The sequence below is a fragment of the Gnatocerus cornutus genome, chromosome 2, assembly GCF_029298725.1.
Source record: "Gnatocerus cornutus isolate USDA-ARS CGAHR chromosome 2, icGnaCorn1.1, whole genome shotgun sequence".
Lineage (NCBI taxonomy): Eukaryota > Metazoa > Arthropoda > Insecta > Coleoptera > Tenebrionidae > Gnatocerus > Gnatocerus cornutus.
In genome coordinates, this window is record NC_142234.1 from 7545478 (window position 1) to 8053259 (window position 507782).

At 34.3% G+C, this 507782-nt stretch overlaps 75 protein-coding genes, 3 long non-coding RNA genes and 2 pseudogenes across 149 annotated transcripts; 51 read left to right on the forward strand and 29 right to left on the reverse strand.

The window, feature by feature from the left end:
- Positions 1-14250: 14250 nt before the first annotated feature.
- Positions 14251-73675, forward strand: LOC148178479 (discoidin domain-containing receptor 2-like). Of its 2 annotated transcripts, none has more exons than XM_088030556.1 (17): positions 14251-14453; positions 22957-23067; positions 32937-33039; positions 43930-44161; positions 49560-49707; positions 65595-65765; positions 65818-65951; positions 67835-68042; positions 69396-69500; positions 69544-69719; positions 69772-70173; positions 70593-70730; positions 71208-71518; positions 72486-72578; positions 72632-72773; positions 72824-72973; positions 73025-73675. In XM_088030556.1, the coding sequence occupies exons 2-17, from the start codon at positions 22977-22979 to the stop codon at positions 73172-73174; spliced, it is 2754 nt and encodes a 917-aa protein (XP_087886682.1). In that variant the 5' UTR covers positions 14251-14453; positions 22957-22976; the 3' UTR covers positions 73175-73675. The 2 variants fall into 2 exon arrangements, with proteins under 2 accessions (XP_087886682.1, XP_087886681.1); XM_088030555.1 differs by lacking the exon at positions 14251-14453 and adding an exon at positions 21619-21708.
- A 1224-nt stretch (positions 73676-74899) lies between these two features.
- Atg13 (Autophagy-related 13) lies at positions 74900-80520 on the reverse strand. 2 transcript variants are annotated; one of them, XM_088030462.1, is made up of 4 exons: positions 79917-80520; positions 79330-79859; positions 77029-77338; positions 74900-76134 (listed from the first exon to the last, which is right to left on the reverse strand). In XM_088030462.1, exons 1-4 carry the CDS (start codon positions 80058-80060, stop codon positions 75934-75936), a joined length of 1185 nt encoding a protein of 394 aa, XP_087886588.1. In that variant the 5' UTR covers positions 80061-80520; the 3' UTR covers positions 74900-75933. The 2 variants fall into 2 exon arrangements, with proteins under 2 accessions (XP_087886588.1, XP_087886587.1); XM_088030461.1 differs by having other exon boundaries at positions 79911-80520.
- Positions 80521-80577: 57 nt separating this feature from the next.
- LOC148178481 (epithelial splicing regulatory protein 2) lies at positions 80578-96821 on the forward strand. The gene is made up of 3 exons (XM_088030458.1): positions 80578-80730; positions 84582-84736; positions 94336-96821. The coding sequence occupies exons 2-3, from the start codon at positions 84594-84596 to the stop codon at positions 96506-96508; spliced, it is 2316 nt and encodes a 771-aa protein (XP_087886584.1). The 5' UTR covers positions 80578-80730; positions 84582-84593; the 3' UTR covers positions 96509-96821.
- A 106-nt stretch (positions 96822-96927) lies between these two features.
- On the forward strand, positions 96928-108071 carry Pxn (Peroxidasin). The gene is made up of 7 exons (XM_088030457.1): positions 96928-97275; positions 103536-103751; positions 103804-103875; positions 103922-104151; positions 104206-104505; positions 104573-104845; positions 104892-108071. Exons 1-7 carry the CDS (start codon positions 97103-97105, stop codon positions 107786-107788), a joined length of 4161 nt encoding a protein of 1386 aa, XP_087886583.1. The 5' UTR covers positions 96928-97102; the 3' UTR covers positions 107789-108071.
- Positions 108072-108250: 179 nt separating this feature from the next.
- On the forward strand, positions 108251-110533 carry LOC148178483 (cytochrome P450 6a2-like). Its single transcript, XM_088030460.1, has 2 exons — positions 108251-109876; positions 109924-110533. The coding sequence occupies exons 1-2, from the start codon at positions 108562-108564 to the stop codon at positions 110085-110087; spliced, it is 1479 nt and encodes a 492-aa protein (XP_087886586.1). The 5' UTR covers positions 108251-108561; the 3' UTR covers positions 110088-110533.
- Positions 110534-110921: 388 nt separating this feature from the next.
- Positions 110922-113885, forward strand: LOC148178484 (uncharacterized). Its single transcript, XM_088030757.1, has 6 exons — positions 110922-111704; positions 111752-111958; positions 112006-112272; positions 112326-112668; positions 112714-113150; positions 113215-113885. The coding sequence occupies exons 1-6, from the start codon at positions 111113-111115 to the stop codon at positions 113805-113807; spliced, it is 2439 nt and encodes an 812-aa protein (XP_087886883.1). The 5' UTR covers positions 110922-111112; the 3' UTR covers positions 113808-113885.
- A 145-nt stretch (positions 113886-114030) lies between these two features.
- LOC148178485 (neurogenic differentiation factor 1-like) lies at positions 114031-114505 on the reverse strand. Its single transcript, XM_088029421.1, has 3 exons — positions 114366-114505; positions 114148-114291; positions 114031-114106 (listed from the first exon to the last, which is right to left on the reverse strand). The coding sequence occupies exons 1-3, from the start codon at positions 114503-114505 to the stop codon at positions 114052-114054; spliced, it is 339 nt and encodes a 112-aa protein (XP_087885547.1). The 3' UTR covers positions 114031-114051.
- A 388-nt stretch (positions 114506-114893) lies between these two features.
- On the reverse strand, positions 114894-117024 carry LOC148178486 (uncharacterized). The gene is made up of 2 exons (XM_088030215.1): positions 116876-117024; positions 114894-116825 (listed from the first exon to the last, which is right to left on the reverse strand). Exon 2 carries the CDS (start codon positions 115990-115992, stop codon positions 115144-115146), a length of 849 nt encoding a protein of 282 aa, XP_087886341.1. The 5' UTR covers positions 115993-116825; positions 116876-117024; the 3' UTR covers positions 114894-115143.
- A 356-nt stretch (positions 117025-117380) lies between these two features.
- Positions 117381-118180, forward strand: LOC148178487 (mitochondrial import receptor subunit TOM20 homolog). Its single transcript, XM_088030216.1, has 2 exons — positions 117381-117630; positions 117697-118180. The coding sequence occupies exons 1-2, from the start codon at positions 117498-117500 to the stop codon at positions 118017-118019; spliced, it is 456 nt and encodes a 151-aa protein (XP_087886342.1). The 5' UTR covers positions 117381-117497; the 3' UTR covers positions 118020-118180.
- Positions 118181-118420: 240 nt separating this feature from the next.
- Positions 118421-121741, reverse strand: tsr (Cofilin/actin-depolymerizing factor homolog tsr). Its single transcript, XM_088030217.1, has 4 exons — positions 121632-121741; positions 121384-121529; positions 118693-119015; positions 118421-118641 (listed from the first exon to the last, which is right to left on the reverse strand). Exons 2-4 carry the CDS (start codon positions 121384-121386, stop codon positions 118521-118523), a joined length of 447 nt encoding a protein of 148 aa, XP_087886343.1. The 5' UTR covers positions 121387-121529; positions 121632-121741; the 3' UTR covers positions 118421-118520.
- A 442-nt stretch (positions 121742-122183) lies between these two features.
- On the reverse strand, positions 122184-127134 carry Rtf1 (RNA polymerase-associated protein Rtf1). Its single transcript, XM_088030211.1, has 8 exons — positions 126936-127134; positions 126310-126653; positions 125892-126259; positions 125469-125803; positions 123705-123917; positions 123361-123645; positions 123096-123312; positions 122184-122613 (listed from the first exon to the last, which is right to left on the reverse strand). The coding sequence occupies exons 1-8, from the start codon at positions 127005-127007 to the stop codon at positions 122513-122515; spliced, it is 1935 nt and encodes a 644-aa protein (XP_087886337.1). The 5' UTR covers positions 127008-127134; the 3' UTR covers positions 122184-122512.
- A 1504-nt stretch (positions 127135-128638) lies between these two features.
- On the forward strand, positions 128639-145169 carry Spred (Sprouty-related protein with EVH-1 domain). Of its 2 annotated transcripts, none has more exons than XM_088030212.1 (6): positions 128639-128811; positions 140746-140953; positions 141004-141172; positions 142740-142813; positions 142873-143026; positions 143079-145169. In XM_088030212.1, exons 1-6 carry the CDS (start codon positions 128792-128794, stop codon positions 143600-143602), a joined length of 1149 nt encoding a protein of 382 aa, XP_087886338.1. In that variant the 5' UTR covers positions 128639-128791; the 3' UTR covers positions 143603-145169. The 2 variants fall into 2 exon arrangements, with proteins under 2 accessions (XP_087886338.1, XP_087886339.1); XM_088030213.1 differs by having other exon boundaries at positions 142788-142813.
- Positions 145163-146404, reverse strand: LOC148178491 (retinol dehydrogenase 11-like). The gene is made up of 3 exons (XM_088030214.1): positions 145979-146404; positions 145413-145931; positions 145163-145361 (listed from the first exon to the last, which is right to left on the reverse strand). The coding sequence occupies exons 1-3, from the start codon at positions 146252-146254 to the stop codon at positions 145188-145190; spliced, it is 969 nt and encodes a 322-aa protein (XP_087886340.1). The 5' UTR covers positions 146255-146404; the 3' UTR covers positions 145163-145187.
- Positions 146405-147347: 943 nt separating this feature from the next.
- On the forward strand, positions 147348-151015 carry LOC148178492 (uncharacterized). Of its 3 annotated transcripts, none has more exons than XM_088030402.1 (4): positions 147348-147835; positions 147884-148069; positions 148118-148547; positions 148761-151015. In XM_088030402.1, the coding sequence occupies exons 1-4, from the start codon at positions 147695-147697 to the stop codon at positions 150407-150409; spliced, it is 2406 nt and encodes an 801-aa protein (XP_087886528.1). In that variant the 5' UTR covers positions 147348-147694; the 3' UTR covers positions 150410-151015. The 3 variants fall into 3 exon arrangements, with proteins under 3 accessions (XP_087886528.1, XP_087886529.1, XP_087886527.1); XM_088030403.1 differs by having other exon boundaries at positions 148773-151015; XM_088030401.1 differs by having other exon boundaries at positions 148118-151015.
- An 89-nt stretch (positions 151016-151104) lies between these two features.
- Positions 151105-154627, reverse strand: gcl (germ cell-less). Its single transcript, XM_088031366.1, has 7 exons — positions 154073-154627; positions 153805-154025; positions 152994-153145; positions 152637-152940; positions 152388-152589; positions 151949-152167; positions 151105-151904 (listed from the first exon to the last, which is right to left on the reverse strand). Exons 1-7 carry the CDS (start codon positions 154201-154203, stop codon positions 151691-151693), a joined length of 1443 nt encoding a protein of 480 aa, XP_087887492.1. The 5' UTR covers positions 154204-154627; the 3' UTR covers positions 151105-151690.
- A 116-nt stretch (positions 154628-154743) lies between these two features.
- Positions 154744-156020, forward strand: LOC148178494 (cytochrome c oxidase assembly protein COX18, mitochondrial). Its single transcript, XM_088031369.1, has 4 exons — positions 154744-155226; positions 155275-155547; positions 155594-155704; positions 155753-156020. The coding sequence occupies exons 1-4, from the start codon at positions 154759-154761 to the stop codon at positions 155942-155944; spliced, it is 1044 nt and encodes a 347-aa protein (XP_087887495.1). The 5' UTR covers positions 154744-154758; the 3' UTR covers positions 155945-156020.
- A 43-nt stretch (positions 156021-156063) lies between these two features.
- Positions 156064-157960, reverse strand: TRAM (translocating chain-associated membrane protein 1). Its single transcript, XM_088031368.1, has 8 exons — positions 157746-157960; positions 157502-157689; positions 157249-157413; positions 156870-157198; positions 156712-156821; positions 156480-156663; positions 156322-156431; positions 156064-156274 (listed from the first exon to the last, which is right to left on the reverse strand). Exons 2-8 carry the CDS (start codon positions 157628-157630, stop codon positions 156189-156191), a joined length of 1113 nt encoding a protein of 370 aa, XP_087887494.1. The 5' UTR covers positions 157631-157689; positions 157746-157960; the 3' UTR covers positions 156064-156188.
- Positions 157961-158079: 119 nt separating this feature from the next.
- Positions 158080-162583, reverse strand: LOC148178496 (uncharacterized). Of its 3 annotated transcripts, XM_088031370.1 has the most exons (6): positions 162384-162583; positions 160043-160070; positions 159880-159984; positions 159578-159717; positions 159326-159527; positions 158080-158989 (listed from the first exon to the last, which is right to left on the reverse strand). In XM_088031370.1, exons 1-6 carry the CDS (start codon positions 162532-162534, stop codon positions 158836-158838), a joined length of 780 nt encoding a protein of 259 aa, XP_087887496.1. In that variant the 5' UTR covers positions 162535-162583; the 3' UTR covers positions 158080-158835. The 3 variants fall into 3 exon arrangements, with proteins under 3 accessions (XP_087887496.1, XP_087887497.1, XP_087887498.1); XM_088031371.1 differs by lacking the exon at positions 159880-159984 and having other exon boundaries at positions 162384-162574; XM_088031372.1 differs by lacking the exons at positions 160043-160070; positions 162384-162583 and having other exon boundaries at positions 159578-159829; positions 159880-159992.
- A 2973-nt stretch (positions 162584-165556) lies between these two features.
- On the reverse strand, positions 165557-172172 carry LOC148178497 (uncharacterized; annotated as a pseudogene). Its single transcript, XR_015769698.1, has 4 exons — positions 172097-172172; positions 168076-168132; positions 167167-167848; positions 165557-165774 (listed from the first exon to the last, which is right to left on the reverse strand). The product of XR_015769698.1 is annotated as an uncharacterized LOC148178497 (transcript).
- A 233-nt stretch (positions 172173-172405) lies between these two features.
- On the reverse strand, positions 172406-180715 carry LOC148178498 (protein BTG1-like). The gene is made up of 5 exons (XM_088029379.1): positions 180540-180715; positions 177273-177458; positions 174617-174805; positions 174329-174563; positions 172406-174279 (listed from the first exon to the last, which is right to left on the reverse strand). Exons 2-5 carry the CDS (start codon positions 177392-177394, stop codon positions 174160-174162), a joined length of 666 nt encoding a protein of 221 aa, XP_087885505.1. The 5' UTR covers positions 177395-177458; positions 180540-180715; the 3' UTR covers positions 172406-174159.
- Positions 180716-182066: 1351 nt separating this feature from the next.
- LOC148178499 (zinc finger protein ubi-d4-like) lies at positions 182067-188930 on the reverse strand. The gene is made up of 8 exons (XM_088029372.1): positions 188815-188930; positions 188246-188627; positions 188066-188191; positions 187797-187923; positions 186039-186356; positions 185282-185605; positions 182599-182711; positions 182067-182546 (listed from the first exon to the last, which is right to left on the reverse strand). The coding sequence occupies exons 1-8, from the start codon at positions 188871-188873 to the stop codon at positions 182421-182423; spliced, it is 1575 nt and encodes a 524-aa protein (XP_087885498.1). The 5' UTR covers positions 188874-188930; the 3' UTR covers positions 182067-182420.
- Positions 188931-189500: 570 nt separating this feature from the next.
- On the forward strand, positions 189501-191587 carry LOC148178500 (luciferin 4-monooxygenase-like). 2 transcript variants are annotated; one of them, XM_088030358.1, is made up of 7 exons: positions 189501-189629; positions 189679-189718; positions 189770-189879; positions 189940-190457; positions 190510-190669; positions 190711-191007; positions 191056-191587. In XM_088030358.1, the coding sequence occupies exons 2-7, from the start codon at positions 189703-189705 to the stop codon at positions 191569-191571; spliced, it is 1617 nt and encodes a 538-aa protein (XP_087886484.1). In that variant the 5' UTR covers positions 189501-189629; positions 189679-189702; the 3' UTR covers positions 191572-191587. The 2 variants fall into 2 exon arrangements, with proteins under 2 accessions (XP_087886484.1, XP_087886483.1); XM_088030357.1 differs by having other exon boundaries at positions 189501-189718.
- Positions 191579-193649, reverse strand: LOC148178501 (lipid scramblase CLPTM1L). The gene is made up of 6 exons (XM_088030359.1): positions 193322-193649; positions 192661-193270; positions 192427-192615; positions 192181-192380; positions 191880-192131; positions 191579-191826 (listed from the first exon to the last, which is right to left on the reverse strand). Exons 1-6 carry the CDS (start codon positions 193564-193566, stop codon positions 191751-191753), a joined length of 1572 nt encoding a protein of 523 aa, XP_087886485.1. The 5' UTR covers positions 193567-193649; the 3' UTR covers positions 191579-191750.
- A 226-nt stretch (positions 193650-193875) lies between these two features.
- Positions 193876-196545, forward strand: TM9SF3 (transmembrane 9 superfamily protein member 3). The gene is made up of 9 exons (XM_088030643.1): positions 193876-194117; positions 194210-194405; positions 194457-194812; positions 194860-194991; positions 195094-195260; positions 195311-195536; positions 195585-195793; positions 195841-196071; positions 196115-196545. Exons 1-9 carry the CDS (start codon positions 194046-194048, stop codon positions 196257-196259), a joined length of 1734 nt encoding a protein of 577 aa, XP_087886769.1. The 5' UTR covers positions 193876-194045; the 3' UTR covers positions 196260-196545.
- A 95-nt stretch (positions 196546-196640) lies between these two features.
- On the reverse strand, positions 196641-199659 carry LOC148178503 (uncharacterized). Its single transcript, XM_088030872.1, has 2 exons — positions 198000-199659; positions 196641-197946 (listed from the first exon to the last, which is right to left on the reverse strand). The coding sequence occupies exons 1-2, from the start codon at positions 199207-199209 to the stop codon at positions 197492-197494; spliced, it is 1665 nt and encodes a 554-aa protein (XP_087886998.1). The 5' UTR covers positions 199210-199659; the 3' UTR covers positions 196641-197491.
- A 518-nt stretch (positions 199660-200177) lies between these two features.
- On the forward strand, positions 200178-206192 carry LOC148178504 (uncharacterized). The gene is made up of 37 exons (XM_088029422.1): positions 200178-200332; positions 200381-200531; positions 200578-200830; positions 200885-200995; positions 201048-201284; positions 201322-201375; positions 201425-201441; positions 201515-201611; positions 201734-202001; positions 202046-202196; positions 202246-202498; positions 202550-202660; positions 202738-202840; positions 202893-203040; positions 203092-203196; positions 203293-203305; positions 203409-203432; positions 203478-203493; positions 203535-203606; positions 203679-203708; positions 203765-203787; positions 203872-203977; positions 204039-204047; positions 204089-204094; positions 204141-204190; positions 204264-204333; positions 204411-204440; positions 204479-204523; positions 204597-204685; positions 204734-204761; positions 204793-204835; positions 204895-204904; positions 204962-205166; positions 205219-205366; positions 205407-205770; positions 205820-205925; positions 205970-206192. The coding sequence occupies exons 1-37, from the start codon at positions 200212-200214 to the stop codon at positions 206095-206097; spliced, it is 3795 nt and encodes a 1264-aa protein (XP_087885548.1). The 5' UTR covers positions 200178-200211; the 3' UTR covers positions 206098-206192.
- A 1105-nt stretch (positions 206193-207297) lies between these two features.
- Positions 207298-208485, forward strand: LOC148178505 (alpha-tocopherol transfer protein-like). The gene is made up of 6 exons (XM_088029423.1): positions 207298-207418; positions 207463-207610; positions 207652-208015; positions 208069-208174; positions 208221-208341; positions 208416-208485. Exons 1-6 carry the CDS (start codon positions 207298-207300, stop codon positions 208483-208485), a joined length of 930 nt encoding a protein of 309 aa, XP_087885549.1.
- A 3478-nt stretch (positions 208486-211963) lies between these two features.
- LOC148178506 (alpha-tocopherol transfer protein-like) lies at positions 211964-214604 on the forward strand. Of its 6 annotated transcripts, none has more exons than XM_088029839.1 (7): positions 211964-212094; positions 212156-212210; positions 213388-213530; positions 213577-213721; positions 213760-214123; positions 214171-214276; positions 214325-214604. In XM_088029839.1, exons 3-7 carry the CDS (start codon positions 213410-213412, stop codon positions 214450-214452), a joined length of 864 nt encoding a protein of 287 aa, XP_087885965.1. In that variant the 5' UTR covers positions 211964-212094; positions 212156-212210; positions 213388-213409; the 3' UTR covers positions 214453-214604. The 6 variants fall into 6 exon arrangements, with proteins under 6 accessions (XP_087885965.1, XP_087885964.1, XP_087885968.1 ...); XM_088029838.1 differs by having other exon boundaries at positions 213398-213530; XM_088029842.1 differs by having other exon boundaries at positions 211964-212007.
- A 164-nt stretch (positions 214605-214768) lies between these two features.
- LOC148178507 (alpha-tocopherol transfer protein-like) lies at positions 214769-215872 on the forward strand. Its single transcript, XM_088030124.1, has 5 exons — positions 214769-214907; positions 214952-215099; positions 215139-215499; positions 215545-215650; positions 215701-215872. The coding sequence occupies exons 1-5, from the start codon at positions 214787-214789 to the stop codon at positions 215826-215828; spliced, it is 864 nt and encodes a 287-aa protein (XP_087886250.1). The 5' UTR covers positions 214769-214786; the 3' UTR covers positions 215829-215872.
- A 1733-nt stretch (positions 215873-217605) lies between these two features.
- LOC148178508 (clavesin-1-like) lies at positions 217606-219026 on the forward strand. The gene is made up of 5 exons (XM_088030431.1): positions 217606-217929; positions 217994-218141; positions 218182-218545; positions 218591-218696; positions 218751-219026. Exons 1-5 carry the CDS (start codon positions 217809-217811, stop codon positions 218876-218878), a joined length of 867 nt encoding a protein of 288 aa, XP_087886557.1. The 5' UTR covers positions 217606-217808; the 3' UTR covers positions 218879-219026.
- A 332-nt stretch (positions 219027-219358) lies between these two features.
- LOC148178509 (alpha-tocopherol transfer protein-like) lies at positions 219359-220921 on the forward strand. The gene is made up of 5 exons (XM_088030125.1): positions 219359-219737; positions 219782-219929; positions 219972-220335; positions 220384-220486; positions 220540-220921. The coding sequence occupies exons 1-5, from the start codon at positions 219617-219619 to the stop codon at positions 220668-220670; spliced, it is 867 nt and encodes a 288-aa protein (XP_087886251.1). The 5' UTR covers positions 219359-219616; the 3' UTR covers positions 220671-220921.
- Positions 220922-221709: 788 nt separating this feature from the next.
- LOC148178510 (clavesin-1-like) lies at positions 221710-222897 on the forward strand. Its single transcript, XM_088030364.1, has 5 exons — positions 221710-221965; positions 222009-222156; positions 222196-222556; positions 222613-222718; positions 222765-222897. Exons 1-5 carry the CDS (start codon positions 221845-221847, stop codon positions 222872-222874), a joined length of 846 nt encoding a protein of 281 aa, XP_087886490.1. The 5' UTR covers positions 221710-221844; the 3' UTR covers positions 222875-222897.
- A 494-nt stretch (positions 222898-223391) lies between these two features.
- Positions 223392-225293, forward strand: LOC148178511 (ciliary microtubule inner protein 2B-like). The gene is made up of 4 exons (XM_088030563.1): positions 223392-223716; positions 224359-224434; positions 224481-224646; positions 224690-225293. The coding sequence occupies exons 1-4, from the start codon at positions 223649-223651 to the stop codon at positions 225145-225147; spliced, it is 768 nt and encodes a 255-aa protein (XP_087886689.1). The 5' UTR covers positions 223392-223648; the 3' UTR covers positions 225148-225293.
- On the reverse strand, positions 225225-227537 carry LOC148178512 (mini-chromosome maintenance complex-binding protein). Its single transcript, XM_088030562.1, has 8 exons — positions 227295-227537; positions 227067-227249; positions 226919-227020; positions 226303-226871; positions 226074-226253; positions 225734-225977; positions 225522-225689; positions 225225-225472 (listed from the first exon to the last, which is right to left on the reverse strand). Exons 1-8 carry the CDS (start codon positions 227382-227384, stop codon positions 225284-225286), a joined length of 1725 nt encoding a protein of 574 aa, XP_087886688.1. The 5' UTR covers positions 227385-227537; the 3' UTR covers positions 225225-225283.
- A 592-nt stretch (positions 227538-228129) lies between these two features.
- Ccz1 (vacuolar fusion protein CCZ1) lies at positions 228130-230064 on the forward strand. The gene is made up of 8 exons (XM_088029270.1): positions 228130-228331; positions 228387-228484; positions 228531-228624; positions 228670-228876; positions 228923-229098; positions 229146-229435; positions 229483-229884; positions 229933-230064. Exons 1-8 carry the CDS (start codon positions 228257-228259, stop codon positions 229989-229991), a joined length of 1401 nt encoding a protein of 466 aa, XP_087885396.1. The 5' UTR covers positions 228130-228256; the 3' UTR covers positions 229992-230064.
- Positions 230005-233899, reverse strand: LOC148178514 (uncharacterized). The gene is made up of 7 exons (XM_088029268.1): positions 233732-233899; positions 232111-232249; positions 231967-232059; positions 231306-231761; positions 230787-231117; positions 230413-230735; positions 230005-230359 (listed from the first exon to the last, which is right to left on the reverse strand). The coding sequence occupies exons 2-7, from the start codon at positions 232243-232245 to the stop codon at positions 230072-230074; spliced, it is 1626 nt and encodes a 541-aa protein (XP_087885394.1). The 5' UTR covers positions 232246-232249; positions 233732-233899; the 3' UTR covers positions 230005-230071.
- A 2051-nt stretch (positions 233900-235950) lies between these two features.
- On the reverse strand, positions 235951-238825 carry LOC148178515 (meiotic recombination protein DMC1 homolog). Its single transcript, XM_088029788.1, has 5 exons — positions 238747-238825; positions 238258-238670; positions 238043-238207; positions 237862-237981; positions 235951-237810 (listed from the first exon to the last, which is right to left on the reverse strand). The coding sequence occupies exons 2-5, from the start codon at positions 238629-238631 to the stop codon at positions 237378-237380; spliced, it is 1092 nt and encodes a 363-aa protein (XP_087885914.1). The 5' UTR covers positions 238632-238670; positions 238747-238825; the 3' UTR covers positions 235951-237377.
- Positions 238826-238910: 85 nt separating this feature from the next.
- Positions 238911-240844, forward strand: LOC148178516 (tether containing UBX domain for GLUT4). Its single transcript, XM_088029325.1, has 4 exons — positions 238911-239151; positions 239199-239945; positions 239993-240350; positions 240398-240844. Exons 1-4 carry the CDS (start codon positions 239071-239073, stop codon positions 240742-240744), a joined length of 1533 nt encoding a protein of 510 aa, XP_087885451.1. The 5' UTR covers positions 238911-239070; the 3' UTR covers positions 240745-240844.
- A 199-nt stretch (positions 240845-241043) lies between these two features.
- On the forward strand, positions 241044-243873 carry ecd (ecdysoneless cell cycle regulator). The gene is made up of 3 exons (XM_088029152.1): positions 241044-241352; positions 241585-241790; positions 241839-243873. The coding sequence occupies exons 1-3, from the start codon at positions 241109-241111 to the stop codon at positions 243288-243290; spliced, it is 1902 nt and encodes a 633-aa protein (XP_087885278.1). The 5' UTR covers positions 241044-241108; the 3' UTR covers positions 243291-243873.
- Positions 243874-243875: 2 nt separating this feature from the next.
- On the reverse strand, positions 243876-247026 carry E(z) (histone-lysine N-methyltransferase E(z)). The gene is made up of 9 exons (XM_088029151.1): positions 246612-247026; positions 246147-246567; positions 245938-246098; positions 245386-245486; positions 245131-245329; positions 244640-245080; positions 244419-244589; positions 244185-244367; positions 243876-244136 (listed from the first exon to the last, which is right to left on the reverse strand). Exons 1-9 carry the CDS (start codon positions 246862-246864, stop codon positions 243910-243912), a joined length of 2157 nt encoding a protein of 718 aa, XP_087885277.1. The 5' UTR covers positions 246865-247026; the 3' UTR covers positions 243876-243909.
- Positions 247027-247711: 685 nt separating this feature from the next.
- On the forward strand, positions 247712-278521 carry LOC148178519 (adenylate cyclase type 2-like). 2 transcript variants are annotated; one of them, XM_088031412.1, is made up of 20 exons: positions 247712-247846; positions 261430-261560; positions 266876-267217; positions 267310-267504; positions 267721-267930; positions 269456-269583; positions 269941-270099; positions 271651-271783; positions 273152-273385; positions 274915-274932; positions 275172-275230; positions 275298-275465; positions 275811-276042; positions 276145-276273; positions 276585-276739; positions 276789-276960; positions 277006-277218; positions 277267-277371; positions 277702-277819; positions 277930-278521. In XM_088031412.1, the coding sequence occupies exons 1-20, from the start codon at positions 247834-247836 to the stop codon at positions 278181-278183; spliced, it is 3168 nt and encodes a 1055-aa protein (XP_087887538.1). In that variant the 5' UTR covers positions 247712-247833; the 3' UTR covers positions 278184-278521. The 2 variants fall into 2 exon arrangements, with proteins under 2 accessions (XP_087887538.1, XP_087887539.1); XM_088031413.1 differs by lacking the exon at positions 274915-274932.
- A 24-nt stretch (positions 278522-278545) lies between these two features.
- LOC148178520 (uncharacterized) lies at positions 278546-292203 on the reverse strand. Of its 3 annotated transcripts, none has more exons than XM_088031416.1 (9): positions 292111-292203; positions 288124-288266; positions 287028-287192; positions 280854-281204; positions 280287-280635; positions 280077-280237; positions 279852-280029; positions 279526-279805; positions 278546-279169 (listed from the first exon to the last, which is right to left on the reverse strand). In XM_088031416.1, the coding sequence occupies exons 2-9, from the start codon at positions 288259-288261 to the stop codon at positions 278965-278967; spliced, it is 1827 nt and encodes a 608-aa protein (XP_087887542.1). In that variant the 5' UTR covers positions 288262-288266; positions 292111-292203; the 3' UTR covers positions 278546-278964. The 3 variants fall into 3 exon arrangements, with proteins under 3 accessions (XP_087887542.1, XP_087887540.1, XP_087887541.1); XM_088031414.1 differs by having other exon boundaries at positions 280287-280653; XM_088031415.1 differs by lacking the exon at positions 292111-292203 and adding an exon at positions 288348-288372 and having other exon boundaries at positions 280287-280653.
- Positions 292204-292517: 314 nt separating this feature from the next.
- Positions 292518-360367, forward strand: lola (longitudinals lacking). Of its 50 annotated transcripts, none has more exons than XR_015769614.1 (6): positions 292518-292653; positions 293204-293381; positions 293549-294284; positions 294838-294927; positions 340748-341007; positions 341056-341126. XR_015769614.1 is itself a non-coding variant. In XM_088030199.1 (6 exons), exons 2-6 carry the CDS (start codon positions 293208-293210, stop codon positions 323816-323818), a joined length of 1164 nt encoding a protein of 387 aa, XP_087886325.1. In that variant the 5' UTR covers positions 292518-292653; positions 293204-293207; the 3' UTR covers positions 323819-323946. The 50 variants fall into 50 exon arrangements, 49 of the variants coding, with proteins under 49 accessions (XP_087886325.1, XP_087886282.1, XP_087886316.1 ...); XM_088030199.1 differs by lacking the exons at positions 340748-341007; positions 341056-341126 and adding exons at positions 323450-323525; positions 323731-323946; XM_088030156.1 differs by lacking the exons at positions 340748-341007; positions 341056-341126 and adding exons at positions 322114-322235; positions 322282-322483.
- On the forward strand, positions 294934-297758 carry LOC148178522 (uncharacterized). Its single transcript, XR_015769617.1, has 2 exons — positions 294934-297486; positions 297645-297758. It is a non-coding gene; the product is annotated as an uncharacterized LOC148178522 (long non-coding RNA).
- On the forward strand, positions 331943-332493 carry LOC148178523 (uncharacterized). The gene is made up of 2 exons (XM_088030205.1): positions 331943-332074; positions 332126-332493. The coding sequence occupies exons 1-2, from the start codon at positions 332032-332034 to the stop codon at positions 332407-332409; spliced, it is 327 nt and encodes a 108-aa protein (XP_087886331.1). The 5' UTR covers positions 331943-332031; the 3' UTR covers positions 332410-332493.
- LOC148178524 (longitudinals lacking protein, isoforms A/B/D/L-like) lies at positions 332341-332703 on the forward strand. The gene is made up of 2 exons (XM_088030209.1): positions 332341-332391; positions 332503-332703. Exon 2 carries the CDS (start codon positions 332508-332510, stop codon positions 332691-332693), a length of 186 nt encoding a protein of 61 aa, XP_087886335.1. The 5' UTR covers positions 332341-332391; positions 332503-332507; the 3' UTR covers positions 332694-332703.
- LOC148178525 (uncharacterized) lies at positions 335393-336011 on the forward strand. The gene is made up of 2 exons (XM_088030206.1): positions 335393-335732; positions 335810-336011. Exons 1-2 carry the CDS (start codon positions 335609-335611, stop codon positions 335998-336000), a joined length of 315 nt encoding a protein of 104 aa, XP_087886332.1. The 5' UTR covers positions 335393-335608; the 3' UTR covers positions 336001-336011.
- On the forward strand, positions 339262-339768 carry LOC148178526 (uncharacterized). Its single transcript, XR_015769615.1, has 2 exons — positions 339262-339328; positions 339548-339768. It is a non-coding gene; the product is annotated as an uncharacterized LOC148178526 (long non-coding RNA).
- Positions 343406-343892, forward strand: LOC148178527 (longitudinals lacking protein, isoforms A/B/D/L-like). Its single transcript, XM_088030208.1, has 2 exons — positions 343406-343617; positions 343668-343892. The coding sequence occupies exon 2, from the start codon at positions 343679-343681 to the stop codon at positions 343880-343882; it is 204 nt and encodes a 67-aa protein (XP_087886334.1). The 5' UTR covers positions 343406-343617; positions 343668-343678; the 3' UTR covers positions 343883-343892.
- On the forward strand, positions 344955-346809 carry LOC148178528 (uncharacterized; annotated as a pseudogene).
- On the forward strand, positions 354370-354824 carry LOC148178529 (uncharacterized). The gene is made up of 2 exons (XR_015769616.1): positions 354370-354439; positions 354593-354824. It is a non-coding gene; the product is annotated as an uncharacterized LOC148178529 (long non-coding RNA).
- Positions 360368-360663: 296 nt separating the features above from the next.
- LOC148178530 (uncharacterized) lies at positions 360664-362146 on the forward strand. The gene is made up of 9 exons (XM_088029424.1): positions 360664-360731; positions 360795-360816; positions 360887-360919; positions 361153-361158; positions 361207-361276; positions 361458-361479; positions 361548-361654; positions 361702-361806; positions 361957-362146. Exons 1-9 carry the CDS (start codon positions 360664-360666, stop codon positions 362133-362135), a joined length of 612 nt encoding a protein of 203 aa, XP_087885550.1. The 3' UTR covers positions 362136-362146.
- Positions 362147-362308: 162 nt separating this feature from the next.
- LOC148178531 (alpha-tocopherol transfer protein-like) lies at positions 362309-363589 on the forward strand. The gene is made up of 6 exons (XM_088030204.1): positions 362309-362528; positions 362580-362730; positions 362778-363030; positions 363085-363195; positions 363242-363347; positions 363393-363589. The coding sequence occupies exons 1-6, from the start codon at positions 362408-362410 to the stop codon at positions 363539-363541; spliced, it is 891 nt and encodes a 296-aa protein (XP_087886330.1). The 5' UTR covers positions 362309-362407; the 3' UTR covers positions 363542-363589.
- A 188-nt stretch (positions 363590-363777) lies between these two features.
- Positions 363778-366395, forward strand: Abp1 (Actin binding protein 1). Its single transcript, XM_088030201.1, has 4 exons — positions 363778-364035; positions 364086-364590; positions 364690-365293; positions 365341-366395. The coding sequence occupies exons 1-4, from the start codon at positions 363953-363955 to the stop codon at positions 365478-365480; spliced, it is 1332 nt and encodes a 443-aa protein (XP_087886327.1). The 5' UTR covers positions 363778-363952; the 3' UTR covers positions 365481-366395.
- A 9205-nt stretch (positions 366396-375600) lies between these two features.
- LOC148178533 (prolactin-releasing peptide receptor-like) lies at positions 375601-395945 on the forward strand. Its single transcript, XM_088030007.1, has 2 exons — positions 375601-375687; positions 394793-395945. Exon 2 carries the CDS (start codon positions 394821-394823, stop codon positions 395943-395945), a length of 1125 nt encoding a protein of 374 aa, XP_087886133.1. The 5' UTR covers positions 375601-375687; positions 394793-394820.
- Positions 395946-398305: 2360 nt separating this feature from the next.
- LOC148178534 (prolactin-releasing peptide receptor-like) lies at positions 398306-400422 on the forward strand. Of its 2 annotated transcripts, none has more exons than XM_088030004.1 (3): positions 398306-399100; positions 399197-399725; positions 400220-400422. In XM_088030004.1, the coding sequence occupies exons 1-2, from the start codon at positions 398327-398329 to the stop codon at positions 399719-399721; spliced, it is 1299 nt and encodes a 432-aa protein (XP_087886130.1). In that variant the 5' UTR covers positions 398306-398326; the 3' UTR covers positions 399722-399725; positions 400220-400422. The 2 variants fall into 2 exon arrangements, with proteins under 2 accessions (XP_087886130.1, XP_087886131.1); XM_088030005.1 differs by having other exon boundaries at positions 398327-399100; positions 400223-400422.
- Positions 400423-423114: 22692 nt separating this feature from the next.
- Positions 423115-423998, reverse strand: LOC148178535 (uncharacterized). Of its 2 annotated transcripts, none has more exons than XM_088030965.1 (4): positions 423850-423998; positions 423695-423788; positions 423349-423466; positions 423115-423302 (listed from the first exon to the last, which is right to left on the reverse strand). In XM_088030965.1, the coding sequence occupies exons 1-4, from the start codon at positions 423969-423971 to the stop codon at positions 423124-423126; spliced, it is 513 nt and encodes a 170-aa protein (XP_087887091.1). In that variant the 5' UTR covers positions 423972-423998; the 3' UTR covers positions 423115-423123. The 2 variants fall into 2 exon arrangements, with proteins under 2 accessions (XP_087887091.1, XP_087887090.1); XM_088030964.1 differs by having other exon boundaries at positions 423695-423809.
- A 2160-nt stretch (positions 423999-426158) lies between these two features.
- Positions 426159-429571, forward strand: LOC148178536 (sorting nexin-14-like). 2 transcript variants are annotated; one of them, XM_088050729.1, is made up of 12 exons: positions 426159-426351; positions 426400-426664; positions 426714-427407; positions 427457-427737; positions 427788-427849; positions 427892-427927; positions 427982-428210; positions 428257-428435; positions 428483-428755; positions 428809-428996; positions 429048-429212; positions 429260-429571. In XM_088050729.1, the coding sequence occupies exons 1-12, from the start codon at positions 426239-426241 to the stop codon at positions 429499-429501; spliced, it is 2727 nt and encodes a 908-aa protein (XP_087906855.1). In that variant the 5' UTR covers positions 426159-426238; the 3' UTR covers positions 429502-429571. The 2 variants fall into 2 exon arrangements, with proteins under 2 accessions (XP_087906855.1, XP_087906856.1); XM_088050730.1 differs by lacking the exon at positions 427892-427927.
- Positions 429572-429628: 57 nt separating this feature from the next.
- PIG-M (Phosphatidylinositol glycan anchor biosynthesis class M) lies at positions 429629-431126 on the reverse strand. The gene has a single exon (XM_088050731.1). It carries the CDS (start codon positions 431124-431126, stop codon positions 429696-429698), a length of 1431 nt encoding a protein of 476 aa, XP_087906857.1. The 3' UTR covers positions 429629-429695.
- Positions 431127-431133: 7 nt separating this feature from the next.
- Positions 431134-431525, reverse strand: LOC148178538 (uncharacterized). The gene has a single exon (XM_088050734.1). The coding sequence runs from the start codon at positions 431329-431331 to the stop codon at positions 431134-431136; it is 198 nt and encodes a 65-aa protein (XP_087906860.1). The 5' UTR covers positions 431332-431525.
- A 1037-nt stretch (positions 431526-432562) lies between these two features.
- LOC148178539 (uncharacterized) lies at positions 432563-433815 on the reverse strand. The gene is made up of 2 exons (XM_088050733.1): positions 433299-433815; positions 432563-433248 (listed from the first exon to the last, which is right to left on the reverse strand). Exons 1-2 carry the CDS (start codon positions 433588-433590, stop codon positions 432770-432772), a joined length of 771 nt encoding a protein of 256 aa, XP_087906859.1. The 5' UTR covers positions 433591-433815; the 3' UTR covers positions 432563-432769.
- Positions 433816-434002: 187 nt separating this feature from the next.
- Positions 434003-434845, reverse strand: LOC148178540 (uncharacterized). Its single transcript, XM_088050869.1, has 2 exons — positions 434763-434845; positions 434003-434700 (listed from the first exon to the last, which is right to left on the reverse strand). Exons 1-2 carry the CDS (start codon positions 434772-434774, stop codon positions 434092-434094), a joined length of 621 nt encoding a protein of 206 aa, XP_087906995.1. The 5' UTR covers positions 434775-434845; the 3' UTR covers positions 434003-434091.
- A 1366-nt stretch (positions 434846-436211) lies between these two features.
- On the reverse strand, positions 436212-437032 carry LOC148178541 (pupal cuticle protein C1B-like). Its single transcript, XM_088050868.1, has 2 exons — positions 436975-437032; positions 436212-436920 (listed from the first exon to the last, which is right to left on the reverse strand). The coding sequence occupies exons 1-2, from the start codon at positions 436984-436986 to the stop codon at positions 436306-436308; spliced, it is 627 nt and encodes a 208-aa protein (XP_087906994.1). The 5' UTR covers positions 436987-437032; the 3' UTR covers positions 436212-436305.
- Positions 437033-440449: 3417 nt separating this feature from the next.
- On the forward strand, positions 440450-441244 carry LOC148178542 (pupal cuticle protein C1B-like). The gene is made up of 2 exons (XM_088029764.1): positions 440450-440510; positions 440562-441244. The coding sequence occupies exons 1-2, from the start codon at positions 440499-440501 to the stop codon at positions 441174-441176; spliced, it is 627 nt and encodes a 208-aa protein (XP_087885890.1). The 5' UTR covers positions 440450-440498; the 3' UTR covers positions 441177-441244.
- Positions 441245-441489: 245 nt separating this feature from the next.
- Positions 441490-442924, forward strand: LOC148178543 (palmitoyltransferase ZDHHC3). Its single transcript, XM_088029247.1, has 4 exons — positions 441490-442075; positions 442129-442265; positions 442313-442397; positions 442445-442924. The coding sequence occupies exons 1-4, from the start codon at positions 441806-441808 to the stop codon at positions 442814-442816; spliced, it is 864 nt and encodes a 287-aa protein (XP_087885373.1). The 5' UTR covers positions 441490-441805; the 3' UTR covers positions 442817-442924.
- A 353-nt stretch (positions 442925-443277) lies between these two features.
- Positions 443278-445642, forward strand: LOC148178544 (uncharacterized). Its single transcript, XM_088029425.1, has 7 exons — positions 443278-443630; positions 444122-444291; positions 444435-444584; positions 444626-444756; positions 444807-445062; positions 445110-445466; positions 445515-445642. Exons 1-7 carry the CDS (start codon positions 443278-443280, stop codon positions 445640-445642), a joined length of 1545 nt encoding a protein of 514 aa, XP_087885551.1.
- Positions 445643-445690: 48 nt separating this feature from the next.
- On the reverse strand, positions 445691-447062 carry LOC148178545 (uncharacterized). The gene is made up of 5 exons (XM_088029426.1): positions 446966-447062; positions 446754-446906; positions 446311-446697; positions 445891-446262; positions 445691-445839 (listed from the first exon to the last, which is right to left on the reverse strand). The coding sequence occupies exons 1-5, from the start codon at positions 447060-447062 to the stop codon at positions 445709-445711; spliced, it is 1140 nt and encodes a 379-aa protein (XP_087885552.1). The 3' UTR covers positions 445691-445708.
- Positions 447063-447619: 557 nt separating this feature from the next.
- Positions 447620-449011, forward strand: LOC148178546 (uncharacterized). Its single transcript, XM_088029428.1, has 6 exons — positions 447620-447716; positions 447761-447910; positions 447957-448087; positions 448134-448389; positions 448440-448829; positions 448875-449011. The coding sequence occupies exons 1-6, from the start codon at positions 447620-447622 to the stop codon at positions 449009-449011; spliced, it is 1161 nt and encodes a 386-aa protein (XP_087885554.1).
- A 16-nt stretch (positions 449012-449027) lies between these two features.
- On the reverse strand, positions 449028-450441 carry Su(P) (prostaglandin E synthase Su(P)). The gene is made up of 3 exons (XM_088029775.1): positions 450058-450441; positions 449615-450012; positions 449028-449565 (listed from the first exon to the last, which is right to left on the reverse strand). The coding sequence occupies exons 1-3, from the start codon at positions 450343-450345 to the stop codon at positions 449097-449099; spliced, it is 1155 nt and encodes a 384-aa protein (XP_087885901.1). The 5' UTR covers positions 450346-450441; the 3' UTR covers positions 449028-449096.
- Positions 450442-450557: 116 nt separating this feature from the next.
- Positions 450558-460228, forward strand: LOC148178548 (valine--tRNA ligase-like). Of its 2 annotated transcripts, none has more exons than XM_088029773.1 (14): positions 450558-450806; positions 450876-451059; positions 451162-451343; positions 451690-451983; positions 452154-452333; positions 455756-456143; positions 456864-457095; positions 457143-457376; positions 457565-457724; positions 458485-458768; positions 459352-459537; positions 459589-459706; positions 459756-460075; positions 460125-460228. In XM_088029773.1, the coding sequence occupies exons 1-14, from the start codon at positions 450704-450706 to the stop codon at positions 460185-460187; spliced, it is 2928 nt and encodes a 975-aa protein (XP_087885899.1). In that variant the 5' UTR covers positions 450558-450703; the 3' UTR covers positions 460188-460228. The 2 variants fall into 2 exon arrangements, with proteins under 2 accessions (XP_087885899.1, XP_087885900.1); XM_088029774.1 differs by having other exon boundaries at positions 457146-457376.
- Positions 460229-461227: 999 nt separating this feature from the next.
- On the forward strand, positions 461228-462742 carry LOC148178549 (peritrophin-44-like). Its single transcript, XM_088031392.1, has 6 exons — positions 461228-461339; positions 461389-461571; positions 461616-461786; positions 461843-462058; positions 462106-462135; positions 462187-462742. The coding sequence occupies exons 1-6, from the start codon at positions 461279-461281 to the stop codon at positions 462678-462680; spliced, it is 1155 nt and encodes a 384-aa protein (XP_087887518.1). The 5' UTR covers positions 461228-461278; the 3' UTR covers positions 462681-462742.
- A 176-nt stretch (positions 462743-462918) lies between these two features.
- On the forward strand, positions 462919-463974 carry LOC148178550 (fibrinogen C domain-containing protein 1-like). Its single transcript, XM_088029429.1, has 3 exons — positions 462919-462942; positions 463115-463508; positions 463562-463974. Exons 1-3 carry the CDS (start codon positions 462919-462921, stop codon positions 463972-463974), a joined length of 831 nt encoding a protein of 276 aa, XP_087885555.1.
- A 2229-nt stretch (positions 463975-466203) lies between these two features.
- On the forward strand, positions 466204-467079 carry LOC148178551 (uncharacterized). The gene is made up of 3 exons (XM_088031395.1): positions 466204-466321; positions 466376-466798; positions 466854-467079. Exons 1-3 carry the CDS (start codon positions 466252-466254, stop codon positions 467060-467062), a joined length of 702 nt encoding a protein of 233 aa, XP_087887521.1. The 5' UTR covers positions 466204-466251; the 3' UTR covers positions 467063-467079.
- Positions 467080-471098: 4019 nt separating this feature from the next.
- Positions 471099-472000, forward strand: LOC148178552 (uncharacterized). Its single transcript, XM_088029430.1, has 2 exons — positions 471099-471188; positions 471237-472000. Exons 1-2 carry the CDS (start codon positions 471119-471121, stop codon positions 471998-472000), a joined length of 834 nt encoding a protein of 277 aa, XP_087885556.1. The 5' UTR covers positions 471099-471118.
- Positions 472001-475196: 3196 nt separating this feature from the next.
- LOC148178553 (chondroitin proteoglycan-2-like) lies at positions 475197-480753 on the reverse strand. Its single transcript, XM_088029431.1, has 13 exons — positions 480672-480753; positions 480595-480624; positions 480344-480535; positions 480185-480292; positions 480110-480130; positions 479876-480064; positions 476615-476643; positions 476170-476212; positions 475941-476123; positions 475716-475892; positions 475558-475665; positions 475482-475502; positions 475197-475435 (listed from the first exon to the last, which is right to left on the reverse strand). Exons 1-13 carry the CDS (start codon positions 480706-480708, stop codon positions 475239-475241), a joined length of 1335 nt encoding a protein of 444 aa, XP_087885557.1. The 5' UTR covers positions 480709-480753; the 3' UTR covers positions 475197-475238.
- Positions 476489-477824, reverse strand: LOC148178554 (peritrophin-1-like). Of its 2 annotated transcripts, XM_088031397.1 has the most exons (5): positions 477743-477824; positions 477665-477694; positions 477416-477604; positions 477275-477360; positions 477175-477210 (listed from the first exon to the last, which is right to left on the reverse strand). In XM_088031397.1, exons 1-4 carry the CDS (start codon positions 477777-477779, stop codon positions 477323-477325), a joined length of 294 nt encoding a protein of 97 aa, XP_087887523.1. In that variant the 5' UTR covers positions 477780-477824; the 3' UTR covers positions 477175-477210; positions 477275-477322. The 2 variants fall into 2 exon arrangements, with proteins under 2 accessions (XP_087887522.1, XP_087887523.1); XM_088031396.1 differs by lacking the exons at positions 477665-477694; positions 477743-477824 and adding an exon at positions 476489-477124 and having other exon boundaries at positions 477416-477507.
- Positions 480754-486316: 5563 nt separating the features above from the next.
- On the forward strand, positions 486317-487399 carry LOC148178555 (uncharacterized). The gene is made up of 5 exons (XM_088029432.1): positions 486317-486368; positions 486422-486616; positions 486662-486700; positions 486748-487014; positions 487062-487399. Exons 1-5 carry the CDS (start codon positions 486317-486319, stop codon positions 487397-487399), a joined length of 891 nt encoding a protein of 296 aa, XP_087885558.1.
- Positions 487400-488237: 838 nt separating this feature from the next.
- LOC148178556 (uncharacterized) lies at positions 488238-489554 on the forward strand. The gene is made up of 8 exons (XM_088031393.1): positions 488238-488353; positions 488404-488598; positions 488645-488686; positions 488737-488778; positions 488830-488871; positions 488915-489115; positions 489169-489252; positions 489299-489554. The coding sequence occupies exons 1-8, from the start codon at positions 488302-488304 to the stop codon at positions 489508-489510; spliced, it is 870 nt and encodes a 289-aa protein (XP_087887519.1). The 5' UTR covers positions 488238-488301; the 3' UTR covers positions 489511-489554.
- A 327-nt stretch (positions 489555-489881) lies between these two features.
- On the forward strand, positions 489882-493078 carry LOC148178557 (uncharacterized). The gene is made up of 8 exons (XM_088029433.1): positions 489882-490057; positions 490105-490302; positions 490353-490382; positions 490431-490643; positions 490692-490943; positions 490992-491213; positions 492032-492229; positions 492279-493078. The coding sequence occupies exons 1-8, from the start codon at positions 490000-490002 to the stop codon at positions 493010-493012; spliced, it is 1905 nt and encodes a 634-aa protein (XP_087885559.1). The 5' UTR covers positions 489882-489999; the 3' UTR covers positions 493013-493078.
- Positions 493079-496318: 3240 nt separating this feature from the next.
- LOC148178558 (uncharacterized) lies at positions 496319-498343 on the forward strand. The gene is made up of 4 exons (XM_088029599.1): positions 496319-496410; positions 496467-496556; positions 496609-497067; positions 497121-498343. The coding sequence occupies exons 1-4, from the start codon at positions 496371-496373 to the stop codon at positions 498056-498058; spliced, it is 1527 nt and encodes a 508-aa protein (XP_087885725.1). The 5' UTR covers positions 496319-496370; the 3' UTR covers positions 498059-498343.
- Positions 498344-507782: the final 9439 nt, after the last annotated feature.

Genomic DNA, 507782 nt, shown 5'->3' on the forward strand with positions numbered 1-507782 from the left:
ATTAAAACAAAGTGGTTTGTGAAACGTAAAATATATAGCTTACACAAAAATTCAGGTGTAAATAAATAAAATAAATGCTCTGTTTATTAGAAAAAGACATATTAGCTAATATATCAACAAATTAAAAACAAAACTTTCACTTTACCTTTCGCAAGTTATCTTGACTGGACTATGAGTGACAAAGTTTAAAAAAAATTTATTCTTAAAAAAATATATTACTGTCAGCTTCGCTCTATATCAGTCAAATAGTTCGACACATTCTTCCAATTTGCTAATAGTTCAGAACAGAACATGTTAAAGTTAAGTCTAGGAGTTATGATCCAATAAAATTTTAAAACTATTCTAGTCAACTTGATTGTTGTTGCTGAAGTCACTCAGCGGAGTTGCTCAGAGACTCTTTGTTTATGCGACAAAATTACTAAAGTGCATTACGTTTCCACGAAGTGAAAACTTCACAGTCAACTCTAAACGACTGCACAGTTCTAATAAGACACGCGCTTGACTCAAGTAAATCTTCTTGTTCTGAATTGAATACTTACTCATATAATTACAAAAATCTGACAGGTTAATTTACCAAAATATCAAAATATGAAAATTTCAAACTAAAAAGACAAGAAAATACATCTGAAAAACCTTCATTACAAAAGCATTATTGTCAATCAGAATGTGACTAGTTTCAACTGTCTTCTATATCTACAGTAATCAATAAATTTATAGACTGAATATGAGTTCGTGTATCCACTAAAAGCCCATTGTCCACAAAACTTGAACAAAGACCAGTAAAAGTTATTGAAAAGAAAATTATCAGCCTTTTCCATCGCCATTTATTTGTGGCCCAGTTAGTGGCAGCTTCACATCGTTCTTTCAAATGGTGATTCTGTGTAATTTATTCTGTTCGTTAAGTGTTAAGCATTCCGAAAAGCCAGAATAGCATCATTCACGGTAAACTTCAGTGGTCAGTTGATATTGGCATTTCAGCATCCGTAATAGACAGGTTTCACTGATCCCTGGCGCGTGAGATGCAAAACTTACGATAGGATTAGCTCTTTGAATAGAGTAGACCCTTTTTCGACCGTATTTATTTTCTCTCTTTGTCATTGTTGAAACTAGAAACATTTCCTTCAGATTAGCTAACCAGTATGTTATGACTATGCAACGATTAAATCTCGTACTTTTTGTTTGGTTTCCAGGAATAAGTAGCCAACTGAGGTATGTCACTTTTGTAACGGTAAATGCGTGCATGTTATTATTTTATCCATGATAAAGAGAGATCAATCTTCCGTCGTGGATTTTTCCCAAGTCACGCAATGCATTTTGTATCGTTGCACGTCACCAGTAATGACTCCAAATGCAACCCTAAATTTAATACAGGAAAGCTGCAATTATCCAGTCAAATAATTGAAGTGTCCGCACCTTGTACACTAAGAACTTTGCGTTTTTACTCAGACAGTGTAATCATCATTTTGAATATTTAATAGCAAATGGGAGCGAGTGGTTAATCAACTAAAATTAAACCTGCTGACGTTTAATCACCGTTATTAATGAAATTAATAGATTTCGAAAATTCTATTAAAACTTAAATAAAACAACGTACTGCTTTACTTTTTTTTTACAATAAAATAAAAATCGATAGCCTTTCCGACCTTGTGCGATTGTAAATGAATTTATTACCATATTTAATACAGATTATTACATTTCATTATCGCAGAACAGAAAAGGGGAGTGCTACACAATATTTTTTTATCAAAGTTACTTTAAACTGCAAAGAATTACGATAAAGATCCAATTTATACACTTTAGTTACCTGTGTTCTTTTTAGTGCTGGTAATGAGCGAAAATATATTTAAGGCTGAGACATTTTCATTAAAGAAAATTCGGTCTTGATATTTCTACAATGATTCCGAGCCTGCACATTTCGTGATCAAGTAAGCAGTTTATCTTCGTAGTAGCAACCACGAATAATGGCACCTTAGGGCTTGCTGGATCTTCGTGAATGTATAGGTTCACATAACAATGCCGCTGCGTTTGACTTTTACGCACTAATAACTTAAAGAATTGTGAAATAAAGACTTATTTATGGAAAAGTGTTATGTAAGGGCTGGGTTACTTGTAACGATGCTAATAAAAAGCTCATTAATTGTGAGACAGGCTAAATCATAAAAGTAAATACATTTTCAACCAAAGGAATTGGGCATTGGGAACCATTACCTGATAGCACTGGCGGTCGGTAGTAAATCAGCTTTTGGGGTAATTAATAAGTAATCAAAATATTTTTTCAATTACTCGAAGGCAAGATACTTTGTTCTAATTTAATTAGTTTCTGTAGACACACAATACTTATTATTAAATTTAAATAGATATGCCTAGAAAACTTCTTTGTTATATGGTCTAACTGTAACTGACAATATGACTGGAGATAATGGATGCCCTAAATGAACATTTAAAGCTTATTATTGTAGTCACTAATTTTATAACTCAAATTATTATGCATTATTCTGAAGTAATTGAGTATTATGGATATTTCTAGGCGATATTTTTGGCTTGTATGGGTAGAACTTGTATTTCTAAAACTGCTGTGCAAGTATAAGTAATTGCCAAAACTTTTTTCAAATCTGCAAAAATAGGTTAAAACTGCTTAATTTAATTTAATTAATAAAAAGAAAAATAAGGTTACGTTATTTTGAAATTATTTTTTAACTCTAATTTTTGCTGTCCCTGCCACAATTGTTAAAGATCGGTAAAATATTAAATAATAAAATGGTAAAAATACACAGAAAAAATGGAAAAATGAAAATACTCCCAAATTGCAACTCGATTTTAACTAATACTCCTATATAACTATATAACTATATAACATAACTAATAAACTCATTGCCAGTAATTGAATTAAATCACGATATTAAAAATGACGTAATGGAGAAATTATCTGAAGAGAGATTTATTTAAACAAACGATATGTTTTGAATGACAATTTTATTGCAGACTCAGGGGTCAATTCTAATTCAGTGCCGCAAATCGGTTACGCAGCGGCAAAGTTGCCGCACTGTCAAATGCAAAATAAAATGATGCAAAACGCGCTAAAGCTTTGTCGAGCGGCGTTATTTTTTTAAACATAGGGTAGACAAGTACTTGACAAAACGACTTGCATAATCTTATTCTTGTAGTGCTAACCAATTTAGCAAGATTTAACTCCAAAATTTGGGTAAAATGAAGCCGAATGACAGATGCCGCAGTATCCATGGTAACCACGGTTTGCGTTAACGCAAAATCGAATTAGAATTAGGCCATAAAAGTTTACTTTTTGGGTGCGATTTTGTAATTTTGATCTTATAAAGAATTTAATTAACAACAAACTTTTTTTTTATACTCATCGCTTGTTTTTCGATATTTTGCGCACGCTTTTCAGTGCGCGAAGCAGTGTTTCGTGGTTGAGTAGGGCTAGTCGACCGCGAAACAAAACAAAAGACAATCGTGCCTTGACAACGTGTTTTACCAGTGTCAGTACGGAACTTAATATTGAAAGGGTGAACCAAATAAATAACACGAGGTTTTATTATTCGGCATTGGGGCACACAAATTTGAATATTTCACTACAACAAACTTACAAATATAAAAAATGGTGGCTAAGTTACCAATAACTATTTGATTTAATTTCTCGTTTTATTTCTGGACACAAAAACTTGAGCAGTTTGTCTACCCCTTTGTTTGCCTCCTTAGTGACTTGGAAGTACCATGTAAAAAAAGGCTTACAAATCATGGCAACCGCGTGACAATTCTGTCTAAAAATTTAGTAAAATCTAAAAAAATTAATTAAAAATATATTCGTATAAAAAATGTTATACAATCCTCGTGCGTGAAGCTTGTTCGTGCATTCGCGTAAATAAAACACTCGCTTCTTTCAGTCGCTCGTGCTTTAAATAAACGCTCATGCACGAACATAAGCTTCGCGCACTAGTATTGTAAATAACTAATTTCAAACCAGGATTTACACTATGCAACGAACTGAATAAATTTGAAGAATGTCAGGAATTTGAAAAATTTGAATCCGAAGCACTTAAAGATTTTAGAGAATATAGAAGATATAAATACTAAAAAAATATCTAAACATAGAAAATATCTACTCCATTCGTACAGCAGTATTTGTTCAGTTTGTAATTCAATTATGTTGCTACTCTATTGTATAGTGATATTTGAATAGTAGGAGTATCTCATTTGAATCAAAAGCTATAAAAGGAATTTCGGTGCTGGCTCCCGTCTAGACGCCAAAAAACGCGCTGGCTTATTAACATTTTAATTTTCACCTTAAATAGTTAATAATTATAAATAGGAGTAGTTTACTGATGTTATAAATCGAAAAAGTGTAAACAATTCCGGTTGTGGCTCCAATATGTAGGATTTGTGTAGGTAATTGCGACAAAATATTAGGGATCTTTTCACTTTAAATTTTCAACCGAGAGGCGTTCACGCGACACAGTTTTATAATAGAGTGATTTGATTTATGTGACAGCACTCCTTTTCCAGTCTAGAGCATATAAAGTTAATGATGACGCTTTAGCGAACGTTAGGGTGCGTGCACATCTCCGTATGCAGAACGGACATTTCATTTCACATCGGCCGGATCCTGCTCGCGTGTCAGCTTCGCCCTTTTTCTGTCGTCGTGAGCTGAAATATCAAGACGGCCCTTCTACACTACACGAATATCTATTCCCATTCCGGATAACTACGACACCCTACTTATACCTATTTATTACACCCCTAACATTTTTTATCACCCAAACCCCATAGATGCAGCAATAAAATAGTTGTTTTCTAGTCTCCAAGGGACTAAATAATATGAAGCTCATGAATCCACGGCACGTTATAGAATTTTTTATTTCCTACACGCACACGGCTGACACACACATACGGTAAATTAATGATACTAATTTCCGGAAGCTCATAATTGCGTCTCCGTAGCCGCGGAAAAAAATACTAATACCCTGGGATTTTGTAATGCCCATAAGCTGCTCCTATGTCGACAAACAAACGTATATAATTTTAGTTTAATTGAAGCAAACACGACTGAATTCTGATACAACTTTTCAAATTATTGCGTGAACATCAGATTGGAATTACTTGCCATTTTTTATTATTTTGTTTAGTGATGTGCTCTTTTATTTTGCCAGGGGCTGCACGAGGGGGACACCCGCCTTGGTATTCAATATCTCTAAGACTGCTTTATTTATTTACTTGCGTTTTATACGGTGGCGGTGGTCGGGATAGATTATGTGCCCAGTGTGTTTCCCCTACGACAATAAAAGGTATATCATATGTTTGTTTCATTTCTTTGTTTAGTAGAAAAATCAAAATGGTGTTTAGTATCTGAGAAGAAATCTGGCGCATCCGCCATTTATAAGAGATTTTACTTTTATTAAATGTGGTTCGTACTATTTTTCAGAAACAAAACATTTCTTGAGTCGACAAAAGAGAAAGCAAACATGCTAACAATCATTTCTCTCAAAATTTATGAACGCTCATTGCCGAAAGAAATATTTCTGTTGCAATCCTTCTCCTGTTTCACAGACATCTTGATCGTTCGCGGTCGAGCTCTTTCTTGGAGATGCATTCCGGTATGCTAATTCCTGTTTAAAACTTGATACATTCTTTGTGAATTGTAGTATTAGGTTGAGTTTCTCTGTTGAAATTTGAATAAATGTCAGGGGAATACTATCTCAAGTGTCTTAGTGTCTTTCATTTTGAAGCCTGAACTTATGTAATATGTACAGCCCTGTTATGAAAAAGTCGAGCTTTATGCTAGGTGTGCATAAGAGCCACTGCAGTAGCACGAGTAGACGTCAGTCCGTCTTACACTTGTTTGCAAAATTTAATATTTATAGCTTTACGTCTAATTCTAAGTTTTTAGAACTTTGCAAGAACAAGATGAATTTAAAATAAAATCAAGATAGAGATCTGAGTAAAGTTCTAAGACATATTGATATTAATGGAGTAAGTGTGAAGGAGCTAGAAGCGGTCGCTGTTTATTATATGCTGGCTGTTCTCGTCAGATAAGCCTACACCACTTCAGATCCATTATGCTACTATGAGAAATTTAGTACTCAGCCGTTTTGATCACAGGAAAAATAGAACGTGCTGTACACAGTCGAGGGTGAGAAGCGCCTTTTCCTGCTTTTGCTTGAATAATTCATTCTTCCAAGTTATGCGTCGAACTTAGAGCCAATCAGTCGAGATTCTAGCTAGTACTCGTATTGAGATATCAATAAGGAGGTGAAAACAATCGCGTGATATCTTCGGACGTGCTATCCTCATTATGACCAAAGGACGCACGCAAGGTCTTTTCTTCCAATCCCGCATTTATCAAATATAGAATCGTGAAAAGTGACGCCATTAATGGGAGATTATCATGATATCGATTGTGTGGAATGGACGATACAAATAAAGTCTCAAAAAATGATAAAAAATAATAATCAAATGTACTATTTTAATACATTACCAAATTTATTTATGCTAGACCAAATAAAATATTCAAAACTCAGACACAGTAATCAATTAACGATTTTTGTGAGAACAGCAGATGAAATTAGCCTGTTACTAAGTTGCGTGTGTCGCAACACGAATGCAAGATCCGACCATGATAAACACCTGTGTTATTTAACAATGATCTTAAAACTACTTGAAAATGCATGAGAGAAATGTCATGTCTAAGTTGAGCAAAATATGAATCCACTACTTAAAATAGTATATTATATTATTAGGAGCAGAAATTAAGCTTTTTATATTGAATCTAGACAATAATTGTGCCCAAGACAAAGCAAATCGGGATGAATACAAAAAGACATTTAGTTCTAATAATATAATATGTACTATGTTATTTTTTCTTTAAGCATTTGAATTGCGGCGCAAGTCTCTGTTTAATAAGTTTCTTATTTTAAATCTCGTTTGAAAAAGCTTTTATCACTGTTATCACTATTTATGCTTAAATTAACACAACACTGAATGCTTTATCACTTTTATCGACATTTGGGCTTGAATTAAAACGACACTGAACACTGCTCTCACTGATGGACAGAAGCGTCAAACAAATGTGAAACGTCAAATGACTGTCCAATTGCAAAAGGGTCGCCGCGATCAGATTGGATTAGGCGCTAACTTTGTTTTATAGTAATATAATGTGAACATTGTTTAACTACGAACGATATCTGACTTCTGCAAGGTTCTTTATGTAAGATGACGAACCTGACGACAATTAAATGCAGCACAAAATACACATATCATGGATAACTTTACAAAATTATCTGTTTCCAATAAAGAAGAATTCAAAAAGTACCTTGTAAAGTTTAACGTCAAAAATAAATTCGTCAAGTTTTGACAACGGATATCAACGACGAAAGAGCAGACCTCGTTTGGATAGGAATATTTACAACGACAAAGGTTCCACTAGGTACATTCTGACTAAGATCTTACAACCTTAATCTCTTCTGTGGGGTGTCTTTAAAAAAACGCATACCAAAATCTTTCAGCACACGTATTGTCAAAAAAAGTCTGCTTCAAATGAATTTTGGGTTGCATTCCGGTCTCGTCAGGCTCGTCATCTTATGTGAAAATACCTATATGTATATAGGATATTATAAACCATAATACAAACATTTTCTTGCGCTTGAAGAAAAAATAAATGAGACAGTCTATTATAAAAAAAAGTGGTGCACAATTCTCAGCAGATTCCGCAGTAATTTGAATTGTTATTATGAATGAAGAGGTAAACAGAATGCTTCTCTCCAACTATTAAATTTGTTTCAGAAGAAGACTAAGTCTCGCTTTGCATGATGTTCAATTATTGAAAGCTTTGTTTTCCTTTTGAGATAAAAACAATTCCTTTTGAAGTTGTTGCAGCAATCTGTTTAGTTCCTGGGAATTTAATTAGCAAGTTGCGTGGAATTACGTTTGTTTAGAGAGGGAATAATTAAAACCGCACCAAGAATAATTACAAGACATCTTCTGGGTCGAAATGGCTGTAAAATTAGGTTCGGTGTCCGAGTGGAGTCACACATTGCATTCGAACTCCATTTACGTAGCAATAACACGATTGCCGGAGTCAGATGGACACGGCAACAAAAACGCAATACGTTCTTCTTAACGCCCCATAACGTTGCTAATGGCATTTCGAAACGTGAAGGCACACTTTTATAAATACTAGATGCGTGCTTTACTTTCGAAGTGACTCCATGAAAATTCAATGCAATTAAGGCAAGTGAGGTTCACCTCAAATCTTCTGATTAGCTTGTGAATCCTAATAAATTTTTTCAAAAAAAGTCACGTTATCCTCGTTGTTTTTGACACTAATTTCCATTTCTTCCAACTTTATTAATATTTATCAAACTTAATGATGTTTTTTTAGAAAATTACTGCCCTCACACTTTTGAAACACTCGAAGCTTATGCGTGCAGATGAAAATACTACAGCTTCATTTAACTGCGATGAAACACACATACATCACGAAAATGGAACTGATAACGCTTACCACAAATAATAATTAAGTATACTTTTTGTCGCGTGTATCCTATTCGAAGCGAAATTTATTACGTGGGAAATTGAAATAAAGTGGCGTTTCTTGCCGAATTTAAATAAAAGTAGAAAAAAAGTACGAATAAATTGTATGATTGGTATGCGTGAAGTGGAAACTGATTTATGCGACAGGCATGCAACAACCCCACATTTTAGAATGTGACAGCTCGAAACTTTGAACATGACCTTAGTCGCTAATTAATACAATTTTTATAAAAACCTTAATTAAAAGAATTTGACTTAAAGTGTGGGGACACACGACATGGTATAATAACGGTGTCAAAAGGAAATAATTTTTGTACAGGGAAGGTTAATTTATGAAGCCAAAAAGTTGATCTCTGTTAGAAAAATGACATGTTGAATTATGTAGAAGTATTCAGATTTAACTACATTTTTGGGATATTTGGTTTTAAAATCTCTTTCTAAATGACCTATATGTTCAGTCTCTCATGTTTTTATCGTAATAATGGAATTTTCAATATTTTTAATTAGCAAACTTGTACTGTCGGAATACACGGCACTGCATAATAATGGAATAAAAATGAAATAATTCTTGTATACATAAGTAAGTGTAATTTATGCATTCAGAAGGTTGATTGCCATTAGGAAAATAACCTGTTCCTATTCCAATATAAAAGTAACAAATTAATGGAAATTCAAGATTATTTTCTTGAATATTTAAGTTTATGTGGTTTTACGTGCTGCATGATTGAAATATCAAGCCCAGAAATCATTGTAAATACAAAAAATTAAACTTTCTTGATTTTTATGAAAGCCTTATTTATTAGAAATATGTAGTTTGCTGCATGTTTGACAGAAATGAAATATTTGTTTTAAATTGTTTCTAGGCAGCGAAAAGTGCAAGTTGTGGATATTTTCTTAAACGGTATTTTGCTAATTGCTAATAAATGTTAACTGTAGTTCCCCCTAACGCTGCATAATCCACTTCATGGCACTATTTCACCCCGTTTACCTACCACACGAGTTGCAAGCAATTTATTCTCGGCAGATAGCAGAATCCGTTTCTTGTATTTCTTAATTATGGAGTTGAGTCATGTTGGTCTATTTTATGTCTAGATTCATTTGCTTTATAAAATAGTTCATTAAGGAAGTAGAGATTAAAATACATAGTTCTTTTCTTAACATTCTTTAATAAACTACTTTTTTTATGTCATAACGCAAGCATGCTTACATTATTATGTCTAATTTATTATATAATTATAATTTTTATAGAAGTAGTAAATAAAATATTGAAACGACAGAAAATGTATTGTTATTTTCTTCAAATGAATTCAATTCTAGAGAGATTAAAATTGAAATTTATAAGGAAAGTTTCAAAAACTAAAAGATAGAAGACCAAGGAGAAAATTCGTAAAGAAATTCTATTACTAGAACTGAAAACTAACAGTCAAAACCAATTTACAACAATCGTTGTATATGCACCCAATGAAGATGATAAAGGATAGCTGAACAAACAGAAAACTGCTTAAAAAATACATTGAAAAATCCTTGGGGAAATTCAGAGAAAATACGAGAGACAAACACAAAAATATGTACAGAGAATGGGTCAGAAAAATCAATAACAGATTTTGCACCCTTTGATTATTTAAAAAAAATTGCTGGCCATAATTTTCAAATTTTAGTAAAAACTGTGTCCTATGTTCGTGTATGTTTTTTCTGAGTATGTAATTACAAAAACTCATTTTTTGTAGTTCTCTCTAGAGAAACTAATAGTTCTATATGTTAATCTTAATAAAAGCAGAAATATGCGTCTGTCAAAAATATAATTCTAAGTTTATTATACTTTATCTCTTTCGAAGTAGTTGGTAAATTGCACACCCGAAAGATCTAGCGATATAAAAAAATGGAACAAACATAATACTGGAGAATATTTTACCTCAAAAAAACCCTGAGGTACTTATTTATTTTCTAATTCTTACCTTATAGTTAAATCCAAACATTAATCACATAGGCTAAGAATTACTAACATTTAATTATCTTTTTTATCAAAAATTTTAATATACATATGATTTTAACGAAGAATTTATTTGAAACGCATAATCATCCAGACCGGTGAATTTTATACTCTATTTTAGCAGACAACAAACAGATAGACTCGTTTTCAAAGCAGGATATTATTTTCCAACTACCCATAATGATTATTACTCCTTACGACTATCAAAATTTTATTTGCTATATAATTTTGTATTGGTATTCTTCCAACGTCTCTTCCTGATCCCTTTAGTCGTTAACACCGACAATATTCAACAAGTTTCTATTTCCAAGAGATAATATTTCACGAGATGGTATAAATGTATCGGATATTCACGTTTTTTGTGTTTTTACATATTTCACTCGGTTTACATCAGATCTTCGGGTTTGGAGAAGTCATATATTCTTATTCTTGCATTGCTTTCATCTTTGGGAAGCTTTTCGATATTAAACAGGTTGAAGGCCCACCTGCATTTGTCTGAATAAAACTCTACGCCCCTTGACGAAGGAACATCTCAAGGGATCGCCGGTTTGACGCTTACCTTTATAACGTCCCTCGGCAACATTAAAGTTCTTGTTACTTATTACACTATAGTCTCGCTTTGTTGACAATCGGTATACAATTAACTTCTACATAACAATATAGCCTAGACTTAGTGTTGTTTAACACGAGAGTAAACTGAACAAAGTCAATTAAAACTTGTTGAATTATTAATAATACTCATTGACGGTTTTATATTGACTAGAAACGCTGTGACGATGGTGTTATTTTTGTATCTTATATTCTCCTGTGAATTGAAACAGCAACTGGAAAAGTTATAATTGGCTTGGCAAAAACCAGGCCTCTCATCGGTAAAAACATGTCGTCCTCAAACAAGAAATTTGGTTCGACAATTTATGGCAGGTGAACAGCAAGGGATCAAAAAAATTCATTACGAACACTGGGCAATATTTTTAAATCTGTTCGCAAATAATTCTGCGCTTCTCTCTGGTAATAAAAATCAATTCTCCCTAAAACTACTTCCAACAAAAAAGCAAAACAACATGAAAGAAAGAACTTAATGAAAGTATAGTGTACACTCAACCCCAAGTATCGATTTTATTGCCTCGTTGAATTATTAATTATTTTTTCGCATCTCAATTCAAAGAGTAAAACCGCAAATCCTTTGACAACATTGTCACGCTAAGTGACACGGCAAATTCCAATGTAAATTCTTGTCATTAATGTGTAACAGTTTGAAATCAATGTTCTGTTCCTTTCCCATAGTTTTATAGCTGCAGAGTGCTTTTTCTCATTCAAATTGGCAAAATAACATCAACAAGAGTACATCGCCTGCTAACACGTCAACTTGAACGAGTGGTGAGATTTAGCGTCCTTTGGGGCCGAGCTGATGGTTATATCGAGGAAACAATTACTTTGCTCTGCCAGTAAAATTGCACGCAAGAAATGAATTCATAACGACATATTGATCGAATTTTGCCTTGATATTGCGGGTCGGCCACTTCTCAGCCGTGATAAACTTATATATTTTCTTCTTTATCTAGTTGCTTGTAAAGATAAATTAAAATACGATTTGTTGTGTACAATTTATATGCAACATACACTAAAACTTTTTCATGCTCAAAGGCTATGTCGTCCTGTAACAGAAGTTGCTGTAATAGTCTTAAAGGATTAATCGAACTAATTATGAAAAAGTTTTTTAGACAGGCGAGACGCTAAAAAACCATACTTTTGCATATTTGAAGTCAGAGAATTAATGAAGGTACAAAAGGTTTTACAGGCCCAAAGGGTTATTTATGAGGTTTATGCTTGTCGAAGCAACTTTATTATAGAATTAATTTTCCTAATTAACTAAATTTGTCCATGACAATTATTTTTCGTATTTTATATTACAAAGGGTCTTAAAGTGTGGTAGATGGCGTTTTAAAAATGACATTTTATGTTTGCATATCGACTAATGTTGAACCTCAAATTACGAAATTAGCAGTATTTAATTATTTGCATAATATTTTTATGTTCACTGTTACAAATAAATAGTAAATAATGATTAAAAGATATTAATCTTTCATCCATTAGTTCTGACTAAAATGGGCATTACTTTTCAATGTTTAAATTTCTATTTCTGAATTTTTAATCTATAAATTATTGAACTATTAATATTGAAACATGTGCAAAAAATTGCTGCATTCTACCAATTAGCAATAATAGTCTTCATACATATTTATAATAAATTCAGATAATCAACGACTATCTAGTTAATATAAAAAAGTACATTGTACTTGGCGTGGGACCTTTTGGTAATCATGGACTCTACTAATGTAAGAAACGTCAACTTATTTTCAACAAAATTTTGACAGTGTCGACAGTGATCTTGACACTCGTTACTCCCCTTTGAGATGGTATTTTTTCAAAATCTAGAAAACTAATTTTACAATTTTGCGTAAATTTGGAATTTAAAAAAAATGTGTATATATATACATCTTTTTACATAACATGTTCATAAACAACGTCAAAGCAAGCTCCTCCATTCATAATATCGCTATATTATATAGACCCAAATGATGTCAAACAGAGCAATATCATAGAACTAAATTATGGATTCCTTTGAGCAAATCCCAATTATTTGTTTGCGGACTACTGTACTAGCATATCAATAAAATTGATTACACTTGAACAGAACTGAGAAAACCCACACTGTTGTTTACGAATTGTCGTGCATATGTGTACACAAATATCTACAAGTACGTTGCATATCAACCTAGGAATCTGTTTTCATTTCGCATGTTTACTCATAAACATTCTATTCACATTTCGAACAAATACTATTTTACAATGTCTCGGAAGAAAAACTGACAAGTGAGTTAGTGATTGTACGTCTAAATCCTGAAAATTTGTTGTAAAAGTTCAGCTATAACTTAAACGTATCGAGTTTGAATTAGAAGAGTTTCCGATTTGATGGATAAAACTCTTAAGCTTTCTAAAACCCTCTTGGCCAATTCTAAAAGCATAGGTGGTTATTTTGCTGAACCGTTAAATGATTAATCAAAGAAACCGGCGTTTTATGCACCGAGGCTAGAAAGATAAAGTGGTGAATATTGAACAAAAACAAAAGTATAAGTTTTGCATATTTCAGTAATATTATTGATTAACTGCAGTGCTGCAACTAGAATGCGTCAAAACATGAAAAGTACTTATTAGTGCAATTGAAACTGAATTAGAAGTCGCGCCTTTGTTGACGAAGCAACTTCGAAACAAAAAAATTAAACAGCAGCTACTTTTATTGAACGGTTTTAGTGTCGGATGTCGGATGCTGATGTTATCTGAAATAAAATTATCCACAAGATCATTGGATGTTAAGCAATTTAAACAAACAAGAAAAAATAAAATCTCTCGGTATCCATAATGTGGAACTTAAAGCGCTCAGTATGTAAAAAATATCTTTGTTGTACAAGTCAGTTGTAATTATTATAATTAATGCAAAAGCAGCTAATGCAAAGAAGTCGTTAAACACTAGCAAGGTGCAGTTTTTGTCGGTGTGCATGCCTCGCTCTTTCTTTCCCCTGTTACACTTGTCGCATTACTCTCGAGCTTTTATTTTCACTGTGTATGTAATATGATGTAAGTTTGCTTATTAAGCAGAGTATAAGCGCAACAGTGTGAGATTGTAGCGCACTGTGGCCGACGCACAGCACCGCGACGGCAGCGTCTATCTTAGCGGCGCGTTCTTGTTTAAAATCGATGGTAGTTAGAAACGACGCTCAGTTACCGACGCTCGCTCTCAGAGTCCGGAACTGTTACTAAATTAACCGTTAACATCGTGACATGTTACACGTTTATTTTCGATATCGTGAAAAATAACTTTGAAATTTGTCAGTGAGGGCGACCACCAAAGGAAGACAAGGTAAGGACGATCAATTCAAATAAACGTTAAAAACCAACAAAACCAAAGTTAATTAAAAACAACTGCTTACTCAAAGTTCTAAAGAACCTTTGTTGTAAAAGAAGGTAATGATAGTTTTAATCGTTTGATGTTCATCAATAAAACATCGCCATCACATTAAGGAACTCATTAAATTCTTTCCGCGGTCTCAAAAGGACTCACTAACAATGGAAAACGTCGGAAAGCAGAATACGTTATTTACGAGGAAAATTAAATGATTTCCCAGTTTCCCACGTCACGGAACGTACTTTTCCTCACCTGGGAGGATTGTTACGAAAACTTGAAACGTCTTTTTAATCTCGCATGCAAACAAGTTCTCTCCACCAACTTTATAAAGTTACCTCGGCTGTCTAATACAGCATTAAACATATTTCATAATATTCATTAGATGTGTAAAATAACTGTCACGGGCTTCCTTTAATATTCCTAGACGTTATACGAACGCGAGATCTTTAATTAGCCACGTCTCGAATATGAACAATACCTTTTGTTGACACTACGCTGACGTTTCTTATGACAACTTCTGCACTTCATTAGCAATCTCACAAAAGATGCACTCGCTTCATACATAAATAATAAATTTATTTCTTCCTCTATAAACAAAACAATGTTTTCCATTTTTGGAACTTAGTCATTTTCTAAATTACCACATCTAAAAAACTACTTAATGTTTCAATAGTTTTTATGACCATTAGCAAGCTTGAACAAAACGTGTCTTTACGTAAATTACATGTAACGAATCCACTCTTGATGCTCATGTATGCGTATATTTAATAAACATTACTTTGATTATTTTTTTACTTATGGTAAATAAAACCAAAGAACGAAATTTGAATAATTTGCTATGAACGTCAAATTATGGTCATTACTTAAAAATTTATTACAAAGCTCCTTACTAATTCAATTATTATACTGAAATCTGCTGCTTATTACTACAGCTATGCATTATTAAAGCTCTCGCTTTTTTAGCCATTTATCTAAATAAAAATCTTAATACTTTCTACCATTCGGCCGCTTTTTGTACTTTTTTTTTAGTGAACAATACATATTTTGAAAACTATTCATCTAAAGCAATCTAATTTAGATACCAATCTGTAGGTAATTTATTGAAATTACTCGAAGATTTTTATCTGAATAACATTATAAAAATTCTAAGTATACTAAACAACGAACAATTTTCGTTTCAATGAGGGGTAATTTAAAATATAAATAAGCTATTTATTACAAAAGTGAATTTACAATTAAGTAAGCGAGTAACAAAAATCGCAAAATCAAAATTAATCCACAAACGCGCTTTCGATAGAACATGAATATGCATTTTTCTCCCCCGTTGATTAGCAATTTGTGCACTTTTAAAATACGCAAACACTTGTTTTATTACGTGACTTCTCACAGCACACAAATATGTTAATGACTTTGCAAAGCCGAGTACTCAGATGCTAGAAACTCCACGAAAACATTTTAATCTGATATTTATTTAATTCAGTTGCTTTCGTCCATTATACATTCTATTATTCGTTCTCCCTTTCTACAAAAAAACGCCAAGTTTACTACTGTATTTTATGGCAGCGTTAACTTAATTCTGCTGAAAAGGCAATCAAAATTAAAGTTTTATTCAACCAGGGCTGTTAGTCTAAAATTGCTTTTTTATCTGAAAAATTTGTTCCTACTCTTGATCTATGGTTATCATTTTTTCGAAAACATTTTTTGTCTTTAATTATATTAGTAAGCACACAACAGACGAGGCGCTAAATTATGTAATAAACGACTTGTTTGTTCAATTACTTACAAATAAGCTGCAACAAGAAGTGAAAAATATAGAAAACGGAAAATCAGAGAAATCAACGTGAATTTGTTGCTATTTGCTTTATTTGTACATTTGTATCGGAAACACTACACACTACTGATTTGATTGGAAGCTCCGCTTTTGTTGGCTCATTAGGTAGTTACTCTTCGAAATTTCAAACAGTTTTCTGGCTGAGGAGAACAAAAGGAAATAAAGCTGAGTGAGTTTATAAATACCTAAATAAATCTGAAGGCTCTATAGAGAAAGAGACAAACTTTGCAACTATCGAAAGTACGAGGGTGGCTCAAATAGTTAAGCAATTTAACAACGTAAAATGGAAATTTTTATATTTGAAAATTTCTAAAATGTCAAAACAGTACCGTGTTGACTATCATTTTCATTTAAAAACCTTAAAATATGCAATCTAAACTTTTTAAAAATGTGAAATGAACCCAAAAAATTATCAGGCTTGCATGGTATTTATTATTGAACAAATACACCAGTAATACGTCAATAATGGATTCAGAAAACAGCGGTTTTCTAGCGATACAAATTAATGACAATGGAACGAAAAAGTATTGAACTCATTCAAACAAAGGATTTTTTATAAACTGATTTTTTTAAATTCATAGATAGGAATAAAACCCGCAAATTACGTTAAACATTGAATTAATTTTTCAAACCATATTTATAGTTTGTTCCGTTGAATTTTGTAGACATATTATACCTTAATCATTAATTAATCTATCACTTTATCAAACACACACACATGAAAATCTGCCACAAAGATTTTAATTTTATTACAATGGACTGAAATACCTATTCAAACAGCTTTCCAGAGTTATTAAAATATTTGCCAAGCTGGACGAAACCATCACACATACCTTTGGTATTAAATTTACACATTTTTTATTAAAACTTTGTTTCTGTCACATGATAATCGCCGTGACCTCATTGTTCACTACTGGTAATGACAGTGTCTAAAAGAAACTGTGTGTTGAGATAAAACAAATTATTGGTTGCAGCGGAATACGGAAATAACAAAGTTCCCCTGTAAAGCCAGGAAGCAAAGCTTAGATCAAACAGAAGTGTTCATGTGTGAAAACTTGGAGCCAAACATTCATTTAGTCAACATCCAATTGAATGTTCACGATGCACAGGGATTGAAGCATTAGATATCCGTGTTTGCGTGAAAATGGCGAAGCAAAAGAAGTGTCACAAAAAGAAAAAATAATTTCGCGTGCGTGCTTTTTTTTATACACCTATATGACATAAAATAGAAAGAACCGTTTACATATTGGAGAAGAGATTTTGGAGTAAATTGCGTGGAGAAAGTCGACGTAATCAGGACATGAAATCTCAAACTCTTATGAGGTTTTCTGCTCTTGTCTGCGTTGTTAGTGACGATATGTCTGTATTCCAGCCCTAGAGTTTTGGCCCGCATAAAATCCACGATGTAACCCTAATGTTGCAAACCAACTGCAATCCTTTGTATAAAGCATTAGTGTCCCATATGGAATAGAACATCCAGTGCAGGCTGCATTGTATGTCAATATTATACATGTAAATACGCTCAAGCAATTAGGTTCACTATTTGGAGGATTTACACGTAATAAACTACTTCTACATCACCACATTGCTCTCGGATTGTTTTCAATTTAATTCGTATTTCCATGTTACAGGTGCATTCATTAGCAGTAAAAATTAATTAAACACTTTCATGAAGATCGGAACAACTGATTAGGTGTCGCGATTACCTGGAAATACAACACTATTGCTCTTTTCCATTGCTGTTACAAAGCAAATTTTGCAGATTTTTAGTTTTCTCAATAACATGACTCGTGTGCTGATTGGTACTTTAGTACCTCTTTGTATGCTACTGTCAGCTTACAATGAACTAACATCAAAACTGTATAAAATATACGCCCTGCCAGATCAAAAAATCTGTATAAGTCAATTACATTTCTGGGACTATCATCTCATTATTTATGGACAACACCATCAAATTAGATGGCCAATATACACATAGTTAGCAAAATGACGCGTTCGACGTGCGTAGTCATTATTTTCTGATGCAATATTTTTAAGTGACTTCTTTTACATTACGGAACTAATTTTTCTCACGTCAAGTGCGGTCTGATGGATGGAAAGATATTTACATCCACATTTCTTCTGTAAATACTACTCTTTAATCACTTGAATTGAAGGCGTGCAAAAAAATTAATAAGTTCAAGGAGTTTATGCTTCGCCACGTCTTATTGAGTACAAATGTAAAGATAACACTTAAAACTACGGTGCTCGGTAATTCGCTATTACAAGACCGTTTCTTTCGCACAAAGTGCATACAACTTCAAAAAGTATTTGTCTTGTGCTAACACTGTTCCATTGCAAATGTTTCTTTGAATTACAAAGAGAGCTAAGGCAGTAAGTCAAGCAGAAAAAAACTTTTTCACTGTTGAAATGTAACTTCGGCTTTACCAGCACAACGCTAATTAGAATAGCATTTAAACTTGTGTTTTTAAGTAATAGAAAGCACACTTTTTTCAGAGAATCTTCATTTTGGACCAGATATTCCGCCTGTATTATTTAGTTCAAATGTATTCAAATTCCTGAGCTTCTTAGCAAAATATACTTCGTACAATATTCATGTAAATGCAAACTTCTTTCCCACCGTTGCCGTTATGTCGCCTAGATAACGCCAGTATTATCCAGATTTTAATAAATTCATGAAAAGAATTATGTATATGCATTAAACAGATAAAGGTATGCGATGATGAGTTGATAACACATGTGAGCGGTGTTTTAAAATGGAAACATAGGGTGGAGCTAAATGTCAATCATTTATTTTCAAAAGAACACACCCTCGCATTTCGACGTTTCAATTACATTCGTTAACTTTATAAACCGGTTTTGAAAAGAAATTGCAAAAATGTTGGATGTGCAGCGTTCAATTGGTGAAAAACTGTGATCTATCGAAAAAAAAAGATAGTTATTTACCATCAGTTTGGTAAACATTTTGGAGGTTCTTAAACTGGAAAGAAAAAAGCGCTTAAATTCCCAAGGGTTAGGCGGAAAGTGGTAAAATGTCATTTTTCAGCTGAATTCGTTTAATGAAATTAGCTTTGGAGAGTAGCCTCGTAAATAATAATTCATGATTTCATTAGAGGTTCATGAGAAATTTATGAACTCCTCGAAATATAATTTTCACTTTTAATGACGTCGGGTGGAGTGGGTGACGGGTCAGGTCGTGCGGTTACAGCCACGGCGGACCTCTGAAGTCGACCGGGGCAATGCCATTACCACTTCACTTGAAAACCCTATCAAGTTGAGCGGTTGAGGCAAACTGATTGTTTTATCAGCTTACAACTTAGCTTTCGCTTTAGCGTGGGGCTGAGCTACACGATACATAGCGGAAACTGGCGGATTATAGAATGCAGACCTGCAGGTGGTTACGTTCCCGTCACTCTGAAAGGAATATTTGAACTAGTTCGGCAGTGGGAAGGAGATGGAAGGAAAATTAATGGAATTGCTTTCTATATGCTTTTCCAACGGAAAATACGATTTACAAAGGCCGAAAAATAGAGGAAAGAAACGCCTATTGAGTAATAAACTTTAGTTTTGCCAGTTCTTTAAGAACAACAGCAATAATCTTAACAATACTACTCGCCTAAATAAAGTGGATAAAAGACGGTCTTGTTCAACCTTCTGCGGTTTCAATTAGTTGACGCCCCTTCTATTTTACACTCCGCTATTTAACCTCACTTTGAGATTCTCAGTGGGAACATCCTCTTGAGAATGCGTCAAGGAAAAGATGTAGGTACGCAAAGAATATAAATGAAAAATCGATAATCTGCTTTTGAGGGCGCTGGTTAGCCATAAATTATTCATTTTGTTTAAAATTAATGACAAAAAATATTCACGGGGGAACTCAAGTATTTTTTGTCAAGAACAGCAACTAGTGGTAGCGAGGGGCAAATGTACAAATGGCATGTCAAAACATAAGAATAAATTACATAGCTTTGCAAATTAAATTGCTATTTCTACAATAAAGGGTAAACTCTTAACGACTCTTGGAATATTATAGCAATGTACAACTTGAAGTAAATAACAAGATACACGGAGAAACGCCCGATGGTTGCCGCAATAAGCACCTGAAAATGTTATTTACGTTCTATTCAGAGATACCTCTATTATCCAAGAATTCGCAAATTTAATGTTAATTTGTCTAAGATCCTGCAAAAATAAGCACTTTTTGAATAGATTTTGGTTAAAAAAATAATCGTTTGGTAAACTATGCCTATTGTACACTTTTTGTTAAAATACAACAAATCACAATTTTGATTGTGTGTTGTTTTAACCTTTTTGACAGATGATTCCTAATTATCTTGTAGTATCGTAGATAAAACGTTGTAAGATACACGTTTAAAAGTTTTTTTTATAGCCATTCGTGGCTTTTGAACCAGTCACTTATGTGATAAAAAATGACTTAAAATTTTATGCAACATGTGTTTTATATTTAATATTTGTTCTGTTGAGACATTATTTTAACTTTTTTTAAGAAAAACGTATTAAAATTTCCATTTAGGGACATTTTTCTTGAACGGTTGGTGGATTGTCATTTAAGTGTCTTCCGTCACCAAATTAATTTTATTGTAATCTTACAGTTTTAACAAGCAATTGACAGGAGTACCAACTCACAAAACAGTGCTTTAAGAGATTATTTAAAGCACCGGTACTAATTGAAAACAATGCTACAATGTAAATCTTAAGGGGCACAACCAGTGTGAATTTTTGAAATAATCGATTAATTTGTTTTGCATATTTCGATAGTAGAGTCTATTCTTTTAAAAACATACAAAAATTTTAAATAACTATTTTAAATAGTTTCTGAGTTACCACTATTAGTATAATTAACTATTACAGCTCTATTAACTATAATTAAGTTATTTTTAAACGCGTTTTTCTCGAAACTACATTTTTCAAATTTGCTGCAGTTGTAACTCAAAGACAAATCATGAAATCGCCTTGATTTTTTTTTTGTTTTATTTTGTATATGTTTTCTGTACAATGATTCTCCAGTTTTTCGATCGTATAAAAATGTAAATTTGGGGGGCCAAAAATCATCGAGCAAAATATTTTTCAAACTTCGCAATTTTGTAAAATATCGAGTCATCGTATGGGAAATATCTTCTAGTTTAATAATCTAATTATTTTATTTTATTTCAACCATTAGAAAAAAAAATTAGACGTTGTAGATAAATGGTTTGGGATTTATTCGGTTTGTCCGTTAATCACGTGTTGCAACTTCAAGCTCAAAAATAAACGCCTCGTTTACATTTAATCACACAACAGTATTTGCTTAAAATCTGTGGATAATGATGCAAAATAATTTCGAATTTAAAGTACGTATGAAGATAATTTTCACTTTAGGTAAATAGTTAAATACATATTTTATATTTGTACCCACAGTTCTAATTTCTATTTTTGATAACTGGTAAAATGTCATTGCATAACATGCAAGCCCATATGAGAAAAGTTATTTTAGTTGGTGGGTAGCTCGGTTTTGTTTCTATTTTAACGAGAACTGCTGTCAAAATTCAAATCCGAAACAATTTTCCAACGAAAACCTCGTAATTAAAAGTTGGTAAACTTAAGTTTAATCATAGCAACGAGATGCTTTGAATCACGGTTTCATTACACAAAATCAGAAGAGCAGCCATGCCAACATAACCACATGTAATTTGTTTCGTGGAAAATTTCACTTACTCGGTTTTGATTTTTTAGCGCGTAGGTATACACCGGTTGGTATAAATAATTAAAAAGGGGATATTCTACCACAAAGTCGGAGCTAATGGACGTCTACTTGCTGGTCTCCAACGTGATGCAAGACCCTTTTAAAGTTGCATTGGCTGGTCAGGCTTCCGGGAACATTAAACTTTTACCATCTTTCGTTCTTCAGCTGTCGATATTTTTCTTGATGAAATCTGAAAAGACAATAAACTGTGTACTTTATTAAAGTGAACACAAAGCAAAGATTGCTTCTCTAAATTCATCGTACGAGATTAATGTCTCTTATTGATTGGAAATCGAAAAATCACATGTGAAATGTTTCAACGATAGGTCACGCGAACCCTGGATTGAAATCATTCTAAAACATTCGTTACAGTAATTAGGTCATTTATTCCAGGAACAGAAACATTGCTGCACTTCGCGAACTCCATAAAATTTCTTTCTCTGGCTTAAAGGTAAAATGGAAAAAAAGAATTATGGCAAGCGTTGATTACATCAGAAATTCGCACGATTTTTCCTACTTTTAATTATTTACTAATTTATATAGTTCACGGAAAATCTTAACCGTATTACGTTATACCATTTGGAATTAATTTCTTGTGGTCTAAAGCTTGATTTATCTTAACTTGATAAAAATTAATTGCCTTGCCTTTGAGGCTGTAGTTTCATTTACAAGACTAAAACTCCCAATTCGCAAACTAGTTAACGTTTGACCCTCTCTGATAATACTGACTATTTAGTCAAACAATAGTAATATTTGTTAAGGAGTGTATCATAATAATTATCTAACAGTCGAGAAGACGGGATCAGATATTCCCAGCGGATGTATACTTAGGAGTCAATAGATTGGATGGAATAATCACAATTAATGTTAATGTTATATTTCAGGTTCATGTGACCTACAGTGGATGAAAATGTGGATCTCCAATGAGTTTGGGTTTCTGTTTCTCCTAACTGCCGCTCTGAGTTGGTTGAATTCTCTTCAGGCCTTTGAACCTAGTAAGTAGACGTTTTCTGCCCGAAAACTTCATAAGTAAATTGATGCAACGCTTTTTAATCTCCAAATATAAAAAACTCGACTTTAATCTCCACACATATTCACTTTGTACTCTCAATGGAATTAACACCGACAAACAAAGATTTGTTTTCATGTCCAAACATAACCTGACAAAAAATTAATTAGATACATTTTCGTAAGATTTTACAAAATACATAGTTTTTTCACTACTAGCTTGAAACCAAATCATTATTATATTGTTGGCTTCAGAACTGTGCACCTAAATCTCTCTTACAAGTAGATACAACAATGCGTATTTTGGGTTGTCTAACATATATTAGTTAAATATTTAATGGGGATAGAAAAAATGTCATGGCAGAAATACGGGTGTTTTATTGGTTTTAAGTTAGAAATTTTTATTCAACAATTGCAAATGACGATATTTATATCTTGTAGCTTCTCTACTTCACTACATTATTTTTTTAAAATACATCAACAGCATATTTTCACTCATGAAATCTGCATTAAATAGACACAAAGTAAGATTGCGAATATTTTAAGTGAAACGGGAATATCTTGGAGTTCTCTGAGATTTTAAAACTTTGCAGGAAATTTTTCGGGATTTTTAAAGCTTCTCTAATGGTAACCAACATTCTTTAAGGTTTCGAAATTCTCTTAGATTCTGTTAAATGCTGCAAGATTTTTCAGGATTCTTTGATATTGGTGTAGATTCTGTTAGAGATCCTGTGGGATTCTGTAGAACTTTCTAAAATCTTCTGCATTATTTCGACTTTTTTAAGTTTAACAAGCGTTTTCATAAATTTTTGTAGTTTCCTAGGGTTCTAAGATTTCGTAGGATTATTTAAGATTTCCCGGGATGTTCTAGGCTTTTCTAATTGTAACTTTCATTTTTTAAGATTCTAAAATTCTCTTAGATTCCGTTGAATGATGCGAAATTTTTTAGACATTTCAGAACTCGCTCAGATTGCATTAGAGATCCTGTGGGATTCTGTAGAATTTCAACATTATCCAGAATTTTTCAAGTTTAGCGAGCGTTTTCAGCAAGAGTTCCCTGAAATTATAAATCTTTGTAGAATTATTTGAGATTCTCCGGGATTTTCCAGGCTTCTCTATTTATTGCAACAAACAGTCTTTATGATTCCTTGCTTTCTAATTTCTCTCGATCCATGAGACCTCGGAAAATAATAACAGTCGAGCTAGAAAAGTGCTTTCTCCTCTTGGCATATAATTATTACTATTATTTACAAAACACTTAATTCTTCTCAGTTCCATTTTAAAGCCATCAAAGGCTTCTGAGCGCTTCCATTCATTTTTTGTGCTGACTGGTATAAGCTACAAATTTTACATCAAGTGTTCTCACAATTACCTGAACACACTTTCCGTTTTTCTATTCATGCCAAATCTTTAAAGAAATGCTTTGGATATTGGATACGTAAACAGAAAACCGAAACTCATAAATCACCAACGGTCTCAATGTAACATATGTTTGTAGATATATCCGTGCTTTTACGTCGAAAACCACAAAAGAATTTATTTTATGAACATGTCCACGTTTAGGGTAGCAAATGACAAGATTTTATGATAAGATATTACTATAACGCAAAGTCATTTAAGAATCAAATTTGGAAGTAGTGATTTTGGAGGGTGTAAAAAATTAATACGTGAACTCGTTAAAAATGTACCATTTAGGAATCTCAATGTTAAGAATTACATAGAGGTCATTATTTATGACGACTATAAGAAGAAACGCCCCCTGAGTTTTACCACTCGGTCATTTAAGTCATGAATAAATAAATGTTCGGAAACTCAATTTTTCCTCTTTTATACTCCGGAAATTGGCATCTGTACATATAACAGTTTTCAATTTTGCACGCTAAATTCAAATTAACTTTATTTTATTCACTGTAAATTTTAAAAAATACATATTATATTATCAACAAGCAAACTTTTTGTTGGTTTTGGTGGATGCGCCGGGAGAAATCTTGCAGGTAGAGATTCTGTAGAAAAATGCTCGTGCATTATCCTTTTACATACCTAGTTAAAATTGTTGCATTATACAAGCTTGTCTTGGTTTATGCTACAAATACCGGCACTACCTACGAACACAAAATATTGTAGAGTAGTTTTTTACCGAAAAAGTTTAAAACTTGTTAGCACTTACTTCTGCTGCGGCAATTTAATTTAAAGCAATTTCACTAGGATGCTTTAAGACTTGCAGCGACTTATAAGTGAACTTAACGAACTGCAACATTATTTTTCAAATTCCGTAAGGTTTTCATTGAATAAATACACAAATTTGTGGGGACGCCATTATCTTTCAAGACGAATTAAATTCGAATACATTTTTAAACAAACCACTCTAATTAGATTATATTGGAAAGTTTTTTGTTTCGTTCCCTAAAGCAATTTGAAAATATGTAAAGGGCGAAAATTCATAAAACTCAATAAAACGCAATTCGCATTCAATTTAAATAAATTCCATAACATCATTCTGGTTCCAAATTAATCGTGAAGTGCTCTCTCAACTCCCAACGCCGTGCGATGTCATAGAAACAGCCGCATTTGTAGCAATATCTGCCTACTTCTTGTTATAAGCCTCCCATGATACACATCTTACACTAGCATTTAATTTAATCTTACATATAACTAGATTTTGGGAAGCACACCATCTGGAAATATTTGATTGTGTACACCGACAGTGATATAATAGAAAGGATTTAAGCCACAACACTGTTCTCGTGACCGGGAATGTTCAATACACAGTTTAGGAATGTTACGCATGTTTGGTCAAATGGAAAACACTTCATAGCAGACGACACATGCAACTTAATCTCTGGTAAGTCCGTTGTTGACGGGGCAATTTAATCAGGGGACACTGTCACCCAAACCATCAATTTTGGTGTTATTTTACAATTCTTCTCATTTTTTTGCGTGAATATTTACTACAACTTCATCAAATATGTATTACTAAATTGATATGAAAGCTTTTCTCGATAAAAAAGGGGGAAACACATTTTTGCTTTTTAATAGCGCAACAAAAACTTCCGAACTCTTTGACTCTCCAGGGACGAACAAAAAAGTACGAAGAACGCCAGTAACTTATGTATATGTCTGCTTCAAAGTGCCTCGTTTTATACACACATCAAAAACGAAGCTCATTGAAGTATGATCCGATATATGGATGTTCTTCAAAGAATTTATTATAATAAAAGGTAATAACAGTATCACGTTTATAGAATATCCGTATTTTATTTATCAAACAAATCCAGCAACAGAACTGCTTTAAGTATCTCATGCAATTTCTATCTTTGTCATCAAATGCTGGCAACATCTTGATTCCACGAAAGACGGTTTTTAAACATGTCTATTAATAAGGTGTTTTTAACTATTACCTTTATACAATATACCCACATTTAATAGAGCGTAAATAAATACCTGAGGCTACTAGAGAAACAAAAAATACCCATAATATGATCCTGTGGCTTTTACTAAAACACACGTTTAAAGCGTATTGTAAGTTAAAAGCTCGTATAATACACAACGCTGAATTGCCAGGAACAACTACTGGTAAACGACGTTTTATAGTAAAGCAAACTTAGGTGTAATATAATATAATATGTAAATAGCTTATATTCTTCAATTTTATATTTACTTTTATGTAAGACAACACATATTTTTTAGCATTTCTATTTTTTTGTCAAACTTATTTTCTAATTGCAGTGTTCGATTTTGTCCTATTTCATTTGTATACCCAAGAAACGAACATTTTATAAACGAAGAGTTAAATATGTGATGGCAGATTATTGTTATTTTCACATATCGTCGGCTTAAGTTGTTAAGTTACTAAGTTCATTTTTGGACAAAATGCGTTCTCAATTTTATAAAAAATATAACAGAACAATATAGCGTTGGAACCTTTAATGTGTTATTATTTCAGAATTAAGAAAATTCTATTTTTATTCCCCAAATTTTCAAATCTCAGATTTAAAAAAAAGTCAAAATGGACTTAGCAACTTAACGATCTAAGCCGACGATATCTTTATTATACATAATTTTTCCTGCAGAGAATTTACCGATTTTCAAAAGAGCAATTTTGGAAGTAAGCAGTATTTAAAATGGATAAGTAAATTGTGATTACACGCATTATATTAAAAAAATATATATATAATTCAGGAATATTACATTATAACCTGTGATGAGACCCATTGTTTACATTGTGATGTTTGCGGGCGAGTGCAACAATTCAACCGAGAAAATAAGGCCATAACATGCTAGTGAAATGCTATGTTTTTTCTACGACCATTTGTTGAAATAAGTATAAAAAATAAAAACATGCATCAAGGCGATGTATCTTGTCTATAGCCTACAAAATTAACTAAAGTCAAAAATAAAAGTCAAATTCTATAACAAACTAATTTAATTTTTTGAGTGCGCAAACACGTGCAAATATTTTCAGTTTGTTTAATTACGAAATTTTATTACACAAAAATTAATTGAATAAAATAATTGTCAAAATATATATTGACATTTTTTTATGATTTAGTTTATGTCTTTTAAAAACCATGGACTATGGTCATCAAAGCCGACGAATTTCATTTTTGCATAGAACATAATGTATTATAAACGAATTATTTAATAGACGTAGATAAAATACATAAAAATAATCTTCTTCATTCGGATTATTTTTTAAATTGGAGTGCTATACTTTTCTTCCTCAACTGACTGTGGCGTTCTAAAAACAAGCAGTACTTTTTTAAACTGCATTTTCTTCAAATATGTACATACATAATATATTTATAACATGAGCGACGTTAAATGCATTTTTACGATTATCCCCAGTTTAATGGAAATTTCTATTATCCGCATTTTTCGTAAACTCATAAAGTTCTACACTTTTCTTTAAAAGAAACCCGTTGTTTCCAAATAAACATTTCTACGTCCCCGCTCAAGAAAACAATAAACTTTTAAACCCCGTAACACAACTATCATTAATTAATCTGTAGTTTGAATGAGATTGCATGCAGAAAATGAACAAGGATTGCACGAAAATATAACACATTGGTATGATTATGAGTTCCATAGGAAACGATATCGTTTTTAGTATCCCGATAGGACACGAATCTGATTCAAACGCGCAACGAACATGACAGTGTCACATAAAACATACCACCCCTGTGATTATATATAAAGCGGATGTTTTAACGGTGCACATTATGAAAAACTACCTACGTTCATACCATAACGTAGTTCAAACAAAATAAATAGCGGAACGGCCACTGTTAAGCCAGAGATTTTAAAGCGGAAAACCAGTTATCTAAAAAGTATGAAAGAGTCGAGCGTTAATTTCAAGTGCACGGTACTTTTTATTTTCTGGTATTAATTTGAAACGCACTTACTTGTAGATAATAGGCTATAATATCAACTTATATTTTATAATAAACCCAGAGCAATTGCACGGAAAATTTTTAGATCACCAATTTATTTATGAAGTCAAGGAACCAAATAATAGGATATTATTTTTTTTTATATTTCTAGCGTAGAAAACTAGAAAACTAAGCAACTAAATCAATAGAAGTCACAAATCACAAATATAAACAATAAATTGTATTTTATTTTAATTTATTTCCACGCAACCCCCATATATTTTTTTGCACTTTATGAGAAATGTTATTTATTTTTTAATTTCCATTTTATTGCTAGTAAATTGCATTTTGTTGTAACAAATGTAGATACGACAAACATAAAAATAATATCTGTAACTGAAATTGTTTCTAGAAGCCAAATCAACGGCGCAAGAGAACGTACTTTAAATAAAACTATAGAATTTGCATTTGTATGCTCTTGTTTACAACTAGTTCGCTTATCTTGAATTGAATGTAATTACTTTGACTTGAAACAAAACTAGATTTTAAAACAAGTGATCAATAATTGCAAGAACGGTTCAAACAAAGTAAAAATGTGCTAAACTTATGTATGTTAATTTGGCAAAAAATTAGCATATTGGCCGCCAAACCCAGCAATCTCTACAGTAAATCTTGGGGTATGAAACGAATTACCTACATAAATTATAAGATGGCGTTTCAGATGTCATTAGATCCCCATATCATTTTAAAGTTAGTAAATTAGCGTTTAGATTTCTAACCACTTAGCAACTTTGACAATTTAAACCTAAAGCTTTGGAAATTGTAACGGAGTGTCGGCATACGGTTCATGACAGCTCCGCTGATGCTGCATTTGTCCTGTTCCAAATGACACATTACCAAGCATTATACATTTTATAGGTCCTCACCTAAACACAAATAACTTTTAATTCAACTGACAAATGCAGAACGAAACAACGTATTTACTACCTGAAATTAGCCACGGTCTTAACTCTGTTATTTTCAGTTTTAGCATTTTGTTTTCAAAAACTACTTGAAACAAATTTCACGTCGGCCTATTCGTCTTGAAGAGTGACATGCAATTTACTGGTTCGGTCTGTGGATTTAGTTCAGCAGAAGAGTGCAGCGACTCGAGAGCGGTGAAAAAGAAATTCCGTAGTGACCCAGAATACCGGAGTATGCCCGGAACCGTGACTTCGGACACCGACTACGTTAATTTAAATGAGCTTCTATTTTAGGAAAAGCATTTTTGCCAATCTGTGCTTGGAAATTACTCAACTTAGATTCAAGCGAATGCAACTGGACGGGATTTCAATCAAGGTGTAAAAATGACTGAAACTTGTGTTGGAAACTTGATTTTTTTCGTTTTTTAATAAACGGGCTCTGATGGTTATTTGTACATCCAGGGCTTAAAGAAAAAGACCACATTTTGATAACTGGATGTAATTAAAACTACATCAAAGGTTTTATAATGATTTATATCGTAATGGGGATTTCCTGGAAAATTGACATGACAACCTAAAACTCCTTAAAGGTAACCAAATTGGTATTTATTCCCCCGCTGTGAATAAATAATTGCCATATAATTTAACTTTGGAGGTAATTAAAAATGTATCTTAAAACTTTTCACATAAATTCTTATTTGCGTGCCTGTTGCATCCAATTAAGTAAATCAACGTTTCCACGTGAAAGTTTGGATGCATTACCAAAAGGTGCAGCGCATGTACAAACCACAGGTGGTACACGATTAAATCAAATCACGGCTAAACAACAATGATTAGGGAGGATTATATAACAGCAGTTGGCCAGATGCTCCATCACATTCTACTAAACCGACCATACCGATTTACATTGTATAATCCTAAAGAAAAACGTGTATGCAAATCTGACCATCAATCATTCTCTTTCTTGTAAAGTGCCGCGTACTTATCATGACAACTTGGAATTGTAAGACGCGTATTTTGCAGTTAGCAGACGAATAATTGACGTTATTATAACAATTTTTTACATTAAAAACGAGCGATACTTGTCGCTTTTTATTTAAAACATAGGGGAGCAACTAACATATAGAATTGTTTTGTTATCTATATTCAGCAGCAACTCACCTTTATCTTAACTTCGTTAAGTACAAAGTCTAAGGTTTGTCCCCTGTCATTCAACTGGCTGGATCAGACAAGAACATTTACCTGTCTTATCAAACTATTCAAATATTAGCACAACTTGGAGAAGTTTAGATCAATTTTGGCAACAACCAAATAGTAACATTTTGTCTAACGCGCGAAATTTCTAACAAGATATTTTTTGAAATGAAAGTTATGAAGCTCTCTTTGTGTTTGTCAACATATTTTGGCAAAGTAATTTAGTTTACTTGAACAAAGGTTGAAACTTAGATATCAAGTGAACGCGTAACTTCCATTTAAAGCAATTGTAATAAAAGAGCTAATTTAGCAAATTTCCACAATGAAGAGAACCTTTATAGACGCCCTCGATATTATTCCTGAAAATATGAGACGATAAATCACGCAGGCGGCGAAAGGAACTACCTGTTCCCGACTCGAGTAATCAGAGAACATTTCTGCATGTAAAGTTTATGAAAGCTCGCATGAATCTTGAATTAATATGCCGCAGGCCTTGTGTTATTACGTGATGAGAACAGCTCACGTGACCGGGTTACCACATCAGTTGAAGAAGACCGCGGGCACGGTTCTCACTTCGACCTGCAAGCTTATAATCATATTTGTATGTATCTCTCTGTGCAAAAAGTCCTTAATTAATATGTCTAATAAGCTTGCAAACCCACAATAATTGGTGAAACGAGCTTCAACAATTTCGAAACTCGAAGGAACTTGGAAACAGCAAGATTGCCTTGATATGCAACCTGGTTTAATCACATTGTGTGCTTTTACACACCGTACTCATTATGAGAGATCTTGGCTTATCTTTCTCAAGAATGCGACGAGGGAACTGCGTAGGTGTTACGTAACTGATATACCACTGATTTCACAAATAACTTCCTTATCACACGGAAATTTAATTGAAATTCACCTATAAACTTAATGAGTTTATAATTAAAAATTTCAAATTAGATGTAAACTAAAATATGTATAATTAATTTAATGAAAATGCCAATTACACTACATTATTCTCACCAGTGATAAATTTGTTTGGTTCATACAGAGTAATTATCACCGATGTACAAAAGCTTCTAAACTTCGATTTTCCTGCAGCGAATTTACCGATATACAGTTGCGAGCACGGAATTTCGGAATTTTTCATTTACAGTGGTCTCCTTTTGGTCTCAAATGCAGAACATAAATAGGCTTAACTTTTTCAAAACTATTTTAAAAGTCAATCAGAATAAGAAAAAAACCTTAAAGTAATATCTAATCCTTTGAAGTGACAGAAAAAGTCTGCTCGAAACTCTGAGCTAGCCAACAGTACATCTCAAAATTAAATGACAACCTTGATAAAAAAAATTGCAATTAATTTTACAAACTCTTTCAAATGCCTAAAATTTACATTTTTGCGTCAGATTCTAGACCTTTGTCAACCAAGGGCGTATCCAAATTTTCAAATTTTTATCTTTAAAAGTAAACAATTAAACAAGGAATTTTTATCTTTAAAAGTAAACGATTAAACAAGGAATCAAACTGACTATTTTTATATTTTTTTATTTTCTTCTAACAATAAAAAAACATTTTTTAACACCACTGATGAAAATATTCATCTAAAACAAACAAACCTTTCATTGTTGCTAAGCAATCAAAATTATATTCTTTAATCCAGAGGCGAACTGGAAATTTTGACCAAATATTCGATTAATTTTATCTCGGAAACGAAAAGCTTTTTACATTTTTTGTCAATTGATTTTATTTGTTTTCACCAATTACCGCCTTTTGCTTGCTATTGTATTTCAAAAACAGCCTTTATATACCGACTATAAAAATGAGAATGTTTTTTCATGTAAATAATAATTTGAATATTTAAAAAATTAGCAGACATAAAAATCTGAAAGTAACATGGAATTCAGTAAAAAAACTTCAAGATTCTAAACTTGTTCATATGTCGAATCACATTGTCCGTCGCAATAATAATAATTGTTACTATTGTTTCTAATCGCTTTACCAAAATCATAAATACTGCAGTGAAATGGTCGCTGACCTATGTCATAAATCCTACATTCAATTATAAGACAATAGACAACTTGGTGTTTATTTGAAAACAAAAATGGTGGATGCGCCGGGACAAATTTTTACCATTAATTTTATTAAAAGTCGTTTTTTGCTATTTTAGATTAATAAAAATTTATAATTACATTGGTTGTTACTAATGTAGACGAAGTAGATTAAACTTGCTAACTCACATGTGACGCTTGTTAGTAGTAACAGTAATTTAAAACTGCATAATAAATTCAACCCTACGTTACCTGGGGGATGTAATGCTCCAAAATGTACATATATTTGTTTCAGGATACTGTAATGAACCACTCGGTATGGAATCTGGCACCATTCCTGATGAGGCCATCACAGCTAGTTCCTCGTATGTTCCTAATGTCGGTCCTCGAAATGGCAGGTAATGTAATTTGACTTAGTTAAAAACTTGAATATATTAAAGTAAATTATGCAAACAATTTCAAACGAATTAGTCAAATGGAAAGTTTGTATAAAATTTTAGGATGCATGCTTGTTTCAATTAATCTGCTTCATTAGCAAAACATTTTCTGACGTTTTCGTTGTAATTAGTACAAACAACAATGGTAAAGCTCTAATGGTTTTTACTTGACAATAAACATATTATTAGCTCAACAAGCCATAAGCTTATCTAAACACAAAAGGACGATAGAATAATCTGCTCTTGAATGATAATAAGGTGCAATGGCAAACATAACATAAACCGTGAAAATTAAATCGAGTAACCAAAGAAAGGGATTCAGCACAGACCCCAATTTGCAGGTCCGCAGGGACCAACACTTACATTAAATCTTATGATAAAGGCGTGGTTTGTGGCTCCCAGAATGCGTTACATTATATTACCAGGACAGGGACATATTCCTCCTTTATGTTCTGATCTACACACGCATAATCTAGTTCTGAACCCAAACAGACAAAGAAATTTTCATAATGATATTCACTTTTGTTATTCTGAGCGTTGTGCTACCAGTATAATAGTGTTTTTTATATGCAAATTAAATAAGTTTCATAATCTGGCAACATGAAATCACTTCAAAAACCTGACATATTCGGTAAAACGTTTATGTTACACAACCCGTTCAGATATTTTCGTTTTATTTGCAAACCAAATGTGTTTAGCACTGCCGTACAGAACATTACCAAGGACGTTCTAATTTCCATTTACCTTATAGTCCCGGATTATGAATTTTCTATTGATCAAGCGAGTAAGTAGTCGTAAATAACTGTCTCGTCTATTTGACACTGAGTCGAGACTTAAAATTTTCCTAGACGCTTTTGGAGCATTACGATGCAGACGCTTTCAAACTTCTGCTGGAATTTACCTATACCCACATATTAAAATAAATGCCTGCATTCAAGATTTATAACAACACTACTGCAGTGACTGTAAATTATGGAGTATAAAATTAATAATGTAACGTTGAATTTATGTGCTATAATATTTAAACTCTGAAGTAAATCTAAAATTTATATGGGTATAAACTGTCTTTGTAGACCCTTCCACGTATACTTTACCCGCTTCCAGGTACAAGTTTGATTTGGATTGAACATATGGTTCGACTTTAGATTTTATTACATGGTACTTAATACCATGGTACCATTATTACTAAAATTTCTAATTGTTAAAATTTCTTAATTTTAAAGGTTCTGACATGCTAGTTTTTCAAAAAAATCCAAAATTTTCAAATTCTTGAAGTCAGTCAGGGTATAATTCTACTTTTAAATTCAGGTTTTTAGGTTCTTAACTTTTGATATTTTCATAAATTCAAGTGTTTTTAGATTGTCAGATTTTGGGATCTTTCTCAAGTTCATAGTTTTCGAGTATTTAATTTTTTAAATTGCTAATTTGCAAGCTCTACATATTTTGGTATTTTGACTTTTTTAAATATTCAAAATAGCTTCATCATCTTCTACTGTTGCTGCGGGACAAATTTGATTTCCAATTTCGCAAAGTAACAAAGCTATACATTAAAAAATCTAAAAATTTTGGAATCTTAGCAAATGGAAATTTAAAAATCTAAAAACCTTGAGATTTCAAACCTTGTTAACAAAAAGCTACATAATAAAATTTAATTCAAACGAAATTTAATTTGAACTGGATGAAAAAATATAGCCACATTTACGTTTTATAAAAAATTAAAAATAAGAGAATGAAGAAATAACCACACAGTTAACAAAAGTGCAAGTTAGTAAAATGTTATTTTTCATTTTTCGATAAAGTTTATGTTTTATGAAATTTGTTCATATTCTGGATTTTTTGGTCTATTAATAATCCTAATACTTTTGCGCTATCAATGCGAAAAAACAGCAGCAGTGCGGCAAAAGAAGGCAGATTACACTAGCCGCTCGGTGGCATTTAAAATTAAAACAACCTTTGCCACAACAAAAAATATACACTAAAGTATTATTTACACAAGTTGCTTTCATAATTAATATGATTTTTCTACCTTAAAAATTATAATAAAAATTAATTTTATTGGTGGCGCTATTTATTAGAAAATTTAAAAATTGCAAGTGGCTTTGTCAAAGAAGAACCATGTTGTCGAGGCGGAAAATCATACTTACAGTTGCTCGAATGTAAATAACTATTTCAATTTCATTATTTCAATATTGGAAAGTAAAATGTCGAGAGCAAATGGAAATATAAAAATTTAAAAGCCTAAAAACTTCAAACTTTGTTAATAAAAATCTGTAACACAAAACTGAATTCAAACAAAATTTAATTTGAATCCGATCAATTACGTTTTATATTTACGCTTTACATATCAACCTAAGAATCAAAAAAAGAAGAAATAACCACACAATTAACAAAATTGGAATTTCGCATGTTAGTAAAAATCTAGCACTCCCTAACTCAAATAATTTCTCACTTTTCAATAGACTTTCTGTTTTACGAAATCCGTTCATATTCTTGTAGAAAAACAAGAAATTTTTAAAATAGACCCACAATTAAGGACTTTCCGTAGTAAAGACTTATTGAATTTCAAATTTTGTATATTGTCAATAGAAGCTGAGAAAGAAAACCCAAAATCTGAGCATTTCAAAGTTTACAAGTAGTGAAACAGCGATAATCTGTTTTCTTCGAAAACAGCCCTTTGTCTCAAATAAACAAGATTTTAGCGCCGAGACCCAAAAAAGGAAAACCAAACTTTAAATTTAACTGCTAATCTACTCGACTCGTCCTATGTAGTTATTTTAATGTCCGTAGAATTTGCTCTCCAACTCTACCGTTTCTGAAACAATTTGGTTTAGTCCGAAATGTTCTATGTTATAAATTCTATAAAACCTTCTCTTTGGTAACTAATTTGACTGGGCTGTACATTTCAACATAGATACAAACAAATTATCTCTGGGGTATGATTCGAAAAAGTCAAGCAAAAAATCTGACTGAATGCAAATTCTAATAAAGCTAAAATATTGGGTCGGATAAGCACAGAGGACCGTAGTTTATCCAACACAGTGGCCTGGAAAAGCCTATTCTGTGTCCTCCGAGACCACACAGATATGTCCAGCCTGAAGCCTCTCTCTCCCGCAGTGCATTCTCGACCAACGCAGTAAATCAAGACGCTTGAATCTGCCGGGAGTGATAATGCGACTCGACATAGAGAAATATGTACGTTCATTCCGTTCTGTTTTGCTCTAGAAATTCCTTCATTGTCTGATGCTACAAAGTAGTTAAGACCTTTTGCTAACACCATCACGCTGGCGCTACGAATATTAGGCTAGTCTTAGGATAACCATTGACTTTTCCGCCCGTTTCCCACATTGACTTCATGATGTTATTAAGATCTGAATTCGCTGAATACGGATCCAGCGCTCATGCGGAAAGAAAAATAAGTCTTTGCTCAGCTTTCTAAGATAGCTACTTAATTTAATGAGATACAATATTGGCTATTGACTATTTGAGGCTTTCTTCGGAATTATCTGCTTCACGATTACTAAAGGAATTGGATGGCATTTGTCAAATGCAAATTGGATTTGTTCGTTAAAGCAAACAACTTTAACTGCTATTGCACTATTAATTAAACTTTTGAATACATTTTAAACAAAAACGTATTAAAATATTCCACGATTTTCTAGCGCATTCAGTTGCTCTACTCTAAAAGAGAAACTAATCCTCACAAAAAAGACTAAAACGATTTTATATTACTTTATTTGGCCAAACTCTGGACGGTTTGCTTACAAGAGTCATCAACAAATTAAATACTAACATTGCCGAGCTTTAAATTTATCTATGTTATGTTACCAAAAGCCATTAAGTTTTTTATCAAAAAACACTCAAATTGCGGGATCAAATAGAAGCTCATCTTTTTTATTAATAAAACACATTGTTTTAGACACTACTTTTAATGAATTTTTCTTTCAATTCAACAAGAAGGAAAGCAGATTTTGCACTTATGTCGTCATTAAATAATGAAGAAAAAATTGTACTGGAGAAGTAAAAAGTCATTTTTAAAGTAAAGAAAATTGCCTATTGATTCTAAATCCGGGAAATTTTTTTCCATCAGGTCAGTATTCGGAGCTTTTTTTTACAACATATTTACAATAATAGTATTTTATACAACAAGTGGCTAAAATAGTGCTTTTTTTACGCGTGGGCCATTTATATGCACGAGCCGTAGGCGAGTGCTGTAAAGCCCACAAGTAAAAAACAGCACTATTTAGCCACGTGTTGTATACAATACTTTTTGTACGACCATAATTTAACATAATACTTCTTAAGAAATCTAATTACATATTTTAATTTAAGTCAAAGTAATTTATAAACTATGAATGGAACGTAAGCTACTTTAAATAAAAATGAAAAATCTCGTATCCAAAGCTTTTTCTAAATGCGAAGAATGGTCCTCCATGTCGGCATCTTTCTGAAAACGGACAGGAATTTTTGATCAAAATTTCCTGAATTTAATCCAGTCGTCGTTGTTGATGTTGTGAAACAGATTTTTCTTGTACTCCTCCTGAAATTACACAAGAAGCAAATGATGCATCTCTCGATTTATTACCAAGAAAGTCACGTATTTTATACGAAAAGGAGTATGAAGGATTTAAGCAGTGGTGCGAACAGAAGACCGCAAGCAAAATATCGGAATCCGTTCTTCTAGCGTACTTGAGTGAGAAGTCGAGAACATGCAAATCTTCAACATTGTGGTCCAAATTCTCAATGCTAAAGTCAGTATTATACGTTAAGGATCATGTTGATGTGACTAAATATTATAAACTGAAGGCATTTTTGAAGAGACAGTCTGTCGGATATCGACCGAAGAAATCTAAAGTGTTTTTTAGGGAAGATGTGGAAAATTTTTTGTTGAATGCTCCAGATGACACGTACTTGCTGTACAAAGTGACGTTAATAATGGAACTAGCAGGGGCTTGTCGTCGGGAAGAACTTTGCAACATGACTATCGATGACATTGTCAAAAAAGAGTCAATTCTTCTCGTCAAGATACCGGATTCTAAAACACATACTGAACGGACATTTACTGTCATAGGTGAGGAAGTTAACGGAATAAATCTACTCGATGTTTACGAAAAATACGCTGCTCTACGTCCGGTTCATGTGAAACACAGACGGTTTTTCCTACAGTATCAGAAAGAAAAATGTACCGTACAATGTGTTGGGATTAACCAGTTTTCAAAAATACCAAGTTTAATAGCTCATTACCTAAAGTTACCTAATCCCGAACGGTACACCGGGCACAGTTTTAGAAGATCTTCGGCATCGTTGCTGGCAAGTTCTGGGACAGACATCTTAACATTAAAACGACTAGGAGGGTGGAAGTCGTCAAGTGTTGCTGAAGGATACGTGGAAGAAAGTGTCCATACGAAAGTGGATACAGCAAAAAAAAATTTTGCTAGTAAAGGTGGAAATAGTGCTGTTGATGCTGAGAAAAATGAAGTTAATATTCCTGATCCAGAACCTTCAGCTCAGTGTGAGATACGTGGCCCTAATATTACATGCTCCTCGGAAGCTTTACTTCCAGGAATAAACATTAATAATGTTCAAAATAGTACAATCCACATAACTTTTCGTTAACAAGTTTTTATGTTTTTTATTAAGAATTTTAAATATTTCTACTTGAATGTTGAATAAAATCTTATTAAAAATGGTTAAATTATTAATTGCAGCTTGAATTATTTACAATTACATGTTCTAATATATTGTTCAAGTTTTTTATCACGCCGTGAAAAAAAAATAATTTTTTTAACGCTCCTCGAAAAAGCCCTACTTTTGACGTTCGTAAGGAGTGTCAAAAATGTCATTTAGGTTATAGTCGTACAAAAACAATATGTTACGAAACGAAATGTTAAAAAAATCGATATATTTTGCATAGAGTTTCTAAATTGGTATAAGTATAATATAATACGTATACGTTAAACAAGTAGAAGTTCATTGATATTATTAAACATGTATCAATTAATTCCAATGCTCACAAAATTGTAGATTCTTGATAACTCACGCGTTTCTTAATGCTTTCAATGGTCAGTATGAAAGATCATGAATAAACATTCAACAGTAATTGTTGTTGTTCGTTGTTGTTGTTCGAATTATTCAGGTATATTCATATGAACTGATAAAAACTATCACATATTGCTACGATTGTCCGGGAGAACCTTCAAATTAAAATGCATAATAACTTTCTAACAGATCAACGGATTTTGTGGAATTGTTACTCATTTTGTTGCCAAGAAAATTGTAAACATAATATTTTAACCATTTCAAATCTTTGTTACTCATAAACGCATAAAGCATTCTTTATCATCAAGAAGTTTTCTAAAATGCTTTTTATTTACTATTAGCGTAAAGACATGTTAATAGGTCAGTTTCTGAGCTGTAAAATTAAATTTCTCTGCTACAAGTAGGTATAGAAAAGCGTATTTTGGGTAGCCTATATTAAGGTAAATATGGAAACAAACGTCATGCATACGGCAAAAATAAAGGTGTTTTATTGGTTTAAACTTAAAAACTACATGTTCTTAGGGCATGACATCATTTCAACAAATTATCATTATTCCAGCAATGAGTTCTATAGATATCTTATTTAATTGGCATTCCAAAAAACCTTTGAAACATTTCCTTGCAAGATTTAAAGAAAAACAATGAAATATGTACAGTAAAAAATTTCGTTTTGTACGCAGCTTTAGACAAAACACAATTTATTATAAAAAAAAATGCCAGATTGTCGCAGATAGATTTGATTTAATAGTTATCAAGCGCTTTTATTATTTTTTTGCTGCACAGCGGGCATTGGGTAGTTTTTACGACCCGATGAGCTTTTTTTTATCTTTACACGCCGAAATGTAAATTCAGATTTTCAATAATCACTAAGTGTTTTTGAGTGGATAAAATTTGTTTATTCACGTGTAATTCTAAAAATTTCATTGCGTAGATACTATTTTTCATAAATTAATTCTCATTTTTCAATAAATTGGATATTGTAACCAAAGTTTTGTTCAAAACATGTTGTGTGATGCTTTCTGTGGTTATTTATTATTTCAAACACACTTTCAAACTCTAAAACGGCAAATTGAAGAATTTACGTGAAGTGTCACGTATTTTACAAACAAGCTATTCGTAGCGAAGGTAGTGCGAATTTTAATTTTTATTTCTTTATTCGCATTGTCAGTAGCAGCGTAAATAAAATGTTGCTGTAAACAAAGTATTCATTGTTTTTATTAAAGTATTGTTTTAATAATACAATTTAATATACCATCGCGGAATCAAAATTTCGAACATCACTTTTTGACATGGCAATGTGAATCAAGCTTTATAGCCATTGTGACAAAGCAAATTTCTGACACTTGCTGAGTCTTTTATAAATTTTTAAGGTTATAAAGACAAAGGACAGTTTACAATTTTTAAACATCAATCAACTTGATGTTCGAAATTTTGTTTCCGCGATAGTACATATAAAACGAACATTTTATTAATAGTAATTGGAAAAATTAATATTTTTGCAGTACATATTATATCGTAGAAATAATATTTTTCAATAATATGAGATAATGGAGCAAAACGAACGTCAGATTCAAAATCAGGTCATTCCATGTTAGAAATGATTTCCCTTTTCTCCAGTACAAAACCTTGTTGACTAGTGGAATCGGCAATAAATAAAAATTCCTCTCAGACAGCAGTCTCGATCTCGACAATTAAAATTATAGTACTGCTCATAATAATTTTATTAAAACCATATCAACTGAACAAGTGAAACAAGACAAATTTGCATTTACCATGTTATAGTCCTATTTACAAACAGATTTCTCCTTTGTAAACGTTCTGTCAACAAATGCATTCAACTGCAAGGAGGTAATTAACGCAACAGAAAATGTACTCAAGATGGATGTACGTTATAATGTGTGATATTTAAAATGAACTATTACAACTTCGTTAGTATGACGCTACTCATTCTTCAATCACCTACTCAAGATAAACATTTACACAAATAAGTGCTGGTAATAGGTAATGTCAGAATCAACTTAAAGAGCTTGTTTAAACAGTTATCGATCTAATTCTACAGCTCAACGGCTATCAAGTGTATAGTAGCCAGCTTTTACCATGGCGTACCTGACTTTTAGAGTCGAATATTATCTTATTGCACTCATAATGTGGAGGGTGTAAACAGGCTATTGTGTCCGAAAATTAAAATTTACGACGTCTTCAAGTAGGTAGAAAAAGGTGGACCCGTGCCTCTTCCAGGTATTAGCTCGAGATTATTATTATTGATCCCTTCAATGTTTTCTTTTAAAAACGTTATTAAAGTTTTAATTTTTGTTTATTAATTTGAAAAACCCGAGAGACATAAATTTTTCAAACTTCTTTATTAGATTGAAGTTGATTCATGGTTGCCACATCATGAAATAGGTTGTAAAGAAAACAAAGTGAACAAAATTCGCCAAACAGTTAACATCAAAATGATTTTTCATACTTACCGGTCGTCTTTATACATATTACCACTCCAAATAGATTGTTTAAAAAAACCTTTTAGTTTAACGACATTTTAATGTTCGACTTAAAGTCCCCACTTTTGTAAAAATTAAAGAATTAAGCACAAATAGTTTAACAGACTTCTTACAAAAGATTCTGGAAACTACCTATTTGTGGATTAATTAAACAGCAAAATTGGATTGTGGTAGAAATCTAATTTTGCGTATGTCAAATTCGAGTGCAAATGGTACCGTTCTGGGAAAAAACAATGAGAAGGAAACGAATGTTTATAATTTATTTCGCAAATTCAGAGACATCTTGTTGATATTAAATTTTGAATTACTATTGCGAAATTAAAATTTCTCACATCAAATTGATTGATGTTTAAAAATTGTAAACTGTCCTTTGTCTTTATAACCTTAAAATTTATAAACGGCACAGCAAGTGTCAGAAATTTACTTTGTATGTAAGTCACAATGACAATAAAGGTTGCTTTACATTGCCATGTCAAAAAGTAATTAAAAAATTCTTTATAATTATGTAAAATACACGTTCCAACATTAAAATGATGCTAATTTTTTCGATCTCATTGTAAAATTTTGAAAACTTGATAGCCCTCGATTTTTTTAACTTGTTTAAAATTTAAATTAATAAACAAAAATTAAAAGCTTATCAACGTCATTAAAAAAAAACACGGTGAAGGGATCAACAATCATCTTGAGCCCCCGCGCTAATACCTGGAAGCGGCACGGGTCCACATTTTTCTACCTACTAGGAGATGTCGTAAATTTTAATTTTCGGACACAATAGCCTGTTTACACCCTCCACATTATGAGTGCAATAAGATAATATTCGACTCTAAAAGTCAGGTACGCCATGGTAAAAGCTGGCTACTATATACAGATTGTTCTGGATCTAATAATAAACTGCACTATTAACAAATTTTGTCTCAATTAGAAATTTACATGAAGCTTAATAGGCTCGTTATATTTATAAAAATGTGGAATGTTCAATTTGCAGTTAAATTTAACAGTAATAGTGTCTGTGACGAATGTTTCTACATAATTGTCTCACCCACATTTCCAAACATGCCTGTCATTTGATGAATAATAAAGTATTTATCTAGTAATTGGTATTCAATGGCAAGCAATTGAATCATCGATTAACGTTCCAAACAATGTATGTAGTTCAGTGGTTTAGCCACAAATTGTTAAGTGGTTCCCACTGGGTTAGAAAATAGGCTACCCACAATTGAGGGCACAATTTCCAGTAAACATAGAGCCACTGCAACGGGTGCAGCGATAATTGGTAAGCAGCGCATGCAGAATAACCCGTAATGGACCAATAAGTTGTTTAAAACTCCATTAGTTGCGCGAACCGGTCTAACGCGTTGGGACCGGGCTTTAGTTCTCATTAGTCAGAGAAGCTTGTTTCCCTTCAGGATGTAGGACATTTCAGTGTTCCTCTCATGAATTTGTCTAATTTCTCTCTAGAGACTTCGCCAACGCTGCTGTGTATCATTTCTTGCACCTGATACTACGTGACCAAAAATATTGACAGAGACGTGACGAAAAGAACAAATGAAGCTGCAGCTTGTTTTATGCATAACACATTTTTAGATTACATTTACATGACTGTAAAGTCTAAATTAAAATAATTCAGTTTGTTTTTACTATTGAGATAGTTTTAAACGTGAGGGAAAATTTAATTATGCTGAGAGTGCTGCTGTACCAGTTGAATTACAAAGTTGATCATATTACATGCTCATATTTTTCATTCCACAGACGCGACTCTGTCCACAAGAAAACTAAGTCAAATAAATTAATCGTAAATCCAAGTTGAAATTGCATGGTTCTCATTGCTGCACACTTGAAAAAATTATAAACCTGGATAAACAAGTCCTTCAATAGTGCAAGTGGCGCAGTTCTCACCCTTTTTTTTTTCTTGAATGAAACAATAACAAGGACCAAAAGTACAAACTGCTAAGAGAAAAAATTCCACGCGTACGATATGTGTGCCAATTCTCTTGTTTGGATACAATGGAAAAAAAGAATATTTTTGTAGAAACTCACATTTTGTTCATTTTTAAAACGTTTGTAAATTCTGCACTCTCATTTTTTATATTTCACTACTAAAATGCATTAGAAATGACGACCACAATCGTCTGACTTTCCCCAAGCGTACGTCTAAAATTACATATCATCAAAGCAAGATACGTATTATTATGAAGCTCCGTTCAGTTCGAATATTTTTCAACAGTTATGTCACGAAAGACGGCGGCGAATTTATCTATTTTTACCTTTAATTTTTAAAGAGCGCATTCATTGATTTGTCATTAATCTTTTTCAGGCTCCGCGTAGAGAAAGCAGGGGGAGGTTGGTGCCCAAAACAACAAGTGGAAAGAGGAATTAGAGAATATCTACAAGTAGATTTAGGTGAGGTTCACGTAGTCACAGGGGTACAAACTCAAGGAAGATACGACAGAGGTCGAGGTCAAGAATATGCCGAGGAGTACACCGTTGAGTATTGGAGACCTGGATTAACAGAATGGAAAGAATACAAACGATGGGACAACAAACAGGTGACAATTTAAATAAGCGAACGGAAATGTAGAAAGGTTCCCGATATTATTAATTCACACAAAAGATCTCATCAAGTGCACTACAAATTTATACAAATCAATTGGTACCAAAAATATAAACCATGCAAAAATAAGCGATACTTTATTTTTCAGGAAAAAGTTTTGGAGTACTTTATTAAAAATTTATCTCTAAGCGCACTCTCTCATTTAAATAGAATGAGGGGCCAGATTATGCAATTTTTAAATCAATCGATATTTCAATGTACGTATTTCGGGAATGGAACGAGTAACTCAGTTTTCTGCAACTAAACTTGTGAAAGTTTAAGCACGCAAAGTGTTTGAATTCGAAAACAAACTTTTGGTTTAAACAAAGTTTCAAGTAAAACAAATAAAGCAGGAAAATATAAACACAGTTTTAAACCATATTCACAATATACATGGACAGGTAAAAAATATCCCGGCGCATCCACCATTTTGACACTTTTGGTGTTAATATTTAATGATGCATTAATTAATTTTCCATTAATTGCACCATTTGTGACTAATTTATCTAACGTTGCTTCACTCGTATAAATAGTGTTTTTGGCTTTAACAACTAATAAAACTGCTATAGGTTGATAAATGTTCACATGTAAATCCTGTTTAAATAAATCGCAATTGCAGCAACATAATGTGCAAACATGTGTTATTCACCGCAGTATTTAACAATTACACTGCTGAAACGATAAATAACTTCTATTTTACCAAAGTGTACGACAGAAAAATTGACCATTTCAGTTATTTTTATAACCATCAATTAAAAAATTAGCATTGCGATCACGTGTTTTACTAATTCATAAATTAAGTAATTTAATTTATTACAAAAATTCCAACATTTTTTATGTCTGAATTCATTTTAATTAAGATTATCGCAATAAATCATCAACTCTTTTGAGTGGCTGGAGTAATTCGTTTTTCGACATTAGTTACTTGGGAATAAAGAGACGATTTCTAAAATATTTTGGAATTAAAAAATGCCAAACATTTCATTTATTTATCAATCCAAATAGTAAATCGATAGAATGCTAGTTTTACTTTTATTGCCAACTTTATTTCAATAATACATAAAAATTCGGGTTATGCATGCTTTGGATAGAGCGTACTGTAATTGAAACCGATTCTCTTTCAGTGCGACCACACTAATGCAGATGCAATATCCTTATCTATGACAGACATGTACACGTCATGCAAGCCCGAGGTTAGGCAATCGTAATATTCTCCAAGAATTGTTCTGAAGTAGTCTTTGAAGTAAGCTCCTCAATATATTTTTTTGACTTTAAAGTCTTAAGAATTGTTGCTGAAGTTCGCGAACTCGTCAGGATATTGACTTTGACAGTACAGATAGCCTCGATGAGTGTGCAGTAACATAATTTTTTTCAGACACCATACATAAAGAAATTTATAATGTCTGTTGATATAGATATTTGGAAGTAGGCAAGCTATTCACTCATTAATTGAGCGGTTTTGTTCCGGTAATGAGTTAGCGTGTTTAATAAGTTTTTAGACATGCTTTTATGTTCTAGTAGTTCGTTATTGCTTTTGTATTAAGAAGTCAATTTATTTAACATGATATTTATTGTAGAGATCGTAAAAAAGCTTTTATTTATGGAAATATCCGAGAATTAGTGGAATACATGTATAATAAATGTTGGGGCAAGTATTAAATATTCTTATTTCGTTAATAATAATCAATGTCAGGCTAATACTGGCTAAGCTCACGTGGGCGTCGATCGGCAGTATCTAAATTTACCTCGTTATTGAAATGATGTTCATCAGGATAACCAGCAAATTTTCGATCGGAGTTATTCACAGTAAATATAAAAACGACTGTTTACAAAAATAGTATATTGGCGGTAACGACAAATTGATGACCCTAGCATGTAAGTGAGTCTGTATTTACTCTCCTTGAAAATTTAACTTTTTTGAAAAAAGAAAGAATCAATAATTTTCCTTAATGTATTTGTTAATGTAAACGTAAGTTTAACAAAACGAATAAATGTTCTAAAAACTTTATATTGGAATAAGTAGGTCTAAATAAGGAGCAGGAATATCCAAACAAAATTTACAATGTAAAGCTCGTAAAAACGTGTAAAAGAGCTCAAAAGCAAGACAAAATAAATCGGTAAATCTAAAGAACTACTAATTACAACAAAGATAAAAAGAGTAAAGACATAATCATTCTTGTTTTAGAATTATAGTTCAGCGTCTAGAGATTTTTATGTTGGTACATATTTATTAAAGATAACCTCAATTTTGTTGTTTGAACGAAAAGTATAATATGGGTTTTACATATAAAAATCGAACAACAAACAAATAGATTTTAAGAAGAAATGTTGTTTTGGAATATGTTTATTAATTGTTGTTCTACAATAAGTACTAAAAGTTTGTGTTTTCAATAGTGTCCTTTTATAGCTAAAATGTTTCTTTCAGAATACACTTGAGAGCTTTTCGCATTTTTCTTTCGATTCAATTGAATTATAAATATAAAAAATATTCTTCAGTAAATCTGCCTGGCCCTGATAAAATAATTGTATTAAGTTGTAAAAATAAAATACTGTTTGTGAACAGTTCAGTGTTTGTTTGCATTTATAAGCTCTAATATAACTTCAGAAATCATTTTTTAAATATTCGCATTTTTTTATGAAGTTATCAAAACTTTACTATGGTTTTCTAAAAACTTAAAAGATAAGAGATAACAATGTGCTTGTTAATGGATCAGAAAGACAAAATCTTAGTCTTTTCAGTGAAATATTGCAATAGGAAATTAACAGAATAATTAAGAAAAATTAAAGTTTTTGAGTAAAACTGAAAAAAAAGATTGGTTTTTTGTATACCCCAAAACAATTATGTTTAATTTAAGAAAGTCGCTAGACCCTGACCTGATGTAGCAAAACGGGTTTTCCATTCAAAATCAGAAGGCTATTTAAGTTTAAAAGTGATTTGTGTATAAAAAAAGTTAAAAAATTAAAAGGACTTAAGTGCGCTAGACTGTTTTATAATTATAACTTAACATTTTTTCAGTTAAGGCATAATTTTCAAATAACACAATTTGAAGTTTCCATTTAGGGGCATTTTACCAGAAAAGCTAAGCTGGTGAAACGCCATTCAAGTGAAATGACGGTTATATTGGATGAATCTCATAGTTTTGACAAGCAAGTGACAGCAGTACCAACTCACAAAACAATGCGGCAATGAGTATATTAACCATCGAAAACAAATGAAAAACAGTGCTTTAATGAGACTTTTAAAGCGACGAAATCAAAATCGAAATCAAAATACTAATACTATACAATGAATAAAAGCCCATAACGTCTAATCGCAATCGCATATATCAGCTTTCTATAATTGCTAATTAACATTTCTGATTGAGTGATTGGTATTGATCAGTGAAACTTCCAAGTACAAACATAGGAAATTTGATTCAGAATAACCATTAGACTGACTTGACACTTGTATATTTTAACGTCGAAATTTGAAGTTTTGTGTACCTAGTTTCTTAACAAATTATATCCAATTAATATTATGGATACCCCTAAAAGCAATGCAATTGTACCCACGCAAGCAACATATTTTTATCTTGATTGTTTGTATCAAACGGTGACTTCCACAAATCGCCAACTATCAAAGCAGCACGCAAGCGAATATTCTGATCGTTACGAGTCAATTTCGACTCAGTTTGCGGAAACATCCGTGATCAGCCGTCCCATCAGTGACCGTCGTTCGGGTCAATGCGTCTGGATATCAGCACAAAAACGATTTTCCTCTTTCAAAACGAGATATTCATGACCCCAATACACAACTTTGCTGTTTTATCTTGGTATCGTAATAACCCTTTTTAGATTAGAGATATAAACAAATCACACAACTTTGCGTTAAATTTACATTTTTTCGCCATGATCGTCATTAAGTCTCGTAATTGTGGGTCGAATTAATAAATTATAAATGTGTATGCAAAGTTCTAATTGAAAATAATAGACTAGTTCACTGTAGATGGAAACACGAGTAATTTACTAGATGTTAGTAATTGAAATCCTGGCTTTCACGACATATGTATATGTTGAGTAAGGCTTTGTTGCTAATAGCTGGCATTTATCGACACTTTAATTAAATTTTCCTCTCTAAGTAAAATTCTGTAGTTAAGTTTAGACAAACAGCTTTATACTAAAGCGTTTTGCATTAATGAGTCTAAGTGGGTAAGTTTCCTTGTTGCTGTAGAATAATTATGCAACATAACTCAAATTATAATGATAATTATCAAACGGAAAAAATTTCGTTTTTTATATGATGCAAGATAAAACGATAGTTTAATTTATAATCAACTCATAAAAGTGGATATATTTTTCATACTTTAAAAGCATAGCTGAAAAATTAATCGCTCAAAACTTGACGATCCATCAAAATTGAGTAAAATAATTTAGTCCCTAAAATAAAACAAATTCCTCTCCTAGATATTGACTTCCATTAAACAAAAGTGTTTGTTAAACTCACGAGTAAAAGCCAAACATGAGAATTTGATTTTAAAGCAACCGAAAGCTGGTTTTCAGACACACAAAACAAGTCGAGATATTTCAAGACCTTAATCTCATCAAACTGTCTGTCAGCAAATACAATACGATTATATCGTTTAACTAGGGCCTTTATTCTGGTTTCATTGCTGAAAATCGTTTTCTTTAGTTTAACTTACATATTTTTTGTATTTCAAGCCTGACAGAAAATCCAAGAAAAGAATCATTCTTGGAAAAAGCATCTGACAGCAATTTGTGTGTGCCTGATAAGTGTACAAAAGAAAATGAAAGACGGCGAAAGCGTTTAAATAAATAAAAAATGTGATTGAAATAAACAGTCAAAAAGGAGAGTACCTATTTCCGAGACGTGCACATGCAATTTTAATAGTGTCAGCATTAAAATAATTTTGAACTGTACCTACATAAATCAAGAGGGATGCCATAACACAACTAGGTCATAAAGTGGTTTGTTATGTTGTGTCATAAACATGTTACTGTCAGTTTTTTTAAAACTGAATCAATACGAACTGAACAAAATTGTTAACATTCTTTCCTTCTTCATTATGCGAAATTAAAGTTTAAACTTGTTAAAAAATATGTTGCAACGTTACATTTATTTTTTACGTTGGAGCAATATAAAACAACACTCCCTCAAGCTCGTGTTAAATGCTTCGTGAGTCATCTAAGCCCTTAGCTTTCTTTTTCCACATCAACAACTTTTATACTAGTAATAGATGAATGCACTTAAGACCAACATTACGGCGTCATATTTTTCTATAATATTCGGAGTAATATGCAATTTATATCTCTTACAGCTCTATGTATACTAAAATTAAAACGTCTGAAACTTTCAGATATTACGAGGCAACAGTGACACAGCATCCGTGGAAAGTCAGCGACTAATGCCACCTGTATTCGCCAGTAAAATGCGAATTCTGCCCTACAGTGTCCACAGGAGGACAGTTTGCTTACGAATAGAACTTTTGGGATGCCCATATGAAGGTAAAGTAGCTAAACTGTATTGATCGCTTTTTGCTCTGGTAGATGTTGAACAACGCTACTATTAAAAATTACTCAGGGATCGATAGTAAACATTGAATAGAAATCATTTGGTTGAAATAACAAGAAAAAGTCAGCTTGCGGCATGTAAATGACCCCTTTATAATACGCCGGAGTTGCGATTAATCAGTGTCAAGAACAGCGCTTACTGTAGACGGTAGATTACATCTCGGAGAGACCACGGCGTGTGATCCACTACTTAACTTATCCATAATTAATAGGGAAGTAGTACTTTGAGTGACATTTCATGAATAGTTTACAAGACAGTCACGTTGTTGCAGAACGGGCTATTGCGAACCCTAAACCAAAGTGTCAATTCGCGCCATGATTTAAACATTAGCTTATTAGGTATCAGCTATCTAACTTGATTTTATTCATATCAAGTTATGGTGTTTCACATTAAACATAATGAGGCAGTGTGGTGTTGACTGCTGAATCATCAGCCATAGATACTTACATAATAAATTTTGTGTTATGATTTTGAAAATTCTCGATTTTGAAATTTTTATATTTTTAGATATCGAGTTTTTATCTCATCTTACAATTAGATTCTAATTTTAAAATATTTTATTTCTATTTAAAACAGCTAAATCAAAAACTGGTGAAATTTCCGGAAGATAAAACACAAGTTAATATTTTTTTAGAAATAACCTGGTCAAAAATAAATAGGTATATTGTATTTTGCATGTATAAGCTGTCTTTAAGAATTTTTTTAATTTTTATCCAATTATAGTTGTAGTGTACCAAAAGCATAATACCTGCTCAAAAATTTAATATAAAAATTCTTAATTTCTTCAAAATTTTACCAGATTCAAAGTGTTAAATTAGACGTCTTTAGAAATTTGAATGGAAATCATATTCATACACATATAACTTTATACCCTAATTAATGCCTGGGATGTATTAGAAATACAGAAGACCCATTTAATTACTTTTTTTTATAAAAATTTTTCAAAAATTCTAAGCATTCTCAACGGAGTTGAAGTCATACCTACAAATGGTAGCAGGCGCAAATAATTAATTTCAACGTTATCGCCCAAAAAGTTAAATTTTTGAAGTCAAAAAATATTATTTAAGACGTACATATTCTGTAATAATTGTTACTTTTTAGAGTAATAGGTTTACATTTTATTCTTTGTATGAAAGGGCGAAGGGTTCTCGAAATTACATATACAGGGTGTACCCGAAAAAAGTGCAAAGATTTTAACCACAATATCAGACACAGCTGTAAATAATAATTCTGCAAAAAAATTGGAAATTCGAATGGGGCAAAACCCTTTAGGATTACCCGTTATTCGACGCTTATGGGACTGAATTTAACCACTGTTTCCAAAAGACTGCAAAAACTGTTCGAACTAAAAACGTTTACGTTCACCCTTATCGGAGTGTTTAATTTTTGCTTAATTCAGGTTTTAAAGAAAGACACGTTTCAAAAATTGAGTATGGCGAAAAATTAGTTTGTTTGATGTGAATCTTTATCTCTATTGCATCGTAAGGTGACTTTTTCCGACTCGCTTTGTGGACCAAACCGAAATTTGAATTAGAAACGAAATAATGAAAAAGTTACCTTATTACGAAAAATGACCAAATGGCCTCCAGTGGACAATCCACAATGTCATCACGCGTAAATTCAGGTTCACTCCTAAACAAAACACTTTTTATAACTTTAAGTTTATCACTTTGAAGAAACCGCTGGCAAAGAACTCAAAATAATCCAAATTTGAACAATTTGGCACTGTAAAACCCACATTCCTCTACCACGATTATTGCTAAACTGAGGAGAACTCCGGATAAAGGCATTTTTTGCCACTTGTTTGTTAGCGTTTTTATTCTCATCTTTTCGATACCCTAGACTGACAGTGAACTTGAACTAGTGTCTGCAGTGCCAAGCACCTGTTTTTGCAGAAAACTTTAATCATTTTTTTCTCGGAAACGGTGACGTTTCGTAACGCAAAATTTGGTCATTATATCAAACTGCGTTGTTTGATATTGGAGTTAAAATCTTTGTTTGCGTTATGATTAATATGCATAAATATATTTTTTCCTAAAATAAACTTTATATAAATAGAAAACACACGACATTACATTATTTGCCTTTCTACTATAATTATTTTATTAGAAACACTTTTGAAATATTAATACATTTCTCATGTAGCTAAAAAATGCTTCAATATTTTGGTAATCACATAATAAAATGAGGGTAGTAAAAATAGCTACTACAATGGCCAAATAAATATATAGAAAATGATGATAGATACATTGCAATTTATATAAAAAATAAACAACACTACAAACCCACACACAATAAGACTAATCAAATATAAAGGAATTTTAATAATACCTGCTTGCTTGCTTGCTTGTGTGAAAATATGGAACTAATACTTAATAATAAATAATGTTTTATCATTTTTATATCGATTCCGTCTCAACGCCAACATAATACATTCAGGTATATTTGAATTATGAAATATTAGTACGCCTACATTCATTGCTTCGAGAGAGAAGGGGGTTAGATAAAATATTCTTTCAATAAAAAAGACCAACAATTTAAACATGCAACTAATGTTCTATTTTTAAAAATAAAAAAGTACATATTCAGCTATTAATTATTTATAACCAAACAACGATATAATATCTGCCATGAAATCGATTTAATTTTCATTTTGAAAATTGCTAAAAGTTAGAAAAGTTTGTATTCTATTGTATTTAAACAAAATGAAAAAAGCAAAGCACTCGGAAAATAACGAATTGGTTTGTTATTAACTAATTAATCCAGCTTCCTGGACTAATTTTATGGAAACATGACACAAATTACATTCTATTTATTATTTGCATGACATCGCCTTTTAACTTAACCCATTACTCATTTGTCTAATTAGGAAAGTCAACGACATCGAATCCACATCTGCAACGATTATAAACACCCTCTTAATTAAATTCTATGTGCAATCTCGAAGACACAATTTTCAAAATAAGCTACGGCGTTGGCAAAATAAGATGAAGGACCACACCAGATGTCGCCCATTCACAAACTGAATTATCGTTCTAATTCGAATAATACGGATTAGGTAGACATAATCGCGACACACTTAGTTACTCAGCGTTCGGTTTCTTGCATACAACTGCCAAGAGTCGACTTAATTAGATTTTACACAAGTAAACGTGATTACCTCTTGATATACGTTTACAATCATTGCTATTGCATGTAATTATTAGACATCTCAAATTGCTTCGGGCTCATATTTAAAGTATTGTAAAAGTCGTTGATCGTCTGGCCTGGGTGGTTTGGTCACGCCGGTAATTTCAGGAGGGTCCGCAAAATACTTACACAAGCGCCTCCACCAAAATTACCTTACCCTGTTAGACACACGCGGAAGAATTCTCAAATTAACCTTTATTCGTCTTAGCCTTGACCCTTTTGGTCCTACAAATAATTTGTGTCTACCACGATCGTCCTGTACTCGTTTTCCTGATCGAAATTCAAAGAACGGACCCAATTGCTACGTTGTGTTTTTAAATCAAAAAAAGAAATTCATCTTCGATGGAAATTCGTTGTGTTCTCCGGAAGACAACTCGGGGTCTTCCGGGTAACCAGATTACAGCAAGGCCGCTGTTGCAGAAGGAAATGAAAGATTTGGGCACACTTCACTTAAGTTTATTTACAAATAAAACAAAAAAAAAACCACGAACTTAAATAAATTCGGGCAGATCGCTTATCCACAGGGCTGTGCTTCCCCTAGGAGTCTCCTTACGTTACGAGCGTGGGATTTCCTGTACGCGAAGGCTTCATCCTAACTCATTTTATCCGCGCAGGCTTCACCCTAACTGACTCGTGCGATGTTCGCGAAGGCTTCACCCTAATTAATTTATGTCTCCCGAAGGCTTCTCCCTAACTACTTATTTTTGTTTCGGTCTCGCGTCGGACTTTAAGTTTTCTGGATTATCACAGGTAGTGGGTAATTGAACATGTTCGGTCTCTTCCCGTCGGCTTAAAGGTTTGAATTTCAAACAGAAAGATATGTACCCCCAAATGGAGGAAAGAAAGTTGAGTTTATTAGCTGACCCAAATTGTGGGAAAGAACGGAAACTACCCTCAGGGTTCAGCGGTGATTTAGATAATGAAATAAAATACTTTAAATCTGAGTACAGTCGCGGAACAGTAGCGTCGTCAAAATTAGACACTAAACAAAAGATATTTTTACGAATTAGTTGCAGATATTAGAAAGTTCTACAATAGAGCAAGCTGAAAGGGTTGCATTTTGGTGGTTTTCCAGGACGCTTAGCGCTAAGGTTGGGATTTCGGCGAACGGCTTTGGGTTCGCTTGGCAAAGCGACACGGGTGACGGCGGCACATGGTGCGGCGGTCGGTGACGGCGACGAACGCGGTCAAGAGTTAAGCGGGCGGTCAGCGGATACGCAAGGCGGCAATCAAAGGCTCGGACCTATACGATCACAATCTGAACAGGCCCTGAAGGTGCCGTTGTTGTGATTTAGGTTTATGATTTTTGGATAACGGATACCAAATGCATTACCACCTTCATGGGTCAAATTACTTATGGCTTATTTGGGTGTGAGGCAACAGTGTTGCCTTGATGAGGCCAAAATTTGGCGATTCCAAACGTGAGATCGTCAGCATCATGTGCTTTAGCCGATCAAACGATACGTGATACTACGTGATGGCGGGAATGCTCCACGGCATCTAACTCCCGGACACGGTAAATTAAAGTTAAAGATGCTGAAGTGATTATGTGATCCTCTATTGTAGTTGATTCAAAAAAAAAAAACTGTCTATGCAGCCATAGTGATGAATAAAATTGAACCACGTTAGCACTGGAGTTGCTAACGTCCGGTGACGGTAAAGTTTGGTTCTACAGATTAAACAAGAAATTTTCTAATGGTGTTCTACCTCAGGAGCAAATTTAGCCAGAGAAAGGTAACATTTACAATCCGATAGATTATCGGGCGACTGTACGGAAGGTTAAAAAAAAAACAATTGAGTTTAAATAGGGAAGCTTCGACCATTACACGTCAAATACACCGCTGCCCCGGAATCCAAGTGCCTTGGTGTTCTTTTCTCAATCGCGTTGCCTCGAACATTAGGATGCCGAAATTTGGTGTCCTTTCAATTTTGAAATACCGCGATGACGATTGGCGCAACGGTTTATGCGTACACGAAGAACAACAGAACAAAAAAAAAATGCTCGACTTACAAATCTCCTCCAAGGATGGCACTTCACGATTTTTTTTTTTTTTAAAGTTGTAATTAACGATGATAAAAAAACAAAGATTTTAACAAAATTCGCACTGAATCTGGTAGTCAACAATTCACGAAGGAAAATTCGACTCAACTCCTCGAAAAAAGACCCTTTTGCCCTTTTTAAAACTTTGGTTGGGGGTCGTACCCCACGCTAACTTCTTGGCCAATCCTAACTACTGTAAAACGACGCGCCCACGCTATTGGCCAAGCATTTCCCCCGAACGGAGTACTCCTCATTAACTCTGGGCTCGCCTAATTGGCTTCCCCGACTCCTAATTTACCCTGATTGCGGAATCCTAATTAGCGATCATACCCTGATTACAATACATTAATTAACTTATTAATATCTTCCTCGAGTTGCCACGCCGGCTCACGAACTATCTGCATGGTCTTAAGTACATGAACTCGATTCTCCCTACTTATCTAATTAATTAATTTGAGCGGCACCATGCTCACCTGAAACTCAACCTGCTAGTTTGACTCCCTGGCAAATCTACAGAAATTGTGGCGAATGTATCATGCAAGAAAATGTCCAGCGGATTCGGAGAATCCTTGCTTATTGTCTGATTAATTGTCTATGGACTTGGACTTCGTGTTTCATTAAAAGGTTTGTTTCTATAAAGTACTACTGAACTCTAGGTCTGCAGAAAATCAGGAATTAAAGTGGCTACTTTGATACGGTTAAAATGGCATGCACGTTGCTAATTGTTAGCAACAATTGGCGGATTTTAGGGTAAGGCACCCTGTAACTTTAGAAGTACCCTACGAAGATAGATGGAGCTACTGGGACTGGTACTGAAGCCCTTTTTGCAAAAACTGTCATAAAACCTCAGGGAAATTGATTAACGGATCAAATTGTTCAGCTGGTGGTGACTAATTGAATAGAGAAAGTACTAATGAAGAATCGGGAGTCAAATTTCGCGTACAACTTAATTATCTTAATCTAACTTAATCTAGCTTCGACTGGGGTGGCGTTTTCGCAAATCCGCGGTTTGCGACACGCTGACGACTTTCGGTGTTCCGTTGGTACCCGCAGTTGATCATTTCGTGAATTGAAAGCGTTTACGTGACGATTAATTCTGTTTCTCCGAATTACATAACTGTGACGACCAGCGACGCGGTCCCCACATCTGGAACCCATTGGCCGCGCTCCGGGTGAGCCCTCAAGCCCGTTCCGCTTGTCACAGTATCGATGACTTAATCGAGAAAAATCTACTCACTTGACAGCTTCCTCAATAAACTAGTCAAGTTTATCGCTAACAGACCAACTAACGGAGTCCCGATTTGAAAAGAAATGTCCACCCCGTCGAAGTAATGTCTTCCGGTAATTTTAGGGAAAGTCGAACCATCACATCGCGCCCCCTTTTGTTGTCCGGGTCGTCGAAGTCGATCCCCGGGGAACAAAATTTCTTAGTGATGGCAGGTTGTTGCTCAACTTGAACCTGGTGTCGTCGGAGCCCGATGATACACTTTCAAGTTGGCTACGTTGTAGACCCCTTTCGTCTCTTTTGTCTTCGCATCCATCAGTCGGCAGGTATTTGGATGTGGTTTGGCAATCACCACATATGGACCCGAGTACAAAGGTAGAAATTTGGCGTACACCTTGTCTTCGACTGAGGAAACCGGTTTTTCGCGAAGTAGAACCCAGTCATCGACCTCTAACTGGATTATTTCGCCCTTCTGTTGTCGTTGTCGTTGTTGTGCTTGCTTCTCCTGGTGAGCTCGCACGGCGTCGTGGATCTCCTCGATATCTGGACGTCGTGTTGGCGGCAGGAACTTCTGTATGATTGCGTCAAATGGTGTCGGTGGTTTTTCGCCGTACAACACCTCATGTGCCGAAAAGCCGGTACTTGTGTGGCACACGTTGTTTAAGCACTGTTCAATGTTCTTTAGGTGGGACACCCAACTCGAGTGCTTCTTTTGGCAGTATGCCCTGAAAATTCGACCTAATTCACGCATCACTCTTTCACTTGGGTTCGATGCGGGATGTCGGATGGATGTGTGTCGTACTTGAATGTTTGCACTATTTAACCTGGTTTGCCAATGTCCTGACGTAAACTGGGTTCCCCTATCACTCAAAACACACCGTACTTCCACATATGTGGCGTAGTCTTCAACAAGTTGTTTCGCGGCTGCTCTAGCTGTGGCTCGTCGCAGAGCGTACAGTCTCAAAAACTTGGAGAAACAGTCTATCACCACAAACACGTATGTTGCTCCCCCACGTCCTGCAGGTAGTGGCCCGTAGAAGTCGACACATACGAGGTCACCGGGTCGCTGCGCCAGGATGGGGTGAAATGGTCCTTGTGCTTTCCGATTGGGATGTTTCGTCTTTTGGCACAGGTCGCATGTCCTCAGAACCCTTTTCACGGTTGCCAACATCTTCGGGAAATGGTACTCGCGTCTTAGGGCGGCGTGGACCTTGGCTGGCCCAAAATGCCCTAGCAACCGGTGATGGTACCATACGAGTTCCTCGATGTGTTGTCGTGGAACCGTTAAGCGTGATATTTTAGTTTTTGGACACCTGTGGACCAAACAATTAGAATGGATTTGATAAATTTGCCTTACGCGCTGGTGGGTGTCCTCTACACCATCTCCTTCCAGGATGTCGAAAATTTTCGCTAATTCCGGATCTTCACGTTGTTTCTGCGCGAGGGTTCGATGTAGTTCCACGAGGTTTGGCGTGTCCTCCACCTCGAAGAAGGCGATCAAAGGTTGCTCTCGTGGATACTCGTTTTCTCCGTTGCCGTCAAAAGGAAATCTAGACAGCACATCGGCCACGACGTTGTCTTTTCCTTTCACTACTTCAACTTCATAGTCGTACTGATCGAGGATGAGTGTCCACCTCGTCAGTCGTTCGTTCATCAGACGGCATCTCTTCAGAAACTTTAGCGCTCTGTGGTCGGTCCTCACCACGATCTTTCTTCCCTGAAGGTAAGTTCGGAACTTCGTGAGCCCGAACACAACTCCCAAAAGTTCTTTCTCCGTGGTGGTGTAATTTAGTTCGGCGCCACGTAGTGAACGACTCGCAAACGCGATTGCCCCACGTTGTCCTTCTGGAAGCAGCTGGTATAACTCTGCTCCAAGACCAAACCCTGAACTGTCAGTCTGAACGTAAAGTGTTAGCTCAGGTCGCGGCTGTGCTAACACGACGGTTTCTAAAAACATGTCTTTTACTCTCGTGAAGGCCTCTTCTTCTCGTCGCCCCCATTTCCAAGGCGCCCTTTTCTTCAACAGATGTAGTAAACCACCCGTTACTTCACTGTATCCCGGACAAAACTTTCGATAGTAATTGCATAACCCCAGAAATGCACGTAGATGTTTCACCTTCTGTGGGGTCGGAAATTGTCTAATTGCCACCAATTTCTCCGGATCTGGTTTTATCCCATCGATGGACAAGATGTGACCCAGAAACTTGACTTCTGATCTCACAAACGATGACTTTTCTAAGTTCACCGTCATTTTCGCCTCTTCTAGTTTTGTTAGCACTTGATCTATGTGCTCCAAGTGTTCCTCTAGGTCACGTGACGCTACCAGAAGGTCGTCCACGTAGTTCGTAGTAAACTCGCGCACTTCTGGCCCCAAAACTAGGTCCATGGCACGACTGAAAGATCCGACAGCAGTTTTGAGTCCAAATGGTAGCACTTGGTACATGTAGCTTCGGCCGTTGTACAGAAAGGCGGTGTATTGCTGACTCTCTGGCGATAGCGGAATCTGCCAGTAGGATGCCCTCAAATCGATCGTGGACATGTGCTTAACCCCTTCAAATCTGTGGAGGAGTTCTTCGGTCGCTGGCGGTGCTTCGGTGTCCGCTACCATTTTTGAATTGATGATGCGAGCATCTAGGCAAATCCGGACGGTCCCGTCTTTCTTGGGCACGACCGCCACCGGACTGGCGTACGGCGATGGTCCCCGTCTAATCACGCCTAGGTCGACCATTTCCTTCATCGTTTTATCCACTTCCGGCCTTAATGCGAACGGGACCGGATACGGTCTCTTGATGAAGGGCGTATGCTCGTGCATTAAAATCGTGTGTGTGTACTTGTCTGTTAACCCTGGGACTTTACTAAATACACGGCGGTGCTTCATTAAGATCTCCAGGAGTCTTGACGCTTCGCGGTCTCCCAAACCAATTGTGTCCACCTTTTGTCGCAACTCCTCTAGAGTGTTAAGTGGACTTGTGGCCTCCTTCGTCACTGTGGCGATGGAGACGTCGTTGTCAGGTACCGTTTTCTTCGCGGGTTCGCGAACTCGTGCACTTTTCACAAATGGCGTTGTCACAATTTTTCCTCCGATCGCGACTTTCAACTGACACTGTTGGAAATCAATTTGCGCACTGTTGTTTCTTAACCAATCCGCACCAAGAATTATCGGTTTGATTAGGTTGCGCACAATTAACATCACTACCTCAAAAGGTTCCAATCCGAGTTTTCCTTTCAGGAGCGCTTGTAACACAATTCGCGAACTTCTTTGTCCAACAGCTCCTCGAAGCTGTATTGCGGTTACTGGCAGGGTTGGAATTTGTTTCCCTGCCGAAATCGTAGCCCAAGTTTCTTCAGCAACGCAGCTCACTTCGCTCCCCGAATCGATTAATGCTGTGAACGGTTGTGACTCGATTTCGATTTCGATTTCCGGCAGGACTCGAAATTTGGCTGGCTCAGCTTGTTCTTCCTCGTGTAGGGCGTCCTCCTCGTAGAGCGACAGGACTGGGATTGCCTCATCATCTCCATGTCTCCCGTAACTGAGGGTTAACACCGCTCGAGACGGATGTTCGGGTGTCAATCTTCGTCGTTTACCCTTTGCCCCTTCGGTTACGTGTTCCGGCTCGACTTCCTGGTGTCTTTGCCGTGGCGACGGGCCAGCCCTGGTGTCGTGTCTCTTCAGGCCCTGTTCTGAGACACGCCCCCGTTTCCCGAATTCCTTGGGACTTCAGCGTTGTTGTTCGTTGAACCTGTGCCTTGGTTTCCAGCGTTTCCTGCCTGTTGGTTGCGGTTTTGTTGGTAGCGCCCTTCGTTTCGAGCGTTACCCTGTCGGTTGTTACGAGCTTGTTGGGGTCGCGCTTCGTTCTGTCCTTGGTTTTGGCGGTCGCCGAAACGCGGTTGTCGCTGCTGGTTTCCTCGTGGGTTGTTTTGGCGGTTATTCGCCCTTTGTTGATTCCCCCTTTGATTCGGGCGGTTACCGAATCTGGGTTGGTTGCCTCTTGGATTTCGGCGGTCATCAGGCCGTCGTTCGTTTCGAGGTAGCTCTCCACTCTCCTCTACACTGTCTTGCCGTTGTTCCTGCTGGATCGCGGTGTCTTGCTGCATCAAGAACGCTGCAGCCGCCTCGATCCGGTTCTGGTTGTTGTTAGCCCACACTCTCTTTACTTCCAGCGGAAAATGCTGCATGATCCCTCCTACCAAAGTTTCCTCGGACAGTGGGATAGTCAGCTGTTTGGCTTTGTGGACGAACTGTGCAAAGTGGGCCATCATAGTTCCCTTGGACGGATCGTACCTTGCTGACCAAATTTTCTGGAGCAGTTCTTGTTGTTTTGCTGGGGACCAGTAGAAGTCCAGAAAATCCCGCTTAAAGTCGGCATACGTGGACCACTTCCCCTGAAAAAGGCTGCCCCAGTGAAAAGCATCCCTTCTCAACAGACTCACCGCGGTTTCCAAGGTGCCTGAGTCGTCCAGACTCAGCCCCTTGCTCTGGGCCTCCACTCTCCTGAGGAACTCCACAGGATTTCTCCCCTTTTGCCCGTCGAAGACTGGTTTTTCGGGTGTCGTGGCGGACGCCGCCATCGCAGTCTTGAGAATCCGTGCCACTTCCAACAGATCGCCTCTGCATTCGGTCTGCAAGCTGGTGAGCGGTCTCGTTTCAGAAGGGTTGGGAGTCGGCGTGGACTCTGGAACGTCCACCTGGTGGACCAACGCGACGGTCTCGACGGTCGCCCCCACTTCCGGGGTTTCTTCAACTGGAGTTGGTTGCTCGCCCCCAGTCTCGGTAATGAACCTCACTGTGTTATGCACCAGTTCTTCGATTTCCTGGCGCCAAAGGACTTGTTCCTTTTTCTGGTTTTCCGCCCATGTTTTGAACCATTTCGGGATTCCACCCGTCTTCTTTTCGGAATTGTCTGGTGGTGGTGGTTTCTCGTTGTTGGGTTTTCGTCCTCGCTTCTTCGGAGCTTCCGACACCACCTGGATGACTTCTTCCCTCAGCGGCGGTACGGCCTTGGACGTCGGCGCGCTGCCGACGGTTTGCCTCGGTGTTTTCTCTTTCAATTTTCTCGGTGCCATCTTCCTTCTACAAAGCGTGGTCTCCTACGCTATCCTGGTCACGGCACCAAATGTAACAGTCGCCGGACCGTCTGGCCTGGGTGGTTTGGTCACGCCGGTAATTTCAGGAGGGTCCGCAAAATACTTACACAAGCGCCTCCACCAAAATTACCTTACCCTGTTAGACACACGCGGAAGAATTCTCAAATTAACCTTTATTCGTCTTAGCCTTGACCCTTTTGGTCCTACAAATAATTTGTGTCTACCACGATCGTCCTGTACTCGTTTTCCTGATCGAAATTCAAAGAACGGACCCAATTGCTACGTTGTGTTTTTAAATCAAAAAAAGAAATTCATCTTCGATGGAAATTCGTTGTGTTCTCCGGAAGACAACTCGGGGTCTTCCGGGTAACCAGATTACAGCAAGGCCGCTGTTGCAGAAGGAAATGAAAGATTTGGGCACACTTCACTTAAGTTTATTTACAAATAAAACAAAAAAAAAACCACGAACTTAAATAAATTCGGGCAGATCGCTTATCCACAGGGCTGTGCTTCCCCTAGGAGTCTCCTTACGTTACGAGCGTGGGATTTCCTGTACGCGAAGGCTTCATCCTAACTCATTTTATCCGCGCAGGCTTCACCCTAACTGACTCGTGCGATGTTCGCGAAGGCTTCACCCTAATTAATTTATGTCTCCCGAAGGCTTCTCCCTAACTACTTATTTTTGTTTCGGTCTCGCGTCGGACTTTAAGTTTTCTGGATTATCACAGGTAGTGGGTAATTGAACATGTTCGGTCTCTTCCCGTCGGCTTAAAGGTTTGAATTTCAAACAGAAAGATATGTACCCCCAAATGGAGGAAAGAAAGTTGAGTTTATTAGCTGACCCAAATTGTGGGAAAGAACGGAAACTACCCTCAGGGTTCAGCGGTGATTTAGATAATGAAATAAAATACTTTAAATCTGAGTACAGTCGCGGAACAGTAGCGTCGTCAAAATTAGACACTAAACAAAAGATATTTTTACGAATTAGTTGCAGATATTAGAAAGTTCTACAATAGAGCAAGCTGAAAGGGTTGCATTTTGGTGGTTTTCCAGGACGCTTAGCGCTAAGGTTGGGATTTCGGCGAACGGCTTTGGGTTCGCTTGGCAAAGCGACACGGGTGACGGCGGCACATGGTGCGGCGGTCGGTGACGGCGACGAACGCGGTCAAGAGTTAAGCGGGCGGTCAGCGGATACGCAAGGCGGCAATCAAAGGCTCGGACCTATACGATCACAATCTGAACAGGCCCTGAAGGTGCCGTTGTTGTGATTTAGGTTTATGATTTTTGGATAACGGATACCAAATGCATTACCACCTTCATGGGTCAAATTACTTATGGCTTATTTGGGTGTGAGGCAACAGTGTTGCCTTGATGAGGCCAAAATTTGGCGATTCCAAACGTGAGATCGTCAGCATCATGTGCTTTAGCCGATCAAACGATACGTGATACTACGTGATGGCGGGAATGCTCCACGGCATCTAACTCCCGGACACGGTAAATTAAAGTTAAAGATGCTGAAGTGATTATGTGATCCTCTATTGTAGTTGATTCAAAAAAAAAAAACTGTCTATGCAGCCATAGTGATGAATAAAATTGAACCACGTTAGCACTGGAGTTGCTAACGTCCGGTGACGGTAAAGTTTGGTTCTACAGATTAAACAAGAAATTTTCTAATGGTGTTCTACCTCAGGAGCAAATTTAGCCAGAGAAAGGTAACATTTACAATCCGATAGATTATCGGGCGACTGTACGGAAGGTTAAAAAAAAAACAATTGAGTTTAAATAGGGAAGCTTCGACCATTACACGTCAAATACACCGCTGCCCCGGAATCCAAGTGCCTTGGTGTTCTTTTCTCAATCGCGTTGCCTCGAACATTAGGATGCCGAAATTTGGTGTCCTTTCAATTTTGAAATACCGCGATGACGATTGGCGCAACGGTTTATGCGTACACGAAGAACAACAGAACAAAAAAAAAATGCTCGACTTACAAATCTCCTCCAAGGATGGCACTTCACGATTTTTTTTTTTTTTAAAGTTGTAATTAACGATGATAAAAAAACAAAGATTTTAACAAAATTCGCACTGAATCTGGTAGTCAACAATTCACGAAGGAAAATTCGACTCAACTCCTCGAAAAAAGACCCTTTTGCCCTTTTTAAAACTTTGGTTGGGGGTCGTACCCCACGCTAACTTCTTGGCCAATCCTAACTACTGTAAAACGACGCGCCCACGCTATTGGCCAAGCATTTCCCCCGAACGGAGTACTCCTCATTAACTCTGGGCTCGCCTAATTGGCTTCCCCGACTCCTAATTTACCCTGATTGCGGAATCCTAATTAGCGATCATACCCTGATTACAATACATTAATTAACTTATTAATATCTTCCTCGAGTTGCCACGCCGGCTCACGAACTATCTGCATGGTCTTAAGTACATGAACTCGATTCTCCCTACTTATCTAATTAATTAATTTGAGCGGCACCATGCTCACCTGAAACTCAACCTGCTAGTTTGACTCCCTGGCAAATCTACAGAAATTGTGGCGAATGTATCATGCAAGAAAATGTCCAGCGGATTCGGAGAATCCTTGCTTATTGTCTGATTAATTGTCTATGGACTTGGACTTCGTGTTTCATTAAAAGGTTTGTTTCTATAAAGTACTACTGAACTCTAGGTCTGCAGAAAATCAGGAATTAAAGTGGCTACTTTGATACGGTTAAAATGGCATGCACGTTGCTAATTGTTAGCAACAATTGGCGGATTTTAGGGTAAGGCACCCTGTAACTTTAGAAGTACCCTACGAAGATAGATGGAGCTACTGGGACTGGTACTGAAGCCCTTTTTGCAAAAACTGTCATAAAACCTCAGGGAAATTGATTAACGGATCAAATTGTTCAGCTGGTGGTGACTAATTGAATAGAGAAAGTACTAATGAAGAATCGGGAGTCAAATTTCGCGTACAACTTAATTATCTTAATCTAACTTAATCTAGCTTCGACTGGGGTGGCGTTTTCGCAAATCCGCGGTTTGCGACACGCTGACGACTTTCGGTGTTCCGTTGGTACCCGCAGTTGATCATTTCGTGAATTGAAAGCGTTTACGTGACGATTAATTCTGTTTCTCCGAATTACATAACTGTGACGACCAGCGACGCGGTCCCCACATCTGGAACCCATTGGCCGCGCTCCGGGTGAGCCCTCAAGCCCGTTCCGCTTGTCACAGTATCGATGACTTAATCGAGAAAAATCTACTCACTTGACAGCTTCCTCAATAAACTAGTCAAGTTTATCGCTAACAGACCAACTAACGGAGTCCCGATTTGAAAAGAAATGTCCACCCCGTCGAAGTAATGTCTTCCGGTAATTTTAGGGAAAGTCGAACCATCACAGTATTTTTATTTAAGCGGGAATTAATCTGAAAAATGGAAAAAGCGGAAACCATACTCAATAGAACGCTCAAATTTTATTTCATAATTTGAACTCAGCAGAATTTTTATTTACCGAAAATCAAAATGCAATGTATGAAACCAGCATTGAACCCATAGTTTGACTGAAAACAAAACATTTTATGAACTAAAAAGACCTATAGGTAACTTTTCATTTTTGCGCCCTCAGCTATTTAAAAGCGTAAAGCTTCAAACCGTTTTGTCGGTTGTAGTTCATTCCCATATGCTTCCAATAAAACTTTTTTTTTTCCGTTGATACCAAATAGAATTGGGAACTTCATTGCACAGCCAGCGAGGAATGTATTGATAAATCATAGAATCGCGCAATCCATTATTAAAACTGCGAGTGGTCCATGTGGTGGACCGTGACGGGCAAGGGAAAATAGAATCCCTATATGGAAGGTTTATTATATTTTGCTTTTATGGCCCAACTGGCATTCTCGTCGTTCACTTCGTGCAATCGACATCCCTTATTGCACGACCATCTATAGCTTGACCGTATCAATGAATTGACAGGTTATAGGATACACATCCGGGGGTGAACACGTATTCTATTGTACTAAGAATAACGTGAAGAAGTTTGATGATGGTGCATTGCAGGAAATGCGGATTTCACCTGCTGAATGAATTACTCACGGAAAATGCCATTTGAAGGCGAAAAAACACACTAATTTGTGATTTTTCATTGCCACTGCTATCTTTAAATTCTATGTGATGCTCTGGCAAACAAACACACAGTGCAATTTTTTGTTTCACCTGATGACCAATCAAAAACTCAAACGCTCTAACTCAAAATAAGACTACAAATTAAGTGTGTCCCTTTCATTTTCTCAGGTGGGATTTTATCATACAACGCCCCTGAAGGTTCCGACCCTTCGCAGGGACTATATGACAGCTCCTACGATGGTAATCGCACAAAGGGCGAACTTCAAGGAGGTTTAGGGCGCCTAGTAGACGGCGAGTTCGGAGCTGATAACTTCAGACTTGACATTGGTTACGGAAAAGGTAATATTTTACAGGCACACTTTCTGTAAAATTTCTAATCTCGTAATTATAGGTAACGGGTGGATTTCTTGGAAAAATGATAGCTTTCCGAACGGCTACGTTGAACTAACATTCGAATTTGACCAAATACGTAACTTTAGCGATGTACTTCTGTTTACTAACAATTTTTTCACGAGGAACGTTCAGGTTAGTGTCTAATTAATAAAAGTGTAATGAAACGCAATTTCTTCTAAATTTAAATTTTTATATTCATTCATATTCATATTGATTCTATTCAAGATAATGTTAATGATGTAAAATTATGTTAAGGTTTCAATGTGTGCTACACATTTAAAATAAATATCAGCATTAAATAATGTTAAAAATCCAGTCAATAGAACACACTGCGCTCCATTAACATTTTTCCAATAGGTTGGTTACACCAAAAAGCTTTTTCCGCTTTTTAACATTAATTTATATAATTTTAATGCATGGTACACATAAACATATTTTATAATGGCAAAGATTCAAGGGCAGGTATAACTGTTTTAATCTGAATTTCCAATCGTAAATTTCAAAAAATAAAAATATTAAAAGTTGCTGATCTAGAATTATTGTAATTGACTGCCTCAAACTATTAATCACAGAATTAATCTTATGGTGTTAATTAGGCGATTACAATAATGCGTTGCTTTTGGATCCAGTTCAAAAGCTTTATGATATATTTAGATGCTAATTACAATCAGTTCATCGGGATTTGCTTCATCTATACAATTATTACAATAGATTGATAACTTAATAGTCTAATGCACTACCGAAGAGCTTTGAATAAAGCTGTTAATGCAAATATCTCATATTGCACAGGTTCATATTTACGAACTGATTTATGATCAAATTACCCTGTTTCTCGTTTTGCTCGTTGCAGTCGGCACATTTGACTAATAAGGATTTTCTGTTCTTTTTTGACCAAAACTTTTATTAAGTAATCCCAAATATTTACTCGGGACCAAATATGGTGTATGAAATAAAAAAAACAAACATCCGCCTCTATACATGATTATTTATGACCTCTCATTTCAAACCTATCATTATGCACCGATAATGTTTATAACAGCCCCGGTCAGTAAAAGAGATAAAAATGTGTCTGAAACGAATGTGAAAAATGAAATATTTGTGATTCGATAAATGTTACATTCCCAATCGTTTTTTATTATTTATAAATCCAAAAATATCTAATTTATTTAAACATAATGGAATTGGATGTAAATAAGCACCCGCAATCTTAATATTGATAAGTAGATATTAATTTATTAACCATTATTTTAGTGCTAACATACATACACACATAATATACCGTCTAAAAATATTCTAATATACCTATTAAATATTATAATAAAGAGTTTACGTGTAAAATTAAAGATATGGGAATACTGGTTCTCCAAATTATTTAAAACAAAAGGTTAAATATAAAGATTTTAAATTCGTTTACAGTTTTTTAACACCTTCTATGGTTGACATAAACAGAAAAAAAGAAAAAAAAGAATTTAAATTTATAGGCAGTTACTGCAATTTAATTGCTCGACAAAAAGCACCACTTTCTGCCGTATAACAAAATCTATTATTTTATTTCAAATGAAACACCTTTATTTTTTATCATAAATCGATGTAAAATTAATATTTTTTTTTCCCGAAATTCCAAATTTTCATCGATTGTAACTTTTGAAGAAGCTGTCGTATAAACACATCGTGGACCATCAGGATAATAACATGATACATAAATTAACATATGAAATAAAAAATATACAGCAGGCCCAACAATACTTTAAGCTATAAAAAAATATTTCTGCTTTGTATTGGGGTGCAGGTATGCAAAGAGAACATTGAAACAAAAATTCCCATTGTGCATCGAATGAAAAGAACAAGCAGAGCAAGAAAAATTTTTCTTCCCGACAAACTGCTTGCCACTTATACCGCTAAACTTTGGCAAATTTCTTTGTCAAAGGTAATCTATTGAAAATGTCACCTTTGATATATCCGCTACCTCGTAAAGAAAAGTAATTGGTTTGATTGTCTTGTCATTTTTCCTTTAGGTTTTCTCGAAAGCGAAAGTGATGTTCAGTATTGGAGGACGCTTCTACAATGGCCCAACCCTGTCCTATTCATACATGCCGGATCGAGTGCTGGAAAATGCTCGGAACGTCTCCATTAATCTTCATCAAAGACTCGCTCGTTTCATCAAACTGCGTCTGTTTTTCGCGGACCGCTGGATGATGCTCAGTGAAGTAGCCTTTGATTCTGGTAACTTTCACTTCTGAATTTTTTTACATAGTTGGGTAGCTTTTACGGTTACGAAATCATCAAAGCCGCAAATAAATATTGCTCACAAAAAATATTTACTCAATTAATAAAAAGTTTAGTACTTAATTGGACCGTAATATGAACTGTGACGTATTCTAAAACTTTTTAATTTATTATTCTTTCTCTCGAGTTCCATGAGAAATGCGGTCGATTGCATTTCTAGAAGGTTGGTTGCATAAACTCACCTCGAGCTTTATAACTTTAATTAACATACCTAAGATATTATAAATGTCCCAGGTAATCGTAACAATCGCAGAAATCAATTTGATTTTTTAAAACATTATCCAATATATTTTCCGTTCAAACAGAATTGCATAAAATTGACATATTAAGACAAATACGTAGAGCTTTATCATAGTTGCCCAACTATATTGATACGTACATACCTACTGACAGAAACCAATAAAACTTTATTAAACTTATTTGAAAAGTGTAGATTTAATTGTTTATATTGAAACTTGGAAACTATGCGCTCGATTTAAACAAACAGAAATTTGCGCTAAAACTAAACTTTGTTATCAGCAAATTTGCACATCTAAAGTAAATTTTACAAAAAAATATGACATGCTAGTTACAAAACAGTTTAACAACAAATTCGCAAAGTTTAGAAACTGTCATTAACACTGCTCAATCAACCATGTCTTGTTGTCTTAATTTTCGTCTAGCCACACGAAATCTATCCAATATTGTGTGATGGACAATTTAAAGTTTTTAATTAGAAACTGTGGCAGTCTTGTCGAATATTTAATAAAGTGTCATTATAGCTTCAAGAAGAGTACAGACGCGTTACATTTGATAATAAAATAAGTGGTAACTTTTATTGGAACATGAGTTTCTGCTTTTGCGCTGCTTGCTAAACTGCAAAATTCAATTAAGTGTGTTATATCCACAATTCTTCTTCACGATCTAAAGTTCTTATTTTATTCAAACTACGAGCTCGTTTCATAAACTTTACAAAACAGTTATTGCACCTTCTTTTTGTTTTTCTTCCTTCGCGAAATCTTGTAAGAATAAAGCAAAGCGAATCGCTTTTACAGTCTTTGAAAATAAAATACGAACATAAATCGTCATATTGTTTGCCTAAAAGACTATTCACACTATTTACAATGAGAAAATAAGTAAAAATTTATGTGCGCATAAAATTTTTGCAAGCTGTACAAAGCGCTGACGGAAGCAGTTTTTGTATGTTGTGTCCATAACGTGGACTATCATTCTTAGCCATCTGTGTGGAGAGCTTTCAACGAGAGTTTGCATATGAGGTACATTAAAATAACTGATGACTACGTGTTTCAGTGCCTGTCGCATTCAATATTTCCGAAGAGGAAACTCTTGATCTTAGTGAAAACGAAGTCGTAATTAGTTCCAGCGATGGAAATCCGTTGGATGCTTTTGAAACAAGTAAGTTCTTAAAAACGCGTTTTCTTTGTAATTTTTTCCGTAGTTGCAGCAAAAAAAGAAAGTGATACTTATGTGGAGATAATAATAGGTGTCTTAACGGCAATAATGTTGTTATTATTAATAGTTTTTGTGGTGATTTTGATATTGAATAAGAGACATAAATTACAAGGGTCTCCCACCTTATTGAAAAACCCATTCGGAGTTACGATTAACATGAAGGTAAAACCATTTTAATCAAAACCGAGGACAAATAAACCGGTCAAATTTTCAGGACTTGTTAATGAATTTGTCGTCAAGCAATAACGCCGCCGCCAGCAACCATCCGACACCTGTAAGCCAAGAAGCTCCCGGTGATTCGTCCTCTACTTCTTTTGAACAATATCGATCACCGCTTGTGGGGAATTACTACACACCAAATTATGCAACGTTGAGGTGTTCATCAACAATAGAAGAACCGGAAGAACCTCCGGAAGTACCGCCGTTACCCGACTCACCAACTCTACATCAAAGTCCCATTTCGGCTTCGTCTCCTCTTCACTACAGAAGTTTACAAAGCACGCCAGCAATAAGTCCAAAGTCGAAGATGATTAATTTAGGAAATTATTTTCCGAGAGTTGCTACTGATCCACCAAATCGGAAACGCTATCACACAGCGCCTAGGGAGAAACACAGGGTAACGCTATGGATCAAAGTTGCGGTATATTTGTATCAATACATGCTATAAATTAGCTATTTTGATGCCTTAGTTGAGTGACGGTAGGAAAATTAAGTGCATTATTCAGCATTTTGGACAGTATAATTAGCCAAGTCACCGGTACATCGACTCTTTGGCAATGATTTTATTTTCCTGTAAAAACACAAATGAATATTAAATGAATGAAAATATCGCCGATCGGAAAATGTAAATCAAAATTAACATGCATACGAATTAAAATTTACCTTTCTAGGTAGTAAGGTACCTAATTAGGATGATTTGAAGCGTGAAATGTTTGATTATTATTCCAAAGAGAAATAGCGCTCCTGTTTCTTGTTAGATTACAATTCTACGATGCCATAAATCACGAAACTCTAGATAATAAATTAATATTGCAGATACCACCACCAGTTGTGTGCTGGAACATCGCGCCAAGTATGGGTCACGCTTACAATTGCAGAGAGGCGGAATTGGTACCAATTCCACGATATTCTCTCAGGCCATTGGAAAAAGTTGGATCCTGTCACGCCGGAGAGGTAACTCATTAAATTGGACAAATTACGTCTTATCTAATTAAGATCGTCCTTATTTAATTAAGAGAATTATTTTGATGACAAAATTACCTAAGAAGCTATAAACTGAATCAAACAAAAACGACTGTGTTTACTGTAACTCTTTCTTTGATAAAACATTAGGATGATTAGTTGACTAGGAGCAATGTCGGTAACATTGCATCAAGCAAGAGTGGTTTAGAATCAAACATGTCCGCAGCCAAACCTCTCAGTTAAATTACAAATAAATGACCACTCTAAGTCAGTTAATAATAAATACTGAGTCAAAGTCTAGTTTCTTCCATTCATTTACCGTAGCACAGTTGTTCTTGATGATAAAGTTCGAAGGCGATTGAACGAAAAAATAAATAAATTTTATAGTTGAAATAACATTTTATTGCTTGTCCCAGCCCAGTAAAAATAAAATGTAGAATGAAGTAAATTTTGTCATAACATTTCTAGATTACCCTCTGTGAGACGGAAGGTTTAGAAGACATAATTCCGGGCGTATGTCGTTTAGTGGCTGTCCGAACACCAAGTCCGGAAAGAGCGAAAAGTGATGCAGCGACAGGTTCAATGGAATCACTTCGAGAAGTCCGTTTTCTCGCCAGCTTATCTGATCCGAATATTTGTAAAGTTCTAGGAGTTTGTACGGCCGAACAGCCACCCTGGACCGTCATTGAATACGGTGAAATGGGAGATCTAGCTCAATATCTGCAGTTTCTCGTCAATAGAAATGGAACTGTTCGGTCCTCGACCGATCAACCCGTGAGGTAAGTGATTGCTGATACCAGATGGTCAGATCGTCCCGATGCCGAACATAAAATTTGAATTGATAATCAGAGGTTGCCAAATGCTAATGCGGGGATTCCACGTTTTGGCCGTTTGGGTCCTAGTAATAAAAACATCAAATCTCTAAGTTACTTTATTACTTCGGACATAAACTTGCCGAAGAACTAGACTTTCGTGATCAATTTTAACATTTACATTTCCGAGGATATTTGATTTTAATAACCGGAGAACTATTTTATCGATATTCCAAGAGTAATAATGTGTTTCCGTGCCTACATCATGACGAAAAAATGTAAGCCTTTGACATCACAGACTCGCTCTTATCGAAACAGTTTTATGAATTATTCATAAAGTCTGTTTTGCTCGACTTTTTTGGGCTAAATGGTTCACTTTACATTTGTATTTTGTCTCCGCCATTTCATATTGTCAGTTCATAAAACATTTATACCAGTTTGCCGTTGACCACTGTGAATCAGTATAATATATTTAGCTATCAATTCGAAAAATCTAATTCATTGATAAATCGTTCCCAAAGTTCATCAATCTGGCATAGAAGATTCAGAAAGCTCGGAATTGTAGCAGTCAGTTGCAATTAAATTACAAAAAAAAGGTAACAGTCGGATAATTTATCATTCTTGATACTTTGGCCAGTAACTTCAAAATTGAATTCTCCTCTTGTATGTTTTTGTGGTAATATTCTTTGATATTCTTCTTCCTTAAAGTGGTCATCTCATCATCGTAGTTCGAGTTTAAGTTTGTTAAAAATGGTGGATCCGCCGGTTTAAAGCTTGAATTTTCAGCTCTCTGAATTCAATCTGCTCTAAATCGAAGATTATTGAAAAAACCGTCGTAAGCTTGTACATAAAAACCGGCAATCTATTTAACTAATCTAATTCATCTTTTATTGGCGTGACAAAGTAGACCATAATAACTTGGCCTAATTTCCAGCGTGGATAATCTCATTTATATGGCAAACCAAATTGCTTCCGGGATGAAATATCTCGAAAGCAAACATGTGGTCCACAAAGACTTGGCTGCAAGGTAAGTTTAGAAATGTTGATCAACTATTATTTATTTATTTCCATCCACCTTAGAAATTGCCTCGTCGGACGAAGATACATAGTAAAAATCGCCGATGTGGCCATGTGCAAAGCTCAATATAGAAAAGATTACGCTGAAATTGGCGGACGACCACCTGCTCCTATTCGATGGCTGCCCTGGGAGAGCATTCTTCTTGTATGCATTAAACTAATTTATTAATGTGAGTTTTAATAATTTTGTTATAGGATCGATATTCGTGCTCAAGTAGTGTTTGGGCCTACGCCGTAACGTTGTGGGAAATTCTGAGTTTTGCTTGCGAACGGCCGTTCAATAAATTATCGAATGAGAAAGTGATTCAAAACGCCGAACATATGTATTATGGGGGTGAACTACAAGTATTATCGTAACAAAATGTATGAACAAATTAACGGTGTTTTGAATTTCAGGTACTTTTAAGCAAACCTCCGATTTGCTCAACAGAAATCTATGAACTGATGTGTCAATGCTGGAAACGTGACGACACGGAAAGACCCACTTTCAAACAGATTTGTTTGTTCTTAAAGCACCACAACAAGGACTATTCTCCTACTGACTGATATTAGCACAGAGATTTCGTTTTAAGTACGCAGGGTGATCAAAATGATTTTTTCATTTTTAATTTTAGGAGTATCGTATAAAGTCTTTTGTAGTTCTTTGTGTACAAAGATCTTTTGTATAGCCAATCTAAATAAAATACATTCTTTCAGAAAATTTTATTTTATTAAGTCAACGTCAGTTTTTTTTAAAAGTCGGTAGAATAAAATAAATCGAACTTAAATTAGTATGGTAGTCTTATTAAAGACTGAACTTTAATTTAGTGTCGCGTAGAAATATGAAAAACATATCAGCAAAATATAGCAATTATTTAAATCTGATTAAAACCAGTTTTAGTGTCTTTATCTAGAGCTGAATTAATGGATAAAACGTAGCGCTACTTACTGGAGTCTTATGATTTGATCACCCTGTAGAACAAAAACGTATTTGCACATTTTTAACATTGTTATGTAAATACTTATTTTAGTGACTCAACAATAATAAACAACTTTCTATTATTACAATTTGTAATTTTTAACCGTTTTTTTTTGGAAAACCCAACAAATGCAGCACATCACTAAAAATCAAAATTTATATTAAATGTGTGATCTTCGCCTCTGTAAACTCGAAATTTGAAATTTTTCTGAATGTTCACAAAGTTTACCATTTTTCGCAAAATAAGAAAAGATAAGAACAAAAAAATACAAAAAACTAATTAATTCTGTAAAATTGGAAATGCCTGAAACATCCAAACGAAATTAAAAAATTAAATTAAAAAAAAAAACAAAATATCGACTGACAGGTATTATTGTAGAAATTGAAAAAAAAGACTAGACATTTACACTCCAAGAAATAGAAAAATTAGAATAAGTACACATGACATAAAAAAATAAAACAATAAAAGCTAGGAATAGGAATTAATAAATACGTCAATCATAAAGAAAAAAACGAAAAAGAATCTACAATTGGAACGGAATACAAAACTAAAAAAATATTATAAATTTTAAAGAATGTAATAGTAATGTTACCTAAGCAATCCATAGAGCTAACGACTCGAAAATGACTCGTAGAACAAGGAAACGAAGAAACACAAATTCAAAAAAAATTCCTACAATTTTCTTATCCAATCTATAAAACAACACTACAGAAATGTGAAATTGAGAAAAAATTAAGCAAAAGAAAATGCAGAAAACCCATTTTCCATTTCCTTCGTATCTAGATTTATCATACATCACATCCGTTTTGCAAATATTGCAAAATGTAGTTTCAACCTATTATGGCAGCACCCAATAAACCAGCCACGCCTTTACGTTGATGAAAAATACCACCTAAAAGGTAAGTAGATCAAGTTCGTTCATTTAAAACAGTTTTAAATCAGAACGGAAGCATGCATGTTTATATTCACAACAAAACCGTTTTACTTGAACAATTTCGCTGCGTATGTTGATTAGCCCTCAATCAAATTGTACAAAATTCCTGACTATTAGTGTCGTAACTTTCGAGTGACACTTTTCATAAAAATGTAAACAACCAAAAATATTACAACCATTATTACTTTTGTTGCTTTAATGAATCATAGATAAGTTATGAGAAGAATTTATATTACGTTGGAAGATTACATTATCAACAAACATTGGCGGTTACAAACATTACTGTTATTCTCATTACTTCCCCCTTTGTCGTGTCCCCCAATGGCGTAGTGAAAAAAAAATCCACAAATGTATAATAATATTATTATATTTGCAGAATTAAAATGTACTAATTTTTTGCATATATTATTTTATACAAAATACGGCCCAAACTATATGATCCATTACACAAATAAAATAATCATACGCAACACAGTAAATATTGAGCAAAACAGTATAAATAACTATTAATAACATTTTCAATTATATGTATTATTAAAATTGACAGTATTATAATTTGTAATTTGTTTACTTCTGTGAATTATACTGGTGATTCACTCAAAAGTACCTAAAAGACCCCTTAGTTAGTCGTGTGGCAGTTAATTTTCTACACAGCGTTATTTCAACGGTGCACCTGATTCTTTCTAATAAGTACAAAAAAAAAACAGCAAAACAATGTTTGCGTTTTAAAGGACGTAACTCGAAATACTGAAGCAAGCAGTTCTAAATTTCTACGGGTAACGAAACTGCAATATACTAACTAGAATCACACTTTTAAAGCACATATGCAAATATTTCCAAAATGATAAAAATATTTTCGCTAAATAGGACAAGACTTAGAATAAAACTCAAAACCTTGTCACATTTAACACAAAAACATGTAAACACTACATTTAAAATAAATATGAGATATTTCACAATTAGCCAACAACAACAAATTTTGTCATCGTTTCTAAGTATTCCTGAGAATTAATTTAGACTTGATTTACATAAAAATGTCTAGAAAACTTGAAATCACAGACAGAGAAACAGCATTGTGCTACTTAACACTCAAATTAGCTACGGGTCAAATAGTACGGGTACTTGTAAGTGGATCCTCAGCAGATTCATGCCTTAACACGACAACAGCTTAGAATTTAAAGACTTCAAATATAAATATAAACAATATTATTCTTTTAAAAATAAAGTAACAAGTCTGTTGTTTTAATTTTTTAAGTAATTATGTACAAATTTTACACTCACTCCTTAATTCATATCAGTCTTTAGCAAAGGAAACGATTTACAAAAATCGCTACAGTTGAATAAAATTAATGACAGGATGAAATAAATAAAACACTAACTTCACAAAACAATGTACACGATATCTTACTTCTTCAGTTATTTTCAGGTGAATCACAAAACGATTGCACTAGTGCATCGTACTCCGGTAACTGCGATTCGTACATTTCAATCATCTCTGTGATTTCTTCAGGTGTTGGATTCTTCTGAGGCGATTGTAAAGGAGGAGATTTTTTACACTGTCTATAAAAGGACATAAGTTCACCTACGGGGCCTCTAGTGGCAAAAGGTGCATTCTGGAACAGAATTAAAGTGATAATTAAAATCTGATATTTACTTTAATTGAGTATTTTTATTTTCAACTGAGCTATTAATACCACTTGCATTAAATATGATATCTGAACCAGCACTTTATCTAAATTTTGTAAATAAAACATCTCATATTCAGTAATAATAATTTATGACAAAGATCAAAGTGCCGATATTTCGATTACAACTGTTAGAATTATCTCTTGTAAAATACACTCTTTGGATATTTCCGCAAACTTTTAAGGTCATTTTATAAACAAATACCGCCTTGTATGACTCCACAATTTACAAAAATTCAACAAGTTTCATTAAGATGATAACAGCTTTGGAACAAACAAATTAATAGATATCTATCACTTGCGCTCACAAACAACTTAACGTAATCTTTAAAAACATACAATAAAGAACTCTGGCGCCATCAATGACAAGTTTCGTCCACTTATTTTTTGCATGCATAATAATAAAACGTATAATTAGACATTACATAATGACAAACAAACATTATTTAACAGTTGATTGTTGCAGTAAAGGAATTTTTAGAGAATTAAAAATCACTTGTTTTTCAACGTTGGATGACAACAAAATAATCAAAATAGCTGTTAATAAGCGATACACTTTTTGCAAAAGTTATATTTTATCTTTCAGTTTAGTCTGAGTCATTAATGCCATGGGCGTACCTATCAATGCTAGCTAAAAATAGCAACACTACATAGCACAAATGCCAAGAAAATTTTCCTAGAAATATCCAACGGCAAAATTACTTTCGCATACGTTGACCTCGCATAAATTACTCATATCCCCGAAGAATTACTCTCAAAATAATTTAAACAAAAAACATTCACTTTATCCTACATAACACTGCTAAAATAAAGTGAACATACCAGTTCTTTCATCCAGTATTCTTCATCCACTAACTTCACATTGCTTGTACTTGAAATCTTGGATGAGGTTGAAGATGTCATAAAAACCCGCGCTGGGGAACCTTCTTTTCTATTATTTACTTCCTCTACATTTTTGGCGTTTTCTGAGGCTTCGATTTCTGCCATAGGTGCCGTAATAGCTCGGGATTTCTGTTTTGCCATTGCTAATAATCGGGTCACTCCAGGTAGCTGAGGTTCTACGGTTTTTTTGGGTTTGGGATCCGCAAAAGGACCAGGCCGCATTGGTTTTGTCAGGTCACTAATATCTTCACTGTAAAAAATAAGATGATATAACACTTTTTTTCAAAGAATTTCCTTAGTCTCTTACATAATATTTTTGCATGAATTTTTTGCCCAAACAGTCCCAAAAGTAAATATACAAAATTATCAGATTAGATTTTACTACGCGGTTGGTTTCGTTGATAAAGCAAGTAAATAGCAGCCTACTTTTGTGGAATTCTGTTATTACAGAGATTCGAAAAAAATGTAGTAATAAGCAGCCAAGCGTTGAATTGTTGCAAGAAGTTGATGCATTTTGCTCAGCTGTAATGCGATCAGGAGTTTCAAGTGTCAGTAACCTCATTTGGATTATCGACAAAATTTGCTCAATGGTCAGACCAGTGATAAAATTCTTTGTTTGGATATAATACCAAAAATAAAATTGAAATATCTTATCACATTTAAAAAAAAAGTATATTCTGTAATGGGTCGTAATCTATCAATTTAATTATGACATATAAATAAAAACACAATAAGATGATAATAAAATAAGCAGAAAACAAGCGTGATCTATTTATCAGAAATTTAACAATGGCAGCTTAGTGGAGAAATTCTTTGAATTTAGTAATTTCGATCTCTTGTACTCATTTATTTTGAATACCACATTTCAAAGTCATAATTTGTGAAAATTCTGGAGCTCTACATCAAATTTGAGAAGATTTATGCATTAGATTAAACATAAACGAGTATAAGTACTTTAACATCTAAAGACCCGTTCGTGATTTAATTCAATACATAACTCTAATCTAGAGCATATTTCTTGGCTAAAAAATAAGCGACGAATAATCTTTACACTTTTATGGTCAGTTGCTCCAAAAGTTGATAAGGCAGATTTCAATTTCTTTTGTTACCTATCTAGACCGGATCTGACTAGATTAAATACTGGGTATTACTCTGATAGTTAATAGTATCCGTTTGCTCATAATTAATTAAAAACGTCCCTGTTTTAAGGATCAAACCGGTAAATACAGAGTTACGAATTTTAACGATTTAATTGCTCGGCTTGTTCTAAAATCTAAAAACTATTTAAGAAAAGAATGTTTGTTTTTAAAGCTTCTCACACTATTGCCCATCTTATGTAACAAAACAACACAATTTCTAGATGCAACAAAAACTTGTAAAAGTCTTTGTTATTTAAATTACTTGTCAATTCATTCTATAAGTTACAAAAAACTGGCAACGTTTTTTCCTTGCATTTATGATTTGTTTATATCTCAACCAGGTAGAACGTGTTGTATTTTTCCAGAATTACTAGCCATGAATATTTAACATTGTCAGTTTCATCGTCAATAAAATGACCATCAAATTTTAAACTGATGACTGCAAAGAAAATATGATTGTAGTAAAATGTTCCCTCATTCCCCACTTTTGCCTTGACTTGCATTTTAATTAGTTATAAGCAGACCACCATTGTGTTTACTTCTATGCATATGAGAAAAATTCAGTGACGACATTACCAACGGAAAATAACGTTAATTACTAGTTTTTGCGGTTGTAATTTTGTAAGTTTCATAAATCAAATCAAAAACCTCTGACGTACGTAGATGTTTGCTATTAAAATCCATGAACTGTAGCCTGAGCGGTTGTTTTTACGATTACATAACAAATAAATTGATTGATCAGGTCATTCAAACCCGTGATAAATTTATTCTACGATAATAATTTACAAAACAGTATGGTAAAAAAGTGACGATAAGAACTTCATATACGAGAATGATGAACAGATTTGTTATTACATTGCAAAAACGCTAATTGTTTACAGTACAAGGAATCCTCAGAAAAAAATAAACAGTATTCATAGTTAATGTAACAGAAAATCGCATGTTATTGTTGAATGATAATGATAATACTACACTTCCTTGCTTCTAAAGACACTTGGAAACCAACAATGCCTTGTAGGAGTGAAAAGGAAGAAAGTGAAACTTTTAAAGGAGTGTCGTCAAATTAAATTAAGTATAATTACAATAATAATGTGCTACTTACTTGTTCCTGTGTCTTCTAGTGTTTGAATTACTATTAAAGTGATCACTCTTCACCATAATTGAATTGTTTTTTCCAGTCTGGGTAGGTGAAATTGTCATTTTTGTCCTGTAATCAACTGAGAACTGTAACGTCCCAATTGGTGTGCATATTTGGCCAATTTTCATAGATTTGTAACCTTCTCCCAGACTTGTTAACACAGGTGCATGCATAAACACCCGATAACATATAACATAAGAATCAGGTCCTTGTCTTCGAGACAGTTTGTATGCAGGTGTTACTCTGGTAACTGACATTAGAGATTTCAGTAACAGCCCCATTCTATTATATACAGATGGGATGATCTTAATTGTAGTGTCACAAGGTTCAGGTAATAGGTTAAGGCACCAATATTCCAAGACCATTTGATCTCCTTCTGATGTTACAAGTGATATTTCCACACAGAATGGATATGAATAAGAGATTGCGTCCCCGCTTAAGACTTTTTTCGTATCTGAGAGAACATCTGACTGATCATTGATGTTTAAATTGAACTAAAACAAACAAATTAATCAAAATGTTGACACAAAGTAGAACTTCATTACTAGTACCCAATCTGTACATTGCGTATTGGGCTTGCATGGAGTGGAAATTTTCTCCCCGATTCGGGATTGTACTACAATTTGGACACTCTTCAAGGCAAAGAATTTCGTATATTTGTGCAGATCTTTCGTTTCCTGGTTGCTGAGTTTCATCTTGTTGGGTTAACACATTTCACGTCACCAAAAATGAACTAATTTTAACGTTGCGAAGTTAGTCACACCACTGGCTTTTCATTGATTTGCACCACACATTTCGTAACCACAAAAAAAGCACCGTATGCTTTAGATGTTACACGACCTATCCAACGATGGCAACACACCTTCTCCCCAACGTGTTCTCACAACGTCTACTAGAAAACACGCACGTATCTCGTAAACAGTGGGGCGTTGGAAGGCCACAGTTTAAATGGGGCAAAGTTCTTCTAGAAAGATGCTCCTCAGCCTCCGATGCGAGTTCGCGTCCTTCTGACTAATTAAATAACAAGCGGTCAACCTTGACAAGTACACCAAAAAACGGTTACAAAGCAAAAATTACAAGAATTTAAAAAGTCACTTGGCAACTCAACTACAGTAGCGTCACTGGTCGCCACGTCAAACATTTGAACTACACTTTACTATCATGGTAGGCGCCGATGAATTTCATTGGACCGGATGACGCTCGCAACGCCGCCATTTTGTTTATTTGAGCTGACATTAGCGTCAGCTCGTACATTTTGTGATTTTTGTCTTCAATGTTACAGCGGTTTTCCAAGAAAAACTTGAAAAATTATCGAAAATATATTTATTAGAGCGGTATTTGGTGAAGGATTTTTTTTGTTTCGAGGTAAGTCGTCAAAATAACTCAATAACGATTTTAGACACATCGCAATGTCCTCCCATAAAGGGAACAAGGGCGTCTCGTTCAGTTCTGGGTTGTTAGAACTTATCAGAAATGTGATCTTTGACGTACTCGTTTAAATATAGAATAAAATGGTTTGTCTCGTGACTTGTAACATTGACGAAAGTTGCTGAACGTCCATGTTTTTCGTCTGTTTCGCTCATGCTTCCGGAAATGTTAGCTTCATTTTTAGACCCACGACATCATTCAAACAAGACAATAATGAGTTTCGCAGCATTTCAGGCGTAAAGTAACTCCTTATCACTATTGCCATTACTGAAAACCCACGCTTGTAGCTGGCCTTTAATCAATAAACTAATTCTTTATCAACAAATACAAACCCCGGAAATAATGGCTTTAGTGTTCGCTTAAAATGTTTTGATCCAAAGTCTAATCTAAAAGCGGCTTTTTACTACTTCTTATTTAGTCTAGAAAACAGTTCCAAAGTCTAGAAGTTTTTTGAACTTCGAAAAATATACAGTGATTCACACTAGAATAATCAAAAGTGATATAGCTATCAGATATTTGTCGTATGTTCAATTAATTGTTCCCCATTCTTGATTGGACAAATTACAAATTAATATTTCCGGTTAATTTGCCCAGCCCGACATTCTACCCTCACTTTTTTCATTAAAAGCAAGTGCGAGTAGTTTGGGAGAGTCTATACTGTATAATAAATAATAATTCATTGATCGGTTCAAAGAAAGTCTTGTCTTGATTTCAAGTGTAATGCACAAGCTTTTTACCAATGTAATGCTTGATTTTTAAATACTATATCGATGGCTTAAGATGCAAAGCATCTGACATCACTTTACTAAATTTTACAGAAGAGCGGTAAAACTTTATTATTTAGTTATTATTGAGAAATAAAAAGGTCAATACGTAGGGCTTAACTTTCAATTGAAAGTTCTAATTGGCAATAATGGCATTACTGCGAAAAACTGGGTGCGTACCAAATCCGTAGACAATCGTCAGACAGTCGTCAAGTGAATAGCAGGTAATAACGACAACCTGACAGTGACAGATTCAAATTATATCTCGCCCTACATCTTCAAAATCCTGAAAAGAACTTTTAAAATTCGAGGGGTCGGAAAGAGCTAAAAGATGTTCCATTTTTTAAAATACCATGCGAAACGTTGTATAAAGCTCCTTTTACTGAGATAAAACTATTCTCAAATTCGGTTAAAAGTGTTGTTAGCCGGTTACCATTTTATCGTTTTATCGAAATTTGCTCGTAAGGCCAAGGCAAAAAATGAGCGGCATTAAGAGGTAAATAAAAGGTGAAACCATTTTGACAATGTAATGTAACCAAGCTTTTACGTATTCTCCTTCCTTCATATATGAAAACTTTATTCTCTCGTTGTCTTCACAAAGTGTCAAAATAAAGGTAAGGATGATGTGAAGTCTGTAAAATTTTGTGCAGGGGCGGCGTAGTATTTCCTCTTCTTTTTTTCAGTTCTATTAGATTTCACAATGGCGTTCTTTGTATTTAGTAATTGTTCTGGAAACGTGCACTCTTCAATAATTTCATTAATATCTTACACTTTTAATATGGACAGAAAATAAAGAAGATATTATTTTTGCCTAAACTTCCTTCGGTTTAATCAGTTGAACATCTAAATTTTTATAGGGAAAGTTTTACTTAGTAGAAAGTTATGTTTACAACCGTATATTTGACCATCGGAATTCACTTTTATAAGGCTTGATTAAACAGCAGCGATGCTGAAATTTTCCGCTAATTTAGACAATCCTGTCTTTGTTCTTTTCATTGCTCTTCTTTGGATTGCGGAAAATTTCTTCAAAACTCACCTTTGCAACAAGGAGGAAGTGTTTTGTTCCTGGTTGCAGTTTAATTCACTATTGTTCCCACTTCCAGGATAATTTAAACGATCTATTGATTACCTTGAACTCGTACTCAATTAACGAGGCAAATCTTTTAAGAATAACGAACGTCCTTGCTTTCACACTTTTATCATTTTTATTACTCTTTACATTTTTAGGTTTCAAAGATTTACAAAAACTGTTTATTTATTTGCATTATTTTATCTCACGGTCTTAAACAAAATTTCGCCACCGATGTACGATAAGCGTAAATCCAAATAGGACAAAATGTTTTTGACTTCCAAATTTTGCTAGTGCATTCAGATTGGACCGAATTAATGACTGATAAACTTATAAATAAAAGAACAATAGATTGTCCTAATAATTATCCTGAACTTTATTATCTACCGCTATTGAATAATTTTCCATGCTTATGTAAAAGTACTTGTTCACTAGGAAACAATAGATTCAAGTTTTTTTTACATGAAATTAACATGTGTTTGGATTGGCATACTTTTATTTTTTTGATTGTTTTTGTTGATCCTATTGAAGATATTATTGTCAAAAAAATCAACTGACGTAAAAGGAATAATTTTGGCATACTAATGAACTACAAACAATGAACGGATTACACGAACTTTTCGGAGCAAAAGCAGGATGTAGCTAAAAGGAGTCAGCGGAAGGCTGTTCCTGCAACGTCAAGGTACTTCGAACTTCTATGGACATAGGTGGTCACAACTGGATTTATCCAAAAAGGAAAATTTACTTGACTTTCTAAAGCTAATGTAATTTCGTAATTGGGACAAAGAGGTGCTAAAACGTCGCCTTTGAAAGCTTCAAAAAACATCACCCTTTCACTATTGGGTTCAATTCTGTTTCTTATTCGAAGCATTCCTGTCTTGCAGTATTTTTGTCAATTTATGTGAATTCCAGTTCCATTCTTTTCCAAGTTTGTTTCATTGAAGACTCAAAAACACAACTGTGACATTTCAGTTGATGAGTTTAATACCCTCGCTGTACCACAGTGGGTAGTACCACACCAAATATAAAAAGTTCATTTAAAAGACTATTTCCTACGCTTGTATATTTTACTATTAATGGAAAGGTAAGTGTCTACTAAAATGATCAATAGTGATTATGAATAATAAAACGGATACAATTGAATTTGCTGTTGACATGTTACTTTCTCCATGGTACTGTTTTGCTTTGGTTACAATCTTTTGTTTTTCCTTCCTCTTGAATAATTGTTTGTTTTTCGTCTCAGTAATAGATGTTTTATTACTCGTTAAATAACAATTGATCCATTCGAGTCGATTTCTCTGCTTATGGTCTTATCATGTTTTGAAGATATTTTCTCCAGATACGCTTCTTTATTATAGTTGTAAAAATGGTTGATTATAAGGAAATGTCATTTAACATTTAGGAAACGTTATATGGATTGTATACTTTAGATTGCAATATTGTAATTTAATGACACGGGAAAATACTTGCACTATCTAAAGTTTGAGAATGTTTTTCTGTAATTTTTTGTCTATGCTGACATTTGGATCATCTTGTAATTTTGAAGGGAGTGCGACACTTTCACTATAGATCTCATAATAATTTCGAAAACGGTTTCTCTCGGCTTTTATGTTGAGGTGAAGGTCTTTTTTTGGATTGTTATAATTCAACAAAAACGCTGTTAAAAATGTTAATATTGTTGAAACGACGTTGGCCGGGGAACAAAATTTGTGCCGTCTATTTTAAACTTGTTTTGATAAAATGATGTAAAAGTCCTGTCTGTAAACTGCGTGTTTACATAAATGGAGTGACATATTTTTCTATAGCTGTTGCTAATCTGGTTCAATTCCAAGAATTTAGAAAAACACGTAGACCAGATTCTATAAATCGAGTACCAACGGATCATCTGAACGAGAATGACAAAATTATACAATACTATTTAATTAGTTATTTTTGAGTGTATCATATTTTTATAGTTCTAGGTTAAAATGAGTGTCATTATACGCCTACAAAACTTACCCTGGTCAGCTAATGCTCTCGACATTCGTCAATTCTTCCACGGATTAAGTATTCCGGAAGGAGGTGTACACATCGTTGGTGGAGAACAAGGCGACGCATTCATCGCTTTCAGGTATAGCAAAGAGGGTCATAATCAAAAGCAACAATACATGGAAGTAAAAAGGTGCTACTTTAATTCATATTTTATTGCTGGATGTAGAGGAGAGATTTTCACACAAAATTCTGGTGCTTTCCAAAAGTTTGCGTTATAGTTCACTGTACGTTCTGCTTCATTATTTATTCATCCATTCATTGTACTTATATGGTAAGTAATAAGGTAGTCAATCTGCATATAAAAAATTCTGTCGAAAGTTTCAACTAGTCGTCTGACACCGTCTGTTAATCAGGTAAACTGCTAATTTGCAGTTGCAACCAGCCCATGTTCGTTATAATTGGCTCGTGGAAATAATGGTGAAGCTAAATTTAAAGTCATTATTTTAGACACGTGAATGCAATTTTCCACATTCTGTGCAACACGTGGAAATCGTGGAAACGTTAAAGGTTGTCACAAAAATATTTTAAAGAAAACTATCATTTTATTCGTACACATTTTAAGGGCATTTTTAAACTATGAATTCAAAGCATGACGTACACACAAACTTATTTATTTGTAACAAAATCAAGCAATTAACAATAATATTTATTCGTAGAAACTGTTCTCTCCGCTCACCAAAATATTCTAGGACGTCGCTAAATATTTGATAAGCGAATCATTTTAAGAAACTTATGTTACTATGACACCGGAGTATCTAAGATATAGGTACTACTTTTTACCTTAGAATATTCGGCGTTTCGAGCTTCTAATGGATATTCTTATCTATAAAAAACAGTTTTGGGAATTTGTTTATTTACCTGCAACCGCTACGCAACACCAGTTTCCAACATTTGTTTGCTGTTTGAAAACATTGCGAACGAGCAGCACATGAGGCGCCATCTGTCGGACCATGCATGCTTCTCTGCATCACTGCCATTCTTCATGATTATTCTACACAAATACTGTCTTCGATGCTTAAAAGTAGAAACAAAGTTAGAAGAGTCCTTTCAGAGTACTTACAAAAGGACACTGATAATACGGTACAAAATCATGACATAAAGGCGCCCAAATTCAATGCAATGCGGCTTTTTTATATTAAAAGTTTTATACACACGATATTTTTTGTTGATAATCATTCGAATAATTTCACTGTGCTAGCTGCAAAATGCAACAAGCTGGGCACTTGGTGGGTCAAACACAGCCGCATACGCTGAATCCAATAATATGAATTTTATTTAAATGTTAGCTCGCATTTGCGAATAATTTAAGTTTGACAATTTTTAACACTAGACCCAATCAAAACGCAATTTTTAAAATTTATTGACTATTTATTAAACTTAAATAATAGAAAATCAATGCCACACACATAAACTAACAGAATTGTTAGCACACCTCTAGATTCAAGGAGGTAAATCGGCATTACTAAAAATTTTTGCAGAAAACAGATTTCTCTTAGTTTTTGTTTTTTTTTTTATCATTTGCAATTCATTAAATGCATTTCCTTCTGGGTTTAATGCTTTTTAAGCATTTTTAATATTTTTTTTACTATTCCTAGTTTGATGTAAAGCTGTGATAATCAAATTTTTTCGATAGGCACTTTTATTATATTGTTTTGACGCAATCTAAATTCCCTCCTTAAAGGCCAGCACATATAGCACATATTTTTGGTATAACCCGTTTGTATACCTTTTAAAAACGCCACTACTTTTAACTCGACACACATTTTCCACTTATGGTCATTAATTCTATAATTTTGACCACCTGACCTGACCACGGAGTAGGAGGTTGGCTGAAAACTTCTAGAACGTTCACGCATCGTCTATGCAAGGTTCTCGAAGGTTTAGGAAAGCTCTAAAAGATTCCAAAAAGTCAAAATTAAAAAGCAAAAATTTTAAAACGGAAAATTTTAAAATTGCAAAATTTCGAAAACGCGAGCTAACATTCAAACACGGTAAGCACTATTGTTTTTAACATACTTAATTAAGATTTACCCCAGGGATGCCCAACCTGTTGAGGAAAAAAAGATTGCAATTCGAGCACAGTGTTTTTAATTATTTCCCATGAATACGAATGGATACGAAAACGCAATTGCAGTATGTATTGAAGTTGACAATCCCGAAGCTCAGTTTTGAGATTTTTTTTCATTGACATTTTTTCTCCTGGAATTAGCAGATCTTCCCTGATCCGCAAAATTACTTTTAAAGACTTAAATCAGCAATTAAAACCCATTAATCATAAAATATTCTCTAAAATAACGAAAGTACGTTCTTCTTAAACAAGAAAAATAAATTTCTTTGTGACTAGGTATATTAAAATAAAACAATTAAGTATTCTATCGCAATGAATCTAGAATTCTGATGCTGGAATTTTTTTTCGAGATTCGATGTAAAGAAGAAACAAATTCTTATATACTTTTATCTCTCACATACTTTGGATGTTCAACGTGATAAATAATAAGAATCTAACCGTTAAAACTTGTATTTAGGGTATCATATCGTTGATATTTCTACTTTATACAACCATTATACTTAATGTAACATATAGAGCAACCACAATCAGTACGAATTTTTATCGAAATACCTTCCTAGAGGACAATAAAGCCATCGCCATCATTTCATGTTATATCAGCAATAATATTGTACTGTCATCATCCTTACGTCAGCTGCCAATGGGAAAAATATAAAAATACAAAGGGGTCTCTCCACCATTGAGGAAAATGCTTGTGGCAAACTGCACTTCGGTTGAGAATTAAGGTCTTCAGTAAGATTTTAACAACTTTTGTCTTGGATCGTCAATAACTCGTGTTATTCTTCTTCGACTTAATCTTTGATGTCTGAGAATAAATAAGCCGATTCGTAAACATTTTGGTGAGTTATTAATTCGCGACCTGAGAACTAGAAGGTTCTAACTAACATTTGCATTAAATTGATCAGTGTTTACGTTATCAATGATATCTCTTCAATTTATTAAGTATTTTTTTAAAAAAATGATACGATTTATTAATATCATTTTGGCTTGTTAAAAATATTAAATTACTTCATTTTATACTTGATAGAAAATGTTTAAAAAAAATCGTAAAACAAACAATTTGAATTTTCACCAAAATCACTTAGAACCTTATAATTTTCACGTCGCGAATTACTTACTTTAATGTAATTTATTAATTTTACAATATCCACAAAGAAATACAGGGACTTTTCCATTTTACAATTTTACAGTATTTTAATTAAATATTGTGAACAAGTTTAAAATCAGTAAGGAGTTGAAATAATTAATTTCTGAGCTCAAATCGACGGGAACGGAAACATGGTTTATTAATTATTGTAAAAGTATGTAACAAAAGTGGATACAATTGTCAACAATATCAAATTTTGACAATTGACGTTTCTTATTTTAGTGGAGTTCACTAAAAGGCGGCACATTTTTACTTCATTTCAACCCCAACTACGATGTTATATTCGTTTATAGAAACTCGGTACAACAGGCGCTTTTGCCGATGAAAATATGAAAGTTTGAGCCAAAAAGTTTTAGTAAGACAATACATCATACAAAAAAGAAGTGAAAGTAAATTTGAAATAATTTGTAGGTGTAATATCTTATGCTCTTAATCATAATAAGGTATTCAAAGATCGTTTCTACAATAATGCTTCTGAATTCGTTTCCGTCTTCAGCTGTGACGAAAAGCAGCCTTCACCTTTCTCAGTGGATCTGTTTTTGAGATCTTTGAATTTCTATCATCGTCTAGGCACTTTCTAAGCAAAACTCCGACAGTCAACGGCTATTCGAAGGTTTCCTGATATTAAATTTTTTGTTCTAAGAAAAAAATTTAGCCCGTGATAGTAGAATTTAAGTGATGGTTTTATAAAAAAAAATCCATGCGCTTTTAAAAGTTAGACGAACCAAATCATTTTCGTCCGATTAAAAAGTAATTAATTAGTCGTTTATTGATGCAATTACGTATTAGGTTCAGTAAAAAAGGATGATTTTAGGAACAGAAATAGCAATCATATTTTGGCGATTATTTTCACACAGCTTTTGAATTTCCTTCAAATAAATATTCGCTGTACTGACTTCAGGTAAGTTGCTATCAAAAGCTAACAGTTTTAACACTGCTTTGTTCCGTGAGACAGTTTATTTTGTCGTAAAAATGAAAAGAAGCAGATGGACGTAAATGTACAAATTTATGTCTATGTACAAAATCTTCTGGGACTCATCCAGCAGCACAACTTCTGCTCTTGCTAAAGACACGAGAAGCTATTCTGTGAAGTTCTAAACATCGTCGTTTATAAAATTTTCAAGGTGTATACCATTTCATTAAAGTGGAGGAGGGTTGAGCAAATTTATATTATGGCATTTAAGCTGTATTGTGTTTTCTGGATCGTCATTTACTTTATTCCGAACTCCGTAGTGAAGAGGATCTTGGTTTAGATTGTCTTTAAAGATCTCATATCGACTACACAATTGTGATTTGAAAGATAATCCTGATCGCCGTAAAAAGAGAGTTTCAACTTTACAACGAATATCCAGTCAAGAAATTAAATGGTGTTTTTTTTTAGAATGTGTTCATGTTTGGTACCTAGAACAATCACCATAATTGAGCTGATTCTGAGCTGCAAAGTTTGGCAGGGGGTTTTGGGTGTCTGTAATAATCTTCGACAATTTACAAATTGATCTAAATAGTTCATCTTCTGTAACCGTTAAAACCCATTTTTTCCTTTACACGATTTTTAGTGGAGTAGTATCGAGCATTCATTTTTTGCTACTGTAACACATTTATTTTTTATAATACGAATTACGTTTGGTGCTTCTGATGACGTAGTAAGGTCATTAATTAGTAGGTGCACTTGAAAAAATAGTCAAGGATCATGCGAAGAACTAAACAATTTTACAAAAAAAAAAACTGTTGGACTAACTTTGGACTATAGCCCAATAAGGCTACGAATTTGGAAAAAGATTTTTTTGATATGACAATGCTTCATTTCGCCGTTAGGTGTTTAAAACCCTTTGTAGTCCAACGGAACCCATTTACCCTCCACGGTAAAAGATTCTATTGGGCTATATTTGACCTAATTTTGGGGGTATTTAGTCTAAATTACTCCTTTATATGACTTTTCCCTGTTTTGCGCAAATCTCCATTATACTCTTCGAACAGATGAACAACGTGTTTTTAGCGATTGGTACATTTTAAACATGTTTTCTGATAAAACACTGTATTAATTTTTTTCATTGCATGGGTACATTGGAGTGGACTTGCTCCATTGCTAATCTGGTGGGACTGATTTGTCCCACGATAAACACGATAATCTTTGGTGAAAAAAAAAAGTTCAATGGTAGAAAATGACAACAGAGTATTGAGAAATACCTCTGTCAACACGCAAAAACTTCAAAAGGTTGAAGAATCGCAAATTATAGTGGTGGACCTAAATTTTTTGAACTTAAATCGAAGGAGAAATTACTTCTGATTTTGAAACACGTTATTGAATGGAGAAGATACACGTAAGTACAACACTTCATGTACGAAGGATCCACACTTTTATAAGTCTTCTCTGTTTTTTTGTGTAACATTCGGATATTGTTATTTTTTACCACTTATTTAGTTGCATTCGTTACGTTTAGCGCAAACTAAGATGACACTAAAATCTTTAAAGTAGTATATTGTTTACGGACAATTCAAAACCTAAATACTTTAGAATTAAGCGTTTGGAACTTTGAGGGGACATTCGCTGAACCTTATTTAAACACAACGTACAAGGAAACATCTCTGCTGATGATGGCCATACTCGAAGAATTCTTCTACTTCATCATCATCTAGTGCGGCAACACATAAAGTTCATAAGGAGGAGTACATCCTATTAAACGGAACGAGTTTCAACTACAATTGAAGAGTTTCCAAAATCCAGCGCTTTTACTTTAAATTTTATTTATAGGCTAAAGATTTGTGCCATTTTTGTGAATCAAAATGGAAAACGGCACTTATTATTATTTACACTTGACTCGCCGACATTGGGGTCGCGTTCTTGGAAAAGCACGAATGTTCTCAATGTTACACATATCCTTTTTATTGATTTATTTCTAAGCACGAAAATGGCGGAAAACCGATAATAATTTATGAAGAGAAGACGAAAAACTGAAAGGACATTTTATTAGGATTTGCAAGTGCATACTGTATATCCAGTTTTGCTTAGTCCAGCTGTTTCAATTCGCTTTTTCAGAAGAAATTAAAGTGAAATAAGAAAAGAATGCTTTTTTTAAACTAGTAGAGCGGTACAGGGAAATGACCTACATAAAGCAAATGTCTTTGAAAATAATTTTATTTTGAGCCACTTTTAGGCTGTTTTAAGTAATGGCGAACGTTTATCTATAGTTCAATCGTAAAAAGACCTTTTGTTTTCTCCATCAGCTATTAAATTAAACTGATTAGTTGACGTTGACATTATTTTGTGAGATTCATATTTTAAGTGAATTTGTAAGAATTTGTCTTACTACAGTACTCTCGATAATTTGAAGTGTTTTCCCGATTCCTCGATTTCTCTCGATAAATTGAAAAATTTCACTGTCTTAGATTTTTTTGAGCGCGATGGTACATAGAGGTGTCCCAAAACTCGTGACTTAGAGAAAACTATGGCCTATGGAGGCAACAATTCTGCACCAAAATTTCAAAACAAAAATTTTTTTGCTCAAAAAATAATCAAGTTAAGACGAAAAAACGGTAGCCAATCCCGCAGATGAACAGAATTTGAAAATCCGGCAACTATGGACACATACCATCACCCATTGGTCAAGTGAACATTACACTCTTGTTGCCCAGGAAATTGGGATGGTCTTTTACTCGACCTGTAGAAAAAGCTTTCGAGATTGGTTATTAATTTTTTATTCTTTCTCGAATACTATTGAACTTTAAAATGAAAAGTTTATAATTATCTGCTAAAGTCACGTTTAAAATCTAACGATTTAAATGAATTTCCATTGACTACGTCATAACTTTTTCCTATGTAAGTATGTCAATCTAGAAAACATACGACACTAAATGTATAAATAAAAATAAGATAGAGAGAATAACATTACTCGTAGATTATTGGCATATCGATTTGTGGCCAATAGTGTAATTAGGAGTTATGACATCACAAATCCGTTATTTAAACTTTTTTTTTACAAAAATTCTGCCCACATATCGAGCAGGTACCGATTTTTAATATTTTTAGGATCAAGAGAATATTTTTTTAAATAAAAAAAAATAGCCTAGTTGCCGATTTATTTACCCCCCGTAATTGGCAAGGCAAAATACATTTATGTTTAAAGTTTTATGATTCTACATGAAGTTCTTAAGATAAACAGGTTATTTGGCTGCTGGTGAGACTTTTGGCCTTTTCAGTAGATTCTGTGATTGGTTGAGCGCTTCAAACTGTGTTTTTGTTGAATTAAAAATGTGTATGTAATAATAGTAATGCATTATTGCCTAAGCAAGAATATAAAAATATGAAATCTACCAAATAGTCATTGAGTTTAGAGCAGCTTGCAAAAAACGTCTTAACTTCTACATGCGAATTTCCCAGGGTACTAGGTAACGTTACGGCCAAAGCGAAAGGGGTGATGGAGGCAGCCGTGGAAAAAGTAGATGTTTCGAGGTTTTTTCTAACCGTTCAAGAGCTGGAAGGCCTTATTTGTAATCAGAGATTAATTTACAAAGAACTACCAAATTTTGAATCAAAGTCATCCTAGAAAATAAACATTTGCTGCACAATACGGCTACCGCTATTACGGCGTAGCATGTTCGTATTATTCAAAATTATGATAATACTATCACGGAATCAAAATTTTGAACATCATTTTTTGACACAGCAATGTAAATCAAGCTTTATTGTCATTGTGGCTGACATACAAAGTAAATTTCTGACACTTGCTGAGTCTTTTATAAATTTTAAGGTAAACATTTGTTTTCTCTTCATTATTTAAACAAAATTGCAGTACTTTTTCTTCCTATTGTTGACGCCACTGATTTCAACGGCAAATTATTCATTTGCTTGAAAGTACTTGGATTTTCTCAAATTCCATAATTGAATTTAATGAATCTAATGTACGATTTTAAAGCCTTGTATGTATCTTTTTAAATAATACAGAAAATATAAAAATAATTGCGGATTCCAAGATAAGTACCTACATTATCTAACACTCTGTATGAGAGTAGAATTTTGGACAGAATTTTTATGTTATGTCAAAAAAAAAACAAATGTGAACTAGGCTGTAATGTCATTAAAATTCACGTTTTAGCTCTGAAGTTAATTTCATGGAGAATATGAAGACCATTTTAGATTTGACGGCAGACATTATCCAAAATTCCGTGACCAAAACTGTACAATGGCACATTTTTTAAATGAAAAATTATTATTCATTATACTCGAACGTAATAAAAGATTTTATCCAAAGTCCCTATTAAAAAAAATGACAAAGGTGGCAGCACTGTCTCAATTGAGTGAGTAAAAACCAGTTTATTTAAGCATTTTTAATAAATAATCTTTGTTACTACATATTAAATTGATAGAAAGATAAAGAAATAGCTATTTGCATGGGTATTAACAACAGGGTGATTTTAAAATAGTAGCTGAAAAAAAAATCACGGTTTCACGGAAATGCGTAGAAGACGTTTTCGGTGATTTTTATTAATTTTAAGGTAAAGGTAAAAATTTCAACGCAGAACATTTTGTTCGTTAATAATGTAACTATGCATGGTAACCTAAGTAACTTCAGTAATCATTGGAATCAATTTCTTTAATTTTTTCTTAAAACTGGGACATCGGTTTAAAAAACGAAACCTGCCAACTTTCCTCATTTACAATAAGCTGTAATGGATTTTTTTGTCCGCCTCTATTTTAAAATCACCCTGTGGAAGGAATGAAATAGGAAGTTTGAAAAATTAGTCTGTCAAACTGTTAACTTATTTATTAAACAAGAAACTCTCATCTTACTAGTAAATTAAACACTTTCAACAATGATTAAGAGAACATTTTTAAATGGAACATTTTGTATTCTAGGCATGTTACTCAAAACTTTAGCTGAACTGAGGTCACGAAACACAAAATTTATATGGCGTCCATGTAGAAATAAAGAATACTTCAACATTGCAGAGTACTACACATTACGTACCTATTGAATGGCGCATCCAGTGAACAATATACCAATAAAAAATTCAAAACACGTTATGATCTTTATCTAGCGAATCCAAAAGATTGAGAAAAGAGGAATCAAAAGCGGAATTAATCCGTAGCTGAAAAAAGTGTAAACTTCAATGATAGTGACATTCAACCAAGAAAAAGCGTTATTACATTTTTTGCGAACGATTTGCATTTAGTTTTTTAGGAAAAAATGAGATTACATTTCCTGGGGCCCTATTCTGAAATTGTGCTATTAAATGTATAAATAGTTTTATTATTTATATCTTCTTACAATATAATATCTCATTTATAAGAATATATCCAGAAATTTTAGGCCACAAATTCAAACCAATGTGAGTTTATGCAATAAATGTCAGGCGTAAACGCCTACTTTCATGTCAAAAAAATTACCCTCAATTGAAATCAAAAGTAGCATCTTTCTTCGAAAATATTTTAACAATATTAAAGTCTTTTTATTACAATTTTTAGTACTGACGAAGACGCCCGCCAAGCCTTTAGCAGAAACAATGGCAAAATCAAGGAAATCCAAATCAATCTTATGCTCAGTTCTAGAACTGAAATGCAAAAAGTCATTGAAGCAGCTAGAGCACAGTCGTATGCAGCATTTATGCAAACAGCAACAGTGCCCATGCCAGCAGCTGTTCCCGCTATAATCCCAGCAGCAGTACCAGAAATTAAGAAGAGCTCTAGTAAAGAACGTGACTCGAAAGACAAACGCGATAGAAAAAGGTCCCGTTCTAGATCCCGAGAACGCAAAGACCGCGATCGACGAGATAGACGCTACCGTGATAGAAGTAGATCTAGATCTAGAGAAAGGCGAGAACGTCGCCGTCGCGAAAGGAGTCGCAGTCGTGGTCGCTCTCGTTCAAGAGATCGCGATCGCAAAAATAGAGACCGCAAAAGGTCTCCTGAGATTCCCAAAGAACCGAAAAAACTCCCTGAAGTGTGGGCAAATCAAACCAATAATGATAATGTTCCTGTTGCACCACAAGCACCGAGTTTGTTTGGGAATTTTCCCGGGAATTTGGATGATGCTAGGAGGAATCTTAACGCATTAACTGCAGCCAATGCTAATCGAAACAACTTTCCACTTAATAACAATTTTAATATTAATCGACCGAGGGACAGTTGGCCTCCACAAAATAATAACGATAATGATCATCAGAACTTTCTTAACAGATCTGATGAAGGGAATGACGAACGTCATCGATCAGGACAGTCGTATCCTAACAGACGGTTTCCCCGAAATAATTTCCAAAGAAATGAGAACGATCATTTTCCGATAGCAGATCGTGAACCGTTACCTAATAGCTGTGTGAGTCTCCAACCTTTCTATGGAGGATACGGCGACATTCGGAGGTTTTTCCAAGGCTCTTTCATTAGCAATGTGGGCATCAAGTTCATAAACGACGACTTTGGTCATCGCACTGGGATTGTCTTCATCCAATTTGGTCATCCCCAAGGAAAAGCAGACGCGCTGCGGAGAAATGGCGAAATTTTAAACGGCGTTAAGGTTGAAGTGGCACACATCGATGACCAGGAATTTGAAGACGCAGTTGATCGATATCAACCTGATAGTTACCAAAGTATGGACGATAGGAATCATAAGTTTAGGAGCAAGAATATTACCAAATATTTTAATAAGCCTGAACCAGAATTGAAGGTTTTCTCATGTTTGATTGTGGACGACTTACCTACGTATGTTAAAGAACAAGACATTTTAAAACTCTTTTCACCTAGGCCTTTATTGGCACTTTTCTTAACACCGAAGCCACGAGGAGGTCACATAGCTTATGTTAAATTCGGTTCCGCTGACGAAGCCAAGAAAGCTTTAGAAGAAAAATCAAATCATATCGTTGAAGGCAAACAGGTCACAGTTAAACCTTGTGAAGATCGAGAATTTGAAAATATTAGTCAACAACACAATGTTGATTTAGATTCCAAACCTAGTCCTTTGCCCAGTATTGACACAGACTGCATTAACATAATGCGACTACCTTTACAAACAAACAACGTAGAAATCGCCGATTTCTTTTCGGATATTGGTGTCCGACCAATGAAGATCCATTTAATGAGCAATCGGTTAGGCTTCACCGGCCAGGCTTTCTGTGAATTTAAAACCAAAGAAGATGCAACTCAGGCATTGAAAAAAGATAATAGTAGTTTCGGTTTAAACGTAGTATCAGTCCAACCGTTTTCGAGGGACGAAATGGAACATATCCTTCAACAATCACAAGGTCCTCAACAAAATATTCTACCTCCAAGAATTCCATCGATGAATCAAAATAGACCGTATTTCCCGAGAGGCAACTTTGATGCAGCACCTAGAGGCGGGCCTAGATTTATGGGACATAGGCCTCTACGACCGAGATTTATGAACGCTGTACCTTCAGACGACGCACTACCTGGTTGTACAGTTTATATGGACAACGTGCCCTATAAAGCTGGAACTAACGAAATTTTGGACTTTTTTGATGGGTACGACATCACTAATAATGTTAGTCGGAGATTTAATCCAAACAACACTCCAAGCGCTGAAGCCAAAGTTGTTTTCATTTCTCCAGAGGAAGCGTATAGAGCGGTGCAGGAGAAAAATGGACAGAAGATTTGGGAACGTCCAATTTATCTTAAGCAGGTGTAGACTGATGACAAAAGGTGTTAAACTAGTAGGAACTGTAACTCACACAGGTTGTATTTTTTATTACGTTACTAAGGTTGTACATTTTACAGAAATGACAAGTTACATGGTGTAATTAATTACAATAATTATTCTACTACTACTTCTTTATTATTTCAGAGTTCATTATAGAACCTTAAGTTAGTTTTGTAAGATTTTTAGGCTTACTTAGTTGTTACATTCTAAAAAGTGGATTTATATTAGATCCCTGTTTTGGCAAAGATTTTTTATATCTATTATAACCCACACCTCCATAAGTCCAATAAATTATGCTGTGCATATAAATAATTGTATTTTGTTTAAATTCAACCCAATAAAATTCGCGAATTTAAGCATTGCAGCGTCGCGTCTCTGGCGCTTCTGCAACTCTGATCCGCTGCAGGAATTCACGTGGTAAATCTGTTTCAAAAGCGCGTTGAACGTTCACGCTGTAGTGTTGGTCGTCTCCGACCAGCATCGTGTCTGTTGTCTTCCAGTCTCTGCTGAGACACGACAGAGAAAAGATTGTGTTGCGGTATAAATGTGTTCGCCTGCCGAGTAACGATCGAATTCTTTACAATGTGGCGATTGTGTTTGACTTTTGTTATGCTAGGGATTACCATCGAGGCACAAAGGCGGAATTATTCAAGTTTGCCTTGTCCTTCCAAATGTGTCTGCTTCAGAAGAACTGTCAGATGCATGCAATTGGAGCTTACTGATGTTCCAAAAGCACCTCTTCCCACAGTCATGTTGTAAGTTAAAATAGATATTATTCAATATCTGTATGGTAGAAAATTAAACTATTAATCATTTGAGTAAATAAAGGGAGTGTTTACTGATAGACGTGATAAAACAATAAAATGCATGTGATTGTTTGAATGGCATTAGAACAACTTTCAAAGTACTTACCTCATTTTGAAAATTTTATGAAATGAAAAAAAATCACAGCCAACCCTGAGTGAGGTGCTTTGATAAGTTCACTTTCCTGAAGATTTTTTTCCGAAGAGGAAACAATGAGAACAGTGAAAACTCATATTTTTGATGATGCTAATAAACAGATAAAACTGCAAGATTACATGAAATATAAAACGTGCTGTCGTGCTTTAAACTCTCATCGTATTCCGTCACAATTTTTTTATTTTTGATTAATAAATTTGTGGACGAAGGCCAATATTTTTCGTCTTTATAGCTGTAACCTTTACCGTGAATATATTTGTAAAAATACTTCAACGTTCTTAGTTTTATGTCAAAAAAATTATTAAACAAGCTGACGAAGAACCGACTTCTTTATAGAAAATTAAATCAGAATGTTTTAACATAGGACTCTTGTATAATATAAAATTAAAATAAATTAAACCCATTTATATTTTCACTTGAAATGTACAGTAATTTTTATTTTGTGTTTGCTGTTTTTTTTTTATAAATTACAAACAAGTGGTTGCATTGAGATCAGTTTACTTTGAAATATAATTTATTCATAAATATTAAAATCTCAATTTTATCTCTGGCAAAATGGAATATAACGGTTGCAACACGGCCATTACATTATCTTCATAACTTTCTCCTTATCCTTCTTTCTCTTTTCATCTTCTTAAACATCTTTAAAAGTACAATAAATGAACCTTTTAAAACACGAAATGCTACGTTTTCAGTGTGTTTATTATGTAACTTTTGTGTTAATTCAGTTAAGTATTAAGTAAACAATAAGAACTTTAAAAAAATTTATATTTCACAATCACGTATTTTTAGTTCATGATTCGTAACTTATTACTACAAGATTCTAAGATCTAAAACGTATAAAAGTATTTGCCAAAAATAAAATAATCGTAGAATTCAATTTTATACTTAAAATTTGGCAGTAAAAACGGTAAGTAATATGAGAATACACACGTAATTATTATTATTAGAAAGTACCTTCCATTACAAACCAAAAATAATGTAATAAGCTTTTAAAATTGACAACTAAAAAATCTGCATTTCCTCAATCTGTTCTTGAATTTGAATATTCTGCATCTGCCAGTTTAATTTCTTCACTGCGCTGCAACGTTGCCAAGGTTCAATAGCTTTTTATGCTTATTTGCATACCTTAACCACGGTCTTTAATTACATAGTTCAATTACATCCGTAAATAAAAATACTCGAAATCTTTGAAGACTACCCACATTGAAATAACAAGTAGGTTTGTATTTTTATTTTATATTTTATATTTTATTTTAAGTATTTTTAAACTGCACAAGCTAAAAGTAGTTTCTTTTTGTAGAGTCAAACAACCATCCAAAAATATTTAATGACGGCATATTTTTAAGTAAAGTTTATTGGTTAAGTACCTAATGCAAATTTATTAACCATAAACATTGAAATCAACTTTCCAATTATTTATCAAATGACTGTGGCAGTCTCTGAGCAAGAATAAGTCTGAGTCAGTTAATTGATGAAGAATTACAAGAGACAAATGGACAATAGAAATTGCCTTGAACGCACGTTTGGTCGTGATTTTTTAAAACGACACCTATGGAGTACGAGCATCTATGATCCGTTTTAATCATTCTATTTATGTTTGTATTCGTATTATAGGCTACGAAAATTAACTGACAACTATAATCGTACAAATATTACGACTAATAAAACTAACAACCACTCTTGTTCCTCTCTCATTTTACAAAATTTAGATGAATGACTATGTTTTATGTAGTAATAATACTTTCAAACAGACCGATATGTTGCACGTTAAGTAAGCCATAAAAAACCACTTAAATACAGGAAATTTGTTTCATTAAAAGTACCCATGCAGCATCTTAAAACTGACAAAAGCCCTGTATCAGATGAAATGTAGATTTTAACGAAATGTATTCACCACAGATGTGTAGAAGTTATTCATATTGTAATTTTGTTGGGGATTAAAAACTGATGAATCCTATACAGGTATTAGAAATTCAATTTTGTCATGCTGTTAAACCACTTTGAACTAAATAACAGGTAGATAACTATAAAGAAATATCACAGGTATTTTAATGCCAGTAGTTTAATCCCATGAGATCTGTCAACTACAAGAGTTATAATGTCACGACCTATGAATTTCTGATAACCTTTATGAATACATGAAGCGCAAACATGTCATAAAATATTTGAACTGCACCGTGTGACGGAAAAGTGCATAGGTGCGATTAGCAGATGATGAAATGTCTTGTTTTTCACGTAGTGTTCTATTCAGTACCTCAAACTTTTCTTCTTAGCTTTATAGCTCGTGGGGGCTTTTGCAAATTGTATCCTTGCCCTGCCTTCAATACCATTAATCTTCTCATCTGCTATAAAATTACCACTGACAAGTATAGAAAATTGATTCTTTAGGCTTATCTCTAGAAAATTGCACCAGAAAATCATTTCAAGATATTTAAATACCGGGAATTTGTTAGAAAGTGGCTGATACTGAGTAATTCCATCAATATCTGCTGGTTTGCAGGCATATGATACGCAGAGTTGTGCGGTATTAGCATTCCTTGCACAAGCTTGCTTCTTTTTCTTGTTCGACGACTGGAAGTTGGTCAATTAAATTTACTTAATATAGACCGTGAAACATTTTAAAGCATTTTCCAATGCAAATTTTATTACCATGATAATTAATTTTAGCTTGTAATAACACGTTAATCAACATGATTCAGTACTGACATGATTACAACGCTCGTCTTTTTGTGCTGTTCTCATTTCTAAATTATCTGACTAAATTATTGTTTACAAAATATTTGATTATTTTCATGTTTCTTTCATGAATTTGAACACTAATCAAAACAAAAGTTTGATAATATTATCAAAGTTTTAATTTCAAATCGTATCTATGAAATAAAGGGACAAACTAGAAGTCAATACACTTATTGGATAAAAATAAACAAACGTTAGTATTACAACGTTATCTTGCAATCAAAACACGTGTTTACATAGTAATTTACACCACTTAAATATGTATTACTTTGAACCAATGTACCGACAAGTGTTAACCACTTAGCTCTTTCAAAAATAAGAAACTATCGATTACCATCGATCGCTGTACCAGGAAACACGCCCATACACATATCGCTAATTTTTCGGCCTATAAAGGGAAATAAGCGCTGCACAGAATATTATTTTTAATTTAGTCAAAGCGCTTTAGTGTATTCTTTCTTCGTTAACTCCTTGCTAAATATGTAACAGTTCCGTCGTAATTTGGCACAAATAATCCGCACGTCCAAATAAGGCACTGAATGTAATGGACAAGCGAATGTTGGCAGTATGATGATTCATTCATTAAACAATAATTTGTTTATTTTTTTAGTACTTTCCACAATTGACTTCGGCTATAAAATTGACCGTTGATTAATCTACACTTCATCAAATTAATTTGAACTGGTTGTTGTAGCCAATTAATTTTTTAAATATTGAAATACGCGCAAGATAAAAATTATATCAGTTTTGAATAGGTCATTTTTATTATCTGACACTGATGGACTGTATTTAATATTCTATTTGTTGGTCCGTGTCAGTCAAGTTAACAGTTTATTGTCATGTTAAAATAACTAATTAAGCAGTTTGTAAATTAAGTAGATCGTTCCTTCTTAATTATCTAATAATATTGAACTCCCGTTTTGATGGATAATTATAGAGCACACTAGCTGAAGCGAATAGAAAATGATATGGTAATTTAAATAATATGGAAATTAACCGGCTGCAAACACGGAGATATTTAAACATTTGCGAAGAGGTAGGTTTGGATGTAAATTGGCCAAGACCTTCAGAGAAATTTGCAACTTTTATTTATAGATCGATTTGAATGAATTTTGGTCATAAGATGTTCCTCCATTTCCACTAATAAGTCGGTTTTCCAGGAAATCAATCGATCATGCTTGTAAGCAATAAAACGCAAGGCATTTATAGCTTTTGCATCCGCCAGCATTTCCACCTTTAGGAAGTTTTATTACTTTGAGTTCTTGACTTTTGATTAAAAATAGATCTAGCGTTATCAAAATTCCCTTCAAAACCATAACTTCCCATAGTGAAATTTATTGGTTTGTGGTATGTTTAAGTTAACACATTTAAAGTGATGTGACGTAACTTTCAGACGAATAAATTTACCAAGAAATTTGTGAATGTCATGAGAATTACAGAATAAATATTTCAGTGCATCCTTCAAAAATTGCGTTGTTTTTTCAAAAGTACTTTAATAAATAACTCATAATAGTTTATTTTGCACTCTTAAAAATACAAGTGTGTTTACAATTTTGAGAACAAAAATATCTCAAGGCGCCGATTTAATCAAAGTTGTTTAAAAAATCGATCAGTGATCTCAGAATTGGCACACAAGTGGTTTGTTTAATATTAAAAATAATAGTTTTTAGATGTCCTCATAATTTCTGAAGGGACGGATCGACTTTACATCACTAATTTTATCTTTATGACAGGTTCAGAACGGAAACATGTTATTAGTGGGTGCGTCCCTAAAATTGGAACTTACTGCTCTTTTGTGGAATATTTTAGAGAAACTGAATCTTCATTCTAATTTTTCTATCATGACAATTTTTATTTTTAAACTTCTAAATTTAACCAAACATAAACAGTTTCCGATTTTGCAATTGCAATGCGTTCTGTGATTAGACTAAACATATGAACCACATATGTAGAATTAAAAGCCTATAAAGCAGCTGAGTGTAATGACAGCAGTGTGAGAAAAAAATTAACACTTATGAACTCAATAAAGAAAATTAATGGGACTCCGACTGTAATAAATTTGTTACAAAATTACTTTGTTATCAAATGATCGCCTAATTAAGTTAAAAATGCGCCTCTTTCTTAAAAACGCAATAAATCATCAAAGCGATGAACCAGCTAACATCTAATTACAGCAACATCAGGCAATCCTAAATCGAAGCGGAAATGATAAGCATCCAAATCAACAAACGTCAATAATTTGACCAACATAGGACACAATTTTATTCAAATGGCTGTCTAATATAGGTGTGTCAATATTGTTAAGTTGATCAACTTCACCGGAAGTCAATCTTATTTAAAGTATATGCGTATTCTGTGTAGAATGCTATTAGGTATCTGGTTTATATTTTTAGGTTCACTATTTCAGAAGAACTGATGCGAGCGTATTTGTGCCATTTAACAACTGATATTGTTTTAATTAACATACTGCAACTGCAATATAGTGGAGCATTGCGTTTACGTAACCGTAAATTGGATGCTCCTATTCTAATTCAAGATTTAATTCTTCGGCCACTGTTTGTAGAAACATGCTGGTTTATCTTAATTTCTGCCTACAAATTAAATCTTTTTTAATTGGGCACACTTAATGGCTAGAAGATTAATGCGGGTACATTAAAAATAATGCATAGCTGCTCCAAGTTATATTTATCTAATTTACATAATATGAGTAGCACATATACGCTGATTAAATTTATTATCAAGCTGCCACGTGTTTTCACTTTATCATTCTATTTGCTTGGTAATTTTTCAAATCCGTGCGAAATAGACAAGTATCAACATTTTTCTAGAGATAATAAATTTACAAATGAATTAGATAAGCTTCTTGTCTATAAACAAACATAAATCTCTCGCTTGCTCTTTATATCATTGTCAACTGACAGTGTACTGTAAGTTTCAAACAAACATATCTTTACTCAAGCAGATTTCACTTCTATCATCGCAACGCTTCAAAAATGTATTTTTAGAATAAAGTCTTCAACAACGCTCTGAAAATACAGAAACTAAATAAACAGTCAGCTCAATGATCGCCAGTATCAAACTAATTTGTGGAGTAAAATTCGAACTGTTGCCAGCGAACTCAAAATATCGACGGTTGTGAACGCACATTTTGAATTATGATGTTTTCTGGAGCATAACGTTCCAAATGTCTTATTTAAATTTTTATGTCTTAATCCCGTTTGATGCTATTTTTATATTCCAAACTAAACTTTACTCTCTGTTTTGACTGTTTTGTGACTATAATTTAAATATTTTAGACCCATGCAATTGTTTCTAGGGATCTGCGATTTAACAATATCAGAGAAATTACTCCGGGGACTTTTAAGGGCCACAGAATTTTGCGGTCGCTCCTTCTTAACAATAACCTTCTAACAAGCCTAAAAAATGGAGTTTTCACCGGACTTGTTCAATTAAGACATCTTTACCTCTACAAAAACAGGATTAGATACATAGAATCGGAGGTTTTCCAAGGGTTACCAAAGCTAGAGCATTTGTAAGTGTAAATATCTCTTGTATTATACAATACCCACACCCAATTTTTGTAGATACCTACACAACAATGAACTGCAAGAGTTTAAAAGTGGAACATTTTCCAACATCCCACACTTGGATCGACTGTAAGCTTAAACCCAACATCGCATTGTAAACCTCATGTTTCTTCAGATTTCTTTACAACAACCACATCAGCAACATCCCCGCAGGAGCATTCCAAAACTTACCACGTTTAACACGCCTTCGACTCGACCAAAACGCTCTTGTCTGCGACTGTCGGATTGCATGGTTTGCAAAAATGTTAAACGACAACACACTCCACGTCGCTGCAAATTGTAAATATCCCGACGAAATGTATGGAAAACCACTCAAAGGAATGTCTTCTAGGGATTTTCACTGTAGTTAGTGTCCTTGCGTGTTATATTATTTAAATATTAAGATTAGATACGTTGCAGAGCCTCCAGAAATCATGGAAGGACCACGAGATGTGGAAATCTCCTGGGGTGATACCGCTGTATTCACATGCAAAGTTGCCGGTGACCCAAAACCTTCAATCTATTGGATGCGTGATAATAAAGAAATCGAAACGAACGATAAATACACGGTGATGGAAAATGGTTCTTTGATAATCAAAAATACAGATGACAATGACAGTGGTCATTACGAATGCATGGCGAAAAATCCTGATGGTGAGGTGAAATCAAGGCCCGCTCGCATGGTTCTTCTACGAACAGAATACGCAAGAAGTGGATATGGTAAATAATGTTGCGCTTGTTTATTGTAATAGTTTTGCTTCATCATTAACTAACATTATCATTATAGGTAGTCCAGTTTTCCTCGTAACCCCAGTCGGTCTCACAACAAACGAAGCAGCCCCTGAAATCAATCTTCACTGCAAAGCCGTTGGCAATCCTCACCCGTCAATCACCTGGTCATTAAACGGAATCCAATTGTTACCAAGCCCAAGACTCTACATCAACCCTGAAGGCACTCTAACTATTCGAAATGTTAAAGCTAGCGATCACGGCACATATCGATGCGATGCCACTAACAGTAACGGCAAAATTAGCGCCGAAGCGAATGTGATAATTAACGGTAACATTCAGTTTAGACAAGAAAAATGCTAACTGTTTCATTTCAGTCGCCCCCGTGTTTACAGTCCACCCCCAAAACATAGAAACTGATATAGGCAGCAACATCAAGTTGGAATGTGTCGCCGTTGGATCTCCTTCTCCGGAGATCACATGGTTTAAAGACGATCTAGAAGTTCGCGCAGAGGGTAGAGTTTCAATATCACAAGATGGCAGTTATTTGAACATTCGTGATGCGAAGGAATCGGATTCAGCGCTGTATATTTGTGAAGCTCGTAATCAAATTGGTTTTAGAGAAGTTAGTGCGAAAGTTAAAGTCACGTCTCTTTCACGAAAACCTCCGAAATTTGTATACAAACCTTATAATCTGGAGGCTTTAGTGGGGAGTACGGTTGAACTACCCTGCAAAGCGGCAGGTGATCCCACACCTGGGATACAATGGCAGAAAGATGGATCGGGTCTTCAAAGAACTGGTCGGACTAAAGTATCCCTCACTGGTAACTTGTACATATTTAACGTCGTACCAGAAGACCAAGGCCGATACGAATGTACTGCTATCAACGATTTTGGTCGGGATACTGCGTCTTGTTACGTCACAGTGAAGGAGAATCAAAACCCGACAGATTTCGGAATTGGAGACAAGTTCGTTAAAGTAGCCTTTGTTGAAGCATCTCAAGAAGTGGACAAAGCAATAAATAGCACTATTGATAAATTATTCAATAATAAAGGGCCTCATAGTTCCGCTGATTTATTTAGGTTGGTTCGATTCCCAGACGCTCCAGCGCGAGAACTCGCCAGAGCTGCTGAAGTCTACGAGCGAACTCTTGTAAACATTAGAAAACATGTTGAAAGAGGAATGGTCATGAACTCCACCGCTGAGTTTAACTACCGGGAAGTTTTATCACCGGATCATCTAAACTTAGTAGCGGAATTGTCAGGATGTATGACTCATCGACTTGCAAGAAACTGTTCCGACATGTGTTACCATTCAAAATACCGTGCGATCGATGGAACGTGTAATAATTTGCAACACCCCATGTGGGGAGCTTCCTTAACAGGTTTCCGCAGAATCTTAAAACCGATCTATGAAAATGGGTTTAGCACCCCTGTGGGTTGGGATAAAAATAGGAAATATTACGGCTACCCCAAACCTAGTTCGCGGTTAGTTTCAACAACTCTCATTTCAACAGATGAAGTAACGCCAGATCCTGAAATCACCCACATGGTTATGCAGTGGGGTCAATTCTTGGACCACGATCTTGACCACGCCATTCCTTCTGTTAGTTCAGAGAGTTGGGACGGCATTAACTGCAAAAAATCATGTGATTATGCTGCACCTTGTTATCCCATGGATGTTCCTCCAGATGACCCACGTGTTACAAACCGTCGTTGCATCGATTTTATCAGATCTTCAGCCATTTGCGGCTCCGGTATGACTTCAGTATTCTTTGATAACATTCAACCAAGAGAACAGATAAACCAATTAACGTCCTACATTGACGCGTCTCAGGTTTATGGATTCTCTGAAGAACTTGCTAGGGATCTTCGAGATTTGAATGGTGAAGGTGGTCGGTTGCGTGAAGGTGTGACATTTGCCGGAAGGAAGCCTCTGCTTCCATATGCCGGAAACCAAGGAGTTGACTGCAGGAGGAACCTTTCAGAGAGCACCATCGCTTGTTTTGTTGCTGGCGACATTCGCGTGAACGAACAAGTCGCGCTTACAGCTATGCACACTTTATGGTTACGCGAACATAATAGAATTGCAAGAGAATTAAAAACTTTAAACCCACATTGGGATGGCGATATGGTTTATCAAGAAGCTCGTAAAATCGTAAGCAGTGCAATGCAACACATAACATACAAGCAGTGGTTACCTTTTATTGTGGGACCAGAAGGAATGAAAATGTTGGGAGAGTACCAAGGATACAACCCTACGATAAATCCAGGTATTTCCAACGTTTTCGCAACAGCCGCTCTCAGATTCGGCCACACTCTTATCAACCCGATTCTTCACCGCTTGGATTGGGATTTCAATCCAATAAGAGAAGGCCACTTGTCTTTAGGCAAAGCCTTTTTCTCACCTTGGCGCATCGTAGAAGAAGGTGGTATAGACCCACTTCTGCGTGGCATGTTTGTAGTTCCTGCGAAACTCAAAACACCCGACCAGAATTTAAACAGTGAACTAACCGAGCAACTGTTTTCAGCAGCACACGCTGTCGCTTTAGATTTAGCCGCAATGAACATCCACCGTTCTAGAGACCACGCAATACCAGGCTATATAGAATTCCGCAAGTTTTGTAACATGACCCAAGTTGATAGTTTCGACGATCTTAAGTACGAAATAACAGATAAGACAGTGTTACGAAAACTGCAGAAACTATATGGACACCCCGGAAATATCGATGTTTTTGTTGGAGGGATCTTGGAAGATCAAGTCGAAAATGGAAAAGTAGGACCTCTGTTTAGATGTCTCCTAATCGAACAGTTTAGAAAGCTCAGAGATGGAGATCGGTTCTATTACGAAAATCCTTCCGTTTTCAAACCAGAGCAGTTAGTGCAGGTGAAACAATATTCACTAAGTCGTGTTCTTTGTGATAATGGAGACAACATCACTAGAATTACACCGAATACCTTTATCTTGCCTGAACTTCAAGGAGGATATCATCAATGCGAAACTATTCCCAAAGTAGATTTGAGCTTGTGGTCCGAATGTTGCAGTGATTGCCGTTACTCAGGTCAACTGAATACCATAAGTAGACTAAATGCTAGGAGTCGGCGACATCTGGATGATAACAGTAGTTATAAAAATGCTACAATTGGCGAAAATTACTTGGAAGAAAATAAAAGACTAAAGAAGAAAGTGCTGAAAATGGAAAAAGATCTAGACAACATGAGGGAGACGCTTCATCAGTTAAAACGTGTGATCAAAAAATTTGAACAGAATTAGAATCGACGAATTTAGTAATAACGAACAAAGCTGCCATTTTTGCTGATAGAATTAGCTTTTAGCACTATACTGCCATCATTACTTAATTTCACTTATAAATATTCGCATTTATTTTCTTGTGATAAACTAACATACTTACAATTATTAAACACGATATGTGAGAACTATGTCGATAAATTTTAATGTTTGTCTATCTCAAAATTGTACTCATTGCCTTAATAACAAAGATTTTGTAAGAATACTGTAAAAAGAAGTCGATAAATAATAATAGTCAACTTTTTAAGATGAGTTTGTTTTCTATTTTTATATTGTGAGGCATTTATTTGTTCCCAATAGAAAAGATAACAATTTCTCTTCAATGCAATGTGGAGAACTTTTCCAAATTTTCCAGTGCGATGGCAACAAAGTTATGCAACCAAATCGGCGAATAAACTTTGGTAGATCGTCAAGAATTGTGTAGATCGTGTCTGTTTTTTTGACAGTTCGAAGTCTGAAGAACCATAACACAGCTGCTTAATTAATGACTTATTGGTATTATTTGTGTTGTTGGGGTTATAAAACTGTATAATCAGATGCACAACAGAAATTTTATTGTCTATCATGTCAATATATATTTTCAATTAGCGCAGCATCTAAACGCTAATAGGAGTAATAATTAATAAACCAGTTGTTCGACCTTCGTCGTTTGCAAAGTTAGATAGAAACACTATTTACTCTGACGTGTTTTCGTGAATAGTCACAGTGTCTGCTCTTAAAACTCTTGTTCTTCAGCCATGGTGCTATGTAGCATTTGTATGACCATCGCAACTTTAATTGTCATCGTCCTTGGGTACTATAAATGGAAGTTCCAATACTGGAAACGCAAAAACTTACAATATCTGGTACCATCAATACCATTTGGTACCGACATGAACCCAATAACCCGAGAGGAGCACGCTGGATTTCACTTAAAAGGGCACTACGATACCATGAAAGCTAGAGGATGGAAGCACGGTGGACTTTACTTCATCATGTCACCATCATACATGGTCGTGGATCTAGACTATGTCAAAAATGTTATGACGAAGGATTTCCAGTACTTTACCGATCGTGGGATGTACAGCAACGAGAAGAGTGATCCTCTTAGTGCGCATCTTTTTAATCTTGGGGGGCCTAAATGGAGGAAGTTGCGAACGAAACTGACGCCGACTTTTACATCGGGGAAGATGAAGATTATGTTCCAGACCTTGGTTGATTGTGTTCCAAATCTTCTCAAGAAAATCGAATCAGAAGGGGATGCCTCAATTGACATTAAAGAGGTGTTGGGATGTTTCACTACTGATATAATAGGAACTTGTGCTTTTGGTTTAGACTGTCACACGTTTGAAGAAGAAAAATCTCCCTTTCGGGAGTACGGGAAGAAAGCATTTGAGCCTTCATCATGGCAAATTGTGAAGATTATCTTTGCTATGATTTATCCAGAGTTAGGCGAGAAGCTAGAAGTGACTGTGACCCCTCAAGACGTAACGAATTTTTTCATAAAGCTTGTTAAAGACACTGTTAAATACAGAGAGAGCAATAACATCAATCGCAATGATTTTATGCAACTTTTAATCAATATGAGGAACTCAGGAGATGCTTTCACAATCGAAGAGATAGCTGCCCAAAGCTTTGTTTTCTTTTTAGCCGGTTTTGAAACATCCTCCACCACCATGACTTTCACTCTCTACGAGCTTGCACGAAGACCCGACCTTCAAGAGCGAGTCAGAGAAGAAGTTGAGACAGTTTTAAAGACGCATGGTACCATCACGTACGAAGCAATCCAAGAAATGAAGTACTTGGACCAAATTATTGACGAAACTTTAAGAATGTATCCTCCACTGCCTTTCTTAACACGAAAGTGTGTTAAAGACTACAAGGTTTTAGATGCAGACGTCGTCATAGAAAAAGGGACCAGCGTAGTTATACCTGTTCTTGCAATTCATTATGATAAAGACTATTATCCTGAGCCCGAGAACTTTGATCCTGAGAGGTTTTCCGAAGAAAAAAATAAAGAGAGGCAAGGCTACGCTTATCTTCCATTTGGAGAAGGCCCGAGAGTTTGCATAGGTAAGAAACGTAGGCAGCAGCAATGATCTCTAAAAATTTTTTTGCAGGGATGCGATTTGGACTTATGCAATCTAAAGTAGGTTTAGCTTCTCTGTTGAGACATTACAAGTTTACTGTTAACAGTAAAACGATGGAGCCTTTGAAAATGAAACCTAATTCATTTATATTAGCCGCGCAAGGTGAAATCTGGCTGAGCGCCGAGAAAATCTAACACTAAAAAAAATTAAATATGTATGAGTGTATACACCGTGGTTCACGAGTGATAATGAGCCTGATCAAACTCAAACTGCAACCCAACATACATTTTCATAGCATTTGTTGCCAAATATATATTTACAACAAGACAGCTGTCAGAGTTTCGACAAATTCTTTCACTCAAGACAGTTTCTAATCGCATGTGGAATCTCTGAAGCCTTAAGCAGGTAAAAACAATGCTAAAACTTAGCAGTCTTCATAAATTAAAAGCATAACAGCGTGAGTAGATTGTTGTAAAAAAATTGACAACTTTGACGTTCATTTCAAATATCTACGCAGCTATGAAAATGTATGTTGGGTTGCAGTTTAAGTTTGATCAGGCTCATTATCACTCGTGGACCACGGTGTATTACCTAAAAATCTTTATCTTTTAACAATAAAATGTTTTTGTGTTAGTATTTATCTTCATGATTGAAAAGTTTTTAAAACGTTAACAATGTTTTCGTAAAGAAGTGGCTTCAATGTGATAAACGCGTTTTTAATTACAATTTTCATAAATCTGAATCGAAAAAAATAATAGAACAATCTAAAGAAATCCATTCATAAATGCGGTTTTCTTGACTTTATGCAAGACATTGAACCTTCCAAATAGTTTATTTAGTTTCCTAAATTTTTAATTTGTACCTTTTTGCGCATAATAATTTCTTTCCGTATTTAAGTTTATTCGGTTATTTTTTATGATTTTACATATGTTTTTGTTTTTCGATATCCATTTTCCGTGTTTCTCCCCGAATTGAAATTTAGGTTTTTTTTATTAATTTGATTTGAGTCGGTATAATTGGTTGCATAACTAAAATTTAATAAAAGGTTGAGGTTATGTTACTCTAACCTAAAAGCCGGTCAACGTCAAAACAGTTCGATTAATTATTCAAAAATGTATTCTTACAATGTAAATCAGCGTTAAATGCGTTTGATTACCTCAAGAGTTTCATGTAGAAGCAGCACATTTTATTACGAGTTAATTGTCTTTAGTGTTAAAAGATGGGGGTCCAATTGAAAACTTTGGATCACATCCAATTAAACAGTCGCGTTTCAACAAACTTCGCCTGTGAATATTCAGAAGACGGTAAAATTTTTCTTCTGTTAGAAAGTGGTGCGTGCATATTAACTCTAAAAGGGAATTTGGATAACACGTTTCCCCGATTTTCCTTCAAAAAGGATCTCATTGAAGTGTCTGATACAAGTATATGTGAAAGCCTCGACATGGATTTGTCGTACTTCATGAACGATTTATCTCGGGACAACATGTATGAAGCAATTCTTGATGTGGGTCTTTGTGGGAATTCAATTAATGCGACAGATATAACTTCAAAGCCTGTGTACGCAATGTGGTCCCCTCGCGGGATTGTGGAAAAAACTGACGGAGCATTGGCTATTTTAACAAGTCTACATAACATCGAAATTTACGTAGAAGCGATAGATGACAATGAAATCAGTAGTTTTATCAGAGTTGCAAATTTTGCCAAAGACATTTCAGAGTATTACAGGCGCACTTGGAAGAGAACTGATACCAACAGTGCTGATGGTAAATTAGCAGAATTAAAAAGAAGAGTACAACTAGTGACTCCCACAGGTTTGTTAACTAATTTCAGTTACAATTAAAATAATAAATATATTTAGCTTTCACATGGAGCCACGTAATTTTGAAAGACCGAAAAGCGTGTTGCATTTTATTTGTTGGTCATCATGATGGGTCTATAACAGCTTGGAGATTTGTTGAACGCAAAGCAAGTGAAATCTATGAGTCAAAACTGCAGTTTCTGGAAAGATACAGTACCAAATTGAAAAAAATCACTTCATTGCATTGGTTTTGTAGGAAATCAGATGGTAAAACGTCTTATAAACATATATAGAAATTAAAGCTTATTTTCTAGCTGGGGGTCTTTCTGTGGGTGATGTAAACGGGCACATATGCGCAGTGTCTGTTTCTAAATTATCTACTGATAAAATCAAATTCAGTGATGAAGTAGTGTTCAGTGAAGAAGACGACTTGAAAGTTGATAAAATTTGTATCATGAATCATCAGAATATAACTTATATGATTGCTGTGAAGCAAAACTATTTTCAAATATACGCTATTAATAGGTATGGCGAAGTATTTGAAGGGAAACGGGTACAAGTTGGGAATTTGTACATTACAGGTCTGAAACATTCGCGGTAATTAGAGTCAAGTTATGCCAACTCGTTTTTTCAGGAGTCCTACATTATGAAAGAAACACCTTGTTGGTTCTCAGTGTGTGCGGGCAGCTCAAGCAAATAGAACTATCAGTAACAGACAATGAAATTAACGTCTCAGAAAAAATAATTCAGCTTGACATAGACACTAACAAATACAGAACTCATGGTTTCTTATTTTCGCCAAATAAAGTTTTCCTGGGCGTACTTGCATACCCCTGTCATCTCAAAGACGTCAGCAAAGGAAAGAATTTTGTTAATTTTTTTGTTCTCAGTAACAAATCTAAAGATCCTTTCCAAACCCTCATGAACGTGTCGGCCACCAGCATAAGAGATTACTGGGACTGTTTTGAGACCTTGAGGTGAGAGAAAATACTTATTTTGTACTAATACAATAAACTTTTTAGAGTCACTTGTTTGCAAGATAAAGTTTTTCCGTGGAATGGCATCGACCGCAACTTAAATTACGATACCCTCCCTTTACTAAAACTGAAAATATTACGGTGGATCGCAAAACTGTCCGAAAAAATTTATCCATTGATCGCACGAGTGGAAGAGTACCACATCAAAGCTTACGTCCTTCTGAATTACGCTGTCGACATAAAGATGGCCACGGAAAGAATGACGAAGTTGTTGAACATCTACTTTTCGGAAAAGAAGCTTTCTTTATTTCAGATGCAGAGTTTGGATCTTCTAAATTTCTTTCTCAAAGAAATGGTGGTGATGGATGTACTCACTAAAGCGAATCTTGGAGAAGTTTTTGTAGACGAAATATACAACGTCGTGAAAATTGCCAATGAACTACAATATCCACCGATGCCGCAGTGCCGCTGGTGTGGAGAAAATATCCTTTTTCGTATATTTTATAAGAAAAATTGGGTATAATGAACTTTCCTTAACTATCACACAGATAATAGGAACAACCTGTGTCCCCTACCACCTCGACAGTAGATGCGCCATTTCGCTGATGCCCCTTCATGTTACACCCGGTTACAAATGCCCGTTTTGTAAATGTGTCGTTAGTAAAGAAATGGATAAAGAATATTATCCAATATTCTGCCCGTACTGTGATATTCCCATGAAGCGACGATACTTCGATAAGAAATACAAAAAAATTGCAGACGACCCGTTGGAAACAAAGAAATCAGATGAAGTTGTCACGTCCGAGTGCACGAGTGACTGTCTTAAAGAAGACATACATTTTAGTGACATTGAAGAAAACACAACGAACTACATTGTGTTGACGGACAGCGAGAACGAAGAGGACACAATCAAAGAAATACATTCCAGAATTAAAAAACTTACGCTAATGAATCCATCGGAGGAAACTGAACAAATAGTGTTGAAAACCAACCAAAGCACAGCCGAGGTACGACGACCTCAAGAAAAAACGCACGAAGATTCGGAGGAAGATTTTGAAGACGATGAACAAGCCAATGAAGAAGAGGACGGTGAAAATGACGCGGATGAAGAAGACGGTGACGACAACGAAGATGAATAGTTTTTATTGTGAAAAATATTTTTATCAATAGACATTGTACAGACATTGTTCATTAAATACATGATTGTATTCCCAGTACCTGAAATTATTAATATTCCTTCCATTATTGTTGCCATCACACTCAAATCGGTGGTTCGGCCAGTACGAATTATAGTTGCCTCCGTACGATTGTGTATAATTGTTATTATTGTTGTATCTATCTTGATATCCACAAGTCCCATCATTTTCATGTAAAAAGATTCGTCTATAATTTAAGGGACTGTTTCCATTGCCCATTAACGTCCCAGTTAATAAATTTGCTGTGGTTTGACTTAAGTCTTGACTTAAAATTTTTACAAACCTTGTGAGCTCCATTGGTCTTCCTTCCTGCAAACTTTGAGACATTGCCATGATGTAATTTCTTGCCATTCTCAGCGTTTCTATTTTCGAGAGTTTTTGTGGAGCTGAACTGAGATCAGAATGAGTTTGTTGAATTGGCATTCGACTGAAAGGTAAATTTATATAACTGCTTTTTCAATGAGTTTTTCGCCATTAAAGATTAAACAAAACATTTCCTACTTTCTTAGTCTGTCTAGCGCTTCGTTTAATCCGTGCATTCTGTTTCTTTCTCTAGCATTAGCTTTCGACCTTCTCAACTTCACTTTATATACGCGCGACTTCACATCTTTTTTTTCACAAATGTTGTCGGATGTGTCCATTGCGTAGAACAATTACATATTCGGAAAAGCGATGAGGAAATCCTTTTATATGAATCCATTGGGACCTTATCGTGTTTATTTATTTTTTGATTTTCCACTTAATTGAACAGGTTTGAGGTATCAAGTGCAGATAGATAATACAATGCTGGGTGCCGATATTGTTGACATATCTCACACCATATGGCAATGGACATATGGTGCGTGGGAAAGATATACTAATAAAATGTATTATAGAATCACTAACAGCACAATTCGTAGTCTCGCAAGGGTTGCGCCGTGAAGCTGATAAGAGGATTATCATCATAACAATGATTAAAAGTAATTTATGACTATTGTAGGGAATTAACAAAGATAAAACCAAAAAATTGTACGAAGGAGAAAAACGAACTAGAACTCGATCATTTATTGCACACTAACAAAATATAATAATCTTTGTAACACAGATACTCACAAATATGTTAAGATATTAACAGGCACATAAATAGTTATATGGTATACATTACAAGATAAATACCACTGGCTTAAACAATAAGTTAACGCTAATATAAATCTTTGGTGTTTTGAAAGATCAAATATCTACTGTGGAGTTTGTTCAAAGAGTTTCTAAAGAGACTAAACAGTTAACATCAAAATTACACTTATTTTTGTTGATACAGTTTTGGTAACTCGGCTTCCAAGCGGATAACTTTTATATTCGAGACAAGCTGCCAGTCTTGTGGACCACTCCGCTTAATAAAAGTGCTTGAATAACTGATCAATTCTTGACTTCCGTCTTGATCCAAATCGGCCACTAAAATTGAATTCTCCTGGCTTCTTAGATCAGGTTGACAGACGTAACTGTCGTCGAATGGTCTACAGAGTTGAGTTACTTCCGTTAAACTGGCGTTAATTACATGAACATCGCTGCTGTTAAAAGTGATCAAAACAACCCTTTCGCTGATTACATTTGTAAAATACGTACTATTCTTAGTAAAAATACCACGCTTCAAAGTCTTATGTTTTTTAATCTTATCGGCAAGACTAGAATCTGACCATTGCCATATTTTGAGGATAAAACCATCGACGTGGCCTTTAAAAATATCTAAATTTGATCGTGTCGATTGGAAATGAAACACTTTTGGATTCATGACGTACGCCTGATTAAATTGCCAAGTTTGTTTCTTATCGGAATCCGTTTCCACTAATTCGATGCTGGCGTGGCAATTTGGGCAATCGCCTTTATTGTTCACAGTTAGTTTTCTATTTTCAATTGTAAAAACATTTTGATTATCAGTTCGTTCTTCAGTTCTTTGAGGGACGATATTAAACGTAGTGTTGTGGTATCGTCTTCTAACATCAGCAAAAGAAATTTTCATGGTAAGGCTATGGTCTTCAGTCTGGCAACTAAAAACGAGCTGACTGTGTCTATTTTCAAGATTAGAAATAACATCACAATTATTTATCATCAAGTTATTGATTGCTTTCCCTGACTTTCCACAAATCAACATTAAACTTCGTTTATTGAAAATTGCGACCAATTCATTAACGCTATCACCATTGAAATCCGGTATTTGTACGGGAAAATCTAAACGATTAATAGCAGTTCGTTCTTCATGGCTATGTGCATGCCAAATGACTTCTCCGGAAATAGTTTCAATAGCTTTTAGTCCCCTTTCATCAAGCAAAAGACAATCATTTACCCCATTTTCATCGATGTCTACAAGCGAACAATCCAACTTAATGGGGACAACCTCCTGTCAGAAATACCATGCCACACTACCACTATTCCCCAGGAAAGAGATGGCCCCATTTTTTAAAACTTTAGGAGAACGAGAGTCCCCTTGGAACAATATCGCCAGATTTAAATTATTTTGATTGATACCATGCACTAAATTAATGTTTCCTTTTAATTCAATGTCATCTTGTTTGTTCTCCCAGTTTGAAGTTTTAATTGGGCAGGTATGAGACACAGAGCAGGGCAGCAGCCATAAGAATATGATTATTGGTAAAAGGCATAGAATAATAGAAGAAATAAAGGCTACTTTACGAAGAGTTGACATTTTTGATGGTCCACGTTTAATTTGCAATAAATCATCTCCCAGATGAATGAAGTTTGTAGAATTGTGATGAAACTTTCTCTTAAGATCAAAGCTATCTCCATTTTGGACGTTCTTCTTTGGGTAATTTGGGCATATAGCATCCATGTGAAGTTCCTTTTCAGAGTCAGAATCGCTTATTGATTGGGGCAAAGGTGAATAAATTCCTTGGGATGAATGTGCCATTCTTGTAGGTGTTAAGATTATAATCACAGATACAATTAAATAGTGAACAGTGAAATACACTAAAATTGACACAATTGTGAATTATTACACGAAAAAGTTCAAATTTTACCATATCAAGTTTCTTCTCCTTTTTAATACTTATTTTCGGTTGTTGTCTGACAATGCATTTTAATTCTGTTGACACTTTAGCCTTGGTTTTGACGTTTATCATTTAATTAAATGAATTTGGTGAATTCACCAAATTTAAACAAAACTACCCTAAAAATGGAACAGATTGATCATGCGCATTAAATTTTTGCCGCCAAATTTAAAATTAACCATCAAAAACTAATTAACACAGAAATAATATGTATTAAATTTTATGAATATAACAATATGCTGCTAATTATTGAATGTACAGAATCGCAGTATATTAATTTTTTCATTTTTTTTTGCTTAATATATCTAAATTTGTGCTATTTTTATTGTTTTTGTGTAAAACATGTTATAATAATATTATAAATATAATAAATATGTCAATTACCGCCAATTAATGATTTATTGATCAACTTGTGGGTCTAAATTTGAATTACCCGCCTGATCAACAATGCGTCGAACTCTCCCGAAGTGCACTCGGGTTCATCTGTCAGTTGTCAAAACCAGCGATCCGTCATTTTTTTCATTTCTTCATGTTGAGCGTTATGGGGTGTTGAACATTTTGTGGTGTTAAATCTAAAGTTAAAGAAGAAGAAATGGAAATGATATCATCAAGAGTCGCTCTCGGAATAGCAGCTGGAGTATGTGGCACATTATTCTTAGGATATTGCATATATTTTGACCACCAACGGCATAACGACCCTGACTTCAAAAAGAAGCTACATGAGCGTAAGTAAACGAAATTAGATCAAATGATGATGAAACAACTTAACATTATCAATTTCCAATCAATAGGACGACGGGCCAAGAAAATGGCAGCTTCCTCCAACAAACGCACAACTGTTTTCCCTGACATGAAAGACCATGAGGCTGTACAAAGATTCTTTTTGCAAGAAATTCAGTTGGGAGAAGAATTACTTGCTGTTGGTGATTTGGAAAACGGCGTGGATCACATTGGAAATGCTGTTGCAGTTTGTGGACAACCAAATGATTTACTTAATTTACTACAGCAAACACTGCAACCTCAAGCTTTCCATCTCCTTATTCAAAGACTGCCAGCTGTGGCCCCTCGAATTGTTAAAGCAACTCCTACCATGCAGGAAGAAGATGTGGAGTAGTTTGAATGCCTTCACTAGTCCTTTTTTTTAGATTGTTTCATAATTACATCAATAAAATTGTTACAAATTGCAATATAACTGAAGAATGTTTTGTATATTTTTATTTGTTGTAATTATAGTCTGTAAATAAAATTACCATTTCTTTTATGGTTCTCTCCAAATACGGTAACAAATTTATTTCAAATAAAAAAAGTGTAATCAACTGAATTAAAAATTTAACAATTATAAAAGCACGCATTATCTTACCTGGTCTGTGCGTGTTACAAAACTAAATTTCAAACCCTCAGAATTGACACAAACTGCTCTTGATTGATGAAAATTGTTTTTAATTCATTTACCATTAAATTACACAATGTTTTTACAGTATACACTACATTACAATAGTAATAAAACACTTTGGATACAATTTAAAAATGAAGCTTTATTAAATATTCAATACTTATATAAATAATACACCTTGGTAGGTCGGTGCGTTGAGTAGACAGATAGAATAGCAACAGATTACTGGCGATCAGTGGCTCTGAGCTTTTCTTCTACAGCTTCCTGGCTAGCTTCAGCCAAATCCGTCGCTTGAATGTACTTCTGTACACCTACCAAAGATTTTTTGAGAGCATCAAATGAGCTGGAAAACAAAAAAGTCAATTAAGTCTCAACAAACAATTAGAAAACAAACCTAGAATACAACATCTTCTTCTTAACTTTAGCGGTATCAGGACACCAGGACATTAAGAATAGTTTTTGTTTTTTTGAAGATTCTGAGGTTCCTTGACATTGATGCATATATTCAAAGTCGTAGAGACCATAGCGGCATTCTCCTGCTCCTCCTGCTTGAAGGTTATTAAGGAATTGGTCGTACTCTTCATCGCGAGCTCCTATTACTTCCACATCAATTTGTCTTTCGTCCTTGATGAAGAAAATCACATAACGATGTTTTTTGTCTTTTTTGATTTCTTCATATGTTGTTTTACATGCGTCAGAAACGGTCACACCTGATGCCTATCAAAAAGAAAAACAATAATAAATAAAAGTTAGGAGTAGATCGTTTTGAAATGACTTATGCAAATTCATTGACTTGCCTCTGAAAGAGACGGAGTTCTTTCTAAGCCCATTTTGGTTAAGCTGACATTGACATGAATTGAAGGTGACATGACTTGATTTGAGAAAATAGGTGAATCAGAATAGTACCGTTTAGTGAATCAGTGCAAATTAACGACAACAAAAGAGGTGATTCAGGTTAGAATAGACTACTGAAGCAGGTCAAGAAACCCACTAGAAGATAACACTCATTATTTTCATTTCCATCAATCTAACCACAAAACAATAATGAATCATTCACAATAATTGGCAAGATGTTTTGTAACAAATATGCAGACTACGAAAACCTCGTTTTTCTCAAAAATAGACATCCAACCTTTTATGAGCTATAGAAACTTTTAATTCCAAATAAGTACTATAAAATGAGACACCTCGACCAGCCAGTTTGAATAGACTTCAACGTGATTCACATAATGCGAGTCTAACATCCTGTTTTTAACTCTACTGTGTATCAAGATTATGATAAGATAACGGAAGTCCAAAGCTGATGCCCAAAAATGGTATTCCCGCCTTGAACACAATTATATCTGACTGAAAAAATTGGAGGAAAGTTTTTCCCTTATTTGATTCCACTGAATAATCAGATGAAAGAAATTTAGGTGAACAGAATAAGACAAAATATTCGCGTTTGCATAATTTGCTAGTAAGTGGAAATTTTGCGAATGATGAATCCTTGAAATGCCATATACCCGAATAAAAACCGTACCGACGCAGACTTTTGAATTTTTGAACTTTTGTTCAGCAATTAATAATTAGCCTCAAACGCTAAAAAAAACACGACCAAACAGGGAGGACTGCCAACAGACTTTCCATGTCACCTTAGGCGTCGGTTTATTCGATCGCATGGTATTAGGAAAAAATAATAATCGTATTTTTAAAGAAATAAGCTTTTTGTAGTTATTGGAAATACTCAGAAAGTCGTAAAACATAACTTTTTCAATTAGAGAAGACAACCAACACAAAATGTTGTCAGCAGGTGGTAAATTATGTTATTGTGAACTGAATGAATGTTTTAATTGCTAATAAAACATAATAAGTTGGTAAAATTTTCCCCGAATTAGTATTATTTCAACGTGAGAGATTGAAATCCAGTTTTTTACAGTAATATCAACTTACATCTGCTAAATCCAAATATTTTTGTTTGTTCATCAATTCATCATTATTATCATCATGGAAACTCGATATTTATACATTGAATTGATAAGAGATAATAACTTTACCTAAACTTCAAAGAAACAATTTTCATAGTCAAGTTATTAATCGCAGATTACAAACAAGTTTAGATAATTGTTTAAGCATGCTAACCATTTGAAGCTGACACATCAACAACAAAAAATTCCCACGAAAAACTATGATTTCTGATACTGTATGATTAATGCTGAACTACAATTAAATGAGCTTCTAAATGACTTGCTGTTTGGTTTTTGTGGTATCGCTTATCTATTAAGGTGTTAAAAACTGATTTCCGGCGAAAATGCACAACAAAATGGCGCATTTTTTGCACAATACAATATTTATTTAATCATGGAAAATTAAACAATTTGAAACACAACAAGGAAAAGCATGTTATAGCAACATTCAAATTTCTAAAAGAAAATGATATAAACACAGTTTTTGAACAGGAATGTGGCGACTGCTTTGCTTGGGTGGTGCTGTAACACGTCCTTACTTCTTTGCAATGGTCTTCCAAATTTGGTAAAATTAAGTTATTACAGCGTGTGATGTGGAGGCCGCACGGGGGTTATTTTTAGCAATTTGTGGCGCACAGTTAATATCTCGTGCGTTTATTAAAGATTTATGCAATTTAATAAGTGGCCAAAGATATCGGGTGTCACGTATCCATATAAATCCGTGTAACCTCCCAATGATAGAATGGAAACCGGGTGCATTGACAATGTTTTCTTCATATAACCTTGGCGGTGTAATTGTAAAAGAATGAATCATAACGTGCAACTAGGTGTTGAATTCATAAAGGTAGAAGATTCTGCAGACACGTTGATCATGAATATGACGAATTGGTGAATGGGCGAGGCTTTCAAATTGGCGGATTTCTTTCATAAAAATGTCTCCAACGTTTCTCGTTTTACCAAATTTGGCGGCGACAACATGCAAAACTTATTGCACTGGTGAAAAATTCTTATATTTGGCAATGTATGCGAAATCCTTAACATGGCCGCCAGCGCTAAATTAGCGGTGTCAAAAAATTTAACGGTTAAAGAAGCCGATGATAACAAAAGTAAGCAAGAGAAGTAATTCCATTAAAACTTACCATTCTGATTTACTTAAGAAGAACAATAATTTACACAATATTGAACTGCCAGACGTAATGAATTAAAAACGACTGCGGCGTGTGCTGTTACTTCTCTTTGGAGGTCTAGAGCGGACGTTGATCTGCCGGCAATACAGAGACGACGCCTGCGTAGAAGAAATTAATTACTACACCACCACTGAATTTTTCAATAATAACCAGAAAAACTCTCAAACCTAAATAAATAACCCCACAATCAACGCACTTACCTGTCTTCTAAGAAAAATTATCCCCCCCAAAATCAGATGTTGCAAAACTTTTGGTTTTTGGTCGCGTTACTTTTTATGGCGTATGATGTGCGCGCTTTTTCAAACCCGGTGGTTGAATTACTTTCAAAAGTTTAAACAAATTACTGCAAGTAACCACCGCAGTTTTTGGTAACTTTTTTCACCTGTGACGTATCCATCAAAAAGTTGACAAGTAAATGTTTTTTTTTCAATTATTCAAGCGAATAAATGAGTCACGGTTTTCGACCAATGTAAAAGCCGGTTTTCTCAAATGCCCATAAAAGGTAAAAGGAGTTATTCCAAAATGGCGGCCACTACTTGAATACTGGCGCCACGCCCCCAAAAATCAATGATTTTATCGAAAACTTCAATAAAAGGACATGTATAGACACTTTTTTGTAAAAATGGACTTTATTGTTTCAACATACATACAAATTTAAAGTGAGTTGTGATAGATACAAAAATCTTACCAAGTAGAATTTCCTTTATTGACTCACTATAACCGATTTTTCGAAAGCAATAAACAAATAAAGGAAAAACTTGAATCATTTATTTGGATTAAGATTCATTTGAGGAAAACAAACATTTCATGTTCATACGTGTAGGTAATCAGCACCTCTAAAACAGACCTTGCAGTTTCTGAAAGTAACTTTAAAATACCTACCCACAAAATTCTAAATATAAATTTGACAACTTAATGCTCTATTACTTCTGTAAAATAATACTACAAGAGATATTACTAAATATGAAACAAATAATTTTACTATTTACTTAAAAAGAATCTATTTCAATAAAAATTAAGTATAACATTCAAAATCTAAAAAACATGTTCTTACAGTTCATAATGAAATAAATAATAAATACTAAATGAGCCCTCTCTTCTTTTTGTAATCTTGCAGGTTTAAACTTCGCCGAGGTGCTAAATCCTTTGTCACAGTCTTGGGCGTAACGTTTACACTTGCCACTGAAAAAAAAAAGTGAAAATCACTAAATCAGAACGTTCCCTTAGATTTCATTATCAATAATCAATAGTGAATAAAAGAAGCAATTACTTCATTAAGAAGTGTGCTGAATTATAAAATAAAATATAGGATTTTTTGTTTTTGGTTATATTTTTAAATACGTAGTAAAACTCAATTGAATCAGGTGGGAAAAAATTTTGAAAACGCTATTCAAATTTACAATTATCGATAATCTCACGTTTACTAAAGATACAAAAATCCTTTACCACAAATTTACTCGCAGTTTAGAAGAGTTATTTTTGAAATCAGTTTGAAACGTTTACTGAAAATACAAACATGCTTTTTTAATATTCGCACTCTAAATCTAGGCCCATTTACCGAAACATGATAACCCACCAACAAACTCTTAACAATAGCATATAATATTACATAGTAATGAGAAAGTATAAAAGTAGCAAACACCATCTAAATCTGTGATTTTTACCTGGTAAAGGAACATCCAAATCAATTTTAATCTCAAAGTCATGCGCAGAGAAAAGATCATCCTGCGTAACCTGTGCCGGTTGAGCCGCGACTTTAGGGTTCTCCACTTCCACTGGTGCCTTCTCAACCTTCTTCTCCACAACCTCGGGTTTCTCTTCAGGAGCCGCCTTGAAATTCATTCTTGGTTTTGTTGATCTTCTCGTGAAAGGATCATCAATCTAAAACCTTGTCACAAAACCTCTGTTTCATTGAAAACAGAATATCACCTTTTTGCCTTTATTAGCTTTAACCTCGGCCATGATCGCTTTTTCTGCTTCTTCCACATTCCGTTTCCGATTTCTATCGTTAATATAAGATATACTTGATATCGTAGACGTTCTCATTTTGTCCAGTTCTGACGCTCTCTCTTCTAAATCAGAGAGCTTTTGTGTTAGTTCCCTGGCGACTTCGTCATCTCCTCGAGACATAGCCGAATCTCGTTCTTTCATGAGTTGAGTTTTTCTCATAGCGTAGTTATGAGGATTAGGTTTAAATCGTTCTTTTTCTCGAATCTAAGAAATTTAAAATTAACGGATAAATTTAAAACTGGTTTTAAGATGACTCTACGTACGATTCGTTCAATGTCTTGTTCATTAAATTCGTAATTTATAGCTTCTCTAATATCAGCTTGTTTTTGTACTACGTGATCCTTTACGGGTAAGGGATTACCAGCTGCAGCACTAGCTTCTATCCATTTGTGAAATTCAGTATCAGTGAATTCTTGGTTTGAGACAAATTCGAGTCGAAACACTCGCTCTTGATTGCCGTGACGAACTCGTAATCCCTGCAAAATAAATGTAACTTGGAAAAAACTCTAAAGCAGAAAGAGAAAATTGTACAATGTTTGTCTCGACGCTATCCACCAAGGCTGATGATTTTGTCTAGTTCTAATTATTTATTTTTGGCGTATAATAATGCAAGTGCAACTTCTGGTCTTCTGTTGTATTTAAACGCATATTTTAAAATTTTAATTTAAAAAGTCTTTCGCAGGCAAATACTACGTTTTTTTGGATGCACTTATGTTAATAATTCTCCAATTAAAGCCACTGGTGCAAGAAGGTGTTAACTCATTTTTTTCATTAGTTAATGTTGACACTATTTTCTTCTACCTGTTAGAGAATAATTGAAACCTCAAAAGAAAAGATATTTTGTTAACAAAAAGTACTTTTGAAACTGAAAAAGTTCCAAACACAAACGTAAAACATAGTTTACTAAAAATATTGTAAAATGACCTTCTTGCGCCAATGGCTTCAATTATCTTATCAAATTATCAATTATCTTCATCAAATTCATGTGCACGTTTAAATGAGACTTTTGTCTTTTTTTTAAGTGTACTAAATTCTAACCAACAGCCATATTTACGTCTGAAGGTCTGTGCATATAGGACTACATTTTGTTTACATGTATGAACATTGGAAGCGTTTGTAAACAAATTTACTAATTATATCAAAGCTAATGACGTAGATTTCGAGCTTATTATACACAACGTTTTTAAAAGTCACAAAAATTTACCTTATTGCATTACAAAAGTAATCATGTTGTATCCACATGGTCTGAAACAACTGATAACATTCTACAAATTGTAGACTCAAAAAACCCATGAGTTCTTTACTTTTAAGACCATGTACAGTTTTTTCAACCTAAAGATCTGCTTCGATTTCGGAATTTGTAAAAAATTAAATACAGTGGAAAATCGATAACTCGAACAATATTTGTGTCCGCAGCATTTAGCACATGTTTCTATTGCTATTTGCCCCAAACTCAAGCAAGTTAAGCATTTTAAAAACATCATAAATGTCTAACGTGGTGATAATAGAAATATAAACTGTTAGGCCGAAATTTCTTTAAATTTTAAATATAAAATAAATAAAGTAAGGCCCTCTCTAAATTCTCCGCATATTCGCGATTTCTGAACTTTCTTTTATACTTATGCATTTTACAAGTATCACAAGTCCCCTGCCAATTAATTTGTAACTACACATTTCTTTATATAAATGAATTACGAAAAGAATTGTTCCTCAACAGATAACAATACTGAGTTGAACACATTCAAAAATCTTGAACAACTTCCATTAAACGCGCACGTTCTTGTTACGAGAATGTTACAGAAAATCGATACATAGTTTAATGATCGAAGAGCAAGATATAATTTTGTTATGTATTTTTTTCTACTGAATCATAGATATTGCATCACCTCCGCTGACGGTACTCACAAAAACATGTTTGTAAAAATTGGTTTCGAGTGAATCTGGGCAGCTCTTATAAATGTATGTAAACAAAATCCAACAATTACCTTCCTTAATTAAAACCTTGAGTAAAACGTTATATATTTTACCTTATTAGTTCTAGTATTCCCTAAATTATAAATTTTCGCCGTCTCGTAAACGTTGATAACCTCGGCTACTCTATACACTGGCATGTTATTATGTTGTCCAATACCAATCTTTACATAACATCCCTTCACAATCCTGTCAAAGAAAGGCATATGAACAAATCTCTCCAGCTTGTGTCTTGACAACCGAATACTGTTCATATCATTGCGTGTAGGTACGTAAGCAGGTTTTTCTTCTTCTTCATCTTGTTCGTTGTCACTTGAACTAGAACTTGAAGAAGAGCGAGATCTTGTAGATCCGCCCGATTGTCGTGGCGGTTGCGGTGAACTTTTACCTCCTGTAAAAATCCTAAATTTACAAAACAGACAATCAAATCAAATAACCAAAATGAAGAAGCAAATTATAGAAGCACTGAAATAATATACCTTCACTTTCACTGTCATCTGAGTAAATGTCAGAGGCTTTCAGTTTAACAGCATTCTTATTGGAGTGAACAGCATCTTCCTCCTCTTTCTTTCTTTGTTCTTCCTTTCGTTTTTCTTCGGCTTCTTCTCTCTTTTGTTTGTCTTCTCTTCTCGCTTTCAATTCTGCCATAGCGTTTACACGTTTGTCAACTCGTCCACGATTTTCTTCAATGTTTTTCTTTCTTTCCTTACTGCGTTCTTTGTGGTCTATTGAGCTAAAATCAGTTTGTAATTTACTGTGATCTTTGTCTTTTTCCTTGTGCTTGTGTGGTTTTTCGCGCGCTCGTTCAGCCTTCTTGGCTTGTCTGAGTTTCTTTTCAATTTCAAACCTAAAACAAATATGAAGGTAAAAATAATCAAGTTATACAATGTCACAAACCGTGTCTTCATCAGTTCTCTTTGCTCGATTCTCTTAAAGATTTCCGTCTCTCTTTCTTTTTCTGTTAAACTGGCTAGTCTGGCTCTGTCTTCTTCATCTCCCATAAGTTGATCATCATAACCGTCGTTATATTCTTCATCTGAGATTGAGGAATCTGAGACTTCACCTTCTTCTGGTTCTGAATTGTTTTTGATTTCTTCTTTCTTTTCATCTTCGGAGTCTGATGCATCTCGTTTCTGCTTTTTGTTGTTTCTATCACTGTCGGAACTGTCTGAATCTGAATCTGAATTGGATCTTGGGGATCTTTTCTTTCGATTCTTTTTCTTGGCCAGATTCAAAAATTCCTGTTTGAAAACAGTTCTCATGATAAACACGTCAAAAACAAACAGAAACTAGTGAAATTATTGAAAAATGACATGATTTGTGTAAAGTCAACGGTTTTATTTGCAGTCTTTAGAAATTAAAAATATTGAATCAAAACAACCCATCGTAAAAGATTCACTTTCAAAACAATCAAGAAAATGTCGAAAGGCATGTAACTTTATCGATTTATTAACAAATTTATGGAAGCAAATTGAAAGTTAACCGTATAGGTTAGAAATTTTTGACATGAAAATAATACTCACAGAGTCTAGATCGCTGGTTGAATCATTGCTTGAATCACTGTCGATTAATGCCTGATTTTTTCGTTTACCCATTTTCGGTTTTCGAAATGATTTAAAGTGTTTTTTCACCAAATTCAAGTTAAAGCAACAACACAACAACCACCGCCACTCGCATTTCTATTTCTGTTCTTTTCTTTTTCTATTTCCCAGGGTTCCTTGTTCTTGGGCCTTGAATTGTGGGTGGGAGAAAGGAGTGGGGGGAACTGCTCCTGCGCAGTAAAACATGCACATACAACCAACCTGATAAAAAAAATTCAAAATTGAGAAATTATCTAAAGAAAAATTAACAAAAACACAAATAAATTTTGAGAGCAAAGAGAGAATCATAAACAAAAGCAATCTAAATTTTTTATAAGAAAGTTTAATGATGAAAGAAAATATTACGTGTATTCGTCTTTTTACTATTTAATATGTATTTTATTTCTGATTGATTGGATTTTTGTGAAAAAAGCAAAAGATCATTATTTAAAAATATAATGTTGAGTAAAAAAAATGTGAAGACTGTATTAAATTGGTTTTACGGCAATTCCTAAAATGAATGCGTAAAAAAATTATCAATTATCCAAATAAACCACTAAAAACTTTTGCATTCCACATCATTTTTCATTATTATTTTTTAAGTACCATTTATTCCTATAATTTTTCAAATTTTCGTTGTCGAAAGAAAATTGATAAGTGAATCCACCACTTGACTAAAACCGTATTCTTGGTTGCCTAAGCTACTTTATTTTTAATTGTAATTTGTAATTGTATGTTCAGGATCGAGATGTCTTTTGGTCTATATAGATTTTCATAATCTTTTTCTTTTCAATTTTTATTACCTAAAATACGAAAAAACGTTTATCTATGGTTTAAAAAGGATTTTTTTTTTATCAATTTTCTTCTTTTACGGACTCTATTTACAACCTATTTTGCAAGCACTAATCGCACTAATCCATCTAAAACAAAACCAATAAACAATTAGCTTATTGTATTGACTAGAAAGTTTCAAATATATTAATTATTCTGTAAAATTGGTGGATGCGCCAGTTTTAATTTTTTATAAATGAGTATTTTTATGCTTTCTGAAATTATTTAGTTCAAACAAACAATATTTCCAAAGAATTAAAGTCACTTTCATGATGAAATGAAGCGTCAACAACAATAGTTTTATTTGCAGCTGCCAATAGTCTACTGCCTAGGTTCTTCTCAAATTTGTTTAACATTTTCTTCTTACTGCTATTTCTGTGCACGCAGACAATAGACTGGTAAAAATATAAATAATTGCTTTGTATAATATTACTGGTCAGTCATGACCAAAATAAAGTCAAGAGAGCTTATTAGCTTATTGTTAGCTTTGTCTTGCAGGGTAGAATTACCTAGATACCGTCTGAAATCATCATTTTTTAGGTAAAAAAAACAATATTTCCAAAGAATAAAAGGCACTTCTTTAATTTTTGTATAACTGTTTTTTTTTCTGCGGGAGATTATTTTTAAACATTTTTTAAAAAAATTGGTAATTAGTTTGTTTCTTTATGAAAAGTTGTAAGTACATAAACATATTTACTATTTGTAAGATTGAATTAGCTTCGAAACACAATACCAATCTTTAAGAACAAGTTTTTGGAATGGCGCCTTTTTTCAAACTCGTAAAAGATGAAGTCGGCGCACTTTTTGGCGCATGCGCGTAGTAGATTAGATGTCAGACTAACTGACAAACGTTAATTTAGTTCAATGGATTGTCCCCGTGTTGTTTAGTTGGATTTGATGTTGTGCAAAAATGTGGTTGTCAAACAAAACATGGACTTTCAGCATTAGGATATTTCACACGACAAATCATGACCGAGTCATTTGAGGAGTGAGTACAATATTTAACCCTCAATTATGGGGATGGGCTATGGGGATGTTAAGTCGGCCATCATTTTCTTACTGATCATATTTATAAGGAATAAAAGCTAATTGTTCATTAACCGATCGTAATTACTGAAGTATTTTTTGTTCAGAATTTTAAATTTCACACTGTCTTATCTGTTGATGTCATAACTTATACATGATCATTCATTGTAAAGTAATCAATGGTTTCATTCATACTTACACTGTTCATGAATGTTTACTTGGGATACGTTGTATCGGGTACGTTCACTTCGCAATTTATTTTTGTAATAGTTTTCACACCCACACAGCTTTTACAAAAACTAATGAATGAAACCTTCATCGTAAGACATGTAGGCCCTCTGTCATATTACGTCCAATACCTACCATTTCCTGTTTAACTCTGAATTTATTTTAAACGGGTGGAATTAAAAGTGTTTCCTGTGACTCTTTTTACAATCAATTTTACTATTTTTCGGTTATTTATAACCAGTATGAAAGTTGATATACTGCAAATAAAAACAATGCTGCAATATGAGAATGGTAGGAGTCACAGCACTCATTCACACCTACTTAATTCGCTTTCGGTTTAATGAATGAAATGCTATAGAGCAAAATAGTAAGTGGAGTTATCTTATCTTTGTTTATTTACTTTTAATTACTTAAAGGCGTTTGCAGTGCACACTGTTATTATTAATAATAAATATTTACAGGAAATCTAATATTACACCAAAATTAAATACACCGCTTGCAATATTAATTTACTTGCTTGTTGTATGTTTTATCATTTTAGAGACTGGATCATTCTTCATTAATATTTCAATATTAACATACTTATTATTTCAGGGTGAGTTTGGAGAAAATGAAGAAGTGGGTCTCTAATTAAACATTACTCTTGGTCTTCATTTTCATGAGTCAGGAAGATCATCTTGCATAATCATCTTGTACATTTATGTTATTTCGGGACGAAGCGATCTGATCCTCATATTCACATTGTAATGGAAGTTCTTATAGCTTCACGTAAAAATAAGGCTTGGAGAAAGGAGTGCCTTTTAAATTTCTAACACTTCTAGCAACCTCTTGATGTAAGAAATAACAGCCACATATTTTGAAATGTTTTTTAATTTTTCAAGAAAAATTGATATTACTATATTGTCTAATAAGAATTTTGTAGATACATATCACTATATGATCAATCAAAAACAGAACATGCAGGCTCAGGAACTCTGCATCTCTATTTCAAAACGGCCTTTTGACAGGTACAGTTACGGCCATTGAATAGTTTACACCTAACTATATCTAGCAGACGGGTTTTCTCTTTTTACCTTAGTTTAAACGAGTTTTGTACCTTAAAATGACATTAAATAACAGTGGCGTATTCAATTACAAATTTGACTAACATTTAAATCAGGGCTACTTACTCTCAAAAAACAACTTTTTTCATATTTAGCAACTATGTTTTCTGGTTTTTTGAGCATTATTTAGGTAAACGTATATTGCAATTGGTGTCACCTTGTTGACATAAAATTTTGGATGCGCCACTGCGATTTTGTCATATTCAATTACCGCAACTGTACCAACATGTAAATGAATGCATTTTAAGCGCCGAAGTAGACTGACAAAAAATTGTAAACGGTAGATAAAAAAATGACCATCAAATGTCATGCCATGATCATACTTTTCATTATTGTTATTCATTTTTACTTATTATGAATTATGATTTATCAGTTGCTAGTGTTCTCGACGTACAGAATATGATACTTGTTTTATTGATCATAATCTAACGACGGCGACGGTTATTGAGTACTCAGATACGACAAGATTTATTTTTGTATTTATGAGATAACTTGAGGCCAAAAGTTTTGGATTAGTCTCAGTGTCGACTAACAGTAGCTTAAACTACCACAGTGCAAATGATGAAATTTGACTTTAAACGTTATTGTGCCTTCTCAGTGCTATCAATATGTTGCCATTCTTTTGGCCTTGATGTACATTTGGCTGAAATTTAAAAATAATCGAATTCAGAGAACAGAAGTTACTTAGCGTTTTCTATTACAACAGAACTCATTCATGAGACTTGAACGCAGATAAATAGAAATATTCACCATATCACGAGTTCGTATAGTATTGTTCACTGATTCAAGTGCCAAGATATTAATCACAACATTAAATATTTGTCAATTTTGGTGAAAATTCAATGTTAACTGTATTACCACTAACAATGATGTTGATACATTTAACCCGAGAAATAGTTTTGATTCCATAGATTACCGAATTAAAGTTAAGATCACTAATCATAAGTACCTTAAAAATGGTGCATAAAGCAAGTGAAAAGTGAAAATTAAATGACGAAAGTTCGTTGTAATGGCAATTGTAATTAAATTTTTCACAATATAACCGTTTTAAATGTCTACTAACTATAAAGTTGTACATGAAGAAATTTAATTCCACGTGTGAATAAATCTTTTTGCGAAACCTAGTCATTTATTCTTTAGATTGAAAGTGTTCGCACTGTTTATATCAGTTGCAAAATGACTGAGATTGAATGCTTTTATTAAAAGTATATCGTGTGAAAAAAGAGTGACGTTTTTAATGAAGTAATAGTCACAAAGTATACACTTTGTATACAATGATTACTACCTGTTACTATAAATTGGCTTGTTCAAATATTCAAGGTTCATAAAATAGTTTCGGTATTACCAGAAAAATTTGTCATCTGTGTTTACTTTCGCACACATTGTACAAATGTAGATAATTTAACAATTTACGGACATGTGGGAGAATTCATGAATCATATTTCTCTTTATCAAACTAGAAATTACTCCCAACATGAGAACTTGCTCAATTGTTCATCGGACTTTTTTAATTGTCGGAAACTTTTAGTGTGGCAGTAGAAAATCCCAGGACTTTTTTTATATTATGCTTATAAAATGATGACTTCTTCTCAATATGAATCATTGATCATGTAATGTAATTAAATATAAAGTATCCAAAAAAGAGATTCTAAACTAAGTTTTTGATTTGAGAAATTAAATCTAATTTTATTAGTTTTGTTTGAAAAATTGTTTCTTATTTGGTATGGTATTATGGGGGAGGGTGATTTGTTCATTGCAATTAGTTTGTTTGTTATTTAAACAGAATAATATTGTGCGAGAATACAGGGTCTTACGTAAATAATCTGCCACTGATTTACAGAAAATACAGAAGCATCCTCACAAGGAAATTACGTAAAATTTTGTTTTTTTCCTCTTTCAAAGAAAGATAGATTACTTTAAAGTTGACCAATGGTGATTGGAGTATTCAATTTATAATTATTTTAAAATCAAAGGGTTCAGAAAAAAAACACCTTTGATTCCACTATTTGGAATTTGACAACACGGAAACAGTTTTCTGTAACAAAAATTAATCATTGCAAAAAAAATATTTTTACTAAGTTAAATTTTTATGATGTAATGAAGGGTCAACAACAATAGTTTTTTTTTAGCTGCCTATAGTTTCCTGCCATCGTTATTCAATGAATTCTTCTCAAATTTGTTTGGGATTTTCTTCTTATAGTTATTCCTGTATTCGCACACAAATAGAATAAATAATTGCTTGGTATAATATTACTGGTCAATCACCGAAATAAAGTCAAGCGAGCTTATTAGTTTATTGTTAGCTTTGTTTTGCAGAGTAGAATTACCTAGATACCGTCTGAGATCGACATCTATGGACGCTCTGCTTGTCCAAATTTTTGAAGTTAAAGATTCATTAATATATCGAGTGTTTGAAATCGAGTCACTCTTGCAAATTATCTGGTATGTCACTAAAAAAAAGGACAGTTGACATCTTTGTATAACCCTGTAGTGTATATTGTAAAAATTATCCATGAATAAATAAATACCTCGAATTCAATAAGTTACGATCACTGAATATCTGACAAAAATAAAAATTCATCCGAACTCGTCATTACAATTTCAAGTCATGTCTTTAACTAAAGAAACCTTTCGTTTATGAGTTTTGAGGTTATCAAACTGACAATCACGGCTTCATTTTCGTTGCATCTCAAAACCCATTTTATCCCATTAAAATTAACAGTGATCAAAATGACAAAAGCAAATAATTTTGTATCATGAAACACATGCTTTGGAATTGATAATGATAAGTTTCGTCACTATTTTTATTAAATTTTAAGTTTAAAAATTTCTATTTAAAGGCCATACCGGGCGTGGAAGGATTTTGCAACATACATCTTTCAATGTAAAGACAAATATTTGTAAATATTGGCTCCCCAAAATATAAAAGTATACAGAGTGTTTGGTAAGTAAAACACCAAACTGTAACAGCAATGTTATGAAGGTGGTAGTAATTAAAATCTCGATGAATTTTTTTTCTGCTACAATTCTTGTAAGCAATGGAAGGACGTAAAAGTAACTAACTAATCACGTCACAGTTTGGATATTTGGAAAATTTATGAAATCGAGTAATTTCGTGGAACAAAATGTCACACATGTCACACCTGATATTTTGTGACATAGGTGTACGCTGTCAGGTATCTGTCAACGTGTGCTGAACAGTTTCGCAATTGTCCTTAGATTACAATAAATCATTCCTTGTTGCGGCGTTAATAGCTTGGTCTAGATCGTAACAGAGGACAATTTGAATAGTTTTTTAATTTCTAATACGATTTATTTTTCGAATTAATTATTCCGGTTTAAGTATCGCGATTAAAAAATGGCTTTGCTGTCTCGCAATGATGCATACGCTCGGCTACGCTACGCTTCGCCTTGCTACTTCAATTAAATTTAATGCTCGACAAAAAGTACCACATTTCTGCCGTGTAACAAAATCTACTATTGGCGTTGCCAATCACGGAGGCTAAATAGGCAACTAGGCTATTTTTTTTATTTAACAAAAATAAGCTATTGATTCTAAAAATATTAAAACTCCGTATCTGCTCCATATGTGGGCAGAATTTTTGTCAAAAAAAAAGTTTAAATAATGTTTAAATAATGTCCACAGTCGGATTTGTGATGTCATAACTTCTAATTAGACTATTGTCCACAGATCGATATGCCAATAATCTACGAGTAATGTTATTCTCTCTATCTTATTATTTCTTATACCTCTTTCTGTACAGCATGTATAGTAGAGTTACATTTTTTTGAAATGTTAACCGTCAATTGTAAAATTGCCTTTATACATCGCGACGGCGAAGTGAGAATTATAAGGTTCTAAGTGATTTTTTGTTAGAATTTAAATTGTTTTGCGATTATTTCAAACATTTTCTATTAAGTATAAAACAAAGTTAATACTTTAACACGCCAAAATGATATTAATAGATCCTGTCATTTTTTTAAATTAATACTTAATAAATTAAAGAGATATCACTGATAACATAAACACTGATCAATTTAATGCAAATGTTATAGTTCAGCCAAGTTAGTCTGAGCTACCATAAAATCATAAAAATTAGACGGCAACCGCAACCGGACAGTTTGCGGTATTTTGTCATTTATGACGAGACATCTGGCCTGTTTAGGGATGCTGTTCTTATCGCAGGGTGCAAACTTGAGCAAATAAACCCTCATTATGTGCACTTGAGAATCTTTTGAAGCTGTCCCGTTGCGGTAGCCCGCAAATTTTTATGCTTTTATGGTAGCTCAGACCAACTTGGCTGAACTATAGTTAGAACCTTATACTCGTAGTTCTTAGATAACCACATATTCCTCATGAAATATCGACTTTTTAGTTTTGAAACATCAACCACAATAATGACATTAATCTATGGTTCACATTCGTTTTTCTGTCCAAAATTCTATGACTAAAAGTGTACAAAATTTCTTTGGAAATAATTTTTCCGACGACTGCTATAAAATATGCCACATTTCATACACTTTTCTCGCAGTGAAAATTTAAAATTGCACACAATTTCAGTGCGAAAACGAACGAAGCGCATACCCGTGTGCAATGAAAAATTTGAGATCTCTGATTGGCCGACAACTGTGTGTTTTTATATTACACACAGGTTGACGCAGATCGGGCATTATCGGTATCTAACTTTCGGCGCAGTGGCATAATTATTTTGTCCGCGGCTAGGTACTCGGTCAAATGACATTTTAAGTTTTAACTTGACTAGAGATAACTTGACGTGTTTTTGCACCGTTATTAGCAAGTGGAAGAGTGTAAACCATCAACTTTAATTAAAAAAATAAATATTAACTCTGCGATTTTTGTGGTCGTCGGAAAAATATCGTGTACAACACGTGTTGAAAATTCGATTTCACCCTCGTTTGCCTACGGCTCGTGGCTCAATTCTGCAAAACTCGTGTGAAGTGAAATCTTCCATTTTCAACACTTGTTATACAATATACTATTGCTTAGATTTCATTGCCATAACCCAATCAAAAATTCTTTCTGTTTTTTTATCCAAATCGTTTTCACAAAAATTCTTCTTTAATAAATAAAATCGACCTGCCTGAGAGTTTTCTTAAAATTTGTTAGGTTACCGAAAATGAATTTTGTGCGAAACTAACTCTATTTCGTATATGTACAGGGTCCGGCAACACTTGTGTCCACCCCCAAAATCGTCTTTAATTTTAAAGAGAAAATTTTGAAAATTTGCATACGCTCATAGTTGACAAAGCTCTAGAAGCTGACGCAAAAATTTGTTTTTTATCACTGATAGTTTTGGCGTCGCGACGCCTCAAAAATATAATTTTTAGTTAATTGTGAGGGTTTGTGATATCAATCCCTAATTTAACTTTTTTTCAATATAAATGTGTTAAAAATATTTCAGTTGTTATTTTAGATTCAATGCAAATTGTCTTCAAAATTTGAGAAAAAAATGCTGTTTTATCAAGTTAGTTTAAAATTTCATTACGTCAAAGTTGGGAACTGCGTTTACACCCATCTGTCAGCATCTTGTGTCACAAATGACATCTATCTTTTGGCTCACTTTAGATTGTAACAAAAGTCTTAGTTGGTGAAATTGTTGCTTTGTCGATGTTAATTAACGATTTCTGGTGTCCATAAAGTGCAAAATGCCCGAGTTAATCAAAATTGACCTTCATAAGAGAGAATGAAGTGACTTGTGAAATTTTGGTGTAAACGTAGTTTGCCGATGCGCTGCCATAATTTTGAAAACTAACTTGATAAAACAACGTTTTTTTCGCAAATTTTAAACACAATTTGCATTTGATTTAAAATAAAAACTCAGATATTTGTATCATAGTTATGTTGAAAAAAAATTGAATTCGCGAATATTTCCGCAAAAACTCAAAAATCGCTAAAAATTATACCTCTTAGGCGTCGCGACGCCAACCAAATCGTGAAAAAAAAACAAATTTTTGCGTCAGCTTCTAGAGCTTTGTCAACTATGAGCGTATGCCAATTTTCAAAATTGTAACTTTAAAATTAAAGACGATTTTGGAGGTGGACACAAGTGTTGCCGGACCCTGTATAGTAGTCACTTATACAAATAAATAACTAATATTTTGTAAACTTTTTATGATTTTCTTTAAATAAGATTATCTCAGATAAGATAAACAAAGGAAACAGGTGAACTTCTGATTGCCTTAATCTTAAATATGTATACAGATCTCTGTTTTCCTGATGCTTTAAAAAGATAACAATTTACTTTTTTTTTACGCAATTTTACCAAACAAATCTTTACACAAGCACGAACCATTCTTAACTTTATAGCACTGTTATTACAATTAAATTTGGTTTAATAGATTGGGCGGGAAAGTTGACCTGGTCGATTCCTCCACCTCCCTCTATGTGTCTTAAAATAGCATAATCATGATGTGGTTTAGGATGCTTTGGAAGGAAAGTCCGACCTAATTCGAGCGTTTTCCCGGGGGTTGATACCCTTTGCAATAGCCATTCATGCTCAAAATAGGTCACATGGATTTCAATGCTTACTTGATTCTCTCTGTTTACAACTCCCCACCACCATTCGAACACGCTGTCATTTATCTTGCAGTTTGCTTCCCCAGCTTTAAACACCTCCCGTTCGACCAATCCTGGAACTGAGGAGACCTTCTCCTTGTCATCTCTGACGTCATTCGCCCCACTTTGCTTTCACACGTGGCCTACTTCCCAACTTGCAAGGACGTCTATTGATGTTTTAGATAGCTGCTACAACTCTTAAAAAATTATTTTATATAAAAAAAAAATGTTAATGATGTGGGAGATCAACCACTGTCAAAACAGGCGAAAAAAAATACTTTGGTTCACTTTATTGTTTTGAGCGTATTTAATAATTTCGGTTGTATTAATTATTATTGGTCGTTTTGAAGTTAAAAAAAAAACTAATGATGTAGTCGCAATGATTTTAGTGTAGAATGATGTTCTTGATTTGGCGTTCGTACGTATCCCAGAAGCTGCCTCGTGTATTGAATTTTGGATTACAAGAATGAAATTTGCCCTACTTTCTGAGCTAAATATAGCTTTACCGGGAGGGTGATGACCCATTTACGAAGGGTTGTCGCCCTCCCGTTAGGCCATTCATACCTTCTTCTGGGTCAAACACAGCTCCAGTTTAGCCTGTATCCAACGATGACGTCAGAGAAGCTCATGCCTTCAGATTTAAATATTTCCACCACTTCTCGAATGCACTCGATAGGACCGCCTACCATTCCAATTTCCAGGTTGACGTCATTACTTCCCCTATTATTCCAAAATTTGTTCCTACATTTCGTGGAATTATTTATAAGACCTATAATTTATGCATTTTTTTTATTGATTAATGCGTAGTAGTTAAATTGACATTTTCGCGCCAGGTGATTAAATCGCTCGTCGCTTTAATCTCTCTTTCGGGTATATTTAGAGGGTGAGATGATTTTATTACGTTACCCTTTTATGACGTAGATATTGCCGTGCTGATGGCGTCAAATCAATTCGCCTGTCACAAATGTCATCTTTGAAGTTCATCGAATATATTACCAAAAAGGGAGTTCTAAATAAATTCCCCTTGTGCCATTGAGCTGCTTAATTTAATAATGAACGAGTGGAGATCCATAGTTTACGTCAATGGCACGTATGGCGACGAGCTAAATTAATTCATGAGAAGGAGGGTGAACATAACCGAATTTAATTTTCGACTTCATTCTACCTTTTCAGACATATTCAATAATGTATTCAAATATTCGACACGTCAAATTAGTTTCATTTCAGTTCAACGTAAACCGTCAGCAGTGTTCATTCATTTGGTTTACATTTTTTCATCGGAAATAAAACAACGTTGAAATGCTCAAATATTTTAGATTTTTTGAAAACATTGTTCATTCAAACTGGATTTTGATCTATTGTTGGATTTTAAAACTTTTGCCCTCTATTTTTGTAATATCATAAATTTTCCACGAAACAATTTTGCAAGCTATTTAAGGTGGACAAAACATTTTTCATTAATGCGAATTTTCTTCATACACGGCCGTTGAACTTTCTACCCAGTTACCTATATTGAAAAACACGTGCTGGTGGTGAATGTGGTGGGGAGAAAATAAGGGAGGGGATGAAATGGCTATGACGTCAATACTGCGCTGGTGAACCGTCATTGACTATATTTTTGAATGTGTTGGAAAATCGCGGAAAGGTGCTCGTCTACCGCATGCATGGTGTCCTGTAATGTGCAGTTACATGATCCTGAAACTAAGGTCCATGGGGTCCTGTAAGTTTTTATTCTTTGTGTTTGATTGTTTAAATATTGAGTAATCAGAGTAGATTATTTTTTAATTCGTTGTGAAGTTTGTAGAAAGTAGATGATATTTTGGGTGGCCAATGAAATAGAAATGTTTGTTCAATTTAATTAGAATTATTGCTTTTATCAAATGCCAAAAACAAAAAGTTAGTCATTCAAGATTCATTACAAAACTTTGAGAATTTTCATATTATTAAACGCTAAGTAGTTTCAAAAATTTTGCACTACCCTATTTTGCCATAAGAAATTAAAAGTTCCATTTTACATAATATGTTAATATGTCGGTATGTGATGACTCCATCTTCATTCTTTCTTATTATTGTTGTAGATAAGTACGTTTTGATGCTTAGAAAATACTTCGTAAAATATTTGCAAAAATCAAGGTTTGTTGGAGAATTAAAAATAAATTTTAGTAAGTGTTAATTACAAAATATTTAGTTACGTGTAACGTTAATTCGTCGAAGGGTGTAAACGATCTTTTAGCCAACAAAGTTTTATGCACAACTATACTTCATTAAAAAATAAATGTCCAGTCTTCGACAATTTTGACAAAAAAATTAAACTTATCGCGGAGGAGTTTGATTTCATAGTTGTTTTTAGTTATTGTTTTACTGCTCAGCGGGCTTTCAGTTTTTACAGCCCGCTCACCAATTTTTTGTACCTTTGCAACCCGCAGAAATCAAACTTTCAACAACGGCAATTAAAACGTAAAGTATCAATTTAGATAAATTTGTGCATAAAAAATGTGAAGATTTTTTTGTGAAATAATCAAACTTGTGAAATAGATTACGCTTGCAGACGAAGAAGGGCCTTTGTTCGTAGAAGAGCGTAAATGACCTTCAGTCGGAGGTGTACCTTTTATGTACTGAAAACCCTGAAAAAATTATAGTTCAGTTTTTGACACTTTTGGCAAATAAGTTTGATTTGAGTTACGTTATCAAACGCTTTTTATTATTTGAAGCCTAGTGGACTTTTGTTTAAGTTGTTTTTACGGCCCGTATGTGTAAAATCAAATGTTCAACAACGGTAACTAATAAGACGTAGTGGTAGTTTCGATAGCGGTGTCCATAAATTATATTTTGTCTACATCAATGACATTTCGAATATAAAAAAATCAGAAAATAAATACAGTAGAACATCGCTAATCCGCCTTCCAAAATTTCTCGGAAATTGGGAAACTTCTCTTATTTAAAATGTGTTTGTTTTAATTTGGTATTCAGTTTTTATTTTACTTGGTCGAAGACGGGCGGATTTTTCACCCTTTTTGATATATTTTTTTAAAATTTGTATCGCAACACGAGAAGATAACATTTTTGTATGTTAATGTACAACTTTTAATATATAATTTACTTTTAACTATGAAAACACGTGCTTTATTGTAATCTCCCGCTAATCCGACCTACCCCTTGGTCCCGTAGGGGTCGGACTAGCAAGGTTCTATTATAATAAGATTTTTTCCAAATTTAATAACACGCGCCTAAATAATCAAATGAACTTAAAAATAGTTTTTAATTTTTTGGTAAACTGGTTTATTTTCAAGTGTATTCACTTGTTTGGTATGTTTATAATATCTATTGTTTTAGGTGCTTAAATAGGACTTTTTTTTTTTCATATTTTGTCATATTTGCGTTTTCTTCTATAAGAAATGTATTTATACTTATTATCTAAAAAAAAATGTATTCTGATTCTACGGACTTTCCTGACAGAAAAGATCAGTATAATTATTTATGAGGTTTTGATCAATTATTCCGAACTTTCCAAAAATTCCTGCAGTCGTAGTATTCAGGAAGAACTAAAATTAAAATAATATCATTATTAAATTACTCTTCAGAAAAGAAAAACACGCGAACAACACTGAATAAAAACTTGTTTATAACAACATTTTTAAAAGTATGCACTCCAATTTAATCGATGGGAAATGCGTTTTCTGAATTATTAATGGGGTAAGAAAATAATGTAAACTAATGTTTTATAACGTCATAACGTCGTAATACGCACTTATGTACGTAACAACTGTACTAATTAAATTTGTTAACAAGTTACGTGGGCGAGCGACTTATAAATAGAATTATGTTAATCAAATTTTTTTATAGTTCCTGGCTAAATTAAACATTGCTTGTGTTTATATTTAGCTTGCAATTATGATTCAAAAATATGTAACAAATAATAGCACCACACCTTATTCGTAAGATTTATGCATCTTTTTAAATTCCTTTTTGACAATTTTTTTTGTTTCAGTGGCAATTACTTGGTGCGCGTGCGTGCACAGGTGATGTCAAGGGATGACAGCTCAGGGGGCTGGGTTCCGCTGGGAGGTGGGGGTCTCAGTAACGTCTCGGTCAGAAAAAGGCCCCGGCCTTCCCCATCTACCGCCCCCGGGCCTGATCCTTCCAGTAAACAGAAACATGATTACCTGATTTACGGCAAAAGGATCAGCGATCAATCGGTATTACTTGCGTCTTTCTGAAGGGGACATTTTCTATTTTTTGGTTTTAGATTGTTTTAAGTTGCACCATCAAAAAAGACTTTGAATACAACAAAGTTATGCCAACTTTTCATCACTGGAAGACGGGGGACAAAAAATTTGGACTCACATTTCAAACGGCTGCCGATGCTCGAGCGTTCGATAAAGGAGTAAGGACCGCCGTTGAGGAACTGCTGGACGGTAAGTGGACTTCCAAAATTTTCCGTAGATGAGGGGGAAATAAGCATAAAGCAGCGATAAATTACATGAACGTGATAACAGACCTGAATTAAATTGTAAAATTTTTGTGTTTGTACGATTTCATCAGTTTAAACCAGGCCGTGTTAACGTTAGGTTTCCATCCTAGTTTAATACATAGAATGTAAGTAATATTTCTTATCTGCTCTATTTGCATCTTTTTCATTGCTTCCTTACTACGGGATTCCTACATGGTGAGTGTCATATCGTCATAAATCATTTCCAAACTTCATATAAACGTACGTATTATTGGTTATGCATTTATATCGCTTACATTCATAAATTTTATTTTTAAACCGAAATTCCCAACAACTAACCGTTCAATAATCAAAACTTTGGTAACCAAACATATCCGTTTTAACACCATTCATTCTAGCGGGTGGTTAAATAAAATAAGCCTACGGTTACGTCTTAATTTTTTTAAGTAACAAATACATATTTAAAATCTTGATCAAAAATAGAAGTATTTGTCGGACGTCTTCAATTTAACGTATTGTAAAAACTGTGGGTGCATAACAGTCGTAATGACAAGTATCCTTATTAGATTTGAAGTAATTGTGGAATTTTTTAAACAAACGTTGGGTGGAAGCAAAATATTTTGAGACATTATAAAGAAAATAGAAAAAATGATTTATTGACTCGATAATTACTCTGTAAAGAAACATTTAAGTTCCCTAATAGATCATTGTATTAAGTGTTTCCGCCTAATTTTAGGTCATTCTTAACAGGAACTGTTTGTTGAAATTAAATAATTGCTGTTAAATGTTTTAATGTTGGCAACTATTTGATGTGATACCATCATTTAGTCAACTTTAATGAGCACTTGTAGAGAACGCGGCATTGTATTAGTATTAGTGGATATTTCCACTAATAAGGCATAAGAGAAAGCACATTTTTCGATATATTTCATTAATAACAGAATAAAGGTGATAAATAGCGCTTTAATTATGAAGTTTTTATGCAAATTGTAAGAATTCGGCTAAACATTTAATTATTTTTTTCATGAATAGTTTTTATTTTAATTCGTATCTACAAAAAGGTTTATTTTTTAAGCTATTTTAAACCACTTTAAAGTACTTGCTGTATACTTCAGTTTTCAGATTCGATTGTTTTGATTGCACAATTTACAATTAAAGGGTACCAATTTGGTAGGACAAAAAACGCAGACAGAAATTTCCTTTAACTTGATAGAGAAATTAAGAACCACATTTATAGTCTTGCTACCTTATGAATATATGCAATACACTATAATTTGGTTGTAGGCAAACTCTTAAGTGTTAGAGAGCAGGTTTCTTTATAAGGCTACCATCATTTAAATAAATACGAATCTTATTTGAATTCCGTTGTATTTGTCAAACAATACCATCTGACGTCTTTTGAATTTTCTTTATGTTCTTAGCAGTGAGAATATGTTAAGGACTGTCTAAAAAAACGATGACTTTACATGCTAGTGCTAATAGTGCAAACTTAGAAGTATCATTTTTCTAACAATTCATAATTTTGTCGTTAGGTTTTGCTGAAACTTCTCCTTCATCACTACTACAAAAATTTCCAAAAGATGTGGGTGATGACGATGTCTTTATGGTATGGGCTTGCATCTTTTTCAGGGATTTGAGTAACTAACTCGAACTTTTATTTCTCAGACCTTAAATCTTCCACATGAACCGAAAGACTCCCGCAGTTCCAGCGATTCTAGCTCCAAGGGAACTGAACATTTGCAAAGGGTTAACTACATTGGACGGGATAAGCCTCTCGAACCTCGGCAACCCACTTATGATCCCATCAAGGGTGAAAAAGGTAAAAAATGCGGAGTGTAAGGATGGAAAAACTGACACGCTAATGTTTATAGGGGAGAACTATTCGTACGTGCAGTTGACAGCGGTTCACGAATACATCTACCCAGTTGTAGAGGAACAACATAAAATGTCCATAGGTGGACGCGAATCTGGTTCAAGTCTGAAAAAGTGTAGCCCAGAGTTGGCTCAACAGCAGCCACCTCTGCCCCTAAAAGCCAAACAAAAAAAGCCATTAAAATCGCAGATACGCTGTAGACATTGCCACGAATTGTACTCTGAAGATAAAAATCCCAAAGGTTCATGTGAATATGCACCAGACTGTATAAAGTCATCGATAAACACGATCACCTGCATCGGATGTGCGCAGTGCATTTGTTACCATTGTGCGGCAGACGCAGAAGGAGACTTTGCGCAACATCCTTGTGACTGTACCAACGAAGAGAACTGTTCAAAAAGGTGGATATGTTTAACGGTTTTATCTATACTCGTACCGTGTCTGTGGCTCTATCCTCCGCTGAAAATCTGTCACTGGTGCGGGATCAGGTGCGGGTTGTGCGGAGGCCGGCATAGCATGTGATCCAAAACACATTATATTTTACGATATTAGTTTTACAGTAACTTGCTCTTTAAGCATACAAATTTATTTTTTATATGGATTTTTTTTTATTTATTTAATATCCAGATTTCATATTATCTAGATTAAAAGTGTCTGTGATTTAATATAAGCATTTCATAGTATTAGAATCATGTTTTATTTTGCTGGAATGAGTATGTTATTTTATTAGTAGCTTTAAAATTGATATCGTAAAGTAAGGAGTGAGGTTTAAAAAACTGTTTAGTGCTCAACAAGAAAGGTTGTGAACACTGCAGATGAACAAAGTGTCTCCACACTTAATGTAATTGTAACAAGACTGTTCATTTATACATTTTTTTAACTATCCTGATTACTCTCTATTCAACGTTTTTAACCTGATATTGTTTAAGACCGTCGTTATTTTGCATTTATATTTCATTTATGTTGTGGCCTTGTGTATTTTTACGATGTTGTTTCACTTCAGTTTCACATCACTTCATGGATTTCCATGTTGGTTGAAAATTGTTAATCGAACTAAACTCCAATCTGTGTACCCTTAAATGGTCGATATCGATACTTTACATGAATGGTACAAGATTGTACTATGTACTGCCGATTTGACATGCGGATAATTTGTAAATAATGGCATCATAGTAATGACAATATACAAATAAAAAAGAAAAAAAAAACACTGAAAATCATACTGAAGACAGTAGGATCTAAAAGTATTTGTCCATCTGTCAAATATCATTAAAAAATTAATGTTTTATATCATATAGGTAATGATAACGTCAACAAAGAAGATTGGTATTTTGAACAGGCATCAAACAAGTTTGTACAACTTGTTTGAGGCTTGTTTGCAGATTATTAAATATACCTAATAACATTTTCATTCTCCTAGATTTTTATTAAAATTTTTTCAATAATCTGAATTATATTCAACGTTAAATGTGTCAGGGTCCCCATATTATGCAAAATAAAAGCAAGTCGTTACGAATTGTTGCCAATATTTTTATAACGATTTGCCACTATATTTTAAAATTAACAACAATTTTACAAGCAACTTGTATGTATGTTATCAAGAAATATAATTGATTTCATTGTAAAAGTGACTCCACTTACTCACGGGCTCAGGGTGGGTGTTGCTCATTTTTACAAAAATAAGTATACTTAAATACACGTATTTATTACATACTTAAATTATATAGGACTCACTGTCTGAACTTCTTTGATAATTCTTATTTATTATAATATGATATATTATTCTTACATCAAAGATGAATAAATATTGTTTTTATAATGTTTCTAAAATTTGTAGTTGCTCTGTGAATATGTTGTTTATGAAACTGTAAAATGTTGGAATCGATTAAAATTGATTGTAATATTTTACACGTACAAAATTCACTTTGTTGTGAAATATGCAATCGAGTAGAACTTGATTACATAGTTTTTAAATGGTATGTGTAATATTTGTATATATGTTATAAGTATGAAATTGGCTTGTAATGAAACAAAAATGTGTGAATGATATTTTAAATATATAAGAATAATAATAAAACTATGTTACTAACTCTGTGTTTTATTTCAACTACAAATATTTCATCTTGTCGTCAACTAAACTTTGAGACTTCGCCCACAGCTTGGAAGCTACCTCTTCACTAAACTTCACTTTGGATGTGTACAAAGCACAGTCACGATACAGTAAACCCGACTGTTTTTCTAACTCTGGCTCTGTGGCGCAGTACAACACAGTCTGAGACCCCTTAAAAGTATCATTTCGTATAGTAAACAAAACTTACAGTACCAATGTTACCTGTTTTGGACTCCTCATGAAAATGTACGCAATAGGAGCCACCAAAATGTAGTGAAACCAACGAATTGAATGTCTAAATAACGACGTGTAGACCCAACCAGGACACAAAGCGTAACCGTTAACTCCACTACCTTGCGTTCTTTTAGCCAATTCTTGACAAAAATAAATGTTTGCAAGTTTGGAGTTTGCATACAAATCTGTCCCCGGTTTTGCAACGGCGTGTTCTAGATTCTCAAAGTCAATCTTACCTTTTGTATGTCGAGCTGAACTGAGAATTATTACGCGACTAGGGGTTGATTTTTTTAAAGTATCTAACAGCAAATTGGTTAAATAAAAGTGCCCCAGATGGTTTACACCAAAATGAATCTCGTAGTTGTCCTGGGTTAAAACAGTTTTGTTCTTGGGATATGCTACACCAGCGTTGTTAATTAAAAGGTGGATTTGGGGGTACAAATCTTGCACTTTCGAAGCAAACAGTTTGACTGACTTTAAACAACCTAAATCAAGCTCCATTGCCTCCTGACAAAAAAACAAAGTTTTAAATGAACAAACCATAAATTTAATACCATAGTAAGTGATTTCTTGAGTTGTTTTTCCATTTTCTCAATAGCTTGCTTTGCTAGGTCGACATTTCTACAAGCTAGGACGACAGTGGCGTTCCTTGATGCTAATTCTTTAGCGACTTCATAACCGATACCTGTATTGGCTCCTGTTATAACAGCAACTTTGTTATTTAAAAGAACGTTGTTCTTGCAGGAACCCCATGATCGTTCTCGCAGTTTTCTAACACCAATCAGTACCAAAACCGCCGGAATTAAACAAATTACTAGATTACACACCATTTTCACTGTTCAAGATGAAATGACTGTAATAAATGAAAATCATTCCGCGATTTACATTTTGGTCTTGTGAGCTTGTCAAAAGGCGACGTAAACATAACCTCATACGTCATTGTCACATGTGAAGGTTTAGGTTATGAAATTTGTTACAAAATGCAGAAAGCACGTTTATTTCCCCCATTCTTTTCGTTTTGTAACAAAAAAAATTGCCGGACGGGTATACTCTAGTGAACTGTCGAATTTTCCTACCAAATTTGTTGGCGCTCTTCATATTTAAGGACCTTAGAAGTTAGAAATGAAGTTGAATCGTGGAAAGATACTACTAGATAATTATTATATTCTATGTAATTTTGTCATCAGAATAATTTATGGGTCTCGGGTTGTTTAAATTTTACTCTTCGTATTTCTTTAGGATATGTAGAAGTTACAAGTTGACAAAGAACTTGCCGGTTAAGATAATTTATATCAATATGCTGTTAGCTGTTAGGTTCTTATTTGAATCGACTCCATTTGGCTCTGAGCAAATCGAAGCCCACCAAACCACAATATAATTATATATATATATATATATATATATTGTGACCAAACTCCTTCCCTTTCTCGTCTTGTCTTCGAGCACACATGACCAAGAGGTTCCACTTGACCTCGCTGGTGAAATTCAAGAGCCGTGACCGCCCAAGTAAATGTCCCATAAAATCCTGAGCCCCATTTGAGCTTTGGGTTTGGCGTCAGAAGCCCAAGTTGATGGCTGCTCAAGCGCAAGACCAGAGAAATTGCGCGTCCTTTTTTTTTCCTACATGCATCGTCATTTGGTCAATGGTCTGCACCGCTATTTCTCTAAGTGGTAAAAAACCTCCGACCAACAATTTCCGCATGACCTGGGATCTTTGATTGTTGATTAGACCTATGATGGTGCAGGTGCAGGTACCCAAGTACCTCTTTACCGCCAAAATGGCGACCATGAAGACTCCGAACGGAACTTGAAACTCTCGTGGGTATTCTGTGGCTTTGGAACAGAAGATCGATACATCTTACGCGCTGACCAAAACCTTGAAGGTTGAGTAGTCCTACATTCTTTGCTTGCTCCAGCGTCTTTAAACCAAAGCGCAGATGTTTGGTGTTTGCTTAAAAAACATCAAAAGCCAAGAAATTCAAGAACGTGAGTTCATTTGTAATCTAGATCTGCGTTATATTTTATTTGTTATCTAATCTACCCTCCACCTCGCTTTCTGATTGGTAGAGCGCGTAGGCCAAATGTTCTAAGAAAACAGCGACTCCTACCGTCTGCCGACTCTTCAAAATAACATTAAAAATGGCGGACGACATGGTTAACATGTCAATTTGTCGGCGTTTTGTTTAAAAAAATGGAAATTACGTTTATTTCAATGCATCACCGAGTGTTTTCTAACCTGATAAGTTTGTTGGAACAAAGTTGTAAATAAGATGCACACGATGGATTCGTCTCCGCGCAGTGATGCTTGTCGACTTTGCGATGAAAGTAAAGAGAAAATGTTCAGTGTTTTCTCTAAAAGCAACGAGGGACAACAAATCCTGCATCTTATCAAGGAATGTTTACCCCTGATTGTAAGTGTTTTGCATGTTTGCTTCATCGTTTAACATTACCTGTTCCAGATCTACAGAACAGATCCTTTATCTAAGCAAATTTGTGATGGATGCTTCAACACTTTGGAGACGTTTTATAAGTTTAAGAAGATCAGCCTGGCGACAGCTAATAGGCATAAGAAACATCTCCAAAATAATGAAATTACAGACGACAAGCGCGTACAGTTGTACTTGTCTTGTGAAGATAATGACTTGGTAACCTCACTCTTTATTGTCTTCTTTTTTTTAACTGTTAAATTGTAGAATGATGTGATACATTCAAACAACATTCCTCAACTGTGCAACATAGCTACATGTACAGATGACCTCACAATTTCATGCATCAACTGCAAGTCAACTTATTTTGACTCAAACATTATTAACAGTGAAGTTGAGTTGTGTGCTGAACTGCATAAAGCCATAGCTGACTCTCTGAGCAGTAATAAAGTGGTGACGCAGGCAGATGGGGAGAAAACTGGGCGAAGTCGTCGGCGGCGGAGTCAAGCTTTTTATCATGAACTTGATGACTCTCTTTGTAGTAGTTTAACAGAGTTTACCAATACTGAAAGTTCTCAGTGCTATGAAGAATATCACAGTGAGGTGGAGTCGTTTGAATCTGACAGTGAGGACACACAGAGAGTGAAAAGGCGTAGATTGGATAGTTCTGTGATTTTGAGCTTGAAGATGAATCAAGGTGAGAAAGAGTTGCAGGAGATGAAGACTTTTCGAGATTTGTACAGTAGGGAGACTGATCATAGGTATTATCCTTTAAGTTTAATGAAATTAGCCTTAAATGTGGTAAATAAAACAATTGTACCAGATCATGAACCTGACGATTTTTACGAAAAGTCGTACGAACCTCAATGTACATATTGTAAGGAAAAGTTTAAAAATACTAAATTGTTAGCTCTACATGAAGTAGAGCACATTAATATTGAATTAGGAGAGAAGGTAGATTGCCCTACTCTATGGCACGAATCCAGAGATGATGCCCATACTCGTAACAAATGGTTGAACAGTTACGACGAAATCGAATGTGAAGAAGAAATCGATGTCACTGAGTGTGAAGAACCCCCCCGACCTCCCGCTGAAAGTCTCTTAATTCCCGTTGGAATAGAAGTCCCACAAGAACACAAAGTAGCCGGCGAAATCGTCTTGGTCAGTGGTAAACCAACCGTCAACGACATTTCTCTCTCAGAATACTCCAAAGAAGAAAGGAAAGCGTTCTACAAATCCATGAAAATCGGAGGGGTAAACAAGAAATTCTGCGCATTGTGCAGATACAGCTTCAAGGACAACTGGGCCATAGAATCTCACTATTTCTCTCTAGCATGTTACTACACATGTCGTTATTGTGGCATGCGCTTCAACAAACAAAGACACAGATTTGACGAACACGTTAAGGAACATGAAGACCGGGGAGACCCTCTGTCGACGAAAATCTACGCCGCGAGCAAATTAAACAATTTCGTCCCTCGCGTCATCCAGCCAGATAAAGTCAAGAAGATTGTAGCGAAGATTATATCCGATAATGAATATGAACCAAATTCTAAGCTTGGAACAATTAAAGTTCGAAGTTTTCAACGCAAAACTTTACAGAGCAACGTTACAATAAAAGAAGAAAAGATGGACTCTGATGAAGAGAAACCAGTTCTGAATTCGCAAAAAACACCTCAAACCTCAGCCAAAACCTCGAATCAAGCCTATTTTTGTAGAAAATGTTATAAAGTGTTCTTCAAACTGGACGAATTTAATATCCATAGTAAAAATTGTGATTATAATCAGTTTCCTCAAAATCGAAACAAATTTTCTCCAAAGTACAATAGCAACGGGGAATCTGTTTCTTCAGCTGGACGACCAGTAAGACTCTGCGTGAAGGAAACTGGTACTTATCGAGACGAAACGGTTTCTGAAGGTGCAGGTGGAGGAGGAGGAGGAGGAGGCGGCGGAGGGAAAGAAACGTCTCAGAATCAACAAAGTTTTGTCTGTTTTATTTGTAACACACCGTTCCCAACTATCTACTCTAGGAACAGTCATATGAGAATTCACAAGGGTGAAAATAACGCAAACAAAACCCCTACAATGACCACCAGACCTAAGCCCACATTTAAAGAAGAAAAAGTTCAAAATTTCTCTGGATACATTAAACAAGAGCCTTTGGAACCTGAAGTTCAAATTCATGAATCTGAACAAAACTACAACTCAATAGGAACTGTTAGTATAACTCCTATTTCAAAAAATCCGAATCAAAAAGCCACCATTAATCCCAACATAATGAAGCTGGTTCAGAATAATCCTCATTTAACGATAAAAGCCAACAGATCTCCCGAAAGACAGCCTACTCCTTCTGCAAGTAGTACCCCAAACAATTTATGTGATTCTGATAAGTCCTACAAATGTTCCAGTTGTTGGGAAGCATTTTCTAACAAATCTCATCTTTATTTTCATAAAAAGAACCAATGTGAAGGTTCAAAGTACCCATGTCCTTTTTGCAAAAAACGCTTTGGAACAGAAGCCGCATATAGTTCACATATATTTTATAGTCATCCCGAGTAAATTTTAACAGTGCTGCGCATTCCACAGGGGAAGAGTAAATTAGGATTTTACTATAATATACAACATAAACGCTTTTATTATATTTAATAGTTTTTATCAAATAAGTACAAGTTAAAAAAATATCTATACATATTGACAAATGGCCATTGTTTTTATTTATTTGTGATATAAATACGTAATGTATAGTAGTATATTTAGACCTAAAAATATACTTTGATGTTCACTTTACATTTCTAATTTACTTCTCGTCGTTGGATGGCAGTATGAAGATTTATTCTGTTTTAGATACATATTTCGTTACACAATTTATTTATAAGGTGGTAATACTCACTAAATGTTACAAAATTTAAAAATTCTCTTCACTAGCAAGTAGTCAAATGAACAAATCAAATCTTATTTGGAATAACAAAGCATTTGGTGTATAGTTTTTTCAGTATTTACAACAAACTTCAGTTATTATTTTCATGTTTAGATTAAGTCATTTCCTATTATGCTAAACGTAATTTTGAATTTTTGTAAAATTAGCATAAAGTCGTAGTATATATTATATTGTATGTAAATAATCATGTAACAGGTTTATGACGTGAATAAACATTATATTTAGTAGTTTTTGTGGTTTTAAATTTTTCCATCAAGTTTCAGGAACTGGTAAATAGTTCTATAAAAAAGTAGAGGAACAAATAAAAAACCATATCTACGATGAAATTTTTATTCTGATGACGAGTGTATTGACTAGTTATTAATAAGAGCACTTCCACATATTAGAACTAATTTTAGTCTTACAAATCAGTTTTAATTAATGGTAACTAACTTAGCATGTGTAGATATGAAAAATATTTCAACCAAGTATACATCCTTCTCAGACTTTGTTTTTCAACAAAATGAACATTTTTTTAAGAAATAGAAATTATATAACTGAACAAAACAGCTAATGTTTTAAAGTTATAACATTTAGTTTTTATATTAATCTCTTTATATTGTTAATACTAAAATCAATTGTTTATATATATTATGCAAATAGCTTATCTCGGTGAAACGTCTAGTTATAAGAACCGCATTACAAAAGCTTAAAAAATTGTTCAATAATAATTATAATCCCATAAACAACAAAAGCCTCCATAACATAGAAAACAAAATACTTTACAAAACATAATTCTGCTATCACTTTAATTAAATGCTTGTGGAATTGGAACAGTAAATGGATTTAATTCACTAATTAAAATCTCATACTTATGGCTGCACAGGGATGTTTTACAACACCAATAATAGTCACTTAACAAATTATGAAATTGTTTGAATTACTTCTTCTTGAACTGACTCTTGTGAATCAGGAGATGTGTACAAAATGTTTGCTGATACGATGATTGGATATTCTACGTCCTTATCAAGTTCTAAAATTTTCGACTCTTCCCCCTTAGCCAGTGCAATTTTTTTAATATCCGATTGTTTGGAATAAATAATTTGCCTCTGCTCGTTTAACTTCACAACAGTTACCCTGAAAACGAACATTAATAATGAAACTCAACACGTTCGTTTTACCTTATAGCTATATGCCTTATTGTCTGAAAACTTAACAATTGTTCATGTTCTGTCCTATGATTCCTCCTAACTGAAAGAAAGTACCCGTCCGTAATCATGAGTAAGTCAATTCCGAAATGAAAGCCTGTCCACCTCCAAACGTGACGTTCGTTTAAAGGTAAAACTCTACCACATCTTAAGCTCGTTTCCAAAAACACTTCATCAGAAACTTCACTTGGTCTAGAAGAAAAACGTAGATTCAATTAGCTTGCCGAACTTGTGTATCGTACGTAGAACTTATACAATTACCAACAAATTAATTATTTATTGAGAAAACGGAACAAATTAACGCAACTACAATATCGTGTTAGAAATTGTTTTTATAAATAGAACCACTGCCTTCTTGAGTAATTTCTGATCGAGTCATTTCTTTACACTCTTGATCCCACAAACTCCTTACCCTTTATCGTCGTTTTGGTTTACTCTTAAAACCTGCTTCCACTGTTGTAGAACTACAGGACTCAGCCAGTTTGGTGGTATAATGTTATCATGAATAATCAATTCAATGTCCATTTGATGTGAAATTAAGTTTGGTATACGCAAACCTTGGAACGCCACCAGAAACTGTCGCCCTTCATCAGATAAAAGAAATGGCTTTTCATCTAAAGAAAACTCGTTACTATAAAATCAAAAGATGACAACAAGGTACTTTTTCTGACACAGAAAAAATTGTTAACTTCTCTGCTTGTGGGCGCTTCTTCACTAATGTCAGGATGTGTGAGGACATAAATCCAATATTTCAGTAACACGTAAATGGAATATTCAGTTTGCATCACAAACAAATCCGGATGCGCTATCAACTTCGCCATTAGTGGTATTGGAATGCTTCTTAGATTTCCAACGGGGTTATTAAAGTAATACGTCATTAAATTAACTAGAAACCATCTAAAACACACTTCTTGTAACTTCTTATCACCATACTGGCATGATGCGTTATAATATTCTAAAGAACTCTGAAAAAATATAAATGATAAATTACATCCTGGGAGCAATGGGCTGAATTTACTTTTGGGTTTATTGTTTCCATCATAACTTCTGTACATTTTTCTATTAGTCCGTCAAGTTGAAACATTGTAGCTGTCGCTAAAATCGAAACTATCTGCATGGGGTTCAGGATAATTTCGCAGTTGTAAAGGGATCCAAATACTACTTTTAGGGCTAGAATAGAGAACATGTTACAGTGACTTATGTGAGTAGAAAATTAATACACAAGGTGTTAAGTAACATTACCCCATGTATAAACTAATGTTAAACTATCTTGAAATTCGTATTTTTTTTTGTTCGTTTGATAAAAGTTACAAAGTTACAAAATCGTCCAGTTTTAAATTTTGCAAAAATCCAAGTAGTCTTTCGACCATACGAAAAATTTGTCACATTTGAAATTTAAAATCAGTGGCGTCGATAAGAAAATGAAACAGTAGTGCAAATTTGTTTTGCAAAAAGCAGAAAAAACAAAATTTCAATAAATGTTCAAAATAATCATAATATGAATCAATACAGACATGTAATCGCCACAATAATTATAGCTTTATTGTGCGGCAAATAAATTTATGTTCACAATTAGGAAGCAACTACGCCAATTTTACAAAATAATATATGTCAGTCTGACGTTAATAAAAAAAACCTAGGGTAACTTTGATTCAAAATTTGGTAGTCCTTTGTAAATTGATCTCTGATTTGCTAGAAATACAATTCAATCTTTTTGTAAGTGATACCCTTTACTTTTTTCAACTTTGGAAAGAACTTTGCTATACTATACTAAAGAAAGGTCTTAGTATTTATATAAATTGTTATAACAGAATGGACAGTACACTTACAATCAATTGTAATAAGAGGATCCACCACATCAATGTGAACATATTTTTTTGTAGCCTCCAGCCATGATCCTCCAAACATACTTGCAAAATAAGGGCTCTGACACAAATATATCTTATGTAAATAGAATTCTTCTCCTAAGGCACATACTGTAATATCAGAATTTTTTCCTTCTTCAAATAAAGCTTGATAGATATACTGTGCTGTGGTGACAAGTTTTTTCCTGCACAGAAAGTTAAAATTTTTACAACACATCTCAATTAGACTTACTTCTTTGGAGTATGTAAAGCAATGTCTATAACTTTGTTAATCTCGTCGTCTTCACTGTCTGAGTGCTTTCTTTTCCTTCCAGAAATGTAATTTGCTACATTATCCACAAAAAGGCTGGTATTAATCCCCATTATAAACGTTACACCAAAGTGATTTTAAATTGAATCAATAAAAAGTTCAAATAGTCATTGCAGTGATAAAGCGTGATCACTAGTCACATCGCGAGAAAAAATATCAAAAAACATTCAAACGCACTTCTTGTCAAAGTCGCAAAATTGGGTTATGACAATAAAATTGCAGAAAACTTTCTCTCTTTCGCAATTGACACCAGAAGCGGCTCGTCTGTTTGACCTTCAGCAACGAATTTATGTTCCGAAGAAACTCATCATTACCGGTGGTTTATCTAACTTAATTACAAGAATGATTTCATGCAAATGGGCTCCCTGTTTCGTTACCAGTTTTTTAGTTTTTTAATTTCTGCACATGACGCCTAGACAGCTGGGCTCCGCCACTGACCCGTGGTAAGAATGATTCCTACTTTACCATGGCAATATAAACAAATTTCGATTAATTTTGACAGGTACATAGGTTATGGTTATGTCATCTCCCAAAATAAATCTGTTTTATGGTCTTCTCTTACGATATGTGACCAGGAACTAAAATAGGTGTGCCGCAACTAAGTAAACATGTACTCTATGAATATCCTCAGAAGACTGCATAAAGAAGAGTTTAGGTTATGTTCTTTTGCCTGTCAGAGATGTTTTCACAACCGGATGAATCGTACGATTTATTTATCACCACAACGAAGAAATTTCTCTTTGCAGTCAACAATTGACTCGCTCGCGAAGACTCAGAGTGGGTTTTTTAAGACAATATCAGAAAGCACCCCAGTGGAATACTGTCAGAAATTTTTGCTCAACATGCATGATGTTACAGGATTACCATGGTGGGCTACCATAATGTGTACCACCATTATGTTGCGCTGTAGCGTTACAATACCACTGGCGATTTACCAGAGTTATATTTTAGCAAAACTAGAGACAGTGAAATTGGAGATGGATGAGATCGCTAAAGAATTAAAAAAAGAGACTTCAGTTGCAGTTAGGATGTACAACTGGGATGAGAAGACTGCAAGGATAACTTTTAGGAGATCTGTAAATTTTTCCGTGATTTCTGACTAGATTTATGAGTTCCTGTTGTAGATTAGGAAGCAATGGAATGCTTTAATAGTGAGGGAAAACTGCCACCCTTTCAAAACAACCCTGCTAGTCTTTTTCCAAATACCGTTATGGGTCTCCCTGTCCGTTAGTCTTAGAAACTTGGTCTATATGTTACCGCATCAAGACTTTCAAGCTCAGCTAACTTTCACTGAATTAAGTGTTGGAGGTTTTGGTTGGATACCTAATTTGGTGGAAGTTGATTCTTCTCTAATACTTCCAATTAGTTTTGGTCTATTGAATTTAGGCATAATTGAAGTAATTTATTTTGCTTTTATTTTCATTTTCTAAAGCTGATTTTTAGATGCAAACTCTATCAAAAGTAACTGTGCCAACTAAACTCCAAAGATATTTAACAAATTTTTTTAGAGGGATCAGTATTATGTTGATTCCTATAGCAGCATCTGTACCATCTGTAAGGATTTAATAACGATAAAAATTGTAATAATTCTGTTCATTTTAGTGTGTTGTTTTGTACTGGACGACATCAAGTGCCTTTGGATTTGTACAAAATCTAGTTCTTGTTTCGCCCAAGTTTAGAAGATTATGTAAAATCCCGCAGACGCCAAGCGAACTTGAGCAGCCTTATCAACATATGGTGGCGGGATTTAGGCATAAATTTACATCGTTATCTAATAAATTTAAGTTATCTTGAGAATTGAATTGAATTTGTATTTGTTATATTGACAAAACCCGGTGAATGTCGCAATAAAAATTTAAGTTCCTTTAAAGGTTTTTGTATGTAAAAAATGGAAGTGAAAGAAAACAAAGCGCTCCGAAAAAAAATGACGATTTTATTTTTATGTAGAAAACAAACAGGCGTAACAAAGCCAGCAGTAAAGTCTGGTTTTATTACATGTACATGTAAAAAAGAAAGCATAATAATAAAACTTATTAACTTATTTAACTTTCTGTTTGTGTCTCAAAGTCTTATTGGTATTTTGGTCAACTTCTGGAAGATCGGACTCATTGTCTACTTTTTTGCCTAAAATTTAAAATTGTAAAAACACCAACAAAAAGCAAGCAACATACTTTTCTTGGATTTTTCCTTCTTTTGCACTTTCGGCTTAGGAATAGTAGTGTATGCTTTATTTTCACGGGAGCGGGCAATCTCTTGATTGATGACATTAATAGTCAAATACCTAGAAAACTCATAAATATCATCACAAAACGTAAAATTTGACTCTTACATTTGCAAAGCTAGTATCAGACCTAGAACTGAAAGACGCACGGCGGGTGTATTGAAATAACCATTCTGAATATCAAGTGGTAATTGTTCTCCCAATGCTAAACCATACCACAAAGTCAAAACTGCCAAAATAATGCTTCCAAGACGCGCCAAAATTTGTAGAATGCTTGAAATCAATCTCGCTCCTAAATAAAAAATGTGTTATCAAGTTCTAAAGCTCCCACAATTGTTACCTTTTGAAAACTTCTCATCCTTATCAACAGTCTGGATAAGCTGTGAAATGTGATAAAATAATTCTGATCCATGGTGGAACAATACTAGGCAAACCAATAAGCGATTGAAGCTAGAAATAAGAATTAGTTCAAATTACATTAGTTAGATTAGTAGTTACTTCAAAAAGTAAGGAATGGCCACAAGAAGTAAAGTTGCGACGCTTTGGACGGCTCTGGATGAATACTCTTCACGCTTTACTCTTTGGAAGTACAGTTCAGGCAATTCATGAAGACTGTAGGCTAATTGTATAATTATGTACAATTTAACAAGGAAAGGCATAGGTGCTGGATAATCAGACCACAATCTCGCAATTTCAGGCAAATAATGTTCCTTTAGAACAATGTCAATGCCCCAAAACGACGAAATAAGATAAAAAACGGCCAGTTGTCCGCTATTGGAAAAGACGGCTAGTTTAGACTTTGATAAATGCAGTTTTTTGGAAATTTTCTGTAAGTAAAAAATTATTATTTTGTAGCAGTAAAAAATTATGTATTCACATCTAGAGCATATTCTTGGATGATGGCGTGGATGACAATACATATCAAACTGTAGAAAAATACAGCTGCCCAATCTTTAATACCTGGGCTATACAGAGGAATTTCACCTGCTTCAGTTACATTATGCTGAAGTGCAATAAAAACTGAAGCTAGAGGTGAAGTAGCCTACAAAAAAAAAAACATCGATTTCATAAACATATGTGAGACTTTTCTATTAATAATAATGACAAAAATCTCTCAAAAAAATATTTACCTGAACCATAAGTCCGACCACGAACACCATCGCAACGCAGGACACAATATCAGCATGATTTTGAATGATAAATTCATGGCTCAAAATTGGGGGATTCTTATTCGAATTTTTCCTGACCGGTTTCACCATTTTTTTATATTAATGTCTCACGAATTTTAATAATTTCTTAACAATTCTACACTCTTATGCTAAAATTCAGAAGTTTTACTTCAGAAAATGAGAAAAAAATCAAAAGAGAACTCACTATAACGGTCTGACATCCGCACTCAGGCAACAGCTCAGGTGAGGAATGGTGTACAACTGTTGTGGAAATTCTAACTGATACTCGGACACGTAGACAACGTAATCGTCGACGTCGATACAATTTACGTATGCAGGCAAAAGGCAGGGAGTTTGTCGATTTTTCTATTTTGGAAGAAACGTCAACTGTCAATTTTGATGGCAAACTGTCAAATGTCAAAATAAGAGTTTGATTTTTGACGCTGGCTAGAGCGATGAAGCCGCGGTAAATTTAAAACAGTTAATGATTATTTTTTATCTTCCAGTGTGATTTGAGAGCGATGAATAGAAAATTAAGACAGTTATTGATTTGTTTTTATTTTTTGCTTACTTTTAGCAACTAAATAAACACAAATGAGATGATTCAGAGCTCAGCAAATATTTTGAAGGCGACTGTATGTTCTCTTTGCCATTCTAACAATAAGTAATGCCAATGTAATCACAATAGAATGGCAAATAAATTTGACATTAAAATTCCATTCTTATTACATTCCAAGTGATTATGTCTATAATAATTGTATAATTATTTATTTCCCAAAAGGAATAGAAAATCCTTATAATTTTAACTCGTTGATGTGAATGGGAAAATAAGAAAACAAGTGTTGCCTAGAAAATGTATCTTGGGAGAACTGTTTGATGCCTAAAAGCCAGGAAATTATTTTAACTTTTTTTAAATAAATATTTCAGCTCTTAGCTCCCAATGGTATCTGTAATAGCCCAAATTTTTTTGTGAATTTTATTACTAAAACTATAGATGTACTAATAAGAAAAATAAACAGATACTTAATAAATGTTTTTACATATTAGAAAAGCTTATAATTTTTATTACTTTTTGTCTTATGTAATTCATTTTTTTTATTCCTTGTTCTTTTTTAGTTAAATAAAATAGGGGCATTTCATTATTTATGATAATTAGTAAACAATACTCATTATTTTCCCCAGAAATCACCTCAAATTAGGTACTTAATCGAAATATAAACTTGTCTATCTAAATAATTATAATTAAATACTTTTTTCATCAAGTAGCTGTAATATATTTATCATATTTTGTAATCTTAGTATTTTCCGGACTTAACAGAGTAAGTAATTTTTCCATCGCCATCGATAGAGGAAGAACTAGAACTGAAAGCTCCTCTTGGTCCAGCAGCATTACTGGAAACTTTCACGCCAGTGCCAGTGTCTTCACCGAAACGGGAGAACAATGTTGGGCTAAAACAAAAGCATCATGCAATGAGTCAATGTAATGTAACCGGATATTGAAAAAACTCGATAACTAATCTTTTTAAAAACCACTAAACTGGTTATCTCAATTTCCTAATTAAATTAGATTATTAAACTAATATGTTTAACCATTCTACTTTGTTTGCTTTTGCCAAATATTGCAAATATTCCACAAATACATTTTTAATCATCCAAACACATTTAGTAACCTTCACTTCTATGAGTTGTTCAATGAAAATAATTCTGAAGTCATAAAATTTATACCTCCGGTTGTTACGTTTGATTAACTCAACCACAATGAAATTCACAAAAATCTCCACTCACATGTTATGTCCATCAGGTCCGCCTCCAACTCCACCAAATCCTTGTCCGTTACCACCCCCGGACGAACTACTAGAACTTGAGCTAGCGAACGAACGAGAGAAACCTCCGTTACCGCCACCTCCAGCGCCGTCGCCGGCAAAATTGAAGAAGCTGGGATCAAAGCCTGGAATAAATCCACCATCGGCAAAACTAGGGTTGTATCCTAAAAAAAAAAACAGTTAAAATTTGAAAGATTTTTTTTCGTATACATACCGTGTCCTCCGGTATATAAAGGCGCTCCTCCACCATATCCACCGTCGATTCCACCACCACCCCCGCCGCTGTTGCTACTGCTAGAAGACGAAGCCTTCGCGGAACTTTGAGAGGACGCTGATGATCCGCCACGTTTCATTCTTAAAAGAGGAAATAATTCTACAGCTCTTTTGCTTCTAAAGTAGACAACATCGGATTTGTGTCCATTGCGGTCAATAACATAGTATGATTTCGGAACGAATTCTCCTGCATCTGTTAAAGGGTTAGTCCAGACAATGTGGTGTGAAATTAAAAATACTTACATGATAAAGCAGAAGCAACTAGTGTTAGCAGAAGAAATACGTTTCGGACACCCATTGTGATCGCACCGATGATGAACTTGAAATGTTTTAGCTTTGCTATCCCCACTTTATTTATTATTCTTTGAAAATCGTTTACAGTTAACAAAAAAAGCGGCGTACGTACCTGTTGTTATGCAATGGAATTGGAGATGCTGTGAAATGTATTGAGTAAAATCACCGACTAATCCGTACTTCCCAGGCGGGATGACAATCAGTTTGTGGATATTTTAGGTAAAAAATTAACAAGTGGAGGATGACTAAGAGTGTACTAAACAAATCAGTGTCTTGTATAAATATATTTTTGTTGTAGTTGAACAACTATGTTTTGTATGGGGATTTGGAGGCAAAATGGGTATACATTTTTAGAAATTAAGGGGACACAGTTGAATAGTCTGGAAAAATACCTACTTTGGTATTGTTTATAGATAACATCAGTTACATAATTTAATTTAACTGACAATAATTTATAGTTCCGGTATCCTCTGTGAATATGAATAAGTAATGCCCTATTTTGATTTTTCCTATTTTCAAATAAATGCCAAAAATCATAGAATGTCCCCACATCTTGTTTATACATATATGACTAATATTTTACCTTTTTTTATACAAAAACATGAGATTATGACTCATTATTTACGTATATTTTTATTATTAACATACGCATCATAACACGTGTCATTAACCATTTAAACCTTAAACCTACGCATTATATTTCCTAATTAGATTTTCTTGTTCGACTGAGATAATTAGAACATAATTATCGGCAATAACTTTGAAATTATGCTTCTTTAAACATGTAACAATCAAGTGATTAAAATTGTAATGCAAGAAACATCCATTATTCATGTTCAAAGCTACTTTAATCATGTGAAATACCTATGGACTTTTTGTTGAGCGCCTATTTTAATAACCATGGAAAATGTGCATTGTTGGCTTTTCTTTCGTTATATTCTATCAGAATTAATCCGGTATTTACCTACGTTAACAAAAGTATGATTTCTTGTAATCGGAATAGACAAATTTGAATATACGCAAATACCATAGCATACCTTTAGTAGTGGGAAAGAATAACAACTAAGCAATGAAATTCATTCTCTGAATTAGGAATAATACAAATCCGTTAACTTGACTTAAGTGTCTGGAATTCTCAATGAAAATTTTGCAAATTCGCGGGTTTTAAAGACATTAACATTGAAAATATTATTCAGATTCTAAAGTTTTAATTTCTAGATTCTATTTCTTACCCCATTTAAATTCTGAAATTTCAGATTTCTCGCTCTGAAAAAAACTTAGATTCTAATAAAGTTCAGGTTTTTTGATCTTCAGGTTATTTGAAGGAATGAAAGAGTCTAAACAGAGGGTCAAAATAGCATAATCTCAAATTCTAAAATCTAGAGAGAATCTTTTAGAATAAACTCGAGGTTTTCTGGTTTTAGTAGAGAATCTGAAACACTTGAAATGGGAATCTGAAAATGCACTAAGATGACAACCTTCTTAGAAACTGTAAGAAATTGTTTACCTAAAATCAGAAAAACATTCTGAGAACTTCGGAGTTATTTGAAATAATAAAAATCTGAACACCTGAAAGTTTCATCAAATTTCAATTTGAAGCCATTGACATTGCAAATCTTAAAAACGTGGAGATCCTGAAAATGTAGGGGTCTAAGAAAATTGCTAAAAAAGTTACTTCATTTATGTCAATAAAAAATGCAAATGAGACGCAACCCTTGGTCAAAGTTTTCATTGTAAATTTGAATATAGGACTTCTTTCGTATTAACTCTAAAACCAGTCCCTCCAGATTAATATCTATTTGTTCAATAATAAAAAAAGTTTTTATCGATTGGTTCATCGGCGTTTGTGGTTGCAAAAAATTGCTATGGTTTTCCCCACCTTAACCTTGATCAAAATCTCAAATGCATTTATTAAAGGTAATAATTAGACATTTATGAAGCGCTAAGCAAAAAGATAAATCAATGACGTAAATTCACTGAAATATATCTTTTGGAATATGGAGATGTACAATCAATACCTATTATAATGAAAACAAAAAAGGTAATTCTAATAACTGTTTAGCATAGCATGTTCTTTATATAATCGGTGTGGTTACAATCGTAATAACATCTAAAGCAATGTAGAAGATCCTGAACACATTTTTTACAAGTAGTTTTTAAGATCCGGAATAGTGGGAAATTATGTTATATAAAATGTTAAATTTAATTAAAAAATATTTTGGGAATTACTTGTGGTTTGAGTTCCTTGAGGTAATGGTAATCTGTATTTCTATATTCTATGCCCGTGTATGCCGTGTAAATTGCAGGAATCCGATAATCGGATAATAAAAATAAAGTAGCACAAAAGCAACACAACATTATGAAAACTTACATCGTTGGTGGATTTCACCCGTATTGATGACAGAAACGTATTTGGAGGGTTGCGATACTTATTGGAAAAGTCCATAGAATACCTCTGATATTGTGGTCTTTGTACTCTGCGGTATTTATCTTGTAATGGAGTTGATGGTGGTGAAGAAGATGGAGATGAATTTTCAGATGAGGAAGAGCGGCCATGTGATGGTGTCCAATCCAGTACAACGAACGGGTAAAAGTTCTACTCATATCGTTGATAAAAATGAAACGAAAAGTTTTGGTTACAACTATTGCATCGACACGCTTACGTAGGTGATAACGTTGTTTTTACATTCCTTCAATAATACATGAAAAGAAATGTTCACTAGCAATTCAAGTTGATATCATTTGAATGTCACATGATTGCATCGAAAAAATATGTAAAAACAGAAAATTGATAAGCAGTGTTTTTTAATGGAAATGATTGTTTATTCAACGGGACTACTAATAAGGCCCCCTCAGAACACAACACATTTTTAATGCTTTTAGCCTGGTTTTCAAAGAAACTTTTGAAAAGTTAAAATTTTTAAAGACTTTGCTCGGTTTTTCGAAGTCACCCTTTTTTAAAAAAGTCAAAATTTTAAGAAATATATCCTGTTTTATCAAACGTGAATACGGTTTCGTACAAACAAATTTCCCTTTAAAAAATACTTAAAATCCGTCTTTTAACCCTGTTTTTCTGTTAGGCTACTTCAGAACAAAAATGAATACGGTATCGGCCAAGAAAAGTTACCATTTAAAAACACTTAAAATTCGTCTTTTAATCCTGTTTTTCTGTTGGACCATTTCAGCACACATACTGTTTTCCCAAAAGTCAACAACCAAAAAAGGCATAAAACCTCTCAAAAAGCATTAATTTTTATCCCCCCTAAAAGTACCCAAATATGTGTAGATCATCAAAAATTGGGCACACGAAAAAACCGTTAAAATCTCCCAACATAATGCAAAATTACTTCAAGAGCACTCTGAAAAACTTTCAAAATCCGTTGTTTATCGACATTCCAAATGGCTTTGTATTTCTGGACCAAGCCATTTGGCGCAAGCAATAAAAAGGAAAAACAACACCAAATCAAAGAGGCGCCTTACAAAACAAACCAGGGCATTTGGCGTCTTAAAAATCAAGGCAAAATCCTACAAATTTAGCTGTTTTCCCAAAAGTTAACAACCGAAAAAGACAAAATCCTTCAAAAATAATAATTTTTAATGCGAGCAAAAAATACTCAAAAGTTTCTTTTCTTGTTGTAAATCAATAAATAGCCCATCAGAAATTGGACAAATGAGGAAACTGTTGTAAATCATCCAAAATCAAACCTAATTACGTTAAAAGCACCCAAAAAACCTTACAGAATTCCTTGTTTTGAGTCACCCCAAAATATTTACTTCTAGACCAATACATTGGCGCATGCGAAAAATTCACCGGTCGGAATGGCGACTGGTAAAAATATTAGACAAATAAGAGCTCTTGTTTTTAAATACCTCAAAATAGATTTTCATTTCTGAACCAAGTATTACGCTTCCCATCTACGATTGTGCACATTGTTAATATTAGTTAATAAAAACCTGCCATCTAGCAGAGAATAAGAGAATTAAAGCCTTCCAATCTGCGACTCACAAATCGTTAAACCTAGCTTAATTGTCTATGCTGTGACTAAACATAAGGTTTTTTTTTAATTTTTGGATACGTTTTGAAATTCGGACGAAGTCCTCATGAGCAAAGCGAATTTTATTTTACAACTAGAAATTTTTATTTTAGAAAATATTCTATCGCTATGAAAAAGATTTTGCGCTTTATCAAGATTTGAACACGCAGCAAATGAGCGCACATGTTTAGAGTGCGACGCTTAACCTTTACACTGCTCGGCCCGGAAAAATCCGCAAAATAATAATTCGCTCCGAGCGGATAATAACTGCTCCGAGCGGATATATTCGCATTGATTAAGAAGTGGTCAACTGCTCAAAACGTAATTTTTTGAAGACGCAAATATGGTCAGAGCGTATACAGGGTGTTCAAAAATTAGCGGACCAACTGATAAGAACGTCAAACTCTAAGACGCTGTGAATTGGAAATGCTGTTTAAAATTTTTATTTGAAGCTTTGTAACAGGAGCAAAATAACTTTAAATATTGCGAAAAACGGCAACAGTGTTCAATTCTTTCGGTAATTATTAGGAGTATAATTTTGAGACCAGAGCAACACTTTGGTAGTTACAATTATTAATAAATCATGTAATTGGTTACTATGGTTTGCAATTAAATTTGATAACACCTGATCAGTAAAAGTCTCAAAATAGATCAAGAACCATTTGTTCTCTTCTTGGTATGCAATAGTCCTGGGTCGTCCATGATCCTGATAAATTTGGTTCCAATCGGCCCATCTCACGTACCTGTTGATAAACTCGTTGAAAAGTATTCTTGGAGGGAATTTGCCAGTTAGGAAATTCACAAGCCTTACTGCCCCTTACTGCTTCTCGACTGTTTCCTTCACGTGTCTGTATATTCAGCAAAATTATACATCAATAGAGAAATAAACTCCTCTAGTTTCTGTCACCTAAAAAATGTTTGACTTTTCTAAAAAAATGGTCATTGTCAGGCACTAGGCAACAATTAATTACTAAATTCTTGAAGTGAAATGTTGCCAGATTAATTTTGCGCTTTTGAGCTTAATTTTAAAAGTGCCAAATAACGTTTTGCATCAACATTTAAGGCATTTAAGACTGTAAGTATGTAAATGTCACCCAAAACATGAACTCTAGTAGAATTTTGTAAACCTTGAATTCATTATAAGGAAAAATTTGTGCCATAATTAGCGCCCCTTTAAGTGGCTGTAGATTTCCAACGAAGCACTCAATAATTGAAAAAACTTAATTTAGCTACTACATAGTTATTATCTGAAGATTCACGTAGTGAATAGTTGGTCCGCCATTTTTTGAACAACCTTTTTTATCTCCGTCTACGACTAAAATTCATTTGAAATCTATTCCATGCATCTTTTTATCCACGCAGTTTAAAAGTAGATACGAACTAAGGGCCAGGTAATATCACCATAATAATCAGTTCTCATCTCAATGTTACCTTGTTTAATATATTGACGTTGTGGAAAATTAAAATCTCTATGAACATTTGTAAAACTAGTTAATCGGCCCAGTGCTCAAGACGTTAATATACGCCAAGGCAAAACAGCGATCAACTGCTCGGAACGTATATTGTCGCAGGAGCTGACAAACCGCGCACAGTTACAAAATAATTCCTTTGGTACATGCTGGTATATACTTCCAAGCTGATGTTGATGTGATGATACAGATACTGCTGTAACCATTCATCATTTTCTTAATAATTTCTGTGTGAGCTAGCCTATAAATTTTATTCTCATATTTTATTAAACGACGTTCAATGTCTTCTTCTCCTTCCAGTAAACCTTCAAACCAAATCAGTCCTAGGTGCTTGGCCAGCGCTTCACAGTTGTAGCGTTTCAAAAATTTGCCGGTGAAGAGGGGCATAATAAATAATTTGTTAAGATTAAGGGTTCGGAATAACACAACCAGTCGGTCGGACGGTAAGAACAAGACTGCTTTATTTGCTAATATGTATAAATGATAGGTGGTGTAAGAGAAGATAAGGGAGCGCTAAATTTGACAATTGTCGCATTTTACAATAGCTAACTTCAAATGTAAACAAGGTACCGGCTTGTCACCTGTCAGGTCATAAGTTAGCGTATCTTGGTACTTTCTTCGATCAGTGTTGGCGACAAGCGTCGTGGGTGCGCATAACCGATTGTGACTTCCGGTGAATTCAAAATAATACACTTTTTCACTACGGGTTTAAGCGATCTATTTTACCGCCGTGTAATATCGAGTACCGCGAGAGATTTCCGTCAAGAGAAAGACATTGTGACTTTCGATATCGTAACCACGAGGTGCGGAGAGTTACCGTTTCATCCGGTGTGAGCTCAATATATTATCTTGATTCCTACCGTCGATCCACCAGAGGATGTCGTTTTGATTATACCGTATCGAATGGAAGTTTCTCTAGATTAGAGGTAATTATGGAATTTTTCGCAATACCCGTGTTAACTTTAAATTCCCGTTAGAAACTTCTTTGGGAGAGTACCAATCTTAGTCGTTATACCGCTTGAAATTCCATCCTGAAAGCTATGAGGACATAGGACTATCATCCAACTTCTCGGGTGTCCCGATCCTTATTGCGGATGCCGTCGTCCTCAGCCCATTACCAGTGATCTAAGCAACACCAAAGATACGTGGTACCGCTTAGTTTTACTTTCGAGAACCTCAAGTCATTTCATCGTATTAAGTTAAGTTACGCCGACGCCTCTTGAGATTAAGTTATACCTGTACCTGTATTCCTATCAACTTAGAAGGGCAAGTTGGTAGGCAGTTTTAATGCCCTTACCGACATGTGAGTGAGCGACACATGCCGTAGCGTTAAGCTCGCGTCTTTTGTGTATATTATCATTTTGTAAAAGATACAGATCTGAATCGTCATTTAGTTACTAGATAAATTGTTCGATCAGGACCTGCTTCACAGATGTCCTGACTTAGCAATTTTACAGCACCAACGCAATTAACTTTGAATTAATAAGAATTTAAACAACCATGTAGATCTGTTAGGAGTTCATTAATAGACAATTTTTGTTTTAGTACTTTTCATTTAATTCACAGCCTTATTTCAGTGACCTTCTGCGGGGGTTGCTGATAGTGTTAAACCACAGTGGCGCCCAATCTCTTTCTTATCTGTCTGGTTTTGGAAAATTAAAAGAATCCTTACTTCGACTTTAATGCTCTCCGGCGTAAAGCTGCCGTTTGCTGTTGTGTGCACGGTTCTATACCAGAAGGTGTTACACAGTAAGATGTATTCCCAACTAATATCAAGATTTCCGCTTGACATTTCACAGTATTGTTAAAGGAACAGTTCTCTTCATGTCCGTTCAGGTCAAAGTTCCCTGACATGTTTGACATGGTTGACATGTTTTTCTCTTTCTCTTACGAGTGAGGGATGAATTGGAACTAGAATCACTATCATCATCTTCTAGTAGGTCATCTGAGCTGGATGAATCGCTTATTGAACCTATCTGTGTTGTATACATAATGTGTTGCTTTCCAATACTCTTATTTTCTACTTCTTCATAAGCATTTACAGTAACTTTTGATTTAATGTGTTTTCTTGTTACAATTAGCTTCAAGTACAAGTTCTGTGAATAATGTGGGACACCGCTTCGTGAATAAAACTGGTGTTAGATTCATACACTTGTTGTATTCCTCTGTGATTATTTCAGATTTATAAATCAGTATGCTCAGTAGATCAAGTGAATCTTTTTCCATTGGTATTAATATTTTTTCTACGTACGAAATAAATTCTTTTATTAACTTAACACACTTTTGTGATAAGTTTCTACTATTGGAAAGTTGAAAGTAAATCCTTCGGCGTATATCATCCCCTTTATCGAAATATTTTTCATCATTTGCACATTCACTATGGAAAATGGCTTTGAAGTCAAATCCATGAGTATCCTAGAAACAAGCAAAAATTAAAACTACATTCAATTGCATTTTTATAGAATGTTTGTTGTCCACAAAATTGCATTTATTTACGCATACACAGATTTAAGCTACAAGTCCTTCTACTTTTACCTACACTATGCTATTTGCTAAACAGTTTTAATGTGCTATGCCCGTGTTAAAAATTCATTATTCAAATCATTACTCATTCTATGTAACAGTTATAAAATAATACCTACTGTACTTAAAGAGTCCCCTCCTTCCATATTCGATGACCCACAACAGCAAACCAAAACCTTTAAAAAAAAAACAATACATTTTTGATGATAAGATTACACACAAATTATTTTTATTTATAACAGATATTAAAGTGTGCTTAGTCAAAAGTCAAAGCAAGATAAAAGTATTTAATTTTTATTAAAAATATTGAAATTTTAATGTCAACTTAATAACTTAATCCTCCAAAATCATCATCACTCAATTTACATACATATATTATTATTAAACAATATGTGTCTGTTAACAGTTACGGTCAACCAGAGGGCAGCTTAAGCCTATGGCTGCCTCCAATTTGCATAACAGGCTTTGTCTCTAAGCTGCAAAGTTATGATATTTTTGTAATTATATTCTTATGCACCACCAACTAATCTTGAGATTGAAAACATCTGTAAAATTATATATTTTACATTCTTTAATATAACATTGGATTCCTTCTTTCGAAAAAAACTGGATTTAATACCTTTAACCAATTTATTCAAGTGTTTTCTGTTTCTTCTACTAAAGAACATTTTAATTACTTAAATTTATTATCATGTTTATGTAGTCTTGATTATTATTTTATAACGCTCTTCTTTTTTATGTATTCGTTTAGTGGAGAATTATACAAAAGTTATTTGATAGAATTTTGAATTGTTAAAACATTTTATCTTACTTTAAAGAATTAAAAATTTTGTTTTCTAAACACTTAAATTAAAAATTACAAAAGAACAATTTTACAAGAAATCTACGTGTACATATCAAGATGTATGGTTCTTTGCCATAATAAATTAAAAAACAAGTACGTGTATTCTATCGGGTAGTCTCCTTCTATAAGTAGTTGACTTATCGAGAGTATATTGTATTTAGTTAAATAAAATTCTTGCAATAAATAAAAACACGAGACAATTATGAAGGAAAACAAAATTGTAGCAGAATATTATACACCATTAAAAACAAGACAACCATCTGAACTCCAGCAATTTAAAAATAGTTACAAATCTTTTACTCAAGATAAAAAACTAAATATACCAAAAATATGAATGAAGTAACTCAAATGAGAAATCGTAATTTTGCCATTGAATATCTCAATTCAACCGTAAATAAAAAAACTAACAAAAACAGATTTTTGCAAATCTAAAAGTATTTCCAGAAATTCCTTAAATATGGGGCTAAATTCAGTTGGAATTAAGATTGCATGCAAAACGAGAACAAATGAGAACAAACGGGAACAATCCGGAACAAAAGACAACAAATCGGAACAATTGGATACAAAAGAGAAAAAAAAAACAAAATAAAAAATAAAAAAATATTCGATAATGTAGAACATAAAGCAGGTAGTCGTAAAAATATAAGTTTAGATGAAGAAGCAGATGAATTAATTAGTAAATCTTTAGAAAATTTTCAGTCATAAATGGACAAACTAGTTTCATACATTCCCAACGATGAGAAAGAAAAATGGAAAAAAGATTTAAAACCTATTATTACTGAAATAGACAAATTAGAAAATGGAACAAAAATAGTTGGTTTCAAACAAGAAGTTGTAGATAAATATATTGCAAGAAAAGCAGCTAATTTATTCCTTGAACAATTAATTATGACTGACTGTGAACTAGAGTCCGCTAATAATAGATGAATTAGAATATAAATTAGATAACAACAATAATTATGATCCTAAGAAACTAGCAGAACTAAGAAACAAAACAGTAGTAATACCATTAAATATCGATGATGTAAAGAAAAGAACTCTGAAAATATTTGAAAGACATACGAAAAATATGAGAGCAATAAATGAAAAGATTCAAAAATTGTAAATTAAGTGGAAAGTACTGTATTCAAGAATTTAAATATATTCAATGAAGAATACCCAAAATTCCGAAAAAAGTTTTCAAGTCTTATTCAACAAGTTAATAAATTAAAAATTATTATTTTTGTTCTTATACAGGGTGATTTTTTTAAAACGGCAGGCGTTGTAGAATTTTTATTTATGAACCGATTTTAAAAATTTAAAAAACAAATTAAATGGTTTTTAATTTCCTATAAACTGATGATTTTAAAAGTTTTTTAAATGTCTTAGTATCTTTTGGGCGATACTCAACTTTCTTATTTTAAATTGACACCCATATTTTTTTTTCCATAATTTAGAAGATATTAATTTTCTTGATTCAGAAATGTGTAATATGTTCTACTTTTACAAAAAATATTTAAAAAAAAAATATCAAAAATGAAAAAATTTAGGCAATAAAAGTTAATAAAATCTAGGTGCGTGGTGTCAAATAACACAATATCGTTATTGTAATGTCAAAAAGCAGCAAATAACAGAAAGAACAAGTTTTCTTTCAACAAGATGGGGCTACACCTTACAATGCACAATGCATTTCTCGTAGGTGTCAATTGTGCAATAAAAAAAACGGGATGGCGTTTCAACAGTATTTTAATTAAATTAAGTAGTTGTTTTTTCTGATTTGTAATTATTATTGTCTTTTGTTATTAATAATTTCAAAAAAAAAATGCCGATCCTTTCTGTTATTTGCTGCTTTTTGACATTACAATAACGGCATTCTTTTATTTGACACCATGCACCTAGATTTTATTAACTTTAATTGCTTATTTTTTTTCAACTTTGATAATTTTTTTAAAAAAATTTTTGGTTAAAAGTAGAACATATTACACATTTCTGGATCAAGAAAATTAATATCTTTCAAATTATGAAAAAAAAATATAGGTTCCAATTTAAAATAAGAAAGTTGAGTATCGCCCAAAAGATAGTAAGACATTTAGAAATTTGTTAAAATCATCAGTTTATAGTAAATTAAAAACCATTTAATTCGTTTTTTAAATTTTTGAAATCGGTTCATAAATAAAAATTCTACAACGCCTGCCGTTTTAAAAAAATCACCCTGTATGTATTATGGTAATTGTTATTATTGTTTTCTTAATTTATTACTTCAACACTAATAAAAAATAGAAGAAGAAGAAGAAGTTTTATGTTTTTATTAAATTCTTTTTTAATTACATTGTAATGGAAGTTATACATTAATAATTTCGATAAATCTAATACGACTTGCCCAATGTAAATTGGTTTATTAAACAATACTTTGGTTTTATAATTATGAACTGCTGCCAGGTGTTTGCTAAATATAGTTCTGTGTTTAAAATTAGGTTTGTTTATCGCTTTCTGTAATTTTTCTTCATCACAATATAATTTAATATTTTGTTGGTTTCTAACAGATTGCATAGACTTACCATATGTGCATTAACCATTAATTTCCAGAAATCTTTTTCAAAATCATTTTTCGCCTTTTGTCTTTGTTCAGTATTAAATTTTACATATGGTGCTATGAAATTTGACTGAGTAAATTTTATACCTCTATGAACCTTTGTTATTCTAATACCTAAAATTTTGTAAAGTTTTAATGTTTTGTGATAAATTATATAATTTTTCTTATCATAGAAATGACAATAATTATTCTATTAATTGCCATCATGTTTTAGGGGTGAAAACAACGTTTTTCTTTTACGACATTGGAAAACGATACCACCTGGCTGTTCAGATGTTTCATGTATTTTAATTTTCGACACAACCGTTAAAAATTACCGGAAAGCAGACGAATTATATTTTACTTATAATGGTGGGTTTATACAGCCACTAACAACTAACCACTAACAACTAACAACTAACAACTAAGAAGATGATTCAATGCGCATAAGCAGTAGCGTTTCCTCAAATTAACTAACAACTAAGAACTAAGAACTAACAACTAAAAGAGATAGCCCAACTTCATCTTTTGGTCTAGTTATTTATTAGTTGAAACTCAAAGAGCGCATGTGCCCGGTGCCTTTGAAATGAAATGCATTCTATGCCTTCGCATGCGTTTTGCAGTTTTCATTTATAACTACTAAGTTATGTATAAACGGCTCAAAGAGTTTTTACTTCTTAGTTGTTAGTGGCTGTATAAACCAGCCATAATACTATTAATAATACCAAGACATTTTATTACTTACCAGTTTTAACAATTAACACAAACACTGAAAAGTGACTGTTCTGTGACTGAAACTGTCAACGCAGAACGCAGCGGAACGGACAAAACTGAATCATCGACGGAAGGAACGTCGCGCGCGATCCTAGTCTAGACGCTACATCGGAAGCAATGTAGAAGATCCTGAACACGTTTTTAAGATCCGTAATAGAGGGAAATTATGTTATATAAAATGTTAAATTTAATTAAAAAATATTTTGGGAATTACTTGTGGTTTGAGTTCCTTTGTCGGACTCTTTAGGTTATCACAAAATGAATAGAAAAAAAACACGAATTTTAAATGCAATATTTAACATTAATATATTTCTATCACTACAAGTATATATTACACTCCTACCTAAATACAATTTTTACAGAAAAGTATTGTAATGTATTTCAAAGAATTATATACACCCGTTACAAGATATAAATGTTAAAATTTGGAGTTACATACAGAAAAATATCACACTTTTGATTTAATTGCACTTGCTGTACAAAACTTGGTACATAATTCTAAGAAATGCATGCTTAAAACTTCTAATACAAACTGTAACAGGATTAATAAAATGAAACCATTATTCTTAAAGAAAAACATTCGCTGACCAAATTGATTTAAAAAAAAATAGAATTTAACTAAATTTTAGTGATTTCACTTTGCTAATTCCTGAAACCTTATTAGTTCTTTATTAAACGGATATTCAATAATGCAGTATAATCAACCTTAAAACCGAACCAAAGATCTATGTATTGTACAGAATCATTAAAATGTCATTTAAGTAACATAACCATTTTGAAAAACACCGTTGTTTAAATCACAATCTAGTTTGTACCATTATCAGTCAAGGTTATATTATGCAATAAACTAAATTTAAGCCATTAATACCACATCATAATTCTGTACTACATACAAGTTCAAAACATTAATCATTGTTACTATAATTCTACTGTACAATATATAAAAATCAATTAATATGACATGCGGACAGTAAAAATTGGACCTCGTGACATAGGAGAAAAAGAAAATCGTGATTTTTAAATCAAAATTAGAGCCCTATGTTAAATAAAAACCAAAGAAGAGAAAAATGAACCATCTCAATATTAAATATACACATAATGAGAACTTAAATCTATGAATAACTTCTTAATAAAATAATAGTACGAAAAATTACAAGTACAAATCCTTAATCAAGCGTTTCGTTTCAAAACAAGCAGATTTCATTGGATTAACGATAGATGAGAGTCAAATGATCACATCCGATTTGCGAGACTTCGCAATGACTATTGACAGTGCATGATCAAATACAACCTACTTTATACAGATTAAAACACATTTAATGAAACAATAATACGAAACGAGTAGAAATATGCATATTTTGGACGATTTCAACAATTTGTACTTAAACCGTCAAACTATAAGCATGTCATTTACAACAGGTTCTTCTACTATGCAATTAAGATTAGTAGAATTTTTGGCAATTACGATAAAAATTCAGTCACATATGTACAAACAAATCACATGACTTAGTTGTGAAAAATTATAGATTTCTTGATTAAAGCTAATTACCTTATAGATGCAGATTCGAAAAACATATCACCCACGAAATATATTGAAAAATTGTAAAAACTAAAGGAACTAATCTCCAATATACATACTTAATATAAGTAAGCAGAACTATTGTCAAGTTGATGAATAATTGTTGCGAATGACTGTTATTACCTTACAAAAATGAATAAAAAAAAATGGAAGTGCAAAATTGCAAATGGCATTATCTGTCATGACAGAAATTTATCACAGCAATAACTTAAAATTATAAGATAAAAATCTACTGCTTATAGTTTAGACTCCATAAAACATGAATAGAAATTACAGAACATGATGTGAAGGCACCTGACGCGTTTATATGTAGAATGTGTAAATTTCCAAAAAAAAGCACTACATCAATCCATTTTCTACAGTCTTGCTTATTTTTGGAGAGGTAATGGTAATCTGTGTTTTGACTATGAACAATGACCATCTACCATTAATCTTGAAAAAGAACAGATGAACTACTACACTCTACATACGTTCTTGTAGTGTGTCCTATTGATATTCATGTTTTTATAAAAGGTCGGATTCGCTGGGAAAGGACCTCTACATATTTGACGATTGGACCCCAAATTGAAATTACCCTGTAAAAATAAAGTAGCACAAAAGCAACACAACATTATGAAAACTTACATCGTTGGTGGATTTGACCCGTATTGATGACAGAAACGTATTTGGAGGGTTGCGATACTTATTGGAAAAGTCCATAGAATACCTCTGATATTGTGGTCTTTGTACTCTGCGGTATTTATCTTGTAATGGAGTTGATGGTGGTGAAGAAGATGGAGATGAATTTTCAGATGAGGAAGAGCGGTTCTCAGATGGGAAAGTTGCTAACGTACAGTACGAACCTTCAGATTCGCCAAGCCTGCCAAAAAATAAAAAGTAGATTCAAAAGTTTAAGGGTTTGGTAGCTATTACCTGTAGCACACTTCGCTTGGGTCTACCCAAACTGTGAGTTCAGTGGGCAATCGGAGATCATGGTACGATGAACCGCATTTGCTGGCAGCACGTTCTAAGGTTAAATCTACAGGGCTGATACCATTGATGCGAATACATCTGTAACCCTGGCCCCTGGTTGGCAGTTCCGGAAACCAATGCTTCTCAAATCTGAAAAGATTCCAATCCTTTTACTCTGCGATTCTTTTCTTTACGAATGTATAATATTGCGTCGTTTTTTAATTCAAATGCACTTTGAGTTGGAAATTTTTGCATGACTGAAGTTACATTGCAAGCATGTGGTGGTGTCTAGTCCAGTACAACGAGCGGGTAAAAGTTCTACTCATATCGTTGATAAAAATGAAATGAAAAGTTTTGGTTACAACTATTGCATCGACACGCTTACGTAGGTGATAACGTTGTTTTTACATTCCTTCAATAATACATGAAAAGGAATGTTCACTAGCAATTCAAGTTGATATCATTTGAATGTCACATGATTGCATCGAAAAAATATGTAAAAACAGAAAATTGATAAGCAGTGTTTTTTAATGGAAATGATTGTTTATTAAACGGGGTACATTATCGAACTATTCATTCTCATTGTACGTGTCCTAGTAAAGTTAATAATAAAATAATAACATAAAAACACCGTTTCTAGCAAACAAAAAAATCAATTTACATCAAACAACGCAGTTAAAATAGAAATTTATAAACAAGTCTTGGTGACACTCCTATCTTATCGTAATTCTGTCAATAGTCAAGAGTAACCTTTCCAAATTCGTTTTACTTTTTTGAATCCGTTTCTATATTTACTAGTATCATGGTAAGATTATTTAAGCTTGGTAAATATTGACCTCTCTAAAATTGTGTAATAAACATTTACAAAGGCATCACACTAAGAACATTATGCACTTAGTACTCAATATTGCCTTAGCTTGGTCCTTCAGCAATACTTAATTTAATTTCGGTGCTTGCTATGATGGGACGAGATTACAGGTGTATAATTTAAATTATCGTTTGAAATTTAGTAACAAAATGAGTTCTATTGTTGTAGCACTTAGTGCTAATTTATATAATTAACATTCGGGTCATAGAATAATTTTTCCGATTCTCAGATTTTGTATTGTACTTTGTTTTTAGATCAATTCCACTTAAAATCGGCCTAATTGATCTGAATTTCGCAACGTTATATGACACCATTTTATAATCTTCAAATATGATCGGATAGAACAGCTGTCAAAGCAGATGTTTCTAAAAAAATACAACGCAGTGACTTTAAAGATAGAGCTGAACTGAAAAAAAAGTAGATAAAAAACCAGTAAAGATATGCAGCAACAAGTGGCGAAAACAAAGCGAGAAATGAACGAAAATAACAAGAAGCTGAAGTCAAGGAGACAGAAAAATATTAAGAACACTAGAGAAAAAAAATAAACGCAAAAAAAACAAAATGGGGAACGATTAAAATGGAAAATCAGAGGAGATGAAATAGTTTTACTCAACATTACACCAAAAGACACAAATTTAAACCCAAGAGAGTTTCTATTTATGTATCAAGAGTGTTGGGAGATATCCAAAACCGAACACAAAAAAGTGGAAAATAAAATACGACTGAAGTCGTTATAAGCCACGATATTAATTAGTATTTCATTTTTTATCTAGCAAAAACTGAAGACAGATTAAATGATGAGAACAGCGGAAAAAGTTAAAGCAAAGAAACACACGCAAATTCAACTTAGCAAAATTTGCAGAAACTAGAACCAGAGCAGAAAAAATATGAATGATATCATTCTCCGAGGTGAAAAGTGGACAATCTCCCTTTGCTAGGCTAGTTAAACTTTACTGAAATGTCATCTCGTGTTTTTGAACCCGCAACTTTTAATTAAATTTCTCTAGAATTGTGAAGTTTTCCGCAGAGTTCTAAAATCCTCTCGCTCAATAACGGAACTGTTTGCTTGAGCTGAAATTAGATGAAACTCACTGAAACCAAGCGGGGGGGTCTACATGGAGGTCTTTCAGTGACTTTGACTGCATTTCAACACATGACTAAAGCGATAAATGTGTTTTTGATATTCATGCGAATTATTTGAAGAGGTGACGGAATAGAATATTAAATTAAAAAACGTTGACAAAAGAAATGTAAGCAGTGGAGCTGTTAAAACACACGAAGCTGTTGTGAGTCACTAATAAATGAAATGTATAAGTAATTATTATAAATTTTAATTGAATTAGAAATGAATGTATGTGGGTCCACAGAGACTTAACCACAGCTTCCAAATCATTTCTTACTCTAAATATAGCAATAAACATCCATAATTCAGGCCAAACAATTTCGTATTTTTTATGCAGATTCGGCACACAATTGTTTGTTTGATGTATGCAAATTGGCAACTGCAAACTACATAGCCAATAAGCATTTCACAACGCACAAAAACATTAGAGTTGTACGTAAATATGTAATTATAACTTTGAAAGCAGTTTCTTTTTATTTCAAGGAAAGTCTAGTAGTTCCTCGGTATGCACCGTTATCACCGTTTGCTAGCGTACATTATTCATATCTATTAGTAGCAAAGACTTGATTAATAAACGCGGCGTGTTAAAAATAAATACGTCTTGAGTGGTAAATTCAAACACTTACCTTTCCATGAGAAGTTGGGTTAAATGCTTTTTGAAGTTTTCGATTTGGTCTTGAGGGAACTTATCGCTTTTCTCAATAAACCTTATAAAGAACATAACAGCAGCTAAAATTTCTTCCTTCATTATCGTTGAATGACTTCACATCAGGGGGAAAATGAAGATGTAAAGAGAAGTTACCAAAGGTTATCTGAAAGGAAATGAACACTTTGTTAACTTTATCGCACTTAAAACGTGTACAAAAGTCTTGAATTAAGAATCGCAGTAATACGCAGTTTTATTAAATTGCCAATGTAGGTGCTTTAGAAATCAAACAGATTAGCTCAGAATTGATAACCTCATATTATCTGCTTTTTCTGTCGCTATTTTTAACGATCAAATAAAATTAAAGTTCGTTTTCAAATAAATTAGTTTAACGTAAACGATGCGTTGAGACCAACGTAAATTTGACTCTTATTATGTAAACTCATCAAAAATTTAAAGTGTAGAAAGTTAAAACGTGTTAGAGTTTTTCTTATGAAAATGGATCGAGCGAAGCTTTACGTTTCCAGCGGAAAACAACTGATCATGATCACTCTCTATTTTATTCAGAAGTTGTCATTAAAATGTTGAAAGGTAGACCCTGGAAAAGATGTTGACATCGTAGTGATCCAGACGTATAAGGATGGAATATTTTCGCCATTGTATCGTGATGAGAACAACTAATTTGTGCCTTAAATGGAATCGTTGAATTCTTTAATTATCATATTTGAGCTAAATTTTGTCTTTTTAGACGGTATTGCAAGACTTCATAGAGCGAGACGGGTCCTTGACTAACTGCGCCACAATGAAAACAACATTTATTACAGTAGCCCAGAGGACAATTGAAAAACAGTCTCTTTAACGCCTTTACAGAATCTCAAAGGAAGTTTTTCACCTAAACTTGGAATCATTTATAATAGGAAGACATTGGAAATTGTATTTTAAGTATGCCCCCGAGACTTCAAACGGATATCAACAATCTTGGGGGTCATATTGAATATTAGCAATTTTTTCCTCAATCGCATTTGATTGTGTAGTCACTTTGTCATAAATGTACCGCCATTACTTCGGATACTCAATCATGCAAAGTGCATTTGCACTAGTTTAAAGATACGTTCCATTAATATTCCCAACATTTTCCATGTATTTATATCGCAGAAATGCTAAGAATGAGTTAGTAGAGTGACAAATACAAGGCCTTGCAGGATTTCGTTTTGATACTGTAGTACAGAAGGATATGTTAATGTGGAAAACTGCTGTTTATTGTCGCCTCAAGATATTATTATAGCCTACTTTTTGGTTGTTGTAATAAAAGAGCAGTAATTAGTTCCTATCTGTGTCAATCAATGTCCAAAAAACAACAAGTAATCGGTTCTTGCAAATAAGCAAATAAAAATGTTATAATGAGCAGTTTTTGGAAGAAGGTGATACCTATAAAAAACTTTAATGTATTGAATGTAGTTAAACTACCAAAGTCAAACTTGTGCAATATCAAATATTACAAATCCCATAATCCCAATGATCCAAAGATTTTGGTATCGACGTTGTAATTAAACAGTAATCCGGATTTACAAAATGTTGTTAAAGTGAAAGTCAGAATATGGCGTTTTTTCCTGACTTCAATATGTAAAATGTTGTGACTTCAATCTTCATATACAGAAACTATTGGATTGGGTAAAAACGTTTGCCTTCTTAATCGTATAGATTAGATACACAAATAATAATAATTGGAAGTAATTATTGGTTTTAAGTTATAGTACTATAATAGTATTTAGTATTTTTATCATATAATTGAGTAATATTTTTTTTGTAAATCGAAACGACAAAGGGGAAATATTCTCTCCTATCAAGTACGAATGTTTTTGCTTTATTTTTCTTCTTCCTGTCACGCCTTTCCAGATGTAGGGTGCTATGCAGGGCTGATATGATTACGTATTACTGCACACATGGCCTTTCTGTGCTCTCAGGTCTACGTGAATATGAAAATCAATTTTATTTCAATCACAAACCATAAAAATAATTCAATTTACTAGTCTGTCGTATGCGAAAAAAGTGTGGGTAGTTTTCTCGCTTGAAGGCGCTGATTCATCACAAATAGTAAACAACAGATTATTTACAGCAACATTTGGTTTTTACGAGACTTATATGGAAAGTTTCGTTAACTCTACTGTTGCATATGAAAAAACAAAAAAAAATAATGGAAAATTAGTTAAAAACATTCAATATTTACAAATTATTAATTTAATAGGTACGTGTCATTTAACACTTTTTGCTTAATCACAAAGAAAACGCCAAACTGTAAAATTTAATCACTTTATATTATGTACTTTGAATGAAACAACAAAGGCACCGCCGTAAAAACTTTTTTTTCACCAGTGTAATTTGCTGGGTCATTAATTACATAAGTCTTTTGGGAAACGGTCAGTCATGCATTTCATACTCAGAATGGAATAATACAATTAACATTTTAACTGAAGTGTAGGTAGTACTTCCAAATTTGTGTACTACATTAAAACCACAGACCAATGTGCAAAACAATGATTGCGGTTGATATTTGTAAAAACTTTCAATGCAAAGGCACAGATGGTTTTTTCGGTTACGTGATTTAAGTCACGTAATGAGCTACAATAACTATATTTGCCATGGCCATTATAAATGAGTCTTCTTATAAAAATTTACAGGAAATTAAGATTAGAGCTTGTTTTGTAACAGAGTGGATACATAATAAAATAAAGTTTACAGTAAACAGTTAGTAAAACCAATTGTGTAAACAAAAGTAGTAGTTCTACTTACTTTTTCTAGATTTAGAAGGTGTGAATCTGTTATTCAATAAAAGTAGCCAAACCCAACCCAGTCGTTTCCTTGAAAATTTTAAAATCAAAACATTTCCCATTTTTGTAGTCTTTAGACTCGCACGTAGTAAACAATGTGACCAATTATAACAAAAAAACGTAATCAGAAGTACTTTAGAAATCCAAGTGGAACAAATGACAACAGCGCTACTTTCAAAACAAAGGACTATGTAAATATAGGTTGTAAAAGTTATATAAATAAAATATAAAGCACTAAAAACTAAATAAATAAGCAAAATACACACGAAATCAAAGTAAAACAAATGCTCTTGCCGTTAAATACGTAGCGAAACAAGTATACTTTACAAAACATATTTCAAGGAACTTATGGTGACATATTTTGTCCCAGTTGAACGCAAAACCTGCTTTAAACGGGCTTCTTCTTGCATCAAACTTACCTGAATTCATACACGGGACTATTAAAATGCACTTTTGATGAATTTTGCATAGGAAACACTAATTTCGAGACGTTTTCTTCGAAAAAACACGACGAGAATCAACAAACCAGTAGTAGGACACGAATCGGATGTGAGTCACAACAAAAACCCAAGTCACTGAAATCATCTGTTTCCTAACGCGCGCGCAATTCAAATAAAACCTGATGGGAGCCTCTAAAAGCTAACTATACTTATACTATACTAATAATGAATGTGGAGCAGTGGGAAAATTAGTTACAACATACTTTTTAAACTAGAATTTAATATGACAATATTATAGGTATCAATTGCTGCTTGCAATTTAAACAAAAATGGTGACGAGGAATCTATAATGGTAAAAAATTGCAACAAGAAGTAAAATAAAATTGAGTAGGAAAAAAGCTAAAGAAGAATGTAGAATTAAAAAAATATTCGATACACAAATAGTATGAAGAATAAAGAAAGAACGTGCAAAATGCAGAAGCAGCACTATTTTGGAATATGAGAATTATAGGGATAAACACTGAAATGAATATTTTAACTTTGGATTTTGAAATAACAATTTAAAAAAAAAATAATGTAACCGAGGAGTACCTACCTAAGAAAAATATAGAAAACGAAGCACGCTAAAAAATGAAAGAGAAAGTTGATGAGAAAAACAAAATCAGAAAATAGATGATCAAAATAATTGGGATTAATTAACTAGCAAAAGTGAATTCAGAAAAAATTAAAAATAGCAGACGGAATCAAGTTTAAAGCAAAAACAGGACTCAAAGTGCTGAATCAGTTTATCACAAAAAGATACACAAAAGAAAATAATAAAACATACTCCTAGAAAACAGAAACGACTAGATAAGTAAAGAATATTAAGAACTGAAAACGAAAGCAAAAATCGGTTACTGTGATTGATCAAAAATGAACAATAAAAAATTAATTTTACAAAATATGAGATTTGATGATCCACTAATTTTTCTTACCTTGTAGTTGAAAGATTTACTAACTAAAGAATAAAAGTACCTACTGTAGACAACTTTTAAAGCAGCATAAAAACAAATTCATAGATACATATTAAACACGGACAACAAACACTGAAATTTGGCTATATCATGGAATATGAAAACAGCTTAGGTACTGTTTATTCCAAATATCGCTAAGCGAAACTTCATGGCTTAAATCCCGGTGAAGAAAATGTGAAGTCCGAGTTTTTTATTTTGGAAAAGACGCTACATTTAGATAATTTTGATTTATAAACCTTCGATTCAGTCAATGTAATGTATATTATGTATAATTTTAACATAAACTTTTATTACCACCATTCCATCACTCCAAAATATGTTAAAATTTGCTATTTCGTAACATGTAGATAAGCGTAAACAACGAATATCTTAGTAATTTATCACCATCAGCGTGTCCAATTTCAAAAAAATTCATCATTTAAATTAATTTGAATGGTGTCGTGTTGAGGTAAAATGAATAAGTTTTCGTAAACAAAAGATTTTAATTTATCCATATATATTTTTGCCATGAAAATAATTACATGGACTTTACATAAAAAATATATAATTTGTTAAAATATTGTCACAGTTGAATATAAATATAAAAAACAAAGTATCATCGCAAAAAATAGTTAGTTACTTAGGTACTTAACTTAATTCGAGGTAGCTACAATAAACAAATTCTTAACTGACTGATGTAAAAGTAGGCCAAAAATCTTAAGTACTGTCATAATTAAGTACCTAATGCATATATTAACCTTAATCTAAGTACTAATTAAAAAAACTTAAACTAAATCTAATATTAATTTACATTTTAAACAAATGGAAAACTTTGAAAAAATTGTATAAGTTATTTGTTTACATAAAATTACTTATGGAATTGCTCGATGCATAGTTTGCAGGACCATGATCCTTCTGGTGGATCTGTTAAAGGCGGGGACAAACAGTACATGTGATAACCACGATCACAGTCGTCACAGAACAATAGCTGATCCTGAAGAAAAATAGTGATAAGTTTTGGAAATTATGGGAGAATTGAAACTTACATCGTTATCGGAATTGCCGCATACTGAACAACATTTACATTCAATACACTGCCAACTGTATTTTTTTACGGAGATTTTCATGTTGTCTGTGAATAATAGGCATGTTGGATGACCTAAAAAACAGCTTTGTCAAGAGAAAGAATAGTAAAAAAATAAACATTTATGATTTACTTTACAAAATCGTCTCGAAATTTTACCCCCCTAAAAAGAACATTGTAGGGTCACCAATTTTATCAAAGAGTTATTATTAAACAGGGTCACTTTTAAAATGACTTCTGTAGATAATTAAAAGTAGAACGTACTATTTGTTTTAATAATTATGAACAAAGCCCATTTCAAAATTACCCTGCAAGTTAGTATTACGAAGACTGTAACTAAATGTTTTTGATGAAGTGCTTACAAGACCATACTTAACTGTTCGCTGAGCTTTGGTTGTTATCTAAACACCAACGTGTAAAAATTACGTTCACAGAAAAGCCAAGAAAAAAAGAAATTTTAAATGAAAAACTACTTTACACATATTCTTATCAATTTGTTAAATTTGTTTAATAAAACTGGATATGTTAAATTTTGAATCGAAAAGAATTAATATTTTTTAATTTTATATGCAGGAAATCGTTCTAAAAAAAGCTGATGGATTGTTATCGACCACTTTTTTTATCTACTTACCTTTTTAATTTGTAAAGGGAATAGGTATAACGAGTGCCGAAGAACAGTGACTTTCCAAGTTACGTAATTTTTCTCTATTATTATTTTGAATGCATCAAAATAAATAAAATTTTGATAAACAATTTCAATGCATTAAAATAACAAGAAAAATGTTACGGAAAAATGTACATAAATTGAAGTGCACCAATCCTCAGCACTAGAAAATGAACAACATCTTGTTGTATTGGCATCATTTTATTGCACGATTTCCACGATACACTTTTCAATAATATTAAATCTTGGAAAATAACTGTTCTTACAACTCATTAGTGTACGTAAATCTTGAATGATTTTTACAAAGCTTTTTAGAGTCATTTGTAACGCGATACATGTAAAAATCATTCAAATGTAGTGATTTATTTGCTACGGCACATAAAATAAACTATGTGTAGGAAATAATTCGACTAACTTTTTGTAGGTTCGGCAATACTGGCTAAATATGTCTGACAGTATACAAACTAAAACTTAGTTTAACCTTTCATTGATGTTGCTTCGAATCCCACTTTTTCTTGAACATAAAAACCACAGTGACTAGCTAATTTTTCTTTACGCAAAAGAAACACCATTGAAAGGTTTAGAGAAGCGAACGCAAAAATGTATGTTTGATTGTAACAACTAATATTTTTACTGCCATCCCAAAGTTTGCGTCAACATAGTGCAAGTGAAAATTCTGTCCAAATTCAATTATTTTTACTTACATTATGGTGACTCCTTAAATGCTACAAAAGTTTTTATTCACTGTATATTGTCGTGTTACAAACAATGCCAACATATTCTGCAAAACGGTGGTGACAAAAATACAGCTTTCTGAGTACACGAAAATTAAGCTGGTATTTCCGAATCCGTTTATTTTAACCCCCGTGAATTTACTTTTACATAATATATATTTTTTAAGTATTGCCCATTTACAATGCTAATATAAATAAATAATAAGCCTTGACTAAGTGAAATAAATAGATCCTTAAATTTTGGAAGACAATCCAATATGGATTTTTTTCGAATATTTTGAACCCAACTAAAATTTAAATATTTGGTAATCCAGTCTATCTGGCAAGTTTTTTAACTAATTTTTCTTAGCTTAAAGCACAGTACAGTTGATTAATGATTATCTATAATATATTAATTAACTATAGAATAAAAGAACTATGAACAATTAATGACAGAATCAACTGTTTCAAATTAGCAGTATATAATACAGATCCATAGATATAAAAGGAACTGATAACAAATAATACTGGACATTAAAATGAAATCGTTTTGATTTGGCTAACACGGAATTGTTTATAAAAACCTTAGAGTATCCTTTATTTTAAAAATAAATAAAATACCTTCAAGCCATATTTTGTGGCTTGGTTATTAGGTATTTGAGACTGGTTTTTCCTCCTAATCTCCGTTATGATTTCGACTGAAAATTGAACTACTCCAATATGGTATCACAGACAAAAAAAAGTTTGAGCTTTAAGATAAAAAAAGGTTAAAATTTTGTACATTGTTTTGGCAGCTCCTCATTTCTATCGAAAACTTAAATAGATTATAAATGAAAATTATATAATATATAAATGCCCAGTATTGGTCCTTCAGCGATTCATCTACTAGAAAAGAAATTACTAAGACGCAACATTTAGACAATTTCCTTTACAACAATTTGACTACTTTAAAATTTTGATAAAATGGTGTCACGAACGTTTTGTCTTAAAAACATCAGGTATAGGACCCACATTTTAAATATGATACATACAAACAAACACCCAACAATCACAACAAGCTATAAGAAGTTTATATAAATAATGATATTTATTAAAGAACCTGTAATGGTTGTTGTGTGTTTAATTTCTTAAATTGAATTCCCAACGCTCCATAAAAATTGGTCAACAACTAAACCTTCAACGTCTATTGAATAACATTTTTAACTAAACCTTTTTTTTCCTTCCTTTCTTATTATTTCCTTTGTCATCGGCTTTTCCTCCGTTCTTACCTGATCTGCCACAGTCTGAACATGAAACAAGTTCCTCCACTCCGCCAGTCTTTTTGTTTTCTCTTGAATCGCCTAAGCAAAAGTCACAGTATGGACTTGGCGCGGCTTTATCTTTACCACAGTCCATTGATGTAGATGGAGGAGGATCAATTTTTTCTGGAAGCAAAATAGGCATAGGGGGATCATCAACTGGAGGAGATGGTTGAGCAGGTAAGTTTGGAGGTAAAGTAGGTGGTGTATTTGATTGAGAGGGGGGTTGTTGCATTATTTGTGGAGGCATAGGAGGCGGTGGGTTTGGTTGGCGACCTCGGCGACTCGGTGTACCTGTAGGATACAGTTCTGAGTTAACTCCACCATTATCTTTCTAAAAAGGATACAATAAAAAGTTATGAAACGGGTCACCTCAATGAAAAAAAAAAGTTCGATGCAAAGTCAGTCCCAACGAAAAAATTGAATGTGGATATTGAGTTGTTGGTACCGATTTGCATCAAAAAAATAAAAATATACACTCATGCTCAAATCACACTCCTGAAAACACATAATTGTAGAACTGGTCAGTGTGCAGTAAATTGATATTTTTCAATAATACACTTAACTGCCAAAATTAAGAATCGGATTTGTTAATAAATTACAAATTATTGAAGAAAACTACATAGTTAAATAAAAATGTGACTGATCTAATAGAGCTTATCATTCCAACTACTCATGCATGCAAATAACACTCAAATGAAAGTAAAAGAGATTATAAAGGCAGTACCGGGTGTCTGGTTCAAAAAGGAAACATAACTATCTTGATACACATGTCCTTGGATGGCGGACCCTTGAGGTATGGCAGAAGAGGCCTCTTCCCCCATCCCCCCCAGCGTGGGTGGCTGAGACATAATGGGCCCTGGCAGCATCCCACCCATCATGGGCGGGTTGAGACCGAGTGGGGCCTGAATCAGCGCAGCACCAAGCTGCGAGGAAGGGGTGGGGGCATTACTGTCGCGCGAGTTTTCATCACTAGCGCCCTCTTTGTGTGAATGGCTGTAGTGGTATGTCAACCCGGGCCGAGTCTTGTAACGCGCTCCGCACACTGAAATTTTTCAAAAAAAAATGCCGAATTCCACTTTCTGATTAACACGAAAACGATGATTTATGTTACAGACGATTCTCAAACGATAATCTTCTGAAAGCCAATGAAAATGGAAGTCTCGGAAATAACGATGAAGGTTAAACCCCCAAAAGATACGCTCTGCATATGTGCACTTCAAATTTCCTCTGACATAAAGCTTGGATGTGTCCGCTCAAATCTGCATCTGAGGCGTTATTCTTGTTAAACTGTTGTCTCACTCTTGTAAACGGATGTTATAGATTTCAAGATGCGAAATATGTACAATATTAATAGTTATTAGTTGAACAAACGAGAGGAAACGGTGTTAGTACAAGCGATACGATGAATAGAATTATTAATACCACCATGTTGAATACTTGTAGACTCGTCCAGATTCTTACACCGTAATTCAGAAGATCATCATTTTCAAATGAATAGAACTAGGGACTGGAACCGATAATTTTGTTCAAAATTTTGGGTTACGACAAGAAAAGCACACAATACGCCCTATATAGGTGTTGTAAAAAAGTTTGTTAGCGACAGACAAAAACTAGGTGTAGCTTAAGAACCCAAGCGCCAGGTAAGCGAACCCGAACCGAAATTTGGAACCGCAAAAGAAAAAAACAGAAAATAACACTAGATGGTAAACGAAGTTCACTTAAGCATGGCATGGTTTCGGTTCGAGTCCCTGCCTAAACAATAAGAAGAAGCTGTACTAAGCATCAAGCATTCAAAAACATTATTATGGCTAAGAGAACTACAACTCATGTTCAACATAGTTCTTAAAAGATTATCTTTATTACATGCTCAAGCACAGAGTTCTTTCTTTATAAGGTGATTAAGTTTAATATACTCCAAGTTGAAATTTCATGAAGTATGTACTTTTTCCAAACCAAACCAATACCCTCTTGATAGGCATAAGAATATTATTGAATAACAATTTATAAATCGCAACATTCATAAGAAACTATCAAACAACATAAAAACAGAAGTATTTGACCAACAAGTAATCCCAATTTTTCTAGATCGTTACCATGTCCAATTAAAAATCGAAATAAAACATTATATTTTATGTTGTTTATGTAACTCGTAGTAAAACAAATACTTTTAAAGCAAAAAAAAACACAAAAAATTTAGATGTGCTGGGTGTAGGCAGTTTTGTATGATTAGCACAAAGTTAAAATATTTACAGAACTCTGAAAACAACGTCCCTCGCTTTAGATGTGTCACAAAACTGTTAGAGAACTACTCCAGCAGGAAAATTTCCCAGTTCTGTAAACGAGAACCTTAGAAAAATTGGGAGATCATATTATATTGTAGCATATGAAGTACATATTCCAAGATTTCAGATGATATTATCTGATACATGGATAATGAGATGTACTTAATTATAAGTAAATAAAGAAACCGAAAAAGACTCACGTTCACAAGCAAACGGCTTATCAGGATCTCCAGGTGTTGGTTCAAAACTATGCACAGCTTTTTTTCTACCTCTTCCACTGCCCTTTTTCCTGCCGGGTGTACTGGGAGAATCAGTGCCCCCACGCCCCTACAAATTTATGTAATTTTTAACATTTGTTAAGTCTGTAACCTATTTTTCATAATTTTGTTTGTATGTAATTCTTGGTGAAAATCAGACTTTGAATCAAATTTAATTATACTATAGATAATATAAAAAAGGAAATCTTTACCCTTCCTGTAGTCTTTCTCCTTTTACTTCTCTTACTGTACGTCTCTTCATAATCTAAGTCAGAATCTGGATCAGGTTCATCATATGTGTCCATTTCCAGCATATCTGGATCATCATAATACCAATCCTAAATTATAAAAATATTAGAAAAGTTTTTTACTAAAATCAATATTACCCATACTTTTGAAACATCATCTTTTAATAACAACTGACTGTCCTTGCTATCAGTATCTTGTAAAGCTGGGTTTTCTATTTGAGAAATATTATGCATATCACCCTCCCCATCCAACATTGAATCTGCAGCTCTTGCAAACGCTCTTGAGTTCATTATTAAATACTGCCTCCTTTTTTTTCGCCATCTTTGCCTGGGATACGCATAAATTTGTCCCGGGACGAGCCCTGGGATTCGCTGCCTTTTGTGCATAAACAATGCAGAATGATTTTGCGCAACGCCCGTCTGGGTGTCAATAAATGGAAGTCTTAATCTTCTTTCAATGCATAGCCTTGTATTGTAATTTAGCGAGCTTTCAATACTTTCTTTATACAGAGGGTCATTCAAAAAACTAAAAAGAAACCAGAAATAAAAATTACATTCACTTTTACACAAAGGGAGCTTTATTGATTTTGTGACTTGCAGAGGTCCGCCCCAAATTGGTTGGGACCTTTCGAAAAGTACAGGGTAAACAGAAATTATCTTGCAAATAATAATGAAATCATAAAAACTTGAATTACATAGGAAAGTAAACGTACCTTTCGATTTTCTCCAAGTTTGTTTGATTTGTTACAGGAGCACTTACAACGGCAGCCATTTCTGCCACCTCTTCTTTAATTTGCCGACTGAGGAAGAGTCACGGCGTCACCGTTCTGTACGACCTCGTAGGTAATTGGTGGAAATAGGAGCACAAAGGCTCCCATTGGTTCACGAGCACCGCCAAATTTAAAATAAGCCGACATTATTGACAGGTGGTCAACATTGCCCGGTGAATCAAATCGCTCAAATTTCAATCAAAAATTCTTTTTAAAATTTTGAATTTTCCTTTATTATTGTTCCTTCACCACTAGAGACAAAAATATACTAAGAAATTAATTTTTCTTATTGATTCCTATTAAAAATTTTCTTCTTTACAATCGGTTTAAAGAAAAAAAATAATGGAGAAAACACCAGATCAAATAAAAAACTAAAATAAGAGAAGTCAGAATATTTTCAAGAGAAGATTTGAAAAATCAACAAATAGTTAAAACTAATTAGTACTTTCGTTTGTTAAAAAAAAACAACAAAAAATTAACCCGGCGCATCCACCAAATTGTTAAAAAAAAAATAATAAATAAATAAAATTGTAAAAAGATAAACAAAGCGATATAACTTTTCTTTTTACATTACAGCTTCGTAAATAATTCATCTTTTATAATTGGTCAATAAATCAATTTTGATACGATATTCCCAGAACAAAGACGAGCATCATAGAATATTAGTGTTCTTTCTTTTAAAGAACTGTTCCTTGTGTATACTTTGTGTTCGCGTGTCATTAATGGGGTATTTTAGAGCAATTTAAGGCACACAAGCGGTTATTATGTAGTGGGCTTTATATGTCTCCACTAAAATGTAGTTTTCAGAGTTTTACAACATTAACAATTAAAATGGATTCGGATCCAGGTAAGATAGTATGTAAAAACTGTAATAAAAACTAAAAATTTTATATTTTAGATAACCATGAAAACATAATTAAGTCACCACCTTTAAAACATGAACCGACAGAAGGTCTTGGGTATGAATTTTTTCGTTGCATGCAACTACACAAAGGCAACATAGCCCAGGTAAAAGTTTTATTGTTGATTCAAATTAGTTTTCCAAAAAAACAAAGTAATAATTTTTAGTACATTGCTGACACAGGAGAAAAAGACACCTATGCCTCACTTCTTCGCCGTTGTATAAGAACAGCTTTGAATTTACGCTCCACAGGCATCACAAAAAGCGACGTGATATGTCTGTGTACTTATAATCATTTCAACAGTTGTGTTCCTTTCATCGCGTCGCTTTTTCTTGGCATTAAGGTAGCTTCATTAGATCCATCACTTTCTATAGACGACACGTCTCATTTATTGAAACAAGTAAAACCCCGTATAATGTTTCTTGTACCGGAGGCTCTAAAACTGATAGAAAAGTCCCTCAAAAAAACTGGCATTTTATGTAAATTAGTAGTTTTTGGAGACTCAGGAAAATACCAACCCTTTAAAGAGTATCTAAGACCAAGCAATGAAGAACACAACTTCACACCGGAAAATGTTGCACCAAAAGATACTGCTGTCATATTCTTTAGCAGTGGAACTACAGGCCTACCGAAAGGAATATGTCAGAGTAGTTACGCTCTTCTGGGTCAAGCAACAAATATATTGTACTTAATTGAATTTAAAAGAAAAGAAAGAAATCAATGAAATATTTTGTAGAGACATGGATACGATTACTTCTGTAAGTTTGTTTTATGCTTCGCTTTATTGGATCTCTGCAGTGGTGTGCCTATCTAGTACTATATTATCTGGTACTGCTCGAGTAGTCTGCAAAAAATTCGATGGCCACCAAACATGGAAACTTATACAAAAATATCAAGTTACGTTACCACCGAATAGCATGCAACATGTTGAATGTAGATTTCTTTCATTTTCATGGCACCAAATCAAGCGTTGGAAATGTACAAATCTGGACGCCCCGACAACATTGACACGTCAAGTTTACTTTGTCTATTAACAGGAGGAGGAACATTACCGGAAAAACAGCACGTTTTATTCCGAGACTTGTTACCAGGAACATTCATCTGCCAAGCGTACGGACAGACTGAAGTCGCCGGAAGCATCACTTCTTACAAAATGAACGATGTAAAAGATGCTCTGAGTCTACATTACAAGCCTTCCTCGTGTGGGCGACCTGTTCCCGGTATGTGGTTAAAGGTACGTAACAGCTACAGATGTTTGTGTTGTTTTTATTTCCGTGTTTAGGTGGTGGATCCAGAAACCGAAGAAATTCTGGGACCACATCAAGAAGGAGAACTTCGCGTGAAATCAAATTTAGTAATGAACGGATACTTCAATGTAAATTCTTCTGACGCTTTTGATAACGACGGATGGTTGAAAACAGGTGATATCGTTTATTACGACGATGAGCAGTGTTTTTATATTGTCGATCGTTTAAAAGAAATGTTAAAGTATAAATCATGGCATATCGCACCCACAATGTTAGAAAATATACTTCATAATCATCCTTCTATTAAAAAAGCTGTTGTTATTGGAATCCCGCACGAAGAAGATGGTGATCATCCCATGGCTGTTGTGATTCTACGAGATCCAAACGACACAATAACAGGCAAAGAAATTGAAGATTATGTTGCCAGTCAAGTGCAAGATCGCCAGAGACTCCGCGCTGGTGTTAAATTCTTGACCTCCATCCCTGTTACACCGTCTGGCAAAGTTAAAAGACGTGAGCTACGCAATATGATACTCGCTGGTAAATTATAAAATAAAATGCGTCGCACGCTTTATTTGAAAACCACGATAACACAGTTATAATTTTTAAACAGTAAAAATCATCTAAAACACAAAACTGATTGCAACAATTAGATCATCACAGTCACATATACATATTAAAGGTTTACCCTGTGAATATGTTGTTAAATAAATGTTTTACATTACCACATCTACTGAGTTTTCTTTACATCGTCGTCATCAACGTCGACAATTTCGTCAGTTCTTGTTTTATCCACTGGATACAACCTAAAAATATTCAAATTAAGATCTTGACTAATAATAGGTACAATAGCACTTACCATCTTTGATACAGATAGATAAGGAACACGACATCGTCTCTGAAACATGCTACTCTGTGCGCTGTCGGCATGGTAATAATAAATGCAAAAATATCATCAATGAAAGTATTAAAAGCGCGGTATGTAAATGCCCTCCATGGTAATGCCGCCACGGACTTAAGTCTATAATTGATGAACAACTGTGGTAACATAAAAAGAAAACCAAATGCGTAAACTCCGTTGACTAAACTGTTGATGGTCCATGAATACCAGCTGAAATTTTTTTATAATAAATATTTTGCAATTTAAGCTAAAGACACACCTTTTATGTGGTTGGTATAAGAGGGAATAAATAGCTGCACAGCCACAAAGAGGGTACAAGAGATAACATAAATACTTCATGCACTCTTCATCGTATTTTCTTGTTTGCAACTCCTCTGCACTCTCATTTTCTCCTTTGGTAAATCTGAAGCCACCACTCCAAGAGACGCTCTTTTTGAACACTTTGCTGACTTTCCAAAACTAGATTTCAAGTTACAACAAGAGGTTTAATTGATTTATTACTTACTTCTATAATGGTAGCAACTCCACTAGGTATCAAAACAAGAAGAGATGTGCCCTCATCAAGTAAATATAAGAAAATGACAGTTTGTGAGAAGGCCCGCCACATTACACTGCTGGTGGATAGACCTGCCATGGATGTTTGAGCTTTCCAGAATTTGACATCATTTTTAAATGAGAGGAAATCAAGAAGTAACTAAAATTGAACAATTATAAAGATCACAACAAGAAAATTACGTACATGAATGCTACCAATTAGGACTGTAGCACATAACAAATACAGATTTGTGTCTGCAAAGACGCCTTTAACTTCATCCAAGTCCTTTTCTGTAAATCCAAGAGTAATAAACTGGTGCAGAGTGGCCTCAATTTGTGACACAAATCTCATTTTTCCTACAGAGACAGGAGTGTAGGTAAAAAGTAGTTGTGCTTCTTTAGTATCCTCAGAAATTTCAGCAAGATCTCTCAGTCTCATCTGCATAATATCACGTTGAATCATTGGGAGGAACTGACGCCTGTGATTAATTCGAAGAAGTCTTATTATTTCCATAGGGATGTTTGTAGAAGAGAGCTCAAATTTATCAGTGCACATTATGATAGAAAACTTTGTTTTTAAATGCGTGACTGGTTTCACATTTTGTTTCTTGGATTCTTCTTTCAGTAAATTAAAAGAAGCACTTGCAGGAATGGCATATTTTGTTAACGAATACTTTAGGTAAGTAGCTTCAGCTTGGTTTGCCAATTCATTTAGTGTAAAATGTTTTTTTCTGGAACTACTTGGAATAATAACAGTATAGATAGACATAGAACCATTATTTCTAACAGTCTTGGTTAATTGTAGAGAAATCTCCCTGAAAATTAAAGTATAAGTATCAGTGCTCAGCACAACAAACTTTAATTACTTCTCTATTTTGTTGCTGTAGTCAAATTTTTCTAAATTTAGAACTAAATCAACATTTCCTGATTTAGAATTATCGGAAACGTAGACGAGTAGATCTAGATTTGGATTTGTATTTAAATAAGAAGTATAACATTTGTCGCCGACGATGCAAGTGGGAACTCTGAATATACCAATTAAATTCCATATCGAATGAATAATAAATATAAGAAATAAAGCAATTGATATTAATGATATGGATATTCTCATTTCGACTTGACAATTCGTATAATACGTGTATTTTTTGAGTTTGCCGATGTTTACGTCAAACGTCAACGTCAAACAAATTATCAAAATTTGACATTTTTTTGACAGTTAGCAACTACCAATCAAAAGACCGCACCACTGCGGGTTTTTTAAAACCTTTATGATAATTCTCAAAATATTCGTTTAAATCGTGTATAAATGTAGAGATTAACTGGATTTTCAATTTTAAAATTTATAATACTTGAAAAACTACATGACTAATTACATAATCCTATTGGATCGATAAAGCACTTGAAAGCGCCAATAGTCTAGTGCCCCGCTGTCAGATTTCTGTCAAATCAATCTGTCATTTTTCTGTCGACGTTCGTGCGAGAAGTAATGGGGCACTTTTAGTTTATTCCGGTAATTGATGGCAATAACACTCACGGTTTTAATGTGAACAGTTGTGATCTCAGTAGACAATTATTATTTTCGTGTAAACAATGCATATTACATGTAAAATTATATTTTTGTGTCTCGCAATTGGGGCGTACTCAGATGAACACAATCATATAGTAAGTATAACGTAAACAAAAGTAATTAGGATTAGCAAATGATGAAAATAATCTATTTCCTTTTCCACGTAACCATTTTTGTGTATTTGTAGTATGATGATAATGAAGAGGTAATACTGTGGATGAATACTGTGGGCCCATACCACAACAGGCAGGAAACCTATGCATATTTTTCACTACCATTTTGTGTGGGCACTAAAGAAACCATAAACCATTATCATGAAACACTCAGTGAAGCACTCCAAGGAGTGGAACTGGAATTCAGTGGGATTGAAATTGATTTTAAAAGTAATTATTTTTTTATATCTTATATTATATGTTAACTAACTTTGATTACAGGCAAGGTATCAAAGACTGAATACTGTGCTGTTGAGCTAAACGATGAAAAATACAAGGCTTTTGTGTATGCCGTCAAAAATCATTACTGGTACCAAATGTACATTGATGATCTTCCAATTTGGGGTGTAGTTGGAGAAATGAAAGACAACAATTATTACATTTGGACCCATAAGAAATTCGAAATTGGATACAACGGTAAACAAATCATTGACGTTAACTTAACATCAGAAGACAAAGTACCACTCAGTCCTAATGGGAAATTAAGTTTCACCTATGAAGTTATTTGGAAGCCAACTGATACTAAGTTTGAAGATAGATTTGACAAATATTTAGATCATAACTTTTTCCAACATAGAGTAAGTTGCAGAGGTTGTTTCACAGAACCTAAGGAAACCATTTTTAGATCCACTGGTTCAGTATTTTCAACAGCTTCATGATGGTCATCTTCTTAGTTGGTTTGGTTTCTATGATTCTTATGCGCACGTTACGTAAAGATTATGCTAGATACAGTAAGGATGAAGATATAGATGATATGGTGAGTTGATTGTGCTGTTATCTTGAAATACTTTAAAAATTTAATGTTACAAAACAACTTTCTGATTTAAAATTTCTAATTACAATCTGTTCTGAATTCTAGGAGAGAGATTTGGGTGATGAATATGGTTGGAAGCAAGTCCATGGAGATGTTTTCCGTCCCGCTTCTCAATCTCTCGTTTTTTCCTCTCTCATTGGAGCTGGATACCAAATGACAACGGTTGTTTTCAGTGTCATTGTATTCGCAATTCTTGGAGAGTTATACACTGAGTAAGTTCACAACATCTCTTAAAACCTCCATAAAAGTGTTCCTTCTTTAGACGTGGATCTCTTCTATCAACTGCTATCTTTGTCTACGCTATAACATCACCAATAAACGGATACTTTGGTGGCTCCTTGTACGCAAGAATGGGGGGTAAAATATGGATCAGGCAGATGACGATATCCGCCTTTATGCTACCGGCGTTTGTTTGCGGAACGGCTTTCTTTATCAACTTTATCGCAATTTATTATCATGCATCAAGAGCTATACCTTTTGGAACGATGGTAAAAACGTAGCAAAAATTAAACTGATTAATTTAAAGATTTTCCCAGGTTGCAGTCACTTGCATTTGTTTGTTTATAATCTTACCATTGACTTTGGTGGGAACGGTTTTGGGGCGCAACTTAGCGGGTCAACCTGATTATCCTTGTCGAATTAATGCAGTTCCTCGACCAATTCCTGAGAAGAAGTGGTTCATGGAGCCCGGAGTTATAATCCTAATGGGAGGAATTCTACCATTCGCCAGTATTTTTATCGAAATGTGAGATTTACAAAATAATTGTGCTTTTCTAACGTTTTGACTTGCAGGTATTTCATTTTTACATCTTTCTGGGCATATAAAATTTACTACGTTTACGGATTTATGTTGTTAGTGTTTATTATTCTGATGATTGTAACGGTTTGCGTCACGATAGTATGCACTTACTTTCTTCTGAATGCTGAGGATTATCGCTGGCAATGGACGTCTTTCTTGGCTGCAGCTTCAACGTCAGCCTACGTTTATCTCTACGCAATATACTACTTCTTTTTCAAGACAAAGTAAGTCGGTTTTAACGAGAATTACACTGACTTTTTTTTTTAGGATGTATGGTCTGTTCCAGACCGCATTTTATTTCGGATACATGGCGCTGTTTAGTGGAGCACTTGGAATTATGTGTGGTACTGTTGGGTATGTAGGCACCAGTGTGTTTGTTAGGAAAATATATTCTACTGTTAAAATTGACTGAAGTGAATGCGCCATTCTTTTGTAAATAGTCACATTTTCGGATAAACTGTGCGAACTTTATGTATCTTAAATTATAAAATCGAATGTATAGTATCAGTTTTGTTACTTTGTGGATGTGTTATAAAGTCCTTTTCCAGTACTTTTGTTTTTCTATCTTAATGTGATTTGAAATAAAATATTTATTTTTAAATACATTTTTTTTAACATTAGAATAATTCCTAATAAGTTGACTTAGTTTATATACCACGTGTAATTTTATTGTTAATAAAAAGTGATCAAAACTGGAAGATGTTGTTCATTTTTCTCTTTTCAAGAATTAGGACTCTCAAATATTTTATTTATCTGGAATTGAGGTAATAGTTGTGAAAGGACACATGCTCGATTTGTTTATTATAACAAAGATAGTTAAATATATTATTATATGTATAAAGGGTATGTCATTAACTAGTCTACGCAAAACGAACCATATAAATAAGTTATGGTACAATAAACTAAAGTTGATTAAGTAATCCTTTAACCAAAGGTACAAACAAACCTAAATTAATAATACGTAAATCAAAATAGGTATGCACCATTAAATAACACTAATCATACATAGTATTAAAATCCCTCTACACTTAAAAGGCACTTGTTATTATTAAGTTTCTTGAAGGCACTTTGAGTTTTATAAAATATTATCACATCACTTTGAAAATTCATATAAATGTAGTTATAACAAAATATGTATAATGTGTTTTATGGACATCATATTAAAATGTTCAAACACGTACAAAAATATTCCATTGAAACATGGCATATTACAGTAAAATAATAGACGGCCTTCCATAAAGATTCAATAGTCCCAACATAAATTTTAAACAAAGCTTAAATAAAATATTGCTTCAAAATTATAACAATGTACGTTTAACGAAATAAAGCAAAATTTGGAATTTTAGCCGTTTCGTTTCCTTAGATAAAACGTTCCCGCGTTATAAGCAATAAAACTATTGCACTGTTCACGGAATTATTTGAATTCGAGACAACGAAAATAGATAAACTAACGATTATAAACGATAAATAGTCGCTACAGCACCATCGCGTCGACAAACTTAATAATGTTTCCACGTAATTATTAAGTGTATGTAAAAGATCCTTGGTCCTGTAACTGTTCAGGGCAAGCGTGTGTACATGCGAAACTAAAGTATAATTAAGTTATGGAGATCATCTAGGCCATAAACGGTAACAATGTAATTGTTAGGAAGCCTGCTTTGAATGGTACTTTTTTTTATGAGCTAATAACTGTGACGTTCTTATGAAACTCTTCATGCAAATGTCGCAGTCATTTGGTTTTTGTACAGAATGAGTTAATAAATGACGATTTAGAACATCATTTCGTCCAAATTTCTTGTTGCAAATGTCACATTCAAAAGGTTTTTCTTTAGTATGAATTAGCAGGTGTTTGTTAAGATTGTGCGCCTGTTGAAACCGCTTGTTGCAAATGTTGCAAACTGACGGCTTCTCACCAGTGTGTACCCTTGTATGTCTTTCTAGATCACACAACTTACGGAATTCCTTCTCACAGACTTCACACTTGAAGGATCTTTTTTGAGGGCCTGCTTTCTTCAACACGTGAACAGGTTGGTGTTTTTCCAATGCCTTGGTGCTCTTGAAGCCTTTGTTGCATTTCTTGCACACATACGGACGTTTACCTAGAAAAAAATGTTAATTGATCAGTCAAACCAAAAAAAGAAGTAGTGTGTACCTTGGTGTGTTCTTAGATGTGCAATCAATTGATCCAGAGTGGTGTGGTTTTCATTACATTTCAAACAAAGGTATGGTTTGTCTCCATTGTGGGCAGCCTTGTGTTTCTTCAGTTGAATGTAGTTTGGGAATACTTGGGAACAAATTTTGCACTGAGGTGTTCTTTTCAAGTATTTTTTGTCAGCATCCACTCTGGCTAAAGGGTCTTTCGTGTTGTATTCATCAGAGTATTCATTATAACCTTCCGTTTCTGAAGATGGTAGATCAAAGAAATCCTTGTCAAAATCAGTTGGATTTACTTTGATGTCCATGATATTGAACATGAGCTGGTCCAAAGTGTCATCATCAGAATCTGATAATATCAATTCAGGAGTGGGTTCACGTTTCAATCTCACCACATCTTCATAATGTAGACCTACAGTATGAATTGTTTTAATATCAGGAGGTGCAGTCTCTGGTGCTGGTTCATTAGAAATTGGTGTTTTCCTGATTCTTTGAATTTTCAGCTCCAGGAGTTCTTGCTCAAAATCATACTCGTTGAAATCATAGGGTGATGGTTCAGGAATTGGTTCTGCTGGCGGTTCTGGCGTGTCCACCTCACCATGGATTTGTTTCATATTAGCTGATATTTGCTCTAGCAAAACATCATTATTGTTATTTATAGCATAGTTTGGTGTTGGTTCACTCATCACACTGAGATCTTTAGGTTCAAATTTCTGCTCAGGTGATGTGTCTACAAATTTGTCCATAGTAGGAAGTGAAACTGAGCTCTGCCTAGTAATATCTTGTCTAATTTCAAGACTTTCATGTTTTATGACTGGTTCTACCCCATTAGTTTCCCTGAGTGATTTCTTTTTAATCCTTGGTACATTAAGGCATCTTTTTCTTGGTGCTTTCTTGATAACACTTTCAGTTTCTTCAAATAAAGGGTTGGAATCTTCCTCAATTTCATTATTTATGCTAATATCAGGCCTCACATTTCCAACCTTCATATCCAACTCTTCAAGAAGCAAAGGCGAATCGAACAGCTGTGGGACGGGTTTGAGGCACAAAGATCCAAGAAACACACACTTTGTGATCTGGGTAATATCCAATCGGAACTCATTTTGTTTCTGGTTATCCATAGTCTTTCGGAGAGTCATTTTTCTCTTATTGATTCCACCAAGAAGTTCTCGTTTCTTCTTTAATGCAATGTTGTTTTTAACATCCATTGTGAATATATTAACAACGAAACTTGATGAAAATCCTCAGAATGCTTCCTCAAAAGATCTTGTGGTGTTGTAAACTTGTCGATTTCGAGAACAACCGTGGAGTAAACGAACACAAAATTATGGAAGATATTAAAGTAAACACTAAGAAGTCTTCATAATGTAAAATATTTTTTATAAAATGTATTTTTAGCAATAAAATAGAAACACTTGTTGCGCTTCCACCATAATTGATGAAATAAAGAAACGGGGTTGACGTAGTAGTTCATGCAATATAACGCAGATGGCGCATCGGTGGTTTTCAGTTGACGGAATGTTGGTTGCAGCAATTTAGGCGGGTTTTTTTTTAAAGAAACTTCTTATTGAAATTTGCAAGTCTATTTCTACCACACGTTTAGGATCTTAATTTAAAGAATTTGTGCAAAAAGGAAAATACGTATGTTTTTGGTAACTAAATTATGAGGACAATTTTTTTAATAAAATTATTTAAAGACTTTAGTGCCATCTATTCATATTTGTACCAACTAAAGTTCAAAAGGAATTCGAACTGAAAAGTCGACTTTCAAAATGCATTTTGTCCAATATTTCTAATTTTTACAAATAAAAATAAAAATAGTGTGTCACGGTATTTGAAAATTAATTAGAAGCAGATTTTTCATGTAAGTTTGATGTTTCCATGATATTTGTTGCATTTTTTGAGTTTATCAATAAATTAATTCATGTAAGCATATTTATAAGAGTACACAAATAGAAATTAAAAAAATAAACATTGAATTAGTAAAATAAAATTTTTCAAGAAAAACTTTAAAGCGTCTGAAAACTCCGGAAATTATTAACTTGAACATTACAGGGCGCATCGCAAAAAAAAATAATAAAAAGGTCGTTTAAGGTGACTTACCTACTTTTAAATCCAGTTTTGGTCGAAACTGTTTAAATTATTTATTATTAGGCATTCCAAGGCTAAACTTTAGTGTGTAGCTAGCAATCAACAAATTCACTTTCGTAATGACTACTACAGATCGCGATCTTAACGTAATCTACGAAAAAGATAAAAATCTCAAACGTGAAGACGTATCTATTATACAAATATGGCTCAAAAAACAACATCATCTACCACCACTGGAAGGTAAGATTTCCCACACCGATTTAGACAGTGTTCACCTTTCAAATACAGAATTGCAGGTGATACTCTTTCTCCACAGCTGTTATTACAGCATCGAAGCAGCGAAGAAAACTATTGATACGTACTTTACAAGACACAGTAACTTGTTACATATTTTTCAAAGACTAGACGAAGATGATATGAGAAGAGTTTCCTCAGTTGTGTACGTTTAACAACAGTGAAAATGAAAGATTAATAAAAAGTTTCAGATTGATTACGCCACTTCCTAAGGAGACTCCTCAAGGATACAAAATTCTTTTTCTAAAACTTCTAGATACAAGAGCTGAAATGTTTAACTTTGCAAAAGTGATTCGTCTTCTTGACATGGTCTGCGCGTCGCATGTTTATCGATATGGACCTTTTGAAGGGATTGTTGTAGTGATCGACGACGCCGGAGCAACTCTTGCTCACATAACTAAAATCAATTTGTTGATTTTGAAGCATGGATTAGATCATTTGCAGGTTGATTCTATTTGTGGTGTCACTAATTTTATTATTCTCAGTATCTAATTTCAGGAAGGAGCTCCTATACGAATAAAGCAAATTCACTTTATTAACGCTCTTCCGATTCTTGACAAAGCTTTAGCTTTGGGAAGACCGTTTCTTTCGAAAGAGCTTTTTGGGATGGTATGTTGCTATTGCATGGTGATTAGGTTTTGATTAATTTTAACTTGTTTAGATTCAACTTCACTCTTCTTTTGAGACTTTCTATAAATACATTCCGAGAGAGTGTTTACCGGTGGACTACGGAGGAGAAGCTCCTTCTTGTCAAGTTCTACAAGAAGAAAATGTGAAATTTCTTCTAGAAAATTCAAAGTTGTTAGAAATTTTTGATTCTTTAGACGTAGATGAAAGTAAAAGAGTGGAAATGAGCAGCATTTACGGAATTCAAGGAACATTTAAAAAACTTGACATAGATTAAGATAATTTTGATAATTACTTATTTTACGAAGATTAAAAATAATACTCCTAATTGGGACCTCAAAAAACAAATTCTGGTAATATTCGTAATTAACGACCAGCGAAAATGAAAGAGAAGGTTGCCTAACAAACTAGATGTATGCATACATTATGTAAAATGATTTAATGGTTTTACAGAGTTTTCTGCTCTAATGTGTGTAAATTATAATTATTTGTATCAATCAGTAATCAGAATAATCAATATAAAAATTACACTTTTTGTTTAAACTTCTTCCATTCTCCCACTTATTACCACTATGCCACTAAATTAGTCTTAGGACCGGTTTACATAATAAATTAATTGATTGAATTTAATTTCATTGGCGAAAGAGGAGTCACATATCACTTTATTTAAGTAATCTAAATCATTATTAGCTTTGGTAAAACGGATCTTAAATTTTTTAGTATATCAATAATTTCTTATTTCATTTTTATTTTCATTATCGGCGTCAGATTTCAAGGTATTCAACAGGTGGAGTCGCAACCTTGACAACAATTTTGAACAAGGTTAAATCGGTGCTCACTTCACATAAACATTACCTATACATCAAAATGCACCTAATGTGCATAGAACCGGAAAAATTGTACAAAAAGTACCCCAAATTAAAACACGAACATGTGAAAATTATCCAGAAGTGGCTTGAAAAACAGTCCCATCTTCCACTGATTGAGGGTAAATATAAAACTTTCCACTCTTTACAACAATCTTGTTTTTAGAATCACAGATAATTTTTTTTCTTCATGGTTCTTCGTACAAGACTGAAATTGCTAAAAACACAATCGATGCTTATTTTACACGACGAACTCTGCATCCGGAATTATTTCACTTTCCTGGAGAAGATGTAGTCCGAAAAACAATGTCCGTTGTGTAATTATAACAAATTGTGGTTAAAATTTGTTTAAGTGCAAAATTGTAGGTTCAAAAAAATTCTCCCAAAGAAAACTCCCGATGGGAATAGTGTTTTTATGTCGAAATTGTTAGACTACAGAACTGAAAGTTTTAATCATCTACACGATTTGCTTTTGGTGAATTTAGTAGGTGCTCTGAATTTGCACCAAGAAGGTTGTCCAGACGGAATGGTTGGAATTTTCGACATGAAAGGAGGGACTTTAGGTCATCTTGCCAGGACGAATTTCCAAGCTATGAAACATATGTTTGATTACGTTCAGGTAGAAAAACTTACGCAGTTAAATTAAATGTTTTTACAATTACAATTTTAGGATGGATTACCCTGCCAAATGAAGCAAACCCACATTATTAACACCGTTCCTTTCATGGACAAGATTCTAGCACTCATAAAACCATTGCTGAAGAGTGAACTTTTTGATACAGTAAAAAAAGCAACAATGACTCTGAATATGTTATTGTTTATTGACTCTGAAAATGTTACTGATATTTAATTTTTTAGATTCATCTGCATTCTTCTCTTGAGAGTCTGTATAAATTTGTGCCGAAAGAATGTTTACCAGAAGACTACGGGGGAGATCTTCCCTCGTGTCAAGTTTTGCAAGGTAATTTTGTAAAGTTTCGACGCGACACAGACAGCTAATGTATTGTTCACAGAAGAAACAGCAAAAGAAATTTTTGCAAACACCGAGTTTTTTATATGGCACGATTCTCAGAAAGTTGATGAAACTAAGAGGGTTGAAAAATCGAAGGTTACAAATGCTGCCTTTGGAGTTGAAGGTACTTTCAAGAAACTTGAAATTGATTAAAATATCTTGTTGAGAAATTTGATTTAAACTTTATTAAATAACGTTAGAATTATTAATAAATTGTTTATTTACATCGGAATCTACTCTAATGTCCATATTTTTATTTCAACTCCAAAAAAAAAAAATCTTAAAATCTACTATACAGGTGTTAGGTAACACCTACTTACGTCGTAGCAAAATATTTAGGTGATAAAAATAACCACGAAAATTAATTATTAAATTTTTTTATCTAATTTATTATCCTTTAGCCGCAACCAAGTTGTAAGATTTTTTTTGTAACCTATGATATAAAAATAATTAGTCAAATGAATAAATAAACAAGTCAATTTTTAAAACTTATTTTACTAATTTTAACGGCTTGTAGTGTAACAAGAAAAGATCTGTTAAAGTATGATTAAAGATTCCGAGCCAACAATTTACCTCTCTTAATAAGCCATTAGTGGATGCACGTTGTATGCTTAATTTTTTTATAATGAGTTGGTAAAAATAGATGAATCCAGAAACGTAATTCATGGATGCGTGTGTATAGTTTTTATACGATCTGGATGGCATACTTATTTTTGTAAACGGCTTGAACATACAATTTTTCGTGAACATAGTTTTTAAAAGAAGAATTTTAATTTCTGGTCCAAAGCGTCTCTCTGTGCACAATTTTTAATGCGAAGTAGCGAAGTTGTTTTAAACATCATAATAGATTTGCCGATAACTGAAGATTTGAAGATCCTTTTTTAATAAGTATTGAGGTGCTTTTGTTAAATCAATATTACTAGGAAAACCAAATCGTAGGTCATTGGAATATTGGTAAACTCATGTAAAGACTATTTTAGTCTAATAATAATAATATACCGCGCAAACTCGCGGATGTTCTACAAATCTATACAAAATATTCAGAGCCGAAGGTAAAAGTCGTAGAATCCTTGTTACAATACATCAGTTGATATACTTGTAAATTGTGAATTCCAATATTTTTCTACGAACTATGATTGTTATCAAGTTAACAGCGGTAAATTAACACATACTATATTTGAAAGCAGTTAAAAAAAGATATAGGTAATATTTCACATCATTCTGCATAAATAAATGAGTACAAATTCAGGGTTGACGACATGCGCAGGTAACTTATGTTTCCAAAATAGACAGTATTCAGTTTTATACAAATTTTGCAATGGATGGAATAAAATTTGCGAATGTAGAAGAAATCTATGCCAAAGATCCCTAGCTGAAAAACGAAGAAGTAGAAACGTTGGCACAATGGGTAAAATCGCAGCCACTTCTCCCGGAACTTGAAGGTAAAAATGTTTCCCATTTATCATAATCATCAATCTATCCTTTTATTTGAGTTACAAATTATCCTTTTTCTACACAGTTGTTACTACGACACAGAGACACAGAGAAAGCACGAATCACTTTAGAAAATTATTTATAATTCCTTAGGACGTCTGGATTCTTTCAAGAAAATACTGAAGAATTTAGACGGACGTTAGCTTATTAGGTAACTTAAAATTTACATTGTTAATTTTAACATATGTTAACACATATTTTAGTTTTTTAGCGTTTATGCTAAAGCAAACTCCAGATGGTTGCGCAGTTGCTTTTACAAAAATAACTGATCCACGACCGGAAGTGTATAATTGTCTAGATGTAACCAGGGTCACTTTTATTAGCAAACTCAATTTATGTTGCTCTTAGAAAATACCGAGTTGCTACGCAACTCGTGGTATTTTCATAGCAACATAAATTTCGTTTAGCTAATAAATCGTCTAAATTATCACGAATATTCATCTACTCATGGTATTACTATTGATTATTTAAAGCAGGTTCTAATTCTCTATGATTTTTATCTGATTAAGTAAAAAAATGGTGCGTATAAATTCTCGTTATCGCGCTCTTCTAGACTATTATTTAATCGTTTGAAAGCCAAGGTCGACGACATTTGTATTTATCCTAACAGTGTGTAATCAGTGTTCCACCAAAGTAAACGATATCAGACTGTGTAAAATGGATAGAATCAAACTCGCCGATGTCGACGAAATCTATGCCAAAGATCCTCAGCTGAAGAAAGAAGACGTAAAATCGTTATCACAATGGGTCCAGTCACAACCACACCTTCCAGAACTTAAAGGTACTTGTTACTTTTTAGTTTGTTTTGTAATATTTACGTACCATTCTTTCAGAGTTACAAATTATTCTTTTCCTCCATAGTTGTTATTATGACATTGAAAAAGCACAAATCACTTTGGAGAATTATTTTAAATTTATCACGACTTCTGGCTTGTGTGAAGACTACACTGAAGAACTGTTCAAACGAGCGTTATCTTACAGGTAACTTAAAACTCAGATTCTTATTAACATAGATTTGTAGCTTTCTAGGTTTTATGCCTAAGAAAACACCCGATGGTGATGCAGTCGTCATTACAAAGTTGACTGATCCGCGGCCGGAAGTATACAATTGCCTTGATGTAACCAAGGTCATGATAGCATCAGTAATACTGTATCTTCACCAATTTGGCCCTCCCAATGGTTTTATATTTATTGGCGACCAAAAATATTCTTCAATGGGACATTTCATGAAAATGAGCTTTTCAATCATGAAAAAATCAATGCACTTTTTTCAAGAAGCGGCACCTATTAGGATTAAAAGTGGACAGCATGTTAATGTTTTACCAATAACTGAAACTTTAATGAGTTTTGCTCGGCCTTTCATTAAAAAGGAGCTTTACGAAAAAGTATAATTATTGCATAACTGATGTCGGCTAGGACTAAGGTCTTTTTTAGTTACATTTTTATACGCATTCTTTGGATGGACTATATAAGCATGTTCCTAAAGAGTGTTTACCTGAAGACTATGGAGGTTTGCTTCCATCACTTGAAGAACTTGGAGGTAAACATTCATAAAGCACGTTCAGTGTTAACTATTTGTTCTAGAGAAGAATTTGGAAAACATTTTGAAAAACTTAGAAATCTTAAAGTGGCTTGAGAAACAACAAATCGATGAAAATAAACGAGTGAAAAAAGAAAAAGGTTTTTTTGGTAGCTGGTTTTCCGGTTCTTAAGGTTGAAAACAAACCTTGTCCGTTTGTACAACAAAAATGTAATAAAACATTATAGTAACGTTTTGCTATAAAAAAGAAAGTATATTATATGTTTATATTTGTTTTTCATTTTACCTAGTTCGTCTACCTAGTATAAAATTGCACAAACTAGTAAAAAGTATTAAAAAATATGTATCTATTTATACATACATATGTTGTAAATTTTTTGTTAAGAGATACTACAATAAACGTCCTTGACTAAGTATTTCCAAGAACATCTTTGAAAAAGAAAAACGATCTCATGGGCCGTTTTTGCTGATCTGAAAGTTGTATGAAGTATGACAACCTGAACTGAACTCTCAAAACTGATAGGAAATCCAGATTTTAACGGAAATTCAAAATTCTGAAAATCTGAATCTAAAAAGCTTGAAAACTTGAAAACATTTTTTGTAAAAAGTATGCAATAATAAATTTCTGCCAAAGCGTAAATTTGAAATTCTTCTAATTCGGCTCATTAAAATGTGTAAAAGCTATTATAGTATTCCGTATCGAAATGGGATATTATAGCATTGAAAACAAATGTGAAAATAGCGAAAATTGCTCTGTTACAAGAACAAATAAGAAAAAATAGTATAAAAACCTCGTTCATAAGGCCATTAAGGCACTTATTTTTTAGATTCTTAGATTCTTATTTTTAGAAACTTAGATGCGTGTCTTAACATTTCCTTTATGAAACTCGGTGTTTTAATACACTAAATTTTATTGACTTTTCATTTCAGCACTTTTTTTGTGTCAAAATGGTGAAAATCGGCTCTTCTAGTTTTGAACATAAAATAACGTCATTCTTATGCCATAATATAGAAAAATTGGTCTTATTAACTTTGTATCGCAAAATTTTTATATCTCTATGAACATTTTTTATAATTTTATATGCTGTTTAAACATAACTGTTATCAAATTGATATAGCAGCGTAAAACCACGTTTGATTTCACATTAACATTCTATAGTACGAAATTAAAAGATAATTTACAGTACGTTTGAAAATTTAAATCTTGACCGTCATATTAAATTTAGTTGCAAGTAATAACAAAGTCAAAAACAACGTTAAAAAAGCATAAAAGATTTATATCACACAAAATTATTTTCTACGTCCTAAAAATTTTACTGGCGCGTAATACTCATGGTTATTTTATTCAATGTAATTCAAAAAATTGTTAACAATGTCCTCGCAACTCGCCAAAGTTAAAAAAATCTACGCAAGTTATCCAGAATTACGCAAAACTGATGTTGAAACGCTTCAAAGCTGGATAAAAACTCAACCACATTTACCGGAATTAAGAGGTAATCATTTTATGTGTTCACAAAGCTTTTTATCTTGTTTTTAGAGGTTCAAATTATTCTTTTTCTTCATAGTTGTAAATACCAACTAACTGATGCTCAAATAACCATTGAGAATTACTGCAAATTTCGCACCACCTCCGTTTTAGCTCAAGACTTTAACGAACAGCTTATTCGACAGACATTCTCAACCTTGTAAATTTGTCTTTTTTTTTATAACTTTCATGTGGCCTTAGTTTTACAGGTTTTATGCCTAAAACTACTAAAGATGGTGATGCTGTATTGTTCTTAAAGATATTAAATACAAGACCCGACGCTTACAATTGTCTTGAGCATCTCAAACTTTTTGTAACAACTATAGTTCTGCATTTCCATCAGTTTGGACCAGCAAACAGTTTGATTGTCGTGTGTGACACGAAAGGAACTTCTTTCGGACATTTATTTAAGCTAAATTTATCAGCCATGAGTCAATTTGTCTTCTTTCTGGAACAAGCAGCTCCCGTGAAAATTAAATATACATTTTATCTCAACACTGCTCCTATTATTCAACGTTTGCTGAATATAGTGAAACCTTTCATGAAGAGGTCTCACGAAGAGAAGGTTTGATTTAATACTAAAATTCTGAAATTTAAGAATTGAATGTTTTCCCGTAGACGAAATTTTATGGTGAATCATGGGAGGGTCTTTTTGAACATGTTCCAAGAGACTGTTTACCTGGAGATTATGGGGGACTTCTTCCCACAACTGAAGAACTTAAAGGTGAGGAATGGTGGTTGTAAATTGATAGTGATTTTCGTGGTTTTAGAAAGTACTGTTGCGATTTTTTTTAACCATTGGCAACTGCTGAAATGGCTCGAAACACAGAAAATTGATGAAAGGAAAAGAGTTAAGAAAGAGAAGGGATTTTTTCAGAAATTATTTTCGTGGTCTGATGATGGAACTATGAAACAGATTCCATAATTTTTTTATTGAAATTTTGACTGTTAAAATGCAAATTTAGTGTACCATACTTACTAATACTTAATTATGGTATCAAGGCAAATAATAAAGTTTTTTTTCAAACGTTATAAAAGTGATACATTATCTAGCGCGATTGTCAGGGTATAAGTTTCACTTATATGCTTAAGAAGAACACAGCACTTTATATGCTTGGGCTCCACCGTAACCATACAAATGATTCCATTGCACTATGATTCTGCATAAAAATATATTTTTTAAAGTAAAATAGAGCAATTTTCTATCGTTTGCAAAAAAAATCGCATATGCCATTTATAGCAAAAATGGCTTTGTGTGCTTCGCCTGTTAATATGTCTGTCTCGCTACATTTGGCAGACACACGAACAGGCTTAGCACACAAAGCTTCATTTTTACTCTTAATGACAATAGTTCGGACAAAATATTCAGCCTAATTCGGTCCTGGGCACATCACAGCGCGATCGAACCCCACCTTATCAATACCTTATTATGATAGGGAGATCTAGGCGGAGCAAGACAATAGTGGGAAAGAGTGCGGGTGAACTAAGCGATAACCGAATATTTTGTCCGAACTCTATTAATGACATATACGATTTTTTTTGCAAACGATAGAAAATTGCTCTTTTACTTTAAAAAATATATTTTACTTAATTAGTTTAATTAATTAATAATATTTTTTTACTTTGTAAAAATTGGGATTGCGGTATTTGCCGCTTAGCCGGCAAAATAATAATTTTTCCATAATTTCCTACTGGTTTTCAGTTATAACTGTTAACGAACGCTTATAGATAAACACCTAATACACTTAAAATACATAATAGAATTTGCCAAAAACAAAATTAAAGATAACCAAATTAAATTTGACACATACAAATAAATTAAGATAAATCTTGAATTTTGGTTCAAGGATTTGCTTATCAGTTATCAATCACCGACATGTGTCTACGTCAGGGCAAATCGAAAAAAGAAAACGGAAACTTTTTCGAGATTAGAACCTCAATTTAGCTAGATATTCTTAGCCCGTTTTTACTGTTTTTGTTTGTTGTTTGTTTTTTTCACAAAAACGTGAGGAAAAAAACGCCACAGGGTGTCATCCCAATCTGATTATACCAACTGTAACAAAAGTTATTAGATTTTTAAACATCATTATTTTTGTTAAAAATAAATAAAAATAGTCCGAAGTAGAAATTGTATAAAACACGCATTTTAAAAATTGTTTAGGCACAATCATTCTTTAGAAAACCCGTCTTATTTAGACTCGTTTTCTAATTTTCAGATTCTTCTTTCATAACGTCTGATAAAGCTTGTATTTTAATATACATATGTACTATATTGGTATTGTTGATATGGTTTGAAAGAACAACTCACTGAAAAAATCAATTTTGAGCTTTTCGAATAGTTTTAAAATATACTCCCTCTGCTCGGAAATAAGTGTCCGATTTGAACTTTTTATCTGTTCGAAAATAAGTGTCCACTTTTAAAAAAAATTGTATTTCTGTTACAATTAACAACTCAATAAATTATATCACTTATAAACACACTGCTAATATAAAATCTTTGAACAATTGAATTTTTAGCATTCTTGATTAAAATGTACTTCGGAACACCCTTTTTGCTTCCTTGTAAAAGATACAACCTTATTGGTTGTGTTTAGACAAATTTAGGCTTTTTCTTCGTCAAATTCCTTAAATTTTCATATGCAGTTTCTATATTTTCTTCAAACCGGTGTTTTATTTTTTTAGTTCAAATGACGAACAAATGAATTATTTATTACGGGTAAAAACCCCAACAACTAGCCAAATTGCACGTACTGTCACATTAAATATGGATGTAACTGGCAGTGATTGTTGTTGTTTTTAAATCTTTCTTAACAAAACTTTAATCCAAAAGAAAAATCAAAATCGGACACTTATTTCCAGACAGAGGGAGTAGTATTTTAACGAGTATAATTACGAAGTCATTATTGCATGAGAATCAGAATTGAAACTCCAGCCAAAGACGAGTGTTTCAATCATACGTAACAATAGCTTGATAACATGTTAGTAAAATACAACATTTTATCTAGAACCATATTTTTTTATTATACAGGGTGTCCCAGAACTCGGATCCAGAGAAAAAAGGCTTATTGAGGCAACAATTCTGAACTAAAATTTCTAAACAAAAATTTTCTAGCTCAAAAAATAATCGAGTTAAGACGAAAAAACGGTAGCCAATCCGGAAGCTGAACAGCATTTGAAAATCGGTAACTAGGGATACATACTATCGGCCATTGGTCAGATGAACATTACACTCTCGTTGCCTAGGAAATTTTACTCCATTTCTAGAATAAGCTTCCGGGATTGGTTATTAATTTTTTATCCCTACTCGAATACTATTAAACTTAAGTAATTTTTGTTTTTAAATTTACCATCTGTATTGCTGTCGGCACCCTCCCTTGTTCTCTGGGTCATGAGTTCTGGGACACTCTGTATTTACGATCATTCACTGAAATAAGTGTGACTAATTTAATTTTTAGAGCGCGAAACATTGAAAACATTTTCAACTTGTTTACTTACAAAGTTAAATTGTAAATTGTACAGACGGAATGTTAAATGCAATTACACAAAAATTACCAAAACTGAATGATTTTCGAAATATAAAGTGACAATTCTTTTCATGGCCCACTTCATCATTTTCGAAAATCAAAAATCAAAAATCATTATAATTATAGCATAAATATTTCTTTAAAAGACAACATATCTGATTTCCATAAAAAATACAACACTTAAAAGCTGAAAGCGGATTTGCAGAAAAGCTTTATTTCAGCATAAAATTGAAATGATTAAAATTTCATCAAGATATTTCAACTGGTTATGTTTTCCTGCGGAGTTCTTGCTTCTTGAGACAGTACTTTTAAGTGTGTTTTTATTGGAGACCAGTTGTATCGACACATTCTTAGTGAGAGCCTTTTAAACAATGCCTCAGGTTCTCAGAATTGACACTTTCAACAACTGAGTGATTTTGAGCAAAGAGGAATTATTGGGCTGCTGGAGGGTGGTCTTTCTTTCTGAAAAATTGCTGTTCCACTTGGATTCAATGTGAGTACCGTGTTACGCCACTGGAGGGCACTGCCTGAGGAAGGATCAGGACACCCTACAGGGAAGAACGGCACTTACGACTCTTAGCATTTAGGGATAGATTTTCGACGACCGGATCTTGTGGAAATGGTTAAGAGGGCAGGTTTAACCTAAAAAGTATCGATGAAAACTTATTATTAAGTATGTTATTTTGTTCAACTTTAACCATTTGTTTATTATGGGCAAATAGAACTTTTGTATAAATTTTACCAAAATCGGCCCACCCCATTCAGGTGTTACACTTTTTATGGAAATCAGTATACAGGGTGTTATGGAAATGAATACGCAATTTCCATAACATCCTGTATCATAACATTATATGCAAATACTTTTTTAACTTGAAAAATGTCGACAAAACGTTTATTTTCTACCTTATCAGTAACGACCTCTGTTACTTTTATCTTTGAATACATTAGGTATGTATATATTAACTTTGTGCCTAAAAAATTCTATTGTTAGTCAACTATATTCGATCTTCACATTGCTACTTTTGTGCTGTTTGTGAGTGCATAATTTTATAAAACTCATTAATAATAAATAGGCGTAAAATTTGTCGAGATCTACAACATTTCGTTAATTTATTTCAAGGTTAACTAGTGCAGTTCGTTATATCACAGCTTAAGATTCAATTGTTACTTCTTTGTTTTAGGAAGTTACTTTCTGGTCATTTGATTTAATTATTCATCAGCAACACTAGAACAAAGGTAAGATAGCCAACATATTCCTTCGTAATTTCTAAAAAAATCGTCACAAATATTTTGTTCTTCGATTCTACAGCCGGAGACAAAAAATCTTAGACGTCAATGTCATCTAATTGTCACATTGTGTAAAACCCCATTTAGAATTTGCAACCTTACTTTGTAGCATTGTCAATTTTGACAGTTTTAATTTTTTTATTTCAAAATGATTAGAATTTTCGGTGTTTCCAATATTTTTAGGACCGGACTGTAGATCATACCAGTCTGTACTAAAGAGACTATTCTAATTTTATCGGCTTTAACTACTTCAGTCATGACAATTCTGAATTGACAACTTGTCAATACATTGATCTTTTAAACGTCAGTAATGACAATGACAGTAATGCACAGACTACACTCAAATTTTTAAAACGTTAGAAAAATGACGTCCAAGATTTTGTGTCCGCGGCTGTATTTATTTATTGTAGTGAGTGTCTTGCAAGTACTGTTAATTCGACCTTCCGCGTATGTTAAAATTATGACAACAATAGTTGTAATCTCATAGAATAATAGACCTAATAGACATCGTTATTTTAAGAAAAACGGTCGTTTCAAATATACGTTCACCATTATCACTTATCATTTTATCCCCAATCGTATTGTGGAGAGGTCAATCATCTCTGCAAATGATTTATTGATGCGACTTCAAAATCTTTCCGTATCAAAGGTTTTGACGTAAGTGATCTACAAAATATTTATTAAATTTCATTAGAACTCAGTGTTGAAAGTGAAAAAATATTTTTAAAAATTGGCCTGGCGCATCCACCAACAAAAAGATACTTCCATATTGTTTGAAATTTAAAATTGTATTTAAATTTGTTAGATACTATAAAATTAACTTAAACAAAAAATAAGCAAAAACATATTTTGAGTAAAATTACATTTTTGGAATACAAATGAGAGCTCCACAACATTAAACAAGAGTGATTTAGAATTTTTATGTCAGAAGAAAAGCTTTGTTTTTGACATGTTTTTTGCGGAATTTATTAGAGCTCTAAAGTATTTTCTAATAAAATGACTTAATAAACTAAAAACATGTTTTGCACCTAACTAATTTTTTATGCATTTATCGCAATCACACACGTTCTCTTAATTAGCGTTACTCTACAATAATTACATTTTTAACGTAATTGAAGGACGTTAGCATATTGTAGAGATTTAACAAGATGTGTCCAACTCTCGCGAGTGTAGCAGAGATTTACCACAATGACCCCAATCTGAAGAAGAAAGATGTCGACTCATTGGGTCAATGGTTAAAAACCCAGCCACATCTTCCAGAACTTGAAGGTAAAAATAAAAGCATCCTGAAAATAAAATTGATTACTTTTTTCAGAGTTACAAATCATCCTTTTCCTTCACAGTTGTCGTTACCAAATAAACGATGCCCAAACGACAATTGAGAATTATTTTAAATTTCGCACGTCCGCCTTATGTCAAAATGTAACTGAAGACGTTGTTAGACGAACCCTTTCGTCTTTGTAAGTTGTAAATCACAGTCAATCAACGTCAAAAATAGTTTCATATGTTTTATGCCTGAGAGAACTCCCGATGGCGATGCTGTTTTATTGATAAAGATAGTTGATCCCAAGCCAGAAATGTACAATTGTCTGGAACACTCGGCAGTTATTGTAGCTATGATAGTTATGTATTTTCACCAGTTTGGGCCTGCAAATAGTCTAGTCGTGATTTCTGATTGTAAAAATGCAGTTTTGGGACACTTGTTTAGGCTGAATCTTTCAGTGTTGAGTCAGCTTTTGTTTTTTTTACAAGAAGGGGCTTTTGTTAAGATTAAACACATACATATGGTCAATTCTGCATCAATAGTCCAACGGATATTAAAACTAATAAAGCCTTGTATGAAAAAGTCGTTGCAAGAAAAAGTTAGAAGTAAAATTATTCAAATTAGAAAGCTCATTGCTTTTTTTAGATCCTATTTTATTCTGATTCTTATGAGAGTCTTTATGAGCATGTTCCTCCAGAATGTTTGCCTGAAGATTTCGGTGGGCGCCTTTCGACAACTGCAGAACTTAATGGTAAGACATTAAATAACAGTCATACTTGGCCTTACATTATAGTTGTAGAAATCAACATTGCGAATTTTTTTAAGCACTGGGATTTGCTAAAGTGGCATGAGACACAACAAGTAGACGAAAGGAAGCGAGTGCAAAAAGAAACGTCATTTCTTAACAAGATTTTCTTTAGGTTCTAAGAGCTGAATTGAAATTAATTGTAACATTTTCTAATGTATTCTAAAAGTACTTATGTTTAATACATAGTAACAGTTTATTTAAAAAACCCGATTTTGGCATTTTTATGTTTTTTTTAAATCTAACTAAACTGGACTGATAGTAGTTGTGGAACAACATCAACAAAAACAGAAAACAACATTAATAATATTAATTAATTCTATGAAATATTGCGAACAAGTAGATATTAACTTGTTTGTGATATTTTTTCAATGACAATAAATATGTACGATCTTTGAACATATTTTTTTATTTACAAACCCTATTTAACTCAACATTTTTAACAAACTTAACAAAATGTGTCCAACACTCGCCAGCGTAGAACAAATTTACAAAAAAGACCCAAAACTGAAAAAGGAAGATGTAGACTCATTAGCACAGTGGATACAAACCCAAGCACATCTTCCAGAACTTGCAGGTATGTGTATTCCAACGACTAAAAGTCTCAATTCTTTTTTTCAGAGTTACAAATTATCCTTTTTCTTCATAGTTGCGAATACCAAATTAACGATGCTAAAAAGACAATTGAAAATTATTTTAAGTTTCACTCAACGTCTCCTTTATGTCAAAACGTTACTGAAGAACTTGTGAGACAGACCCTTTCATCTTTGTAAGTTTAACTCACAGTCTTATTCAACGTCGATGGTAGTTTTATAGGTTTTTTGCCGGAAACGCCAAATGGTGACGCGGTTCTATTCCTGATGATGTTTGATACTCAGCCAGAAAAATTCAATTGTCTAGAATGCGCGAAAGTCGTGATTGCTATGTCTGTTGTATATCACCACCAGTTTGGACCCCCCAATGGGCTGATTGTAATTTGTGACTGTCAGCATGCATCTTTAGGCCATTTATTCAGGCTGAGTCTATCTGTTTTAAGCCAGTTCTTTTATTTTTTGCAAGAAGCGGCATGTACTAAAATCAAACATATAAATTTGATTAATTTTACCCCAACAGGTCAACGAATTTTAAAAGTGGTAAAGCCTTTGATGAAGAAGTCGTTACAAGACAAGGTTCGAAAAATAGTCTTGGTTTAGAACTTTTATTGTTAATTTTAGCTTAGACTTTATTCCGATTCGTATGATAGTGTTTATGAGAATGTTCCTCCAGAATGTCTGCCTGAAGATTATGGTGGTGTTCTTCCAACAACCGAAAAACTAAGTGGTATGTATGCATATGGAGAGTACATGGTTGGTGTTAAATTTTGATTGTAGAAATCAACATTACGAACTTTTTTGAGAACTGGGACCTTATAAAATGGCACAAGACGCAAAAAGTGGATGAAAGTAAACGAATACAAAAAAATGCCTCATTTTTTGGCAGGATTTTCTTTAGAACTTAAGCATGTGATTAATTTACTTAATTATATTTCAAGTTTTGTGGTAATTTTTTTCTATAACTATTATTGCTATCGGCAATAATAATAATAAAATAGATAATCCCTAAAAACACCGCAGAAAAATACTAAATAAAGCATTTTAGTAAACTTGTTAATGAAGAGTTTCTTGTTTGTTCAGAATCATCTTAATGAAGACGCCGAAAATTTTATATGGACCGTAAAAACTATGTAAATTGATACCAAAACGTCTTCAAATTGATCTATTCGATCAACAACTTTTTAACAGTTGCTACAAAAATTTTATTTATGATCTTTGACCATTGGGATTACATATTTAGAACGAGAAATTTATCGACAAACTACAATTTAGTGAACATATAAATCAAACTTTTAACAAAACAAGTTTTTTTTAAATGCCCCCAAAATCTTTGTCATATAACTTCAGTATGGTATGAGATAATAATGTGATTAACAACTCATCAAAAAGCAAACACAAACTTTATAATGACGTGTTACATCAAGAAATCCAAATATTAATTTAAAAGTTCTATGCAAAAAAATATTAAACATTTTTAGTTTTCGAGATTTTTATTAGTTTTTTACATAACTTGTCAAAAACTAACTCCACCGACGACTTTTATAACGAGTGATCAAAAAGTAGACATTGCCATTAAGTTTTAAAATTTTTAATATGATTAAATTACAGACGGGAAAAATTGTTCCATAACCCACCCTAATCTGAAAATTTTTTGATCACCCGATGTTTATAATAATTTCCTTAAAAATCGGAAAGGTCCAAAGTTGATTCCGTTAACATTCTTGGGTCTACAACAATGATTTATTGCAACTTCTTTCTTACTTTTTATGCTATTTTTGTTGCTTTGTTTGGTACTTAGAAGGTAGCATTTAGCATAGGAACTTCCAAATAAATTTAAAAAATATTTGAATTTTACTGAAGGGCATTTTGTTTTTTTTTTAATTTATGTAAACTTTTATAAAGGTGAGATGGTTCCTTCTCCCAGAATATCTTTTTTTTTATATCGGATGCTTATCATGGAAATGTTATCTCTACTTATCCAAAACTTTCAAAACGTCATTTTCAATGTTTTTTTGATCAAAATATAAAAAAATAGGTTGTTGACAATCATTAGTACAACACGGCCTCACTGAACGTGTTAAAATGCAGCTATGTGATAATAAGTTATTTGGTAATCCGAATTACACAATTCTGATTGTTTTTAAATTATTCCTAGTTTTTTCAATTTCTCACCAAATTGTGGGAGGAAATTGTCAGTCAAGCCTGTTAAGCTTTTAAAAGATTTTCAGTTTAATTGATTTTTTACGAAATCAAAAAATTGTCCTGGCGCATCCACCATTTTATAAATACTCAATTTTTAAAAAAAAAATTTTTCTCAGTGTTGTAGATTTTATTTTAAATTGTATTTCATTAGATAAAATATAGTACTTAGACAAACTACAATAAAGTAAAACGTTGAAATTATATCGAAATATTAAATTGAAAATAAAGCTTCGGAAAATAGAGTCAGAAGTTTTTTTTCTAAAAATAACGAATAAAATAAGTGTAAAGGTTAAAAAACGTAATTTGGAATAAAAAACATAATTACATTAATTAAAGCTGCCGTGTTTATTTTCCTCATCGATATTAATTACTTTTGGGATCCTTGAACACTCACTTATATGTATTTATAAAGATATTTCAATGATAACAGAATTATCTAACATAACAGAAAAATAAATATCCATACAATATAAACTCAAATCTCAAAGAAAGAGTCACTAGCCAATAGTTCACAAACACATCGTCACAAGAAGTTAAAAACAATTTATATAAAAACATACCTAACAACTTTTAATTATTGAGAGACCAATTTTCTATTTACTTAAACGATAATAATAATTACTGTTCAAGTTGATATAAGAACATTTTTATGATAAGACAGTTCATTCAAGTAGCTTAATAAAATGTGTCAAACACTAGCGAGCGTGGCACTGATTTACGACAAAGACCCAAAACTAAAAAAAGAAGATGTAGACTCACTTGCGCAGTGGTTAAAAACACAACCACATCTTCCAAAACTTGAAGGTTTGTACAAAAAATGTGTATCCCTAAAACTCAAAATCTTTATTTGTTCTTTTTTTCTTTTCAGAATTACAAATCATCCTTTTTCTTCATAGTTGTACTTACCAAATAAACGATGCTAAAACGACAATTGAAAATTATTTTAAATTTCGTTCAACATCTCCTTTATGCCAAAATGTATCTGAAGAAGTCGTGAGACGAACTCTTTCTTCCTTGTAAGTTGTAAGTCACAGTCTTATTCAACTTCGAATGTAGTTTCATAGGTTTTATGCCCGAGAGGACACCAGAAGGGGACGCTGTTCTCTTTCTGAAGATAATCGACTCCAATACAGAAAAGTTCATTTGTCAAGAATATTATACAGTTTTAATAGCTATGATAGTTGTGTATTTTCACCAGTTTGGACCGGCAAACCGCTTAATTGTGGTTTGTGATTGTAAAAACGCATCTTTCGGACTTTTGCTGAAATTGAATGTATCAGTGCTGAGTCAGTATTTTTATTTTGTGCAAGAAGCGGTTTATACCAAAATAAAACATATTTATTTGCTTAATTCTTCGTCGGTAATTCAACACATGTTGAAAGTGATGAAGCCTTTTATGAAGAAGGCACTTCAGGAAAAGGTGAGAGATATTATTTTGAATTATAAATTTCATTGTTACTTTTAGCTCAGATTTCATTCTGATTCGTACGAACTTTTTTTTGAGCATGTTCCTCCGCAATGTTTGCCTAGAGAATACTGCGGTTATCTTCCAACAATTGCAGAACTCGCTAGTAGATATGGCTTTATGGATTAATATTTAGTTAATTTAAAAAAATATATTTTAGAAAGAAACATTTCGAACTTTTTTGAGCACTGGGAGCTGTTAAAATGGCATGAAACGCAAAGAGTGGACGAGAGTAAACAAATCCAGAAAGCAAATTCTTTTATTAGCTGGATTTTCTTTAGATCCTAAGTTTTCGACCGGTTTACATGTATTTAACTTACTCGTAGGTCCTTAATTATTGATAGGTAATAGGCAATAATAGATAGTTGCTAATATAAAAAACAATCGTTTCAATTTAAGGCATGCAAATAAATAATAGCACACTTTAAACTTTTAATTTCTTTTTTTTTCATATTTTCATTGTGGTGACTAGAGAATTCCAGTAGTAATTGATCTAGTTTTTTAAAAAACTAATTATGTACCAAGTAATACTCGTTTTAACATTCATATTACATTGATTTCTTGTCAGCTTGCAAAACACGTTTAACTGCGTTTTCACTTTACGAGTCGTATTAATTATAATAACAAAATTTGGTTGTACCTTTTATTGTTTTGAGACCAATTTCAAACATATAAAAAAAATACTTAAAAGTACTTCAATTAATTGAAACTTTAAGTAAATAGGTTTTCTAAGGCACGATTTATATTTAGTTCTGAAACTTATCGCTCATTTAATATTCCAGTATATCAATGATAAGTTTTGGACCCTTGGAAAAGACCTTCCTGAATTGGTTTGAATTTTATTGTCAGTGATAAGATAATGACCATCATAGTTGTATAGTGGCCAGACCTATTGTGCACTCCTTAACAAAACGAATAATGTCAGTTCCAAAACCAATTTTTTATAAAAACGTTGTTTACAAACAAATAATTATCAAAATATAAAAATACAAGGTGAATATTGTGGCAACACCTCTGAATTTTACAATGGCGTCAAAGCTAGCTGATGTTACAAAAATATACAGTGAAGACCAAAAACTGAAGAAAAAAGATGTAGAAGAGTTGACGAAGTGGGTGGAAACACAGCCACATCTGCCCAACATCAAAGGTATTTAATTTACTAAAAAATAGTTTTTTACTTTTTTGTTTTAGAACTGCAAGTAATTCTCTTTCTCAATAGTTGTTACTATGAGTTAGAACCAACGAAAGTAACAATTGAGAAATATTTCAAGTTTAAAAACACTTCCAGTTTGTTTACAAATGTAACTGAAGACATGGTTAAAAAAACTTTGGAATCATGGTAAGTACGTTCTCGAACATTCTAATTAAGTCCCAGTTGCAGTTTTATAGGTTTTATGCCCAAACGAACTCCCGAAGGTGATGCTATATTATTTGTTCGATTATTAGACCCCAGACCAGAACTGTATAATTGTTTAGAGCACTGCAAAGTCTTGGTAGCAGTAATTTTATTGTATTTTCATCAATTTGGGCCCGCAAACGGTTTTATTTCGGTAGTCGACATGGTAGATAGCTGTTTAGGACATTTGCTGCGAATTAACATTTTAACTATAAGACAGCTAATGTACTTTAGTCAAGAAGCGGCTCCGGTAAAAATGAAAAGTGTGCATAATATAAATTGTATTCCAATTACTCAACGATTTATGGCATTGGTGAAACCGTTTATGAAGAAAGAACTCAACAACATGGTTAGTCAAATGTTTGAATTGATAACTTAAATTATTGTGTATTTTTAGATACATTTACATGTAAATTTAGATACGTTATTTGAATATATTCCTAAGGAATGTTTCATGGAGGATTATGGTGGATTTTTACCACCAATGAAAGAAGTACATGGTAAAGTTATTTATTTAAATGGTACAAACACTTGACTCATGTTATGATTTTAGAGAAAAATATAGAAACTGTATTGAGGAATTTTGATATTTTGAAGTGGCTAGAAACACAAACAGCTGATGAAAGTAAAAGGGTTAAAAAAGAGAGATCATTTTTTGGAACCATTCAGAACATGTTTCGATGACATCTTTGGAGGGATTTGGCTTTTACCTCGTATTAACTAATGTAAATTATTTTAGTCTTATGGGAGTTATATAACAAAACACATTTTGTGTAATTGAAATTGTGGATAAAATTCGTGTTTTAGTCACGTTTTGTCTTTTTGAAAATATTAAAAACATTTTTACAATAAATAACTGTTAAAACATTTAGAACAGAGTCAAAACTTTTTGAACTAAATATTTTAATAATATATTTAATTAATTAATTTCATCTAACACATGCACATAAAACTATCATATCTAATTGCACTAGTAAGTACAAAGTAATACAATTAACAATTAAATTATTAAATTAAAATGGTTTATGAAATAGTAAATGTAGAGAATTTTCATGAGCGACAATGGGTCGATTAAGTCCTCTGTCAACCACGCCAAAGCTATTTCAAATGGAATAAGGTTTTGGACTTGATTTAGAAATTCAAACTATTTTTACTCCTAGAAGATATTTGTAGATGTGTTGAATAAAATTTTATATAGAACTCATTTGTTATGCCTATAAGTCACTTAAGAAAATTAGTCACTCGCACCTACGTCGCTCGAAAATAAACTAAACTTTTTTGCACATAACACACTAGAGTCATAAATAACTATTAATATAAAAAGTGAAATTAGTAATGGCAATATTCAGTGCACAAAATTTTACATGTTTTTTTAAACTTTATCTGCAAACAACGTTGCTTGGTCTATTCGAAGAATAGTGAATTATAAACTACTACAAAAAACAATGGAAAAAAATGTTATTGCATTGCACATTGCAGTAGGTAAATAGAACATAAATAAATTATAATGTATTCTAAATAATACATGAGTAAGGCTTAAATCTTAAAAAAAAAACAAGAAGCTTGACACAAATACAATAAACATTCTAGACAACAAAAAAACGCATGTTGTACACGAAAATTGTAATCACAACGACTGTTTCCTTTAACATAGATGCACTTAGTTTCGTAGCTACTGTCGTAATTACAGGCTAAAGTTCACTTAAATTGCATTACTAATTATAAAAATAAATAAAAAATAAATAATTGCAGGAGTCGTTAGAACATTCCAATCGGTTTATTTCACTTCAATTTTATGAACAGCTAAAAGTTATAAAGTTCTAATTACTATTGAAAAAACTAATCACTTTGTAACAAAATGTGTGCAAAGCTTGTTGATGTCGTCCAACTCTATAACCAACATCCAAAATTAAAGAAACGCGATGTTAATACTATATTTGAATGGCTCCAAACTCAACAACATCTTCCAGAACTTACAGGTAAATTTCTATGACGAGAAAATGTATCTAACAGTGTTTTCAGAGCTGCAAGTCATTCTTTTCCTCCACAGTTGTTACTTTGAAATTGAATCGACGAAAATAACAATTGATAATTATTTCACACTACGAGCGACTTCTGATTTATTTCTCAGTTGTAATGAAGAGTCGATAAGAACAATACTGTCGACTTTGTAAGTCAAAAACGACAATTTTTCTACATTCTTTGACAGCTTCACAGATGTCCTACCGAAGAAAACTCCAGAGAACTACTGCATTTGGTCTTTTCGAATGTTGGATCCGAATGCAAATTTCGATTTCAACGGATTTGTCAGAATTAGTATTATGATTATAACGTTGTATTTCTATCAACATGGTCCTACGGATGGTTTGATCGTCATCGCAGATTTGTCGAAGTTTAGTTTTCAACATTTATTCAAGATGTCGCCTAACGGGATTAAAGTTATCCTGCAGTTTCTTCAGGAAGCGATTCCGACTAGAATTAAGGGAGTACACTTCGTGAACGTGGCTTCTGCTACCAAAGGGTTGATAGCACTGGCGAGACCATTTATGAAAAAAGAAGTCTATGATGTGGTAAGCATCATTTGGAACGGTTGCAGTGTATTTATTAATTGTTAAAATGCTTCTAGATACGGCTTCATCCCAATAGTTTTGATTCATTTTATGAATTTGTATCTAAAGACTGTCTTCCTGAGGAATATGGTGGTGACTTAGGATCGATTTACCAAGTTCATGGTAATGTAGAATGTTAGAAATTATTGGTCTAATGTCAGCATTTTAGAACGAACTTTATCAAAACTATTAGAGAATTTAGATTTTTTTGAGTGGCATGATGCTCAACAAGTTGATGAGACGAAGAGAGTGGGGAAAAGAAGTAAAGGTTTTCGGTAATAGTATTTTGTGGTCAAAGTCGAATAAAATCGCCTTTTGAATTAAAATCTTTAAATAAATAACATCAACACAACAAAAATTTTCATATTTTTCTTTCATTTTGTAATCCTTTTCTTGTTTTAATGTTTTTATGCCGTCATTTTTAAACTCTTAATTCTAAATTGTATATGTATATCTTGGTTTTTGAAACGTTAAGATGGTTTTATTCTTACCGTTAGATAGGTACTTTGGTTCTCGAGTTTTTAAGCTATTATAAATTTTTTACGTTTCTTTAAGTTAGACGATTTTTAAAAATGTAATTTTTTTCTTTATTTATGTAAATTTTGACTTACGACTTAAAACTAAGTAGTTTGATTATTATGTTAAGAAAATAAATAATAGAGATGTAAATAGAAACTTTAACAATCCCTAAGGGCACTGATGATATCGCACGGTACATACGTATATGTTTTTCGTCAAAGTTATTATCAAAGCACATGTATTTAGTTGCAAACAATGTAACTCCAGCAATTCTCAATAAGTATTGACCACAAGCAAACCACTAAAAATGACGTGAACGCAACCCATCCCACAAAAAATGCATCGAGCGGTTTCGTAAGTTCAACAATGAATGAATGAAGGTGCAGCGCAGAATCGACGGTAGTTTGTAGTGTTGTACGATTGTTTCGAGTTTCCTGCCGCACATTTCTGTGTGAAAAAGCTCAGTGTTCCGCTTTTCGTTCATGTCCAACCAAAAACAATTAAAACCTAAAAAAACCAGTGGACTAAACCACAATGTTTTCTTTAACACCTGAAGAAAAAAAGACGTTCCTATCGCAAACACACGACAGCTTCATACCTGGGTATGTAATTTTTTTTTAGCTCAATGTTACTTATTGTGTGAAATTAACAATAGCCAATTTATCCGGTCATGAAAAATGTCGCTGCTGAAAAATGAGTTTGTTTACAAGTTGCTGGTAGTTACTTCCGATTTTATGAAGTTACAAGTTGAACGCTTGCGTTTTCCTGAATGGTTTCTTCGATTTTGTTCCGGATGAGACAAACATTCGTCTTGATTGATCTATTTTATTGGTTAGAGAATGCAATCAGCGCTTCTTTTCGAACTATTTAGACCGAATCGATGTACAACGGTTCAGTTTGTAATAGCAGGAATTAGCTTAGTGTCGCAGGATAAGATTTTATGGAAATGTGATAACCTCGTTCTTTGTACATTAAAAATTATCGTTGTCACTTAAACGTTAAAATTATCACAGTTTTCCTCGTGTTAATGATAAACGCACTTCGCCGCTAATCAGCATTTACCGTCAGAATTTTCAGGAATCGGACGCGTGCTAGGAATCTCCTGGTACTGTAAGCTTTCAGGATATATTTCAGGCTTTCGTTACAGATAAGCTGAACATAATGTGGGGTGTGCTAATAGCTTTAGGGTAGTTACACACATCACTCAGAACAGATTGATACTGGCACTTTTGGTTTAATTTCAGATATACGGGCCACTGTCCCACTTTAAAGTTTCAGTATGGAAGAGGATATGGGACCAACACGAAGGAAATTCTAAAGGTGGAGAATGGATTTAAAAAAAATGTGTAAAACTGAAATTTTGTAGGACCTCCGCACCAAAAAAATCTTTCAAAGTGTCCAGAGAGAACCTTATCGCTCCCAGGACTACAGATCACCAATCCTCGAACCCATCGCCAAAACCAAAGGTCAATTCAAAGATTATGCCATTGATTATAAATACAAAGCTCCTAGATATATAACTGGATACACAGGTCTGGTTTTCCCCTCGCATTTCCCTTTTAATTATCTCCTCAGGTTTCATCCCAACGTTGAACTTCCGCTACGGAAAATCCTACAGCAGAGCAGCGGATGACAGTACCCACGAATACGAAACTAACAAATACAGAAGGGTTCAAAAAGCGCAAGAAGAAGTCGACCGAATGTTCAGGGCGCATAGCGCGCCGAAAATAACATCCATCAGGAGTCACGACGAAGTAAAAGTAATGTTAAATGAATACGGGGAAAGAAATAAGTTCCGGGAGCGGAAAATCTCACCGGAATACCCACCAATCGCTGGCTACACGGGGCATATTCCACGAGTTAAAGGAAATGAAGAGTCCTTATCGCAGAGATACAATACTGTGGTAAAAAGAGGACTGACGCTACTTCAGAAGGAGCGGGAGAGGATCCAAAGTTTGAAGAAAGCGCAAAATCAAGTTGTGGGCGTTTTACAAGACTTTGAGGATCTCCATCAAACAGTTGAAGCTTCGTAATGTTATTTTGAATAACGTTATAGAAGAATTGGAATGGGAAGCTTGGGTGGCTCATTGTAGTGAGTCACTACTAAGCAATTTGTATATACGTACAAAAACATATTTTATTGTTAACACTAATGGTACAAATATATATTTACACTCGCGTCTTGATTCGCTTTTTTCGGTTCTCTTCTAACTGACACGCTCTCTTCCAACACTCTTCATCCAGCGTGTTCTTCCCTTGTGAAATACAGACCAGTCGTGCCAACACGAGAAGATTATGGAGGTCGTCGGCAGAAACGTTTGCTTTTTGTCTCATGTTAACAAATTCGTTTTGTACCAACTAAACAAAGAGAATAAACATAGGAACAAAACAATATCCACGGTCTTACATCTTGAATGTTATCCGTGATGTCATAATGAACCAATCTGGCTTCAGTTAAATACACCCTGATCTCCTTCAACAACTCTGGTTTCAAGAAGTGCTTCGCTGCTTGGACAATTTCGCTAAAAGTACTCAAGTGCATGTCATCTGGTTGGAGAACAACATGGACATCGCTCTGCAAAAGCGCGTCAGTACAAATCCAAATTTCCAGAAACATACCGGTAGCATCGATTTTCCTTCTGATAACACCAAGAATGGGATGTCACACTCGAATTCGATCTGGTAATAGGTGAAATCGTACATTGTCTTTTGATTTTTAATAGCTTCAGATATTGCTTTCACTCCATTAACTCCGGCTTCATTTAATTTCCCGGCAGTTAGTTTCGTTTCATCGAGTACGAGATGAGTATTTGCACTGAGCTGTAAAATGCTGCTGGTAAGACGATTGGAGGTGTAATCTTTCCTGTGGAAAGAATTTTAAAGGCTTGTAAATGGTTCGTTTGAATTTCGCCCCAAAATAGAAACATTCGATTCGTGGCTTCTTTTCGACGTCACTTACTTGGGAACAAAGGTGAGCTCGTTCATGTTCTCGAGAGACATAGGCAAGTAATGACTCTTGGTCACCAATAACGCAATGAATTTGTACAATTCTTGAACGTAATCCAGATTTTCGAGTGCCGGAATGTTGGAAATGTTGAGAGAAAATTTTCCGAGCGCCATTAGGTCTTTGCGTAAATACCTATTAAAAAAGAGTTAAAAAATGGTAATTCAATATAGAAAACTGTTACACTTCGGAAATTAAATTGTAGATTAAATATTCTGCCGCTAGCTCATCTCCGCACATTAACTGAGTCAGTAAAATCAAAAGTTCTTTTCTGATAAATTGCATTTTATCGCTGCTGATCTTCTCATGACTAATTAAAGGATTGTTGTGTTGTAATGGTTTAAAAGACACGCAATGTAGTCTTGGGATTAGCGATGGAGGCGGATTATGCACTTGGAACTCAGCGTCATTCATTTCTTCATCTGCATCAGGCACTGCGAGACACGGATCAACAGACAAAAATCCCACAAATTCGCAAACGGAATTCAGTTTCAGCAAATTGCTATTTTTGTAGATTTTTAAATGACAAACTTTTCCTGTTGATTCAGGAATTGGAAAATTTAATAAATGTTCCTGAGAAACCACATTTGAAGCCGTTGGTTTCTCCAGTTGCGTGCATTGTCTTTTATTAGAGTCCCCTGAGAGATCCATCGGATCGGCCTGGTCCGTTTCCATGTCGTTAACAGAACGTTTAGCTTGCTGACTTGAAGAAGGCAATTGCAGATTGTCCAGTTTATGCTGCTCTACCTCAATCTAAAAGTCCATGTAGACAAGGTTCATAGTATTGTATAAAAACTTACTTTCTGGACCCATTCATTGACTGCAGGAACTGATATAGCAACATAAGATTGTCTTTCTCCTCTCACCACAGAAGAACTGTCCTCGTTAATGACCTCATTTGGCTACAAATCATAATTAATCTTTGACTTTAGGAAAGTATTTTTTTACCCCACAAGATGCTATGTCGATGTATTTTCCCAAACGAGAGACAACTTCCTTTGTGTTTTCATTGATAACCTCAAACTTCTCTAGATAGAATTCAGGGCCGTGCATGTCTTGAATCATGCCCCGGAAGCGCACAAGCCGCAAGTCTTGAAGATTGTGCAAGTCATTAACATTTAGGAGTGGTATCTACAAGGGGGCATAAAAAACTAGAAGATAAATTGTCGAACTAACCTTATTCCATGTTGTTTCCTCTTGTAACAATTCAAGAAAATTAGTTTCGTCGTCGTACCATTGATGGGGGGTGCAATTTATGATGTCCATTGTAAAAAAGTATGAAACTTAGAGTATTCTTTTTAAAAATATGTGAGAAATTCAAGGCACTAGTTGTTGCCAGTTTTGGCGCCAATGTGTAGTTTGACGTATGTCACGCTGATGAATATCCAGAAAAAATTTAAGAAACTAATTATCAAAATAGTTTTTTAAATGAAAATAAAAGTACTAGGTTGGAAAACAAATCTTGATTCTAAAGAAAACAGATAAGAAATGTCTTATACAACTTTTATTTCTTCAAACAAACATGACCTCAATAGTATGGAATTCGAACAATATGTATTTGAACTCTTGTGTGAACCTAGCTCTTTGAATTGAAGAATTACTCCCACTACGTAGACCGTTACACACTGCCACATAAATGTGACTAAATAGTGTATTACTGGTTGCACGTAAAAAAGACCCAAATCTCAGTGCTTTTATTTCCAAATTTGTTCCACGCAACGGCGACGTCACTGTTTAAATCTGATTTACATTATACAAATAAAAAAAAACTTTGAAAAGTAAATTTCATAAATTATAAAAATGGTGGATGCACCAGGAAAATATCCTATTTTTTACACCTTAGTAAAAATTTGTTTTTTTTTATAATTTATTATTTCAAATTAAGAATTACCTAATTTGTTCATTTAAGCTAAGTTTTATTGCCGTTTTTTAGATTTGGCTGTGTGCAACGGACATGGTGATGGGGAATTAGGAAGCTAAGTGCAGGCAGCTAGCTTCCTAGCTAGCTTCACACAAGTTATTTTGGCTGACAGCTGACTTTCCTGTCAAAACATAACCTAAAACAAAAAACTAACGATGTTAAAATAATTTTAAAGCAATAATCACAGTTCAGTGCAATTTCTACGCAATTATTAAAAATGAATCCGAAAGCCGAAGTCGACCTACGAAATTTTTTTATTTTCAATTCTCTTTACGGCCCCAAGGAAGGGGAGGTAGGTTATTCGCCTCTCAATGAATTGACCAACCATTCTAACTTGTCTCTTTAAGGAACTGAAAAAAATTCTTTATTATTACCCCATTACTGATCATGCAGATGCACAAATCAAAAATGTGGGGCTTGTTGAAGGCATAATCCAATTTACAGGGTAACACTTCTCTAAAAACAACACTTTTTTAAACAAGGAATTGTAGCACTTTTAAACCCAGCAGTCCAGTAAATTCTCTTCACACACAAAAAATGCGCCAGTTGTATTTCCAGCCTGAGAAAAACTTCTGGGTTGTCATGGTAAGATTCTAAAACTCTCCTCTTGAAGTTGAATATGATTTTTAGACCCTTAATCTGCCGCATTTGGGCAAAGCGAAAGATAGTTCTAACCAAATCGAATATTTGGAAGATGACGTACAAGACAACGTATATGAAGCGGTTCTAAAACAAGCATACAACACCTACAGATTGTTTTGGGGCACCTTTGAAAATACCATTGAAAATAACGATGTCGGCACTCTAAAAACACGCTTAGAAAATTTTTATAAAGCTGTAAGCTGCAAAACACGTACTTATATGAGTTCACATTTTATTTTAGTATCTTAAAACGTTAAAACTCGCCCATGCCGACATACTCAACGTTTTTTGTGGCATCCAGTATTTGCCTTTGGACAAATTAACATTCCTCAAAGTTCAATGTTTCATTAATTCGTTAGAGTGCACGTATCCAGAGATCGCACAGACGGCATTTCTTTACAACGACCATTTGATTTGGTAGGATAATTCATGCCGCCAATTTTTATTCATCAATATTTTTAAAGGAGCGGTCTGGAGCCTCAAGACATGAAAATCGTATACCAGTATTTAGTTGGGACACTATTACCAGCAAATATGGAAACTGAATTGCAAGGGGGCTCCATGCCTCGCAATTCCATGTCTCCTTTTGCTGCGTTACACCACGGCCGTTTCATTACTGGTCCCACAAATTTGAAAGGTGCCAAAACCGTTGGGAAAATTCCAAAAGTGCATTTGTTTGCGTCGGGAAAAACAGAAACTTATCATCTTGTTGTCTACAGGGCTTTAAGCGCTTCTGTTTGCCTGTTTCTCAAAGGTTCACCTCCAATTTCTATTGATTTTGGTTCACTAATTTAATTTTAGTTGACCAGGAGTTGAGTCTGCAGTTGTTTAAAGACATGGACGAGTCGATAAGTCCAAAATTGACCACAATCGTATCGGATATTTCGGAGTATTGCTCCAAGCAAGTGATAACGCCGTCGAATGTCCCCGAGAACTCACCTAGATTTATATATTTCAATAAACTTAACTTGGCGTATAAAAGTACAGCGCATTTGGATAACAAGCAGGCGGGAAATATTGCGTGTACGAAAGAGTCTTTGAAAATTATGGCCGATATGAACAACCGGAGGGACCTTTTAGGACACTCGAGCGAGATGATTGTGAAAACTATGAACGACTTTTGGGTTGTCGCTAAAAATTCGAATTCAAGGGAGTTCTACGTGGCGTTGCAGCAGAAGAATGCGAGTCTTATCGATATAAGTGGTAAGTGAGGTCGATTCTCATGTTTTAGTTATCTTATCGCTTTTTTAGAGGAAATCAAGAAACTTTGTGATACTGAATTAAAAGGAATTTTTTTCCACCCACTATAGCAAAAACACGTCATATTAGAAAAATCTTTATTTACGCAATGTATCTAGTACAAAATAAAATAACTTAAACCTAGCCTAAATCACATATTGCATCTAAAGAGTATTTTTAATTCATTTGGGATAGATGTCAGTTCGGTGTGAGTCTGCGCGAAGAGTACGTTCAATTGAGAGTCGAGACCAACATTGTCCACCCTGATTACGTGAGCTTCGTTCTTATTGGGTAGTTTTTTAACAACAGCCAATCCGTACACCCTCATAAGACGTTCGCGCTGGTCTCCGCACCCACCGGGGATTTCTATAGCCACATGGCACATGACGTCAATGTGCACGTATTTTTCAATTGCATATTTGCCAGACTCGGTCATGATCTAAAAATAAGACAGTTTTGATTACTGCATTTTCTAGCAACCAATACTAGTACCTTTTCCATTCTCTCCTCAATTTGAGGTGTGTCACATCTAAATACTGACGCTTCTCCCAAAACTTGCTCTCCAGATTTGATGACAAACTTCATGTTCTTGCGAATGGCCTTAATTTGCAACCCAAGACCATCGGGATGGTTGTCAGACCACAGATAATTGTCAGGATTCACTAGAGAGTCGGGTTCGAAGGTCAAGCGTTTGGCATAGCCCATTCCAATGCTCAATAGTCTTAGCCCTCTACCTCCAAAGAGATGTTCTTTGCGATCGTTAGGGCGGACCTTGTAATGGAAGCCAGGAATGACGCGAGGGTCCACATAAGTACCTAATACCCATCATTTAATTGAAGGAACAACACTAGCAAAATTTTACTTACCGACAACTGGAAGCTCGTAAGGCTCCAAACCATGCATGGAATACTGCGTGGGCACATCATTGATATCTTCTCCCCTAACAGTAACTCTTCTGTGTATTTTCTGGATGCCAGGTCGCAACGAGTACCGGTGTCTTTGTATCACCACATTCAGTACCTTGACAATTTCGGCACTGGACTGGTGCTTGGACTTTGTGGCTACCACAACACCACTCAAGGGCATGGGCTTAGCAACTCCCGTTTCATAAAACTCAACCTTACCCGTGAATTTAACTTTGGCCCTTTTTTCAATATTACTTTTGCTGCAAACATTACTAATTTCAAATTGCGGTCCCTGAAAGAGTGAGCATCATAAGTAACCATTCTCTAACTATCGATTCGTTCGATAAAAGACTTACGACGCTGAGATCAGCCTAACGACAACGTATGAGATGGCCCTGGACGGATGGTAGTGTCTAAATAAACATGGTCGAAATGGCGCAAAATGGAACCAAAATGAAAATAAAAGAAGAGGACATTTACCTCCAAACGTAGAACTTCCAAAGTTCCCTGGGCTTCCTTATTTGCATCGAAGATAGTAAACTTGTCGCCGACGGAGATGACTTCCAATTCAAACGCGTAACCTTCAGGGCGGTTGTCACTCCAGAAATAATTGTTGTTGTCATTAAGGCTAGTGGTGGCTTGGAAAGTGAATCGACGGGCATAACCCCGACCGATGGCCTTCAAGACGAGAGCGGAGTCATTAAAGAGGCACTTGTTAGTGGTGGAGTCGTGCCCGATGGGTGGAAGAGGGCGTACGCGATATTTGAAGCCCGGGACAACACGGGGGTCGATGTACACCCCCACGACTGGCATCTGGTGGGGCTCTAGAGCACATACTGTATAGAGCGCAGGAAAATCGCCGATTTTAGAGGCGTCGAGAGTGGTAGAAATGGGCTTTGGTGCGAAGAACGCAGAGGTCTCCGGAACAACTTGCTCCTAAAAAAATAAAATTAGGTCCAATACAAAATCTACAAAAATAAAAAAAAAACACCTTTGGTTTGGTCTTATTAAAAAAAAACGTTTTTGAATCAAGCTCACACGCGTTGAAAATTTTATTTAAATGGTAAATTAACAGTCGGAGAAAACAAGGTTTCCCAGTGTTATTAATTTTAATGGATATTATTAAAAAACCACCCCTTACCTGGAAGCTACCCCAAGAATAGTCAATTTCCTCTTCTTTTCCTGAAGCTTCAGGTACGGCCACCAAATTCTTGCCATTGCTTCCATAACCAGCCTGCAAAACACAACATTCACCCATTTCCACCTTTCCCTTCGACTAACTTACGGCAACTGGTACTGCTAACAGTTCGGTCTCTGTAGCCAAATCGTCAAAGAGAGACGAACGACTTCTTTTAGACAGCCAGGAACGTTGCATCGCGTCTAACTTGGCGTCTTCTTGGACACTGGATGGGGACATCATTTTGCTAAAAAAAAATTACAAACCTTGCGGTTAAAACTGTTAGAGGTCAAAAGGCTCAAGAACACTACATGCAGACTCGGAAGCTTGAATTGTTAACGTGCGAGTCCAAGGTTCAAATCTATTTCTAGTGTGGCGCTTTAGTGTTTCCTTCTAATTTGATTTATTGATTTCCTGTGGCGTTTTTTTCTGAAGAGTTATGTCATCTATCATTGGTTTCTAATTAAGATAAGAGTCACTCAGTGGTGTTTGCTCAATTTCATTAACGCCGATAATGAGTGTACATAAAAATGGGATGGTTTATTAGCAGTTGTTTTCCAAAAGTTTCGAGAAAGCGATATTTGATATAAGAGAAAAACAGTTGCAGGATTATATCAAGGTAAACAGTTCGTCGAACTGGATAAAGTAAAAGATCGATTACTACGATTTGTTCATGGCTATTTTTTTTTACATATTTCAATCAGTTTATGATGTTTTAAACTTCCTTATGGAAATTATAGAAAAATCTTAATCCCCGGAAAATGTGTAATACCCTTGATTTTTTTACAATAATTTAATGGATATAAAACTGATTTTTTTTTAGTTTTTACAACTTTTTTGTGATAAATCTGAGTTGCTCTTTTTGCATTATAAAAAAAGGTCTTCGGAATCGAAATTTTATATTTGCTGAATGAGTTTGCATTCCCAAAACTCGACAAATACTCAATTTTGAAATTTCTTACTCGTTTATTACAATCAAGCAAATAGCATTTCCATTCGATTCAATTTATGGCATATCAGCGAAAACCACTTAAAAGATAAATTAAAATAAAAGCAACGGAATCCTAGAAATTATAGATAAAACACTATGCAACATAAGCATAAAACCACTTTTCTGTTGTTCATAAATTGCGTCTACAAAAGTTATGTAAGAACGTGTTATCAGGCACTTATTTATGTAGAAGCACTTTCTACAAATATTAAGGTTTAGAAAACGCCCTTTTCATAGAAATTAAAGGAGGTAAAACCCTTATACAATAGCAGGTAAAAATTCCGATGAGAAGTCAGGTAAGATTTAATCTATTTTTTTAAACAGGTCGTACAGTGAATAATTTTGATATATTTTTGGAGCACTGACCTACAGGTGTATAAAAATACGAATGTTGAACTTTATACATACGTACAACTGTAAATTAAGTGACTCAGAAGCGATAATAATAACTAAATTGTTGCACAATAGTCTAGACAGATGCATCAGTCAGGGTCCAAGAAAACGTTTGTTTGAAAGTGGAGCATTTTCTTCCTGGGGTGAAAGTTCTAGAAGGGTACGGCCCAAAGGCAACACAATGAAAATGCCACCACGTGGTAGAGTGAACGGTGATAACGGTAATTGAAATGAGCAAAACAGAACTTTCGAGAAAAGCAAACCGTAAATCCTTAAATATCCAATTTTAGTTTACAATAGAAAAAATGAAATTGTGAAAAAAAAATGAAGAAAAAGTTAACTTACCTCAGTTGAAATGTGGTCAAACTTTTGGGGAAAAAACACAAATTCCTGAGCTTTCTGTTCTCACTGGGCGTCTATTTCTCTTGGCGTCTCTTCACGAAATGCAATGACCACCAACCGCAGTGACAAGAATAACTTCCATTGGGCGTCGGGACTGGGGAGTTATAGAAGCAAGGCTGTCTTCTATTGGCTCACACGTGATCATGTCGGCAACACATGCACAGTCTGAGATGTTTGTAAATATTGTAAATTATAGATTACTAAGATCGCGTGGATCTTTTTTAATCCCAAATTATACTTGCAAATTTGTTGATTTTTTTAAACAGTACAAAGGTAATCAATGCTGCGTCATCGTGGATTCGCCTCAGAGGAAAGTTTTTAAAAGTTATCAATGAAAAATGAAGCAATTTGCATGTGACCTGATAAAAAGTTGTACATGATCAAATTATTATTGTTTGGTTGCGTGATAAGTAGACAAAAAGCTCGTGATTTAGTGGAAACTTTACAGTTCAGTGTTCAGTCTAGACCCATTTTGGGAAAATTTTGCAAAAGAAGAAAACTGCAATGAAAAGAGATTTTTGATTAAAAAAACTTATACAAAAGTGGCACAAATAGGATGGTGGCATTGACATTGACCATGAGTCTTTGAATTTATTAAAAATCAATAGGAGAAATTTTAAAGGAAACATTTGCCCCAATTATTGACTTTATTTCATTATATTTAGGATTTATTAATTTTACCTTCTAAACTTTGTTTGTATAACCTAATTTGTTGAATTATTCATTACATAGGTATATGAATTTGGAATAAAAATGAAATTACATGATTTCAACCATTGTTCTCAATAGCAGCGAATTTTTAAAACATTGCTATTCAAACTTTTTTTTTTCGGTTAAAAAAATACCAAAGGCAACACGTGCTTTATAGTTTAAAAATTTGTTAAACTCTTGAACTATTACGACCTCCAATATTGAACTCCATAAAACACTTGTCTTAATAACTATAAAATACTCCACGTCACGCACAAAAATAAAAAAGTCTTGATTGCCTTAAACAATATCTTTAATCAGCAATCGAGGACAAAATTTTGTATCAAAATCTCAACGCCCAAAAATTGCTTTAAAAATACTTTGCACGGATCTAATCAAACATTTCTTGTATTTGCAAAGGTATAAAAATAACGCAAACAATAATCGTAATCTTGAATAATATACAGGGTCCGGCAACACTTGTGTCCACCCCCAAAATAGTCTTTTATTTTAAAGTTACAATTTTGAAAATTTGCATACGCTCATAGTTGACAAAGCTCTAGAAGCTGACGCAAAAATTTGTTTTTTATCATGGTTTGGTTGGCGTCGCGACGCCTAAGAAGTATAATTTTTAGCAATTTTTGAGTTTTTGCGGAATTATTCGCGAAATCAATTTTTTTTCAATATAACTGTGAAACAAATATCTGAGTTTTTATTTTAAATCAAATGCTAATTGTGTTTAAAATTTGCGACAAAAACGTTGTTTTATCAAGTTAGTTTTCAAAATTATGGCAGCGCATCGGCAAACTACGTTTACACCAAAATTTCACAAGTCACTTCACTCACTCTTATAAAGGTTAATTTTGATTAACACGGGCATGTTGCACTTTATGGACACCAGAAATCGTTAATTAACATCGACAAAGCGACAATTTCACCAAGTAAGACTTTTGTTACAATCTAAAGCGAGCCAAAAGATAGATGTCATTTGTGACACAAGATGCTGACAGATGGGTGTAAACGTAGTTCCCAACTTTGACGTAATGAAATTGGAAACCAACTTGATAAAACAGCATTTTTTCCTCAAATTTTGAAGACAATTTGCCTTGAATCTAAAATAACAACTGAGATATTTTTAACACATTTATATTGAAAAAAAATTAAATTAGAGGTTGATATCACAAACCCTCACAATTAACTAAAAATGACATTTTAAGGGCGTCGCGACGCCAACACTATCAGTGATAAAAAACAAATTTTTGCGTCAGCTTTTAGAGCTTTGTCAACTATGAGCGTTTGCAAATTTTCAAAATTTTATCTTTAAAATTGAAGGCGATTTTAGGGGTGGACACAAGTGTTGCCGGACCCTGTATATGTATGTAAATAATATTAATAATAATAATAGGTATAAAAAATGTTTCTGCTGGTCACACCAATAGGCGACAAACTGTTCTATTTTGAAGTGGGCCAAAAATTTTGAACTTTGATTTGGCAGTTTGCGCCAAATAATGTTTACTGACATGCACTTTGTCCCTTAAGTTCCACAAATATCCGACCCTGTTGTTACAAATAAATTTCCCCTGCATTAAAAATAACCCTACGGAAATAAATTTTGACGTAACTAGAGTCAAAACAATATGATAATATCAGCTCCCCGCGTGTACCAACATCTAAATTTAATTTATTATTGCGACCTTTCAAAGTTATCGGTGATATCACAAGTGGTCACAAAAAATTATATCAAGACCCCCCATGGCCCACGTTTTTTTTCCTTATTTAATCACGACCAGAACTATAAAAGTTTAATTAATTATATACACGTCAAAATTAAGCTCTTATCAGTTTTAATTGGAAATTCAGTTACTCAGTTTTGATTTATTGGTTTGCGGATATTGCGCATTCTTTTTTGTTTGATAAGAAATCAGAAGACAATTTACTGCAAATTTTCAGACAGAATTTTCAGATCGAGGTCGATTTTTATTTAGCGTTGCAAGTCTAATAAAAATCCTTACCCTTCTTACCCAGCTCTAGCTAATAATAGCGATTCCGTCCTGAAAATCCCTAAGAAAATAAACTTCGATTTGACCGCTTTCCAATTTTTGCAGAACGATAGACATAAATAAATACAGTGAATATCCTAATAGGTACCTTGACCGCGACTTTGACCAAACACATTCCATATAAATATTATCAGATTATCACAATCAGTTTTGATTTAACCTACATAAATGATCGCTTCATTTGCATTGCGCATTGTTGCATATTTTATAAACAATTAACAATAGCTTATACCTACATTCCGATGATAATGCGCAGTTTCCAAGTCGAGAAGGCTTTCATTGCAAATTCTAATTTTTATTAATTTATTGATAGGTACATACGCAACAAATCTATTTTTAATAATACTTTGTTATAGTAGTTCAAATTTGAATCATGTAACTACTAAATGATCATTTACACTCGTATTTAACCCCGTCGTGTCATCAGACAAATATCAATAGATTACGCCATTGACGTAATATGGGTTTTGAGTTCAATTCTCTTTTAATTGACAAGGTCATCGCAATTAAGTTTTAGATTTAATAGAGAAATGCGTGTCATTTAAGATAATCGGATTACTGCGTCTGCACATTATCCAATAAATGTGTTTACACAAATAATAAAACAGCTAAGTAAAAGCAATACGAAATAAGTTGACATTGTTTTTCCGTTAATCCAAACATTTCTGTTATTTGGTTAAGCAAATAGAAATAGAAACCGTTGAGTGATAATAAGTATAGAAAATAACAATTTAGAAATTAAATTAGAAATTCACAACAAACAAATTAAAACAATTTTAAAAGAAACAAGGCAACTTTTCTTGAGTAAAATTAATAATTAAAACCGTTTCTTCTTGCGCTTAATTTCCGTTAGGCTCGTCTATGAGCTTAGGATCTTGAATTCCTCCAGTTGTGATGATAAAGGCTTCTTCTCTTTCCTCTAATTCTGGGCTGTCAATCAACTTTGCAATCCTCACATTTCCAGCAACTTTTTTCAACTGAACTCTAGTGGTCGAAGAATGAGCTAAAATATTTCCTCCTACGGGTTTACTACCCCCATCGCCTAAATTCAGTAGAGAGTATTTCATGTCGGAACTAATTTGGTTGGTTATGAAAACGGCAATGTTGTACTCTTCACTCATTTTTTGAAGAAGCGACATCATTTGACCCAGCTGTTGTTGTCTATTTACCAGCTCGCCAACTCCCATAAAATCGACCCGAAAAAGGGCCATGATAGAGTCAATGATCAGAAGTTTGAAAATTCCGACTTGTTCGTGGAATTTCGTGCCCACTCTGAAAATAAAATGTCATACAATAGAAGATGTATGAAAATCTTACTATTACTTCTTAAGAAGGTCGTACTGATGCTCTGAACTGTAAGCTCGAGCGTAGAGAACGTTCTCTAGGACATTGTGTTCGTCCAAATTGAAACGACGAGCTACATGGCGAATGCGATCAGGACGACTAATTAAAATTAAGAAAAAGAACTTGATCAAAAAGCTAAAGACAACGTTAAAAAGGATACAAAGTGTGTTCTGTATCTATAAACATAACTTTTCCTCCAGGATAACCATCACGTGGTTGTTGCGCCATGACGCACAAGGTATGAGCAATTTGAGTTTTTCCAGTGCTTGACTCCCCAAAAACTTGTGTGACAGCCATTGATTCAATTCCACCCCCCAAAAGGTTACTGGAATTTTTAAAATTAATTAACTTGCCATGAATGTCAAGATAATTTACTCCAAATTCTCGCTACCGGTGCTGATTTTAAAAACTTGTTTTCGTTCTTCGCTCACTTCTAGAGCGGTCATAAAGCGGTTATTAGCAGAAATACGCTGACAAATATCTTGGATTTTCTTTACTTTGTTAGCGTCAAAATCTTCGAGTACTGAAAGTTTTGCACGAGTTGTCATTTGAACCCCTTTGATGGTGTTAATGCCAATGCTGCGCATTTTTTCTATGTCTGTAACGGAAATGCCTTGCTCTGCGAGAAGGTAGATGTCTTGGAAGAAGGAGTCCTCCTCTTCTTCTTCTAGGGTTTCTTCAGTTGTGACGCTTTCGGCGGTATTTGCATTGTTTTGCTCGATCATCGTCTTTTCGATTATTTGAGACATTTTGAGTGTAAAATGCACAAAAATTGGAAGATATTAAGACTGAAAAGAAAAAATTAAAATGTTAAACCGACGCGGTTTCTGCGATGTCAAAACTCAAAAAAATTTTGGTACCAACCTTAACAACCAAACATCGCCAAAGAATTATACGATAAATATCCCATAAAACTTTAAAAATTTTATATATACATAATCTTTTATATAGAGTTTACTGAAAAACTTCTAACATGCAATAAAGTCTCCTCAAATAAAGAATCTTTTTAAATGATAAAAAATGTGATTTTCTAGTTTTTTAATATTTCTTAGCTTGGTAAACCTGCACGTCATTATTATTTGAGGTTAGTTCTGACTCTTCAAAATGAAAAATCATCTAGATTTTATAGAACGCTAGTTCGCTTTACAAAACTTTACAAAATCATAAATCCCACGCATTCTACAAGCAATGGCTAGTTCTGTGTCAGTTTTGGCCCCCAATGGTCGCCGGCAGACCGTCAAATGTACAGCGAATACAACAATAATGCAGGTAATAGTTCCCAGAGCTTTGAATATATGTTATAGAACTTTTTTAAGATTCTCGAAGAAGTGTGCCGTAAGCAAGGGTTTAGGCCTGAAGACTACGACATCAAGCACCATAACAAGGTTCTGGACACGACAATTTCGTTTCGCTTCTCAGGCTTACCAAACAATGCTCAATTGGAACTTGCCACAGCTACCAAAGCTCGAGTAGATTCTGAGATTATCTTAGCTTTAACTTTAGAAGATGGCAATCGTTTGATGGGGAACTTTCTACCTGATGAGACACTTTGGAATGTTTTAAACAAATTATGTCCTAGTGGGGTTAATCTAGCTGAAAATCCTGTTGTGGTGTATATGCGAAACGAGGTTTATGGCGAAAAACTCCAACAGACAACTCTTAGGACTTTGGGCTTAAGAGGAGGTCGTGCTTTGATGAGATTGATGTATAAAACCCCTGCAGAGCTTAAGACACAAGCTAATATTTCAGCGCCTTTACCATCTAAACCAGTGGAAGAGAAGCCTTATCGTGTTTTTAAGACTGAAACTGTGGCCTCATCTGATGAATCCTCTCATAAAACTGAAGCAAAATCTACACAAAATAGGACAGATGTGGATTTTTTGAAACTAGCGCGAGAACGAGAGAAGCGGAAGTTGGAGAGCCCTAGTAAAGTCCCGGAACCGGAAACTCAATCACCTAGAACGAAGCCGAAAATAGAGGAAAATGAGGAATTGATGGACATTGATATTCCCAAGGAACAGGAAGAAATAAAATCTTCAGAAAGCGAAGACAATTTCGTTTTTGTAAGAAGTTTAATTTCATTTGTGGTTTTTTATTGATTTGTTTTTAGTTAGGCGAGCGTCAAGCCATGCTTTTTTCTCTCGAATCTGCACGTTCTCTCCCCGCTGAGGATTTACCTGATGATTTCTTTGAGCTGACAATAGATGATGCTAAGAAAATTCTAGGAGACATTAGAAAGCGCCGCACTCAAATAGAAAACGCGAATTTGATGACATCAGCCATGCGAAACCTTGAAGAATCTAAAAAGCAGTTGAGACACTTGCATAAATACAAACAGTCAGTTATCAGAGTACAATTTCCGAACAGAGTTATTTTACAAGGAAGTTTTAAACCAATAGAAACCATCAAAGACGTCAAAGATTTTGTTAGAACTTATCTAGATGATGAGAATCAAGACTTTCATCTTTGTGAGTTTGACTTTTATTTTAGACAGACTGCTATTAATGTTTTTTAGATACAACTCCGCCAAAATCTATTCTCAACGAACCAGACCGGCTTTTGGAAATCGGTTGTGTTCCAGGGGCACTTCTACACTTGGGGACGGATTCTGATAACAGCATCTCACTAAAAGTTGAAGTCAGAGATAGATTCACTACAAATTCAATGGCAAGTCTTGCAGCGTCAAAATTAAGACACGAAACAACGAGAATTGAGGATAACCATGAAGTAGAAGATGACACTTCGATGGACACTATTAGCGAAGGAAATACAGCGGGACCAAGCTCTCAACCGACTAGTTATGAGAGGAAAGTCTTGAAATCAACGGAAAAAGTTCCAAAGTGGTTTAGGCCGTCAAAATAATTAATTTTATGTTTAAGTTTATACCGATTTGTCGCAATTTTGCTTATGGAATGTAGTTATATATAAAAAGTTGTACTATTTAATAAAAATTCAAAAAACTGCGGGCTTTTAGTTTTGTGTTGTTGGTACTTGAGAATTTAAACACGTGCGTCCAAAAAAATTCCTTCAATGGATTACAAGGATATGAAATTTTTCTCACTTGTTTTATTAACTGCAGGTGGTTTTAAATGTTTTTTTTTCAGAATTTCGTAATAGGCCAATTAGGTAATCATAAACTAGTACTTTTGTTTTTTGAACTGGCACCCTTGCTTGTCATTCATTCAAACGTCATTTAAATATTTGATTATTTTCATTCAAACTAACAATGGCAAGTAATGTTAACGTTCTTGAATCAGTGCGTGAAGATGATTCTGTTGAATATTTCCTCTTTCCGCCCATTGACTCTCGTGATGACAAGGAACAAGAGTTAGCGCTAAATCGATTTTTAATTCAAGCGGAGAAGATCGTTGAGAAATACACGAAAGAATATTTGTGGCACAAAGACGAGTTTAAATTAGCAGTTCGAACATGGATCAGTAATTCATTGATTCATGACAGCGAAGACAGAGGTGATTATTTTATGTATGATTCATTTTTACCAAATGTGCCATTGAGGTTATAAACAACAAAGGACTTTTCAAGTGACTTCAGATTTTATTGTTTTATTAGTCATGATTCCTTGAACAGATTTTGCTATTACTGTTATCGATTTGTTTATGCAGTTGTCATACATTAAAGTTCATTCATGAATATTCAAAAAATGTTTAATTTCACACCGCTGATTTTATTTATTAATTTCAGAATTCCTTCCTCCGCATCTCTACGGGGTGACCCATTTCGGTGATAACATAGAAGACGAATGGTTCATAGTATTCCTCCTCCGCGAGCTCACCAGAGGAATCGACGGATTAATAGTCCGAGTTTACGACTCTGACGGCGAATTCCTTCTAATCGAAGCCGCCGATTATTTGCCATCCTGGGCTGACCCCTCCACTTGCGAAAAAAGGGTAACATTCCCAAAAAAAATACTCCAAAATCTCATTTCTTTTTTCTAGGTTTATCTCTTTCAAGGCAACATCCAAATCATCCCCGTCGTAGAATCCGAGCCGTCACAAATTAACATCACCGATGCACTCTCCATCATTACTAACAACCCCACTGAAACTCTCGCCGCCCCTAACATTCAAAACAGCATAACGAGTAAATTGCAAGACTATCCTGAAAAAATCCGCTCCAGTTTATATCGAGCCACCGCTTATTTGCCGGTGGGGGTGGCGGCGATTTTGTCCCACAAACCGAATTTGATAGCTCCAGCTGTGCAGGTTTTCTGTAACCGGGATCCGGTCGATGCGAAAACCTGCAAAGCGATGAAGTATTTTCCACCGGAAAATCGGGTTAATGCGAGGGTGACATTTACGAAATGTTTGTACGCGATGTTGACACATAGTAAATACGTTCCGGATCGAAGAACAGGGTGGAATTTACCAAAAACTGATAGTCCGCAGTTTAAAAGCCACGATTTGGGGGTGAAAATAGCCTGCGGGTTTGAGATTTTGGCGGCGGAGGCGAAACCGAGCGCCGACGTTGAGAACGACAAAGGGTGGCACAACTATTTGGGGAAACTAAAAGAGAAGAACTACTTCAGGGGGTTGTTGGAGAACTCGCGCGACTATAACGATCTTCTGAACAAAGCGAAGGAATATTATATCAATCATCGCGATTCCATGCGGTATGCACCCCCAATTGGTATGGAAATCCTCCAACTTACTCAAACTTTGGATTACAAAATCGACGAGTTGAGAAAAAACGAAGCGCAGCTTCCTCCAGATGACGACGACAGTTGGTTAAACATCACCCCTGAGGAACTAGATAAAATGTTAGAAGAGAAATACGGTCAGAAGAAGTTTGTCACTATTAACAACAACAGTAACGCCACCACACTCACCGAGAAACTCAGTCATTTTTTGAACCACGTTTCCGATATCGACGGGGTTGAACATCCAAATCTGGATAACTCTCCTACACGTCCCCCACGTGGTGTGAAGAAACGTACCAAAGTCTCCTTCGCCCAAGGCACAAAAACCGAAACCACTCCCAACAATCGAGTTAGTTTTGATCCGAATTCTTTCTCTTGTGCGGTCCAAAATATTCTTAACTTTGTCATTCCTGAAGATGACAGTTGGGATCTGGATTCAGGCTCAGATATGAGCGACTACGGCGATGAGAACGTCGAAGAAGAGGCATACGAAGACGTGAAGAATAAGATGCGCGAGTACATGGAACAAATGGACAAAGAGTTGGCGAAGACCACGATTGGGGAGAGTTTTGAGAAGAAAAACGGCGACGGGTTTGAAGATATCGAAAGTTTTAAACCGGTAGACATAGACATGAACGCTTTGAAGAATATTTTGGAGAGTTATAAAGCGCAGATGGGAGAAGCTGGGCCTAGTACTAACATGTTGGGGCCGATGGGGGTACATTTGGACGACGAAAAGGAAGATAAGTAGATTTAAGTAGTTAGAAGGCACGTAGTTTTCGAATTTACAAATCACGACGTTTAGTGTGCCAATAATATACTGCCAGTATATTAATGCTTTTTATTTAGGTTGTTGCTGAAGATGAAGATTGAATTTTATGGAGAAATTTATCGATTTGTGTTACTACTTTTAGTTTAGGTGCAAAATTTGAAGCAATAATTGTGGATTGCAAATAGACTGCAGATTGATACTGTAGGCATTTTATACAGGGGTTTTATACTATTTTGTCTGAAAAAAAAGCTTTTTATATTACTAATGCTTGAACACGTTTTGAATGTTGTAATGTATCTGTGCCAATAGTTGGTCAGTGATCAGAATATGAAGGTGATTTTTAAATTCAGAATTCAGGAATAATAAATAAAAACCTTTTCCGTATTTTTGATACATCGTTCTCCAACTGCGCATTTTCGTTGCAGTCGTACAAACACCCCTTGAGATTAACAAATAGTTTTCCAATCTTCTACCGTTTTTCTTTCTAGTCTTAGTGTTAGCAATACTTTTTTTGTACTTGACATTTTTACACAATCATATCAAAATAAATACTTAAAAAACAGCTGTTTTTCCCAAATTTATTATAAAACGTAAACAGTTACAGAAATTCCATTTCACGCTCGATTCCAACAAACTTCAATTGTTCTGTGGGCCCATATCTATAATCAAAGAAGAGTTCTTCACCAGGCTGTATCGCCCTTTTCGCGAAAATCCCAATTCTGTGGTCGCCGTTGACCATCATCACTTTGGCGTAGCAGTTGGGATTGATAGAATGATTGGCGAAGCGAATTTTGTTGCCTTTTCTTGTTGCATCGACGACGAAATCTACAAACGAAGCAGAGTAACAAAAGAAACAACATCAGTGTTAGTTACCATTATTCAAGTTGAAGAGGAAACTGCACATATATTTGTCGTAGACCTTTCCACGTCTGTCTGCTTCATCTTGGGAAATTATTTCCCCGCAGTATTCTGAAATGAACTCGTTTTTCTGAGCGCTGTCTTTCAGAAAGATGCCCCATCCAGCCACGTCGGAAGGCGCCATTAGTAAGTGTTTGTCTGAAGGAAAAAAATGAGCGAAAATACCAAAAAATTGTTTCTCCAACTTACGTAATCCTCTTTGGACGCTCACATTCTTGCACGTGATTTTGGAAATATCAAACTGGTCAGCTCCACAAGTTTGACACAAATCAGGGTCACACTCTCTAACTGCCAAGTAACAAGGACATTGTTTTGTGTTGCACTGCGCTTTGCAGCGACACCCTGGGAATCGATTTTGACCTATAAAAAAGCAAAAAATGCATCTTTGTTAATCTAATTTCAGCACTTACAATCGGAGCTGCATTGGCAGAACTTCTCGCAGAAATTTTGCGCTCCAATGCATGGACACTGCACGTCGCAACTTCCTGGATGATCACAGGGCGTGAAATTATAAACATGATTGCTATTAGACTCTTTCTTCAATTGAATCTTCCGGCAATGTACCGACCATAACCTATGCTTCTTCTTCTTCTTTCTGGGCGGAGTGTAATCCCTCATCGTTTCTTCATCAGGAATTCCCGCATCTTCTTTCTGGGCAAACTCGTAAACTTGCTGGCAGGTCTTCGTTAGCATGATTTGCGCAATAGCGCAGTAGTTGTTGAGGAAAATCTTATGGATACCACGGAAAAGACTTTCATCTGACCCTGTCCATTCTTTATGGTCGTTGGCTCCCATAAGTCCCAAGAGACTAAAGTTGGTGGTGGTGGACACCTGATCTTGATCGTTCGCATCTATAAAACCATCATGGATTATTGAGTAGAGACTAAAGCAGTAGTGGTACCTTTATACTTGTTACTGTCGTTACTGTCTTCCGAGCTCGCCTCATTTCCGCTGTCGACGCTCTGTTGTTTACAGATTTTACGAGGATTCGTGTTACCGTTCGTTTTGACTTCGCTAGACGGACCAGCTTCGGAAGTTGACTTACCTTTGGCTTCCTCTTCTTGTTTTGCTTTCGCTGCCATTTTTTCCTTGACAGAGTCCTTTAGGTATGAGAGAATAAATAAAATGATTGTTTGTTTTTATTGTAATGTTTTACCAGCAACATGTAACAGTCGGGGCTGCAGGGTTCTGTGAAGGGCTTCAGGTCCGGACCGCGGCGTTTTTGCAGGTTGGGGCCCGGGTGGCATGCTTGCAGACCTTGAAATGGTGTCAGTCTGAATTTCTTATGTTAAGAATGGGAGAAAAATGATTGGCAAAGATACTGGAGATAAAAACAACCAGAATTAATAGAAATTTTTAATATCCAGTGGTAGCTGAGTGTTATGTTAGCAGTGATTTAGATTACTTGGGGTAAACTGAGTTATCAGTTTCCACAGTGTAATTTGCTCAAAACCCCAATCATCTTATATTACATGTATTCACACCAAAAAACCCTGAAAACCAAAAAAATTCTGATCTTCAGTTTGGTGTTTAAATTTTGAAAGCCTTCAATTACGTCACAAATGAATGAATGAAATGTTGAAAGGCCTGAAGACCTTACCTTGTGTTCCTGCGATGCAGCAAAACAAAAACAACAACCTGAATTGCAGGCGTTATTTTGACCTAAGACCCTAAATGCCTAAAAACGGGTTTCTCGTCCAATACTTACGGTGCAAAAAACAATCATATTTGAAGCACCGGCGGCAAAAGAGTGTGTGGAACGAATGCATGGTTTGTTCTCTGGGCACGGAGGCGGCGTTAGCTCCGTCGATATTGGGGGTGCACTCTGGGGGAGCATTGGGATCAGTCCTTTCTGTGAGCTCAATATATCTGCAATATAAAATGAATACGGGAATTGAAGACGTAATGCAAACAGACTTCTCTCTCAGTTCTTCTGGATCTCCTTTATCAGGAAATTGCGTGGAAATTGCTTGAAAAATTATGAATGCTGGAAAGTCCAGTCCTTTCTTCTTTTCCTCTTCTTTAGTTTTCTCCTTTTCTTTCTTTTCGACTTTTTCGGATTCTTGGTACTGCATCAGCGCGTGCACCAACTCGACAAAGAGTTCATCGTCAATGAATCCAGATTCGCGATCTCCATGTACTTTACCGTCATAGTTCTTGATCAACTCTTCAATAAATGTGCCGTCTTGATCCAGCAGATCGTCGCCCATGTATGGAATGTTGTGGAGAACCGTTTCGTCTTCAACCATAAAGTTCTGTTGAATGGGGGCCCACGTGTACATTGTCGGTATAGGGGTGACTGCATTTATGATCCTGATTGGGGTCACCTGTATATCACCTAACAGAACGTAAAAATGAAGAATTCTTTTTACTTTTCCTTACCTTCATTCCCTATCACTTCCGCTTTCTTCATACAAGTCACATGTGAAGGAATTTCCGGTAAGGGCACCCAAGCCGCTTTCGAGTCAGTCCATCTCTTCTGTTCCCCAATTAGGTTCTCCGTCATCCTCATTCTGTTTTGATTCCATGCTAACTTTACTTCGTCCGCTCGTTTGTACCGCTTTTGTTGTCTCAATCGGATGTATTCTTGCTTCACATGGCGTTTCCACTCGTTACTCACTTTCACTTTCGACATTCTAGGACGAGTAACTGAACGGAACAAAGTAAATAAGCGGATGATCGAAAACTACTTCATTTTTGCAACTTAGGAGGATCAATAAACACAAAAGTTATAACACTACATAACCTCAAAATACAAATGACAGCTTCTTTGTTTGTGTGGGAACGAAGAAACACGTGTGGTGTCGGAAATAACCGAATGCATAGGGGTTGCAAAAATGGCGGGAAAATAAGGGTGTCAAAAGAGCGGGCAAATTTAAAAGAATCAAGAAAAAATGGGAACACTGATGGGAGCTTCGATTGGCTGGTTAATTAATGCATTCATTATTCTACATTTTGTATTTTGGTGTATATAAAGCAGGACTAATATGTGAAAATAAAAATTGAATTTTTTTATTATGTAAGTATGTAAAGTATACAAGTTTAAGGTGTTTTTGGTCTTACTTTTAACAGTAAAAACAGAATTATTAATTGAATGAATGTTATAAAAATGATCGCTTTCCCGACTTTTTTTACCAATGCAGCGAATAATACCTATTAGATCTATCTGTACATGAATAATAAATTGAGTGGATAATAAAACTATTGTTTTCTCTTCCAAGCGAGGTAAAATTTCACTGCAATTTTCTCTGTATTTCTTTAATCTCATATCTTATTGCGCCATTCTCCAAGGACTTTTATTTTTCTTTTCGCGCAACATCCCAAACGACCACCTTGATACCATCAATCCATCGCCACTTCCTCTCTTATTATCCCAAAGTATCAACAAATTACTACACTCTTACACAACAACAAAATTCAAGTTGCAAATTACAGCGCTGCTGATGTTTCACCAGAGTTTGCACTTTTGTAGATCCACCAGTTGCTGGCCGGCCACCGCCGGTATCGGTCGACATAGTTTGCGGTTTGGCGTCGCGACGTGACGCGTCTTCGCCAACTTTCATGATTTTATCTTATTGTGGGTGATTATTAAACCACCACCAAAATGCAAGACCAAGGTAAAAGCTCCTTACTTGCTCCTTCCAAGATGTTTATTTTTATTTTTAAGCGGAGGAGTTTTATTAATTTGTTGTTTTTGTCACCAGTTTATTTTAAGACGACTGTCGAAATTTTATTGTGTGTTTATTACTTTTAATGTTATTCTGTATGTGATTTTAAAAAATTAAAAGCCATTACTGTATGTGGCAATATCATGCGAGTTATAAATAGAAGACTATTTTCATTGATCGTGATTAATAAAAAGGAGTTTCATCGAGTGATGACAAGTGGAAGAAAAATGCATTGTGACCTATTTTAAATCAGGTCATTTTGAATAACGTTTGCAATTTAGTTTTGCTTTTTGCCAAGTGGAATATCAGTGGAATGAGCTGTTAAGCGATGCAGATTTTACCACATTCTCTGAACTGCGTGTGTTGAAAAAATGAAAGTTAATGAAGTGTCGAGAATATCTTTCGACAGTTTATCGTTTTGTGACGTTACGGGCAATAAATGGATGCGAAAAGGACGAAGGAATAAGTGGGAAGACAACAAATTCGCCAGCAGTAATAGGGATTTTTTTGACCTGACCTATGATGATTTACAACATTTTTTTAAATAAAAATTGGCAATCCTTTAGCATACTTTTGGATACTTTGCAAACATTTCCACTGAAACATACATAACCATAAATTTTTGTATTATTAAATGTCAGCTATAAATTTTTGCTATAAATGTTTCAATGGAAATTGTGACGCTGAAGAGCAATTTATAGCTAAAAGCTGTAGAAGTAAGGTCGAAAAAGAAGAAAATTAGCTTTTGGTGGAACATATAAGAATTCGATTTCGAATTCGAATTAGCTTCACATTTATCAGTACTTACCTAATTATTTTCTTCATAATTATTATGTTTTTCGAATTGATTGATTTTTTTTATTCATGTGTATGTTTTTCGATTACAAGCGAACCCATACCTATTCTATAATTATTATTATATATATTATTATTATTATTATTTATGATTATAGGTACTCTATAATCGCATGTTTCGTCTTTAAGTAAAAAGTTTTAAAACAATTTAAAATTCTCTCTACACATCGACGAAAATCTAGAAAAATCCTCCATTTTTGAAGAAATTGAGTTTATTTGTATTTTATTTTTTATTTTCTTTAAAATTAATTATAATTTGACAATACAGTATGATTCAAATTATAACAAATTTCTTTTATATCTTATCTTCTACACCAGATTAGGTAAAACAAGAAAAAAGTAAAGTTAATGTTCTGTTGTTAAAAACGAAAATTCAGAGGAACAACTTTTTAAATTTATAAATAAATAAGATCAAATGAAGAGGAACAAATTTTTGTTGCACTGTGTTATAAATAAACAAATTAAAATGGTTTTGCAGTTCAATTTATTGCAAATCCACAAAAATAAATTTTTAGAAAAACAAACTAACATTGGTACATACGTAATGAATAGGTCGTTCATGTATGCGTAACTAAGGATTTATTAGTTGAGTAGAGTGCTTTCGTTATGCTCATATTATCATAGTAGAAAATAGCTTTAACAGTTGTTCAAAATTGCACAAAATAGTGCATAAAACAATTTAATATAATATGTTAACATATCTTACATGCAACCTTTCTCGTGATGAATATTAATTTTTCACTAATTTTTAAATTTCCTTTCAACAATCTAACATCTACTAAGTTACACCATTTCTCTTTCATCACCTGAATTGCTAACTATGAAACAGTTCATAGAGTAGGTCTTCATTGGTTCTCAACATGAAAGCAAATCATCTGACGCGGAAACCTCTGGTTACCAACATGCATGAAATTTAGCAACATTCCAGAAATCCTCAATAACGTTTGCAGACGAGTTATACCAGAAAAATATTCAAAATTGATCTCGGGAGGATTAACAAAAGTTTGTGGGTAATTGCGGCGAAAACGAAGAAAAAGTCCATTGCTCCCGAGGGTTGTTAGTTGAAAGTGGTTGTGTGGGTGCGAGATATTTTTATTTCGGTGTATGGAAAAAGGGTGATGCACGAGAAAGTCAATTAGTGTCAGATTTTGCAACTGTAGAAAGATAAATAGGTAGTTTGATTAGGTTACATGTGGGATAATCAAGAGATGTATGTTTTGGTAAAAGGGGGGGTTTTATTAATAGTGTAATTTAATAGTGGCGGTGTAGAGTTTTTTGAAGAATGATGATATGTTAGAAAAAATTATAAAAGATTTCCTGGGGCAACATGAATGGATCAGCAACAAAACCCGAAGGTCAAACTACCTTGTTTTAGTCTGTTTATTCTGTTTCCTATAACATTGTTGTCAGGTTTTAATTAATTTAATGAGTTTCACATTATAATATACATTCATTTTTGACCAGAGGGCGTGTAAATTAATATCAGAATTATTATTTCCCGGGCTAACAACATTTCCAAGAGTCTGAATTAAAAAACTAATTGAAAACAGAGTAGAATTAAAGTCCCCAAGATATGGAATTAGCAGCAGCCACATTTTAATTTGCTTCAATTCTTCCTATCAAAACAGACCGTTTTTACTCTTTGTTAAATTAAAGTAATTATTCTCATGTCAGAACTCAGCCTAAAGTTCAAAGTTCTCAAGTAATTGTGAATGAGTCAGCAACAACAGTATAATCATTTTAAACGAACTTGAAATCTTCCAGCAGAAAATAAGACTAAAAAAAATCTGAGACTAGTTTCCGCATGTTAGGAATAAATGTGCTGTTCATTACGTTCCAACTATTCAAAGCAGCTCCACTTTTCTGAATAATTAGGTTGCATTTACAAGACAAAACGCGGCTTGTACGCGCTGAAATTAATAACAAAGCCAGACTCCGGAATAACCTTGGAGAGTTTTTGCTACTGATTTAATAAGAGGCGACGATTTCTGCAAACTATTAGATTACTAGAGCTTAATCGAGATTTTTCAGCATCTTTGTGCCATTTTGTCGTGTGAGTACAACCTGTGGATTCTATCGTCTTTTAATTTAACTAAAGTGGTTACTTTGCGTGTCTATTATTATTACCAAGAGACGCACTGCACCAGCTTCCGGTGTTCGTGATACTCAAAATAGTGCACTTTTCTAATAAAAGCTAATTGCGGTGGAACGAAACGTATTGGTAATTTTAAAACTAATATAAAAGTCGAGATAGGGGGCTCATTATGGTGTTTCATAAAAGTGGTAAAATCTCAATTTGCGGCATAAAAACTTTGTGCGTTGTGTAAAAGCTCACGCAGATACGTATTGTGTTATTAGATAAAAAAAGTTTTCTGTTGGTTGTGTTTAATACTATGAAAGGAATTAAAAATTCTTAAATTAATTTTTTTCATAGTAGCTTTTAAAGTGTGCTTTATTATTATACATATATTAAGCATATTTATGCCAGTTTCATAATTATTGTTTAAAGACGGCTTTAAGTTCTTTAAGGTATTTTTACAACAATCTGTTTTTACGGCAAAAACTGAGTTCGAATTTTTAAGGAACTTTTAAATGAATATGAAACCCGCTCTAAGAATTTTTTTAACGAGTTAACTAGTCTCTATACAGTGGATCGCATTTGCCAAAGAAATCTGTAGACCTCGTGAGTTGAGTAAACTTGAAATTTAAATTACATATGTATGTAGTTTTTTATTATTTAGTTTAAAAACTTCCTCCCGTCACCTATCAAAACATTTCTTCTGCTTAATAAATTCAATACTAAGTTCAATGCCCAATTATTTAGAAGATCATGCCGATTAAAATGTTTGTCTGTTTACTTTGAGGTCGGGAAAGTTTATTGTTGTTGCAACTCCGCAACTCAAACTATGATAAAAAAAGAACGCTGCCTATGATATGACACGATTTGGAATCCATCACTAACACAAAACACTTGTTTCATCCATATACATCAACTTTATCAAAAATGGGGACGCGCGGTTCCTAAGATCGACTGTTAGCATTAGGCATTTTTCAAATATCGTTTTCAGGCTCAAAAATCGTTAGAATTTATAAAATTGAGTTGATTTGAAACTGTCCAAACTATGTTCAAATAAATACAGATCTAGATTACCTATATTTCCAGAATACTTCGTGTTGTAGGTGATTTGATTACCTATATCTAAAAGTTTGCGGAAACTTACGAACTACGTGCTTAAGATTCTTAGTTCCCCAGATGTTATAAATTCCCGAATTTGCATTCTAAATGGTGGTTGGAACATAATACTAGGTTTTAAGTAATATGTCGGTATGGAGTCTCATTTTTAAGGCTTCGGTTTTATTTTGTATGTACTCCCATCTCTTTATAATGCTTATACAATTTGCTGTAAAATGAAAACACACGAAAGGAAGCTCTTTTGTTGGATAAATTGAGATTGACTTATTGTTAGTATCAATTTTTCCTATGTATTGTAGGTATAATCCAAACAAACGTACACCCATTTTTTTTCTAAAAATTGTTACATGCACAGAGATAAAGTTAAACTTAATTTAAACATTTTGTACTTATTAGAGATTTTATGTTTTGCAATATGTACCTAACTGACAAGTAAATATTCATTATTTTAGTAATTTCTCACATAAAAAGTTATCGAAACACTTAATTTAAAATTAAATTTAGCCAAATCCCTCATTAGAGAATTATTACATTTATTATTAGTTTTCGAAGAAAATGTATGATCCGAATTCAACAAATTTTCTTCATGTAATGATGTACATTTATAACCCGATGATGTTAACAACGTTTCCTAAACCACTAAACAAGAAGACGTCACGTTCGGATCAGTTAATCGTCTAATGATGAAAGAAATGTTTTAAAAAGTATAATTACTAATTACTATCAGACTACATGAGCGATTCAAAGCACGTTTAGTCGAGCTACTCACTACTCAGCTTAAAGCTCTTGTTTCCTATTTTTATTTGGTGATTAACTTCTTCCAACGTCACGAATCCGCTTATTCCGACGCCAATTTCCCGAAGGGAAGTGATTTGCGAAGTAATTTGTCGCATTTCTGTCAGCAATAAATTTGTGGAAACTTCATATAAACTGACCCTTAACAAAATTCGAATTAGAGGACCAATTTTAGAAGAAAAAAATATTTGAAAGTAAATAAACGTAGCCACTACTTAAAATAGAGTGAAATTCATCATCCAGTTATTTTCACTGGTAAAAGTAAATATTTAATAAAGTCCGATTTTTCATCGTTACAATATTATGAGTGGTGGAGTCGATGTTAAAAGGAAAAAATCGGCGGCGAACAACAGGTGCTTGGCATAGAGCCAACTTCAGTTCTGTGCTCCGATTTAACTTTTTTGTTTATTTTTACGAATGTGAAGAGACAGGATTAAAAAAAACGTCTTATAAATGTAGCATTTTTAAACTAATGTAAGTAGTGCGAATTAAACTGACTTTATGTTTCTCCAATCTTAATTTAAAGTGAACCATTTCGTTTATTATTACACCGACAGTTATTAATATCTAGGTATTAATAAATGATAGTAGTAGATTATCTAAAATTATCTAGATTTACTGAACTATCTATTATTGCTTGCCTTGACCTCGCGTTCCTCGACTTCAGTAACACATGCAAATGAATTTCCCCTATTTAAAATTTAAGTCTCAAACGTTTATTTTCCTCCCTTTTCTAATGGATTTATCAGATAAAACCGTGTCTGTGTGGCCTAGAAATTTCCCAAATTTAATCGTGTTCCCAATCTCAGCTCGAGAATAAATAAAATAAAAATTCTTTTATCGCCGTCTATTCAAAATCATCATATCCTGAAATTCCTTCAAGATATCTGAGAAATATTGGCGCTGTTATGTAAATGAGTTATCGTTTTATCGGGGGTTGAATTGAATTTCTTGACAAACTCTCGGAACAAAAATTTGATTTGATGGAATTTTTCTGGTAGATCGCACCCTGGATAATAGATCAAAGAGAAAAGAGAAGGTGGCGACAAAGTCGCAAAGATAAAAGAAGTGAATTTGGTGGCTGCGTAATAATGGAGGTTCAGAATTGCAAATTGTCATTGAATAAAGTAATAAACCAAAAATCAAATTTAGGAGCTGCGAGATGTGCGATTAAGTTCGATTTGATGTCAAAATATATTTCGGTTCCACTTTTAAAAATAGAAACTGTTCACGTTTCCTAACTTCGGTAAATATCCGGTCCGAAATTTAAATTGGACAGAATATGATAAATTCGAGTTTTTAATGGGACAAACGAAGTATAATAAACACCTTTTAGTGGGAAATTTATTAGTTTCTCCGCCAAGTGTAAGCATAAATATTTAATTTTATCTAATTTCTGCCACAGGTACAGGGAATGTTTGCTCTTAAATTTCATATTCGAAGGATTAAAACGAATAGCTGCAATGATGTTCTGTTTGCTTTGAAGCTTATCTAATTATAGTCATCAAAAGCCGGCCGATGTGAGGCGACAATAATACAAATACTGAATGTAGAAGCCTGTTTTCACCGCGAGCTCTTAATTGACCGAATTTTCCAAGATACGAAAATGTTTTCATGAGTTAAAGAAATAAAAAGCGGGTTATGAGATGAAAAAAGAAAACAGATCAGAACTGTTTGTCATAAGATAAATTACTGAATGAGAGTTTAATCAAAATGAATTATCTGTCTGTAGGTTTGAAATGAAAATTGCAATAAAATTTTCAAGACTTTCATGTGCGCAATACTTATCTACTTGCATTTAAAATAGAAACGTTTTGGTTATACACAAAATCGCAACATTCTGAGCAATGATAAATCAATGCATACAAACTCAAATAAATTCTGAATAGATTTAAAAAAATTACTTAAAGTTCCACGACATATCAGTCAAGTTTCAGTTGTTCAAATTACTAAATTTTTAAAGTTTTAATTCAGGGATTTAAGCTTTCAAATTTAGAAGTCCGGGATTCACAGATATTGTTAAAAAATCATTCTTTAGGTTTTCTCTGGTTTTCTCTTATTTTTTTCAGTTTTTCTTAAAAACTTGCAGAGTTATAAATTAAAAAATCAATACGATTGCTTGCAAAATGGTCATGGTCATGGACAGCCGAGTTAAATCTTTAATTTCGATTAAATACTTAATACAGTAGAATCCGTTTATTATGACCAACTTGTAACAGAAAGTTTGGTTTCCATCTAACTTAAATGAATTTTTGCCCTGTTACAATGACTTCGGTTAGGTTTTCTCAGCCAATCGCACCTGTTATTGAGACTAGCTTCAACATGTAAAAGTGATCGTTTTTCCGCCAATTAACCGGTCCAATAAGATTCAAAATGACGTTAATACTAACGCGACCCAGAATAAAACATTTTGCTTGTAAACCCAAAAAATTATAGGGTGTAAATCTTTGAAAAGTATTGTTCAGAATTTTCTAGGGAACATATTGTATTAAACTATTAAACCTTAAATATTCGTCAATCTCTTGGAAAATTAGAATAAAATGAGAAAGTGGATGGCACTGAAAACTAACTTTTTGCATTTTTAATTGAACTTTTTCCGGACAATGTGGCTGCAGCCACCGATGATGAAGATGAAGAGTCCTGACCTTATGGAGTAAAATGGACTTCTGATGTAGGATTTATAAATGACTTTCCACTGCTTCAGTGCCAGTTTCGTCCAAAATTTGTTGACTAGTGTAATTTCAAAAATCTAAGAATTTGGGATCTCAAAAACTGTGAATTATAATTTGAGAAATTAGATCTACAAAAATCTAAAAAAATACAAATACAAAATACAGAAAAAAGGAACAGTAATTCTTTTGAACAACCTTTTTAGCTACAATTACCTTGATTTCCAGTTCTCCTCTTTCTCCCCTATGTCGTCTTTTAATTAAACCTGTATAGTTTTGATTAAACCTAAATTAATGGTGTTTGTGCTAATTGAAATTCTTTGTTTTAATCCTCCCAGAAGCTGCATATACCGCGATTATTGAGTGTTACTCGCTTTAATTAAACCGAATGTAATAACCCATCTGTATAATCGTGTAACCAATTTCTAATCGTATATAATAATAAGGTTTAAATGGAAATTTAACGAGTATACTTTTTGTAGTAATCCTTGAACAAAAATAACAGTAATAACAAGCGCACCGTTTCGTATTTACGTCTTCATTAAAATTTAATCTTCTAATTGTATAGTGAGTTCGAATTTAATTAGTCGGAATCGGTTCGCTTTTTGGATAATTGAAGAAGGTGATTTATTCAATTTTAATGTAAAAGAGTAAAAAACTGGCGCTAATTTTAATAGAGCTTGTAAAGGAGCGAGTCATAAATTTTATAAATATCGTAAAATATCGTAAATAGCTTAATAGTAGTAATCTGCGCTCAGTTAATAAAATCATAAATTCCAATTATCTGCGATAATAATCGCCGAGCAAGAGTTAATGATTTATTCAGCATTTTAGTAAAAGGTGTTTAATCCAAACAAAAAATTCATTAATTATGTTAGAGATCGATAGAAAACTCCCGCGATATTATCAATCCTTGAATTAATTCCCGCTCGACCGCGGTTCTGGAAAACACCTGGAATTTAATGCGGTTGCTGTCGAGTTCTTTTGGGTCAGTTTCACTTGATTTGTGCATTTTCTGGAAAGGTCTTAGTATCCCTCTGATACGAGTTCACAAAGTGGAAAAAGGGGTGTCATTTCAGATCAAAGTAATGATTCGAGATATTTTAAACTTTCATTTTTGGATCTTTTCTTGCTTATTCAGCAATTCCACCCTTGCCGCTAAATCCATCATGAATACCATTATTCCACTGGTATTTGTGCACTCTAATATGCACTCATATGCAACGTACCTGGCATATGAGGAAACTCATTTCAATGAACTCATCCAATCCAATAAAATTCCATACACCCTTTCTTTCTTACATTTAAAAATATTCGTCGTCATCCATTTCCAATCAAATTCTACATTGTCCTGAAAAGAAAACGAAAAGTAATTCTGTCGCTTTGTGTAAAAGAGAAACGTCGTCAATAGTCGTCATCTACTCGCTAGAAAAACATCAAAGAACAATGTTAGATAAATAAGGTTGAGATACAAACGTTTCAATCACTGCCCAGAATGTCGTTTTAAACCAGACGTAACAAATAATTGATTTAATATAGCGAGAGCCCCGGGGATGAAAAGTGTTAAGAAGAAAATTCAATTGGCTCGAGAAATTTAGCGGAAATTGACAGGAATTGTGTAAATTTTTTGTCGAGGTATAGTTGGTTGCCTAATTGAACTTTGAACATCCCTTTCACATCGTCCTTTAATTTCACTGCTTGTACTTTTGAGGGCGTTCTTGTTACGGCTTTATCAAGTTTTAACGAATTCCGGACAAGTTTCCAGTTTATCGAAACAATGAATTGTGTTCACGAGGAATTTTCCTACAGATAACATTTTAGTAAGGTCTAAAACCTCCAAGCTTCAAGACAATAAAACTTCGTTTATTTGTCCAATACGGTTTTGATTTGTGTATAAATTTATTTATGACATATTTTGGGTAGTTTGAAGAGGAAATGGAGTTTGCGGACATTTCCGGGCCAGAAACTGGATTTGTGTATGTTTGTGGTATTGTATTAATTTAATCAATTAATTCGGTGAAATGTTGTCAGGCTTGCCAACATTTGCACGCTTCGATATAATGACGTTTCGTCTGTTGGAGGCTTTAAATTATTTTAACTGGTAATTTGATTTCGGACATTTGTTGTTGTTTTACCGTCAGGATAAATCTAGAATGTGATTGATTATTTTTTGAGTTTAATTGTTGTTTGAGATAAATGTGACATTCGCTATTGTTTGAAATAAAAAAAATAAATTGAAACACAACATAAACTCGTTTATAAAATACAACTTTTATTCTGTTTATGTTTGCTTAAATATCACAAAAAGCAACGGAAATCTATTTCAGTTTTTAATGTTGTGCTTTGCAGTTTCAAGACTAATTTCCTTTTAAAAATTTGCATACTTACTTACTGGACATTTTTGCAGCTTCAACAAAAATCCGCGCTTCCTGTTTATTCAATTAAAGCCAATTTGCCCGCAATAAATCCCGATTTTCAGCCAAACTGAGCGTAATTCGTAAAAGTGTGGCTCAATATTGTCGGTTCGAAGCCAAGCTAATCGAATTTATTCTACCGAAACCCGAAAATATCCGCCACGAATCAGTTTTACGAGCGAATAAGGACGAAAGTAACAGGAAATAATACAAGTAATCATTTTAATTAATGTAACACGATTTGGGAATGAAAGTCGTAAAAGGGAAGTTTGGCTTGGAGTCAGACAGAGATTTCCTTGGATTTCATAGAAGCTAAAGACTTTGAAGTGGTTTCATGCTCGGATCGACAGAAATGTTGCGTTTTCGCATTAAAGAAGGAAGAATTCCAATTACACAAGAGCAACCATTTGGCGACATTCTTAAAAATAGTTTTTTCTTAGAATCACGCTGTTATTTTTCTTATGAATAACAGCGCCCATCTGCGCGCCTAAATGTTTTATTAAAAACACAAACCAGGAATGCCAATGCCTGTAAATCACGTTTTTTTGTTTCTGAGCTGTTTATGTGCTCGATAAATTCTGGTTCCGACATTAACATATTCAAATTATTCGTATTAAAAATTTTCATTACGTTACAACATTCAATTTTCCCCTAAACACCGAAATATTTATACCTACCTGCAAACATGTGCGAGTAAACAAGAACCCTCAAAACAAACACGTTTTCACTGTGTGATACGCTTTTATATGTAATAGATTTCAGATCCGCGATAATGTTTAAATAAACTGTCAGTGACGGCTCGTCTAGTATGTATAGTAAACAGCGTTTTATTGAGTTTATTTTACGGCTGAGGATGTCTGTAAAATCGGGTTTAGTGGCAAGGCAGGTTTTCCATGAAGACAGTAAAGTTTGTTGGACATTAAAATTCATGTTTTGGAAACGGGGTGGTTTTCTAAATGTTATAATCGATGGCACTTGTGTTGAATGACGTGGTAATCGATAGAGGAGGTGATGTATAACAAAGTATCACGAGTAATAAAAGAATGAATCACTTTTAGGTATTGACGGTATCGTCTTTTTGAATATTTTTTCTGATTCAGTGTTTTAACCACAGCATAATTTTTCAGTTTTTACCGATGTTTTAAGAAATTACTTTTACTTCTGTTAATTGCTTGGCAAAACTACGAGTTTTATTCAATAGTACATGGATATAATTTGATTACAGATGAATTTTCAGTAACTTAAGTGTTCTTGGAAAATGTCTCTAAATGGAAAATTTAGAATAGTAGGTATATAACACACGTTTCATAAGACAGTCTGGCGCACTAGTCCTTAAAAAACTTGCCTAGCGGTTGGCCAAAACCCATGTCTTATGAAACTTGTATTTTAGTAACTATTTTTAACTTTCTATTAATTAAAATGTGAAGCTCGTGTTATAAGCATTACTAAAACCATAAAATAAGAAAAATCTATTCTTTGTATATGTATTTTTTATAGTCGTTTTTAAAAAACTGGTTGAGATTAACAATTATTTAAAAAATGTAAGCCTCGATTGACTTAAAAATTTTAAAATGAATAAAAGACAAATGAATCTTGCTTAATGTTTGACTGGAATTTTGATTTTTCGTGACCAAGCAAAAAAAACACAAAAGAGTTATACTGTAATTTTAGGAAAATATTTTGCAAATTATGCATTTCAGGCTGCCAGTTTTTAGTTTTTTCTAAAGAATTTAATGACGACCGTTTGACGCATAAATTACCAAACGGATATTCGGTATTTTTCAATTAAATTTTACTGCACTAATAATAAAAGCAATAATAGCGCAGTCAATTTTATCATCTCTATTTTAAAATCTGTTTATAAACTAATTTTCAACGCTTCTTAAAAAAATCAGTTCAAACCTGACAATTTGCTCGCTTATTTGAACTGAAAGTCGTGGCAACTTTATACTCAATAATTTCTACAAAACGATCAGTTCTTAAATCTCCAATAATGGCCACCAAGCCAATTAAAATGTCTGCCAAGTGACAGGTGGCGCCTCTGGGGATCCCTGATCACATCGCAAACCTCATCCTGGCTTACGCCTCACCGGACGCCACTGTAATAAGCGACACATCTGGATTTATTTACTACAAGTTGCTGGATTACTTATGACAGCTATAATAAATTCATTTGTGTTGTGTCATAGCAGAACGTTCTCGTATGGAATTTGCGAGACGGACATGTTTCTATTAAAACAGCATTAATTTTGATTAATTTAATGTCTGGTTTCCTGAAGTTACAATTGGTTGGAGTGGACGAGTAGTCATTGACCAATCGTCGTTAATTACGCAATTGTTTAAACTGAGTTATATTTGCATTGGGCTGTAAATGTTTAACATGGATATGAACACATTGATTGGTTTTATTGCGCTATGCATGAGATATTTTGTTGGAAATGAAAAAATGATTGGGTTTCAGAGATATCATTTGGGGATTATAAAAATGAGTTTTTTTATAAAGCTTTAAAGCTAATATGCAAACTGGAAATTTAACAAAGCCGTGTTAATATTTTGTTTAAAAATCGAAGTACCCACTTCAAATATATTTTTTAATAAGACCGCTCAATTGATTCTTTGATTATGTTATATGAATCAAGCATAAAAAGTTCTTGAAACTCCTCGATATATTCTGAATCCAACCACTGGAAACTCAAGAAAATAAATCCACTTCTGCAAAAAACTCCGGAACTAAAGCAAATTTGCGAAGAAATCTTAAAACGAATTCTTCAAGTTTGTTCGCGTAAATAAACAACGAACTACATCTTTCCTCTTTTCATGATCGTTTTAATTATTCCACGCGCCTCGTACAAGGACACCAATCAATTTTGTCCTATAAATCGAAAAATTGACAAGTAGTGGAAGAATTAACCTGACTGGAGGATGATGGGAAATCTGAGGAAGAATGAACAGACGCCAAAGCAGGCAGCATTATAAATGAATAAGAGATATCGACATGAGGGATATTTTTCGAACAGAAGCAATGTTTTGTTTTGACTTTCGACAGAATAACTTTGTAAACTTGACGCTAAAGTTTGAAAGCTTGAAACAAGGAGAATAAATACGTCGCCTATTATAAAATTGTCTGTTTCTTTATTCCTCTATCACCTCTCATCCCTCAACTTCGTAACAACGTTCCTATTTATTCCCTCAACTCCCAGATACTCTCCATTTGAAGTTGTTTATTGTAGTATAAAGTAAACAAAGCTGGTCCAGATGAGTTGTTCTGGACACAACAAAAACAACCCCTAAAGAAATTCCGCATTAACATACACACAAAGCTCGGACCAACTCCTAAATTTAATTTATTCTCTTATGTCATTTCTCGTTCTTAAACTACGACGAAAATGGTCCCTTTCAGCCTCCAGTCATCCAATTTATTCACAAACTTTTTTTATAAATCAAAACTACAGTAACTCTTGCTTGAGGGCAAAGTTTCGGGATTTCTTTGATGTGAGCGTGGTAAAATGAGGGAGTAAAGTGATATTAATTTTTTGGGGGTTGAAAAGATGAAGATGTGGAGTAATTACAAGCTTGAACGAAGTTAATTAATCTTCTTTGTTACAGTGGATGGAATGGAATTGGAGACACTTTACCAAAGATATTGTATAAGGCTCAAACATGCTCTGTTCTTGTCGTGTTTGACTGTGGCAGCAGTTACAAGTGCGGGGTTACTTATTACAACATGTGTTTTACAGGTAAATTTTAAATTTTAATTTTGTTTAGATTTTATGAGTTGCATTTATCCATATTTTATACTTTAACTGTTGTTAATGGGTTATAAAAAGTAAGCGTAAAAGATTAACAAAGTTTATTTCAGTAGAATTTATATCGCACGATGGATTTCAGATATTATTTATGAACATTAATTTAACATTTTATGGGGTTTTAAAGTGTCTAAAATTAAAATTGTGTTTGTTTCTCCCACGGCATTTGCGTGAGAAAAATGGTAGACAACGCACTTGATTTTTTTTTAAATTTCTCATTTTAGAATTGCAAAGTAGTCTTTTATTTTAAGGGTAGCCAAAAGTAGAGACCACTAAAATGGCATTTAACAATTTTTATTCTAAGAACTGTTTGTTATTCCAAAAGATAAAAGTATTACGGAGACTTTCTTCTGCTCATTTGTTACAATTGTAGGAAAAACTACGCAATTTAATTAAAAGCTAAATTTAACTCATCTAAAAACAACACTGAGTAAATAAGTTTTGCTTAATTAAAAATTTATAAATGTAAATAATGTAGTAAAATTTTCTAATAATCAGATTTCTTTTATTTCAAGCTAATATTTCTCACTTGCTTTCCAATTTTTTTATGTTCTTGAAAGTTGGTAGATTTGTTTTCGATTTAAAATGGTGGAGGCGCCGGGTAAAAAGTTTCGATTACATATACAAGGTGTTTATAAATGTTTCTAGCATCAAGAGTGGCTATGAAATGTCAAAGAAATTTGCTGCTTATTACAAATGCGGGTTTAGATTTTTCAACTGACATTTGTAGTTAACCTCAATTATGTAGCAAAGTAAGTTTTGAAAAAAACCTGTTCTAATTGTGGTTTAAAGCCTGAAAATTATACACTTAAACACAAAACCGTAACTTAAAAGTCGTTGACGCAAATGACATTATCAATAATTTTCTAGATACTTATATTCACTATGAAAACAAAGCGGCAAAACAGTGCATGACAGGAATTCCAAAGCCTCCCTTGATGCTAGAAACATTTATAAACACCTTGTATCATTTTTAAAATTTTAATTATTATTTTATTAACATGAACTTTTTGCTAATAGCTTGTGGACATAAAACTACTAATAAATAAATTACAACATCATTTTGTTTACTTTTTAAAACCAATTTGTTGGTTCGTCATCGGATAATTGCATGTTTTTTCTTTTTTTAACTCTTTAACTACAACACAATCTGGAACAAATCGCGGAAATAACTATTGTATTCAAAGAAAATTTATTGGATCAATTCTTGGTGTTGTTGACAAATTATCAAAATTACAATTTATTCCCCAAACACCAAATTTGACAAAAAATGCTGACGCACGTTTCGATAGCAATGCTATCATCATCAGAGAGTTTAATCATCGCTCTGATGATGATAGCATTGCTATCGAAACGCGCGTCAGCATTTTTTGTCAAATTTGGTGTTTGGGGAATAAATTGTAATTTTGATAATTTAACTATTGTATTAATTGTCTATTTGTTTTATTTTTGGTCATTTATGGTTTAGATTACTTCCCTTGGTCAAATTGTTTTTCTTTAATTATTTTTGTTTGTCTGTTTTGCTACTTTACTGGTGGTGGTCTCAATTTTTTTACTTTTGTATTGGGAGATGTTATTTAGCTTTTCCGGCGATTTATTGTCTTCACACTTTTTCTTTTGGCACCAGACATGCCGTTTTCACAAGCGGTGCGTGCTTCTTTAAGGGGTCGATGTTGAAATGCTTATTTTTATTTTGTCTTCCGGTATTCTGCGTTTTTTGCTAATGAAGTGCTTGTTATTGTTATTGCCGATAATTTGACAGTCAGTTAATAGTCAAACGTTTGATATTATTTTCTTGCCTAACCACGTAATTGTCAACACGTACATATTTGGTTAGCACTCGCTAACGATCGACGTATACTGTAAAATAAATTTAAATAGCATTTTCGGGCGTGTGATCCACACTATTTTGTAGGCCAACAAAATTTAAAAAAGCAAAGAAAAAATTCTGATCGAAATACTTTTACTCTGCCAGTGCGACACCAACCGTTAAACAATAAAACTAACTAGTTTCCTTTTTGGATGTCTAGACCGCCGTTTTCAAGCCTATTTGATTATTATTATTATTATTATTATTATTATTGTTATTATTATTATAATCTCCAGGTAGAGGATTAATATAGTAGGAGTAATATGGAATTAATTAACTGATCTCGCTTAAATAGCTGTCTAAACGTCTCTTAAACTGCCTTACATTTTGACTCCCAATTATCACATTGTCGAGCGAATTCCACCACTCTAAAATTCTGTTTGTAAAAAAGTGCTAGCGCACTTGAGTTTTGTATATTTAGTGATATAATTTCAAGTGATGACTACGCAGTCTGTCATTGGTGTTAAGCTTGAATAAATGAATGAAAGTGATATTAAAGAAGTTGGAAAACACCTTATTCGCAAATAACAGATCAGTTCGAAGCCGACGGATTTCAAGTGTGGGCAGTTGAAGTAATTACATGTTTCCAAAAACATTAGAAATGGACGCCGACCTAAAAAAGTATGTTACTAATCTACTTTAAAAGACGAAGTTAAAATATTGGTTCTCTACAATGTAATTTTAAAACGGAATATATGTATTTGCGTTGCTTTTTAAAGAAATATTTCCGAAAATAGTTTAGAATAAAAAATTGCACCATTAAAGTATGAATTACCATTTGTACATTTAGATCAAAGGCAGTATTTACGGTTTTATTAAGTCTTAAATCATGGAAGTCATAACTTATAGAACCAAAATAGTATTTATTGCAGCAAGACAATTAAATTTGCATTGTAAAATCGCTATAACTCTAAGTACCAATTTTTAATTTTTACGGTTTTGAAACGAATTCAATTATGACCAGGTGCATTTTAAACTTATTTATAATAATTAACCACTCTCAAACAAATTTCCGGTGACATCTAAACATTCCCCAATAAACTAGAGTAAATTGCACATGTTATCAAAATAGTCTGAGCACACCACATCCATTGTCCACTCCACCGCTAGTTATTGATTCGATTTCTCTTCATGATTGTAAAATAGTGTAGGTCGCGACTCGATTTTCCCATCACTCTTCTGACATTTTATTGGAATAAATAATAATCTAGAAGCAGTTTTTTCCTTAGATTCGTGTCGTTTCATTATCTTCTTTTCTTCGACTTATTAGTTTTTTATGGTATATTGATTCCTTTGAAATGTTCAAAGCTTCGGCCATCAATGGAAATTTATAGCTCTCATTGAAAGAAAGTCGCATTGCTTGGCAAATAAGTCAATTCTCAAAGACCCAAAACTTAATAAATTCATAAATGCAAATTCTTAGTTCAAAGCAGTCAAACAAGCAAGTGTAAATAGCTGGAATCGTTTCATTATGACTTAATTCTAGAGAGGTGTTTCTAACTTGGCCGAGAAAATGTAATTTAATTAATGTTTCATCAGTGCAAGAGGATTGTTGGAATAAATTTGCATTTTGAGATAAGAGATAAGAACGAAAGGGTTTTAGTATAGAGGAAAAAAGCGAAGAACGTTAAGAACAAAATGTTTGTTGGTTGTTGGCCGAGCAAAGACTAAACTTTTCAAATTAATGGAATGAAACTGATGTAATTTAAAGTTTTTTTTAAACAAAGTGAGACTCGTTTACTTTCGATTTTTATCTCGTAATTTAATTTATTTCTTACAAAGTTTTCGGGATGATTAAACGATCTGCGCTTTATGTAAGTTGGTTTTTTATTTTGATAAGTTCAATGCTCAATTGCTTTAAAATTCGCGTAATTATTTAACAAGCCCGAAGAGTCATTATTATCAGAGCTAAGCTCAACGAAGCTTATTTATTTCGCATTTTCACGCAATTTTTCCTTTTGATTACACCATCGCCGGAAAAATTACACATCTTCCGTCTCTTCATGTAATCCATCCGAGTAGCATTTTATGGTCTTTGCTATCACTTTCGTTATATCTCCTCAAAATTAATGTTTCACATTTATCCCAAGGCAGACATGAGATTGCAAGTTAATAAAGTATACGCAAGAGGCAACTGGTAGCTGACGAAATAATCTTAAACCTCACGTCATTACAGTAAAGGATCCTTCACATTTTCATTCTGTTCAATAATTAAATGGAATATTCAATGAGAAGTTTGTGGATTAGAAATTTAGTTGCGAAAAATTTACTGGTTTGGAGGTAATGAGAGGAATTTGGTGTTATTTGTGTGAAGTCTCGATGGGACAGAACCGACTAAGAGGATTAGGAAGAATAGACGTGAAGGAGCAGGTGGAGGACTAGTTCCCTGTGGTATCCAATGCTTTTGAAAACAAAAATTTTACGATTCAACTGCGCGGATTCGAAGTCTCATGGATTCTGTTATTATATTTTGAAACTGAAAATCCGGTCTTCCAAATAATAAAAATTTGGTACAATTCAATGAATTACAAAAGAGAAAGTGAAGCGAATAAACAAATTTGGTGGATGCGCCGGGCAATACAATAAAAATTAGTGGAGCGTTTATAAGTTTAGGATAAAGCAAATTTATTAATGATTTTTAATTCTGAAATTACGTATAAACTGAAAATATAAGTCCAGAAAATCTGGTGCTTGTGGAATTATAAAACTGAACAAAGAAAATCACAATCGAATTCATTTATCAACGAGGTGGCTATTTTGCAATTACAGTAATAAACATTTCCGTAATCTGAAACATTACTTAAATACATATCTGTAGGTGAACAAGCTACATCTCTTGCTAAGTTAGATTAACACAGAACATCCTCTAAATCCCCCAAGTCTTGAATGAAACTTTCTATACTAATTAACTGATAACCCCCCAGCAAATGCTCGTATATTCTCCAGACAATACAACGGGATTGTTTTATTCTCTACATTTACATTCTGCGCATTCTTTGACTTTTAAGTTTTCTCTGGGAATTCTGTGAACACTACTGAACACAGATTTAACTTGTTATTCTCTATTTTTAAGTTTCCAGTTTCTTTGATGCGCTGAAGTAGAAAATTTTCATTTGTAGTGTTTTTTATTTGTTTACGAGTTTTGTAATGAGTGAAAAACTGATTATAGAAAAGAACTGAAGAGTAAATATAAAATGTATGGTCAGTGTAGCTACTGGTACCTTCTGTGAGTTGCTTTGCGGTCCGTGGCACCGCACCGTGTCTAAATTATGCAAGCCAAATTCCGTCCTAAGTATAAGGCTGTAACTTGTTTAAGAACTGCTCATTACAAATTCAGCCCTTAAACTAATGACGGTCTCTTTCTTCCTTGTTTCAGAATTTGGACGACGGCCTGTTACCCATCATTACTATGTCCCTCTTGACCTTTGCCCTCCTTTGCATTCTCTTAGCGTCCCAGTTCCCTATTATCCTGGAGTCGGAAGCGTGGGCTTTGGTTTCCTCCCTTCTCATCACCGTGATAGTGACCACCTCGATGATACTGTTGGGACAAAGACACGCTCCTTTGCCCTTATTTGCCCTTCTTCTCGCCATGCACACTATGTTACCCCTTTCGAGGGCAGTGGCCCTTTTTCTCGCTACTGTCGTCACATTGGTATATTTGGGGCTCTCGATTGCGGATAGAGTCCTCAACGATGAACGACACTCGCATTATCTTCAGGTGAGTGAGCAAAACACCCACATTGACACGGATGCTAAAAATAATGCTAAAATTAAGCAGTTCGACCTAATTCGCCCACATATTTTTTCCAGTTGATTCCAGAGTGTGTTTTACTGGTCACGGCGAGTTGCACAGGGTTGTACTATCGCCACATGACGGAAGGGGCCCATCGGCGGACTTTTGTAGGCACCCGAACTTGTATCGAGTCCCGAGTGAAGTTAGAATGCGAGAAAGAGCAACAGGAACAACTCTTGCTGAGCGTCATTCCTGCCTACATCGCTGCGGAGGTGTGTAAAAAATTCAAAGGTCACTGGAAGCGCTCAAAGCAGATTAAAAATGTGAACGGAAGGTGCCTCCAAGACGTTTAATTTATTCAAGCTCATGTCTGAGAAGTGAAGAATTTCAATATACATGCCATACATGAATCTTTTAAATTTAATTTTTCCAAGAATGCTCGGTATGCGTCCGTCACCTCCCTTTATTTATTTTATTTCATTTCTCAGGTGAAGCGCAGCATCATGCTGAAAATGGCAGACGCCTGCAACGAGCACTCAAACCGGAGTTTCCATGAAATGTACGTCCAGAGACACAACAACGTCTCCATTTTATATGCAGACATTGTCAACTTTACTCCGCTTTCGGAACAGTTGTCGGCGTCGGACTTGGTGAAGACTTTGAACGAGCTTTTTGGGCGCTTCGACCAAATCGCGCAGGTAAGAGAAAAGCTTTTGTTCCGGTGTAAATCTCCGGAAGCACCGAGACGAAGTTAAGTTAAGAAGCTTTCTTGCAAGTTTTCCTGAGAAATATTTACATGTTTTGGCGTGTATGTTGTATGCAAATTACTTGCGCCAAGGAGTGTCAAGATAATGTGCGTGGCCACCAGAACGGAATTATAAAGTCAAACAGGACTAACAGTATTTATTCAGCACGTTTACAGGATGCAATATCCTTTGGAGTGTTTATTTTACGGTTATTATGTTTATTTTGCGTCTTTTCGAAGGCAAATGATACAAAAAAAGGAAATAATTTTTTGGATTTAATACGATTTGTTATTTTTATATTCGTTTAACCATAAGTTTATGTGCATACATTTAAGTATGTTATTCAAGAGAGATATTACATTAAAAGTCGAAACAAAGTCAAGGTTCGTAACAGCTAAAGTAAAGCTAAAGTTCTTAAACATTTTTCCGAGTAACATTGTGCGACACCTCCTATAAAACTTTAAACAGAACAACTTGTTTATGTCGTCCCGACGCAATAACGGCTCTCGATCGCTATCCAAACAACCATAACACTCCACCTAGGATTTTTTGCAAACTCCTGCTGATTAAGCTCCACTATGACGTGCTTATAAAACTCAGATTACCTCGAAACAAGCTATAAAACGACCAATTTATTTTATGGATGCATAAATCAAATTATTAATATCGTAAAAGAAGAACATCTATTCGTAACTTCCATTATTATGTAGCTACCATTTCATTGGATTCAACTTACGCACCACGCAATTATTTTTCGCAGATAAGCAAAAAATGTTTTGCAAAACAGGTTAACACAACAAGCAAAAATGATGGATTGCGGACGTCTATTGACTTATGCCAAATTGACATCAGAAGCATGTAACATCAAAATTTCTAGTGATTTAATGGCATTAACTGGATGGGAATTGTTGCTTCTAACTTTTAGTATCTGTGCAAGTATCCATTTGATCGCATACTGCACCCAACCTGGGAGTGACACTGACAACGACTGCAGGGAAATTATGCATGCGTTGGACAAACGGAACTTTTTTAAAAATGCTGCTTTTAAACAACGAAGAACTTCCTATTTTCATTAAAATTTGGATGAGTTGTAAATTGATAATATACTAAATAAACATTCCTTAAGCGGTTATTGGATGTTCAGTTTTCGATAAACGTGGGGGAATTTGTCGAAGCTGGAAATAATTGGGTCAGGTTTGTGTGCTTCATTTTTTAGGGCTTTGTCCACGAAAACAATTATTTTGATTAGAATTGAATTGATTGTTGTTTGATTATTTCTTTTTCCGTTAATGAATGCTGCTCGGTAGACCCTAAAAAGACGTACATTCAATATTTAAACAGCTATTTTATTAAATATTAGCTTCTCGAAACATTATTTGCAGAGGTATACGTATTCCCAGACTTGATTTATTTACTACGAACTTGCGTTATTGGGCTATAGAATATTCGATAAATCCAATTTTCTCTTTGCTTTCAGGATAATCAGTGTATGAGAATCAAAATACTGGGCGATTGCTATTATTGTGTGTCAGGATTGCCAGTGTCCCGACCCAACCACGCCTACAATTGTGTCAACATGGGCTTACAGATGATCGAAGCCATCCGGTAAGGTGTCAACACTAGGGTATATAAACTACATGTAAAAAGCAATCGATATGTTTGTTGATTCGAGCCGTAACGGAAAAACGAGATTAATCCCATCGGGAATCTCCTAAATTCAGCCTGAGATACACATATACGTGTTGTAAAAAACCTCTTCTTCAGTTATGCTTGTGATCTATTTTGCTACCCTCAGCTACATCTTCTGCTCATTCAATTTTCATTGGAGCATGTTAAAACTTTGTATTTCATGGGAAAACACAATATTTTAAAAGTCGAGGGCGTGTTAGGCGAACAAACATGAAAAGAAAACTTTATAATAAATTTACAAAGTTAAAACTTCACAATCTTGTAATGTTGCAGGTTTGTCCGGGAAGCTACAGGATTCAACGTGGACATGCGAATCGGAATTCACACCGGAAATGTCCTTTGCGGTGTCCTGGGTCTACGAAAATGGCAATTTGATGTCTGGAGCGACGATGTCACGCTAGCAAACCATATGGAGTCCGGAGGCATCGCTGGGTGAGGCTACACTTTTATTTCTTATTTTTGAAAATAAACCAATCACTAATGAAACACAAACCTTCGGGATTTTGAAAATAAACACTGCAACATCCATTAGCATTGTCCTGGTCTTTAATCCAATCACTGGTTTAACTGTGATCGAGATTTTATTAAAAAGGTCAGAGTGTAATGGACGGTGCATTAGCTCGTAATTGGTTTAAAAGTAATGTAGCAAAAATTAGATTTTTACTTTGAGTGGTTGGATGTGTCACAAGGTTGGACTTTGGCGGTTTCAGTAGCAACTGTTGCTATTGGAATAGTGCCAGGAGCTTGAAGTTCGTGTGCTGAAATGCGGTGTTGATACTTTGACACAAAATTAGACAAATTGCTTGTTTGAATTGATCAGGGTGATGGAATGTAAATAATGGTTTAGTGTTGGAATTATTCGAAGGATTTTTAGTATTGACATTATATTCAAGTGAACAAAGACCTAAAATAAACAATGTTCTAAATTAAATTTGGCAAGTGTGTAAATAAACCGCGGTTTATGTGGTATTAAATGATGTATATTATTCATCGCTATCAAACAGATTTTAGTGTCAACTTGGGAACTTATATTACAGTACTATGTTGAAATATCGCTACTTTTGTGCCTCTGAATTCTCACAAACAAAAAACAAACACGAATAAAGAATGGCGCATCCACCATTTTACCCATTTTCTAAGAATTTAAGGATTTGACTAGTTTTGTTATTTTACTTCTACATAAATTACTTTGTTCCTCCAAATAAACACAATATTTTAATTTGCATGCCTGTAAAGAATTCCCATTTATATTACACAAAGAGTCAAATGTCAACATCATATTTTTTCAAATCTTCTTTTTCCATCTACAAAGCAGCAACCCATCTGACAGTAAACAAATTATTTCTTTTTAAAAAACACTCAAAGTTCAGAAATAAAAGTCGCTCCCGTTCCCGCAATTCTCTTCAAAGAGTTGATTAAAATTTTATTTTCTCTCCATGTCTATTTGCTCCTCCACAAACAGATTTCTCAATTTGAAAATCTTATTGTTCCTGTCGCCGTACCAACATTCTTTGAATTACTCAAAATAATCACTCATTTTTCCAAAGAAACGTCATTCAAAGTATGAATGAGCACCTGATTGGTTCCGAAGGAGCAACGAATGAAATTAATAATCGCGGAAAAACCCTCCGTAATTATCACGTTCGAACTTCTTTGTAATGATCGGCACAGGCGTGAATTTTAATTAGAGCAATTAGAGGATGTCGATGGAATTTAAAAGCGTAAAGACACGGATAACGTGACGTCGTTGTTCTTTTTTTCACAACTTTCATCAACTGATGATTTTAAACAATTTTTGTTTGCCACATAATTAACTGTCGTCCGAACCGCTATTTTTCATTCGCTCGCCCGGTAATAACGATTCAATTTTATACCGCTATGTGTTTTTGCAGCACGTTCGAAACTAATTACTGCCACAGAACACGTCCTGAATAAACTGGGAAAATGATTGTTGGAAATAGTTTTATACCTTCTTTTTTTCAGGAGGGTTCATATTACCAGAGCCACTTTACATCAATTGGGAGACAGATTTCAAGTAGAACCCGGAGATGGGATCAATAGGGAATCGTATTTAGCTGATCATAAAATCGAGACTTTTCTTATTGTGCCGCCGAAGGTAAGTTGAGAGTTTTTTGTAAAATGTGAGTCATAACAGTTATTGGATGCAATTATTGTTGGAGAGATGGAGGCAATATTTTAGACGGGAAGTCTTTGATGAAGATTAATGCTGCGGGAGGATATTGCGGTGTTATTGTGTTTGGAATGTATTTGCTTGATCGGTATTTATGGCAAGCGCATTTTGTTTTATTTAGACTTGTCCTGAGTTGTTAGAGGAAAATGACAAAATAATGTTTATTCGCTTGGAAAATGTACACAACTATTTTTTATTCCGTGTCAGCACATGAAAATTGTTGTTCACTGATGTTCAAATGCACAATTTACAATTTAGAATTATTTTTTTTACGTTCACTGACAATTGATTTGAAAAGATTTTTTGCAACGGTATGATAAAAATTCCATTTCACAATGCTTTTAGTAATCATTATTCTGTAACATGCTTCTTCCTGAATTTCTCTAAATTTTGTTGAAGCCACTCGTGTTGGCGTTCATTGTTCTAAAATAAATAGCTTATTCGATAACTCCGGCGGAGCACATACTTTACGTTGCCTTTTTAATCTCTTTACCAACATTTTAAACAACTCCCGCCACTGACTCAATTACATTGCTAACAGTATTACGATACAAAATAGCTGTTGTTATTTTAAATCCTCAAATTGTACGTTCAAATCCCATTACGTTCCATTGTTTAGAAATCCCCTAAAAGCGTTTACATTGGAAATAAATGGATCTATTCTGAAAGCTATACTATTCCACTATATGGTTTACATCTCCTTGGAGAAAAATGCTTCCTTTTCACCACGGTAGTTTCAATTACTTCGTAACCGAAGCCACATTAATCGCAGTCGCACTTTCTATTTACACGAGCTTTTCAACATTTAGAAAAATTGTTTGATCTTTTTGGAGAGGAACGAATTTTGGCTTACAGTAGCACACAAAGGACAAAAATTGGGAATAAATAAAAGACTTTTCTGTTTACGGTATTTATTTTTCTCCCAACGCACCTCTTCAATTTCTGCATTGCAGGGATCCAATTTTCATCCGCAACATAAATGGAAATTTAGAGATAATGTTGAGCCATCGGCTTTATTGTTGTTTGTTTTCAGCGTTTACCTTACCAGGTGAAGTTGAAATATATTTTAATATCCAAGCAAAAATTAATTATTATTTAAAGGGATAATGAAAATATACATACATTTTAAAACACTCCCCTTTCATTCTTTTTATCATTAAATTAAATTTTGTAATGCCGCCTCCTTCACAGAACTTTATACTCCAGATTACACTTCTATATGTTGGCGAAGCAAACAAAAATACTCCTTAAACAGACGCTTTAACCCTGGTCATAATGAAAAACCTTTTTCAGAAACCTGAAACGGAATCTCAAAACGGCAATGTGAAACCGCCCCTGACAGTTTCAGAGCGTAACAACAGCCTCGGTGGCGGCGAGAGTGGCACATTTGGTATGGCCACTCCTAGTGGCCCTCCAACCAGATCCAGACCATCAAGCAAAATGACTAAATACGTCGAATGTTGGGGGGCTGATAAACCCTTCGCTAACATAGCAGAGTCGACATTGGCGAAAAACATCGAACTGACGGTAAATAAACATTTTTGGGGGTCATGTTGAGTAATTACTTTTGTTGTTTGGATTGGGGATTCACAAAGGGATAAATTATGCATAAAGGCAAATTGTTTTAGAGGGTAAATTTGTTTTTTGTAATGAGTTGGGTGAGTTTGTTTAGGGAAACTTGTTTGGGGGTTTATGATTGTTGTTGGTTTAGCTTTGGGATAAATGTGTCGGTGTTATTTTAGAATGGTGTTTGGTTCATACTGTGCACTTCGGGGTAAGGAGTTGTGATGAAAAATGATCGTTCTTCGAAGAAATATTACGCTGATGCACTTCCAAGTTCAGTAATATGTAATGTGTATAGCTAGTGTTTTCTTGAAATAACTCTTGTCTTCTTAACTGGAGCGGAAAATGTAAAAAGAACCATATACCATATAAAAGAATAATTGTTTTGTCGTTATATTATATTGCTCTTTGATCTTGGTTCTTTACCAAAAAATCTATTACTCCTATATTTTTCTTTCTACTTGTTTTTAAAGTGGAGGCGTAGCAAATCCAATTATCTCGATATCTCCAGCATCCAGAATTAAATTAACTTCTTGTAATTAAAAAACTGTATCCTCCAAGATCTCAAAAAATCGCAAACATTAATCATTTTATTGATATTTATTTTATTACAAAAGCTGTAAAAATCTGTTAAAATCTGTACGATTACAGCAATTTTGTTCGAAAAAAGATGAGTGACGTTTTTAAGAGATCGTTAAATACAGATTCCAATTCGGCATTAAATTTCCTCAAGTCTTTATATGAAAGAAAAGTCAAAAATTTTTATTAAGAACTTATTCGATAAAATAAAAAATTCTGGAGCAAAAGAGACATGTGTTAAAAATTTAAATATTAAAAATATTATTGTAGTATTTGATTACACCAGTAACGAAATTTGACATGTTTAATAATCGAGCCCAACTACAAAGTTCATAAACAAAAGAGACGTATTTCACCCGTAAGTCCACCCATTCTGCATAGAAAAATGGAGAATTTGAAATCGGATTAAAACCCAAAAATCAATTCACTCATTGGCTTGCATTGTCTTTACAAGTGGCTGCTTTTCTACCAAAAAAAGAACCCATTCAACCAATTCGATAGTAACTTTTCATTGTTTGTTAAAAGTTGTTTATTGGCTAAATTTGCAAGCTAATTAGGACATGGACAAAAAAGAATCAAATCGTTGGATGTTGATAACACGAAACGTACAAAACAAAAGAAGTCGAGCTCCGGATTTGCTGCGTAACGTTTTCTTTGGCTCTTGTTTATTGGATGGAAAACGCCCAATTACAAAATTCCTAAGCAATAATCGTTTTAGATAGTTGTCAAATTTTTATGAAATTTTTAATCGTAATCACGAATTTCTGCACCTAAATTTTTTAGAGTAGATCTAACAATAAGTGGAAATCGAAAAAAATGCAATCAGAGCTTAGGCCTAGTATGCACCAATCTATTTGTAAACTAGTGAAGTCTTAACTTTCCGAAAGTTATTAACAAAATCCTTACTTTTTCAGTCCGGCTCGTATCTAAAGGTCGGTTCGTACTTGTGTTGACACTGTTTGGCCCGAAAAATAACTCTTAATAAAACAGTAGACAAAGTAGTAAAATTAATTCGAGTGGGAAAGTTTTCGCTCACTAACAAAACTTTAAACCAGAAAAAATTCTAGAAAAATTTACATTTCTGACCATTTCCCTGTAGAGTTTCCGCCGCTTTTACACTTTTTTCTCTCGCAATTTGTAACTAAAAGCTGAAATTCAATTTGTTCCCCAGACGTTGGCCATGATCGAGTCCAACCTCTTGCCGGACCGAAACACGTGTTTGGAATGCAAGTGAGTTATTAAAAGCTTCGTCGCGAAGACAGTCTTCATTTCCGGTAAACTCCTTTAATTTTCACAGGAAATCGTGGAATAGCGAGGATCTACACCCTGCACTTCTATGGTTCCGGAATAGGCGACAAGAGAGCGAATACCGGAGCCAACCCGACCCTGAGTTCCGGTGTTATATAGCTTTTGCAGGTTCCATTTTCGTAGCGATGTGCATTATGCAATTTGCCACACTATCCAGGTAAGGAATTTCCTGCAAACTTGGTGTGACTTGTACTTGTTGAGTGGAGCTTTTTACCATTAAACTTATTCACTCTTCGATAAGTATCAGCAAATTTTTGCGTTAATTAGCGTCAAGAGAGTGATAAAAATGAATAATTAATTCATGGCGTTAGCTTTCAGCCCTTCTAATTACTTTAGAAGGTGGCTTTTTGCATAATAATCAAATGAGTGTGGTTAAATCTGCATATTTAATTACGAAATTTCAGAAATTAAGCCACTTTAAGCATTCTCGCGACGTGAGCCCGCTGAATTAATCTTCCAAAAAGATGACCTTTCTTTCAAATATGTCTCATATTATTTTCAGAACGATAGTCCTATATGGCACTTTAAGCCCCACTCTTATCGTCCTATCAGTCTTCGTCTATTTGTGTTGGCTCGACGGTTGCTGTAGCCCCCGTCCTCCTTCAGACACTCCCGTGGATGAACCTGGAGCTTGCTCACCTCCCGGAGAAGTCGTGACAACTAGCAGGTGTCTCCGTTTAGCGATATTCCTACTTTCGGTGACGCTAATTTCAACTTGTGCCGTCGTCACTTTGGTGAGGATTACTATGAGTTGTAGCGGTTGAAATTGCGAAGTGGGAGCTCCTTCATGGGGGTTATTAAATGGAAATTGGATTAAAGGATTGTGTTTGTTATAGGTGGATTATCAACCAGAGACGTTTCTTGTGCCGGTGGAAAGTTCCGTGAGGAATGGGACAAATGGGACTTTAGTGGTGGTGGTGGAAGATACGGGGGAATTTAGAAGACAGACGATTGAAAATTTGCCGGTAGGGTATTAGCGCTAAATCGCTGATTTTTACGTTACATTTTATAGCTTTGCTTTCATGGTCTTCGCGTTTTAGAGACTTTAAATCGACGATTTAAAGAATAGTTATTTTTACAGAACATCGGTGAAGAATTTAAGTTTCACAATCTTTGTCATAAAGTCATAAAGTTCTATTTCTTTTAATGGGCGTTAAGAAAATCCGTTTTAATTAGGAGTTTAATTTTTCTTGTCTTTTTGTTGTTTGACTCGAAACATTAAAATTAATTAACTACTCTTTAATTTACCTCATTAAAATAAGACTTCTTGTTCCAGACATATTTGTACAGCTCGCTACTGGCTCTCTCTGCAATATCTGTCTTTTTGCGCATGGGATTCCTTCTCAAGTTGTGCTTGATGGCCGCATCTGTGATAATACATATCATTCTTTACAGTTACATGGATTTGTTTAACGACAGTTACAATGACAAGTAAGGCAACACATTTAAAACTCGTTTTTATTCCCACGTTTCTCGTTAGATTTTTATCGATACCTCTAGAAGTCAAAAGCACCCTAGTGCTCGTCATCGTGGTCATCTTCTTCCATATTTTGGATCGTCAACTCGAGTTCACATCCAGAACTGACTATTTATGGAAAGCGAAACTGAAAGTGGAACAAGAAGAAGTAGAAACGATGAGAGGAATTAATAAAGTAAGTAAAATAGTGACGGAAGTTTTAATTACATTTTTTCTTTAGATTTTGCTTGAAAACATCCTCCCAGCTCACGTTGCTGAACATTTCCTCGAGTCTAGAAACACCCAAGATTTGTACCATGAAAGATACTCGTGTATTGCAGTCATGTTTGCTTCCATACCAAACTACAAAGAGTTTTACGATGAGAGCGATGTCAACAAACAAGGATTGGAGTGTCTTCGATTGCTCAATGAAATCATCTGTGAATTCGATAAAGTAAGGACTTAGTGGATAAAGTGATTGGTGTTAACTCTTCAATTCTAGTTGTTGCTCAAACCAAAATTCAGTTGCATAGAGAAGATAAAAACCATCGGAAGCACGTACATGTTGGCTTCCGGTTTACGACCTGGGAAAGAAGAGAACAGTACGGTAGGTTTATGAACAAATATCGCTTGGCTAACGCTTCTTGCGACAGAAAAATTTTGTTTTGGCATCGCGTATACAACTAGAGCCAGATTGTAACGAGATTTAACTATGAAAAATCAGAGTTCGCGGTTCTAGAAAACTCATTCTGACTCTAGTTTGCTACTTTATTTTAATTTGCGGCTTGAATCTGGCCAGTAAAAACTCGTCTCTTGTGATTTTCTTGTTTTCAAAACGTGCGAAATTTTCTAGGACGGGTCCAAGGTAAATAGAATATCAATCGACCGTCGTGTACTTAATATCACCAAACAAATTTAACTCGTTAATCAATTTCAGGAAGCAAGTCGGAAGGAAGAGCACATTATCGTCGCTCTGGTGGATTTTGCTGTGTCGTTGATGACAAGCCTTGATCAAATTAATCGAGACGCTTTCCAAAGATTCAAACTTAGAGTAGGTAGGTTCGATTTTAAAATTTGAGGGCGAACATGAAAAATGGTGACCTCTAGTAGTGATGCACAGCATCGAAAAACAGTTTATCTCTATTATAATTCCATGTTTTTTTAGGAATTAACCATGGTGCAGTGATAGCCGGCGTTGTGGGGGCCCAGAAGCCCCAGTACGACATTTGGGGCAACACCGTGAATGTTGCCTCTCGCATGGACTCTTGCGGTATCATGGGTCGGATTCAAGTAACGGACGAAACAGCGAAAATCCTTATGAATGCCGGTTATTCTTGCGAATGCAGAGGCGTAACGTATGTAAAAGGTAAAGGCAACCTGACGACGTTTTTCGTGAAGACTCCTTTTGACGACAAGTGACGCGCCACGTGAAGACTGAGAAGATTTCTTGTGACTACGGGAGCACGAATCACATTCCTGTAATCACTCGTAACGGCACTATTGAAGGAGCGGAGATCTGGAATTTTATGTACCTGACTTTTGGAAGTGTCAGTGCTTTTTAGAAGTTCAAAGAGATAGTGCAGATTTTATCAATGGCTCCTAAATTTTCTCATCTGAGTGTCATCGATGTGTTAGGTCCCTGAAAATCCTCTTCCGATTTATTTTTGTAAAGTTTTCGATGTATGTACTTTAATGTATAATAAGGATTCATGTGACACCTGGTACACGTTTGGAATAAATAAAAGGTTTTGTTTTGACGGGAGTTTGGAAAACAGAGCATAGCGAGTTTAGTTTTTATTAAAAACAAAAATAAATGACTTGACTGGGCTATAGAAAATAATAAATTAAGTCTAAAGACAACAGCAGAAAAAATATCCGAGGTCAACGCAATCGTCAACGGAAATTATATACACAACCCATAGCTAGAGCAACAAATAAATTATCTAGAAGAATATACAAGATCTGTACACTAGTCCTAATGGTATTAAATGGTTTAATATTGCACTTAAGTTCGCCTTTCACGAAAAGGCTCTCCTATTTTGTATAAACCAAATCGGTGAAAGATAAAGAGATACAACAGCCTAATTTGGTTAACTCAAGTCTCTGAAACAGCACATACATCCGCGCACCGTTCTCTCCAATCTTCATCAAAATTAGAATCTGTTCTAGGCTAGAAACTATCGAAATTGAAAACTATGTCTCAGCTATTCGTTTGATTTTGATATTGGACTTGTTGATGGTTAGCATACTCCATCGCGAAATGACCCTCCATTTGACTCTGACTGTCCGAATTAGGCTCAATATTGTCCGATTCGTACTTTATTCCTCTCTTAAATCGACCGTACAAGGAAGAGTAAGGCAGGTTGTAGTGTATGGCAGCCTGGTTTATCGACATATGCCCTAACCTGAAACACAACAAACTTTGATTTTAAGAAATATAACTAAATAGGTTGACCAAAAACTCAGGAAATCAGAATTTTTATTAAACTAGTTTTTTATCGCTAAATTTAATTAAGACTTATTAGTTTATGAATAATTTTTTAAAAACGTTATTTCATGATACTTCAGATTAAAGAGAAAATCACATTTTTTTAAATGAGCTGTTTTCTAATGTTTAAAAAACATTCCTATAAAAATACAAGTAATAAAAAAGCTCATAAAACAAACAAAGTTTATGAACTATCCACTCTCATTCCCTAAGATCCTGACTTTTTCTGATTTTTTAAATTCTTGTTCTATAAAAGATAAGACTTTTTTATACCTCACAGCTTCCAGAGCCTCTCCCATTGCATCCTCCGACCAAGGTGTGGGATTCGACCTCGACAACTCAATCCCTTCCCTCTTACATCTCCCATAAAGAGTTCCCGTAGGAATTCCGAACTCCGTGGAGGCTTTTTGAACGGACGTCTGACCCGATCGGATCGATTCTAAGGCTTTTTCGAGGTCTTCTGGAGTCCACGTCGTGGGAGCGGCGTTGAAAGGCGCCGCCAATCGTATTCCTTCCCGACGGGCAATTTTGTACAATGTACTACTGGGAATACCTGAAAATAATGTTTAGTTTTGTGTTTACTTCTTCACCTTCGTTACCGTAGGCTTTGCTAGCTTTGTTCGCTGAGATCGATCCAGTTCTGAGGGCTTCAAGTGCGCTATTGAGGCTTTCTTCAGTCCAAGACTTCGTAGGACCTTCTTTCTTTGGAGTATCTATACCTAGTCTATGTGCACGCTGCCAGAGCGTTGTGGAGGGAATACCATAAGTTGCAGAAGCCTGAAATAAAAATGTTAGATGAAAAAGTTAGGAAAGAAAAAAGTTACTTTAGTTAGGCTCATGTTGTGGTTTCTTAAAGCGTCTAAGGCCATATCCATGTCTTCCTGAGTCCAGGTTTTCGGACCACCACCGTGCGATCTGGACGGGTGGTGTATGCTCTCCGAATGCCCGTTGTTTTTTAGTGCAGGTACTTCGTTGCTACTTATATCTAGAAAAAAAACATAAAACAACATTTCGTTAAATTTCTATATTCAAACCTAATCTGTTCGAAACGCTAGGCATCATGCTCATCAGTTCGGGAGTAACCATCATCTGGTGCATACTCTGATCATCCTCATGACTGTCCATTGAGTGGTCGGGCCCTGACATGTGTGAGTCCATCTCCAGCAAAGAATCTTGATCATATGACCGCAGCGTTTCGAACTTAATATCGGCTTCTTTTTTAATATCGCAGTATTTAACATTAGAATCGGACAAATCCGTTCTGTGAATGGTATTGGTGAGTAACGTCCTCGTGGGGGAATGATCTTGCATCTCCACGTGGCCCACAGGAATCGCTGAAGGTGCCGGAGGCTCCGGTGGAAAATCATCTGTGTCTACTCCGAACTGAGAGAAGATCGTCTGCTATTATATCCGAAAGAATGGGGATAGTTAGTAAAAGAGTAGACTGTTAGACTTAGGGTTGGACGGAAATAGTACTCGCAAAAGTCCCTGAACTAAACGACAAAAATGTGTAGTGTTAGACGTTCAAAACTGCCGTTTACTAAAGTAGTTCAGGGACTAAACAAATAAAGACTCATTCTCTCTCATTCTCTATATTTTACCTGTCCAGTCATAAGCCCATGACTGCTCATGTTGAGTGGTTTTACTTGTTCAGGCTCGGCCCTTTTTCTTTTGTTGTCATTTAAAGCCACTGGCATATCATCTTCTTCGTCTGAAGAATGTCCGTTCACGCTTTCATTGTCTTCAGGGTCTGATGTGTTTATCAAATGTGGTTTCTTGTGTTTGTGTCTTCTATTATTGTCGTTGGGTCTTAACTGCTTTGGTTTGGGTGTCGAGGGTGTGCAGACTCTGGAATAACTAAAATGGTGGGTTTCTATTGGAGAGTTTTCCTTCTCATCGCAGGGTTCGCAGAGGCCTTTGATTTTTAGTTGGTCGGCTGTGCGAAGAAGTGACTAAAACGAAACAAATCATAAAACAGATTAGACCGCCATTAAATATAGAATAAATGAAGTGTGGGCTGACTAACTTTGTTTTTATCTCTTCTTTTTGCGAGAACATTTTCAAAACATTTCACCGTCAGCAGATCACCACGATAAAACTAGACAAATTTAAAGCTACATTGTAGATTCATTTTCATCTCTCTGCAAGTAAAACAGTATTCCGGCTTGCTATAGAACAAATGAATGTAAATGACATAGATAAACATCAACATCGTTGAAATTATTGACCCAAGTTATCTTAATGTAAATCCAATAATAATAGCACATATGTTTTCATTCTATTTGAAATAAACTTTTGTGCCACAAGAACACGGTATTCTATCTTCACACCTGTGTCTATCGTTTCCTTTATAACCCGAATTCGCTGTTTCTTGGTTTAAAATAATAGAATCAGCTGTCCCTTACTAACAATTCCTGCTGAAACTTTATTGAATACTTGCCGTTTTCAATTGCATGTCAGGAAAAGTGGGTCGACTTCTTGGTTCTATTTCTCAACAATTCGAATTCTAAAGGAACGCATGTTAAAATTAAATTTAGGTAGTTTTCTTAGCCTTTCAAGAATATCATGCTTTTTCTACAGAAAATTTGATAAAAATCTAAAAACCAAAAACCTCTTGTAGTTAAATTACTGTGAGATTAATGGCTTTGATTAATCTTCCTTTTGTGCCCAAGGAAATAAAAAATTTGAATGCTACCGATGAAACGCCAAATTTAGTAAAAAATTCTTCGTTCTTCAAAACACTTTTATTTCCAAAAAAAAGCGTTTAGAACATAGGAAAAACTATAAATATCAATTTCTTCACACCCTTGTATGTGCTCATATTTCATGAAGGTTTTTCTTCTGAGTAATAAATTTTCGTTACCCAGATCCCAATGAAAAGTTCTTTACGACTTTGCAATTGAAAAGAATCATCTTTCCGCTTTAGTATCGTTTACCCCAAGTTTGTTTTTAGGAAATGTTTAGCAATTATCGCGTCCCGTCTTGTCCCAAGCCTCATCTCGGGAAAAGGAAGCTCACACATCCACGCACACATAAGAGGAGCCGTCCTTGAACCCGGTATTGATTGGTCCAGACACCGCATCACTTTCCCCCAATGCGTGCCCCGGAGCCGAGTGCCGCTCGCCAGCACCCTCCGGATTAGTCCGGGCCCCGTCTGCTGCAGCCGCATCCGCAAATTAGAAAAAACCTATAAAAATCCAAAATTCCGCCAAACCTGCATTCGACGCAATCGATAACCAGCGTCGTAAAGCGCCTTTACGACACAGAAATCCTCTTTACAAAAGGACGAGCGAAGAGAGAAAGTGGAGGATACCAAGAGCAAAACAGAACGTTGGTGCAGAGGCGGCGGTGAAGGTGGGTGTTGAGGGGGCGAAAGTGCACAGCAATGCATGCATGTACTTACTTGGATGACCTCGGCGACCTTCAGTGAATTCCGGGGAAAGCGCAAACTAAGACTGGCCAGAGAGTGAGCCTACGAAGGGATGCTGTGATAGATCGAGAGAAATGCTCGGCGCACGCACTACTACAACTTCGGTTTTAATTGGGGCTTTTTGCAGACAAGGACTGCCATTTTTTGCACGCTCGCTCCTCGTCCCCCGAAAATGTCGACGGGGTAAAATGGGAGCGAACCACCATAAAGGACAAATCCTAGGCAAAAATCAAGGAACGAACTATGACACGGATGTGCCAACAAATTAGGTTGATTACTCCCAGTCCAGCAAAGACGAATGAAAGGAAAAGTTTCCTGCTACAGTTTATTGTCCTGCATAAAATCCAGGATTTTATAACAAATTGCGAAACATTTATAAAGTGGACATGTTCGGTTACATATTTCAAAATCAGTTATCAGAACATATTAAGAAAATTCAACCTAAAATAATGATTTATACAATTTCGTCAAAAATTATTTATTTTTAATTTAATCCAAAAAAAGTATGTATAAGCAACAACAATTTTTTCTCGACTGGAGAAGAAGCAGCGAATAACTGCCCCAAATTTCAAGGAGATGCTTAAAGTTTTCCCTTATCTTTTTATCAAGCAACACACATCCAACTTTGAGCGGCCATCTCAATGGCCACATTATTATCAAGAAAATAAAATAAAATGTTCTCATGTTTCCAATCCTTTCTTTCCGCATTTTCCTCTTCGCGTTTCTTTGATGTTTTGATCTGAATTTCAAGTCTGACTACTCGTTTTTTGATCTTCTTGTTTCCTCTTTTGTTACATCTTTCGCTTCCTCTAATTACGCTCGTAGTGTAAACACTGCGGTAACTTGTCACAACTTTACCTACTACTTACTATTCGTAGTTATTTATTGCTTGTTGCAATTAAACACTCAGCTTAGTCTGAATGTGGTCTTATAGTAGCTATGAATATGACTAGTTTGGTAATAAATGGATATTTGCAATTTAAAATGAAGGAGTCATGTAGTTTGGCAAACTTACAATTGGCTATTGGAGTTTGAATTCGATTCTATTGTTGTAAAAAGTAATGAGATCTTAATCAGGCGCCGAAATTTTTATTATTTGCTAAGAAGTTTGAGAAATTACTGCGAAAGAATATAAAATCTTAGGGCTTAAAATAAGTAAGGAAAACAAACACATGAAGCGTCGGGAACGCGTTGACTAATAATTCAATTTCACTGCAACTTAAATTCGAGTTACAACCGAAACATACGACTGATACCAGGATTAAGATGATGACTTATTGTTAGGAAATCTTGAAAATGTAGGAGTTTCTCTTTAACGCACAAAATTCGTATAAATTATTTTTCCCTGCTCTAAATTTCTAAACCAAAATTGCAGAATGTAAAGTGAAATTTAATACCGTTATAAAAATGTCACTTTTGCACTTTTGCACTATTCTCAAACTCATTAATAAATCGTAAAAACAGTTTTCGCCGACAAGACATTTTAGAAAATCCTACAAGGTGTTTGGTTTGGAGTGAACATAAAATAGAACGGGTTGATGTTAATATTAGGGTTCAAAATTCTGTAGAACTGTACAAAAACTAATCCTGGAGATTATTTTCTTTCATTTAATTTTTATTCAACTTAATCTTCCTTTCACTTGATTCACTATTGATCAACTTCGAAGTGCGCCTTTCATTCGGCGAATTAAACTTTCAACATGATTTTTATCTTCTTTGCAAAAACCCTTTGTATTATCTCCGACATTTTTAACATTTAATAGGCTAGGTTTAACTTTGAATGGACGTTTATACTAAATTAAGTCAAATGCTCCAAAAACCAAAATCGCAAGTCATTAAAATTTTGTTCCAAATTCATTGTCTTATCAAATCTTTTTTTAATTTAATACGCACTGTAAACATTTAATAATTCTCTTTAGTGCAGTGATGTAAAAATTGTGTCACAAGTTTTAAAGAAACTGCTATAAATTAATAAAACTGGAATAAAATAGAAACGTGTTTCAGACCTTTTTGGAAATTCAGTACAAGGCATGTATAAAAAACTTGAAGAGTTTACATTTCTATTAGTTCTATTGGAAACCATAATTAAAATTGTAAAAATTTTCGTTTTACTGTTGCCTTACGTAGAATGGAATGTTGGTTTTTCCTTTCAGTTTTCACTACTTTCAACTGAACCGTTTTCGAAGAAACGTTGTATAATGATTTCTTCTTGTACTAATAAAATGGAACACAAAGACGTAGAATAAGCTTCCTCAAAAAACGTTTACAGAATAATTGGTGAAGAACAATCCGCTTTCCACTATCAAATCTTCTTTTTTTCTTCTCATTTCTTCGTCTCCTTACGCCATTATTTCCACAAAGACAATAGAGTGATTAACGCAGCAGCATCGTGCACGTGCATCCCCACAGAAACGGAGGGAGAAATCCACCCCGAGCTCTCCACGACAATAAAAATCAATCGCGAACCAGCTCTAGACTGATGTTTTTAGAACCGGCAATATTCTCGCCATCCTGCAGCAGGAAACCGACTCCTGCTGCACCAAATCCAATTTTTTTCTTGTTTCTCCTCTCGTTAAAGAAACGACGTTAAATTCTCGCTCAATCGCTCAACACGGTTTTAAAATGACCTCAAATCGGTGGTCATCTGTTGCGGCAAAAACTCTGCGTGTGTGCACATAAAATACAGAATAAACAGATACAGAAATGTAGGTCAAGACTCGGCGAATGCCGTCAAAGAGAAATTAGAAAAGTTTCACTGGCTGTATGCAGACGGACGGCCCTCTCGCACTTTTCTCTTTCACAACTTTCCGAGATTTTTATGGATGTTTTGACGAGATTAATGAATGATGGCGGAGAATTTTTGGCCAAGGTGAATGGAGAGAGGTTCGGGTTTCGCACGCAAGAATGTTGCGGGGAAATGCACATTTTCGGAGAATATTGCGACATTTTTCAAGTATTTCGAGAAATCCTGTCATTTACAGCGCGCCTCGAAAATGCTACTTTTGAGCGGAGAAGTTTTAACTTTTACATAGTTTTTTTTTATTGACTTATTTACTCGACTTCTTTCACTTTCCCTGTCCTCATTGTGTTTTCCCTTTCGTTGTTTTGTATATTTTTGGTACTTCCACACTAGGTCAAGCCAGAGCATTTCAAGAATATGCTTGAAGAAATCTAGTCTAACTAACGAAATGAAAAATAATTTTGGTAGCAGCCAACAAATTATTGTTGTTTATTTCAGTTTTTGTAAACAAATACTTTCTTTGGCAGGCTTTTAGTAACAATTTTATAAATTAATAGCATGTAAAAGTGAATGAAATTATAAAATATAAACAAATTAACCACAGAGCTTCAAAACATTGGTAACATTTGCTGACCTTGAATTTGAAATATGTACACGTAGTTTTGATTGCATACTTGAACTATACCTAAGTTAAGGCGATAAAATACCAATAATTTTTATCTCAAAATACTTTTTCTTACAATCAGAAGAGATGATAATTGCAGAGCTAATTTTACAAACAAAGAATGAGTTGGAATAAAAAAAGTTGGGATGGTAGGAATGATAATACCCACTAATGCTGTAAATTCATCGCCAATTAAAAAAATTCAATGACATCGTAGGTACGGTATATTATATGAAAATGCGATGTTTAGTCTACAAAAGAAATTTTCCGCCATGCTGAGATCTATTTGTTCGAGAAAATCAAATTGAGAGAAAAATCAGCCAGTAGGCAGAAGTTAATGAGATTTTCAATCGACAATTAATTAATATTAATTAGCGTGGTTTTGTTAAACAAAAAGTCCCAGATGCGTCATAATCACGAGATGTAAAATAACGCCCATGGAATCCACCCATAATTGGAAAACTCTTATCTCTATCCAAGACACTGTAAAAAACAGTTGATGTATGTTTCGAAAGTATTTGCACATTCACCGAATTCCGTGAAAGTGCAATCCGAAAACTCGCAGATGTGCAATGAACTCGTTTTCTCATTTCCACATTTCTACAGATCGCTGTGGGGAAACTGAGGGTTCTCACCCCTTGTTACTTCGAGGACGATCTTAGAGATGGCGCTTCCACGTTACAGAGCCCTGCATCCTGTAATCGATTTCCCGGCGAACAAAGCATCGCGTTCCGGATCGATTGCGAAACGCGAAGATTAAAAATGTCGAAAACGAAGAAAAAAGCAGCGAGAACAATGCACAAGGCGATTCTCGATTCTCATTGTGCAAAACGGGCACGTAGATTTCCTTTCTATTATTACACAAAAGAAGAATAAACAATAGCCGATTTCTTTACGTGAACGCGTCTTCTGAAGAAAAAGTTATGTAGTTTTGGTCGTACCTGCAATTCCGTCTGGGAAACATCGATTTCTCCTTTGTAGACGAATTCGATGATGAATTTAAGATCGGCGTAGCAAACATCTTGGGGCATTATTATGGTGGGGTGTTTGCAGGGGTTTTCTAAAAGGAGCTTCTGGAAATATGACGAGCACGCTGATAACACCACCTGAAAAAAGAAGAAATTAGAGGGCCTAAAGATGAAGAAACAGAGGCGCTAGCGTCTTTTATCAGTCAAAATAATTAAATTCATGACCTTACAAAGTATTATCTAATAGAGATAAAGAGCTTATTTTTAGGGCAAAGATTTCACTGTTTGCAAAATACTTATAACTTAATAAACGAATTCTTTTAGATTTAGAAGCTAAAACACTGATTTTAGTTCCCCTATAGCCTGCTTATTCAATATGTTCCGCCTCTTGGATCCTAAGGGTATCTTTAGCGCATAAAAAATCATGACCTTGTAGCTTGCATGTATTCATTATTCATCCCCCCATTTTATTTCACCCCAGCCAGAGCTGATCGCGATACGCACATAGAAATTACGTTTTGTACATTGTTACAAAATATTAAGCCTTTAGCGGTGAATAGTTTAGATTTGTGAGAGCTGAGAAAACAAAATGATAAACTTAACAATAATAATAACAAAGTTGATATTTTAATAAGACGACTGTAATTCAGTGGGAAGGAAAAAAAATGCTATTTCCGACCATGACTTGAAAAATTTGGTACTACCTTTGAGATACTACACTCTCATATCAGAGATTTACGTAGATATCTCAGTAGTGAGAGAGATAAAACTAACATTTACTGGATTATTTACATGTGATAAAGCTTCAAATTTCTCAAGGTTTTTTTTAGTATCTTGTGAGATTCATTTCTTTTTTATTTCTGATGAAAATATATTTCATTCTCCCTGTGTAAAAAATGCAAGATAAAAAACGGTCAGACTGGAAAAAAACTATTGTTATTTTAGCCCCTTCTGTCTGGGCGCCCCTGGTTTTCAAAAGAAACCCCTGTATTGAATTTCCCACTCCCTTGACCTCTAGCAATAACTAAACCAAAGTACCTAGTACAGTTGCGCAATTTTTTTATCTTACCTTGTGAGCTTTGAGCGATAAGTCATTACACGCCAAAGTGACATCGACGAAGGCCTCATTCTGCAACAGCTGATGGAAAACGGAAGTCATGTTACTCTGGTAATTGTTCCATCGCAGACAATAGTGTTGGCCAGACATACTTTCTGAAAAACGACAAGAAAAGCCGTCACTTCAATCGAATCAAATAAAAATAAAACTTCACAGAACCGAAACCATCATCTTACATTCTCTCTTTTTATATTGGTTTCTTTCTCCGCATGTTCATCGTCCTCTCTCTTAATATCCGTCCGTGCCAGACCCGGAGTTATTTTTATTTTTCTTTCTATTGATTTTAGTCCTTTTGCTGTCTGTTTGCAACGAAACGAGGTTGGATTTTATTCCTTAACGGTCGAAGTGAGTTTTCAACGGTTTTCTTTTATACCTGGATTCTCACCGATGCTCCCAACGTTTTTACCTGCATTGAAAACCGCTCGACGGCGGGGGGCGGCGGCGAAGTGAACGGAATCTTTTTGTTCCTGATGGACAGAGAAAAAGAAAAGAGAAAAGCGAAGAGTCGCCAGCGAAATGGAAACAATTTCGTCTGTCAACAGAATTGCGCGATAATTAAATTTAGATTCGGATTCGGATTCAGACAGACGAGGATAAAGAAAAGCCAATAAAAATCGAACTCCCAAAAATTTCGAGTACAAGAACTAACCGACCAATCATAGCAAATTTGGGAATCTCAAGGTAGTTGAGTTCTGCGGAACTCTCCAATATTGCAAAGTAAAAACCAAAACATTTTACAGATTTCTATTAATGTAATTATGTCTGTATAAATATTTAGACAATACAATTCTTTAAAGAAATGTCTTTGAAGACGTTAAAATGAAAAAACCATGAAAATTCAACAGCTTTAATTCACGCTCGGGTGCAAAAGGTTGGATTAGAAACAATAAAAAATAATTTCACGCCGAATGATAAAACTGAATGCGGAAAAAATACTTATTTCGTTTCATTTCAAACTAAAATCCTAAATATTTAAAATGGCGAAAATATAAAAGGAGCCACTCCCACAATTTTAGCGTTTTTTCTGTAGTTTCGGACTGAATTAGCATCGAGGGGCGGAGCACTTGGCACTAATTGTGTTTACTTTACCGAAGAAAAAAGTGCTGCTATCGCGTTGATGCATATAAAATAACTTCGCTCTGCATGAAACGTTCGTTTTAAATTGATAAAGGAGGCATGTGATGATTACGACGATTCTTAACCCGAAGACACGTGTTTCAGTCATTATTAAAATATAAAATTAATCTTCTTATCCGGAAAATTGACGGGAAAACGTAAAAATTTTGCCAATCTGTGAGCTTATCTCTTTTATGGGAGCATAAAGATGTCGGAAAATTAAAAACTCATTCAAAACCTTATTAACGTTACGCAGGTTTGTTACGTTTATTACTAAATCAAAAGACTTAGTGGTATTAATAGTAAATAAGTGTTTATGTTTGCTTCGATATTTGATAATTTTCTTGGTAGCAACCAGCGACTTACATGTTGGCTCCGCTCTGGTTCCGCACTATCAATCACAAGCCAAAGAAATCGTTTACTTTTTTACTTTCGCGACGTTGAGATCAACTCTGTTCCGTCCGCACATCACGAAGAAAATGAAAATCTGCATTATCTTTGTGCACATGCTTGGGCGATAACTGATGCTGAAACACAATAGTAGCAAAACCAAATAAAATCTTTTGAAAATCGAAACAATACGAAATCATAATTTATTACTTTTTAAATAACGCGTTAAATGCCACGTTTAAACAATGGCCACAAAATCAGGTAGTACCGGTGGCAAGTCAGTCCCCATCTTTGTCACTTATCTAAACATGTCACGGCAGATGGCTTTTAAAGGAAGTTGGGTGAAAGAGTGTTTCGATATTTCATCCGGGTCTCCGACAGACGATCGATAGATAGGAAGAGAGAAAAAAGAAAAATGAGAGAATTTTTTATTGAAAAATAATTTATCGAGATGGTCGCTCTTGTTCTTGACCTCCATTTTGATGACATTCGATTCGTGCGAGGTTGGGCGTTAATTAGCGCCGGACAACACACCATAGGCGGAGGTGAAGAGGGGGACGTGTTATGCACTTTGTTCTCACAAACAAGAACAGTCACACCATTTGAATGGTAATTATGTTTTCGCCAGATTTTCCACGTTATTCTTCTTTAAGAGCGGCGACGTGGATCCGTGCTTAATTGGAGAGGATTTCGAAAGTTTGGGTTTCTCACCACAAAAAAACAGTGGAAGAAACTGCTTCACACCAACCATTCAATATTAGAGTTTTGACAACAAGGAACTCAATTTTGTTTTTACAGAACTAATTTTGCCATATCTGTCATTTTTCTGATCAGACTTGGAGTGGCAAATAATGCGCATAAATATAACAATTGTAAAAATATAGTAAACAAATATTTCAGGTGATAAATGAAATAAGTGCACATACTTTTAGCCAATTTCTAATCTAATCAACTAGTGGCATCATGCGTTCCAAATAAACTTGATTCGTGATAACTGATTTTGTTTACGTTTTATAAGAAGATCTTTAATGATTATAAATATCAAACTCAGGTAATGTTCAGAAACTTTTCTAAACGAAAATAAACATGTTTCCACAAAAAGTGAATTCTTAAGTTTTTGGCACTTCTTAAAGATTCTAGAAAGGTATGACAATTATGTCAAACCCACTAATAAGACCGTCGTTGTCCAGTTACCTGCTAAGAATTTATGACCACATTAGTAAAATGCCATACCTACCACAAACCGGTGAAATTGTCACGTAATCTAAATTCTATATAAAAGATGTCCAAAACAGATAATCGTGCTACTGATAAAAAAAAAAACAAAAAAATAATAAATAAAAAATACTTCGGAGTAAAAATCTTTGCAGAAAAGTAAAAATAATGAAATCTTGGAAATATTTTACTTTCTTACTTTTATCGACAGTGTTTCTTCGTCTTAAGAATACAACAAAAATCTCAGTTCTGCCTTTTATTTTCCCTTATAATTTCTATTCTCTTTTCACACATCAAACATCAAAGAAAACCCAACTTAGCCCCATTATCACTCGGGTGATAAACACAGATAAGAGTAGTAAGAAGGGTGTAAGTCGATAAAAATGAAAGCTCCAAATTTGTTCATATTCGGTGCGTTGACCTACTTTTCCACAGGGAGAATTTCAATCTTTAATCTTTTATCTGTTTTATGTTTCATCCCTTAGATTTTCCATAAATCATTTTATAACCTTGATATACTCGCAGACTTCCTTCTTAGGATATCACTACCAAAACGAGTGCAAGATAATCGAACTTGGTAACCTCGGAAAATTATCAAGTTTTGTGATAATTGTGGTAATAAAATGGAATAAGTCTTAACTCTTGAGACGGAAGTGTTCTTTCATCATCAATTAGATTTGTTGTTTCTGTCGGATTTTCGTCGATGTAAAACTGCGATTTATTTATAGTTCTTGTGATATTTGTTATTTGGATTAAAAAGACATCATTAAGATATTAGGCGGCCTTGGCGTGAAATTTCTGCTGAGAAAGAGTGTTTGATAATAATAAATCAGAATTGGAAAGAATTAACAAATTTAAAAAAAAAATCTGATGCAAGGGCGTATCATCAATAAACAATAAATCAGATAAAAATAAGAGAAAATGATAACTGTTGAGATCGTGGTGTGCTTTGGAAAAAACAAGTGATTTTTTATGACATAACGGCACGACCAACTTTATTTATCCCGTCGCGATTACGCATACTCGAGAAAACGCATGCATGCGTAGCTTTGCGTGGGGATAGGTCGCGCCAGAATGCATTTATTCAAATTCAAAAAGTCAAAACATCGATGCGGACATTAGAAGAGAAAGCAGAGTGCGTAGAAAAAACAAAATGAAAAAAATGTGGGCCATTCTAGTTGTCAAAAGCCCAAAATCGGGCATTAACAGGATTCTTACCTGTTCAGCCGTAAATATCCAGGCGACACAAATAAACATGCAAAACGGACACGATCGCGACGATAAAGAAACAGAATCAAGAGCGCTGTGGAAAACGGACTGTGCGATTAGAAGAGACAGGCTCACTATTTTGTTGTGGATCAAATTCGTTTCTCTCCTCTCATCTCTTCGCTCTCTCTTTCAACTTTTCACCATTCTCTCTCTCTTGTGGCCGCTTCGGCGAGCGCATCCGGAGAGTCCTGCACGCAACGTTTGCGCCAAGCTCGCCCTTCTCCCGCCGTAACCGCGAAAGCTTGCTTTCTCATTGGTCAATGTCTTGGCGTTGTTGCGTAAAGCACCATTGCGCGACTATTTTACGTCATAGCAGCTTCGCCCAGACTACTTCGGAAACGCAGCCGTCGGCTTGAACAAGCCCACTGGACCGGCCGCTTTCAGTCGGATGAAGCCATTACAACCTGAAACAGTGTTTGATGTCGTCTCTGTAACAAAGTCAAACAAGTGAAAAAACCCAATTGTGATATAGTGATAAGTGTGCCAAAACAGGTAATTACCACCCCTACGACGTTTTGAACCTATTTTTTCCCGAGAAAATCGCGATTTTCCGAAATTTACGCCGTTTGAAATTCAGGGCAGGGAAGCTTTGTCCGCCACGACCCAAGCTTTTTGTTGATATTTACGTTTTCCGAAAGCTCAAAAGCTCGTTCGAAGATTGGAATTCGCGTCGCAATGCTTTTTCGCGTTCTTTTGATCGAGAATTTTCATAGGATGAATTTTATTTCGGGTTTTTCGTTTGGTGATCGCCATTTTTCCAGCTTGCTTCGGAAAAGCGGCCATTGTTGGACCAGCCAACGCTTCGCTTTCCCTTCCCCCACCACTGATGACGTGTGCTTCCGTTAAGCTTCGTGGCGCGTCCTCCAATTCGCTTTTCCAAAGTTCACAGTTGCACTGATTGACATATTTTTGAAGAAATTCCATATTTTTCAAAAAGTTTCGATTCGTTTAGACGTTTTTAATTTTTGATTGACTCCAGTGAAAGTCAAAGTAGTAATTACTTACAATTATTTTTTTTTAATTTAGATTTTTTTTTTTACAGAACAATGGAAGATGACCAACAGTTTTGTCTAAGGTGGAATAATCATCAATCCACATTGGTAGCAGTTTTCGATACACTGTTGGAAAATGGAACGTTAGTAGACTGCACATTGGCAGCAGAAGGAAAATGTCTAAACGCCCACAAAGTCGTTCTTTCAGCATGTAGTCCATTTTTTGAGGTTCGTATTATTTATTTACTTCAGTTTTTTTCCACCTCATTAATGCGAAATTCGAAAGAGAAAATTAAATCAACCAGTAGAAGCGCTAATCTGAAATAAGTTTCAAGCATAATTTTTTATCATTGAGTTTCGGCTGTATGTTTGCTACAATTTATTTTTTTTTACAGTCGCTGCTTTCGCGGCACTACGACAAGCACCCCATCTTAATCCTAAAAGATGTGAAGTTCCAAGAACTGAAAGCAATGATGGATTACATGTACAGAGGCGAAGTAAACATATCGCAGGACCAATTGGGAGCGCTTTTGAAAGCGGCAGAATCACTCCAGATCAAAGGCTTGTCAGACAACAGAAAGGGGGGAGAGACTGACAGAAAACCGGCGCCGCCGCCGCCGGCCCCCTCCAAGAGCCCCCAACCATCTTCTCTTCCAAAAGTACAAGGCCTAACTATAGAACAGCGAAACAGAGACGACAGCAGGGAAGGGTCGCAATCACCAGGGCCCAGAAAGAAAAAAAGGATACGGCGTAAAAGCGAAGAGTTAGATAATCACCATGACGCTTCAAACTCATCTGAATCTCATAGTAATCAAACACCCGCCCAAAACATTCCCACAATGTTACCTGCCTCGAAAATAATCGCCGACGTGCCTGAACCTGTAGAAACCAAATCAGAAATTTTGACGAGGCATAAACAGTCCGACGATGTCCCCCAAGTTCCTATAATAAAAGAAAAAATAGAAACACATACAGAACTGATGCTTGAACCAAAGTCTGAGTATGTCGATGAGATGAATGAGGACAGTATTGAGGATTTGACGTTGGACGATGATGATATTAGCAATATGGAATCAATGGATGATGGAGCTGGGCCTAGTCATGGCAATGCGGGTGAAGGATCGAGTCAAGGTAATTCATTTTATAGCTCACAGCGGGGACGTCGCCATACTATCTTCCTTATTTTCGTCATCTAGCTGCGTTCTTCTTATAAAATAACGAAGATAGCGACGTGCCGGCGCTTCAGGGGAATCCTAATTTCGGGTTTGGGATTCCTCTTTGCAGATGTTGTTTGGTGGAATGACGGAGTTGGTTGTTTTAGATATGCGCCGGCCCCACTCCAAACCACCAGACAATATCTGTCCTAGTGACTTAACTTGGGCAGAATTCGAGATAGAACCTTTAGCTAACAGATTGGAAAGAAGTATTCGCAAGTATTCGAGACATTCAATACACAAGGCTCTAGATGCTATTTTAAACCGCGGCGAGACCGTCACTCAAGCTTCCATAGATTATGGCATTAAGCGCACAAGTTTGCAACATTACCTTAAAAAGCTTAACATCAAAATTAAATCGTCTTTCCATTAAGCTTTTATTTGTTTTAAGTTCGACTATGCTCAAGTGCTTGTATTAATTAGTAAATTTTCTTTTATTTTATTTGTTTTTTTTTTCGGGTTAATTACAGGTTTCGGTGGTTGGCATATGGGTAACCAAAGTCAAGATGAAGTATTTTTGGCCGCTCAAGAGGCCGTCGGGGCTCATCGTGATTCACAAGGTAAGATTTACGATTCGATTATTAACGACTTCTCTGCTGACTTGTATAAACATGAGCTTCTGAATCATTGATCATTTTTAGCCCATGTTAGTGCAATGAAGTTGGGAAGTTTAAATGCTCGCAATTGCTATATCAAAATTAACACCTTGAGTTTCAGTCTCTGATGTTTTGATTTTTTAGTGGTACTTAGTGATTCGTTGCTTTTCCTATCCCTTAGCTTTTGTTTATACGTAGTGCTCGTAGTTTTATTTTAGTTTAAGTCCTTCTCCCTCCACTGGGAAGTAATGGATAAATAAGGTTTTTACTCTGAATTTTTTTGAAACGGTATTAATGATTTGAATCAACTTTATACGGTTTTTTTGTTGGATTTAAATATTTGGTATAAATTTATTTCAAGATAATCGCCGATGGATTTTCATTGCCTAGGTTATTGATTCAAGGTAAGATAAGGGAGAAGGGCTCCAAATCAGAATGTTGCCAGATCGTCCAACTGATTCAAATTTCGGTTAAAAATGTTTTGGCAAACATTTTGGTTTTTGATCAGAGACTGTTACGTCTCGGTGTCTTTAATTTAACATTAAACACTCCTGCTTATTTTTGTTTTTTTTCTTTCCACAAAATTTTGCTATTCAATTGCGAGTATATTTGTTGGGTTTTGTGATAACTGATATCAGAAATACGCAACCATTTTGTTTTTTTTTTATTTAACTTTGACATGGTGTGTATCTTTGGTATCGGTAGTTATATTGTTGGCCTTCTATCTCATGTATCTTTCTCAAACTATCGGTCTAACATTTATACTGTATTTTATCATGTGCATGCTTTCATTTACTTTTTTTGTACAAATTTGGGACGAGCTAGTTTTAGCGACGTCACATTTGTTTTTTTTGCGCGACTCGTTGATAGTTTTTAGGCAACTGAAAACATCAACGATTGAATGGTACCAAATTTCTAATGGATTTGGTCACTGTTGTGACTGCATTCATTAGGAATTGGTTGTGTTTTTTGTTTCAATCCAAGTGGCGATGTTGGATGGATTTCCATTTAAACATCAATGTTTTCAGTGGGTGGTTTGAACTTCATAGTATTTTACTTATGAAGTTCGGTGTTTTTTTTTTAATCATTTCAGCAGTGTGCATATTTTTGCATTGAAAGAAGAACTTTTGTCTGTAGTTGCACGTTTTTTCGTGTGATGAGGTAACTTTTTAACTTGTTTTATGGTTCTTGGGCACAGTTGTGTGTAGGAACAGGGTAAGTTTTCAGAGGTATGTGTTATTTTCAGCTGTTTTTTTTTTCATCTTTGACAAAAGAATTTTTATTGCTTTTGTCATTGTACTTCATTTTTATGGTAAGTATTTTTGTGCGTGGACCGATTTGTTTTCTTTTTCAGCATTATTTGAAGTGCATAATTTGTTACTTCCTCTTCAATTGTTCATCATGATTACTGTTTTCGTTTCAAGTTAATTTACTTGAAATGTTTTTTGTTAATTTGTGTTTGTTTTTTCAGCAGTGTTCCATAGCATTCAGCAGTGTTCAGTAGCGTTTTTTTTCATTTATTTTTACTTGCTATTTGTAGTTGCAATTTTGCAACGAGGTATCTGACATTTCTTTTCAGCTTATCAGTAGAATTATAATTTTAATTCTGCCTCCTTCAATGAAGATTGCTGTTTTTTTTGGTGGGTATCTTTTGTTTTTATTTATTAAATTTTTTTGTAGTGCGTGGAAAGTTTGTATGGAATAGAGGGCCAACGCTTGTTGTGTGCTTTTTTATTTTCAAGTGTCTAAATTCCTGTTTTGGTAGTTACTGTTTTGTTGGACTTCTTGTTTCGTAGCTTTGTTTAAAAGTTGTGAAACAAGTCGTTGGATGCTTGAAAATAAGCACCTTGTGGTGTTGTCTCTTTATAATGTGTGAACGAATGAATGATCTGTTACAGCCGTTATTTCACCTTTCACGTGCCAACGCTGTGGTCGCATGTACTCTGTTCAGTACACACTTGAAAGACACCTGAGATATGAGTGTGGTGTTGCTAAGCAGTTCTCTTGTGGAGTTTGTTTGAGAAGATTTTCACGTAGAGATATTCTACGATGCCATGAAAAAAAATTTAAGCATGGAGTGGCGTAAAAATGAGCAAAAAAAATTATTCTAGTCTTTATGTAGAACAATGCAATAAAAAAAATATCCCAGATAAGAATGAGATGATTTTACAACGTGAATGCGAAAGGGTTGCTGAGATGTGATGTCTGCAGGCATGTCATTTCTTCAATCTTTTCGGATTTACAGGGTGATGGGGCTTAATAAAAAAAGATTGGTTTATTAATGTTGCTGTCAATGTTACCTTCAAAATCATGGAACAGGAAACCCGACCGGTTCTTTTGGAGTGATTTGTCCTTCATGTGGTAGAAGATACAAGTATCGATCTGGACTGCTGCGACACCTTCCGGATTGCGTTGAATTCCTTCCCTTTCATTCCTAGCTTCATAAATAATGCAGTACTGCTTTTCCTTGTCCACCTAATATGCTATAGCTAGCGGGGAGCCAGGATTCAACGTTTTTAACAAGTGAGTTATTTTTTATTTATTTATTCAAAATTTACTTGCAGAGTCATATTAAATTGCATGCGAAATTGCCAGTGTCACAGATCACTTAAAAACTAAAAAAAACACACAAATCGGGGAAAACCAAGCGACGAACTTATAGGACTTTTCTGTTGTTTCAGTACTAATCGTGGATTGTTCCTGACGTTTCCCGGGTCCATCCAGAAATCACCGTCATGCATTATCTTTTATCCCTGTAGTTACGGTCTGAATAAATTTTTAAAAACTGGACTAAAGATTTTTTCCGTAAAGTAGTACCTAGACCAATATGATTTTGGGCCAACGTTTCGAAATTAGGCGTCGTCAGTGTGAATACAAAACGCTAGTACAGCAGTGTTTATTTCCAGGAAGGAGGTGGTATCTGCAACAAATAAAACCAGACTCTGCAGGTGGGTTCCCATGTGAGAACTGCGGTAAAGTCTACAAGCATCGAGGCAACATGCGCAGACATATGGTTTATGAGTGTGGAAAGCAGGCACGATTCCAGTGCTCTTTTTGTAATCGAAAATTTCATCAACAGTCCAATCTTAAGAGACATTTCGAAAATAAACACTGCATGCCAAAGTTTAGCAAAAGTATTACTATTTACAGAACTAGAGTTTATAAGTAAGTAATGAGAGAAGTTGATAATACGTGTGCCAAGTTAGGGTTAAGAAAAAAACGATTTTCTTGAGTCATGTAAAGTTTACCAAAGTAGTTTTTCAAAATCCAGGCTTTTCCGAGTCGGTTTTCAAAAATTCGACCAAATTTGCTTGTAAGTGATTTATTTACTGCCAGTTATTTCTTATTGATCTCAAATCTAGTCATTACGCTCTCTATTTCAAATATTTATACTATTTATTACGTATACTATACTAGAATACTGTGCCATATTTTTTTTATGTAAAGGAGTAGAGTTATTGTCGGAAGGACTGTAAATATAATTCAATTTAAGTTACCAATTCGATAGAATTAAGTCAATGTATTACCGAAATAAACCATTTAATCGTAAGCTAAATTTATTTTATTTTAAAGGTAAGCAAAATAAGTAAACGAGGGTTACGGGATGTTGAAGTAATTTGACAAAATAAATAGCGTTACTTCAAGATTCTGCTGCGGACAGAAAAGAAAGAAAGCAATTTTCCTGTTATAAAAATATAAGGATACTTGAAAAATTCTAAATAAAAAACTATGTTTGTAATTGCCTCTTTTTCGACCGGAAATTGTAAAAAACAATCGACTTTTTAGGAATTTTCAGTAAAACAATGTATTTTGGTATAATTACATAGTTTTCAAAATATGAAATTAATCAGTTCTTTGAGGGTAACTTAGAATATAAAAAAGATTACTGATTCTCAAAGTAAAAAAATGTTGCATTTCATAATCAAGAGTTAATTTAGCTCATCAAAGTAGTAAAAATAAAAAGTAAAACCCTAGGTGAGTATGTTCCCTTTTAACTACTTTCGGGAGAGCAAAGTAAGCTTTGCCTGTAGTTATAACGTTTGGTTCCATAATCACATAAAAATTCGTCTTTTGGTTAAGTTTTTTTGGTCAAAGCAATTTGCTGTGGAAGCCAAACGTTAAGTTCGAAAGGCGACTTGGTTTATTGATTATGGAACTGGTCGCAATTTTGGGAAAACGAAAACAGAACGAGCGTTGAAATCTAACTCCCGTTTCTTTTATAGAAGAGAAAAGCGCCGAGAAGTATATACGATATTTGCTGAACATCTCTGATACATCCGTCAACGAAAGGCCCCATCAATGTAGTAGATGCTTGAGACGTTACAAACATAAACATATTCTTCGTCGCCATCTCCAATTCGAATGTGGTGTCGATCCAAAATTCGTGTGTTCAATCTGTGACCATAAGTTCAAAAGAAAGTACGATTTAACAACTCACATAAAAGTCAAACATACCAAATTGGAGTAGTTGTACCATTTTCTTTTTCCATAGAAAATAAAGTCGCTTATAAATTTCTGTATTCTTTTTTTGGGGTATTTTGGGCAAGTGACTGATCGCTCAACCAACAGCTCTGTATTGTTGCAGTGCCCTCTCTACACGCCTGTCCAGGATGCGGCAAATCGTATAGACACAACTCGAGTCTTAAAAGCCACCAGAAATTTGAATGTGGAAAAGCAAGGATGTTCACTTGTCATTTGTGTAACTCATCGTTTTGGCGGAAGCAGTCGCTGCAAAAGCACATAATTTTCAATCGATGTTCCAAGTTGAAAATATAACCATGAAAAGTAAACTGGCTCTTTCTCTCAAATGTCAAAACAGTGCGGCTTTATTTTAATTGGGGTTTTCTATTTCAGTGAATTGGCTTTCGTTAGTCCATCAAAGGTTTACTTGTGATAGATGTGGGCGGTCATATAAACACAAAAGTAATCTGTCCAATCATAAGCGGGAAGAATGCGGAAAACCACCCTCGTACTTTTGCCCCATTTGCTCAAAGGGTTTCAAGAAGAAACAGCACATGCAAAGACATCTTACGGTTCATAGTAACAGCAGTATTGCACCTCCTCTTATTCAGAACAGCATTATTGATCAAAAATTTTTCGGATTTTCGCCGGTTTTAAACCATAAAGACACAATTGAGAGCACCCTTAGATAGCTTAGTTCCTATGGAAACTCAAATAGTTGAAAAAACAATTCAGGAACAATTCAGGTTGCATTTAATTAAAAAATAACAGTTGAGAGACATTGCTTTAAATCCATCATCAGTGATCCGAGTCGTAGACAGTAACAGTTGGTAGATTTGTGATGTTTTGTAGAGGTAAAATTAGAGTTTTATTGGGGGCTTCGAAATCTACTGATGATGGAAACCGACGTACAAGACTGTGCAGACTCTGAAACCTGGAATTCACGCTGTTCCAAGGTTCAACGTCTCAGAAATCTCGATGTAATCTCAGATCAACAATACAGATATATGAAAGACCGTCGTTCTTTATTTATCCCCCTCCCGTAGTTGATGTGTTAGCTTGTTTGATTTTAATTCTTAGCTTGTTTTTTTTAGGTTGCCCTTTTTTGTTGTTTTGAAGCTTTGTAGAACGATCCTGCCCGAGTTAGTTCAGTGTTGTTGTCCCCTCTCGTTTCTCGATACCATTAATCTCTTTTGTGTTACAGGAATCATATTTTACGCTTCTAATTTCGATGACTACAGAAATTTGAAAGTGTACAACCACGGTGTTAGATATGGTTGTGCAAGATGCCGAAAGACGTACTTACAAAAGAAAACTCTCGGTCGTCATTTACGCTTTGACTGCGGTCAAAGCCCTTCATTTACTTGTCAGATGTGCTCGAAAAAGTTCAAGCACGGCTATATACTTTTAAAGCACATGCGACTCACTCACGAGATCTTCATCCAGAAATTGAGAAAGAGACAAGTAAAGCGAGAAGTTAAAATGGAGTAAATTGTTCTAGTCAGATTAGGGTCATTCCAGTGGTATAAGTGCCATGTGCCTCGATTTTGCCATATTTGAGTACCTCCAGCAAATTACTATTGCAGGCTGTGTTTTATCTGGTACTCCTAGTCGCGAAGTGGGCGATAGGCAAAGTTGAGTTCCTCATAGTACCTGAAAGGTACCTCACGAATCTCTCTCCGATATTGTCTAGTCTAAGCTCCAAAACGTAGTACCAAAACCAAATTGTTCCGATTTTGCCTGAGCCATATATAATTGTAAGTGTTAGGATATCAGATAAAGACATCCCCCTTTGTGTAGTACTTCTAAATCTAGTCATCTACACTTTGTTTTAGTTGTTCGAGTGCCATTTAGTTTAGTATTTATTCATTTATTTATTCTGCCAGTGATATTTACCGTTTCGAATGTAGGCTGACAAATGGACCCAACCAAAGCCATCGTTATCCATTTCTCAGTACTTCTTCTTATTTATTGAGGGCATTGGCCATACTCTTCGACCAGTATTTTGTTTTTCTTAACTTGTAACCTGATTTTTCGTAGATTTAGCTCTAAAATTGTAACGTTGTAACCTTCAAATATAATAAATTCATGATAAGTACACTCCACCTTTTATTGCCACTAGCTTACTCGATGTTTGAGCTTCTATGGTCAAAAGGTAATTGCGTGTCTTGTTTTAGAATTTCATTATTGCGAATGTGGACGTTATTATCGACAAATCTACACCCTAAAACGCCATCAAAGATACGAATGTGGGAAATATCCGGAGTTTCAATGTCTCTTGTGTCAGGCGAGATTTAAGCACAACTTTGATTTGGTCAGACATGTCAGAACAAAGCACAATAAACATAAATCTTATCTTTTTCGTTTCATTTCAAGCCGATTGAGATATTGACTAGACGATGCTTGCAGGTACTAGTTTCTTCACGTCAGATCCTGACGACTTGCAGAAGTTCGAATTGTCGATAGACAGCAAACTATATCGTTGTCCTAATTGTCCTAAAGTGTACAGAGGCAAGTACACATTGTCGCGGCATATGAGGTTGGAATGCGGCAAAGTTCCAACAAACAAGTGTCAGGTTTGTGGGCAGTTGTTCACACACAAACACAGACTGTTGAGTCATTTAAAATCCATACATTCGAACCTGTTGAGTGTACTTTTCTAGACAATAAAGAGTCTCACAAATTAGCGGTTTTATTGGTTCCTTTTCTAGGATTAATTTGAGCTTCGTTTTGACTTCAACCAAATGTTTTAGGTGAAGTGAAATGGGGCAAGAACATGAAACATCCTCCTTTTTGCTATACAAAATTTAAGTGTCCCCGGTGTTGTAAAATTTACCATCATAAGAAGACTTTGAGTCGCCATCTGCGCCAGGAATGCGGACTCGAACCGGTCCTTCAATGCCCTCATTGCCCTTATAGAGCTCGAAGGGCCTACGTATTAGCTTCGCATGTTAAAAACCACGTTTTCGCCTACCAAACTGTAAACTAAGTAGTTCGATGTTGCCATGTATTGTACTAGTCATTGTGTGCCATATATCTATTAAACGCATTCGTACGACTCTGACTTTCCCTTCACTTCTTCCATTAGTGTTGTTAGTGTAGTTTGCAAAGAAAGAGTCTTCAACTGACTTACTTTCAGGGTTAATCGAGGATACAACCCTCTTGTCCAATTCTCTAGATCTTCAAGAAACCCTAGTTGAAGAGATTCCTTCGTGGACCATTCAGGTCATCTATCCCGGTGACCGGAACACTGATTCCATCCTTACGGAAACTGACGCTTTAATCTCAGTCGAAGAAACTGTTGCTGTTGACGCTCACAAACCTGAAGCTGTCCTGGAAGTACCAGAGAAACCCAAGAGAGCGTCTCGCGATAATTTGCCCTACGCCCATTGTTGGACTCCTAAAGGCTACACTTGTCCCAACTGTCAAAAAATTTACAACGCGCGCAAGAACTTGGCACGGCATATTAACTCAGAATGCGGCAAAGAACCGCAGTACTCGTGTCCTTATTGCGAGTACAAGAATTATCGCCGGAATGAGATAAAAAAACATGCAAAAAATAAACATCATTTGCTGTTTACATAAGTTAGGTTTGATAGACGTAGGTGTCAGATGCTTGTTATTGTGGTACTACGTTGACAATCTCTACTGCTTCCAAAGAAGTGTAGCTTAGACGGAGTCAAAGTGTGTAGTCGTAGCTGACACTAGATCCATGTCGAACTGCCATTCCATTTCGATTATTTTTGCATTCGTGTATAGTAAAATGTAACTACTTCCTATATTTTTGTAGAACGTATTTTGTAACCCTTCTCAAATAAACGAGTTTATGTGAGATTGCGTTTCTGTTACTTCGCACACTCAAAGTGAACACTAGATAATGGTGAGTTTTGTTGTAGGCCTTTCTAATTGCAAACTTGTATGTCCCCAATGTGGCAAAACTTACTGTGCTAATAGCTCATTACGGAGACATATACGATACGAGTGTCAGAAAGAACCCAGATACATATGTCCTTTGTGCTGTAAACGCACCCATCTCAAAAGTAACCTATTGCAACATATTCGCTTGGTACACCACGTGAACCCTAATGAGCTCAACGAGAAGTTTCTAGAAGTGGACAAGGGAGAAAACATTTAGTTTTATTTTGTAAATAAAATTTTATTTATATTTTTATTTTGTTTTTTTTTTTTGAGTTATTGCATTCGCAAACTCGTGGTTGCAGCTAATCAGTTTGTGGCGGTTGTAAGTATCCGAGGGGCGAGTTGGACTTCCGTAACACTTTTTTTCTTGTAGACTCCCCCTTGCACGTGTGCGTGAAATGTGGCCGTAAATACACGAGAAGAACGAATTTATTCAGACATCTAAAAGTGGAGTGTGGAAAGCGACCCCTTTTCAGTTGTCTATTCTGTGGGTCTGAATTCAAGTACAAGCACGTCCTTCAAAGACACACTCTAACGAGGCATAATTATACCGTTCAATAAAAGATAGACTGGTGATTGTTTTTTTTTGTATCCTATGTTTCTTTTTTATTTGTTCCTCATTTTTGTTTCGTTTTCAGTTCATAGATGTATGTTGTGTGGGAAGGAGTACAAACATCAGGCGTCCTTGTATAACCACCGCAAGTATACTTGCAACAAGCAACCGATTTTTTTCTGCGATTCTTGCTCGTTTTCCACGAAATATGCTCACGTGTTACGAAAGCATTTAATTTTGAAGCACAATGTGGTAGCGAATGGTCCTGACATGGTTAAGTACATCCAGCGCGCGAGCGATTGGCATAATCAATAATTTTTTATAATAAAGGAGTTTGGTGTTTGTTTGCGTTTTATTTCGTAACAGTTAGACCTGTAATATTAGCGGGAGTTTTTTTTAAGTTTAGAGTAGGATTGTTCTATGGCGATGATCTAACACGTGTACTTTACAGGATTGCCGGTGAAAATCGAATTGAAAGAGGAGGATCAAGCTGTTAATATACTAAGTCCGTGGTTTATGTGGTCGGAGGATGATAAAAAGCCGAAAAGGAAGTCGACGCCGTCTAGTAATCGTATTCGCGGAAATTTCGCATGTGAGCAATGCGGTCGCAGCTACATTCGCAAGGATTCACTTCAGAGACATTTGACGTATGAGTGTGGCAAAGAGCCACAGTTTCAGTGTCCGTTTTGTCCGCAGAAGTGCAAGCGGAAAGCTCACAGGATCAGACACATTACAAGAGCTCACAAAGACAAGATCGGAATTCTTGAAGAGAACAATCCAGATCTTAAGATAATCAAGTAGCGGCCACGACTTTTGGTTCATCTTTAGTAGTAATTTATTTTTGTTTATTTAATTTGTGTTTAACCATAATTTAGGGACGCCCGAGTGGTGCCTTCTTTGCTTGTTAGGGCGGCATTAGGTAGTAACCTCGTAATACGGTGTATACATTATTTTATTAAGTTAAGTATTAATCGTAGTTTTTTTCTTTTTTTAATTGTACGACGCGATGGCGTGTTCGTGGCCAGACAAGATATTACTTACACCATGTCAGCTAGTCTAATATTTTTACATCACTCCCAATAATAGTATTATATTTTTTGTAAAGGCCTTGTATATGGTGGCGGTATGAGCTTCTGAAATATAAAGTTACACGTTATGTTTGTTTGTTTCTTTCTCCTCTCACACCATCTTTTGTAAATAACTTTCTTCTTTTCGCTTTTTTGTGTTTTGTGCTAACATATTTTTCTTTTCCAGCTCAAGACTTGCGTGTTTCTCGCCCATGGGAACGCTGGCCGTCGCATCTCGCCCTGCCGATGATGTTGATGCGCGAGAGTATGAAAAAGTCGATGATTCAATCTGTGAGTCGGTCTTCGCTCGATCTAAGCACTACTTCGCCGAAATCTCGAAACCGGACTAGTCTAGACGGCACCGGTTTCGATTGCTCAGTTTGCGGTAGAATTTATAAGTTGAAGAGCTCTTTGCGTAACCACCAGAAGTGGGAATGCGGCAAGGAGCCTCAATTCAAGTGTCCTTATTGCGTTTATAAAGCCAAGCAGAAAATGCACATGGCCAGGCACATGGAACGCATGCACAGAGAGATAGATTATTCCACGGTGAAGACGGAAATCAAAAGCGAAAGCGGCGTTAACGAATAAGTCAGTCCCGGTACCCCATAGACATACGCGCCATGTTTTGTTAACTAAAATACTCCTCAAGACACGTTCCTAAATCGTACATAGAACAGGACTTTTTCACTATGCTGCCTTGGACCTGAATGGTCGACCATTTTGTGATACTTTGAAAATCCGACAATATTCAAGACTGCCCTCGCATCACTCTTTTATTTTGGATGTTTTTAACCGTTCCTATTCAGTTTTCGATGAGATTTTCGGCGTTTTTACACTACTATACATTAGTATTTTGAAACTTTTTGTGAAAAAGAATATTTATATGTGATAAAAATGATAAAATATGCTCTTTATGATGATATTTTTATGTGAATAGTTTACCTAATTGAAGTGCCTCACATAGTTAAATGTTCCTTGAAGCGTATCTCTAGATATAAGTTACCTTTTATCCTTTTTACACAATTTTGTGAATTATTTTTATATGATACGAACAAGTTGTTACTACGTATTTGCTTTTAAGGTTATTTGTTTAGTTAGGTGCTTTTGCATTATTTTAGCCAGGTGCATTAGGGAAAGTGGCCAGCCGGCGACTTGTAAAAATCCTAGCATTGCTCGATCGCTGGCTCGATTTCCGCTTGTCCATCATATCAAATTTTTGCTTTTTATTTTAAGGCAGCTTGTATTATAGAAAACATATAATTATGACAAAAAAATCATATTTTGTATATTTTGGTTTAAAACATGCTTTATTATTTTTAAGGACTAGTTTTAAGTAAATTTATTTAATTTTACGCGTAGGTGACGGGATATATTTTTTCAGAAGAAGTACTATACAACAAAATATGCCCAAGCCGATTTTTACTATAATACTCAACAGAAAAATGTGATTTTTTTACCATTATTGTAATAGTTTATAGTTCCTTTACACTGTCACATATCAATATTTTGTCCTTAAACCAGAATTGTTAATTTCCTATAATTTTTTGCTTTTTTGTTTGTTTTATTTTTACTTATACATTGCTTTTAGGTAGCGGTAGTTATACAATAAAGATTTCAAATTACTTCCTTTATTTAATTCAGTTAGGCTGTAACTGTGTTAAGTCCATTCCAATAAAGATTTTAACGAAAACTTTCCATTTCGATAAAAACCCAAATTGTGTCTTTTATTTAGTTTTTCAAAACTAATACTACTTCTGTTCCAGGTTTGACTTCAATACTACAAGTATCTAAACTAGGCAAGATAATACTAAAGGGACATTTTTTTTACTTTACAGCTTTTCTGATTTTTCTGTTACTCATTTGTGCTTTCTCTAACTGATTGTTTATTTCTCTTGTAGATTCGAAATCCGACTATGTGTGCAGCGACTGTGGCAAGACTTATCAACATCGTGCGAACTTGTTCCGTCACGTGAGATACTATTGCCAGAAGGAAAAATCTTTTGTGTGTCCTTATTGCACCTATGCTGGCTTCCAAAAAGCGCATCTTCTTTCTCACATGTCTCGCAGACACCGTGGCGAACTCTTTATTCAGCCTCATGAATAAAAATTTCAACAAAATTTTTGTATTTTTTTCAGTTTCTTTCTTTCTTTGATTCGGTTCTGAAATGGTTGTTTTTTAGGTACTAAGTCGATTCCAACAAAACCATTTATTAAAATTTTGGCGGTGGAAGATTTGAAGAATGATACAGTTGTAGCCAATATAAAAAAGGAATTAAGTCCGCATATTTTATTTGGAAAGAAAGTGAAGAAGGTCAGCGAAGAAGTGGATGTGAAACAGGAGAGTGTTGATGACATTCCGAAGAAAAGAGGACCCAAAGTGCAGAAGTTGGCGATGGAGAGAATGAAACGCTTTTTGGCAATGTCTCGAGAGAATTTACCAGAACCAGGGAAGAAGAAACTAGCTTGTGAAAAAGATATCGCTTTATTGACATTTCCTGTGGATACACTCCGGTGTCAAAACTGTGGAGTTTTATATGAAAGAGTGAAACGCGTGGAGCACCTCAATGTTTGCCAGAAGAAACCACAGCGAGTGAAATACGGATGCACTTCCTGTCCTTTCACCGATGCTGATATTCAAGAAGTGCAAAATCATATTACTAAAACTCACAGAATTTAATTTTTTTTGTATTTATTGACTTAATAAAGTTACTTTGGAATATTTCAGTTTTGTCGTAGAATAGATTTTGATTTGGTTGTAGCTCCGAGTTAGTGTTAGTCTGCATGGAGTACCTGTTGGGCCTGTAGGTTGTTCTCGTTTTACAGTTGCGTTACTGTTTTATGCTTTCAGATTATTACAGCTCAGATCAGGAAAATAAGCAAGTGAAAAAGTCGAAAAAGTCCTCCTTACCGTGGGATAACTTGGACAATTTTGCCTTGAGTGAACTATTCATGTGTACGAAATGCACCAAAACGTATCGTTTGAAACATTCGCTTACTCGCCACATCCGACTCGAATGCGGCAAAGAGCCGATGAACGCTTGTCGCTTTTGTCCTCGCCGTTTTAAACACAGATACGACTTGAACGTGCATGAGAAATCCAAACATTTCAACATCGACGTTAAGAAAAAGAAAGCAGACAATAGCGAGACCGCTATGAAAACTTCGCCAAAGTAATAGACTGACGATTGCCATCGAATAATTTTTGAGACTGATTTTTTTTAGTTTCCTAGTTTTCAGTATTATGTTTTTTTAGTGTTAGTTTGTGTTTCTTAATTCGTTTTTTTTTTTTAATAAAGATCTCAGTTCCATGTAGAAACGTGTTTCTCTTGGGGCCTGCTTGTTTGACATTTTTTGACCAGAGTTAGCTTTATTTTTCTTCTAGGTTACCACTTCTGTCCTCAATGCGACAAGTCTTACCGCAGAACCGACTCTCTTCGTCGACATTTGCGCAACGAGTGCAATAATAAGGGGCGCTTCAAGTGTCCAATGTGCGAACGCACCTTCAAACACCGGTTTAACATGAGAAATCATCTCAGAAAACAACACTCGGTAGTAGATTTGGTGTCTTGATGTGTTTACATTGACGAAATGTTGGGGACGGAGATGTGATTTCATGTGTTACTAACTCCTAGTCCGTGCAGTACAAACAAGTTTGAATGGGAAACGTGTTTTGTTGCACTGTTATAACGGGTTTGGAATGTATTTTTGTTTTCAATAAATCATTAATGATACTACAGGATTCTAGTTTTTGTCGGTACCCATTGTTTTTGACTTTCAGCCTCCAATTTTTGGTTTCCAGAGAAGAACTTGAAGCGAGACAAAAATTATGTTTCTCTTTTATAGCGATTGGGGGTTATTCTATACACGTTTTTGTTTCAGATGCAAGACTAACTTGCGATGTGTGCCACAAAACGTACAAAAATTTCAATTCTTTGTACACTCATCAGCATCAAGACTGTGGTAAAGCGCCTCGCTATAAGTGCCCATATTGTCCAAAAAGCAGCAAACGAAGATTTGATATAAAAAAACACATTCTTCGCAAACATAAAAAAGATACCGACCCTGTTTGTGAAGACGCTTCATTTTTTCCAGCCGCAAAATTTTGATCGTGATATGATACGTTTTTTTTTTCAGATGGCGGTGGCGTGTTTTGTCCAAACTGCTACAAAGTGTACAAAAATCGAAATTCGCTGCAGGTGCATTTATCGAGGGATTGTGGGAAAGAGAGACAGTTTTTTTGTTATTTGTGTCAAAAAGGGTTTTTGAGAAAGGAACATTTGTACAGACATAACACACTACGGCACCAAGCGATGTAAATATTTTTATTGTTTTAATAAATTTTTAAAGAGATTTGAGTCTTTTATTTTTGTGTTTGTGGAGGTTGGTTACTCTGTAAAAACTGTTTCTTTTTTAGGTGGTCGGTATGCTCCTGTAGTTTGTACCCGATGCAACAAGATTTACAAAAACTTGCGCACTCTGAAAATGCATCGGCTTCAAGACTGTGGTAAAGGCAAAGAGTTCAAATGCTCTCAGTGTCCGCGGATGTTTCGGAGGAACTTCCATTTGAAAGACCACATCTTGAGGATGCATAGAAACTGTTGTAGCAATGTTCAGTTGTACCAATAAATTTAGTGGGAGTGGTTGCAGTGATTCGCGTGTTGCATTGTTTTTGCTGCTTACCTTGCTTTTCCCAATTGTGCCAGTCTGACTTTGTGATTGATCTTTTGCTCATTTTAGGGGTGCAGTGCCCTCAATGCAGCAAATTCTACAAAAACCAAAACTGTTTGAAAGCTCACTTGTACCAGGACTGCGGAAAAGCCAAACGGTTTCAGTGCAGTTACTGTACGTTGCAGTTCAAGCGTCGTCAGCAGCTAAAGTCGCACACTTTAGTCCATTTCAAAAGAAACAGTTTTAGTGGTCAAAAATAATTTTGTAAAGTAAAATAAACGGTGAATCGTTTTGTCGCGTCTTTTATCCCCCGCATACGCCTTTTTCCTTTCTTTGCCAAAAATGACTTTTTGAATTGTTTTAGATCTTTCACTCGGTCCTTTACCTTGTCCACAATGTAGCAAATGGTACAAAAACCAGCATTGCCTCACCTCGCACATGTCACAAGACTGCGGAAAAGTAGCAAAGTACGAATGTTCGATCTGTTTCAGTAAATTCAAAAGGAAATACAATCTTAAAACACACATTATGTCTGTACATAAAACATGACTGCAATAAATTTTGAATACAATTTTTTGTTTGATCTGACTTTAAGCTCCTTCGTTCTATTATAGGTGGCGTTCCGTGTCCGCAGTGCAAAAACCCACAGAGTTTAGTTCGCCGCAACCACGACTGGGGAACAGAATATAAATGTTTCATTTGTTCCGGTAATTGTTGTTATTGCATGCTTCAAATCTAACTCTGAGCTTTAGTTCCAATAAGATTTTATTGTAGGTGGAGCGCGCTGTCCGCAGTGTAAGAAGTGGTACAAAAATACTCAGAGTTTAGCAGCTCATCGTTCTCAGGATTGCGGCAAAGGTGCTCAGTATCAGTGTTCTGTGTGCTATGGCAAATTCACGCGGAAATATAGTCTTAAGATGCATCTGTTTTCTGTGCACAGAACGGAATAAAAGTATTATCGAATTTACTGGTTTTATTCGTAGTTTTAAGTGAAGTTGTGAGTAGTGTGGGCATTGATGTTTTTCTTCTAGGTGGCGTGTTTTGCTCGGGATGTTGTAAGTGGTACAAGAACCACACTACTTTATCAGTGCATCGTTCACAAGACTGCGGTAAAGGCCACCGATTTCACTGCACACTGTGCACGGCAAAATATAAGAGAAAACATGATTTGAAAGAACACATACTTCATAAGCACTCTTCGTGATTTTTTCTTAGTCCAATTTCAATTTTATTGTTGCTTGGATTGTGGTGAGGACTATTCTTTTTACTGTTTGATAATTTACCAAAGGAATAAGATCTATTTTTTTTCAATAAACTTTGAAATTACGTTGTTGTTTTTTTTAAACTTGGTTGCTTGGTTCTACCTATAACCATTTCGTTGTAGGTGGCGTTTTTTGTGCCGGATGCAACCGCTGGTACAAGAACCAAACCAGTTTGGCCACCCATCGTTCTTTGGACTGTGGGAAAGGCCACCGCTTCCATTGCACCAAGTGCTCAGCGAAGTACACCCGCAAACATAATTTGAAAGAACATATGCTCAATAAACATTCAAACTCGTAGTTCCAGTTTTTCTTTTGGTGAAGCTTTCGGTTTGCAGGCACGTTCCATATAAGTGCAAAAATGGTGTAAGAATCGTTGGGCTGCTTTTGCTGATCTTACAGAATTATGGTAAAACGAATAAGGGTTAAAAGAAACACAAAAGATGTGATTTTTATTTCGGCTTTTTTTGTTGGATACGCTTGTATTTTAGTGAAGTTTTTTTTGAAATTTATTTTACTTGTAGGTGAGTCTGCGGTACTGTGCCCGAAGTGCCACAAATATTACAAAAATATAGGCAGTTTGAGGTGCCACATGACACTCGATTGTGGCAAAGGACGTAACTTCGAGTGTTCAACATGCCACCAGAAATTTAAAAGAAAACAACATCTTAAAGATCACGTGTTAAACAAACATTCGTTTGTAGAAAACAATAAATTCTTCTGATTCTACAACAATATTTTTATTTCGTCGTGTTTGTATTAAGTGATTGTATTTCTAGGTTCGAATTTTTGGTGCTCTGTTTGTAACAAGTGCTACAAAAATGCAGGGTCTTTGAGGCAACACCGTCGACAAGACTGCGGAAAATTGGCACAATACGGTTGCGAAACGTGCAACGCTTGGTATAAGCGAAAATACGACTTGAAAGTGCACTTGAATAGTCTCAAACACAAGGTTGGATCTAAGAAGTCTCAACAAGAACGTTCTAATTTCAAGTTTTGTTGTAGATGGCGTCCGAGTGAGTTGCCCTGATTGCCAAAAAGTATACAAAAACTTGAGAACTTTAAAGCAGCATCAACGCCAAGACTGCGGGAAACCGCTAAAGTTTCAATGTTCTGTATGTAAGGTCGGTTTTAAGCGAAAACACGTGTTGAAGATACACATGGCAAGTTCGAGACACATCAACGAGAATATCGCCGCCGGTCGGTTGCTTGAACCCGTTTTAAACGAATCTGTTACAAATTTCAAATAAATATATTTTTTCTTTATGGTGCTTTTTTTGTTGCGCTTGCACCGAATTCTATTGACTAAACCGGGTTTTTTTAGGACAGGGAAAAATCAGGTGTCCTGTTTGTAACAAAACGTACAAAAACGTTAAAACGTTAACCACACACCGTTGGCAAGATTGTGGAAAACCGTCGCAGTATAAGTGCCATCTATGTAGTACCAGCTATAAAAGGAAGTACGATTTGAAGGTACACCTGCACACCAAACACTCTGTAGAGACCAATCAATAAAATTTTATATTTTGAACGTATTTTTTTTCCTTTCTCACGTGGCTAAGTTCGGATCTATACGCTTTTACTAGTTGCTTCTGTTCTAGATGCAAAAATGTACTGTCCTAACTGCCACAAACTGTACAAAAACATCACAACACTCGCAGCTCATCTGCGACAGGACTGTCGGAAAGGTCTTGACTTCAAGTGTCATCTTTGCCCTTACAAGACACGCAGAAAACACAACTTGAAACAACACATCCGGAATCGACATTCTTCGGTCGTTTTGCCAGCGCCGGAAGTGCCTTTTTAGCCGTTCGTTCTGTAGATTTCACAAATAAAAGATTGATTAGTTTTGTTGGTATTACTTGTGCATGATAGTTGATCAGTGTGTTTGGTTTTTAATCGTTGGTTTTGTAGGTTTTTTTGCTACACGACGTAGATATGGACCCAGATTTGTCAAGAGCTACAGATGTATTGATACTCGATGCAATTACGTCACTGGTGTGCGGTCCAATTGGTACCGACATGTCAGAACTCTGCATAAAATTATTGATGACATACATCTTAAACAATTTATAAACGAGTGTCTACAAATAAAGTACTTGTGAAAATTTTGTGGTTGTTTCTACTCTACTTGTTTTCAGCGTACCACTTTGGTACTAAAATTTCGCATTGTAGGTGACCAGAGTACCAGATGTCCCAACTGCTTGAAAGTATACAAGAACTTGGCAACGCTCAAAGTGCACTTACACCAAGACTGCGGAAAAGATGTTATGCACCATTGCACAATCTGCCAGTTATCTTTTAAAAGGAAGTACAATTTGAAGCGTCATCATTTTTGTATGCACATACGAAAGCAATAAAGATTTTTACCGGAGTTTGAGTTATACAGACAATTTTTTATTGCTGTAGGTGGTGTTCCCATGATCTCTTTGGGAACTCGGTGCTTCATTATTTATAAGTCGTTAGTTATAGTAACCCATATCTTTTGCAGAGCCGGCGTTTGTTTGTCCGAACTGTGGTCGCAACTATAAGTACCAAACATCTCTATACAACCACCAGAAGTACGAGTGCGGAAAGACGAAATCTTTTATGTGTACGATGTGTAGCAAGCAGTTTTGGCACAAACAATCTCTTAAAAACCACGTGCTTTTCAAGAGATGTAAAATGTTACCGATGTAGAGTTTGACTAGTTCGTAATAAAGTTACAGTAGTTTGGTAGAGTTCTTTTCGTTCTAGAACATCCTTCAAATTAATGCTAATTTTAACACCCTGTACTTTTCAGATTATGCAGAAGTGGATGGCCGATATGTTTGCTCTAGGTGTTTTAAATATTACAAGCATCGAGGAACAGTCATCCGCCATTTAAAGTACGAGTGTGGGAAGGAGCCGAGTTATAGTTGTAACCTTTGCTCTTTTAAATGCAAGAGATACGATCACTTGTACACTCATATGAATTCAAAGAAACATAAAATGGGCACATTTTAATAAACTTTACTCCGGAAAAATCTTTTCTTGTAGTCGTAGCGTTGTCTTTTTATCAATATTCTGATATGACAAAACTTACAGCGAGCTCAGCGAGTTACGAATTTCATTGTAAGTGCGGCAAGTCGTACAAGCATCGAGCTTCTCTATATAACCATCGTAAGTTCGATTGTGGAAAAGGAACGGGAAGGTATGAATGTCAACAATGCCATGTCAAGTTCTACCATCGCATTTCCTTAATGAATCATATGAATTTGAACCTATGTCGTAACATTGTTAGCAATTGAAATAAAGTTTAGTTATTGTCGTGTAAGTCATTTTCGGAGTGACATTTTACTAACTGCTTTGGTGGTGGAGGCGTGGGTGTTTTAAAACCAATACATCATTTGTGCGATTTTCAGATTATATGGAATACGAAGGAGTGTATTATTGTAACAAATGTACGAAGACTTATAAACACAAAGGAAACATTCGGCGACATCTGAAGTATGAATGTGGGAAGGAACCGAGCTATAGTTGTAACCTTTGCTCTTTTAAATGCAAGAGATATGACCACTTGTGGTCTCATATGAATTCAAAGAAGCATAAAATGGCCACGTTCTAATAAACTTTAATTCGGAACAGATTTCCTTTCTACTTGTTGTTTTGTATTCTTTTTATATGATACGACAGCAAGCTCAGTGAGTTAAGAATTGAACTGCTTTATTTGCGTAACCATGGTGAATTTGTGTCAAAAGGTTGTTAAAACTTGAAATAAAATTTTAAGATAATTTCGTGTAAGTGATTTCCGCACGAGCACTTTACTAACTCTGCTTTGGTGATGGGAATGCGGGTATTCAAAAACCATTACATCATTTTATACGATTTTCAGATTATGTGGAACACGAAGGAATGTATTATTGTAACAAATGTTTGAAAAGTTATAAGCACAAAGGAAACATCAGACGTCATCTCAAGTACGAATGTGGGAAGGAAGCCAAATTCCAATGCAGTATCTGTTCTTTCAGATGCAAACGCTTGGACTATCTCAAGTTTCATATGAAGAGCACAAAGTATCACCAAAATGTGGAGAAGCTTTAATGATGTTAAGATTGTTCGAATTTTATTTTTAATAAAGCTTACAATTTTAATTTTATTGAACTTTAGTTGAATTGCATCTTTTACAGCAGATTCCTTTTGAATTTTTCTTCGTAAATAATAATAAAAATGAACACACGAGTGTTTCGAAAGCGAAGAACCACTACCAATATAACATTTTGTCACTTATTTTAGTGTTTTTATGATTAAATCTGAAATAACATACGGACTACTTTATCACTTATCTGACTTGGCTCAGTAATTTTTTCGTGTGCTTTGCTTAGGTGACTATTCTGGCACTCTCCTGTAACAGCTTTTTTTTCAGGTTCCAATCGGTTTTATTGTGTGACTTGCTTCAAATCGTACAGTGCACCAGAGAATTTACGACGGCACCAAAGGGTAGAATGTGGCAAGGAAAAAAAAATTACTTGTTCACAGTGTGATTTGAAATTTTTCTATAAACAGCAGCTTAAGAAACACATAGAGAAGAGACATTCTATCTACAGCCCGTTTTTGTAAAATGTAATAGTAATAGAGTAAATATGTTCAAAGAATACCTACATATTTTTGTGTGAGGGTGTGAACGTGAAAATTGTAATAAAACTCTTCTTTACGAAGTGTATGTCTTTTAGATCTGCAGTCACGGAGGAACTTTTATTGTAAGAGGTGCTTCAAATCCTATACTTTGAGAAGAAACTTACAGCGACACGAAAAGGTCGAATGTCAGAAGGAGAAGAAGTTCATTTGTGGGATCTGTCAGCACAGAACTTACTACAAGAGTGATCTTCGCGTGCATATTTTTAACAAGCATGGCGTACATTGTAACTTAGATGACATCAATCCGTAATAAACTCTTACCAAAAACTGATTTTTGACTTTAATGTAGGTTCATTTGTGTTTTTGTGTCACGTCTCATCTTAGTAATTCGTTATTAACTGGGGGATTTTTTTAGTGTTTAGACCGCGTTTCTATTGCGATCGGTGTGGCAAGTCATACACCATTAAAAATAACTTGAGGAGGCATCAAAGAGTAGAGTGTGGTCAAGAGAAGAAGCTCAGATGCCACGTGTGTGACCACAAGTTCTACTATAAGCAAGAACTCGTGGGACATCTGCATATCAAGCATAATTTGTTGCCAGCGCCTAATATTAGATTTTAGACACCGTCAAGATCTTAGTTGCTGCGCCAAATTGGGTCATTACCATGTTCCTTGTATTAATAAGACTGTACTGTAGCCTGTAGCTTTACGTCATGTGATAATTACGTTCGTAGTGCACGTACTTCAATAAATTTTTTCTCTGAAAGTGTTTTTGTCTTTGCCTTATTTTGTTGTTGTGTTTGTTTCTTGGCTTCTGTATACTTACTGTGTTTTTTCTAGGCACGATTTATCCTTGCATCAGATGCGATCGCAAATATAAACATAAAGCATCTCTCTACAATCACGTACGTTTTGAGTGTGGCAAAGAAAAGTCCTTCATATGCCCTATGTTGGACTGTCCCTACAAAACGAAACGAAAAGGAAGTCTTAAGTCCCACATCCTTATAGTTCATAAGGACTATTTTTGTAATTAGTAATCAAATATACGTTTCGAGCTTTCGTCTTTAGCTTTATTAATATTTTTGGTTGATTTATCGTTTTGCTGACTACCCGTTTTTTTTCCAGGTCACAAATTCCAGTGTTTCAAGTGTCACAAAATTTACAAACATAACGCGTCTCTGTGGAACCATGTTAGTTTTGATTGTGGTCAATCTCCACGTTTTCATTGCAGCCTGTGTCCTTACCAAGCCCGAAGGAAACACCACTTGTATTCGCATCTTCGATCCAGCCACCGTTTCGAAGCTCACAAGAAATTTTAATTGTAGTTAGATGTGCCATATTTAGATTAGTTCTGAACTGTTTTTCGTTATCTAACAGCGGTTTGATTTGTAGGTCGATATAAATGTTTGACATGTCAGAGGGGTTACAAGCACCACCAGTCGCTGTGGACCCACATTCGGTTTGAGTGCGGGAAACTACCAACTTTTCAATGTGATTTTTGTCCCTACGTTGCTAAAAGGAAACATCATCTCAAATCTCACATTGTTATGAAACATTCTTGTTAATAAAACTTTCTGGCGCATGTCTTGTTTCTTACTTACCCCTTGTTTTTTCTTATTTTCATTTTTGTTGTTTTAGTTGCAGACATAGAGTGTACAAAGTGTTTGAAAACGTACAAACACAAAGGGAGTCTCCAGAGGCATCTGAGGTACGAATGTGGTAAAGGGGGATCTTTTTCTTGCCCTTATTGCGGTTACGTGTGCAAACAGAAGTATTCCTTAATCCGCCACGTTAAAGTGATTCACCCCGACAGTCTAAGCTCTTTTATGTTTTTGTACAAGTCGATGAAATAAAATATCTGCATGTTTTGTCTATAATTTGTGCGTGTGTGTGTTTTTCCCACATCCTGAAACTCATCACAATAAACTTCCTTTTTTTAGATTATTGGACTTCAAAGCGACCCAGTAAATATTTTATGGACGAAAACGGCCGATTTCCGTGTCTGAAATGCGGCTCATCATACAAGCAGAAGACTCATCTAATCCGCCACTTGAATTTCGAATGCGGCGTCGAGCCGAAATTCATGTGCTTTTGTGGCAGGAAATTTAAACAAAAAAGCAATTATCAGACGCATTTGAAGTGTTTGCATCGAATGTAATCAAAATTTTCTACTTAATAAAAACTAACGACTGAACTCGTTTTTATCCCCCACCGACCAAGATGTAATTAACCGAGTTATAGTTTTCAGGAGCAAGAATTTTGGACGGGATCAAAATGGCCGCTTTCTGTGTCCACAGTGCACATCTTCATACAAACAGAAAAGTCATCTTGTACGTCACATCAACTATGAGTGCGGAGTTGAGCCCAGATTTCAATGTGATTTGTGCCTCAAGAGGTTTAAACATAAAAGCAATTTGAGGTCGCATTTCGTGTTGTTGCATAAAACCGCAGTGTAATTTTTTTAATAAATTATTTTCATGAGTGATGTTTTTCTTTGATACGCAACGGTCGCGTGATAGATCGTGGTTTTAACGTTCTATCATGCTACCGTTGCGTCAAGCTTCTTGCCTGCATGCAAGAACGGGGGGCTAACGTGTTCCGTTACGTGTGTTTCAGATAGCTCGCATTCCCGTTAACGCTTTTGCTAACTCACTCTTTAAAGTGACTCCACTGACTGTGTTTATGTTTTAGGCCTGTTTAGGTTCAGTTGTGTGCGTTGCGAGCGACAGTACGCGCGCAAGCAACATCTCTCCAGACACATTCAGTACGAATGTGGGAAGAAACCGCTCTTCCAGTGTCCTCTGTGTCCGAGAAAGTGCAAACGCAATGACATTCTTAGATTTCATCTGAAGAATATTCATAAAATCGATTAGTTTAGTTTTGTACAAAGTACTAACTTTTATAATTTAAGGCTTCCAAATAAACTGTGACGAGTGCTTGAGGTTTTCTTTGTAGATTTTCTTTAAGTGCTGCTGTATTTATATTGAAACGAGCTTGTTTTTAGGTCGTAACCGATACGTCTGCCCTTGCGGTAAAACTTACAAATATCCAGAAAGTCTATCCCGACACAAACGTGAGTGCGGGTCCGAAAAAAAATATAGTTGTCCGTACTGCTTCCACAGGAGTCACAGAAGTGATAATTTAAAGCGACATATTGCAACGGTGCATTTACCGACTGCGAAAAAGGAAGATGTGAAGACGATGTCTGTTTCTAAGAATTTGTATCAATAAATTTAATAAAAGTTATTTTTATTAGTTTTTGTCATTTCGGTTTTGCTTGTAGGAACTCAAATTGACTTCGAAATAATTTCAGGTTATTCTTGCTGGTGTGGGGAAACATATCAAAGTCCGCAAGGTCTCCAGAGGCATGTTGCTGTGTGGGGGCAAGAAAAAAAATTGAGTTGCATGTTCTGCACTTTCAGGGCACACAGGACAGAGCAGATTAAGGCTCATGTCAGATCAAAGCACAGTTTTATGTAACAGTTATTTTTAATTTAATAAAATTTAATGATGGATTCTTACAGGTGTTTTTTTTCGCATGATATAAATCTTGCCATTTATTCCTTTGTGCTAAATTGTAATGTGACGCTAGTTCTGTTTCAGGTATATTCTATTTTTGTCAGTGTGGCAAAAAATATAAAGACATGAGTAGTCTCCGACGACATGAAGCACAGTGCGGTAAAGAAAAACGGTTTCATTGTCCATATTGCAAATACAAAGCCCACAGAAAAGATTATCTTACCAATCACATAGGAAATAGACACTCTTAAATCTAATGACTGTGACAAATAAAAACTTGTAGTAATTTTTGTATTGTTATTTTTCTAAGTACTCCAGATTTTACATTTTCTTGCAAGTTTTGATTGTTTATTTATTGTGAACAAATATTTATGTAAATTTATTTGAAACGCAAAATGACAAATCTGTGACAAGTTTATTTTTCAGGCAAGAAATTTTCATGTTCAATGTGTGGTTTATCATATAAACACAAGCGGCATCTCAGCAGACACACGAAATATGAATGTATAAATGTAGAACCGAAATTTATGTGTTTACGATGTGGACAGAGGTTTACGCAGCCAAGCAGTTTGAAACGACATTCTTCACGTAAAATATGCACAATCAAGACAGTTTATTTGAAATAAAATTAAATCATGTTTTTATTTTTTGTGTTTGAATTAATCTGGCGTTTATCCACCATTGGAAGAGATTTTTAACGCAATTGTTAGATGTAGATCTACGCAACGGTTGCGTGTTAGAACGGGGTAGAATTTTGTACTGCGTTCTAATAAGCAACCGTTGCGTAAAGAATCTTTGATGTGGTTATTTAATAACGTGAAGTGAAGTGAAGTAGGTGTTTATTTATTGCTTGCCGAGCATGGAATATAAAATGACTAAACCAAAGGGATTAACCTTCGTCCTAAATTAATGTTGTCTATGTCTACTAACCCTGTTCATTTGAAGCGTTGAAATTAACACTTCTCTTTGCAGGCCGCACGTCTGTATCCGAAAAATTTACATGTCCAGAATGCTATAAGTCGTACAAATATAAATCAAATTTAGTTAGACACATGCGATATGAATGCGGAGTGGATCCGCAATTCGTTTGTAAATTTTGTTCGAAAGCCTACACCCAAAAGAGTAACTTAAAGTCTCACCTCCTCTTCGCGCATGGATGGGAGTAATTTGTTGTAACTGAAAAATAAATTTAGTTTTGTGGGACGAGTGGGGTTTTATTTTGTACATAACGCCCGGTACACCCCTCTAGCATCCGTACTCACGTGTTTTTGACGTACATTTTATTTTGCAGAGGCCTACGAGCACAAATGCCACAAATGCTGGAAGACTTACAAATACAAATGGAATTTGTTGAGGCACGTTCGTTACGAATGCGGAATGGCCCCTCAGTTTGTTTGTAAAATATGTTCCAAAGCCTTCACGCAGAAAAGTAGTCTGAAATCTCACGTGGGTTACATCCACGGCTTCCACGTAACGTTCAAATAGTCTTAATTCGTTGTTTTAAGTTTGGAATCTCTTTTGTATGTTATGTTAAGACGTAATAAAGTAGTTCTAAGGGTAGTCGTCATTTTCCTAACTCATCTAAATGTACGTCTCTTAGTCTTCGATTGTCTAATTCATGGATGTTTCAGACTCTTACCAGATCGTCGGTAGAATATTTTCTTGTCCCCGATGTAAAAAGGAATACAGATACAGAAGCAGCGTGGGGCGTCATATGAAGTACGAATGTGGGACGTCCCCTCAGTTCGTGTGCAGCATCTGTTTCAAGTCATTTACCCAAAGAAGCAGCCTTAAATCTCATACATTCTCGTTACATGGATTCGCGGCTTTAAAGAAACTGACTCAGAACTAATATGTATTGTTGTAACAATAAACTTGTGTACTTAAAACCATTTGGTTTTATTTTAAATTGAAATTGTGAGTTTTTGATTTTAATTTTGTGCTTTTTAGGTTACGTAGTGGGCGATGGGATGATCATTTGCAAACGTTGCGGCAAAAAGTACAAATACAAGAAAAATTTTCAAAGACATTTTAAGTATGAATGTCAAAAACCTCCGCAATTTTCGTGTCGGTTTTGCCCTTCGAGATTCACTCAAAATAGTAGTCTTAAAACGCACATGGCCACTCATCATAATTTCTTTAATTTTAAACTCGAATCTGTTTTTATCAAGCCTCAATGATATGTTAATGTTATCAGTTTATTTTTACTAACAAGATTCTACTAACATATGTATTCAATAAATTTTTACAATGATTTTGCTTATTTTTGTCCCAATTTGTGTGGGCTTAACTCCAGGTGTTCATTGTTGTTCTTTCTAAAACAGTTTTTATTTTTAGATGTTCAGCGAGGTTTGTACCGGTGCCCAAAATGCGGGAAAGGCTACAAACACAAGCCCAATGTGTACCGCCACGCCAAATATGAATGCGATGGCATTTCCCATTTTGTTTGTGTTATTTGTAACAAGGCTTACACACAAAAAGTGACACTTAAACAACACGTTTTGGCCCTCCACCATGAATACAAAGATATATTATTTCCGAACAAACAGATTTTTTTCTAATTGTTCTTATTTGTAGAATAAAATCATTGTTGTAGTTGACACTTTTTTGATTTTGATTTTAGAAAAAACGGGACAACAAAAATAGACTTCTTTTTTGTCTATCGGCTAAATCGAAATATTTTTATAAAATATTTGTATTTACGGCAAGCACGGAACGGATATCCCGCGGTATGACTTTATACTAGCTTCTGAAAAATAAATATGATTTTTTTATGAAAATTAATGTGCAATCTTTAAGTTTACTATGCTCTCTTTTCAGGACAATTCAAGTGCCAAAAATGCGGAAAAAGCTACCGATACAAAACAAACTTGCATCGTCATTGCAGATATCATTGCGACGGCATCTCACACTTTAAATGTCATTTGTGTGCAAAAGCTTACACTCAAAATAAGTCACTTAAACGTCATTTAGAGACGTATCACCACCTTGCCCTTGGCTCAAACACACTTGTAGAACAACCTGAAAATATACCCTACTAAAATTAAAGCTGCGTCTTACTTCACAATATAATTTTGAAACTTCTTATTAACTAATGGAATGTTTTTAGGAGTAGTCGAAGAAGAGGAAAATCAAGTGATAATAGAATTCACCTCTTGCGGTGTGGACGAACGCGAAGCTATCGCCGAAGAAACTGAAATTCTTACGTGCCTTTGTAACAACTGCGGAAAGGTAAATTTTTGCGTTACCGAGCATCTTACACATTTTCTCGTTTTAGATGTACAAATCCAGAGGTAACTTACAGCGTCACTTAACGTATGAATGCGGAAAGCAGCCTAATATCATGTGCCCTTTGTGTGGGCTCCAAACCAAGTATCGTTCCAGCATGAAACGTCATGTTTTGAAGCTCCATCCGGGTCATGAGTGTGAATTTAAAGACGCGTGATTGTATTTGGTTTTCAATAAAAATTTTTGATGATTTTGAGTTGTTTTTGGGAGGGGTGATATGATTGTTGCGAATTTGTTTAACTTGTTTTTGTTTTAGGGAATTTTCATTGTCCCAAATGCGATAAGTCGTACCAGACTGTATACACGTTACGAAGACATATAAGATACATGTGTGGACGAGGATATGCACCTCTTGCTGGATACAGGATACAAGAAGCCGACTACATTTGTAACAAATGCGACAAAGTGTACAAATGTAAAAGTTCGATGCGACGACACATTGTCTACGAGTGCGGAAAGTTGCCTCAAGTGTACTGCCCAGTCGCTGGTTGTGGATACAAGTGCAAACTGAGAGATAGAATGACCCAACACATGAGAATGGTCCATAAACTTCAGTTATGACTTGTATTATATTTTGCAATAAATTTTGGTTTATTTTTTGTTGTTTTGTTGATTGAACTGTAATGTTTTAGGTGAGTTTTATCTTCTCATATCAAGATTTTATTTGGGACAGAGACCGCAGCTCCATTCGCGCTCTTTGCTCTTACTAAACAGATTTTGACAGACATTGCTTGCGAATGAACTCATTCTCAGACTCTGTATGCAAGTGCAAACCGCATGACTCAGCATCTCTTTCATAAAATATTCTATAAAGTGTAAGGGAGGGGGCGTTTTTCTTGTAACTCCAGTTATGTTCGTTGGTCTGATTGTCATTTTTGCAGGCCCTCAGTACAAGTGCGAAAATTGCGGCAAAGTTTACACAAAGTTTTATTCCTACGACCATCATTTGCGGTACGACTGTGGAGAAAAAGCAGTGAATTACCGCTGCGACATCACAGATTGCCACTACACCACCACGAGAAAATACAACTTGAAAATGCACACTCGAGCTAAGCACAAAAAAGTTTTGTAATAAATTGTATTCCCATGAACCGGTTTTTCTTTTCCATGAACCCAGTTTCTAGTACTTGCCTCATCTTCATAAAACATTCTTGCAGGGATCTCCTTCAGACGCACATGTCCAACTTGCTTCAAAGAGTACACTAATTTCCATTCTTTCGACTATCATACAAGGTATGATTGTGGTGACAAAGTCGTCACGTACTGTTGCCCCATCACAAACTGTACATATGTGACGAAGCGTAAGTTTGACTTAAAAAGACACAGCAGAGCAAAACATGGAACTGTAAACTCAGATTCTCAATAAAAATTCTCTACCATTAGTGTTTTTTAACCGCTCCTTTCCTGAACTCAAGGTGATTCGGGTTTTCTATTCAAGGTGGCCAAAAATGGATGTGCAAGAACTGCTGCAAGGTCTACAACAAGAGGATCTCTTTGTACATACACGTGAGGTACGATTGTGGTAAAAGTGCGCAGTTTTCATGCCCTGCTGAAGGATGCAAATTCAGATCTAAACGAAAATTTGATTTAAAGCGCCATGTGGCGAGAAAACATTGCAAAAGGATGGAAGAAAAGTAATAAAGCTTCTTTTTTTTATTTGTATCTTATTTCGAAGTACCTTGATAACAATTCTAAGTTAACCTAAGCAGTCCGCGGTAAGTATATTAGTAATGCAAAGAACACAATAAGCTAAATTTTAAATTGAAATCTGTTTCAGAAATATTTTGAAAAAGACAACAACAACTTGACTAACAGGAATTGAAGATTTTAATTTTTTAGCACAGTTGTGTTCAGGAGTGAATCTTTGCTTTTTTTGACAGTAATTTTTGTTCTAGATGGCGAATTCAAATGCTCTACATGCAAAAAAACCTATACCAAGAAATCTTCGTTTAAAAAACACAAAAGCGAAGATTGTGGTCGGGGTGTATTTGCGTGCACCACCTGCTGGTACACCTCTCCACGCCGTACAAATATGAAACGCCACCTCGTTAGCAGACATGGAATTTTGAAAGACTTTGAAGAGTACATGTACAAAGATGACGATCCTCTCAAATAATGTACTCCTATCTTTGTAAATACACTTTAAAACAAAACTGTGTTTTCTTTCTGTCCGCCTGTTTTTTTATCTTTAAATAATTTTGTTTTGTTTTGTAGATCGTGGTACTTTCCCCTGCCCCAAATGTTCAAAGGTATACTCAAGAAAAACATCTTTGGTTTGTCATATGAGTTTAGACTGTGGCAGAGGAGTGTACATTTGTGACCTGTGTGATCATAGTACCACACGAAAATACAACTTGAAGCATCATCTTTGTTCGGTCCACAAGATTTTTGAAAACTTTGAGAAACACATGTCGAAGGTTGAAAACAGGGTGCAATAATATTTGTTAATGGTTAAAACTCAAATATATTTTATTTTTCGAATTATCTTTTTGTTCAAACCTTGATTGTATTCAATTCTGGGCATGACTTGACTGATTTTTATTTTTAGATGCACCAACATACACATGTCCTAAGTGTAATAAAGGTTATACCAGAAAAGCCTCTTTGTATGTTCATGTGAGTTTAGATTGCGGACAAGGAGTATTCGTTTGTACGCAGTGTGGACACAGGACCAGCAGGAAGTGTAATTTGAAGCGACATTTATTTACTGTACACAAAATTACATCAGATTTTGACGTACATATGAGCAAGGAACAGTAAAAAATTTTTTAGGTAGATGCTTGTTGGTTGCATTGTTTGATCGGTAGAGCAAAGAATTTATACAATTCTATTGTTATACATTTTAATATCTCTACCTATCGAATATCCAAAAATATTGTCCATAGTTCTTGCTTATTTTTTTTCTAATACCAAGTTTTCAGGTAAAAAACTGACGAGATTTCCCTGCTTAAGATGTAATAGATCCTACAAGTATAAGAGAGGCTTAAGAGCTCACCTCAAATATGAATGTGGAAAACATCCGACATACATTTGTGACAAGTGTCCTAGTGCCTATTATCATGCAAATCAACTACGAGCTCATTTGCGGAAGAAGCATACACACCCAAGATGTGAAAATAAAAAACGGACTAAAAAATCTTGTCGACGTTAATTTGTAACTCATTAAAGAATCCACATCTAAATAAGTTGTATTTTTTGTTGAATAAATTTTTTCACTTTTACTTCTCAGGCTCAAAATTTTTATAGCTAACTTGGACCCGTTTCGACCGGCATCACTTGTAGTTAGTATTGTAGTGTTTGGCTTCACAGGACTCTAGGTTAGTAGAGAGCATGTACATTACAATTGAATAAAACTACCTAATTTTTTCTTGATTTCTTTGTACAGTTGTGTTGCTGGTTGGGGCTTCATCTTTTTGTTTTGATTTTCTTTTAATTTTCTCTAATTTTTTCAGAGTTTCGTAGCGCTTTATTGAAACGGGTCGATTTCACCGATAATATCTGTCCGGTCTGTGGGAGAGTTTTTAAAAGGAAAGATCACGTCCAACGTCACTACTTAGAATTGCATATTTTTAATCAAGAGAACATGGGATATCCTTGTGCTTCGTGCGATAAGTTCTTCAAAAGAAAGTACATTTTAGACAACCATATGAAAACTTGCGTGGGCTTGCCGAAATGTCAAATTTGTAACGTGTCGTACCCGAAATTTGGACAGTTACTACAACATATGAAGAGTGTTCACAACGCTATTATCAAATAAGATTTGCACTTTTATATTTTTATATCGTGACACACTGTTAGACTAAGTGGTCGAAGGGACTTTGTTAAATAAAAGTTTATATCGAGCTTGTTTTTATTTTTTTTATTTTTTATTTTCTATATAATTAATTGTATTTGTATTATTATTCCAAACTAATGCCTGCTTTTTTAGATTTCTCGGATCTTTATGCCATTTTGCGTGTGAAGACAAATTCTGTATATCCGTGTATTGTATGCAACAAAAAGATGAAGAAGACCAGTTTAAAAAGACACTATATTACTCAACACTTGATAGATCCGGATGCAGAAGGCTCTTTAACTGGTTCTAAAAAAACCAAGTAATTTTGTAAACGTTTTTTCAATATATTTTTTTAACTTCTTTGTTTGTTTTCTTCGTTGTATGGTTGTCTTTTAGCTTCTTCTGACAACGCTCTTTTTCAGGTAAATTCAAGTGTGTCGATTGTCCCGTAACTTTTTCCCGCAAAGACCATTTGCGACGTCACTGCGTCGAAGTTCACAAGAATAAAAACGCCGCTCCCTTCGTCTGTACTGTTTGTTCACGTGGTTTTAAACGTAATTACCATTTGAAGCGTCATATTCTTAGATGTTACCAAAAAGTCTTTCATTCTTATTTCGATGTGAAGAAGGAATTTTGATTGTGCCTTTTCTCAATACAATTTATCACATATTCGTTGTTTTCTTGTGCTTGTTATTTTAGTCTTTTTTGGTTTTGCATGGTTAGACACCCGAAGGCTTTAGGCCTATCTTCTCGTAGTTCTCACAACTTGTCTGTTTTAGCCCGTTTCATGTACTACACATGTATGAGGTGCGGGAAATCGTACAAAAATCAGACAAGTTTAAGTCGGCACACCCACCACGAATGTGGGAAAGAACCCAAATTTCCATGCCCGTTTTGCCAGAAACTCTTCAAGAGGAAGGACAGAGTTAAGACTCATTTCAAAGATTGTCATCCACAAATGGGTTCTTTTGAGAAGTTTGTCAATTCACGAATTTACGTCTAGTCTGTATGCCATAAAATTAAATAAAGTCGTTACTAACAAAGTTTTGTTTTGGTGTAGTGTTATATGTAGATATTTGTTTGTTGATTTGATTTGTTTGGTATTAAAATGTTATGTTTTAGGTTTTCTCACAAATTTGGAAAACCTACATCAGAGGTATTTCTGCAAGAACTGTTGTAAGAGTTACAAGCACAAAAGACATTTGTCGAGCCATTTGAGGTACGAGTGTGGAAAAGACCCTAGTTTTGCTTGCATGGTTTGTAAAAGAAAATTCTTCCAAAGGTATACTTTGAATGCTCATCTCAGACAAACACATGGTTTGGATATCTGAAAATTGTTGTATCGTTTTATCCCAATAAATAAATATTGCCAAATTGGTCTTTTTATTTACTATGCATTTATCTGATTCGGATCACCTGTTACTATTTTTTGTGTTTTGTATTTACTGTTTTCAATGTTTTACGATTTTTTTAAGATATATAATGTTTATCGTAGCATCACATTTGTGACGTTACTATTGTAAAAAATGAGTATTTATTAACCATCTTGACCCCACACAAATATAAGTTTTATTATTATTTCCAGTTTATTTTATTTTCACAGACACCGACAAAAAACTTATTTGTATCAATACAGTCGGTGATTTTACAAAATTTTGTACTTATAAATATGCATGTTGTCTGTATTTTTCTTATCTTGACATTGTTCTAGGAAATTATAAGAAATTTGTTTGTCCCAATTGTCCCAGACGCTACGTTCACAAGAACCATCTATCCAGTCATTTGCGATACGAGTGTGGAAAGGAACCCACTTTTTGTTGCTCATTTTGCACGAAATCATTCCACCAAAAATCCAACTTGAAGTCTCATATGAAGAGGTGCAAGTTAATGCACAGTTAGATTTTTATTTTTGTAACTTGTAAAAACTTGTACAATAAAGTCGTTCATTTTACACTTTGTACTAATCACTGGTTGTTATCAGTTTAGGTTTTTTACTTTGTTTCTTGGTTTGTCTTTGTTGTCACATTTCTGATTCTTTTTGTTTTAGGGAAATTTGCAAAATATAAATGCTCAGTTTGCGGACGAATGTATTCCTACAGGAGGAGTTTGCATTCTCATATTAAATTTGAATGTGGAAAAGAACCGACGTTTTGCTGTGCTTATTGTCCGAAACGGTTTCACCAAAAAAGCAACTTGAACTCGCATGTCAGAATCAAACACACCTCTGTTTTTCAAATTTGATTTTATGTGGATTAAATTTTGTACAATTACATTTAGATTTTATGGACTTTATGGAATAAAATGAAATTGTATTATTCTGCTTTTTCTTCTAATATTTCTTCTTGTTTTTAGTTTCAACGGGGGTATAAAGTTGTATTTTTAATTTTTATTTTAGGGTTTATAAAGAAATTTCTACGTACAAATTACCGAGTGTAGATGTTGCAGCTATTGCTTCAAGAATTTTCTAATATTTTGGTCTTGTTGTCTTTCCAACGCTTGCATTTTTTTCACAGAAAGTCAGTATAGTACAATGTATCATTTTTTACCATATTCTTGAACTAAATCCTCTTTTTTAGGTAAGAACACTTATCCCAAAGTGGAAAGTACCACTAGCGATACGTTTATTGAAAAGTTCCAACACCCGTTTAAAACTTAGACATAAATAGAAAAAAAACGTGTTTTATTTACTTGAGTAGTTTGTCCCTTTTTATACTAACGCATGCTGTAATTGGAAGTCTCCACGAATGTAACGATGTTATTTTTTAGCTACGGCGGCGTTTTTCTGTCCTTCTTGCGGCAAACAATACAAGTACTCCCCCAATTTGCGGAGACACATGAGATACGAATGCGGTAAAGATCCCACATTCTTTTGTGGGTATTGCAGTAAGCCCTTCCATCAAAAATCCAACCTCAAAGTTCACATGAGAAGATGTAAGCTGTTTCCGTTAATGCCAAGGCCCACGGTTATGGATAATTTTTAATTAATCTTAAGTTTCTTGTATTTCTGGTAGTAATAAAGAGTGCTCTAATGTATTACTTTTTGTAAATACACCTGCTTCCACTAATGAGGTTTTAGCATGTGTATGACTATTTTGGCGTTTTCTGACTGTGATTTTTTTGTTTTAGCGTACTTCAATTCTCATTATTTCTGTGTGGACTGTGGGAAACAGTACAAGTACTCGCATTCTTTGAGTAGACATAAAAAGTACGAGTGTGGGAAGGCCCCCAAGTTCCAATGTTTTGTCGACGGTTGTAACTACAAGTCCAAGCGCAAAGATAATCTCAATGCGCACATTCGTACTCTCCATTTGAAGCAGCTCAAAGTTGACATTTAATAACTTCCATGTATAATCAAATTGTATGTAATCTTAGGAGGAGGAATCTCTTATAACTCCCTTTGTAACTTTACAAAAATAAATTGTCGTGTCGATTTGTTTCGTTCTGATTTCATTCTCTATATTTCGTTGTTGTTCTTTAATCACTTTGACTTTTTTTAGATTCATCTTCGAAGGAGCGCTACACTTGTAAAATATGCCAGAAGAGCTACATGTACAAAGTGACTTTTAGACGCCACATCAAATACCAATGTGCGAGGGTTTTACCCAAATTCCAGTGCCACTTATGTGATCATGCTTGCAACTACAAAAGCAACCTCAAGAGTCACTTGCGGCGCAAACATAAACTAGAGGGCGACCTTTCAGAAATGCAATAAACTGTTAAGTTTAATAAATGTAAAAGAAAGAGCAGAGTTTGACTTTTTGCACATTTACAGATGTCTTCCGGAATGGGACTGGACTGGCGTGTAAACGCATTAAAATTAGTGATTTAGTTTGCTCTTAGTTAACTTTACTAACCCGTCTATTTTTTTGCGATTGTACTCTTATTGAAATACATTTTCAGAGGACTTTTATCGCGACAAGCGGACGCAAGTGCCGGGTCTCCAGGAATCCGACCGGAAACAGTTTTGCTGCGGTGGTTGCAACCGCTGGTACAAGTATCTACATAATCTGAAATCGCACCAGAAATACGAATGCGGCAAAGAGCCCAAATTCGTGTGCACGTATGAAGGATGCACATTCAGATCAAAGAAGAAAGGGAATCTCAAGCAACATATTTTCAACAAACATGGAATCGATCTAATTGGATAAAATACTCAATAATCATAAATCAACAGGAATTTGTTGGTATCCATTTTATGCTGGATGTAAGATATTTACGTGGAGAGCTTACAAGAATAAAGTTTTTATAGCATTCAATTGTGAATCTTTAAGCGGTCCTCATTTTCATCGTTGTTTTTGTGAAGTGATTTTTAGTGTGTGTTTACTTCTGTTTTAATTACCTTTAGTTGTGTCGGAGACTAAAGTTTATTTAGACATGATTTTTCAGGTTCTCAACCCGGTCACTTCGTATGCCCTACATGTAGCAGAGTCTATAAATACGATGGAAACCTTCGAGCCCACGTGAAAACCGGTTGCGGACAAGAACCCAAATTTGCTTGTCAAGTTTCAGGTTGCAACTATAGAGCAAGAGTGAAAAACTTGCTCAAAATCCATATTATCAACAAACACCCACACATTGTAGATTACTAATTCAATAAATATTAAGCTCTGTTCTGTCTTTCTATTGCTTGTTCGATTTTTGTTCTGTCTAATAGTTTCCTCTTTTAGGGCCGTCTTACAAGGAGTGCAAGTTCCGAGACAAATCAGGACTCACCAATCAATATTTTTGCAATAACTGTCAGCGTTCTTATAAGTATTACAGAAACTTGCAGTCTCACCAAAAGCTAGAATGTGGGAAGGAACCCAAGTTCGCTTGTTATTTTGAAGGGTGCAGTTACAAAGCGAAGATCAAACGATATCTTCACATGCACATCTTGAACAAGCATTCGGATAAACTCCAAGATTTGTAATATAAACTTTTATGAATAAACGTGTACATTATTCCGAGTTGTTTAAAAGATTTGTAGGTACGACGGCAGCAATATTTTGTGTTAGTTTATAACTTACAATTAGTATTAGATAATTGTTTTTTCTCCAGACAAAACGGTGTTAAAAAAATGTCTTCTAGGGCAGTACTTTTCTTGTGAGCAGTGCCATCGCATGTACAAATGGAAGAAAAACCTTCGTCAACACCAGAAGCACGAATGTGGTCAAGAACCTAAGCTCAGTTGTCCCTTGAAGGGCTGCATTTACAAAGCTAAGTTAAAAACACACTTGAAGCAGCATTTAAGGAACAAGAAACACAAGTTTCATGTAGTACTATGAATAAACTGTTGTACCTTTAGATGTTTCTTTGCGGCCAGTTGCAGACCCACTCTTTGGAAGTTCGTTAAATCTGTTAAGTTTTTACCAGTTTTTGGCGTAACTCTATCATTTTTTAGGGATTTGTTTTACATCCAGTCCTCATGTGTGCCACGTATGTAACCGTTCCTACCGTTGGAGGCGAGGCTTAAAGCAGCACCAGAGATACGAATGTGGGAAAGAACCACAGTTTGGGTGTCCCGTGCGTGGGTGTAACTATCGAGCAAAGGTCAGAGGAAACGTCAAACAGCACATCACCAAAAAGCACAAGACTTACATCTGTTTGTAATTTCATTGTACTCGTTCTCTAATAAACTCGTATTATCTTTTGTTGTTGTTTTCTTGACAAGTTTCTTGATCTGTTTCTAATTTCATTGTTTTAGCCCGACGTCACAAGTGCGACGTTTGTCACCGTAGCTACAGCTGGAAGCGAGGATTGTATCAGCACAAACGCTACCAGTGCGGGAAGCAGCCGAGTTTTTCTTGTCCGATAGCAGGATGTACCTATAGAGCTTGGCTTAAAGGCAATCTTAAGTGTCATGTGTATAGTAAACATGGCGTTGCGTGGCCTCACGCGTAGAATATTGTATTGGTTTTCAATAAAGTTGATTTGTGCAATTTTTTCCAAGGATCTTAGTTTCCTGCATGCTTTTAGTTGTGATTAATGCACTTCCGAGCGCGGAGCTTCCATCGTGCATTAATCGTTTGTACGTATTAATTTTTATCTTGACTTTGTTGATACCAATTTTTATTTTTAGGCGATTTTTTTGAGTGTCATTTGTGCCAAAAAGGCTACAAATTTAAGAGTGGACTCTCCCGGCACCTACAGTTCGAATGTGGTCTCAATACCAAGATGTTTGAGTGCCATTTATGCCACAAAAGGTACAAATATAAGGGTGGATTGAACCAACATTTGAAGTATGAGTGTGGAAAGGAACCCCAGTTCATTTGCCAACATGATGGGTGCACCTTCAGCACCCACAGGAAGGAAAATCTGAAAACTCACCATTTCAGGAAACACAATGTAACGTTTCAGAAGTAGTGTACTTAAATTAAATAAATGTAAAATTTTTGTCTTTTTACTACAAACGTTTTGTTTTAAGTTAAAATATGTGTACGAAACTATCTTTTTCAGGTTCGATGAACTACAAGTGCAAAAACTGTGAACGCAACTACAAGTATAGGTCGGGTTTATATTCACATCAGAAGTATGAATGTGAGAAGAAACCGCAGTTTCAGTGTCCTATCACGGGCTGCTGGTACAAGTCGAAAATTAAGTCGAATGTGACGAGACACTTTAAGGTTTTACATACGAAAAATAAATGAACGTCGTGAAGTGGTATTTTTAATATCTATTTAAAACCTCGATTGTATTAAAAATGGTGGATGCGGTAGTGACAATTTTTTTAAATTTGAATCGGTGTTAATGATTAGAGCAAATCTCCGTAAAACATTATGTTTTCACTTTCTTTAAAAAAGTTGCCAAATTTTAATTGAATAAGCAACAACATTCTTAAATAAAAATTAAATAGCACCCCAGATTTGGTTGTTTTAGACCCTTTTAATCAGCATCTTTTCATAGTTGGGACAACATGTAGAAGTGGCGACACGTTTTTCTAAAGTTTAACCAGTGGCTGTGATTCTCTCGCTATGTAGATTATATTGAAGACTAATAAGTAGTAAACTTCCATTACTTTTCAGTTCTTGTTGATGTCATTTTTTGTTTTTAGGAAAGAAATACAGCTGCAATACTTGCGGTCGCTCGTACCGAGGCCGCAACGGTTTGTCTCAACATCGGAACTACCAATGTGGAAAAGAGCCTCGATTCTTCTGTAAAGAATTTGGCTGTTTTTATCGAGCTAAAATGCGTTCATCGTTGAAAAGACACATTGTCACTGCACATCATCGCCCTGTGAATCCTGGCGATTTGTTATAATTTTTTTGTTGCGTAACTGAAACACTTTAGATTTATTCTTAATTGATATTTTTTTAGATCTTAGAATGTATCGTTGCGACGCTTGCGGTAAAGGATACGTGTGGCAGTGCGGGTTACGTCAACACAAGAAGTATCAGTGCGGTAAAGAACCACAATTCCGGTGCCCGGAACCAGGTTGTCCACACCGCACACAGCTGAAAGGGAATTTGAAGCAGCATATTAAAAATAAACATAAACATTTGTATACTAAGCTGTAAATAAAATCTTTGCTAGGTGTTTTTTATGTTATTTATTAAAAACGTAAAAGAGTTGTTTTAATATTTGTTGCGTTGCTTGTACTTTAAATTTATTGTTTTTAGGTGATTTTAGATGCAACCGGTGTTTGACACGAGCTTACAAGAATAAGAAGTCGCTGCTTAGACATCTGAGGTACGAGTGTCACAAGGATCCCACTTTTGGTTGTCCCTACTGTCCCCATAAAGCGAAGTATAAAAATACTTTGCTCACACATGTAAAACAGAAGCATCGGGATGTTTTTTGTGCTACAGAGTTTGGTTAATAAAATGTTGAACAATTTGAGGGTTTGGATTTTTTGCTTACGAAAGTTTGGTGCAATTAAAAAGAAGTGTTTCGTTACAATAAACTACTTTTGTGTTTTATTTATATCTTCTGACTTTATGCTCTTTCAGGTGTTAAAACCTATGCTTGTGATGTTTGTGGAAAACGATATGTGTGGCGCCGAGGCTTACGACAGCACCAGAACTACCAATGCGGAAAGGACCCTCAATTCGAATGTAATATGAAAGGGTGCAGGTTCAGAACGCACCTCAAAGGCAACCTGAAACAACACCTGATTAACAAACACAAGTTTTCTAAGTCCGACTTTGTAGTCGGTACTATGTAATGTGGCGGTTAATCGTTAACTTGGCTTTAAACTTAGCTGTGATAATATTAAAAGTTAACGTATTGGTGGGGGATGATTTAGCAGTGTTAAATAAATCGTTAGACCGAGAGTTTTCCTTAAGTTTCTAGCGTATTCTCTTTCTGACTCCTTCCTCTTTCAGATGGTAAAATGGGTTGTAACATGTGTGGAAAACGGTATGTTTGGAGATGTGGTCTTTTACAACATCAGCGTTACGAATGCGGAAAAGAACCTCAGTTCGCGTGTGATTGGTCAGACTGCACATTTCGCACTCATCTTAAAGGCAATTTGAAACGCCACATCCGCAACAAGCACAAATCTATGTTCAAACTAACCAATAAATAATCCCTTTCACTGTTTGTTTTATTTTCATAGTTTCAGCTCCTTCGAGCCTCACTTTTTTTTTCACTTGTAGATCGTCCTTATGGTTGCCCAAATTGCGGTCGCTTCTACCAACTAACTAGTTCTCTAAGAAGACATCTCCGCTACGAATGCCAGAAAGAGCCGTCTTTTAAATGCGAGCATTGTCAATACCGAGCTAAACAAAAAACCAATCTTGTAGCACACATGCACGCTCGACACCCACACACACGTCAATAAAAACTTGTATTTTACCTGATTTTTCCACTCTTTGTCATTTCGCCCTAACAACGTTTATTTTAGGTGAACCCTTCCCCTGCTCAACTTGTGGACGGATATATAAAGCAAAACGCTCGCTCTGGAGACACCAGAAGTACGAGTGTCAAAAAGAACCGGCTTTTAAATGCCCTATTTGCCCTTATAGGGCGAAACAAAAGAGCACTGTTGTTGGGCACATGCTGAGTAAACATCAGTTTCTCAACCAACTTAAACATGAGTCGTACGACAGCGTCATGGTTACCAAAAAGTAGTTGTTATGTTAAAACTAATAAATTTGAAGCCAAAAACACTCTTTTTTTATCGCAGTTATGGAGTTCGTGGTACTGTCATGGTGTTTTTCTAGATTCGTTCGAGTGCCATATTTGCTTAAAATCGTACAAAACGAAGAAATCACTAGTACGACATATAAAGTATGAGTGTCAGAAGGAGAAATCGTTCGAGTGTCCTGTTTGTGAACTGAAATTCAAGAGGAAGGACCATGCGAAGCGACATTACACGATCAAACATTGTTTTTGAAAATTACAAAGATTAAAACTGTTTACGAAATCTTGTTTTATTAGGTCCATCTATCTGATAATTAGTGAAGTGAAACAAAACTTTTCTAGTGAGTGGAGCTAAAAAAAAATTAAAATCTGTAATTTCTAGCTAATAAAGTTTTCTTTTCTTTGTCGCATGTTATTACCTACATAGTTTTCATTTTTAGGTTATTACTGCAAAATTTGCAGGAAGTTCGTACAAATTTAGATGCTCTGTGTGGAGACACAAAAAGTACGAGTGTCAGAAAGTACCTGGATTTGCGTGTCCTCAGTGTTCGTAGCGATCGAAACACAAAGCCAATGTGTTGACTCACATAAAAAGGAAACATCGGGTAAATGGGTTTGCATGAAATGTGTTGATTGGACTTGCTTTTTGTGTTATTTTCTACATTAATAGTTGTTATTTCAGGTCAGTTCCAATGTGACCAGTGTTTCAAGCGTTTCAACAACAAAAAGTCGATTTGGAAACATCGGAAATATTACTGCAAAAGCGATAGAGCGTATCAGTGTCATGACTGCTCGTACAGAGCCCAAACACGATGGAATTTAAAAGTCCATTACGATGCTGTTCACTTAAAAATTCCTAGAAATAAAAATTAACTTCTATTGTAGTTTTTACTTTTATTTCCAGTTTTGAGTTTTCTCTAAGTTTGTTTCCCTTTTTAGGTGGACGTTTCTATTGCTGTCTTTGCGAAAAATCCTACAAAAGAAAAAGTGCGTATAACCACCACCTGAAATTTTATTGTCAGAAGGAACCGGCGTTCCAGTGCCATTTTTGCCCGCACAAAGCTAAAACTAAATGGAATATGAAAGTACACGTTGATAAGGTCCACTTGAAGTTGTGAATTTTAATTAGCAATAAAATATACGAATCGTGTTCTTGGTTCTTTCATTTTGTCACGTCTTTGTGAGTTTGTTCTAACTAATGTAACTTTTAGACAAACCATTTGCTTGTGATCAGTGCCCGAAGAGCTACGTACGCAAAGCTGCGTTGGACCAACACCGAAAATACTACTGTCAGAAGGAACCCACCTTCACCTGTCAACTTTGTGGCAAGAAAATTCGTACTAGTTGGGATCTAAGACTGCACATTCTAAACCAACATTCAAATAAATAAATTGTCGTTGTTCGAATTCTTTTTTCACTAATTACTCTTACATTCTAACCTTCCTGGAGCAGACGTGTAGAAGTACAGGTAGAATTAACCACTTGTAGTTTTTTTTTTTAGTTTTTTTATCGCGCATCTTACGTTTTTTTCTTTTTCAGCAAATAGGTACACGTGCCAAACTTGTGGTAAATCGTACATGTACAAAACCAATCTGAACCATCACATCAAATTCTACTGCCAGAAAGAGCCTTCTTTCTATTGCACCCAATGTCCTTACAAAGCAAAAACAAAGGGCAATCTCAAAATCCATTTTAACGGAGTACATTTGAAGATTAAACGAAGCCGCTCGAACAAGAATCTTAAGTTTGCTGAAGTGTTTATTAACGAGAATAAATAGTTTAGTAGTTTTACTGGCGTTTTACTGTTTTTTTACAGGCGGATTCTAATTTCTCTTTACAGATGAACGGCGAACATTTGTATTTTAAATAAATTTTCTTTTTCGAAGTGGTGTTTTATTTTTTCTTTCTTTTTTTTTGTTTTTACTTTACGTGACAAGGGTTTTATTTTTTAGGTATGTCTTTTGTTTGCATGACGTGTGGAAAGCATTACAAATACAGACGCTCACTTTGCGCCCATAGAAAATACGAATGTCAAAAGGAACCAGCGTTTGCCTGCTCCTTCTGTTCGTACAAGACCAAAACCAAAGGAAACTTACAAGTGCACATTAATGGCGTTCATTTTAGAATAAGACGGAAGAAAAATGTTAAATAAATAGTAGTTTTGTTGGCTGTGTTTGAGTAGATTTGTTGGATTTTTCCCAATTTTTTCCTTCTGTCACAACAGTGGCTTTTAGCCCACATTGACGACTTGATCATTTCAGGGAAATTTGAGTGCGGAGCTTGCGGTAAATGGTACAAAAAGTGGATTTCGTTGAGCAAACACCAAAGATATGATTGTCAGAAGGAAGCCCGATTTCGGTGCCATTTTTGCCCTTTTAAAGCGAAAAGAAAGTATAATTTGAAGCTGCATGTGAACGGTGTTCATTTGAGGCTACCTCGCTCGAAAACCTCCAAAAAAATGTTTAATGTTTCACACTTTGAATAAACTTTTTTTTTTGTACTTTGTCTTTTATTTTGGCTTTAACTTTATTGGTTCTTATTTAACGCACTACGCTTTTTCAGGTGTTAGGTTCACCTGTCTGACGTGTCCCCGTTCATATAGCCACAAAGAGTCTCTTCATAAGCATATAAAATATGAGTGTCAGAAAGAACCATCTTTTCATTGTCTTCTGTGTCCTTACAAGGCGAAACGGAAGGAAAATTTGAAGGCTCACATCAATCGTATACATATGAAATTTAGATAGTTATATTTCGTTTTAGACAATAAACTGTTATTTTTTACTTTGTTGTTTTTTTTTTGTTCTGATTATTTTCGTGTTGATAATATGTTTTTATTTTAGGGTTTCAATGTCTAACCTGTGGCAAATCATATCGTCATAAAGCGTCTCTGCGAAAACACATCGTTTATGAGTGTCAGAAGGAACCAACTTTTCATTGTCAGGCGTGCAATTATGTCGCGAAGCTCAAGGAGAATTTGAAGGCTCATTATTTGCGCGTTCACCATTTTGTACCTGGGGATTTTTAAATAAAAATATATGGGAAAATGTGCTATTATTTTCACTTTATTGAGTTACTGCTTTTTCTTCAGCGTGTATCATTCCAGTTACACTTAACAATTGTTGCAATTTCAATTTCTGTTTTTATTGAAACCTCTCCCCATTCTCCCAATTTGTTGCACAATTAATTGTAAGTTTTTTTTAGCTTTGTTTAAATGCGACTCGTGTGGACGCTATTACAAATATCAAAAATCGCTCAATCAACATCTCCGCTATGAATGCCACAAAGAACCGTCTTTCGCTTGTACTTACTGCTCTTACAAATCAAAATTGAAGGGAAATTTGAAAGCGCATGTTCTCAAAGTTCATTTAAGGTTAAAACCACTGTAAAGTACAATAAATATTAATAAACGTTGATTTGATCTGTTTTTTACTCCTTTACATGAATTTTTCGTAGTGCCTCGGTGAAATTTTTTTTTCAGTATTTGGATATCCCAGCGAATCTTCGCATATTTCGTTACCAACGCTAATTAATTTTTTTATAACAGTTATGCAACGATAGCGTCATGGCACCAGGATCAGGCAGTAGCAGTAGATTAACGAACGATTTTTCCTGTTCTGAATTTTCATTTTCTTGTAGGAAAATTTCGTTGTCAAACATGCGGCCGTCATTACAGACACCGAGAATCTTTGCTGAAACACATCAAGTTCGAGTGTCAAAAAGAACCAACTTTTAAGTGTCCTTATTGCTCTTATATGGCCAAAAGAAAAGGAAATTTGAAAGTTCATATAAACGGTGTGCATTTTAAAATGCGAAGAATTAGACGTAGGAAGCTCTGTCAAGTTTCTTCTATTAATAAATAAAATGTTTTGTTGGATTCGTTTTTTCTTTATTATGTACTGTTACAACTTTTTCTTCATTTTTTTCTTTTTTTAGGCAAATTCAAATGTCCCACGTGTGATAGAACATACAGACATAGAGAGTCTCTTCACAAACATCTTAAATATGAGTGTCAGAAGGAACCGACATTTTGCTGCCCTGACTGTCCTTATAAAGCAAAGAGGAATAGTACCTTGAAAAGTCACTATATGAGGATGCATATGAAACAAAGTTCAATTTAGGAAATTTTTTGGTTTTATGTTCCGTTTTTGTGGTTGTAGTAAAATAAACTTTTTAGATGACGTTCTTTTTATTGTAAAGATCGGTGAGTTTCCATTTCTTGTTTAATTGTAAAAAATTGGATCTAAAGTTTCTTCCAAAATACTTTTGTTTATGTTCTAATTTTCTGTATCTATACCAAGGGATTTAATGAAAGCTTTTTAACTTGTATAAAAATTAACCCCACAAATTTAAAACAATAACGTCTTTATAAAAACATTAATTAACTTAGGTTCATTTCTGAAAGTGACCTTTTTATTTGTAGGTAGTTTTTGGTGTGCCACGTGCTTTCGCTCATACAAGCATAAAGTGTCTCTGCAAAAGCACATAAAATATGAATGCCAAAAGGAGCCGTCATTTTGCTGCAACTACTGTCCCTACAAATGCAAAATAAAAGGCAACCTGAAGAAACACATCAAAGCCATGCACGCAAAATTCGAGAAAATCTAGCTGTTCTATTTTTTTAAATAAATTTATCTTTTACTGTTTTAGTTTATCCCATTTTACTAACACTTCTAATCTCGTTGTTTTTTCTCTTTATCCACACCTTTCATTTTCAGGAAATTTCCAGCAAGAAACCTTCCCTTGCGAGAAGTGCGACAAAGTGTATTTGCGGAAATCCTCGAAAATTCGCCATCTAAAGTACGAGTGCGGCCAAAAAACGTTTTTTTCGTGCCCTTATTGCGAAAAACAAGTGAAGCAAAAGTACAACTTGTTGTTACATGTTCGTCGCCGCCACAAACTCTTTTTGGGAGACTTCGAGACATCATACAATTCTGTTTAGTTGTGTATTTATAATAAATTTCATTTTTTTCTTCATTCAGTTTTTCATTTTTTTAAACCAAAGCGTGATTGTGATCTGACTGTAATTTCTTGTTTTTAGATGTTTGGCAATGCAACCGATGCGGAAAGTGTTACAAAAACCAAAACACCCTAAATGTGCATCAGGCCTTCGACTGCGGAAAAGACAAATTATACGTTTGCGGTCTTTGCGATTTTAAGTGTAAGCGGAAATACAATCTCAAAATGCACGTCCACAAGAGGCACGTGTTCTGTGTGAAAAAGGAATTTGATTTTACGCACTAAAGATGTTATATTTTACAGAATAAAGTTATCCTCTTGAAGAAGTTTTTTTTTTAGTATTGTTCGCATTTTTTGGAATTAAGCACTGACTATTTTTCCTTTCTAGATACGGTTCAGTGTCCGAAATGTTGGAGAGTCTACAGGCACAAAAGCTCTTTGTACAAGCATTTAAAATGGGAGTGTGGACAAGAATCCCAGTTTAAATGCGATTTATGTCCTTATATTTGTAAACAGAGGGGGCATTTACAGGGGCACATGAAACGAAGGCATGCCGACACAAATAAATAAAAAGTTCTTCTTGAATCGTGTTTTTTTTCAGGTTTGTTTACTTTTTTTTGTTGTTTTTATCAATTCTTCGTTCTGATTATTCTTTTCGTTGCAGATTGTGATAAAATTTCTTGTTCAAAATGTGGTCGCCAGTACAGACATAAAAGCTCTCTATACAAACATTTGAAATGGGAGTGTGGAGTGGAATCTCAATTTAAGTGTAATAAATGTCCCTACAAGGCCAAACAAAAAGTCACTTTTATTAGTCACATGCAGTCCAAACACGGGGATTTTCTTAATAAGATTGTTTTTTAATTTTCGGGCGACTAAGAGAGCTTTTCCACACAACCAGTATGGTACAGTTCCTGGAAAGAGGTGAGGCAGTAAAGTGGTACTTTCTCAAACTGGGATTTTTTTTTGTAGGTGTGGGCGTGGGCTCTGGAATCAATTTTGTTTTCTGTAATTTTGTTACGAATTATAATTTTTTGAATGAACTTTGATTTGTTTTTTTCCTGTTATCCCGGTTGTGGTACCTCTATTTTGATTTAAAGTAACAAAAACTTTGTTTTAGATCTTCCGTACAAGTGTCCCAAGTGCTCGAATGCGTACAAACATAAGAGTTCTTTGAGCAAACACTTGAAGTGGGAGTGTGGACTAGCATCGCAGTTTCAGTGCTTCTACTGTGTTTACAGTACCAAGCAAAAGAACAACTTTATACGCCACATGGCCACTATCCACAAAATGTCCAAAGACCTCATTAAGTTTACCTGACTGTAATTTTCTTAATAAAATTTTTACAAGAAGACTTTCCAAATGAGAGAGTTTGTAGATTCCCACTCTTCGCTTTTTTTGTTCTCTGTTACAATAAAAAAATCGTATAATTTGTAATCGATGTTTTTTTTTAGCTTATCCGTACAAATGTGCAAGATGCTCCAATACGTATCGACACAAAGGTTCTTTATCCAAACACCTTAAATGGGAGTGTGGCCTTGACTCTCAATTTCGTTGTAATTTATGTAATTACGCATCGAAACACAAACACAATTATCGGCGACATATGATTGCTATACACAAATATTCGACGAAGGACCTCATATTCCCTGTACGGAAATAAATATTTTGTTGTACGTTTTGATTTTTATTTTTTTCTAGAGGTAAGGAACATTTTCTCCTTTCTGTTCCGAGATCGGAACTGTGAGCTTCAACATGTTCTCACTGTGGTTTTTGTTGCAGATCCTTTGTCGCTTCCTATAAATACTGAAGAAAATCAGGTGCTTATGACCGTGCAAGACGAAAAACGAAGAGTCTTTTATAAATGCCCTTTCTGCAGTTATAAGTCGAGCAGAAAGTACAATTACGTGAGACACATGATTAATTTGCATAAACTTGATAAAAGTGAAGTCGTCTTTCAAGCTGACGTGTTTAAATAATTTGTAGTTGTTAATAAAATTTGGTTTTACTTTGTTGCTAGATTAATAACAAAATGTAAGTTTTTTATTATTTTTGAACGATTTTTACTAATATTTTTGTTTTATAATCCCAAATATGACAACTGTGGAAAGAAATACGAGTATATTATTTTAACGTTTTTAAGCAATTAATTTTGCTGTTTATGTTGGTTGAAATTAAAAATATTTTCGAGACAACTGGAACTAACGACTGTGTAATCTAGACCGACACGATTCTGTGTTTTTGTGTCTCTTCAGTGTTGCTCCGTGTGACCACCATATTAACTATTTTTTTTCTTTTAGACTCCTTGTTCAAATGTCCCCGATGTTCGCACTCTTACAAACACAAAGGGTCGCTTAATAAACACATCAAATGGGACTGCGGAAAGGACCCACAGTTTCGCTGCTCGATGTGTTCTTACACCCCCAAATACAAATACCACTTTGTGTCTCATTTGGTCCATGTGCACAATCTGTCAGTGGCAGAAGTGCGCACCCAAATGAAAGAACAAGGAAAATAAATTTAATATCTATTATCTTGTTTTCTTTGAAATTTTGATGTGGTGACGTTAAAGTGTCCATACTGAATACTGGTTTTTTAGAGGTCGTAATGTACAACTGCCCAAAATGCCCAAAGTCGTATCGACACGAAGCGAGTCTCCATCGTCACGTTACTTATGAATGTGGCGTACGCTCACAGTTCCGGTGTCCTTTTTGTCCTCACGCTACTAAACAAAAGTGCAACTTGACGAAGCACATCTTGTTGAAACATAAAGTCAGAGATGCGAATATAATGTACAATAAAAGAAAATGATTGTTATTTTTAATAAAGTTTAATTCGTTGTTTATGCAGTTTTTCATGTTCTAACATATTTTTATTTTTAGCTTACTACAAGATAGAGCGATCGGATGGACCCTTTCCTTTCATCTGTAACCTCTGCAGTTACTCATCTCGCTTCAAATCTAACTGTGTGAGACACTATGTACTTGTACATAAAATACCTAGACAGATGATCTGTTAATAAATTTTTTGAGAGTTTCGTTTGCTTGGGTTTTTGTGGGTGTTTTGTAGTTTTGGTGACATTTTCATTGACTTGTCGCTTCATTGTAGAGCGTCCCTTCAAATGTCCAACATGCTCAAATAGATATAAACACAAAAGTTCGCTGAGTACTCATAGAAAGTGGGAGTGTGGAATGATGTCGCAGTTCCAGTGCAATTTATGCAAGTACGCTTCGAAACATAAGCACAACTACAGCAGGCATATGATGATAGTGCACAATATACCCAAAGATAAAATCTTGTTCTAAATACTGCAAAATAAAGTCTTTTCCAAGTTGTTTGTTTTTTGATGAACATGTTCTCTTCTTAATTTTAGATCAAAGAACTGAAGGTTAAACCGAGAGAAAGTGCGTCATTAGACTGTCCTAAAGGGATTTTAATGATAGGTTGCTGGACCGTCTAGTTTCTATTGTTTCAACTTCAGATCATGTTCTAGTAGTGCAAATTTAGTGTTCTGACCGTGTCGTGGTTGAAATAGTAATCAATGTGCCCTCTTACCAGGATTGCTAACTATTGTCGTTTTCCAGACTCCACATACATGACAGAGAGTGGTCGTCACGCTTGTGGCCGCTGCGGCTCTCACTACAAACGTCTAGGTCACCTCCGCCGCCACCTCACATACGAATGCGGCGTTGAACCGAAATTTCAATGTAAAATCTGCATGAAAAAATTCAAACATAACTCGCATCTTCAAAACCATTCTCTTCGCCACAATGTCGAGTTTAGTGCAAATAAAATCTAGTCAAAACCTTGTCTTTTCTTTCTTTTGTGTTGTATTTTCGGTTACTACATTTGCTTCTTTTTCAGCCGATCTCCGCTTTTTGCACAAAGCCATAAAAATGAACGCCGCGGGGATGTATTTGTGTCCCAACTGCAAAAAGACATACAAGTTCAAGTCGTCGGTGTACACCCACTTGAGGAACGATTGCGGAAAGATTCCCCAGTACCACTGCAGAGTGTGTAATTTCCACTGTAAATTCTACCACGTTTTGCAAAGGCATTGTTTATCCAACGCGCACAGAAATAAAGAAATGTTTCTTAACAGTGTAAATAGAACGTGTAAATAAACTGTTGTAAATATTACTCACTTCTTATCTCTCATCTAATCTTTTTGTTGGAATTTGTTATTAATTCTTGCTTGTTTTCAGATTTCAGTATGTTAGATCCAGAGCCGTTTGTTTGTATTAATTGTGGCAGAGCTTACAAACGTAAAAGCTCTCTTTACAACCACAGAAGATGGGAGTGTGGGAAGGAGCCCCAGTTTAAGTGCTCGTATTGCCCATACAAAGGCAAACAGAAAATACATTTCGTTATGCACGTTATGGCGAAACATAAAGAACACAAACACGAGGTGCTCAGTTCGTCGTACAATAAGTAAAGTGCAATTTTTATGGATTTTTAGAGACAGGTTTTGGTGCAATCGATATATTTTGTATAATCTTGATAGAATTATTTTTGGTAGCAGAGCGTCAAAAGACATTTAGGTTTTTGGTTCAAGTATGTATTTATTCTTTAATAGTATGTTAATTTATTTTTTAAGTTTTGTACGATTTTTTTTACAATAAACATATCGATTTTGCGATGACGTTTTACAATCCGGTTTGCAAAACTAATAGTTTTATGTTTCACAATAATGATAATGTTTGTTTCAGGTCTTATCTTCACGTTATCAAGCTTTTTTAGAATTAAACAATACGAAAGAATTTATTTAAGCATTGACGTGTTTCTAAAGTCATAAGAATTACTTTTAAGGAAAATCCCAGAAAAGGAAAAATTTAAGATCAGAAAACACAGATTGGAATTAACCTATTTCAATGCAGTTTGATTTATTATTTCTTGTGTGCGGCTAAAACTATTTTCGGATCACTGCCAATTTAAACAAACCTTTTCTTAAATATTAATAATCCTTTTTTTAGGTATTTCATCACACCCTTTTTCGTGCGCTATGTGTGGCCGCCGCTACAAGTACAAATCTAATATGACATTCCACATGAAGAAATGCGGCAAAGGAAAAAAGTTCCAGTGCGACATCTGCACTAAAAAATTCACATCGAAATACGCCCTCCAACGTCACAACATTGTTTTCCACAAACATAACGTCCACGATCTCCAGACTGTATAACAGATACAGAATAAAATTTTCCAAAGAAACAGTCGTTTTGACTTTTTCCGAAAAAAGAAGTAAATTTTTCAGTTTAATGACTTGGTGCTTTCAGGGCGACCTTTCGCCTGCGAGTGTGGCAGGAGCTACAAACATCGAAGAAATCTTCTTCAGCACAAAAGGTTCGATTGCGGAAAAGAACCACGATTTCAGTGCCCAGATTGCGTTCTGAAATTCCGGACGCGATATAATTTGAGAGTGCATCATGCCACGCATTTTAGGAAAATTTGAAAAGTTAAAAATTACCACTGCTGTCCCGACGAAGTTGGTTCGTGATTAGGTGAGTCGATGGGATGTGTATGTAAAGAATGACTCTGTTTTTTGTAGGTTTTTCCAACGGTTGAATTTTGTTTTGTTTAAAATTTTATATTTTTTTTTGTTGAATAAATTTATTTTGTTTGTAGTGTTGTCTTTTTTCTTTCATCACAGGTGAGTGGGTCGCAACGTTTTGTTTCAGTCAACCTTTTTTGTTGTTTCTTTTTGCTTTGTACATAATTTTTATTTGTATATATTCTTTTTCTTTTTATGTTTTTAATTTGCGACTAATATGGTCTTCTCCTTCCAGAGTTTCTCGAATTTGATAAAATATTCATACCTCCGAATTTGCAAAACCTGCTGTTGAACCCGGCAAAAAAATATCGCAAACACGGCGAAAATGGGCATTCAATGCGCAAATTCAAAGTGTTGGCGAATCAGCAGGTCCGTCCCGGCTATAGCACGGAGTCTCTTTTCGCCTGTCGCCACTGTGGTAAAAGATACCGATGGAAGAGTACCATGCGCCGTCATGAACAAGTGGAATGTGGTGGTAAAGAGCCCATGTTCCAGTGTCCTCAGTGTCCCTACAGGGCCAAGCAGAAGGGCAACCTCGGCGTCCACATTCGGAAACATCATCCTCAACTGATGATGCTCAACGATTCCATCGTTACAAAGGCTGAAATGAAGGCTGACGTGAAGGATTAAGTGTTCAATTATAGTACAATTACGAAGACTTCAGCGGGTTATGGGTCTTTGTCTTCCGTTCTTGGGTTAGAGGGCGCTTTATCCCTAGTCGGTTTGTAGTGACATTAGGCGCCCTCTGCTCCGTCTGTTGGGGATTGTTAGGTAATTTTAGTCCAACGGGTTTGGACACTCAGAGTTCAAATAGCAATATTCTGTACTTGGAGAGTGCAATTTTGGATCGTGCAATAGCATTGCAGCAATAAATACCAAGTTGTGCCTTTTCGAGCAATAAATCTATCCGGAACTTAGTGTACCTATGGGATATTTATAGTGGTATTTGTTTATGTTTATATTATACCGTCCTCGGAGGGCATTTATGGAAATGTTGTCTTTAAGAATATTTTTATTCTGTTTTCATGTTTGTTATTTAGTTTTCAAGTTGTTTTTTTTCATTTAGATTAATTTAGAGTAGATTAAAATCAAAATAATATATTTTTATTCACGTAGTGAAGTAGTCATATTTTTATGTATTTTTATTTTATGGGGTTGGAGTAATAAAAGTTGGAATCTAGATCTCCATTTTCTCACTTCCACCTCCGTTTTCCTTTTTCTACATTTTTTTCATACCATCACATACCTACTTCTACAAGAAAATGAAATTTAATTTTGAGTAGCGTAATCAGAATTTTTATTTCGTAGTAAAGTAGTTATAATTTAAATGTATATTTAGAGTTAGAGTTATATTTAATAAAAACTGGAATTGAGACTCTCCTTTTTCTCTCCTTTTTTCCCGATCTTGTTTCTTGACATAACTTTCCTTTTTTTTCCAGAGTTTCCCTACGCTTGCGGCAATTGTGGGAAACGCTACAAACACAGTCCGTCTCTGTACAAGCACTCCAGATACCAATGCGGCAAAGACGCGCAATTCGTTTGTGCTTTTTGCCCTTGCAGGTTCAGACACAAGTGGAACTTGAAAATCCACCATCAAAAAAACCATAGTCTCTGATTTCATTTATACCCGTAGTTGAATAAAGTCACTAATCCTATTTTTCTCTTCTTTATTCTAATCTTTTTTATTTTTAGACCTAAAACTCACGTGTGACCAATGTCGGAAATCCTTTCGAAGAATTTACGATTTGCGAAGACATTACAGAGAACAACATGAATGTTTCATTGAAAGATGCTGCGATTTTTGTCAAAAGAAGTTTAAGAGGACTTACCATTTAAAGCGACATATTTTGCAGTGTCATGCTAATGTTAATGTGAAAGCGGAAAAAATGTAAATTAAAGAAAATAAAATTATTTTAATAAAGTTATTTGTGGTTTTTGGACGATGTTCACTCTGAACGGAAGATTAATCGTGATATTTTTAGGGGATACGGAATGCAAGATTTGTTTTAAGAATTTTGGACGACCTAGTGACCTTAGGCGACATACCAGGGAACAACATTTACAGTCAAAATACATTTGCGAGTTTTGTAAGAAGATTATTAAAAGAGCTTACCGGTTTAAGGAACATCTTGCGAACTGTGCGAAAAAAGAAAAATAAATTTTAACCTGGAGCCAAATGATCTGTTATGTTTGTGTCTGCTTAAATTTTTGTTTGAACAAGTCGGTTCTTTTATTTGGTGTATTTTTTGTAACTAAGTTATTATGTTATATAATCGGGTTTTTCTTTTTTAGGTAAATATTTTTTAATATTCTGAGGTTATTTGCTTTAAATATTTTTCCTATTATGTTTCTAATTTGGATAGTCAGATTATGTAAAATATTTGAAAAACAAGTAACATGTTTACTTGGAAAGATTTTTGATCAGTTACATTTGATAATAATTTTCTTACTTGACTATCTAAAGCTAGAACTGCTTAATACAGATAAGTGATAAAGTGATAACGACATAATTTTTAGAGTTTAATTTTTTTTTTGTTCATATATTTCTATAAACCCTATAAAACAATACATTTATAAAAAGAGACAATCTTTAAGATTTAAATACATAAATAAATTATTAAAAAATAAATCTGGTTTCTACTATATCGTCTTATTTAACTTAATAGCTCGAATCAACGTTGTTGCTGCTTGAACATTTATTTTATATCTAGATATAGGTCATGAATTCTGTATTTAGATTCCATAATAGATTTTCCTAAATTTAACCACCATATTTTTTAGGTTACATTCAGTGCCCAACTTGTGATAGACACTACAGATCCAAAACGGCACTAAACCGTCATTTGAAGTACGACTGTGGCAAAGAACCCCTCTTCAAATGTGAATACTGCGGATACAGAGCGTACCAGAAAATACACCTTCGAAAACACCTATTGAAGATACATGGTGTTATCTTATAAGTCGTGTGTATTTTTTAATAAAGCGTACTTTTTTTATTTCCGAATTTCTTTATGAAAAGTTTGAGGTATCACCTGCCCCAAACTAAATTTTTAATATTTTTTAACGTATTTAATTTTAGGGAGCTTTCCATGCCCTCAATGCGGACGAGTCTACAGTCATCATACGTCACGTAATCGCCATCTTAAGTACGAATGTGGAAAAGAACCGACTTTTCAGTGCAGTTCTTGTCCCTACGTTGCTAAAAGAAAAGGACATTTGAAAACGCATTTGATTCGAAGGCACAACATCACTTTTGTTTGATTTTAACAATAAAAAAAAAATTCATTGAAGCTTTAATCTTCTTTTTGTACAAAGTGTGACGTTTGTTATAAAATAAACATGAGAATGTGTGTCCGTTGCTTTATCTGTTACTCGTTCCACATTGTTGAAATAAAGAACTTAATTTTATTGTAACATTTTTAGGAGTTGGTTTTCCATGCCCTCAGTGCCCTAAAGTGTACAAACATCAGCAGTCCAGGAATACCCATTTGAAATATGAATGTGGCAAGAATCCACAGTTTCCGTGTGAAATTCCATTTTGTAGTTACAAAGCTAAAAGACGATGTACTTTAAGAGCGCATATGCAAAACACGCATTATGGTCAGTTACAACAATAAAGACATGGACGTTGATTTTTTATGTTTTATTCTATTTTTTCATTGGCACAAAAAGGTTTGTGATATGAAGCTTTCATCGTCTTGCTTGTTGAGTGCTTGTATTAACTGAAATAAAATTTTCAGGTTCTTATCCGTGTCCGCAATGCCACAAAACCTACAGGTCCATAAGTACGAGAAATCGACACTTAAAGTTCGAATGTGGAAAAATGCCCAGTTTCAAATGCGACTTTTGCCCATATATGACGAAGAGAAAGTCTTCGTTGAAAAATCACGTCCAACTTAAACACAATCCCAACTTGGTGGAAAAGGCGCTTAATATGGCTCAATATTATTGAACCTCTGCTTCTTAAGACATGTTTGTAATAAATAGAAACGCTAGTCTTATGATGTTTTTTTAAAAATTAAATAATCGTTTTGATATGTACTTTGTAACTTAGTGAGAAAGAAAAAATATCAAAATATGTATTTAATATTGAGGAAATTTAAATTTGATTTCAGACAATCTGTCTACTAATAAAACAATTTGTACGCAAAAATTAATAAACACTTTTTTAGTTTAAAACTTTTAAAGGGTTCTAAACTATTAACGAAATTGACAATCTCCTGGAAAATTGACAGTCTGACTGATAGTGTAAAGCCTAGACTGATGGATTTGTTGGGATTGTCATTCTGACTAATTGAGAATTTGCTTGACTATTCAGGTAAAAATATTGTCGTTGTTTGAGTGATAAACATTTTTATGTATAAAATAAAAACAAATAAAAAGTTGCTTAACTGAAAACATAAAAGAGCTGTTCTAAAGAATTAAAATAAGTGGTATTTTCCACGTTCAGAAAAAAAATGGGTGTAAAAAAAATATTTGCTGCTGCCTTTTCCAGTCATTTTTATTTACTTTGTTTGTTAATGTATTAATGTCTAAATTTTAGTTCAATATCAGAATGACAATGTAACCCATGTTCTTGGTTGACTAAATGTGCTCCCAATTTGTGTTACTTTATCACGAAGAGTGCACTCATGGCGTTACTTTTAGGTAATTACCCGTGCCCCAATTGCGCCCGAGTCTACAGCCACTCCGGCACCAGATCACGTCATATGCGTTACGAATGTGGCAAAGAACCATCCTTCAGATGTCCAATGCAACCATGCACATATTCAGCCCGAAGAAAATCAACATTGAAGTACCATGTAACTCACAAGCATGACCCGAGTTATGAGAAACACTTGACTTAAACTGTACTTTTTTAAATAAAATTGGAGTAGTTTGAATGCGTAGTTTGTTTGTTCCTTTGGTGGTTGTGGTTCTAATGAAATTTTCTTTTCCAGGTTACTACCCTTGCCCCAAATGTCATAAAATTTACTCTCATTACGCATCAAGATACAGACACGTCAAATACGAATGCGGAAAACTTCCTTCGTTCAAATGTCCCTACCTCAACTGTCCCTACATTGGAAGAAGGAAGAGTCATCTGAATTTGCACATCGCGAATCGACACTTATTACGCTAACTTTTTCTTCTTTTTGCTTGCTTCTAACGCTTTTTCATTTTATATTTGTATTCAACAGTTTCTAATAAAGTACCCAATTTTCAGATCGTGCTAATCATCCCAATCCTTTCGAGTGCTTAGTATGTGGGAAATCGTACAAATTCCGCCAGTCTCTTTACAAACATAAAACTTTCGAGTGCGGGAAACCCCCGAGCTTCAAGTGCCCGTTTTCGTACTGTTCGTACAAAGGACGAAGAAAGTCACATTTAGATTCACACATGAAAACTAGACATAATGTGAAAATTGTCTTTGACTGAGGCTTGTACTTGTAAATATAAAATTTCATTATCACCACTTCTTTCATTTACCAATTCTTCTTACTCTTCTTTACGTTCTGATTTTTTTATTTTTAGGACCGCGAAGACTCTCATGCCCAGGATGTAACAAAACTTACAAGTATAAGTACCACTTAAACAGTCATAGGTACTATGAATGCGGGAAAGAACCGAGGTTTGAATGTTTCGTCTGTCTAAAGAAGTTTCACCAGAAATATAATCTGAATGCGCATATGAAGAGCCACCAGACTTTTGCTTAGAACAATAAACGTTTTTTTGTAGAATGGGAATTTTTATTGGATCTTCTGTCTGTATTTAGTTTTGAATAACTTACCCATTAAAAATTTTCCTTGTCATCTAAGCGTTAAACTATACAATTCTATTAACGCTGAGATTAACACTGTATTTTTACGCTTTGTTTGGATCCAGAAGATATAATGCGAATTTTCGAGTATCCCAAATTTAGTAGTAATTAAATTTTCGAAAAGTTGTTTAATTTGATAGAATTACGGATCAAACTGATATTTAAACAGCAATTTACGTGTATCTTGTAACTTTTTATTCTGCAGTTTTCATTTATCTTCAGTTTTTCGGCAGCCCTCTTTTCGTTATCTGACCACATAATGACTCATCTTTTTTAGCCACCCTTGACTCCTACAGTTGTCCAAATTGCCCCAAAATCTACGCCCGCAAATCATCTTTACAAAATCACCTTCGCTTCGAATGTGGCAAAGAAGCTAACTATTTCTGCAAGTCATGCCCCTACAAAACAAAACTCAAAGGAAATTTTCGAAGACATGTCCGTATTCACAACATTATGTTTAACGAGTAATTTCGATGTTCCAATAAACATTCCTCTGAGTTCTTTCTTTGGCTTGGTAGTGCCTGTTGTGTGTCGTTTTTGCATCTTTTTATCCCAAACTCTCTAAATATTATTCCTTTCAGATAATTATAAGTACGCGTCGAGTGTTATTTATCCCTGTACGAGATGTGGAAAACCCTACAAGTCCCGAAAAGCCATGTTGACTCATTTAAAATTCTCCTGTGAGAACCATCGCAGCTTCTTTTGTGGATTGTGCAACGCTGCGTACTTTTATAAACATCATTTGCAAAGGCACATGAAGCAACACCAAAATATGTAAACTTGTCTAGTCTGATCTTGCTACTAATAAAGATTTTGTGTTGATTTCGAGATTTTTTAGTCCACCATGTTTCTTCAACTAAAGCACGATGTTAACAATGAGTTTTCTTGCAGGATATTGTTTTCAAAGACGACCACGGGGTCTGGGACAATTTCGGTGCCGATGTGGCCGCAATTATTACGAAAAGAAAAACTTAATACGGCATTATAGATACAAGTGTGCTGCGGGTATTGATAAAAAGAAAGATTAAATTGTAGTGTAAACCCACGGTAAGTGGTGACTTTAACAACGTTGACGGAGTTTGTAGGAGTTTGTTTTTGTGTAGTTTTTGGAAATATATTTTAGTTCTTTTTTAGTTTGTTTATTTTTAATTTCCTTTTGTCTTTTTTTTTGTTGTGTTTGTACTAACACTGGAACCATGTTCCAGGAAAGAAAAAGCGCTCAGATCACAAAATTGTCAAAGGATCGGAAAACTTCCATCAGCAATTTTCTTGCCCCTCTTGTGGTCGTATTTACAAGTTGCGCAGTTCTTTGAGGAACCATCAGAAGTGGGAGTGCGGAAAAGAACCACAGTTTGAGTGTCCCCACTGTCCTTACAAGGCCAAGCAAAAGATGCACGTCCGAAGACACATCGATAGAATGCATACGGATGATGCTGATCAATTTCAGTTACATGCTCTCACGGTTGTGGATGTGAACATTGATGCCTAAGGAATTTGTATCCTATTTTAGTGCCTTAATTTCTTAGTTCCTAACTTTTTTTACTTTTCTATTATTTTAGTTTCTTTGTATCAGTTTATTTTACTTTAATATACTTTTAATAACCATTTTCGTGTTTTGTTGTTTTGTTTTTTAAGTTATTTGTTTTGATTTTAGTAATTTTTATTTTTCAGGTTATCAATACGTGTGTGATGCTTGCAACAATTGTTTTGAAGGAAGATGGGAGCTAGATCGGCATTATCAAGCTGGGCAGTGCAAGAATGTTAGAGAAGGAGATTCTCTTCTGCGAAATTTGCTCACTAATAAAATTGCGTACTATTTTCATAACAATATTTGAATTTTTAAGAAAAGTCCAATATTTTGATACAACACGACTACGCTTAGTCATATCATTTTTTTTCTAGGTAATTTCCAGGGTTCTTCTGCTACTTTTCTGCATATTTTTATTTTAGTTTTTATTATAAGATCCTAATAATAGGAAATAGGAAAAGATTTCTTTTTTGTTTATTATCGTCTTCTATAAGGAAATTTAAATAATTTTTATTTCCATACTTATTTTATTTTAATTTATAAATGGGCATCCAGCCTTTTTCATTTATTGTTAAGCTAGCCATCTTAAGAATGTTGCCATCCAAACAAATAAATTTTAGAAAAATCTGATTTTTCTCGTTTTTATGTAGAAGGTTGTCCCTATTTTCTTTACTTATTCCTCATTTCATTGTTGTTTTTTTAGGCCGAATACACACATGCTCCACGTGTCATCGCTCCTACAAGAACCGGACAACTCTACGCCGCCACATCCGCCTCGAATGTGTGAATGTTTATCCAAAATTTCAATGCGACTTGTGCTACCGCCTCTTCAGACACCGCCATTCGCTTCAACGTCACAAAATTAGTCATTTAACTAAATAATTAGCAATAAACAATTTTCCAGAGTTGTTTTGTACTTCTTTTACCTTTTTTCTTCCTAAGTTGTACTTTGATTCATCGCGGTTTCTTTTTTCAGATGCGCCGAGAGTTGAGTGTTCAAAATGTGGGAAGTTTTTCAAGAACCACAACAGTTGGAGGGTGCATTATTACTTGGACTGTTCGAAATCTGTGACTTTTTCATGCACCTTGTGCGATAATGTGGTGTTTAAACGGAAGTTCACGTTGAAGAAACATTATCTTGTAAAGCATAGACTGATGGAGAATAAGATTAAGGCTCTGTTGGGGATTTATAGTTAAGACTTTGTATTAATACTCAATAAATAGCTTGTGGAGTTTTGTGAGAAATCTTTTTACTTGAAGAAAGGTGCAACAAAGTTGAGCTTTCCTGCTTTTTTCGCTTACTTTTTGTTAGTTTCGCCTCTTCAGTAACTCCTTCTTTCCTTCCAGGAACAGTAACATGTCACGTGTGCAACAAAATTTTCAAGAACCACAACAGCTGGCGAGTTCACTTTTACAACAAATGCGGAAGCGATGAGCAAAGAGCCGTTTGTACAGTTTGTGGCTCCGATTTTGAAAGAAAGTACAGTCTGAGAAGACACTTGACTAGGATTCACAATTGGTCTAAAAATGATGCTGATGCTGCTTCTTTTTGTGTATCTCGATCGAATAAATCTTATCTTTAAAACCTTTTATTTTGTATCAATTTTAAGCTCAAAACTGACGATAGTTATAGTTTCAGGTTCAGAAGTCGTGTGTCACAAATGCAGCAAGGTTTTCAAGAACCGCAACAGTTGGAGGGTGCATTTTCACAGGATTTGTGGGAGCGATGAAAAAGCAGAATGTTCTCTTTGCCCTGCAAAATTTGAAAAGAAATATCGACTGAAACTACACCTGAGATCCAAACATGAATATAAGGAATAATTTGGAAAAATATATTGAAATAAAAGGAGTACATTAAAATAAAATGTTTTTTTTTCCGTTGTTCATTATGTGTGTGCAAAGTAGTAAAATTTGCGAATTCTATACCTTTTCCACATTATTAAAACATTTTCTTTTAGGTAGATTTGAATGCACGTTTTGTGGAAGAAGCTACAAACACAAATTTGCTCTCGATTTTCATGAGCCCCAGATGTGCCAAAAACGAGAGCCTCTTTTCCGCTGCTGTCTTTGTTACCGTTGTTTCAAAGAAAAGTCTTCACGCGACCAACACTATCTTTGTTGTTCAGCTCAACAATAAACTAATCCCAATCACTATTTAGTTCATAATCAAAATCTAACGCCCTAACTTGCAGGTTTTACGATGGATACATCTCGAGAGCATAAATTAATCAACACTAAGAAGCGTCGTCGTTGCCACGGCTGCTACGCGAAAATCAAACAAGAAAGTGGAAGGCTAGAAGCACAAAGAAAAGCGACGCAAACTCATCTTCAGTGTGTTGGTTGCGAGAGTTATTTTTGTATGAACTGCTTCTTCCTCAACCATCGAACAATAAAGTGATCATCAAAATTCTGAGTTTTATTGTCAGAAGAGGTTCTTTTTACGATTTAAAAGGACTGTTAATAACTACTTACAGATTACATAATTTATGGTAAAAAACTCGTTTCACGTTGCAGTTGCAGATCACTTTTTTTCTCTTTTTAGAATGTGGCTAAATTTGGACAAGCATAGCTATAATCTCTTAAAAAAAACTAGGAAAACTAATAACTCTACGTGGTAGTTTTGTAGCATTGGTGTTTGAATAAATTTATTTCGTGATTTGTAGACTTTATGTTTAGTTTAGAATACGTAGTTTGTAGGGATGTAGAGTACAAGGAAGGTGATAGAAATTTGTTCTGATTATTTGTTTTTAGGTCTTTTCAGTTGTGAGTCTTGTTTCAAGACTTACAAGCATAAGCAGTCTTTGCATAACCACCAGAGATTTGAATGTGGGAAAGCCCCCACATTTTCATGTAGCCATTGTACTTACATGGCGAGAAGAAAAAGCCATTTGGTCAGGCATTTGAAGAGGCATAAGAAAATTCTTTATTAGCCTTTATTAGTTATTTGAAATAAAGTATGAAGCGGTGTTGCTGTTTTTCTTGTATCCTAGAAAAAAAACAGTCAAATAAAAAATTTAACAAATAAAACTTTAAGAAGTCTAAGATTAACGAAAACCTCAATTAACTAAAAATTTAAGAATTAAAATGTTTTTAAATTTATTTAAACCGTTTTTAAATTATGTACTTTACACAGAAAGCAAGTAAAATAAGCACAGAAGCTGAGAAAAATTGATCTAAATATTAACCTTTAAAATCAGGTGGTCATGCCACAGAATCGCAAGTCCCTAAATTTCATTACATTTTATTCTAATTGCTATCAATTTGAGAACTGATTACGACTTATTTTCTAGGCGACATCTATTCAAAATACAAATGCAAGTTCTGTTCAAGAACCTACCAACACAGCACAAGTCTTCGTCGTCATATGACTCACGAATGTGGCAAAGACCCGAAATTTGAATGTAAGATTTGTGGAAAAAAATTCGCTCATAAATTTTCAATGGCGACACACATAACCACTCAGCATACAATTGTGTAAACCGAATAAACTGTTCTTTTAACAGTATCTTTTAATTCATTCTTCCTTCTCTTAATACATAGAATACAATAGAACTCAGGTCAGATTCTTGTTACTGTAATTTTTTTGTCTTTTAGGAGAGTTCGCAAGCCCGAGATTTGTATGCCGCTTCTGTAAAAAATCATACAAACACAACGCAAGTTTATGGCGTCATATACACCACGAGTGTGGAAAGGAACCACAATTCGAATGTCCGTTCTGTGAGAAAAAATTCACTCAAAAAAAATCAGTCAATGCACATATCGTTTTGAAACACAAATTACCGACTTAAATAAAACATACTTTTGATATTATCTTTCAATTTAAGCCTTCACATTGTAGATGCTAGGTCATAGCACCAGAATATTCTCAATTTTGTGTCACTACAGCATTTTTTTGTCTTTTAGGAAAGCTCGAAACTACAAAATATATGTGTCGCTTCTGTAAGAAGTCATACAAGCACTACGCAAGTTTGTGGCGTCATATTAAGCACGAGTGCGGGAAAGAACCACAATTCGAATGTCCTTCATGTAAGAAAAGATTCACCCAAAAATCATCACTCACCTCTCACATTGCATTGAAACATGTCATATGACTTGTATTAGAAATTTCAATAAACTCTGAGCTGACTTTTGTCGTTTTTATTAATCATGGACACCGTAACAGTTTTCAGCCTTCAGAATCTTCGTACTAACTATGCTTTTTTCAGAATTTAAATGCCTGGATTGCTACAGGTCGTACAAAAACAAGGCTTCTTTGAGACGTCATGTCAAGTATGAATGTGGACCTGAGCACAAATTCAAATGTGTTTATTGTTACAAGGCCATGAAGCAAAAATACGATTTGAAAAAACACGTTCGGAGACGACATCCAGAACGCGAGATTGAATTCGACGCTATTTACAAAGATCTCTATAAAAATGTATTCTATGTCTAAAATTGTACCTTCTGTTTCATCGACCAATAAAAAGTAGACACGTTGTTTTTGCATCCGTTATTTTAATCGTGTTCTCAACCAGTCATCAACTGTTGAGTAAAGAGTGAGCTGTTTCAGAGAGGAAACGGATTTTCCAATGTCGACGATGTCCCAAATCCTACAAGAACCCAGAAACTCTTCGACGTCACGTTAATTACGAATGTGGGATTGAACCGCAGTTCCTCTGCGTTTTGTGCAATAGAAGATTTAAAAGAAAATTTCATTTAACCAGACATGCTTTGTCTAAACACTGAAATTATGTAATAATAAAAAGTATAATAAACTTGAGTTTAAAGCTTTTGGTTTATTTTTATCGGTTTCCACAGTGGGACAAATAACAAGATAGCAAATTTTTGATGGGATTTTTTTTAGGCTATGCAAATGGACGATACTATTGTCAGGCTTGTGGAAGATCCTACAAACACTATCCCAGTTTGTTCCGACATTTGAAGAAGGAATGTGGAGAGAATTTCAGGTTTTCGTGTGAAGTTTGTGGAATGAAGTTTATGCACGAAAATGCGATGATCAGACATGTAGAGAATAAACACAAGATTTAATTTGTAGTGATTTTATATGTTATAAAAATGTGTTGAAAATGAGAGTTTTCAGTTCGGTTTAATTGTTTTATTATTTGGAGTCTCTTCAAACTCTAATAAAGTTGGTTCGAGTAAAATTTACTTGGCCTGGAACTTTTTTCGTTTTCTTGTTCGAATTTGAATCTAAATTTCGATTAATTAAAAATCAAACCGTTTAATAACGAATTTGCAAATTTAATAAGAAACATTCGATAACACCAGTTAATTAAAAAAATGTTAGAACCAAAAATAATCGATTCCATCATTTTAACTAATTGTAAAGAAATGTTTTTTAAAAATTAAATTCACGTCTAATGAGATTCAGAAATTACTGAAACTGAAATGAAAAGCACTACCTAGCTAACAATATTTTTTTTTTTATAAATAATGTTCCACCAAATATGTTCCCGCATATGGTCCTGATAAAACCCACCCTTTCATTAGGGTGTTTTTAATACGCTAATTACAATTAGCGAAGTGCAATTAATTGGTTGTTGCTAAACGAATAAGATGAGCATAGTCCGTAAATGCAATGCAGAAACTCAAATAAGTAGCTTAATTATTGAACGCCCAACTACATCCTAAATTAGCGCTACTGAGAGGCGGACTTAGACAATGGAAGCAAAAAATGAGGGGGGCATATTTTGTGTGAACAGTATTAATAATAAATTTGGGTTATTTGAATGTAGAACCCAATTCAATGAAAACCTAATAAAAGACAAATCCAAATTATGCTTAATAAATGTGTGATAATAAACTGATATTGATAAGATAAATTTTACTATGTTTTGTACATCATTAGATATGTATCCATGTTACGTTATTGTTGTGGTAAGTTTTTTCAAGAATAAAATAATTTTCGTTGCAAAACAATTTTCTAATATCCGTGTAAAGAAAACGAACTTGTCGAGAAATTACCGTTCTCACAGCAGTGCAAGTTCGATTTTGGATTGTTCTGTTTCATTAGAACTATTCTTATTTGCATTTTTTTCAGACCCTCCATCCGATCTTCCAAGGTATTCGTGCCCAAAATGCCAAAAAACCTACAAACACAAAACCCACTTGAAACGTCACATTAACTTCATTTGTGAAAAGAAGCCCACATTTGCTTGTGAGCCTTGTAATTTTCGAACTCATCGAAAGGATTCCCTTAGCACCCACATGGCGTCCTTCAAACACTACAACACCGTATCTGGAAAAAGTCTCCAATACGAACCTGTACTTAACATGTAAAAAGTCATACGAATAAAAAGTCCTCAACTAATCTAGTAGTTATTAACTTGGTGAAGGTTACTCTTGCTTCAACTATGATCATAGAACTCTTGGTATAACCGGACTTTGTTTTAGGATTTTTCTTGTTCGAGAATAAAATGTGGCTGGACTGCAAGGAGTACTCTTGCAAGAACTGCTGGAAAACATACGCGAAGAAGTCGACAATGGCGAGGCATATGAAGTACGAGTGCGGGAAAATGCCCATGTTTGCGTGCTCCATTTGCCCGTACAGAGGATACCAGAAGACACACGTGGAGAGGCATCTGTCGAGGAAACACAACATCTTGCTCAAGTCGGAAATTATGAGGGCGATCGAATTTTTGGGGAAGAAGGACGACTCATAATGGGGCCTTAACGAATATTTTATACCGTTGTTACTTTTCGAATATCTACAGGGTGTGACCTGTATATTTTGTATAGTGAATTTATTCTACTGTTTAAGAAGATCGTATATTTTTTAAGCTATTAGGGAAAGGCAATCTAAGTTAAGTTTCTTTAGTCTAAACGATTTTTTATAAATAGTTAGAGAATAGTTAATAATTTGATCCTTTCAAATTTGAAATCTACCTTCATGGCCAAAATACAAGTTTTGGCCAAAAGAGATTTTTATACAATGATAAACATTAAGTTTGTTACAAAGAAAATATACTTTTTTAAATAACGAATTGGATTGTTAATTTCGTATTCTACAAACTTCTGAGAATGAAGATTAAAGGTCTGTCCGTCCAATCATAAGGAAATTACTTTAGAGAAAACCATTATAAATAAATTTTTTAAAACAATTTATGTTTTTTTTCTCTCCTCTTTTCTTCTCTGGGTTTCGTTATTCTTTACTCATTATTTTTACAGGTCGACGTCTGTACACCTGCCAAACATGTTCCCGTTCGTACAGACACCCTCAATCTTTGCACAGACACAAGAAGTTCGAATGTGGAAAAGAACCTTTGTTTCGGTGTCACGTACCCAACTGCCAATTCGTCTCAAAGGTGAAGTGTAACCTCAAGCAACATTTAATTAGACACAGCAAAGTGTGGCTTGACATTAAGCAGAAAAATATTGTGGAGATGGAATAAAATGTTGATTTTCTTGATTTCAGACTTTTTTTATTTTCCTATTTGTGAAGTTTAAAGAACACTTGTTTACTTATAATGTACAAAAAGTGAACCTAGAAAACAATAAATTATAACTAGTTTAACGAGGTCATCTAGACGTTATTATTTCTTGTACACTCAAGGTCGACATCAGGTTCACAGGACGTTGTGGTTGTTTGTTTACTGAGTGAGGAATCATGAATGGAAAGTTATTAACGGAAAGTGAAATTTTATGTGGCGGCACGTGTGCTCTCTGATTGAAGGTATTAGAAAATACAACTGAATTGATTAGATAATGCCGGCTTTCATTTTAATAATTTGTGGTCGAAATATGATATTCAGATCTGATTTGTTAAACTACTTGTTTGCTCTTTGTTTTTAAGTAAATATTTAAAATACATTCTGAATTTTATCGATTAAATCCAGCCTACTTTTACAACAATCTTTGGTAATTCCGAAGATTTAAAATAAGTACATGTAAATGACGAAATAAATTATTTATTTAAACGCTATTCTAGTCCAAAAAAGGGTTGCTAATTGGTGGTAAACCAGTTTGGTCATAATCAGTTTAAGAAACTTTTTGGATTAGCTAGATTAATTTTATCACTTTCCTAGCATTTTCTTAAATTCCTTTTGTAATGTTTTTAGTAAAATAAATTGCATATTATACACCGTGGTCCACGAGTGATAATGAGCCTGACCAAACTCAAACTGCAACCCAACATACATTTTCATAGCTGTTGTAGATATTTGAAATAAACGTCAAAGTTGACAAATTTTTTAGAACAATGTACTCGCGCTGTTATGGTTTTAATTTATGAAGATTGCTAAGTTTTAGCATTGCTTTCACCTGCTTAAGGTTTCGTCAGAGGAGATGCCATTCCACATGCAATTAGAAACTATCTTGAGTGAAAGAATTTGTCGAAACTCTGACAGCTGTCTTGTTGTAAATATAAATTTGGCAACGAATGCTATGAAAATGTATATTGGGTTGCAGTTTGAGTTTGGTCAGGCTCATTATCACTCGTGGACCACGGTGTATTTTGTATCTGCGCAATACCTGGCTTAAGTATGTAGTTGTCTTTGTAGCTACATTCGACTTGCATAACAAGTAGGTAATTATTATTAAAAGTAATTATGTAGTAATTATAAGTATGTAGTGTAGTAGTTAAAAGTGAGTGATAAAAAGTTTAGGTGTGACAAATGTTCAAAAACTTTTAGGTTGAGAAAGTTTAATTTGATTCGTCACTTTGTTAGTGCATCGTCTAGTGCAACTCTTAGCGCCTGTACTCATTTTTCTGTTTAATTTTTGACACCTGTTTTTCATTTCTAGGTTTCGCATGTTCCACTTGCTCCCGGAGTTATAAAGCGGCGAGATCTTTATGGAGACATCAGAAGTTCGAATGTCAGAAAGAACCAGCTTTCCAGTGCGTATTGTGTACTTATAAGGCTAAACATAAATCTAGTGTTTTAAAGCACATGACTACTGTACATCTTGATAAATATAAGACTGTTGTGAAATAAATGCAAGTTTTTATTGGATTTTTGAAGAGGAAAGAGACTCTGTAGTAATGCGAGTTTTTTTCAGCAGTCTTTCGATGTGAGAGATGTCCGAAATGGTATAAATGGAAGAGGAATTTGAAACGGCATATTGAGGTGGAGTGTGGAAGGGAAAAAAAATTGAGATGTGGATATTGTCATATGGCTTTTTATTACGAACAGGATTTGCGCAAGCACGCCACAAGGATGCATAAAAATTATTTTTAAATATGTTAAAACTGTTTTATTGAATTTTTACAACTTAATGTTGAAATTTGACCTCTAATTTAATTAACGCTGAAAACACATTCCATAACAGAAATTACTGAATCTGACTGACATTATCAGATCATTACCTAGATAGTATTATCTCGATTTCGATATTTTCTTACTTTTATAAACGCTGCACTTGTTTTTTAACCTTGCAATTTGAACGTTGTCCATTGTAACTGCTCTGTTTTTACAAGTGCTACTAGTAATAGGTACGTTTTCATTCCAAAATGTCTTTCATTTGTATTGCACCTGAAAAACTGTACGCGAAAGATCCTAACTTAAAAAAACAAGAAGTGGAAATTATACAAGAATGGTTGAAAAAACAACCGCATCTACCAAAACTTGAAGGTAAGTGGTCCTTTGATTAGTTTTCTTTTTGTTGTAAAACACCTTCCTTAGAGACGCAAATCCTTGTGGTTCTTCACAGCTGTTATTACCAAGTTGAAGCAGCTAAAACAACCATCGATAATTACTTCACTAGACGAAATCTTTGCCCTGAACTTTTTACTCCTTTACCAATTGACATTCTGAAAACATGTTTTTCTGTGGCGTAAGTTCTCTATAATTTTAAACCGTTTTTCAATGGTAGCGTCACAGATCCCTAACAGTTCTTCCGAAAAGGACTCCAGAAGGATACGCTATTCTTTTTTTGAAACTCTTAGACACCAAAGCGGACAGGTTTAACTGTGCTCACCTTTTAAATGCAGTTGTAATGCTTTGTTCATTGTATTTACAACAAGAGGGTTTTTACAATGGAGTTCTCTCTTTGATAGACATGGCAGGCGTCTCTTTGGCTCATTTTGGGAGACTTAATCTAAATGTTATCAAACATTCCTTGTACCACGTGCAGGTGTGTGGATCTAATTAACTAATTATAATTCAGATTATTTTTTGGATTATCTAGGAAGGTATGCCCGTCAGGATTAAGGGAATTCATGTTATAAATGCCATCTCTCTTGCTGACAAGTTTGTGGCTACAGTTAAACCGTTTATACAAAACGAAATCTTCAAACTGGTAACGAAAATTTGTGAATATTACCAAATACAACAATTGTTTTTAGATACAGTTTCATCCCCCTAAGTCGGATAGTCTTTACAAGTCGATACCTAAAGATTGTTTGCCAGAAGAGTATGGCGGTGCTCTCCCATGTGTGCAGGACTTGAATGGTAGTAAGTGGATCATTGTTACAGTTATTTTAGCATAATTTGTAGATCAAAGTTTGAAGAATATGATAGATAATTATGAATTCTTCGCTTGGCATGAGACTCAGAAAGTTGATGAATCAAAACGAGTGGGAAAATCTAAAATTAGCGACGGTTTCGGAGTTGATGGCACATTTAAAAAACTTGAGATTGACTAATTAGTTGCCTTTAATAATAAAAATAAAAATTTAATAATAAATAATGCTGAATAATAGAAATTAGATCCCTGTGAATTGTTTTATTCCTTAGAATTTATGTGGACAAGAAAGCGGTTCGTGTATTGTGTGTTGCATAACCGCCAACATCAATATTTGTATCGTTCTAGTGATCTTTTTTACTGCAAGGTTGGTACATGTTACCACTCCTTTTTGATTGAATTTTGTGAAGAATATCTGTATGGTATTTTTTTTTCGGTTGGGTTGGTGTTACTTCTACCCCCCAGCATCCATGCTTTGATCTGTCAAGTGAACGTCAAATGTCAAACACAGGTGGATATCAAAATTTAAGTGATTTCTTATCTTGTTTTCGTCATAAATTGTCAGAACTTCCTCATTTAATGAATTAAAAACATGGCAATAAACTTAGACAAGCACCGCGACGTGTTAGTTTCCGCCTGGAAAGATGTTCTCGATGCTAAAACACCCACGAATTGGTGAGTCGTCCATAATTCATAATAAATTTATCTACTCCTCTCTCCCACAGGGCCTTATACGCCTACGAAGGTCAAACTAACGTTCTCAAATTCGTCAGCAAAGGCTCTGGAGGCATCGAGGAGCTTACCGAAGACCTCAATAGCGGTAAAATAATGTACGCTTTTGTTAGGGTTGAAGACACGAAAACTTCCCTCGACAAATTTGTGCTAATTAATTGGCAAGGTGAGGGAGCGAACACTGTGCGGAAAGGCATCTCAGCTAATCACTTACGCGATGTAGAGAAATTTTTTACGGGCGCGCATTTAACAATCAGCGCTAGAAATGAGGAAGAGGTGGAGCCGCAACTTATCATCGATAAAGTAGCGAAGTCTGGATCGGCGTATAGTTTTAAAGCGCCCCGAGCGGAAATTTTAGAGCCTTCAGGACCTGTAGGGACCACGTATCAACGCGTTAATCCAATCAAAGAAATTAATTCACAGGAACGAAATCAGTTTTGGCGGAAGGAAGAGGAAGAGGAGAAGAAGCGGGTCGAGGAAGAACGCAAGCGGAAGGAGGTAGGATAATAAGTGATTGGAAAGCTACAGCTGTCTGACCCAGTTGATTGCTAATTAATTTTCACCGTATTTTAATGATTATTTAAAATTTATTCTTAGATTGAGAGACTGAAGAATGAAGAAGCGCTTCGGAAACGCGAGATGGAAGAGACGGCGAAACGCGACGCTGAAATGTCACTCCGCAACAATAACATCGATCAAATTAAACAGGCGGAACGGGAGGCGGTGGTCCCGCCGCCACAAGCCACAAATAACGAGGATTACGAGCAAGAATTCACAAATCGCGTTAATCAAAGCGAAGTTTTACGAAAACAAAGAAAACAAGAAGCAGAAGACTTGATCGCACAGAGAACAATCGATGCCCGTTCAATTTTCGAACAAAACACTTCGGCTGGACAAGTAAAAAAGACTCCAGAGAAACCTGTAAGAAACTCTATCTTAAAAGCGCAAAACCTCCAAGTGGAGGCTAAACCTTACGATAGCGATGAAGAAGGCGATCAATTTTCAACGATTAAACGATCACCAAAAGATTTGGAAAAGAAAGGTGGAATTTGTAATCTTCCTCAAGAAGTTAAGAATGAGGTCAAGGAAGAGGTTTTGGAACCTCCTCAACAAATGACAGACCAACAGTTCGTGGATGAGTACATCTACGAATTTAGCACCCCGGGCTTACAAGCGAGGGCTTTATATGACTACCAAGCTGGTAACAATCATACTTAATTTTTTCATTTGTACATGTTTTTCTTGCAGCTGATGACAGTGAGATCACGTTTGATCCCGGTGACGTCATCACGAACATTGATCAAGTTGACGAAGGTTGGTGGCAGGGATTAGCCCCCAATGGTACTTACGGTCTTTTTCCGGCTAACTACGTTGAGTTGATTCAATAAGCACGACGACTTTAGCTTTTGCTTGTTCCTTTGCTCATAAAATGCATATTTTCGATTTTTTCTTCGTGACGCAATAATTTTGTCGATAATAGGAATAAGTTATTTTTATACCAAAATTTTATTTTTAAGTGCGCATTGTTTGTGATGGCACACTGCTGTCGTTATGGTTGCGTTCAGAGTTCGTTTATGATACCAATTAATGCCTTAATGGTTTTTAATAATTCTAATTGATCCACGTCTGGTTGTAAAGAGGTCGGAATATTTCTTTGTCTCGAATTGATTACGTGTCTATAAATTTTCGTTTTTTCGTGTTTTTATAACTTCACTTAAGTCGTGGGCGTACAACTTTTTAATTTAGAAGAAGACGGTGGTACAAATTTTTTATCTGAGTCTCTTGATGTATATTATTTTAATTAGATAAACATTTTGAGACAAAGACGTATTTCTAACGTCGTGTCTTGTAGATTTAGCTTGCCAGAAGATTTAAAATGCTACATGAGACACCAATAAAATAGAACTTAAGACATTCTATCTTTATCAATTAGTTTTTTGTCAGTAGTGTGCCCACTTAGTATTCTGCTTGTTTTGCGTTGTTTTCGGTATTTTAAGTTGCAGCACTGCCCTCTGTTTGTGCCAATCTTCGTAGATTAAAACCCCAAAACCTAACAATTTCACTGTTTGTTACTGTAAATTTTAATTAAATTTTAAGAGACCGTTGATGAATAATAATTTTTATATTTACATATACTTATGTTATTATATACATTATATGAATTGTTAGTATAACGATGAGACTTTAGCACAAATTAACTTTCCATAAGACTTACAAATCGTTTGCACCCTTTATACATTACTTTGTGATATGGTATTATAATCTTGTATGTATTTATGAACAGTAAAACGTAATTTTTCACATGTAGTTCTTTCTGTTCCCTGATAAGTGGCACTTTATCAGTGCTAATAATATCACTTGCTTTCAATATATTATTGATTCCGGCTTGTCGCTATCTACATACAATTACCTCATATTAAAAATAGAATTGTGTTTGAGTCGAAGACAGTGCTCGGATCATATTGACATTTCCATTGTGTGCACTTTACGCGTGTTAGCGTTATTATGGCTTGCGGTGAGTATGCAATAATTGACCATCAACTTAATTCTCATCATGATTAGGTTGCTATAGATACCATAATTTTGCAACTGACAGCGTAGCAGCGGGGTACTTTTGGATGTCGATGGGCGGAAACTGGCACGGACAAAGCTGTAAAGTTGATTCGCTTGCTTGTGAGATATGTGCACGATCGATTTTCTTGTTATTAAACAGTAGGTATGCTTGAAGGATATATTACAATAAGAGGCAGGATGTGCCTAAATTGGAGTGAAAACTGAGCTTTGCGTTGCAATTCGGATGGAATTTCACTCCACGGTTTTACGGATGATTCAGTTAATGAGTGCGAGATTGGGTTGCAGTGTATGCAAGAGGAAAGCATTGAAGTGCAATGAGATTGAGGTTTTCACCAAATTTGATTTGTTAATGGATTTGTTTTCGAACTACACAATCACAGCGCATTTTCGCGCACTGGGGCGGATGTTATGTGAATTAATGGAAATGATAGGTTTGCGAAGTTTTCTATTTTTTTTTAATTAATGGAGTAGAAGTATGGCGAAATTTCATTAAAAGTTTAATCATGTTTTTCTGAAAAATAATCTCGGGTGAGGTGGTCTTAAATCGGATATAGAAAACGTTTTGAACTTGACATATAAAACGCACCTTGAATATAAGACGCATATCTATTTTCGTCATGCAAAAACGGCAAAAAAGTGCATCTTATATACGAAGTATATTTTTAAACATAATTATCTTCTAATGGTCCTAGCGCGAGCTTGAGATATCGCACTACATGGTGTTTATAATTGTTTCTAACATCAAAGGTGACTACCAAAAACAAGAATTTGCCGCTCATTGCAATGTGAATTTAGACTTTTTCAACTGACATTTGTTTGAAGCCTGAAAATCAAAAACTTAGACTCAAAAACGTAATTAAAACGTAGTTTTATATAAGTTTTGACATAGTTATATTTACTAAAGCGACAAACTAATTCGTGACAGGAATTCAGAGCCAACCTTGATGCTAGAAACATTTATAAACACCTCGTATTTGTAGAAATTACCCTTAAATAATACAAGCAAAGTTGCACTAAAAATATAAAGTCGTACTAACGTAATAAGACCAAAATATTGTCTTAATTCAGTTTAAATACATTAGTCAACTAATTTTGGACGAAATTTCTACGGGAGTCATTTCTAAGGTGGAATTGCTTCCTCATTCTGAATCAGAAACCCGTTTTGCTCCATCAGGTCAGGACCGTTTTTTTTGAGTGCACCGCGGTTACTTTTTTTTTTCTTTTGCTTAACAACTGGCAAAATCGTAAAAATTTATAATGTATCATTGAAAAGTAAATTAAATAACCTTCCCAACGAACTATTTTGCCGATATTTGAGAAAAAGTATGAAAATTTCGAAAAACGAGCAGTTTTGAAAAACTTTGATTTTTTTCGATAGAACTCCTAAATAATTCTTATCTTATATGCAAAATTGCATACGAAAATCACTAAAACAAAGTTTTTTGGGGCACATTTTTTAATAAAAGTGACTGGTGATATCGAACTATTAATTTAAAAATGGCGAATGCGCCGGGTTTATTTCATTGTTATAGTACATTTTTCTGAATTCAACTTAACAAACTTTTGATAAAACTCGTAGCAAATAAAACACAGCGCAAACTGTGTTTTGAGATATTTACATTTATTCCGGAAGTGATAGAAGTGCTTTGAACGAATATTTCCTCAGAATATCTGAACTGAAATATTCAATTCGCCCGTATTGGAGTTTTAAAATATGAACAAACAACCTTAAAAGTTCTGAGAATGGATGTTGTGCGCAGTCATTCGCAACATTTTTCCTGTTCCACGAACACAAAAGAGAGAATTAAGAAAATGGGAATTAGAGATTGTAGCTTCGTTATTAGATAACGAAACAACAAACAACACCTTTAATCAGCATTAAGTGTAATAGTTGACTAAAGTGATTAGCTTTAAGTTTGTTTGCGTTTCTAAACTTTAGTTTAATAGCTACTCCCACGTGCGTAACTATTAACAAGCCGGAAATGTCGTTGTTATACATTTATATTATGTTGATTGTCCACTCGCTTCCGGAGGTTTTTCTTGTACAACTTTGTACTCAAATGATCAAACTTTGTTGTGACGCACAACACTAATTAATTAGAGTCAAATGGAATTATGAAACTGTCTGAAATATGCAAGTTCCATCTAGTATAACAAAACGTTTCCGTCGTTTTCCCTTCACGAATCAGATCAGAAATAACGATGAAATAAAACTCGACTCCCGCGAGAAAAATAAAAAGTTATTTCTAATAACAACGTCTATGCAGCTCGTGAACGCTAATGTTCGAAGCGCCGCATACGTTTTCACGTCGCTTCATTTAATTACGATTTTTTTTGTGAATTTTGAGGTGCGAAAGGAGACACTTTCTTTACCTTAAGGCTCTGCTTAAAATTCAACGCGGAAACTCTGGAAAATGACGCCTGTGATCCTTTGTTGATCGCAAATTTAATTAAATTAGATTTAATCTCGGGTTCTTGACGAAGTTTGTTGGCGAAAAAGGTGGGACAATTTTGGCGAGAATAATTTTGTGCCAAGTATTAACCGGTTCATTAGGATATTTTGTATTATTAATAAAGGAAGAATTTTTTCGTTTCGCTGAATGTTAGGAACGTGGAATAATTTTCCTAATTTCAGCAGTTTTTTGTTCATTCAGTCTAAAAATGTCAGTGGATTAGGCAATTTAAACTCTTCTTTATACCTTCTAAAATTTTCTTGTTTTATTTCGTAACCCTTCTTAAGCTCCCGTCATCCTAATCTTTATTAATGATAAATGTGTCTTGTAAAACAACCATCACGGTTTATTTTACAGATAAATCATCATTAGACCATAATTAAGCACATATCGACGTCCATAATGGCGGTATCCTTGACGCTTCCCACACAGGCAATTTAGAATTTTTCTTGATGACTTGAAGGCCGTTTAAATCGAAACAAGTTTATTACCGTAAATACGCCCCCGTATCTTCGTACAAGCACCCTTAAACCCAATTTTATTATACGTTAAGAGTGATTGAGGGGTTTTAAATGTCTTTGAATGGAAACAGCGGCCGCTTAGCAAAGTTTTAATGCCAGAATGAGATGTACCACACGGTAGCAACTTTTTAATAAGCTTGATTGTTCCCATTGTTGCAAATATTAACTTTATTGCCTACATCAAATTTAATAACTCCAGGGAAAAATGTTCCGGTGCAAAGTTTAAACGGAGAAAGTGGCTCTAATTGGAAGTAATAAAATAAAATTTCAGATAGACGTAATTGGACGTGTGACATTTTCAGCAGGGAAATGATGAATGGGTTTATCAATGTGGGAAACTGTGACAAAACCAATATCCAAACATGTTTTTTGTTTGCGTTTGGAGATTGTCCCTGCAAAACTGGGACATATCACAAATTAAGTTCTTGTTTTTGTTTAATAAGACCACAAGAATGAAGGCATAGAAGAAAGTAAATACGTGATTTTTGCACGACAAACTTTAAGATTGTTCCATCATGAAAAATCCAATGTTTGCCATAAAATAAAATACACAAACTTGTTTTCATTGTGATATGTTTCATGCCTCCAGAGCCCGTAACTGAGTTCATGTGCTTATAAACATGAAAAACACGTGTTTCATACACTTTCAAGCCAATCTTTTAGATTCAGAACATCTTTGTTTTATGCGACTTATTTCCGCACTTTTTACATAGGAATGTAAAACATCTTCTTGTATGCACGAATGTAATTCATGTGTTTGTTTTTAAACAACACATTTAACTTAGCCAGTCTGTAGTTTGCACAAGCGTGCCAAATGTAAACATTGTTCTTACCCTAATCGTTCATAATCGGGTATGTTCAGGAAAATGCACATAATAATGTCAACCGATCATGCAATTTCGTTTTTGCGTCGTGGTAATATGAAACTACATTATTCTGGCGACAAAATTGATAGCAGTTGACAGGTTAGAAATAATTACATATGATGGAAAATGTTACACTGTCTAAATTTAGAGCAGGGATTTTAGCAATGAAAATTGTTTTAGAATATATTTTTTTAATAATAATGGCCCTAATTATGTTGTTCTTAAAAACAAGTTTATTTATAAAGTAAAAAATGTTACAAGCCGAGAATTCAAATTAAAATATGTAAGTTTATGTTCATGTTTTAAAATGGTGGATGCACCGGTTTTTTAACAATTGTTGCAGATTGTCTTTTTTAGTTTTGCTGAATGAACTTTTAAGTTATTTTTTATTCTTTACACGTTTTACCCTATTTTAAGAGTAACAAATTATAATTGTTTGAAGATTATAACATAAAGTTAAGTTTTAAAATAAATATCCATTATTATTATCTACCGTGTGTTTTTAAGCTATTATTTATGATTTATATATATATATATATATATTTATATATTTAGGATTATGTTAGTTGTCTAATGAGCTCTTTTATACAGGTGTCCGGAAAGTCGCGCACCACCGTGAAACTGTATCATCGGACAATGCCATAGATCACCGGAAAAATGTTAAAAAAAATCCATGTCTTCAATTTTTCAAGATATGATGGGTTGAAGAGGCAAAGTTTGATGCGAAAATTAACGATTTCTGTGCAATAATTTTACGTTCAAATAAATTTGTTACTTACAGAACATTTTGCGCAAAGGCATGGTGTAAAAAAAATCGGAAAAATCTTGTAAGAAATGCTCGAAAACTGTTAACAAAATTTTTGAATCAACAATCTCGATCAGTGTGGCATCGTTCGCGTGAAACCATAGTTACATTACTCGTTTATAAGCCGACCTGACTAACGCCAACAATACAACAGCAACGTTACTATGGCTTTGAATACTGGAAATTTAAATTAAAGGGGGGCACAGTTCCGCAATGTTGCCATTTTCCTAATTTTCTTTTGCTTCTCCTGCGAAAACAGAGAGTCGGGAATTTTTTTTAACATTTTTTTGGTACTCTGGGGGACCACCCAATTACCCCCTTTCAAGGTGGTGCGTCACTTTCCGGATACCCTGTATAACTTTTTTTTATGATGTGGTAATGGTCTATTAAATCACAAGTTTCATACAAGGTAAGAGTTTTGGCGCAGTTTTTTGAGACAAGTTCGCTAAACTGTTTTATAAAACGTCTATTAAACTTTTTTTTTGGTTGAAGCATTATTTTAACGTTTATTTTTTGAAGTTTCTATTTGGGTCAATTTTTCTAAACGGTTGATTGAACAGTTTACACTTTGATTTTTCTATTTTAATGTGACAAAAAGGTGTTAATTCGATGTCGATTGCAACTGTGGTTAAAATCAAATTCAATATAATGTAGAGTTTATGTAAATAATCTTCAAAACTAGACTATGAGTCACATTTTCATTTACAAAGGAGCAATTTTAGAAATCAGCAGGATTTGAAAGGGATAAGTTATGATACATGTAATGGATACATGTTAATTTTGACTAAAACAAAAGCAAATGAAAAACCAAGCCAGTCGATCTACTAAAGTATCGACATTTTTAACAATCATAGCTTTTGTAACGATTTAATCTCCACGATAGGCGCTGTTGAGTTTTGACTTTACAAAGTATGGATGAAAGGGAAAGTTATTGTGTGTTATAATTAATTGTGCGCATGGAAAGGGGAATAAGAAATCTACAAATTCCTGGAAATTGGAAAGTTTCGCATTTTTGACAGCGCCCTTTCATGGAGATTAAATCGTTACAAAAGCTATTTTTGTCAAAAGTATCGGTACTTTGATATATCGACTGGCTTTGATGAAAAACAAAAAATTATAATATAATAAAAAATTGCTAATCCACACTGAAAATAACAAAAACAAGTTTAAAACAGTTTAAACAGTTATTGTTTAAAATTTTGCAGATATTGTAGGGCTTAAAAAAATCAGCATTGTGAATTAGGTGTAAACAATTCAATCGTCGCAACTATACTCATTATGCAACTATGTAGTTATATCATAGAGCAACATTAAATCACTCATTTCTCTCACTTATTATAGAAATGACTATTATGCAAAGTTAAAATTAAAATGAAAAAAAAATCATTTTATACCTAATTATTTTTAAAAGAAAGTACGTATGATTAAATAATATATTTGTTTTTATTGAACTGTTGAATTATTAAGTAATTTAATAACCTAGAAACTTTAAGAAACAAAATAAACGTGTTGTTCAAAATGAGAAAAGTTTTAATATAAATTAAACTTTGTCACAAACTAAAACCTAGATACTTGAAAATCATAATTTTAATCAAAGTTTTTGAATAACATAATTTTAATATGTAGAACTCTACAAAAGAAATTAAACTTTTACGTCGGTTACCTGACATTTAAACATTTTCTTTAAAATTACTGAACTTGGAAAACAAATTCAATAACCAATAATCTTCTTCTCAACTTTATCAAAATTTGGTCTTTCTAACCTTTTAAACTCTATTTCCGATTTTATTTCTGGCTGCCTTTAATCTCACATACTTGATTTAAATTCCAAACTTGAAATTTCCATAATAAGTGATGAAAATCGCAACCCTTTTTCTCTCCAACCTCCACAATTCCCAGTTTATGAATTTCCCTCTCAATACTTACAACGTATTTGGCTCCACCGAGTCCATCCCTATTTCCCTTCGTTATCTATCAATATTTCAGCAGGGTAACAAAAAGTCTGAAGCTTCATCCCTGTTGTATTTCTGGCATCAATTTTCAACGTCGATCATTTTTCAATTCCCGACGATTTGTGATTTTAAGAACTTATAACGATACGGAAAAACATGTTGTATCGAAGACATCGAAACAATGGTAAATCAATAGTTGAACAGATCTTAAAAATAAAAACATCATGGAATATCGTCAGGAACGAACTCTATATTTTGTCTTTTCGTGTAATGGAGCCGCAGATGGTGTTCAGTAACAACTGGTGATAAATTTTGTGGGAGTTAGAATTAGTAGGTGCTAACAATTGTAAATTTCAGAGTTTCACGAATCATGAGTTTTACAATAGACAGTATGTTGATTTTAATTAAAATTCGCATAAAAAAGAAATAGAAATAAAAAATAAAAACGTACTGTGTGGTCTTATAGCGTGATAAGATTTTGTTGAAAAAAGTATAAAACCCAGGATTTTTATTACGCATAAAAAATTAAATGTATTTGTGGAAATAATTTCACTGGAAAGTTTTGCTGTCGCTGAAGTTCGCATTTTTAGCTGTGAAAAAATTTCACTCGCTTAAATTTTACGAGGTAGACTTGTTTTGCGTGTAATTTTTTGTTAAGTAATATTCTCTCACAAATTATTTCTCGCATTACAAACCGAAGTTTTAAGAACTTTCCTAATTGTTCCAAAGATGAAATTTTAATAGCTGGAAAAGTGCTCCGAACTATGCAACATGCACGAACTTCGCACGACAAATAAAATAAGTGAACCACCCCAACGGTTTTATCTTCTTATATTCTGATCTCTACCGACATTTTTCTCTTATTTTAATATAATTTCCGGGATAACATATGCGCCCCATTTTCCAACAAACACATTTCATGAAAAACGGAGTCTGTATTTTCACGGGTTCCCTTGATACCTCCAGCTAAATTCTTTATAAATGTAGCTATTTGAGAGTTTGAGCTGAAAGCTCAGGAAACGAATTGCGCTGCAAAAGGGACGTCACTAAACTATAAACAACTTGAGAAGAGTGGTTCTTGAAGAGTTTGGTCGCTGGGGTTAATAATAATGTTTTAACTAAGTTGAGACAAAGCAACCTCGGCATTCATGCAGGAGCTCGCAAGGGACAACAAATCTGTTCTGTTACAACCTGTAAATGGATACGAGAGACCCTTGCAAATATATTAAGTTGTCGGAGAGGAAATTCCTCATAGAATGAGGTATTCTGTTTAACCCTTTTAAGAAAACACATTAAGGGCGGTATAATTGCTTCCTGAACAAACAATTTATCAATTCTTTGTGCAAGGGGGCAAAACAAATTATTAATAAACAAAAAAGCGAAGTGTAATTAGAGAAATCTTGGGAAAATGTTCACAGCGGTTTTGGAGGAATTTTCTCTTTCAGTTAACTACTTAAGTAAATGTTTTAGCTGTTCAAAGTTTCAAACCTCTCTAAATTATTTACAACCGAACCAAACCGTGTTCGCCTTTTTTTAAGATTTTTTTCTTCTACCATCCTCAAGTAAATTACAGTAATATGAACTGAGCACATTACTTTTGTTTTTCTAGAATTCTCAACCTACATAGAGAATTTTTGCTTTAAGCTGGAGAAAGCATCTAATATAGAGAGCTTCCAAGTCTAGAGTAAAAATTTGTTGGCCGTAATTTAGTGCTCAGTCTGGAGAAAATGGAGCAGATTTATTACGAACTTCAGTCCGTCCTGCCCAAAAATTCCGCCCTTTAATTTACCACTTGTTGTTCGTTATATGTCTCAACTGTAACTTTTCCCAACTGAAACTCGCACAAAAAATCGGCATTCTGACACCATATAATTCAAAATCCGACAGTAATTCACAATTTTACTTGCCAGAATCCTCTTCTACCCTTTTCGTCCCCAAAAAAAATTCCACTTTAGACGCATGTTCCACCTTCACCCCCCTTCAACCCCTCATAAATCAAACATTCATCCAAAATTCCTCACGCATTCCGCATCAAAACAAAATCCCAACAAAAAATGCAAATGTTCCGATTATATCGTAAATTATAACGCATAAGCGGAACCGATAATTGCATCCTTCTTTGTCGATGAGATCCAGCATCTCTGTCGCCGCTCCTGCGTGGGCATCGCGACGCTCGAAGGTCCCTCGTGCTAACAGTTCAGTTCGTCGGGACGCGCGTTCGTGATTGGACGCGGCTGTAAAGAAATCTCGCGGTGTCGTTATCTGACTGAGAGGGTTCTTTTTTTATGTTGAGTTTTGGGTTTGGTTGGGTTGAATGGTTACGCGCTCACTGAAACACACGGGGACTGTTCAAGGTTGAGATTTTACTGTTGGTACCATTGCCATGGGCGAGGTGGAGATGTGAATGGGCAGATTTTGAAACTGGTAAAAAGATTTTCATTATAAAGATTTAGGGTTTAGAAACACTAAAGTCAATGGAGCTTTTAGGACTAGTTCTTTGGATATGTTTTATTTCCGCATTAAGACGTAGTCCAAAGAAATTTATTGCACCGCAAATGTTGGAAGCGGAGATTTTTCTCGGGTGTTAAATATGATATAAAATATTTTGAGTAATGGAGCCATTGTTGTAAAAATTTCACCGGCTTTATGAACATTATCTATTTTAAAGTCTTAATATCTGTCTCATTTTTACCAGAAGAATTTATAGAAACTTTCCAGTTTTCACCTCTAATAATAGATCAGAAAAATGTTTCTTTTTTATTTTATAGTTGCATAGATAGAATTACATAATTAAAGTTCTAAATTGAAAGGAACAAATGTCGGGAATAATTTAAAAAAACTAACTATATTAAAATAAATTGAAGCAAATATTTACAACTGCAGATTACGTAAACTACACAAAAATTGGTATATTTTAAGTTTTTGATAAACATTGTGTCTGCAAGACATAAATTTACATATTTTCATTCTCGATGTTTCCTTAAATCATTACTCAAAAAGAGTAATGATGCTTGCTGTTGGTAGCTGTGTCGCTTAAACTGTATTTAATATGCAAGACTGTCATTTTGGCATGATTTTCCTGACAGTTCGGAAATGTCAACCTCGACAGAATACAGGCCTACCAACTCATTTCAAATTGCAAAGCCTCTTCATGACCTGCCTTTAATTAGAGTTTCCGTATAATATTATAAATAAATTTGTTTTTTTATCTTTATTATAAATACCATCGTTACTATACAGAAAATTAATTTTATTATGATAACAATAAATACAACCCTACAAATTTATTATTAAAAAAAAATAAGCAGAACAAATTAGTATTACCATTGCAATCAGAAAAGTCTCTGCGGCTTTCTTAAGTGGCCGTTTGTTGTGTCTGACGAAGAACTACTGTCTGAAGAAATTTCAACAGTTCTGACACTAGAGAGGATTTTTGCACCAACAGAACGTCACCACTACTATCCGTTTCAATTTCAGCAGCACCTTGCTCTTCCACACTACATACTTGCAATTTCAGTTAATTCCATCACATTGCTGGATGACTCTCCGTGCTATCCAGACACATAATCAATTTCCAAACATTTTCTAAAACAGCCTCATTGTTTTTTATTTTAACTTTACTTTTAAGGCGAAAAGATAATTTAAAACTGCCTTCAACAAACTTGTCTGATTTGGTAGAATAAATTCACATTTCTGTAAAATAAATAAAGTCCTTAATTTTGGCACATGCTTGTTAATAAAAATCCATCGTAACATGCTTTGTTGGAAAACAATTAATATTTTCAGCCAGCGGCAGCGGTTCTACATCATTTTTATTCATAATTAACAAAAAAAAGCAATTTAAAAAAAGTTTATATTTGGAAAGTCATTCTGTGTACTAATTAAATTGAAACCACTAATTTCAAAAAATCAAATTATCAATTTAAAAAGAAAAATCGCATTCAAACCATTTTCAAAATCAGTTCGGAAGGTATTATTTGTAAATCAATAATTAAATGTTAAATCTGACACGAATTTTTGTTGTGTATAAACAAAAACAAAGCGCTTTCATATTAGGAGAAAATAATGAGCCACTTTTGAGATATTTTTTTCTTTCTTTTAATTTAATGAAGACTAACGTAAATCTGCGCATCTCTGTAATTTATCGCAGTCCCAAGAAATTGTTCCCAAGCATGAAATTCTAAAAAAAAAGCACTCAAGATTTCTCATAATTTATGCATTAGATACAAATTGTGCAAAATTGCTGTGTCTGTGCGACTCATCTTAATTAGAAATGATTTCTTTGTGGTGTGCTCTGAGATGAAAAATTCATTAAAGTCGCAACGAAAAAACGGACGAAATGAATAATGTAATGCAATCTTAAGTGGAAAAAGCCAAAGTTAAGGCTTGAAATATAACGTAAAATGTGGAAATTCTTTCACAATAAAATAAACAACCTGAACGCCTGATAGCATCGCGTTAAATTCCCTCCATCCATTTCTAAAAAAGGCGAGAAAGTGACTTTTTCTGGGGTAATCTAGTTTTAAATTACCAGTTGTTGAAATGGTTTCCATTTTGAAATAAATTGGATAACTAGTCGTCAGTTGATGGAAGTTGGCGATTTTTCAGACTTTTTGTTTCAGAGATGGAGTGTTAGGAATTAGTTCTTCGGTTCGGTTATTTTTGTAGTGTAGATTACAGTGGATTTGAAATTTAAAGCAACCTCAACCAATTTAAACTTTCGGAAAATCAGACAGGCATCATCTAAAATTTAATAAGTCCTTAACTTAAATAATGGTTTTGGAACTGATTAACACCGAATCATTTAATGTCAGTCTGGGTTTGACCTGCACGTAATAAAGAGCAGATTGTAATGAAGTTTGGTTGACACTTCAAAGGGAGGTGGCGAACAAAGGCGTAACCTGGAAAGGACAAACAAAAAAGAGAACAATCTGATACAGAGGAAAAACAATTTGGGCTAAAATACAAGGTAAACTGCAAAATATTCAAGGAAATTAAGTTGGGAAGTTTGCTAGTGACACATCTGCAGTCTGTAGCGCCGGGGGGCAAAAATAAAATAGCAAAAAACTTCACACTAGTTTTTTGTCTACTGTCTGAACTTGACAAAAAATTCAAGTTGGATTTTCCCCAAAGTCTCCAAATTGAGAATTGAATCCCCAGCTTGCCTCTGAATCTTTTCAAACTATTTCATTTCATAGTTTCGATGTTTGAACTACAGATAAGAATTCCACAAAGATGTGTATATAACGAGGTCGTTCAATATTTATTTTCGTAATTGCATTAAACACAACATCCTAATTGTAAAATAAAAATAAACCTGCTAATCAGTCTAATGCCGAATCAATATTTACCACATATTAATTAACATTTGTTGGATAAATGTAGCAATGATTTGAGTTTTGCTATTTGAAACTCTATTGACACAACATATTTTAGAATGATTGTTACTACACCAACGAATGCTGAAACTCGTAAACCTCCGTTCTAATTAAACTTTTGTTTGACGTTCGACTTGAACTTCGTTAAAGCGATTATTTACAATTATTTCGTTTTTAATTAAGTCTGCGTCAAATCCAACTAATTTCCATTACCTGTACATAATCCTTGAATCGCAATGAAGCTGAGGAATTAACTAAGATTTTTCCCGAAAATATAATTATTTAAGTTGAAATTACACTGGGTGACGAATAGAAATGATGGAAATTTGTGTTGGTTCAAAGTTTTCTCATTTTCTTATGGAAATAGAAGAGAGAACTCATTCTGGGAAATTTTGCTGCGGATTTTCATCAGCTAATGGGCTGAAATTCTACTCATTATCCACGATAGTGTGTTTAAAGCAGCAAATTTACTATGTATTCAGTGTGGCCACTATAAATAACGAGCAATTGAAAATGTAAAATGGAAGCAAATGTGGAGCTGTACCATATTTATAAATAAATGGTTTGGAAATTCCGGTGTATTTTAGAAGTTGGAAAAATTACGTTTCAAAATGTTGTATCAGCTACAAATTTAATGTGGAAATTTCACGGTGATAAATCAGCATTAAAAGTCAGGGAAGCTTAAGCATGAAAATTCTATTTCAGGGTCTATAATTGTGACTATTGATTCAGTTCAATCTAAAATTTTATCAGCGGTTTGCTAAGAAAAAAGAAAATGAGCTTGCATTAATCGACGTCTGGCGTTATTATTACTTTCATTTTAGTCCGGTTTCATAAAGCAAAAACTTTTTGCAATATTTTTCCCAATAAAGTATTTCAAATCTCATTTTATGATCCTGTTTTCATATTTAATGTGTTCATCAACTCATGAATTTTTTAAACCCTCTGCGGAACGAACGTACTGTACATTTTTAGTTCTATTTATCTCGAATTTTTCACTAACTGAGTCTGTTTTTTCACAAAACAGTGAAAAAATGAGTTTACATTTTCCTGATTTTTTGCACAAAAAATGAGCTTCATTTTCACACACGTGAAGTGTAAATGTCCAAATAACATTAAATGTGGATTTTATTAATTCTGAAAAGGACGTCTGAAAACGTGTTTTCAGTCGTTGCCGCGTTGTGAAAACTAAATTCAGCTGGCTCCCAAATTCCTTCTTTCTTTCGCCGCCACCCACCATTCAATTCAAATGCAACCTGTTGATAAACTCTCATATTTTCTTCACATAAACACTTTTCTTCGCCAACGAAATCAAAAATGGCGGTCACTGGAATCGATCAGAAACACATTAAGTAAGAACAGTGTTGAATTGCTGGGTATTTTGAGTCAATAACGAATTTAATTAATTCACTAATATAACTTGAAGCTTCCGTAATTTTGTTATGACTTTCTAAACGCTTTTCAAATAATTACAACTGTTGAGCGTTCATCTAACTTTAAATTGGAATGAGGATGACCTCGTGTAATAACGAGGTTGTGGTTGATTTAACGGTTTTTAGGTGGGCTTTTATGAATTTTATTTTTTCGAAAATTGCACTTAAGCACGTCTTTGATGTGGATAGGCTGCCCTTTCGACGCTTTATGGTTCAATCAACGTTAATTTTGTTAACTCCGTTAATGCTCGTTATCTGGAAACATAACAGTTTGATCCTAATTCTACATAATCGTAAATTTTATCATTTTATCACTGCATTAACCAAATAGCATCAGAACGAGTTATTACCTCCGCCGCATTGAAAATTAAATGGCAAACTCCGTTCTAAGAGTTAAAGTTGCAAACTTGAAGCTGTAACAATTGTTTTGGGACCATTACAACATAAAAATTTCTTATTGATTGTAAAGAAGTTTGCCAAAGTTGCTCGTCATAATGAAAAAATAATGAGAAAAATAACATGTTATAGGCAAGAAGAACAGCCCACTTAGAGATATTGCCTCTTTATTTGTAGACACTAAAGCCAAACCAATCTCTTCCACTCCCATTACCAAACTTCTATCATCATATCAAAATGCAACTCTTGTCTCATTCTGTTTGCATTTTCTTCAAGTTCTAGCCCTTATTTAACTTAACAACTTGTTGAACTTATTTAGAACTCCAAAGTTTGTTTGTGGCGAGAATAAGTCTACGATAAACACTTCCTGTCATATAAATCTGCGAAAACGGCGAATTCACAACAAAATCATCCCTTCTTCTGGAAGACTTAATTAAAATTAAGGGAAAACCGTGAATGTTACTTTTGTTATCGAGGGCCATCAACACAGCTCCCTTTAACATTTAATTTCATCTTTATTTAACTTATGCAGTTGCATCAAGCAGTTATGTTTTGCAATATTCACATCGCGCTTGCTTTACAGCTGAGCATAAAATTTTATGTTTGAGACAATGTACCTTGTAGATTTTTTATTTCTGTCGGATTTAATAATGTCACACGTACCTACCACTACACGTTACATCCAAATAAATCAAAGGAAATGCTTTCAAAAGAATAGGGGTTTCTTTAAAAGCTGCTTAACTGATACAGTTGGGAAGAGGAAGCGGAAATATGTTTAAAATACGAAGTTTCCTAGAGGGGAAATACGAGCAAAGGGATTATTGAGGATTTGGACGACTTTAATTTCAGTTTTATACGAAAATTGAATAACAAGGTTTCTGGGTTTCAGCTTGGCAGTAAATTTTTCAGTGCGGGTATCGATAATAACTGAGTGTTTGTTGGCAATGAAAAATTGACAGGAGCAATTTCAAGTAATAAATTACTAGGCAATTTATTATTTTTGTGGTATTTTGTGCAATAAAAATTTCAATAACACTATTTACTCTTACTATTAAAATTATATCGTTTATTTTATTATTATAGCTATGGGTCAAATAGACTAAATAATTTAATTATTCGCTTAAAGGGTGCTTGTATTTATTATTCAAGTCATAAAATAAACTGGTGGGGTTCACTTGAGTATTCATGTTTCTGACCAGGCAGGAATAATTACAAAGGTTGGTAAAAATATGTATATTTTTGCAAAAATATTGTTCCAAAAGTAAGATAATAATTTTTTGGCCTCTTGAATTTTTACACTTTTATGTTGATATTATACGCATCGTTTCGTAAGTTTTGTTTCTCCAAAATTTGCAAACATAGTTAGTGGATAAATAAGAAATAATTACAATTATTTGTGTTATTGGGGATCAAATTATCATGTTCGGTGAATGCTGTTACAGTCGCCAGTTCTTCTGCACGACGATAACCTGGTAGCACCACCCTTTAGAGCAAAATGTTAGGTGTTTATAGATCACGTTAATAATAAACTAACCAAATGAAAGAATGACTAGAGCTGGAACACTCACTGGCATGCAAAATGAGGTTCATGTAATCAAAATTCCGAATGCCCACCTACGTAGATCCTTAATTTTTTTTTTTATAAATTTTTGGTATCTAATGGCAAATGGAAGATGTATTTTGTGTTGCGTTTCTAAATCGTTAGGCTCCCGTTATTAGACGTCTCACCTTATATATAAATTTATTAAAAGACTCGAAAATTCAAAGTATCAACATTTTTAATTATATTTTAAACGGTTTATCGGCTAAAAGAATTTTTTACAACGACAATGAGACGAAATTTTGTTTCGTTCTCCACGCTCTTTTTAAAGCGACATTTTAATAATGAACACGTTTTTATGACAGTTTTAAATAGAACAAGGAAAAAAGTGCAGCTGTTGTTTACAATGCTCAAAAAAATTAGAATAAAAATACCATTTTAATGCAGCGCATCCACCATTTTGACTAGATAATTTATGTGTACTGTTTACCTATACATACGCTTCAATTCCACCCAAATGAGTTAGAAATAGGAGCTTTTTTATATTGTTAATAGATAAATATACTCATAAGCAGTCTTCTTTGTAAAGAAACTGTTGGATACATTTTATTCTAATTGGGTCATTTATGGACACTTCAAAAACAATTGTACCTACTCTCTACTTTCAAGTAAATAGACCTACATCACTTTATTTTATTAAATGTCAATAAAGACGGAAAACTCATTATTATCTAAACTTCATAAAGACAATTCTGTATAGCGCATAAAGCGTTTAACGTTGCTAAATTAAAAATGAACAAAATTATATTCTTGGATCTGTACTTCTTTGAGTTCGACTTCTTGTTAACGGAAACAAAGGATATTAAATTTCAATATCACAAACAACTCTGCAACTTTTATGAATGTAAACTTTTCAAGCAAATGATTAAATTGACATTGGAAACCAGGTTTAATAAATATACCATTATAGCAGGGTAAAGAGGTAAATTCAAGGAAAAATGAAAGGACCGAAATATTAGAACATAAATGCACGTTTAAATACATAACCTTTTAGGCTTCCATTACATTTTTTGCGAACTGAATTATTTTTTCTTGTTACGTAATCGAATACTTTGCATAATAATAATAATCACAGTACAAATACAAGTAACAGTATTGTTAATAAACGAGCCTACGTTTGTCCTGCTCCAGCCTAAATTCAGACATCCTTCAATCTTTTTCTAATTGCCAATCTTCCGACACGAATTATCTTTGCAAATCTTAAAAATTGAATCTGTCCGTTAATTCAGGTTAATGGAAATGTCGGCTAGTAGCTCCTGAACTTCACAACCGATCAATCATTTAAAACTGCTGAAGGAGTGCTTACGAACTTGCCGAAATCCACTTTGTGTTGATGAGCAGAGTTGTGACGGAAGTTCCACTGATTCAACGGAAAACTTGACTTCATTTTTCGGAAACTTTTAGATTAACCTTGAAGTTTGGAAAAAGGACAATAATGCGAAGTGGATTGAGACATAAGGAAAGTCAACAATTAAAAGTTTGACGGGATGCTTAATCTTGTGATCTGAAGAGGAAAGAAAGTTTTAATCAAAGGCAGCGTTTTTCAGCGCTAACAGCTTGTTGTGGTTTTTGCTCTGGAAATCAATCTTTATTAGCATGCTTCCATCTATTGTAAATTAACAATTGGAATTGTAAGTAATGAATAGCTTGAATGGGCTCAGTAATAGCAAATTCTACAATTTTCCTCTTAAAATACATTATATTAAAGGCATAAAGGGAACAGTGTAATGCGACTTTTCAAAGAAAAGCACACATCTGGTAGAAGCTCGAAACTATAATTACACATGCGAGGAAAGTTAGGGATATTGGAATTTACTTCCAATTAGGGCGAAAATGTTTCCCTGAAATGTCTTTGTAATGAAGCTGAATGGGAATACAGATTTTTTATACAGCAGTATTTTTCGTTCATTATTACATTTAGGTAATCAAAACCAAAAATATACACGTTTATTTTATTAATTAGCACAAAACCTAATAAAAATTTCAACGATTTGAACAGTTAACAGAAATTTACAACTATACTGACACAGCAACTTTTTTACTTTGATGTAGCTCGCAATACTGTAATTTTAAATAAAAATATAGGAAAATTAGAAAACAAAATACCAATTAGTTGTATTGATGAACAAGTTTAATTAAAACAACTTTAAAAATTTTGCGTTTTGTTGAAGTTTATTTTTCGGCTGAAATTGCCATGATTAGCTTATTATGTCGTACATACCACTCATAACAGTCATAACATTAGTTTTATGAACATTTATTATCGCTACATATAAAATCATAAAGCAATAATTATAATATCTCAGAAGCTCATTGCAGACCCAATTTGCGTTTCGATAACGATAAATTACGTTGAAACGAAGCAAAAACAACTCACGTAATTTCCCCTAGCGGAAATATTCCAAGAATAATATTTGGAAAATAAAAAAGTGAAATTACCAAGTTACATGCGTTTTTTGGTGAAGTAAAATTAAAACGAGACAATCTGAGTAAATTCTTGTATAATAGTCAGACCTAATAGTATGACTCCAACAAAACAACCCTCGAAAGAACCATCAGATATTACGAAATTTTAAGCTCCAAGATCTTACGGGTAATACATTTAATTCAACAGGTCTTCCTTCTAAAGATTCAATTAGAGTATGAAGGAACTTTAAGCACCTTAAAATTTGAATATAAAAATGTGAAATTCAAATTTTTCAGCCATTTCAAAGATGAAACGTTTCTCTCAAAAACTTCCATATTTCACGAATTTAAAAGGGAAAGTTTTAAAGACAGCGTGGGTTAATTTTCTTTTTTCTCGTTTTTGTGATTCCTCGACAACAATACACCAAACATTTCGTCGTCTTTTAATATAATCATTCTCAAACCGGCAGCAAACAATCTCGATTTAAAATCAGTCAATAAATTTTCACCCCCAACAAGTTTAATGAACAAACTTTTTATTTTTAGCGTTAACACTGTACCGTAACGATGCCGCTCCCTGACATTTCTCTAAAAACTTTACAACAAAAGTTTTGAAATAGGGGTGCGTCTTAATTACAAGCGTTGATCTATCGATGTCTAAATATTGAATTTCCACCCCGTTTTTTCCGGATTTGTCCGTCCCGAGATAATAGTGGTATTTTCGCCGAGTTCGATTTATGGGTTTTCTGCCCAAGAATTATCTTGGACAATGAAGTTCCGAATCCGCAGATCAAGCTTGTTCTTTGTTGAGCGGAATAAAAAACATTTGATGTTTGCGATAGTCGTCGCGTTTTTGCTTGAAAGAATTCTGAAATAAAGCTCATCCACGTCGAATAATTTGCCATTTTCGGAGAATAAAAGAGAAACTAAATAAGACCAAGCTATTGATTTATTGATTTTATTTTTATTTACATCATCATCGAGACTCTTTTATTTAGCCAAGAAAGCACTTATTTATAGTAGCCATAAAGTTAAGTGTCTATTCTTTAGGCTCTGTAATTTTATTAGTAACGTAACCTCGTTAGTGTTACCATCCCTGGTGTATTAAAAAAACAACTCTTTGTGGTGATTATACCCTTGAATCTCCAGTTAATGGACGAAACAATAACGAGAACAAATAATGTCACGCGGGTGGGCACGTGGAACACGACACGTGATTTTCTATTGTCGTCATATCACTTCATTTCGCACAAGCGCCAGGACTATAAAAACGAGAGTGCTAAAGTTGAGAGGCTTTTAAGGACCAATAGCTGTTTTACATTGGGGGTTCAGAAGCCTCATATATTTAAAATTTAAACGGTTTTAGGGTGCAAGTGCTGATTTTTTAGAGAAATTCAATGTTTAGAGGTTGATGTTTATTTCGGGATCAAACGATTTAAACGGATTCGAATGGGAAAATTGCAGGAAATTGCTGCGATAACACCGCTAAACAAAGAATAATAAACTAGCTGGAATCCCATTCCAGTTCGAAACCAATCGGCAAAAATTCAGGCTTTGGATGAGATTATAAAGTAGGCTGTTTTCGGAAATATGGAATATAATTGTGTAACAGCACAATGGTTTCACTTTGTTTTCTAATTAAATGGAAAAAATGTATTGATAATTCATTCAATCAAATGTAAACAACACAATCACGCAATAAAAACCAATAAAAATTTTTGTATGAAGTCATGAAATTGTAATCCAAACATAATGCTTAGAGTTAAATTTAACAAAGGAATTTTTAATGTTTAATTTGTTTTCTTCATTTATATTATTAGAATTTTTCTAGAAATTTTTAATTTTTTTGGCATGACATTAGCGAGTAGGAACTAACTCTAGAGGTGAAAAATATGGGAGGATTCAAACTTGTCTAGTCTCTTGTGTACTTTATTTTGTATCTACCTAAACTACGGCGTTAAAGCTGACGCCCTCGCCAAATCCTTCAAGGCAGATCAGTTTCTTAAAACTTTGGAGAAATTAATAGACGTACCTAGGCATATTCCTCTGCATCAAAACTAATCAATACATATCAACATACGAATTTAGAACGTATAAGCTATAAGGCCCCTTTATTCTAAGCACCTATCAATCAGACAAATCCTGTGGGTTGATGAGGTAAAACAGAGAGCTGTAAAAGCTCTAGAGAATCAAGAAATTGGCCTGGAACTAGACATATAAACGGCGTTCGATAATTCTTTATTTTACTAAATAAATAGACCAGTCGAAGAGTAGAGTCAGTCAATCTGTCACAGAAAGATAAATAAAGACATAACTGTAATAAGAAAATTTCAGCCTTTAAACATGTTTCATGTAAAGTGAAATTTTCCTCAGGTGCAACTGCTGCTTAAAAACGGAAGCAAACAAATTCAATTCCGACACATTACACTGACAGAACTTACACGATCCTCTTACACGATCTAATTCTCACAACACCGCTATTGCAACATTTGCAACTGAAACGAATTACGATAAAAATTCTAAAATTTTGTGATATTTGCAACCTAAACCAACTGTATAAAAACACCCAAAAGCCATTAGGCACTAATAATAATGAAAAGCGCTTAATAACAACTATTAAATTAAACCTATCTACGACAGTTTTAATTCTTCTGTCTAAATTGTCCAAGACTGGACAATTACTTTTTCAGGATTTTTTAATAAATGCTGTTGTGTATAAAACGTTGTACGCATCTCGAGCCAAAAGATTCATTGCGCTTTTAAACAAACTTTTGTCTCTTTCGGCCCTCTAAACAAGTCAAATTTGTTCATAATCATTACATGAACAATTTACACAGAATTGTTATTTTGACTGTTAGACCTGAGCAAACATTTCTACAATCTATTTAATTGTATATAAAAGGGTCACTTCCGTCCAAACAGTGTCTATTATCAACAGAAAAGCGTTTATATTATCAAACTAATACAATGAAATGTGTAATGAAATACATCATCGTTAAAACAGACCCGTTTTGGAAGCACAGTAGCCGTTGATTGCTTGAAATTAATTTAGTGTATTTCATTTTCAAAACCGTCATTAAAAAAATCCTCGCATTTTCCCCTGAAATGAAATATTTCAAAGCTCAAATTTTCATGTAGGCGTCAAAACAACACAAAATTTGCATATTTCACCATCGCCGGTGTAAAAAAAAACAGTTGTTTGAAAATCCAAGCTGCTCGAACTCGTCTTTTTGTTGTAGCTTCCACCAAATAATTATGCACTGTTAAGCTCGAGTGAAATTAATGCAGCCTTCATCCTCTTCATTTTAAGCAGCTTGTTAACTACACCAATGTATACAAGTAAACTCCGGAAATACAAAACGATTTATCAATTTCAACTTGGAAGTTTCTTTGCTCCTTTGATTAAATAATCCAACGAAATGTGTAACACGAGTCAATCAATAACATTCTGGGAGAGTCTGAATTATTTCTATAGATTTAGGTTGATTATTTATTGGGATTGTTATTGGATTTTGTCGCTGAGTTAGTATGGATTAAGCAATTTCCGCCGTTTTACACTAAACACTGTAATTTTCTCTATTACAGAGCGGTTTTGTGGCGAATGGAACACAAATTAATATTTGTGTTAATGGAGTTTGCGACAAGTTTACAGGAATGTGCATATCTCCAAATAAAATCGTGACAGGTTCTGCATATTCAATTGCATTTCCGACCTTCATACACAATCTTTTACACAATATGCACCGGTGACAAACTCAAGCTCGTTTAGTCACCTTCGTGCCAAAGTTATGCTTCCATTGGCACAAAATTTTATTGCTCCCCTTTGTTGATGAAAAAATAAGTGAAGAGAAAAAGCCATTTAACGCCACCTCTCAAGTTAGGGTCGAAATAAAAATCGCGCCTGATTGCGGATTATTACGTGTGCTTTTGTAGATTTTCACTGTAAAAGAGGCGGAAAGCCAAAGATCATTAAGCACGAATTTTTCTGCTTAAACTACTTTTCGTACACATTTTAATGAGGCTCAGTTTTCAATTTTTAACAATTATTTTTTTTTAAACTGATTTAATTAAACATTTTTCAAGAATATACGGTTTAATTTTAGACCCTGTCACATTTTAATATTCGCTCTCTGTACGAACAAGAAAATTTAATTTCAGGGATATTAAACAAAGTAGACAAGATTTCACTCGGAAAAGATTCATTAAAGCATCTTCTGTTACTTTTTGTTGAGCGATGTTGTCACAAAACGTTTTCATACGTCAATTAACGAAAACAATAAAACATTCCAAAATATCCTTTGTTTCAGTGAAAGACAAAGGTCATTTAATCCGATTTCTAGTAACTTTATGTCCTCGGGCACTTGTTGATTAAATTAGCGAATCAGAAATCCAACTGCAGCTGAACAGTTTGGAAACTTTGAAGTGTTCGTTGCCTGATAAAGTGCGCTTTCTAGTTTACATCAAAGTAAAGTAACAATAAAAAATAGACGAGTTTACGATGTAAACTATTCTGAAACGCATAAAGTTAATGACGTTTTTAGCGAGAAAATGAAGACATTGGAGTTTTGTTGCCGGTAATAAATTGTATTTGTGTTTGATTGGGTCTGTGAAATCGATATGCAGTTGGCTTATTGTTCGAGTTTATGCTAAACTTAATGTGTTTTCAAGTCTGCGATACGCGAAAGAATATAGATTGGAGTCGGAGGAAAAATTAATTATGGATTCGAAGTGGGCTGGGAAATTTATCCAGTAAAAAACGGTATATCAAGCTTTTTTACTTATGTGGAAATTTTCCCAGTTTTTCTGCCCCGTCTGCTTATACAGGGTCTATCAGAACTGGCGGACCAAAATCATCCCATGGATAAATGATCTTCTGCAGATAAAGAGAAAATTGTTTAAAAAAATCCATTCTTGTTGGCTTTTAAAATAAGAACGGTTTTAATTGACCAATCGTGTTGTAGATGTAAAATTACCTTAAAACATATATTTTTTACCATAGAAACCTATTTAATTGTTGCAAAAAATAATTGACTGTTATGTCATAACAAAGTATTTCTGACAATTAGACAGTCATTCCAAACGTTGATATGTGGTTTCATTGTATTTAATAATTAATTATGTTTACCCCGGAAGAATATTTTGATATGGTCTTGTTGTATGGAGAGTGTAATCGCAGTGCAACAGCTACTATCCAGCAATACGCACTTCGTTTTCCAAATAGGGAACAGCCTAGCCGAAATGTTATTTTAAGATTAGTACAGAGAGGAAGAGAATCTGGTAATTTAAAAGTATGCAGAAGGGAGGTTGGGGGTGCCCCAAGAACTGCGAGAACCGTGGACAACGAGGAAGCGGTTATTGAGATTTTTGAAGAGGAACCTGAAACGAGCATTAGTATTGTGGCCAGAAATCTTGTAATGTCCACCTCTTCTGTTCAACGTATTCTTAAAGACGAACGAATGCACCCATTTCATTATACTAAAGTGCAATGTCTTACGCCGGAAGATTATCCTCTAAGAGTGGAGTTTTGTACTTGGCTTCTGCGGGAACATGAAGCAAATGAGAACTTCGTCAAAAGCATATTGTTTACAGACGAATCTTGCTTTCAAAAAGATGGATTTTTCAATCAAAGAAATTTTCATGTTTGGGGGCGAGATAATCCGCACGTCTTCAGGCAAAGTAATCCCCAGCAAAGATTTTCTGTCAATCTTTGGGCTGGAATTTTTGGGAACGCCATAGTAAATTGTTTTGAGAACAAGTTATACGCAATTATAAAACATCACATTCTTTCAGGTTGGCCCGTACGAATTTCCCGCCAGACTCAACGGCCAAATTTATACAAATTTTTTAGTTGATGATTTGGACATGCTGCTAGACAATATTCCTCTACAAAGATTAAGAAATGTTGACATTAACAATATTTGGTTCCAACATGATGGATGCCCAGCACATTTTGCAAATGTAACTAGGAACCATTTAGATGTTAGATTTCCTAATGCATGGATAGGCCGCGGAGGCCCAAGACGTTGGCCCCCCAGGTCGCCAGACCTTACGCCCTTAGATTTTTTCCTTTGGGGACACGTCAAGAATTTGGTGTACCGAAATATGCCTGAAAATATTAACGTGTTAAGAAACCGCATTCAAGAAGCATTTGCTTCAATAACAGCTGAAATGGTCAGTAATGCTAGGGCAAGTCTACTGAGAAGAGCTGCTCTGTGCATTCAAGTGGAAGGAAGAAATTTTGAACATTTACTTTAAAAACTATTTACCTATTTTTTCAAATTTATACCGCTAATTCATTCATTTTTGTTATTTCTGTATTCATTTACTAATCTGTTTTTCGGATTCTGTTAATTTTAAAGTTTGAGTTTATTATTTCATTTTGTTGGTCTTAAAATAAACTTGTCAATTTTTATGAGAAGACGTCACCTAAAAAATTACGTCAGTGTAACAACAATGCAAAAATATTTAAGATGCATCCATAGTTACAAATAAAGCTAATTTTCAGGTAACTTAACATCAGCAACACGATTGGTTAGTTTAAATTGTTCATTTTCTGATCACTATTAAAGATGGATTTTTTTAAACATTTTTCCAATTATTCCCAGAAGATTGTGAATACATCGTTTCATTTTGGTCCGCTAGTTCTGATAGACCCTGTATTGTAGTGGCTTTATTTTAATAGGATTGCGGATCAAAACAAAATCATTATTAAAATTTGTTGTAAAAATGGTGGATGCGCCAAACCTGTTTTTCTTTTATTTTCCAAATTATAATTTCCTGCTCTCAACTTTCGCATCATGAATCTGTTCTGTTTCGAAACTAAATTTCTAACTTTACAGAATTGTTTCATGTTTATTAGTTGTAACTATACATTTTAGAGGAGTTTATAATTTTATCGAGACACGAATATTAAGATGTATTTAATAATATGATTGTTTGCTTACCTTTTAAGTACATCATAATAGTGATACATAATACAGATAATTCATAATACCACAGTTACTGTTTCATAATATGATCGATCCATATGTAATATTCAATGTATTTACGAAAATGAAAGCAACTGAAAGAAAATGAAAGATGTAAAATTCTTACATTGAGAGCGAGATTTGTAAAAAGCTTTTGGCAAATTCACCATCTAAAAATGAATTAAAAATGTTGATCTGACACATCTGTCAACTCTTTAATAACGCCACTTGCAATTTTTCAATTTTCTAGTAGATTACACCACCAATAAAATTAATTTTTATATTGTTCTTAAGGTGAAAAAATCATCTTAAATAACAACTTGTATAAATAATACTTTGATGTATAATTTTTGTTGTAGTTAAGGTGTTTTCTGCCCCTGTCTTATTGACGCATTGTTGTAGCTTTTCTGCACAAAAGGCTTACCGTTGCCATACATGCAAAACGGAAAAGTGTGTTTACAAAATGCCAAAAAATAATTGTTAGAACTGTCACTGAAATACTAATCTGCCGGCGCAAGTCTTGAAGTCTCTGTTTAATAAAATTGTAATACCGTTTGAAAAAGCTTTTATTATTTTTAACAATTTTTATGCTAAAATTAACACTATATTTAATGCTATCAATTTTATCGACATTGGGCTTGGATTAAAACGACGGATAGAAACGTCAAATGAATGTGAAACGTCAGGCTGTTGTCAAATTGCACTACGGTCGCCACGATCTGATTGGTTTAGACTCCAACAATATTTTGTAAGTAATATAATGTGAACATTGTTTAACTGCGAAACAATAGCTTATAATTCGAACATTTTGTTAAGCTTGAAGAAAACAAACATGTTACTGTTCGCATGTAGTTTAACAAAAATAACTCAATTCAATTAACTTCCGGATCATTAACAATGCAGCATTTTTTTTTGAATTCGGTATGTTCATTGTCTTTCTTAACTGAGCTTAGTACCAGACATCTAAATTAAACCTATAAAATATAAATTAATCATTTTAAAATCAGGCTGAAATATAGGCCAAGTTAATACAAACTTTACAGCGAAGTGTAGCAAAAAAGCAGAACTAGAGAGTGTTCTATTCGTTTTCCTTATGTTTTATCCCGAGTGTCGCCAGTTCTCGGTTTCCACGTAATCTCTTAAAGCAAAAAAGGTGCTGGAAAACGCCTTATTTATTATATTTAATGAAGGTTGAAACGACAAAAACCTTACAAATGGAATGGCAACCCCATAAAGTGACTTCTGTTTATGTTCCATTAATTCATCCTTCTTTTTATTATTTTTTCATTATAACATTCTCGGGGACCAAGCTTTTTACCTAACTTGGATCAGAAACACATTCTGAGACCTCTTTATTTTTACGTTTGAAGTTTACTCAGAGAACAAAAGCGATTTAATTCCGTTTCTAGTCAGTTCATGTCTTCAGGCACTTGTTGATTGAATTAGCGAATCTGAAATCAAGTTGAATTCTAACAGTTTAGGAAGTTTCTAGTGTTCGATACTTTATAAACTTTCTAGATCAAACTATAAATAACAAGCGAACACGAGAATTTTACGACATAAACTGCAGAAAACCTAAAGTTATTGGTCGCTCCTTGGAGAGGAAACAGGAAAATTGGAGATTTTTAGTGGATATTAAATTGTATTTTGGGTTTGATTGAGGGGAATCAATCATTTGTGTTTATCTAAATTATGCTGACGGAGGTGAATGTATTCTGCTGTGTTTTCAAGTATGGGGAGGAATATGGTTCTACAACTTGGTAATAAAAAATGATTGGGCGTATTTGTTGATGTTCTTTTCTTAGGATTTTATTGCCTGGGGTGTACAAGCAATAAAAAACATAAAAAAATTAGTTATGGAAAGAATTTCTGATCGTAAAATAAATCCAGTAATTAGAAATCAATTTAGCAACAATTAAAAGCATTTGCTGACTTTGTGGTCTATTTCCTCGTTTGTCAGACACAGGTGTGTTCAATAACCCGTTAAAATCCCTAGTCAATTTACGAAATGTTTACTTAACGTCGTGACAATTCCGTTTTCGATCCACCAAAAGACCCAATGCATCTGTTTCCTTTCCTACGACCCCACAAGAATCAAACTAAGCAAACATTCCAGACCCAAGTCATTATCTTTATTGAAGTGCTTCCTCGAGTAACTATTTTCCGGTCTCAATAAATTAACTCTGGTCTTTCTCTCGATTTCATATTCAGAACAACAAAATAGATATTTTGACGCAAGATGATTTAGTAACGTATAAACACGAGAAGTGCCCGAAATAGCTTCGAAAATAAACGAAAGAATTATGCCATCGGCGAGAAGTTTCCTCTCAATTTGTTCAAAGAAAAACAAATGTTTATAATACAACATACAAGTTTTCTGTTTTCAATTTCCGTTCATGTATGGATGTAAAAGGAAAAGTATCAGAAGATTCGCGCTTGTCGTCAAAAGAAGGAATGAAAAATTTGAAGATGTTAAAAGCGAATGGAAAGTTGAGGTTATTAATTTGAAAAGCAACGAAAAATTGAGACGATACTGAGGAGATTGAACTTTGATTGCAAAGCGGTTATTGAGTTTCCAGTAATATAAGTTTGGAAATTTAATTTCAAAATATTCAGTTCAAATGTTGCGTTTAGTGATTTGTAATCGAGCTTGATTAAAGAATGAAATGGGTTTGGATATTTCAGATAGCTGAGCTGAGATGGAAAGCAAGAATAAATAAATATCTGATGTCTGGGGAAATTTGGATAACTTTAGCTACTGAATTCGAATTTTTCTGCATAGGAAACAAAATCCACTCACTTCGTCAGTCTTCAGCTAGCGATTTTTAGGTTATCAATTTAATTGTAAAATGCTCATTTTTAGTTTGATGTAAAATATTAGGAAAAAACAAAATGAAACATAAAATACATGAAATTTGAACAGAAAAAAATGGTCTGTAGTGAACTTTTTATAAACAATTTTTAATTTTGATTGAGCCTAAGGCTGAGAAATGATGTATTCTCAAACCATTAACATCGGATAAAAAAAATCTCGGAAAATTTGTTTTGTGTTTAAGTAAAAAATTTGATAATGGCTTTAAATATGTAAATCTTACTATTCGCGGATCGTTTAATTTAATGTTCGCCTTTAAAACTGGATAACTTATAAATGTTTTACATAACTATCGCCGATCCTAAAAGCTCCTGAAAACTTGAATTGTTTTACTGCGTAAATTGTTTATTTGACTGCGGGTAATGTTGCTAAACACAGTTCTAACAAATTTCACAGAATATTCAATATTTCGTTTCTCACGTGATTGCCCAAACTGCACAACTTTCACATTTCACTACCCTCCCTGTTTGTTTCAGTATAAAGTGCCTAAAACAAAACCTAAAAATGTCGCTGTTAAACACGACAATGGAAGCCATAAAATCGACAACGACAAATAACGTAACGACGCAATGTCAACAGACCGGCATAATAGGCCATCTCCTTGTTCAGATCGTTTTCTACATCCTTTACTCCATCATTTTCCTTCTTGGCCTTTTCGGTAATATCCTTGTCTGTTATATAGTGTATTCCAACAAAGCTATGCAGACCGTAACTAACCTGTTCATCACGAATTTGGCTCTCTCTGACATTCTTCTTTGTGTATTGTGCGTTCCTTTTACTCCTCTCTACACCTTTCTCGGCAAATGGATCTTTGGGAGTTTAACTTGCCATTTAGTCGGATATGCACAGGCTACAAGCGTTTACATTTCAACTTTAACCTTAACGGCTATCGCGATCGATAGATTCTTTGTCATCCTTTACCCTTTGAGGCAAAGAATGAAGTTACACACCTGTTTGTTGATTTTATTGAGTATTTGGATATTTTCCATGTTGATCACACTCCCTTACGGGATTTGCATGCAAGAAGTCCAGACGGAAGCCGGTTGTGTAGCTTGTGAGGAAAATTGGCCTTACGAGAACCTCGAGGTCGCGTTCGGTACATTTACTTTTGTAATGCAATTTATCATTCCTTTCTGCATCATCGAGTATTGTTACTCCCGAATTTCACATCGTTTAAACGAGAGAGCTAAATCGAAACCTGGGACCAAAAGCGCACGCCGCGAAGAAGCCGACAAAGAAAAGAAAAAGAGAACTAATAGAATGTTGATCGCTATGGTCACAATCTTCGGCATTTGTTGGTTCCCTCTCAACTTCATTAACGTAGCCAATGACTACTACGCTTTCGACCAATATTTTCATCTATTCTTCTTCTTATCTCATTGCCTCGCTATGTCCTCCACTTGTTACAACCCTTTCTTATATGCTTGGCTCAACGAAAATTTCCGCAAAGAATTCAAAATCATACTTCCTTGCATCCTTCGCAATGCTACTAATCGCTACTGTAATGGAGATGAACGCACTTTAGACACACTTTTACACTCCACTGTGTATACGTCTCCTGCTAAACAGTTAGAACCACGTGAACCCATTGCCGAACCCATCCCCCAAACTCAAGAATATAACCTGTAACCATCCTGTCCCATTTGAACTGGTAGGATTAAATGTTGTGGTAAGATTTAGGTTCAATCTGGGTGTTTTTTTCTATTCGTGACGAGTTTGTGTGTGAGTACGTTTCTTTTTTTCAGTTTTTTTTTGACATGCTGTGTTAAGAAAAAGGAGGTAAATAATACCGTGGTGCTTTAATGGTAAATTTTAGTTATTTTGCTGTTGAAAAGATGTATTATTGGGAGCATTAATTGGGGGCTTCCAGGGTAGCTAGTGTGATGCTTTTTCGGTCTTCAATGTGCTTCCAGTAGTACTGAACCAAGCTTCAGAGAAAATATTCATGAACAAAATAAATAAACGATGTTATTTTTTAAATAAAGAAGAAACTAAAATAATAATGATATTTCATTAATTAAAGAACACTGTCGCATACTTCAAGCAAATTCGAGACTTGGGAGCCATCAAAAGGAAAAATTGTCTATCAAACAACAATTACAGATATTTAAAAAAAACTTAATTGTATTTAATTTGTATGTATTTAACTTTTCCAAGCAATTAATTAAATTGCATCACTTTCTGTGTTTTTCCATATATTCTATTATCCGGATGACCTCTGCAACAATTAGTCCGGATGATCGAGGTTCTACTGTACATTATATTTTTTACAGTTACAGTTTTGTTTTCTAAAACAAGTTATGCATGAGTAAGTACATATAAGTATCTACCTAATAGTAACTTGAAAAATTTGTTTTGAATTGTGACGTTGTCACCCTCCAACGTGCTAAAACGCAGCTAATTTCAATATAATAGTTATTTTATTATTTGCTAAACGCAATATTTTGCAACAATATTTTCATTCTGTATATTTCTTACAGTACATTTATGGAAAAATCCACTTATTTATTATCACCCAAGCATTAAATTAGCGATGAATATAGAATATAGAATAAAATGTATTAAAATCAATTTCCGTGGTCGTTAAAGCAATGAATAGGTAAATTGTTTGAAATTTTCTATAACAATATAATAAAATTATATTTACATAATAGGTACATATTTGGATTTATTAATACCTCTCTGTGAAATTGTAAATGTGTATTAATACATTTGTATTTATACCACAGTTACACAATAATGTATTTAGTATATCGAATATCAATTAATTTTTAAAATTTAATGTTGGAAGCAACATTTTATGAAAACCGAATAAGTTTAACGGCCAAAATTTTGTGCATGTTACTGTATTATAAAATAAAATAGTAGCTTAGTTCTGATGAAAATGTTTTATTTAAAAATAAATATCTGTTATCCAAAATGCACTAATAAAGTCTTTCCTCACTCGTTTGAGACAGATAAAGTACCTCCTTACTCCCTAGAAGCATAAAGAGTAAGTCTTGTCACTTTTTATAATAACAACGCAAACACAGCTTTCTAAATATTGAAAGATTTGCCACTGCTGCCATTTTGGATAAAATATTGTATTGTATTTGAGTATAATGTCACTTAAAACAATCTAATTAATTATCTGTACTATTATATTGTCAAAGAATATCTGAATATCCTATTGCATCTAACAGACGTAAAGAAGTTCACAAGTTCGTATACGTAAAGAAACTCTCATATGTCTTGTAGGTACTATAAATTTACTGTGCACACACTTGACTTCAAGTCTAACACTATTTACCTAACACTATTTGTTTGAAATAAAAACAAATCTGTATAAATAATCGTAAATTTAAAATTGCATCTGCTCTTGATATTTGAAATTTATAAAAATAATATTACATCCACTTATCAACTAAAAATAACTAAATTATTTTTAGAAGTATGTACACATTTTGTGATGAAAATATGCAAGTAAAATATCTGAAGCTTGGTTTACCGTGTAGAGAATGCATCAAACATGTAACTATTACCACAAATATCTTCGGTATGTCTTTCGAGGTCTGGCATTTCCTTGATTTATGTGTGAAGTTCCAACATCAAATTTCCTTCATGAACTCAATAAAGTTGATTTGGAGGTAGATGCTATAAACCTTAAGCGAACGGAATTGGTAGTTTTAGTTGCTTAATTTGGAGAAAATTTGTGTTGAGGTTTACGACGGTAATTACATGTAGGTACCTACTAGTTTTATAGCATCACCCGTATCGTCTCACGGCTAATGTAAAGAAAAAAATGCGCATAATATGTTCAAGTGCACTCTCTACACTTTTGTCTGTTTTTCGTCGTATGATTGGTAATATTTATCTCACTAGAATGTCTCGAACTCTCCGTCTCGTCACCACAAATATTGACTCAAAAAATTATCCCCGTTCGTTTACTAATCAAAGTGTTTTTTACATCTAGCACCGGTGTCAGTTCATAAACTAATCCCAACAAAAATGTAAAGACTAAGTGAAGCGCCATGGATTTCAACAACAGCACTGCAACTAACGAAAAGTGGAACCAATCCATCTTTAACGCCACTCAAGAAGATGTCATCCACAACACTTTGGTGCAGTCCGTTTTCTTCATGATCTACACTACCATCTTTGTGCTGGGGATCTTCGGCAACGTGTTGGTGTGCTATGTAGTGTTCCGCAGCCGCGCTATGCAAACTGTTACAAATCTCTTCATTACCAATCTCGCATTGTCAGACATCCTGCTCTGTGTGCTCGCTGTGCCCTTCACTCCTCTATATACGTTTCTAGGGGAGTGGGTATTTGGAAGCGTCATTTGCCATCTAGTGCCCTATGCGCAAGGCGCCAGTGTGTACATTTCCACGCTCACTTTGATGTCTATTGCCATCGACAGGTTTTTCGTCATTATTTATCCCTTCCATCCACGCATGAAGATCTCTACTTGCATTTTCATCATTGTGGTCATCTGGGTGTTTTCGATTTTGGTCACGTTGCCGTATGGAGTTTACATGACGTACTTCAGTTCAAATGATACAGTAGTTGGCAGCAAATACTACTGCGACGAAAATTGGCCTAGCGAAAAGTGGAGGAGGCTCTTTGGAGGATTCACCACAACAATGCAATTTGTTTTTCCTTTCTTTATCATCAAGTTCTGCTACATCTGCGTTTCCATCAAGTTGAATGACAGAGCGAGGAGCAAACCTGGGTCTAAGAACTCGAGAAAGGAAGAAGCGGACAGAGAAAGGAAGAGGAGGACAAACAGGATGCTCATAGCCATGGTAAGCAAAAATTCCAAAGTTCGAGAATTTCGAAAGTGTCTAAAAAATGATAAGATACTTAGAACAGATTTCTTTATTTGTCCCTCATTTTTACAGGTGGTAATCTTCCTAATTTCGTGGCTTCCGCTCAATCTCTTTAATCTCACCAACGACTTCTACCACCAAATCGGCAACTGGAAATACTACTTCTTCAGCTTCTTCCTCGTCCACGCCCTCGCCATGTCCTCCACTTGTTACAACCCTTTCCTCTACGCTTGGCTCAACGAAAACTTCCGCAAAGAATTCAAACAAGTCCTTCCATGTTGCGATTCCTCCTCCCGAGCTCCTGCAGACCGCTTAGGTAACTGGCGCTCGGAGCGCACCTGCAATGGTAACAACGAGACGCAACAAGAATCCCTTTTACAATCGGGGGTGCATCGCGCCGCCTCCATCCGAGAACGAAAGGCTACCCCACCGCCGCTTAAGACTGACAGCGTTGAAGTGGAAAACATTCTCGTGCCAAATTCTGGTGGTAACGCTGTGGGAGCGGTGTATGATTCGGCGGCAGAAACAGTGAGACTAAGACTGATTACAGAGGAGGAGCCGCCTCCTTATGACGCGTCGATGAATATAGGAGAGTGATATGGTAAGAGGATAATATGTTTGGGTTTATGTTTGTTTGATTATTGATAGTTCCAAATGAGTTATCAGTTATCGGGGTAGTTGAAAGTACTTGAATAGACACTTGATGGTAATGCACAACTGCCAGGCTGATGGAGGAAAATAATGCAGAGGGAAATTAGGACAGAGATGCGGTTTATTTTAGGGGTAATGCATCCTATATTTGAATTTTATCAGTGATAATCTCCTGTTTTTATTTATATTATCAGTCTACACAATTGATACAATGTGCTTGTAAAATCCAAATTAAAAGTGCTCTTCATACAAAACCAAAAATATTGTTTTAACTTTTTAACCAAAACTCTAGAATTTTCGTAATTGAAGTGGAATAACTGATAAATTTATTAAAACATTTTATTAGTGCTAAAGGTGCTGCTTCAAAAATTTAAGTTAAAAAAAATACTCCCGCTTATAAATATTTTTGACTCATGACATTTACACACGTGTTTCTGTTTTTAGCAGCGAGGGTCATCCAGACCGCAGTGTAGCATTCCCAAACTCACCCCAGTATTCCTGAAGTATTTAACATGGTTTCAATGTCAACGGTGTTTCGGCGTCTTTGTGTAAATATAGTACCCCTTAATGGATAAGCTTTAGCCTATGTATTATATTAATTTTGTAAATACTATATTGTATATTTCTAATAAATAACTGTACCAGAATTCTGTGGAAGTCCGTCAAACTTTGATCCCTCATCGAATTATGAAAAGCCGAACTTATAACAAAACTACAGTTCAAATATTATCGTTAATTTTAGTTCGGCTCCACGCAAATTGGATTATCGATTTTTCATTGTTGCAATGTTTACAATACACTAAATGTACACGAAGCTTTTATTATAATCGCTGCACAAATGAGCTTTGACATTACGACTTGAAGCGATAAAGTCATCGGAAAGTGTCGCTGTAAAAGAACCATTTCCTTGACATTTTTCTTGGAAACGTAAAGATCTTGAGGTTGCGGTGTATACTGGTAGATAAACTAACCCATTTAAGAGTATTAAGGTGGATCTGGAAGCTCTGGAGAAATTATGGGATTTGATGCAACTGAATCCCTGGATGTTTCGGCGAGAAAACGACGCTTGCAATCTTGGATCAAGTTGCAAATTAATCTCGAAATAAAACTTCGGATTTATTTCAATAATAAATTCATGTGATTTATTTGAGGATTGTGGAATCACATTTATTTCCTACAAAACAAGGATTTGTATATTCACCGGATTTCTATCCGAGCACAGATACACAAATAAGTTGAAACAACACCCAAAATAACATATTGAAAGGATTTATCACGGCATCTGTACATATCAACACAATTTTATTGTTTTTATACAATGTTGTTACAAACATTGTAAACTTCACGAAAACATTGTTGTTTCACTGTTAAATTTCCGATAAACAGTATTGAGATTAGTGTTATTCTAAGTTGATGAAAATCATGAAAGCAGATGAACATCAGCATGAGCACAGGTAAGTATTGATTTTCAATTATTATTGAACATCATCAGCGTTACAGTGTGAAAATGGAAATTTTCCTCGACTTTCTGATTAAAATTTTGATTGACGTTGCCTGGAACAATTTCATGTTTGCATAGTTTTTATTTAATGTAGGTGGAAACGCCAAATGCAAATAGCTGTTCACTTGTAACTTTCAGATTAATATTTACCGAGCTGATATTTTACGGAAATGTGACATTAATAGTATAAAAAAGCGAGTAAAAGAGAATCCGAGCGTGGCCTTAATCAATCTAGGTATGATATATTTTATTTATCTTTTTGTGGAAATCTATATGTTATGATTAAAACTAATATGTATGGAGTTTTTAATTAATGTTAGCAGGTACTAAAAACACCAAAGCAAACATACAAAACTAAATTACCTCTACCTCTAATAACACAAATTTACTTTAACACAAAAAACTTTGTAATAACAGACTAATTTGTTTAAAATCCCGCTCAAAAATAATTTAATTTTAAACATGCAACATGCATGGATTATAGGGAATAACTAATATCAAAACAAAATTAAGCTGTCAGCTGTATGAGAATTATATCAATTATTTCTATTTCCAAGTGCGCTGAAATTCGGTCTACAAAATGTTATAATTAATTGAATGTTGTTTTTATTGTTGGTCTCATTTACAATTCTTTGGCTATAATAAATCAATACATTTTATTACAGAAAATAGATAAAAGACTACACACCATTTTCAAGTTTTAAAATGTTTACAATCGCATTGTTTAATAAATACATGTCCTAGAACTCGCGAAGAACTTGTTAACAAGAGATTCTGTGCAATCTTAAATTGTGACGTTTGAAATTTACAAACTTTCGATTCTCTGTTGGTCCAAAAATTATGTGAAGTTCATAATCCGACAATAGCTGAGAATTAGCAGTATCTATTGAATAGAAAGATGTATCAATTTTAACTAAATTTAAGACTTGCTACTTTTCATATGTATCTACAAAGGTTACTTAAGTGACTAATATTTGATGCACTCATTTATATAAATCTAATCTGAAGGGAATGAATCAGGGAACATCATGTTTTCGAAGTAGCCCCTTAGGAGGGGGAAGATCGAATGAACCTGACAACCCCTACACTGGTCTTACATGATAAAATATGGGGCTAGATTGAATTCCGAATTTATCTCTATGTACTTTTGAATCATAGTTCATGAAATAAATTGAAGGTTTTTATTATTGAAAAATCGGTGCAAATTCGAACTTACTCTTTATGTATTTTAAATTGAAAGAATGTATTAATTTGGGACAAGTCCAAATTTGTCTGCGCTACACAAAGGACAAAAACATAAATTTTGTCGCAAAGAACTTTCCAGTAGAATCACAATAAAGACGGTAACTGCTAAAGATAATATTGCAATAAACCAAAGATAAACCAGCCTTGTTTGATCTTACACCAACTTACCTTACAAGAAATTGTATAGAATTGACCTCTTAAAATAAACTTAAGACTATTATTTATGTTTTACTTAAACTTGATCTCTACATATTGTATTATAACAGAGTTGTTCTGTTCTACGTCAGGTAGGTACAACTTAACAGATTAATTCAAGGGAGTACTGACTCTCGCAGACTTCACGGCTATAAAGTTCTTGTCATTCTCATGGATGTTGGAATGGCAGAACGAGCATAATGTCTCATGCGTTAAAATCCTAGGCAGACATCTAAACGTGACATCAGTTCGAAGCACTCTCCATAAATTTGGCAATGGGGTGGAGACCCCTGGAGAGTGCATACGGTTGTATGCACCCAATTTCCAATTTATAGGTTTGAGATAACTGGCTTCAACCCGATATATCAGATAACGGTCAGTTTTGCCTCAGGCTTTGACGAACGATCTCCAACAAAAATTAGTCATTTCGTTTTAGGTATTTGAATACAATCCTAAAGGGTTAATTAAGAGTTACCATGAGGTGCAGACATTAAATATACTCGAATAAAATTGGTGTTTGTGACTTGATCGTTATAATCACAACTTGATGAAATAGTTTCTCGAAGACTTGATCCGACAGAATTAATAAAGTTGTGCATGATGTTTCCACAATCGAAACTTCGGCGCTCAACGGCGCGGCGGCAGCATACTGATAAGAGCGAATTTTGACTCAGGTATCTCCTAGGATACCGCATTTAGAAGTTCGTTGGATTACAATGTTTTTGATGCTAGAAGAAACAGCTGTGCGAAAGGTGGCAGTAAACAAATATCTTAGTGAAATAACGATAAATATATCAAATGTAGAGAATTGACTCTGACAATGTTATACAGTGCCTGAAGCGCGTAGAGTATGTAAATCTGGGAATTCGTGGTCTCTAAGTAAACTTTTATGAAACTGTGACAAATGTGTTGTTGATTTATACTAAAATGTTTACACAATTAAAAATCCCCGTTTTTAATTTAAAAACGCTAGGGGGAAAATCTGCTAAAAAAATTCAAAGGGTGATCGTGTGACACATCGTTGGGATTAGATATTTACATTTGCTTGAGTCTAAATGTTAAAGGCAATGGTTTCCAAAATATTTGAGAAAAACTGTTATTTTTAATTCAAATGCAATTTTGCCTACAACTTCCCAATTTATTGTTCTATCGAGTCTTAATTACTGCGATATTTCACTCAAGAGACTAAGATTTTGTCTTTCTGACCCATTTTCAAGTGCGTTACCGGTAATTTTCTGAAAAAATAGAATTATTGTTGAACAATTTTGATGATTTCACTATAAATACAAATCGTTATAAAATTATTGTTAAATAGTAAGTAATAAGTACATTAGAGTTCATATTGTGGAAATACATATACAGGTGTCACAGAACTCATGACTCATGACCCATAGAGCAAAGGAGTGTGCCGACAGCAATACAGATGATAAATTTCAAAACAAAAATTGATTAAGTTTAATTGTATTCGAGAAAGGATAAAAATTTAACAACCAATCCCGAAAGCTTATTCTAGAGATAGAGTAAAATATCCTAGACAACGAGAGTGTAATGTTCATCTGACCAATGAATATGTAGTATGTGTTCATAGTTACCGATTTTCAAATACCCTGCTTCGGTATTCGCTACCGTTTTTTGGTCTTAACTCGATTATTTTTTGAGCTAAACAATTTTTGTTTCGAAATTTTGGTTCAGAGTTGTTGCCTCTATAAGCCTTTTTTCTCTAGGTCACGAGTTCTGAGACACCCTGTATATGAAAAAAACACTAAATTGTTAACCACTTTCTTAGTATTTTATTTTTCACAATACTCTAAAATGTAACTTCAACTTGTGTCAATTGTATCAGGGCTAGACAGATGAAAATTAATTTTATGTCTACATATGCTTTTTAGTTTTGATTGATGGTTCGAAAGTAAAATGCGCTGAACTCTCAAAGTGTACTCTGCAAGGGACTTTTTTACTAAAAAAAGAGGGCGAAGCACCAAATATTGAGCGGAGAAATTTTCAGTACTTATTGTAGGTCCGAAACCGAACGTATCCTGAAAACGAAATCTCTTCATCTGTGTTATACTTGTTTCGATAACGAGTTTTTTATGCTGACATCTTTATAAATTGTCAGCAATATCTATTTATATATATATTTTTTAATTTTGTGTATTTGTGGTCTAATTTACAATAATTCAAGAGCCTCGAATTTTGAGATAAACATTTTTAGTCTCTGTACTAAAGAATAAGTGACGAACATAAAAATAATTAAGTAAATAAAAAGTCAATGTTTAAGAAAATTTTCTAGTATTGTAGTCCAAGAAGAGTAGTTAGCATAAGTAGTGGATTTTATTTGTTACGTAAACTGTAAAAAAATAACTGGGCACGGTATGATTTTCAATGAGATTTTGGTAAACACCGAATGCTGAATACACCGTTGACATGTTTAACTCCGTTCGAGGTTATTTGTATGCCATGTTTCATCTCATATAAAAAAACTTTTTTTCGAATGCTACAAAATTACGCAACAAAGTGGTCATCAGCTTTTTTTAATTGATTACATGATAGGTAGTAAATACAAAACAATAGCGGTTTTATGACTCTTCAAAATTAAATGTGGATTGCGTTCATTCTGGTCATTCCGATTACTCCACAACTTAAATAAAAAGTTACGACTATCTAATTTCAGCTAATCAAATTAATTAATTATTAATATTAATATACTTAGTTTAAACAAGAACAAACTAGATGTTAACTAAAACTTATCAATAGATTAGAGTGATCTTTACCACTCACTTGTCACTTCCAATAGTATTTTTACAGAAATGAATTTTGAAACGAAATGTATGAAATGTTTACTTCCATTAAAAACACTGAAATGCTTTTACCGGAATCTAGTCAGGAGATATAATTTCAACAGTACTACTCAATAAAATGCAAATTTAATGGTTAAATTTTCCAACAATATCTGCAAAATGTAATTTTTAAAGCAAAAAACGATAAATACACCCGCTTTTCGTAAGTTTTATGACAGAATCTGCACATTTATGTCACCGAGATTAACGAAGTCGTAAACCTGTTTTTCGTTGTTTTTTTTTTACAATTTATTTTCAAAGACGTGCTTGTACTAAATTAGAATGCAAATTAGAAATTAATCACGAATTTTATGCCTCCAGCTGCATTATAGTTGATTTTACTTAATAGAGCGCGGTTTTATGTTAAACCATGCATCATCAATTTTCGTAGCTAATAAATTACATTTAATTGTCAGAATTAATTTCATTTATATCCAGTAAAATCGTCTGTAAAATGAACTTTAAAATCGCCATTTCTTTTTTTAAGGGATTGATCATGTTGAATAGAAAATTAGTCGAGTTCCTTAAGTGCTGTGCCAACAAACCTCCATCTCCTCAAGTGCTTAATGCAGGAGCGACTACAAAAGCAAACACTGATGTAATTATGAATATGGATAACCTCCGATCCAAATTCGGAGGTGACGATAAAATAGAAGCTTTTGCCATAAAAGCCACAAAAATGTTAGTTTAACTTTATGTTTAATGTAAATTTGCTCGTGCATATAAACGAGCGTTAAATCCAAAGTGGTAAACATACAGAGTATATGTATTTATAATGTTGTGAGCTTGAAAATTTGTATGCTTACAGAAAAAAGCATAGCTTTGATTACAGAGAAAAATGCCAGGAAATGCAACGAGATTAAACGTGATATACGAGGTTTTTTAAATGCACAAACACGAACAGATCAAAGTGCCTTTCGGTTGTAGATAAATTAGATACTCTGACATGACATAATATTTTGTTCAATCCTGAGATATGTGGATGTGGGTTTCGGTGATGGACAGCTTCAATTTGTGAAATGGTTTATTTGTTGTAATCGAGATTAGTGTCAAAAAAGTCTGACAGCTTCTGTAAATGTGTTTATTTTTCATTGTTATCTTTGACCTGGATTCGGAGTTTCTTGTAGACGGAGAATTTAACAATGTTATTTGTTTCACAGAGAAAGTTATTGATTTCTTTTTGTCAGGTTTAGTTTATATCAGAGTGCTCACTTTGGGAATTACAATCTTATTACAAATGGCAAATCAGAGGATGCTCCAGTTTAATCCAGTAGAGAATCGATGAAAGGAAATGAAAATTATGTTGAAAGGATTGAAAGTCTCGTGTTTTAAATTGGTAAGATCCAATTTCATAGTACCGGTTTTCTTAATTTCTTCCATAAAAAGTTAAATCGAGGTAAAAATTTTCAATTGGAAAAATATTTCTCGATAAAAAAAATCTGTGGCCGAATCAAAGTGCCAAATATCATTAAATAAACAAAATACAAATTACTAAAAAATCGTTGATGTATCAGACTGTGTTTTTTGAACAGATTTTGCTCCAAATATAAGCGATTTAGTGAACTCTGCTTATTGGACATTTGTTGCTTATTAGATACGAGAAATCAGCGGGTTAATATTATTAATTTTAATTTTAACATTTGATGACAAATGATTTCTAATTAGCTTAATTTATAAATTTTAAATAAAGAAAAATCGTAGATAAAAGGTTGTAAAATACACGTTTATAAATTCTTTTCTGGGCATTCTTGTGTTTAAACTTGTGTTTTAGACCAGATCGTGGAATAAAGAATAGCTTTTTAAATTTGTATCTAGCATAATCATAATTTGTTATTTAGTGGACTAGCAAATAACTTTATTCAACGAATAGTTTCTGCATTTATTATTTTAGTTTATTATTAATTTATTATTATTGCAATACAAGTATTATTTATTTATTATTAATTAATTTGATTATGGACTGTTAGTTAAGTAGCAAAGCAAATTCTTTCATTATTAATTGAAAACAAATAATATTGATTTACAAAAGTATATATTTTATGTAATGTCTATGAGTAAACATATTTTAATAAATTCTAAAAACATTTTTGCTAATAGAGAAGATTTGTTTACATTTTAAAATAAATTTCAATTTCTATCAAATTCAGATATTTTTACACTGCCTCCAATTAAAATCTGTTTTTAATAATATGCAATATGTTATTTATATAAAGTGTTTTAAAAACAGCTTGCACGTCTCTAAAAAAATACAAAAAATGAGTCAAAGACAATCAAACAAGAAAATTCAAATGAAAATCATCTTGTGACACTTGTTTTAAATGTTCTATTGCATTTTTAGTGCTCACTATTTTTAATCAGATTTTTAAAATTACCAAAGATGAATTTGAAGAATGTCAATGATTCAAGTTCCCGAAATTCTTTCGTTACAGTTCAGACTTAATATTACATTCTTTAAATCCTTGAAATTTTTAATATTTGATTCAAATTTTTAACCTTTTGTATGTTTCAGACGAAAAAAACTTTTTTCAGGTGTTATCGTCCTTTGAAAATTTTCACCTCTTCTTACCAAACTTCATTTCATTCTAAGAAACATTTGAAATATGTCCGTATTTACGTTCGCCGAAGCCCCACATGAAACCATTCCGACACAAATAAAAATATCTGCGACTCGCCGACCCATTTTTAACTCACCATTTTCCAGTCCAATTGATTTTCTGAAATAATTGAATTATTCCCCATTTACAAAACGCTCGTTTAGCGCTCTACTTTGATCAGACATTTCCAACAAGATTGTTCTCAATTTATTCCTCTGCACTTTTATCTTCGGCCTCCAATTTTCTTCCAAATAAATTGTTATCAACTAAAACTTTCGCAATCAAATGAAATTTGTTTTGTTATCGGCGCTCCCATTAATTCCACTGATTCTAACTAATTTTTTACTCGGGGAAATATTTGCATTTGAAAGGTGATACCGGAAATCTGAGTGAAAAGTTCCCAAATATTTAAATGAGGTAGTGCTGAAAATTCCGGGAGGTGGAACAATAGTCATAAATTTTCCCCGTATTAATAGAATTTTAAAATATGGGCTGTTTATCGGCATGTAGAAGTAATAAATGAACTGTTTTCGTTGACTTGGAAAAAATCAGAAATTATGGCCCAACCACGTGTGTTAACGAAGCAAGACTTTTGCATTTAAGCATGGTCGTAAACCTGAAGAATCGTTTTTTCGACGCCTTTATTCGCAATTTGTCTTGGGAATAGACAAATTCCTCGCAAGAACTATCAAATTGACGTGGGAACTCCAATAAACCCACAAAATGAGAAAACGAGTATGAAAATGTTTCGTCATCAATACTTCAATCTCGTAAAATCGAAAACACGTTGTAAACCGCACAAATTTTCTCACATTTTCCTTCGCCATATGTTCGCACATAGTGAAACGTGCTTTCGTTTCATAAACTTGCTCGAAATCAATATTTATCAAACAGCGACTCCTCAGGACTACTGATCAGTCTATAAGTTGAATTTTTAAGCAAAAAAGCTTACAGAAACGATGCAAGTTTGGTGTTTAGAATTAACAAATTCCTTCAATTCACACTTCGTAAAATTCGAGACATTCAATTTCGAAGATGTTTATTTGGAGGGAGAGGGAGTGAGAATCACTCTTGAATATGAAATGTTTCTTTCAACGTCGACGTTTTAGATAAACGAATTGGTTTTCGGCATGTTATTACGATGGAAATTGAGACTACTTGCAGGTATTCGGTATTTTGGCGTGTTTTTCGATCACTTAATTGAGGCAGGAATCGTAAACTTTTTAGGGATCCAGTAATTGGATGGAGTCAAATGTGGGTAGATTTAATTATGCTGCAGTTTAATTCAATAATTATTTTCGTTACGTGTTGTGAATATTTTGTTGACATTACTTATTTTATCGAAACATGAACATTAAGATGTATCTAATACCTTTGTATGCTTACGTGTAAAGTACATCATAATAGTGATGATACAAATAATTCATAATAACATAGTTACTGTTTCATAATAGCATAGTTACCGTCTCATAATAGCACAGTTGCCATTAATCCATAATATTCAACGTTTTATGCAAAGGAAAGCAACTCCAAAGACCAAAATTAAAAACATTCTGAAGATCTGCATTTATTTGTATTAATTCTAACATAAAATATCTTGGAAAATGCTTTTCTCGCGGTTTCATCGCGTTCAAAACTTCCGTCAAAAATTGGAAATTTGCAGAACTGTTGAGTGGTAACATTGCCACCTTCGTACATGTTTCGATAAAGCTTTGTATTTACTACGGATATTAAGTAATTCATAAAAAACTCGGACGTTAACAAGTAACGTCCTCGTTCATTATGAATTACTTAATATCCTTCTCAAATAAATAGCTATTATTATCTAAATAAATAGAGTTATTATCGTTGATACTGTTTCACCGATGTACCGCAAATTGAAAAAAATTGAATGAGCAAACAACGAAATTCGGGGACGTTAATGTTTTAACTAATTTGTTTATTTTTATTTATATTTCATCCATAAAAAGCGCAAAAATGTTTGCTTAAAAAGAGACAACCGCAAATTGAAGGGAAATTCCGGTTACAGTCATTCGTGGTTTATTTGAAAATATTTTAAGAAATTAAACATTTAGATTTGCTGGAACACTTATAAGACGAAAGCCGACATTTATAACAAAATGAAAGAACAACATCTAATCTTGTTAAGTGTATATTTTTACAATACAAGAATTTTTATTCCAATCTGAAACATAAATTCACAAACCTCTTTTATCCTCTATTTATAGTGTTGACTCAAAGGAATGAACTAGCAAATCTTAGTCTTTCAACTTTAAAAAGTTTAAAAGCCACAAACAAATTTTGTGTTAAAAATATACAATTTGGGTTTGTATCATTACAATAAATTCTTTGTGAACGATTTTTGAAATTAATGATCGTTCCTACGCAAGAAGAAGACGCCTTTAAGTTAATAAATTGAAGAATAATCGAAATAAAAGCAAAACTTAACACAAAGCATCTAAGAAATCCCAGCTTCGCGTGACAAACGTCTCAAAGGAACTGCAGGAAAAAAATTCGACAAAGACAATCTCGCGAGTTTCAGTAATTGTAACCTCCCTTAGTCCACAATTACGAACATTAATTTAATTTATTGGGACGTTGTAGTTGACGTTAACACAACAGAAGAGCACTTAGTTGAGCTCGACGTCATAACAAGACGAGTCGTAAAAAGCAGGAGTTGATTTGAAATTTAGTGGAACATTCTTGAGCGTAAGTTTACACTTGTTGGCTCGGGTCTGACGAGGATTATCGGATTCTGTGCGACTCAATGGGCTTTTGGGTCACTGAAAAGAATATTCGGGATTTTTTATTACGCTGGATGTGATAGAACATATGCGAATTCTACAATTAAGTTGCTGAAAACTACAATTTTGGAGAGCATTGTACGTGTGGAATGTTTTTTGAGATTTTTTAGCTCGCAAAAGGTTTTTATTAAAAGCGTAACATGCAGTGCAATGGGTTTAAATATCGTGTAATTGCAACTCTTGCAAAAATTTACAAGTGACAAATAGCGAAAATTTTACAAGAATGCTTTGTGCCTGTTTACTCTTTAACTGTCATTTTTTCTGGAGAGAATTTACCGATTTATAAAGAAGCAATTTTAGAGTATTTGAAATATATAAGTTGGATACCTGTAATGTATATATGTCAATTTTGATTAATAGATGGCTCCACAAGCGACTGACCAGTACAGTGACTGATGGGTACCTGACCAGCACTGTACTGACCAGTTTTTAGTAATCGCAAAATATGAAAAATTAAGAAAAACATAAAGTTGTAATAAAATATCTAATCTGCACTAAAAATAACAAAAACAAGTTCATTGCTGATGCTCCTACAATTTGGTGACCAATTTGACAAATGTGACAGTTTTTATTGCACATTCCGCAGAGCCGCATTTTAAATTTGGCGCCTAGAAAAAGATCTCTACAGGAAAGATAAGGTTTGGATTTTTAAAAATGTAAAACTATAAAACATTTTTAATTTTTGGAATCAAAATCATTATTTTCTGTCTATAAATAAATAAATACCTAAATTAGTTAGACGAAATTTACATTCCTTTTGAATTTAAATTCGAGCTTTTAATTTAATATTTCCACTTCATCAAAGATAAAATACGTATGAATGAAATAAAATTTGAAAAAAAATATAGTTAGATAGATTACGAGTATTAAAACGCAAAGCTTATTTTTCTAGTCTAGTAGATTTTACAGAAATTTGCCACTCAAATTTTCTTCCGCTTCCTTTGAGACTTTGTCACTCGAATCCAAGATCTGTTAAACTCTTTGTGTTAACTTTTGCTTTTATTTCGATGACATTTCAATTACTAATATAATAGCATTTAGTTTTTGTGCCACAATGGAGCTCATTAATTTCAAATAATAGCTTTTGATGTTCGTGAAAAAATTTACAAATAGAGGCAATTACCACCATGAAGGTGAAGCTACATGAATAATTGCAGTTTAAACCTTACCAACTGTCTGTAACAAAAGGAAGTTGAAGAAGAGACATTAATTAAACGTCTTTAAATGCAAAATGCCTCTAGTGACGCGCACAGATAAGACTTTTATTACATATTTGCATACAAAAAAAGTCCCATTGCGAGTATACAGTGCTCAAACTTAATAAGTGAGTTGACTTTGGGGCTTAAGAAGGGCGGATTTACTCGTGTTCACTTTAGTTATTAAATTATTAAGTTCCCAGCGAATATACTTACCGTTCACAAGACTATTACTTTTATAAATTTGTTTTTTGTACTAAATTACAACTTTATTGTGGCAAGATTAGACAAATGCATTATCTTTACAGTCTTTTTCCGACTAACAGCAAATTCGGGTAAAACTGAAGCACCGCTATCGAGAAATTAGCTTGCGAAAAGACTTTTTAATACAAAATTGGTTTAAAAATTAAATTACGTACGTTTCCTATTTTTGCTCGTCTTGTTTCATAACAAACATAAATAATTTGAATAGTTTTACGTCAGTCGTTGGAGGGAATCAAGAGGATTAGAATTTTAAATTTCGTTTGAAGTTTACAAGAGAACAGTTTAATGAAACTCGGATAATGGAATGCGTCATTAGAACAAGAAGTTAAAATAGCGTTTTTCTAATTCTTGCTACAATTCGCAGGAGTTTCATTATGTGCAGACGGTTTTTAGTGTTGAGTATCTTAAGCAATGTTGGTTTCAACTTTAATTAATGCGGTTTGTAGTAAAATGGTTCAAACAGTTTTCATTTTTATCGGATCTAATTTAACTCTGGTAAAGTTCCAAGTAATAGAAATGGTAAAAGCCACAAATAAAAATGGGTTATTTGGATTTGATCAGTGGATCGTTAAAGTCAAACTGTATTTTTTAAGTTATTGGTTATTGCAGTCACAGAGTTTGATTTCTTTTTTCAGGTTTTTTAGGAACCAATTTTTCTTTCTCGCGTTACGTAAACGTCACTGTTTTAATGAGCGTGTTCTTGAAACATGTCTTTAGATTAGCACAATAATAGTATAACAAAAGCGAGAGAGACCTGGTATAAATTCATTGGCTTATAATACAATGTAAGGCAGACGTCTACAAAGTAAATTTTGCAATGCTAATCTGAGGAAGACGCCCATTGTCGTTCACCATTTAACTGACAAGCCCCTCATTGAAAAGTTGAAAATTGCATTGGGTGACGACAGTAAACTTTGAAACAATTTTTCTAATCAATTGCATTTATTAAGACTTAGAGTTTGCTGCAAGAGTTTGAAAGACAAGTTTTTTAATTATCGTGGGGTTTTTTCCAAGTAATTGCGTGCTGGAAACGCCAGAGAAAGGATGATAATGACGAGAAAATTAAATTTGACTAATACTTCCAGGGAGGAAATTTTAATAATGCAAAGGTAATTCTGTCGATACCTACAATACAAAGTACTTACTTAAAATGCAACCTCGTTACGTGTCTAAAAAGCAAAGTTGCGAACGGTATTAGCATACTTGCTTTCCTTTCTAGTCTAAAAACCGATTTACCCCATCTTCACGCAAGATTTAATCCAATTTGTTCGAAAAATGAAATACAGCATCGGGGGCAATGAAACTGCTCCATAATTTCCTGGAAATTTCATCCTTGGCAAATAACAAATTCAACTAAAGTCATCGACCCAGAAACAAACGTACTACCAATTTTTATTTTCATTTAAATTAATGGCAAAATTTGAAGCATCTCCCAGGAATTCAATTTTTTTTCAAAATTAAAAATTTAATATTTTATGTATTGATGACCACCGCCGCATCAGTTTAAATTTTTTATCAACTGTTTTCAGCCTCGCTTTTGGGTTATAAATTGTAGCAGCAAATAAAATATTTTTTTGCAGTCATTTACAGAAACTTCGTCCACGCCCATCTCAAATTTTGAAAATTCGTCGCTGTCGCACTATTGTATCCTTGAATTTATAATAGAAGATTTATTAATGGCGCCTTTGTGCTAAAACGCACTTTGGGCCGTCTCAGAAGCAAAAATTTGCATGTTTGAAATCGATCCGACGCGCGATTAATCAAAATGAAAAACGGAGTGTCGGAAGCTTTAAACGTCTTCAAACAAATTAAGTTTCAAAATGATTTGTATATTGAAATTAAAACCTCCCTTGTCAATTCTTGTCGTTTAATGTTACTCTACATTTTTCCTAAAACCACTCCCTATTTACTGAAATAACTTTTTAATCTTATTACGACGATTATTTTAATGTTGCTTTTCTTTTAAAAAAAATTCCAGTCAACAAGCATAGCATCAATAATGTAACAGCGAACTCAACTAACATTCTTTAAGTGGATTTCGTTTTAGAATACATTACATGATTAATGAATTCATCTTTACAACTAGGACGACGCTTAAAAGCCCTTCAAACAACAAGACTTTATTTTAATTTAATATTTCGCGTTTTCTGGCATGAGTGCTTTGAAACTGAAATAAAGGAGAGTTTAAAGTAGATTTTCAACGTTTAAAAGATGACTGTATAATTACGAGATTTTCAATTAATTTTAGACGGCAAGCACGATTTTAAGTTGATTTTTGTCTGATTTTAATTACATTAGTTTGGAGTGTGAGCTTTGCCAAGAAATTAAGTCACATTTACATTTCTTTAATAAACTGGCATTAACGCTATGCAACATAATTTAATTTAAAAAGTGTGGGCGGCACATCAAGCTGTGTTCAATTTTAAAGTCTGTTTTTCAAGACAGTGTCTACATGTCATGTCGGCTAATGTCTTGAAATTTTCAAAAGTAACAGCAATTTCTAGGTAAATTTACAATTTTGGCGATCCGACTGTCTTCAAACTCCCAGATTTATTCTGATTCATGCTCGAAAATGGTCAAAAAAAAATTGCAGTCTGGTGACACCAAAGGGATGTGTACTCATCTATTTATTTATGTATGTACTTACATATAACATACATATAAATCAAACATCTCCGAAATCCTAGCGAAACTACGTACCTACGATGAACTCAATGCTTAAATTAATCGATTTATGGCGATAGATTTGAAGGCGGTTTTGACCATAATCGTGGTCGAATCCGGGTAATCTCAGAATAGTCGAGAGCGAATTATATATTACTCCAATGAGTACAAGAAAACATTGATTTGAGAAAATGTAGAAAGCCTTTTAAAAATAAATATTATTCAGTTCACTAAGAAGTCTGATTTTTTGTAAGAGTCAGATTCTTGTTAGGTCTAGTTCCGGAGACGTGACCTCCGGAAAGGGTTGCAAATCGGACTTTTTACTATATAGCAGAGTTCAAAAACTTCAAACGCAAATATTCCAGTAAGGATTTGCATGTACTTTTGAAAGAGATTATCTACTTTTTATCAAAACTAGTTAAACTCTTACAAAGTAAATTTTACTTCAAAATACTGTACCTAATTATTTATTTCGTTTTCTTTTCTTTTTAGATTATTGTTACAGTTGTATGCAAATTATTTATCAAATCCTTACTGTAAATACTTGTAGTGTACATACAATTTATTATACGAATTCATTTCAAATCGTAGATAAAAAAACGACTGAGGGCTGTCTAGAAATAACAAACTAACAAAATAACAATGTCCCATCTTTACACAATATGCACTGTTACAATCGACCTTTTTATTACGTCTGCCTGTTTCTGCTGACATAGATTTTTATTATTTTCGTATTGAATAAAACCAGAACAAATAAGAAAATATCTTAAACACCAGCTCCTTACTGTTTGGATCAAAATAAAAAAGGATTAGAACAGTTTCAGCTTCTTTTAAAATTGTCTTGAGTCTAAAGAGTTTAACTGATATAGCGACTAAAATAAGTTTTGGTCCTGGCGCATCCACCATTTGTGTTAAGACCAAAATAAAACGAATTTTTCTTATCTTCACTGCAAATATGTCTACCGTGACATTACTTAAAAGATTGCACCTTTGAGCTCAAGATATTATTTCTCAGAATTGCTTCTATCTTAATCCTATAATTTAACACAGCTCTCAGTGGAAGCACCTTATTTGTCATTTCAACAATTTTCGCTGGTAATTCTTTAGAATTTTATGTAGCTCAGAAACGCGATAATTAATCCGTTTTTAGCAAGAAACTTTTTACAATCCGTTCTAAAAACAAGATAATTTAGTATAAGCGCGTGTAATTTTTATTTTGCTCTTGTAATAAATTACTCGTCTTTAAACGCGCTAGTGTACTTTTTAATTCGTCGTAAATTATCTTTATTACCGTGTGTTTACCTACACCTTCCTTCGTATCCTAATTTCCATCGTAATCTAGGATTGTTTGTGCATGTAGTCCTGGATAATTTCTCTTAAATATTCATATCTGTTGTCTTATGCAAACGGCGTCTAAAAAAACGGTTTGATCTTGAAATCCAATGTAAATATGCAAGACATCGCGCCATCAACTCGAAATTATGCATACAAATTTATTTATAAGACTTTTAGCTTTTAGCAACACGACAAAGGACAAATTTAACATATTTGATAAGTGAGTTTGGAACGGACAACGCAGGTGTGGGGCGGAAATTCACATTTACATATTAAAAGAGAGTTTATTTCTGGAAAAGTACATCTGGTAATTGATCATAACTAAATAAATGGCGTCGTTAGTCTCACAATCAACCTCTTGTCTGAAACAGACCTTGTTTGTATATACTTTATCTTTCGAAAATAACTGATGGAAATGCCATTACTAACCATGACGCCGTCCTCATTTGATTGATTACTGACAAGTTTTTAATTCTTGATCGATGCGCATTCTCATTATGTCTCCAAGGGACAAAAGGACGATCATAAATAAACCACAGGTACATACACCAAAGCAAGCTTGAACTTCTATAACAATTTATTAGAGAATATCACCACAAATTTTCGTTTCGTGTTCTACGATGTAAAATGTATTTTAGCAGACGCCTCTAATATTTTATTTTGATTTCAGATATGTATCTAAAGTTTGAGCGCTTGAAAAGAAAGTAATAAAATATGACAGTGGAAGCGTAACTCGAAGGCAGAAAATAATACAAAGTTCGATGTGTATGCATTGTATCCAAGTGAGCAATATAAATCTCAGATTACATGTGTATTAAAGGGTGAGCACATTTCTATTTGTAGCAAAACTAAACTTTTTTTGATATAATTGGAAAACAAAATTAAAAACGAAATCCAGAAAAAACAATAACGAAACGGAATTTGCTCATAATAGTATAAATGTTCTCTTTTGACAAATATCAATTCTATAATTAGGTGCTATGTAATTATGAAATTTCCGTTGCAATTATGAAATTCGTCCGCTCTGATTAGCTAAAATCTATATAATAATGACTATTTTCAAAAGGGGTGAACTGGGCCGTAAAAAGACATACCTATCAATTTATATTTTGACAATCATTAAAAGATAAATTTCTAAAATTTGTGTCTAACTCTGCGAATTTTTTGCAGTTAATAAACAACTTAAAAGTAGTAACTTTTCTAAATTTCATTGCTATAGCACTAAAATTTTTAATGCAATAAAATATTTATAAAAATTGTTTTTTTTGTTTGTCTTTAAATGATAAATTTCTAAAAAATGTAAAGTTTAAAAAATCAGGCTTTATGGAGGATGCGCAAGGTTTTCAATACTTGCAGTGTTTAACCTTGAAATATTTAGAAAGTGGGGATAATCTTAAAAATGTTAAACAGTTCTGCAAACACAATCTGAAACATTCTACCGCACAAAGCTTTTAAATTTTCCATAAACTAGTTGTTTTTTATTTTTATGTCACAAAGCGTATCACCAAATAGCCTTAGTGGTCTTGTAAGCTCAGAAAGAATATCGTCCATATTTTCATAAGATCACAATATTAGCCTCCGATATCAATCTCCCTGTTTGCACGACCTCCAATCTTCTTGTTCCTTTTATACGAACAACTCATTCTTCCTCTAAAACCCTTCTGCAGACGCATTTCTGAAGTCAAGTCGATAAATTTCTGTTATGTCTGAACTACTTTCATCTTTTTGCACCGAACTTTCTTCCGGTCAGTTTAATTTCGTCGCCGTTATTTATAGGTAGACAATATTAAAATAGAAAAATAAATCTAGAATAGAAATGTGTCTTAGATGAATGAACTTTACGGATGATCTTGTGGTGCGTAATTAATATAAGATGAAGATTTTGTAAAGTTGCGTCGTTATTTACGAAAATAACAAAGTTTAAAAGTCTTTTCCACACAAAAAGCTATGAATTTTGAACGGCGCCGCGACAGTTTTAACATTTTTAATGTTAGTGGCTGTTTGGGATTCAGATGCAGTTTTCATGCAAAATAAAAGCGTTTGGCTGAACTACGATGCTAATAAATACGAAAATAAATCGCCAGTTAAAAGGTCATCGCCTTGCAAAGAGTTGGACCAGTTTCGGGTAATATTTTAGGGATGAGTTTCCGACGGTTTTAACAAACACAATGTGGGACGTCAGCAAGTTGAAATTGTTACGTTGAATGGCCAACAAACCAAACAAAGAATTAAATTTTTCCCTAATTTAAATAACGTTCAAACTCTGATCTGACTGTAAAAGTTGCACCCTTTGCTACGATTTGACAGCGTGTCATAAACTTGTAATGGAAACTGTTTTGAACAAACTTTCAGTCAATTTTCTGGTCTATTATAGTGGTTACTAGACGAAACACTAAAACTTTACAGCTTAAAGTCAGCTCAAAATATTCCACCAAGAAACAACAAACTTCATTGAAATGATTGATGCTTTTACCCAGAAAATAAAAACCTCTCATCGTAACAAAAACTTTGGAGGCATTATAATTCTGCTTTTCAGCTCTCCATCGCACGATATCCGGTTTTTCTTTCAAGTGTTTTCTAAAGTGTTTATTTTAAAATCTAATGGTGCAAAATACCCTTCAAAGTCGTTTCCATGCAGCGGTATTAATTGACAACAAAGTAATTTACTTTCATTAAAACTTAATTCTAAATGAAGTTAGTAATTGCTTTGTTTAGCAATCGCGTTCTGGTAAGATTAATTAAGAAACCAAGGTAACAAATTACGCAGAACAATTTCGGCCGTGCGTAATCATTATCTACGTTTTTAATAGGCGTAAGATTGAGCAAAAAATTGAAATTTGATCCTTTCTCCATCGGTGGAGCTTTAAACAGCTTCTGCAAAACGGTTTGTTTGGTTAGGCTGTCTCAATGTTTGGCTGCTTTTGACTTGGCCCTTCAAGTTTTGACGGTTTAATGAAATAATTATCGTAACACGTAGTTATCTGGCACGTGAGTACTTTGTTAGTGTTGAGATAGTTAATGAGATTCGGCGATGTCAAAGGAATATATATAGGTTGCGAGGGAATCGGTTCACGAGTTCATGGGGTCGTAAAAACTAAACCAACGTATAGCATACATTTAAAATTAAACAGGCAAGTTTCTTGGGTTTTTAAATCCTCTCTTGGTTTTTGATTCGATTAATATTGAAATGTAGTTTTCCACTTATGGTGAGTTTTTATCGTTTTAAGAAAAGTTATATTTATAAACATGAAAACTTCAAATGTCTGTGCAGAATAATAGAGTAGCTCGGGTGTTAAAGATCAAGAGGCGTTGCTAAGGAACAGAAATGTCAGTAAAGGCCTACACTGCAGCTATCCATTTCAATAGCATTGTTTCCAAATTAGCTCAATATCTCATTATAAACATACTTGTTATACAATGTCTTTTGAACGCGGCAAAATAAATAATATGTCCTTCAAATTAAATAGAGATCTTTCTAGTTACAGACATCAATACAATTTCAAAAATTCAGAATCAAAAAGAAGTCTTTATATGAACAACATTTAATTCTGTTTCAAAAACAATCTTTTTTTTAGTATTGATAGACCATTTACGTCTACGCAAAATACATGGTGGCTCACCTAAAAACTTGAAATCTTTTTTATTTGTGAACGGTTCTTAATAAAATTTAATGGGAATTAGCTAGATCCTTGTTTCCATTTAAGATTAGTTGATTTTGTCATTAAAAATCATTATTTTCTTGAAACGATTTAATAACGATATCTTTGAAATAACAAATAAAAACGTATATTTTGTGCATCCTTGCTTTTGACAAGTTCGAATTTTTACACAATCCAACGGTTTCTGTTAGCCAAGGTTTTGCTCTTTCGCTTGTAAACTGGACTAGACGGTTAATTTTCAGCAAACGCCTGTTATTGTCGCCGCTTTATAAGATAAGATTAATTTTGAAATATTTAACTGTAAATTAGAACAAATAACATGAACCTTTTCTTGTTTCTTGTTTTAAATTGCAATAAAATCCGTTCACAAATAACAAAGATATTGAATTGTAAAGTCTTGGGTAACCAACTTGTATTAACAAAACTTCTCTCTATTCTGAATAAATTGTGACATCATTATTGTCAAAAATACTTGTGTCAGCGGTGCCAAAAAACAAACTGCAACCCAACAATCAGGTAAATAATGGAAAGTCTTCCGTAGTTTCATATAACAAAGAGCTCGTTCCTTATAAAAGTAAACATCTTGGTTACTTTTATCTATTGAAGCAACTCATTTCACAGGAGTCCATTCAAGAAGAATTTCTGATGTATTAAGTTTCTCCAAGTTTATGTGGTTTCTTAATAAAAGAAATAACCCGAATTGAGAAGTTCCATTCTGCCCTAATTTTCTGTAGGCCAGTCACGAATTAAAAAAATATTTTCTGATAACAGAAATTTGAAGCGTTTGTATCCTTTGTTGTAACTTCCGGAACCTCATTTTACGGAAACCTTTTCTACCCGACTTGAGCAATAATCTCTTTTGTCGCAAAATCTTCAATGTAGTGAAACGCACATCAGTACCATTAAATTCCATCTTGTCTCAAACTCAAACAAAAGAAGAATTAATTTCCTTATTTAATGCCATTATTTAAAATTGTTCTCTCCATTAAGCTTCGTTTAAGCATGAAAATGTAATAACTTCCCAAAAAGTCTCCGCTTCTATTTTTAATAACATACTTGGAAGGTTACGAGGTATAGGAAATTCAATTTAGCTCTAACAAAGAGCTGAAATGTTTATTAACGTGCGACGTTGTGAAAGTGACATTTCCAGGAGAAAACCTGAGTGTTATCCACCGAAACCACACAACAAAACGCAAATATTAGTCCTTTGATAATAAATTAATCATACTTGAATTGCAAAGCCACGAAATCTAGGAGTCTAAGATCTACGATTTCTTTAAGAGGATTTATTCAAGAATGTGGTGAATAGAGACATTTGTACCAGTCACTTTGCTATATTATGTGAATATTATATTCAGAGACACTGACAGTTCAATCCTTCGTAATCTCCAGCTCACATCGTCAGTTGACGTTGAAGAATGGAAAGTTTCAATGCATGGGTGTGCATATAAAGTGGGTGTTAATGCCACAAACGAGAATTTATTCACATTCTTTTCGACAGAAACATCTTTGTCACGAAGTTTTATTTTAGACAGATGGTTTTTCCGTTTTAAATTATTGGGCCACTTTAAGATTTATTTTTATTCGTTTCTCTTCTTTGAGCATTTACAACGGAAATGTAATACTCAAATTTTTATTGGGCTTTGTTCAATCAAGCTGTGCCGAGATACCACTAGACTATAAAGTAACAGTAAGTTGAAAAAGTAACCCGGCGCCTCCACCATTTTTACAAAATTTATTCCGGGCAGGTTTTATGACGAGCAGTACCGTTAAAATCGTTAATATCTTTCGCAATACTTAATTATGGTTTAAAGCTTGTAGGGCAGTTTCAATAGAACCGTACTTATTACATTTGTGTACCTTACAAAGGAGGTAACCTTGTACGAAAATAATTTCTCATTTGTTTGTGTTCTGTAAATGCACCTGCAACAGCTTCTTTGTGTGAAAACAATAACAATAATTGTGTAATTGTGTCTCCTTAACATTTCATAATTTTAAAAAATATTCAAGCTTATCCGGCACTTACTTATTTACAATAATAGTACATTATGTCATTAAGAGAAAAAAAAGAAGCTTTGTGTGCTGAGCCTGTTTTCACCATTCGACTAGACATTAACACCCCAAGTACAAAAAGCAATTTTTGCTCTAAATGGCATATGCATTAAATTAATCATACTTATTTCAGCGAATGATCGTAGATAATAGTAAATTAAATCATTAAGAGCAAAAAAAAAGCTTTGTGTGCTGAGCCTCCATTCGACTAGGTATTAACAAGCAAATCACAAAAAGCGATTTTTGCTCTAAATGGCATATGCATTTTTTTCCAAACGATTGCGTAAATTTTAAAAATTGCTCTATTTTACTTTAAAAAAATATTTTATTTTCTTGCACTATCAAAGAAAACATTTCTGTAAATACGGTGTGAGCATCAAAAATTAAACTTTTACCTTGACAATCAAGATAAATAAAGTGTTATAATATTTTCTGCGTCCTTCATAATCTTCATAAGAATAAGCAGTATAATAAAACAAAGGAAGATTTTCAATTATAACTTACCTAAAATACTAAAAACTGCATAATACATAATACTAGTTCTGTCACTTTGGACTTCTGTCAATATTGTCACTTGTCAAACGTCAAAATCGCCAATAGGGGAAGAAATTAAACAACAAGCAAAAAAAATTAAGCAGAAATTAAGTCTGTTTTGTCTCTTAAGCGTTCCAGTTGGCGTTACAGTGTCTACGTAATGATTTTTGAAAACGTTACAATCATTATCACTGTAAAGCGGCTTTTTTATTTGTACGGAAAAATCATAGGCGACAAGATGAAAATCTTTTTGAAACACGGTGTATAAATGTGAAATTCTATTCATTACAAATAGAAAGTTTGTTCTACAGAACCGTACGGGTACAAAAATATAACATAAATATATAACAATTTGGTTATTAAAGAAATTTATTTAAAATAGTGATATGTAGTTATTAATCTAAAAAAATAAAAGTAGTAAATTTATTTAAACAATTTAATTCATTTTATTGTGTCATTCCTAATACATCAATACCCGTTTCTCCCATATGTGCTTCTCACAGCTTCGATGAAAGCGTCGTCGACCCCAAGAAAATGTTCAATCGAACATTCAACGAAAGCGTAGGCTCCAATAAGTAATTTTAAATTTTCTCCTTTCTCAGTCGATATTGTACCAGCACTGTTATTACGAACTTCGATATCAGTGGCTGTAAGAAAATGTTATTTAAGATAAAAACTCGGTGTTATTGATACCAATGAGAACAATAGGTACAAAAGGAGCGGTTTTTCTTACTTCCAAACACCATTTCTTGTGGATATTTGTGAAGCTAGATTTGTTCTTGACGGAGTAGCACATCAAGATGCAGTCAGCCTGAAATATATTCAATCCTAAGAGTACAATAACTATTTATAGAAAAAAAAAGTTAAAAAGACACTTTTAGCTTGGATTCCACTCCACAAGGGAGTTAGGCACACAATGTAACAATACAAAGGCAGGACAACAATAAGAATGTTAGAGGAAATGTGGCTAAATTGTGGTTGTATTTTTTTAATAAAAACTGGTTTGATTTAGACACATTCTCAATGTTTTCTCACTAACTTGTGTATAAGCTTCCCGTCTTAAAATTCCATAGTCCTCGTCGCTTTCAGTGTCTACAAAATGCACGGTTCGCTCAACACGATCAACAACAATACTGTGAACATTATTCTCAAATCTACTTAATTCCAACCTATACAAATCAATTTAATACCAACCTGGGCACAATAAAATTCTTGTAATATCTTGAACAATCTCGTCCTCCTGTATATTTGAAAAGGAGCTCCGTTTTGTTGCTGCTTCGATCACCAACAGCAACTAAAGTCAAATATTTGGACATGAGGGAACAACAAAGTAGAAGCGTGAAAAAACAAAACAAAATGTGACTGTCGTCACCTTTTGTTACACATTTTTATAAACGAGATAAAACAATGTGACTAATTGTGTCGCGCCTTGAATGAGACATAATTAGTGATTGTTCAAATACGTGTAGTAAAAGGAAATATACTTTGAAGCAAGATAAAAGCTGAAAACGTCTTTGAAGGAGATAAGACGTGTTGGTTCTTATATCTGGACCCTTTACCTCCATGCATGTGCAGCCCTGGGTTATGGATTGCGAAAATTAAATAAAAAATAAATTAAACAAACTGCAGAAGTAGAGATTAAAACAAGATGTTACGAGCTAAAAAACTGTAAAAAATGACGGTTGAATGTAGTTATACAGGGTCCGGCAACACTTGTGTCCACCCCCAAAATCGTCTTAAATTTTAAAGATAAAATTTTGAAAATTTGCATACGCTCAACAGTTGACAAAGCTCTAGAAGTGACGCAAAAATTTGTTTTTTATCACTGATAGTTTTGGCGTCGCGACGCCTTAAAAATGTAATTTTTAGTTAATTGCGACGGCTTGTGATATCAACCCTTAATTTATTTTTTTTCAATTTAAATGTGTTAAAAATATCTCAGTTGTTATTTTAGATTCAATGCAAATTTGAGAAAAAAATGCTGTTTTATCAAGTTAGTTTCCAATTTCATTACGTCAAAGTTGGGAACTACGTTTACACCCATCTGTCAGCATCTTGTGTCACAAATGACATCTATCCTTTGGCTCGCTTTAGATTGTAACAAAAGTCTTACTTGGTGAAATTATCGCTTTGTCGATATTAATTAATGATTTCTGGTGTTCACAAAGTGCAACATGCCCGTGTTAATCAAAATTAACCTTTATAAGAGTGAATGAAGTGACTTGTAAAATTTTGGTGTAAACGTAGTTTGCCACTGGGCCGTCATAATTTTGAAAACTAACTTGATAAAACAGCGTTTTTTTCGCAAATTTTAAACACAATTTGCATTGGATTTAAAATAAAAACTCAGATATTTGTATCACAGTTATGTTGAAAAAAAATTGAGTTCGCGAAAATTTCCACAAAAACTCAAAAATGGCTAAAAATTATAATTCTTAGGCGTCGCGACGCCAACCAAACCGTGGTAAAAAACAAATTTTTGCGTCAGCTTCTAGAGCTTTGTCAACTATGAGCGTATGCAAATTTTCAAAATTGTAACTTTAAAATTAAAGACGATTTTGGGGGTGGACACAAGTGTTGCCGGACCCTGTATAGTTAATTAAACTTTTTACAGAATTTCCTTTTATTTCCAATTAACGTGGAAATAAATTATAGACAAACATACATTTCCAGCCTTTTCAACATTCTGTCGAGAGCAATTAATTGCAAATAGTTTCTTAGCTTTGATGAAGTTTTATCAGGAATTCTCGCTTACAAGTTTGCAATCTTCTCGTTGCAGTAATTATCCTCTTAGAGAGCTCTTTTTGCTCTCCTCTTAGATAAACCACAGGTGCGTATTTACACTGTAAATATAATTATCAAATCTGTCAGCTAAATAGGAAAATTCTACTCATGCAATGTGTTATCAGATCCTTAATTATTTATTTTTTTAGTCAAACGTAGTCTTGGTAATCTGCCAACATATTTTCAAAGATAACTAAATATGTATGCAGTATTTTCGAGAAAATCGAGATATGTATGTAGTTAAAATAAACGAGGAAAATTAATGTTTTGTAATTTAAGTTGAATAATAAGATTAATTTCTATTTTATATGTACTGCTTATAAAATTTACATCACTAAAATCGACTGTTTTATTTATGTAACGGCTGAATCTTGCCCCGATGTCGCAAGTAATACCGTTTTTCCATATCATCTCCAAAAAACACTTCAGATTATAACAACTATGTATTTATCATTCTTAATTAAAACAAATATAAAAAAATGTGCCGATGCATTCGGATACAAAAGAACAAAAGAAGTTACACGACACTTTAGTCACACTACACATACACTACAATAAGTATGACATTTTTCTAATAAAAATTTGAGTTTTTGATGCCTACTATATTGTCACCTGACAAGATATTTTTTATTACCGAAAGCCCGGAAAAATTTTAAGTTTGTGTGTAAAGACTCCTTAACCAAAACCGTCCACAATGTAAACCCACCTTAATTAGTTCATCGTCATTTGACAGAAGTTTGACAATCATCTGACAGTGACAGAAGAAACTAAGGTTATTTTCCTGTCACAACAACAAATTATGTTCCATAAAGACATCTACCAAATAATAACCCTCATCGCTAACGACAAATACAGCCGATACTCAGCGCTTACAATTACCTTCGGCTCCCTTTTCGTGGCTGTGTTTTATAGGTTAGATGCACAAGCTGTTATCATCATTGTGACTTACTAACGTTTTAGTGCTATTGCTGCTCTTGTTATCTATGGAGGCTACGTTTTTGGTTGCTTTGTGTGTTGGGGTCTACTAAAATACCATAACACAGCTTCTGTTTACCTCCTGGGGTTGGTAACATTCTGTTATGGAAACAGCTCTGCGAAAAGGAAACTCAAACAGTCATGTAGTATTTGTGATGACTTGTCGTGCAAACGGCATCAACAGGGTAAAGTCGTGGCGCCGTGGAGGGATCTGTACATTCCCAAAGAACTGAACACTGTGATTGAAGAAGTAATTTATGTAACTTTAGCTTTATGTTTTTACAATCGTTTTTTTGCAGTTTTATAACAAAATATTGGATAATTTTATAGTTTCGTGGTACGGCCAATTCACCACAGACGTCGATTTTGTTAATGAATTACGCTATTGTTTACAACACGCCAGTGCTGCTGCCATTACCAAATTTCTAGCTCTAGACCATGCAAATGTTATTTCTAAGAAACTCTTACCGTGTGTTGTTAAACACATTGATGATTACATGTACATGCAACAGATAGTTAAACTAAAAAAGTCACGACTGAACGATGTTATAGTAGAGTACTTAGGTAAAAGGCTCCACGTCGCGACAGTTAATAGAAAAAATGAGTTGAAGTACCTTCAGTATTTGTCGTCGTCATTAATGCCTCATATTTTATCAGACAAATATCTAGAATCCAAGAATTACTCGGTTCTCATACGCGAAATCTTAGCGGGGTGGGTTTTACTACCTTTGATGGACGTCCTAGCTGATCCTAACATAATAAATTCTCTTGTGATTCTCGCAATTACTTACAAATCAAAGAACCAACTAAAGAATCGAAACCAGGGACAAAAAGTACAGTTTTTGGGAAACTTCATTAAAGACAAGGACCAGAGTTCGTCATTTGCCACTGATCTGAATGCCATCAAAGCGAACACGGAGCTTCTCTACGCTTTTATGCAGTTTTTGAAGAGAGAAGAGCACGTCCATTTGTTGCAATTCTGCCTCGATGTTGGTAAGGCGGCTTAAGACCTGTTTTTCAAATTTTATTTAACCGATTCTAGACGAATTTAACAACAAACTGCTGACTCCAGATCTGTCAAAAAAACAACTAGAGGAGCTGCACTCAGAAGCTCTGACTTTGTACCGAGAGTACTTAAGTAAAGATTGTATTAATTTCATTGGTTGCTCAGATGACATAGTTGATGATTACTACTCCCTGATTAAAGATGGTGTTTACAATGTTGCTAAACTGAGAACATCAAAGCCTCTTTATCAAGCCTATGAACACACGTTCACGGTCTTGGAAAAGGTGTGGTTGCCTGCGTTTTTCCACAGCAATGAGGTAAAACTAAAACCAATCTATTTTTCCTTTCAATTTGCCCATTTTTATAGTTCTACGGCCAAATTTGCGGGTCCAAAATCACGGCGACATACAACAAAGCAGTAGCTACCAGGTAAGTCACCTGACTTGGCTTTAGTCATACTAACTCTAACAGAGCTCTTGTTAATTTCGGCTCACCTGTGAAAGCGCGGTGAGTGGTTGTTGTTATTCGTTATTTTGTTTCGTGAGTTTCTTTTATTGTTAGTGGGCGAAAATATTACGAACCTCCTTCACAAGGCACCGTGGCTAGGATCAGTAGCGGAATTGGAAAAATAAGAGGGGCTTTGAAGGTGGCGCAACCTATAGAAGGAGCCATTCATCCACAAGAAGCCCAGAATCTTGAAAACGGAAACGTCGAAGATATTATCATTTCAGAGTGTGGGAACATCTTCAGGGATCTAAGCGCGTGGAGAATTTCCATCTTGTCATATCAGGTTTAAACAAAGACTCCCCTTTCTTGTGTTTATTTAGAGTTTCCAGACCAACAACAAAGTGGTTAGTTTTTGTGTAAACGTGCAGAGGTTGGACGTTGTAGATGATTGTACGAAAAGACACTGGATCGTTCTAAGAAAAGACCAGGATTTTTATACTCTGAAGGCGAAATTGGTGGAGTTTCACGGCGAAAATGAGTTTGCAGATGCCGTTCTTCCATCACGAAAGTAGTAATTTCCATAAGCATGCACTTGTAATGAAAGTTTATTTTAAGAGCTGGAAGTTCGCTTGAGGTGCGCATGAAAAAATACGAAGAGTTTTTAACGAAGGTTCTGCAAAAGCCGTCATTGCGCGGCAGCGATCTCCTGTTCTCGTTTTTATCAGCTGAAGAAGACTTTACGATGTTGGTGGCAACCAGCGCCCAAAACGCCCAAGACTTGGGAAATATCTACCAATCAGTGGCCCATAAACTTAGAAAGGAAAAGGGGCAACATTTGGACTCCTTCATGGGAACATTTTTACTGTCAACTGGCAAAACAAAGTCTGGGTAGTATCTTCTCAGGTGTTTTTTATATTTGATAGTAAAATTTTGTTCCATAGCAAATTCGAATGGGCGGAAATTGGGGATGAAGCCACCCTTAGGATCACGCAAGGACCCACTTCAACTCCTAAAACATTCCGTAATCACGTGTTCAACGATAATTTTGGCACGACTTTAAAAGATCTGAAGGAGTCATCCAGTAGTTCTTTTAATCCGATAGGAATGATACAGTGCATTTTTTATTTACGTAATTTCATGGAATTGTTTTTGTCGAACCAAATTAATTCTCACATTTTAGTTAAGTACATTTTTAGAATTCCGCAGTATTTGTTGAAATTTTACGCCGCCATCTGCAACGTCGCCCAAGATGCTGTAGAGGCCTTCTTCAGTATTTTTATCGAAAGAAAGTTGAAACAGAGCTTGTCGCCGTCCAATTTAGCATACTTGGTCCAACTGCTAGAAGGTAGTCGTTCACAGAATTTTGTACAAAATGTAGAAACCTTCTTTTAGATGTTGTTTTCAATCCTCGAATTCCGCCAACCAAAGATGAGTTGGAACAAAGAAAAGAAAGAGCGTTTAAAGAACTCGGCAATGTTATACCATCATACATGGAAACCTTTGTTGGGAAAACTGTCAGTGAAGGAATGAAAACATTGTTGGAGATTTTGCAACATCCCCATTATAATAAGCAGTTGGCGTATAACTTGCTGGATCTTATTTTATCGGAAATGTATCCTAATTTGAAGTCCTGAAATTTTATCCCATAATTTATTGTAATTGTCTGTGACATTAATTTCTGTGATTAAACTGTTTTTGAATTCACATCGATCTGCAAACATCTTCATTGGCTCGATCCTAAAAAATCCAAAAACACGTTTTTTCAACTTTTTTATTCCTTTATAAATAGTAGAAATACACAATCACAAACTATACTACATATTGCCCACTAAGCTTCCTTCTTCTTCACCGGCATGAAGAACATTATCAACCTCCCCAAAATAGCAATGTTGGCACAAAAGAACGACACACTTTGTATCCATATAAAAAGAAACGTATTCTGGCCATGAAATTCCAAAAAGTAAGCAGGTAAGAGCCAAGCTCCTTGAGCTGCAAACCATACAACTACCAGAAACACTGCATTTTTGGTAGTCATTTGGATCTGCCAAAGACACAAAGGAAGTACCGCCATGATCCAGACAAAATACTGGGAAGTCAGTACTGTATTGTAAGCCACCATGACTATGGTTTGTGTTAGGATAGAAAAGTTTAAAGAAAACCGGTTTAAACCATAGCGGAAAGAAAAAACAAGGAGGAGAACGATTTGGGGGAGAACTATTAACACTTTTTGCCAAATTCCAATGTTCTTTATCCACGCTGTCAAGTACTGGAGATAGAAATAAAGAGAAAAGTTATGACGAGTGTCTTTCCTTGTAAAATGGAATAAATACGTTTCGTGCAGGAATTGATAACCATACATGTAGTAAAATAGGCCAATTAAAGAGAAAAGAGAAAGAACACAGCCTTGAACTAAGCGAATTTGGTCAAAATTTGGAACTAAATAAAGTAAGTACTTTTTCTTGAAGATAGTTTTTCGTTCCGGTTTTCTGGCAACAATACTTTTGATGTCAGAGGGGCCTGTGATTTCTTTCAAGCCGCCGTTAGAATTTGAACGATGTCTCCGCCGATCCTCCAATGAGTAAAAAGAGAATTTGCTCAAATACATGTAAAACGAAAGACTGTAAATCAAAGGATAAAGTCTAAAATGTATAGAAATCCCGTGAATTAGACCAGCAAGAAAATACCGTTTCTGACACTGGAGTGTGTACAGTGTCGCCAACACGAAGAATACAGCAATGGAATCACAATTGCCTCTAGTAGATATAGCCACAGTCAATGGATTGTACAACCACACAACCATACCAATATTCGCAGTAAAATCATTCTCTGCGTTCTTCTTCTCTTTTTTTCCTTTTGTTCTTTTGCGGCGTCCAGTAACTTGGTGACTTTCCCCTTCGCCTGTCGACTGCATGTATTCAAGTAGTGTAGTCTTCACTATTACTCTGATTAGAATAGCATCTATTATATCAACCAAACAAAACAAAAATTTTCCAAATGCGTGGTGAAGAAGAATATTTGGAATTACTAGAAATGCCACAAGGGGCGAATATCTATAAGTGTGTCTCTGATAAGGGGATTCATGTTCCAAGACGTGTCTCGCAGCATCCGTAAACACTTTATAATCAATATCAGTGTACGGTAAAGTCGAGACTCGGTCATGGTAAGTCCCATATGCCACTAGTGCCAACCTAATAATTAACGAAAATACTAAGTGTATCCTATAGTCAAGACTAGCAAACTTTGTAAGCCACCCCGCCATCGCTACTCTACAATTTAGTTTTCAAACTTGCGGCGGATTTCTGTAGACAGTTTTTAAACTTCCCAAATTCATCTTTGCAATCATTTAGACTCACATTGTCCTTTTTCAAAACACAAACTGCATATTCCGTCGCCTCTTTACTACACTTTGCTAAAACGACTGGATACTGGCGGAATCTCTGCTTGGCTTTCTGAACAGATTCCATTATGTCTTCCCAAAACGTGACTTATGGTTCCTCTTCAATTCTTCCACGTCATATGTAAATTCATTAAAGCACAAATCGTAAATTGGCTTGGAAAAGAACGCCGCAAGACCAAGTGTTGTCAGAATAGCAACCCCTGTCCGTGGATATCTATACAGCAAGGACTGATTCTTGGGAACAAATCTTGGTTTCATATCAAGCCTCTTTTGGGGGATCCAATTTTATTCCTTCACACACTAGGCTCTTTTTATGCCACTTTCGGCAACAGTCGCGGAGATCTTCAATAGCGTGACGACAAGCAGACTCCTGAAAATTGTTATCTGAAAGAAGAAATTATATAATCCGGCGAATTTTGAGGTTAAGACATACCTTGCAAACAAGATTGGATTCTACAAGCAAAGATCTTACAGGGGTCTTTTTTGGGCATTAAGAACTATGGGTGGAAACAAAAATAAATCAAAATCCTGAAGATTTACACCCTTATACACTCGTCATTGGGAACTTCCAGAAACAAGTGTGACTTTAGGGATTTCTGGTTTACACGGTTGGTCACAAATTTGATTCACGATATTTGTTCGATTATGTAATAATTATTAAACAGACTATCTGTAATGTTTTTATTTTGCTTTTTTAAGATATGGGGAAATATCTCTGAAATGATAATTTCTAATCAAGCGTGTAAGGACAAATTAATGTAACGTTTCTGGTTTCGCACAAGTACCGTTGGCAACACCTTTTTTGTTGTTCAAAACAGAGACATATGTCACACAATAAACGGAAGTTGAGGTTAAATTTAAATTCTTTATGCGCTTCAATGAAGTCTTTTGATTTAAAGATGCCACGACAAAAACAGATTGGCGTCAGTGGCAAAGTAATCAACGCCCAAACTCGAGAGGTCATAGCTAATGTTCTAAAGTTTATGAAAAAAGAGGCGATACAAGGGAGTCCCCTTATTCCAATAACTCATTTTAAACAAAGACTGATAGAAGCAACAGGCATTTCTGACAAAGTGTATCGACAAATTTCAAATGACTTACAACATATTGAGTCTGGGAAACAGTCGTGTTTTACAGCTCCTAGAAGAGGTTCCAAGTCTAAATCAGAATTTACCATAGAAATAAAGGATGAACTGTTAGATGAGTCCAAAGAATTAAAAAACAAGGATAATAAAGCTTTTTATAATGAAAATGGCCTTAATAAATGGTGATAATGTTAAAAGTGGGTAAAGAATAAATTGTATGTATTCCTAAGATGTTTATTTGAACATTTTCAGTCAACAGAATAAAAAATTATATTGCACGCGGTTAAATGTCCCTAATTTTCACTATATGAAACTGCTTTATTCAATCACTCTTACATAATCCATAATAAATACATCTAGTGTGAAGAATTCAACTCTAAAAATTATGATACACCTTATATACATCACGCCAGTCTCAGTTCAGTCATCTAAAACAATGACCTCCTGTTTAAGCTCTCCCAAAACTATGACATCATCATCTTCTTCTTCAATTTTGTCCTCTCTTAAATCCTCTTTTGAAGGAGCCTTTGTAATAATTTCTGCACTACTATCTTTATTTTCAATTTTTATAGAAGTATCATTATTTTTCAATAAATCTCCACTTTCTAAAACATCACCATTAGGAAGCCCTTCCGGATTTCCCTCCGTTTCCAGTTTCTCTCCACTAGTTTCATTTTCCTCAATTTTTGTTTCAGCTAGTGGTTCAAAAGAACTGATTTCTGGCTCACACACCAGCCCTGTCCCCTGTACAATTTCAACCGGTCGTTTTTTTGGCTTTCGTCCCCGCTTTTTAGGTTGTCCCAACTTTATCTCTGTCTTCTGTATGATATTATCATAGTCAATTTTATTTCTGTTCACAACAATATCTGCACGAATGATATCTTCAAAATCAATCAAACCTAGCAAAAATGTATCCTTAATTATTAAAAAATAACAATAATCAAATTACCCTCGGCATTTTGGGGATCAACATCTGGATCCGGCTCAAAATAGGCCCGTGCCCCATTGACATCAGCCTCCACTTCAAAATCTTCATCGTCCGACGACTGTTTTTGCGCTCCAACATCCTCATCTAAACCATAATAGTCGTAGTCTTCAGTGGTAAATAATGGGGCTCTTTTGCGTTCTCGAAGACTGTATTTTTTGGGGGCCGGTTTAGAGCGGGGCTCTGCCCCAAACTCTACGTCACTGTCACTGTCATTGTCGTCACTTTGGTATTTTCGCGAACGTTTGCGTACCATTTTAAACTTTTGGAAGTTTGAGGTTAGGTGCGTTTGTTTACTTGAAATTGGCAGTTTAAAAAAGTGGATTCAGTTTTGCTGATTCAGTTGCATTTTTGTGATTTTCTTGATTCACATTATTTATGAATTTGTAGTGACTGGATTGTTTTTGTTATTTTGTAAGATAAGGTGAAAATGGACGCCGCGATTTTTTGACAAAACAGGACCGGACCAGGACGAGGCGGTATATTCAAAAACCAAAATTTTTAAAGTCACTTTTGAGTAAACTTTTTTTTTTAAATTAAGCGCATACAGGTTTAATCACACATAAGTAATCAAAACCAATTCATAGAATTTTACTGAATAAAATTTTTGATTCGAATTAAAAAAAAAAGTTTTGTACCTATTTCAAGCACCGATGTAATTAAAAATCTTTTTTTTTGATAGGTAGTTTTATTTATACATAAATTAACAGAAGAACAAAAGAAATTGAATATTCAGTCTTTTTCTAGTCAACTACATTTACCATCCGTAGTTAGCATAAGCAGATGCGTAGGAGAGATGGGACACAGCCGGGGCGGCGGAGTAAGCAACACCGATGGGGGCAGCTACGGCGGTACGGAGGATCGGGGCGGCAGCGATTGCTGGGGTAGCCACAGCGGTGCGGAGAACTGGGGAGGCGATGGCGGGGGCGGCATATCCATAGTTACCGTGGTACGTACTTCCAAGAGCTGGAGCAGCTAATCCATGAGCGAAAGCTGGAGCAGCTACGGCGGTACGGAGAACGGGAGCAGCTACAGCAGTGCGGAGAACAGGGGCGGCGATAGCGGGGGCGGCATATCCAAAGTTACCGTGGTATGTGCTGCCAAGAGCGGGGGCAGCTAATCCATGAGCGAAAGCTGGAGCAGCTACAGCGCTACGGAGAACAGGGGCGGCGATGGCGGGGGCGGCATATCCAAAGTTACCATGGTATGTGCTGCCAAGAGCGGGAGCAGCTACTCCATGGGCGAAAGCGGGGGCAGCGCCGTAAGCGAGAGCTGGGGCAGCTCCGTAAGCGAGGGCAGGGGCGGCAATGGAAGAGCCAAGGTATCCAGCGTTGACACAAGCCAAAGCGGCACACAGTACTACGAGCTGGAATAGAAAAAAAAATTAGTAAACAATTAAACGTTTTACGCCTTGGTGTAGGTACTCACTTTAAATGCCATTTTGTGTTGTGTGGATTGGTTGATCGTTGGTTGACGAATGTGCCGAAATGTTAGATGTTGAGTCTTTTATACCAGTCATTTTTAACAAGTTTAAGTACAATGAAAATGAACCAATAAACAGGTTTTCTATATCTGAATGTGAATCAACTTTTCAATTTTGTAAAGTACGAGAACTTTAGAACCAGGTATTGCTTCATTGTAATTTAACGGGTTTGTTAGGCTTTATTTCAAGTTCAACGTAACTGCTTGTGTCTTTATAGAGTTTATAATAAATCAACTACATTTAAAAATTAAATTTGTTGTTAAATAATTAAGCACATATTTTGTCTGAATATTTGGAGAACAAAATTTTAAACTCACTCGAATTTAATTTGAGCAAGTTCATCAATTACAAAATTTTGGGATTTATACAGGGTCCGCCAACACTAGTGTTCCGGGCCAAAATCCTGTAGGTATAGATTTTATCAAAAATTTTCAGCTGTAGACTGGACTAAAATTTTTAGTTCGTTTAGGGCTTTGACTTTTTAAAAGGTTCAACCTTCTCGCTAGGCTCTATAACAGTTATCACTCCCAAGTGGTTAAGTCATGTTTGCTCTCAATTGCATCTCAATAAATATATAATCTATGGTTTGCATCAACCTTCCCGCAAAAAGCTCCGTAACAGTTCACTAAATTTCAATATAACTGTTACGAAGCTTTTTGCTTTTAAAAAGCTAAAACTATAAACGCACAAAAAGTTTTAGTCCAGATGACATAATCTTTTAAGAAGGCGCATCCACAAGAAAATAAATTGTTATACATTTAGTCGTTTGATATACAGGTGTCCCAGAAAGCTTGCACTTTTAATGAGAAATTCTCCATGAAAATCTGAGTTGATTTTTGTTCCGCACAATGTCACAAACATTTGTAGTTAATCAATTACAGCGCATCTGCATATAATACAAGGAAAAATTGTCGTTGGTATAACGAAACACTATCTATTGACTTATGGACTGTGATTGGACAGCTTAAAGTGCTATTAACTCAAGAACCATAAGTCCCTGAACATTGTATGATATAAAAATCATCTCTGAATTATCGCAGAATTTCCTTTTAAAAGAAACTGCGAGCCTTCTGGGACATTCTGTACACCGCTATCTGTAGCAATGATGGAGATTTATTTATGCTTATAGCCGGCTAAAATTGATAGTTCTGAACCGTCCAAATATACATGAGCTGGCAATTTTTTGCCTTAGAGAAATAAAATTATAACTTAAGGAGTATAATATTATAAACCATTTCTTGTTAATTAGCAACATTGCTTGATATTTTTCATGTCAGCAGCCCTTGTGGTCATTGAAAACATTTCGAATCAGCGCAAGTGGATATTCTTATTACAAGCAACACAAATTATTATGTATTTATTTTGTATAGTTTAAATAAATAATAGTGCCAAACTTATTTTTATAACTTTATTTGAGCAACATACCTATAAATTAACAAAAAAGTGTCAATAAATTAGTGAAAGTCTTCAGTTCTTCATCAAACGGATTTACCATCCGTAGTTGGCGTAGGAGGAGGCGTAAGTGAGGTGAGATACGGCGGGGGCGGCGGAGTAAGCTACACCGATAGCGGCAGGGTGAGCGGCGATAGCTGGCGCAGCTACAGCGGTGCGGAGAACGGGAGCAGCGACAGCTGGGGCAGCAAAACCGTGGTAGGTGCTGATGGCAGGGGCAGCGACGGCTGGGGCGGCGAATCCGTGGTAGGCGCTGATAGCGGGAGCGGCACCATAAGCGATAGCGGGAGCGGCTACGGTTCTGAATCCAGGGTTGGAGACACGGATATCAGCTTTGCGGACGCTGGAGAAGGGGGTGTCGATGCTCTTGGAGTAAGTGGAGACTTGTCCTAAGTTTCCGAAGCTGCGGATGATGTTGGAGTGTTGGGAGGTGATAGCTGGAGCTACAGCGGGGGCGGCATAGGAGAGAGCAGGGGCGGCGTAGGACACAGCTGGAGCGGCATAGGACACAGCTGGAGCGGCGAGTCTTCCGTGGAAAGTGCTGCCGAGGGTTGGGGCGGCGACGCTGCTGTAAGCCAAAGCGGGGGCAGCAATGGGGGCGCCAAGAAGACCGGCGTTGGCGTAAGCCAAAGCGGCGCAAAGGATCATAAACTGTAACAAAAAAAATAGAGACACAGTTCTAAAAAAAAAATTGTTTTATCGTACTCTAAATGCCATTTTGTTATTGAACTACTTGGTAAATCACAAGTTGACGAATGTGTCGAATTTTGTTTTTGGCCGCTTTTATATCGATTAAAATTGGCGATTTTTTGAGTGCAAGTGTTGTTGTTCTTGGAAAATAGATCAGTAAACAGGTTTTCAATATCTGAATATGAATCGACTTTTCATTACAGCGTGTGCGTACCCATATTGGAATATTGCATTATTACGCCATAACAAGTTTAATTCAAGTACAAGGGTATGACTTGATCTAGACCATATTACGATATGCTAAGGTTAACACCACGAGTGGATTCATGAAATTAAAATTCACAAAATCGATTTGACAAAGACTCCAATTAGGCTATGCACTATGCATATTTCAAGATTGTTACAAATTTAATCGATGAACTAAAAAGATACAATAAAGTTGTCGTCTAGTTAAATACTGTTACACATATTTTTAACACAGAATAACCTTTTTCGGAGCATACTTTTTTTTACTAATGGGCCTGTTTTCATTGCGCAAAGCTGGATTATTGTTCATGCTGTTAATAAATTAGTCCGGTTTATTCAGGCGTGTCTTGCCCTACATATTCTGAATTCAGCTTTAAAGAAGGTGGTTGAGTACTTGAAATGTCAGTTTAAATACCTATAAAAAGAAGATTAGCTACTCGTAATATTTATAGAGAGAGCAACGTTTGTCTATTGAAGAAAGGCGACAGACCATTTCATTTTTTTCAGGAATAGTTACATACTTACATTCTACATAAAGTAGAAAAATTAAATTGTATTTCTGCTCGTACTTGCTTATGCGTTAAACTTAAAAAAATGAGCTAATGAGAATTTTGTGTTTTAATAAAATACAGGTGTCTGGAAAGTCGCGCACTACCGTGATACTGTATCATCGAACAATGTCATAGATCACCGGAAAAATGTTGAAAAAAATCCATGTCTTCAATTTTTCGAGATATGATTCGAGGATTGAAGAGTAAAAGTTGAATGCCAAAATTAAAGATTTCTGTGTAATAATTTTACGTTCAAATAAATATGTTACCTAAAGAACAATTTGCGCAAAAACATGGTACAAAAAATATCGAAAAAATGCCTGAAAACTGTTAACAAAATTTTTGAATCAACAATCTCGATCAGTGTGGTGGCATCGTTCTCATGAAACCATAGTTAATATACAGGGTCCGGCAACACTTGTGTCCACCCCCAAAATAGTCTTTAATTTTAAAGTTACAATTTTGAAAATTTGCATACGCTCATAGTTGACAAAGCTCTAGAAGCTGACGCAAAAATTTGTTTTTTATCACGGTTTGGTTGGCGTCGCGACGCCTAAGAAGTATAATTTTTAGCGACTTTTGAGTTTTTGCGGAAATATTCGCAAATTCAATTTTTTTTTCAACATAACAGTGATACAAATATCTAAGTTTTTATTTTAAATCTAATGCAAATTGTGTTTAAAATTTGCGAAAAAAACGCTGTTTTATCAAGTTAGTTTTTAAAATTATGACAGCACAGTGGCAAACTACGTTTACACCAAAATTTCACAAGTCACTTCATTCACTCTTATAAAGGTTAATTTTGATTAACACGGGCAAGTTGCACTTTATGGACCCCAGAAATCGTTAAGTAACATCGACAAAGCGACAATTTCACCAAGTAAGACTTTTGTTACAATCTAAAGCGAGCCAAAGGATAGATGTCATTTGTGACACAAGATGTTGACAGATGGGTGTAAACGTAGTTCCCAACTTTGACGTAATGAAATTGAAAACTAACTTGATAAAACAGCATTTTTTTCTCAAATTTTGAAAACAATTTGCATTGAATCTAAAATAACAACTGAAATATTTTTAACACATTTATATTCAAAAAAAATTAAATTAGGGGTTGATATCACAAACCCTTACAATTAAATAAAAATTACATTTTTAAGGCGTCGCGACGCCAAAACTATTGGTGATAAAAAAGAAATTTTTGCGTCAGCTTCTAGAGCTTTGTCAACTGTGAGCGTATGCAAATTTTCAAAATTTTATCTTTAAAAGTCAAGACGATTTTGGGGGTGGACACAAGTGTTGCCGGACCCTGTAGATTAGATACATAGACTAATGCCAACAATACAACAGCAACGTTACTATGGCTTTGAATACTGGAAATTTAAATTATTAGAGGAACAGTTCAACAATTTTGCCATTTTCCTAATTTTCTTTTGGTTCTCCTGCGAAAACAGAGTCAGGAATTTTTAAAAAAAATTTTTTTTGTTCCTCTGAGGGACCACCCAATTACCCCTTTTTAAGGTGGGGCGCCACTTTCCAGAGACCTGTATAGGGTGTTGATTTGGCATTAAGCATTTTTATCATGCACGCGATTACATAATGTAATAATGTTAGAGTTTTCATTTTTGGAAAAATAAACGAGATATTGAAGTTTGAAGAATTCACTCCACGCCAATGTGTGTCAAGTTCAACGAAATCGAAAGTTAAAAAACGTGAAACAAAATCCCGATCTTTCTTGTTCTTACCGCGGTTTCCTTCTTTAATTCGGCACTGTTCCGAAGGTCGCTAGCATTTCATTTTATGGCAATATTTTGTTTATTTTTACAAAAATAAAAAATCTAATTACGCCACATTATTAAGTAGGATAATTCGCGTCCATAATAAAAATGCTTACTGACCATAACAACACCCTATATTTTATTAACACACAAAACTCTCATTCGCTAATTTTTAAGTTTAATACATTGAAGCAAATATGAGCAGAATTATAATTTAATTTTTGTACTTATTTTGATGCAGTTAAAGCTGATTACATCTTTATTGATAAAACAAATCAAAATAATTGTGTGTTTCTACTGCCGTACAAAAATGTTTAAAAGATTAATGTATTCCTCAAAAAAATGAAAAGTTCAACAGACAAACGTTGGGTTCTCTATAAATATTACAAATATGTAGCTATTCTTTTTTTATAGGTATCTAAACCGACATTTCAAGTACTCAACCACCTTCTTCAAGACTGAATTCAGAATATGTAGGGCAAGACACGCCCGAATAAACCGGACTAATTCATTACCAGCATGTACAATAATCCAGCATTGCACAAGAATATAAAAAAAATACACTCCGAAAAAGGTTATTCTGTCTTAAAAATGAGTATAACATTATTTAACCATACAACCACTTAATTGTATCTTTTTAGTTCATCGATTAAATTTGTAACAATCTTGAAACATGTACAGCCTAATTGTATTCTTTGTTAGAACGATTTTGCAAATTTTAATTTCGTGAACCCACTCGTATTATTATGTAATAAGAACTGTCTCCCTGGTGGTGTTAACCTTAACATATTGTAATATGGTCTAGATCAAGACAAACCCTTGTACTTGAGAGTTAAACTTGTTATGACGTAATAATGCAATATTCCAAACTGCACACGCCGTAATGAAAATATCGATATAAAAGCGGCCAAAAACAAAATTCGACACATTCGTCAACTTGTGATTTACCAAGTAGTTCAATAACAAAATGGCATTCAGAGTACGATAAAACATTTTTTTTTTAGAACTGTCTCTATTTTTTTTGTTACAGTTTATGATCCTTTGCGCCGCTTTGGCTTACGCCAACGCCGGTCTTCTCGGCGCCCCCATCGCTGCCCCCGCTTTGGCTTACAGCAGCGTCGCCGCCCCAACCCTCGGCAGCACTTTCCACGGAAGACTCGCCGCTCCAGCTGTATCATATGCCGCTCCAGCTGTGTCCTACGCCGCCCCTGCTCTCTCCTACGCCGCCCCCGCTGTAGCTCCAGCTATCACCTCCCAACACTCCAACATCATCCGCAGCTTCGGCAACTTGGGACAAGTCTCCACTTACTCCAAGAGCATCGACACTCCCTTCTCCAGCGTCCGCAAAGCTGATATCCGTGTCTCCAACCCTGGATTCAGAACCGTAGCCGCTCCCGCTATCGCTTACGGTGCCGCTCCCGCTATCAGCGCCTACCACGGATTCGCCGCCCCAGCCGTCGCTGCCCCTGCCATCAGCGCCTACCACGGTTTTGCTGCCCCAGCTGTCGCTGCTCCCGTTCTCCGCACCGCTGTAGCTGCCCCAGCTATCGCCGCTCACCCTGCCGCTATCGGTGTAGCTTACTCCGCCGCCCCCGCCGTATCTCACCTCACTTACGCCTCCGCCTACGCCAACTACGGATGGTAAATCTAGTCAATGGACTGATCCCAACAATCGATTTTTTTAAATTACTATTTATTGTTACCATTTTTTATTTATGTGAAAAATAAACAAATAAATAATTAAGTGAGTGTCCAATAATCTACCCCAACGTCCCCTATTTTGACAATTGAATTCACTTATCAGTCATAAATTGTCATAAATTTAGTACTGATTACACTAAAAAGAGTGTAATTGAAGCACATTGTTCGATTTATTTGCAAAGCTGAAACTATGTAATTTCAAAATATCTACGTAATAAGTACTCTTTAGATAACGATCTGATAACCTAACCAAACAATTGTTTTCTAATCGCAACATGTTCAGTATTTGAGTTAGTTTGAAAAATTTTGGAGGTGTAATTTCCGAAATTTCGAAAAAACCGCAACTGTTTCCGGGACCGTTCCAGCTGTCTTCTGTCACTTATCCGTCAGTTGTACGTCAAAACTATCAAAACTGTCACTTTGTTGTGCCCCCAGCTTTTCCAGCTGAATTTCTACTGGAAATGTAACGAAGACTTTTCCACAAGACTGAATCAATCGAAAATGAACAAATGCAAGACATGCCACTTACGTTTTTCACACCTAACCTCCAAATAATATTAGTGCCCCCTGATCATGATGGAATATGACTACCCCCAAGTTCGCAAGGAAATTGACTTTCACAATAAATGTTGTGGTGGTATGCTTTGGTGTATACGTGATATTTGCGGCATAATATGTGCAATCTTAACGTGGTTACTTATATTGTATGCTGAGTTCGTAGTTATGTCTGTCATACTCATTCCAAGCCCGTATCCTTTCTACAGTGTTATTAATATTGTCGTTTTTCAATGTTGCGCCTTTTTGGCGTTTTCTTCACACTTGAAAACCATGTTTACAGACCCAGTAAGTATTCCACAGGTGTTTGTTTTGGTAATTAGTATTGATTGAATTTTTAGGGAGCTGTGCCAAAAGGAAATGCTACTAAGGAAATGATTAAGCATATGGGCTATAGAGACGGCCAGGTGATATTCAAGTGCCCAAAATGTTGCAGTATTAAGCCAGACAGGGCACATCATTGCTCAGTTTGTCAACGGTAAAAATCCAGCCACTATTAAGCCCACCATGATCACTTTGTTTCAGTTGTATCAAAAAAATGGACCATCATTGTCCATGGGTCAATAATTGCGTTGGTGAGAACAATCAAAAATATTTCGTACTATTTACTGTACGTCTCCTAGTACATCCCGACATTTCTTAATTGTCTTTTTCCAGTTTTATATTGCCGTACTTTCGCTACATTCTCTCTTCTTAGCTATAAACCAATTTCTCATGTGCATCCGGCATGAATGGAAAGAATGCACGACGTATTCACCCCCAGCAACTGTGGTTTTGCTTCTTTTCTTGATTTTTGAAGCGCTCCTGTTCGCCATTTTTACAGCGGTGATGTTGGGGACACAAGTCCAGGCAATCTGGAACGACGAGACTGGAATTGAACAGTTGAAGAAAGAACAAGCGCGATGGGTGAAAAAATCTAGGTGGAAAAGTATCCAGGCTGTTTTTGGCAGATTTTCCATTTTCTGGCTTTTACCCTTTGCCAAACCGGCTCCAAAATATAAGAACGAGGCCGATTATTATTCAGTTTAAATTATTGATTGTTTTACTGAATTTAAAGTTTTTACTTTAAAGTTATCACTGGTAATAATTTATACATGTTTTCCATGCACTACTTAATAAACGAGTCAAAATCTACAAGTAGTGTTTTATTTTCAGTCTTCACCAACACAAATTTTGATAGTTTTTAAACAAAAATTTTAAATATACTACTTAAGCAACATATTTAAATTAAATAAAAAAGAAATCATAATTTTAATTCTTTCTCAAGCAACAATGATTGTAATATCCATGAAGGTTCTAAACAAAACTTTAGTTTATTTAATGCATAATAAGTTAAATTATTCACCTTCATTTTTTGTGGCATAAGTTTCAACGCATTATTTCTCCCCTCTTTTCACATTCTTACAAAAACGTCTAGGCATATCTACTTTTAACAAAAACTCCACTCTTATCTTCACGTTGAAATTCTCCAGTCGTCGCCCAGCCGTACCATGAGCCAAAGAAAAGTGATAATTGAAGAGTACTCTTATAAAAGAACAGTGCTTTACAGCAACCATGAAGCGCCGCGACGCTCAACGTCAGAGAGGAGTGTGAACACTTTGGCAGCCAACGGAAATTTTTTGATGGCACCGAACAAAATAAGTAGCACTGTTTGTTACATCAGCCCGTCCAAGTATGTCGTGCCCCAAAATACACCAGCTCATTCGCCACACAGCGCTAGTCGTTCCATGAAGAGCGTCCCTTTTAATAGCACCACTTCTTCAGTGAACTCAACGAAGTCTTTTTCTACTACGGGGAATTCGTCACAGATGTTGTCTCTTCCAAGGTCAAGTTATCGGTCCAGGTCGGCGGAATCTATGATAGATTTGGACGATAGCAAAAACAGAACTGCAAGGAATTTTACACCTCATGGATCCTTTCTGTCTGGGAACATTTCGGTGTCCAAGAGTTTTTTCTCGAAGTGATGAACATGGCTGGACTATTTTATGGATTTGAAACTTTACTGTGTTATTTTTTTGTATAAAGTTTGGTTTTTAATAAACTTATACTATCTGCATTTTAATTTCGAAAATTTATGATTTTTTTAATTTTTAGAGAACTTATGTTTCATGTAATAAGTATTTACTTCAGCGGCAGATTCACACCTGTGAGAACAAACAGAGTGAATATTTACCACAAACACTTCCTCGTCTTAAATCAACTCCAGAAGATTAAATAACAGTTTCTTTACACCTGCAGTACCGTTCCTTCAAGTCTAAAAAATGTCGCGTAAATTGCAACTTTTACAAGAAATTGTTATAACCATCAAGTAGCACCCATTTTGCTCATTTTCAGCTACACCATGAACACAAATATCCACTTCTTCGTTTTGTTTGTACCAATTGTTCTCACAGTCCATCAAGTTCCCAAACGTAAGTATTATAAGAACATTGAAGTTCTTACTAAACAGAAATCAGTTTCCGGTGTGGACACGGAAGTACTTATGGACAGTCGGATTGCCAGACGTAAGTATCACTTTAAACCTTGGTAATAATTTATATTGCAATGGAAGCAGTGTTTGACGATGAACCGGAAGTTTCAACTAACAGAATCCCCAAGTGTAAGTAGGTACTAGAATTAAATCTAGATAATCTGAAAAATTGACTAGTTTTCGGTATTGGGTTGGTTCGTTTTGAGAATAGCGTATGCACAGCGGCTTCTAACAATCTGGGAACTTGTTATACACGATGGCAATGCCAGAGTGTTGGAGGAGTCGCTTCCGGGAGCTGTGCTCAAAATATTGGAGTGTGTTGCGTTGGTAAGTACCACTCTTTAGTACTTCTTTGTAATTTTTATTAGTTATAAGGCACTGTGGTGAAACTTCCATGCACAACAATACGTATTTCACTAGTAACAACTTTCCAAACCCTACGACCAATGGTACTAGTTGTACGCTAACGATTCAAAAGTGCAGTGATGATATTTGCCAAGTTCGTAGGTACCAGCTCGTTTGGACTAAATCTAAAAATTAGACTTCTAGGTTCGGATAGACTTTCTAAACCTAAATCTTGCGCAGCCTAACCCTCAAGGTATCTGTGACACTGACGCAATGACCATCACCGGAGGGGCTGGTCCTGTGCCTGTTATTTGTGGTGACAATACAGGCCAACACGTGTATGTAGACTTTAATGGGAACAATACCATACAAATAAACATTGTGACTTCAAGTACAGAGAACATAGGCCGTAATTGGAACTTTCTGATAACTCAAATCGCCTGTGACTGTCCAACTAGAGGTTTCCCTATTAACTCCTTTATTCCTTAGCTAATAGAGACATTGTAGCTCCAATTGGTTGTCTTATGTACTACACCGCTCTTTCCGGGACTGTTAACAGTTTCAATTATGGTACCGCCGGTAATGAAATAGATCCCACAACTGGTCTTCCTGGGACAAGAGAACTAGTGAACGAGAACTACGGGGTCTGTGTGGCTATGATCCCTGGTTATTGTTCTATTGAATGGAGCGCAGTTGGCGACAACTCGTTTATCGTTTCTGGGGATTTGGGGGCTTTAGGAATGGTTAGTCTGACAGGGTCAGATTGCAATTCAGATTTTGTTGTAATTCCAAATCCATCGTATGTTAATGGTACTCCAGTCAACTCAGATAGGTTCTGTGGTACCGCGTTTCCGACCGTCATCAGTGAGTATCCAACTCCACAATGAAACGTTTGTTATTTTGACTTTTCAGCGAGTTCTAAGCCGTTTGTTCTAACCGTTGTCACCAACGGGAACGAGATCAACGATACACAAAATCGAGGTTTCTCACTGATGTACACCCAGAGGAGGTGCTCGACAATGATGACCGGCATTTTTTAAGATCCAGTTAAAGTAGTGTAGAATAGAGGGAAAAAATATACCGCCATTACTTTTGTCCTATTTATTTTACTTTCCCAGCATAGCCCCCGAACACTGGTTCTGCATATACATCAAAGAAAAACCTCTATTACCGACATCCTCAGGAGGTGTATCCGAACCATCCGTAACCACGGTCATTACGAAAGGTTTCGATGATGCTAGAAAACCATGGGTTATTACCAAAAATCAGTAGATATAAGAGGTCATACTTGTAACAGGGATAAACCCATTCCCACAAAACCTGTCGGTATTGGGTCCAGTCAGACTTGTGTTCACATACATCGGGTTAGGGATAACCACAAAATCCGTAGTACAGTCTCCGTCGTTCAAAGCGGCATCTGGAGTACCTACCGTTCCAGCTCCAACTGCCATGTTAGTATCCCCTGTCATTGTGAACCCATACATGTCACCGGCTGCTGTACTCCACGTAATGGAGCAGTACCCAGGCTGCATTTCTACACAAACTCCATAATTTTGGTTGGCTAATTGTCTGGTACCGTTTTGAAGACCAGTGGTACCGTAGTTGAAACTTCTCACAGTACCACTGAGCTCCGTGTAGTACTGCAGACACCCAGTGGGAGCTACAACAAAACTGAAAGCTCTTGGAAAGTATATTATTAAAATGGTACCTTTGGTGGGACAGTCACATCCAATTTGCGTGATTTTGAAATTCCACGCCCTGTTAGCGGTGATACCAGCATTTGTATTGATAACAAGCTGAATATCTGCGTTCCCATTAAAATCGATGTAGACATGTTGTCCACTGTTTTCTCCGCATAAAACAGGAACAATGGAGGCTCCCCCAATTACGTAAAACGCGTCATTAACACAGTTACCGGTATCATCAGGTGATGCCAAAGAAAAAGTCAGAAAGTCTATTCGAATCTGGCAAATATCAGGGTTGCATCTTCGAATTGTCACAGTACAGGTCGAGCCTCCATTGAAAGGGGTTGGGAAATTTGGGCTCGTAAAGTACGTGTTGTTGTGGGAGGAGTTACCTCCGCAACTCACTTGTACTAAAAAAAGTTGTGATTAATAAAAGAAGAAAAGAAGAGATAATTGAAAAACTTACCAATGCAACACACCCCTATTCGTCTGGCACAGGTTCCGGTGCCCACACCACCAATTTCGTTGCACTGGCGACGGGTATAGCAAGTGCCTTCGAAACCATCAGCGCCCCGACAGACGGAGTTTTCGAATCTAACGACGCCGATGCCCCAGAACCCTAACAAGGTAGAGGAAATATTGGAACAGTATTTATGGATATTACAAGGGCTAACTTACATTTTCCAGTTCTGTTAGTCAGAGAAACATCGCTGGATTGGGTTGATACGACAACTGCTGATAATAGAACAAAAAACAGAACATGTGAGGAGTTCATGATGGGTACTGCATCCAAACTGATTTTTTCACGAATCTGGGGCAGAATTAGGTGCCACTTAGAGTACACAAAATTTCATAACTGGATATTCGGTGCTGTAACGGTTTATGTAATTATTAAGTTAGTACGACATTTTTAAAGACCTATTTTTTCGACAAACATCGTTAATTGGTCATTTGGTGGTTCTTCAGCATCAATGTTAAGCATATCCGTTCATTGATTGAACTTAATTTGCTGCATTTTGTACAAATTAAACTCCAATTATGTACCTGTACTGCTTTAGTCAACATATTGAAAACAATACAACGTAATCAATTTTAAAAAATTTCTTTTTTATTATTGTTTGTAATGGGCGCTAATACGTAACTGCATTATTACCACTTTCCTTTTGTCAGTTGGTGTCATTAGCCATAAATCTTCACCTAGAAGCCTAATGATCCATTTTTTAAATCACAGTTACAAATTTTTGGCAGTGTTTACACAATCATTAACACCCAAATAATAGTATTAGGTACATTCTTTTTTTGCACTGAGCATTCAAAATCGATGAGGCGAAGATGACGACCACATCCACTACGTCCACGATTTTAGTACTTACAATTTTTTTGACTTTAGCAGCCTCCGATGACTTAGTCAGTTATCGTGCACCAAAATGTAAGAATTTTTTTTCAAGTTTCCCGACTTATAATATTTTTTAGTTTGGCCAGCAACTGTTGTACGTTTCTCTAACGATGTCTGCAACTCTTTGGAAGGGTACATGGGTACTTGCTACAACAGATGGGAGTGTCGCAACATGGGTGGACTGGGATCTGGTAGTTGTGCTAATGGAATAGGCCAGTGTTGCATTTGTAAGTATATTTCAGATAATGGTAACTCTTTCATGTTTGTAAGTAGTTCAAGGTACTTGTGGGGGTAACTCCAGTTATAACAACACCTATTTTATCAACCCCGGCTTCCCAAGTCCAGTCACGAATTCATCTTCGTGTACTTTTACCATTAAGAAGTGCAATCCAGGCATTTGTCAGGTATTGGAAACTCTTTTATTGACAGTCTCTACAGTATTTTGATTAGGTCCGCATCGACTTCTTGAACCTGAACCTCGCACAACCCGACGGTAACGGCAACTGCGTGACGGACTCTCTTATTGTTTCCGGTGGTGCTTCCAATGTCCCCATTATATGTGGAGAAAACAGTGGCCAACACATTTACGTTAATTTTAATGGAGATAGCGATATCTTATTAATGATCTCAACTGGCGCCTTAGCCGGTTTCGGACGATCTTGGAACATTAAAATAACACAACTGGCGTGTGACTGTCCCAGTCTTGGTACTACCTTCTTTAAAAAAATTGTTATATGGTACCATTTTTTTTTGCAGCACCAACTGGTTGTTTAATGTACTACACTGCCTTGTCTGGTAATGTAGAAAGTTTCAACTACGGTACCACTTTGAGTGGTGGTTTAGTGACCAATCCTGAGAACATGACAAGACCTGGTACTAGACAATTAGCCAATGAGAACTATGGGGTTTGTGTGCAAATGCAACCTGGTTATTGCGCTATAGAGTGGAGCCAAGGGCCTGATCCGACTTCTTTTACTGTCAGCAATGATACTGCAACTACTGCTGTTATACCGGGTCTACCAGGAAACCCTGTGACTGGTACCATGTGCGATACCGATTTTGTAGTCATTCCCAATCCGACTTTTGCCAACGGTTCAATGAGCAATACTGATCGATTCTGTGGGAATCAGTTTCCGACTGTTACAAGTAAGTTAAAGAAGAAAATTAACCAGTTTGACCACAGCATTTTAGGCTATTCAAAACCATTCGTTATGACGGTGGTCACAAATGGGAATGATGTCAACGATATTGCGAATCGAGGATTTTCTTTGAATTATAGGCAAATACCGTGCGGTGGTGCCGCTACTGGAATAATGATGTTTCGCTAAGACTTAATAAAAACAATAAAGTAAAATGTTTTTTTATTTATAACAAGACGTAATTAACAATAAGTACAAACAGCGTCGTAAACAATTAAATAAACTGTGCCCCTTGATGGCTGTCAACTGCATTTTTCATTGAATAATACCAATCTTTAATCTTTGAATGGACTAAAGCATCCTTGAACGCATCGCATCCTTCAACACTGGTTAAAACTCCGTACATCGCCAAATCGGCCAAGTTGGGTTGGTCGCCACCCATGAATTTTGAGCCTTTTGCCTTCACAGCTTTCATCCAAATGTTGCAATCATCATATAAAGTCTCTCTGACATCATCTTTTAAATTATATTTTTTCTTCAGTCTTTTTCCAATGAGATACATGGCGGATGCTCCCACGAAGATAATAAGATTGCGTTCCCAAGAGGGAAAATTCTTCTCCCATTCTCCCGCTTCTGAAAACCAATTAAAGGAACGCAAAGCTTCTTCGCGAGTTCTGTACACGTTAGGGGAGATGACGTGGACAAAAACTTCGTCAACCCATTTCCGCCATTGCCGTTCATCACTGCAAAAAAAAACGGTTAGTCTTTTGATTTTATAGTTGAGAATTATACTTTATTTCTTTAGAAACGGTTGGTTTTCCCAGAACCAAGAAATACTTGTTCATAATCTCGCTTTTCTTTGTCCCATCTTCGTCAACAAAGGTAATGTGAGGGTAATACTTTACAATCTCTCTCAATTCTTTTCTATCTTTAAGAAATGTGGAGAGAGCTGAAATTATCATAGAGCTATCATTCATGGGTTGGTAACCCTTTGGTAGCTCTGCTACTAAAATCGGCACTTTTCTATATGGCGACCACTTAATGGACTGTCTCAAGACAGGATCAACTTCCACAATATCATAAGAAATCCCATAATAATCCAAAAAAGAACGAACTTTACAACAAAAAGGACAAGTTTGGTACTGAAATAGCGTCAGCTTCAAACCACTACGATCTCCTTCATAGCGTACCTAAAAATTTATGGTAAAAACGTATTAAAAAGACTCCAAGTTAACCTGTCTAGTGGGGGTGATTTTTGGCAGACTGTCAACAGTAGGAATCGAAGTCTGTTCATTAATTATATGTTGACGGGGTTGATTTAACTTATGGATGGAGTAACCAGTCCCTACAAGTGCCCCCACGGTGATGCCGGCTAGTCCTAGTTTAAAAGCTCCTTTGAAAGTGTTCTGCGTTGAAAAGTTTCGAAATGTTGGAGCTCCGCTCCACGCTCCAAGTGGTTTCTTAGGAATCAACTTTAAAAAAATGCGACCTTGGTGGGCAAAATTATGGGAAATCAAAGACATTTCGAAAACTTGGGCATTAACCTCACTTTAACCAAATGTCAAAGTGACAAAAGTTCGATTTTAAATTCCACTCGACTTATGAACAAGTGTCATTTAAATAAGAAAAAAAAAGTTTTGTAGTAATAACCAAATTATAACATCATAAAAAGTACCTAAATAAAATAAAGACATTTAAGAGCATACAAAGTCTTATTTTAATAAACAAAAAATGCTAAAATTAAAAAATGTAAAAAACAAGTTGGGTGGAAAACGAACTTAAAATTAGCGACCCCTGGTGGTAACTAGTTTAGTTAGTTCGTGACAAAAAGCATGGGGGCTTCTAACCTAAAAACCTTAAATCTTCAAAAATAACACCAAAATGATGTGGCGTTTCGGTTCAAAGTGTGTTTTTCACGAGAGGCGTCTTCTCGACTTAAAATTTCTGCTGTGCGCGCCAAAATGCAGCGCATCACAGAAGGCCGGTATGTTTACCTTTGTAGTAAAACTTATTTCCGGTAGATGTCGCAAATGGCGGTAAATTTAAATTTTAGCTTTAGGGGATGCTTACCTTCCTCACGTCGTAGAAAAAGAGGAATTTGATTGCTACCAATATTTCACCGCCGAGGTCAAGTCAACGAAACCCTTTAGCTTGATTTTGCCGCCCCCAAACATAACCGGAACCCTCCACCTGGGTCATGCTCTAACTGCCACCATCCAAGACGTGATCGTACGCTGGTAGGTTTGATAAATTGTGAACTTTAGTCTATCTACAATGCGTAGGCTTTGATTGATGGAGGTTTTTCTTTTTTAATGGAAATTAATTAAATGTTTGTACAGGAAACGGATGGAGGGTGTCGAATGTGTCTGGGTTCCAGGGATCGATCATGCAGGGATAGCTACCCAAGTGGTCGTGGAGAAGAAGTTGTGGAAAGAAAAGCGGCAAAGTAGACACGATATAGGACGCGAAGCTTTTCAGGAGCGAGTTTGGGAGTGGAAGGAGGAGAAAGCTGGCGTGATAGGTTTGTGTTGGGATAATTAGAGAATTCCGTAATTTCATTAGATGAGACCAGTGCTTACTGTAATGTCGGTCTTATTTATTAATGGAATAAAGGTCAAAGTGGGGGAGGTAGATAATCGGAAATGAAGGAAGAAAATCGGGGATGAATGAAAGGATTTACATTTCCTCGCACAATTTAGGTAATAGAATTATACGGATAAGGTTCGAGAGTTTTTCTAGATGAAATGTTGAATTTACACACTTCTGGCAATAAAATGAATTACGAATTGTAGCTACTTCCTTTTTCAGGACCGAGCAAATTCGAACTGTACTCTTAAGGATTAAAGAAGTTTGTATTCATTTTGCAGATAATCAACTTCGACGGCTAGGAGCTTCCTTAGATTGGTCCCGAAAAGTCTTCACGATGGACCCGGTGCAATCCGTGGAAGTTACCAAAGCCTTCATAAAACTATTCGATTCTGGCCTCATCTATCGAGCAGACCACATTGTCAATTGGTCTTGTAGCCTCCAATCCGCAATTTCAGACATTGAGGTGGACCACATTGAAATCGAAGGCCCCACTCGCATTGCTGTGCCAAACTACGAAAAGCTTGTGGAGTTTGGAACTCTGACATCTTTCGCTTATAAAATCCATAATTCTGGTAATTAAAATTAAAGTTGGACACTTTGAATGACTGGTATAGAATGAAAAGGGACTAGATTTTATGTAAATTTGACCAGTCAACCAAAGTTGCTTTAATTTACATATACTTGAAAAGAACGTTTAGATTTCGATGAATTTATGGTAATAATAGGATTTTTTTCTTTTGAGATGAGGAGCTGGTAGTGTCAACAACCCGCCCCGAGACAATGTTAGGCGACGTAGCAGTGGCAGTGAACCCCCGAGATGACCGATATACCCGCTACATCGGCCGTTATTTATGGCACCCTTTTAGAAACGAGACGATTCCGATTATTGGCGACGACTTTGTTGATCCGGATTTTGGAAGTGGTGTGTGTGTTTTTTATTCTTTGCGGCAAGGACGATACGAATTCATCATTTCTAGTGGGCACTAACTCCGAAAGCGCAGAAGTGTGTCTTGAGGGCGCTCGTTGATAAATCGTGTTGCGGTCTAGGGTTTGTAACGGAATAAATAACTGTATTAATGCGAAAGGGCCATTACTCGGATTTGTGTTCTGGACAGGGACGGATTGCGAGATTTAAAGGCCGGTCTTAATACGATTCTGACGGAAAATTGGATTTGGACGGTTGTGTTTAGTTGGGAGATTTTTAATTGGATTTATTAAAGTGGGGGCGGACAATGGACAATTTGTGCGCAAATTTTGGGGAAAGTTGTTTACGGGATCTTCAAAGGGTTGAATCTAATTAGAGTTAGTGTCACGAATATGTTATAGTGGAGGATTTTTTTTGTTGCACTTAAACACGCTGAAATTTGGACAGGAAAGACGCTTTCATAAACTCATTAACACTAATGTTAATAGACAGATCTATTCAGATAATACATAGAATTAAGATTTAGAAGCAATTGTCGTAATTCTTACAAGTAATTAAATTATTTTTATGAATTATTAAATATCTTGGTACTACATCTTTTCATTTAAATTTTTATATAATTTTCATTTTTTTGGCAACAAAAGAAACGTAACAGGATAAGTTTTCCACCGATTTCTCAATTTTGATTTTTGAAAAACGTCGTTTTTTGAGTTTATATCACATCAGATATGGTTAGCACTAGATTAGAACTGATCACGTCAATTTGAAGCGCTTCATTTCCTCTATACAGAAGAAACCACTGGCAAGGAATAAAAAACCTAACTCAAAATAATCCAAATTTGAACAATTTGGCACTGTAAAACCCAGATTGCTCTGGCACGATGATTGTTAAACTGAGGGGAACTCCGATAAAGGCATTTTTTGCCACTTGTTTATTAGCGTTTTTATTCTCATCTTTTTGATGACCTGGACTAACAGTGAACTTGAACTAGAGTTTGCAGTAGCGCGCACCAGTTTCTGCAGAAAATTTTAATCATTTTTTTCTCGAAAACGGTGACGTTTCGGAATGCGAAATTTGGTTATTATGTCAAACTGCGTTGTCTGATATTGGGGTTAAAATCTATGCACTTTATTTGTGTTCATCCTATATGTACAAAAAAAATTATAGCTTCATAATTAATAACAATTTTAGGCAGGAGCACTAGTGTTGGCGGACCTTGTACAAGTATGAATGCTGCAATATTACTCCTCCAAATACTCCTTATTTATTTTGAATACCGCATTTTATTTCAAGATCATAATTTGTGAAAATTGTACAGCTCTACGGCAGATTTGAGAGGATTTATTTATTGAATTGAATCACGAACGAGTCTTTGGGTGTTCAAGTACTCGTATATGTTCAATAAAATGCATAAACCTCCACAATTTTCGCAAATTATGACCTTGAAATGTGGTATTCAATATAAATGAGGTATATCTGTTTGGACAAAATATTTTTTCCTTATTCGTCCCAGATAATTATATTGTGGACAAAATGTGCTGTTATCGTAAAAAATATTGCTTCTCATTTCCTCTAAAAATGTCTTGCTCTGCTCATGGTCCTATGATAATACCTATTTCGCACCGTTAATTAGTGATAAGCTGATTCTATTGGGGTTCGATTGCGGTATTCAAACAGTGCGATTTGTCGGGGCCCCGCATAAGTTCCCATGTTTTGTCAAAACTCTGCTGATAACAGCACTCTTTTGATTGAGCCCCCACCTTCCCACTCATTACACTTCGCTACCAAATAGGCGGTGCAAAATGCATGGGGGTAAATTGGCGATAAGAAAGTTTTGAGGGTGTTACGGGGATACTTTTATGGGTTTTGAGTCCCATTGGTTATCTGGGTTTCGTTTTAGGTCGTTTTGGATATTTATTTCAATATGAAAAACCCAAATGACAAATTTATAACTATTAAATAAATAAAGAAAAATGGCGGCATTATCGCTTTGAACTTAATGATTTTAATGTATGTTGAGGATAAGTGCACAAAACACTTTTGACGCCAAAACGTTTCTTATTAGATGCAAATTTAATAATAATTAAAAAAATATAAAGTCATACCTTTCATTATTAGTTAATAATACAAAAACTGGTAAAATCATTATGACGTGGTAAGTTCAGACCAATCAACTCTTTCAAACGACTGAGAAGGGTATTTAGATTCTCCTGTCTGTCTCTTGTGTAATTCAAAGTTTTTTTGGCATAAATATTGATTAAAATTTTATTCTTTACGTAGTATTAAAAAACCAGTAACTAAGTCCATTGTTATAATCGACAGTAAAATATTAATATGAATCCATAGCAAATGTTTTGAATCTTTGTATTAATTTTATTAAAGCCCAGCTTTTGCTAACAAATTTTCTTACCAAATTAGTGCAATTGGAGAGACAAGAAGTTTTCTAAAGTTTTTAAAAATTTTGTAGACAAATCTGGGCAAAATGTCATCTCCAGCTTAGTGCCCAATTAGCGTCTGTACGTTTAACCATTCTAATATCTCCTGAAAATTTATATGAGCAATTTCTCCCTAATAGCCCCATTTGTCTCGTTGTAAAATTCTAATTTCCATATCTCCATTCGGACCATCAGACGACACATCACGCAATAAAACTAATTAAAATTTTATTTCCATCGCGAGTAAAAATTTCTCTTCTGTCCTCGACGTAATTATCCATCAAAAGCTTGTCTACGTAGAATTTTAGTTCCGATGATCCCGCGCATTTCTGTTTAGAATTTCAAATAGCTACGAGCTTTTATTACAGTAGCTGGAAAATAGCACATCAGTATTCTATGGAAACAATGGAATAAGTTAAGTTGGGGCTTTTATTAACTTTGCTAAATGTATGAAGTTGATAAACTCTATCTAGAACAGGAAGGAGTCTTTTCGCATTTTCTAACACGAGAGTCGATTATCGACGTTGCGTGATTAGGTCTCGGCGTAAATCGAAGTCGATCAAGCGGTAATTGCACACGTGCGTGAGGTACGCGCTGATGACAAATTGGGTTATTGGAAGGATGAATGCAGACGTTGGTGAAATGAGAGGTTTGCAGAATGTTGGAGGGTGGTTTTAAAATTAAGTCGGTGTTTTGCAAACTACAAAGTTCACTCTAGAAAATCTTATAAAGGTGAGGATTTCTTTCAAGTCTGAAGTTGTTGAAGTGTTGGGAAACTGGACGAAAACTTTGTGCACATCTAATAATACGAGTAGAATAAATCCATTTTAAAGGAGTCTTATAAAATAAGAACGAGAGATTTTAGCTCTTAAATGCTTGATTCACAACTTGTAAAAATCTGACCCGGCGCCGGCGCTCGCACCATGAAATTGGAAATTGTTATTGATTTCGGTGTATTATAATCTATTCATCTTTTCCGTCAGGTGCTGTGAAGGTAACTCCTGCTCACGACCCTTCCGATTTTGCCGTCTCCAAACGGCACTCTCTGCCAATCCTGCACGTGATCGATGAACGGGGTAATTTCACCCCCGACTACGGAGACTTCTCTGGAATGCCAAGATTCACAGGTCGAGCGGCTATCCTCTCACGCCTCGAAGCATCCGGTTTGATGAGAGGTACCCAAAACCACAAGATGGTCATTCCGGTGTGCAGTCGTTCCAAAGACATCGTCGAGCACCTGGTCAGACCCCAGTGGTTTATCAAGTGCTCCGAAATGGCCAAAGACGCCGTTAACGACGTCAAAGAAGGTCAATTACAACTCGAACCGAAGCATTTCGAGAGAACTTGGTTCGATTATTTGGAGAACAGCAGGTAATGTGTTCGGAAAAAGAGAAGAGCCATTAATAATTATAGATGAATGTGAACAAAGCATGGGTGATAATGGTGAAATAATCGCTTCCAGCTGTCTAACTTGCAGAATAAGTCAGACATTGTTAGAGTTCGGTTATTGGTCCAACAGTTGTATTTTCGGCGAGAACAATAGTCATGCGAATAAATTCTTCGGCACAATGAACAAGAAGTAACGACTTGTTTTGTTCTGGTTCCCATTATGTAGAGAACGAGATGAGTTTTAGTTCTGCTTTGAATGGAAGTAATTGCTGAGAAAAATTGCCGAATACATTCTACTCCACCAGTTTTGCTTCGTTGTATTTTCAGATCATCAATCTGTTGAAATATTCCCCGTTGACTGGGGCAATTTTTTAGAAAAAGTTTCGCCTCCGGAAGCACAATCCCGACGTCCACGTTTCGCCGGTGATTGACCCGTGCCTAGGGAGCAAAATACTCATAGCTTTTATTGTATTTTTGCCTCAAACTAAACGGGCAATATACCTAGTCCGACAGAAGACTTGGCCGTATTTATAATAAAATAAAAATCAATAAATTTTATTTAGTAAAAATGGAAATTCGCCTAGCGCATCCACCATTTTAGCCGGGAATTAAATTAGAGCGTATGGTAAATTTTAATTTCAAGTTTATCAGAATTTGCGTTTTCGTGGTCTTAATCCAGATTGACTCCCTCGTCACTTTCAGAGACTGGTGCATTTCCCGTCAACTGTGGTGGGGTCACCGCATCCCCATGTACTCCTGCCGCCCTCGAAACGCCACCTCCGCCATTTGGATCGCTGCAGAATCCCCAACCCAAGCTCTCCACAAAGCCTCATCTCATCTTTCCACTACCGACATTGAAATCAAACAAGACAACGATGTTCTCGACACGTGGTTTTCATCAGCCCTTCTCCCTTTCACCGCTTGGTCGCAACAGGTTTGAATAAATTCCATCCGTGTTTGTTTAAGCTGACGTAAATTCAGCAGGACCCAACCGGGGACAAGCATTATCCTTTGGATATCATGGTGACAGGACACGACATCGTTTTCTTCTGGGTTGCAAGAATGGTAATGTTAGGGAAGCAGCTTACAGGATGTTTACCATTCGAAAAGGTACTTCTTCATGGGATTATCTGTGACTCTCACGGACGGAAAATGTCGAAGAGTTTAGGAAATGTCGTGACGCCTGAGGATGTCATCGATGGAGCTAGCCTGGAGGTGGGGTGTAATTGAGTTTCGGGGGGATTGTAGAGGGATAATGGGAGCTAAAGGAGGGTAGATTGATGTATTTAGTGAAGGATGTTCGTGCAAAAGAATAAAGATATAGAGGGCAAGTGGTAATGGGTCGAAATTTATCAATAGATAAATCAAATTGTTCTTTACGATAAAAATAGTTTTTTTCTTAGAATCTGGCAGCCACATCGGCATCTAGTCATGCCGCAGGCGTCCTCACCTCCGAAGAACTAACCAAAGCCATCGCAGGCCAAAAGAAAATGTTTCCCGAGGGAATCCCCCAATGTGGAGCTGACGGTCTCAGATTCACCCTTTGTTCTCACAACATCAAAAGTGAGTTGCTCGTCCTCGCCTTGCTAATTATTGCCAGATCAGCGAAGTGGCAAATATCGGTTTACCGAGAACTCTATTCCGCGACAATTAATTTTATAGAAATTGACGAGTCAGTTCCCATTACGTTTCTAATTGATTTGTTGATGAATTCATATCTGTGTTATCAGCAATATAATTTTTTGAGCTTCGGTGAAGAAACTCATTAAAAATCAAACTTACGGTTTAATTAAAACTTAAATTGCTTTCTTTACAGACTGCAAGGAGCAGTTGCGTCGTTTCTTTGTTAAAAATTAATTATTTTGCAGAAATAGTTTATTATTATTAGTGATGGATAATGAAATTCGCAGTTTAGTAACACATAAAGTAGTTACATGAAAAACATTGCGTTTTTAAAATCTCTTCGTTAATTTTGCACGGAATTATTTTATCTCTTCACAGTGAAAAGTCTACAGCGGCTACGTATCTGAAATTACATCCCGCAGCTAAAGAAGCGATTTTCGTCGACAAATAGCGCGCTCTTGGGACCACATTTACACTCTCTGTGACGCTCTATAATCCCTAGAAAGAGGAATACACCCGAAGCTTAGAAAAGATATTAAACATCCTCTACAAACACTGGAAAACCTCACGTGCAAATTCCACTTTCCATTCCAAGCATTAAAAAGATTAATTCCAACTCCAAACCCCGTCGCTTCCAACATTTGATTAACCCGAAAAATTAGTACTTGTAATGAACTTCATTTTCTTTCCAATTTTTCAGGTCATTTCATCAATTTCGACATTCAGGAATGCCACACCAACAGATTATTCTGCAATAAAATTTGGCAAGCTACAAAGTACATCAACGGCGTAATGGAACGAACATCTCTGGAATGGCTTCAACCCATCAGTGAAGAAAAATTACCGCTCATGGATCGATGGGTATTGAGTCGGTTAACATACATGGTCGAATCTTGTAGGAAAAGTTTGGAAAACCACGACTTTTATATTGCCACAACCGCTATTAAGGACTTTGTCTATTTTCAGTTCTGTGATGTGTATCTGGTGAGTATTTGCATCCAAATAAAAATAGCATAAATATTATTTCATTAAGTATATTGCGGGGAAAATTCGCTCTGCAACTCTTATCTGCAGGAAATGAAAAGCGTGATATTGCATCGACGCGATCCCACGGGAGCGATCGCGTTCGTCTAATTGGATTGGAAGCTTCTTATTCATTTGTGTATTCCAGTTGGAATGGTAATCTTTCGGGAATTCTTCGGGGGGAAAGGTAGAGGTAATTAATACTCTGGAACCAGTTCAAGGGGAATTTTAATAGTGTTTTGTACAACGCGTCTTTGAAGGTGTCACAAAGAAATTGATATGAAAAAATTAGTTTTTTAATTTTCAGCAGATTGCGAAAACAGTCTCTACAACGCTTCCGAACTTTATTTAATAATCTTTCTCCTGCAGATTCACCCCCCATAAAGCGTTTAAAATTTTTACAAGGAGTATCCGTTTACCAATTACTCTCGTTATTAAGTGGCGCAGTGGCCGCCAACACCCTCTGTAACTAATCCATTTTACCTTTAATGGAGGTTTCGTGTTTTCGCGGCGATTTTTTCACCATTGATGGTATCCTTTACAGGAAACAACGAAGAGAGCTTTCAAACTGAGGGAGCCGGAAAATGCGGCGGCACATTGCTGGACGTTGACGACGTGTTTGGAGACGGCATTAAGGGCGGCGGCACCTTTCATGCCACGCTTAATGCAACATTTACATGAGAGGCTGAAAATGTATCCGGGCGCGGCGAAGAGGCGTGAATATCCTCAGGTAATAACCGAGGAAATTAATTGATGCTTATTTGTTGAAAAACATTCTCAGGCTTTGCGATGGCGTGATGCGTCTCTGGAAGACGAAGTTTCCAGAGTGTTGGAGGTGGTCGTAGGAATTCGCCGCTTGAAAAAATTTTTTGGAGTGGCAGCCAAGCACAACCCTGAAGGTGAATTTAGACTAGAAGTTTTTATTTTATTAATCTCATAAATTTGCAGTGATTTTAGTGGAGACAACTCCTTTTTACGACCTTCACAAAACGACAATTGAGGATCTTTCCGCTCTGCACAAGCTCACTGTAACGCCCCAGATCGACGAATTATCCCTCAAAGACACTGTCAGCGATCGCGTCTCTAACACCCTCATCTACCTGGTTGTTCCCTCCGACTTAAGTAAATCTCTGGAATTAGATTTGCCCAAATTGGAAGCGAAAAAGGCCAAATTAATAAAGGAGATGGAAAAGCTGAATAGGATGATATCGGGGGTTAATTACAAGGCCAAAGCGACGGAGGAGGCGCAACGGACTCACGCGAGAAAGGTCGGGTAGGGGTTGGTCCAGAGTTGATTATTGTTTTTTTAATTTACAGATTGCCAGTCTTGAGGAAAAGTTGGCGAGGATAAATTACATCCAAAGTGTTGCCAGGCAGTAATTGGTGCAGTTGTAACTTAATTTTCCACCTAATAAATTACTTTAATTTGTGAAATTGTTTCTTTGGGGTTGTTGCGGGTTGGAATGGGAGAATTAAGGGAAATTATGACGCTTAAGCGCGGCGGATGTTTAGCGCTCTGTTTCGGGATTTAATCTTCTGATGATTATTATTTATAAAAGTAGCCCAGCGCATCCACCATTTTTTTAAACCACTTTGTTCCATTTTCCAGAAATCCAATGAGATAAATATCATTTTGTCTTTCATGATTTCCGGCCCTGAGACTGACTGACACTCGAGATGTATCTTGTAAACGATAACAAACTAATCCCGCTCTCGAGAAATTTGGGTCAGATATTTGTTTAGGCAAATCCCGAAACGTAATCCTTTTCCACGTGTCTCGTTCCTGTCTTCCAGATCAAATCTGCGCCACTTTTAGTATCGCTTTCAGTGATAAAACGTCCGTAATAAAATTTAAACCTTTCAATTTCCACAGCGAATCGATTTGAAGTTTAGCGCTCTCCGGTGGATTAAACTCTGGAATAGTAGGAGGAGATGATGGTTTGTCTACTTTTCTCGGAAGACTCGTTTGAAAAATCACTCTGGATTGTGGAAAGTGTTCAACTGTGTCTTATTTAAAGCAGATGTTTGTCTCATGGATTCACGACGTGTCGATGTTTTAAGTAGGACGTTATCAATCTTGTTCTTTGAGCGCACTACATTTACCGAGATAAATAGAGTAATTTTACTAAGGAATGAGTTTTTTTGGACTCGATGCCAAAAGTGTTTACGTTGAAATTAACATATTTCTTAGATAAATTCAAAGATAATGCTGGTTTTTTCACACTTCAGAAAAAGTACCAAGGTTAATAAGTACCTGATTATTTCATAAGTTGTTTTGCCTTGGAAAATGGATAGGAACAATGAAAGTTTCCAAAAATTATAACCACTTCACTTGATAAATTTCAAGCGCTTTTGCAACAGATTTTTTGATTTCTTTAATCTTCATCAAGTTCCGATAAGATGCGAATATAAATTAACTAAGTTATCAAAGAAAGTTTACTTTTCCATTAGTGTGGTTCTAAGTACTTAAAATGGGTGCTGAGAAGATAATCTTAGCCGTTTTTTTCGCTACTTACGTTGCGGTAATTTTGGGTGAGTACCATAAGAAATTATTATAATGACTACAACTTCTATTTGATAGCTGCTGATCCTCTTTGTGATGGTCTACCAGACGACGAAGTTTTTCCGTTTCCCCACGAGACGAACTGCTCTCTCTATTACGAGTGCTTGAATGGCGACAAGACTCTTCTCGCTTGTAATGATGGGCTCTACTATAACAATAAGACTCAAGCTTGCGACTTTCCTGCAGCTTCTGGATGTACAAGTACGTACAATTTCTGTTGTATCCAAAATCTAACAAAATTTTAGATGTCGATAACGCCTGTGTTGGTAAAGACTTGGACTATTTACCTCATCCTGAAGATTGTTCGCAGTACATTGAATGTTACCAAGGTGACTCGTACCTTATGAATTGTCCGACGGGGTACTACTTCGATTCAAAATCAAAAATGTGCGTTTTGCCGGAGAAATCAGACTGCGGTAAGAATTTTTCTGTGAGTGTGAAGAATGTTTAATATGAGCAATTGAATTTTTAGGTACATCGACTTCTAATACTCCTCCATGGACCACGCCACATCCTCTTTGTTGGGGCGTTAAACCTAACCAAACAGTACTCAGACCTTATGATGGAGATTGCAGTAAATACTGGCAATGTACTGGGTCTAATTTAGAATTAAAAACCTGCCCGGGAGGTCTTCTTTTCGATGAAGACCGCCAGATGTGCGACTTTCCCGACCTTGTGCCTTGCGATGGTGAGTATGAATTTTAAAGTTATAACAACTAATTTTGTGTTTTTCAGATACTACCAGAACTCCTGATCCAAACACTGGTGAGTGAGTACTCTTTTTTCGTACTGAAGATTCTAACTTTTGATTTTCAGTAACTCCACCAATTCCTTCCACTACACCTACGCCTGATCACGACCCTCGCTGCGTCGATGGAAGTACTTCCTACTGGCCTCATCCAGAATATTGTCATTGGTATATCGAATGTTACGGCAGTAATAGCTACGAGATGGAGTGTCCTCCTGGACTAGACTTTAGTAGCGACGTGCAAAAATGTGTGGACCCTCGCGATTCAGATTGTGATAAACGTTCAACACCAACTGACAAGCCTACCATTACCACACCTGACAATTGGACTCCAGATCCAGATTGCCCCTATCCAGACAGCGAAGGAAAATTGTTGCCCTATCCCGGAGACTGTACCAAGTATTATGAGTGTGCTGAAGGAAGGAAAGTCGAAATGCCTTGCCCTGCTGGGTTGTGGTTCAATCAAGACACAAATGAGTGCGATTACCCTTATCAATCTAACTGTCCCTGGGCACCATTCTCACTTTTGAGTCGTCTTTCTAATTATTTTAAGTGGTTTTAGATAGAAAATGAATTTATTGTCGATGAACAAGAAAAAGTTTTTTAAATAAAAAATCCAACTTTTTTTGTATTAAGTTTATTCCAAAAATATGCAAAACAGTATGAGACTATTTTCGTAAGACGGCCCAAGCGTTTCACTATAAATGAATAATATTTATATCTGCGCACTTAAAAAAAAAAACCCATGCAAAATTCACAATGAGTTCATATTTCTGACCTTAGGAAATCCAACTTTACATATGGGTCAAAGGCCAGGAAACAAAGTAGTTTTAAATAAACTGTCTCTCAGCTTGTACAGATACTTTTATTAATGTATGTACTACGATTTGCCACACTAACCAAAAATGTTGAAGTTTTTAGTTTTAATTTTATCTCTAAACACAGTTTTTGCTGGGGTAAGTGATCCTAACAGTATGAAACTAATAATAAGTATAGTTTCATTTTGTTCGATCGACCACGGAATCCGCTACTGAAGATGTCTGGAAAAAAATAGAGTCCCTTCAAGCTCAAATTCAAGTAATCCAACAACGTTTAGAACACTGTTCTCTAAATCCAACGACTACAAACAAAGAAAACCCAAAGAATTGTAAAGAGGTCCAAGATTATGGTCATCAATCGTCGGGAATTTATTTTATTCAACCCTCGTTTGCTTTCAAACCATTTCCAGTTCTCTGCAACATGGAAACTGATTGCGGGGGCTGGACTTACCTCCTCAATAGGTTTGATGGTTCCCAAGAGTTTTATTTGGATTGGAAGAGTTACAAAGAAGGATTTGGAAACTTGTCTGGGGAGTTTTGGTTAGGTTTAGAAAAGATCCACTTTTTGACAGGTATCTAAACTAGACATAAAAATTAAAAAAGTAGATTAAAAGTTTGAACACAGGTTACGAGTATAACGAGTTGTTGATTGAGTTGGTTTTCTTTGATAACACAAGAGTTTCGGCTCAATATAACACTTTTACCATTGGCAATGAAAATGAAGGTTATATTTTAAGAGTAGTGGAAGGATATAGTGGAGATGCTGGTGATTGGCTGACTCGACACGTTGGAATGAAATTTACCACTAAAGACAGAGATCAAGATGTGTGGTCAGACGGAAATTGCGCCGATTGGTCGTACGGTGGTTGGTGGTACGACAAATGCAAGGGGGGGCATCTCACTGGGAAATATTTGAAGAATAATGCTAAGGCAAAAGGAGATTACAAAGAAATTTATTGGGGAAACAGAAACGATGTTAAGCAAGCCAGGATGATGGTCAGGCCAAAACGATACTGTAGTATAGTACCAAAGAAATAATTTGTTTGTACGTATTTGTTTTTAATGTTTGTTATAGTAAACAATAAACATTTTTTCTCATAATATCTGGATTATTTTGAGTGGAATCTGAAATTTAATTTTTAATTTAATTTAATTAATATTTTTTTTATTTTGTCCGATTTTACAGCTCAAGCGTAAGTAAATAAAATTTCTACTAGCCAGATAACATAAAAAGTAAAGATTTTTGTAATTGTATTATTATCTTTATTGTAGTGATCTCAATTAGAGAAAATCAATGCTTTGTAACCATTTTGAATTAAGATAGCGTTGATTGATTGATTGACCAAATGAATAGGAAAAAAGCAATAAAAAACGAGATAACAGGTCTGCAAGATTTGAGGTATGACGGCGATGAAAAAATTGAGAGCTAGTATTTTGTTCACAAGGACTTTCTTCCTCAGATAAACAAAATGGAAATGATAATATAACAACAATAAAAACATTGTCTAACCGGATGTTACAATTACAGTACAGTCATGCTATTTACAATGCTAACGTATAGCAGCTTTCAAAATCTTGTAGAAATAATCTGCTTGGGATACTAAACTACAAACGGCCACACAAAAAAGTCAGATACAGGGTGTTTTTGAAATGCATTTACAAATAGAGTGTGGTGGTAATTCCTTGTCACAAATTGAGCCTATTAAGAAAAAATAGTTTTAATAAAAGTCTTTTTGTTTTCGAGATAAAATTACACAAAAATTTCAAAAAATCTTCTTGTGCATCACTGATTTAAAAATGAACAAAAAAAATGGGTTGCTGTTTTCTAAGGCATTCCAAGCGTGTTTTTTGCCAGTGCGGTGTAGAAACTACCTGAATTGGCGTTAATTTTACCTTGGCAGTTTTTGATTTAAAAAATTGGTTTTTCATACTCCTTCTGGAATAGCGCAGGACTGTTTTGTACATGCAAAAAAGTTAATAAAAATATAAGTTTACACTTCCGTGATTTGATTTTTTCCATGGTAATAGCTTCAAAAGAGAACAAAATTGATGTAAATTTGTAAATAATTAAAAAAGTACCTAGAACTATTCATTTTTTCACATATTGTTTATTTTATCAACAGAACTAGGTAAACCATGAATAAATTTTGTATTATTAAGTAAACTACCAGAAAATATGAGCTGCCAGGGACGAGATATTTTGAACGGTCTACATGTGTCGGTCGCACTATCATTCACAATGTTCTAACTAACTGCTAGAGTATCTAAAACGGTCCATGTATTGTTTGTTTCTAATTTTTAACGATTTCCAACCACTTCTACATTATACACCCTTGCACATAAAATGTTTGAATTTTTATAATAACGCTTGAAAGTACATACCTATGCTATAGAGAAGAGAAAAATGGCAAAACCAAATGTAAAAGGCAAAAATATATTAGTTTTTGTAGCATTGAAAATCTTCTTAAATGTTTTTTGACTACAATAATGATTACATAATATTCAATATCTTTGCATTTTTTTGGCCGTTGCCACCAAATTTACCTCCTAACGTAAAATAACTCATTTATTATTTGATTGCATTTTATTTTGATTAATAATAATAATTAATAATGTCATTAAGAGTAAAAATGAAGCTTTGTGTGCTGAGCCTGTTCGTGTGTCTGCCAAACGTAGTGTATTTTTTCACGCAATCAATGCATGTAGCATTATCCAATACATTAACTTTTTTTTACTTGGAAAGGATTATCCTCTTGAACTGATACAGCTCAATTCAAGGATTAACAAATCTAGTGATTTGTTCTAGATCAATCTTTGCCCTTGCTAATCAGCTATTTTAAATATTTTTTGATGTTTGTGTATGTTGTTGGAGTTTTATCAGTCTCATAATCATAATCAATCAATTAAAATAAGGAATGTGATAACATTTTTGTCGGAATTCAATTCAATTTGACTAATAAATTGATTTCTAAAAAAATTGAACTACATTGGTGATACATTAACACAACATTATTCTCATTATTGTTAAATTTCAGTTTTTTTATTAATTTTCCGATTTTTATATGACTTAATAATTCAAAAAGTTATATCAGGCCAAGTAAAAAAAATTTAATAGATACTTGAAATACTTAATCAGTGTAATCAGTATCTGTCAAAGTGAATCTGAAATATTTTCTAAATTATTATCGCTAGCACCTGACTGGAATGATTGAAATGTATGATGTAAATGAATGAAATTTATCTGTGAAGATTTCAAAATAAAAGCCGTGTTGTATTTTATAGTAGTTTAGTTTGTATCTGACACTAATTCAAAACATGGAGCATTTCAAATATTTTGTGGTTGTTTTTGTGGCTTTCATGGTGTTGCAAACAGTAAGAGCGGATGGTAAGATTTAAATATTTTATTATAACTGTTAAATTAATTAATTGTTTGTTTTAGATCCATTATGCGAAGGGTACCCACCAGAAGAAGAAGTATTGATGCCTGATCCTACGGCATGCAACCATTATTATAAATGTTATAATGGAACATTTTCTATAGAAATATGTCCACATGGATGGTTCTTTAGTCCTCATAATAAAGCTTGTGTGGAACCGGAATACGCAGAGTGTATGGGTGGAAGCGGATCACCACCTACAACGACAACTGAAATGCCTACGACCACAACAACTGAAACAACTACAGTTACAACAACGGAAATACCAACTACCACAACAGAAACAACCACGATTTTATCCACAACCACAACTGAAATACCTACGACTACAACAACCGAAACAACTACAATTACACCAACCGATGCACCTACGACTACGGAAACTACGGAAACAACTACAATTACCGAAACACCTACAACTCCTGGTAAATTATCCGCTGTAATGCTTTTTTTATGCACTAATTAGGAACATTTTTCAAGATAATATTGATCCAAGGTGCCTGGACGAAGAGACGACATATTGGCCACATCCTAGTCGTTGCGACTGGTACATAGAGTGTTATCAATATCAATCCTACGAAATGTCTTGTCCTCCTAATATGTACTTCTCAGATAAATACAAGAGATGTGGTCATCCTAGCGAATCAGAATGTTGTGCAAATAATATCTCGTCATGTCCAATTAATTAATTTAATGTGAAATATCAATAGGCTGTTGAATTTATGATTTAACGGTTTAAATGTTGAATATAAATTTAATGTGTAACATAGTTAGTATGGAAATAAAGTTCAGTTGGTAGAACATTAACAAAATAGGGATTTGTCATAGAAGCAGATAAAATTTATTTGTGATTATGCACCATCAGATCTATTAAATCTGTATCTATAGATCATTGTCATTAATAAATTCCACTGAGAAAATCTTGAAATGAAGAAAGTTAAAAGTTTTTGATTGATGAGATGATTTATAGGTACAATAGTTTACACTAAGGTGCGTAAAACAGGTTCAAAGTATATTATTTTTTTAGTAAGTTTAACATAGTTGAATGATCAAATCTTGAAAAGGGTGAAATATTTAATTTTTAACAACTTTAATAAATACCTATCACAAGAACAATGACCATGCATGTTTAAATCGTATAAAATGTTGTAGAGGACTTATAACTTGATACACCTACATTTGATGTGGACATTTTGCCTCTTTGTGGTATTAAGCTAACAATAAGTACCTAAATGAAATGAAATTTTGGCAACGAATTTGTCATTTTATTCGTGTTTGTGTGTGTAGTGCAATTGACATTTGTAAAATACAATACATGTTATCAGAAAAAATATCTAAAACACTTGAAAACTGAGCGCCAAGCTCTGTTTACAACTATTGCTAAAAGCCCCGCTTCACGAGCAGTTCCGAAGGAGCCAAGGGGATATCTAACAAACTGTAAAGCTATGGTTTCCTAAGAAAACGGTGGCGTAATGTAGCGGCCGTAAGATAGCGGCAATGACGTCATAATAGCGGCAAGAAAAAGCGTCCGATCGTAGCGGTGGGTTTTGGTGTAAAGTTAGAAAACGTACAGGATAAAGACATTAGTGTGTTGATCGACCATGAACGAACTTGACGTTGCTTTACTGGTGTATTTAGAAAAAAAGTTATCTTCAGAAGAAGAACCCGAAAAGTCAAATGAGGCCGACCTATTCAAAATGCGCCCAAAAGAAGGTGCTTATTAAATTTTAGTTCGTCGTCACCTGCCGTGCAACGAAATTAAATTTAGAGAATATTTTTGGGTCACCTTAAATTAATTACATTTTAATATATAAAAGAAGACATTGTGGCAAAACCCTCTAGTTTTATAGCACCCTTATTTGACACTCGAATATACTTGTTGCAATAAAGTAGTAAAAGTGAAAGTGCTTGTTATTATAATTTCAACTTATTTCTTTAATAGTAATAAAATTATTTCGTTATCTAAATAAATATTTTTTTCTCTAAAAGAATCTTTATGGAAACAAATATAATTTATAATTGGGGAGTTTTGCACTTATTTAATTATTCAAGCTTCATTTCCAAGGTACTACAGTTTGTACATCAAGTTGATATTTTAATTTTTAAGAATTAGTTATTGTTAAATGAATTTAATTAATTACTAAAGACGTCAAACTGATGAGAAAACACGCATTGCATCCTAAATGCGGCAGACATTCCACCACCGTAACGTCAAAAAACGTTGCAAGAACAGTTGCCACCGTACAGGCCACCGCTACAAATATTGTACGGCCGCTTTTTTACGTGACGGTGGTTGCTACCGTCCTCGAGGAAACCACGCCAATGCGTTTATACAGAATGAATTTTTGGCCGTCATATTACGGCCGCTACATTACGGCACCGTTCTCTTAGGAAACCGTAGCTTAACGGTAAATTCTGCTTCAAAATTCTGCGTAAAGGAAAAATTATATGAAACATTTTAAACATCCAAACGTTAAATGTAGCATCTCTCTTCAACCCTCATTATTTGTAGACGGCACTCTTTTAGTGAGTTACCCATGGTCAGTCTGCTTACTACGGTAATAAAACCATAAATAAAAACTACTTCTTAAAACCCCAGCCCAAGTGGTTTAGATTATTATTACCATCATCTTGTGGTCAGGACAATAGCTAATAGTTTTGACTGCACTGATGGCCAAATTATTATTGCCCATGGCCAGTAAATCTTAAATACTTTGATAGTTGAGTCCGATTCTATTAAGTTCTATTAAGTAATCTCATTATTATTATTTAATGTTTATCTTCATAAATAAATTAAATTTTTCCCGAAAAGATGAGATTTGTGTAATTGCAAAAATTGAAGAATTAATAGATGGACTGCGATCTTCGAATTTTGTCCAAGATTTTTTTGAATGTAACAAAAAATAGTAAACATGATTAGAAATAATTAAATTAAAAATAATAATTATATTCTATTGTTTTAGTGATTGATCTATCTTTTAAAACCTTTAAATTACGAGAAATTTTTCAGTCTTTTCACCACCCCAAAGTCATAATTTTGACAACAAGACGTTATACTACTGTCTGGTTGTTCTCAAAATACGTATGTGTGAATTTTGAAAAGCCTACGTATGTGAAATGCTAAAAATTATTTCGCTTTCAGCCAAGTTTTCGTATTTAATTAATGAAAAAGTCATTAAATATTCACGTTACAAAAATTGTATATAGCATTTAACATAGTGCACGTTGAACAGATTCACATGCAAAAAACAGAAAGCAATTTACTCAAGTAATTTTCGAGTAATCGTGTTTGGAAAAATACATTGAATTTGCCTTATATTGAAATTTGTTCGAAATCTCCTTAAAAAATAAAGATAAAGACAAATATTTATCACCTAAACTATTCTAAAACAATTTAAAATCCTAATTCATCAGATATAAAGTTCAAAATTTTGAAATGATTGTCCTCAAAGCTACGTTCAGTTTGAATGAAAGAGAAAAATCTTGTTTCAGGCAAATTTAAGATTTTGTGTGTATTTAAAAGCTTCAGTTGTAAACTATCCCTTCGGCTACAAAATTGATTTATGGTACCCGCATTTCTACCTACCAGACAGACCTCTCTGGTACAGAGAAAAGAGATGTCACTGCTAGACAAGGATAACATGTTTCGAATATGAACTTTTCCAAACACGATTTCTCAAAAATTAATAACTTTAACAAAAATCGGTTTGGTCGACATTATGTAAAATTAGTCTACGCATGTGGAGTGCTAAAAATTATTTCGCTTTTAGCCAAGTTTTCATATTTAATTAATCAAAAAGTCATTAAAGAATCATTTTACAAAAATTATATATAGCATTCAACATAGTGCACGTTGAACAGATTCATATGCAAAAAACAGAAAGCAATTTACTCAAATAGTTTTCGAGTAATCGTGTTTGGAAAAATACATTGAATTTGCCCTATACTGAAATTTGTTCGATATCCCCTTAACAAAGAGTTATAATTTTCGTAAAAATTTGAGAAAAAAATGTGAAATTTTGTGTCTGAGATAAGTAAACTATTTGTTTATTCCAAACCACCACTTTAATATACAGGCTATAATTTGTAGGCAGTTAATTTTCGGTTACTTTAAAGTAAAATATTTTTTTTGTTTTAAATAGAACATCTTATATTTTTTATCAGACTGACATAAAATTAAATTTTTGCTATATCAGGTTATGACCTAATACTGGAGCATCTTCATGATCATCCTTATAAAATATCTTATATTTTTTATCAGACTGACATAAAATTAAATTTTGCTATATCAAGTTATGCTGGAGCATCTTCATGATCATCCATATAAAATAGAAATCGAGATAACTTAAAGGGTTTAAACAAATTCGTTCTTTATTACCTTTAGCATTAAAAATTTGTTTACATTGTTGAATAGAAACGAAAAACCTAAAATTAATATGAGGTTGTTCTTATCCTTAAAAACTACAAGTTTGTTTCTTTATTTTTACTTCATTTTTTTGATTTCAAGTACATACTACGCAGTTGGCTGAAAAGATATATCAGAGGCCATAAATATATACTTGAAGTACTTTTTTAAGTGAATATCTGAAATACCTTCCAATTACTGCTAGTTTCTAAAAATTTACTAAAGTGATAGAAAAGAATGTGAATGATAACACAACTGAGAAATAGATATCTCTGAAGAGTATAAAAGTGCTTTTGTATTTTTGTGCTACGTGAGTTTGTTTCTGGCACTATTTCGAAACATGAGGCATTTCAAAGATTTCGGGGTTATTCTTGTGGCTATTTTGGTGGTCGTGTCAGTAAGAGCACAAGGTGAGATTTAAATGTTTTATAATCGTCGAAATTTATTGTTTGTTTTAGAACCATTATGCTCGGAATATTTACCAGATCAAGAAATATTTTTGCCTAATCCTACCGCCTGCAATCTTTTTTATATATGTTACAAAGGGATATTTTCCATAGAAGCATGTCCAGAAAAGTGGCTTTTCAGTCGTCAATATAATGCTTGTGTGGAACCGGAATACGCAGAGTGTTTGGGTGAAACTGATTCAGCACCATCTTCAACTGAATCCACAACTGAAACGGATTTTTCTACAGCAACCGAAACAGTTTCCACTGAAGCAACATCCGAAACATCAACGGAAACAACCTCGAATATACCATTATCTTCCGAAACCACCGACGTTTCCTCCACTATTTTATCATCAACCGACATCTCGACTATTATATCAACATCAAGCGACATCTCCTCTACTATTATATCAACATCAAGCGACATCTCCTCTACTATTATATCAACATCAACCGACATCTCCTCCACTATTATATCAACATCAACCGACATTTCTTCCACTATTTTATCTACATCAACTGACATTTCTTCAACTACGCCTATCGAAACAACCACGACCACGATTTCAACAACAAATTCTGATTTATGTATTGACGATGGTACGGCATATTTTCCTCATCCCAGTCGATGTGACTGGTACATAGAATGCTACGAACATCAGTCCTATGAAATGGCTTGTCCTCCCAAGACATACTTCTCGGATAAAAACAAGAAATGCGTCGATGCCAGCGAATCAGAATGTTGTGCAGACAATCCTTCGGCATGTACTTAGCTAATTAATGTATTGCTAATTTAACAGTTAATGTTGAATGTATAAAAGAAAATAAATATTTTGAAGTATAGAGGTATATATTATAATTATTAGGTATCAATTTTACGTGGATAAAGGAATGTTAAAATATTTTTTCTTGGAAATTTGTAGAAATATTTCATAAATCTTGCGTGTGTTCTGTAATGAAGCAGATAAATTTATTTATAAAATTTTTTGCAAATGATATTAAATAATATTTATAATTATAAAATAGTATTAACAAATGTTTTTGTTTAATTAGGTATGTGGCTTAAGACCTCAAGTATGCTTCGGGACGTTGTTGGTATTCAGGTCTAATCTATTTTAATGTATATTTAAAACATGTTTTCTGGAATGATCCAATTGTGTTTTTGATTTTTGACACGTCATTCTTTGATTTCTTAATTTTGCAACAGCTTTTTGAACTTTATTATCTTTTATGTTCTTAAAGTAAACAATGGTCTTTTTGAAAGAAGTCTAGCTGAAACAATCAACAGTTCTATGATAGCTTATAGTTCTATAATAACTTCAAGTGCCGTTTTTTGAAATTACTCATCACCTAACAAAATCTCAGAATAACACTCTCAACTAGAAATCAGGTTATCTTAAATTCCTACAACATTAATAAATCACTCCCAAGCACTCAATTCGTCGTTTCATTTCTAAATGGATAAACCAACGCAAATATTTAACCACAGTCATGTACAATTTACTGATTATTCGATTAATTACACCTCCAAAAAAGTAAAAACACCGGTTTTAAATTCTCCTTTATTTCGCCATAATTAAGAGTTACGAACAAGAACCCCACAGCCAAATCCACTACCGCTTCCATAAATTTATTACTTCAAGCCCGAAACAAACACAATTCCTTGCTTCCTGTCTCGAGAAGATCGTACTTAACAACTCGAGCGTTTGACGTTTACAGCGGTTCGAAAATCGTCCGATCATGTTTGAAATTTCAATAAATCATAAAAAGGGTTGGAAATTTAGTGCTTAGGGTGGTTAATTGCTCTCGTGAGAAACGTCGGTTTTTAGAAAAATAGGACAATGAGATGATAAAATCAGGGAATGTTAAGAGTTGATAAATTGGACATAAAGTTATGTTGGCGTACATTTTTTTATGAATGTTGGAAAATAAAAACAGGAAATAGACCAGTCTGAAATATATCGTAGTTGTTGTCGATAAATCAACGCTCTTCATTTTCCCCCTAGCGTATTAATTTAATTGGAAGTCCTGATTTATTTACTGTCTCTCTGGAGCAAAATTACCTCGTTAATGGAGATCAGTTAGCTCTCAATTTTTCTAGAAATAAAAGAAATCAGATTTATGGTAAATAACAGAAAAAGTACCAACTCAATTTGTAGTTAAAGCTGAAGAGTATTCAAAATTGTTAAGTTTCAAAACTATGAAATGAAATTATGACGGCCCGAAAGAAGACACGGCAGTGAAATGTCATCTTTTGACAATCAATAAAAAAATCGGAACAAAAAGTGCAGAAAGCAGTTTTACAAAGCTACCAGTGATCTTTGATGCCTCACGTCACACAAGATAACACAAAAGAAATGTCTTTCTGAGTTAATGAGCATTTTTATATTCCGCCAAAGTTAAGAGATTTATACAAAGCTAGGTATATAGTTCAATAGCAGACTAAAGCCAATTAAAATAAAGAAACGAACAAAAACAAGTTAAATAAGAAAGTCTCAATAATGTCCAACTTACAAAAGAAATGCAAATGAAAATAAAATGAAATGAAAATTTAATTAGTTTATTTCTTCGAAAACTTTCTAAGTTAAAATAACTAGTCCCAAAAATGTCTTAAAAATTGAAATTTTCCAAAGAGATTAAGCCGGTTAAAGTCGAACTTACAAATCCTGAATTCGAAAATTCAGTTTTCTAATTTACGATGCGTTGTATGTAAATCTACTTCGGTGGATATTTATTATGGAATTTTCGGTGTTTCTTGTCTCCGGAATAACGACGGATAAAAACATGCGGTTTGTGCCATCCTTTTTCTCGCACTTGCGTTGCTAGTAAAATGTAGGAAAATCATTTAGAAATCATCTAAAATCCTAAAGAGGCTTTAAAATTTTCAAGTTCAGTCCTATAAATTGAAATATTTTAAAATTCTCAGTTCTTGCTGTAAAATCCTATACTAAGAGTATAATGTAATACACTTTTTTGTTCGAGATTCCATAACATAAAAACCTGGGTTGTGTTATAAGTTATAAGCTAATTCGATCAAACAAACTTTTTCGAGGTAGGGTTTTATGATGAGTAGATGATTCAAGATTTTTTGGTGTGTCTAACGAAGCTAGACCGAAGTGCTTCTCTCTGATTAAGCGTCAGACCTACAATTAAAAAAATTAACATAAATGAGAGTTTTATTAATAAATTGTAAAACTAAAAGAAATAAAATGAAACATAATTATTGTTAACGACTGAAGATAGATTTATTGATACATTTGATAAAAAATATTTTAAACAGAAATTTTTAAGAGATAACTGGAAAAAAAACTGAAAGACAAAAAACAGAAATATAGGTATACATTATCGATTTATACCAAAGGTTATTGAGATTACGAGTATCTATCTAATAAAATGAAAACATGTTTGTGTCAAATTTTTACCTTAATAAAACTGTTTTTGTAGAAAGAGAATGTGAAGACTTATATTAATTCAAAGACTACTAACTTATTGTTATTAATAATACTCTCCTCGCAAAATTAACGCAAAATCGACTTACTCATTTTAATAATAGATTTACAATTATTTATGATTCACACCAACTTAATGGAACTTTAATTTGATAGAGCATTAATAGAACAATATGAAAATGCAAACTAATGTAATGCAGCACTATTCCCAAATCCTTTCAGAACTAACAGTTGCATTGATTCAACTGATTTAACGGAAATGTGACAAAAAATCGTTAAGTACAAAATCTGAAAGTACTGAATCTGAAGTCAGTGTATTTGAGGAGGTAAAACATTGTCAACAAGTGATTTTGAATTGTCAATTTTTTTTAAATATGCGTGTACCTACTACGGAACCAGTTCGGAAAAAAAAATAAAAAAAAAATTTCAAAATTTGCGATAATTTTGCGGCGCAGTGTAATTTTATACAAGGAACAAATATTTTCTGGGCATCGAATTAAACTAAACTCATAACTCCAAATATTTCTAGAGACTTTAATACGAAAAATCGGAGTAACAATTCTTAATTACATTCGTGTTGATTGCAACATTCCGAGAGGTCTGCGGCCACACATTCTTTTTTATCTTCAGAGAAATAAAGATTAGGTGGACACATCATCTCGTAGGAATCCCCTTGATAACATTCGATGAATCTATGACAAAACGCTGGATGGGACCAGTAATTTGAGTTATTATCGACACATCTGGGATCAGGGCCAACTGCAAAAAATTGTTAAAAAATGAACAAAAAGTAAAATTTTCGTACGTTTTCCAGGAGTAGTGGGAGCTAAAAATCAATCAGAGCTTAATAAGTTGCACTTGGATTAGATAATTTGACTTACAGTTAGTTGTAGGTTCAGATGTTGTGGTTTGAGATGTGGTTGATGTGGATGTTGAAGATGTTGATGTTGAAGATGTTGATGTTGAGGATGTTGATGTAGAAGATGTTCCTAAAAATACAAATTATAAATTTAGTAATCATTAAAAACACTCAACTTACCATTTTCAGTGCAATAACTTCCTGGGTAGTCACAGTTTTCAATCTCTTGATGCCACCAAGTTCCATCTGGACAAGTACTCACAGTTGCTACTTCATCATAACATTCTACAAATTGAGCACAATTTCCTTGAACCGGGAAATATGTGATCTCGCTTGGAGGCACATTCTTGCATATTTCTAAATATTTCTCATTTAAAGTAGTTCCAAATTAACTCCAATAATTACCAGATATCCATCCAGAACAATAAGTTCCAGGATAATCGCAGTCATGAATGGCTTGATGCCACCATGTGCCTGATGGACATGTCTCAACGTTTCCAACTCCATTGAAACACTGTAAGTATTCAGTACAACTTCCTTCAATAGGATAAAATGTTTCTACTGAAGGATCTGCGTCTTCGCATTTTGCTAAAACCAACGTTGAAATTTGGGCGTGTAGAAATTTTATACTTACGATCAGCTTGAGCACTGACATCCAAAATTAAAAATGACGCTACAACTAAAATTTTGTTATTTTTTTTAAGTTTTAATGTTGTGATACATACGAGACGCGATGAGAGCAATATTGGACATTTTGAAACTTTAAGAGAAACTGTCAAAATTTGGAGTTTGTGATAAGTTTTATCCATTTTTATCACAAACTATAACCTTTGATTGATTATCTAGTTTAACTTAACTTTGTTAGAAAAATAAGTAATTTTTGAAGTGGGTTGTGAAGATTTGTGCAATATCCAAGATAAATTGATTGTGATTAAATGATTAAAACAAATAAATCAATTCAAAGATATACATAAAAATTTTGATCCCTTAAAGAGAAAATAAATAATTAGAGCTTTCTACAGTTGGCAATCAAAGTGTTATTAGTCTTATTATTTAGGTTGTGAACATTTTGTACTTACTAGAGGTTCAATGGAACTTTGAGAAATAACTACATAAAAAACAAATTTTATGTATGGGTTATTCCATACCAAATCGACCACTTTTGACCCTGACTCTTTTTAATTTGGCTGAAACTTTTTAATTTTTTTTACTCTATAAAAAAAGGTTCTCAGAATTTGAAAAAATTCTGGAAACTGTTTTTCATAGGGTAGAAAAAGATGAAAAACTTTCAGCCAAATCGAAAAGGATCGGGGTTAAAAGTGGTCGATTTGGTATGGAATACCCCGTATGTATTATTACAAGTTTAATTTTCACATAGTAATTATCATTCTATGAACAAGTGCCACCTAACGTACAACATTCTGACAAATCACGCTCCACACACTTCTGCTGCTTCTCTGAAAAGAACAGTCCACTTGGACAAGCCATATCATATGAATTTCCACCATAACATTCAACATATAGGTGACAGAAAACTGGATGCGACCAATATGATAAATTATTATCATTACATCTGGGATCAGAGCCCGCTGAAACAAAAAATATAGGCCCTGGTAAAATGTTAATATAGACTACTTACATTCTGTGGTAGATGATGCAGTTGAACTGCTGGTAGCTGTAAAAAATCTCTTTAGGACTTCATCAATAAATCGAAAGAATCAGATTTTGATTAGACTTACATGTTGTGGTGGATTTAGTAGTGGAGCTGGTAGCTACAATAAAACCTGTCAGTACTTCATCCATAAATTTAATAACTTACGTGGATCTAAGGAAAATGAAATTATTAAGTTTAATTTATTTAGTATTGTTATTATTTTTACCCTCAGAGCAGTAGCTTCCTGGGTAGTCACAATTTGTAATTGCTGGATGCCACCAAAGTCCTGGAGCACATTCTTCAATGGATTTCTCCCCATCCCAACATACTATGTATTTTGAGCAATCACCTGGATAAGGATAATACTCCTCTTTATCCCCATCGGGAAATGGACAATCGGGATCTGGAGTCCATTCTATAAGGAGTAAAAAAACCAAGAACTATATGAATTTAATTGTAAAATTATAAGTCGTACCAGAAGCTCTCGTTAAGGTGAAAAAGGCGGCTAAAAAGTAAAAAGTTAGAATTTAAAAATTTATTATCAAGAGCTTACAAGAGATGCCAAGAGAGAAAATTAGTAGTCGAATCATTGGTTCTGGTTTTCAAGAACAAAACAAGATGAATGACTCTTGCATAGTAACTACGTTTATATACACACGGTTTTTTTTTTGGATAAGCCAAGGTTTTTCCTATCGTTTGATAAAATCTTCTACTTAAGAAAATTTTTTGGTAATTTGGAGTGCAGTTTCAAGGATTACATTATTCTCTGTTTTGTTATCTTGCAGTTTTGTTATAATTCAACAAGTTCGATTAATCATGTAATTGATTAAAGTGGTCTGGTAAAATCTCATTGATTTTAATTTATGAAAGATAAGCACGCTAAATAAGTGATGGGATTAAAATGAAAAAAAAAATTAAAACGTTCTTATTACTAAAAATTACTAGTCAACAAATTTTGGAAAAAAATTAAACTGGAGAAGTGAAAAGTTATTTCTAAAGTCAAACGGTCTCCAGATTCTAAATCTGAGATGCTTTGTCAGATTTGGATTTAGAGATATGCTTGAACAATGATTTTTTTAGGTTTTACTATACATATATTTGATTTCTATAGTTTTTTCTTGAAATTTTCCAAAGTTATCTGCAGTGTTATCTACATTAGAAAGTCAGTGTAATAAGTTTTCCAACAATTTATAAAACTCATCGCTATTGTTAGTAGGTCTAATGATATTTTTGAAAAACTATATTTGAAAAAAAAACTCTGTTTTAATAATTTTTATATGCAATTTTGCATATAATTCCAGAATGACTATGTTTCATTGTAATAAATTATTGATGAGACTGAAGTCTCGCTTTTTTGGCGCGCTAACAAATGCATTGCAAAAAACAAGTTTGAAAAATTAAAAAATGTTGTTATTTGTTGTCAATTTCATTAAAAAATCTATAGTTATTTGTATAGACACTTTAAGTTTTAAAATGACTTTAATGCTAATACAGAATAAAACATTTTAGAAAACTTTTTTATAAGATAACTTAGATTACTTATGGACTAAAAATATTAAACGATGGAGATCTTTGTAAAAAATTGTGTAGAATTTTTTGAGAAGCATGATACGTAACTTTCAAACTCAAATACAGGTGTCTCAAAACTCGTGACCCAGGGAAAAAAAGGTTTATGGAGGCAACAATTCTGATCCAAAATTTCAAAACAAAAATTTTTTAGCTCAAAAAAGACAAAAAAACGGTAGCCAATCCCAAAGCAGAACAGTGTTTGAAAACTATGGTAACTATGGACAGATACCACAGGTGAACATTACACTCTTGTTGCCTAGGATATTTTACTTCATCTTTAGAATAAGCTTCCGGGATTGGTTGTTAAATTTTTATTCTTTTTCAAATACTATTAAACTTACTCAATTTTTGTTTTGAAATTTACCATCGGTGTTGCAGTCGGCACCCTCCTTTGCTCTACGAGTCATGAGTTTTGGAACACCTGTATTTGTCAATCTGTTTGAAAAATATAATAAAATGTAAAGATGGATGTCACTAAAAATTTATTTTTTGCATCTTGACAAAATTGCAACTTTTTTTGGACAATTTTTTGGCAGTAACTGATGAAGATATCATCAATTTTACGCAAATCTTATCTGGGGCAAGAACTATCAAGATTGATGCGAAAAAATTTTTTCAATTGTTTTTTCAATGACATATTATCAAGTTTCATGTTTTTGCAAAATGCTTAGCAAAACTAAAAAGCAAAGGTAAACACGGTGTACTCAAAAAAAAAAATTATTTTACAAATATCTCATAACTTGACGGCAAAACAGACTTTGAATTTTGATTCAGGAGTCAACTCTACTTTAGAAATGGCTTTCCATTGCTCCATTAAATTGATGACCAGTGTTATCTGTCCTTGAAAAATCTAGAACCAAGAAGAAATTTCTACAAATATTTAAAAGAACAAAAAATTTGGAATTTTTAAAAAAAAAGTAGCTTTGGTTAAATTAACGAAATTAAAAATAGACAGTTTTTTCTCAGGTCTTCAGGAGGAACAGTCGAAACAGTAAGAAATACATATTGGATATCAATATCATAACTGTTTGCGGGAATAAAAAACTAAAGTCATAACTAAAAATATTTCTAAAAGCTTTAATACGAAAAATTGGAGTAACATTTTTTCATTAGGTACATTTGCGCTGACTGCAACATTCCGAGAGGTCTGCTGCAACGCATTCTCTTTTTGCTTCAGAGAAGTAGAGATTAGGTGGACACATCATCTCATAGGAATTCCCATCATAACATTCTATAAATCTATCACAGAACGCTGGATGAGACCAGTAAGTTGAGTCATTATTCACACATCTGGGATCTGGACCGGCTGCAAAAAATTGTTAAAAATAAAACAAATTTAAAAAGTTCGTACGTTTTCCAGGAGTCGTGGGAGCTAAAAATAAATCAGAGTTAATAAGTTGTACTTGAATTAAATAATTTGTCTTACAGTTAGTCGTAGGTTCGGAAGTTGTAGTTTTAGACGTTGATTTGGTGGTTGTAATTTGAGTTGTGGTTGATTTGGAGGTTGTGGATGTTGATGATGAAGATGTTGTTCCTAATAATACAAATTACAAATTTAATTCTAATTTAAAAACACTCCATTTACCATCGTTAGAACAATAACTTCCTGGGTAGTCACAAGTTTTAATTTCTGGATGCCACCAAAGTCCTGCAGGACACTGTTCAACGTTTTTTACCCCATCAAAACATGTAAAGTATTTTGTACAGTCACCCGGATAAGGATAAAATTCCTCTGTGTCCCCATCTGGATATGGACAGTCGGGATCAGGAGTCCATTCTATAAAAAGTTTTAAAACGCAAGATGTATGAATTAAATGTAAAAAAAATAAGTCGTACCAGAAGCATTTGTCAAGATGAAAAAAGTAGCTAAAAAGTAAAAATTAAAGCTTTAAAACTTGATTTTAAGCACTTACAAGAGATGGCAAATGAGAAAATTAGTAGTCGAATCATTGTTTCAGTTTTTCAAGAATTTAACTTTAGTGAATGATACGTTCGCAGTAGAGACGTTTATATACCTGCGCTTTTCCATTTGGATAAGCATAGGTTTTTCCTATCGCTTGATAAAATCTTCTAGTTAAGAGGGCTTTTTTGGTAATTTGGAGTGGTCTCAAGAATTATATTATTCTCTGTTTTGTTATCTTGCAGTTTCGTCATAATTCAACAAGTTTGATAATCATGTAATTATTGATTATATTTAATAAAAAATAAAGTGCATTTCAATGACAAGTAGTACATAGATACATTTTTTTAAAGAGAACAAAGGTAAAGCTGTAAAAAGTTTCTGTACTCAATTACAAAAAAAGAGAGACGAATTTGAGAGACTTAAAATAACAGTTTAATTAACAATTTGGGACATACAGTGTAAAATGTAATGGTGGCATTATGAATGCTGTAAGAAAATTTGGCATGGTTACTACAACTTTGAAACGTTTAAATTACTAATTTTTAGAGCAAAACGGACAATTTTTGGAATTTTTTATTTTAAAGCCAGTCCATTCTTCACAGCAAAATGGAGAATGTTATTTAAGCCGGGTTAAAATTTAAGAAAGAATTAATTTATTTGCTTGCATTATTTTTATCAAAGCGATTTTTATATCAAAGGAGTGCACCAAAACCACAAACTCACTAGTAAGTTGGATGTTGATAATGATAACGCAAGATGAACAAAACAAAAGAAATCGAACTGAAAATTTTCTGGGTAACTTTTTTGTTGGACTGTGTTTATTGGAAGGAAAAGACACAATACTTGAAGTCAGTAACAGATTATTATAGTTAAATCATTGTGTACCTAAATTCAACCAAATCTTGATGAAAATTTTTATTGTAATTATTACTTTTAGCATCTAAGAACTAAATGTTATTCGGGTTTTTACTCATTTCTCAAAAAATTGACCATTCACTTTTTTGTATTGTAGCTCAGGAGCTCAAAATAAAATTAAAATTGGTTTTCATTGTTTCCCGAAAACAAAATTGCAGTAAAAATTCAAATATCGTGGATATGGAAAGAACATAGTTATAGGATTTATAGTACGTATGACACCTACGAAAAAAGGAAAATTTTAAAAAGATATGGTGTAAAGATGTAGATAACCTTAAATACACGCTGGTCTTCATGTGGAAAGCATAACATCTGATGAGTTTAGTATGTTTTGGAGCTGATTTGACAATGCAGGAAACTTTTTCTTTTAAATCGTATTGCTTATTACATTCTGTTATACAGTGTCTGGTAAGTGAAGCACAGAAGGAGGTCAGACTGAATTTTTTTTTGTTTTTCTTGTCAAAGTTTTAAGGTTGGAAAATAATTAAGGATCTGACTGAAAACATAGTAGTTTGGTTCTAACAACAACGAGTACCAAACAACTGTCACATTTGACATGATTAATCAGTGGCGGCAAAAATGTACTTGAAACTGAAGATTTAATTCAAATAATAAATCGTATACGAAATTATAAAATCACTAAAAATGTCCTTTGTTCCAATGTAGACCAAGATATAAACGCCGCACCAAGGAATGATTTTCTGTAATCTCCAGACCATTGCCAAACTGCTCACCACACCTTGACAGGTACCTGACAGCGTACGCCTATGTCACAAATTGTCAGGTGTGATATTTTGTTCCACGAAATTACTTGATTTTATTAACTTTTGAAATATCCAAACTGAGACGTGATTGGTTACTTTTACGTCCGTCCACTGCTTACAAGAAGTGCTGCAGACAATTTTTTTTTGAGATTACTATCACCTTCATAACATTGCTATTACAGTTTGGTGCTTTACTTACCAAAAAGCCTGTATAGTCCGACTATATTAATATTTACCTAATTAATAGTCAAGTGTGAAAGTTTGTAAAACCCGAGTCAGCCACTTGCAAAACCGTAAAAAATCCTTGAACTTTTTTCGACAACTGCTGCTGCTACTGATTTCCACTTGTTTACTTTCAACCATCATGTTTTGATAATTCAAAATTACGCTCTATTCTTTTATTTTAATATTCGACTTTAAAGTTTTTAGAGAAGTTTTTAAGAAAAAGAAACCTACGAATGTACAACCTCAATCTTATTTATCGATATATTTTGATGTTAAGTTCTTATCGAGTTTAAATTACAAAAAAACTTAAGAAAACCACCTGACTCTCTGGTAAAAATGAAAAGCGGGGCAACAGCTTTATACCGATACGTTCGCTGTCGGTATTTATTTTTTCAGGACACATACTTGGATTGCTTTTTATTGAAGACAGAAAATTTTGTAGTCATGCATGAAATGTGTATTTTGTGTTGCATTTGATTGTCACCAGGCTCGTCATCTTAGAAGTGGCGAGAATAAAGTAGTGAAATCTGTGCATAGGAAATCTGAAGCACAAAAGATTAAATTTTAATTTACAAATGATAGGTTGAAGATAAAATTTAATCTTAATCTTATAAGTGATGGTTTGTTTGGTTCCAATTTGGAGTAGTTGTCGAAGTACTAGCTGAAAACAATAGAAATAATTATATATCAAACTAGATGTAGAGGAATATCTTGCAATTATTTGGAGTTGTGTTATTTGGAGCAGGACTTGAAGTAGTAGTAGGTATTATCTAAAACGAACTCGTTAAAAAAGTATTACCTACCTACTTACCATTACAGTACAATTTGTAATTTACTGATACCACCAGAGTTCTTCAGGTCTTCTACAACTTTTATATGCATTGTGGCGTTGAATGTTCTTGTATTATAATCATTTCCTGGATACAGATAACAAAAAATTCTCTTAGTCAACGACAATCTGAAAATGGTGTCCAGTAGCTGCAAATTTCCAAATTTCTTCCAACAAAACAAGAATATAATCAGACCATAAATTCCAGTTTCCTAAAAAACTTACGAGAAAGAGAGATACTTTTGAACATGAAAAGTTACGCGGTGCTGAAGACCAACTTTTTGGTTGCGATTTTAAAACTTGATGTAATTATACAAGATGGGTGGCGTTTTAAATAAATCCTTTAGCACTAAATTATTTTTTGTATCACGTTAAAATTTAGAGATACTTGCAAATAAAGTAAAAAAAAAAAAACAAAATTCAAAAATTGGAAAAGTTGGCTATAGATTTACTTTTTTTAATAAATATTTGAGTTTGTTTCTGGTCCAACAACAACTGCCGGTAACTTTTACATAAATGCCAAATTTTGTAGATGTTTTGATTAAATCAATGACAAATATTTAGATCTGAGCGATTAGATCTAATTGATGATGGAAAGTGTTCTTGCAAATGTTCATATGCCTTCATGCCGTATCTCAAAAATTTTTCGCGCTATACATATATTTTTATATTTCAGATCTAACTTCAGGAGATTAAAATTATTAAAAATGTGGTTTTTATTGTACCCATTTTATTAAGTTTATTTAGGTTACACCTGACAACTAGTGACATTACTTTTATTGGCTCTTCCGAGACCATTTTAAACTCCTAACTATTTTAATACTGCGGATTTATTAATTAGGTGCACATATTACTTGCTGTTTATAGCTTATTACTCATATTTTTATCACATAGTCAATGTAATTACGGTTCGCTGCGATGCCGTCTTGTAGTACATCTTTAAGTTTTGTCTGCACGGTCCGATTTAATGTGTTCACCTCTCAAATTAAAAGTAGAGGCTTTGTCAACATATGTATAAAAGGGTATTAGGTACGTATTCACAAAGTGCAAAATTGTTTCCGTTAACTTCGGAACTTGAGAGTTTAAATAAAACATTTGATTAAAATATAGGAACTGTCATCTTTATATGAAGAGGTTTATTTTTTGATAATGAAAATGTGGTGACCATGACGTCAATTTGATAAAAAAATAGTTTATATCTAGACTATGAAGTAATAGGTAAGTACATCCATTTTTAGATTAAGACATAAATATCAGAAACAAACATTTATTTTGTACGATGATATTATTATTATAAGTAGTAACAAACACGATCATATTGTTGTACCTAGGTATATGTACAGAGTAACAAATTTTATAAATAAGTAGAACATAATTTTGACCTCTAGTCATATACAGGGTCCGGCAACACTTGTGTCCACCCCCAAAATCGTCTTTAATTTTAAAGATAAAATTTTAAAAATTTGCATAGGCTCACAGTTGACAAAGCTCTAGAAACTGACGCAAAAATTTGTTTTTTATCACTGATAGTTTTGGCGTCGCGACGCCTTAAAAATGTAATTGTTAGGTAATTGTGAGGGTTTGTGATATCAACCCCTAATTTATTTATTTTTTCAATATAAATATGTTAAAAATATCTCAGTTGTTATTTTAGATTCAATGCAAATTATCTTCAAAATTTGAGAAAAAAATGCTGTTTTATCAAGTTAGTTTCCAATTTCATTACGTCAAAATTGGGAACTACGTTTACACCCATCTGTCAGCATCTTGTGTCACAAATGACATCGATCCTTTGGCTCGCTTTAGATTGTAACAAAAGTCTTACTTGGTGAAATTGTCGCTTTGTCGATGTTAATTAACGATTTCTGGTGTCCATAAAGTGCAACATGCCCGTGTTAATCAAAATTAACCTTTATAAGAGTGAATGAAGTGACTTGTGAAATTTTGGTGTAGACGTAGTTTGCCCCTGCGCTGTCATAATTTTGAAAACTAACTTGATAAAACAACGTTTTTTTCGCAAATTTTAAACACAATTTGCATTAGATTTAAAATAAAAACTCAGATATTTGTATCGCAGTTATGTTGAAAAAAAATTGAATTCGCGAATATTTCCGCAAAAACTTAAAAATGGCTAAAAATTATACTTCTTAGGCGTCGCGACGCCAACCAAACCGTGATAAAAAACAACTTTTTGCGTCAGCTTCTAGAGCTTTGTCAACTATGAGCGTATGCAAACTTTCAAAATTGTAACTTTAAAATTAAAGACGATTTTGGGGGTGGACACAAGTGTTGCCGGACCCTGTATATACATTTAGGAGTAAATAATTCATTTTGTTCTTAGCATGTAGCATGTATGTACATGTATGTGCCTTGTGGACAATAAGCAAGCCAATGACATTCCCAAATTTATTTTTGCATTTGTTGCACATATTGGATAAACCGTTGTATAGCATTCGTGGATTTTTTAGATATTATTCACTCGAGGTATTAAACCTAATTGGTAGATATCACTAGGTTTATATGAGGTAATTAGGTAAAAATTGTTCTAAACATAATGAATTATAACACAAAAAAATAAAGTACGTTGCTTTGCTAATGTTTGACTTGCACAAAATGTACGAGAGTAATAAAGATGTCTTTCTTTACTGTTGTCACTTTTGGGAATTATTTTCATGTTTTAATTGCGACCAAAAAGAGCTTAATTGAGGACAATGGCATTTTGTTCAATAAATAATAATTATTACATATCTAGGTATGTATTATTATTATTGACCAATTCATTCAATGTTTCAAGTACATTCTCTCAAATCTGATACTAAAAGACAACGATTTGGCGCATCTCCTTCATAAGTTCTAGAAATAAAGTGTTATCGTTCATATAAAAACACTTTCTGAAATGTTTTAAAGTACTTTACCAACAAGATGAAGAACATCATTGTCTCAATAATTTTGTTTTGCTCTTTTACAACTATTTGTAAGTAAATGAAAATCGACTAAAAAAATGTGGACTAACTTAAAATATTTTAGATACCCAATGGACTCCAGACCCATTTTGTCCATACCCATCAGATCACGTAACACGGTATCGTTATTTAGGAAATTGTTCCATTTATTGGGAATGTTATAACGGAGCAAAATATGTAATGGAGTGTCCTTCAGGACTAGAATTTAATGAACCTTTGCAACAGTGTGACAGCCCAGAAATTGCAAACTGCGATCCTTGTGAGTATCAATCAGAAGCAAGTTCTTAAATAAATCTTCTTGTAGGGGCACCAACCACAGCAAATCCAAACAACACAGACATCAGTAAGTTTAATTTTTAAATAGTTAACATAGCTTTAAAATTTTCCTAGCTCCAGATAGTACAACTGGTATAACTGATACTGATAGTACAGTTAGTACAGTTAGCACCATTAGTACCACCGAAAGCTCATATCCTCCATGTCCAAACAACGATACTCTAATCTATTTTCCATACATTGGTGATTGTACCAAATATTGGGAGTGTTTTGGCGGCAACAGCTACTTATATCAGTGTCCAGCCAACTTGTGGTGGCACCAAGAAATTAGTGAATGTGATTATCCGGGAGACTTTTGTACTAACTCAACTACTACTACAGGTTTGTCACCATGTAAAACTCTAAAAAAATTTCAATTTTTTTTGTAGAATCCACCACAACAACGGTAACTGACACAACTGTCTATACTGAAACATCTACGACCACATATGAAACCACAACATCTTATTCCACCGATTCAACTACGACTTGGGAATCATCAACAACCCAAACTATAACGACTCCGGAAAATGATCCTAGATGTTATCAAGGAGGCACTACTTTCTGGCCATTAAAGGGAGAGTGTCACAGATATGTTGCTTGTGTTAATGGAATTTCTCATATACTCACATGTCCTATAAATTTGTTTTTCTCTGATAGAGTAAAAGACTGTGTGAGAATAGATGAGTCTGAGTGTTGTCGGGAGTACGACTGTCCTCTGGAATAGATTTATAATTATTAATAAATACAATTGTATTAATAATGTTTTGTTTTTGTTCTTATACCTACATTAGAAGGAACTGTAGTCATGATTGAAAAGAATCAACTTATCATATGTTTATATTGAAGGTAATAATAAATAAATCAACACAATAAGAAATAGACTATTGTTGAGTTTCTTTTTGATGGGGGGTCGTAGAAAAAATAGTCTGATATCTGGCGCCTCGTGCATATAGATTTCCGGTCGTACAAAATTTGGCTCTTTCAGCATTTGTTATGTAAATATCTATTTCATAACAATTTACAACGAAAAAAAAACGTTACATAATTAGACTCTGACTCTGACTTGCCGGACATCATGTATACTGTGTAACATAAAAACTGCAACACCCCGTAAAAATGATTTTTGGGAATAATTTTTAACGATATATTGAGGAACAAATACGACGTAAAAATTTCAACGAAAAATAACAAAAATTAACTCTTAAACAAATAAATCAGTCGAATCGTCTTTGTTTCTTATACACGCAGCCATACGTCTTGGCATCGAAAGAATCAAGTTATACATATAAATATATCAAGTCGAGGTATCTCGTTCCAAGCTACTCTAAAAGAACTCTAACTCCAAGAACTCTAAAAAATATTTACAAAAAAAACCACGAATAATATTCCATTCAATATAGTTTTAAAGGAAATTTGAAAAAAATGTATTTGAAAAAAAATAAGTTGTCTACATCATTTCTAAATATAACCAGATCAAGTACTTCACGTAAAGGTCAAATGAACGTCAAGAATTTTATTCGAATTTTATCTTTAGATTCTTCTAAGTTCGGTTATAGATTAGAATCATATCTAAACATTGCTTCATTTTTGAATTCTTTTCATAGCATCCTTTCCACAGCATCAACAATGTTTAAAAGGATATTCGCCGTCGTTCTTCCGTTGGTGGTCACCATTATTTGTAAGTAAAAATAGAATTTTTAATGTTTGATTCATGGAGTTTAAATACAGATGCAGAATGGAAACCGGATCCACTTTGCCCTTACCCTTCAGATCAAATAACTAACTTTCAATATTTTGGTAACTGTTCTGTGTACTGGTCTTGTTATCAAGGATCTAAGTTTCTAGTCGAATGCCCTCAAGGACTAGAGTTTGACGTAGTTACGAAAAATTGCACGTCACCGGATGCAGCCCAGTGTGATCCTTGTAAGAATTTTTTGTAATTAAGTATATACTGTAATGAAAATTTTAGATGCTTCCACCACTACAAGTGTCAGTACTAGCACGAGTTCAAGTGAGAGTTTCTAATCTTTTAAAACCTTGTTCCAATTTTGTGTATTTTAGCTGAGAGTTCTTCAAAAAGTACGATCAGTACCACAGACTCAAGTACATAATTCTTAACATACTTTTAAATGTTTTTAAAACTATACTTTGTAGCTACGAGTTCATCTGAGTCGTCTTCAACAACATCGTCACAAGGTACTTTGTCTTTCATTGTATATTTTCCATCTCCTGTTTTTAGGAACTACGACGGATCCATATGATCCTAATTGCCCTGATACAGTTGAAGAAATAACCTATGTTCCTTATAAAGGCGATTGTTCAAAATATTGGGAGTGTTACGAAGGCTCTGGTTACTTATATACGTGTCCAACGGGTCTTTGGTGGCACCAGGAGCTCTTAGAATGTGATTATCCCGGTGACTTCTGCATCAATACCACAAGTAACTGGTACTTTCTAGACTTTTTTCAGTCTTCACTGATTATGTTTTTGTAGGTACCTCTCCTACTTCCGCAACATCGTCGACTAAATCCACAACACCATCTGAGTCCACTACAGGATCTAGAAGTACCAGCACTGGTCAGTACTTCACAGTTTTGTAAATTTATATTTCAGTTTCTTGTAGGTGGGACAACTGCGAATCCGGATGATGTCACTTGTCCAAATCCAAATGATACTCCTGTGTATTTTCCTATTTCTGGAGACTGTGTGCATTACTGGGAGTGTTTCGAAGGAAATAAGTTCTTGAATTCATGTGAGAATGGACAGTGGTGGCATCAAGAAGCAGGAGTTTGCGATAGTCCTGGAGATTTTTGTATTCCGACTTTTGTTTTATAATGATTTCCTCGGCTAATAAAAATATGATTTAAGTTCAATATTAATATTGTTTTTCTGTCTAGAATAGCTTTTCGTATTTTTTTAGTATTGGTAACCTAACTGAACGTATTCGTTTTAGCCGTGTTCCTTTTTTTTTCTAGTAATGTTTTGGCAACGGTCTGCGTTGGCATTAAAAATGAAAGCACTTTAATGTTAAGTGTAAAAATTATAGGGTCCGTTTATAATAATAATCTCAAATCAGTTTTAAAAGTGCAAATAAAAATTTTCATAAGTATTGTATCACCTTGATGTTTGGTTAACAATGAACGTTGCCTTGATCACAGATAAGATTAAGTAATGATTTTGCAACCAAAATCAATGAATCTGTTGCTATTTTAACAATTTGTTCCCAATCTTATTGAGCACCGGAAGTTTTATCAAATCAACAGTTCAGCGCATATAAAAGCATCTGCAGTAATTTGCACAGTAGTTTTTAAAGCACTAAGCAAGATGAAGGACTACATTGGTACTGCCGTTATAATTCTTCTTTATTGTGTTACATTCTCACGTATGTATCATATCTTCATTATAAAAACTTCCATAAGATTATTTCAGAGGCTCAAAACTGGACTCCTGACCCATTTTGTCCTTTTCCATCGGACCATGTGACTCGATATCCTTACTATGGCAACTGTTCTGTTTACTGGGAGTGTTATGCAGGCACCAAGTACGTTATGGAATGCCCGGAAGGGCTCGAATTCAACGCCCCTTTACAAGAATGCGATACTCCCTCAATTGCTAATTGTGATCCTTGTAGGTGGTTTTGTTGTAAAACTTCAATTTTTTGATTATTTATGTTTTAGTCGCCTCAACAACAGCAAATCCAAATCCACGTAAGTTGTATTTCTTGTTATTGAAGATTTTCTACGGTTTTTTTATAGCAACTTATACTACTATTTCGACATCTTCGCACCAACCTGGACCAGACTGTCCTTTCCCCTCTGATGAAGAAATTTTCTATCCTTATGACGGAGACTGTACCAAGTACTGGGAGTGTTATGAAGGAAATGCTTACTTGTACAACTGCCCTAAAGGACTTTGGTGGCATCAAGAACTAAGTCAATGTGACTATCCTGGAGACTTTTGTACCAATAGTGAGTACTGCAGTGGTGTTTCATTTTAGATTATTTAGTTGTTTTTAGCTACCAGTACTTCAGGAACAGGCACAACACCAACAAGTACTAGTCATTCAACACTTACTACACCTCATGGTAAACCTGATTGCGAGGGTGTCGGCGAAGATCCTGTTTACTATCCTTATCCCGGTGATTGTACCAAATATTGGGAATGTGCTAACAGCGAACTTTTTGAGGAATCTTGTCCCGAAGGATTGTGGTGGAATCCCACAGTTAATCAATGTGATTATCCTGGAAGTTACTGCAGCGATTCTTCGTGTAAGTTAGTCTTTAGATCCGAAGACTTAAATTAATTTGTGTTTTTAGTACCAACTGGTAATACTGACAGTTCTACACAAACAACACCTGGAAATCTTCCCGATTGTTTTGGTACTGGAGCTGATCCCGTTTATTATCCTTACGAAGGCGACTGTACGAAGTACTGGGAGTGCGCTAATAGCGAAAGATACTTGTACTCTTGTCCAGAGGGACTTTGGTGGCACCAAGAAGCTAGTGAATGTGATTATCCCGGCGATTTTTGCAAATGGGGTTAGGCACAGTTCAATGTAACATTATGTAATAAAAAAGTTTAAGTTTTTCGTTTTTAAATTTAACAAGCTCTTTGATTATGTAAATTTACTAATGATGAAAATTTTTACAAATTAAAATTAAGTGACAATTATTATTTATTTACTTTTGTTTCATAGGCAGAATATTGTTGTGCTCCAAAAATTTTTATTCTTTTGTAATTTAAAAACTTGCGAAGCTAAGGAATCGTTCAACATTGTACTGTAGAAAGGCAATTAAAGAAGCCAAAAAGTAACAAGCAGTTTATTTCTGGAAAATTCCATAATCAACTTCTAAACCTCAAAAGATGGCGCGTCAGAAGAACGAGATTTTAATCTTTTGAATGATGTAATACAATGACAGACGAAGTCACTAAATAAAAATTATACCTATTTAAAATTGCAGAAAAAAAATGGTATTTGATAATTTTTTACTTTACGTGCATTATATTATGCTTATTTCTCAATCCTAAAATCAGCAAAAAAATACATATTTTACAAATGAACTTTATACGTGCATTATTTTAGCACCAAAATCTATCTTTAAATTTTCTCTAATAAAAGTTTTGTGATAAGATAATGCACTCAAAGAAAAATCGCACCAGTTTCTGAAATCACTACTTATATTTATAACATTGAATATAAAAAGGATATTGTGTTGTAAACACTCTTTAGATCTTTAGACAACATTCAATCATGAAGATCTTTATATTCAGTTGTATAATATTTACAATTCTTATTTGCGTCTTAACTCGTAAGTGTACCATTTTGATCGTATATCAAATTACAAGGTCTTTTCAGAGACACAAAACTGGACCCCCGATCCATTTTGTCCTTATCCGTCGGAAAATGCGACTCGTTATCGTTACTACGGTGACTGTTCTGTCTTCTGGGAATGTTTTGAAGGAATTAAGTATCTTGAGCATTGTCCTGAAGGACTTGAATACAATGAACGTCTGCAACAATGTGACACTCCTTCAATTGCTAACTGTGATCCCTGTAAGTTGATTTCATTAAAAATGTTCAATGTCAAACGTTTTTGTTACAGACGCGTCAACAACAGTCAATTCAAATACAACTTCTACCAAAACAACACCAACAACACCAACAACACTACCACCAACAACACCATCACCAACAACTACAAAAACGACACCAACAACAAAGACCACAACAAAAACGACACCAACAACAATAACTACAACAAAAACGACACCAACAACAAAAACGATACCAACAACAAAAACGACACCAACAACGAAAACGACACCAACAACAAAAACTACAACAAAAACGACACCAACAACAATAACTACAACAAAAACGACAACAACAAAAACAACACCAACAACAGCAACATCAACAACAACAATAACTTCGAAACCTCGTTGCAAAGACACTAATGAAACTTTCATACCAAATCCGAACGATTGTAATAAATACTGGCAGTGTTCTAATGGAAGATTGTATTCACGAGAATGTCCAGCATGTCTTTGGTGGCATCAAGAAGTACAAAGTTGTGATTACCCTGGAGATTACTGTGGATCCTCTACAACTATCGATCCTCAAGATCCCAGTTGTACAGGATCCTCTACTACTAGTGATGTGTGCGAAAATGGAGATTTTTATTTTCCCGATTCAAATGCCTGTCACTTATTTATGATGTGTGAAAACGGAAATTGGTCTCAAGTTAAGTGTCCTACAGGGCTTTTTTATTCCAACTTCCTAAAAGAGTGTGTCATCTCGGATGAATCCGAGTGTTGTATCGACAACAATTGTTAAAAATAAAATATCGTTGGAAACAAAAAATTAAACTATTTGTTACATTTAATTAAATTATTTTAGACATCAGGGTTTTTTATTTTTATTAATGATTATCGGATTGTCATCAATTTTATGACGTTCTATATATCAATCTTATCTCAAATACTTGAGCATGCTAGAGTTTTGATTTAAAATAAAAAAGCAAAATTATCTGAAACGTTGTACTTAATTGATTATTAAGCGATGATTAAGCGTTTTTTACAATTCAGATGTATAAATTAGTACATATACCTGACATATACACTTGACAGTTTAAGACTGAATAACGTCATTCTCATGCCGTAATATACAGGATGTAAGTAAAGCACCAAACTGTAACAGCGCTGTTAGGAAGGTGGTATATATTAATTCAAATCTAGAAGAATTTTTTTATGCAGTATTTCGTGTAAGCTATGGAAGAACATGAAAGTAAAATTTCGTCTCAGTTTGTAAAATTCAACAAATCAAGTTATTTCATGGAACAAATGTCACGCATGTCACCGGACATTTTGTGGCAGGCGTACGCCGTCAGGTACCTACAAGGTGTTTATAAATGTTTTTAGCATCAAGGGCGACTCTGGAATTCCTGTCGTGCACTACTTTGCCACTTTGTTTTCATAGTGAATATAACTATCTTGACAATTATTTATAATGGTGCTGACGTCAACGACGTTTCAGTTACGGTTTTGTGTCCAAATTTTTTATTTTCAAGTTTCAAACGACAGCTAGAACAGTTTTCTTCTCAAAACTTACTTTGCTCTATGATTGAGGATAACTACAAATGTCAGTTGAAAATCTAAACCCATATTTACAATAAGCGGCAAATTTCTTTGACATTTCATAGCCACCCTTGATGCTAGAAATATTTATAAACACCTTGTATAAGTTGTGCTGAACAGTTTTGCAATGGTCCTGAGATAACAGTAAATCATTCCTTGTTGTCTGGATCAGAACAAACACAATTTATAACAATACAATTTGAATGTTTTTATAAGTTCATATACGATTTATTATATGTATGAACGAAATATTCAGTTTCAAGTACATTTGTACCGCTACTGACTAATCATGTCAAATATAACACATGTTTTTCATTCTTGTTTTTGTCAAAACCAAACTACTCTGTTTTCAGTTAAATCTTTAATTATTTTTCGAGTCCTGATTGATTTTACACCCTTATAACTTGTACCAGAAAAGACAAAAAGAAAAAATTTTGTCTTTTAGAATCTGATTCTCTAGGTTAAGATACAGGATGCTTTACTTACAAAACACTCTGTATAAATATTATTTCCTTTAATTAATGAATAAAATTTTAATTTACTTTACTAGTGAATAAAATTTTATTTTTTTTCCAAGGGAAAGGACTTTTTTTTCTTTTAATAATAACTTCAGACCTGTTAAGTCGACGAAAAATACTAAAGAAAAAACAGAAAAAAAGCGCAACAATTCATTGGTTGGCCAACAATTCATAGAAAACCGTATGACATGGCCGTAATTATAAGATTTTAATGAAAATAATTTTAATGTTTTATTTAATTTTTATGGTGTCGAAGTTTGGATTCTTTGTTAGTTTTTAAAAGCATTTCCGTTCCGGATTTTATTTATCCTTTCAGGGGGTCGTCATTATTGAATTCGCAAATGTCGAACCCGCGGATGTTGAGGGTCTACTGTTTATGTATATTAAATTTAAACATTTCTTTTTTGCAAATTCACATTTAGAATGCAAGACACAATATGTGTATAGTTAACAAGTCTTTCGCGAGCTTTGGAACACCTGTAGAGTTGGTTATTCATCTTATAACCATTTTGATAGTATGTATCTTGAGTATTGATTAGGAAATTGTCAATTAATGTCAAATGTTTCCTGGAACCCTTTTGCTGTTTTTTAAGTACCAATTAATTGACTGATAAAATTAATATCTTACAAATACATTACAAATACAAATACAAATAAATTATGCTTTAAGGGTTAAAAGTATGCAAAGAAGTACAAGTCTAAATCCTAAACCAGTCGGTGCGGTGTTTGTTTATATATATACAGGATGACCCACCTAAGACTTTCCAGACCAATATCTTTGTTATTTATGCTTTATTTTAGGTTTAAAATTTTATTTATAACGTTGAAATAGTTTAATTAAGATCAAATTAGGCCTCACGTATTCAATAATGCGTTTTAAATTTTATTAAAATGTGTTCACAAATAACAAAGATATTAGGCTCGAAAATCTTAGGTATATTAATTACTTGTAGTAGCATAAGTCGGCTGTCTCAAGCAGAAACACAGTATTGGCTTTTTAATAAATTTTTCACTGGGCCTAGAAATGACTTATTTAAAACGCCTTCACAAATTATTTGAACTCTACTTTTGTCATTTATCTGAAGATTTTTAAATAACAAAAAGATAAATGACAAATATAATGTTAAAATTATTTCTGAAAGCATTTTATATGTCATTTCTAGGTAAATTAAATAATAAAATTATTGTCTAACAATTTCGTTTTGTTTTAAAGAATAATAAAAAATGTTTATGCTTTTTAGATCAGTTATTAGAAGAAACGTTTAAAATATTGGACAAAATATTGTAATTTAACGCATTTAAGTCACTGGAAGTATTCAACACTGACTGATCCTGCAAATTCATGTCTAAAAATTTCTTGTATGACATGAGTCACTTGTAGAAAAAATAAGTGGTAATTATAAATCTGTCATCATTGTGATGACACTTTGTACTATATAGATTAATCTTATCTTATTGTCAGTTATGTACTTAAATATGCCTAACTAAATTTTAATTTTAAATCAAAACAATACTATACATATGTGTTAAATGTTAAATGTAATTAAACTCGGTATAAAAAAAAAGAGTTTTCTTAAGCCAGGGACGATTTTCTGTTGTAGACTTATTTACCTCAGTCAGAATTTTCGTAAATAAGTTACAACCGTTTTATTGATATCTTGAGTGTTGATTGGGAAATTGTCAATTAACATCAGATATTTCATGGAACACTTGTAATAAAAATTAAGTGACAATTAACTGACTGATAAAAATGAAATTGTGCATACAAAGAAATTATCATCCAAGTTTAGGAATATGCCAGTTTTTCAGCTGTATAATATTCAAATGAAAAAAAAAAATTTTGGTAATTTAACCAACATAAATAAAGATTATGAAAAATGAGACATAAACAATTTCATTAGTAATAAGAATAGAAGAAGGATTTCTTATCTTTAAACAAGCAGCATCCGCATGCTTGACAATGTAATCGAGTATATAAACGTATAAAGGCGTTAAGTTCTCTAAAACAATTATTGTAGTAGTAACATTACTTGTGACACAATGTTCAAAAGCATTATTTTTATATTTGTTGCGCTTTGTGGTAAGTGAGCTAATATTGTATACACATTTAGGTATTATACTTTCTTCCAATTTTAGCTCCTTTTGTTTTTGGAAAAGTAGTCCAAGTTGCAAAAGAAGAAGGAGTTAATATTAATGTAGATGTTGAGATTATCAATAATGCTGATGGTATGGTAAACAAGATCTTTATTGTCCTATTTTGTTAACACTAATTTGTTAGATGACGGTAAAAAATTAAATAGTAGTTGGCCCGCTACTGGTTCAACATGGAGATATAATGGAATAACTGCTGGACTAACTACAAACTGGACTAGCAGCGATAATGGTACTACTAGTTGGAATACTAGCACTCCAACTTGGGGACCAACTACAAACTGGACTAGCAACAGTAATGGTTCGACTAGTTGGCGTTCTAGTACTTCAATTTGGGGACCAACTACAAACTGGACTAGCAGCGATAATGGCACTAGTAGTTGGCGTTCTAGTACTCCAACCTGGGAGCCAATTACAAACTGGACTAGCAGCAGTAATAGTTCTACCAGTTGGCGTCCTAGTACTTCAACCTGGAGACCAACTACAAACTGGACTGACAGCAACGACAGCAACGAAGTAGTCCAAATTGCGGAAGGAGGAGGAGTTAATATTAATATAGATATTGACATTATTAATTATGTTAATGGTATGGTAAACAAGAGCTTTATTGTACAATTTTGTTAATTCTTAATTTGTTAGATGATGGTGGTAAAAAATTAACCAGTAGTTGGCCCGCTACAAGTTCAACATGGGGATATAATGGAACAACTGCTGGACCAACTACAAACTGGACTAGCAGCGGTAATGGTAGTACTAGTTGGCGTTCTAGTACTCCCACCTGGGGACCAACTACAAACTGGACTAGCAGCGGTAATGGTAGTACTAGTTGGCGTTCTAGTACTCCCACCTGGGGACCAACTACAAACTGGACTAGCAGCGATAATGGTACTACTAGTTGGAATACTAGCACTTCATCTTGGGGACCAACTACAAACTGGACTAGCAGCGATAATGGTACTACTAGTTGGCGTTCTAGTACTCCAACCTGGGCACCAACTACAAACTGGACTAGCAGCGGTAATGGCACGTCTAGTTGGCATCCTAGTACTTCAACCTGGGCACCAACTACAAACTGGACTAGCAGCGGTAATGGCACGTCTAGTTGGCATCCTAGTACTAGCAGCGGTAATGGCACGTCTAGTTGGCATCCTAGTACTTCAACCTGGGCACCAACTACAAACTGGACTAGCAGCGATAATGGTACTACTAGTTGGCGTTCTAGTACTCCAACCTGGGCACCAACTACAAACTGGACTAGCAGCGGTAATGGCACGTCTAGTTGGCGTCCTAGTACTTCAACCTGGGCACCAACTACAAACTGGACTAGCAGCGGTAATGGTACCACTAGTTGGAGCCCTACTAGTTCAACTTGGGGGCCAACTACAAATTGGACTAACAACAATAATGGTACTACTAGTTGGCCGGGGACTAGTTCAACCTGGGGATACAATGTCACAACTGCAGGACCAACTACAAACTGGACTAGCAGCGGTAATGGTACTACTAGTGGGTCTGTTACTAATTCAACCTGGGGACCAACCACAAACTGGACTATCAACAATGGTACTACTTACTAGTTGGTCTGTCACAAATTCTACTTGGCATTACAATGGAACAACTTTTAACCAACTTGAAAACTAACGGCAATTGTTCAATTCAATTTCAATTCGTTTTAATTGTTCAATTTATAAGTTGATTTTTTACTAGTTGCAATAAATTAGAGTTGTAATGTATCAGCTTTTAACGAATTTGATAAATCAATTGCCTAACCAAACTGTATAATTAAATAAAATATCAAAAATTTCCATTGATAAATGTGCTATGTTAAAAAATTAAATAAAGCAATTTTTTGTAAATACCTATTCAGCGCTAATTTTTACAACAAAAATACTTATTATAAAAATTGTGGTATATCACATTTGCTATTAAAAATGTTTTATAACATTATTTCGTAGGTGTAACGGTTTTTGAAATACAGAGTTATTTAAACATAAGATGACAAGTTTGACAAAACCGGAATATAATAAAAAATAACATTTTAAGCAGCTGCCTGAACACCTTATTGTGATATGCATTGATTAACGAGCATAGTTATATAACTGTTTAGTTATATAACTGTTTTTTTTTTGACATGTGCTGGCAGTGTCTACTGAAGAATTGTAGTAGGCGGTTTCTTTAAAAGTACCCCACAAAATTAATTTAATGGTGTAAGATTCTAATCAAGATGTCATAGATTTGTAAATTTTTTTAGCCAAACGTGGTTTTCAAAGAAATTTATTGGATAAAAATTGGTGTTGATAAAAATTATCAAAAGTACAATTTATTCCCAAACACCAGATTTTGTCAAAAAATGCTGAAGCTGAAGTAACCGTTACAAAAAGTACTTTTTCTGCCTAGTCAGAAAAAGTGTTTCCATGTCAACGAGCGCTTTTCATTACTTATAACAAAATTGCCTATTTTACTGTCTAAAAACGACTAAAAAATAGTGACTTTTTGGACGTTTAGAGAAAAAAGTATGATATTATTACTATTGCCAATTTTTTTAACTTTGATTTATCTCCACTTACCTTTTGTCCTAAAATAGTGTTATGAAGTTGAAAATTTCTTATACTTTGAAACATTTTTCTATTCTGTTAATATTTGTCAGAAGTCGGGCTAGAAATGTCCATACATTATAAGACGAAACAGCATTAAAACGGAGGTAAAGCTTAGGATTAATTTGACTGTTGCAAATTGCAAATCTTTTTGACATATCTGATCGTAGAACCGTCAAATTTATGATGTATTGAGTAAACAGAGTCCGCCATTCCTGGATTCGTCAAATTCAAATCGACTTTTGTTCATGTGGGCGGAGTTAAACCAAACTTACAAAATTCCGACAATAGATAAAAAATAAATAATAAAAAATTCGAGATTACAATAAAACAAAAGTACAAAAAGAAATTTGATATCGAATATCCCCTGTCAGTTTATTAAGTATAGAAAATCTGTTCTGTGATGAGTTTGATTTATTTCGTGATAAACTGATTTCTACAATTTTATCTTTTTATTTAAAAAAAATTATATGTGTAGTTACTTAAAAACTGGCTAATTTTATTGCTAGACAAAATAAATTTGGAATAATTTTGAAATTTCTGATATAAAAATCGTTTTTCCCTCAATTGTATTAGATTTACTAGCATTGCAAAGAAATCTTCAGTTCACTTCATGGCTTCAAGCTTTAATTTCCCACTGCTTCTTTCCTATAATTTGCATGACAGCATATTCAATTAATTCTGAATTTTTTGTGCCGCAACCAATATTCTCCTAAGTCTTAAACTTCAAACAAACAAATTTTCTGCCACACAAATTGTTTCCCCTAGAAAAATTCTCTTAAATTAAAAACTACAAACTAATGTCTTGAATGTTAAAATTACACGGTTTGGACTTATAAGTAGCATAAACCAGATACAGAAATTATGTAATATGTTACTAGATTTGCCACAGCCAAATAAATTTTTAGAAGCGACTAATAAAGTTGAAATTAACGATTTAAGTAATCATCCAAGTATAGGAATATGTCTATTTTTCAGCTGGTTATTCAATTAAAAACGAAAGACGATTTCTTTTTAGACATATAAGCAATTTGATCAATAGATATAAATGGTCAAATTTTGGAAAAATATTTCTATTTAGATTTCATTAGTAAAAAAAATAGAAAAAAAAGTGTTAAGGCTGTTCACGATCACATTTTTTCTCAAATTTTTACGAAGAATTTTTCTTTCAAATTGACGTTTAAGACTTGTCACAAAATTCTGCAGAATTTTTTTTCTGTTCGCTAACGTCCAAAATCAGCGGTTTGGGGGTTTATTCTCTTCACTTGACGCATTGTTATTGCGCCGAATTGTGAAATTATTTGTGAATTTTTAGAACATTTTCCAATTTTGCTGTTTGTCACGAAAATATTTATTTGAAAATAAATTCTCAAATTTTTAATTGAGATAAAAATGTGATCGTGTCAAACCGCCTTTATCTATAAACGAGCGCCATCCGCATGCTTCACAATGTGAGTATAAAAGTATAAAAGCATTAAGTTCTCGCAAACAATTTGTAGTAACATTACTTGTTGTCACAATGTTCAAAGGCATTTTCATATTTGTTGCGCTTTGCGGTAAGTGAGCAAATGTTATAGGGGTGTAGTACATTTAGGTATTATATGTACTTTCTTATTATAGCTCCCTTTGTGATTGGAAAAGTTGTCCAAGTTGCGGATGGAAACGATGGAGTTAACATTGATATAGATATTAACATTATGGGTGATGCTACCAACCAGAAACCAACCAAAAACTGCACTAGCAGAGGTACTGATACTACTAGTTGGCCTGACACAAACTCTACTTCTTATAACCAACCGTAAAACTAACAGCAATTTTTGTTTTATGTGAAAGTTGATTTTTCGCAAGTTTCAATTTGAGTTTCAATGTATCAGTTTTTAATAATTTACATAAATTAAATAGCTAAGCATATATTTATTTTCATTTTAGGGTTGCATGGGTAATAATTTCCTTACGTTGTGTAACCACTTACATATTTTTTTTTACTTATTCCTCTTCCAAAATTTTTCCCAAACAACACCTCACAGATGTATTAAATTCAAATGGGGAATTTAAAAACAAAAATATTCTAAGTTTAATATTCGAGTAAGAACGAAAAAGTAACATCCAATCCGAAAAGGTTTTGTATAGGTTTACCGTAAATGTAATCTCACTTTGATAAATGGATGACAATACTTCTCAATTTTACGGATCTAACAATTTTATATGGTCATCTCCTATTCGGGAATATGTGCTTGTTTCGTATTGCTATTTGAATATACATGTACATAGGTGTCTCAGAACTCGTGACCCAGAGAAAACAGGCACATGCAGACAGTCATACGAAACCAAAATGTTTAAAGCAAAAGATATGTAATTGAGTTAAGATAAAAATACGGTAGCCAATTAGGATCGCTGAACCGACGATGGCCAGAGGTATGCGAAGGGTTTTTTTATAGGATACGCAAAATAGAGAGTACTGTTGTTTATTCGTCAGAGAGACATTATGGTCCTGTTGCTTAGAAAATTGAAATAGGTTTTTACTTCACCGCTATTCTACCTATGCAAAAACTTTCGGTATTGGCTTTCAGTTTTTCGCCCTTGTTCGAATATTATTAAACTTCGACAATTTTGTTTTAAATTCGCAATCTGTATTGATGTCAGTTCTCTCTGACTCTCTGAGACACTCTGTATACTTGTTTTCTTTGGGTCACGATTATCCTGTGTACAAAGTTATGAATCTATTTGAGTTGTTTTGCTTAGCGACTACCCAAAAGTTTTGCAATTTTAAAATTTTTGATGATAGTTCTGAACACATAAAACAACGCGAAGAGCATACTCCAAAATATTTCATGTTACAATTCATATAAATAAACGAACATCTTCAGATTGCTTTTAATTTTGGTATTCAAAGTTGCTTTCATTTAAGTAAATACATTTGATATTAACTATGTAACTATGTTTTTATGAATTATTTATATGATAAATCGTAAAATGTACTTAATATTTAAGCAAACAAACGTATTGTATGTTTACATATTAATATTCATGTTTCAATTAAGCATTTTATATCAATTTATACACCCTTTTATCACCTGTCAGTTTATTAATAATAGAAAATCTGTTCTCTGATGAATTCGTTTTCTTTCGTGATAAGAACTGATTTTCAAGATTTTATATCCTTTTATTTAAAAAAATACATATTGGCTTAACATGATTTATGATTGATCTCATGATTTATTGCAGGGATTAAATCATACTTGAGGACAAAATTTATATTAAATCTGAGGGTCACATCTGAAATCTGATGATGCCACTGTGTTGAAAAAAAATTAGAGAAAATGAGCTGTAGGTCCATTTTTGCAAAAGATTGTATAAGTTACTTATTTTCGTGTACTCAATATAAAAGTGTACCATTGCTATATAAAAAATAATAAAGAAAAGTGCCACTTATCTCATTAGGTACACCTTTTCAGTTAGCAACCAGCCGGCATCACTACTATCTCATGTGCTTTTTTTGTATTTTTTGTTTTTCTCTATTCACGCAAGTTTTTGAAACACTTTTTATACTTGTGTTTCGTATTCGCAGCACCAACTAAATTCGCAAGTGTTAGTACAACAGCTTCGCTAAAAATGCCTAAATCTTGAAAATTATGCAAACTTGTTTTTATGGTAATAATTATAAAATTTTGGAAGCACATGATCATCAAAAAGTAAAATTTATTTTTAAAATTCTGTTTTAAACTTTGAAAACTGTACACGATAAAATTGCATGTTCCACTCGTGAGAAAAATGTGTTTTTCAGCTCTTTAAACTCTCTGGAAAAACTGCACCTTTTTTTGCTTATAGAGCAATCTTCTACTTATTTTTTTTAGCTGTGGAGAATTAACAACTATATTTATCCGCCAAAGTTCATATCTATATTCTTCAAATTATAGCTTTTATGGCACCCTAAAATCCTTATAGCTAAAGCAATGTAAAATTTTATCATCATAACTCAAAAACGGTTGGTTCTAGAAAAAAGAAAGTGACTTGTGATCGTTTTTTCCCCAATCAATTGTCAGCAATCGTCAAATTAGTTGCGAGATTAACTTAATTTCAATTAAGCTATTTTGTAAACCGGCCCTTACACTAAGAGATCAAGCGAGACTTTCCAAAACTGCTTAGTATCTTGTCTGTGTCAATTTGAAATAACATTTTAGTCTGGAAGATTAAAACCGGCGAGGAATTTGATGAAAATCGCTTGGTTTTTGGTAGTTATTCTATAAAAAATGCTGTAAAATTTACTTTTCTGACCAAACCAATTTAAAATTATAAAACAAAAATCTTTAAAAATTGTGAAGACTAAATACATATTATTATTAGTCCAGACAAAATTAACATGGATCAACAAAATCTTAAACTCTCAACTTTATTTTAGCACTGTATAAAGTATTTTTTGATGGATTAACAGAAAACATTAAATTAGGTTAAATGTATGTATTTCTAGACGTGAGAGCAAAAATCGCCAAACTCAGTTTGACGTTTGCTAATATTTTGTGGGGTTCAATCTTCGTAATTTTTAATCAGTAAACAAATCTTTTGTAATTATATTAATAGAAACTTTCAATATTAAACGACTGTTGGTTTTTTGGTGCATGTAAATCTAACACTCAGGTATAAAACAAAATGTAAAAGTTTTACTCTTTCACAAAAACAAACATTTTAGAGTTAGGTGTTTTTCACTGTCAGTTACTAATTTACCTATTGTTATTACTAGATAAACATTTTGAAATAAAAGTAAAAAAAAATTGTTATCGAATATCCCCTGTCAGTTTATTAAGAATAGAAAATCTGTTCACATGATAAATTTGATTTATTTTGCGATAAACTGATTTAAACGATATTAAGTAGGTATATTATTTTATTCCAAAAATCCATGAATCTAAACACTGGCTAAATTTATTGCTATACAAAATAAATATTAAACATTTATCATTTCGATTTTGTTTGGTTATTACGTTCCTAATTAATTTATAATGCTTTGACGAAATTCAAATTTGAAGACTATTATTACAAAAATTAAATTTAAAACTTTTGTTTTGTTCCGCAAATTTATTAGCATTGCAAATAATTCTTCACTTCAATGCATTATTACGTCAAAACCATTCGAATTTCCCACTGCTATATTCAAATATAATTAAAAAAAAAATGTGCTACAAGTCACAAGATCTAAATCCCAAACTAACAAATTCTCTGTCAAACAAATTGTTTCTTCCTATAAAATTCTGTTAAATTAAAAACTACAAATCAATGCCTCAAATGTTAAAAGTACACTATCCTAGCTTTTTTAAACCAGAAATACGCAAAACAACGCAATACAAATTAAACATTCAGAGTTGAATCAACACAAGTCTTTTATGTCAGATCAAATTCAACCTTCTAAAACTCTTTCACTGTAAACACCAAAGCAACAATATCAAGCATTTGAACTTATAACCGAGTGACATAAAGCAGATGCAAAATTTATGCAATATTACTAGATTTGCAGCAAGTCTGGGAATACCTATGACAACTTTTCAGTACAATACTTAGATAAAAAATAGATTTTAATACAAAGGTATAGGTAATTTGTCCAACATAGATAAAAATTGTCAAATTTGGAAAAAATGGGATTTTAATCCAACACTTTCGTTAGTAGTAAGAATAATAATGGTTTTCTTATCTTTAAACGAGTGGGATTCGCATGCTTGACAATATAATCGAGTATAAAAGTATAAAAGGGTTAAGTTTTCGTAAACAATTTGAAGTAACATTACTTGTGCGACACAATGTTCAAAAGCCTTATACTGTTTGCTGCACTTTGTGGTAAGTGAGCAAATATCATAATATGCATTTAGGTATTGTACTTTCCAATTCTAGCTCCTTTTGTGTTTGGAAAAGTTGTTCAAATTGCCAAAGATGGAGAAGGAGTTAATATTAATCTAGATATTAATATTATGAACAATGGTAATGATATCGTAAGCAAGGTTTTGTAATATTTTGTTAACTTTTAATTTGTTAGATGATGGTCAAAATTCTACTACATGGGAATGTGACGGAACAATTGATGGAGCAGCCACAAACTGTTCTTGGCTTGACAATGGATCAACTAATAACCAACCGGAAAACTAACAGCAATTTATTGTTCTATGTATAAGATAATTTTGCGCAAGTTTTAATTATTGGATTTTCAATGTATTAACTTTTAACAAAATAAACAGATTAAATAGTTAATCATTATTTTGATTTTCATTTTACAGTTGTGTAATAATTTCTTTACATTAATTATGTATCACTTAACTATTTTTTTTTCAAAATTGTTTCTCAACAACACAGCACCGACGCCGACGTGTTAAATCATTTTTGCTCAAAATTACTTTTATTAGCAAAAATTTTATGCAGAAAATAATTAGAAAAAATACTTCTATAGTAGGAATTTGATAACTTTGGTTTAACCCCGCCCACATGAACAAATGACGATTTGAATTTGTCGAATCAAGGAATGGCTAGCTTTCTTTACCCAACATAATTAAAAATTTGACGTCTTTAGTGTCACACTTGTTAAGAAGATTTGCAGTCTTGCAGGAATTCACTTAATCGTGAAACCTTCGTCGATTTTTATGGTGTTTAATTTTTTAATGTGTGGACAGATCTACCCTGAGTTCAGACAAATATCAACGAACTATCAAAATGTTGCAGACTGAATCAGACTTTCATCCAAAATTCTATTGACCTAAAAGGTAGGCGGAGTTAAACCAAAGTTATAAAATTCTGACTATAGAAATATATAGGTGGCTCTGCATTTGCACCCTCGAGAAAAAGGGCTTATGGAGGCAACAATTCTGAACGAAAATTTCGAAACTAAAATTTTTAAACTTAAAAAATAATCGAGATAAGACGAAAAAACGGTAGCCAATCTTGAAGCTAAACAGAATTTGAAAATCTGTAACTATAGATCATACTATCATCTATTGGTCAGATAAACATTACACTTTCGTTGCTTAGGAAATTGGGATGGCCTTTTACTCCACTCTTCGAATAAGCTGTCGGGTTTGGTTGGTAATTTTTTATGCGTTCTCGAATACTATCACACTTAGTCAATTTTTGTCAGGATGTCATGATGTGAATTTGGCAATGTTGTAGCATTGAACAAAATCAAAGTGCTTACATCTTATTCAGGAAGTGCAAATGTTTTTTTTATAAGTATTTGCGTGCACCACTAGGTTCCCCTTACCGCGCCCTGAATTTAGAATTTGCTAATTTTGAGACACCCTGTATATACAGTATACTCTATATTTTAAGGATTCAGTAACAATTTTATATGGTTCTTTTCTGTTCAGCAATCGAGATTAGTTACCTTATTATATTTATCTTTATTTATTACTCCTATGATTTATTACAACTATTTCTTGTTCCGTTTTAATGTTCAAATATGTTTTTTCTCTGTATTATCCTACTGACGGTATATTTTATTATAAATTGTAGCAAAATTAGATTTAATTTAAACTCGCTCAATTTTTATTTTTGCACTGTATAATAATTTTCCCAATGGATTAACAGTAGACATTCAAGTATATTATATTTATTGTTATTATTAGATAAAAATTTTCGAGATTACAATGAAATAAATGTCAAAAAATTTTTGATATCGAATATCCCCTGTCAGTTTATTAAGAACAGAAAATCTGTTCTGTGATGAATTTGTATTATTTTGTGATAAGCTGATTTTTAAGATTCTATCTTTTCATTTAAAAAATGCATACAGGTATACCTAGAAAGTGCCTAAATAGGTTGCTATACAAATAGGTAGCAATTATATGTATACCAAGAGAGAGAAGCTGATGTAAAAAAAAAAATAAGTACGCCCTATCTGACTCTTACTTTACAGAAACTCTTACTTTATATAAATTCATTCATAGATAATAACACGTTTAATAATAAGCTGTGTAAAAATTAACAAACACAAATATAGGAATATCTACTTAACAAGAAACGAATGATTTCAAGCTCTGCGCATGTTGCATCTTTAAAAACACGTTTAACGAATATAATAATTTCAAATTTTAAAAATTAAAAAAAATCCTAATTCTAACAACCAAGCATAAAAAAATCTATTGCTACAATTTGTAAAATTTTTATTCTTTTCATATACAACATTTCATGGAAAAACTTAAGAAAGCTTCATGTGTAAATGGACAGAACATTCCTAATTCAATTCTCAATTGCTGAGCAAAGGTGTGAACAATGCTGGTGAATGTTAAAGAAAAAGTTGAGGTGAGGTGAGGTAGAGAAGCCTCAAGGTAAATCATCATTTGCAATTGTTAACTATTAATTTCTAAACTAAAACCAATAAAACTTCTTTATTTTAATTACACAGTTCGAAAACTGACATGTTCTCGTGTTAATAGTAAAAAATAAGTATTAAATGCATTATTATTTAGATTTTGTTTGGTTATTACGTTGCTAATGAATTTATAAACCCTAAGCAAGATTAAAATTTTGGAATTCCTGGTAACCAATTTTCCTACAGGTCCTAATTTCCAAACAAACAAATTCTGTGCCACACAAATTGTTTCTCGCTCTAAATTTATCACAAACCTCAAACTTTAAACCAAAGCCTCTAATGTTAAAATTACACGATGTCAGCGTTTTTAAACAAGAAATACTCAAAAGACAATACAATAAAACGAAACATTCAGAGTTGAAT

What these genes read in the sequence shown, in the direction of transcription:
- Spred (XM_088030212.1), top strand. Translation starts at nt 128,792, where the DNA reads ATGACCGAGTCATTTGAGGA. An exon ending in ATGACCGAGTCATTTGAGGA is followed by an intron (nt 128,812 to 140,745) that starts GTGAGTACAATA and finishes TTTTTGTTTCAG; the next exon opens with TGGCAATTACTTGGTGCGCG. An exon ending in AAAGGATCAGCGATCAATCG is followed by an intron (nt 140,954 to 141,003) that starts GTATTACTTGCG and finishes TTTTGGTTTTAG; the next exon opens with ATTGTTTTAAGTTGCACCAT.
- LOC148178549 (XM_088031392.1), top strand. Translation starts at nt 461,279, where the DNA reads ATGGGTGCTGAGAAGATAATCTTAGCCGTTTTTTTCGCTACTTACGTT. An exon ending in TTACGTTGCGGTAATTTTGG is followed by an intron (nt 461,340 to 461,388) that starts GTGAGTACCATA and finishes TCTATTTGATAG; the next exon opens with CTGCTGATCCTCTTTGTGAT. An exon ending in AACTCCTGATCCAAACACTG is followed by an intron (nt 462,136 to 462,186) that starts GTGAGTGAGTAC and finishes TTTGATTTTCAG; the next exon opens with TAACTCCACCAATTCCTTCC.
- PIG-M (XM_088050731.1), bottom strand. Translation starts at nt 431,126, where the DNA reads ATGGCGGGGTGGCTTACAAAGTTTGCTAGTCTTGACTATAGGATACAC.
- LOC148178527 (XM_088030208.1), top strand. Translation starts at nt 343,679, where the DNA reads ATGACAGAGAGTGGTCGTCACGCTTGTGGCCGCTGCGGCTCTCACTAC.
- LOC148178548 (XM_088029773.1), top strand. Translation starts at nt 450,704, where the DNA reads ATGATGTGGCGTTTCGGTTCAAAGTGTGTTTTTCACGAGAGGCGTCTT. An exon ending in GATTATTTGGAGAACAGCAG is followed by an intron (nt 456,144 to 456,863) that starts GTAATGTGTTCG and finishes CGTCACTTTCAG; the next exon opens with AGACTGGTGCATTTCCCGTC. An exon ending in AGTTCTGTGATGTGTATCTG is followed by an intron (nt 458,769 to 459,351) that starts GTGAGTATTTGC and finishes TATCCTTTACAG; the next exon opens with GAAACAACGAAGAGAGCTTT.
- LOC148178515 (XM_088029788.1), bottom strand. Translation starts at nt 238,631, where the DNA reads ATGTCTCAAATAATCGAAAAGACGATGATCGAGCAAAACAATGCAAAT. An exon ending in ACCGGTAGCGAGAATTTGGA is followed by an intron (nt 238,208 to 238,257) that starts GTAAATTATCTT and finishes TAAAAATTCCAG; the next exon opens with TAACCTTTTGGGGGGTGGAA. An exon ending in CAGTACGACCTTCTTAAGAA is followed by an intron (nt 237,811 to 237,861) that starts GTAATAGTAAGA and finishes TTTTATTTTCAG; the next exon opens with AGTGGGCACGAAATTCCACG.
- LOC148178506 (XM_088029839.1), top strand. Translation starts at nt 213,410, where the DNA reads ATGTGTCCAACTCTCGCGAGTGTAGCAGAGATTTACCACAATGACCCC. An exon ending in AAAAGTCGTTGCAAGAAAAA is followed by an intron (nt 214,124 to 214,170) that starts GTTAGAAGTAAA and finishes TGCTTTTTTTAG; the next exon opens with ATCCTATTTTATTCTGATTC. An exon ending in GACAACTGCAGAACTTAATG is followed by an intron (nt 214,277 to 214,324) that starts GTAAGACATTAA and finishes TTATAGTTGTAG; the next exon opens with AAATCAACATTGCGAATTTT.
- LOC148178487 (XM_088030216.1), top strand. Translation starts at nt 117,498, where the DNA reads ATGGAAATGATATCATCAAGAGTCGCTCTCGGAATAGCAGCTGGAGTA. An exon ending in CAAAAAGAAGCTACATGAGC is followed by an intron (nt 117,631 to 117,696) that starts GTAAGTAAACGA and finishes TCCAATCAATAG; the next exon opens with GACGACGGGCCAAGAAAATG.
- LOC148178503 (XM_088030872.1), bottom strand. Translation starts at nt 199,209, where the DNA reads ATGGATGTTAAAAACAACATTGCATTAAAGAAGAAACGAGAACTTCTT. An exon ending in ACATCTAAGAACACACCAAG is followed by an intron (nt 197,947 to 197,999) that starts GTACACACTACT and finishes ATTTTTTTCTAG; the next exon opens with GTAAACGTCCGTATGTGTGC.
- LOC148178519 (XM_088031412.1), top strand. An exon ending in CAGATGATCGAAGCCATCCG is followed by an intron (nt 269,584 to 269,940) that starts GTAAGGTGTCAA and finishes GTAATGTTGCAG; the next exon opens with GTTTGTCCGGGAAGCTACAG. An exon ending in GAGTCCGGAGGCATCGCTGG is followed by an intron (nt 270,100 to 271,650) that starts GTGAGGCTACAC and finishes TCTTTTTTTCAG; the next exon opens with GAGGGTTCATATTACCAGAG.
- LOC148178523 (XM_088030205.1), top strand. Translation starts at nt 332,032, where the DNA reads ATGCACTTCCGAGCGCGGAGCTTCCATCGTGCATTAATCGTTT. An exon ending in CCATCGTGCATTAATCGTTT is followed by an intron (nt 332,075 to 332,125) that starts GTACGTATTAAT and finishes TTTTATTTTTAG; the next exon opens with GCGATTTTTTTGAGTGTCAT.
- LOC148178498 (XM_088029379.1), bottom strand. Translation starts at nt 177,394, where the DNA reads ATGAAGGAAGAAATTTTAGCTGCTGTTATGTTCTTTATAAGGTTTATT. An exon ending in CCAAGCGAAGTGTGCTACAG is followed by an intron (nt 174,564 to 174,616) that starts GTAATAGCTACC and finishes ATTTTTTGGCAG; the next exon opens with GCTTGGCGAATCTGAAGGTT. An exon ending in GGGTCAAATCCACCAACGAT is followed by an intron (nt 174,280 to 174,328) that starts GTAAGTTTTCAT and finishes TTATTTTTACAG; the next exon opens with GGTAATTTCAATTTGGGGTC.
- LOC148178508 (XM_088030431.1), top strand. Translation starts at nt 217,809, where the DNA reads ATGTGTCAAACACTAGCGAGCGTGGCACTGATTTACGACAAAGACCCA. An exon ending in ACATCTTCCAAAACTTGAAG is followed by an intron (nt 217,930 to 217,993) that starts GTTTGTACAAAA and finishes TTTTCTTTTCAG; the next exon opens with AATTACAAATCATCCTTTTT. An exon ending in AGACGAACTCTTTCTTCCTT is followed by an intron (nt 218,142 to 218,181) that starts GTAAGTTGTAAG and finishes CTTCGAATGTAG; the next exon opens with TTTCATAGGTTTTATGCCCG.
- LOC148178501 (XM_088030359.1), bottom strand. Translation starts at nt 193,566, where the DNA reads ATGAGAATATCCATATCATTAATATCAATTGCTTTATTTCTTATATTT. An exon ending in TTATACCAACCACATAAAAG is followed by an intron (nt 192,132 to 192,180) that starts GTGTGTCTTTAG and finishes AAAAAATTTCAG; the next exon opens with CTGGTATTCATGGACCATCA. An exon ending in ATCTATCTGTATCAAAGATG is followed by an intron (nt 191,827 to 191,879) that starts GTAAGTGCTATT and finishes GAATATTTTTAG; the next exon opens with GTTGTATCCAGTGGATAAAA.
- LOC148178479 (XM_088030555.1), top strand. Translation starts at nt 21,654, where the DNA reads ATGATGCAAAATAATTTCGAATTTAAAGTACGTATGAAGATAATTTTC. An exon ending in TGAAGTAGCCTTTGATTCTG is followed by an intron (nt 68,043 to 69,395) that starts GTAACTTTCACT and finishes TACGTGTTTCAG; the next exon opens with TGCCTGTCGCATTCAATATT. An exon ending in CCTGGGAGAGCATTCTTCTT is followed by an intron (nt 72,774 to 72,823) that starts GTATGCATTAAA and finishes ATTTTGTTATAG; the next exon opens with GATCGATATTCGTGCTCAAG.
- LOC148178492 (XM_088030401.1), top strand. Translation starts at nt 147,695, where the DNA reads ATGCACACGATGGATTCGTCTCCGCGCAGTGATGCTTGTCGACTTTGC. An exon ending in AGGAATGTTTACCCCTGATT is followed by an intron (nt 147,836 to 147,883) that starts GTAAGTGTTTTG and finishes TACCTGTTCCAG; the next exon opens with ATCTACAGAACAGATCCTTT. An exon ending in CTTGTGAAGATAATGACTTG is followed by an intron (nt 148,070 to 148,117) that starts GTAACCTCACTC and finishes GTTAAATTGTAG; the next exon opens with AATGATGTGATACATTCAAA.
- LOC148178485 (XM_088029421.1), bottom strand. Translation starts at nt 114,505, where the DNA reads ATGGACACATCCGACAACATTTGTGAAAAAAAAGATGTGAAGTCGCGC. An exon ending in GCGCTAGACAGACTAAGAAA is followed by an intron (nt 114,292 to 114,365) that starts GTAGGAAATGTT and finishes TTTACCTTTCAG; the next exon opens with TCGAATGCCAATTCAACAAA. An exon ending in AGACCAATGGAGCTCACAAG is followed by an intron (nt 114,107 to 114,147) that starts GTTTGTAAAAAT and finishes GTCAAACCACAG; the next exon opens with CAAATTTATTAACTGGGACG.
- LOC148178535 (XM_088030964.1), bottom strand. Translation starts at nt 423,971, where the DNA reads ATGTCCAAATATTTGACTTTAGTTGCTGTTGGTGATCGAAGCAGCAAC. An exon ending in AAGAATTTTATTGTGCCCAG is followed by an intron (nt 423,810 to 423,849) that starts GTTGGTATTAAA and finishes GGAATTAAGTAG; the next exon opens with ATTTGAGAATAATGTTCACA. An exon ending in GACGGGAAGCTTATACACAA is followed by an intron (nt 423,467 to 423,694) that starts GTTAGTGAGAAA and finishes AATATATTTCAG; the next exon opens with GCTGACTGCATCTTGATGTG.
- LOC148178500 (XM_088030357.1), top strand. Translation starts at nt 189,652, where the DNA reads ATGTCTCCACTAAAATGTAGTTTTCAGAGTTTTACAACATTAACAATT. An exon ending in TAAAATGGATTCGGATCCAG is followed by an intron (nt 189,719 to 189,769) that starts GTAAGATAGTAT and finishes TTTATATTTTAG; the next exon opens with ATAACCATGAAAACATAATT. An exon ending in GGTCAAGCAACAAATATATT is followed by an intron (nt 190,458 to 190,509) that starts GTACTTAATTGA and finishes AATATTTTGTAG; the next exon opens with AGACATGGATACGATTACTT.
- LOC148178554 (XM_088031396.1), bottom strand. Translation starts at nt 477,338, where the DNA reads ATGGATGAAGTACTGACAGGTTTTATTGTAGCTACCAGCTCCACTACT. An exon ending in TACTAAATCCACCACAACAT is followed by an intron (nt 477,211 to 477,274) that starts GTAAGTCTAATC and finishes GATTTTTTACAG; the next exon opens with CTACCAGCAGTTCAACTGCA. An exon ending in TGCATCATCTACCACAGAAT is followed by an intron (nt 477,125 to 477,174) that starts GTAAGTAGTCTA and finishes TTTTTGTTTCAG; the next exon opens with CGGGCTCTGATCCCAGATGT.
- LOC148178496 (XM_088031370.1), bottom strand. Translation starts at nt 162,534, where the DNA reads ATGAGTAGAACTTTTACCCGTTCGTTGTACTGGATTGGACACCATCAC. An exon ending in CAAAGACCACAATATCAGAG is followed by an intron (nt 160,071 to 162,383) that starts GTATTCTATGGA and finishes TACATTTCACAG; the next exon opens with CATCTCCAATTCCATTGCAT. An exon ending in AGTTGCTTCTGCTTTATCAT is followed by an intron (nt 159,718 to 159,879) that starts GTAAGTATTTTT and finishes TCCTCTTTTAAG; the next exon opens with AATGAAACGTGGCGGATCAT.
- LOC148178534 (XM_088030004.1), top strand. Translation starts at nt 398,327, where the DNA reads ATGGATTTCAACAACAGCACTGCAACTAACGAAAAGTGGAACCAATCC. An exon ending in ACAGGATGCTCATAGCCATG is followed by an intron (nt 399,101 to 399,196) that starts GTAAGCAAAAAT and finishes TCATTTTTACAG; the next exon opens with GTGGTAATCTTCCTAATTTC.
- LOC148178545 (XM_088029426.1), bottom strand. Translation starts at nt 447,062, where the DNA reads ATGAACTCCTCACATGTTCTGTTTTTTGTTCTATTATCAGCAGTTGTC. An exon ending in GACTAACAGAACTGGAAAAT is followed by an intron (nt 446,907 to 446,965) that starts GTAAGTTAGCCC and finishes CTACCTTGTTAG; the next exon opens with GGTTCTGGGGCATCGGCGTC. An exon ending in TGGGTTTATCCCTGTTACAA is followed by an intron (nt 445,840 to 445,890) that starts GTATGACCTCTT and finishes ATGGTTTTCTAG; the next exon opens with CATCATCGAAACCTTTCGTA.
- LOC148178533 (XM_088030007.1), top strand. Translation starts at nt 394,821, where the DNA reads ATGTCGCTGTTAAACACGACAATGGAAGCCATAAAATCGACAACGACA.
- TRAM (XM_088031368.1), bottom strand. Translation starts at nt 157,630, where the DNA reads ATGGTGAAACCGGTCAGGAAAAATTCGAATAAGAATCCCCCAATTTTG. An exon ending in GGATGAGAAGTTTTCAAAAG is followed by an intron (nt 156,664 to 156,711) that starts GTAACAATTGTG and finishes TTTTTTATTTAG; the next exon opens with GAGCGAGATTGATTTCAAGC. An exon ending in CTGATACTAGCTTTGCAAAT is followed by an intron (nt 156,432 to 156,479) that starts GTAAGAGTCAAA and finishes TGAGTTTTCTAG; the next exon opens with GTATTTGACTATTAATGTCA.
- Abp1 (XM_088030201.1), top strand. Translation starts at nt 363,953, where the DNA reads ATGGCAATAAACTTAGACAAGCACCGCGACGTGTTAGTTTCCGCCTGG. An exon ending in AAGAACGCAAGCGGAAGGAG is followed by an intron (nt 364,591 to 364,689) that starts GTAGGATAATAA and finishes ATTTATTCTTAG; the next exon opens with ATTGAGAGACTGAAGAATGA. An exon ending in TTTATATGACTACCAAGCTG is followed by an intron (nt 365,294 to 365,340) that starts GTAACAATCATA and finishes TTTTTCTTGCAG; the next exon opens with CTGATGACAGTGAGATCACG.
- LOC148178494 (XM_088031369.1), top strand. Translation starts at nt 154,759, where the DNA reads ATGTACTCTATGAATATCCTCAGAAGACTGCATAAAGAAGAGTTTAGG. An exon ending in GGATAACTTTTAGGAGATCT is followed by an intron (nt 155,227 to 155,274) that starts GTAAATTTTTCC and finishes TTCCTGTTGTAG; the next exon opens with ATTAGGAAGCAATGGAATGC. An exon ending in TAGCAGCATCTGTACCATCT is followed by an intron (nt 155,705 to 155,752) that starts GTAAGGATTTAA and finishes TGTTCATTTTAG; the next exon opens with TGTGTTGTTTTGTACTGGAC.
- LOC148178509 (XM_088030125.1), top strand. Translation starts at nt 219,617, where the DNA reads ATGGCGTCAAAGCTAGCTGATGTTACAAAAATATACAGTGAAGACCAA. An exon ending in ACATCTGCCCAACATCAAAG is followed by an intron (nt 219,738 to 219,781) that starts GTATTTAATTTA and finishes TTTTTGTTTTAG; the next exon opens with AACTGCAAGTAATTCTCTTT. An exon ending in AAAAAAACTTTGGAATCATG is followed by an intron (nt 219,930 to 219,971) that starts GTAAGTACGTTC and finishes TCCCAGTTGCAG; the next exon opens with TTTTATAGGTTTTATGCCCA.
- Atg13 (XM_088030461.1), bottom strand. Translation starts at nt 80,060, where the DNA reads ATGAAACTCAGCAACCAGGAAACGAAAGATCTGCACAAATATACGAAA. An exon ending in ACTAGAAGACACAGGAACAA is followed by an intron (nt 77,339 to 79,329) that starts GTAAGTAGCACA and finishes TATTTTTTACAG; the next exon opens with TGAAGATATTAGTGACCTGA. An exon ending in AATACTGGATGAAAGAACTG is followed by an intron (nt 76,135 to 77,028) that starts GTATGTTCACTT and finishes ATTCTGTTCCAG; the next exon opens with AATGCACCTTTTGCCACTAG.
- LOC148178505 (XM_088029423.1), top strand. Translation starts at nt 207,298, where the DNA reads ATGTCCTCGCAACTCGCCAAAGTTAAAAAAATCTACGCAAGTTATCCA. An exon ending in AGAGGTCTCACGAAGAGAAG is followed by an intron (nt 208,016 to 208,068) that starts GTTTGATTTAAT and finishes GTTTTCCCGTAG; the next exon opens with ACGAAATTTTATGGTGAATC. An exon ending in TTTCAGAAATTATTTTCGTG is followed by an intron (nt 208,342 to 208,415) that starts GTCTGATGATGG and finishes ATGCAAATTTAG; the next exon opens with TGTACCATACTTACTAATAC.
- gcl (XM_088031366.1), bottom strand. Translation starts at nt 154,203, where the DNA reads ATGGGGATTAATACCAGCCTTTTTGTGGATAATGTAGCAAATTACATT. An exon ending in TCCTCTTATTACAATTGATT is followed by an intron (nt 153,146 to 153,804) that starts GTAAGTGTACTG and finishes TCTCTATTCTAG; the next exon opens with CCCTAAAAGTAGTATTTGGA. An exon ending in TGGAAACAATAAACCCAAAA is followed by an intron (nt 152,941 to 152,993) that starts GTAAATTCAGCC and finishes ATATTTTTTCAG; the next exon opens with AGTTCTTTAGAATATTATAA.
- LOC148178538 (XM_088050734.1), bottom strand. Translation starts at nt 431,331, where the DNA reads ATGGAATCTGTTCAGAAAGCCAAGCAGAGATTCCGCCAGTATCCAGTC.
- LOC148178555 (XM_088029432.1), top strand. Translation starts at nt 486,317, where the DNA reads ATGAAGAACATCATTGTCTCAATAATTTTGTTTTGCTCTTTTACAACT. An exon ending in AATTGCAAACTGCGATCCTT is followed by an intron (nt 486,617 to 486,661) that starts GTGAGTATCAAT and finishes ATCTTCTTGTAG; the next exon opens with GGGCACCAACCACAGCAAAT. An exon ending in TCCAAACAACACAGACATCA is followed by an intron (nt 486,701 to 486,747) that starts GTAAGTTTAATT and finishes AAATTTTCCTAG; the next exon opens with CTCCAGATAGTACAACTGGT.
- LOC148178512 (XM_088030562.1), bottom strand. Translation starts at nt 227,384, where the DNA reads ATGGACATCATAAATTGCACCCCCCATCAATGGTACGACGACGAAACT. An exon ending in AGGAAACAACATGGAATAAG is followed by an intron (nt 227,250 to 227,294) that starts GTTAGTTCGACA and finishes GCCCCCTTGTAG; the next exon opens with ATACCACTCCTAAATGTTAA. An exon ending in GAGCTCACCTTTGTTCCCAA is followed by an intron (nt 225,978 to 226,073) that starts GTAAGTGACGTC and finishes TTCTTTCCACAG; the next exon opens with GAAAGATTACACCTCCAATC.
- LOC148178484 (XM_088030757.1), top strand. Translation starts at nt 111,113, where the DNA reads ATGGGGGTCCAATTGAAAACTTTGGATCACATCCAATTAAACAGTCGC. An exon ending in TGGGAATTTGTACATTACAG is followed by an intron (nt 112,273 to 112,325) that starts GTCTGAAACATT and finishes TCGTTTTTTCAG; the next exon opens with GAGTCCTACATTATGAAAGA. An exon ending in GTGCCGCTGGTGTGGAGAAA is followed by an intron (nt 113,151 to 113,214) that starts ATATCCTTTTTC and finishes TAACTATCACAC; the next exon opens with AGATAATAGGAACAACCTGT.
- tsr (XM_088030217.1), bottom strand. An exon ending in AAGAAGATGTTGTATTCTAG is followed by an intron (nt 118,642 to 118,692) that starts GTTTGTTTTCTA and finishes TTTGTTTTCCAG; the next exon opens with CTCATTTGATGCTCTCAAAA.
- LOC148178558 (XM_088029599.1), top strand. Translation starts at nt 496,371, where the DNA reads ATGTTCAAAAGCATTATTTTTATATTTGTTGCGCTTTGTG. An exon ending in TATATTTGTTGCGCTTTGTG is followed by an intron (nt 496,411 to 496,466) that starts GTAAGTGAGCTA and finishes TTCCAATTTTAG; the next exon opens with CTCCTTTTGTTTTTGGAAAA. An exon ending in GATTATCAATAATGCTGATG is followed by an intron (nt 496,557 to 496,608) that starts GTATGGTAAACA and finishes CTAATTTGTTAG; the next exon opens with ATGACGGTAAAAAATTAAAT.
- LOC148178546 (XM_088029428.1), top strand. Translation starts at nt 447,620, where the DNA reads ATGACGACCACATCCACTACGTCCACGATTTTAGTACTTACAATTTTT. An exon ending in CAGTTATCGTGCACCAAAAT is followed by an intron (nt 447,717 to 447,760) that starts GTAAGAATTTTT and finishes AATATTTTTTAG; the next exon opens with TTTGGCCAGCAACTGTTGTA. An exon ending in GCAATCCAGGCATTTGTCAG is followed by an intron (nt 448,088 to 448,133) that starts GTATTGGAAACT and finishes TATTTTGATTAG; the next exon opens with GTCCGCATCGACTTCTTGAA.
- Ccz1 (XM_088029270.1), top strand. Translation starts at nt 228,257, where the DNA reads ATGAATCCGAAAGCCGAAGTCGACCTACGAAATTTTTTTATTTTCAAT. An exon ending in TAGAAAATTTTTATAAAGCT is followed by an intron (nt 228,877 to 228,922) that starts GTAAGCTGCAAA and finishes ATTTTATTTTAG; the next exon opens with TATCTTAAAACGTTAAAACT. An exon ending in GAGTCTTATCGATATAAGTG is followed by an intron (nt 229,885 to 229,932) that starts GTAAGTGAGGTC and finishes TCGCTTTTTTAG; the next exon opens with AGGAAATCAAGAAACTTTGT.
- ecd (XM_088029152.1), top strand. Translation starts at nt 241,109, where the DNA reads ATGGCAAGTAATGTTAACGTTCTTGAATCAGTGCGTGAAGATGATTCT. An exon ending in TCATGACAGCGAAGACAGAG is followed by an intron (nt 241,353 to 241,584) that starts GTGATTATTTTA and finishes TATTAATTTCAG; the next exon opens with AATTCCTTCCTCCGCATCTC. An exon ending in CCTCCACTTGCGAAAAAAGG is followed by an intron (nt 241,791 to 241,838) that starts GTAACATTCCCA and finishes TCTTTTTTCTAG; the next exon opens with GTTTATCTCTTTCAAGGCAA.
- LOC148178507 (XM_088030124.1), top strand. Translation starts at nt 214,787, where the DNA reads ATGTGTCCAACACTCGCCAGCGTAGAACAAATTTACAAAAAAGACCCA. An exon ending in ACATCTTCCAGAACTTGCAG is followed by an intron (nt 214,908 to 214,951) that starts GTATGTGTATTC and finishes TCTTTTTTTCAG; the next exon opens with AGTTACAAATTATCCTTTTT. An exon ending in AACAACCGAAAAACTAAGTG is followed by an intron (nt 215,651 to 215,700) that starts GTATGTATGCAT and finishes TTTTGATTGTAG; the next exon opens with AAATCAACATTACGAACTTT.
- Rtf1 (XM_088030211.1), bottom strand. Translation starts at nt 127,007, where the DNA reads ATGGGTAAACGAAAAAATCAGGCATTAATCGACAGTGATTCAAGCAAT. An exon ending in AAGCTAATAAAGGCAAAAAG is followed by an intron (nt 123,313 to 123,360) that starts GTGATATTCTGT and finishes ACAAGGTTTTAG; the next exon opens with ATTGATGATCCTTTCACGAG. An exon ending in TTTGGATGTTCCTTTACCAG is followed by an intron (nt 122,614 to 123,095) that starts GTAAAAATCACA and finishes TTTTTTTTTCAG; the next exon opens with TGGCAAGTGTAAACGTTACG.
- LOC148178543 (XM_088029247.1), top strand. Translation starts at nt 441,806, where the DNA reads ATGATGGAATATGACTACCCCCAAGTTCGCAAGGAAATTGACTTTCAC. An exon ending in AAACCATGTTTACAGACCCA is followed by an intron (nt 442,076 to 442,128) that starts GTAAGTATTCCA and finishes TTGAATTTTTAG; the next exon opens with GGAGCTGTGCCAAAAGGAAA. An exon ending in CATTGCTCAGTTTGTCAACG is followed by an intron (nt 442,266 to 442,312) that starts GTAAAAATCCAG and finishes ACTTTGTTTCAG; the next exon opens with TTGTATCAAAAAAATGGACC.
- LOC148178539 (XM_088050733.1), bottom strand. Translation starts at nt 433,590, where the DNA reads ATGGTACGCAAACGTTCGCGAAAATACCAAAGTGACGACAATGACAGT. An exon ending in TGATCCCCAAAATGCCGAGG is followed by an intron (nt 433,249 to 433,298) that starts GTAATTTGATTA and finishes CATTTTTGCTAG; the next exon opens with GTTTGATTGATTTTGAAGAT.
- LOC148178531 (XM_088030204.1), top strand. Translation starts at nt 362,408, where the DNA reads ATGTCTTTCATTTGTATTGCACCTGAAAAACTGTACGCGAAAGATCCT. An exon ending in ATTCCTTGTACCACGTGCAG is followed by an intron (nt 363,031 to 363,084) that starts GTGTGTGGATCT and finishes TGGATTATCTAG; the next exon opens with GAAGGTATGCCCGTCAGGAT. An exon ending in AAAACGAAATCTTCAAACTG is followed by an intron (nt 363,196 to 363,241) that starts GTAACGAAAATT and finishes AATTGTTTTTAG; the next exon opens with ATACAGTTTCATCCCCCTAA.
- LOC148178511 (XM_088030563.1), top strand. Translation starts at nt 223,649, where the DNA reads ATGTTTTCTTTAACACCTGAAGAAAAAAAGACGTTCCTATCGCAAACA. An exon ending in CACGACAGCTTCATACCTGG is followed by an intron (nt 223,717 to 224,358) that starts GTATGTAATTTT and finishes GTTTAATTTCAG; the next exon opens with ATATACGGGCCACTGTCCCA. An exon ending in ACACGAAGGAAATTCTAAAG is followed by an intron (nt 224,435 to 224,480) that starts GTGGAGAATGGA and finishes GAAATTTTGTAG; the next exon opens with GACCTCCGCACCAAAAAAAT.
- LOC148178499 (XM_088029372.1), bottom strand. Translation starts at nt 188,873, where the DNA reads ATGGCTGCCGTTGTAAGTGCTCCTGTAACAAATCAAACAAACTTGGAG. An exon ending in AACTTGGAGAAAATCGAAAG is followed by an intron (nt 188,628 to 188,814) that starts GTACGTTTACTT and finishes GTTTCTTTTTAG; the next exon opens with TTTTTTGAATGACCCTCTGT. An exon ending in TAAAAGATGATGTTTCAAAA is followed by an intron (nt 188,192 to 188,245) that starts GTATGGGTAATA and finishes TTTATAATTTAG; the next exon opens with GATTGGTATTATGATGATCC.
- LOC148178481 (XM_088030458.1), top strand. Translation starts at nt 84,594, where the DNA reads ATGAGTGTCATTATACGCCTACAAAACTTACCCTGGTCAGCTAATGCT. An exon ending in GACGCATTCATCGCTTTCAG is followed by an intron (nt 84,737 to 94,335) that starts GTATAGCAAAGA and finishes TACAATTTTTAG; the next exon opens with TACTGACGAAGACGCCCGCC.
- LOC148178544 (XM_088029425.1), top strand. Translation starts at nt 443,278, where the DNA reads ATGAGCCAAAGAAAAGTGATAATTGAAGAGTACTCTTATAAAAGAACA. An exon ending in CTGTGACTGTCCAACTAGAG is followed by an intron (nt 445,063 to 445,109) that starts GTTTCCCTATTA and finishes GAGACATTGTAG; the next exon opens with CTCCAATTGGTTGTCTTATG. An exon ending in CGCGTTTCCGACCGTCATCA is followed by an intron (nt 445,467 to 445,514) that starts GTGAGTATCCAA and finishes TTGACTTTTCAG; the next exon opens with CGAGTTCTAAGCCGTTTGTT.
- lola (XM_088030149.1), top strand. Translation starts at nt 293,208, where the DNA reads ATGGAAGATGACCAACAGTTTTGTCTAAGGTGGAATAATCATCAATCC. An exon ending in CATGTAGTCCATTTTTTGAG is followed by an intron (nt 293,382 to 293,548) that starts GTTCGTATTATT and finishes TTTTTTTTACAG; the next exon opens with TCGCTGCTTTCGCGGCACTA. An exon ending in GGCTCATCGTGATTCACAAG is followed by an intron (nt 294,928 to 307,142) that starts GTAAGATTTACG and finishes GTTGTTTTTTAG; the next exon opens with GTACTAAGTCGATTCCAACA.
- LOC148178557 (XM_088029433.1), top strand. Translation starts at nt 490,000, where the DNA reads ATGAAGGACTACATTGGTACTGCCGTTATAATTCTTCTTTATTGTGTT. An exon ending in AATTGCTAATTGTGATCCTT is followed by an intron (nt 490,303 to 490,352) that starts GTAGGTGGTTTT and finishes TTTATGTTTTAG; the next exon opens with TCGCCTCAACAACAGCAAAT. An exon ending in TGGAGACTTTTGTACCAATA is followed by an intron (nt 490,644 to 490,691) that starts GTGAGTACTGCA and finishes AGTTGTTTTTAG; the next exon opens with CTACCAGTACTTCAGGAACA.
- LOC148178556 (XM_088031393.1), top strand. Translation starts at nt 488,302, where the DNA reads ATGTTTAAAAGGATATTCGCCGTCGTTCTTCCGTTGGTGGTCACCATT. An exon ending in GTTGGTGGTCACCATTATTT is followed by an intron (nt 488,354 to 488,403) that starts GTAAGTAAAAAT and finishes GTTTAAATACAG; the next exon opens with ATGCAGAATGGAAACCGGAT. An exon ending in CTTCTGCATCAATACCACAA is followed by an intron (nt 489,116 to 489,168) that starts GTAACTGGTACT and finishes ATGTTTTTGTAG; the next exon opens with GTACCTCTCCTACTTCCGCA.
- LOC148178504 (XM_088029422.1), top strand. Translation starts at nt 200,212, where the DNA reads ATGACTACTACAGATCGCGATCTTAACGTAATCTACGAAAAAGATAAA. An exon ending in TGGATGGCATACTTATTTTT is followed by an intron (nt 203,607 to 203,678) that starts GTAAACGGCTTG and finishes TCTGGTCCAAAG; the next exon opens with CGTCTCTCTGTGCACAATTT. An exon ending in ACTGAAGAATTTAGACGGAC is followed by an intron (nt 204,524 to 204,596) that starts GTTAGCTTATTA and finishes TTAGTTTTTTAG; the next exon opens with CGTTTATGCTAAAGCAAACT.
- LOC148178491 (XM_088030214.1), bottom strand. Translation starts at nt 146,254, where the DNA reads ATGGTGTGTAATCTAGTAATTTGTTTAATTCCGGCGGTTTTGGTACTG. An exon ending in TCAAGAAATCACTTACTATG is followed by an intron (nt 145,932 to 145,978) that starts GTATTAAATTTA and finishes TTTTTTTGTCAG; the next exon opens with GAGGCAATGGAGCTTGATTT. An exon ending in TCATGAGGAGTCCAAAACAG is followed by an intron (nt 145,362 to 145,412) that starts GTAACATTGGTA and finishes GATACTTTTAAG; the next exon opens with GGGTCTCAGACTGTGTTGTA.
- LOC148178514 (XM_088029268.1), bottom strand. Translation starts at nt 232,245, where the DNA reads ATGATGTCCCCATCCAGTGTCCAAGAAGACGCCAAGTTAGACGCGATG. An exon ending in ATTCTTGGGGTAGCTTCCAG is followed by an intron (nt 231,762 to 231,966) that starts GTAAGGGGTGGT and finishes TTATTTTTTTAG; the next exon opens with GAGCAAGTTGTTCCGGAGAC. An exon ending in TGGAAGTTCTACGTTTGGAG is followed by an intron (nt 231,118 to 231,305) that starts GTAAATGTCCTC and finishes TCACTCTTTCAG; the next exon opens with GGACCGCAATTTGAAATTAG.
- LOC148178520 (XM_088031414.1), bottom strand. Translation starts at nt 288,261, where the DNA reads ATGTCTGGCCAACACTATTGTCTGCGATGGAACAATTACCAGAGTAAC. An exon ending in ACAACATGAGCCTAACTAAA is followed by an intron (nt 280,030 to 280,076) that starts GTAACTTTTTTC and finishes TTTTTATTTCAG; the next exon opens with GCTTCTGCAACTTATGGTAT. An exon ending in CAAAGCTAGCAAAGCCTACG is followed by an intron (nt 279,806 to 279,851) that starts GTAACGAAGGTG and finishes CATTATTTTCAG; the next exon opens with GTATTCCCAGTAGTACATTG.
- LOC148178551 (XM_088031395.1), top strand. Translation starts at nt 466,252, where the DNA reads ATGGAGCATTTCAAATATTTTGTGGTTGTTTTTGTGGCTTTCATGGTG. An exon ending in GCAAACAGTAAGAGCGGATG is followed by an intron (nt 466,322 to 466,375) that starts GTAAGATTTAAA and finishes TGTTTGTTTTAG; the next exon opens with ATCCATTATGCGAAGGGTAC. An exon ending in CGAAACACCTACAACTCCTG is followed by an intron (nt 466,799 to 466,853) that starts GTAAATTATCCG and finishes ACATTTTTCAAG; the next exon opens with ATAATATTGATCCAAGGTGC.
- LOC148178553 (XM_088029431.1), bottom strand. Translation starts at nt 480,708, where the DNA reads ATGATTCGACTACTAATTTTCTCATTTGCCATCTCTT. An exon ending in ATGTTGCAGTCAGCGCAAAT is followed by an intron (nt 476,644 to 479,875) that starts GTACCTAATGAA and finishes TTTTTTATGTAG; the next exon opens with TTATTTCTCAAAGTTCCATT. An exon ending in AAGTTATTGCACTGAAAATG is followed by an intron (nt 475,666 to 475,715) that starts GTAAGTTGAGTG and finishes TTGTATTTTTAG; the next exon opens with GAACATCTTCTACATCAACA.
- Pxn (XM_088030457.1), top strand. Translation starts at nt 97,103, where the DNA reads ATGTGGCGATTGTGTTTGACTTTTGTTATGCTAGGGATTACCATCGAG. An exon ending in ATCCCACACTTGGATCGACT is followed by an intron (nt 103,876 to 103,921) that starts GTAAGCTTAAAC and finishes ATGTTTCTTCAG; the next exon opens with ATTTCTTTACAACAACCACA. An exon ending in TTCTAGGGATTTTCACTGTA is followed by an intron (nt 104,152 to 104,205) that starts GTTAGTGTCCTT and finishes GATACGTTGCAG; the next exon opens with AGCCTCCAGAAATCATGGAA.
- LOC148178483 (XM_088030460.1), top strand. Translation starts at nt 108,562, where the DNA reads ATGGTGCTATGTAGCATTTGTATGACCATCGCAACTTTAATTGTCATC. An exon ending in AGGCCCGAGAGTTTGCATAG is followed by an intron (nt 109,877 to 109,923) that starts GTAAGAAACGTA and finishes ATTTTTTTGCAG; the next exon opens with GGATGCGATTTGGACTTATG.
- LOC148178510 (XM_088030364.1), top strand. Translation starts at nt 221,845, where the DNA reads ATGTGTGCAAAGCTTGTTGATGTCGTCCAACTCTATAACCAACATCCA. An exon ending in AGAACAATACTGTCGACTTT is followed by an intron (nt 222,157 to 222,195) that starts GTAAGTCAAAAA and finishes ATTCTTTGACAG; the next exon opens with CTTCACAGATGTCCTACCGA. An exon ending in ATCGATTTACCAAGTTCATG is followed by an intron (nt 222,719 to 222,764) that starts GTAATGTAGAAT and finishes TCAGCATTTTAG; the next exon opens with AACGAACTTTATCAAAACTA.
- LOC148178516 (XM_088029325.1), top strand. Translation starts at nt 239,071, where the DNA reads ATGGCTAGTTCTGTGTCAGTTTTGGCCCCCAATGGTCGCCGGCAGACC. An exon ending in CGAATACAACAATAATGCAG is followed by an intron (nt 239,152 to 239,198) that starts GTAATAGTTCCC and finishes AACTTTTTTAAG; the next exon opens with ATTCTCGAAGAAGTGTGCCG. An exon ending in GCGAAGACAATTTCGTTTTT is followed by an intron (nt 239,946 to 239,992) that starts GTAAGAAGTTTA and finishes ATTTGTTTTTAG; the next exon opens with TTAGGCGAGCGTCAAGCCAT.
- LOC148178550 (XM_088029429.1), top strand. Translation starts at nt 462,919, where the DNA reads ATGGGTCAAAGGCCAGGAAACAAA. An exon ending in GTCAAAGGCCAGGAAACAAA is followed by an intron (nt 462,943 to 463,114) that starts GTAGTTTTAAAT and finishes TAATAAGTATAG; the next exon opens with TTTCATTTTGTTCGATCGAC. An exon ending in AAAGATCCACTTTTTGACAG is followed by an intron (nt 463,509 to 463,561) that starts GTATCTAAACTA and finishes GTTTGAACACAG; the next exon opens with GTTACGAGTATAACGAGTTG.
- LOC148178486 (XM_088030215.1), bottom strand. Translation starts at nt 115,992, where the DNA reads ATGTTGATTTGTGGAAAGTCAGGGAAAGCAATCAATAACTTGATGATA.
- LOC148178524 (XM_088030209.1), top strand. Translation starts at nt 332,508, where the DNA reads ATGAACTACAAGTGCAAAAACTGTGAACGCAACTACAAGTATAGGTCG.
- LOC148178525 (XM_088030206.1), top strand. Translation starts at nt 335,609, where the DNA reads ATGCTCTGTGTGGAGACACAAAAAGTACGAGTGTCAGAAAGTACCTGG. An exon ending in ACATAAAAAGGAAACATCGG is followed by an intron (nt 335,733 to 335,809) that starts GTAAATGGGTTT and finishes TTGTTATTTCAG; the next exon opens with GTCAGTTCCAATGTGACCAG.
- LOC148178536 (XM_088050729.1), top strand. Translation starts at nt 426,239, where the DNA reads ATGTTCCATAAAGACATCTACCAAATAATAACCCTCATCGCTAACGAC. An exon ending in TTCGTGGCTGTGTTTTATAG is followed by an intron (nt 426,352 to 426,399) that starts GTTAGATGCACA and finishes CTAACGTTTTAG; the next exon opens with TGCTATTGCTGCTCTTGTTA. An exon ending in CTTGGTCCAACTGCTAGAAG is followed by an intron (nt 429,213 to 429,259) that starts GTAGTCGTTCAC and finishes ACCTTCTTTTAG; the next exon opens with ATGTTGTTTTCAATCCTCGA.
- LOC148178530 (XM_088029424.1), top strand. Translation starts at nt 360,664, where the DNA reads ATGCCGGCTTTCATTTTAATAATTTGTGGTCGAAATATGATATTCAGA. An exon ending in TCTGATTTGTTAAACTACTT is followed by an intron (nt 360,732 to 360,794) that starts GTTTGCTCTTTG and finishes GATTAAATCCAG; the next exon opens with CCTACTTTTACAACAATCTT. An exon ending in AGCTTTCCAGTGCGTATTGT is followed by an intron (nt 361,807 to 361,956) that starts GTACTTATAAGG and finishes AGTTTTTTTCAG; the next exon opens with CAGTCTTTCGATGTGAGAGA.
- LOC148178552 (XM_088029430.1), top strand. Translation starts at nt 471,119, where the DNA reads ATGAGGCATTTCAAAGATTTCGGGGTTATTCTTGTGGCTATTTTGGTG. An exon ending in CGTGTCAGTAAGAGCACAAG is followed by an intron (nt 471,189 to 471,236) that starts GTGAGATTTAAA and finishes TGTTTGTTTTAG; the next exon opens with AACCATTATGCTCGGAATAT.
- TM9SF3 (XM_088030643.1), top strand. Translation starts at nt 194,046, where the DNA reads ATGCATATTACATGTAAAATTATATTTTTGTGTCTCGCAATTGGGGCG. An exon ending in CTATACCTTTTGGAACGATG is followed by an intron (nt 195,537 to 195,584) that starts GTAAAAACGTAG and finishes AGATTTTCCCAG; the next exon opens with GTTGCAGTCACTTGCATTTG. An exon ending in TACTTCTTTTTCAAGACAAA is followed by an intron (nt 196,072 to 196,114) that starts GTAAGTCGGTTT and finishes TTTTTTTTTTAG; the next exon opens with GATGTATGGTCTGTTCCAGA.